The sequence below is a fragment of the Cygnus olor genome, chromosome 9, assembly GCF_009769625.2.
Source record: "Cygnus olor isolate bCygOlo1 chromosome 9, bCygOlo1.pri.v2, whole genome shotgun sequence".
In the NCBI taxonomy this organism is placed as follows: Eukaryota; Metazoa; Chordata; class Aves; order Anseriformes; family Anatidae; genus Cygnus; species Cygnus olor.
The window spans coordinates 12,958,303-13,406,852 of NC_049177.1; the positions used below are offsets into that span (position 1 = coordinate 12,958,303).

The window sequence follows — 448,550 nt, forward strand, 5'->3', positions numbered from 1 at the left end:
ATTTGGATAGTTAAGAATCAGTGGGTACATACACACAGCAATAAGATAAATAAGCAAGTTTTAAAAAAAGCCTTTCAGTACCTCTACTTGTCAAGAGTCAAACAGGGTAAAATATTTTCTATATACACTGATGAGATTATAAAAATGTGACCAGATGTCTTTTATGCCTCATAATACCCCGAGAACCTCTGAGACATCTGTAGAAAATGCTTTGAGGATATCATTTTGAAATGCTGCCTTCTGCTTCCCTTCACTAATATTATTTCCCTTAACAGTGGACACAGATCGACTTCAAACAGATGTTCAACTCAGAACAATCCGATTCTCTTCATTTTAACAGGATAAGGAGGCTAAAATAAGTATATTAACTTGAAGGCCCTAGAGGAATAGTTTCTTGCTTAAATAGTACTTGTACTGACAAACAGAATCAATAAAGAATTAAAAAGGTAGAAGCTGCCCCTACCAGACCATGTTGTATTTCCAGGTTAGTTGCATAGCATCTTCAAAACTTTATTTTTCAACATTTTTCATGTTGAGTAGCAGAACTTATTCATACCATAAGATAAATTTTGTCTTGTTTCATTTTTTAATTCATATGAAGCCAGCAGTAAAGTCACAGATGATTTAAGGATTGGCTCTATGCACACTGCCTGATCCACTTGAACCAACTGCAGATGAGCCACTGGAGCTAGGTCAAGAGTAATTGGACTGCTCGTTACTTGAACAAGGGCTGCGAAGACAGCTATTTGCATTGGTCTACCCCCATTGATTATTTGCTGGTTGGCTAAAGCTACTTTATTTTTAATCTAATTTCAGATTGCTACAAAAAGTTTACTTTTCATTTTACAAGGAAGCTAGAAATATTGAAGCAAACAAAATGTGTGTTCAATTTATAATACAAATGCATGTATAGAACCATTTCATAGTTACAAAGGGATATATCCTTTTTAAATTTATTTTTTTCTTCTTCTTCAAATGATAAAGTAACAGAAACTCAGTATGAGATTGCAAAAACTTTGTGGTGGACTCAAATTTTATTTTGGGGGGGGCAAATTCTGGTGAAAAAAATTTCATGTGGCTCTTCTTGGAGCTATGGAATTCCTGTGGTACACACAATGGAAAAATTATTGTAATGATACAAGTCTGAAGGCAGCAACAGATTCCAGCTGGGTAGGTCTGGCATCCTCAGGCTTCCTGATGGTCTCTTACACAAATTAACAAAGAACATACCCTTAAGAACCATGAGGCACCTTTCTGTCCCAAACACAGCTAAGAAATGTGAAGTCACCCCATCACGCCAGAGAGCTGTGCAGCAGCTTTGGTTTTGCACCTATTTCTTTGCTCCAGCTCTTTCTCCTTCCTGAAAGATCTCCAGGGCTGCCCCACAGACAGCAACACTGCTCCAACCAACGTGAAACGGACACCGCTTGTTGGATGCTAAGGCAACCTCCAGCGACTTCTCTGGTACTGCAGCCCAGGGGTCTGTGGAGGATTCAACAAGAGCCACCCCACATCTCTTCGTGTATCAACTTTGCAAAGACCCAAAAATGGAAAGGCATTTGGCATTTCAAGTGCCGGACAGATGGATGGGAGGAGTGGTACTTGGAATGTCGAATAGTGTGAATAAAGCATTTGGGGATGGGATGGATTTAAAACATTACATAGTGAGCATGGTGTACTGACAAAGTCACTGGCAGTAGGAAATCTGGTTATGTTTCAACAGAGCAGCCAATCAATTAAGATTTTATTCTGGTTTTGGCTCTAGGTTTGCCTCTGTAGCCTTTCACTAGACACCATTCCTACTAAAAGTCAGTTGTATTTATACCACGGTTGAAAATTGCATTGGTGAGTTGCTATGACTAATTTTATAAAGAACTGACAAAGTAAGTTTTAATGAAGAGAGCGGAGAGCAGAGTGAATATTATTTAGAGGGTTGTGGAGGAGTAAATCTGCATGCAGCTCTCGAAGTCAAGATAACTTTGCAGCTAAGGATTAATATAAATTCTTCAATTATTTTTTTCTGCATATGTCTGCATAGGGATGGGAGAAACAGGAGAGGGAACTAGGAGACCAGTAAATAAGAGACAAACTGAAGAATATAGTCATTTTGCACTGTTGGCAGGATATCTGAGATTAAAATTTTTGTCTTACTCAGATTCAAATCAACAACCAGGGGATGAAAATAGTTCAAAATGAGTATTCTGCAAATTGCCATAATTAGGAGTTGTACTTGGGATTTTGTGGACTACAGACAGGTACCCTATCAAGCAAGCTAGGAAGCATACATCTACAGACAATCTATTTAGTCCCTCTTATGTATTGTCTGGACTACTGTAACACAGCTCTAGCTTTCAGTAAGGCCTCTCAGAAGCCTGTCCTGACTAAAAGCTTCCTTCTGTATTTCATGCTTGTACACTACTACCAATTGTCACTCTACAAACCCTCTTCCACTTTCTGACCATTAGGTTAAAAACACACTGACAAATGCAACTATGAGCACATTTTCATCCTTCCATGTTTGCCAATGAATGCGAAGTCCAAAAAAAATTTTCCCAAAATAACCTTTTATTTCTGAGAAATCAGATGAAGACTCTGCATCACTGGCATCCACTCTGGACATGCTGCTATGATACTGCTGCCAGTGATATGTGGATCAAGGAGGAAAACTCTGGAGTTTCTAGATTTTCTTTTTAATTAAAAATTTTAAACAGCCAATTATTTTGCCAACAACCTCTGAATGACCTCGCACAAGCTGCTTTCTCTCTTACATCCCTTCTATTCAGGATTTATCATCTTTACAGAAGGGACTGTCTGGACAGGCACAGTGCATACCACAGAAGATCCCTCATTTCAAAGTAATAAGTAGTGATACCAAATGGTGACAGAGGTCACACAAATTAGAGAGAGAGAGAGAAGATAAAGTGTGAGAGATTTATTACTGTTTCCTTTGAGTCACAAGAATTTTCCTCATGTTAGATTTAGGGCTAGAGCAAGACAGATCCAACAGTGCTTTTGCAACTCATCTAGGCACAGAACAGTATTTTATATTTATTCATCCTTTCGTTTTATCCATATTTAAGTAACAAGTTTGTGGTGAAAAGTGGGAAAAATCCTTAGTAGGGTGCAACAGCAAGTCTCACACACAGTCTGTGGGACAAAGAGAGTTTTCGCCTCACAATGAACTGAATTTCCCCAATGCTTTTCAAGGCAAATTCCCAACCACAGGAGAAAACAGCAGTAGAGTGCTGCAGAGTGCCCCACACACAGCTGGCCCCCAACTCTTCCAGTCACCGCTTTGTCCTGCGGTCGCCTGCCTGCACCGCAAGTCCCTTTCTGCTGAGGAGAGGCACTGGAAGCAAGTCCACCTGGTGGTCCTATTTCTTAGGCCTATGTAGCAAGGGACACCATACAGCATGCCCCGGGTTTACCCACGACCCTGTACAACAGATGAAGTGCTTCCCACCAGGAGCAGGGAGGGAGCCCCAATCGGCCTGTGGGGGGTTTCAGCCCTAACCCAGCAGGCCCCGTCCCTGTCGTGCTCCCCACTCACGTTTTATCCTCTGCATCAAGGTAGCGTCCCGGTTTTCCCTCAGGAAGGACAACGCAGAATCGCTCTGCATCCTCGGGGAGAGCTCCTACAGGAGGATAGCGAAGCGAGGCGCCTGCAGCTCCGTGGCCCAAGCCCCCTCATCCACCTCCCCCTGCTCCCCATAGGCCCTGGGGGCGGCAGCCACGTGCCCCGCCGCGGGGAGCCGCCGTTAGTGGTGCCGAGTCGCAGGTGAGAGGACAATGAGCACCAGGTGCTCCGTCAGCATCGCCTGTGCTGAGCTGTGGATGGCTCTGGGGCCCTTCCGCCCCTCCTGTCACGGGCAAGGGCGCCTCACTCGCTCCGTCCCTCAGGTGAGGACGGGACTCCTCAGGCCCTGCCCTCGGGCGGAAGGGGCCCCAAGGAAGGGCTTGAAGGCGCAAAGCCCCAGGCAGCGGCAGTGTTGGTGCCCTGCACGCGATGAGCAGCTGGCCTTTGAGAGGCCTTTGATTTATAGAACTTAATAGCTCAAAACGCCAAGAAAATCAAAGGAAATCCTTCATGATATACTCTGGGGAAGAAGGAAATGAAACCTCTTCAATACTGTGGAAGGGCAACCTGATATTTTTTTTTATGATTTTTTTTTTTTAACCATTAAGCATATTTTTTCTCTTTTGCTGACTGTGATCTGTCTTAATTTTGTGTTTGCTTTTCTGCTGGCTCATGTGTATGCTTTTAAGGGAAGCGCTGCCCCTTTGAAGGCAGCTCCAACAGCTGCCAAGAGAGGCCCAGCTTTGCATGGAAATTTCCCTGTCAATTCCACATGTGCACCTGTGTGTTAGGGAATGGCAACTTTTTTGGCACTTGGGACAAAGATAGCAGGTATTTTCAAACCTACTTTTGAGCCCAGAACTGTCAAGTTAAAAAACAAACAAACAAAAAAAAACACACACAAATTTTTTTTTTTTTTCTCCAGGTGGCAGTCACTCAAATGAGAGGACTACAGAAATCCATTCCAAGTTAGGCCCAACTCCCTAAATGTATTTTTTTATAGGCATGTACAGCATTAATGGGGTCTGCACAACTGCTCTATTTAAATTCCTTTTAACTATTCCCATCTCTTTAGACGTTTTTGTGAAATTTTGTGTGAAAAACTCAGCAAACTTAGCCCTGGAAATCAGTTTACAAGGTATTTTTCCATTATCATTTTCTGTTCCTGTTTCCTCAGCTAACCTTTTTTTCCCCAGTATTTGTACCTCACTTTGTCCAGTCCTTTTGCCATTGCTGTCTTAGTTACCTTCTGGTTCTGTGTTCATCATCTCCTATCGTCTCTCAGAAGAGAAAAAACACCACACGATGCAACTGTTCAGTAAGTTACTTCAAAATAAATTATTTTTTAAAATATTTCTATCTGGGAATAAATCAACTCAACAGCATTGTTTTTTTGTTTGTTTTGTGTGTCTTTTTTTTTTCTGTTCTTGTTTTTACCTCTTTAGAGGGGTTATCTCTGCCTTTTGGTAGCAAATGAGAGGGTTTATTGCTGAAGAAGCAACAGATAAACTAATATTTATTTTTCATGTTGCCAATGACTGTTCATTAGTGCATCTGGAGAAAGATGAGAAGCAAGATTAAAGGGGTTTGTATACGTGCATCTGCCTTAATATGGAAGTGAGCTTGGTCCAGCTATCTGGCATTAGAATAACTCAGTACAAATTGCTTTAATTAAATACCTAAGTCAAATGTGGATGCTTCCACATAGTAGGGCTGCTTAAAAAGGGAAATACCTGAAGGAAGCTATTAGGAGGGGAAGAGAAACTGAAAGACTAAGGAAGGTTAAACCTCACTAAAGAAAACCTGATAAAATAAATCCTCTCCATCTTTTCCCCTGCTGCACACACAGATGTTTGCCAACCCCAGTGGAACATGACAGATTACAAAGGAATTTCTTCCAGAGGATATCTTCAAAGGATGTTCACAGATGCATTTTAAAATAAATTGGGTGGGTATTGAATTCACATCATTATACTATATATACTGCTCATTTCTTCCTTAGTGGATGACTCTTGGGGATCCCTCTCATTAGGTCCCAGACAGGAAAAAAAAAACTTATTAACTGGAGGACTGTCTAATCTGTTTATTTTTATTTTATTATTATTATTATTTTTTCCCCTTGATCAATTAGTCATCATCCACAAAGACCATAAACTCCAAAATGCACCAGTTTTCAGTCTCCCATGGATAGTCTCTCTTTGGTGAAAGCACAGTCATTTTCAAGTGTTCTTTACAAAAGAAAATATGAGTTAAAGGAGAACTTAAGCCTCCACCTCAGCTGATGAGGTTGTAAGTGTACTCTCAACTTCTGAGTGGAATAATAAGTTTGTTCCTCTGTACAATTTCTGGTGTTATGAAGGTAAGAAAGAAAAGGTGTGAAGCTCAGCAAAGGTCCAAACCAGTAGTCAGTAGTCTTAAGAGAAAATATTTACCCTTCAATAACATAGGCAAAGAATTCAGTTCATATTTTTCTGAGTATCGTGAATATCCTGACAGGATGTGAATTTCCCTTCATATGTAATAATATAATATAGGGTGGAAATAGCAGGAGTAGAATCTGGGAATGCTTTCTTTTGCACTCTAACTGTGATTCTTCTCCAGTGTCAGAGTATAACCTCCATTTTGCTCTATAAATGATCTTTTACAACTTGATGTTTAGTTCACTCAGTCTAAACCAAACTTTTTTCAATATCTAGGACAAACAAACAAAGAAAGATGACTTTAAGCGGTTCGATTACATTCTTATTATTATGATCTGCCCATCTTGCTTTTTTTTTTTTTTGCCTGCTCCCCTCGAAGATATTTAGAGAGGCTATGCCCAGGGATAAAAAATATGTGGAATTTGGTGCTGGTAAATTTAAATGAAAGCCTGAACTGAAGGGAAAAAAATCTTTTATTCTGTTGCTCACTGGAAGGAACATTTTGCTTTCTTTACACTTGCTGTGCATACAGTCTAGGACCCTGCATATGAGCCTGGAATACTATCAAAGTCATAGTGCTTTCCCTCCAGATGGCTTTGTTCATTTCTAGACCTGCCATTAGAAAGGAAGAGGTAGAGAAGACACCAGAGTTCAAAGACAGGTGTTAAATATTGATAAGAGACAGAAGAGGCAAACCTCTCTTGGTGGAGAACTGAAAAAAGATCTACAGCTATTATTTTACTGATGGGCTATTTTAAAGATGTAATGATTAATAAATACCATGCAAAAGGTTAATGAGCATCTGCTGTTATTCTTTCTCTGAATACAAGAATTAAAAAAAAATCACTTCTGGAAGATAGCTTGAATCTAGGAGCATGATTTAAAACAGCTGGGCAGTTTAAGATGATAAATGGAAACATAAGTGTTTACAAAGCAAAATAAGAGGGGGATGGGTTCTTGCAATGGTTCAGGGAAAAGCCTGGAACTCTGAAGGGAATATGCACTGTGCAGTGTGGTACAAGGATGTATATATATTTGGGGGAATCCCAGATCCATTGTCAAAGCAAATTCAAAGCACAGAGTTAAATCCTGGAGGTAGAAGAAATGTATCCAATGCATGAGTGATTCCATTATTCTCCTTTATGTTTTTTGTAATTTTCTCACATCCTTAGTCTTTGCTATTTTCTTTCGTGGGGTAGGTTGTTTTAGACAGAGGTGGTCCACTAGTCCAATTAGGAATCGTACAGCTTAACTCTTCTCTCATGGGACAAACTGGTAACTTTGAGTAATGCATTTTTTCTTCATTTCTGCTCATCTCTTTAATCGCAATTCTTTCCATTTACTGACTTCCCTTCTTTTTAAGCTTTATGCTTATTGATTTTTGAAGATAACCATTAAAGACATGTACTCATTTCCATGTACCATGAAGTTAGTTTCAGAGTTCTCAAAAGAACATCTGCCGAAGTAACGAGGACTGACAGTTCACTGACCTTTGCTCATGAGACAACACAAAGTGCTGTCTTATACAATCATAAAAGTGAAGCACCTTTGAGTCATTTATTAAATCACTACCTTGCTTTGTTCTCAATAAGCAATGAATTAACCCTTCTTATATCTAGGAGTCGATAATTCAGCCACTGTTAACTTTTATGCAGCTTTATGTCTCAGTCTGGCTCCCCTAGAAATGCTAGCAGAAATATTCTTTAGTTTTTCTCTGGAGCATGTCCTAGATACGCTGGGGACTAGAAGCCTAGGTACCCACAGGTGAGTGTTCATTGTAGCTGGCCAGTATTAAATGCTCCACAGTGGTTTGTTCTTTTAGCTCTTTAAATCACAGCCACAAATTATTTCTTGGTCTTTTTTTTCAGGAGAATGAAACATGACATTGGCAGCAGTAAGCACTTCCATCTCTTGTCTTAGACTCTATGAGAACCTACAGCCCTGTACACAAAGCAAGAGATGTGCCCAGAAATGTATGCCAAGGAGCTGCCTAGGCAATGAGAGACTGAGGTATGTCTTAAGCTCTTTCACTGGGACAGAGATCCTTATTTTGTAAGTGGTAAGGAATTATGTTCTTCTCTTTGAAATTCACTTTGTGAAACCATCCCTTCCGAGTCTGTTAGATGAGCCAACCTTTCTGATAAAACCTTTACAGAACTGAAAAAAATTGCTGATACATACAGGCTTTTCTGCACATCTAGGTATCTGTAGATGCAAAGAAATAGGTAATAGTACAAAACTGAGGTGACGCTGATCTGACTGTTTGTAAGACAAGCCTCATTTCTGGAGAACAGCTGAGCACTGAGGGATAGGAAGGCTCAAGATGACTCCTGGCTGCCAGCATGGAAGAAAGACAAAGATTAAACAACCATATAGCTGTGCTCTGCATCATTGTGGGGCCACCTTTAACTCTAGTATTAGTAAAATAGTTTTGGGGATCTCCGTTTTTACTTACTGGGAAAAGACAGATAGCACTTTGATATCTAGATGTTTCAGTCAGTACATGTTTGAATCTTCCTGTTGTTGGATATGCTGTTATGTATTTGTCTGAATGAAGCCAATGCCTAGTTTGTTTGTTTGTTTGTTTGTTTCCCAATGAAGGGAGACTGGATGATAGCAGGCTGCATGAAACAGGAGCAATCATATTCTTACTAGCTCATTTTGCTCTCTGGTAGTATCAATCTTACGCTTTTGACTTTTTTTTCAGACAAAATAAGCTTCCACTCCTAGTTACTTGCGTATCTGTGGGTATGGACATAATCTTGTAGGCAACATTAGAAACTCAGTATTCACGAGTGCATTTACTTCTGCAAATTCCTGTTCTGCTTATAAGAAAAGGTCAGGGTAGTTACCACTGTGTAGTAAGTTAACACATACTGATTTTTCTTAATTTGTGTTGATTTTTTTCAGATTTCACCCACAGTAAATATAATTTATTCTTTGCAAGGAGAAAAAAATTAAGGCTCTGGGAGGTTAATGAACTTGTTTGTTCACACTGTTCTAATAGATTACATGCCAGAGTAGGAGCCAAAAACATGAATTCTGATTGTGTTCTGAAATGCACTTGCAATGTAAGAGTACAGTTCCCTGTGGTTCATTTTCCCAGACAGACAATGAACTATGGATCTCTTCTTCTGAGGTTAATTGGAGTCTCTGTACCTTTCCTTAAATTAAAGAAATGCCCTGAGGAAATTGATGCACCAAATGTGTCTCAAGAACTTTACATCCAGTTTAAGGTGGAACTCAGAAGGGAAAGTGGTGAGTGGTGACCACAAGCTGAATGCAGCAGCAAAACAGTGCAGTGCATACCAGGTATGCAGGTAACACGCATACATTCCAGGGAAAAGCAAAATCACTGCCACTCTTAGCAGTTTCTTATTCCTGAAAAATCTTGAGGAAATCCGCATTTTATACACAGTACAACTAGGGTACTTTCTAGAGCTGCAGACTGAGTTACTCTGTAATGAAGTATTGATTTTGCAGCTAGAAAGGTCTGATCATTTCTGGCTGAGAAAAGAGGACAGACACCTAAACAGTTTGTGCAGTGCAATAAAGGGAGCAGGTTCCTGCTGCCCCAGCATTTGCTGGAGTCAACAACTAATGGGTTGTATGAAAAAAAGAAGGCTTTTTCTTTTTTTTTTTTTTTTTTTAGGATGGCTCTGAAACTGGAGGGTTGTTTCAAGCCTAATTCATCCTTTTTAAATCCTACTTGGATAAACATTAGCCTAAACTACCAGCATGTTCTAGTGCAAACCCTGAGAGAAAACGTGGGCCCCATGAGAAGGTGCTGTTTTTTTCCCCAGGGATCAGAGAGAATAATGCCTGCTGAACCGTGGGAGTCAACTCTGTAACAGATAGGTTTTGTCTTCTCTGTGGACGTTTTCAAGTTCTAGGTGTTATCTTGGACAAACAACTGGGGAGCCAGAAGGCCTTAAATGCTGAGTAGCCACTGTGAGTGAGCAGGGCTCACAGTAGTAGCAGTATACAGTACTGTTACACAGTACACATCTTGTGTAATCTCCTCCTTGCTCTGGCAAACTGCTTTCATCTGTATGTTGTTTTCTTGAAAACATGGATGATGGGAAAAGTAGTAATCTGTCCTGTCAGACCTAAACCTGTAGGTGCAGGACATGGGCTTCTGTTGCTTTTAGAATTCCTTCTTTCTTGTAAAGTTAATTCTGGGTACACAATCTCCTTGGCATACAATACATGAAAATAAAACTCAGCTCTTCCTTACACAAGCAGGAGTGCTTTCGGTGTGCTCTTTTGAGATGGTTTGTGGTTCATGTTGGGTTCCTGACTTAATGATTTCACAAGCATACTTTCAAAAAAAAAAAAAAGCTGACTTTCTCAAATGGAAAACTGAAGTGTAGAAAGACTTCCTCCACTACAGTCATACTGCTTCTGTCAGTATCATAAAGCTAACCATCAGCCTAGTGAGTCAATGGTTGTATTTGGAGCTACACCATATTGGAACCCCTGCAGGACAAGCAAGGTGAAACGTTCTCCTTTTTCCCAGGGTTTCGGTATGACACATTCTAGACATATTTCAGAGCCAAACTCATTAAAATCAAAACCAACCAACAACAACAACGTTAGGAAAGATTTGGTTTCCTGATGGGAAAAGCAAGACTTTCAGTCAAAGATGAACTCTAATACCACTGTTAGGGAACGTTGGTGAGGCATCTCATCAGATCTGATATATTCTGTGTATCTTTGGAAATTAAGTACTGAATCAGGTGAGAAGCAAAGCCTTTTAATAACCTTACAAATTTGAACCATCAAGGAAGCACTTTTTCTTAACATCTCTGGAAAAAGAAACAACATCCTTTGAAGTGGAGACAGGTTGGATTTCAGAATGAAGCAGTTTCACCGATTTAGACACCTGCTTAATTAGAGGATGAATGCAAAATCCTTAAACTTTAAAAGGTTTTATGAGGCAGCACTTCAGAGAATAAGCATTCCTCTAGCATTGGCAAAGAAGAGCTGCTAGCTATTATCTTTGGAGATGGATCAAAAATGAGTATATTAGCAAAAAGCACTCTACATAGATGGTGAGAAGAGCTGTATGTAATTCCCAAACCTCAAACAGGAAGCGTTTTGAAAGAATCAAGGAAAACTGGAATCATGGGTGCTTTAGAAACACCACTCAAATCATCATGAAACCAGAAAACAAAATGAGTAAGAAAAAAACAAACAAAGAAGCAGGTAGGTAGATAGCAGGAATACAGTCGTTTAAAGACTTTTATTTTTAATATTTATTTCATAATACTGTTGTGGTTCTATGGTCTTTACCCAGCCCATTTTGGGAATACTAGCAGAACCTCCTAAATATTACCAAAACAGGAGATAAAAGAGATAAGCAGGAAAAAAAGAGCCTTTCTAACAGAACAATGAAAAGAAGCTCATGAGAAGTAGCTCTAACAAATGGTTGCAAGAGCTAAGGTCTCTGCTCTGTCACTTAATGAAATGGTAGAGGCGCAAGCACTATAATCAGCATCTGATGATAATAATACAAGATTAAATTTTTCTCCTTCAAAAGAAGAGAAACTGCAATGTTCATAACTGACAAGTGATGAAAACAACCAAACAGCAGGGAGTTTCCTTTTTCCAGTATAGTGGCCTATATGAAGACAGAAAAGTAATGCAATCCGAATCAAAACCAAGGGCAAGGCTTTTAATATGGCACACAGTTATTGCAAAAGACCTCAGTCTTGCTCAGATCTGATTGTTTATGTAGGAATGGAAGTTTTGATGAAATGAGTCCTACCTGTTGTGTGGAGGTATGCTGGCATTTACCCAGGAGACTGCTGCAAGTATTGTGTCTCTTCAATAATATTAAGAGCTCCCAGAAGAGCATGTAGGCACCTTTACATCTCACTGTATTTATTACAAGAAGAGCAAGAGAGTAGTTGCATGCTGAAGAAATAAATCATTCTTTGCCAGAGTATGGCCAAAGTATTGACTTCTCTAGCAGTAATCAAGGTCTATATCCTTTATTCAGAATGTGACCTGAGCTGATTAAAATCTTACTTAAGATTTTTCCATCTTTCTAACTTACGAAGATGTTGAAAAACACTCAGAAAAAAATACAAAAATTATATTAGAAGACAGCAATTTCCAGCTGTGGATTATTTATTTTTATTCCCATTCATAGCTCACTGTCCTTTACAAAACACGGTTTCCTTTAACTTTTCAAAGTAACCTTGTTCTTCAATGTCTTAAAAGAAGAAATATCAGACTTCTTTTTTAAATTGCCTTTATCATGTTCAATGCTGAAAACAAACTAAAGAAAACCGACAAATTTATTCAATAAAATATAAAGATATATACTGCAAATAAAATGTACTTGGGAAACAGAAATAATTATTATAGCTTGAATACAGCTTAGGGCAAAACCAATATATTTTGGAACTTAAAATACCCAGGATGCAACTAATGTAAAATACAAATGTAAGCAGCCTATTAATTCCTGTAAAATAAAATGAACTAAAAAAAGACTAGGAGGCCACAAACTAATTCTTTAAAAATCTAAATGGCAAAGCACGTATTTTGCTGTAATATCTACCCCAGTGTATTGTAAACATTCATACTATATTAGTTCTGATATTGGAGTACAGTAAATACAGTAAATGGTGGTATGATGCAAGGTATAGTGTATTGACTTCCATTTTTATTCCAATACTGCCCCATATGATAAAATGGTATACGATAAACATCTCATATATTATTGCTGCTATGTTACCCTGCTCTCTCATTCAACTATGTAATTTAGAAATAGGTTTCAACTGTATTGTTCATCCCTAATGTGAAAGCTCAAATATTCCAGTTAAATTCCTTTTCTCATTTTTAATGACGCCACCAGCAAACATCTAACTGTTTTCTTCACTGCTTTGTGGACTTGTCAACAGTTTTTTGACTATACATGATTTTAAGCCATATACTGTAGTTTTCCTGAAACAAACAAACAAAAGAGCCAAAGGGGGAGGATATCCTCTTTCACGAGAATTGGACAGACTGTTAGCACTACATGTACCAAGAACAACTCCAATCAGGCGAATTTGTGTCTCTGTGAAACCCAACATCCCATTTTGTTTTTCTTCCAAGTATGGATGTTTTGCACAGAGTAAAATACAATTTTAAAACAAACAAGAAAACTACCTTCTTTTTGTTCGTACTCAGGAGGAAATTTCCCTTCTTCTCTGTAGAATAACATAAGGTTACAGGAACTCACGAATTTGTCACCGCTAGCCTGGAAAACGCCAGGTCATTTTTATCTGAAAATTAATGCAAAAATATACAAGCTTCATCAGAAGCCGAATATGGTTGCTTTCCTTCTCCGCTGCTTAAGTTTCTGTGAAAATATCAAAGCTGTGATCTGTTCTCTCCACCAAGTCTCAATGAGTTCCTGAGGCCAGTTTAAGACCTGGATCTTACATTTTAACATGAAGCAGAAAAATCAAACTTGATCTGCCTCAAGGCCTGATCTATATCAACAAACCTCTGAGAAAGACTTTCTCGCCTAAAAGATACTCACAGTATGAACAGCTCCTCTTAGCCTCCAGATCGTACCAGCTGTTTCTCTTGAAAAGGCCCCTGCCATGCCCCTGGAAATGGAAAATGCCAGAAGACTCACGGCATCCCATGTGTTATGGATTTCCTTTTGAGGCATGATGATACTTATCTGATCAATGGCCCAAGGAATGTAAAACTGTAATGCAAATTTTGTAATCTCTGCAGTTACTCTTGATTTTCTGCACCTGCAAAAAGATGGGAAGGAATTCACATTCTTGAGCTAGATACTAGGCTGGGGTAAATTTACATAGCTAAACTGAAATCAAAGGAGCTGTGCTCATTTATAGGAGCTGAGTCTGTTGCAACATTTTATACACACAGAGAAATCTCAAAATCTTTTCGATTTCCTAATTTCATATGTGTGGCGGTTGTAAATATTTCATATTGGCATTCTTGTTAGAACGCTTCAGATCTCGTTTTTAGAAAGATCAAATGATCTTAGTCAATATACTCTGCATTTAAATAGAAAATTAGTGTTTACCTCAAAGCTTGCTTACAACATTGAAGCAATCTGCTTTAATTTCCACAACTTTATCCTTGACACTACAGCACAGAAATGCTTTGGATAGTCCCTAATTAATTAAACTTCCTAGTTGTATATGCATATACAGAAGTGGGAGAGTTACATTAGGATCTATATTCTTGATGTCCCCTTGCTTTCCTTTTCATTACAGAATACGCTACAAATCTGGGATAGTTTACTAAATTATGCAAGAAAGGTATCTGACTATTTCCATTTTAAATGCATTAAAAATGCCAGCACCTATTCTAGATGTAATAGCCTAAGAGCCTAGCCTACCTCGTAAACACGGAAGACATATGAAAACATATTTTTGTATTCACCTGGAAAGTAAATTTTACAACTGTGTATTTATAAAGAGTTCATGAAACTAGCAATGCATTTATTTTTCAAATGAAATGTCCATAGCCTGTAGAATAATTCAGACAGGTGCTAATTAGGTGTACAGAAAGGCCACTGAGGATAATTTATATATCTCCCTGCAAAAGAAAAAATGACTAAATGTTAATTGCTTATATTATGCAACAAATGATTTTTTAGAATGGCACTAAATTAGCTGCAAATATTATAATTACAAAGTAGTGGGTAATTTACTAAAGATTAATTGAAATGATTAAGTGCAAACAGCATAATTTTGCAAGGTAATATTAATGCATTTTGCACAGAAATGAAAAAAAAACCCTCAGTGGTTGTTACTGGCTATTTAATGAAGTACTTTACATGCCTCAAGAAAGCATCAGTAGCCTCTCTCTTGTGTGCCCTTCTCTAAAAAGCGTGTTATATTTTTGCAGTGAAAATCATTGTAGTGTTGATAATAATTAGAATGTGTAAACCAGCCTATTATAAAGACGGACCTGAACTCAATTGCATGGGAGTGACACAAAAATATTGTTGCACAGTCTGTGTCCAGCAGCCTTTTCTGAAAGCTGTAGCAACTGTGAATATTTACTATATAAGAACTTAAGCAACTGCAAACACTGTTTAAATACATTCCTCATAACCAGCCAAAGGAGACATGCTTTAAGCAAGATTTGAAAATACTACTACACAACAATAGTTTAAATTCATTTTCCTGAATTCAGTGCAGCAGTTTCTTGCATACAGGCTTCATATTGTGCTGTACGTAGTGCAAGGGAATGGGGCTGAATCTGGAGAGGAGAAAGGGTCTTGAAAAATTGTTTTGGTCCAGAATGGGTTTCTTATTTAGGCTTATTCTCTATTTCAAATGCAGGATACTTTTCTGAGTTTATCATCTATTACAATCCTTTGGCCAATATTTATTTTTTGTGGCTTAATATTTAATACAACTCAAAATGTTGTTCCTTAGAGAGTGACAATGCAAACCAGAGAACAATTCCAGACTTCAGGGGCAACAGGAGTTACGACATTATCACGTTCTTTTTAACTGAGGCATGCCGCAGCTGTAACGACATTGACTGTCACATCCTTCAGTTTTCATTAATGCACATGCCATATGTCATTAAAAACAACACTGTGAGTAGTGAAATGCTGTAAATGAAAATAAATGTCTCAAATGCTTTTGGCTAGTTGTAATGTGAGCACTTCTGATATCATGCTGGTCAATGTGCAAGATACATTTTAGGAAAGGCTGAGGGAGCTGTCTCTCTTTAGTTTGGAGAAGAGGAGACTGAGGGGTGACCTTATAAATGTTTATAAATATATGAAGAGTGAGTGTCAGGAGGACAGAGACAGGCTCTTCTCGGTGACATCCAATGATAGGACAAGGGGCAATGGGTGTAAGCTGGAACATAGGAGGTTCCGCTTAAATATGAGACAAAACTTTTTTTACAGTGAGGGTGACAGAGCACTGGAACAGGCTGCCCAGGGGGGTTGTGGAGTCTTCTTCTCTGGAGACATTCAAAACCCACCTGGATGTGTTCCTGTGTGACCTGATCTAGGTGTTCCTGCTCCGGCAGGGGGATTGGAATAGATGATCTGTCACGGTCCTTTCTAATCCCTAACATTATGTGATTCTGTGAATGTCCCCTATATATACAGACCCATATGCAGAGAGATGAAGGAAGATTGTGCATCAATTACTTCCCACTTAAAAAATCAGCTGAAATCCCCTTGAATCCCCACGTTAGTTAGGAATTTTTGACCGTAATTTTAGCTAAGCCTTAAAATCTGCTAAATATGAAGAGTCCCAGTCAGCAACATAAGGACTTCCTGGATTGTTTTCCTACTCAGTATCTTACTTTAATGTGCTTCAGCTCTTTTCACTCGAACAGGTCTTGCTTAAACCTAATCATGTGCAGTATTGAATAAGAACGGTTCAGTAAGTCTGTGCAAAAAGGCTCATCTAACGTTAAAAAGAAGACTGCACACAGCATCATTAGGACAGTATTGAGAAGACCCATACAGCATAAGAGAGTCAAACTGAAAAATTATGATATGTGTTACAGTCCTGGTAACAAAATAAAATAGGGATATATTAAATACAGATCTGATTTAAGAGATCAAAGAGATGTGAATCTCATAGCCAGATACCCATACCCAGAGCCTATGAAGTAAATGCAGCTGGACATAATTATTTGTGTTGCTCTATCAAGCTCTGACAGATATTTATACCTCAAAAGGTTCATTACTGCGTGAGAGATCAGAATCAACAGTTCTTTACACAATGACAGAGTACCTGGTTCAGGACAGGACATAACACTGGCAACAGGTGAGCCAGGAAAAAAAATCAAGGCCGAAAACAAGTTTTTGTAGAGTACACGAATTGCAAAGAAAGTGCAATTCATAGCAGGTGTCTGTGAAGTTGCCTTAAGATGCAGTCTAGATTCTCCTGCTGCTCTTTGCTGCTGCTCTTTGCCTGCCCAGTCCCTATGCATAAACATGGAGAGGTGTAAAAGCTGTTGAAAATTAGGGGAGAACACTCAGCTCAGGGCCTTGGAAAACACAGCTGGAGGTTGCCATGCAATGGCAACACCGCAGCCACAGGTGCTTTTGTCCATCTGTGTTCACTTTTCTCCCTGATACTTCCATAGCCAGGAAGGAGAACAGTGATACACAAACCACCTGAAGCTCTCACATGAACCTGGTGTAACATGTTGCCCAAAGAACAGTGAGACACTAGGAACTGACTGTATGTCCATGGCAACTTTGTCTTATTTGTTAAGAAGCCTACATCGCTATCAAGAGAAAATTATAGATTGTTTTTACTTACAAATGCATGACAGCAGTTACTTTCCAACGCTGGCATTCAGAAATGCTGGCACAGCAAAATATTAAAAGAAAGTCATAGCAAAACAATAAACATTCAAAAAGCAGTGGCTAAATAAAATTCATAACTGTTAGGCAAAGCTACAGCAATGCTCTTAGACTGGTGTGTTATTTTACGTTGAGATTACACAGACAAGTTCAAAAGTATTTTGAATTTAGACCTTTGAAATTACTGAGAATTACAGTCTTTGATATCAAACTAAGATTTTGCCAAATAGGCATCTTGATCATTCAAAAAGAAATGCTTCCTGTCTGACACAGGAACTTTATTTTGCCTTTGCTAGTACACATTTTTTTTGTTTGATGGAAAATACTCTTTTTTATATGTATGTAACTGATCCTGAGAAAAATAACAAATTATCAGTAAAAATATACTGCATGGCTCTTTACAGCTGCACCATTTCTGATGCACATTATGAACAGATTTCATGCCAGCTTGGCCAGAACTCTTCTTACAGTGTAAAAGTACATCAGCGTGAAATGCATTAATAGCTGTTGAATCCTCTGTTCTGCGCCTATTAAAGTATTGAGTCCAACAAAATAAATTGATGAATCTACCTCATCCCACTGTTTGAATTTGTTCTAGTTTTGTCACAGCAACTTGAAAAGGGTTGTCTTGTTTAGCTTCAGAGATGAATGCTACATCATAAAAATACTAACCAACCCCAAAATTCAAACACTCAATTTTTCACATTTTTTTGATTAGCTATATTAAAGGTTTAGCAACAGCAAAAAGTTCCCTGGGTGAGTTATTCCATACACACTTACTTTCAGGGTTTCTGCACTTGCCCTGCTACAGCTAAATACTAGGATAGCTGCATCACTGGTCTGAGCTAAAACCACAGAACTTTTAGAGGAAAGACCTCAAAAAGACATGCAAGTTCCAGGTATTCAAGTTCCCACTCTGCAGGTGTGAAGAAGAGAAAAGGCCAAGCTGCCCAGCAGAAATCTGTTAGCTTCAGAGCTCAACCCTGAAACCACACCTCTATCCACAGGAATCCTGATGGAGACTTAAGTGTGCAAATGCTGATGTGTGTGCCCGAATAACAATGACAGTATCTCAGTTGTGAGAATACTAAATTAGGGGTCAGGTTCACAAGCATGAAAAACCTTTGAATTTCTTCAGTGAAGCCACAGTGATCAGTATTACCTGAGGAGCTGGTGATATGTTAGCACCAGAGGTACGTTTCTGTGTCCGCACAGAGACCAAACTGTCTAACAGCAGCCGTCACAACTGATCCTTTAAGACTGCAGGAATGATACTGTCCTTTCATAGTACAAATGACATGACTTGCACACCCCCTCAGGTAAAAGTGCGCTTTTCCAAAGGGCACTGAAAATGAATACAAGTTGCACTTTTAATTATGGTTCAATAGACTGGTGCAGCTCAAAACTCCGGAAAGTACAGGACAGACATTTTTGTACCTTTGGGAAAACTGATTTACATTGATATGATTTGGAAAACACTATGTAGTGATACTAATATCCTTTCCATTTTGAAAAATCAGAACTCAAAGTATTTCATGTTAGCATAAGTATCTTCTTCCATTTTATCTCCTTGTTCCAACATGAAAATTGAATTATTTTAGAAAACTTAGCTCTTTTCATTTTAGAGACAACTCTTTCACAGCTGGATGGTTCTGGTTACACTTTTATGTCTGTAAATATGAACTCATAGCCCAAATTAAAAACAAAACTGAAGCTCCACCTCTGCAAATATATTTAGACATGTTCACTAATGCTATCTGAAAACATACAAATATAGTGAGTCTTTGTCCACTTATTGTATACTTGTCTTGTATTATTGCCATTTTATAAAATGGCACACAGTAATACTGGCACATGGCACCTTTTTTGAATCAGCATGTCTTTCATAATCAAAGTTGCCAATAAAATGCCTGAAGCTGTAAGATACAGGGTTCTTTCTTCTGATTGACAATGGCTGTGTGGCTCCAAGTATCAAAAGTGGTGTTTTACAAAAAACAAAGGTAAATGTTTTACATTAAATCTTATAAAACTGTACATAATAATAGTCTACAACATGAAAATGGCCATTAAACTGTTGTAATAGTTATGAAATGTAGTAAGTATAACAATTATAATGCTTCATAAATTTATCATTAATCACTGTATTCATACAGTTGTGTTTGTATATATATATTCAATGGCACTGTAAACATAGTTGTAAAACACACATTAACTCTTAACCCATTAGAAGTTATGATAGTACTTTTCATCTGAAAAGTTAAAATGTATCAATGTATCATTAATTTTTAAAAAAATAGCCTTCTAATATAATGCATATTTTGGCATTTTCTAGGATAGCAATCATGATGAGACATTATAGAGAATGTTCTAGATTTGATTGCTTTACATTTACAACTATCATGATACAAAATTTTAAACATTAAATGTAATTAAATAATACAGAGCTTATGAAACAGATGATTTGAGAGATCCACAATGCGCAAAATCTAGTTTGTGTGTAATGGGAGTTCCTGGTAACTTACATCTCTGGGACCTTTATGGAAAATTTAAGTCATTTTCTCTTTAACATCATATATGCAAAGTTTGAACTGAATTATCATTTTTTTTTGCTCTGTACAAAACCGCATTCAACTTCACAAAACATTATTATGCTTGTATTTCCTGTTGCTGGACATGGATCCAGTAAGCCTTGAGAGCATATGCTTAAGCATTTGGTAATGGCATTTTGTAGGGCAGGGAAACTCACTATCTATCTCTCAGTAAACGAAGTGTTTCTAATTTTTTCCATGGTTAAGGCAACTATACTGATATATTAGACACACCATATGCTTTTATGTTGCTTCCTACAATCTAAACAGTAAGAGTGAAAAGTTTCAAACATGCTTTGATCTTCTTGACCACTTAGGAATTTCATCAAGCTGGTAAGAGTACTTCACATTAACATGGTTTACAACTGTAGACATAGCTTATTAGCTGCTCCTTGGAGAAATAACGTATATATTGGCTTAAATTTGAATACTCACCATTCATTTAATTTATCAGAAAAAATTAAACAAAACCAGCCAGTGCGATTCCAGTGAACAAAACTGAGAAAAACAGTAACACACACATACACAATTTTTGTGTTCTCAATTATTTCTACCCCATAACTTAAGCTACTCAGACTTCTGTCATCATTCCCTCTGTATCCTGGGTAGGCTTTGTCAGAAGCTATCTTCAGACACTGTAAGTGATGACACTTCCTATCTGCCAACCCCAGCAGATTGTTTAATATTTATTCTAACATATCGCATAAACTAGAGAGCCATTTAACTTTGTTTTCTGTGGGTAAGGCTGTAGGTATAAATGACAGTGAACAGAAATGGTTGTGCAGTGGCTGCATTGCAATGCAGCTACAGAAGACAATGCCACAGAACTGCTAGTGCTGTTAAAATAACAAGTGAGCAACTCAGGGCTGGATTGCTCCCGCTTCCAGTTACACTGTGTTTAGAAGATGACTTGACAATGCTTGTGGTGGTTGTGGTGTCAATCTTTTTCACAGTTGGTTTTGGTTCATTTCTGTTTTCTGGATGGGCTTTCTTGTCCTTGAGTATATCTGAAAACATGAAAGTAAATGTAAGATTAATCACATGTCTTTCAAATAGTGGCTTTAAATCCTGTCTATGGCTAGAACATGTTGTACTCCAGCGTGAACCATGTATGGAGAGTGATGGGCACTTATATTAATGTTGCCCAGTGGCCGCAGCGTTTTGCTCAGCACCCGGTGTTTTGCTCAGGAAGTCTTCTCTGGCTGGCCTGCTCTACTTGTAGACACAGCCTAAACCCGGTTTTAGAACCTGGCTTTCTCTCATTAATAATACATTTGGTTTCACCTGGTATGGGAACTGGCTCATGCTTTAAAGCATCATGCTAGGGTTGCCTGGTTTTGTAACATGCCCCAGTGAAATACCTGTCAAGTTGTTGAGTTGCCAACAGTCAACTAACAGTAAACTCGCCAGTTTCTTTTCGCATTGCCTTAACCTTAAGGCAGTACATGACCCCTGGACAACCTGGCAAGATAGGCCATGGACACAAAGAACCACAGAGGTGTGTCATGTGCCTTGTTCATCGACACGGGCAAATAAAGTGGCTACAAAGAGAAAATGCTTTGAGTTTTATTTCATAGTTTTTCTTAGGAAGTACAAGGATTTTGTTTGTTTGTTTTGCTTTTGAAGTATGGAACAATACTGGTGTTTTTTTCTCTCTTTACAGATGCATTTTGGGGCAATTTGGGGCATCTTTTATATAAAAGACTAGATTCCTAAGAAAGTAGCAGAGTTTCCTTGCAGAAACACGTATGTTTAAGATGAAGAAATGACTGATAAGGGTCTCCATTTATCTTGACATTCCCAGGCTACTTGCAAGTATTATTGCGATCATATTGTTATTGAACCCTCCACTAGCATTGTGGGGAAAATCCGTGTTTCCTCTGATGATGGAATGATCTGTAACAGCATAACCCAGTGCCTGGCAAAAACAAACAAACAAACAAAAAACAAACCAACAAACCAAAAACCAACCAAACAAAAAAAAACCCCAACCAACCAACAAAAAATTCTTACCTGGAATAATTTAAAAATTAACAATAATTGTTCAGGTCCGAGCTTACAGGATATTGTGTGATACTAATGAATGCAATGCATATACACACAGAAAGCAAATGGCATAGGTTTGTAGTGCAAATTCAACAACAGTCCAATCTTAAAATAAAAATTCTGAATCACTGAAGTAAGTTCCTGACAGAAACTGGAAAGACTAGAAGTATTCCAGAAATGTAGATGCAATCTGAGATCATTGTCTGCATGTCAGTATTTCTGACCAGCCATCAATAAACCCACTTGATAATAAAAATGAACTATTGTACTGAGAAAGCACACGTTGTTCTTGCCAGTATAAACTGTAAAAGAAATGTAATGAATTCCTCCATTTTATCATAATATCAACATTAATTCCAGAGGAACCTGTGATTCCTAGACCTGATTCAAGGCTGACTGCAAAGAAAGGACACTGGCTGGCAAGGAATACAGTGGGAAAAGGACAGTCTGCTGCTGCACTCAAAATTCATTATGGCAAACTGCAGACACAGTTTCTCTTAATTTCCAACTTGCGATGGAGCTAACAGGAGGGGGAGAAAAAGCATGCTATAAATGTTTGGAAAATATCAGTATTCTGAGGACACTTAAAGAAAAATGGACAACCTTCAGATTGTCATTAAAGTAAATTAAGAATAAATCATGGAAATAGGTGTGTTCTGACACTGCCGAGACTCCTTTCCATCACTGTCATTCTCCTTTTCGACTGCGGTAAATGCGCTATTTCTCTGCTGCCTCTTATATCATCCCAGCCTGCTGACTTCAGCTCTCTGGGGCCAGCTGATTAAATTAAGACCTCACTCAGGTAAATCTATTCCCCTCTTTCACTTGGCCATGTCCAGCATTGTAACTTGATTGGCCTCTATAAATCGGGCAGACTGAAATGTATTAATTCATTTATTTTCTTAATATTGACTTAACCAAAAATCTAAGGTAGGATTTAATACTATCAGAGAGGTTGTTGGTTTTTAAAAGCTTTCCTCCCAGTGACTGCTAAATGCACTACATAACAAGCGTTAAATAATACATTAGAAAATTCCGCCTTCATCCATGGGAAGGACTAAATCCTAAGATCTTTGACTTTACAGTGGAGTACTGGCCATGATGTTATTCATGGCCAATTCTAATTTAGGACTTAACTGTGCAAAACTGGTATTTTATTTCAAATGCTCTGTTTTCTCTCTTCTTAAAATTAAATAAATAAAAATAGCCTCAGTCTTAATTCAGTTCAAGATCTTTTTCAATCTTATATTTAGTTTTTTAAATGCAAATTTCAGCAGTGTAAAAATTTCATGTTTATTTTTCCAGTTTGCTGAGAGTTCCAGTTGCTTACTCACTCCAGGGTTTTGGCAGAGAGACTCAGAGTTAAATGAGTTTTTCTCTCAAATCTTTTTCTCAGAGTCGGGGATGGTTATGTTCAGTCTACTACTGACATTCAAAAGGCAAAAAATAAAAATAAAAAAAAAAAACAGTGAATATGCTAAAAAAAAAGTGTGAAGACTAGCATAGAAATGAAACTCCAGTCTCAACAAAGCAGACCCCAGATGTTCAATACACGTGAATCAACCCCCAAATCATGACTTCATAAAACCAAACAGAGCCCACAACTTCTGTTGACTACTGGTCTGTTCTAGTATTTACCTTCTGTGTTTTGAAACTATATGGTTTACAACTAAAAGCTTTCTCCATTGCTAGAAATTTTCTTCCCATCATCATTCCTTCTCTCCTTTCCAGAAATGGCGTAGTTTAAATCCTTGAAGACTTAGCTAACCTCAGGCTGATGTACACGACGACCTTTGGATCCTGGTATATGATTATTCTACACTGTTACTTTTCTAATGTGATATATTTATTATTTCAGTATATAGTTATTATTACATTCATTATGAAAAAAAATAAATCTGTGTTATACTAAATAGTGATGGTAATGCAGCCACTGTAGCAACTACTGTGCTGTGCCCTTAATCCAGGCTTCCAGTGTGAATACTCAAATCCTGCCAGAAAGGTTACTCAGTGAAGGCAGCTGACTGCCCGAGCACCCATTGTGAACAGCCTTTTGGGACTCTTGCCAAGGATTAGGTCTGTTGGGGTCATGGAAGATTGCCCTGAATCCCCTTAGGCACCATGGTTCCTGCAAGTGCAGAGAACAGCTCCCTGAGTTCAGAAGATTGAGTCCACTTCCTTAGCTGAACTTTCATACGTGTTAACTGCAGTTAAATTCACATCTCGACAACATAAACAAAGCACATAATGAAAATTACTTGACCTCGATGTTTAGAGCATTTAGGATTATCTTCACCTCAAAGATCTAACCGCAGATTGCTACCCAGTAATGCATGTGCCCCTTGGATGGCACTGAACTTCTCATAAATACTTATGTGGATCAATACCATTCCTCAGAGAGACTAGCCAGGATAAAAGGGAGAGTCAAACCTGTCATTGTCATCTAATTTAGGAACACAAAACCTCCCCTACGGTGAGGGCTCAGCATGCCTTTCAAAGGTGTTTGGTGCATCACACGTTAAAGCACACCTTAATCTTAGCCAGTAATGACACAGGGGAAAAATAAGGCGTTTATTCTTTTTTTAGGTTATCAGGTTATCTGACACAAGTTCAAACCATATTGTCAGCCCAGATGTTAGTTACCCCTCCTTAGCGTAAACCTTTGGCAGTTTGCTGCCCTGGTTCTGGCAGAAGTTATCAAAGATGTAACTATTGATTGGTGTACTGGCATGCTATTGCTCTGTAATGAACAGCATCAGTAAGGCCTACTTAAATGTCTGTAGAGGTTTCCTATTGTCCTGCCAAGGGATGAAATTCATCTGCTTAACAAAACACCCTTTTTCCAGTTTTGCCCTTCTCTTAACCCAAGTTCTTTCTCTGTGATTGCAAACCATCAGTGTGACAAAGAGTGTTCCCCTAAAAAAATCTGCCAGTGCCACTGAACAACGCTCAACAACATCTCCACTGGAGTGATGGGGAAATGTCAGGACCCTCTGGACAGGCCACCACTGCTACCAGCACTGAGGAAGAGAAGGAGACAAAGATGGGAGGGAAGGGCAGATGAGCGGAGTGATCTCACGCAGGGGGAAGCTGGATTACCTTTTGGGAAGCTAAGGATCATCACACCAGGCAAATGTACGTATTGTCACAAGTGTGCAACCCCGGTGAGGGTATTTTGAATAAACACAAAACAGATTTGCCAGACTAGTCCTGTAAATAAACATTCTTCCTAGGCTTTCATGCAAACATTGTGCTTTGAAAAGCCTGAATGTCAGCATCTATGATGGCATATTAATGCCCTGGTCTTGAATGTCTCATCAAGGTTGTAATGAGACTGACACCACAGGTCTGCAGTGGACTGGTCAGTCCCTGCATTTACTCTCCATGTTGTACCTCAGTTGCTTGATAAGTTTCACTTTGATCATCGGCTTGGTTTTGGCTGACAGCTTTGGGAGAAAATTAAAGCAAGGTGCAACTCGGTGGAACAGGCTCTTAAATTACAGTAGATGCTGCAGTGTTATTATTAGCTTTTTATCACCTCTGGTAGCAAAAGCTGAAATTACTTTTACATATTCAAAGCAAGGAACACTGAAATTGCAAAACAATGCTGTCACCATGAAATGTAACAACAATTTCCAAATCATCTATTATCTTGACATTAAGACCAGCACCAACTATTTCCAGTTAATAGTTGCAACAGCCATGGAAACAGAGACACTGTGGAAACAGGAACAGGAGAACTCCCAATATGTGATGAACTCACGACACAATTCCCAAAATTTGGGGCCTGCCACTGCCCACTATATAACATGAGTCAAGATTACAGGGATTAATCGACCTGTTCCGTTTTAGTTATGCAATCTTTCTGTTTCTCTTTTTAGGGAGCATGTAACTGGAAGAGAAGTTGGCTTAGGGAGAGCAGTTATAAATCAGGGCTCAGATTGTCTGTGTCCAGTTTTTAATTCTGCAGTAAGCTCAGTGCGATCTTTGGCAGATTACTTCCTCCTGAAGGACAACAAGCGAACTACTTTATTTTGTACACACTGCATTCTGAATTTAAGTTCTTCAGCGTGAGAAGAACCACAGCCACTCTCCTCACGAAATAACACTGGCTGGGATTTTCAGGAATTGCTGTTATAAAAAAAGTCAAATGTAACAAAGAAAAAAATGCAATAAAGAAAAGCCAGGAATAACTGCAAGACAATTTGAAGTATCTGGTGCCTGGAAGCCACACTTATATTGAATGACAACTCCTTCCCCCATTCCCAAACAATCTGTTGTCTATATACATTCAAATGCAAAATATAAATAAATATAAATGTATATAGAATTACACATGATCTCAGCTGTACTAGTGTAAGGAAACCTGTCACTGTATTTGTTTGGCTTTTGATATACAGCTGCCATAGCAAACCCTGCATGATTTTCATGAGCCACAATAAAATTCTATTAGTTCTGAGGGCTGAAAAGTAAACCCACACGTATAACCGCCTCAGCCCCTGCAATGGTAAATGTCAAAATAAAACAATCCATCTTTTCCTTGGAAAGAAATAATCTAACCTAACAAACCTTGTGTGATTCAGCAATAGTTCCATTAATCAGTCAGTCACTCGCTAGAAAAGGTTTTGTCATTTTGTTTATATTAATACAGGACTTATTCAAATTCAGACAAGCTGAAAGTATAGGCTTAAAACATGCCAAACATCTTTTACATTTCCTGGAAACATCTGTTTTTAGTCTAGTCCTAGGCACATGTTTGTGGTTGTATGTTTAAACTTGTTTAGTTTGCCAGATACCTCGTACATACTGCAGCACAGCTGACATGATATCCTGAAACACAGCATGGAAGTATCTGTAAAACATGATGTTCCCAGTAAATCTGTTGAACTTTTGTTGTAACTTTCTTGTAATGAAAGAAACAACTAAAAAGCTCTGCGACAGCCTCCTGCCATCGCTGTATGGTGCAATTAATTAGTTAAGTTTAGAAATTCTGTACATGCCTTGCTGGTAGTATCCAGAAGACTGAGAGCGATCCTGACACTGCATGCCTCACATGCTCAAACCTCCTATTAAACTTAATGGGAGTTTGGGGGGATGAGAGGAATGCAGGATTGACCTTTATGGTTAAAGATGAATGTGCGCTCTAGACTTCAAAGATTAGGTACCCCTGCCAGTCTGGAGTGTGCAAGTGATCAGCACGCCAAGTGCCAAAGGCATCTGCTAAATATCACACCACAGCTCAAAGCTGTGTAATTAAGAAAAATATAAACTGGCTCAAGGAAGAAAAATATTAGTAATAATTGAAAATGCTTTGGCTGTTGCTTTTGTCCTGATGATCTCATTAGTTTTGGTTACAGAAACAGTTCTCACACTGGCTGACGTGGGGCATGGTTTGTTTGTGTTCTCATTCTACCCACATCTTTCCCAGTTAACTTTTATTGCTCAACACAAAGGTCAAATCGAAAGCTTAATTAACTTGTATATGGGGAAACTATAAACTTATTTTAGAAGGGGGAGTACAAAAACATTTAAGGCCATCCCATCTCCTCTCCCCCAGACACTCCTCATTTTCTTGAGAAGAACAAGAGCATGTGCTGTTGGCGTCCTTTCCCTTAAGGGGAAACTGCACCTTTGCTTGCTTGAAAATTTGCATGTTATGAATATCCAGCCTTTTCATAAGCTGGCAATTGTATTTCCAATTGACATTTGTAACCAGGATTTTAATTTAGCTTCGCAGCTCTAAGCAGACAAAACTCCATTTTATAAAAAGGTTGGATATCATCTTATGCTAGCAGCAGTGTAAGCTTCAACTTACAGCGAAGATCTGAACTTCATCTGCTTAACTTTAAACAAAGGTTGTACCACCAAAATAAATACTATTGCCCACCTGCTTGAAATTAGGCGTATGTCTCAGCCCTGAGGCCTAAAACTGAACAGCAGCTTCTCTCTCAGCTGAAAAAACTCACACATCATACAAGCACCCTTTACAGTTTTTCCATGCCAAAGATGAGAAGATAGTCACACAGCTTGAGAGGACGGTCAGGTCTGAGTATGCTACAACCTGTAGACCAGCAACGTCAGTCCACAAAAGGCCTAGGCCTATGTGTGACAATTTTGCTGCCACTGAGATTCATGATTCATGAGATGAAAGCTCCTGTTCAGCCACTGTCTCGTTCCCTGGATTCTTCAGTTTCCGTCTCCAAAAGCCCTATGACATTAAGGTTTCTGCTGCTGACTATGCGGGCAGGCCCTGGGGAGCTGTGAGCCCCGCGGTCCCGTGCCAGAGGTGGAGGAAGGCCTGCAGCGCTCCTCTCCTCTGCCAGGCCCTGTCAGCGTGGGCTCACAGGACCACACCAGAAGCTAACAGAGCAGATGTCTGCCAACAAGGGCAGCAGTTAAAATGTTGACAGAAGGTAGCTAGGCTCAGATCCTTCCCGTGGCTGGTTTACGAGGGGTGCTTGAACCCAGGTCTCTCATGCCTTATCCTGTCACCTTTGAGACAGGTGTCTCCAAGTGAAGCAGGCTCTGCTATGTGTTCTAAGCACTTGGGTCTACCCTGAGAGCAAACTGGACTGACATACACTGGAAAGAGCTACTCAAATTAATACTTAATATCAGTACTCAACAAATTAAGACAGCAAAAACAGAAGAGATGATAGAAACTGCTCCATGCTGCTTAGTGAGGTCCATGTGTCTCCCTCCACAAGGAAATGCCAAGAGGGCAGAGAGGTGGGCTGCTATCTATTCAGGCCACAATGCTCTCCCATTTTAGCATAAGCAAGTGTCGTATCTGTAAGGCATGGGCAGAGGAAAAAAAATGACAGAAGAGTTCCCCACCCACCAAAGAGCTCAGTGACGCATGGCCCTTTTAACTCACAGCTGCCTCTGAGAGGCAGAATGGACTCAACACATGCATTTCAAGCAGCCTGACTAAATCCCTGAATATAATAACCACAAACAAGGCATCAACTTCCAGCATGGCAGTCACGAAAAACCAACCACAAATATTTCTAAAAGACATCTGAAAGGTTCTTCTCTCCCTGCAAACACAATGCCGTTATCGTTCTTCACTCTTTAAAAGCCAGTGAAAATTTTCCTGTTATTTCCATTATTACTTCCATTGCTCCCTAAAAACTTGGACAGACGTGATTCCTGCCACAAGATTTTCAAATCACTGGAACCCAATTTCCTTCATACTAATGATGGTGTCAGTGAGAATTTCAAGTGTTTTCTGTATGTCTGTTATTTTTTTAGCAACTTTATACTAGCAATCTTTTTAAGAGGTTCTGATAGGATATAATCATAATTGATGTTTAATTACACAATAAACACTGAAATTATATCAATCCATGTATCATCTGATTTCTCTTAATGTGGATGACAAAAAAGATTAGCTGTAATGCCAATGGATAGTTCTGGTCCTTAAATACATCAGTAGGAAACATTTGTTTATTGAATCTTGCCAGCCTTTCATTTCAGTGAGAATTGAAATAAAAAGAAACTGTGGCATATTATCCCGGATTAATCATTTTAGACCTAATATCAAGAGCAGTAAAGGAAAACATCACAGCATTAGACTTGCTTTGGCTCTAGTATGGGAAGTTTAAATTAGTCGTTTCTCCTGCTCTAATTTGGCAAATATTCAGCATGCATATCCTCTATTTCACATTGCTAGGTTTATCCGGCCAACCAGAACCCCAGCTCTATCACAGCCGACAGTTATTGACAGAGAGGATGATTAGAGCCATCACTCTACTGAATATCTGTAGCAAGAAGAACATGTTTCATGGAAAAAATACTGAGCAGCTTAAAAGCATTATCTTACTAATAGCATGCAGTGAAACTGATGAACCCTTATCACATTCAGCAGGATGAAGAATACCCAAATCAACACAAATGTAAGGGAGATACACAACCGAGCTTAAAAAAATAAACTTTTCTAATAAAATGTCTTACAAAATGGAGTCCATTAGCATATGCGGAAGACTATGCTCAGTCTGTGTTCAGGCTGTGCAGCAAATTAAAGGAAGGAAATTCCTGTCCAGGGCAGGCAATAATTTCATTCCCAAATTCTGTCCTGATTTAATGGGAGACATCTACATCAAAGCTACCAGGAATGAGTTTAGCTCAGTCCACTGTGGCACATGATAGACTGAGGGCTATAAATCTTCCTCCTTTTTCAGAGAAACGGCATTGCTAAACTTTACATTGGTCAGCAGTGATTACTTGCTTCTCCTATTTAGCCATGTGGAAAAATCACTTCTGGCCATAATCCCACACATCTGCCAACAACTCCTTAAGATACTAATTCCAACACGAGAATAAAATAGAAAAATAATAATAAAAAAAAAACACCGCTATTTTGAGAGTGATGAATATTGCATTGGGACTCAAACGCCTGCAGCTTTCTACTGTCTTCTCTAGACAGATGGGCTTAATCTTGACTCCCCAGGGGGGAGTAGTGAGAATGCCATTGTGGTTGCCAAAGCCTTTCTGCTGGCACCTGCAGCACCTCTCCAATGGATTGTGCCCAGGTGCTGAGGGTGGTAATAAGAAAACATATCAGTTTTTAAGCAGGAAGAATTTAGACAGCATGAAAGCATCACTGTCTTGCTGTAAGCTTGTGGAGTGCAATGGGAGACTCCAGGAGATGGAATGAACTGTCCTATCCAGGTCAGCTAAGACTCTAAATATCCTAAGTACGTAAAAGACCACCTCTGCTTGCTTCTATGCACAGAACTGGCATGGATATAAGCAAAGCACTTCTTAGGTGAATGAGCATGTAGCTTGTGTGTGCTTCTACCCAGACAAAGAAGCTTTGACAGGCACTCAGTCTTCTCCTTGAGATGTATCAGTTATTGACAATTTCTTTGTGTTGTAAGAGCTCCAATTAAGGGAAAAACCCACTAAAACGTCATGAGAGCTGACACCATTAGCTGCAATGGATCTGTTGGCACTGCTGTGGTCTATTATGCAAATATGCATCAGTGGACTTTGTAAAACAAATTATGTAAATGTCCATTTAGAGCCTCTTCAAAATGCAGATTATTTGCCTGATGTTTAGGGACAATTAACATCTCTGTCGTGAACCTGCACTCAGGGGCTGCTATGCTACCGTGGATGTCAAGGCCTAGCAAAGTGTATTCTGCATGCAGATTCAACCTTAGTGTGAAAGCCTTGGGCTGTAAAAGTCGACTGTGTCATGATCTACTTAAGCAGCATATCATTGACACCATAGGCTTTCAGAGACCCTTCAATTTGCAGCATTCTGAACGATCTGATTCAGGTATGCATATGTTCATTTGGGATTATGAAGGGGCTTCCTGTTTAATTAAGACTTTGTATTTTTAATTGATACATGCCAAAATGTGCATATGTCTACATGTGCAATGTCATTTATTCCCCTGGGGGGAAAGGGTGTGAGTCCTGGTTCTCTGTCTCTTCAATGCTGTTCTTGTCCCTTGGTCAGGCAGGAGCCAAAGCCAAAACATAAAGAACACCAACAGGACTTTGGGCTTGACTAGGTGCTCAGGCCACATGCTTGACACACTAGGTAGAGGTCGATTCCTCACAGTACTCAGCATGCACTGAGAAGGCTGGGCTCCCGCCTAGGAATTAAATCAAGCAGCTAAGATTTTTCTGAGCGTACTAAGCATCTTGGATTGCTCTGTAGGCTCATCCCGGGCTTCTGAGATCTTGCAAAAATCCAGGCCAAGCAATATTTACTTTGCAAGAAAACATGGAGTATCTACCTGGGTAAGGAATTTTCAGAACTGGGATATGAGTAGTGAACTCAGCATTTGTTGGACTTCCTTAAATTCTTGTTTAACTTGAGTTGAGATGGGTGAAATTAACCTTTATACCTCAGCAGCAATCTTTCTATTTGAAGCAAATGAATCAAAGTAGCTTACCAAGGGCATCTTTCTACTTTATAACTTCAAAGAACATTTATTCAGCGATAGCGTATGAGGATCACATAATTGGAGCCAGCTGATGGAGAAAGGGCTGCATACTGAGCTAGCTGGGGAAAAAGAGACCTAATTTAAGGGTAGGCTAGAGATCTGAAACAAAGTTCATAAAGACTGGTGTGTTACAAAGAAGAGGTAATAGCTTCCCAGACTGGCAGAGACAGTGCAGTACAAATGGAGGTGTGCTTCTAATCACTGTTGGCTGAGTGCTGTTCTCTCAGCAATGAACTAGTTCCTATAAAAAACACAAGGAGCTCAGAACACATTTGCAACCACTCTAATTTCTTTACTAAACTGTTGAGGCACTTCAGAACATTGACAAAAATTTCCATGGATGTATAGTATCTAAGCACCACAGGGTCATGATCTTGACTGAGGTATTCATGCACTGTTGTCAAATCAAGAGCTACAGTGAATCAAACATGAGAAGACAAATACCTTAATAATTAGAGGACAGTAAAGAACAACAGTGGGCAATTTAAATTTAATTGAAACCTAACATTTACTGGTATCTGGAACATAGAATCACAGAATCATAGGATCACGAAGGTTGGGAAAGCCCTCCAAGATCCTCTATTCCAACCATCCCCCTACCACCAATGTCACCCACCAAACCATGTCCCTAAGCACCACGTCCAACCTTTCCTTGAACACCCCCAGGGACGGTGACTCCACCACCTCCCTGGGCAACCTGTTCCAATGCCTGACTGCTCTTTGTGAGAAGAAATGTCTCCTCATTTCCAACCTGAACCTCCCCTGGCGCAACTTGAGGCCATTCCCTCTGGTCCTATCACTAGTTATCAGTGAGAACAGTTACAAAGCTACCAGCTATTTAGTAAGGCTGCAATCAAACGTTAAAGTAGAAGCTCGATAGATCTGTAGCCATCTAGTTAAAAATTTAGGTCAAAAACGTTCAAAATAATTATAAAAGACAGAAGGACTACTCATTTCACTCAACCATGTTCAACTGGTATGCAATGGGATTTGCACCGAACAATGCCATTCTATCACTGGCTTGGTACACTCAAGCAGTGGTGACTAAAGACATCTTAAAAGCTTAAAAGAAGTCAAGACAGGCTGTTTAACAGGAAATATAACTACTCCTGTGATATGTCACCACGCCACAAGAACCTGTAAGTTCCAACACAGATATTCTGTTGAGCAGAAGATACTGTGAGATGAGAGCTGGCAACAGCCAAAGTATTCACTTCCAACCCTGGCTTAGGAGAAGAAAATACAGGATGGACAGCCTCACATCTGTTTCTCTGCAACAAGTTGTTGCACCTCCCTGAAAATCAAGAGCAAGTTTAATTTTGCCATTAATAGTAAATGAAAAAAATGCTGTGGAGTGCTTTCCAGTGCAACACTAAAAACAGTTTTCTTGTAAAATACAAAGCAACATGTGTCCTGTTTGTTTAAGGATTACCAAAGTATTGTCCCTTAAGAGAAAAAAGTCCCTTATACAGGAGCTGATGCTGAATCTTTCTCCTGCATTTCCACCAGCTTCCACTACAAAAGCAGAATTAAACTGGTTAACTTGTAAATTTATAGTTCTTACACCAAGGTGAGTTTGAAACTGGATTGGGAGAAGTGCCTGAAGCTTGGACTTCGTTTTATTACTGTCCAGTTGTATGGGGAGGGTTTTCACTAATAGCTTTTGCTTTAAACTGAGCATCTGAAAAAGTGTTTTACCAAACTTTCTCCAGCTAGTGAATCAGAGCATGGCAGTGGACGTGCAGGCAGGAGAAGAGGAGGCAGAAGGCCACACATGGCTCAGCCAGGAGTCCCCTGTTTAGTCAGACAGGAAAAGTGGAGGTACAGGATGGTGGGAATGGGACACATGGTGACATACAAGAGGTGAAAACCTCCTTTTGCACTGAAATTGGCAGGGCTGTAAAGGGCCACCAGAAGGGCTCATCAGCAGTGAAAGGGAGACTAAGAAAAACACATGCCCACTGATGAATGAGATCAGGTGCCAGAGGACACAGAAAAGGCAGCAGTGTTAGAAACCTTCTCTGCTATGTCTTTACTCACAGGATCACTGTTCAGGTTCCTGTGACTGAGTCTGGGGAAATGAAGTATTACCCACGAAAGAAGAAAATCAAGGTAGGGAGCGTGTGTTGGGGCTGGGATGAGGACCAGTATTAAAGCTGCACAGATAGCTCTGTGGGACGCTTCAAAAACTCCGTCATTGAAGGTATTAAAAACCAATCTAGACACATTGGAATGGTTTTGGTAGAGCTGACTCTGGCTTGGAGCACATATGCACACTAGATAAGCTTCTTCATCTGTTTTCAATCTTCTGATGATCTATTCATTTTGATGAATCTGTTCCATGTGAAAAGCAAATGAAAATGAATTATTTGATCAGTTTGTGACTAAATTTGCAACTATCTATAAAAACTGAGGGTGAACATCTTGTAAAAGGAATATACATTGGCAGCTATTGCTGACGAAGTGCTATCAATAGGCATTAAAGCTGCAAATGGCAAGGTGTTGGCAAAGCGAGAGGAATTGCTGCAGAAAGTAAAAAGCCAAGCTGTATGATGAACGGAGTGTACATAAAGTAGAGCAAATTACCAGACACACAGACATGAAGAGTACAGAGGCATGGGAGCTGATTAAGAAGTCCTTGTGAAGAAATCTTGAAGGCTGGCCAGTTCCTCCTAATTCTCTGGCATCCGTTCCAGCCGCTCAGCTAGTGAAAAGAGCACTGTCTGTGATGTGAGCACACACGTGGTCACGTATTACAGGGAGACGATGGATGTGCAATACCACTGCAAATGGCTGCTTGGGACTGCCAGCCCCCTTTAAGAACAATCCTGCTTTTCAAAGCCTCAGTCATCTTGGGTAAATGCCAAGGAGGGAGGAGACTTGAAAGGCCCAGCTCCTGAATTCCTGAGCAAGGAATAAGCTGGGTGTGTGACTGGATTTACTGTGTGGCACTGGCACCTTGAGTGTGTGACACTTGGAGGCTCTGCTGCTGGGGTTCTCATTTCTGAGCACCTTATCCCATACAGCTGTAACCTGAGAGAGATGGGATAGCCACCAGCTGTCACAAAACCATGGACTGCTGTTTTCCTTAAAATCAGAAGCCAATTTCTATTTATTTTTCTCTTTCGGAGTGTTCTTAAGACATTCCTTTTCCCATTTCTTTCTAATTAATTACAGTGTCCTTCAATCCTCCAACTAGAGAAAAAAACAAATGACTTTCTGCACAAGGATGTGTGTTATGGACCTGTAGTAGTTCAAATGCTAGAAACCTGCAGCAGCTAAGCAGTCTCAGTATTTTTTAACCCTTTGAAAAGAAAATATGAATCATTTGAGCTTTGTCTCCAATTGTGTTAATAATAGCTTGTGCTAGGGAAATATTATTGGAATTGGGCTGAATTTGATAAAACTGAGAGCTGAGTTTCACTTGAAGCCATAAAGTAATCAACTAAGCTCAGAGTTTGTACTGGGAGTGTATCCTCTGCTTTACCTGCTATCCAGGAAAATTTCAAGGCTTAGAAAAATCACGACCACGACCAAAAGTCTGATTTACATGCCCACTGGTTCTTTAATTCTTCCCTTTTATGAGACAGTCTGCTGTAAATGAATGCAGAGAAGGTAGGGGTAGCCTGGTAAAAATTCATTATCAACTTTTTGTCCCCAGATTACAGACAGGACTGCTTTAATTGGGGATTCTGGAAGCTGCAGCATTGAAAATAATAAAGCATACATGAGATTTGGATTGTTTAACTTCTATCAGCTTACCTTCTTCACAGGTCTATGGTTGAAATAATAGGAAATGGGCAATTGCAAACATTAGCCAAATGCTTTTCCAAGGGAGCGTCTAAGTAAGTTGTCTTATTTTCAGATAAAATGTGCATCTAACTCCCACTGAAATCAAGACCTTGAAATGCATCTCGTAGCAAATCCAACTGCAGTGCTATAGCAGGACCACAGCTATGCAGGACCACAGCTATTCAGCGTTCCCTACAGTGCACTGCCAAAGCGAGGGAGCAGTGCCCAGACACATTTCCCCGTTGTTTCCAGTGTATCTGCTAACAGGGTGTGCTGCAGCAGCTGACACAGATGACTGAACACAACTCATTTTAGCAAGGTCAGTATCTGCGACAGCTTTTCTTGAGTGCATCCAAGGGAGAAACCATCACATCCCCAGAACACATCACAGTAGCTGCCAGAGGACCAACAAGACCCCAGCAGTGACACTCAAATACTGATTTGAGCAGCAACGTTTTTGCTTGTCATGCGTGGAGTGGGCTAAGAAAGGGAGATTGTGAAAGACAGTGGGGAGATGGCATCAGGATGGGCAGAGAATACAAAGCTGCTTTCCACAGATCCCTAGTATGACCTATATTTTGGTCTTGATTGGCACAGCACACAGTTTCATTTTTATTAAAAAAAAAAATCTGGCTCTTGAAATGGAAAACACACTGCATATGCAGCCATGGGGCCCTTTTCCACTTCTCTGCACCACACGTATTTACGTCTGCCGAGTTGATGAAGAACACTGCTTACTGCTGTAGGTGCAAGAAAAATTGCATCTGGCCTTGCAGAGCTCTGAATGACTACCTTAAGTTCAAGGCACTTGTGAAGCAAGTCTGAATTTTTTTTTTCCGCATTTCCACCATTAAAAGCTTCCCTTTGGTTTAGATAGCAACATAAGACTGGGGAAACCACACCTTTAGTACTACACAATGCGCTCAGCCCAGCACAGTACTGCTCTGCAGTGCCAGCGGGATGGCGCAGCAAGAGCACGTACCCCAGCACAAGCTGGGAGACAGAAAACCAGCAGACAGACTAGCAGATACACCAACATTTCCAGGTATAAGTCGCTTTTAAACCAGGTGGTACCATGCCCTTATTTAGCCTTTGAGCCCATGCAATTACAAACACACTTCTTCAATAGCTCTGAAGCTGTGCTGCTAGTGCATTATGTCATTTCTAAAAGATCTGCCTGTAAAACATGACAGAAAAATGAATGCTACAAGACCCAAACAAGACCCTGCCTCCCTCCCAGAAACACTACATCCTTTAAATCCTAGAATTTTTTAGTGGCTAAAGTCATACTTCAGTTGAATTCCCAGTGTTTGGGTAAAATTTATGATACAGCAGACAAGTAATTTATTTTCTTATTTGTAATGAGCTTTCTAACTTCTGCTTTACTACAGATGTCAGATTCTATACTATATTCTATCATTTGCCAGTGAAAGCTTTTCTTAATAGTTAAGACATTCAGATGAATCACGTTTTCTTTGCATCTTTTTTACATGAAAGGTTTCCTTGTCTCTGCAATTCCCACTTCCTACCCTCCAGTTTCTGTTGCTTTTGCTGTACAGAGCCAGACTGTGATATTTATTCCCTTACTCAACAATGAATAGTACAACGTATCAGTGAAAGCCCTTCTGAAGTCAGTGAGACAGTTTATGGGGTATGGTCCTACTCACTGTGAGCAGAAGTGTTTCAGTCTGTCCCGAAGAAAAATGCAAGATGACGTAAGTTGAAATGAATACGGTTACTCACCACTATAATATACACGTTAAATGGAAAAGACCTGGGCAGATAGAATACCATTTCATTAGCTGCCAAATATTTTGACCCCCTAAAGCAGGTATTGAAGGATCATGGGAACTCTTAAATCAAAGCATTGCTGTCTTGACACTAATTCCATAAAAATGAATGGCAGACGTAACTTTTTACATTTCGAAAACGCCCTTCATTCCAGAGTCCTAACAGATGTTACAAACAGGGAATGTGGCAGCATTCCTACAAGTATTATTCCCATTTTTCAGATCGGATAACTGAGACATGGAGAGGCTAAAATGATCTAGGTGGTTGTCACCGAGGAAACCTGCAATTACACTGTGAGTCAGCAAGATATCTGCATCCTTCCATCACAAAACTGATGTAGGCAGATGTCAATTCATTCTAAATCCAGACATTTACTAAAAAATAATTTACCTTATCTCCAAATCAACACATATTGCATAAATATATGCTGCATAAATATGCTGGTTTTCAAGTTTGTAGCTCACATGTGGCTTGTGATTATTAGCCCACAATATTTACCAAGAGATTGTCTTTGTTCTCTTTCTACATCTCTAAGGACAAATGCGTCCTGATCTAATGCTGGGGCACCTGAATTACACAAAACCTGGAGTATATAGGACATGAACAATTGTTTATTGTATTTACCTAGAGGGTACCAAAACTGAATGGCTGATCTGGCTAAGAACAGGATGGGCATTAAAACCAGAAACTGTAGAATACACTGTTGAATGACATTACGTTTCTTAAAAGAAAAAAATAAGAATAATCAGATGTGATGGTAGAACCATGTAACTGTTTCTGCCGATGTGAGGTGCGGTAAATTACAAGCAGGAAGCATCAAAAGCAGTGTTACACCTGGGAAAGCTTTCAACAATCAGGCATTGAACAGTGTAAGATAAAATAGCCTTCCCCAAATTATGCAGCTTACTAGAAGTTTCACATCCGATGTGATACAGGTTACAGAGAGACTCTGATGAGATCAGTATTTTGTGTGGGTGTGGTGCTGGTGGTTTTTTAATACTTCCTACAATAGAAATAAATGGTACCAGGTTCCTGAAGCACTTCTTGACAGGCTTACTGCAGACAGCTATTATTTAATTCAGAAATTCTCACCTTCTATGGGAAATCACAAAGCCAACTAACTTTTGTCTAAGAAGTGAAGTTACCCAATGACAACATATGCCTCAGCATCTGGAGATTACCATGCAACATATGCAACAAACGTGGTCTGCAAAGACTGAGCGAGACAGTAACTTGTTATGGCCTGCCTACTACATTGTTAGATTATTATCATCAAAATATACTGAATGCTTACGTTCACATAACTTTATGCCTGACCAAGTATACAATGCAATTAACATTTTAAAGCCATTTGGCACATGTCTAATCTTATTGCTGTCTTTGTATTTTCTCTATTCCCTTATTTACGGATATTCATTTCTTTTTGCTCTAGGCCTATGCTGAGCTATCACGTATGTCTCTCAGGTCAGAAATGAAGGGTGAGGTAAACTTGGTTACAAATACCACCAAGAAATGCAAACGTCATCCATAACCTCTCATCATGGGAATGGAAAGATTTGGACCTAACACTCTCCAAAGGGCACTGTGTTCAGTGGCTGCAAAACGTTCAGGAGGTCTCACACACTGGACTGGGCCAGAAGTAAATATGAGCCTCTCAGTAAGATGCTCTGGTGAGTGTGGTGCAGGGTAAAGAAAGACCTGAAGACAGAAGATTCCCTCTTGCTCAGAGCTGCAGGGGTGCTTTGATTGCAGTAACAACAGGCTAGTGGCAGTGCTGACATCTGTACAGCCAAAACAGGCAGTAAGGGCTTGTCCTGCTACAGTACGTGGCGCAGAGCAGTCTAGCCATCAACCTTCATCTTCCCTTCTCTCCCACTCTCGTCACTGGCCAGCTCCTTGCCTTCTGTGTGTTTGCAGTCCTGGATGCTTTCCACGAGAGATGCTGAGGGCAGAAAACACCCATGACCCTGCATTTCAGAAAAGAAATTGAACATTCTTCCTAGGCCTTCTCTAAGCAATTTGCTTTTTCTTCCGACATCTCTGCTTTTATGCACATCCCAATTGCTTCCCATAATCAGAGCTGTTTTTCCTGTTTGCTTCAAATATTTTTGGGTGCCCCATGTGCTAAAAGAACAGCTCAAGTTCTCTGACAGGTAGGATAGCCTGGCATTGAGTCACAGTAACACCTACACAGCAGCAGAGCTCAGCCTTTATCTACGATGGGCTGGCATGCAGGGCTCGGAGACCCCAACAGACTACCTATACGTGAAACCTTTCCCACTTGTCTTGCTTCTGAAACAAGAAAGAACGTACTGTCTGACTGATTAGTACACAAAAGTGTAAGTATAATCTGTTCTAGAAGGTAAAAGATGGTTAAGATTTATAGGGATAACTCAAGCCTCTCCTTGATGTCTGCTCCCTGTGGAAGTGAATGGGGTGGGCTTCTGCAGGTACGTGTGTCACAGGAGGGACTGCCGTAATGTGTTACATGGCAGTAACTGGCTGGTGGAAGTGAAAGAATTCATTTGTACACTTCTAAATGCAGCATTAGGAATGTGCAGTAGCATGCAGAGCAGTCATTTCAATTTTACTTATGTACCTCTTGTAAAAATAATCATTTATGGTCATTATAAATCTGCTCTAATATAAATCAAATGAAGAAATTGGTGTATTATTGCTGTTTGCTTTGGTTTAGTTTCTCTGGAAACTGGGATTGTTAGCACTGTCAGGAATCAGTGTTGTCAGCCACCCCAAAAAGGGCATTAAAGAGAGGTGGCTGACAACGATGCTGAGTGCTTACAATGACTGGTTGATCGTCCCTCTACGTGCAGGAGGCAGAAACAGAGGTGGCAAAGGATGCTGCCCGCAGGGTTGTTCACAAAGGTCCGTGTGGGCACACGACCTTGCGAGGCAGGCTGCTGCCAGGAGGCAAGGCTGGCAGCCTGGCCTCCATCCCCTCCCACCCACCTGCCATGCGCCAGGGAGGTGCCTGGGCTGTGCCCTGTTCCTCCTGCATCACAGTGGCAGCTCTATGCCCCCTTCTGTGTCTGATGAAAGCCCTCAAGCCTCAAGAATTCAGCTGTCAGGCGAAGAGGAGACAAACAGACTTTGTGGCAAGTAGTGGTTGGGCCAGGCCACAACAGAGATAAAAAGTTGGACAGCCACATGCTGTACGGAAACGCCAGAAGCTTTTTCTCCATTACAAACCCAAGGAATTGCATAAGTTCATGTGGTACCTGGCCCTATCCTCTGATAACCCGCTGCTTATTTCCTCACAGGCAGCTGGGAATGGAAAGAGCTCTTCATCTTGGTCACACAGTGGGGCAAGCCAAAGGGAGGGGACCAATGCTTAAACCGAAAGAGAGAAAAAGCTTTTGATGAAGAAAAGCTTTCCCTAAACATTTCTGACATCTCAGGATATGAATTACTCTTATTTATACTGGAGAAATGCTTAGAATAATCTGGGGAGAAAACATGACCTCTGACTTGCTCAAAGTTAACAGCATTATTGAGAGGAAAGCTGAAGGTACTTTTTGCTTGTACCCAGCAACTTCACTATGCAGACTGATGGGGATCATATCTTGTCAAGAATGAGCACAAAAAAAGAGCACAGAGGAGCCCAGTCCTTAAACAGAACCTCAAAATCCCCAAAAGAGTTTCGAAAGGATTTTTTTTTCCTCTTGAACTAGTCACTCTATTTGCTCAAAAGATTTCCTGTGTGGAAATAATCCTTCAGAACCCTCCAGTAAAAACCTTCACTGCATTTCATTCTTCTTGAAAGACAACCTGTAGTGCCAAGGAGGAAAAGACTGGAGACCACGGAGAGAAGCACACATACCAAAACATGCCTGACAGCAACCCTGTCCTATGCCCGGCGACTTGTCCCCAGACAAACCTGAGTGGGTTGCAGTTTTCTGTGGGAATGTGCCACCAGGCTGCCAGGTCTGCTTTTAGCCTTCACCTACTCACAAACAGCCAAATGACTGAAAGTACAGGGGGCAAAATAAAAATAAACCAACCACATTTAGATCCTCTGCTGCTACCTGCTTATCTGCCTCTATCAGTGATACAATTCACATCTGAAACATTTTTTTTTTTTTGGTCTGGTTCAAAGTGGAAAAAAATGTAAAAGCAAACAGAGTACCTCTCATTTTTATCATCCCTAAGAAAACGTGTCACAAGATACTGAAATTCTCTTTATTTTATTTTTTTATTCTCTTATTTTTATTCTCTTTATTCCCTATACAACGTTTTGCACAGTGCCATTTCCTGCTCAGCACCTTGCTCAAAATGAATACAGGCAAGTATTTGCTCTCATAATTACCTTCTGATGGCAGGGATTATATTCTGTCTTGAATCTGCCATCTCCCTCTAGAGCAAACTTGGCTGGATGAGTAGTGTTCATTAGAAATGAACTTATTAGTATTTTGACTTGACATCAATTGTTTCTTCGCTGGTAGTTCAAATACAAATTTTTATTTAGAAGGATATAACAACTCACACTGGCATTTGAAATAATAGTGTCACCAAACCTCAGAGGTTACGGGGCTGTGACTTGTAGTTGCAGCGGCAGAACCAACGCACACATGGCCAGCTGCTGCTGAATGTAACAGCGCTTGCTTGATCCCCGAGCAGGAACTGGCACCTTGCACAACACCACGCTCTGGGAGCAGCCAGAGCTGGGGATGAAGGAGCTAATAGGGCTGCAGCCGCAGCTGACAAGCCCCACCGCTCCCTGCCTTATTCCTTGTTATTACTGCTACCATTTGACTGAAATTTCCCTTTACGGGAAAAGAGTCTGGTCTTCCCCTTCTCAAGTCTGTGGGCCCAGAGGCGATGGGAAAAGAAGTCCAGGAATTTGGGCAGCAGCATCTGAGCAACACCTTCTTCTTCACTGCCTGGGAATCTCAGAAGAAGCCGAACCACAAAGGACCTTGTAGTGGATGTCACGCAACAGGCAGCTCACAGAGAGGGCACCTCTCGGAGCAGGAAGCTACCGCCCAGCACGGCCGCGCTGCCAGGGCCACACAACAACACATGCCTAAACCGTAAACCTGCTGACACTTGAAAGCTAAACGCAGCATTGCCCCAAAAGCAATGACCTCCCCAACAAGCATCTCCTCCTGCCAACTACCCAAAGAGAATCAGCCCCACATGTGGCCGGAGCTGCTTCAAACCAGCGTGTAAGCACCTGAAGGCATGCTTCAGGGAACGTTCCTCCACAGGCCCTTTAAGGAGGAGTGCACTGAGATAGGGATTTTGGTGGCCTGGATGGACCCCAATATTGCGATCCAGGAATCAGTTGTTCTGCTTTACTAAATGATTACACAGGATCATTAAAATAAAGTCAAAGCTCTTCAAAATGACGCGGTGAACACTTCAGATGAGACTAGAGGAGCCCTGCTGCATCTCCCTGACACCTGTCGGGACCCACAGGTAGTTCTGCCTGCGGATGTGGGGCCAGGGGAACCACAGAGCCCAGCCAGAGGCAGCTCCCCGAGTCACACACACAACCCAGCAGATCTCAGCTCCTCAATCCCATGGAAGGGGCAGGGAATTTACCTTCTTCAGAAGGTTGCAGAGATGATAAAATCACTTCGTAACTGATAGATGCACATATACTACAGCAACGTGTCTATAGTCCTGCAAGCATGTCCTACATCCTCTCCATGGCAAAGAGATTAATTCTGAGGAACTGGCACTGAAAGGTTTCTATGAGCAAATGACAGGTATGTTCCTTCTCCTCCTTCAGAAAATAAAACAGAGAAAGCACAGGAGACATTGGTGAAGTGTTCATCGCATCCCAATTTTTTCATGTTAGCATTTGATCAAAGGGCTGGTTTCCTCAGCTAATGGGGGACAACTTCTGCATCTTTCTTGTCAGAAGTAATTCCAAACACGGGGAGATGTAAGGAGGGCTTCTTCGGCGCCTGTGTCAAACTTGTCAGAGAAAATCCTATTTTCTAGCAACTTCATGAACTTCAAGGAAACATGGAAAGTTTGGTATACTACAACCTCTTTACTTATATATATATATATATATATATAGTTAGTTAGTTAGTTAGCCATATAGTACGCAGGAAAATGTCGTTGCAGCATATTTAGTATATACAAGTAGACTTGCTAGTTGGGAAGTCTTATCTATGGAATAATTACTAACTGAAAGTAAGTATTCGCCAATACACCAGAAATCTCATGAATTTAATTCTTTGTTGTAAATGACATCAAAGCAATGATAAACTTGAATAAATGAACTGAGGGAACAGAAAATTCTTCCAAGATTTATATTTCAGAGATTTGCTAATGCACTGAAAACAAGAAAATAAATTAAGGGTCACACCCGCACTGAAATCAAAGAGAACTCCACCACATATTTACAAATATTATGGGAAACATTCTTTTACTGAAATTGTCCAAGAGTTTGATTTTATCTAAACCACATTACTGAAGATAGCATATTTTAATTAAAATCCTTACTGCACCAAACTCTTCAAGTCAATACTTACACCCTATTAATATCAAAGAGATGCACTTCAATGCTTTCCCAAACAGAGAGGGGCTGCTGAATTTAGGATGTATCTGCAAAGAATCAGCTTCCACCAGGTCCACTGAAGCCTCCTGACAGCCTGTCACAGCACTCGAGAGCCACTAGGACACAAGGAGGCCACCCACCTCTCGCTGCCCTGCTGGAGATGTCTCCACACACAGTCACACCACCAGCAACTCAGCTTTGTCAGCTCACTGCAAGTCACCCAGCGCATAACTACCACACCAGCAGATGCCCACTGTGACCTCCTACCTCCTCACGAGGAGACAAAGGGACAGATGGACTCTCCATGGCTGTCAAGGGTGGGAACGGCCTGTTGTGATGCAAATGACTCAGCCCGTTTTGTAGCAAGCACCACACCAGCCACCTTGCGACGCAGGCTTTCACTGCTGGCTTGGACAGGCAGTTCCTCTGGGGAGATAGTTGCACTTCTGGATCTCTTGCACAGTGACAGCTACCAAGACCGCTTGGGAGGCTTATGCAATGAGAAGGGCACTCAGCACCTGAAAGGCTATTCCAGCCTAGAGTCACGAGGCTGGGAATGAAAACAGGTGGCTCAATTTCCTGATGCAGATGAGACTCAGATATGCCACTGTATGGGAGCTGGAAAAAGGATCTAAGCAATCCAGTCTAGGAAGGAGATCATATAGGGTCACTGGCCATTAGCACCTGGCTTTCCTTCACCTGTTGGTATTACCAACACCAGCAGCAAAGTGATCCTCATGGAAAGCCAGAGCAGCCTGCAGGTTGCTTTGAGCTCAGAATCAACCTCTGAGTGCTACAGACATGCAAGTGAAAACAAAATGCTTTACTTGGCAGCAGATGTTTACTTAAACCCAAGCAAAAACAAAAAAAAAAAAACCAGACGTTTACTTTTGTTTTGTTGCTGACAAGACACTGGCAGACACCAGCTCTTCTGTCATCTTTAGAAAGGTAACAGATGAGTCTGCAAGTTTCAGGAACCTCTTATTAAGGAAACTGAAGAATTAAAAAATGTAGATGCATTAAGAAATTTTAAATTCCACCAAAAGAACAGAACAAGTAGTAATAAAATGTTTCTTTTTTTAAACTATTTGTATGCAAAGATTCAACTATTATATTCATTAAATTATAACTGCTACACAAAAAAGGCATTTAATTGCACTCCCCTTCTAAAGTTAGTGCCTGTTTTGTTTGTGGAAAGGAAGAGCAGCACTAGGCTGTTTTGGATGTTGGACTATCACTTGTATTTGTTTCGAGCCAGTTTTAAACATCCTCTGGGTTCAATGGGAAGACTCTTTACACTTTGCTTTCAATCAAACATTTTATGATTTTCTTCAATGAGAATAAACATTTCCTAGGATTTCAGCATTCTTTCTGCTCAGACAGCCAACCTTTATGTCCTTGTTCCCAAACTGATTGCTGCTTTCTGCCACTCTGTGGGTTGGGACACTGGTGAACGCACCCACCGGTTTGAGTGTGACCGCGGGACCACCAGAACCTTAGGCCAGCACAAGAGATGTTCAAAAATGTTCAGAATGGCACACACATAGTGCCCGTGATACTTTCACACACATTTCTGGCTGGGATATGCTGGGTAGAAGCAAAACAGCCTGTTCTTAGGGGCCTCGGCCCGGCAGCCAGTGTGGCTAGCAGATTCCAGCACCTCTCAGGACTGGGCCCATACGTTTTGAAACGGGGCATGCCAACAAAACATCTGTAACACATCACCTCTCTTTGTAGGTCTCTAGTGACTACAAAGCAGTAGTTCAGAGTTCAATCACAAATCTGGCAGAAAAACAGTAGCTGACTCAACAAGTCGCCTTGGGAACAGCTCCCTTCTGCAAGCCCATGCTGACAACTTTTGAAGTGAAGAAACTGAATGGCACAGACTGTACAGCTATTGTTGTTGACTTTTATCATCATAGTTACAAGGAAATATAACTTCAGCTGAAGAATCTGCTGAAAACACCCACCAAAATTTCCATTTAAAGTGCACCCTTTTCCATTTAACAGCGCTGCGATGTGGAGTAACTGGCCATGACTGCAGAAGCTCTCAGGTAAGTGAGGACCCTTAACTTCACAGCAGTGTTGTCACACTGGTGTCCTCCAAAGGTCTGTTCTGTGTAACTCTTGCTGTGGTAAAACATTTCCAAGAGCAGTTTAGTAGTTTAATCAATTTTCTCTTGACATGGGATTCTTCACAGAGTGTATTTTTCCCATAATTTTGCCTTACAAAGATGACAGTACTCTGATAAACAGACCGGCTTTGTATAATTCATCAGCAGTTTCAACAAACATTGTTTCAAACTTCTAATTCCTTCTTCTTAACCCCTGTGGCACATTCAAGCTAATAACTCTTGACATATGGAAATCCAAGAGCGGCTTTTGGTTCACTAAGCTCTAATAAAGTCTCTCTGTACAACATTTATATACAAATCCTAAACCAGACGCGAAGTATGCGATTTTAATGGTCTGAGGTCATGTTACTGTAGGTACATAGCTCGCAGTTTACACGATCTGCTGGCTGCCTTGTTTATCGAATTATGTGGTACTGGCTAATTTTATTTTATATGTCTGAGTTGGGCTGGGGCAAAGGTCAGCTGGAGCAAGCAGCCTGGGGCTGGGATGCAGTTGCGGTAGCAGTTTGTAGTGGGGAGGGACAGAGAGAGAGCAGCAGGCTTGTAGCCATACAGCCTAAGCCTTGGGAGCGGGGCAAAAGGAAAAACTGAATGGAGAGCATGGGATGCCTGAAGCCTGGAAAAGGAGAGATGTACTTTCCTAACTCATCCGGCAGCAGGAACCACAGCCGAGCGTGCCGCAGGCAAGAAACAAGTGGCAGAAGAAAGAGCTAAGAAAGAAAACCCTGGGAAAGCGTGCGGGGCAGCGCTGGGGTGGGCAGAGAAGACCCAGAAGGCAAACGGAGGGGACAAAAGTGGAGGGAGGCAATAGGAAAAAGGGGGGACGGGTGAGTCGCCAACAATAGGGCGACTGTTGTTGAGCGGTAGCTGTGACAAACACTTTGGCCTTTTGATCCAGTTACAGACATTCAGAGAATTGCCTTATGCAGGCAGAACTGGGCACGGGGCCAGGACAGAAACACAGGGCCTGATTTTGCAAACCTGCTTGGTGCCCTCCCTGGGAACAGCCCTCGACTGTGGGAAGAAGGCTCGTGGCTTCTGCCACACGCAGTCTCTGTGCTGGGCTGGCTTTTGCCTTAATGCCAAGTTAGCTCCCAAGAAGATCTGGTGCTCAGCACCTCTGGAAGAAGTACTACCTGAAATGCCAAGGGGCCTGATTTTTCTTTATGCTTTTTTTGTACATCCTTCAGTTGCTGGAAGGGGTCTGCTGGGGATCTTCTTGGGTACTCTTGAAAGTTCTCCTCTCCTGTCTGCACCTGTAAAACGGCTTTGAAAATGTGGCCCAAAACACAGATTTGCATGCCTGCAGTCTGACCTCCAAGTTTGAAAATGCCGACAAAGTTCCCTGGGATAGCCTTGAGAGTCTGGTTTAACCTCAGTATTTCCAAGAATGCTGCCTTAATTATGGTAGGAACTTCTCCAACCAGGAAAAAAAAATATCTCCATCTCCCTGAAATGAGTGTTGAGGTACTTTGTACTAAAGACTTTTCCAGAGTAACTCTGAAATGGACAAGGATATACCACGTACTGCCACTAGGATTTCCCAGACCACTATTAGGCTATGGGAAAATTGGTCTGCACCATTTAAACTCAAAGGAAAAGGCAATGAATTAGACAAAAAAATAAATCCTTACACATTTGTCTGGATAGGAGCAGATAACAGAGCTTTGTTTGCTTCCTATAGAAGAATTTTAGTAAGATTCATTTAAGCCAGTCTTTAAGACAACATGTGAAGCATTACAGAGAATTACATGTCTAATACGATAAAATGTTTGCACACATACATCAGTACATCTATGTATACATATGCTTATAAATTCTTGTTTATCTTGAATAGCTGCAAGTTCACAGGTCCCTAAAAGTGTAAGAATCGTCCTCAGCAAGTGGGTACTTTGAGTTCACCACCTATACCTGTAAACATTTGTTACAGAATCCCTTTTTTCTTTCCAAAATCCTCATGCAATGCACATTCAAGCTGCCTATTTAAAAAGAAACTGTCTACTTCAGATAAGCCGCTCCCTACACATTTCTGCATTTATCAAATATGACTTAACCGAGGAAACAAAATGAAAATCTATTAGCTGCAATTCAAAGTTGTGACTGCAGTGTAATGGCTTCATTATGAGCGGGATGATAAACACTGCCAACCGCAGGCTCTTTCAGAAGCAGCTTCCAAACATGAGCCTGCACTCGAGCAGCAGCTCTCCTCTCTCCTCTCTGTGCTCTCAGTGCCCTGGGGGCAGGCAGGGCACCCGGCTGGTGGTCCTGGAGGGGGGGGGTCCCTTCCCTGTCCCTCGGACTTCCAGGGAGCCTTGGGAAAACAAACTCTTTTCTGTCTCTCCCTTCCCACCCCATACGGGAGAAGGGGGGTTACTTGACAGTTCCCCACTTTGCAGGTATGCAGGGAGAATAAACGCAGAAGAGGACTATGAGGTCCTCTTTTATTGCAGCAACAGGCCATGAAAGGATCTTCAGGATTGTGATCATTTACACCACAATGTAACTGAAATCCTTGTTCTCCAATCCTTTTCATTAGCCCCACTAGAAGAGGTCTGAAGAGATACTGCCACGGTTAGCTGAAGTGGAGCTGTTTGCCATAGACTCGTTATGCTGAGAAATTAGAGGGCTATGTTTCATTACACTGTGATATGGCCCAACGCACAGAGGATCAAAATCCATCCCTTCACTGCAGCCCCCTGCACTCTGCTCGCTCCTGGCCTGCCAGAGCGAAACACATAGCCTAGGGCCAGAGTCTGACCTGTGAGTAACTTGCTCCTCTGATCCAGGAAGGAGTCTGCAGTAGCTGAGAAGCAGCCATCGTTCGAGTGTGTTTAGAGAAAGGTGCAAAAATACACGTAGCATTCAGCTGCCTTACATGCATTGTTTGTATTTGGCCTAAATTAATTGCTTTAAGAAAAAAAAAAGAATTTGCTAATGTATTTGCTTGTAAATTAGAAGCTTTTACAGCATACATGGGCAAATTATTTACTACCCACAGAGCTCAAAGCAGACCTTTAATAGTAGCTAGAAGGCCAAGTCCTGGGCCAAAACACCACCAAGCTTACATGATCTGCAAACAGAGTAAAAAAGCATGCTCCTACTCTGAAGAACAAATGAGGGGGTTATTCAGAGAACGCTGGAGGGGCTGGGAATGGCAGCAGGCTCCTGCAGCCAGCCCTGTGAAGGTGTTGTGAGTTCAGAGCTAGTACGCTAAAGCGTTCAACCCAAGTCAGGACAAAACAGAAGATTAGAGGGGGAAAAAAAAAAGGCAAAAAAAAAGCAGGAAGCTGCAGAACGAACTTGAACCTACATGGTTAGACTGAAGACCAAACAGACCACGCTTTAGGTAAGCACAGCCTAGAAAATAGCTAAGTTTACACCCAGAAAGTTAGCTAAGTTTACCCAGAAAAACAGCAACGAATTAATTAAAACCACGTTCCTTATTTTTAATCTTGTTGCTTTATGTTGCTCATTAGATATGAAACTACCTCTGCCCTGAAGCCATGCAACCAGGGCACTGAACTCAGATTCATGCTCAAGCTCCCACCTCCAGGTGCAGCGAGACCTGTCCATTCCTACAGCATAACATCAGGAGCACAGGGCAAGGTGCAGACCTGGTGGGCAGGGTTGTCGGCAATGTTCCTTAACACCTTGGAAATTATAAGAATTTCAGTACAAAGATTCTTTTCTGTTAGATTTTAAAAGAATTAAACTCCTTACTTATCTCTTGTGTGTATCATGAAATTAATTTGCTTTATTCCACAATTCCATAGTTTCCATGGCTGGTGTTTCTAGCATACTTCATCTTCTCTAGAGTTAATTCCTCCAGCTCTCTCTGTTCCTACTGGATGTTTGGGGTACACGACATTAGACTGACTTGGACACATTGGTCAGGTGCACTCGCACAGTGGGATTACTTTTCTCAAAATTCTTAGGTTCCTGTTTCCCTTTGGCTTGGGAAGCCCATCCACTTGCTCTTGGAGAGGAAGGACACAGCCTGTCTCCCTAAGTGCACAGGCTTCTATAAGAAAACTTTTAAGATGTTTCATGTTTGCAATTAACTACATGCAATAATGCAACTGGAGATTGAGAAATCAAGCATTTAGAGATCGGGAAATATTGATAGAGGCTGGGAATCTTAATGTCCAGACTGCAATTTGGAGAGAAATCATAATGTATGGCAAAAATCCAAGAGTGGCTAGACATGGAAAAAAAAAAAAAAAAAAAAACCTCTTTCAAAAATACAGAAGCAGCAAATGACTAAGGAAGACCCTAGGACAGAGATTGCTGGAAAATGCGAGAATACACCGAGGGAGTTGTCAAGTGTGCACTCGCAAGATTTCTGTCAGAGATAAAACAGACAGACAGTCAGATCCCTGACAAAATTAAACTGTCTTTATGCTACTATATTCAGATTCTAGACTTTGAAATAAACTTAAATGTTTACCTTAAAGAAAAAAAAATAGAATATAGCACTCCTACCACAAGTGTGTTTCACGAACCTGAGCAATTTGGGCCAAACGTCCCTGATTTAAGGCCACCAAACTTTAGCTGCATACTTGACAGAGGCCACCCGAATGCCCTGGAGAACACAGACCTTAAAATTTAGTTGGCACCTTCAGGTATTATTAGATCAACTCGCAGAATTTCGCTTCTATTAAACACCTCTTAACTACTTGGCACTAGCAGAATTTGTTCCCATTAAACCTAATTTATGCTAATTAAGAGCTGCTCATTACCATTCTCTATCATTAGGCAAAATCAGTTTTTCTGGGAAAAGTCATAATCAAGAGGCAACTTCATTTCAGAATATTCCGATTTTGAACAGCATTCTGCAATAAAACTCATTTACAGAGTGACTCGTTACAACCCATCTTCCAAATGCCTCGTGTGGCACTGCTGGGACCCCCTGGGGCAGCAGCAGAGCTGGGGTGACAAAGGGAAGGGCAATGGGGTGCCACTTTTTCAGGGCTAGGAGGCGTCAGTAGCAAGAGCTTGTCTGTGCCAGTAAAGGGATAAGTGGCACGCTTGTTAGCAGTGGGCAGCTCCAAGGTACAGCACGATAAGGACTTTGAAGAGAGAAAAAGGAGAAGGAGAAAATAACAAGGTGCACAGTCTTTCCAGGAGGAAAAGCAGCAGGGGAAGCAGTGTGAGGCTGTGTGCTCTTCAGAGGAAAAATCTGCCTTCCCATGACTGACTTTTAAGTCCTTTTTTTTTCTCTACACTCATTTAATAACTGGTATCTGTTACTTTAAAAATGCAAATCTCACAGCAGCTGAATCGTCCCAGCCCTTTTTCCCTGTAAGCTTATAGTCATCTCAGGGATCCACAGAGTGCAGGAATACAGTATTCCAACTCACTGTCCAGTCAATAAAGTGAAAAATGCCATTCCTGTTTTAGCAGATGGCAGCAGAAATGCAATACAAGGAGCAAGAACACTAATATAGAAATCAATATCTATTACGGTTTAAATCACATTGCAGTCCTGAAACGATAATAGCAATCCTTTAAAAGCTAATGCTGATCCTGTTTGTATTAGAAATCGGTTCAGTGTGTTTCAGGTTTTAATTTTGTTACAAAAATAATTACCTTTTAAGCTAGACCCTCCAACCCCAAACCCCTCCTGCTTACCCACAGCCTGTTCCCACAAAGGAAAATACACAAACCAGCAAAAAAAAAGCCCCCAGACAAACAAAGCCAGCCTCTTCCTTCCTAACTCTATGACTAGGAACGTAGGGAAGGGTTTTTCATAAAGGAGAAGACTGGGAATTCCCATGACACTCTAAGTGCAGAGGCATCATTCAGGCAGCTCTATTATTCTGTGAGGCCTTTTCTGGAAAACTACAAAATATCATGAAGAAGGAAGAAACTGAGCCTTTATAAACTGCTGACAGAGCAAATCCTTCCTTCTTCGAGAAAATTTGAAGTATTTATGCTACAGAACTATCTTTTTGATAATAATCAGAAGAGCTACATGCACAACAGTGTTGGCAAACCCAGACTTTCTCTGCTTGTTAATTGTCTGCATTCAGCCTGTAATTAGTACCAAACAAAAGTTGTTTGATGAATCATTTATACAATAAACAACAGAGAACAAACACTGGGGAAAATGAGCAACACTGTGTGTGCTGCATCATCTGATAAGCCTGGTAGCAGCTAAACAAAGCAAGTTCTAGGCATGCACAGAACAAGTCCACAGGGTGACCGAAGTGTTCTGGCAAATCATGACCTGAGCTTGAAAGCAACTATGGCTATAAGTACTGAAGTCCTTTGGGTATGTAATGAGAAAACTGAATAAGTTACATTACCACTGCATTTACTGCCACTACCGCTAGCAAAATACGATGTTCAGCATTAGCATTAACATATCAAGAGAGAGCTTGATAAATTGCATATGGCTCTAAGTTGTGAGATTGATTAAAGGATGGGAAAACACATCTTACAGTGACAGTCTCAAGAAGTTCAATTTATTTAGCTTATCAAAGAGAAGGTTAAGGTGAATCTGATCACAGACCAAGTAAATATTTACTTGGGGGAAGGGAAACCAATAAGATGAAGCTTTTCATCCCAGCAGTCCCATAGGTGCAATATGAAACCAGGTAAATTTTGGCTGGAAAAAAAAGCCACACACTTTTGGTAATAAAGGAATAAAGCACTCGAGGAATTGCTGGACATTTTAAAATTAGGAATAGATGTTTCTTTAAAAGATACACAGATATACTATACCACAAGGTGAAATCCAGGCCAGCTCATAAAAAAAAAAAAAAAGCGTAGCAGATAAGGTAATTTGTTATCAATCTTCTGATTTTTCATTTCCTCTGCGTCTTAACACTCCAAAGAAGTTGTTTGATTCAACAAAAAACCTTGATGTCATATATTGCTTATAGTTCAACTCTGCAATTCTGCCTCTCCAAAACCCATTCCTTTCAAGTTTTGAGTACAAGCTGGCCCCAGTAGGTCTTTAATAGGTATGAATATACACTGCTGTCTTTAATGCTACATGTATTACCACACATGCTCACACCTCTATCCATACCTGCTCCCACATGCTGTTTCCTCAAGCGCTCCTTTACTCACCCCAGTGCACAGCAGCTCTTGAGCTCAGCTTGCCCAAGCCCCAACAGGTCCCTGGCTCACTGCATGGGCTGCTCCTGCTGCAGCCCTGATGGTTTGCATCTCCTCTAACTCCCTGCAGCTGGTGCCTCCTCTAACTGCCCCCTGGAGGGGCACAGCCACTGGGTTTCTCACTGTCCTCTCAGGCCTATGGCAGGCAGTTCCTGGTATCTTTTCCTGGGTTAGCTGTGTGCTACAGGCAGCGAAGGAAGAGAGGGGAAGGAGAGTAAGAAAAAAAATCTGCATTTTTTTTCCCCAGGAAAGGCAATAGCAGATATTCTGGGAGCTGGGTATCTCTGGCTGCCACACACCTCTCCAGTTGTCCCCCCAAATGTTGTGAGGACATGACAGGGCAAGGCAGCCTTTCACCGCAGGGCACTGTAAGCCAGGCCCCTCTCACAGCAGATGCCTTTCAAGGCTTTCTCATCCTTCATCAGGATTTCCAAAGTCCCAAGAAGTTCTTGCTCCATTTTGGTGACTTCCAGTCCCTTCCAACAAGCAGAGGTACAGGTTACCCCTGGCTCCCACGCTGCTCATGGCTTAGGGAATAGGAAGCTTGCACTTCCCTTCAGCTCCATTCTTTGCTTCATTAATTGCACTGACCCCAGGGGTGGCTGCTAGGGCTCCTGCCACCTCCCGGGGGGTCCCAGTGTCCAGACCCAGTCATTTGTTCCCAAAAGCCAAGGTCCCTTTTACGCATCTCTCCCCAGATTGCAGCTAGCAGAGTACAGGACCTTCCCCTCCGAATGCCCTGGGCTTCCCCTTCCGTCCCCTTTCCTCCTCACCTACCCTGCTCCAGCCCAGCCTACCCACAGGCCCAGGAAAGCACTCCGCTTCCTTAATACACCTCCTTCTCAAAAACAAACCTTCACCCACAGCTCTCAAACACATGGACAGGCAGGGCCTGAACCCCTGTGCCTTGCAGAAGTCCCTTCACCTCTGACAGGGCATCACTTGTAGCGCCTGGGAGCAGCAAGCAAATGAGATGGGCTCATCAAACTCTGTTGAATGAAGGCTCTTTGTGAGAAACAGCCAAGCCAGCAGAATGTGAAGATGCCAGAGAAACCTTCCACGAAACCCCCAGAGCTAGGTAGATGAGCTGCCGACCTGCTGCCAGCCAGCCAGGGGCTGTGCCAGCCCCTGTGAGGCAGCAGACAAGGCCCTGCTGGCTGCGCTGCTCAGGCTGCTGCACAGCCTCCCGCTTGGCAGTCAGGCTTGGGACCTTTCAGAAGCACGGAAACGCTTCCACCGTCTGGTGTTTGTGCAATATTTTGAAACTGAAAACCAATTACAGTGTTTTGTTTGCCCTGCTTGGGATAGTAAGAGTATCAAGAACGGCATCACCACTCCTGCTGCTCTGCCTGCTGGGAACCCCTGCCTGGCCCCGCACTGTGCTCAGTGGGATGGGGACCAAGTCCTCCCTTGGGTCTTTCAGCCATTTCCCTGAGAATTTATTCGTGTGAGATGCAACATATTTATTAAATCTACCCGCTGATTTTTCTAATTGAATGACCAGTCTACATTTGCCAAAGCCATTCCTTCACAACAGCAGGGCTGGCCCAGGAGGCGGCCTCGGAGCACAGCTGGGCCCCAAATGCCTCGGGAACTGAGCGAGGCTTCACATCGCAGCCAGGCCTCAGTGCCACGTACAAGCCCACCTCCTCTGCCTCTCGCACTGGCAATGCTTTTTGCAGAACTGAGTTACTACAGCTGACAAAACCTGGTTTGGGGGCAGGGACCACTTTTTCACACAATGTTTTTTCTCTGCCCTGATCCGTGACTGCAGTTCCTGCGTTCTGCAGGGACAGCAGTGACAACACAGCTGTTAGTCCACGTGCTTTTGCCCACAGCATGCAGCACAGCAGAGATGTGAGAAACCAGTGGACCCTAATGTGTGCTACATTACATGTGTATTGGGGCTTTCAGATTTGCTTATTTAAAAGCAACGATGACAACAACAACAACCCTCTGTCATTATTAAGAAAATCAAAACTTATTTGCTGAGATCTTGGCCTCACCAAAGCCTGGGAGTTGTGGGTCTAGCTTCCTATTTTCCTCTCTTTATCATGAGTCTCATATGGGAACAGCTGAGATCAGTCAGCTACAAAACTAACACAGCGACTCAAAAATCAGCTCTGGTAGCCTTTGGATCAGGACCATAAATAATGATTTTTAAGAAATCTTGACAAGTACTGTACAAGTAAAACAAACAAAAGGGCTAATAGGTTGCATACATCACTTAGTATAATAAACCTCTGCTGATTTATTACGTTTTTAATTCTTGCAATGTGCAAAAAGGTTAAGTTAATCATTTCTGTAGAGGTATAATAATACTGGGCTCAAATGACATCTCGCTGCAGTGCAGTTTGCCTGCAGGACTAATAAAAACAGATCATTAAAACAACTGTATTTGGCTTTGTTTAGAATCACCATAGGATAAAGGGAAGCAAATTAATTACAAAGAGAAAAATGGGTAAAGTAAATGAAATAGACAGATAATAGTGAATACTGTACATTAATATTTACTGAAGAATTAGAGAGTATAAAAACTTTTAATATGGCCAGCAATGAGGTGTGAAATACTCCACATTAACAGGTTACTTGCTGCTGTGAAAGAATATAAAGCAATGGGATAAGGTGCAATCAGAGGTCATTTCCATCCTTCTGCACTTAATTACACTCTACCCCATTTGGAAATACAAACAAAGCTTTTAAACAGAACCACTCAAAATAATCACATATACATGTATGAAAAATAAAATACTTTTAATGGTGCTAGACTGAGGATCAAGTTTCACCACTGGACATAGCTCCCACCATGATTGCTCCTATCACATTTCTTCTGAACGTACCATTTCACAGTCAAATCTGTTTTTCTCTGCAAAGTGACAAATTTCTACTTGAAAAATTACCAGCTGCTTCTCTAGTAAAAGTGACAAAATATTTAATAGACGATCAAACACCAATTGCTCTTTTTTTTTTTTTTTTTAAATTAGCAGTTCCCCCTTCTCCTTTTCAAATTAGTCCCACTTATGCCTAGAGGCAAAGAATATTGTAATTTACACGTATGAGTTTTTACAAAGGATTTCTTTCTAGTTTGCATATACCCTCCTTTCTTAACCTACTAATAGAAAGAGAAACTGGAAAATGACCTGCTCTGCTAAGGTAGCCCGTCCTGTTAACTAACTGCCATGAACTATCTCTAGAGTTCCTCATTCAAATTTGGGACCTCATTCTATGAACACCAGAAGCCATATTTTACAAAACATTACTTATTAAGTAGCAGTTTAAATGATTTCAGCAGACGTCATCTTCAGAAAAGAGATGCTTGCACCATGAAATATTTACAGTACTGTGGAGCTAGAGACACACTAAGAGGTTAGTTTTCCTAGGCGTCTTGTACAGCTCTAAAGGTACCCACAGAAGGTGATTGAGAGCCAGGACTGAATTTGGGTACTCTGAAGTACCTTTTGGGAACAGAGATTCTCCTGCCATTCACTGTCTGCCCGTGATGTGTAGGGAGAGCTGCTTTCCTAAAACAAGCAGCGAGAATGTATCCTTAATGGCTCAAAATGAAAAATGTAGGATTTCACATGTGACTATGTATTAATAACTCTCCTGGCAATGTTTTGAGGAGCTTCCACATGGAAATCCCACTGACTGAACACCCTCCTTACAGAAAAGCAGATGGATCAAGCTCTAAAGACAGAGCTACTTGTTTTTTGACTTCTTGAGCCCTGTACACGCACTACAGTTAAGCTTTGAAACATCAATGTAACTTTGCTTGACCCTGCACCTATGACAGAAATAAAAGATAAATGCCTCTTCCCCTAGGAAGGTAATTCTCACCAGACCCTGGCCAAAACGTCAGATGTGATGCTGTGAGCTGGGATGGAGCTGACACCCAGGAGCAGTGAGAGCTGCATTACCTCCACCCCATCGACGTCGCTACCAGTGCTGCAGCACTAACAAAGAAGTAACGAGTTATTTTACACACCCTTCTCCTGGCAATACAGACAAACAGCTCATCAAGGAAATACGAAACTAGCAGTGGTTAACATTTTAGGAAAAAAGCAATCCCAAATCAATGTAATAAGCATAACTCCTACTGTCAGTGCCACTGAAGCCACATTGATTGGGTTGCAGCTTTTTTAGCCACTTGGGTATACAGCTGAGCTGCACAGCATAACCCAAAGGTTAGTGATCCTTGACCACTTAAAGCTAGGACTGGAAATAATGCCAACTGTAAGCCCAAGAAACATCCATTGATTAGTCAGTGGAGGAAAATATGCTTCAGAGCCTGTTTTCAGAAGGTCCATTGAAAAATACATATTGAAACTATATCTACATCCTTATTTTATACTGTAATTGGCAGCACTGAACAACCCCCCCGAGCTGTCACAAGAAACAGGACTGGAGACCCAAGAAACGAGCAGCTTTCACTCCAGATCAGTTCAAACTTCATCATATGCACACACACAGAGTTATGCTGAAATAACAGAAGGGGAGGAATGGGGCAGGAACAAGGAGGTAGGCTGCCTCTTCAAAATCCTTTTACTCTGCACCTCTTGCTCCTGTTAAGAAAACAAACAGCTCTGGTTTTGAAAACCTCCCTGGTCACTATATTGTCCTGTTAGAGTGGAGATTCTCAAAACTCAGTTATTTCACCAGGATGGCACAGCTGAGAGAAAGGAAACATTCACCAGAGGTAGGGTCCAAGAATAGCAGAACTACACACCTCACCTGGCCTGTGCAGACAGTATAAAATGGACGCAGAAAGAGAAAAGCAGCTAACCCCAGTTTAGTGATAGGTATGATAAAATGCCTAAAACATATATGACAATATTTAACTGCTTAAAATATGATTCATGGATTGTTTTTTACTGTTGTTGTACTTTGTTTCTACTTTCATATGCAACACATTTACAAAAAACACAGTGCAGAGTAAGACATGCTATTGATATAATAATAGAACAATGGAAGAAGAAACCAAAAATGGGAGAAAAAGCAAAGTGTACACTGAGTTTCAGTAAGGGATCTCTCACTTCCTGTGGTAACGGCAGGTAAGATTCATATTTTCACAGGAAAATAAAGACTTGCTTTGACAATAATATTCTAAGTAGCATATCTTTCTTATCAGCACATCACAGTGTCATCTCTTAGAAACTGAATTAGATTATCAGGACAAGTGTTACTCTTATGCTGCAAAGAACCTGCAAGATTGCAAGCAAAGCAGCTGATCACATTTTAAAGTAGATGAGTAAAATTAGCATCAGCTAATGCTTTTATAGAAAGTAGGTGTTGTCAAAAAAAAAAAAAAAAAAGGCAAAGGAAATCCCCTGATATCAGTCCGTAACAAGACCCCATTTAATTGATAATGACCATTTCATTATTGTTTTCATATGGTGTCTGATTCAGTGTAGCAGAATACTCTGGTTAAAAACAGATTAATAACAAGTCAACTGAAAAAAATAAAGTGTTAACTTGCTAAAGGGAGAATCAGATGTTTTTAATGATTTTTCCTAATGAATTGTTACTGGTCTCCCTGTATTTTTCAACACTTTTCATCCATGATACACATGCAAATCAATTCTTGCTGCGACCACGACCTGCGCATGACATAGGTAAATGAAGAAGAAAGGGTGGTTATACTGAGGAAGTCAGGTCCACACTGCATTTAAATAAACTGTATTTTAATGGAATCAAACATGATGTTATACATCAAAACACGACTGATGAAGGCCCAGAAAGTAGTTCTCAGAAGAGTTTGGCAGCCACTGGCCAGGCAGGTTCAGCCTGAGCAGAAGCTATGGCACTGAGGTGGCTAGGCTAAGGCAATCCAGGAGCATGGGAATGGAACCAGTGAGGATGGCACTGATTTTATTCTGTGCTGTTGTTAGTCTGACAGTGGAACTCAGTACATTACTGCTGGCAGTAATTTTTTTACATCAATATTGAAAATTTGGAGAAGCTCTCTCTCGTCTTTTTTTTTTCTTTTTTCTTTTTTTTGTCTTTTTTTTAAAAAAAAGAAACTCCTCAGCTTTCTTGGAAACTTGATCCTGATGGTGGAAAACTGAAGACAGAGAATTCAAATAAAAAGCTAGGTGAAAGAGCTCAAAGTGAATATAAACAAGCCCTAGGACTGAATGTCCAGAGAAGTGGTATATTCCCCATCTCTTAACGGTTCCCTGTCACGTACTTAACCTTTCCTTCTAGACACACTTCAGTGAAACACAAATGACTTGGCTCAGTCGGGGAGCAGCTGTATGCTCGTTCTTGCCTGTAATTTCTAGAAGGACTCCCAATGTGACCTGATAGTGTATTCAGGTTTTAAGCTCCACAAATTACTGAAAAGTAAGTAGTGGTCTTCACACTTCTGTTTCACAGCAAGGGTGTTCTCATTGACTTGTGAGAGCTAACATTATCCATAAAATTAAGGTTAAATGTGTTAATCACTGATCATCCTAATCAGCATTTTAAATTGACTTCAGTTCGCTACCTCAAACAAAGCTAGAAACACTGCAGCAACTTGAAGGGGGAGTCCAAATAAAGCAGTTTATGCCTGACTTCTAAAGCTTGTTTTTACTCTAGCTTTAAGCATACAAACCCACAGATACACAGCCAATACCATTACCAAAGGAAGAGTCACAGAAAGCAATATATGCACAATGAATTGTATTATTGCACGCCTTGTAATGTACATTGTAACACACATGTTGTAATGGCTACAGTGATGTCTGCTGAAGGAGACACTTCTCTTCTGCCCCTCAGTTGTTTCTACCTTCTCCTGTGCCTTCTGCTCTTTCATGTTACTGCCACTAGCAAACCTTTATCGTGTACATGGAAGCATATTCTTGTACCCCTCTGCAATTCAAAATGCAGCTTGAAGATGTCTTGATATTCTGATCCCATTACCTTCCTTTGCTTCCATAAACTACCTCTCAAACTCATCCTGATCCATCCTCTTCATCTGGTATCTTGCACTTCCCCATGCTGTACCTCCATTAAAAGAGCCTCATTCCATTTTGTTGTCCATTTCACTTCTGAAAAGGGCCATGCTAAGGTAAGCATGCTGTCAACAATAAATCATACACACAGCTCCATCACGTGAGCTAGGCTTAGCTGATAGCCAGGTCTCCCAGCTGAATTTATACATGCCCATTCCACTCGTTATACGATCTCATTTGCTGTCCTGGAAAATGTTAAGCACATGGAATTATGCACACCACAAAATGCTTCGTGAATGGAGATCTAAGCAGGGAAAGCTTGTGTTTTCTTAATGAACACCTGCTTAAGAGCTGCTGCCAGCATCATGTGCAGATGACACCAGAAAGAGCTAGGTATCGACTGGTGCCTCCAGGGTGCAGGGGGAATTGCTAAGGGTCTCCTGAAAGCACAGCCCACGGTATTTCCTTGGAGATCTGTGAGTTGCTGGTAGTAACATTATCCCTGCAGCCCCCGTTACCCAGATCTGCAGTGCCACAGAGCAGAACCAGTAAGAGGCTTTCCAGAAAGGGAGATGCAAACGAGCGCCCCATTTACTAACACTGTCACTTTAAAGGAGATATAGATTAAATAAAGTCCAACAAGCTGCTTCTGAGTAGGCAGGCTGTTGTGGGTAAGACACTTCCTACTGTGTTGACTTCTTAAATCTACCAGTGCCTGCTCAAGAAGAGCTGAAACTGATTATACTCGATGTGCTAAATGTCACTTAGTCATGATATGTGATGTTTCTTCCTGCCTCCCATGGATTAGAAGAAAACAAGCTGGGCTGTAATTTTGTATCAGTGAGAGAAAATTCAGCCACCAAAGGGCCAAGGAAACGCTGCCAGGCTAGTGAGGGTGGCAGAAGATGGAAAGAAAAATATAGTATATACTTGAACTACATTTTAAAAGCTAAGGAGATATTTTAAGGAGATAAGACACTTGCTAATGTGATGCTTATATTAAAATTGTATCCAGATTGGATAGTGGTATAAAATGTGTCACTGGATCTAGCATTTCATATTGTATGTTGTGAATTTTGCCTTGAGGGCAGAATAAGATATGAAGGGAAAGGGAGCTTCCCCCCCGTCCCAGCTGAGTTTGATGCTGCTGCATCAGCAGGCTGACATAACCAAAAGATACTAGAAAGGGAGTGAGCTGAATCAATCAGAATATAACAATTTAGCATTTCTGGAACTCTTCAATGATAAAATCTAAACCTGGTGAAGGTGTATTTAATTTCAGTCTAGTACTGCTGTATTTTGGTAAAATTCTGTGATATTAAGCACCGCAGATAGCTCACTTGCCAAATGACAGTAGTGTTTTATTAACGTTTGTTCTGGTAGTTATCTGGGAGAACAAGCTGTGAGGGACTCAGAGAGGAAGGAAAGGCAAGTGGATTTCTGTGAAATGAGCCCAGTGTCATTCCCACTCATCACAGATGGGATGCCAGTCTGACATTTTTGGTACTACCAAGAAAAGGTAGACAGCCCATCATCCTGAATAGAGAAGCAAAACTCATTTTAATATGGAGCTTTAAGGCCAAATGGGAGAACACATGCACCAACTTGGTGCAGGGCTCATTACTGACATAGCGTTCTCTGCATAACGGTTTATGAGCTGGAGAAAAGGATGAATCATACAGACAACAGGATGTTGTCAACACAAATGGAAGGCTTATCAGAAAAGAGCTGCATATCATTAGTAAACATTCAGACCAAGAGAAGCTGCTAATACCGTGTGGCATGACATTAAGAACAGCAAGGCCGAAGCATCTTTCACCTCTGGTTGTAATCAAAGAGAGCTGCAAAGATGATGTGCTCAGGAGCCAGGTATTTTAGCAAATACGTGGTTTCTCTTGCATAAAAAAATACAGTAGCAAGAAGATCATGAGCAAACTCCTTTAGATTAAATTAATATTATCTGTAAATAACGAGGGAAAAAAATCTTAATCCTCGGGACTATTTTGCATGCCATTTATTGCACTTGGGAGAAGAAGAACAAACACTGGACAGATTTCTCTTGAGTGGTGGGTGAGATAGTTTAGGTAACAGCAACTACAGTACAATTTTCTTCCTTGGACTGAGGTCTCTCCGTGCAGTACTCCTTCCTGATAGCCCCTAGGACACAGCCTCTGCGCTGCCACGGGGACGCCATCTGTGCGTGGGGGACATGTGGAAAGCCAGACTGTGCCGTCAGGTAGATGATATGATGCCTGTCTGTCACCTGGCTGCTGCTTGTCAGGCCACAGCACAGAGAAAGGCCACAGCTGCTGTGTGAGGTGGCACAACTTGTCCTGGGACAGAACTTGGCCAGTAATTTGAACACCACCACCTCCCGGAACCGGGGCACACAAAAATCCCTCCACAATTTAGGAGGTGGCTAGCACGGGCAGCAGCAATCATCTCATCACACAACGGGCTTCACAAATCAGCCAAGAGTCTCGGGGAGAGGCATATGAAGCCAATGGTGCTGTAGGTATGCTGCCATGTCACCCAAGCTCAGCAGATGCAAGCGAGGCCCGGTATCTCCATAGGGTTTACAAATTTACCTCTGGATGACAACACTCTCATGAGGTTGGGAGCTCTTGAAATCCTATCCAAACTCACCTAAACCAAGACTTGACATTTTTGCTCAGGTCAGGAGAAATCTCCCTCCTTAACAAATAAATGTTCGTGACCAGAATGTCCTGTTTAACCTGCGTCAAGTCCTAAGAACTCATCTTGGTGCTAAACCATGTTAAGAGAAGCAACTACTTATCTTTAATAAACCTTCCCCTTGCCCACTCCTAAATTCAGATCCTTTTCACTTTTTCCTTTAGAAGATATTTATCACAGTAAATTTCTCAATTTTACTTCTCTTCCTTCCAAAGGTCAAGGTACAATGTTGTATTTATAGAAAAATCATACTTATCAACAGCTAACATATGGGATGTACTGAATAGCAGGAGTCACAGTATTTATATCATATTTACTGCAAATGTGTTTACAGCCTCATTTCTCTTATACTGCTGGGTGATGCACTAACTCACAAATTAAACATTAACAGTGATGGCAACTGATTTACTAAATAGGAATTATAATGATTCACTAAATTACAGCAGCACCTGCTGTTACATATTGGCATTTATGAGACCTGTATTGATGAATTTTAATACTACAGTGTGTTATAGATACCAACTAATAAATTCTACACTCAAATCAATATAGCTCATGAAAATCGGTAATAATTATTCTGCCATCTAATAGAGAGGCTTTTCATTGGCTGCAACATTTGCCTTCATGTTCAAGGTTGTATACTTATGTCTACTAAGTTCAGATCATGAGAGGCAACAGGACAATCCAAATAAATTCTCCTGTAAAAACAAAGCTCAGCAGTGAAGTCATATTCTAGCAAGAGTTACAGACTTCCTGTGACGTCTCTAACTTATTCCCATCTTCCCTTGACTGGCCAGAAAGCAACTACAAACCCCAAGCCACTCTTAGGTTGAATTTATGAGCAGTAAAGCTGCTTCTCCTGCAACCTGTCCTTTCTCAGTTTGCATTCTGATGGGAAACAACGTGCTTCTGGAACTGAACTGGCTCTTAAGCATGAGATTTATTGCCTGATATGCTGCAAGTGCAGCTGCTGTGCTAGCCTAATGCAAGCAGATGGACCTCCTAGAGCTGTCTCCCAGCATGTCCCTCCATACTGCTCTGGTAAACCGGCTTGGATCAGAACCAACGCTGCTTTATAAAGACAGACAATACATGACATTCCAACTAAACAGCTTTGTTTTGTTTATTTTTAAAAGCTTGGCTTTTTCCCAAAGAAAATATCATTATGGGATCAGGGTTGCTTTGTGAGACAAAGTTTCTCCCTTTTGCCCTGTCACCTGTGCTCTATGAACGCCCTTATGCAAAACAGGAAACACTTGGCAGAGCGTTAACTGCACACTGACACCAGGGCACCTTTCACCTCCAATCTCATCATACTAATTGGCCTAGATATCAGATACCTAATGCTTGCTGCTGTCTATTGGTTCCTCATCGTCTCTAGTCAATACATCGGTGCTCAAAACCCAAATACCTCAATCGGTAGAGAAAACCACTCCTGTCTGCCTGCAGGCCTACAGCTCTGCACTTCCTCTTCAATGCAGGATCACATAGTTCAGTGGAAAGGTTTGCTTATGTGGGAACTCACTACTTCTGAGCGCACAGTGAGTGCATCTCTTCCTTCAATTTCACTGGGTTTCTTTAATCAACCTGTAGCTGTCAATCTGCCAACTTTCAGACACTGAGAATCAGATCTGAAAGTCCTCAGTGCTTACAGAATTGGTTTGGATTAAAAATCTGAATATAAAGTAGAGATAAAGCTTGTTGTTTTACAACCCTTTAAAATAAAATATACATTTGAAAGCTAGTATGGCTATATAATGTGAAGAAACTGCCTAACACATAGAGACAACACAGCTTTACAGAGTGTGCTACAGAAAGCAAACTGTGCAGCCCTCCTGCAAAACTGACAGTCGTCAGACAGAAATCTCATTTCAAATCCCCTCCGCTGCCTCCCACCGAACGTGCCAGCCAGTGCTGTTAGAAGTATCACAACTGCAAACCTACCAAGAACTCTCCTATGGATAACCTCATTAAACTATCATCTGTCATTGTAATTTTGTTACTTGGGGCCTAGACTATTTCTACTCAGGATTGTTTTTCAACACCCGTGGTAGCAGATCGTTCACCTAGCTGACATTTTATTTCATTTTTACAATTCTAATCTAATCTGCTGGCTAGCAGGATTGTTTTAGCAGTCACGAATTCAGGGGCACACAGAAAGAAGTTCAGCTCAAGACAGCCTCTTTACTTTGCTGATACTTTACAAAAAAACTACCAAACCCCCATATTTCTCTAATTTCTTTTTATTATAAACTCTCTGTGCTCTTCAGGTTAGACTGACTGAGAAGGACTGCGATCCATTATCATAGTACATTTAAAATATGTATTAAATGCAAAACTATGCATAATCTCATTTTATACCAAAATAAAACCAGATCTGTAAAAACCTTTGGAATCTCAGACCACTTCTTAGATTACTTAGCGCACATGTCAAAGAAAACAGATCTCCGTTGAAGCAGCTCATCATGCAAAGAAAGGCATCGAGGCCTGTCGTACCTCCTTCCACATGTCACAGGCCTGCGGGGCCTTGCCTTTCCCCTTCAAAGGCCTACCTTCGGTCTACTGCTTCTCCCTCCACAGGGGACCCAGGAACATCCCACATCTTTAAAAAGATTCCCCACAGGAACTACACAACCCGCAGGTGTCCGTGGTGATGCAGGGGAACCTTTTACACCAAAATCCAAACTCTGAGCTGAAGCACCTGGAAATCCTAGCATTCCTTCTGGCCTTGCACTTCTTCATTCTTAGCAAATTTTTCACACGATTTTGTGATGTTGCTGCTCTTTCCAAGCTCTGGCCATGCTACTCAAACTTTTCTGGCCTCTCTCACAGTTATAATTTAATAGAATAAATTAAAACCTCATACCAGGCTTCCCAGCCAGACCAGCAGGGCAACAAGCACTCCTTCCTTGCTCTCCTCTCTCAAAGAAGAGATCCTCTTGACTGTCAAGGTGCGTCATGACATTGAAAGGAACAGAATAAACTGAATTGCTCCTGCTTTTCAGAAACATGATGAAGTGCCTGCCAACCCCTATAGTGGTCCATTCCCTACAATTTGGCTTAAAAGTTCCATGCAGCCTCCTGCCTAAGAAAGCAAGAGGCCATCTGTTTTCTGCTTGATGAGAAGGGCCAAGAGGGCATGTGCATGTGGTGCTGTGAGATACTTCACCGAATGATGTCCATCTGATACTGTTATTTCCCCCTTAGATGGGCTGGGGAGCAGGGGAACTTGCTCAACTTCTTAGAAACCGGTCTATTGATTTGACATACAAAAGGAAAAGTGCCTTGTTTCATCCATTTATCTTGAAAAACAAATATGCCCCATAAAGGTAAAAAAATGCCTAAGTATCAAAAAGAGACAGCATAGACACATCTCTTTATAAAAGTCATAAGAAAAAGAAGTAGCAATTAAACTACCCTTAGTCTAGCTATGCCACAGTTACCTCAGAACAGTGCCTTTTCCCCTCACTAAACTGACCTGGTGTTTCCCTCCCAAAGAGAGGATAATCATGGCTCGAGGTCCTCTGCCTTCCTGCCCTTCCCCTTCCCCTTGCGAAGTGCTGAGCTGTGAGGCGGAGCCATGCACACCCCACTGAGCCAGTGGGGGCCTCGAACAGAGCTTGCCGAGCCACCGCCTCACCCCCTGCTAGTGGATCTTCAAGTGAGGACTGCAAGGAGAAAACATGGACAGACGATGGACTCTTCTCTGTATTGTTCCCCAGTTGAAGCTGCCCAGGACAACCAAGAAGCCACACTGAGCGACTTTGAATCCCTTCAGATCTGTGACATGGACAGTGCCCTTCCATCATATCTAATGCCTTTCCTCTGCTGAAGCAGAAAGCACCCCAAGAGGCGTTTGACATTACCTGTTGAATTGCTGTAAAATTACAATTTTCCTCTTGTTATCTGTTCATAGGGGGTCTCTTGACAAAGCCCACTTGGGCAGGGTTAAGTAATTTCTGATGCCTCCCCTATGGCTGGTTATTTGGAAATGGAGCCACACACCTGCAGTTAGCATTAATCATGTATGCCAGGCTGACTCCCACAGGCCTTAAAGTCTTTGGCAGCTTTACGAATTAATTGTTACAGCAGGGATCTCATTTCTAGGGAATGATTACAGGTTTTCTTTAATTTTTTCTTTACTTTTACCTCTCTGGCAGATTTGTCCTTACTAGCCTTTTTTTTTTTTTTTTTTTTAAGAAAAACCTCAAATGTTTCTTCTAAGATGCGCTTATTCACATCTTTTCTACCATCTGCATATAACGGTTTGCTACTTCACAGGAAGTCTCTAATCACCTCTGGGTTACAAAGAAAGGATGAGGCATACAGCTTGGTTTGTTTTTGTGTTTTTTTCTCCTTTACGAATTTTTTTTTTTAAAAACATAGTCTTTGAAAGTCATACTGTATCTTTTGGGATCCTTAGTTACTGCTCTCCCAGGAGAGACTTCATATCTGAAATTACAAAGGGTCCGTGCTACTGTTGAACTTTCTTTACAAGCCATGGTCTAGCTTACTTTTCCTTTTAATGCTATTCTTCATAGCTCAGCGTACCCAGAGGCACTTTTGATTGGGGTGCCTTTAAAGTTACACAGAGATTCACAAGTTCTATCCTATTTTTTAAGTTTTTCTTCTCATTTGTTTCTTCACTGCAATATAAAGACCTTCAGTGTGGAAGAGAAGATCCATACTGCCCGCTATACCCCCCCCCAAAACCAGATGCCAGCACGACAAGCAGTGCCGGCAGGACCGCTGGACCGCATGTCCTTGCGAGGCTGGAAAGCGTGGGGCAGCTGCACCGCTCTGCTCCAGCCCTGCATGCCACGCGTGGCTTGTTCCAGGAAAGTGTGGGGCTTCTGTATTCCTTTTCACCCAGGCAGCCTGACACCCAGATTACCAAAGGGATAATGACTCCTGCAGCATGAGTATTTTACCAGATCGCCCTTCTTTTTATCAAACAGGGATTCAGCTGTGCTAAATGATCCCAAGTGCCTCTCTTCCCTGGCTACCTGTCCCAACTAGCTCCTGCTCCTCTTCCTCCTCCCTTTGTGTTAGGGTGGTACCCGGGACTACAATTAAATTCCACACTGGACAAAAATGGGTTTTTAGTACTTTTCCATTCCCTCCCCATCACACCCAAGTCATTACTAAAATAATTTTTATCATTCATTACTTCTGCAAGTCAAGAGTCAGTGAACAGCACACACAACTGGGATGGCACCTTCCGAGCGAAGCTGCGAATTCAAGTGCTTGGGCACATGAGAAGATCTGGCCTCCAGATACCAGGCTAATTGCCCTGCAACAACCAACTGGGACAACTTTGTAACTGATTCCATATAACCCTGGCATTTTATTCTTGCTCAGGAACAAAGAAAGAAAGAGATTTGCATTTTCCAGCCAAAGCCTGCAGACTCCAGACAGAGCCTTGTTTTTGCTTTCTGAAAACGTATTCGCAATTCAACCTATGTTACATTAAAATGAAAACACACTTCAGACAAAAGAAAACCATTCTTTTCTTCTAAACAAAGTAAGCTCTGAATCTGTATCACCCGTTTGCTTCCAGCATAAATACATGACATGTACGGCTGAGAAAAATATTCCACCTTTTAAGTGGATCAGGGAGCAGGGAAGATAATTAACAGATGGATAGGCTAGTGTATATCTGTGCATAATAATCTGTTACTGCTAAGGCTACCAAGTCAGCACTAAGTGCCCATATCTAACAGACTGCCTGCAGATGCATCAGAACTCCCTGCTGCCTTGCTGAAGTGGATCTGCTCTGGCTGAGAGGTGCTGTGACACCCATCGCAGAGCTCAGCTCCAACCACCAGCCCGACGACTGCAGGCTCCTCTTGTGACTATCCCAGCATTCAGGGAAGCATTCAGGGAAGTTCAGCCTCATCTGTCAGACACGGACACACAGACTAAAATAGCCTCTCATCTTGTACAAACATTTCCGTTGTTAATGAAATCTTCATTCTCTCTACAAATCACCAAACGTACATGTAAAGAAAAACCATCCCACAGGTTGGGACCCTGTAAAAGCCAAGGTGGCTCCCTGCTACATCACGAGAAAACGCAGCAGGAACATACTGTCAGGAAAAGAAAAAGCAGATGTGACTGGGGCCTTTCACACGCACCTTACTATCACCCTCACCACGACGCTTCCGGCACCTCACGCCGCAGCCTGACAGCCAAGAGCGCTGCCCTGCCCTGGGAACCTCTGGCTTCACGCAGCCACATGCAACTTCTCACAGGCTTCACTTCACACAGCTTTGGTGCAAAACAGCCTCCAATCCAGGATAAATACGGTATGACAGGTGAGTTACACACCTGTTTGCTGACATGCTATTTGTTAAAACCCATGAATAAGAAGCCATAAAAGTTAGGACAATGCTGTTGCACGCACCTCGCTGCGCAACACGGCCCGGGTTGGTTCTCAGCACCCAAGGTTGCACACGAACGGGACGCAGAAGCGCTCTTGAGCCTCTCTATGTCTTATAGGGGGGAGGCCTAGGCAACGACTGCCACTCCCAGCAGCGTATTTTGAAACAAGGAACACAAATATAACTGCTGGTGAAGTGGTGGACAGCCCAACGAAGGTCTCTGCTGGGGGCGAAGTGAGATTCGGGGCGGTCTGGCGAGGACAGGTCTGGGACACATCTGCTGTGCAGATCCTGGAAGGTGCTGATGTGCTGTGAGACGACAGCTTTCTTCCTCAAGTCAGGAGGAAGGCAGCCTTCCCCTCCACGGGAAGTCTTTCCTAATGAGAAAGCCCTGCAGAGCAGCATGCTTTGCCCCGCTCTTTTTCTGGGCAGCAGGTATTTATACACAGAGCACTTGCTGTCTTCCCACTCATGCTTGGTCTTATTAGCTGATCTCTTCTCTGTGCTGTTTTTTGTTTTCTTTTTTTTCAAAACCACGCAGGTATTTATTCATGTGGGAAAAGGCCTGCTTAATTACACACCAGAGGAGGTGGACTACATTCACCCAGAAGTCTCCCTTGGAAAGGTGCCCATCATCTCCCCAAACAAGGGAAGTGGAGCCGTGTCAGGACTAGCAGGGCGACACCTGCCTTGGGGGACTGGTGTTGTGGAATATGCACAGCAGGAGGAAATACAGTCATTATTTTGAAAATCAGCATCAGAAAACAAAATTCAGAGTTTCAATCTATATTTGTTTCTCATTTAAGCCCCTCCCCCCCCCTTCTTTTTCCCCTAAACTAAGCCTGCAGTATTTTGATTTAAATTATAGTCATCAGTTAAATCATTCATTTCAGGTAAGACAGTAAGAGTGATGTGTTGTAAAATTTATTCTTCAGCTAACGTGGGGGAACTTGATTTTAATGCCTGGGACTGAAATGGCTTCTGCTTTCTGTGCATTTGCCATTGAAAACACCTCCAAAAATAGTAAGGCTAGAGAAACAGTGTGGTAAATGAAATTGCTTTCTCTGGACTTGTTTCTGGCAGACTTGGCTGCATAAAGGGAAAGACGCTGTTTTTTAGGAACTGTCCATGTTTATGAGAAGGCTAAATATAGACATGAAAAGGGAGGCTGTTCCTGGACAAGGAAAGCAGGCATGTTTTCAGGAAAAATTTGCATGGGATCTTACCCACTAACCTAGAAAAATAAATGCTGTGTCCTAATGCACTCAGGGAAAAGAAGAAAAAAATAAATAGGAAAACAGTAACACACCTGTATCAAAGTGAGAAATTCAATACCTCATGGAAATACTGCCATCCTCTCCTGTCTTGAAATCTTTTCTTCATTTATTTAATTGAAAGTTTGGCAATTAAATGAACTGTTTAAATCCTGACTTGGCTAGAGGGCAGCATACATGGGTATTTTGCTTCCAGAAGACAGGAGGAAAAGGTGTATCAGGGTTTGAGGTGAGCCCCCCAGCCCTTACTGTGGACAGGAGGGAGCAGGAGCTTGCCTGTTTGACAGCTGCACAGCACCAGCCAGCTGAGGCTGCTACACACGAGCCTAGATGGATTCGTGTTCTTTTAAATCCTTCCCTTACAAGCACATAAACATTAGGAAGATGCTCAAAAGCAAGAGTGAAACTGTTCCGATAAAATCTGTGGAGTTGACTAATTCAGGGACTGAGCATAAACAGGAAACACAACAGCTGCATGCAGCTTGGTTCAGGACCAGGGAAACTGCTGCGGAAATGCAGTTTATCATTAGAGGCAATGAGGTATTGAGAGAGTGGGAACGAAGCACTTGCTCTGTGTGACAGGCCTTGTACCAGCTGGGGGAGCAGACCCCAGCTGCACTCCCTTTCACCAGCACAGACCTGCCCGGGGGGCTGCAGCAAGCAGTCCTCCCACCTGGCCCCCCTTCCAGGTGGGGACACCCGTGTCATGCAGCCGTGGGCAGCCAGGGCCTCGAGCCTCACCAGTACCTGAGTGGCTGCTGGGCTGGAAACTCTGCTCTTTCCTGGGATCTCGGTAAGTAAAGGCCTCGTTTCGTCCCTGAGCTGAGCCTGGAAGAGCCACGAGGAGGTGGGAGGCGGTAGTTAGCTAGTCCTGTGCTTCTGATATTAGTGCTTCTGTGTTTTTACCCTCCATTTTTCCTGTTGTGCCAGCAGAAAGCAAGCAAGGTGTTCATTTGAAGCTTGGTCTGGTGCCAGTGGCTTGCCAAGAGCTTGGCCACAAGAGCAGGAACGTGCTGACAGTGGGGATCGATTCTCTCCACCACAGCAGGCTGTGAATCAGGCCTTGAGCTGGTGCTTGGTACCCAGCAAACACACAGGTGGCAGGGCAGAACCTCCCAGTTTCCTTTTGGGACACCCCAGGCAAACTCTTTGGGACCAGGATTGCTGCTGTATTCTCATCAGTGATCCTACTACTGGCACTGTGACAACACGCTCTTGAACATAGGAGGGTGTTAGCACTCTACTGATGGGAAAAGTGGCATGGAGATGCCACCCAGAGCTCTGGTAACTTCTGCAGTGCAGAAACAGCAGCTGTGTCTACAAGCTGCATGGTGTTTCCATAAACTTCAGCATATCCCCGTTCCCCTAAGCAAAGTCCAAGCTTCACGTGGGCCTAGCAGCTCAGCCTGGGAAACTGTCTGCCAGCATTTCCCAGCAGTTATCTTGTATATGAGCTTGGCTCAGGTATGTCTGCGCAGAGCTGCTCTTCCCATGACTCAGAAAGCTGCCCCACGCTGGTCAACAGCTTTGCTGCAAACATGCCAGAGCACTGACACCTTTAATGGTCTGCTGCCCAGGCAGACTTCAACACCTTTGGCCCTCCAAACCCCAATATTTCAATATGAATATAATGCACATACGTATTGTATACGTTACACAATATGTATATGATTTATCGTTAAGGTCCCTTCCAACCCAAACCATTCTATGATTCTATGATAACAAAAATACATTATCTAATTCATTACACATTATATTATACTATATGTTTAATGTGTATATAGTGCACCTATGGTATATACCTTACCCTACTGCATGCTGTTAATCGGAAAATTATGGCTGCACAGTGAAAGACAACTGATGTAATGGCAGCAAAAATAAATATAGGGACTTAGAAGCTGCACTAAACTTCTCATCAAGCACAGAGACTACCAGGGACCTCAAAGTAGAAAGCAACACTGCAACACCCTGCTCCTCCAGCTGGTGTTTCCCAACAGCCGCACACAAACACCACCTTCCCCTGCTCATGCTGCAGTGCAGAGCTGGTTGAGCTGCTGGAAGCCAGGGCCAGTTTCCAGATTTTGCTGATTTTATTCTGGTTCTGCATAACGCCCTCTCTCTACTCTTCTCCTCCTCTTCTCTCTTCTTTTCTACTCTTCTTCCTCCTCCTGCTAGCTCTTGTTCTGCCACCTGGCCTCTCCCCCCAGCACACCTCCTGTGCTGCCTGGATCCCTGGCACAGCGAGCTGGGGTGAGCTCTGCCCCTGGCAGATACAGAATCACAGGCTGGTTTGGGTTGGAAGGGACTTCAGGGGTCATCTAATTCCAACCCCCTGCCACGGGCAGGGACACTTCCTACTAGCCCAGGAATCCTGCCCCATCCCAGTGCATGGATCTCCCAGGTCACTGGGACCAAGCACGAGAGCACTGCCATGAAAAGAGCCAGGAGCGGTGCTGGGATGGCTCTGTGGTGCCGCAAGCATGAAGGATGTGGGGTGGCAGCAGCACTGCTGGGGGAGCAGCAGGCGTGCTGCAGGGGAGGGCATTAGCATGTCACCCATCAGGAAGCCCTGAGCTGGCCTAACAGCCTGGGCAGGAAGGGGTTATACTACAGCACTGCCAGCACTAGAGAGACAATCCGGACCCTAAAGTGGAGGTGAAATGCACTGTGGACACATGAAATAGCTCCAAGTTCATTTTCTGGTGCATCCAGTCATTTCTGTGAAACAATTTCAAGGCATTTTACATGGCTTGTCCTCTCTAAGAGCCTCCTCTGCCATGCAGATATTTCCCTTCCCCCAGTTCTTACACTACTACCATCAGAAGTCATTTAATTTCAATTTCAGAGCTTGATTGGGCTGAATGTAATAGAACCAGATGCTGTGAATGAAAGAAAGTTCCTTCCGTGAACACCCATCACATTTCTGAGCTAAGTGGGCCATGTTCAGCTGCATGCAGGTACTTCATATGCATTCAGAGAGTTTATCTATCTACACCAGGTATGAAGACAGTCCAATGAGCTGAAACTAAAGTAAAGGCATTAAACTGGCCTTTGTTGTTCCATAAAGAAAATACTATAAAGCTTTAATTGCTAGTTAATCAACACACTCCAAAATAATGAATCATGCTATTTTTCTTGGTGCTTACGTGGTTTGAAATAGTGAGAAAATTATACACTCATTTTTCCCCAAGGGTTTTTGGTTGTGGACTGTTTCAAAGGCAAAACAATTTAGCCCGAACGTTTTACTTCAGTACAATCACAAGGCCAGGGCTGAATATGGCTGCATTAAAAACAGCATCTGCGAGTACGAGGGGCTGCTACGCAAAGCATTTCCTTTAGAAATATCATTTTGCAGAAAGCCTCGTTTATGTTCCCTGGGAACATCCCCTGTAGACTGGGATGATAGGGGTACACAGTGCCAATAACAAAACCAGCCTTAATGGGAATACATTTGAGACTACTGGTGCAATGCCTGAAATTATTCAGAGAGGTTTCAAGTAGCATTTTTCTACCTTTTTCTAGTGGCTCTCCAGATGTTAGCTGGCCTTCAACAGCATTCAAGGAATTTGCCACAAAAATATTCACAGTATTCATTTTGAGATAACTTCAGCAGAAATATAAAACACTGAATTCAGTGAAAGAGTTAAAGATAACACATCAAAACCAGTGCATTACAGATGGAACTATCATAACATTTCCAAAATTCATCATTAAATAGGACTATTAATCTTGAAGCATATAACTTTTTGAAGTTAAGGTGGTGAGGGTCCCATCTAGCAGAGGCAAGTTTCAATATAATTTTGTGAAAGAATCAATCTCCTTCAATCTGTGAGCCTTAGCTTCAGCAGGAACAGGAACAAGGTGTCAGAGCACCCTCATCGCTGGATAGAGCCTTTCTTTTACTCATGACTACTACAGCATTATTCATTAAAATCAAATGGCAAACCAACGCCTATAAGGCAACTTAATGGGTACTAAAAAGCTCTCCTGAAGTCCGCTAGCCTTACTACAGTCCCCCTGACTTCTGGGCATGCACTTTTATTTGCTCTGGAGCACAGGAAAAGCTTCCTGCTCTGTGCACAGCACCTGGCACACTGAATCTACGTAAGTGCAACTCTTAGGCACTGCTGTGACGTCTCCAGGCTTATGCCCTCCATGCGGTTTGAGTGCTAGTTTCACAGATTGAGAACCGATTTAGAAGTACCCAGATTTAGGAGTAGTTTCATGGACGGACATGGGCAATAGCTGAATCCTAACATGGGGACCCACTGGATGTGCTAACGGTAGCTCTAACCCATGGTTTAGAGCAGAAATTGGTATGGGGACTCTTAAGTGCCTTTTTCAGACTTGATTCTTTCTTTGCCAGAAGTGAGCATCCAGAACAGAGCATCACTCAAACAAAGCTCCTTCTCCCAAGGGCCTCCATTTACTCCAGTTCACCCCAAGTGCCACCAAATCATCTCCTTGTTCGGAGACACACAGGTGAGAACGTCGGGTAGGCTGCTCGCAGCACAGGCACTGACCCCGTGGGACCAACACCCTCCAGCACAGGACACCACCATGCCCATGGGGCTGGGGTTCTCCTGTTGGCCCATTGCACAGACACCCTGCTCATAAACAGGGACTACACACCGGGAAATGCTGTAACCGAAATCACCAAGAAAACATGCAATGGAATTTTTGAATTAAAATAACACTTAAATAACACTTGCTCTGATTGGGGAGAGGCGTTCCTGCTCCTGAATTAAAGTTTGACATTTTCAGACAGCTGCCAACATCAGGACATCTGCTTTTACTTTCCTTGATGATACATGTGCCTACAATACCAGCTTTTTTTTTTTTTTGTCTTCCAGGTTAAGAACAGTTCTTTCTCTTGAATCACATGCAAAACTGTGCTTAACAAAATTATTTAGATAGCCAATAGCCAATTATTCCCCCAAATATTTTTCAGTAGATGGCCCATTATGGAAATCAATCAATTATGTTGCTTCTCATTAAACAGTCCAGCACTGCCATGAATGTTAAACATAATGAATTTCATATTTTAAGATAATCTCCATACTTGAAATCATGAGGTTAGTGACATTATTAGCCTTTTCCCTAGCTAAAGCTCTTTTATTATTTCTGATTTTCTTCTCCTCCTAGGAAAATATAATTTATAAGGGCATTCTACTCTAAGATAGGCTACTTCTTGAATTCTTGCTGATAGGAAACAACCTTATCTACTAAAATAACAGAAGAAAACTACTGAAGTATTTTTAGATTATGGATGACTTTTCCTGTTGCAAAGAGATGAATTTAATACCACTAGAATATACACGAAATTGACTTAATATATACACCATGCAAAAAGAGGAAACTGAGCTACTTGTGCTAAGGAGTGATTCCTGTAAAGCTGGGCACACAGACCTTCAGCAAGAAATTAAACTTATAAATAGAGTGTTCCCAACACTAAGATGAACACAGGCTCTCTCTTTTCACCAAGCACATCCACCATAAACAGTAAATGCCTAAATAACCTTCATCTCACACGTTAAGGGATTTCACTGGAGTCCCCACACAGAAGTCCGTGACAGGGGTGATATTGGTTGCAAATGAAGAGAAGCCCTGTCCACATGGCCCAAATGTATCCCCACACCGATGCTCTGGATGCAACAGAAGATGCTTGGTGCTGTTAAAGGCAGGCTGCCCCAAACAAGCAAGCAAAGGTTCTCATGCGAGGCCACGCAACCAGCGTCACTGCTGTTTTCTAAAACATAGGAACTCTTAGAAAACAAAATTATTTTACTCAGTACTGAAAATATTACATGGTCTTTACCAAGAAGGATCTATAATGCTATTTCTAGAGCGTACCATCTCCAAGCACACAGATCCCGTGAACACATGCAATCCATTTGTGAGACTGCTCCGTATCCTGGAAACTGTTCCTCACAACAAGAACCAAATCCACCACTTCCCAGCACAGGCTAAAAACCAAGGGAGCTGAGGAATGCCCCTCCAGAGGAAACACAAACCACAGACCCACTAAAGGGATCAGCACTAGTGCCATACAAGTATCTCTGTGCAGGCCTAGCACTCCTTGATTTTGCTGAAAGGTTTGCAGCATCCATCCTGCACACAGGAGAGGAGCTGAGTGCTAGTTTGTCAGTGCTGGAACATTTCCTTACTGTTACTTTCCTCCTGTAGGAGAGCAGCGCCTGCAAGGAGAAAGATTTGAGCAAAACTTGAGCACCAAGACTGAGTACCTCAGTCTTCCTTGTGGTTAAAACTATTACGGAATGAAGCTGCTGAATTCAAACCAGCCAGCTCAAGTTCTGTGCAGAGAGTTCGGACTGGTCCCAGTGCAGACTTCATGACAGGTCTCTGCAGCTGCAGTTCAGACAAATATCCTATTGCTCTTTGCAGAAGTTCATTTGAGTTCAGGAAAGGAAGTGGTGAGTGGTCGCTGTAGCTGACAATGACTTAACTTGAGCACTGAGGTCATCGCAGCTATCTGATTTTTTTTTTCTCTTCCTGGAGTATTCTTCAGCTTTTTCATCTGTGGATGAGCTAGAGATGCTGCTTTAAGAAAGAAAATGTGCTTTTACACAGAGGGTGTAACATCTGTGGCTTACGAAAGCAAGGGCATAAGACTAAACATTTTCATTAATAACTGGAAAAAAGGAATGTCTTTGTACATTACATCCTTGTAACAGCTTTTGTGATTGTATTTATATAGCATCTGGTGCACGGTGGATTGTCTCAATCTGTTCTCTGTTAACTTTTATACCACCTTGCAAACACGAACAAGACTTTCCTATGGTATTCCTGACCATAAATATATTAGGACAGAACAGAACAGTAGCTAAAATTTCAAGTAGCCTCCAAGTAAAGGAAAAACAACTTTTATAGTTAACCCAGAAGAGAAAAAGTCTGCTGTTCTTAAGCCACAGCTAGCTTACACCATCCAACCAGAGAACAGCGAGTGCTTCACTTCCCAGGTCACATCCTGCTTTTTCGGGTGTAGCAGCCACAGGTGTTCCCACCTGCGGGGTCTGAAGGTCTAGGACTGCACTGCAAGTTGGGTCCATAGCTACTCCGTGGCCCTGCTGCACTACCCAGGATTTGGCAAGAATCTCCTCCTGGCCTGTGGGAAGGGAATTCGCAGGGAGCTTTGTGCTGTTTCAAACATCCCTGAGTTAGAGATAATGAGGAAAACAGCGGTAGAACCAAAAACTTGAGCAAGGTCGAGATAAAGTAAATTGGCTACAGTGTTAAAGATGAGCTTTGGGCAGTGGCCAATTGCTGGCTGGCTCAAGGCGCGTGTCTGAGGGTCTCTAACCAATTGTAAGACAGATTCGGGCATGTGGACAGTGCGTGGGGCTACGGGGAAAGTATATGTAGTAGTGAAAAAGGGCAATAAACGTCTCCTGTTCAAGAGCCATCAGGAGTCCGTGTTGTGCATCCCTTCACCGGCCTGTCCATTTCCTTAGGATTACTCTCAGAACCGCAATAAAACTTTCACATACACTTAAATAAAGCAATGGTTTAGCAGAATAAGGAATTAAAGTTTCAAGTTCTCCCACACACATTATTTGAAAAAAAAGTTTAAAAAACAGAAGTGATCAAGCCCTGTATGATACAAAAATAATTGTTTTCTTAAGCGGTTTGTATTACCTGCAAGTCCCGAGGCAAGAACCTAGAGCACAAGTCCATCATGACAAAGGAGCCACAAGCTTTTCTAGGCAGAAGAAGGGTTCAGAGACTGCTGAGCGGGAGCCCAAGGCCGTGACAGCCCTGGTGAGTGCAGGGCCAAGGAGTGAAGAAAGCCCAGCGTTCAGGATCCCAGGCAGGGGGATCTACAGGCATCCTCATCCACCAGAAGCTGGGACGGAGAATGTTGCTGAGAGCTCTGATGACTGCTGTTTATGGCAATGTAGAGCGGGACAAATCCTGAAGCCCCCGTCAGCACTACCAGAAAGCTGGAGTTTACATTTGTGGTTAGGTTTGACTGGGGCTCGCCGTGGTGCAACTCATACTGCGCAGTCAGCACAAGGCAAACTACAGGACTGCCAGACAGCCTGGCTGTCAGGGTGTGCTAACAGTATAGACCATGTCCGCAAGAGGAAGGAATGGTTTTTACAATACGGGCTAGTGCATGGGAGGAAGAGAGAATAAAGCAATAAGTTTGAAGAAGGTTCCTGAGCAACACTGCTTCAGAAAGCAGTGGAAATTACCGGGAAAACAAAACAAAACAAAAACCACACAGAAACCAGAAGGAACTAGCCTCACGTTTAGTATGAGCTGGTGCAGCTTGACTGTGATCAGCACAGGCAGCCCTGCTTACCCCAGACATGAATTTGGCCAGCTTGTTATCTCTGTGCTGCCTCATTGCTTGGGACCAGTCTCAGTTCTGAAGTGCAAGGCAGAGCAGAGGATCCCAATCTGTTCTACTCAGCGCAGCACAGGTAGCGTAAATAAAATAGTCACTGCGTGGGCTCTGCCCCTTGGGATTTGTTTTATCTTCCTTCACTTAAGGCATGAATACGATGTCTTAATTCAGCCCATTGCCTCCTGTACAGGACTGGAAGATACATACAGCTCTTGGTGTGCCATGGTTCATCCAGGGAAGAAACTTCACATGGGTTCTTACCATCTCTTTGTTTCAGAACCATCCGTTTGCACACAGAAATTCATTTCCCCACTGAAATGGACTTAGCCCTGGGAATGAGCTGCAGGGAAAATGAATGCACAAATGAAGCCCAGTGGTGGCAGGTGGTGGTTGTGCTTTAATGGCTGGCCTTCGGAAATGCTCACCCGATCAGAGACCAAACAATGCCCTGGCCACCACAGAGCTTCTGCCCAAAGCTGAGGAGTGGGGGGCAGAAATCTGAGAGCGAGGGGATTACACTAAATCCACTGCAGGCTTTCCACTGCTGCGAGCTCTGACGTCTTTATGATGAATGTTGTATGCATTCATGCTCACAGGCTCTACCCATAACAAACAGCAAAAGATCACAGAAAACAGCATCAAACAGGATATGCTCTGAGGCTCAGTAAACTTAAATTCTGTTTAGTTGTTGTGTGAACTGTCCAGGATACTGTTTCTCAACTGCCAGGTCAGTAATATTAGGCAAGAGAGCAGACAAAGCATTTAAAAGGTCACAAGATGGTGAAAATTGCTTTGCTACCTCCAATCAGCTTGGTCCCTGCACACCAAACACCTGCCTGGCACAGCATCCTCTGTAAGCTATGCACTGCGAACAAGGAAGTAAATTTTATCGGTTTAACTGTGCAATCATTAAAAACATATGACTTCAAGAGCGAGAATAAAAAAATGAAGGGGAGTCATAAAAATATTGAGTTTGAATAAATGACTGGCAATCTGAAGAAGCTGCAACATGCTGGTCTGGAAGAAATAGTCAGTGCCTTCTGTCAGGGCTGCAGGAAGATGGGACGCTTGGCTGATACTGTTTGTGGTAAGCAATGTGCAAGATGATCTAGACAATCTTCTGAAGCAGGTAATCAGCTGGATAATTTAATATGATTTAAGGAAGGACAATTATGCATCTAATGGCCAACAGCAATGCAAAATACATCATGATTAAAGTTTCGCTGGAGGAAATAGAAAAGGCTAGAATACTTTGGGAATTATAGCGCAGAGAAGAAAGATTAGTGCATCATCTCAGTACATACAGCGTTTTGCAAGGGGAAATAAAAGAAAAAGCCACATAGCATAGTGCTAGGCTTAGTTTTGGTCAGCACAGCTGCAGTGCTAATTCTGCAGTTTAAGACATGCTTTTGTTTTAGGAATAGTGAAAAAAAGCAAGTTCCACTACTGATTCAGAGAACTGTAAAAACAATTCCAGGAGTTAAACATAGCAAGCCAAAAGAGTAGGCAACTAGACAAGATTTCTTGAAAGCCCAGCACTACAGCTTCAGGATGCTGTTTCATTTCTATAAAAAGTTAAAAATATAAATTTTTATATAAATATAGATGTATAGATAAGTCTGTTGGGAAGGTTTTTTGTTTCCTTAAACTAAAATCTGATAAGGGCAGGCTTTGACTAAGTTCAGCATAGAATCCAAAATTATTATTGGTGGAAGACGTGGACCTTTCTCTGAAAAAGAGCTACTGCAGCCATTGCTTTAGTGCTTTAGAGTAGACAAAGGCCATTTACCAAGAGGAGAAGGCTTAGTGCATCAAGGGAGGGAGAATCTGGTACAGGTGCCACTTGACAGAAGGTAAGTGCATGAGACACAGCTGCTGGGGCACCACACAGCTTTTTATAAGGAAAGGTTTTGATTTAAACCTTTTGGGGTTTGATTATTCATTACCTTTATGGGGGTAGTTAAAACCTAAAAGCAGCATATTTTCCAACCAGCCAGAAGTATGAAACAAGCTCTGTATTTGAAAAGGTGGATATGAAGTTTAAAATAGGTGCATAGAGGAAAGATCAGTGAATCTCTGTGAATATATTAAGAAATAGCCAGCACTTGCTGAAAGTTCAGGCTGTGGTTTTTTTGGCTATAAAGCAGATTAGCCACCGAGCACTGGTTCCAGAGGGGCAAAAGCCTCTGCCCTGCAGCCCCTGTGCTGTCAGGGGGCAACCATAAGGCTGCAATGCAGGCAGCATGAAGGCCAGCACTGAGGGATGTGGATGGAGAGATCTGGCATCTCTCCTGCCAGCTGTGTGAGCTGAAACAAGCCACTTTGCCCCTGTGCCTCACTTTCCTTATCTAGAAAAGGGAGATCGTTGCCACTGAAGTACTCTGGCATTCTTGAACACCAAGTAAATTGAGGCGCCTAACATTATTATTTTTTTTAAATAATAAGAATAAAAAATATACACTGGTACTTTTAGCACCTCTCCTGTTTTCCCACATGCAGAACATCTCAATCAGAGCTTTCTTCTCCTACAGTGCATTATTTCCCAACTTTAATTTCTTAAATACATCAAAAAGTCAGGCAGGATGCAAGAGAAAAAGCAAGAATAATATTCTTGTCCCAGAAAAACATAGAAACCAACTCTGGATATTAAGATAGACCAAAATGTATGTATAGCCATCTACTGCAAATGTAAGTTTAATTTCCTTAATCGTATGATTTATATAACAGCCTTTTTACACATTCAAGGCCTCTCAGTGTTAACTAGTCCACTGGAAGATATTTTAAAACCGGAGATTTCAGAAAAAAATATCCTGTAGAAAATAGAACAGGCCTTTTAGTGCTCTACTTGTGCCCAAACAACAAGACATATATCATCTTCTAATATTGTACTGCATATACTCCTTCTGCTATTATTTAGAAGCATTAAGGCTGTTAACCTGTAAATGGCAGCTCCAGGGCCAGGCAATAAAAGTGCACTTAGAGCTATTTTAGCTCCACATGTAAGTAATTCAAGCTTTTAAATTATTAGAAAATGCACTAATTGTGACAAAACTGAGAGGTTTTTTCCACCGTTCATGTAACATACTGCAAAAAAAAAGATGCTATTTCTCCAATCTGCCCCATGCACCCCCTTGCACTGAGAAACTCTTCTGGTTAGGGGGGTCACTCCGCAGCAAAACAGACTGGACAGAGGCCCTCACACGATCACAGGGACAGTATAAAAGGGCAGCTTATTCCCCATTCTTCACATATAGCAGTCACAGCATGTAGACTCCTTTGCAACGATGCAACTCTTTCTACAAGGGGAATCATCTTCAGGTTAAATTATCAGAAGCGCACCAAGGTGCACCATAATTTATAATTTCAGCTAACAGAACTAAGTTAACAAGACCAAATGCTTTCTTAGCTGATAATTGGATTGCTTCGGTACAAAGAGCTAAACAAGGAAAATCCTGGTGGTGACTGTAGAGGTATAACCTCTCCCTACCAACCCCCTTGCCAGCACTCAAAACTCAAGCACTGGTAGAAGGAGCTGAGGTTTTGCCTGTGGTCAAAGCACTGGAGTCCTCTTCCAAAATGCGTCAGCCTCAAAATCACACTTATGCAACAAGATTTCTCTCTGCATGTTCTTCCAGCACTACATACAATGATTTCCAACCCAAGTGAAAACATCTTCAGCTTGCTGATAATTTAATTTCAAATGGCACAATGATGTGATCAGAAGTATTCCCTGTCCCGAATTAATAGTAGATGCATCTTAAAAACAAACAACGAGCAATTCTTTAAATAATTGCTCATTGATAGAACTGAAAATGGTTCTGGCACTAAAAACACAGCCCATCTGGCTACTGAGCAGATTGCTGAGCCCACACTATTAAAAAGTTTCTTGACCATTACAAAAGCCTTTTTTTTTTTAACGCAATGCAGTGCAATTATTTATCCCAAAAGGGTAGCATCAATTTAACAGAAAAACTGGCTAGAGATCCAGCATCCTTCTCAGTCACAGGGGCCTAGGCATCCTCCTCCACACTGGAAACCACAAACCTCCTGGCAGCTGCAGGGTATTGGACATCACAGATGTTACACACTGCTCTTGTGCTTCTGGGAGGGCAAATCCAGCACTCAAGCTGCAGTCAGCTCCCACCAGCCTCTTGTTAAGGGGCCTGATGGCCAGGCACCACATTTTGGAAACTTTGGCTTGGAGTATACAGGCACTTCATTGCAGCGTTTCTTTTACACTGTTACTTGTGATGTCCATCCTAACTGGAATGAGAAACAGCACCAGCCTTGGTTGAAGCTGTGATAGCCAACCCATCCTACAGGGCTACTCTGGAGGTTTTGCATTTAGGAAGTCAGAAGAGCAAGACCAACGGTGTTGGCTACTGCTCTGATTTGTGCTGTGAGTTCAGTCTTTTCCCCTTCAGGCTTTCTGACATTAAATGTATTTCTTCTGAATCAGCACAGTTGTCTGTCTAGTCTCTGGTTAGAAGTGCAGGCTGCAGACTGAGCCTGGGACACATCACCAATCTGTTTGCTCTCAGTGACTGTGATGGCCAATGTGAGCTTGCAGAGGCAAGGAAAAAGCATCCTCGTTCACTGGCAGTGATAAGGAAACAGGTCCGGATTAGCTGCACGTTCAAGCCTTGGCCACCACATCCATCACACAGTCACTTACATTCCTGAGTTGACACAATCCCCAGGAAAAAAACCACTCTGCAGCGTAAATCAAGCAGGAGGGCAAATGTACTCTAGAAGGAAGCAAAAGAACTCATAACATTTCACAGATGCTTAAAATAAACCGAAGCCTCAGAATAGCAACAAATACAAGCAGCTTCAAAAGACTTTGAAAAGAGGAATTAAAACCTTTTCCCAAATACCAATTAGTACATCTGTTGTTACAAGACCTTTTGTACAGTACCAGCCTTAGAGGAGAAGTCTAGCTTTATTGATACAGTATCTTCCCAAAGCAGTCATGCTTATTCATAGTTTAAAAAGTAATGATTTTATCAGCTAAGTTTCTAGAGTGAGCTTTTACTGACGTTTAAAATCAGTGTATCTTTTGGAACTGGCTTCACAGAGTTGGTCTGAGTGAATAAAAACCAACAAAAATGACAGCCCTATACAGCACGATTACATTCATTATCTCTGTATCTCTCTGATGTCAATTATCGTAATTTAAAAAAAAAAGAAAAAAAACGAACCTGCCTTCAGATGCCAGAAGTTATCCAGTGTCTGGAAAACAGATTATATATTACAGTTTTAGCCCTACAACTTTACAGAAGCTGCTCCATGCTAGAGAAACTCCACGGTAGAAGATTTGTTCCACAGGCTGTTTTCATAAACTGCTCCTAAAGCCTAAAACCAAAGAACACGTTTCTTCCTGTTAGCAATCGGTAAACCTAATTAAGGAACAGAAATACTGCAAATGAACACACTTAATTTTAAAGCAAACACTAAACATATGCAAACGAGTAGTGCACCAAACAAGTGGCTGGACATCCTTTTTCTCTGTTCAGATCTCATGAGCTCTGCAAGAGAAACAGCTAGCAAGTCCCAGAAGGGAAACAAATCCTTGCCATCTGGGCATTACAAGCCCCTGCAGCTTCTTCTCCCCACTTCCCTAGAGAGCAAGTATTTTACAGAGGCCTGTACACAAACAGTTCTGCTCTTGATAAGATATCTTCAGCAGAAAAAAACAAACATGGCATGGGCTAGCATAGTGTGTCCAGAAAGGACAGAAGTCCTCTCTGAAGTCTCCCGTTCACTGAGAGACTTCTCTAGCATGAATTGGCTGAAGATGTTCCTCCAGTACTTCGTGACACCCCCTTTCCTCCCAACACAAATGGGGAAAGAGTCCTCCCCCCACGCAGCCCAAGGGGAGGCATTGCCTTGGGGCACAGCTCAGCCCTCAGCACAGCCAAGGTGACTGGTGGCTGCTCCGAAAGCTGTGTAATTACATGCAATGCCACATGTGGGGCTCATGGCAATGCCAAAACTTAGACCACAGCCTGTTTAAACATAAGAGGAAATAATTAAAAAAAAATCAACAACAACTAAAACAATGACTGATAGGAAAAAGATGGGCTATGTATAATATAATTGAAGGGTGTATATAAAGGGAACAGTGATTTGTTTAGTCTGTTCTTTAAAGGACCCTTAAATAATGTAACATTGCTTACAACACATCAAGCCAAAGATAAGATTATTTTAGGTTTATTTTGTGCTGTGGTTTTTGTTTTTAAACCATTGCAGGAAAAGAACAAATCGGTGTTTGTTAATGTTAGCTTTTTGACAAAAACAGAATAAATTAGCAATGTGAGACTGAAAATGGACTGGGAAGGGCCTAAAGAGAAGAGCACCTGAAGGGACGGAGCTTCAGGAAACACCTGCCTGTGCCAGGAAAGGGGAAAACCCAAGGGCTGCGAGTCCTGGCAAACCACACAGCTCCCAGGCCCTGCCCTGCACTCGCACTTGGGCTGGGGCTGGCCCTCCGCGCAGGCACCTGGTGAACAGGGCTTGCTCACGGGCGAAGTCAACTATGGAAGAGAGAAGATGCACGTACAGATCTGAGCCACGCTGCTGTTGGCAGTGGGAGAGGGAGGAGATCTGCCTTTACACAGCCCTCTGGAGGGAACTCCCAAGCATGAGCTGAGGGTACCGTGGCAGATTTCAGCATCTGCAATTGCCTGTGTTGGCCATGTTCTTCACCTTGAGCTGTCATGGTCTGTGCATTTGGCTGTGGAATCTGAATCTGCTGTTGGGATGGCTTCCAGAGTCGCTTTGGGCATGTTGCAGAATGTCTGTTAATAAGTTTCTTGCTCTAATAAAATGAGGGTTATGGTATTTGCTCACTGAATTATAGCCTGAGAAACCTTATGTGATTTATTTTACATACCTGATTTCAACAGCACAGTGATCTCTTAACTTGAAAGTGCTTCAGAGCACACAAATGGGCTATCTGGTCCTCTACTTGCAGCCTATTAGCAATATAAAGACCTTAAATGATGCAGAATAAAGACTGCTAATTCCTGTAACTAGCAGGGGCATGGCCAGGCTGTTAATTGGCAACAATCAAGTTATAGTTTCTCATGTGATGTTCAGTGGAAGAGCCTATCTCAAATTAACATAATGCAGCAGATGACTTCTTTCACTCTAACTTCTGACGGTTACCAGAAGCACCGTGAAGGGAGAAGCACTGCAAGAAATCGAGTGCTTGATTTAGTGTCACAAGGCCAGAGAAAGGGTGGTGTGTGCTGACGCTTCTTCACGGCCAATTTATGTCTTGAAACCTCAGAGCGATAGCTATTCCATGCAAGTGCAGATGCCTAGAAGGGATGCTGTTGTTTTTGCTCCATTCATTTTGCCTGGCAGCCTGAAATTTCCTGTCAGCTCTAGACAGGTCATTTCAAAGGTGTCAGAGTCTGTGAAGGGTATCAGTACTTGCAGAGCCACATATTTCAGACTATCCAGCCTGTTTTCCTATGTCTAGATCTAAACAGAAAGCATTTATGGTAGATTCTCTGCCTTGAAGCTCAGAGTAAAACATCTAAAGAAAAAGGAAAAACTAAAATCTATAGAAGAAATTAAGCCACTACCTTTTTTTTTTTTCCACATCTCCAGAGAGAAACCATCAGTCACACATTACAAACTAGATTTGAACTCCTGATGTGAAGCTGGCACACAAAGTGCCAAACAAGATTATGTAAGCTACAGGATGCAACACAAACCAGTTGTTCTCCCCCCTAAAACTTCAGAACAATACAGTCATATGCCAAATATGTATCTTAAATTACAAGGTCTGGACCAGATTTGGTTTTGGTTGTGCAAGCCCTGCCAATTCACTTCACTTAAAAACTTCACCTAAAACACGTATTTCCACTGAAGTTTATTTTGTGGAATTCAAAGTAACACTGTAGTGGGTTTACATGGCAAGGTTTTGGTAGCAGGGGGCCATAGGAGTGGCTTCTGTGAGAAGAATCTAGTAGCTGCCCCATGTTAGGTAAGGGCCCTGCTGCTGACTAGAGTCAAGCCAATAAGCGATGTTGTTTGCGCCTCTGTGAGAGCATATTTAAGACAAAGAAAAAAAAAAAAAAAGCTTCTACACAGCAGCTGGGAGAGTGAGAGGAGTGAGAAACAGCCTTGCAGGCACCAAGGTCAGTGAAGGAGGGGGAGAGGTGTTCCAGGCGCCGGAGCAGAAGTCCCCTGAGGCCTGTGGTGAGGACCATGGTGAAGCAGGCTGTCCTGCTGCAGCCCATGGAGTACCAGGGTGGAGCAGGGTTCCACACTGCAGCCCGTGGAGGAGACCATGGTGGAGCAGGTGGACCTGCGCTGACAGAGGCTGCGGCCTGTGGAAGACCCCTGCTGGAGCAGATTCCTGGCCGGAGCTGCAGCCTGTGGAGAGGAGCCCATGCAAGAGCAGGGGGTCTGGGGGGAGCTGCTGCTCGTGGGGGACCCAGGTTGGAGCAGCTTGCTCCTGAGGGATGGACCCCGTGGGACGGACCCATATCTGCAGCAGTTCTTGAAGAGCTGCTGCCTGTGGGCAGCCCACACCAGATCAGTTCAGCAAGGACTGCATCCTGTGGGAGGGACCCCACAGCACAGGGGACGAGAGTGACCGAGAAGGAGCGGCAGAGAAGAAGCATTATAGACTGACCATAACCCCTGTTCCCCTGCGCTGCTAGGGGGGAAGGAGGTGGAAGAGGATGGATGGGGGGAAGGTGCTTTTGTTGGTTTTTTTTTTCCCCTTTGTTTCTCACTTCTCTAGCTTGTGAGTAATAGGCAATAAATCTTACTATCTCCCTATGCTGAGTCTGTTTTGCCTGTCACGATAATTGTTGAGTGATCTCCCCGTCCTTATCTCAACCCTTGAGCCCTTTGCATTGTATTTTCTCCCCCTTTCCCTCTGAGGAGGGGGAGTGAGAGAGTGGTTGTGGTGGAGCTCAGCCACCCGCTTGAGTAAAACCACTAAACACTTATATACTCACACAATACTGGAAACACCACGCTGTTCTGTTGCTCCTTTGGATTTCCAGAGCGTTTAACACCATGAATGCTGTGCAGAAGGCAGATGGCAGGCTAGGTCCCAGCCCCTGGGCTGATTTCCACGGAGAAGGTTCCCCTCTGCCTGAAGCTCCACAAGACTGAGGCACATGTTTAAATTCCTGGTTCACCTTCCCAGCTTTGTTTCAGCCCTCCTTACTGACCAAACTCTAAAATGGGCACAGCTGGTCATTCTGCTCCCTTTATCACCTTTCCACCAGTGTTACTCTTCCCTTGCTAAAGCTCCAGTGATGGGCAGCACACAGTGGGCAGCCAAGGATCTAGAGACCCGGCTGCATAGCTAGTCCTGGCAGTGGGAGGTATAAACCCCACGCTCTGACCCCCCTTTGGCTCCTCATCACTTCAGCCTGGCTTGCCTGCAAGGCAGGGCTGGCCTCCTGGGTGACCCTGCAGTTCCTTGCCTTACTGGACCCTGGCACGGTTGCATCTTCTGGACAGAATGGCAATACAGCTCTTGAAGAACTGGGAAGAGTTCATATAGTCAACATCTGGCAGCAGTTGCCAAAACAAACACAGCATAGAAATATTTGTAAAATGGCTGAGGAACAATATGGATAATGTGGCATAATACTATAAACAGAGAAGCATACTAATCAAGGAACAATAAAGCTTTTAATTATATTTTAGAGAAACTCACTTAAAACCAATGCAAAACAATTCATGCAGAATGGCTGGCCTAATTCCCACTGACTGTCACTTCCAGTTCTCCAGCTGTAAAATTAAGAAAACAAGTCTTGGGGGCATAATGAGGAAAAACAGATGAAAGGCTAAAGAGTTCCAATCCAGCTGTAATGGATACCATGCAAGTAGGTGAGCTGGAGAAGACTATCCAAGGAATACAAAGTTGTGTTTGTTTGGAAGGAAATACCACAAAGATCAGGAGAGGACTTTCAAAACTGGCCATCAGGCACACAAGTGCAGATTTACTAGTGAAGTCAAAAGCACTTCCGCTCGCTCTCAACTTTACTCCTCAGTTATGCCCATCTTCTGTGATATACTTAGCGCTACACCGGTCCTTCCTTTCAGCTGGGCTGTGCCCAACCTGGCACACTGAATCTTTGGCAGCACATGAACAAGGAGCACACCTATGCTGCCTATGCACGTATGAGGCCATGAACAGGGCACTCTCTAGACACTGTGAGAACTGTGCTGCTGAGGTGGTCCTTAAAGGGAAGCACAACATACTAAATGGCAGTGCTGGTGCCTTAAAAAAAAAAAACTGTTCAAAATGGGCTTTCAACTCGAAACTCGGGATAACTCTAGTTATAAAACACTAGCAGAGTCAAAGCTGTAACTGCATGTTTAGATGTAACCAAAATGAAGCTCTCTGTGTGAACAAAACAGACTTCTCCCCTTGGTTCTCCATTTCCTAGTGGTTTTGCCTACTTCTACTAAAGAGACCTCAAGGATATCTCTTCCACAAAGCTCTTAATAATACACCGTATTTCCTGATCATTGAAACACTTGAGAAGTGGGATTTCTTTTCAGACTACGGTCAAATTTCTTCTGCTTCCCTGTACCCATCACAGTCTCCCTCTCCTTGCCCTTGCCCCCCAAGATTTCCCACTGTTGTCAAGAGTAGATGTATTTTGGTTACTCCTGGTTGCTGCCGTTCTATTTGACCATTTTTCTCAACTCTGCTATACTCCATTCCTGTCATCATTGAACAGAAACAGCCTTCTTAAGGGAACAAAAACATTTTGCTTTTAAGGCCATTATGCTTTATCACAGTAAGTGTATTTAAACTATAAACTACATAATTCACAGCAATTTGGTTACAAGGGAGAAGAAGGAAATCGCATTACTGACAGATTCCTAAGCTTACTTCTTTTATATCCTTTTTGTGGAAAACAGGGCCTTTTTCATACAAGAGTGTTGTTTTTTGTTTGTTTGTTGTTGTTGTTGTTATGTTTCAGGAGAAGAAAGCTGGTTGTTGCTGTGGGGGAAGGGGACGGAAATGTGCTTTTTTGTACTACAAACAGGAGGACTATGCCAGCTCTCTAGGAATTATTAAATTAATCCATTAGTTCCAGTGATGGACTCTACACTACGCCAACTCCAGATACTGCTTTTGAAGATAGACTCAAGAGGCGCACTTCATAAACTGATGGAGAGCCCAGGAGGGAATTCCACAGCAGCCCCCAGAAGGAGCACATGGGCTTGGAGAGCAGGGGGAAGGCGAGCATGGAGCATCAGGGAGAAGCAAGGTAACAAGTCAGCTTCAGGGTCAGATGAGGAAAGCCAAAGCATTCAGCAAGAGGCCCAGCCCCAGTGGCTCCAACCACATCTGAGGGCCCAGGCAGGAGCTGGAAGAGGGTTCCAGGGCCCACAGCCAGGACAGGTGGGATGGGTCCCAGGCCAGGCCGCACAGAGCACTTAATAAGGGCTGCTGGTGCCTGCGTGGTCCTGACAAGCAGCTGTCACTACTGAGAGAAGCTGTAGAATTCATGTGAGAGGATCGTGGCTCTGCAGGGGCTCACAGACAGCCAGGGTCACACAGAAGACTGGCAGCACCAAGGAATAGGAGTTCACTCTGGATCTGACTGGAGAAAAAGACCACCCCAAGTGAACACCAGAAATAAGCAGAACATCTGCAAACAACGAAGAAGAGGATGGTAAGTACATTCTGGCAATCAAGGACTGTAAGTGTGAGATACCGAAGTCCACCTGAGGCTCGATAAATATAGGAAAACACATGGCAAAAACGTTCTGCAGCTGTGTATGTAAAAAGAGAACAGGAAAACAGAAGAGGAGCTGTGATACTGCTGACAGGGATGAAAAATAAAAGATAATCGAGATCACAACTAAATAAATGTGTTACTTCAGTTTTAAATCAGGATGAAAGTACTGGAGATGGGAGAAAATTTAAGAGCACTACTGAGAATGAGGATAGGGAAACGAAGCCATCTCAGGTAAAATCAGAACTCCAAGAGTCCCAAGGCACTAGGGCTGTGTGAAAACTAATCTTCAGGGGAAAACTCTGGAAACCCAGATAAGTGCAGGAGAGCATCAAGTAGTGAGGACTCTGACAACTCCATCAGATGGATCTAGATACCACAAAAGCAGGAAATAATAAACATGGTACCTGTGCTTAGGAGTGACACTGAAGGAGAGACAGGCAGCTGAAGGCCATCAGCTGCCTTCAGGGGTGCTTGCAGGGTTGGAGCCTGTTTTGCAGCTGTGAACGTCAGACAAGGAAGTGAACGGAAAATGCTTCTGAAGTTAACACAGAAATATCAAAGGCAGATCCTTTCTTTGATGATAAAAAGATCTATTCTAACTGGATCTAGAAACCAACATTTGGTATGATGCCAAATTTGGTATTACTAATCAAGATAGAAAAAAAAAGGACACGCATACAGGAATTTAAAAATGGGTACAGATAGGTTGAAAGGTGGGGAACAATAGATAACATGGTAGGGGAGGACTACTGGGTACTGGACTAAAGGAAAAACTCTCAAAGGTCTCAGTATTAATTTTCATTAAAAAAATCTTGACTCTGAACCTAGCACTTAATGGAAGCACCTGGAGGCAGAAGACACTGTCAGTACAACGAAGCATCAGAACCTCAAACTAGATGATCTCAAAAAGGTGAGTCAGAGGAGTAGGGTGGAAATAGAATATCAAGTTTTAATAAAATAAGAGATGCATGGATGAATTTCTGCTATGAGGTGGAGGGGTCATCAGTTCCAAGTACCACCAACAAAAAAAGACTGGATAAATGAGATGGTAACAGAACAAAAGAGTTAATACAGGAAAGAAAAGCTCATCTTATAGAAGGAGACTAAAGAACATCTTACATAACCTGCCATAAAGTTTGTATGGAAAAGGGGTAAGACTTTCTTTATGCAAAGGTCAAGAGACAAGGACAAGGGGGGGAAAAAACACTATGAAAAGGCCAATGCTGGAACAAGATGACTGGCAAAGCCAGCTGAGAACAGATTTTGGAAAAACTGGGAAAAGGTGAGTCAAAGTCCCAGTACTGGACAGTGAGATTTTCAGGCTGAGGTAAACAGTGGAGATTCTCCTCTTTTCAGGCCTCCACAGCAGATATGAAACTCCAAAACAAAAGGCTAAATGGTAATTTATATTTAGAAAGCTACAAAAAGATCTTATAGACTCATAAGTAATAGGGTATTTGAATTACAGGCCAGTGACACTGTAAATAACCTAAGTTACGTACAAAACCTCTCATAAGAGTGGGGGTCCTGGTTCTGGTCAGTGCTCCAAGAAGCACTCTGCCACAGGCAGGATAACCACTGTCACATCCCACTGTATGCAGACCAGGTTGCTTTGGGGCATATTTAGGTTTTTCCTTGTACAACATAACCTGGGAGCAATATGGTGCAAAAATAAACATGGCATTACGGGGTGACTATGGAATTGAACTTGCTCTGCCAATGACCAATGCTGGACTTTCTAACAAAACGACGTTAGAAAATATTGTTGCCCAGATAAAATGCAGAACACTCTAATGCTGGGACAGAAGATAAGCTCCATGGAGAGAAGCTGAATTAATTTTATTGTACTGCACAGAAAACTACACAAGGGATACTATTATACAAAAGAATTATTCCTTATCTAATTTGTGCACACCCGAAGGATTGTGTCCAGTGCCTGCAGACAACACGTCTAGGTATAACATTAACACACTATCCAAGAAGCACACCTTATACCATGCAGAAATGGAGTACATTTTCACTGGGGTCATAATTCCACTAGAGAATCCACTTTTATAGAGAAATCAATTTTTCACTTTCATAGCCATGTTTAAGCATTGTGATAGCCTTTATGATAGTTTTCTCAATATTAAAAATACAACATCAAATATGACAGAGCAATAAATATGACACTTGACACTTATGAATATGATGGTAAATGAAGCAGGGAAGTCTGTTGTATTTTATTTATTTATTTATTTTTAAGATGAACTGATATACTGCAGCTCATTTTACGGGGCTGACTACCTGGCAATGCTTTTCTCTTTGCATTTTTTTTTCTCTTTCATAGGCTTACTGGTGCTGATTTTGTTCTTGGTTGCTGTCGGGTGTCTTAGAGAAGGGAGAAGAAAAGCAAGGAGGGGCAGGATGATTCCTGTTATTGCATCTGGTACTCTAGGGACAGTTTGGCAACTCCTTTTAATTAAACAAGTGTTACTTTTTAAAGTTTGAGAAATCTGAGCTGGTAATATGCAGCTGGGAAAGCAAACAGAAATCAGTTCAGCTGATAAGCACATGTTGAAGACGGGTGAAAGGAGGAAATGAAATAGAATCCCACATGAATGCAAACATGCAGAATGGCTGGGGTGTGTGCGCATGTGTGTGAGCACACGTGCACACAGTGACAGGCCAGCAAGGGCAAGGGCCGCAGATCCATGAGAATCTGTGAAATGCACTCCTCAGAAAGCTGTTTGGTTAGGAAGCAGAGGAACAATTGATTTGGAGGCATAACCTGATTTCTGAGAGGACATCACCCAATACCACACCACACTGGACAGCAGACCGAACACGGGACTTGCCTCACAGCTGGCAGCACCCGAGCCTGCTCCCTCAGAACAGAACACCTCTCCTCCTTCAAACCAGACAAGCTGCAGGAAAATCCATCCCTTATGCACAACAGCTCCCCAGAGGCAGGGAGGGAGCTACAAAGGCAGGCACTGGGGAAAATTTTTGGTAGTGTTCTCACTGCAACAGAAGGAAACACTATGAAAATCTGGTACGATGCAAGAGAAAGCGCAGAACGACACTTCTCCTTGTGGCCTTGCTCTCTCCACAAGCCACTGCGACCAGCTCTCTGGGCATCTGCACTGTGCACTGGTAAGATCTGCGCGGTGTGCTCTCTGGACACTAATAAGGTATTATTTCTCTTCTCAAATTACTATCACATAAACAAAATTACCCCGAGCACTGTTATTGTAAGCTAGCCTGAGCCTTGAGTAGCTCAGGCCTCTGCCCTAATCACTCCCTGGTGCCCATGTCCCACACTTGGCCATGGTGGGTTTTGCTGCCACTGGAGCCAGCAGGGCCTGAGAGGGGGGAGCTGGCACCAAACGCTGGAGGGTGAGGGGTTTCCTTCCATTACACACCGCCAGGCTTCACAAACTGGAATCTTTCAAACTGAGGGAGAGGATGGTGTCTGGAGGATGTTGCAAAGATATTTCTGATTGGCAATGAAGGCTTGCAAAGAATTAGCAGGGAATTAGGCTCAAATAGAGTTACTGTGACCAAATGTGGTCCTACGTGTGATCTGGTTGCAGCACTTCCAGGAAGCGGTGCCTGATGAGCACGGAGGTCAGCCCAGCCAGAGAACACAAGTCTGTGCACGGCCAGCAAAGAGGCAGCAAGTGCTGCCTGCAGAGCTGCTGCCAAGGGAGATCTGAACAGCCAGGAGCAGCGCTTCTATGGGGATGCATGACAGCATGGACCAGCCTCACTGCAGGAGCGGTACAGGGACATCGGCAATCTTATTCCTGTCCCGAGCCCCAGTGGAACACATTCTTTTCTACCTATAAAAATGCCAATATCTAAATCACGAGGCACTGAGCTTCTGAGACACAGCCAGAAAACCAGTAGTTAACTTTTATCCCCATAAGCAATACTGAGGGAATGTTAATAAAGAACAGAGAGCAACAGCTTAAAGTTTCACAGCCAAAATAAGAGCCTTTCCTTCTGCAGCATTCCTCTGCCCTCCCCATGCCCATTTCTCTGCAGTGATCGCTGTCCCGCTGCCTCCAGCCAGCTCTCCCAAGGAGGATCTGCCCCTGCAGAGCACCTGCTCCAGCACTGTACCGATGGGAGGCTTCTGACATCTGAATACACACCAGGATCACAGAAGTGCCCAAGAATTTAAGGGAAAACTAAGGGATTTTCAATACCACATAGATTCTTGGACTCTAGAAATTGTGAGAAAGGATCATTGTACTAAGCTTTTTGTGAGAAAAATATATATTAAAAAACAACAACAAAAAACACACAACAAACTCAAGTTCTTTATTCCCTAAAAATTAAGAAAATTAAAACTATGCTGATACTTATTCCCATAGCACAAAAAAGAGCATATAGAATGAAAAAATACACTAAATTTTAAACATTTCTAAGCAGTTACACCATCTTAAATTGAGGCTGTTCACATATTATCGTCTTTAAAAATGGATTTTTTTTTTTTATATTTCACTAAATCTGACTGTTTCATTTCTCAGTCAGAATTGCTAATCGGGAAGATGTGATACAATCTGCTAAATCTCAAGAGTGCTAAGATATGAAGGGCCTTTAGCAGTGGTAACAGGTAATTAAGTTTGTTATGATTTTCTATATATTCTGCAGCAGAAAATCTGATTGTTCTTTTGGCAAGAGGCCATGTCTGCTTGCCTTCAAAGATGGCCTGTTCTAAATTTTCAAAGAAATATTATTTAAAGTTGGAGGTAATTTTATTTTAATCTGGCGCATAATACCAATGTGTGTTCTTCATTACATGTACCAATTAATTTTTTGCTAATGTACTACTGTACTCAAAACTTGTGTGGTATTTTAATACATACTCAAAGGAAAGATGAAAACACTGACAGCAGGTACGAAGCTGAAGTTAACCAAGATGACAGGTCCTGGGGAGCTGCATTAACATCTTGGCATGCTAATAGTCTGCAATTTTTGACAGACTGTAGTAAAGGGAAGATTTGGGTTTGAAAAAGAAGCAAACTTAGCAGATATTTTTCTTGTTATTAGTACTTCTCAAAAATATCCATGAGAAATGACGAGAAGCAATGTCTGTGGGAGTTTCCCACCGATTTCTTATTAGTTGCCAGGTGAAGGAGCATGTTATTTTGGGAAGGAATAATGTGTTCTGGGGCTCCACTCTTATCCAGTGCTGGAGAAAATTTAAACCCTTTATAATACTGTTTGGGGACAGTTCAACACTGAATTAGACCTACCCTGTGGATCTAAAAAATGCCTTTGGTGTTTAATACCCCTAGCTTCTCTAAGGAGCTCATCTGAAACTCTTGTTAGCTCAAAGATGATGTATTTAATTAAACAGAAATATAACCCTCCCCCACCCCCCCCAATAGCCTGGAGAGTTTCAAACACTATTCAAAATAAAGCCATCCTCAGTACAATTAATCCACAGATGCACACACATCTGGTTCTGGCCATGAGAACAGATCATTTTCTCCCTCAAGAAACCGTCAAAACTGAAGCCCTGAAGAAACCCCTAACCACATGCATCTCCCCACTTCCTGGGATTTACTCCTAACATTATTTTACAAGCTATTAGATCAAACAGGAAACAAAGATGACTGCAGCCATATAGCTATTTTACTGTGCACACAGCTGTTTTACCAGCTACACCATACTACAAGTATCTGATCGATTCTCATGTAGAGGCCTTGTTAATTTATATGCACAATTTGGATTTCTGGCAAACAGTTCCTATTGTCTATTCTGAAATGATACTTTGGTTTTGGTCGGTTGCAGTATTTGTCTCTAAATCTAACATATACATTAACAGTAAGTCAAATAAAATATCACCCCAGTGTAATTTTAATCTGTAGTTATTTAATTCCATCACATTTTCATACTTTTTCATTAAAAGAGTATTCAAATAATGTATGACTTAATAATCAAATTAAAACTATCCATAACTCATGACAACTAGTTTTCCTTAACACTGAGTAACATACCTGCATTACCTCAACCTAGGGAAGAATGTAAAGAATATTAAAATGGTATCTCCAAGAAAAAGATGTGCTGATTCATCAGCTATTACATTACCACATACCGTCTGAGAGTTTAGCAGTCACGCTTTTGATGATGGGCATTTTAAGGCATTAACACTGGGCACTTTTCTATAAATTCTTTTCAGGACAAATCTCCTTAAGCTCACAATATCTTAACACCTTCCAAGAACAAAAGCCTTCCATTCTAAGACAGCAGTGTTCATGTGGTCTGTCTATGACACAGTTATGATAACCAAGAATTACACAAGACCCCAGGAGAAAACAGATTACACATCTGCTTATTTTGCAAACCGAAGGTATAGAGACATGCTGTTGCAGGCAGTTGTGAGCTTATCCTGCCATGCTTCACACCAACTCACACAGACATTACTGGGGTTTAACATGGCTGTGACTGCATGTTATTAAGCCTTGCCGAGGGCTGTGATCACTTGATCAGGATCACTACTGCCACACTAGTGAGGCTACATGGGAGCAGAGTACAGGGACACCGAGCTCGCATCTGCTTTCCAAGGGCACGCTTGCCGACATGCCCTGGATCTCTGATCTTGCAAACCATCCCTCACAGCACTTACCCCTTGCCCTTGCACATGCTATGCTGGCAGACCTGCCCAAGGAGCTGGCGTACAACAACCATGCTGAGATTTGCCTTGCAGCTCAGAAAAGGGCACAGATACATAGCCTGCTCCTGCAAATAAAAGAGGCCACTCCCAAAGAAGAGATTAGCAGGGGAAAGCCTTTTGTCTCTGAAGTTAATTGATGACCACATCCCAAATCTCAGTAATCAATGAGATGTGTGATGCATGAATAAAATAAAAGCAGAGAACCTGAACACTTGCTAGGGAAGAATTTTATTTTTACTATTTATCTTCTAAACTTGTTAGCATTTATCTAGTTTCAAACAGCTATGGCCAGTATGGAAAAGGGATCATTGCAAAGATTAACACTAAGGCTCTTCCAGGGAAACATATCAAAAGTAATCCCCACAAAAATCAATGCACGTAACTGCAAAAAAGAAGGAAGAAGCTCTAAGCAAAGATATGCCTGTTCCAATGTTCAAGCCTTCTTTGTAGCATCAGTAAAATATAAAGCAGGATTCTGTTTTTTAATAGCCTGCTGCTCTTAAAAAATTACAGTATTAAAGTAGTGTGTAGAATAGATAAGTCTGCTTAAAAAGAACACATAAAAGTAAGAGACTGATTACATAAAATAGAAGTAGTGATGGATTACACTGCACTCATCAATATCAGCATAATGTAAAGGATTTGAAATCAATGGTTTGATTTTTAAAAAGATGCAGGGAGTTTGCACATGGCTAGTCACAAGTATTATACTTTACATAAATGCTTTGCAAATGGTGACAGAGTAATTATAGTACTGGGAAATGGCTACTATCTCTCTGCTCTGCATTTTATAGACTAAATAGAAATTTCATGCATATTGGATACACTTGTGTTAGTTCAATTCGTTTTTTCAATATCCTTTTATCAGGTAAGAATAATATAGATTCTAAATTACTATTCAAATGTTACCTTTATTTTATCATGAGTTACATTTTTAATAAAATGCAACTTTACTTGAAGCATATACAATGTTTGCATAACCTGTGGAAGAAAATTGTCCTCCAGGAATTTATAATTTTCTTATTTCTTACAAGACCTTCTTTTGGTATTTTGTGTAGATTGATGGTTTTTTAGTGCATTTATACAGATATAATAATATTTTCTGTGGTTGCATATTTGTTTCTTTAAAGAGTAGGCTTCTTTATAGTTTGCAATATATTTTCATATAGTTTGCAAAAATGTTTGTGATTTATATGCAGTTTAAAAATTTCATTTCAATTCTACTTTGATACAATACACTTCCAATTTTTGTTGTTACGCAGATTATGCAAATTTTCTTGACAAAGAGTATGCACACTGATTTTAAAGTGGAAGTTCAGCTGACAGTACTTAGGCTTCTGCATTAAATCAAAAGAACTGTGATTTTTTACTCTCATGGCTGGACATTGATGTCTCATTTTTTGGGGGATTAATGGGGAGACTTCCACTGGGCATTCCCTGGTGATGCATTTGGGTATGATACTGAACCACTGTTGTGTCCCCATTAGTGCCACGCACCTGCTTCATTTACTGACAAGCTGTCAAGTTCTGTTGAGATGTCACAGGACCTTGGAATATGATTAAAGCGCTTTTTTTGATTAAGCTCTTTCCAGTTCACGATATCCATGCAGTGTTTATGTCAAGTGAGTCAAAGCGTTCTAACACTCTGGAGACAGTAGCTTCCTGCCCAGCCGGGTAGCACTGCACATCCAGCAGTCACTGGGGACAAGAGTTGTTCACCCTCAGTCCCTGACTTCAGAGGGATCTGACATGCTGCTCACAAGCGCAGGAGCCCCCTCCAAGCACAAAAGAAGCCAGCAGGAAGCACGCTTTTCCAGGAAACCCCCACATTCCCCATCTCACCGGATCAGGAGGCCCCAGGGGACACCACACACCAGGGAGTGTTTCCAGGGGCACAAGTGTGTGCGTGTGTTTGAGTGAGAGAAGGAAAGAGAGAGGTCCCTGAGGACATGCGGGTGCAGCGGCTGGCCTTGGACAGGTGGGATTCCTGCGAAGCTGCCTGCTTTCCCGACCGGGCAACACTGTGCACACCCAGCGCTGCCGGGAGTAATGTAACACCTGTGGTGGTGCCCATCAGCTGAGCTGCTCTGCAACTGCCTAGAGAGGCTTCCACATTCAAGCTGAAAGTGATTCGAAGGCATTGCTACACCCACAAGCCCTTGTTGATGCCCAGTTTTTCCTCAGCTGTAGAAAAACAGTCCCAGGCAGAGCCCAGACCAATTTCATGCCTCAGATGACACCCGGAGGGCCGTGGAGGCAGACCTGTGCTCACCACCACAAGGACAGTGGTGGCCCTGTACTGGTGCCACTGGGGACAGCTGGGGTAGGCAGCAGCAGCCTTGCCTGCTGGCTGGACAAACGGACAGCCTTAGGAGAGCTGAACGGGAATGCCGTGTGCCCCCAGCCGAAGGGAGGAGGAGTGGAGCAGAAAACCGGCCCTCAAGGGCAAGGCAAGAGACTTACGGAACCGATTCCCCTACCTAGGTCCACTGGAAGGAACACAAGTTCGGCAGCTACCTACCAGAGCACCGCGTACAACCGAGTATGTTCTGCACACCACAGGCTCAAAAAAATACAGGCCTTGATGTTTTACTAAAAAAAAAAAAAAAGAAGAGGTCTATGAAAAGAAACAGACAAAAACTAACTTTCAGTGAACCTGAGCGGTTGGTCGCTTTCAAAAATAATCATTTTCAAAATGTGTGAATGTAATTTGAATATTTCAATTCCCAGGACTATTATGCAAAGCCTTTTTATGATGAGTGATAAAAATGTTCCAGCTTGGCTACAATTATACTGAACTGTTGTAAGGGGATTCTGTAGCTAAACGTGAAGTGGGACAGCATCCCAGTTTTGACAGCGGGCTTTAGTAGCAATAGCTGATTTTGAGATGCTGCCATGAGCTCTGTAAATTATATAAACCAGGATATGAGCAAAAGACAGTGTCACTTCACCAAAACTCTTTAACACTGCCATTTGCTGTGTGTTGGCACAGGCCAGGCCTCATCGTTGCCCTTCATCCTGAGCAGGGATTTTCCAGGCAGTCTCTCAGGCACAAGCACTGCTACTGGGGGACACTGATGCACAGCACGGCTGTGGCTGCAGGATGTGACCCTTCAGTCGTTGCTCAAATTTTGATCTTTTTAAGTCAAAGACAACATTTCCAGTCATAATTACTGGGTCAGAATTAGGCCAAACTCCCACATCTCGGCATGATTTTATAATTTTGTTCCTTTATTCCTTCTCCTGATTTCTATAATATAATGCTTTTAAATCAAGAAGATTTTTTCTGCCTAGAAATATCAAGCTTATTAGATGGCTTTAAAAACTCTGAATATTTTTTGTAGGTAGCAAAATATTCCAGCTTGAATCTGTATTTTCCCTTTTGTATTAAAAAAAAAAAAATCCCCTCAAATTAATGTTCTTCCAATTGCATATGTAACCAAATGTTTCTGTTTTGGAAAATGATACCTTTTCAATCTTTTTTTTTCTTTTTTTCTTTTTTTAGGATGAAAACTGCATTTCCCCCATCAGCTCTAATGCTTCCATTGTGTAGGAGATTTATCCTGATAGTTTAGCCCTGGGCACTGTGCCTCCCCTAGCACGTTCAGGTTACTGCAAATGTTCTTTGTGCTGGCTTTAGTCGTAACAGCGTACAGCATGTGCTGCAGCAGTATACATATTTAAACAGGCTGTTTCTTTACAAGCACATGTTCAAAAGATTTTATCTAATCAAATTTTAAATAGGAAATTACTTGTATGACTTCACATCAGAAAGCTATTCCTTTCCCTACTGCTCGAGACTGGATTATTAGGACTTCACTACTAAACGGTCAGTGGTGTGTCTGAGTCACCAGTCTTAATTTTGGGCTATAAATATCAGATGATGATTTATTACTTGGCAGTTTCAATACTGCAATGGCAAACTCTCTTTAATCTATTTAATTTGAGATGAATGGCAAACAGTTTTGAAAGCTGAGAATTTCTGAGGTTCTCTGTACAAATAATGGATAAGCCTTGGCTATGCACAATGTGGAATCTCACCCTCTTAATCAGTTTATTTCAATGTCCCTACTTTCGAGCGATACAAAGGATTATTCAATCCCCATACTGATACAATCTTGCCTATCTTTGAATTAACCGCTAACTGTAGGCAACAATTCAATGGTAAATGGGCTATAACTGGGATTTTGAGAATGTTTAATGATTTTTGCAGCTAAATTGAATGACATTTGAAAGAATAGTTATTACCCTCATACGCTGTCTGGAGCATCACTTTGACATGCATGCTTTGTCTAGACTCCAGGTAAGAATTTACAATCTGCACAGTGCCAGAAATCATACTATCTACTTGTTCAAAAGAAGATAGTTGCTCACTAGAACATACAGTTATTCACCTTTTCCAAAATGCTAATTGTGTTTCTTCTAAACAGTACCAGACTTCTGGGTCTCACACATGTCTGGGGAGTGCTGCTACCCTGGTAGCCCAGGTAGATAAACCATGTTTAGATCAAGAACACACATCCTCTCAGAATGCATTAAAATAGGGAATGGACTTAAGTCTCACAGAAAAGATGACTAATTTGCAGTAATTGACAGAAGTATTTAGGAGATAAACCTAATGAGTCAGAAGATACCTCAACAAGTAAAGAAAAAAAAATTAATTTCAAAAAAATTTCAAAATATTATTTAATCAAATTCAAAGTTTGGCTGGCTCCTTATGGACATTTTATTTCAGAGGTATTTCAAAGTTGGATTAACAAACTACTAGACATTCAGAGAAGAACAAGCACAATAGGGGGGCTAAGAGACTGATTAAAGAAGGAAGGCTAACCAATGTTAGAAAAACTGCATAAATCCTCAAAGACAAGAAGAAAAGCAGAGGAACCTCTTTCTGATTGTGATATTCAGGAACCTGAACTAGAAATAGAAATGTTATTCAGAAAAAAAAAAAAAACCAAACCTTCTGACAGGAATACGCGTAAGGGACAATTAATTCAATGAGGCAAATGGAGAAACTAGACCAAAACCAACATTATAAGAAGTGCTGTAGGATCCTGTATCCAGCTGGCTTTCCATCACTGCCAGCTATGATGAAGATCCTCACTAATCCAAAATTTAGAGATTTCACCCTGTTTGCACAGATTCACTCTCCACACTCCAGGATGTTCTATAGAAACAATTAGGTTTCTAACTTCATTGTTCTGCAGTTCCTGGGTTTGGGATTAGCAGATGGCATTATGGCCTCCTTGAATCTGCACAATATCGGAATATGCCTGTGAAAGGTGTCAACTGCCCTGTCTGTCCTGGAAAGTGTTAAATTTCAGGGAAATACTACTTGACTGCTATCAGGATAGATAGGCAGAAATAAATACTCTTAAATCCAGGAAACCAGAGACACTGTGGGGTAAATCAGATGCAAAATCACCTACTGAGGAACAATGTGTCTAATCTCTGAACTCTTTTCAAGGAAGGTATTTAACTACGTGCAAGATCTTCAGCTGGTTTAAATTATTATATGTACCTTGATCTCAAGTCATCCAGAACTAGCCTCATAAATTCATGATCCTGTTCATACGTCACATACTTCAGCCTGAAGTTCTCTTTTCTTAGAGTAAAATGAATATAGCGCACGGTACATTTGTACTGGGCTGCTCTCTGTTACTATGAAACTAAACTGAGCTTTCTTTCAGGGTATTGTTTTGATCCTAAATTTCTCAGCTGGTACGTTCTGATGGCATATCTGTTGGCTTCAGGCACCGCAGCACTCTTTTAAGGGGTATTATTGTACCTTAAAATGGACAATCAAGGAATAGAAAACCTCTAAATGTATACCTGATGTATTCCAGGCATTTTCTCCTTAAAAGCAAACACAAAACACCCCCAAGAAACATTGGTTTAAGAGAGGAAGAGAGAAAAAACAAAGCAAAGCAATTCCTTTCCTCCTTTAAAAGAACAGCAACCTCTTAGGCTTTCCTCATGAATCATAAAATAAGGCAAGGTGGCAGCAGGGAGAAACAGAAACGATTTCATTCGTCAGTGACTTCAAGTTCTATTTCCACTGCCAAACAGCTGCGCTATCTGCCTTTCACTTGTACGCAATGAGAGATGACAGGCTTTTTCTTTGAGACTTTAAGGTTGTGGTAATTCCTAACCTTACCTTAACTAACCTGGAATAATTTACCTTTGGAATAGACAAGATCCTAGCTTTGCTTTTTCTGTCTACCTTCCTTGGAGAGAAGTATTATTTTTCCTCCAGATATCCCCAGGTGGGAATGTGGCTTCTTACAGCTGCAGTTCTGGATATTACCAAAACCCTAAAACAAAATAGCATGACAAGTACCTCAAAACAGGGAGTGGGGTTTAAGTGGTACAGCTGTTTCCTTTATTTAGTTCCTCATGCTCCTTCTCATTGGCATGCAAGGGCTGCAAGAGGAAGAAAGGCATGCCCGGCTGCAGCACGTGGGATGGCACTGACACTGCTGCCACTGAGCTCTGATCAGTTAAGTGTTCCCCTGTGTGGGATGAAGATTAATCTGCAGGTGAAGAACATTTTCCTTAGGCTTGCAGGATTTTTTTTTTTTTCTTCTTTAACTTATAGCATAATGGCATTAGCATTTTAAACGGCACTTCCATTAAGTTATACGAGTTATCTATTTTGAAGTAATTTGAAGGACCTTTCATTGTTAACTCCTCTTAATTAATTTTGGCTTTATGGCGTTTGGGGGGCAAATTGCCTTAGCCTTCACATTTATCCCATCACCACTTGGCGTGACTGAGATATTACAGCTCTTAAGTGAATTTCTTGTCAGAAGAATCTAAATCACACAGCTCATGAGACTCACCTGAGGGGGGTAGTTTTCACTCTCCATTTAGCTTGGCCTCTAAACTCTGGGTGCCATTCTGGGGCTTGCAAACGACTTCCACAGAAGCAGGTACTACCAGCATGGGGTCAAAGTCTCTACCTGCAGACTGCTCTTGGCCTGCAGCAAGAAGTATGTTCTGCTCCATGTGATTCGTAAGGCTATTTTTCTTGGAAGCCTGTCTTTCTCATAATTCTAGTCATCACATACTAAACTGCCTCTTTTCGTCCATGCTCTATGTAGTCTGACTAAGCTGTTCCCGTTTGTGATATTTTTGTTTTAAAAAGTTCATTTTATTAAAATATGTGAGTGGGAATTCAGCAGTAAATCAGATCAATTAGTTTTCAATTTAGAGCTGTTTTCAAAACTCATCTCAGAAAAGTACGTATGCATAGATTTGCTACTGCGGAAAGTAACTAGATAAAATACTGCTGACAAGGTTAGCAAAAATGTTGTGCTGTAATAAGTGCGTTCATCGGACATATATTACTGGTAATATTTTTAATGGAAAGTTAGTAAAAGCATGTTACCCTTCAGTGATCTACAATGCAATCTCTGATGACTGCTTACACAGAACTACTGTGAACATCTAAGCTCCACATGTCTTTATCTCGAGCTCTCTGATGTTTAATTTCCCCTCACAGAACAGCACACATTGGAAGGCTTTATGCCCTAAGTAACTAAAATGCCTTTTAATAAAACCCTTTTAAAGTACTAAAGTGATCAAAAATGTGCTGTGATTTACATTTCACTAGTGAAATGGTAAAACTACATTTCCCAAATTACCTTTTTATCTCTTTGAAGGTAGCAAAGGCAGCACCAAAGTTTTCCTGGAGTCACAGAGCTGCCACTCAGTCTGTCACTCCTCTAGCTGGCGTTCTGACTAGCAGTAGAAAAAATTCCTACAGGGGACATGGTTATCTGGTCATGCACAATGAGATCTATAGCTCTGGCAAAAACTCCTGTCTTGTACAAATCTGAGCAGGAGAACCAGTGGCACTGGGGAAGTCTCTCACCCCAGTTCTAGGAGTAAAAACTTGAAGGAACCGAAATCCCTTTCATTTACACCTCAAACTGTCATGTAAATGTGAGGAAGGATTAAGAATGATTATACTTTTCTTCTCACATCCATTTCAGTTTAAATTATACTGTGTAATGAAGGAGACTAAAATGACACATAATACTTTATCTGAGTCAGTAGATTATAAAAGATTTAACAGAGATCTGGGACAGAGAAGTGGGAAAACCTTTTTTCTTTCTTCCTTCCAAATGTTCTCTCTTCCTATTCCCTTCTCAGAACCCCTCTCTGCTGCCTGCAGAGCCCCTCTGCACAGGACGGAGCTGTCTGGGAAGTCACTGTCACCCAAAGGAGTGCTTAGCAAAGCGTGCCCATGAGACAGCAGTGCAATAGCACCACGCGTTCGAAGTGACTTGTCTCAACACCATATCCTATCCAGTTCAGTCAGCATTAACCAAAATCTGTACTTCTGACCCTGACTATCCAGGTGTTTCTTTGTTTTTCTTTGTTTCCATGCCTCTTCCCAAACTCCATCTCTGCAACACACCTCAAAGTTGAAACTTTGCAGCTGTAGATCGATGCCCTGCTTCTCCCGACATGTGCCAAACACCCACTGACACGGTTCACGCTGCTGTAGGCAAAGGTCCATCTCTATCTACCATCTCAAATGACAAAAATACAGTTCTGAAACTGCTGAGTTTTCTTAAAAATCCATCTTAAATGATAGCTTAAATTGTTATTATACTGTTTTGTGGACGGAATGAGGCATTTACGCTGAGAGCAATATATGTAGGAATTTCTAGGATCTCTAAAAACAAAGCTGGAGTTAAAATGTCTCGCACAACAAAGGATGTAGAGAAATGGCTATGCAAGGCTGTGAGATGGGGATGAGGCATGACAGGGAGATTTCTCTAGGCAGCAGGATGGAAGACGCTGAAAATGCCATATTTCTGCAAGCTAGGATCATCTGTGAAGGGAGTGAAGATGCATGGTGATGAGAACTTGATGAGCGTGGCTGACTGCCAGCAGATATTATGATCTCAGAATATTGATGTTTTGTACTAATAATTACAAAATCAGCAGCTGTACAATTACATATTTGGATAAATACAAGTGTAAGTGCATCCTGTAACATGGTGAATGGAAATAAAGCATGATTAAAATGACAGCTCATACAGTAATATTTATGTCCAGAAAAGACAAAGAAATAGGGATAACAAGAACGTAATAAAGAGTAAAATAATCTTGACAGTCAAAAAGAAAAACAAACTGATAATGAACACATTCCTGAGCAAAGAGAAAAATACATTAACTTTCCATAGCTGTTGAGAGCAGATACATATCAGACAGAAAACATCAAGAAAGAAGAAAATTTGTCTACACTTAAAAAAGGACAAAAAACAACCCTACTCTTATGACCTGAAGAAAATATCTACAATCAGGATAATCTCTTTTGGTACTCTACCTAGAGCAGTAAGATGCACTAAAGCTATGAATTGTCTAAATAGCCACGAATAAAGCCAGGGGCTGGAACCATGTAATCTGAATGTGCTAACGAAGTAAATTTGTTCTAGGATCCCACTTGAACACTGAAATGTGAGAAGCAGCAGGATATTCTACTGAGAGATGTTTAAAATTGGAGAATACTTACTAAAGGGAGGGAGCTTCATGAAGGAATTAGAAGTACAGAATAAAATTTTTATTGGGATTACATAAGCATTTGGCAAAAACTCTCAGTAATAAAGAGCGTTTGACACATAGCCATTTTCAAAGTCTGCCTGGGGTGTCACACAATGTGTTTGTTTATTGAATGCCTGCACTGACAGATATGTTTTTAAAGGATTGTTGAAAATCTGCTGTGCCTAAGGGTCAGTGCTGGTCAGGCACTTCTTGTTATTTCCTGGAAACTCATTGCTTTTAGGATGGGGACACACAAAAAGCTTATCTCTGTGTGGAGCACACAGCCAGCCAGGAGAAAGGTAAATCCCTGCCTCTGTTTCCCAAAGATCTGAAACTTCAAGGCATTTTCACAAGGGGTGTATTTAACATATGCCCCTCTGAGAGCTGAGGTTTTTTTCCCCAGAGATAGATGATACCCATGGAGGGGCAAGGGTGAATTTGATGCTAAGACTGCAATTTGTGCATATCAGACTTCTGGCTTTTCTTATTCTGTTCAATGGAGAACGGACCCAAGGACAAACTGAAACAGATGTCCTCCTTAACCTGTGCTGTTTGTCTGTCTTTCCAGCATGAGGACAGCTGTAGTCCCACACTCGCTAAATCTCCTATGACTTTCCACAACATTATTTCAGGCTTCTCTAGAATGAAGCGTGGATTAATTTCTGTCTTACCAGATACGTGAAACAAACAGCGTCATCTAAAGTACATGCTAGCTGAGCAAGCCTCGTGATACCTGTGTCCTCCCTATCTGCAGACAGGTATGCACATGCAGCCATGCCAAGAAGCAGTTTCAACACAAGCTTTCTTTGACATAACGCTCTGCAACTTTCACAGGGCCCAGAGCTCTATTAAGGTGACTTTGGGCTTGTGCTAAACCACATCCCTGCCTGTGGTCTAACCATTTCTTCTAAACTTTGTTTCATGGAAAATCACCTGACAATTTCCCTGAACTATTGTTGGTAGTCACCGCCTGGATCAGGTCTCATGACAACGCACAGCTGTGCAGCACAGCTGGGAATGGGAAATCCCCTGCACTAGCTTCCTTCCCACTTTTCACTGAACAGACCAAGGCATTTCTTTTCCTTTCCTCTAAACAGAGGAGAGGCAGGATACAATGTGAATGTGTCTCTGTTCCACCTTTTCATAAACTGCAGGATGCTAATCCCTCTCCTAGTAAACACTCCAACGGCTTGCTCCTGCAGGGCTCTGAGCCATCCTTGCTCTTCACACCACCAAGCATCCTTCACAGTCCAGTAAGGGTTTAAGAATAAGCCTTACATCATTCTGTGACTCCTTTTGTGATGAAGTTCACATAGGACTGCACTTACTTACATGATCACACACTGCTAATTCAGACTGAGATACTGCTTTGCACTTCTGCCTAGAAACCTGCAGTACTGAAGCAGTCCAAATTGCAGAGCAACTTCCCCATCCGTGTTTGAGATTTATATGGCTTACTTTCCTCTTCTTAAATCTCTCCTAGCAAAGCTTTGTTCAAAGATGATTAACAGATGTTGTCATTAAAAAGTTGATACTTGCCAACAAAAACCACATGGATCTGCTTGAGAAACATTGCTGTTTCCACAGCCTTCCCCAAGAAGGGATAGTTGTGGTAATTGGTAAGGCCTGAAAGAATATGATATGCTAAAATACCTTCTACCATACAAAATGTCCCAAGACAGCTGGTTTCTTGAGAATTTGTCTGTCTTTGTATAAAATCATTTGGATAAACACATGGGATACAGAATAGATAATTAAGCACATTAGGATTACAGGAGTACGTGGTGGTTTTTTTTTGATAACAATGAATTTGTCTAGGAAAGACTTACTTGTAACAAAAGCAAACAAAAAGCAGTAAGTAATAGGTACATATCTGAACTGAAGACATAAAATGCAGACTGATACGCAGAAACAATTCTTGAAGGCTAGGTGACAAACCAAAAGGACAGGATTTTAATATCCATTGCAAGATGAGCTGAAATACAGAGACGGCAAACACCCCACCCCACCAAAAAGGAGGGGGGAGATACTTGCAAAGAGCCTGGCTGAAATGTACAAGCACAGAACCACTTCTTTCTTTAGCTACCTGCTACACAGTGAAATCTAAAACCTACAAGGCAGACTCTCTGTCAGCAATTTGGAAAAAAGTAATTGGGGAGATGGGAATGTACCCTGTCCAGGGGGGGCTTTTAACAGTTCTGAACTGAAATGTTTTGAAGACGGCAGCCTGGATATTGGTAAAACTCCCAGCAACTGTCAAAGAAAAGGTAAATTTTTTTTGGAAGGTGGAGAGGAGTACGTGTTCAGTATGTTTTCAGAAAATATTTAAAACCATTCCAAATCCTCTGAAATGCTCAAAGCAGGACTATGAACACATAAACTGTAAATCTCATTTTCGTATAGGTTTCAAATAAATGACAGAGGCAGTGTATTTTTACTAGATTCTAAATTGAGTATTTTAGAGGTTGATATTTAAATCATTTTCTCTCTTCCATGAACCTGTTGTTAAATACATGACTGCTCTGCCAAAAAGCCTATGTTTTGAGAGGGTTTTTATTCATTTCTTATTGCCTTTGTTCTATCATGTGACTGCAAGCTACAACATTCGCTGATGAGATCGGTGGCACTCTACAGCTACCATTTATGTCTCATCCAAACCTGCTGTAGCCAGTAAGAATATTCCCACTGATTTTATGTAGTTTCAAATCAGGGTTTTATTTCTGATTTAGCTTTTGCTTCAATTGATGTCTCTATTTACTGTGCACTTCAAGCGAGCAAGAATAGTCAATGCTGTTGTGTTCCACTTCCACAAAATAATGGTCAGATGCAATTGTCAGGTTTTAAGTTTAGGAAATACAACACATTCACAGGCTGTACAATTAGAAACACCATCTTACAGACATGCAGCAAGAGGAAATAAAACTAATGAGATGTTTGTTTATTTCTTTAACATTCTATTAGAGCAAAGAATCTCTATAATGAGATTATTCCATTTTATCTCTTAATAGTATCCAGATATGCCAAACATATTTACTGCTAGTGGCTTGTATACAGTACAATATTTTAAAGCTAATTATGAAACAGCAGTACTATTGTCACATGATAAAATACTTATTTTTACTGTTATGAATCAATACCATTTTCTAAAATTAATTGTAATTACTTTTTAAATTGGATATAAACCCTGCTAACTCTGAAACAGCTAGTTGTATAATTCTTCTAAATCCAGGATGATATCAGCATAGAATATTTTATTTAAATAGACTGAAAAAAAGGAAAAAAAAGACATTATGCAGTTCCTATATTTGCTGTTACTAAAGCCAGCTGTAAGTCCAGTCTTGAAAGTTTTCAAGTTTTTATTTTTGAACATCTGAAATCTGCCACTGTGTGTGTAAACATGCATACACATCCTCCCAAAACACTGTATGAATAGTTTAATTGTTCACTGAAGAGTAGTTAGCACCTGGCTTTTGTTTGTATTATACCATGTAGCGAGGAAAGCATATTACTTATAGTATTTACACTCACAAATCTCCAGGGCCCAAAAGATCTAGTGGTCTTTTAATTGCTTACACATATAACAAACAATGAAAAAATGCTAAGCAAATAGTTATAAAATAACGTATTGAAGTTCTTCTGTTCAAAATCATGGGTGAGTAGATGGTGAAAATCTCAACTTTATCTGTTAGTCACAATTACTTAATTTTTTTAAAAAAATACTGTCCCTGTGTGGTAAGACATCATGAATCTTGATTATACAGCTCAACAACACAAATCACATTTCAGGTATTCTGAAGAATATATTCTGAAGAAATATTCATAATACAAACAACCGAAGTCCTATCTGAACCCTAAAGCCCTAACCCTAAAAACCCTTACAACCCTAAAAACCCTTACAACCGTAACCCTAAAAACCCTAAAGCCCTAACCCTAAAAGTCCCTATCTGAATATGGGATACCTTTTCTGACTCTCAATGTAGTGGTAAAGGACAAGAAAGAGGCACCTGGTCACCTCTACTGAATGTAGCAGTAGTTTAAAACTTAGCTGAGTTCCATCCCATCTTAATGTGCGCTATTTTTCAACGCTTTTATGCTCATATTTCATATTTTTCTACATTCAGATGAAAATATATTTAAACAAACTATGGATTAATTAATGCAGTTACATTTTGATGAGCTAAAATGAATCAGAACAGATAAGATAAATCAGTAATTTCAACTATTTAGAAGGAGATGTCTTACATCTTACTGTTTTATTATAGTAAGGACTTAACTACCTATTAAACTGCCAGTATTTTGGTGGAAGTTAAGTTAGATTCCAATGAGGATTCCACACTTGATGACATATCAGTCAAGTAATTACATGAATAAATACTGCAGAATGCATATCTGGGAGTATCAAGAAATTTTACATCGGGATTATCTTTATCCAGCAACCCACTTTTACAAAAAACAATACATCAGGTATTTTTTCAAGAATATGTACCTTCAGCAAAACTCTGAAGCATCCTTTAGTATCATTATGCAACCGATAAATATTTATGTTAACACTTAACACAGTCTATAAGGACATTAATTTTCTATTTATTTGAAGAGCCTGCATTATCTAGGAAAACTCTTCCAGTATTTCTGTGAGCTAGATTTTCTTGCAGATTATTATTCACTCTAAATTTAAGTCTTTTATCTGCAATGCCAAGTGTTAAATTATGTTGGGTTACTGTCTGTATCTTCTATTTTAACTGCAGCTCTTCACAGATTAACATTTGAATCCTTTGAATTCAGTAGGATTTTGACAGTAACTCAAGCAGTGCAAGTCTTAGCTCTGTCCACCTAATTGTGACATTCATGAATTTCTAAGCTCTGTATGTGTCTATAGAAAGAGTATTTACCTGCTGTGTGAATCCTGTCACCAGATCCTTGACAGCCATCTTCATCATCGCAGTCCCCACTTGACTCCATTTCTTCGCTTCTTCCACCCCCACTGCCAGCATCCCGGGAAGCCCATCTTTCCAGTTTTAATTTTGCCTTCTCAGCATCCAGCTAAAATGGAAAAAGCAGAAAACCAACAACGGTCAGAATATTTACACAGCTCCTATCTCTGTTGACCAAGCTGGTTTTATAAAGCAACAAGCACTTTCACATAGTCTCCAGAAGTGCTCCTCAGGTTGGAGATTATTTCTAGCAGTGACATCCTTGCATTCTGGAGCTAAAGACTATACCATCAAAATTTCTCCACCACAGATGACCAGCAACACCTAACGTCAAACTTTTCATTGAAAACACCGTATCATCACAGGGAGGGCTGGACCTGTAGGCCACAGTCTGGATGGAGATCATTGGTTAATGGTATTACCATCTGCCACATCTGAGTACTTTTTTACAATTCAAGACCACAGTATAACCTGGCTACCGTTATTTGCTACTTTTCATTATGGGTTTGGTCAGTTGGAAACCTTGGCCCCTAGATATGATTTTTAAGATGCTCTCATGTAAGATGCCTGTATGAACTGTTAAGTTGTTCATTACATTTCACTTGAAATCTATGTTTTGAACAGACTACAGAAGAAGAAAGCTATAAATCTGAACGTATCATACTGGGTCACACTTACTACAACAATGTATTTACTCCCCAAACTCATCTTTTTGATCTTTGGATATTCTCTCTCCCTTGGTCACTACAAACAGTTGCCTATTATTAGCGCTGTGGGAACAAAAGGATTTTTCATTTCACTGGTAGTTCTGAAACATGAAAAATACTATTCCATTTACAGTCAATCTACATCCAACCTACCCAGGGAAGAGCAACACCAGCACTACTTGGGAAGAAATGAATTGACTGGCTTAGTCTAATACATTTTATTATATGGTGTTAGTCAAGGAAGGACGATTCAGAGGATGCCTTGAACCTGTCCCCCACACCTGAGAGGAGCAGCTATTTGCTGAGCTATGTGAGACCTCTCCTGCTGGCACTGTGCCCTTTTCGTACCACACTTCAGCATTTGCTGATGCAAAAGCCAGAACCAAGGTGCTTCACATTCCTTGGTGGAAAGCAGCCTGTGCTTGTGGCAGTAGAGAAGATGGAACAGCTTCTGCAGAGAACAACCCCAAGAGCTGGGCTTTTCCTACAGCTCAGCGACAGGGGAATGCCCTAACTTGGACTGGGCTTTTTCACAACCTGGCTAAGCCACCACCACGACTATCAAGTTTCCGTTCCCCATGCATCCTTCTCTCATTTTGTGAGCAATTACCAATTCCTTTTCTCCATCTTGCTGAGATTTACACTGGGGATGTTGGCTTTGATTTCAAGTGACTATAAGATCCATTCCAGTATTGTGGATCACTCCCTTCACTTAGCTGAAACTCAACCTCCAAAGTATATGAGCATTGTTTTAAACAGCAGCAGCTTGTTTGTCTCCTTCTCAGAGTTACAAAAACCTTGTTTGCATTAGCTCTGCCCCTACAGTATGATGAGGTATGATTAAAACCTGTTATTCAGTTACATGAAAATATTTTACTAAATGGAAAGACTTTGTAACGCTTCTCAAAGTTGGTCACATTCTGGAGCTGTCCAATAGCCTCCACCACATATATCTTCCCCACAAAGTATCGCAGATTCATTTCAGGCTTTGTGATCTGCTTTAGCCTAGAGGACTGTGATTATCCTTGGTGCTGAGTGAAATGTATTTTGAAACGTAGCTTTGAAGATTCAAGCAGTTTTCACACTAAAAAGGAGGTGAGCTGGGAGCTGGGGGAGGAACTAGAGCACAGGGCTAATACAGCCGTGTTAACTGGGTTGAACAGATGACAACAAATGCAGCAATTCCTCCACAGTGGGAAGCTTTTTGTGGTAGCCTCCTTCTTCTTCTGACGCTGCGAGCTCCCATCCTCCTCGCTGGGGCTGACGAAGGCTTGGATCAGTGCAGCAGAGACCCTGTTCTGTGGAGCACCAGACGCCAACTCCTATATGGCAGAACTCTGGAATTTTTCCACCCTTTCACTGCAAGGATCTGTTTGCTCATTCTGAAAACACAAATGACTTCGCACTGCAGTGGCAAGATCTGTAAGTGGGAGGAGAGGGTATGGACTCTACTGGGGAAGAGCATCAAACACTGTCTAATTGTTACCGCCTGACTGTTAAAAACAAGTTGCCTAATGTTGAGCCTCGGTATTCTAAGGCATAAAGGCTGATGTCATGGCAATACAAAACAACATTTTGTTAAACAATTGGAAAAATTTGCCTATGAGGGAGAAAGATAACTCAGTTCTTTCATAGATTTATTGTGTCCTGACCATATTAGAGAAGACTCATTCATTCTTAGTTATAATGCCTCAGAATGAAAAGAAATGGCTAAGTGGTGAACAGAACAGATGCAAAATTTAATAAAGGCTTTTAATGATTGTTTGCCAGTCAAAGCAGAAATGTTTATTGCCTGTTAAGGCAATCATTCTTTTTGAAAATTTGATTTCATTCAGTGTTCATGGCTCAATCCTGACCCCTGCTCAAAACAAGTAAATACTCAAACCAAGTGTGCACCACTCTTGGAAAAAGACCAAGAAACTGGTTAGCTTTGCAACATGGTGCACTGCAAAGTTTTACTGGGTTCTGGGTTCTTAAGGCCTTCACGACAAAAAGAGATTAAGCATAGTCCAGATCTGCATCTCCTGGCCATATTACTCAAAGTTTATCCTGCTCTTTCTAGGCTGGCCAGTACAGAGGCGCGCTGTTACACAGAACCCTTATGGGGAAGCTCAACATTACAACATAGTTCAAGCTCAGGTGCAACCTACCTACCTTTTTCCCCTTGTATACCATTTCTCAACTTTTTGACCTTTGTCTACCATTCACCAAGAGCAATGAACCAGAGCCCAACTCTGTGCACACATACTGGTTTATCTGTAATAAAACTCATTCCAGGAGATGAAGTAGTGCCACTGCATTAGTTAGGAACGCTCATCCCTCCGACACTGCCACATGACTTCAGTGAGAGCTGTTTTAGTGCAGCATCAAAGCGTATGCTAGTATTTCTCCTTCTCCTTTTAAAAGAATCACAGACACCTTTCTCAAAGGCCTGAGACTGCACTGAAATAGCACAGTGCATCAGGATGGTACAGGGTGCTGGTGCTTTAGAAAAAGTGTCACAACAGAAAAACAACATCCTTTATATTTTTAAAGCTCTGGTAGGTCCAGAAGGTGGGTGTAGGCAGGGCATGTCCCTAATTTTTCGCTGCAGCATTCAAGGCCTCTTCAGAGACAGCCTTGACCTGCCCAAATGTCCGAACAATTCTCCTGGCTGCAGGCACCAACCCCAGAACTTCGATTCCCCCCAGAGTGCTGGAAAGCAAACAAGTCCTTTCCCCATGCTGAAAGGCAGAGCTCAGAGACTGGAGTCAGTAATGGCATTTATATTATTAAAAACTACTCTTGAACAAGCCTAATTTTGCCAGCTTGTACTCCGCCTGCTGATGCATGATGCAGTCCAGCCATACCTGGCAGCTCTGCACAGCAGGTCTAGCCTGGGATTGCACTGTCCTGATGCTGAGAATTGACACATTGGTTAAATAATTGCAGTGGATTTCAGGTCGCGTATTGGAATTTGTGTTTTTACCTTCATAAAGCAGAAGACATTTGCTGCTTGTGATTCCAGAAGATACTGGAATCTTAACAGCTTAAAAATTAAGTCATCAAGTTTTTGCCTCATCTAAAAGACGATACTTTTTACTCATGAAAAGCTTATGTAAATAGCTCAGAAACTGAAAAATGACTCAAATCAGGAATCTTCCCAGCTGCAGCAGGCTTTGGATCAGCTTCATAACCCTCTAAAGGGTTTTTGAGAAACTCTACAGTCTTTCTGTGGAAAGGCTTTAGTATCTGTTTTTGATTCAGCTGAAGGGTAAAAATCCCATATTACTGTTCTGCTCTGAGTCAGACACAGATGACTATGCTGATGCATTTTACTGATTCCAGCAAAGGTTCCAACCTTAAATTATGTTAAAAAACACCAACGTTCTGCTGACATTAGTTTTATGGAGAAGAAAGAAATGGTATCAGCATGGTTGCTGTCTTCCTCCCCTGTTAATCCTTGATGAAGTAGCACACAAAGTCCTGGTCACCCAAAGAGTCCTTCAGAGGCATCAAAGATTACATGTCATGCAACCCCTGAGCTTCCTAATATGAGCCTAATCCTAATTCTCGTTCTGGATCTTTGAGCACAGATGTGTTAGAACATAAATTTGTGGTCATGCTTTTTCCTGAAGGTATGTTCCAGATGAATACTTCCACACATTAATTAAATAATAGCTCTTTAGCTCTGTGAGAACTATTTGATAAAACTGTCAATTTTAATCAATTTCACTGATAAGTCTATTTTCTGAGCGATCATATATGCACATGTATCTGAAGGGACTGCTCGAAGCTGTACGATAATACCAATTTCAGCAGAAAATAGGTTTTGAAATTATATTTTGCACCACAGTTTTAAGCTTTTCAAGTCAGCGAACACAGCAATGAAAATGGAAGAGAAAGCATTTTTTGAATGAAGCCACTTAAAAGTTGTGTGCTTGGAATATTCAGAGGCAAATCCCATATAATAATTGTTTCCTGAGGAATTTGTTAATTAATGTCCTGCATGACAGATTTCAGTTTGGATGCTTTTCCTCTCTGAAAAGTCAGCTTTGAGGTGAAATCTAACTTCCGTCCACTTCTCATGTGAGTACATGTTTCTGGACTTGCTGTTGTTTCCAGAGATCAAAAAATGACTTACTATATAATGAATTCAGAAATTGTAAGATAAGCTTGATCTTTTTTCAAGATAGTTGCAAGTAGCTGTCTTCTAAAAAATACTTTAGTGACATAAAAACAATTTGCAGAGACAAAGCATTTTGCCAGCTTCTGCCCAAATAATGCACAAAACCTAATCTTGAAGAGTCATAAATAAATGACTCAATCCTTCCATTCACTTTTTTCTTCAAAAATAAAACTAAAAATCCTTTCTAAACCATTATTAGGTCAGAAATGACTACAACTGAAAAAGACAATGCTCCTTTGTTTTTCATCTATTATATATATTTTTTTGTTAGGGACTGACATATTGCTTTAGGCATAAAGCTGCATTTTACTGGTGTCTTGTGACTGAGCAGATGTTCTGTCATTTCACAACACAATAGCAATATAACAAATTTTAGACATAAATGCCATATCACTTATTCCAAGAGGGTCCTCTCCTTTGAGATAACATTTATGGTTAATTCTCCTCCACATATGCTCTTAGATCCTTTTAAAAGCATTTGGCGGTTGTTTTTGCTTCTTCTTTTCACATTTATCTAGCTCATATATTATAGCATAAATGAACTTATTTGTCTTCAATCTTGTCAGACATTTTGTTTTTTCTTTCCTTGTCTGCATTTCAGAGAAATCCAAAAGGCCCAGTGCATTATCTCTTCTAGCTTCTTCCAAGAGCAGTACAATTCAGTGAGGTAGCACCACTCAACTCTTGAATCCTTTTTTTAGCTGACAAAGACAGACAGCTAACCTTCTGGAGCAACTGACATCACCAAAGGTTTCCTTCTGCTGGATTTATTCAGATCCTTACAATAACCTTTGCATCATACATCTTGCTTTACAAGTTACCTGTACAATATTAGAACAATTTAATTCAACAGCTATGCATAATTTATGCAACATGGTTAAGAACTTACAATGTTTTTTGAATTGTATTCATGTCTCTCCTGACCAGACCTTTTCCAGCTTGGGAATTGGACCAGTACTGGTAAATTCCTTTGTTTTATGTTTTTCCCTTTCCTCTAAGGAGCTTGCATTTATTTACACTAGATTTCTATCTCTTGTCTCTGTCAATGCTCCCGGTATACATATAAACTGACAGGGAAGGCTCTGTTGAAGCACACGGAAACATGCAAAGTGCAAGTCCCAAACTAGGCATGCCCACAAAATGGGGACCAAGAGCACCCATACCTCCTCTGCCCCAGAGTATCTCCACTCTACCTATACATAGCATTCTGCAAGTCCTTTGTTTCCTTTCTGTTTTTTTTTTTTTTTTTTTTTTTTTACCCTTCTTTTGGTTTGTTCTGCTATCAAACTTCTCATGTTACCTGGAAGTGCTTCCACACATTAAATGGCCCATGCGTAGAATAAACACGCCAGGTCTGTCACTAAGCCATGGACCCCTCCTCTATATTTAGAATCATAGAATCATTGAGGTTAGAAAAGACCTTCAAGATCGGCTGGTCCAACCACCCCTCTACTACCAATGTCACCCACCAAACCATGTCCCTAAGCACCAGGTCCAACCTTTCCTTGAACACCTTTGTTTCTTATGTTGCAGCTCCCCAGGAAGCCAGCCTTATGATAAATTTGAAGTACCTTCAGAACTAGCTGTCCATCTTTTGGGAAGGTCAGGACTTGCTTTTTATCTTAAACCACCCTTTTCAAGCCAAGTAACTTATGCAGTTGATGTTTTTATTTGCTTTGCCCCTCCCCCCCCCAACTCTTTTCTGAAAGAGCACCTATAACCCTACAATGCACATACCTTCCTATCATTTCTGAGGAAGCCTATCGCAACCATTCCTCTTTATTTTCACATGCAACTTTTTCTAACATTTTTTACAGACATGACTTCTCTACATACTCTTTGCAGTCCTCTGTCCTTGAGGCTTTATATTTGCATAAGTCTTTCTTTACTTGTGATTACCTTTTGTTCTCCTGGTTTATGCAGATTGACTCTTTACCCTCTTCCTCATATTTTTATTGCCAGGTAACACATTAGACACTTTAAGACACTTTAGAATCCATACTTTCATTTATCTTTGAATCCTTTTCATTCCCCATCTGTGTCCTTCCTCTTATCCAGCTTCTTCTCACTGACTTCCCGTATAGAAGAAGATTGGAGATTCACACTCCACAGCAGAGAAGCTAAAAGCAGTTATTTCTCTTTCAGTTGATTACAAATGTAATAGAAGTATTTCATCAGAAATGGAAGATAGCTTTTACAGATTCACCTTCTTATACTGCAGTGTTAGTGCTTCTATTTTAGATATTTATGGGTTATGTCTTCTAGCTGCTTTCTAGAGGTGAGTGTACTTCTGCAGAGTGCTAGCACCATGATCAGTTCAGTATTCACTGAATTGAAGTATACAAGCTATGTATGTCCGTATATTTACTGATTACTATGTGAAGAAGCAACAAGAATGTGCACCCACAGAATCTTGAAGTTTTTAACAAAAGCTTTATAATATCAGTTTGGGTAAATTATTACCCAAGAGGTATTAATTGTGAATTACATAAATTGAGCAGAAATAAAAAGACTTATTCTAGTTAATGTTTTAACCAAGCACAACAGCTGTTTAAAGAGAATGAATACAATTTGATTTGAATTTACTAAGACAGACGGGTCAAGGAAGTAAGCAGACATCCCTTCCTGATGTTTTATCTTAGTGTTGGGCTGTAAATTTTTGGTATTATGCGATATGACAAACAAGATCCTGCTCACCTGATGCCTAGTGTGACTGATACAAATACCTTGGGTTATTTCCTGCCACAGGCATGAATTTCAACTTTAGACAGTTAGTGCAGTCTTTTCCAAAAATAAAATTTACTTTTAAATTGCAGCATGTGTAGTCTGAAAATAGAGCATATGGCTAAAAACCTGTTGTGTTATATTAAGACTTTCTGCATCTTGTTCAATTAAAAAAAAAAAAGAAAGGTAAACAATTGTAATAAAAATGTAAGATAAACATTGCAATTCTTGCTAAAGAGTATGCAGGAGTTGCGTATAGAAAATTCTTTGACTCTTCAAAACAGTTCATTTGTGGGAGAGGGGCTGTTTGACCCAAGAGCTTCAGTTGGCAGAGGGCTGCTGAGAATGCCAGCGTTGCAAAGTAGTTCTTGCAATGTGGCCCCTTGCAAGAAAATCGTGGGCCACAACATCTCTAGACACAGCTGTGGAGCACAGCATGCATGCACATATTAGTTGGATGACAGTGATACCACCAGTGGGAGCTACACTGATTTTTTACAATAATCCTAATAATGCACTAGACCAGAATGTGTGATTCTCTACAAGGGCAGGCAGCTGGGAGATGAACACACCGTGTCTCTGCAGTGCTGAGATACTAAGGCACCAGGCCAGATCCAGCAAGCGTCATCTCCTGTGCTCTCACAAATGGGCCTGTTCTCTGTTGCTTCTGACACTATTTCTTCACTTTCGGGAAAAAAAAAAAAAGTGGGTTAACTTTAGAGAAGGACTAAAGAAATGACCAGAAAAAATAGACAGACTTCTCTGAGTGGCTGACTAGGAGAATATGAGTATTGTCTATAAATATATTTAGTCTTCCCCTTAAATGTGGAGAGATCTCAGAATATATCTAGCATAGAAATAAAAAGAGGAGAAACAAGCTTTTTAACTATCAGAGTTAGAAGTTTTGGGAGCAGCCTACCAAGAGAAAGATGGGGACAAAAATCGTCAAGTATTTGCGAGACCTGGCTGAATAAATCTGTGAGTGAGTGATGTTCCCTGTGATGTCAACGAGCTGTATGCAATATTTCAGGAGGTCTCCTCCAGGCTTCCATCCTGTGTCTCTACGCTCTGCTAGTTTCTAATATTAGAAAATTGATTTGTAAAACCAAAATCACAAACCGGAACCACTCCTATTAGCCATTAGAAGTGTTATTTCCTTGCTTGTCTGATTTCTGTATGGGCAAATTATGTCCACCTACCGAGTTATGTCCATTCTTTCCTCTAGGCTAAGAATGAAGCCTCTTAGCTGTGCCTGAAGTAAAAACGTGGCTCCAAAAAATGTATTAATTATTGCTGGTGCTTAGTGTGGTTTACAATGTGCTGTTTGACTAGGAGCTCTGACTCATCAGATTTTAGATGTCTAATAATAATGAAGAAACTTCTGTCTGATCAGACTTAGGAAGTACGAAATGAGAAGTGCCTGCAACCAGGAGGCTGGTTGCACTTCGTCAGTCCTTGAATGGCACCCTTCTGACAAGCTGCGTGTTTTAATGGGCTACGTGAGTAAACAGCGGCCTCTCTAAATCATTTAAGGCACAGAACAAACCTTTCTTCTTGCTTTGTACTCAGACAGAAATTACTTTTTTTTTTTTCCTTGCAGGAATTTTCATGACATGCTCCAGTGCATGTTAGCTCTGTTTCATGTTCTTGGATTATTATCTGCTTTCAAGCTCTGCGTTGCTGAAGATCATTTTCATAGTATGAGAAGTTTGACATTTCACTGGAAAGACTCGTGAACAATCAGTCTCTCATTATTCAATGGACCCAGGCTTTGGATTTGATGTTTCATGTTAAAACATGACTGAAGCAGCTCATTTCCTCCATACTAAATCCCAGCAACTGAGCATTAAAATACAATATGAAATAAAAAATGGAAAACATGGTAAGAACATCAATAACAATGTCTGTCATTCATTTAAGATGTACTGATGCTGGGAGCTAAATAACAAACTTTTTGTTACATAAACTGACTAGTTTTAATACCACTGCAACCCAAACCTAACTTGAAAAACAATCACACTGTCTCAGTGCCACATCTCTGAAATCCTCACCTTTGCATTTCTAAATGTACTGTATTATTTAGAAGGTGCCACATATGCACAGAAGAAACGATCAGAGCCTCTGCTGCTGTGAATCAGCAAACTGAATTCAGTGGAGCTGCTCCAATTTACTCCACATGAAGGGCCAGCCCAGACTATTTCATTTGGGAAAGCAGGGTGTTTTAATGAAACAGACAAACATAGTTCATGTTGCATGAATCTGACAATAAAAGACTCTCTCTTTCCAGATGCTGTGCTCCCATGGCTTCATGGCAACATGTGAGGACATATGACTGGATGTTTTTGCTAAGTCATTTTTATTTAAAAAGGGAAGAAAGAGGGATGTCTGCATGCAGTAGCTGCCACTGAAGCCTTTTTTCCTGTGGCTTTCCTTTTCACTGGTGACTTTCCAATGAAGGCTCTCTGATGTCTCACAACAACTGAGTTCACAGTACAGTCTTTGTACCAGTGAGCCCCTCTCCTCTGCTCACGGAACTTGCAATCTGTTACATTTGGCTAAAATTGGCTAATGGGTTAAAAGCATATGGAAGGAGCAGCAAGCCTAACAGGCAGGGACACACCAGAGCATGCTTGTGTAAGCTGTGTTTGTTTATGGAACCAGGTCAAAATGCAATGCACAGGCAAATGAACAACTGGCCTTGGCAGATCACTGGGAAGATTCCTGGAGATCTGAGCAGTTGCTTTACCTTTCTCAGCATGGGTTTAAATTCTATTCAGGCCTGGAACAGGCACAGCAAATGGAAAAAGGTCGATGCATCAGTCTTCATGGGCTATCATCTTCTCCTCTTACTTTCTCAAAAACCACTAACAAGATAATCTGATCACAAAGATCAAAAGCTCTCTCGTGGTGCGCTGGGGAAAATAACCACATTTTGCCTGCAGTGTATACACCTATAATTCAGGGTTGGGAAGTGGCCCACATTTACCAGAGATGTGAAGTGGCTTTGAAAGTCTCTCTCTCCATCTCATTCAAACTGTACAAAGGAACTGCTGTTTCCAAGGAGTGGATTGAAAATTTCAGAACAGGACTCTTGATTTTTGCTATGAGCACCTTACTGCAGAATTCTTTTCAGCAGTTTCAGTACATACATGCAACACTCATTTGTCCTGTTGTTTTAAACTTGGCACTTGTTATTTTAGAATGTTTTCAAGTGACAAAGTTCCCATCTAATCAGTTAGAATAATTTTCACTGAAGTCTCTTCCCTGAGATTTCTGAACTTTCTCCATTCCGTTTTTCAGGTCATAAAAACTTGCTTTTTTATTTAATTAAAAATAAAACAATAATCCTGTTTTTGCTCCTGAACATCTCTGTAGACTTTTCCTAAATTTCAAGCAGTGTTCAAGAGGAGCAAAGAAAACAGGTCAGCTCTACTGAAGGTGACAGAGAGGTGTGGACTGGAAATGGCTTCTGTTATACAGTAAGGCGAGCTCATTTTGAATGGGTGATTAACACTCATTACAACTGATCCCATCAAAATGACCTGAGAACTACCACTGGAAGACAGTCACTGTAACACAGAACACTCTACTACTATTCTGCTTTCTCCCTTCTCAGCAAGGTGCTTTAGCTCCCCAGTTCATTTGTACTTGATCCTCTTTGCCCAGCTTCTCTTCACTGTGTGACCCACCCATCTTTTTTTTTTTTTTTCTCATGTAACAGCACCCTCTTTCCCACCTAAATATGGTCACCATCTCAGCTAAGGATGATGACTCTTGGTCACTTCTGCTTGGCCGTTATTATCGGGCTTAATATGTGAAAGCTCTTCTTCCATCAGTTCCTTCTTTTGTTAATTCACTCTGAAGGACTGCAAAGGACCAATGCAATCATCTCATCTGTTTCTTTCCTCCTTAGGCCTCTGAGGAAAGAAGCTTTGCTACTTTTCCATTTTGCTATTGCATGGCCTTTGTACAACTCTAAATCTTTCTTTATGCAGATATTTCTCAGTGGAAACAAGGAGGAACCAACCTCCAGGGATCTCACCACTGACCATGAGCAAGTTTCCCCACAATCTGGGAACTCCTAGACGAGCTAATCAGCAATACATCACTCCAGGTGAGAAATGTGGCCTGGAAAACTCAGACATCTTCAAGGGCAGGCATGCTACTGAGGGACAATTAAGGTGGCTCCGGAAAAGCCCATATTCTGCTTGTAAAGCAGCCTATGCGTACTGCCTGCTCCACCAGGCCTGGCACACTGTTGACTCGAGCCTCCTCGGATTGAAGAGATGTGATTACTATCAACTGCTGGCGTTTTGTGCTGATGCTCTGCTTTGCTCCCATTTGATCATGCCCTGAAACTGCAGCAAGAACCAGTAAATACACACATGAGTAATCTGCTTGTTTAAAACAAAACACTACAAATGAGAAATATGGGATTTTAGAACTGACCACAAACTCTGCACTCAAATCAGCATTCTTTCCTGATGCTGAGCTACCACTGAAATGAAGAACAAGTTGTGGCACATCTCAGTTACATACCAACTCAGGAACAACCTTGCTTACTCTAAGTTCAACCCCACAAACGTTCAAGTGTTCACATGCAGCTCTGGAAGGCACAATTATTCGATATGACAAAGGATGATCTAAGCAAACAAAGGCAGACTCCCAGCCACTTGTAAGCTCATTAATATGCATGAGCAATCACATTACAGAGCCTTGATTTTGCCCTGGGCATTTTCCTAACCATGAATCATGAAAAACAAGGAAGAGATGGCACAAGGAGATTATGAAGAATTTACATTTCTAGTATGCCTCATCTGCACGCTGACATCTCTCCCCTGCCAAGGAGCTCAGGCATTGCTGTGCTGAGCCCTGAGTGCTGGCTGCTCCGGCAGCAGCCACGCACACTGGTACTGACTGCAACCGACAGGGAAGTAAGAGTCCCTAAAGAACCGCTGCCTCGACTACTGTATCTGGGGGAGTTGTTTCTTCCCAATCTTTTAAGTATTTTTGAGGTAATACAGCTATACTTTGCTGCTGAAACATAACGTGATGTATAGCAAGAACCCCTGCTGTGTGCTTGGTCGTCTGATACTAATTATACATTAAAAAGACGAAGTCTATCTTTAGTTTAACTTCAAAGACAAAACTATGCTTCTTACTGTCAAGTATGTAGAACTCACAGCCCTCTTCTGTGATTACAAGTGCAGGAGCAAACATCCAGTGGGAAATCGATGGCAGCTGGAAAGGCTCAAGGAACACCAGTGTTTTCTCTCTCTCTTTTCTCTCGCTGGTGCGTAAGTTATGGGGCAGAGCATTGCTACCTAGTCAGATTATTCTGATGTCGAGAATGACTGACCACCAAATCAAAGCCTGCTCACCAATTTCAGCGAAGGTCAGCTCTCAAAATGTTTTCCCTCATCAGTCCCACCCCCCTGCCCTTGTTATTAGAGGGGGACACACAGAGACATGGTCACCAACACAAACAAAGGTACACAGAAAGGATAATTCTCCATGCCCATTTCTTTAGGAAAATAGGCAAAAAGCCCTGTGGAAATTCTGTTCAGATCTACCTTCACCATAAAGTTCTCTGCTATGCATTATGTCACCTTCCCCAGAGCTTTACCTGGTCTTGTCTATGACTGTAAGCTCTGCAGGGACCGCATACTCTTTTGGATTTACTACCACGACTGAGGGCTGTTCTTAGCTGGTTCCTTATTCCTTCTGTAATAAACATGATGAATCGTAGTAATTAAAAAGATGCCCCCCTCCCCTTTTTGTTCTTTCATTACTGGATAGATGGTGGGTTTTTCAGTTTGTTTATTTTAATGATGTTTTTTGTTTTTAAGTCTGATCTCAGCACCTCTATAGTGTACACACAGCAGACAAAATTCTGCAATTTTAATATAGTGAATGGTGCTTTAATGTGCCCACGTTATAAATTTCATTTCCTCTTATCCCCTTTCATTTGACAGGTTTTTCTCCTGGTGAGTTATATCATGATTACACATACTGCAAATCTTACTGTGAATATTTAAATAGATGGCATCCTAATTCTCATTCACTTCAGATGTTTTTTGTTAAAGAGAAGGCAATATGGAACCATAATGAAGGACCTTCTTGTCAAATTTTATCTTCAGGGAGGCTTGGATTAATATGAAACACACAGCTGAGGTATCTGTGTTTTGAAGAGCTTGAGAGATTCTTTAATTGCCGCAATCTGTCGTGCCTCTCAGATCAATTTTGCGAAGGTGTTCAGCGTGGCATGGGGTTTGCTGATGATTCTTTGTCTTGTAATGAAGAAATGCTTTGTCTTGTGTCAGATATTAGAGCCACCAACATTCAAATACTCCACAATGGGAAATGAAAGAAGGAATAGTAACAGAAGAATGAAAGCAGAAATGACAGTTGTTGTTAAACATTATAAGGTGATGTTTTATTGTATAATTATGTTTTTTTGTTTGCCTCTGTTCTGTTCATTAGCCAGGAGCCCAGGAGTTTTCTTTCAACAGTTTCTTTAGCCTCACACCTTCTATATAAAGGCAGTTTATTACCACCAAGTAAACTGTGCACCTATGGTGTAAGTCCATATGTTTTATATATTCTTTTTTTGGATCTACAGTGGATGTTTTACATTAGTGGCCTCTTTGAAAAAATCCAATCTTTAAAATTTCTCTGAATGTTCTTGATACAGTGGAAGACCCAGCAATAATTAAGGATTCGCTCTGATTTTAATTCCAAGTGGCCAAATAATTCTCCTTAGTATTACTATCAAAAATGAGAATTTACCTCTCAACATGGATGGAACTTCTTTTGGACAAGGAAACTGTCATAAATGTGGTATTTTTTATTAGTAATAAATCATATATGTATTATCTCCATAATAACCTAACACAAAAATCAATGGCCAGGGCAGAGCAGGTCCAGTAACTGGTTTACTTTCCCTATTGTTTGTAAGGAAGGGGTAGCTGCCTGAAACAACCATTATTTTGCTATAATTTTTGTGAAATCTCCCTTCTCCCTGTTACACTTCTCCCAAACAGACCCTTCTAGATAGCACTATATATCCTAGATATACACACTAGGACTTCACATTCATCCCATCTCTTCACTCCATCTCTGCCATGCTCCCTGAGGTTCATATCCTCATTTTGCTCTAATACCGCTCTGGGGTTAACTCTTCCTCCTTTATGTGATCTCATACATATACTTTATTCTGTCCACTATCCCTCCCTCCCTGCAAAGCCTCCACCAGTGCAGTCTGCTTGGCTTATCTACATCAAGTCCTTTTCACATAATCATAGACTGAGAACGGTTTTGGTTGGTAGGGATCTCAAAGACCCCCTGGAGCCTTCTGTTCTCTAACCCCAACTCCTTCAGCCAGTCTCCATAGAAGAGGTGCCCCAGACCCTCTGATCATCCTTGTGGCCTTTTCAGGACTCGTTCCAAGAGGTCCATGTCTTCCTTACACCAGGGGCCCCAGAGCTGAACGCAGCACCGCAGATGGGGCCCCATGAGAGCAGAGCAGAGGGGGGCAATCCCCTCCCTCACCCTGCTGGCCGCGCTGCTGTTGGTGCAGCCCAGGGTACAGGTGGCTTTCTGGGCTGGAGGCACACGTTGCTGGCTTGTGTCGAGCTTCTCACACACCAGTACCTCTAGCTATGAAAGAAAGCAAGGACTGGAGTGTTTTTTTGAGCCACAGCTCCTTTTGTATAGTGTCTTCTAAACTGAGGCATACCTGGTATTTGGAGCAGGATTTCATTTCATGTGTTCTTGGGAAGCTAGTGCAGCTTGCAAGATCAGAACCAAACCACTCTCAAGCTACTCATTTCAAAGATAAGACCAGTCAAGAGTTTTTTCCATTTCTTGCTCAAATGCCAAAACAGCCAACTTGTGGTGATGGATAATGATCTACCTCCTGATCTGCATTTAACATTTAAAAATCCGTGATCACTATTTAACTTGGGCCAATCCCATACTGTACACTGTAGAGGTCTCTCTCTACTGTTCCACATCTGTTAAATATTTTAGATATTTTAGCTTTATATTTATGTAGTTGAGATGGAGTATAATAAAGCCTGTTAAAATCAAGAGTGTATGAGGTTATATTGGGTATTCTGAGAAAGACAGATTTAGAAAGCCTAATGGAAACCATTCACTCCTCTATTGAGATGTCAGATTTGTTTCTCACAGTTTTGCACATTATGTTTAACTCAGTTCTTTCCATCAAAGGCAACTGATGTCTTCTAGCAACACTTTCAGACATGGTTTCCTTCTTAGTTCCAACTTCTTCAGAATAAATTAGTACCACTGACAGTGACACACATGTGAAAGAGAATGTTTCATATGCAAAATGATGCATCTATAAAAATGTAAAGGAGTGCTACTTACTGCCTACATATACTGGGATTCTCCTTAACTTCCTTCTGGCTATCTTGTTAACACCTGACATTTGGGCAACACATTTCCACTGTGGCTCAAAACTGTTGAAATGGATTTTTAAACCTTTCATCAGTCAAGAATGTAAGGCTGGTTAACACCACAGTGATACATCGTTTAATGTTCCACCTCATTTTCTGCAAATTGTTCCACAAGGCTTGAGTATCATTAGGTGAATGGAGCATTAAAAATATGCCACTGCAATTACGCTTCTGTCTAGAATTCTGTGATTTTTCCGTATTTTCTCTAAACTTGAAGCTTTCATCCCCAAGAAAGAAACTCCTACCCTCAAGTGGGACACCTATCCTCAAAGAGTTTACCAAAGGCCAACCTCCCTAATGACATGCCAGGTAGGTTTAGAGGACTGAAACAGAAGTGTCCTTAGATGAAGTTCTCACACTTATATCTGTGGGCATTATAGTCTCAGGAAACAACTGAGAAATGCAGGCCAAATCAATAAAATTTGGTAACAAATGGCACCATCATTCCTCACTAACACCACTGCACGCTATGCAAGTCCTAATGATTAAACCAGATTCCACAAAATTGGAAACCGAACAATGCTAGAGTGAATATTGTGCACAGGCATCTAGAGGGGTAAGTAAGAACCTATTAGAAAGAAACAGGCAGCAGACTTATCTACTGTTCCCTATCATATAAATTTTTAATCTTTACATCAAACTTCTACTCTATTTATTTGTGCAGTCAAGCACATTATTTCACTGACCGTGCACAGATATTGAAGGATTTAGTGAAGCTGTTCAACAAATCCAAAACAGACTGAACGTATTTGTCCAAATACGTGCTCCAGCTTTATAGCATGGACAAGTAAGAGAGTTAATCAGAAAACAAAAAAGCAAACGTTAAGGAAGAAATACTCTCGGGGGACAATAACGCAAGGCAAAAGATACGTTACTGCTCATTGAATTACCTATACAAGATTTTCTTTCTTATTACAGCATTAATCTTTGAATGTGTGCACACAAGACAGTAGTATAAATCCCTTACCTTGTTCTAAGAACCTAGAGTGCTGTGTTAGACTATTGGCTTCTGCCACCGCCAGCATCCGACCACAGAGGTATTCCTGGCTCTTGTGCTGTTCAAGAGAGTGTCTCTGGCAGAGAGAAGAGGATTTGTTTCCCTCTCTCTTCCTAGTACTATGTCAGACAATTCAGAGAAATCCACTGTACCTCCACATATATTTAAATTTCTTGTCCTCTCTTCATCCTTCACATTAGCCCAGGACCAATGCTGACTTACTTTGGCTAGGGCCTAGTCCACCTCCATCACGCCAGCCTAGGCCCCTGTATGCTCTTCCCATTCACATCAAGCTTTATAATCCACTCTCTACCTTCTGCACTACTGCAGAAGGAAGAGCTGGATTATGGAACGCAGAATTACACAGGCATACTAGCAAAACACCTCAGCAGCTCTCTGATACTGCCACCTTTGAAGTACTAGGTTTTGGTCCCAGGTAGAGAGTAAGACAAAACATTCCGACTATTGAAGATGTCAAGCACAGAAAGGAGATAAACAGCATCCGCACTTGATAAAATAATAAATGCACCAAACTTTTCAAGCCAGAAGCTTACTGAGCACAAAGTACAGCACCACACAACACGACCTTCCAAAAGAGACCTGTCACCTCTTGATTTATGTTTGCAATATCACATCTTCCCTGCATGAATTTCAAAATGTCTGAGAATGACTTACAAGACCTCGGAGCCAAAGTGAACTGCTGGATAGCTGGCTCAGGCTCAGGATGGTCAGCATGCCACAGGAACGGCCCGGTGGCCTCAGACTAGGAGTGTCCCGTACCTGGCAGCGCGGGGCAGCCTAGCTAGGCCGCTGCCTGCACAGGCCTGCAGCACCTGCTGTCACCACGGTGGGGACGCTCCAACACGTGTCTCTCGGTGTGTGAAACATGCTGGGGTACCTCCTGCATGGCTCTTTATCGTCTTTAAACATCATAGCTTCATGTTTGGTCCTGCTGATCCTCCAAAGAGCTCCCACTAAGAGGCTGTTAGCACACACTGAGCAGCCCAGGCAGAGAAGCCTTGCACACGCCTGATGCCTTACAGAGCACAGCTGACTGCTGGAAGGAAATGCAAGGAAAATTGTCCATTTGTAATCCTTGATAGTTCACATTAAAAAAAAACACCGGAGTACAGGAAATGCCTGACTGATAGTGTAAGCACTCATGTAAATTTGTGCAGGCTGGCAGACTGATTTTCATCATTCAGGCTGGCTGTATTCTTTGAAGATATGTCACTTCCCTGGACACACGCAGCTGTGTGTTTGAAGCTCACCCTGGTTGGACTAAATGATTTGTTCATGATCTTAGTGTTTGGCCCTTTCATGGAAAAAAATCCAGCACTTCAAGCTTCTGTGAGTCTGAAAGGGTCATTTAGTTTTTAAGAATCTGCCTTAGCTTTCTTATTACAATTATTTATTTGAAGTCTGAACAGGCAATTTGATGAATGAGAGAGAGGAAGGGTGGGAGAGAAGAGGTACAAACAATATATTGTATATAGTTTTGCCAATTACTGTGGAACAGGCTTCAACCAACTTAAGAAGATTTCGTATTTTTGATAAGCTATTACATGGGGTTTCTCTTACCTTCTTGTTGCTTTTCTCTTTCCTTATTATTAAATATTCTGTTCAGTCTCATCAGGTTTTATTTTTAGGAACTGATCTCAAGATTCTTGCTGACACAGAGCAAGTTACCCTCAGTACTGTTTGAGGAAACCAATGCACCGTTCCAACAAAAACAAGGCAATGGATTAAAGAACTGAAGGGATATTCACTGCATGCAAGGCTGTCATACAAAGATGTCAAATTTCTTTCCTCTGCTTCTTCCACACATACATTTCTGACTGCACATAGCTGATTACCCTCCTTGCATCTGAACCAATACAGAGTAATTTTAAGAGTAAGGCAGTGTTTTTTCAGCAGTGCCGCTAGCTACCAACCCCATTCTGGTAAAGGTGGTTGTGATGCCTATCAGCGAAGCAGACAGAGCACAAAACATCGCATCAGCTGCTCATGGGGAGCTCCTTTTGACTCATTCCTGTAACTAAAATGCAGGGCTTCAGTCTCTCTGAACTGATAGCTTAAGACGGAAGAGGGACCCAGTGATACTCCTTTGCTGGTGTGAGTGTGGCTATACTGATTTCACTGAAGTGATCCAGCCATACATATCCACAATCCTGGTGATTTACCCATATGATAAAAAACATTTTCAGAGTACTCCTTACCAAAAAAATCCCATCTTCAATAAAGAATGATAGTTCTTTCAGAGTTCTTGAAACCAGCCTATTCTACAGCAAAGACATTCAATGTTTTCCTTGCATAAAATTCAATGAATCTGAGGTTTTGTTCTAGACTATCTCAAGATACAGCAATATATCATTTTCTGCATTCTATTCTATTCTGTATTTTTCAGAGGACTGCTCTACCACAGTGTGGGATATTTGGGCCTGAAAACACTGTTTTTTGAAGCTGACCCTAAGTCTATGGGCTACTAAAATAATTCCTAAGCAAAACCACCACACTTTTCGTTTAAAATAGTCCAGCATTCTCTTTATTTTATGACATTACTCAAGCTGCTGGAAAACTTTAGCTACTCAGTAAGTTTTACACCAATCATATTTTTCCAGTAAATTTTTAAAATATTACATACTTAAGGAGACATCTTTCATAGTGGCTGACTGAATATTAATATGACTTTTTATTTCCACTAGACTCTATTAGAATGTAACTAAACATTAAAAATGAGCACTAGATTCAGTGACACTAATTCCCCCATTGCGTATCACTATGAGACTCTCGAGTCCTGTTTCTCTTTACCCAATTTGCGGTCCCATCCATCTGATTTATAGAGCAAGCTGCAGCAGGAAGTGGAAAGGAATTCTAAATCAGCACTCATTCGTCAGACTTCAATATGAAGTGCAAAATATGGCATTAAAGCAAGACTGAAAGCTTTCTTCCTCCTTTGAGAAAATACCTCCTTGCAAAGGACTTCATGGTACAGCAGAGGTAATGGAATAAGTGATTATGCATTTTCAAATACTCAGCTGCTCTTCATGTGGGTGTTATCAGCCAGGGAAAGTTTAGGGCAGGTTCAAACATGCAGAATACATTCAAGTTTATGACTTAATTGTGCTGAGAACTAGCACTGTTAGCTTGGATCAATGGTGCTGAGAGGAGCATTTCTAAGTCTCAAAGCTTACTACATGGATTTGCAATTATCATGCAAACTGTCCACTTACTCCACTGCCCTGTAAGATGATGCCTTTTCTAAGGGACATTAAGGAGTTTCATTTCTGCTGCTCAGCTTTCTTTTCCATCTTGAACTTTCAGGCCTTTCAGAGGATTCACACTGTCTGACATAAGATGCTTATAACTAGATGCATTGTTGAATTACTGCTTTAAAAAAGATACAAGTCCATTTTAATTAGATTTATGGGAAACCTCCCTAAGGCAAATCCTTCCCAGTTGCAATTACTGAGCATACCTGAGATAAAGGGATGGAAGTGGGAGGAATTCCTTTCTTTCAACATGAAATATAGTTTATTCAGTTATTTCCATTACCAAAACAGGTAATAATATTTTCAAAAGAAGGAAAATGGCTCATCTTTATGAATCATTAACTATTTATCTATAAACACGCACAAAGCTGGAAGAAGTAAAGGAAATGAGGCTTCCTGCCCTAGAGAGTGTACAAAATGATGTTATAGTACACATTTGTTGAGGCAGCAAAGCAGTTGGGAACACATACACTCTAAGCATGTGGGCAGAATGAATAAAGTCTCTAAATGACTAGAGCAAAATTTTTTTTCTAAGGCCTTTCAAGATAAGCAGCTGCCTCTGGACTTGGAGACTTAGAGTGCAGTCCTGAACCCCTGATGACGTGTAGCTGCCGCCCCCCCTTTGGGATTCGTCTTAGGAAACCCAGTGCATCCACAGTGCACTGGCAGGGCAGGAGCAGCAAGCCTTCATGAAGCTGCCTTTTACCATTCACCCTTCAACTCTCTTCTGCCCAGGACAGCATTTAGGAAGTCACAACTCCGTTACCCCAGCTCTGCTGATCACACATCTTGCAGACACGACAGCAGGGTATGTAGGCGCTGGGGCAGAAGATGGCATCAGGTAGTAGGGGGAAGCATCTGAAGCAAAGACCTCTGGCTCTCTACATCACTCAAACTCACAACTGTGTAGCCACAATGTCACCACACAAAGCCTCATCCGAATTGAGCCTGACATTGAAAAAAACACATCTAAAATTTAGGTTAGCAGAAGTATGCTGCAAGGTGAGCATTAGCACTTGATGACTTACGGAGGCTACTGTACTGGCTTTTGAAGGCTTACAAAAAGAAGCTGTTGTTTTTGAAGTCCTCAATATCTACAGAAATTAAGGTTGTAATTCATGCAAAAAGCTACTCCACTTAAATGGAACAGCTGATGAGGAGTAACCCCCTCAAATTGTGTTAACACCTGGTCCATTTAATTTCTGCTTTGAGTGAGATTTTACAGTTGAAATCTAAGCTGCTCAGTGAAGGAGGCTGGAAGGGAAATGCTGACACCCTCTTACTATGACAATATTGAACGGTTTTGCTGTAAAAGGTACTACGATTTCACATTTGTAGTGTGAGCTAAATGGGAAGTAATTTGTCGTTACTAATATAAACCCCATTTATCAGTGCAAAAGTTATCTTACGTTTTTGGACATGCTCTGGGAGTGTTCAAAATTAACAGAATGCTGGCTTGTGACCTTAATGCATACCAAGCAGCCAAAATTATAAATGCACATCTATGACCACAACTGTATTTTTAGATTAGAAAAAAAAACACAACAAAAACATTATAAATATGGCTTTTTTTCTAAAAATAACACATCTTAAATATGGCAGGTAATGATGCCACCACAATGTCAACCTGAAGAAGACACTTAACTGAAGCTGTCATATAGAAAATAAGAAAATTCTGTAATCGAGAATATGTATAATATAAATAACCAGGATATTTAGCAAATCTGACAGAACAAGGACCCTCAAATTCAGCATTCAAGACAGGCAGAGCTATGTAATGATATAGTATAATAAAGTAGTGTATTGCTTTAAAAGCAAATACATAATATTCCATAAGTATTCATATATGAGCTGCAAATGAGCTGCTTATGCAAAACTTTGGAGTATTTCACTCTCACTAACAGTACTGAATGCACAGAAAAAACAAGTGCACAAAAAATTATTCTTTCAAACTGTGCTTCAAAACTTGTTTTCAGGAACATAAAATTTCCCCAGTTAGGAATAGAATGAAAACTAATCAGAAACACGTGCAGTCGTTCCCTTAATAATCAATTACTGTTCTCATTTACTAGATGCTTAGATAAGCTCAACGTCTGTACCAGGTATGAGATCGGCTTAGCTCCCTGCTGTTATCAAAGTTCTGTCACAAGCGTACCAAGCCAGCACAACCAGAATGGCCTGACAAGGTGGCTGGGAAGTCCTGGCTTCTCACTTGCCTTCCCCAGGCTTCTCCACACACTTCACACCCTGGCTGCTGCAGCGATTTACAGGGGGCAACAGGACTATCCCAAAGGCTGTATCAGAGGAGATCCTGAAATCTAGTCTGAGCGCTGCTCTGTCCCACACGGAGATTCAAAGCTTCTTGGGAGATTCGCCCATTTAGGAGAGCTGTTATAAGGCCTCTTCCTGAGCTCAATGCTGTCCTATTTTCATGACATTTCATCTGCATTAGTGATCGCTGTATTAGGTTTTCTACCTGTAATCTGTCCTAACCTCTAAAATGGATTTTCCCTTTATAAACCCTTAATTTACATATATATATACACATGTATGTATACATATACGATGTTTTAATATGTGTACATCTATAATGCAATTTCTGCCCTTAAAACGTTCTTAGGACACAACTGTGAAGATAAACAAAATAGAAACAGCACTACACATACACAATGTTACAGTGGTCAAGTGCCCCCTTGTAGCAAGTATTAGCTTGGTTTTGCCTCAGTCAGTATTTAACTCTTGGCTCAATAAATCCTGATGCTCTCCTCAATTCAAGTCAATATCTGTTTAGTATTTCATGACTGAGCAAACCAGCGAGCACCAAGTAAATCTGCTGCCCTGTGTTCTGTGCTCTGTGGGCAGCCTGGGGCTGGGTCAAGCTGCCTTTCTGCATCACCCCTCCCACTGCACGTCCTGGCTCTTTCCACCCACATGCTCTCTCTAGTCTGAGAGCCTCAAACATTTAGCCTTCTCTTTACAAAACACTGGGCAGATGCTGGAAGCTCAGTTTTTTGGTCCTGACGGCAGACGAGCTCCCTGAAGCCAGATGGGTTTCTGCAATGTGCCTTGGCAGCCAGGCCTTCCAGCCCCACGGGCTACGCTGGCATGACTTTTCTTGGGGTAAGGAGGAAAAGATAGCAAAGGCCTTACTTCCTTGTCACTCTGCTTCGCCTAGCTGTCCTGCAGAGAGCAGGGGGCACCTTTAGGGGATTCTCTGTTGCCAGCCACTGGCCAAGAAAGGCACTGGGGCAGCAAGAGACATCGGTTTCATTACTAGAATAAGTTGCCTTTTAAAGGATCGGAAATGAGCTCCACAAAGCAAGGAGACACACTTTAGTGTGAGCATGTCCTGTGATTTAAGGGCTCAAAATGCGACTGGTGTTGCAGCCTGCCATGGGTGATGGTGTGGCTTCACCGCAGTGGGAAGGCAGCCCCTCACAGCGAGCACTGGCGTGTCCTCACGAGGCACCCACCAGCTGAGGAGCGCTGTTTTTATAAGGAGAGCAAGTAATTTGTCCAAGCATGGGCATGGTGGTATGACCGAACCTCATTTTCTGAAATACAAAATTCTGTCATTTGCACTTCCAGCGCTTCCAACCAGAACAGACTGTATAATTTGATTTTCAGTATGCCCATAAGGAAATTTGTTCTTTACCCAACAGAGTGAACACAAGCTAAACAAGAAAGCCTATATCCAGGATCTCGCTACCACCATTAATGATCTCTCTACATTTTCAATTTAGGAATTACATCCCAAAGGTTTGTGGGTTTGTGTATCATAAAAAAGAAAAAAAGGGGGGGGGGGGGGGGAAGGGGAGGAAAAAAAAAAAAAGATGTTTCTGCAAGAAAGACAAAACGAACCTGGCAACAAACATTACCTGCAGGACTAACAGCACTGACGGCTCTGAGATGGGAGGAAGCTGAAACAGCTTTCCGGGATCCCACCCCTGCGGGCACTGCCCCAGTTGCTGACACCCCAGAGGTGTTCAGGACAGCTTTGGGAGATCGCAGCAAAGGGGCACAACTGCTAAGTGCTATCCCGGTGGGACAGGCCCAGGGCTGTGCAGCAAAGCAGCAGGGACGTACGGTGGCAGCAGCTGGGCATGGCAGCTTTAGATTTTCCACAGAAAGCTCTGCAGCCCTGGCCATTGCTAGCAGTGAGACCTAGGATGTAGGCTACTGGTTAATTGCTGTGCTTGCAATGCATTACTTTTCTTTCAGAAACTTCTAATTTCGAGACCAGAACTTTTGAAGATCCGGCTCATTTCTAGTTATACAGTGATCCTTTTGAACCCAGGTGCCTCAAGGGATGTTTTAAATTGTAGCATTTTGTATTAGTGACAAAGACCTGCGCTTTCCTTACTGTGTGTGATCGTGCCTGCACAGGTTGAGAGGCAGACAGTAATAAGCAGCATTATGATTTATTTCAGGGTGATGGTCTGAACTTGTAAGCTTTTAGGGATAGCTGAATTGTTTCAAATTCATTTCTTTTTTATGTTACTGCTTCAGTTTTAGTATGTAGAAACCTTAGACACATGGGGAAATAAAAAAAAAAAGAGAGCTCAATTAAATCAGTGGCTCTGAACGTCGTGTCTATAGCACTGGCTTTCCTCCTGATCTCCAGATGAAATAAAACAGATGTGAGGGGGAAATGAATGGAGCAGCCAAAGTAAATGGTGAGACTTGGACAAAAGAAACTCCCTATCCCCCACAAGATCTCAAGCTTCTCCCTGCACCAAAGCCAACTGAAGGGGTGTATTTTGCCATTTACACCTGGCTGAAGCTTTCTGGATTTCATTTCCCCTTTCACCCCATATCATTTTCCTTCTTCCTTCATCTCCTCTTTATTCCTGCTATCCGCTCCATAGGTACATACAGAAGTATGTAAACACACACACTAACACACAGCAAAATATGGGATGAATTTAGAAAAGCATGATTTGCAGGTTGTCATAATCTGAAGAGTGAAATGCTACCCAAATGTTTTGTACAAAAATCTAGAGTGAGTCACTCTTAAGATAATTTTTAGAGATACAGTCCAGATTTGGAACTCCAGCATTAGATACTAGTTAGCATTTTGTACAGTGTGGCTTCAAGCTAATGCTATTAATGTTACAAGCCCTGTCATCAAAACCCTTTTCTCTGTTTAATACTACCTGGATTTTTGTATTGGCACTTTCTACCAAATAAATAAAATGTGGTAAATAGATATGCTGCTTTTATGAAATACTATCAATACCTCAGTTTATCATTTCATCTTTCATGCTGTTTATAAGCTGCTCCAAAGATACAAGAATAGATGCTCAACATTTGAAATAGACCGATCAGAGCAAGGAAAACCATTCTGCCAACTCTTCTAGCAACAAGCACCACGAGAAAGAGGACAATGCTCATGTGCTGAAAAAGCTACAGTATGCATGATGCTGATCTGCTCACAAGGAACACGGAAACGTGTGTAGGCACTTGAGTAAGTCTAAATCCTCTACTTTGCTGTGCAAACAAAAGCAAAGAAGGCCTGTCCCCAACAGCCTGTTTGCGACCCTTCTCACCGGTGCCTGCAGGCAATGTCTGAAGGCACAGTGAGCGCCTATGTGTGTGGCTGCGATGCTTTTCCTTTGCTAGATATAGCAAAAAATAAAAATTAAAAAAATTTGCACAGCTGACTTTCTACAGTAGCCTGTTGCACTGTAAAAGTAAGACAAGCTCCAAAAGCAGCTAATAATTCAACAGGCTCCTTCCAAGGAATCTGTGCGAGCATCTGCAGGTGCTCTCCTTGATTCACCTGGACAGTGGTGCCACGGGGCCTGCGGCACTGCTGGCAGGCCGTGCCCTGACACAACCTCTGTCTGCTCCTCGTCTGCTCCACACACTGCAGCTTCATTAAATAGCCCATCACCACGGTCCTGCTCAATTAAAACCAGGGGAAGTGCACGTGAACCATTTGTCGAGGTAAGTGTTGTGAATACCCCAGAAAAAAAACTTAAAACCAACATGAATTGGCAGGGCTTCATCTTCCCTCATGAATATGCATAACTAATATACAAAATGCTAATCTTGCCCTCCTCCACTTCCTTTCTGCCTTCTCCGTCTGCCCCTTTTGGAATTAAGCACTTATCTTGTATGCAGTGAATAGGGCTCCATTATGTGAATGGCTGCAGAATTTTAATGAATTGCAAAATATAGTTAATTATGGAAAAAAAAAGACATCTTCTGCACTTTTTCATGTAAATTAGACAAATTAATTGGTGTTCAGTATTTTTTTAAATGCATGCCGCCCTAGGAGGGAAGGAAAAAAAAAAAAAAAAGCCACTTGGTAATTCAGTGTTGGAATCGTGCTAGAGAAAGGAACACAGAGGGGGCATTTCTGACACACTGCACTAATCCAGTCTCCAAAGTGAATACTTCCCAATTCCAATCCAGAATCGTGAGAAAGTTACGGAAGTCTGTTCTCACAAACCAAGTTATTAATTTTTTTGGTCTGTTTTTAACTTTTCACCTATCTGAGCTCCTGAATCTCAAGAATGAATACCACTGGCTAGATCTAAACCTGTGGTGGGTCAGGTACTGGGCGAGTTTTCTCACAGTGCTCCCCATGCACCTCCTCCCCACCTCTCCCGTCAGCTAACACTAGTGGTTGTGCCAAGTATGTATGGCAGCTCAATAATGGGAACAAATGCCCACTTGGGACCACAATGAACCTATTGGGTGACTTTTCAGTTCTGCTTTACCAGCATCCGAGTCCAGAATTTGCAAGATGAGAAATCAGCTACTCTGGTTGAAACCGTGTCCACAGAGAAGATAATGGCAAACTGTATTGGTTTTAGCAGTGTATGTTACGAAAAACAGTACAACATCTGGACTGGTGACCGAAGCAAAGCATCTTCAGGCTGCTCAGATCAATACTCCTGTATGTTAGCAGACACTTCTGTGCCTATTTGTTGCAGGTAGGTTACAGAAGTGCTGTTCAAGTGAAGCTTAAAGACAGAGCACTCTGTCAGCTGCTAAAAAATAAATGGATAGCCTGAAATGCGGAATTGACCCTGGATAGTTTCAGAGAAGGTTACTGTTGTGAAACAACACAGTAGAAGCAGTAATAGCATCTATTAAAATGACTAGATAAAGCATGCTACAGCATAGTAGCACTATGCTTTATAATTAATATTCTGCACTTCCATAGAAAATGGATCTGTAAGAGAAGTGGTCATGCTCATTTGCTTGAAGTTTAACACGGCAACATTATCACACTACAATTTTTTTTTTAAAATCTGGCTGTGTTGGAGGAGCATCCCATTCTGGCCAGAATGTGTTGATGTGGAGCAGGACTTCACGTAAAAGGATTGCCAAAGCCAATCACTCTCATCAGAATCAAAGCAGCGTGCAGAAAATGACAGTAACGTTGTCATCTCTGACACACACAGTGGTTCAGTTGCTGCACTATTCCAAAATTTTGCACATTCTTTAGTGGCGCACAGAGAAAGCTGTATTCCCCAGAGTCTTTCCCCTCTAAGTTAATATATCACTGAAATGGCTTCAACAATTCTGTGATGGCTTAATATTTAATGATATTGAACACTCAGGCCTCAGTGTAATCTCCACTCAGTGGGGATTAGGAATTTTTGCTTGGGTGCTACACCGACATGTAAGAAGACAGGAGATGCTCATGGAGAAGGCAACACTGATGCAACCAACGGAGAGGGCAGCTCCTTTCACACAGGGAGATGCCAAAACAGGAACCTAACTCAAAGGGCTTTGAGTCTCTCCTAGAATTTCTCTTCCTCTCCCTTACACTAAAAAGGATTAAAATTGGCCTGTAAGAGTATCCTCTTTGACAAGGAGATACAAGTGAGAACATCTAAACCATCTCTAAGTTCCAAATTTATTGTAACACTAATATGAGGTTAAAACAAGGAAGTTTTCTGCCCTGTTTTACAGACGGAATAATTGAGATTATTTGGAATGATCTTAACATTTAGCTAACATTAAAAATCTGAATTAAAAAAATAACTTGCCTCTGATGGAAGAATGATAAATGCTGAATGCAATTATATCAAAGTTAACAGTTCAAAGCAATGCAAACTGCAGCTGATCCTCACTGACACGACGAAAGCATGCCTTAGAGATATTAGAGCTTGTTTCAGGAACTGATTTGTTTGAAACATGAAACGTTTCTAAGAAAAAAAAGTTGATTACAATTTTTTAAGAAGCAGTCAGTAAGTCATTCAGTAAGTTTGGACAGAAGACAAACTTTGTTGTGGGTCATCTGCAGAGAACTTGAAAGTGCTCATTGCATTAGAAAGCACTAGTTAGCAAACTACAGCCCTATTAAATGCTTGCAGGAAAGCCTGTCTGCCCCTATGAAACATTTGTGTCTTGTTAGGAACTTTAAAACATTAGGCAAGGTTTAGCATCAAAATTTTTAACTAATGGAGAGAACCTCTTCTAAATTCTGTAAATATGTTTCATTTTATTAACCATGACTGAAACTTAGAAATATCTTTATGGTGTTCTTTTCCATCACCAATCTCTTTTAACCATATTAGAACTGGCTTACATTTGGGTTTTATACAATAGATCTAGGACAAACGTCCTCTGAAATCAATGCAGGTTTTTAGGGTTATTAAGATCAGGCAATGAATTAGCATGTAAACACTCCAGCATCTCTTCAGCTGTTGAGGACATGCTACATCCTACTTCCAGTCACTGATGAAAACTAAGGTTATTTTAAGTGCTTTGCAGAAGACTGGAAGGAAGCACCTTCCTTCTAACCACGTGCAGGAAACAACAGAATCAGTGAGCCGAGTGCCCATTTCTACAGGTATTTCTCTCTCTTTCTAATTATCAGGATATGTGATTAGCTTAGATGCAAGTATTTGACACAGTCATTAGAAATTGTCTAAGATAAGAAAGAATCTACAGGATCAACTTTGCTTTCCATTTCCCTCTTTGCTTCTGTGTATAGGGTATCTAATAATATACAATGACCGCTAAGGCCTGTGAAGGGGTGATGCATATGAAATATCTTAAGTTCATCCTTTGACTACTGTTATTTCCAATTCAAACCCTATGTAACTCATAGGTTCTGCTGTGAACAAGAGTGACAACACTAAATAGCACAAGATGATAAAATCTACTTCAGTAGGTACACTGTACATTTAATATCTTGCATCCAACATGAATTAACGAGCCCTGCTGCTGAAGGTTAAATTAGTTTATGTTCAAGTACTAGTCAGTTCGCATTACACTGCAATCAAATCTGTCAGCTAAAACATCCTAAATGTTCTATCATCAAATGCAGTGTGTTTGATTTAAAAATGGTATGAAATTTCAGGCTCTGCTTTTTTACCCCCGGAATCAGTAACAGCTTCAGCAGGGACTGTTGTACAAAGCAGGATTTGTCTGTCAGGGCACAGCTTCACAGAACTGAGATGCCTCATACAGGACCAATTAGTTTGAAAGTGGTCTTGATTAAAGAGAATAAAAAAGAGCACCAACCTCTTAGCTATACTATAACCTCTGGAGAAACACAGGACTGTCAGCTGGAATTAACCCCTGACCCTGGGGTAGTTGTTAAACAGTCCACAGTCCTTATCCAAACATGGGTAAAGAGCCTTATCCAAAGTTCTGATGCGTTTCTGCTCAGACACACTAGGTCACCCAGTTCCCTGGCAGGCAGTAAAGGGAACGTACCCTGTTCTTCCCCACAAATCATGCTGTTCCTCAAGATGCCAGCTAGCACAGTGCTGATGAAGGACAGATACCTCGTTGCATGCTGATCTCATGCACCAGGGGCAGCTACAGTACTATTAGCTGGGGTAACGTGCTGAAAGCATACCAAACCTCCTATAAATGCCAATTATGATTACCTTTACTACAGGAAAAGCTAATTAAGAAAAAGTATGGCAGAAGTACATTTTAGAGAGCAAGCTCTGTATAATAATTAATTAATTAGGTTAATATCAAACTTCATTCCTATTTGTCTAGGTAAGGAATCAGCTTTTTTTTCTGCTGCTAAAAAAAATTATTTGCTAAAATATACTACATATATTCTCTCTCCCACAATCAAAAACTTTACCAGATTGTTTTGCCTGATACACAGATATTGTACAGAATAAATGGCTCTGAATGGCATTTCAAATATATCATTCGTTTATTTCTACTTCCTATCTAACTGGAACAAAAAAGGAGATCAAATGTTTTTTCTTTAATTCTTCATCTTAGCAAATTTCTTGCAACAAGCTTTAATGATCAGCATCTTTATCCTTTACATTATCTGTGCTGACACATGCCCTTCAGTTTGTTTCTTCTAGTACAGACAGCACGTAAGAAACTCAGGGTGGCCTTTTAAATATATATATATATTCTAGTGCTAAAAGTATTATGCATACATAGAATAGCCATTGTACAGCATTCTTTCCATCTGCACCATTTTCTAAATTTGGCTTTTGTATCTGTAATTGCTAACAAATTCATAATTGTTGTGAGGAAACTGCCAGACAGTTAAATATCCTGAACTGGAGGTAACTCTGCTCAATGTTCAGGGGATGTTTTTCTCAAAATACTTCCATATTTCAAAACATGGTAAGAAGCTTTAAAACAATGGGATTATTAAGCACTAAAAGACAGTAAACAATGAACACAAATAGTCCTCTTCCTCAAATAGTCCAGAAGAGAGCACAGTGTTCTGTAAATTAGGAAGTTGCGATTATTCTTCTAATCCCCAGTTTTCATGGAAAGTCGTTTAGAATTTTGCAAGAAGATAAGAAAATCTGGTACAGAAAAGGTGATTTCCACCAAACATATGTCCTCCCATTTTCTCAGATAGATCCTCATCTATCACAATATCCACTACTGCTTTCTACTCCAGAAATAAAGGCAGCCGTCTTTCCAATGAACATATTACCCTTTACTTCAATCACATTTCCCACAGCTGATCTAATGATCCTCACTGTGAAAAATGATGACCCTTAATTCTCTATTTACTCCAGGCTCTTTTTGCTTATAGTTTTTGTCCTTTGTCCTTCCTTTTTTCTTAAGCTTTCAGTTACATTAAACTGATATTATTTGATAAGACTGTAGATAAATTTCAGGAAAATCCCATTTTGCCTCAAACTTCCTATTACAAATAACCTTTCCTCAAATCTGAGCAGAGACACTCCAACACCCATGAAATCACTTTTTGCTTTCAGGATGTCTCAGGTTTAAGCCTTAAAAGGTTTTGTTGCTCTTGCCTTGTTGCTGTAATATTCTGCCCATGAACACTACAAAGCCTTGTCTACAGCATCCCAGCGAAAGCATCAAGTCCATTGCGTTCTCGGTGTGGTCCTTGCTACTGGGAGATCGGAGGATGCCATGGATTTACACAGCACTAGAGAGGCTGTTCCAAATTCAGCCTAATACAAAGATGGACACAGTGGGAAGTCTTTGAGTTGTGGCATGAAGGAGGCTTGCGAGCAGTTCGCAGTGCCGGCTCACATGTCTGACAGCCAGTGCCCTAAGTGTCACACCAAGGTAAGATCAGCATGACAGCCTTCCCTATCTGAACAGCTCCAGATCTATCTTCTATGCTAACAGTTGCTATTTCCTGAGCATTTACTGTGGTAACACCAAAGGCAGGTGCTGTTTATTTCCTATTCTGTAACAGACAGATAAGGTGAAGGAGAGACTTGTCCTTGAGAACACAAGGAGTTTGTCTCCAAGACGGATATTGCAACTTAGTCCTCATTTGTCTTGTATAGCCACTCTGACTACTTCTCCACCTCTGCCATGTAATTGTCTTTTGCTTCTGCTTGACTTACCCAATTCCTGCAAGGCAGCCTTCCTCACGCTGAATACTGAGAAAGTCACTTATGAATAAATAAATGGACTTTTTTTTTTTTTTTAAAACATCAGGATATTGAGTCCTCAGATTTATTTGATTGCAGTGCTAGTGAATGAGCTGTTATGAGCACTGCCTCAGCAAACTACTGCAGAGTATTTTGGAATAATAATAATCTGAAGTTTTGGTGATGAGAAGACTCACTACAAACCAATTCAGCCTTTCTCAGGGACTGTGAACGACCAACTATTTCTGTCTGGATTAGCAAAATGGTAATTAGGCAGCCTACTTTATTTACATTTAACTGCATTCACCATCTGACAGTACAACCTTCAACCTGTGATTCTGCTCCAACTGAGGCTTTGTATTTGCTTTTCCCCCAATTGTATACCAGTTTATTCATCTTCTGGACAGTCTATTGAAAAGTGCCTTACATACCTTGATTACAAGAGAGCTGTCTGCCCTGAGGAGAGGACAGAAAGAGGAAGGTGAAAACCATTTTTGAGCCAGGCTATCCTCACGGCTTTCCAGCAGGACACCGCGCTGGAAGAAAACACTATTTGTGTGGTGACTTTTCTCCTTGTGGGTCAGGGAAGAAGACTTCAGGCCCTTTACACACACATGCTCTGGAGCTGGCAGCAAGGCTCTGCACAAAGCCTAGGACTGCCTGACAAATAAAACAATAGCTTCCCCCGCCCTCCCTCCCAAAAAAGGAAGGAACCCCCTTTTTTAACAAGACTATATATTGCTTAGAAGCGTTTCCTTTTCCTAGGACAAACAATGGATATATTTTGTGGAACAGGTTTAATTTCAAGGTTTCAATGCCAATGCATCCTGCACCTCTGTTCCACAGACAAATGCCAAATGATCCCTGAAAATGTGAAGGAAACTTGGAAGGACTGAGAGTATACATACCCTAAAACAGGCACACAGATAACATAGGTTACCATTGCTCCCTTTATGTTTCCTGCTGCAGGACAACTGCCAGAAACAGAGGTATCAAAACATCATGAAGAAACTTGTTTTCACAAGATTTCTAATATGTGTCTGTAGGTTCAGAAACAATGGAGAATTCCTAGGTGCATTCCCACTCTGGGCATGTTCAGCAAACTGAGCTCTTGAAACTTTGGCAGTTCATTCATCAGAACTCAGAGCTTTTTTTTCCAACTTGAAAAGTTTTTTTGTTCCCTTATTTCTTCTTTTTTTATGGCTAACCTTTTGCAAGCCAGTTTTCTGTCCCTTTTTTACCTCCTCTTCTCTGACTCTTTAATCTGCAATAGGCAAACTTGTCAAATGTCACCAATACGCAAAACATAATTACAGCAGACTTGAGTGTTCCTTTCTTTTTATCATATATGTGGCTCTGACTTCCACTGTGACTGAAAACAACTCTTTTCTGAAGAAATCTTATTCTAAAACCAAATGCAGTCCCAACTATCAGCATCCAGTTTGGAGCCTTGGCACCTATTTCCTAAGCCTTTGTTTTAATACTCAGAGGCATGTTCAAAAAAATGGTACAACAGAATCATAGGTCTGACTTTTGTGGATTCTGAATTTTCAATATACTGTATTATGAAGCAACATGTCATGTACATGTAGCCCCCAGTGAAACTGTGATTACAGTGGATGTCTTGATATCTCATGTTAGTTATTTAGGAAGGGGGCACGTCTTGAGCTGTTTTATGGAACCAGAACTGTTCTCATGCCCTGACCTGACTCCTAATTTAGCCGAGCGCGCTTGTTAGCCACTTCACTGACCTCATGAGTACCAGGCTACTGCCACAGTCTCGTGTATTAGGGAAGCCTGAGAAAGCAAGCACCAGCTTATTCCACACCACACAGAGTTTCCCAGAGCCCATCACGGCATCTCCACTCAGGATGTGAGCATGCCCCAGCACCAAACCCAGCCCAGCCCAGACTGCCCCTGCTGACTTATAGCCAGAGTGTAAGGAGAATTGGAGGGTTAACTAACCAAAAGGAGAAAGCTGGGAGTTTGGACAACGTCAGCCATGGCACTGCTCATGACAGCATCCCTCTGGCTCTGTACAGTGAAAAATTATCTGGTGATAACCAATGGAAAAAATGATTATTATGAATGTCTATTATCAAGACACTAAATCAGTGTTTAAGGGGATGACTATCCAAGTAGCAGACACATCAACTTGGGGTTCTTGTACTCCCCACCCCCCAAACATCTCAGCTTTGTGTTTTTTTTATAAGCTGGAACAGCAGTTATTCAGAAGTGGCTTTATAAAGCCCCTTTCCAGCATGTATAGTAGTAATTTGGCCTTGCTAATCACAGCCACTCTGCTGGGCTATGGGGAAGACAGCAGCTATATTTTGAAAGCTTTCTAACAATGGTCTCTTGCCTATGAAACGTTAAACAGGCTCTCTTGCATCTGAAACATTCAGAGTCATTCAGTCCAGAAACAACATGACTGACAGCCATCAAGCATGTGACATCGCTCCTTAATTACACAATGCAATCATTTACAGTTTAACAGTGTGTTCAATACAATGGACAATCCACACAAAACCACAGAAACTTAAAGGTGGAGTAAATGATCCTCCTGATCTCTTAATTTTTATTTTCTGGAAGGGCTGAAAATTTGCAGCTCTCAGTACAACAGGGCCTTTCTGAAATGACATCGACTTTCAGCAAGTAGTCATTAACTACACAACTGGTCCAAGATCACATATGAGACTGCTGTGTACCACGTGAGAAACTCAAATTCTGCTCTAAAACATATAAATGACAGATCTTTTCTTTTAGTGAAGTGAAGCTCTTAATACTAATAATGCTTCTTGCTTTTTACTGTGTTGATTATACAAATACAATAACCAACACAAAAATCTCTGTTTTGGGCTACGGAGCAATTTACAGGCCCCTAGAAGAGAGAGAAGAAAGCAGTGCTCGGAACGGGTAAACACAGGCATACAGAGTTTACTCGCTTATAATTTTGACAATAAAGTGTTTAACTGTTCTCACTGCCTAGCCTGGAAAATGAGAACGTTCATCCACATCCTCATTCACCAAACTGCTGAATGGAACAGGGGGAGCAAAACTGAGCACGCAGACACAAGTGGAACGAGGAGTTCTGTGGGAAGCAGAACTCAGCCTGATTTCCTGTGGCTTTGTGTTTTGTGGCTGGATTATCTCATATATAATGAGGCTTGAGATCTGAGCGAAGCTTTTCTTGCAGCTGGGCCACTCAGAGTCCTTTCTCGTTCCTACCCCTTAATGTGGATTCTTCGGGATGAAAGCACAGCCCACCCTGCAGCCTTCCCATCAGCTGGGCACCGAGCTGGGTCTCACTCTCTTAACACTGCTCCTAATCTGGTGCAAAGATGTCTCTGGCCCACGTGCCAGCTGCGAGAAGAAATGCCCCAGCTCCTGATCCGTGAGTATGCTGAGGGAGCAGCGTTTTGCTCAGCAAACTGGTATTTCCCTGGTATTCCTGATGTGACTATTTCCCCTCTTTCTAGCTTTTTCAATTGTCATTATAAGAATCTGAAGAAACCTCAACTATACATTAAAAAGGTTGTTAATTTCCTAACAGAAATTCCACATTTTCTGGAATGAGAAATGGTGAGAGGCGGGGAAAAAAACAAACAAACGACAAATCCAACCACCTAATCTTTTAGCTTTAAGCCATTCATTTGCTAAAGGATAAAACCTTCATATCTGAGGAGAGACGGGTGGGAAGCTCCATCGTCAAAGAAAACAACGAGCTACAAGCCTGTCCCTATTTAAAGATACCACACAGGATTTAGATAGCATGATCTTAGCGCAGAATGAAGACTGCACAGGGCAGGCCTAGAGTGAACAGTATGGAACTAATGTGTAGACCTCTACACTTTTTAATTAAAAGAATCTAGAAACAATAATCATGTCTAAAAACTCCTGAGAGGCCTGAAAGAGTTCGGTCTCAAGGACAGAACGTCCATTTCAGATCTGCACCCTTGTAAAGGTCATGTGTGAAAAGGACAAAGTTAAAGTCACAAAAATGTTTAGCAACTTGGCATCCCACACAACAGCATGAACTGCTTGTAGATTGAAAATAACCACTGCCGTTTATTAAAATGCCTTAAGGCCAGTTACACTGGGTCTCACACTGGGTTGTGCAGGGCACTTGTGGCGTGCGTATTAATTACCATACAAATGGTATTCCCAAAAGCAAAACTCATCCCCCAGCCTTTTCTTGATAGGAAATCCCTGTTAAATTCTGTGCAAAGGGCAACTGTGGGCCAAGGCCTTCTGTCCGCCACTGCCACGTACAATACAGCCTGCTCTATAGTTTGGCCTAGCAAACTAAGTTTGGGAAGCTGTGTTTTAATCCAAAATCCTGAAAGGATGCTTTTGCCCACTGCCTTAGTCAAGAGCCACAGTAAGATACTTGGCAGCAGTGTGGTAACAAATGAACCCGAGGAACTCCATCAATGCGACTAGAAGTTTTGGCTCAGATCAGTGAAGTGCTCCAAAAGCAATGCCCAGGCAAAACACATGGATGAGCTTCTAAACCTTCAAAAGAGAATGCTGTCTTCTCTAAAATTTGAGTGAAAGTTATTACTATCTACATGTGAAAATGAGTGCAGGGCAGGGAGGAAGGGAGAAGGTACCGCCTAAGGATCAAGTACCGAAGACAGAAGTGCAGCAGGCCTGGAGGCCTCGTGGTGTCCAGAGTGAGCCCTCCAGGTGGAAACTGAGCAGAGTACACCAACAGATGCTTTGTGGATGGCCATCGACTTGTCCTCTCTTACACAGACAAGAAAAACTCACATTAATAGGAAGACTCAGGTAACCACCTGACAGAGTTGTCAGTGGCACACCAGCATTTGCCTGATCAACTGCTTTTTGACTCTGCTGTCGTCAGCTAGTAATGATCAAAACTCTGTGCATACTCAACATATCTGCATATACAGGCCAACAGAGTGGGTTAAAGCTGACAGCTTTCTGAAACCTACTAAAGCCCAGACAAGATGGAAGCCTGTTCAAGCTGTTGGAGTTATTGCATGTCATTTCTGTCACATTTAGAACTCCGAATAAAGCCACCTTAAGGAGTGGCATCCTAAAGTGAAAGCCAGGACTGCCACCAAATGCTGCGGACTTGCAGGTGACAAAGAGTATTTTGGGGTGAGGGCTACAGGAGGTGGGCAAAGGGTCTGGGAGGACAAAGACAAACAGGTCTTCCTCAGTATCATGTCATCAGGGCTGATGTTGCTATTTTCTGCTTAGTCCTGGACTGAAAAGTGAAAATATGGAGCATTTGAATTCTTAGGATTTCTTGTTCTTTAAGAAATCAAGCCCATCTGCCCCTCCAGGAGCCAGACTAGCGCTGTCTTTTCCCATCTCTCTCATAGGGCTTATTACAAAATGGTGGAATAAAATTGACTGATTTAGCTGCAGTAACACAACTGTCATGTACTTGTAGCTCCAATGATCTAGGGTTTAATCCGAATCCAAGGTAGAAGCCAGGGAGTAAGCGTGAATTTGCTAGATCTCCCATTTGTGCCCTCTGACAGACCCTGAGGTTTCAACTCAGCTGAACTTGTATTCTCAACCACTGCGAATGGTCGATACAACAGGAACAGAGGGATGCTGAGAAACAGCTTTTGGGGTGATGCTAAGGATTGGCCTGAATTCTGGGCCTGCACTGGAATAGCACACCCCCAAACCACATCCTCTTTCATCCCACACTGGAATCTCCCATTAAGAAGCATGTACCCACGCTAGCCCACACCCACACAAACATATGGCCTGCTTCACAGCCCCAGGGATGGGGCTCCACCCATCACCTGCCACCTAGTTATCTCTGGAAAAATCAAATGCTTCATTTACAGCGAGGAATGGGAGGGAGGAAAGGGTAGGAGAGAAAATGAGAGCAGGAGAGAGCTAAAAAGCAGACTGAATTTTCTGGTGCCTTCTCTCATCCTCTACAATTTCTACCTCCACAGCTAAAGCATGCTGGGGACATTCTCTGGGACCCAGACAATTGTGCTAACAGAAACCAGACCAGACTTCCTCTTTTAAGTCCACTTCTCAATCCCCTATAGAAGAAAGAGGCTAAAATATTCCCTGGGGTTCAAACGAACTCCTCAGGTATTCTCCACAGTCCAGAATTTATGTGGATTTGAGACTCCAGCAAAATGATCTTGTTCTTTCTCTCTCTCTGTACCAGCCAGAAGGAACTAATGCATTTTGATCATCTGATCTCTCTGGAATTGCTGCGAGCCCACCAGCAGGCTGCTCAGCAATTGCAGACAGTTTAACTCCTGCTTACTAGTTTAACTGCAGCTTGACAGTTCATATTGAACTATTTCGGCAAAACCCAGATTACAGTCATTCAAGTTTTCCCCTGCTTGAACTCTTTATAAAAAGCATCCACGTACAAAAAAAAAAACTGTGCTGGCTTAATCAAGTCAGTGCAACAGCAGAGGTACAGTTAAAACCCTGTGTACAGACAATTCCCAAGAAGAACACAGTGCCCTGCATCCTTTGCCCCATTTATGCTCTCAGTGCATCACTCTCAGGCGCTTCATCCAAGAATCTTTTCTCAGGAATCAAATTTGCCATATGTGGCAACATGTCTGTGTAGTCCAAAAACTTCTGAAACAGGGGAAATTGGCAACGACAGAAACTTCCTGTACAGATAAAATGGGCTATGGGAATGTGGTTGAACTTGACCACTTAAAATTTTGCTGGAGGAGCAGACTGGCAGGCAGACAGGACAGCTTCAGCTTTCTTGAAGAATACAGAAAAACAAAACAAAACAAAACAAAAAAAAACACATAGCATTTACTAGAATTCATACATTGCACAGAGATACTTTTGCCTCAATATTACTTGTTTACTATCCAAGAGTATACCTCATCATGCAGGATAAGACAGTTTCTTATTGTCCTTGGCCCTACCAGTCACAGGTTTTGCCTTTAGCTTTATCATACATTTAGATTTTCTTCTTGAGTTTTACGTCTTATTTTCTCCTTTGCACTGTTCAGAATTTTGCTTTTCTTAATTTTGTTACTTTTGAAATTGTTAAGTGCTTTTCCTTTGCCGCTGAATTGAGATGTTTATTAGCCAGATTATCCCATTTCCTGCACCTATGACTTTCTGTTTTTTACCGTTAAATTTAGAAGCTGAATAGAAACCTCATATTTCAAAAAGTAATTATTCAAGTTTTCAAAACAAATTCAGTACATTTACTTCTGTTTGTCTCCCAAGTAAGTAGCAATGCATTATATTTTGTTTGGATTATTAGTTCATACATCACATTACAAGCCCGAAAGACATTTTACATGTATAGTAACTACTGTGCAACTTTTTAATACACTAACTACTTGGAAGTGATTAGTGAAACTAGATTAAAAAAAAAAAAAAAAAAAAAAGTATTTTAACCAGTTACTGAAATAATCTAATATAAAGATATAATATTGCTTCATATGGTTCATAGACAGACTAAATGAAGTCCAAAATTGACCTGTAATAGTTGAAGTGATTCATTTCAAACACCTCTGTTAAGACTTCTGTATCGTGCTGCACAACTCAAAATTACCCTTGAGACCAGAACTTCATGCAACAAAGCCCTTTAATGTTAAACTTATATTCAAGTCACTGGCACAAATGGTCAGCTTCATCAAGTGGTTCAAAGTGCCTGCAGCTTGTTGCGGCACTCAGCCCTCGCTTTATGACTTCATCCAGGCCCAATTATATAGTCTAAGAAAGCCAAATCCAAAGCTTTCCATTTACCGTTCTGAAATCCATTTTATATTATTAGATTCTCTTATTTCAAATGCCACATCAAATATGGCTCAGCGTCATTTTACTGCAGTGAAGCACAAGGCATATTTCATTATATTATCCAATAATTACATTGTTTGTCTGCCAGTTCACTCCCATGAACATGTCATTTTGAAAAACTCCACTGTGAGAGGCTCCTCTTATAGATACTGAAAGGAACAAACAAGACACAGAGCCCTGAAATGACATTGAGCCTTTTTGATGATGTTTGCAAGGCTGATATGTATCAGGACATATGGCAGCATTCGAAACACTACATGCTTCATATCAAAAGGCTACCTTCTGGAGATTTGCTTCTGGCTACTAAAAGCCATGTTCAAATTTCACTATCGCTTCAATCCATTCAAATTAGTTATTAGACATACTTTCTTAACTGTGGAAATGTCCTCCTCACATAGAAAAAAGGTCCTCCTCACATATCTTCTGTATCAGAATTACTAATAAATTAGAGCTATAAAACTTCTTTTCCAAATGCTGGAAACAATGCAATGTGTGCATCCATTTCTTTTTCATTGGGCACATTAAGAGCATGTAGAGGCCTACACAAAGTCGTCTTCAGACATGACTGAACTGTGTAAGACTGAGGACACATTGTGGTTGCTTCAAAACAATTCAGTCCTGTTACCCAGCTCTTTTTGGAACCATGTGATGTGGTGTGCATGCTGCCGTTAGCCTGGGATGCAGGAAGAGGTGTGCAGGAGGAGCACATTCTGCGCTCCTGTACAAGGGCAGACACCTCTCCCCAGGTGTGCCTATGGACAACTGCTGAGTGACCTGCATGTTGAAATGCCATACTGAAATGAAGCCTTCTGGGGGGATAAATGATAATGGATTGGCAAAGGTTAGCACTAGCCTTGCCAGAAAAGCCTCCACAGAAGTCCTTTTTATCATCAACGGAAAGGGGTGAGCCAGAGGAACAGCCTCGATGCTGAGATGTGAGTTACACTCTGGAAGAAGACAGCTCCTTCTCTGACAATTGTGCAAAGGGTTTAACCTCGGAAGGCTTACACCAGTGTCTGTATCTCTCATTTTTGAACACGGCCTTCACTCAAACATGCATACAATTATATACAATGTGAATAGCCCACAGAATTATGTATGTCCCTAAAGTTAGGGATGTATGTAAATATTGATTCTGGGCGTGAGGATGGTTATACATGCTGGGTCTTGTCTGCTTACATTACCCTTTGCGGACACTCACTCCCCTGTATTTCTACATCAATAACCTCCTGTGAGGCCTCGATTGCCGTAGGAGGCTGAGACCCCAGCTTCTGCCTTGCAGCGAGGCAGGCACCTTCTGCAGCTGGGGGTGGCTCACACTTGTGCCCAGGTGGTGACAAAGGCGACTCAGGTCTTTGGGGTGGGGAGACGTGCTTGCACGAGGTTTGCGGTAACAGACTCTCCATGGGACAGCATTCCTCCAGACTGAAGACTGACATCTTTGCACAGCTCAAAACTGATTTTGAGAAAACAGTGATGAAAATGTGTGATTTCTACATGCAAAGGAGCACTGTCTTGCTCACTCTTGCGTTTTTTCACTTTGCTATTGATGTAATAGCAGGGCTACCCATTTCTAGAGGGAACTGGTGGTCTCCTGGGTGACTGTTCTGCATAATGACAAGTTCATCCATGACATCTGGGACTGGGAATACTCAGCCCCAAATAGATCCACTCCCACGTAACTGCACTGAGGCACAAGCTCATTTCAGATGCATGAAAAAGGCAAGTGAAATAAATGTATTATCTCATTTAGATCACATACAGTCCCAAGAACCAGGACAGACTGTAGGTGTCACAAAACAATACATAGTAAATAAATCATATTTGTAATGCAATGCACTTCAGTTAGCCAAGCCTGAGATGTTTAGGGGTACAGAAAGTGAGGGCCTGGATGTTTTCAGGACTACAGAGCTCAAATCTCTCAGTGGCATTTTTAGCAATGAAATCACACTTAAAGGTAGCAAGTGTCCCACCTGCATGCTCAGGAGTAGGCTGCACCACAAATGCACAGGAGCCACAGCTAACAGACCCTTACACACTCCTCACTGCTATTCAAAAGAACAGCAAAGAGCAAATGGTTTCCAGCCATAACACCCAAGGCTTTTCTCAGCATCATGCACACAGTAGTAAATTTTCTTCCAGGTATAAGTGTGCAAATTCTGCACTCTGCACCTGAGCAGGCTGCTGCCTAGCCTGCACTCTCCATCTGTTTAGGTCACCCTCACTGGTGGCATACGGGCAGGACCTGCACAGGGATCTGCTTCATGCGAGACACGGAGACATGCTGTTTACTTCGGTTGCTATTTCCTTTGGATGTTTTCCTATAGGAAGCAGGAACTTCCAAGTATCCCGCTATCAAGTTATTATATAACTGCTCTTGCTTTATACACTGGAACATATTTCAGTGTATAAAGGTATAAAGTGCCTGTTTTGTGCCTAAGAACTATTGTCTACAAATTCAAGCTGAACCGTGAGAATCTTATAAACAGGAAGAAGTGAGGCACTAAAAGACTAGTGTACTTATTTTCACAGATTGAAGCAAGCAAGCAAGCACAATGCTGAGGTGCCCCAGAGAAGAGGCATATATATGCCAAAATATATACCTCTAAAAATATTGCCAGTGCATTTTTGAAAAAATCCTTAATTGCCACTGGCTATTACTTATTACAGCCCTTAACATAAACGCTCTGTGGGGCTCTCTGTATTTTGTCATTTAAGCATCATGTAGCCAGTGCATACAATGTTGACTTGGACTTTTAAGGAAGGCTGAGGAAAGTCGCCCAACTCAAACGTGCCCAAGTTTGCATTTAAGACACAGATGCACAGTATTTCCCAATGACTTCTACCAGTATTTCACCTCCTAGGGAAACCATCACAAATTGTAGTGAGAGAACATCTCTTCTAAAGGTACCAACCTGGAAAGACACGGTGGGGAGAGTCTTAATAAGAAGGGCTCTCTGAGACAACTACACCAGCTCTCCAGAGAGCAGCTAAACACTAACAGAAGACCTTGGGTCTGGTTCTGTGCTGAGCTGACGCCAGACTACTGCCCAGCCCGTGTCATAGCTGGGCTACAGGAACATGTGCTGTGCAAGAAGACCACTCACCCCCCCCCCCCCCTTTTTTTTTAACCATCTAATTTTAACCGTCCCTGTTAATCCAGACAGAACTATGTTTATTATGGTAAACTATGATGTGGTCTCCCACAGCTGAAGAAATGACTTTCCATTCCTTGCCGTGTTTTCGTCTCAAGTCTATACACACAGCCTCACACCTGCACAGGACTGAATTGAGTTAGAAGCAAACTGCAGAGACTATCTAGAGCACAATGAAATCAGCTGCTACACTCAACTGAAGAGCTTTCGTGGTACCTTTAAGTAATACACCTATGTTATTTTAAAATGGACTTAAACTAGGCTGCCTTTCAGAAACAAAACATTTAAGCCCAAGTAAGACCAACCAGTAAAAAGGTAAGAGCAAAGACTAGCCAATACTCGTAAAAGTAACAGACGGTGAAAATTAGAGTGCACTAAGGTTTGTAAAATTCCCCCTATGTTTTCTGGTATTAGCTGAACTTAGATTATTTACACATCTCTGTGTCTCAACACAAAAGCAAGAAGATAAAAATTAAGAAAAAGCCAGCTGTAAAATAAAGCAATTTCCCTCCCTAGCAGAGAGTTCTTTCACGGTCAGTATTACAAAAGAGGTAAACCAGCCTTCTGTATCTGATGGGAAGCTTATTGTGGGAATTCTGACATGAGATACGAAAGTACAGTATCAAAGTTTTGTAACAGGGTAAACAGGACATACAGAATTAATGCCATTGGTAGGGAACTGTTTCCCTGGAAAAGCGGAATGGCAACACTTGAAAGCTGGAAGAAGGGAGAGATGTCTCCGGGCCTGGATGGAAGAAGCTTCCGAGGCCTGCTTGTGGGCAGAGAGCAAGACAATGCCTTCTGCACTGCACTGCACAGCACGGCTGCTGTCATGCTCAGCACCCAGAGCGCTGGGATGCCTGCTCATTTGGGGAACATGCTGCTGTGATCAGGTGGCTGTCAGGTGTAATACACTCAGATCTTCACAAGTTTTATGTACGACACTGAAGAAGTGTATGACACAGAAGCTAAACAGGTCTATTTTAAGACTGAATTTATTTAAACTGACAAATAATGCTATTGCATGGTAGCACTTCTACCTCAAACAAGAGGATTCTCCCCTTTAGTCTTTGCTATTTTAGTAATTACAATGGAACGCCTCCCTAAGTAGAAGCGAAAGGCTATTCCTGACACTGCCTCTCCAATATTTGGGCCTTCTTTCTAAAACCAAAGGCCAAGGGAAGGAACACTGGCAGAAGAGGCACTCCTCTGACACTGCCTTAGGCAGCAAGTGCCTGGGAGCAGCCGGGGCAGCCCGGCTGGGCAGCAGCAGTAGTGGGCTGTTCGCCCTGAGCCAGCACCAAGGGCGGCCGAGGTCCTACTCGGTGACCAGCATCAGCCACTACATCCACTAACAAACCTCTCAGAGGGACACCTCTTCTGGACCTTCTCAGCTCTGAATTTACCAACACGGGCTGCAGTGCAACCCAAATTACTGCTGGAAACAGGCTGCTTGCCTCAACTGGGAAGCAGCAGTACACTTTACTAGCATGAACATTAATCCACTTGTTACAATCAGTACAGATCCACTAGAGCTTTACAAGCGGAGTTTGACTAGTCTTCAGCTTTGTTCTCTTACATTGTCCTTTGCTACCTATCCCCTCCCTTTAGTACTTGAACACGAGGAGAGCAAAGTGGCCCTGGTTCTTGCTTTTGGCCAATAATAATCATTTGAAGACCTTTACTCCACCCTATAAAAAGAACCATCAGCCCATAAATACCTGCTTTTCTTTCCTATTATACTAAGCTTACCAAATTACCTCCAAGAACATTATCATACTTCAGAAATTAGATCAAAAATAAATACCATGATCACACTCATAATGATAATAACTTAATGTAATGTGTATCACTTACAAGTATTAGAGTGATCAAAACAAGCTGATGGGCTAATAAAACAAGTATTTTCATAATAGAGAATTTATACTTTCAGTATGACTGTATCTTATATAATTCAACTATTAGGCATACATCATTGATAGCTGCTGACTTCCTAGCTTTAAAAATCGATTGACATCAAAAGGAACAACCTAGCAATCAGACACATGCCTTCCCCCTTCTGCCAACACCCACTAAGGGCCATTGCTGGTCAAGAGCTGTAACAAACTTTCTTAAGGGCATGCATTTTGGCTATCACCTTATACCACAACGACAAGTTATATTTGAGTCCCGTGTTTCTCTTGGGGAAGCAAGGAGCCACAGAACTTTCGTTAATAATGGAGAAGTTTCTTCTTTTGCTGCCTCCCCCCTCACCCCCGGCAGCCCTCCCGAGCCCCCCGGGCTGACCAGCTCTTCTTAGAGGCCCCATGGGTGCTTCTCTTGGGGCCACACTGCAGAGGATGCAGAGGTGTCTTGCTGCTGCCCCGACGTGAGTGGAGAAGGAAAAAAACGGCTTTATGCATGTGATCACAGTTACACTTCCCAGCTGATCTACTTTGTCCCCAGGTACAACCAGCACCACCGGCTAGGAAACAAGCTTTTCTCATTTCTCTTGGTGAACTGGGTCCCTGTGCACGCAGGGGACAAGGGCAGCAGCCCCAAGCCCCGCCGGCTCTGGGTGCCCGCACCAGCTCTCTCCTGGCCTCGTGATGCTGCACCGCATCCCACCACCAGGCAGGGCAGACCCCAGCGACGCTCAAGCCTCCTCCTTGCTCCCAGGCATTACATCTGAGGATCCCAAGCACTTCTCAGCTCATCTGAGAGAGCAGACATCAGCTTGGGTTTTGCTCATCAGCTGCAGCTAGAACCAGGCACTCAAACCAAAGGATAGATTCTGGGGATTATTTGTTATTAAAATATATATATATATTATTCTTTTCAAAATATGTTTTCCTATATGTAAAATGTTTTGTCCCAGTTATAGATTGAAACAGTAGCTCTCCCCTCCCTCCCTCTTCCCCCACTTGGCTCAAGTCTCAACTGTGACTCAATATGTGATTTTGATTTATTAAGACTAATTTCCCACAATGAGCAAAACAAAACACATACAATGGCCCATCTGGGCAAATAATTTCTGAAAATGCTTGCAAGACAAATAGTACTGCATACTCTGAGACACAACACATGAATAATAAACGGACATTTTAGCATTATATATTTTCTAGCATATAATAAGGTATGCTGGATTTACATAGAGATTCAGATTTATTTTAAAACATTTCTTATTTTAAAATGTTTCATTTTGGTTTACTTGAGCCAGTATTTTACATGATTTCTGTCTCTATTGAAGTCTCAATGCTGTTTCTAATACTAAAAAGTCTTTCCTTGATCCTAATTAAAACTACTTAATAATATTTCAAGTCCCTGTATTAAACAGAAACAAACTATCCACAGACCAGAGGCCAGCAGGTACACTGATTTCAGCTGGGGGTGACGTACACCTCAGTTAGCAATAAATGACAATGTTAACATACGCTCCCTGTGAAACAGCACTCCAGTGATGTGCTTTCTGTAGGCCTGGACAAGAGCAAGCCCCTCCATTCTGAATCACAGACAAACATCTGATTTTGACAGTGGTTTTAAAGTCAGAGCAGAACCAAGGTTAGAGCTCCCAAACTCCTTCTCACTTTAACACCTAAGGGCATATGACAAAGCAAAGCCACTCTCATGCCACCGAGGGACTGGAGCTGCCAGGCCGTGAGCTCGGAGTTCCCACACCCCAGGTGCAAAGCCTGATGACCCAATTATTATTACCGGCTGCTCTATCTGCCTCTCAAGGTTCCCAGACAAAGAGGACCTGAGTACCTTTTTGTAACCCCATGGCCACGTCTGTATGTTTCCTGGAGGAGCACAGCTGAGCTGCCTGCAGCTACCAGCTTGCCCTTGCTCCCTGCATGCCCACTCCATGAGGATGCTCCCCCAGCACCTCACCTGGGTTGCCAAAGAGTCAGAAATGAGCAAAGGCACAAATTTATGGTCTCAAAGCAATAGCGGTTTGCAGAAATCTAAAACCAGCATAGAATTTTGAGACGTCAGATGCCCCAGTGCACTACTTGAATATATTTCTTCTGAATTTTACTCCTTCTGATGGCAGCCCTGACAGATAAATGCTCCCAAGCAATCAACAACTTCATCCTGCTTAATTGCCTGAGATCTACAGCTTTTATTGCAAGGAACATTTCTTAGTGAAGCATCCCCAGTACCACGTACTCTGCTACATGCTACTATATCCCAATGCACTGCTCTGTGATACACTGCTTTGCAAAGATGGCTCTTATTGATTTTGATTTTTCTTGGTAACAAAAGAATTCCCCAACAGTCAGCCAATGCTTTGTCTCAACTGTGATTGACAAGTCTATGTAAAAATGTTACAAAAGGGAAAAGCTCTGAACTTCCAGATGACTTGCTAAGAACTATGTATGACAGAAATCTGCCAGTTCTTTAAAGAAACAAGAGAATACTAAATTGCTACGTGATTTTTGTTTACTTTTCCCAGGCTGACAGCATTTATGTATCTTTCCTTGCTTTAATCAGAGACATGATGAAATCTGATATCTCCAATATTTTTGTACAGCGTATGTTACATATGTACATATATATTTCCTAAGAGATGGAAAACCATACAGAAGGCAGAGAGAAGGATTATACTCAGTCTTTGAGTAAGCTGGGTATTTTCAAGCACTGGCATGAGTTGTTTCATTGCATATGGATTATGAAAAAGATCATAACTTATCTCAGAGCTGGGCATTCAGCATCTGTATCTGGAAGCAGAGAGATGTCTGATCCTTAGCAGGGAAGAAGAAAAACAGCCCATGAATCTAATACGCATGAACATTTTGGAAAAAAAAAAAAAAAAAAAAAAAAGGATGAGAAACAACGCTGTATAACTGATGAAATAATTTGAGTTGATAGTTTATCTCAAGATAAGGGTGAACAATTTTTATATGGCAGAGTGGGAAATAAAAAAATAAACAGTCCATTTGTTCTTTCCTGGCATTATAAGACTTTACACCTAATTGTTTGGAGTTCCAATAATTCTATCTTTATTTTCCTGAAGTACGTGCCTCTTTTTGCTGCTATTTACTAATCAAGCAATGACTATTGTATTAATGCAGTTATCACTTCTTCTGCTGTTTGCATTTGGAAATGAAGAATGTAAGGTCTTTTACTGCCTTTATAGGGACGTGAATTCACGAAGGACCAACACAGCTGCAGAGGTGTTTGCCTCAAAGAAAATCTCACACGTAAACCGCGGACAAGCAGAGGCATAACTGATCTTAGAGACTTCTATCACCCAGACCACACAAAACCTGCACTGAACAATCAATGGTCTCTGTTGTGCCAAGGACTGTTTTCACCCAGCTGAGTAGTGATGTGGGTCCTACGTTACTTGTAAAATGTAATATCAGGCTTGGGGTCAGCTGGGTGGCATCTCCAACAGGCCGTGATGGCATGCCTCTGGCACATCACAGCCTTACCCCTCCCGTATTTCTGTATGGTGTATCCATCGCAGAAATACCTGCAGCAATGAATCATGAAACGTGTCCACACATTAGTATTGCACTGTACACCCTGCACATCTAGGACTGGCCCCATCTTTCAGTGTGTCTTTTTCTACCAACCTGTGCATCTGCATTAACTACTATGTTCCAAATCACACACAGGCTGCTTGGTTAGCCAACAAAGAAAGGATGAATCTCTCTAGGATTTTCAGATGTCTTGCTACCTACTTTCAGAAGTAATATGAAACATCTGAAATCCCAAACAAACGTCCAAAGCCTCCAAATGCTTTGGACAGAAAAAGAGGACCTGTTTTGGAAATTCCAACATAGGGCATTTCTAGAAAAGCTGTTTTATTTGGGAAGAAACACGTGTCTTTGAAGGTTTTGCTATGTGCATAGGGGGCAAGCAGTAATATTTTCAGCCTATTTGGGCTGTTTAAATCCCAAGTACTAGAAGCAATATAGCAGCAGTCTAAAATGTCTACCTTCTTTCTATGTTTTCATTGGATGAAATGAAGAACAGATTATTTTGAGTCTTAGTCCAAGTCAGCTACAAGTTTGGATAAAAATCAAACCAATGTGTCTCCACTTAAATCTCATGTAAGAAGTCTATAATGTAATAAATTTTATAGATGTCTGAAAAAATATATACACATTTAAATTAAGTAGTAGTTAAATGATTTATAGGATTATTCTCTATTGTCTAACCCAATTAAATTCACATTCAAGATTAAATTATGGCTAGCTCATATTATTGATAAGAAACATCTCAGTGTTGTTTGGAACTTTGCTATGATGGCATCCTTATATACAAATCTAAAAGGAATTCACGATATATGTGTTTCTAAGTTCAGCTGGCAGATTCATGTGACTTCAGTGGGGAAAAAAAAAAAAAGAATATATGGGTCCAGATTCAGCAGGATTTGATTTGGCATCACTTTCATTTTAAACTCTACGATACTGCACTGAATTACAGCCATGCCCTAAGCATCCATCTCTGACTGACAATACCAAAACACACTGTATTCTAAAAATCTGTTAAGATTAGATTTAGGCTGACAAAAGACAAATAAATAAATCTTGTACAATACTTATATTATAATCCTTTGAGAGTGTCCATGCAACTTTGCTAGTTAAGTTATAGTCAAAGCTTTTTCCCCTTTCCCTAACATGCTCTTTGCTTTCAATGTAATTGATCCTTTGGGATTTTTAACCTTAGCCTCCAAACCTCTTGTTCTTGAACTGTGAAAAGCATTATGTTGAAGGAAAACACTAAAACATATTTAAGTGTGATTATGTGGCAAGAAGTAGTACTCCAAAAAGGAACAATGTGGGATTTCATGTTTATTATCAGCTGTAGTTCACATCTGCTCTATTCACAAAAAAAAAAGGGGGGGGGGGGGTGAGGAAAAGATATTATTTTAACTTCTAGTTCTTTAAAATCAACCTAGGACTTCACTTGATCTTTTTTTTGCATTACTATAAGTAAAAATTACTGTAAATTGTAACTCAGTAATTCTATTGATATGTGAGTCAGCAGCCACAATAAACCCTTCAAAAACCTTATCTGATGGGGTGCAAATAACAGTAATTGTTGAGTAATATTCACTGAAATTCACCTTTCTTATGGCTTTGCAAAAAGGTTATGAAATAGCCTGCTATTTGCATAATCATTTTGTTTTAAAAAATACTATGTGGTGAGGATTTAAGACCCACATGAAAAAGAATGAGAAACTACTGTAATCTCCAGTGAATTGGCACTTCAGCCTAAATGAAAGTCAGAAATGGGGGAAGACAAGCATAGGGATTATTTGTAACACGCTAGAGTTGGGATGCAACAATATGAACAGTAATACATGGTTGACTTTTGTCCATGTCCCTGGGATTTAGGACCAATGAAGATATTAATCTCTTTATATTTGTGGATAAAGTCATAATTAGGAGCTAACAGAGGAATGCCAGCTGTACGCCAAAGACTCTCACTTTTGGATTTAAATGAATCAATACTTTGCCACTGGGGGAAGGTGACTGCAGCAGGCTTGGTGATGGGGAAGGGCTGGGGTCCAACAGTGGAAGACACAATGTGGAAGAAGGACTATCACAGACAGCAGTACTTAGACTTGCTCCAGAAAAGCTTTGGAATTGCTGAGCTAAGGCACATCTTTTAGAAAAATGAATCCTGTTGATCTGAACATAGCTGTAGTGGACAGTACTCCCCGACCTAGCAAATCGATCCAGCAGATGATTAACCCGACAGTCCAAAATGCACACTGCTGCAAAAGAGACAATCTGAGACAGACAGAGAGCCAGCAGGTCCAGACTCTCTGACAGATGGATGCAGCAAGCCTAGAGCTTATTTTGTTAAGACAGAAATTGTATTTTTCTTTTTAACTCTCAGCACATCTTTCTCTTATCCAAGAATATTCTTTCTTCTGTGTAGTTCAGCAATATTAGTTAAGTAGCAGAACATTAGTGAGGCCTACACATATTAAATCAGCTCTGATGGACAGTCTGTGCAATGCTTTGTTCCCTGCTCTCCAGGCTTCCTGCCTCTCTAGGACTGGTTCTGCATATGAAATATGCAACCATTGCTTAAAGTGGCTTAAATTTCAGTGCTTAAATTTCAAATATTTATGGAGATACAAAGATAACATGTTATTTTATCACTGTTTAAATTCCACCACACCTACTGCATCCAAATTTTAAAAAGAGAGAGAGAGAGAGAGAAGAATAATTTGATGAAAAAAATCAATTTGCCCATAAAATGAGTAATGGGATTCTGTATCTCTCTTCGTCTACACAGTCTACATACACTATTGATGACACTTTAAAATCCTGATTTAATTGGCTTTTCAGTGTCAGTTTTTATTTGTATATTAATATCACAACTGAAATGAAAACTCAAGAAGCAGAAAACAGCTACACATGTTCGATGTTATATGTGAAAGCCTTAGATATTTAGCAACTTCTTTGATGCTTTGATCTCTGAAGAAATCTTACTAAAATTATGATCAAAAGAATTTATATTATTCCAAGTACTTAAAACGAACGATCTTAGGGCAATAATCAGTATTCTGTTTAATCCTTCACCCTTGGAATCCATTATTGCTAAGCACCTCAATCTGATGGGAGTTACATTTACTTAGGGATGATATTCTCCTAAAACAGAATTAGAAGTAACACAACCCTTCCAACCCTTCCAACTTATATGAAGAGCTAGGAAGAATTGGATTTTGTTCTTCTAACTAAAAAGCGGTCTTTGAAGATGTTTTTCAAATGTACATAACTTAAGAAAATTGGTATGCAGCTCATTATAAGTGTTCTTTTTTTTTTCCTACAAAGAAATAGAATTTCCAATACACAGCTACTTTTAATTTAATCTATTGCTATTTCCTATTGTCAGTGTTTACAGAGGACGATTACACGGATATATCTAATACTTATAAAGTAAATTAACACTCTATTTGATAACATACAAAGGCAGATAAATAATAAATTATCCTTTTCATCAATCTGACCACATAATGTCTATTTCACTGCAATACCAATTACTGCATCACACTGGTTGCTATAATCCCCCACGGCAAGTTAAATCAAACAGTGTGATACAGAAATCCTTAAGCTGCAGCCTACAGAACATAAGAGCCAAGCCAGATTTAACAAAAATGCTAATTGCTAGTTAGATTATGGATTTATCACCAGTTGTTGATGAGAGGTAAGGGAGGGCTGTACTTTTGCAGGAGCAAATAACAGATCAAACCATGACTCCCTGTCACAGACAGTCTTAAATTCCTGCATCCTGACTAAGCAATTCATTTTCCCATTTTACCTGTGCAGATTATTTTTCTTCTTGTTCATCCCACCTACAAAGGTGGACTTTAATCTTCCAGTTTTTTCTACAAATAGTTTATATCCCCATGCTCCGTCACTCTTTAATGGTGAAGGATTACGAGCAGACTAATGTGCAAACACATCTGACTGTGAACACTCTGTTGTAAGCATTCTTCCAAGTTGACAAGAAAACATGCCTACATTAAATGAAAATCAATCTCTGTTAAATCTGTTAGATCCAGCGCACTTGGACTAGCTCTACCGTAGGAACTCACTAAGAGGTGTGCTGAAGCAGTAAGAGCACAGAATCATGCAGTTAGCTTTGAAAGGCTGCAGATCTACTACTAGGACTGCAAGTGCATCTGGGAGAACACAAACAGTTGATAGAGGCAGAGAGATTAATCTTGCATCTGACAAACTCTTTGGTAGGTATCCGTCCTTTGGGGCTGAAGCGCCTGAGAATAAGGCTCAAGGAAATGTTTTCAAAGGGGCACAGTTGATTCATCCTGGAGTGCCTACTGTCCTGACTTCAGCATTCTGTGCAGTTCAGTTACCACATGGTTATAGACCCGTTTTGTCTTTTCATCTGTTTGCATCTACACCACTGATGACCAGGAACCTGCACAAACAGCACGATACTCCTCCAACACAGCGATACCATGGGACTCCAAAATGCCCTCACACAGCTTGACTCTAGGCACAAGCTTGATGTGAACAGTGGGGCTCTATGTCCCTGGGACACCAGACCACAGGACTGTTAATCAACCACTACAGAACAACATACAGGAATCAGAGCAACTTCCAGAAAAATAATTTTGTCTCATTAGAGTTAATAATCCAGCTGGCACAACAAAATCTCTGGATGCTTTTAGTAGCAGGCCCACCCCATGACTCTTTCAAGACTCTGATTCTCGGGATGCGTAACATGAGAAGCAGTACCACCTCGTGTTTCTAGCTTCAGCTCTGCCATCAGACCCAGTGATAAAATGCTGGTATCCCTAAAAGTTACTTACTTGATTAAAGTGCTGAAGTTTATCAATTAAATTACTGATGAGGGGGTCTAGTCCTCTGACTTTCAGTTCTGGATTATTAATTTGTGCCTTCAGTCCACTGGAAACAACTCTGCTGGTGTAACTGAAAAAAAGAAGAAAACATCAGTGACTGGAACCACATCCATCAGAATCAAAAATCACATTGAAGGGAACATACAAAAGTAAATATTCTGTAAATGATAATAGAAATTTGTAATAGTTATTTATGGTTTTAAATACACCAAACAAGAATAAAATCAGTTTCTTGTAGTATAATCACTTCAGACTTTTCAATTCACAAACAAACATCAATTTTATAAACCACAGAGGTTCCTTTCGTTCGTATTTTAACATTTGAACCTTTATAACCACCATTCTCATGTTCATTCATGAAACAATGAGTGCTGATAGCTTCCAAAAAATCTTTCTTCCATAATCACAGAAACACAGGGGACTTAAGAAATAAACTAAGTATCACGACAATGAAGTAAAATCCAATAAAATGGCAGCCTGATTTGGAAGAAATTCTTAATGAGAGACTGAGATTGGACTTTTCTTGCTATACAGTTTATAATCAAACTCTCTGGACACACTGTAAAGCAGCATCTGTTATTATACCAGGGGTCTTCACCATGCCTTATCCATATTATCAACCTCCTCATAAAGTATCCATGTGCAGGAATTCTCTCTAGCCAAGTCTTGCTTCATTTGAGGAGCAGCAGCTGTTCTCACAACATAACGACCTCTCTGTTATCAGCAATCTTCTCTCACTGAGTGCTGACTGTTAGTTACTGTCAGTATCCAATACACTGTAGCATAAAAACCAAATTGGTCTGGGCTTCCATCCATGTACTCTGATGGGTAAAATCCCAGGGCTATCCAAGCTTGGCCTCTACTTCTGAGCATGTCTTTAACACACTTGAGGAGGTGATGTCATCTCCACGTGTACACTTAACCCAGTGCTTCCTGGAAGCTTCTACATATTGACTAGAGAGTCGATCTGTTCAAGTATGACTTAAATTCAAGCCATCCACAGTTCACTGAAACTACAAGAGAGATACGGAGCAACTTTTTTTTTTTTTTTGGTGAGTCAAGTTTTTGAGGGCTCTGTGTAACCACCATCATTAGTTTGGCACTCATTTGTCACAAAGCAGATCACAGATGTTTGCACGACCAGTAAGGAACTGGAGAAGAGCCTGTTCCCAAACCCAGCTGTCTTAGACTGTCACACGTGCCTGGGAGGAGCCCGTTAAGATGCCACACTGGCATCTTTACCTAACTCAGGTAGGAATCAGCTGCTCTCCTTTGGACAAATGCCAAGAGAAACATCCTGCTAAATCTATCACTTCAATCATATCTACAGATCTTCAATAGCCCAGGTGTTCCATCAGTTAATTCTTCATTAAGACCAACTTGTGCTGAAGCTGAGGACAGCACTTCCAAGATGAAAAAGTGTCCAAATTCTTTCTTTTTTCTCTGGCAGGGAGAGAGCTAGATCTCCAAATGTATTTTTGTTTCATCCTAATTTCACCTAGGATGAACAACAAATTTAATGCAAACTGCTGGCAAAGCATATTGCAGTACACTGCTGTTGAAGGTGTTATTTAAAAAGAGAAAGAACTGAGCCAGGTCCACCTTTTCAGTAAACTGAATAAAGTTCACTCCTCTCAGGAAAAAAAATAAAAGGTTTTAACAAAGAACTGCAAAACAAAAAATAAGCAAAAAAAAAAAATGTATTTTTCATTAATAGCTGGACAGTAATGAGAAAAGGACAAACATTAAGGAGAATGTATTTCAGTAAGTTATAGGTTTATGTTCACGGAGCCTTTTAAAGGTAATGTTCTAAGTTTTCTTGATGTGTAACTCAGAAATGTAAAATAATCCAGAAGTATAAAATTTCACAATGCAATGGCATGTGCAAAACGATGGCCGGATTCTGATCTTATAAGCAGACTCAGGCAGTGAGACCAATGTCCAAAGGAACAACCCAGCTAAGGCAAGAGTGGTACGGACTGTATCAACCCCCTTAAGGGTTCGTTTGGACAACAGAGGAAATGGCTCCACCTTAATACACCTTTAGCTTTACCTTTACTCACAGATCAGACTACAGGCTGAATACTCATTGCTGTTAATTAGGTGACAATACATGGTTACCACTGCAAGTGTACAGGAACAAGTGAAACAGCTTTTAGAGATCATCCTATTGCAGTACAGAAGAAATTCAGATTAATGAGTCAGCTCATGGTCCCCACCAGTCTGTTCAGTGATTCTCTGAGCGCATTGCTGTGCCTAATCAGAAGCTCAGCAACAGGAGCAAAAAGCAAGGGTTTACCTTCTCATACTCTTGACTGGTCTCCATTCAAACCCTGGTTAAAGTTATAAGAAGTTCTCTAGAAGCTTTAGTAATTACATTTCTGAATATAGAACTCAGAATTGCTTTTCCTCTGTTGCTGTTGTTGTTGTTATTATTGCTATTATTATTATTGTTTGTATTGTTTCTTTGGCAAATCATACTCTTTTTTTCTCACCTTGTGAATCACAAGACTCCATAAAATGCCTCTAAGTGGTATTACAAACCTACAGCATGGCATGGAGCCTGCATAAACATGAATGATTCAGAGCCAGCAGCAGCATTAATGCCAGAGTCCTTCAAGGGACCCAAAATATGGAAAGTCAGTCTCAGTCAACCCACTTACATTGCTGTTGCTAAATACATACCCTCTTTTACACACATTTTATCAAGAAAATGGAACCGTTTTCTATGAATGAGTCTACAGTCCACCAAGACAAAGGGGATACTCATATGCTTCAAGTTCCATCTGTGCTTAAGGACTTCGCCCTTAAAGCTCTAGAGATATGCATAAATTACGCACAGATAATTCCACTGTCCAAATTGCTTGCAATTAGATTTATGACGTCGATTACCAAAATTTCAGATGTCAGAGAAAGCATGCATGAATTATGTGAATTGTGCATCATTTCCCCATATCCTCAGTCTAGCAGAGCTTCAGTATGGCAGCCACTGAACATCCAGCTGCTAACAGAAGGCTCCAGGACATCAGAGCTGGCCTGGTGGTGGTCTGCAATGTGACCTGCATGGCTGGCGATGCCCAGAAAACCAACTGCAGACCTTTGGCAAAGGGACGTAGATGTAACCTCTTCACCAAATGATGTGAAGAGAGGCAGAAGACCTACTTGCAGTGCACAGCAAAACCAGCTCTTGAGTTTCCTTCTAATAACCCACAGGCTCTGCTAGCCTTGTGTGTTCTTACTACTGAGCGATCACTTCTGTAACAAAACCAAGCTCAGAAAGACTCAGATGAACTGAAAAATGGTGAGATTCAGAGGAGATGCGCTACAATTCTTTAGAAGGGACAGGGCACAGAACTGAAGAAGAATCACCCAGCCAGTGAGAATGGAGAAATTCCTCCAGTCTATTACAGCCAGGAACCAAGACTGCACTAGGAAAAGACATTGTTCATACCCATCTGACCCGAACTACTACCTTGCAAGCAGTGACTCTTCCTACCAGCGCTGCAGCACGCCAAAACAGTTTGGAATAAACACTATACATTTCCCAAAAGATAATCTGATTATTTCACTTCTTTGCACTATCTAAAGCATTTTTTTTGTTGACATCAGATCCTGAATTACTGGAAATGTACATTAAGTAGGAGCAGGAATTGGCTTGCTTTATTTAATAACCTACAATTTAACTGAAATATTGTAGTACAGAATTGTTAACTCTGGTTACTGCTCTAGTACTTTATTCATACTAGACCCAGAAATGTCAGTAGGAACGGTCAGGGATGATATAAAAATATTGTCCCTGCAACAATCCTGAAAGTAGCCATTACGTTAGAGCCCAAGGACAGCACGTACAGGTAGAATTCTCTTCCATACCCTTAAGATTCATGCCAATGTTATACCACTAATCATTTGGGCAAAGCTATGATGCTTTAAAAAGCAAATAAACACACCCCTCAAACCTCACTTCACAGCATTTCAGAAGAACAGTTTCAATAATTTTATATCTTAGCTAATATAGCTGCTTGCAGGTTTACAAAAGGGTGAAAAGTGAAATGCTATGTACACATGGGATTGTATTTCAACTGAAGATACACATTTTTATTTTCTAAATAAACATAGATAAACTAGGAAACTTGAGTCTAAACATTTTTTTAAAATAAAACCAGATGCTGTTCTGAAACGTTGTGTTCTTTTTAATTTCTAATAAGAAAAGGGATTAAGGTACAGGATTCTCTCACAGACAAATAGGCCTTTTTAAATAGTTCAATACTTTAAAAACAACATCCAAAATAGAAAGGACTTCCAGTTCCAGGCAAACCACTGCAGGAGCTGCATTAGAGATAGATCTAACTAGCAGCTGTATTTAGCCACAAAAGCCCAAGGAACAGGGTGCTGTTTTCATACCACTTCCTCCCCTGCTCCCTACAGTACACAACACCAGTCTGGATAAAAGTGTCTGATAAATCTCTTATCAGAGCTTTTCCAAATATTATTGATCAACCTCCAGCTGGGAGACTGCTTCCATTACTCCACTTTCCTTGGGGTGTTATTACCCTCCGTTGTGCCACTAGGCACCCCGGTGCTTTGATGCGGTGGCTAATGGCCTGTCCTTTTCCGGAATGAAGTCAGCTCCAGCGTATGTACTCACCCCAGGGATTAGAGAGCAAGGCACCACACCAAACATCATATGCTCTGCACCAGGCACTGAAAATTTCAGAATAATCTATACCGGAAATTCAGGATGCCCTGATCTTCATCTGAGTATAATTCTGCTAATTTTAGCTCTCTTTCCTCTAACTGTGCATTTGGCCCAACATAGCTGCTTGAGAGTCATCGTGATTCTTATTTAATTGTGGGAGAAACTGAACATCTAACATCACAAGGCAAACCTGAAAATCTTGGCCTCACACTCTGTTCAGAAGAATCCATGAATTTCTGTGAACATGTCTACAGGAAAGAAATTGCTCTTGATGAAATAGTTTGTCCTACAGAGTTTCCATACATATAAAATAAGAATAAAATACATTGGCTACAAAATGAATGATACATTTGCTGAGTTTTTTCTCACTTGTTGACCACATTTTTTGGATATAATTATGCACTACATATCACCAAGGAAAAAATCTTGGAACAAGTATTTTTCAAAATCTAGCATACATTTTTTCACCAGTTTTGTTAGTACTACTTGAATAATTCTGCTGTGATCACCAAGGCTGAAATGGCAACACAACAGCTTTCTGAGACATACTGGTAAGCTCAAACAAGTAGTGACTGAAAGTACTGGTCTGAAACTCACATTATGCCATTTATTTCTTTGGAGTTATAAAAATGTGACTGTCCTATTTTCTATACAAAAGTATAATGTATTCTGTACCCCCCTGAAACCTTCTCCACCCAGTAGAAAATCACATTAAAAACCTTCAGACTGTTCCACCTATTAAAAATGTATTTTTTCAGCCTTCTAAAAAATCAACAGCTGTCCAGCAGCCTGCTGAAGTGAGCGAAGTCTGAAGAAAGCAAGCCAGTGATTTTATAATCAACAAAATCATAAAACCATTGAAACAAAGCTAGACTTTACAACAATCATTTCACATCCAGCTCTGCTTTTTTTCATCTTTGTGCATAAATTCTTAAACAGGAAAGTATTCTCGAGATATATGTTGCCTGTAAAACCACCCAGAAGCAGCTAGCACTATGCGAATAATGACTATAATGAATTTAAATTATGTCTTTTCAGGCCCATATGTCTGACAGTCAGTCATTCACTGCAGGCTCTTATTTGCTAAAAAAATTCTGAAGTAGTCTGTTTATTTCTGCAACATACTCAACACACTGTCAGAGCAGACACCACCCACCACCACTAAATGACTCAGAGGTTAAAGGGTTAGAGGGGGAGAAGGGAGGAAAGAGCTTTGAATGTGTCATTTAGTAGAAGCAATGAGAAATATGGATAAGCTATTTAACCGGCCTTGAGATCCACTGAACAATTAATTCAGTTACATTAGGCATGGTTCACCAGATGGTGTGTTTTGTCTTATATTTATTCATAATTTGACCCTTGGGCTGGAATGGTTTGCCTGAAATTCAATTATGTGAATCCACTGCATATCTACACCAGGCTGTTGTGTCTCCAAGTTTGTAATTTTTGAACCTTTCTCGTGTGCATGTGACATTCTGACCTACAGGGCTCTGCAAGGAACGATTTTCTCCCAATTCAAAGCAAGCAGAAATGACCAGTAAAAGCAGTGACAAAAAAACTACATGGTTGAAGAACGAGTTTGAAATGATGCATTGAGATTATCAGCTCTGATCCAATTAGCTCTTCTGCCCACACTTCTTCACAAAAGGGAAAGACATACACCTTTATATTTTTAGACCCCTTGTCTGGTCATTGGAGTTATATGTGACTCAACAATTAGTTTCAAGGAAGCAAAGAAAATGCCATTTTCCTGTCGTTTTCTTGATGCTTAAACCCAGTTCTCCAGGAGGAAGCGCCAGCCAGCAGTGTTCTTTCAGCCAGCTGTCCCCAAGCTGTCCCACGTGCTGAGACTGCTGGTGGTGAGTCCCCGGCCAGCTCTTTCCACCCTCATCATTAAAAGTGACCAACAGGCAGATAGGTGGTGGTTCGCCTCTGAGCAGCTCTCCAAGCGGCACTCCTTGGAAAAATGCCTTTATCGTACTTGTCATTTCCGTCAGTTTAGAAAACCTGGATTATGGTCATTGAACACCTTGGCTGAGAGGTCTCAAAGAAAGGAATGGTCAATCCTTGACACTGTTCTCTAAGAACTACATCATCTTGCTCTAAGTAGTCATAAGAAATTAAACACTTTATTTAGAAAGAAATACACCTTAATAAATTTACTGTCAGATAATCAGCAGCCATGAGGGGCAAAAAAAAAGTTTGCAGTATTTTTTTTTTGTCTTATAGTTCAGCTCATTTCTACCTAACCATCTTGAATATTCAGTGTGCAAGCACTTTATAGAATTAAATCTTGGAAGATTTCATGACTATAACGATCATTCAGTTAGCGTGATCCATTAGGTCCTCCTGCAACCAGCACCATTAAATTGATATACTCCTTGTTTATAAAAATGGTTTCAGTCAGGCCTCTGCTCATTGCAGAGCTACAGGAAGAGGAGCTAGATTCCACTGAGCAGCTGACAAAGGCCTTCTCTAACAATTAATGTCCTGAGAACACCACTGTGTAAGGGGCCATTTTGGGAACTCTTTCACAGCTCCAGATTTTTCCAAGCCTTTGCATGCAGGACTGGAGGTTTCTGGATGACTGTTGGAAGTCACATCTGTCAACTTGCTGGCTAATCTGAAAATTAGTGGGGCTTGTTTGCTTGGTTTTAAGGGAAAAAAATGTAATTTATGCCAGTGTACAGCCGGAGGAATTCTACCGATGTCAGTGGAGTTATACTAGTGTAAAATGTGGATACATCACATGAGAATTAGACCCTTTGTGCACAAAGAAAATGTTTCTTGTGTTCTTAATGATCAACTGAACACAACTGGAAAAATATTTTCCAAGAAAAAGATCTATCTGTTTAAAAATACCTACATAACGGGTTCATTTTGAAATGATTAAGTAACTGCCAACAGACTACAAGAAAGCTCAAATCTAGCACATAATGAGCTTAGCTGCCCTGAAGATTTTGTGAAGCAGAACTGACACGATGTGAATATCCTCTCTGCCAGAACTATTCTAATGGGCTTCAGTGGAAGTTGCATAAATAATCTTGTTTATTAGTAATTATGGGAAATGATGAGACAAATACTGTTTGCTAATGGGCTAATTCCCCCCAAAAAATCACAAAGCCAAATAGCATTTTAATATCTTTCTCCTACAGGACAAACGAAAGACCTCCTGCACTCTAGATTATAAAGGCAATTTTAAGACTGCAGGTACAAAAAGAAGTTACTAGAAGGTTTCAGATGACTAGATGATGCAACCCCGTGAATACATGGAAAATCACAGTGAAGAGCAACTTTATGATGGGGTGTACGTGTAAAAGATCTTACCAATAAAACGCGTTTTCATCAGGTTTTCCAGAAGCATGCCGAGTTTCAAAGAATACATGTAAAATGCTTGGAAAGTACTGTAGAAAAGTTATTACAGATTGTAGGTGAAACAGCCTACTTTCTTTTCCTATGTATATGAAAAGTTAACACTACCTTCAAGGCACATTGAAAGCACCAAAGAACTTTGTAGAAGTTAACTGGACAGCCTTTATTGCGTTGAGGGAAGGGAAGTAAGTACTTGTCTGGACTAACATCAGACAGGAAGGCTCTTCAGTTTAAAGTGGAATAACCTTTACAGGACATGCAAATGTCCTTCTTTACTCATCAAAGTGAAAATGAGCCATGAGAATGATACAAAACCAAAAGGTGATAAGCTAATTAGGAACTGGCAGCATAAAGATCACTCCCCATTAAATGGATTTGAGAAACAGAACAGAAAATAGCACAACAAACAGTACACAGTTATCAAAATAACATCTTTGACTGTTCCTAGCAGAAAAAGTAAAGCTGAAACATCATTTTTTTCAGTAACTCCTGGACCAGGGGAGAGCATTCTTGAAGTACAAACAGAAAATGGAGCTAAATCTTGACAGAGAACCTGATTCTGCAGAAAGCAAGTGTGAGCACGACTGCCTAACTTTTTAACTTGAGAGATGGAAGACTCGTGGAAAACCAGACTGACTCAGCATAAAAGAAAATACAGTCTTGAGAGAGGAGAGGACTTGAACTCTTGGAAAAAAAATAAAAGCAGACTAGCAATAAACGTCATGGCAGCAGAGAAAGAATGAGAATCAAGCGGGAGCTCATAGTATTTGGCTGATGGGTCTTTTGGCAGGCAAAGGTGGCAAAGATCCAATTCCCTTTATGGAAACCCCGGGTTCTGATACTTAAAAATCAGGCTTGACATATCCTAGTATACAATAGGACATTTTATGACCTGATCACAGAACTTTTTAGGAAGCAAAAAGGGGAACGTCTTAATTTGTACAGTATCAGACAGATGTCACAGGGAGAAGACCTTGCCTGTGGCTCATTAAAAGCAAGGCAAAACAAAACATAACAAAAAGACATTAATGCTAAGAGGTCAAAATTCCAGCTTTCCTCAGGAGTCAGTTTCTCCAAATACACTTAGATACACATGGCAGATTAATGAATGGCTGACGATAATGAACACACAAGCTGCAGCCCTGGGTGAAGGCAGCGCGGGGCCTGATCTCTGACCCCGGCAGGCTTGGCTGGAGCCCCCTGCCCTCGGCAGCCCTGCTGCTCCTGGCGGCTGGCAGCCCTCCCGCGGCAGCCCCGGCGGCACATGGCATGCGGCTGCCTGCTTCCATGGTCCGAGCTACTGCTGAGCCTAGCAGGGCAGCATGGCTGCTGCTGCTGAAAATCACTGCAGCGATTTCAAGTTTCTCATCTCTGTTTTTAATGATTGCCGCAACTGTGCTCCGCATGTCTACTTCCACATCCCTTTACCTGCCCTGCTGATTATGCCAACGTGGAGCCAGCTTTGTTTACTTTCTAAACCCTGTTCTTCTCTCCCATGCCAGCCTGAAGCACCTCCTCAGGCTGCTCTTTCTGGTGACTCTCTGCCTACCTCCCCATCTCCCTCACTGCCTGCCTCTAATTGCAACATCAGCAAAGCCGACAGCTGCTGCCAAAGCTGACACAGAAACGGCATTTAGCTGGTACTTACTGGACACAGGGAGTAGATCAGATATGTCACTACTAGAGAGAAGGTGTTTTAGTTTTAAACCTGTACGACTCTTCCTCATACCAGCAAAAACAAAAAGGAAGTAATCGTGAGGCTAGGTTTGACCTAGGAGCACCTCTGTCACTAGGAGGGACCCATCCTTGCTGAGGCAGCCAAGTCATTAAATGTTAAACCCAGTGCCTGTTAGACCTTACGTCTACATTCAAACCTATCCCCAGCTGCAATCCTTTTCCTTCCTACCTCATGTGAAGGAGACATTTGGGTCGTGCAGGCCCATACTCTCCTCTAAGCATGTCTTCAAAGACCTGTTGTAGGGCAGGTGAGACTTACTCTTCCTGATCCACTGTCACCTCCCCTGACTGTTTCATGTCCTTACGGATGTCCCTGACCATCATGTGTTCTAAGCATGCACTAATGCATGCACATTTGAACTCATGTCCTTACACAGATTTTCCAAGATTCTTGTAAGGAACTATTCAAGGCATCTCTTATCTGCACCACTGCCTTCCCTTTCTGACCTGGTCTTAATTCCCCTATAGTAGGTGTTTGGCTCTTTAGCCACAGATGGAAGAATAACTGGTCCTTTCTGGCCTGCAGGAGTGTGAGGTCACACTTCCAATCCTTTTCTATTTCCAGGTTAAAAATGTTGTGATTAAGATGGTAGCATTACATTTTAGGTAAGTAAATAAGAGGCCTTCGTAATGTATAGAAAAAGATCAGACCACTGAAGACTTCCAAATCTCCTGACTCATAGTTTTTAAGCTCCTTCACTTTTGCTTAATCTTTTCCACCAGCAAGACAGCTGAATTCATCATTCCAAAGGACCAAAGCTTTATTCCACACAGAGGAAGAAGTATTTTATTGCAGAAACTGTAAGAGCTACCTGTACAGCTCACCAGCAGATTTATAGATTTCATCCAACTCCTTCCTTCTGCAACTGCCTAACTGGCACAGATGAGGACAATCAGCATTTATTGTTCCCTAAACAGCAAAACACCAACTGACAAAATGCTCTCAGCATGTATTGCTGTCAGTGGGTGAGAGCTATGTGCACCGTATCAGTCTTAGCTTAATTACAGTTATCCCGAAGGCACTCTTGTTGCTAGAATTCCTTACGGACGCACCAAATCCTCTGCCATACCAGTATCACAGGGGTCCATTGTGAACACACACTTTTTCAGTGCCACCTTCATGGTTTGCAAATGGTTTAGGGAGTTTAGCAGTATAAATTGTTGCTAGCTTATATCTAACTAAAAGGTCAGTGCAGTAGTTTGGTATTCTAGCAAAAATCATCATTTTGATCCCTCTTGAAAACACTGCAGAAAAAGCTAGTGTTAGCAGAGGGCAAGCATGGTTTAAATCTGGAGATCAAAGGGTCTCAGCACTTGCCCAAGAAAAGTGTTCACCTAGGTCAAGGCTGAAAAGCTCGAGAGTAATGTGGGAAACTGAGCTGCCTCAATTCATGTTTTTGTCGTTAAATACAAAGCATTGTTTTCCTTGCTTGTCTGGTACTTCTCACAAAAATAACTGCACTGGAAGAGAGGTCAAACGTAAAAAGATTTTCCTGTCATCACGAATTTGAAAAAGAGAATATTTATACAAAAATCAATTTACTTGACCTATACTGTTCAATTCTTCTGCTAATGCTGTTGAAGACTTATGTCTGGTTAAAACTGTTCCTTTCCACAACTTAGCTTCTCTTCTACTTGATTTTGCAGTAAGGTCACAATTCTGAGTTCATGATCTTATACTCTGTTGCTAAAAACAGCAACACAAATTCAACACAAGTTTACCGTGGGATTAACTACATCAAGGACCAAATTGTTGGGGTTGTCGGGGACAACATCTAAACACATACTCCATAAAATACTGGGTGGAAGAATACCTATGAAGGAAAATGAGGACAGGGAATCCTATTTCCCTGCTGTAAACGCCCTCCTCATGAAAATCAAAGTGTCACAAAGGCTTTTGCCATAAACAAATCCAGTTCAATCCATGCAAAGCATGATCCCCTTTTTGATAACCACTTGTAAGATGGATGATAGTAAGCAGAAAGATTAATCAGTTTAGTGGGATTTTTCCTTAGAGTTTGGACTTTTGTTGCACAGACTCCCCTCCTTTACACACCTACAAGAGCTCCAATGCTTTTGTGTTAAATACAGTAAAAATCCTTAGTATAATATTCCCAAGTAGATGAACACAAAGCAGATCACGAGACTCCCTAATACGGAAACTCAAATGCCCTTGCCATCATACATATACACATATGGTCACAAATACACAGCTTTCACTTTTTAGTTCGGAGAGACAGACTACTGTAAGCAGAAAAATAAATAGACCAAGTAACGTAACATAGAAAGAAATAACCCTAACAGAGCATTATGCCAAATGTAACAAATCAATTACGCCAGACCCAGTACAGGGACTCAACACAGCCCTCATCTACCTAATGCCCAAGTGCACCTGACTTTTTGCCTGTATGTATCATCACAAGTAATCTGTTTAGTAAGAACATGGTATTATTCTCTATTTACATTTAGAGGACGAATTTATGGAACCATCAGCAGAGATCCTAAAAGGACCCTGTTCTATCTAGTTCCCATTGATCATCTAGGCCTAAACAACTTTGTATAATACCTGGAGGGTATTAACGAGCAAGGAACCAAATGCAGCTCTCTCACAATCACCCACCCACTGCATCCTTTGTTCTTCTTGATCCTCCACAGCTCGTAACCACACGAATAAAGGCACACTGATCCGATCAGCCTGTCACCAGCTGCACTGCTGGAATACTCTGGGTACAGGGGCTCGCTTCACTTTTCTTCTTGGCACTCTCGATACCTTGGAATGAATGCGGAATTCATGGCTGCACTCCCAGCACAAGGCTAAGGAGACACTTGCCATGGTCAGGATGTACCCACAAGCCAGCCTGGCATGGTTAAGGAGAGATGAATCCTCACTAGTCCGCAGGAGGCCTTACAAGGAGCCTTTTAAGGAATGCTTCACAGGGAACACGCATGAGCACCTAACTGCATGGCCGCAGCAGTTTTCACAGCAAGGCAAAGGTTTGGACCCATCGAACAGCATGTTCTTTTTTCTGTGGATTTTAGGTGCTCGAGTTTTCCATTTTTTTTGGATTTTCAGAGCTCAAGTGTGACCATCCTTGGTTAAAAAAGGAGCTGATAGCTTCCGGTAGTTGCCGTGGGCCTGGCAGACAGAGTTGTTGCCTCCACCTCAACAGCTGCCCTGAACTCTGTATTTTTTTCAATAGAGCTTCTGCACACCACACTGGAGCTGGCACCAGGCAGCCAGGGAAATATGTACCTGCCTCTGCTTGGCCATAAGGAAAGGCTACAGATATCTGGAGAAAAAACAACAAGAGGACTGACTGTTTTCCAGCTCAAATCAGCAAAAGAAAAGACAGGAAGTCTCTCTCTCTCTTTTTAGATGCATATGGTATTAAAGAACACAGAGAACCAAAGTCATTTTGAACACAAGACAAAAGGAATGAGAAAATAGCAGGCAGTTTGTTGTGGCACAGCCATCAGCTACAAAGCACCACTTGTTATCTATGTGCTAAAAATATGATGATGATTAATAGCAAGGACGAAGGAAAAAAACAAATAATACACGGAAGAATAAATGATGTAACAACATTAAAAAAAATAGGGTACATGTGACATTTCAACATTTACAATAGGATCTGAATAAGCCTCAGCTGTCTATAGCATCATTCATCTTTGAGGTATCCTACAGAACTTTGTAAAGAGGCGGGTTGGGCTGGTACTGCTGCGGCTGGCAGAGCAAGAAACAGGCATTAGTCACTAAAAACAGCCCACAAACAAGTATTGGGGCTGGTTTTTCAGTACAAGAAAAAACTCAGCAAGCCTATAAAGCATCACTGTTGGATACTTGGCTTCTCTTTTGAACATGATGGCGAGGACAGCACAAAGACCCTGGTGATGAGCAACTGCTCATTCTGCGGTCGAAGCAGGCCGGGACCAGAGGCCTGCCAGGCTGGGCCGGGGCAGGCAGCGGGCCCTCAGCAGGCAGCCCCCGGGCCGAGCTGTCCGCTGCGCCCCCTCAGCGGCCCTCTGCCGGGCTCTGTGTTAACAGGACACAGCTAACGTAACACGTCAGGCTGAAACCCTTCCAAGCTTCTCCATATGCTGCAATAAGCTGTGGATCACACAGAGACAAGCTGAGGCAGCTGGAAAGTGGTGAGGACCGCTGTAGGCACCGTCGGTATTCAGGTCCAAGGAATATAAGGCTGGAAATGAGCGCAAACGTTATCCTACACAAGGCCTTCAAGTGACAGCGAACACAAAATTTTTACACAGCAGCTGAAGAGACTCCTAAGTTTGTTATCATTAATTAAAAGGTACTCCCCGGTTAAAAACTTCCTCTTAAAATCTGAACCAGAAGTGAGGTTTGAACCCACTCTACAGTGATTTGCAGGAGAAAGAGAAACAACTTCATACGCAAATCCAGCTGCTGTGAAAGTTGTGCTCGGAAAAGGCAACAGCAGCAAGGGAAAAATGAAGCGCTGGCACCTTGTACCAGTGCACAGAAATTCCTCCACCAAAGCAACCGGGTAGAAAAGCCACGAACTAAGTTCTGTTGTTCTTCTGGCCTGAAATTAAATGCTTCTTATCAGAAATGCAAAAATATTTTCTGCAGACATTTAATAAACCCTTCAATCTTGTACTTTCAAATTGCATTATTAATGAGAAAAGATTTTAAAATGAGTTTAAAATTAATTTTAAAAATGGGGGTTGGGGCTGTTCTTTATTGATTGCATTTTAGATGCACCTCCCTTTTCCACAGGGAAAAAAAAATTAATTGAAAGAAAAAGAGAGATCTATTTGGCCCAAAGTGAATTCTTTCCCCTGATCTTTTGTTTCACTGTCCAAACAAGAAGTCCATTAATTCCTGAGGTGTGCAAGAGATTCCACTGTCTGTATAGTTTTACATATAGTTACAAGCTCCCAGTTAGATCTTGCCTTGGCACGAGAATAATTTTCAAAAATGAATAGCCTCCATGTAGACAGTTATGCTCAGCAATAATGATTAATCCGTTTCCCAGAAACATCTCTGAAACTCTAATGATAGCTCTCCCTCTGGCAAATGGTGCAAACACAGCAAGTTGCTTGGGGAAAAAAAAAAACACAACAATTGATGTTTTATTAGTTTTCATCTTGAAAACAGCAATATATGATCCATGTGAAAAGATAAGACACAAAACCATCAGAAATTATTGGATGATTAACAGCCCAGTCCGGATTTGTTAAGCAATCAAAGCCTGTGGCTCAGTGCCACTGCTCTCAAAGGGATGAGTCTGGAAGCTACAGCAGCAGGACAAGTGATTCTTCACAAGAATCACTTGTGAACGACACAAGGGGGTAGTCTTGCCATCAGGATGCTGGAGTCCATCTTGTTTACAAAGAATTCATCAAGAGAAACTCCAAACTTTGAACTAGAGCTATGAACAAAGTAGACTGCATTTCTTTGCACGCGTGAAACCTGGTCTTTGGCCACCCCACTGCCAGAGACCTGGTCCAGAAACCATTTCCAGCTGACCCTCTTTCTCCTTCCTGAAGTCCTCCCCAGGTGTGCTTCGCTCTGCATCAATCAGTGGAGACTACTCATGGATTGAAAGCTGGACTTGCAGTAAGGCCTTTGTCAGTAAGCAGTTAGATGCATAAAATCCATGAGCACAGCCATTAAGTGAAAGCTATTGATGAAGGTCCCATACTCAGAGGCTGTAAGACTTCATGATATAATGCAGGCTTGTAACTTACAGTGCTGGTTAATCAGGAACAAAGCACAGATCTGCACTGTGTTTTGGAGAGCATCCTTCCCATCTTGAACATAAAAAAGCCCAGGAGGACCCCCACACTCATGACAGGCTGCCCTCAGCTGCTGCCTGTCAGCAGCACTTGGGAGGCTCCACTGAATGTTCCAGCCCAAAGCCCCACCAGGCACCACGATACGTCCCTGCTCCAGCCAGTCCAGCCCTGGGCACGTGTGCACAAAGGGACAGGTGCAGGACAGCCTTGCTGGGGACAGTGTGTGAAATCTTACATGTTTCCTGTGCTGGTTTATTGCTTTACTCAGCACATGGAGGTCTTAGGAGGAAATGGGAATCCCATGGCTTGGTCTTCTCTTCCCCTTCTAGAACTGTAAGAATCTATCAAAGGGGGAAAAAAAGACTGAAGAGATGATAACTGATTTTTAAAAAAAACAACTGACCCACCAGAGAAGTCCCCTAGTTTACTTTGCCCATCCCACATAATGCTGAGTAAACCTCCTACCAGTACAACTCGATTCTAACACTTGGGCAGAGCAGAGTGGGCTGGGGCCTGTGACACGGCCAACACCACCCAGAGCAAGAGAATCCATCCAGCACAGCACGGTGTTGGCCCCACTTTGCGCTGCTTCAAGGACCCCCGAGCAATTACTTGTGACTACTGCAAGAATATTCCTGCAGCAGCATGGCCCCCCCAGCAGCAACCTGAACTCACCGTGAGGGACCTCAGGAATCAAAGTGCTGTATCCTCAGTAAGAGGCAGTGATTAATCGCAAAGTCGTATGCTTGTGGGAGTGGAAATGAAAAGCCTTTTATTGGCATCCTCATTATTTAATGATAATTAGACCCCAGTGTACTATAAACTGCCCCCCAATTTTATTTTTACAAATTGCAGGTAAATTCACTGCTCATTCTACAGATGTCTTAAAATCTATTCCATTAAGCCTCAAATACAAAGGAAGCTGGAAATGCAATGGCATAGTTAAATCCAATTTTACAGAAATAAATAAAACTTTACTTTTTTCTTTTTTTTTGGCGGGGGGAAGGTAACTTGTAGCTGCTTAAATTATCCTTGCAGCTTTATAGAGTTAGTCCGCAGCTGCTCTGACCTGTTTCATACGTGCTTCCCCCCATTTGCAGGCAGCAAGTTGGAACTGCCAGAGATCAGCTCACTGGCACATTTAGCCCTGAGTTCCTGCCTCTGGCAACTGCCTCACTTCTAACGCTTCAAAGGAGAAAAAAAGAAAGTTTTCACTGTATACCTAACAAATGGTATTTTTCTGAACCATGGATGCCAGCTTGTAGCCTCAAGCATGAAATTTGATTACACTTAAGTTTACATCTTGTCTCCACCTTTCCTCCCAGAGATATATTGTCATTTACACACTATTTATGCTGGTATATTTTTCACCAGCCTCCCCAAAAACACGACAAAGAAAGAATTTCTCATCCAACAAAAGAATGCTCATGAGGCAGATCCAAGGGTTTAAAGGGCTGCCAGGTTATCTCAGCTGTTACGTACAGCCACCAACACGACAGCCAGAGCCTGTAAACAGAAGTTACAGGCACAGCTGTAATCACCTACCAAACCCCTTGTCTTGAGGATAATTTTGTATAAAAGTGTATTACTGGCTTTTTTATTTTATTTTATTTTTTGTTTTTACAAAACAGACAAACTATCATTTCTGCTAATTTACGATGACAAAAAAAAAACTAGAAGCTTGGCAAAATCTAACTAAAAGCCACTGCTAGCTTTTCTGACAGAGCACCAACGCAACTTCCAACGTGCACAAGGCACCCTGAGAGCAACAGGGACTGGTTCTGCTCCCCTGCATCCTCGTGACATTCTCAGGGTCACCACCACACATCACTGCAAGCTGCTGCTGTTACTTCAACGTGCTGCATCTGAGTGAAGCAGACCAACACAGACATTGATTAGACACCTGTTAAATTCTGATTTTTGGTAGGAAAGAAGCTCCAGAATTTAAAAGCTGATGTAGTAATTTTCTGTCATTTAACTGTGCTCGTTTGACAAGCCAGTCATAAAAGTAATCTGACAAGAACTGCACTTCCATTTTAATATAACTTCAAATAACAACAGCACATCTACTGCTGAAGAGTGATTAGTACTGATAATTCCATTAAAAGCTAAGTGGTACAATATTACTGTTGAAGCTCGTTTGTCTACCAAAGCTTTTGGAGTAATTGCCTCCTGCAGACTCAGAAGTCATGAAACTGCTTTCAGTGTGGACAACGGCTCTACGCACATCGTTTTTATAGCTGAGTAAGTTTACCAATGAAAATATACTAACTCAGCACAGAGGAAAAATCAGTTTCTACCACTTCTACCCAATAACTGAGTAGCTTTAGTTCCATTAAGCCTGTGTCTGAACTATTGCAATCTAGGAAATCATCGTTTTATAGTTAAGTCTAATAATACACTGATTAATTTAGAACTGAGTCTGGCTAGTGGGATGTTCTGCACAATGCTATGAATATTCAGCAGCAATTTGAACCTTGAGCTCCCCCTTGTGCCATGTAACTAAATTACGAACAGAATTGGGTTTTCTTTACTGGCCTGACTATACGGAGTTTTTCCGTCAGTGGATACAAGAATGACGATTGACACGGGGCAGCCAGCAGCTGGCCCGTCCCAGCACAGGTGTTTGACATGGTATGCATCAATTCAGTGAAATGTCAATTCAATAAAATGTCACACCTAACCGAGGGAATGTAAGTAAGCACCAGGGTTTGAACTTCTGCTCAAGTCAGGGGGGCATGAACATTAACCTTACGGACACCCACATCAAAATGCAGCTGCATCTTAGCCTGTGACATGATACATGCAGATTATAGGATCTAGATTCAGTGTATTCAGGGATTCATTCATATTGACCAAATCACCACTTGTGACATGTTTTTCAAAAAATACTGCATTTTCCCTTACGTACGGAAATGTCACATAACCTGAGGCCTACACTCCAGTGTGAGAATGGTCTCTGAAAAATCACCTCACCTCCAGTCTTAGGGTGGCTGTTTGGTGGTTTGGAAACAGAGAAGAACACCAGCATAACTAAGCAGACAACAAATTAGAATACTTCAAAGGACAGTGTTTGAGGCCAGTCATGCAAAACCCCTAATCCAGACATACTCTTTTATTCTAAAGGAATAGTTCATCTATAAATTCATAAGGAAAAGACAGTTTGGCTACATTAGTAGCACTGTGCTGCAGGTAACCGATGCTGACACCTGAGTGCAAGAATGACCATCACCTGTTTCAGTAGCAGGGAAGCCTTTCTCCAAGCAAAGCTGCCCGTTGGAAATAGATGTTGTTCTTATAAGCAAAACCTAAGCCTGTAGCTAAGTTTAGCTTATAACCACATGCAAATAAAAACCTTCTGAAAATAACACCACTTAAAAAACAAATTAATGCTCACACAAAATACATCTTAGAAATGTATTAGAACTGCCCTTGTGCCAGACAGATGGTATACACGCTGAAGAGCCGCTCCCCTTAAAAGCAAGGTGAAACTAGACTTGGTAACAGTGGAACAGGACCAGGCATTTGAAAAACCTTTTGAGTATTTGAATATCTGTCATTTAAGTAAGTGTTTGAGGGTATGGGGCATGAGACAGTCTGGCACATGGTTGCAAATGCTTTGCAAACTTTAAAAGGTGAGAATTTTAAAAATCTTTAAAAATTGCATTTGCATTGCAATACAAAAGCAATAGTTTGTTTAAAACCTATGACTTCATGTTTTCCTGGGCCTTCAGGCATAGCTCTGCAAAGTGCTCCTGTAAACCTGCTCTCTCCAGGATTTATGTCTGCTGTCCTGTTTCAGTAGCAAGGGCTCTCAGCATGAAGGCAAGAAGTGGATATGCAAGGTCTGTAAACGTGTGGGATGTAAGAGAAGGCTGTTTTTTTTCTCTTTCATCTATCACCGGTTCTGCAAGCCTAGGTAGGCTCTCGGGGACACCTGACCAAAGGCACTGCCTCCCCTGGGTTTGCATGGGTATTAGTGATCAGGGACTAAGAAATCAATCCCACCGCTATGCACAGAAAACAGCTGCCAACTTGGAATTGTGCTGGCAAGGCTAACACACGTACATTTTTATCATCAAAGTGTGCAGAGAAGACAGACTTCATGTGATAGCTGTGCTGAGTAACTCCTCAGCCAGAGGTGGGCTCCTACATAATCGTCTCTGAGATTAGAAGGTTAGAAGCACTTTCACTGACAAATTCTCTTTTCCAGTCTGGTGACGTGTAAAATAAAAGCTGTACAGCATTTACCAGCAAAAACTGACTCCTGGATAGACTCGACACAGATAAAGTGAGACACACACAATGGAAACGTAGCCCATGTTCTCACTCAGTTGATAATGCAGTATTCAGCAAATCTGTTTCTTTATGGCAGTGCTTCTATTTATAAAAATGCCTGTAGATTTTTATCAGTCATACAGCTCTTCCTTTGGTGTTACATGCTGAAGAGGTGGCCAATTTGCAAAATATGACCAGCATTCAAAATATTCTCCTAGCTTTTTTTTTTTTTTTTTAAACCATTGCACTAATTTTTCTGTTCTCTTCTATGATAATCATTTCATGTTTCCTTCCCAAACACAGGTACTGTCTTGCATCAGGCTGAATGCAGATCCCCATGGAATGAGTACAAATTAAGCAGCTTCATCAGATGAATATTCCTCATCTCCAATTAGTTTTCCATGATCTTTTAGGCAGTCTTAATCCAGTGGATATGAGCCCTGCTGATTTAATAACCATGCACGTCTTCACTCAGAATGCTACCTTGCACTTTCTCAACTGCCTTATAGAAGTTTAAGTGCATTAACAGAGGTACCTTTATCAAACTTTGGTGAATTCTAGCAAAAATCCAGCATCAAGTTGGTGTGATAAGATCTCCTGTCCATAACTCCGTGTTGCCAGAAATTAAGTACTGTTACCACCTGCCAGTTCTTTATTATGTCTGATATGACCCTCTGTAACTATGCCTGCTATTATCAGCAAACTAACCAGTCTTCAGTTACTTGAGCCATCCCAATCCATAGATTTTGAAATAGCATCAGATCATGAGCTGTTATACCCTAGCCTTCTAAACAGTACCCTAGCAGTAAAACCATTTCTGTCCTTACACAGACAGGTGCATGTCAGCACGGACTGTGCCACTGCTGCCCACCACAAAAGCCCAGTGGAGAGACACCAACACGCACCAGTTAAGAGCCTGGCTCCAGATTTCAGCCATTATGAGCGTACCAAGAAACTTCAAGACTAAACTGTGCAGAGACTATGCTACGGTGACCTATTCTGTGGGAGAGCAACAAAGAAACGTGGTCAAACCACTGTTCTTAGCTGGAAGAAGTCTTGCATGCACAGTAATCAGGTGCCCTCTCACACACCTTGCTCATCTTCCATTCTTAGCAAATCCCCACAACATCTGTTAGGTTCACACCTACAACAAAACCGCTCTTTTCCTTTTTCTTGTAAAACTTTTGTTGCAACCTTTCAAAATCATTTAACGTCAGCTTAATTCCACTACTGTAGAAGATCAATGGCAAGATTTGCACTGATTTCAGGGGGGCATCTGTGCAAACCTGACTGCTTTTGCCACCTGCTCTCTGGGATGAAGGCATGCGAGCCTCTGGACCTTAGTGGTGACCAACTTGCTCAAGTTTGAATGTTTCCTCGCTCCTGTGCACTACCTCCAGCAAGCATCCCGGTCCAGCAATCTCCACTTCCCATGGGCTGCTGTACTTTGGAGGAGATGGTCAGCACTGGAGGTAAGGCACTGCAAGAGTAGTTAGGTACCCTCACAACTACAAGTCTCAAAAAGCTTGGTAGGTGTGCAGATTTAAATGTAGCACATTTGAACTGGAACACCAAACAGCAGCTCTTCAAAGGCAGTCATATGCTTAAAACTTTGTATAGAAGCAGCACTACAGATTTGCCCTGATAAGGCTTTTCCCCCCCCAGGGCCCCAAACTGTAGAAAGGAGAAGACCCCTCCCCAGGGCGTCACAGTGCTGTGATGCTCCTTTGCCTGCCGGTCACACAGCCTGAAGAAAGCCAGGTCCCACGAGGAGGCAGGTAAAAGCACAGATGGAAAGAAAAAAGGAAAAGCAGAGGAAGCTGCTGCTGCTGCTGAGCCCCCATGGGACTCCTGGCAGCGTGGCTGAGGCCTTGCCTCAGCCTGCTCGCCTCAGGCCGGCAGCATCACCCTCAGCTCCCCTCCCTTGCTCTGCCAAGAGCAACTGGAGGGCATCATCTCTATTTACAGCCAGCAAAGATCAGGGGGATAACGTCTCAAAAATGAGGAATTTTTAGATTTAGAAAAAAATAATTTCCTTCTTTTCCATAGCAAAATAGAAAAGGGAAACAAGAACGACAGATAGAAGAGTGCTTGCAAAGCCAGGGCAGGGAAAGGACTTGAAAAGCAATGTTTTCTTTTATTTTCCTTATTTCCCTCAATGCCAAATGATATATATATATATATATATATATATATGAAACAGTCTCATCCTCATGGAAGACACCATACTTCTTTGTTGTTGTTGACTGAGATTACCTATCTGAGAATTAAAAAGAGCTGCGTTTTAGGACCACGTTTCTCTCTTCTACTGAAGAAGTCTGCTAGTTTTTAAATGTTTTTGGACGAAACAAGGAACACAACAAAAAGCTGACCATTAGATAGCCTGTAGACGCATACTAAAATTAAACTTGTGAAACTTTCATCTGAGTGTGTGTGTGCTTACATGAAATAAATATGTAATACATTACAGGAAATCAAAACTGATCTACTGTTATCTCTTATTTTGCCAGCTCTTTGGATTAGACAACACAGCAACAACCCTGCACTATGAATAGGGGAGAAGAAAAGCTTTTATATTAAAGAATACATTTTTTCAAAGCCTGACTATAAATCCTTGGCTGAGAGGAATTACTACTAGAAATATCGTGCTGAAATATATTCTCAGCACAATGCAAAAGGCTTTTGCTGTGGATTTCAGGAGAGTAATGAAAACTGTGTCATTAAACCCCCAAATGGGCAGACACTGCACCTTTCCAAATCAAGTCTAGTTTCTTGACATTTTTAGTTTAGCAGCAGATGCTTTTAGACATACTTTTAACGCACTAAAGTACTTCTGCTTTTCATTGTATAATATTCATTTAAGTTTGAAAAGGGAAATGGCACCAACTGTACATCAAATTGCTCCATACTGAGCCTATAAACAGTGATTATGGTGTCTTTATGCATCAGAAAATTACAAGTTTAAACAGCAAGACTGTGGTACCCTTGTACTGGAATAGCAAATTTTACCCAAACTGCATGGGTGGCACAGTGCAGGTGGGCAACTCCCCTACTTGCGGGCAGGGGACGGTCCCTTTCATACACCTATTGCCAAAAAACTCTGCTGCATGCCCTTACTGGGTAACATAATGTTAATCCACGTGTTGGGTGGCCTGTCAGGCATGCTACGGAGGCTTTATGAACACCCAAGGCAGAGACTGACTGTCCCACAGCTCAGTGAAATGGAAACAGGAAGAGAACTGAGCAAACTGGCTCCGTATGCATGCTAGCAAGTAATGGCATTGGAGTGGTGCCCCACTGGTGTCTCACCTTCTGCTTTGAGTCCTGCTTCTCTCTACTAGGCAAGGTTAAGTTAGCTTTAGTATGAACCAGAAGAAAAAAAAAAAAAAAGAGAAACACGGAATAAAAAGGACCAAGTCCATCAGGAAACTGGTGCTTCAGAATTTCTAAGACTAAATGATACTTTTTGCCTTGATTTACCCATTTTCTTCAGCTTTCTCTCTCATTGTTCTTGTACCTTTTATGAGCTGCTCTGGACTGTTCATTTTCATGCAATCTGCTAATAATTGGAGGCAGTGATAGAGTACTGCTAGCAACTAGTATGCTGGCTCAATAATGCAATCTCACTTATGGACGAACCCTAAAAAGCAATCTATCAAAAGAAGAATAAGCCTCCCCTTTGTCCCAGGGGCAGAGACAAGGCTTTATTAAAAAAGGAGGAGGCGGTTATGGGTGAATGTCTTTGTCAAGAATTTTTATAATTGTATTTCAGTTTTCCTCTCAACACTGAACTGCCACTTGCTCCCACTTCTCCAGGCTGATTTGTCTGTATAAACCAACAAAATGTTAACAGGCCAGTTTTAAAATGAAAGACAGATTAAATAAGGGAAGATCCTTAGGCTATAACCTACACAACAATCATTAAACAATTTCAGGCTACTCTAAAAGCAGCTTTTCTGTTGAAAATATTTCCACTGAACTCCTAAACATACCCCTCAATCTTGCTGAACTCAGCTAGTTCAGCAGGAAACCACCACACTAAATGCCCCACAATAACATCATTAAATTCTCTGGATCTCAGATGTGTATTCTACATGTAGTACATTATATCCAATGCATTAAATGCTCTCCTAGTAAATAAACAACCACAACTCACCAAATGAGTTCATTCAGATTCCTAACACAGGACAGAAAACCGCAGAAACCCATGGGAGAACATAATTCACAACCAGCCACTGCATCTCTGACCACCTGGCCCTCATGAAAGATCTTCAAAAATTGTTCTAAAGTACACGCTTTGGAACTAAAATTCCCAACTCCACTGGACACACACACACCAAAATCACATTCAATATACATAGTGGTTTCAAGGTATGTTACATTTCTACATCTCACAGCTAGCCCCTTCACGAGCTGCAGACAACGAATGACCTGTCTCGCCTTTCCACTCTCTTGGCCAGAAGTGTCCCACATATGACAACCCCGCTCCTCCACCAGCCCCACCTCAGAGCTACAACCTTGCTCCCATTGGTTTAACCCATTTACATAACAGAGTGACTGTGTACAAAATTTTGGACCTTTGTTCTGTTTAAGACAGATACCCAAGAGCAGCAGATACTGCCTGTGAAATTACTTCGTATTACAATGCATTTAGTGAAACACAGTTAATCAAGAGCTATCTCCCACTGTATTTCCTTGCTTCTTTCTTCTCAGCTACTTCCATGGCTGGAAGCTTTCTAATGGGATTTGAATTCAAAGCAGATGAAATAGTCTTGTCTACATCCTGTTTCAAAGCCAGATGCAACAGAAGAAATAGAGAACAATGATCACTAGGGAGCTTCACTTTGAGACAAATTCCCACCAAAGGAGGGAACCTCTCATGCAGGAAACCAGATAAAATCGCAAAAATGCTGCCAAATAAGAGAGGAAAGTTGTTTTACTGTTGTGTCTTTTTATTATTATTATTATTATTGCTATTTGTGACCCAGTCTGGGGAAGAACTGGTATCAAAACATCTTGAGTGGACTTAAGGCTGCACTCCGGTGCTTCTTCCTGGCAGATCTGAAGTCTCCTGCTTCTTCAGAGGAACAGCTGTCTCCATCACCAATTTGGCAGATGTGAAGCCTTCTGCTTCTTCAGAGGAACAGCTGTCTCCATCACCATTTTGGCAGATCCAAGGTCTCCTGCTTCTGCAGAGCAACAGCTGTCTCCATCACTGTTTTGGCAGATCTGCTGCAGTTCTCTGTGCACCACCATGGAGGGCACAGCTTCGTTTTCAAGCACCTTCTTGTTGGGCAGCCTTCTCATCCTCAGACTGAGACACCCAAGGCCCAGCGCAGCCTTCTGAGGGGGCCTCCTGTCGCCCCAGTGTAACAGCCCAAAAGAAGCCAAGTCCACTCTTGCCCACTCCTCGGGATTCCGAGCAGAAGAGATGATGCCTCCACATGAGAGGTGGGGATGGGGAAGGAGGCCACCCTGCAGGCAAGCCTGCTTGATGGTTCCTGGATGGCCTCTCCCAGCTAATGGCGGCGGAGGCTGTGCTGGGAATATGGAGCTTTCTGGGTGCTCCTGCAATGTAGATGTTTTCTTGCAGGTGGGAGCCCTGGCACGATGACGTTGTGCCAAACCACATGGGTTGGAGGTGGATCCACCTCCATCGGTTCTTCAACCTCTGGAGCTGGATCCACATCAGCTGCCCCGGTCGCTCCGCATCCATCGGCACTCTGCCGCCGCCCCTTGCTCTTTGGTTCCATGAACCACCGAGTCCCACGCAGCTGTGGGCAGCTCATCTCCCAGGGCCTCTTCATTCCAGCCATGCTGACAATCGCTAGAGGGCCTGGAAGTTGAGTGAGTGGTGGGCCAGGCGCAGGGGCTTTTATAGGGCCCTGTCACAATACGGGGGGCAGATGCCACTGTGACGTCAGGAGTCCTCAGTGACGGCCCCCGTGATGGCATGCCACACCCGAGGCCAAACATGGCCGTGTTGGGAGTGGGTTTGTGCGGCCTGAAAGAGGCCCTTACGTAAAAGGAGGCCTGCAGGTGGTGGGAAGAGAGGAGGCCACCTCTGAGGTCCCCCCTTGCCCTCATCTCTAGTGCTCAGGAGAAACCATCTCACCACTTCTGTGGCTTCTTGCTTCTTCGTTTGGAGGAAGAGCTCTCCTGTCTGGTTGGAAGACTGCAAAAGAAAGACATGTGGAACTCCCTGCAGTGACATACATTTTTGGAAGAGCCAGTTGAAACTAGAAACCTCATGAAGAGGTTGCTTCCATTATGTGGAGGTGGAACCTGGATGCTGAATGTTAGACTTCTTGGTCAAATGAGTCAGTGCATTTAAAACCAAACCAAACCAAGCAAATAAAAAGCAATGCTTTGACAAGGCCAAAGCTTTCAGGAGCTGTTCGGTGTTGAAATTGTGAAACAAGGCACCCCTAGCCACATCGTGCTATGAGGTTATTAAGAGTCTCATCACAGAATCACAGAATGGCTGAGGTTGGAAGGGACCTCTGGAGATCATCTCGTCCCACCCCTCTGCCAAGCAGGGTCACCTCGAGCACATTGCACAGAATCACATCCAAGTGGGTTTTGAGTATCTCCAGAGAAGGAGATGCCACAGCCTCTCTGGGCAACCTGTTCCAGTGCTCTGTCACCCTCACAGTAAAGAAGTCTTTTCTTCTATTCACCTGGAACCTCTGTGTTTCAGTTTGTGCCTGTTGCCTCTTGTCCTATTGCTGGGCATCACTGAAAAGAGTCTGGTCCCATTCTCTTGACACCCTCCCTGCAGATATTTAGACACACTGTTAAGATCCCCTCTCAGTCTTGTCTTCCCCAAGAGAAAGAGGTCCATTTCTCTCAGCCTCTCCTCGTATGACAGATGCTCCAGCCCCCAATCATCTTTGTAGCCCTCTGCTGGGCTCACTCCAGTACCTCCATGTCCTCTCGGGAGGCTCAGAACAGAACACAATACTCCAAGTGTGGCCTTCCCAGGGCTAAGGAGAGGGGCAGGATCACATCCCTCAACCTGCTGGCAACACTCTTCCAAATGCAATGCAGGATACCATTGGCCTTCTTGGCCACAAGGGCACATTGCTGGCTCATGGTCAGCCTGCTGCCCACCAGGACTCCCAGGTCCCTCTCTACAGAGCTGCTTTCCAGCAGCTCAGCCCCCAACCTGTACTGGTGCTTGGGGTTATTCCTCCCTAGGTGGAGGACCCTGCACATGCCCTTGTTGAACTTCATGAGGTTCCTCTCAGCCCAACCCTCCAGCCTGTCGAGATCCTTCTAAAAGGCAGCACAGCCCTCGGGGGGTTCAGCCACTCCTCCGAGCTTTGTGTCACCAGCAAACTTGCTGAGGGCGCACTCCCTTCCATCGTCCAGGTTGTTGGTGTATAAACTGAACAAGACTGGACCCAGTACTGACCCCTGGCGGACACCGCTAGCTACAGGCCTCCAACCAGACTCCACACCTCTGAGCACAACCCTCTGAGCTCTGTCGTTATAACACCAATAACCAACTGAGGATGACAGCTCTACACGTTCTCACAACATGCTCTCCTACTCCTCCTCTCCCCTTAGTCTACAAATGGATAGACTTGGTGGAACATTGGAAATGTTCTTTCTCCAAACTTTTCCCCAAAATGTAACCTAACCATAGGCTAAAACTTAAGATAGTTTTGTGAATTTCAGACACAGATCTGTGTAAGAAAGTATTGTGGATACAAATCCAAATCAAAGGGTTGCCAATAGTGTCTTTTTTTTCCTACTATTTCCTACTATTTCCTCCACTAGAAAAGACAGAAAAGGCAGGAACTGTAAAATGGGGAAAAATTAAATTCCTATCATTCTGGACTTGGAAAGTTAAGACAGAATTGTTCCAAGATATGGAGAGCTAAAGGGAATAATTCTTTTGTTGGTCCTGTTGATATGACTGCAGCGTTTGCACACACAAAAAAAAAAATCATGGAAGAATTCAGAAAGTTGACAATGTTTCAGTGCACAGGACTGCAATAAGCCTGCAATAATTTTGCTGACTGGGTAGTTAAGTTTGTTCAAAGATCCATACTTTGGGGCTACCTTCTCATGCTAAGCCTCAGCTTACTTTGCATGTAACTTACAAATTTATACCCACTAGATTCCAAAAAATATTCCAAATTTATACCCACTAGATTCCAAAAGAGATTGAATTCCTCTTTTATTAGACTTTCTATTTGTCTCCTTCATTTGTTGGCCTATCAGCTCAAGATAGAATTTATTGCAGTTTAATGTTGTGTAGCATCTGCTCAACTATAAATTAATCATTGTCAGATAGGAATTAAGATAATTACTTTCCTAGAGTATGTCTTTTTCTTTAGTTGTTAATTACCCATATAGGGACCTGTGCCTTTCAGAATCAGCATATTCACAACATTGAAAAGTCATTATTCAACCTCCTTTGGCAAAAATATTAAACATCTCTGTACTTAAGTAGCATTGAAATCTAATGCAAATATCCAAGTATTTTTAAGCTGGTGGAGACACTATTATATAATGAAACCAATGCTGTTAAAATGCAGAAGACTGCTATTCACTCTACAGCGATGTTTCCAGAGCCAGGCAAATTTTCTGTTGAATTACTGCTACAGGGCTTCAGCATCTTTTTAATGAGGTAAAGAAAGCCTACACTTCTTGTCCAATATATAGCTTTAGAAGCCACTTTCTGGAAATATTCACCATTAAGTAAAATGAAGTAATATTCAAAGTAGCTAAATTATTGCACTATCAGATTATATTACAATGACAGCCATTGCAGGCAGACCACAGCCAGGACACCTAAATTCCACTCTCAGCTTTACCAAGGTCATTTTATACGGCTTCCCCTGTATTTCAAGCACCTCCTTTCAAATCCAGAAAAAGACTCAAATCCAGCTTTGCAAAGTCTTTTGAGCAGAGCCCTGTAAATACTACACATGAAGCCACGAGTTTTGCTTTGTCTGCCTTCTTGCTTAGCGTAAGAAATAACCAATTTCTAAGCAACTTTGTTCAAATTTCTACAGAGGTCTGGTCAAAAAACAGAGATCTTTTTTATAAAGCTGTGCAGGTCAGAAAAAAATAAAAATGACAGTATATATAAATACAACAACTTCCTGTAATGTTACAATTTTATTTACTTTTTTTTTTTTTTGGGGGGGGGGGGTGGGCGGTGGTGGTGGAAACAAGCCCAAACAAACCCACATCAACTTACTTCTCTGAAACAAGAACTTTTTTCCTGCCTGCTTTGAATTTTTACTGCACATCCACTAAGTGTACTTCTTCCTGGCCACAGGATCAGAAACCTGAGACAAATCTCCTTTTCTGATGGTCTGTAATCCAAGAACTTTGCATGTCAATGCAATCTGACATTTATTTCAATGACAGGTTGAAATAAAGGATCAAGAGGAAAGACAAGTTCTTCCATTGTCTCCCACAGAAGGAAACTTCAGCTCTGCCGTGACTACTCAGAGGTTGCAGCTTTGGGCTCTTATGGGAGGAAGAGAGCAACGTCTCTATTTGTCCCAAAGCTTCTACTACATCAGGTGCCTATAGAAGAGCAGGCACCTTTAAGGAATCCAATCTTTGCATGGGGGGCACTCCACTCCATTTCCTTCTTTGCTGTAAATAAATTCAGCATCCTTGACCCAGCCTCTATAGTCAAATGAACGCTAGCAACACATTTCAAGTAAGCTATCAGGATGTAAACTAATAGATTCCTAAACTGCTAACTCTAAAGGTGAGTAATAATTAATAAGATGATATGTTATTAATGCTTGGAAATAAAGTCACAAAAATTTTATACCAATGCTGGAGGGGGCAATAGAAAACATGGCAGGGAAAGGCTCCCTCTTACCAGCTACACCAGTGAAGACTGAGGGCACCTGTTAAAACTAATGACTAAACTGGAAAATGAAGCAGGAATAGCACACACCTTTCCTGACAGGAACACTTTGGAAAGCCATACCAGTAAGTCTTTGAAAGCGAAGATCCTGCAAAGAAAATAAACTGAAAGCAAAATCCAGAATGAACTTGAGAAAGTGTTCCTTCTCTTAATATGAGATACTGTAATGGTTCTTCACCAAGAAATGGTCTGAATATTCTCTCCCCTAACTGCCAGAAGGTGGTAGTATTTCAAAATATTAATATTATTAATGAGGAACTACACTCTCTCTTGGCTGTCTGCCAGCGCTGTATTATTGTATTCATAGGAGTTATAGGTCAGCATCCACACAATGCCATAATCCAGAGACCTGGGTATCAGAGGGACCGGGAAACACACTGCAGTCTTGTTATTTGTGACAGTTAGTTTCAGGGGGGAAATATATTAATTCTTGCTTGTCATTGAGGTAGTCTGACACAGCATGAAACATCAATGATATTTTCTGGAATCTGCAAAAGAAATTGACTGAAATACTCTCAGCCCCGAGTGCAGAAGTCTCTGTGGGATCACTTGAGGCCAAGTCTCCCAGTCTAAATGAACACCTCTTTACAAAGTCATTAAATCTTGCAGAGCTTTTTCTGCTATCTTCAAAAATGAATTCTCCAATGAGGACAAAACAAATTTTAGGCTGGATCTGTAATTAAAGCAGGCTGCCAAAGAACGAGTCTGGCTCATGTTAAAAGCCGATTCTTGGCATACAGTGTCTGAGTATCTATCGAGGTAAGCTACACAAAAGCCTCTCCACAGAAATGCCAGCAGAAGTATTTTGAGCAATTTTTTCTCATAAATGAACACACTTCTGCAAATCTTAGAACCAGAGTGAAATTGCTGTAGCCACATAAATATAGAACATATTGCTTGGACCAGATGTGACTAGTCAAAGGAACTGGTTATAGCAGACAAAAAACAGATGTCTCAACCAAACAAATTAAATCCAATGCATTCTTTATGGGATATCATAGACAGAAATGGCACTGCTAGTGGACGCCTTCTTACCACTTCTGCAAGTCCTCATTAGTGCTCTCAGGATGAGCAGGAGACAGGTGACATAGGAAAATAGTCACTTTGCAAACGAGGCAAGAGAAGATCTCAGTAATTCTGTCAAAATGGACCTGCACAGCTGTGCCAGCTCACTTAGCACGTTACCAAAGAATCTCTGTGAAGCAAATATCCTCTCAATGTGGACTATTAGACTAATTTTTAAAAATTTTCCACCATTGGCAGAGACAGGATGAAGGAAAGAAATGAGGACACTGGCTGTGCCCTCTCCCTGTCTCACCCACGGGAAACTCCTTGCAGGCCTCAGGTTTCCAGATTTCACCACGTGAAGAGCTACAGCAAGGGCTGAAGGAGGCAGCGTAGCCTGACATCACTGGCCACCTCCTCTTCCTAGGGAGCGAAGAACAGCATGCACCCATCCTGGTGCCTTCAAGGTTTTCCCACAGAGACCCAGGAAGCATTTCCACTGAGAATCCCTTCCCTGTGTAGATTTATGGGGAACAAATAAGTTCTTTTATCATGGACCTGAGAAATGCTGAGTGGCACTGTCAGGGTTTGCCCCACAGAACTATGCACATTTGGCCGAAAGGCTCTTGCTTCATTAGTCATTCGTTATGGTAGGACACCTAAGTTACTCCTTGTATAGCTAATATTATTTGAAGACCTAATAACACTCATTTTGTTTCACCTACGTGCATCTACCTGCTGGTAAAAGAAGTGAAAAACTTGTCATGCCCCAAAACCACACATATTCAAGGCCAGTAAAATACTTGGTTGCAATAACTGTCCCATGACACCTGAATTTTTATTTCATTCCTACATTTTTAAGACACAAAGTTTGGCAGAAGGTGCCTTTTAATATTCAGGTGTAAAACAGTTTCTACAAGTGAACCCCAGGAACTAAAACGATAGTGCTGCCTTTTTTCTGATGTGATCTGTGCAGCCTGAAAACTAATCTAGAAAACCCATGCTCTATTAAAAGGGAAAGATCTCTTCCGGGGGAACATAATTCCTTTGGGTGTGATACACAGGAAAATCAAACCACGAATTATATGAATGTCGATTACACTTCGAAAATTGCTTGCACACTTAAAAAATGTTAGCTCAGCTCTGGTCAAAATCCAGTCAGAAGGAATGAAACTAAAAAATTAAAATATGCTATATGGGAGATCTGTAGGGAATCAAAAGATGTCTCATTCCAGAAAGGAGAAAACAGCCACCCTGGATCTTGGCTTCCATCACAGTTATATGATGGGGTGCAATTTAGGAACAGTGAAGAACGGTTCAAGACTGAAGTTGGTCATACACAGCGTAAAAGTTTGGCTCCTTAGGCATGAAAAAGTACCCCTGCAGCTTCCAGGAATTAAGAGCAAAAAGACAAACCAAAGTAAAAATGGAAGGAGATGGGCCAACTTAGAAGGTACTGATCTGTAATTCAACCTGATATTATCACCTGACTGAATTCTCAGGAAAAAAAAAAAAAAAGTATTAGGGAACATTAAGCAGTAACTCCACACTATTTTTATTTTATTTTAGTGTGCAACTACCATCTTCTGTTGACTTTTTTTTTCCTTGGGAAATAGGAAATCTTTAGCATTGAGATGAACTCTGATATGCCTTTAAAACATACAGAAAATTAAAAGAGCTCCATGGCGTTGAAGACAGCAGATTTTGGATTCTTTTCTTGCACTATGAAGAGTGCTACACCCAAAGCAGAAAACTTGGAATCAGGAATCTTACAGCTTTGCTGCTGCATGGAGTCAGAGCCCAAATGCCTCCTCTCCTACTTCCTCACAGAGAATATAAAGCGATGATGTGTTCTGGACTGGGCTGGGAAGTGTCAACACTGCAAATGTTGAATTCCCTGGACTCTCTGCAGAACTGGAGAGTCCCTTACTAACAGGAGCTCACCTTCTTCCAAAGTAATGTAACTATAAAGTAAATATAAAAATATATTTATTAGATAATGAATTGCAGGGGATTATCAACTGAAAGTGATCTCATGCAAGTGGTCATGCTAAGCAAAATTTTATTTTGGCAATTTCATCAAAATCAAGGAAATAAGTTTATTAGCGATTTATTTATTTATTTTTAATATAAATCTCCCCTCTCCTGTTTCATCTCGTTCTATGATCTAGGGTAGAATTTCCAAAACCATCAGTAATGCTTAAAGCTCAACTCTTAGCAATTCAACATTTGAACATCTGAAACTCAACCTTATAAACTACATTCATTCAAACGATATTTAAATTCTTTTTTTCTGATCACAAAATGCTGTTAGCTGGCCTCAAAATTTGCTGCTTTCAGCAAACACCTCTTCTCTGTACTGTAAGCAGGTGTATTTCAAGAATGTTCTTAATTCATTTTACGGTGTATTAGCAGGGGGAAAAAGTAAGTAAATAGCAAATTAGAATGAAGCTCCTTTCCTGGGGTGAGTCAGTCTGCCAACTACCTCTACAGACATTTTAAGGGAGTGAATGTGAAGACCAAAGTGATTTTAGTCCTCATATACTCAACTCATTTTTCTGAGTAAGAAAGCCAAGTGCCTCAGGTTGCTATATATGCAGATTCAAATGAATGTGAGAGACTTTGGGGGTATATCACTTTCATATAATGTATAAACAATGAAGAAGTGTACTGCTTTTATCTCTACAAACAGTCCTGACACCTTGAATACCATCACACTCAACGGAAAGGGGACCCTGTGCAAGCAGAAGCAGCAGAACCTCCTTGAAGGCAATGCCCAGTGATGCTCATGGGCACAGCCACATGGCCCCACTGAAGAGTTTCCTCCTTCCTCCCAGGTGTTTGTGATTCAGAACACAAATAGTTCCTCTGCTCTGAAGGGGTGTGGAAGACCATCTGCACTACACCTTGACAAGGTCGAGCAGGTGACATTACTGCCCTCCTTGCCATGCACCTGCCCTACCTTTCTGAGTGGTGACAGTGCAGGCAAGAGCTTGAGGGCTGCTCACCCCCCTCTTAACCCCTTCATGAGCTGTAAAGCAAATGCCGCATTCTCAGCGCATGCCAGAAGCTGCAATCCAAAGAGACTTACTGTCACACACTTGCCATGTGTTGCTTTGCACAACAGTTACAAACATCATGATGCTAAATAGTTCAGAAAGTGTTCTTGCTATGTAAACAGTAGTTCTGTGTGCAAAAGAACTAATGATGCATTTTCTTCGTGGATTTTTCATGTCTGATAAAGTTGAACTCACTCTGCAGCTTCTCAATGAATGGAAATTTTAACACAATTTCTCTCTGCTTACAGAAGTTGTAGAGCTAATGCTGTTGAGACCTCTTCCCCTCCGTCAAATTGGTTGAGATTGGCTCATGTTTGATTGAAATTGTCCATGAAACAAATAATTAAGAACAGACAAAAGAACACAGTTTGATTATAAACACCTTGTTTCTGTAGGAAAGCTAGCAAAAAAAAAAAAAAAAAAAGCCTTTTTATAACAACATTTAACTGTAGACAAAAACCTCAGTCTAGGATCCTTGTACACACCCAGCTAGGTCTGCTCATACTTAAAAGCACATTTATTTCAAATATTTAATAACAGTGAGACTGTGCTAGAATTTCCACTCTGAAATATTTAATTAAAGATTTTAGTGTCTTCAAGCCAGGTTAAGGAGTATTGTAAGAAACCCAAATATCTCATTTATTCCCACAGCAGGGACAGCACCTTTGCACTCCAAGCTGCATCAGCACATAGACGTTTTTAGCACTTTTCAGTCTTGGGAAATGAATTTTAATGATAGAAGTTGTATTTATCAATGGATGGGGATTTGATAGAAAGAAATCCAGTAATCCATGCGATTACCATTGTGTGTGAGGAGGGTACTGATGCCAGGAACATTTTGGATGAAGAAAAGGGAAGTAAATTGCTACAATTTTCAGCAAAGCACCATGCCAAGTATGAATAAATGACAAAACCAGGCCCTCTAACACTGCATATGCTATGGCTGTTTATGAAAATACGTTGTTTAGCTCTTGTACACCTATTGTAAAAGCTCTCCCACGTGACAGCTTTAAACATAAAGCCTCGAATCATTTATCTATGAGCAACAAAATTCTTCTCAGAGCTTGCGGCAGGGGGAAAGGAAAAGAGGCACATGCATGAGACAGAACAGTGGCACAGTAGTATAATGCACTTAGATGCTCTAGCTTTACCTGTTACACCAAGCGTGACCATCAGTCAATATTTTACTTCTTAACAAAGGATGGCAGCCCTAAGAAGAGAGAAAATTACAGAAAAAAAAAAAAGGGGGTGCAAGGCAGCTTCTCTCTAGTTTGCTGTCCTCCTGAAAGACAATTTTCTCTTCCCTGAAATGCTCTATTCCTCCTTCCCTTCATATACCCTAGAGGCCTTTCACACAAATAGAGTCCTTTCTGACTGTTTGTAGGTGCTGAGCTGCCCATTTCCCCTCCTATACAACCCCCTTGTTTATCTGATGCAAACAAGAGGATAAGGAAAAATTGTCAGCAAGGTCTTCCTTGAAGCACGATAGAAGACTACTGTTGATCGTGGAGGAGTAAAATAGGATCATCAGGTGAGAAAGGATTTACAGCCTTGGGAGTGGAAATGGTGGCCCACTGGCTGAACAGAAATAAATGGTCATAGTACCACTGGCTTTAAGAGTTTATCAGCTTTCTGCCAGCTGAGGAATGTTTTGTGGGAAGGCAAGGGGAGCTGGGCTTGTTTGAAAGAGCTACAGTTTTCAGGGAGTGACCTAGGCCAAGTGGAGCCTCAGTCTGCCCTCACCACAATATTAAAACACCGTGTCTTTCCCAGCCACCCAAGTTATGAACTTCTGAACCAGCACCGATGAATTCCACAAGGCTTTATATAACAGATGAAGTCATATAGCTAAGTTATATCTCAGCTATCCCAGTACATATTGAAGGCCCCATTCCCTCACCTTGTACCACATGTAATCATTTATGCTTGTCCAAAGTATGGCAAATGTGCAATTAAGAAACCATGGTTTCACCTTGTGCAGATTTGCTCCTAGTGTAGGTGACTGGGAATTAGCTTTTCCCTTCCTTTCACCCAAGAATTAACAATATTGCTTGGAAGTTGCACTGTTGCCACATAAAGGAGGTCATCACTAGACTTCAGGAACAGATCGGGAGACAGATTTTTGCATTTCTTTTCTCCCTGAGGAACCTGCTCACCATGCAGAGATGGACAACACAGGTGATGGAAAGCAAACAGCTTGCAGGCTCTTCCTCAAGCACGGATGCACAGCTGGACAGAAGGAAGTACAACGAGATGTGACACCACAGAGCACTCAGCACTCTTGAGTGGTCACGTTACAGCCCCTTTCCAAAGCGAAGGTGTTAGACTGAGTGTTCAAAAACACATGTTGATTGTGTTGGCAGAGTTCACACCAGACAGCATGAGCAATCTAAACTAGAGAAAAATTAACATTTTTCTGCACCAGAGAAAAATTAACATATGGCAAGACACAGAGAAAGAAAAGAAAAAAAAAAAACCACCACATCTCCAGCTAGGCAGAGAGCTGCTATTTCAACCCTTTACTGAACTAGGAAGATGACATCTCTTCATTCTAAGAAAAAAGTCCTCCAAAGAAGGAATCACAACTTACATTTAGCGTTCTTGAAAAAGAACGTGAACTTCTGGAGCAAATGTATGGGTTAACATGCATGCTGTGTGTTTATTCACATGATACGGAGAAATACACATCTCAAAGATACCTCTGAGCTGGAAAAAAAATCACATATTACTCAACACTCATACCAGCAAAGTTCTTTAGCACTGGAGGACTGGAAGCAGCTGAACAAATTAAACCAGCAAGGGGACATATAAGTGTAACATGCTTCCAACAGTCTCATACTTGCTGCCCAACCTGTCTACCTGCACCTCTCCTGCCAGTGGTGACTTGCTAGCCATGGCACCACCACAGGGGCTGTTGGTACCATCACTGCCTGAGCTGGTTCCCATTGGAATTTTCATCCTCACTTGGACCATTTTGCCTGAAATGGCTTAGGTGGCGACACAGATCAAAAGTGAGAGAAAGGTAGGATTATTATTATAGAATCATAGAATGGCCTGGGTTGGAAGGGACCTGACAGACCATCTAGTTCCAACCCCTTGCCCTGGGCAGGGATGCTACTTTATCTCCGTTCTGCTGAGAGGAAATTGAGGCAAAGGGAGAACACATCAAGACTGTGAGCAGGAATCGTAGCTTAACTCAGAACTGGACCTACATCTCCTCAGATACACACTGCATTTTAGACATTGGATTTGCTGAACGCTTATTCATAAACTGCTGGTCACGTAACAAGGAAGAAACACAATAATCCTTGATCCCGTTTCTGTTACTCTGACTCAGGTGAGTCATCACTGTACACCACTGCTTCTCCTTGTGCCTCCCTGTGCCTTTTCTCTACCCAGGCCAAGTTCCATACACAAAGAAGTTTTCTCTCCCAGCCTTACTCGGCTTTGTGCTTACAAATCCTGCTGAGTGTTAGCATCAGGCCTTGGATGACAGATTTCCCTAACGCTTGTGAACAGATTGCTGCAGCAGAGGCTGCTGCAACATACAGAAACTAAACTTGGATAATTAGGAGTGTGACAGTTCAGATACAGCTGCACATTGTAAAAACAAAGCCAAGAAGTGAGTGAACAACTGCAAACATCCCAAGAAGACTATACTGAAAAGTTGTTTCAGTCTTAATCCTTTTACATGTCATTATAGATTGAACTCTTTCCAGCATAATAATGGGCTTTTTTTTTTCCCCTAGGATGATCTTAGCCAAAACTGCTGCAAGCCTTCTCAGAATTATTGCTTCATTGAAAAATAATTTCTTTTCAAGCAATTCAATACAGTGATTATATTAGATAAGCACAGTTCAACTTGGCCCCTTCACTTCAAGGGAAGTTGCAGGACAGAAAATTATCTTGAATTGCAGTATGAACTATAAGATGACTTAAGATGTCAGTTAAAAAAAAAAAGTATTTGAATCTGGCATACATATTGCATCAGTGGCACAACTTTCAATATCTGAAATCAGATGATCCATTTGCACCTTTTTTTTTTTAGAGTCCTAAAATATATTATAAAGAAAACTAAGGCATAAATACCCATATTAAGGCAGACAAATAAGTAAAGAATTGAAGAGTGTATCAGTATATTTTCTGCAGTGTTCTGCAGTCATTTACTGATGACTGTAATTGGTGACAACAGTGAGAGCCAAAGACAGCCAGGCACCACCATGTACGCGTGCTAAGAACAAAGGTCTGACCCATGGAATGCAGATCACTACTCCATCATGACTAACACTAGGGCATACATTGTTTTTCCTGCCTTGATACTCCTGATGGGATAAACAACAGCTAGAAAAGGGTAACACACCACAAAGTACACAGAGCGAACAAACAAAACAAAAGTCTCTAGCTCTTTGCCACAGATGCTTGTAAAAGCTGGAGGCTATGGATCAGAATACGGAGCCTCCAGTGCATCTCTGCAGGGTTAACGCTTGCCTGTATAGAACGGGATGATCCAAACTAGAACTTCAGCACCTGATTCAATTTTCATCTGAAGAGACTCAGTCTTTCTACCAGCTCCTTAGCGAGTATATAATACCATAAAAGCATGCCTGTCTGTGGAAGTATATTAACTGAGAGCAGTTCAAAGAATGGCTCATGAACTTCAGTGCAGACGCTCTTGCCACTGGTGCAACTGGGATAAGAACTGAGCTCTGAGCACTGAACCCCACAAGTGACTCTACTGATCCAAAAACACGTGGCGTTCTTCCCTTACCATTGTTGTATCTGGCACAGCTAAAATACGCACGTAATACAAATCTTCCTCATTAATGTCCTTCAGGAATAAGGGCTACCGAAGACTAAGGATCCTGGTAGCAATCACACAGCACACTACTGATCAGCAGCTTCGGGATGCAAAGCCTGCTCTGTCTAATGTGACAGGGCCCCATGCACAGCTATTTGGGTTTGTGCAGAAAAGAGGGAAGACACAGCCTGGGGGAACAGAGGGTGAAGAGTTCTTTCAAAAACTTTTGTCCTATGTACAGTGTAAACATCAAAGTTCCAGGGAGAAGGGAGCTGGTTACATTGCTCAGGCTGTGGTTACGTTGCTGGGGTTTGGTAAATAAAAAATATTTTTACAGCTCGTTAAGTGGAGCTTTGGGAAATGTTCTCATATCCGTTTTCAAGGGACTATGGAGAGCTTGCGTTGTGTGGTGGGTCAGGGAAGGAGTCATTTCAAACTAAACGTTTGGGGGGAAGTTAATACATACTGGGCTGAAGAACACTGGTGTGCAGCCTTTCTGTTTTGCTGATATGGTGGTTGCTAATGCATTATTGCTTTCACTCGATAGCTTTAATTGAAGGGGAGTATTTTACATTAATGAAAAAGAATCATCAAACAGCCTGGGAGGATGGGGCAATATAATTGGAGCACTTGTGCAATATAACTTGCAGTGATTCTGCAAGACCACTCAATTACTTTCATATTTTCTCTACATCATATGAAAAACATCTATGCACATAGCTGAAATTCCCAAGTGCGCATTGCAGGAGTTATGCTGGTATCGCAGGACTTAAGGGACAAGAGTCTTTCCATTACTTCTTCATACAAACTCTCTAAAACCACAAATGGGTCCTCTTCCCAGCAAACTTGCACTCAGAGTGGGCCACTACCCCAAGGCGAGCTGTGTCCATGGGGTAGACAGCCTCTCAACAGCACTCCTCGAACCACCCACGTCCTCATCTGCAGTAAAGGAGACACAGATACAGTAGCAGCTGTGCACATCTTCCTATTCCCCCCTAAGAAGTCTCTTGACTGGTGGTCCTATTTTAGTCTTTATAAAGACTCTCTCATCTTGGGGAAGAAAAAAAAAAAGTCCTATGGAAAAAAAACAGCTTGAACATCTCTAGCACAGTGGGCCTTTTCTCCTTATTTCTGGCTTTGCTGGAGCACATGTACTGAAATAGAGTGGATGTAACATCCCAAGATCTCTACTAACTTCACCCCCTCCCCCCCCCCCCCATTTGTATGGTTCCCATGAGGTGTCTAATGATATGGGCACAGCCACTGTCTCTTCCATAGTGAAGATAGCCTCTGACCAGTTTGCCTTTCCTCTGTCCTTTATCTTGTGGATATTTTCAGGGGAGGAAAACCAGATAGACATTTCTGCTGCTTATTTCAGCCTTACTGGCATTTTTTCACTGGTCTCTGGTTGAGGTAGATTGTCACCTCCATGCCTAGCCTTGACCAAGAAAGGCAAGACTTTGTACTGCCCTAAGAATCTCTACTCTCCTTACACACAGGTGCTTGAAAGGAACCATGAGCTGTCCCAGGTCACCATGGAAAGTAATGGCATCTAGTAGTGTCAGAGGAAGGCGAACAAGAGAGAAAGTAAAGGTCGGCAGCAGAAAAGCCATTGACTACCATGTTCTCTCTCTCTTGTACGCAGTGAGACTACCTTCTAAGCAGGTAGCTGTGCAGACGTGGAGAGGTGTTGAGCAGTTGGCTTTATGGCATTAGGGTAATAGCCACTCTGCCTCCTCCAAGACAGTCTTCAGGCAGCTGGCCAGTTGGAGCACTCTGATTTACATTATTGACTTCAGCGTCACTCCTCACTCGAGACTTGATTCTGTACCACTGTAGTCAACTCAGCCCTTATATGCTGAAGAACTTGACTGTAGATGGGTACCGATTAGTCATATAGCATCATTTTTCTGGCCTATTTGTCTTTAGCAACATCAACACTAACAGCACCCTGAAGATTAACTCAGTGAAGAAATTTTCATGGCCATCCTTTGGTCTACAAATACTCCTAGAATCTATGGGGTTAAGTAAATTGCTGTTTTTCATAAGGACAAACAAAGTAACTACATGCAAGTGTCAGAGTAACAGTTTACAAGAAAGACACTGAAGTGGCTGAGCAAGGGAGGCCTGAGCTGCCATGTGAGCAATTCTTAATCCTGAATGGATTTTATAATCGTACAATCACCCAGGTTAGAAAAGACCCTTAAGATCATCAAGTCCGACCATCACCCTCATCTACTGAGTCCCATCACTGAACCATGTTTGTTAGTGCTGCAGCCATCTCATGCATACCTCCAGGGATGGGGACTCCATAACTTCCCTGGACAGCCTGTTCCAATACTTGACTACATGAAGAAATTCTTCCACACATCCAATCTAAACCTCCCCTGATACAACTTGAGACTGTTTCCTTGCATCCCATGACTTGCCACCTCAGAAAAGAGACCAACACCCACCTCACTGCAACCTCCTTTTGGGCAGTTGTAGAGAGTGATGAGGAACACAGACAAAGCAATTCCCTTTTGTATGCAAGTCTAACCTTGGCCTTTCCCAACTTGGAATTTTGCATGAATCCACTTTTCAAACCACATATAAAACTGAGAATTATACAGAGAAGTGAAATAGAGATTCAATAAAAGTGGCAACTTCTTGCACTTTTAACAGTTTAAGGAATTTTTAGTTTTCTTGTAGATTTTTAAAAAATAAGAAATATTTTATACATTAACATCAAGTATTTTTTCTTCATGAACAAGCAGTTAATTAAGTGCCTTGCAGGAGTGCTGAAATGTTCAAGAGTTTGTGAGCATGTGAAAGTGTCTCTTCAAGGAATGCACGGTATACAATCTCTAACAATGTATTGGACTTAAAAGCTAGCAAAGACATCCATGCAAAGCTGTAAAGTTATCTTTTAATCCAAGCTCAATGTTAGCATTGTGCTCGAAAGAACAGCCAAACCAATAGGCTGTGTCTGGAATTAATTTATTCAACGGAAATTTGCTGATTGGCAGCAAACAGGACAAAGTTGACAGCCAAACATTTTCTGGGGCTCTTTCAAAGAAATTATCCAGGACTTGGTTAAGAGCCTCCCCCAAGGCAGTAGTCTGTCACTGCTGATTGCTTTATCAAAATGATCCTGCTTCTTTGGGTCGAATGAATTGGATTAATCTTTATGTTTGGTAAATGTTCCTCACAACTTTTTTCAGCATGGCATGCCATGTACATTTGTACCTTCTGACAGACTTCACACATGGTGAGTCTTAATTCTTCAATGTTGATCTTAATTCTTAATTGCCACAATTCTTAATTGCCATAACTCTTCATAGCCCAATACCAAATCAATAAGCATCAGACAGTGACACAAATGCTCACTTGTCAACTCTATCAATGCCATCTTCCGTTATCTACCTGCAAATGCCTTTGTGGGCTGCTTTCTAGAATTTCTAAGGCTACGAAGCTCTAACACAAAAAGTTCCCACCGTCAGCTCAGAAAGCAGAGGAAAGTGTTATTTCACAGGTGTGAGGAAATAACGTAACATTCATGCCTAGTACTTTCTCCTACCCAATGCAGAGCTTCATTGTTTTTTCTTCTTTCCACATATGAGAAAGTGGAAAAAAAATTCTAGTAATAAAAGGATGCTAATCTAGATGCTAATCTAGAAAAAAAACAAACACCTGTAAATAACTTTGAAGGTAATTTGCATGCAGAACTAACAGCACTGCTGCTTGAGCAGCTCCATACAGCTCCAGACTTACTGAAAAAACAAGGTAGAAGGCCCCAGAGCAAAACAGTAGAGAGGTTCTTTTTTAATACTTCTGTCATCCCTTACTTTACTGAAAAGTAATAAATCTTCTGAAGGAAAGAAGTACCTGCTGGTATCATTAAGAGACTTAAACATGGCAAGATAAAACTCCCTGAAGTCAAAGCAGCTATTTGTGTCAAAGAAAACAATACAGTAATTTATATTTCCACTCCCAAGTTCTATGTTACTGCAGAAAATTTGGTCCTTTAACAATTAATCATAAATCAAAACACTGACAAGATGGTGGGCTCCTACTCCTTTGAGAGAAGTGGAATGTATATCAAGAAGCAAAAATAAGAGCCTGCTTGCCAATGTGTCAGATGAAAGCTGTGTTAAGGGATCACTATTTTCTACTGCAACAGCAATATGGATTTCTGATTCAGCATTAAGCTAATGAACTGAATGGCCAAGCTTCAAAACCCCCAGATTCCATTTGAGGTGTGCTGCTCTTTTAGAATACTTAACAAATGCAAAATGCAATTCAGTAAGCACAGCTCACAGAAACTCTTAGACTGGACCCTTTGTTTTACAGGGAGTGTCAAGGGAGGAGAATGGAGAAGACTATGGATAAGAAGGGAAACAAAGCACTTATAACTCCAAGGGGACACCAAAAATACAGGACGTGACTTTTCACATGAAAGGTGGGCATATGAATTCATTTAATTGGTGATCATTCTTACAACAGTGAAAGCTGCAAAATACTGGCATCTTCAGACAAATTCTGAAACAATTCACATTGAGAACACAGCAAACAAGAACAAGCTGTTAAGAATTAGAACATGCCTGTTCACATCAGGTGCAGGAATGATCGATTTTTGTATGAAGTATTTAGCTGCGACTGCCTCACACTAGGTATTCACCTAGACTGACTGACTGCCAAAAAAAGAGTGCATGTCCTCTGCCCTTATTTTTATGTAAGAAAGTTATTAGTCTAAGAAGGAAATACTGTTCCAAATGTAGGGAACTAATTATTGTAAGAACCTTTCCAGGTGAAGAATGTTGTGTACGTCCTGGATTAAAACCAGTCTCAATTACAGAATCATAGATTATATTAAATAACAAGTCTGCGGTGGGAATAAAGTGGGTAAAAGCAATCTGAACTTCTTAGCTAGCCTTTCAAACATCTTCCATCAGTAAATGGTTTCTTGTACATTCACACAATTCAGGTTGAATACTTAAAGCTAAACACACATCTAGCTTCAGTATGAAATATTGCTGGCTGCCTAATTTACACATCATTTCATACCTAGTGACTCTGGTGGGATTGCTGAACTGCTATAAAGGTAAGAAGTACAAGACTAATGTGTAATCTTTTTCTTTCCAGTGGGATTTTTGTAGACAGCTCTTCTTACAGATGCTCACAAAACAAACTATAATTTCACTGTTTCTGTGCACAAGGAATAAGAAATCCTTATTACCATTTCTGTAGGGAATGCAATTAAAAACTGAGCCTGTGCTCACTTTAAGGAACTGCTTACTATATTAGCTTTCAATTTGTTATTCCTAAACAATTTCTCCCCTAACAAGGAGATCGTATTTGAGTGCACATTAGAAATTTCAGTGTAATTCAGTTATATCTACCCAATATTTACCCTTAAAAAAAGAAGTCTATAGATAAAAGCCCAGCCATGAGCAATTAAGAGATGCAGCCAATTCCCCACAGCTGTACAACCTCTCATCACTCTGCTCAAATTATACCATTCAGCCAACTTTAAATTTTCATCTCTGCTCTCCTCGGTAATAGAATATATTGCTGGCTGCAACTTAGGATATAACTGATTATTCAGTGTGCAGTAACGGTTTCAAAAATATACTATCATCCATTAAATTCTTCTCATGGTTTAAATATTGGAATAGAAAATTACTGGTGGAGGCTAGGATAATTTTAATGAATAGAAGCTAAACAAAAATATATATATGACAATAACAAGACAGTATTTTAAAAACATAAAATGGCTTAAAGTTTTTTTTGTGGTTTTTTTTTTTTTTTCCTTTCTCTCTTCTCCTGAACTATCTGAAGAACTAGGTCATTTGGGCCAAAGAAGAACTACAGTTACAACAGGTATTAATGAACTCAGAAGAGGAAACCAGCTTTAGTCTTGATGTGGAACTGTTACAAAACAGACTTGTTCCACAGTAGGACAGAATATAACACAGCTGGAGTCTCTGAAGTGTGTTTTGTTTGGTAATTCAATTAAAGCAAGACTTCTACCTGAAATTCTGTTTTACGGTTTCCAATAGAAAAAAGCTTCAAGTCACTAATCTTACTAAAAAAGAACACCAGAACATTTGATGCAAGTTTTCCTCTACATCTTTCAGAGCCAGAGTTACGCTAGCAGTTGGGAGACATACACAGCAATGGCTGAAGACAAACCTGATATTTCCAGGTGTGCTGGGATGAACAGCCTTTAAAATACTTTTTTTAAAAAGATACTAATTTTGTTTGCCACTGTTTGTTCTACCAAACTCCTTCTGTGGCTTTACACAGTGCTAAAGGAGCCCTTCTCATCTGACTTAAATCCATGTTGCTATATTATTGCTATTACTAATAAACATTCAAGGGAGAAAGACTGGGGGGAGGAAGAGTTCCAGTGCCCTTTGTCCGTGTCTTTTAATTGGAATAGTCACAATCTCTCATCATAATACTTAGTGACATTTCTTTCCTTCTGATTTTGAAATCTTCAACTCTTTTAAACTGATTGTGCACAAATATCTGCATAACCTGCAAGTTAAGCTGATAACCTTTCACACTGCTTTTTGAACAGCAAGCAATCATAGGAGCCAGAAGACAGCAACAAATGAAGTTTAGTTTTATTGCCTAGGAAAATAAGATGCACATTTCAAGCAGTGGCAATTACGCGTATTTGTGGAAAGAGACTGCTCTAATTTGGAATGTGGTTCAAGTTTAGAATGTACTTTGCAGCTTTATAACCATTTCACAAGTCTGTTTTGGATGTTTAAAATAAGGGTGTCTTTAATATGATTAGCCCTGAAGAGGCAACTCCTATTAGATTGAAAATGATTATGAGAAAGTTTACTACTAAGCTTCATATGGTTAAAACAAAGTTCTCTCATTTACTGGACCCAATCATCTAAACTTCTTAAGAACTGAGGGTTGACCTTATAATCATTTGACTCTTTGCAAACGCACCAGACCTACCTATGCAAGCCTTGGCATGAGATGAGCCCCATAATCTTTTTCTCTCTTTGGATTAATACTGGAAAGGAAATGCACTTCTTCACCATATCCAATCAGCTTGTAGAACTTGTCACTGAGGACAAGAGCTTAGGAAGGCTCAGAGTAGGATGACACATTTAAGTGGAAATGGAAATCTGGAGTCAGTAATATATGTGAAAAACCAAACATAAGTGGTGCAGGCACCCTGGTGCTATGCTCATCAGGAAGAGCCTCCTACAGACAGCTCTGTTACCATCCCCAGGCATATATGGTGCACGTCTCAACCTTGGCACTGGATTCACCAGATAAATTTGGATTTAACAATGTCTGTATTTTTGAGCAGACATGCATTTAAACACGAAGAATAAAGCTCTGATTTGTACAAGAGAGTTCATTGGCCTCTGTGCTGTTAAAATATAATCATTATTTGTAAATGGAGAGTATGCTTTTCATAGTTTTCTAACCTGAAAATACACTTAATCTTTTCACCACAATATAAATATATTCCTTCCCCTACTTTTCTTGAAAATAACTGTAAATCAAACACTTTCTGAAAAGTCACAGAAATGTCAAACCATGCAACTGCTCTGGATGAACTCACTGTCATGTTCAGTTTATTCAGGAGAAGATTAAATTGCAACAAAAAACAGAAAACATTTAAGAATTTTGCGTCATTTGGCATACATGCAAGCAAAGGAAAAGGCATGCCATACATCTGCTTCTTGTCGTGATTCAAGCCAAAATGCATGTGACAATTGCTTTGCTGTTTATTGCCATGCATACCATAAAATTCAGAGCCTCTCCCTCCTATTATGGATGTAATAGTTTCCAATCTGCTCATGAATGTCAAGTGTGAGGTAAAATTCCTGGTTAACCAACAATTACTTATGAACTGCTAGCTAAAGTAGAGGGCTGGTTTCCTCTGATGAGCCCTGTGGAAGGGTCGTGACAGGAGTGCAACATAATGCACAGAAGTTGCTAAAAGCCTTCTACAGGTTTGGGTGATTCTGCAAATAATGAGCAGAAAGCATGTTTTAAACTTGCTCAGCTTTCATGCAAGACTGCATGTTGATCAGGAGATCTGAAGGAGAAGAGTTTAAGCCGTGTGGATTTTAGGATCAGATGGGCAAAGAACACCAGTGGTTGGTGGCGGTGCGGGTTGTTTTCTTTTGTATTACCAGACTACCTTACTTCAAATGACTGATTACCGCATTTCCTGAACTTGTGAGATACTCAAGGAAATGGAAAAGGTGAGGTCAGTCCTCTCTGCATTCAGCCTGATGCCATTTCTGGCTTCCCTGATGTCACACCAGGAACTCGTTCTCCAAAGCTGTTCATCAGATAGATATTCCACCTTGAAACCAAAATACTTTTGCCAAGAAACTTTCAGAGCACTTTCAGCACTATCAGAAGCAATTTCCAAGAAACCAGTATCTTTGAGGTGGAAAAGGTGGTGTCAAAAACGTCAGTGCAGAGGTAGCGTGGAGACAAAACAAGGCCCTTTCACATTGCTAGCAGGCCTGTCCCCTCTGCCCTGCCTGATGCTGTCACCACCGGCAGGCGCATGGCAGAGCTAAAGTGTAAGGAGAGAAGCCAAGGCAGATGGCTCCCTGCCAGCCCAGGGACAAGCGATATGCTCCTGCTATGCCTGTGCCACAGGAGGACAGCAGCTTAGCGAAATCCAACTCCAGCCCAGCGCTGCCTCCACACGGGGGCACAGGCCCTGAGCAGGAGGGGATGGGATGGGCTGCTCCCTCTTCCTCCTCCTCCAGCTTCACACTGCAGCTGGCCCAGTGGAAAAAGCTATTCCACCCATCAGCCTCATTACTGAGTTCGCCCTTTCCACTGAAGGGCTCACTAATTCCAGAAGAGCAGGGACTGTAAAGACCAACATTATTGCAAGAAATCTTAACTACCTGTAACAATTTATATCCCGTCTCGATTTAACAGTATGTAATATTTCTTCACCAATAACCAGGTGAGCTATGAGCATTATTACCAAGTCCTCCACTGCAAATGCTATCTCACATGCTTTAACAGTAAGAAAACTGATAAATCAGTCATCATGGTTTTGGCATTAGGGTAGTCTTATGGGCAGCCTAAGGGGCTGACAAACCATGAAAGCCCATCTTTTAACAATTACAAAATTGCAGCATTATGCATCAAATGAGGCATTCAGTCTATGTTAGAGTTCAGCCTCCAGAATAAGCTACCCACAACCTGTAAATGCAATCTAAATTCGACAAATTTGTACACATAATGTGAGCACACGGGGCTCCTGGGTTGCACGTAACCCACCAGCCTTTACACAAAGGTCCCAGGGCCTCGCAAGGAATGGCGGCAGCAGCACTGCAGCGGTTTGCCACAAGCCCTGCCTTTCAGCTCCCATCTCCCTACCTCTCCTCCCATCCCTTTGCTGAGACCAGCCCTCCTACCCCAGACTGCTGCTTCCCCTGTGCTTCTCACCAACTGCATCCTCCTTGCTTCTGTCCCTGATTGCCTTCCATAAGGTAAAGCCTGATCTTGACACTAAACAAATCAACAGACAAGCATGATGAAGTCCATTCTAACATTTTAAGTCTTTCACAGCTGATTTTTAAGAAAATAAACACTAAACAAATTTGCAGTTAATTTTTTTGGCCTAGACTGACCAAAAAGGTGTATTTTCATTCTTGTTTGCTCCAAGCCATCCTTGACTGTAGCCCAAGAAATTGGGAAAGCATTAAAACAGTCTCCCTGGCAAATCTTCTGGAAACACAGCTTTCACTTTAAGTCCCATAACCCTGAAAGATATGTTAAAAATAAATAAATAAATTTAAACACAAGCTTGATAAACACCAGGCAGATATTCTGGCTTCCCAAACACAGGTAGAATGCATTGCTCACCCCGGAAGAGCCCAGACAATTACACTTTAAGGTAAGACACTCTCAAAGACAGGAAGGCTCCTTAAAGTTGCTATTCACAAATACTACTCGATTTCGATCTTTGTTGCACCTGACCTCTGCCCAGCTGGGCTATTGAGGTCGTCTATCCAAAGAAATAAATCAGCATAGCTGTTCTGAAGTGAGCAGCACAACACTGATTTATGCCAACTCTTGTTTTGGACAGAAAAACAAACTACAGAAAATAAACTTTAGCTTTGAGAGCTAAGTAATTCCACTGGTGCAATACAGAAAACAACTATTGCATTATGCTATAAAGATTTATCCAACGTTTCATTTGCACTGAAAGATTCATGCATTGCTTTCCAGCTCACAAAAATATGATTCATTTCAAACTCTGCTGATAAAACATTTAAACCAGGTGGTAGTATTCTACAAGCAGACAGGCAGATGGACAAAGTGATGTTTTGACACTGCTTAGAAAATTAGTAAATGCTGAACAACCTAGAACAAGAATCTGCTTTGATATTTCTTGCTCTCCGAGTCTTTACTTTCTTTCACATTCACAGATGAGATATTTCTAGCATAAAAATAATCAAAACAGAATGAGTTACAGCATAACATTTGTAACTTCTTAAAACATGTCCAATAAAGTTTTATTAGGTCTTTCTTTGGAACTGTTTTCTTCTGAAAGCTGAGATTTGGCACTTTAAAGAGTCACCCATTTCTCTCCCTCTCCCTCATCGGACCTGAACTAAACACTCAAAATGAAAAAACAAACCCCTAAAACTTTAAAACACGAGAGAATGTTATGTTCTCATTCATTCTTTCTAAATTTGTGACCTATTTCTGTGTAAGAAAAATACTATGTTGGTTACTGACTATCATAAAATAATGCCTTAACATATTTGTGTCACCCCTGACTGGGGACATGGGTATTTCACCTGCACGCAACCACCACCCTCAAATCTCTGTTACACACGAAGCTCAAAGGAAGTGCGACATATAACTACGTCCTTTTGCAGAAGCAATAAAAAGATAACCAACTGTACTTGAAAGACATGAGAAGTATTTACATGCAGCTGTGCAGAAGTTCAAGGGTGTGCAAGGATGGCTTGTGAACAGATTAGGCATTGGTTCAGCATTGTGTACATATATATGAAAATTTTGAACAAAGGGTTTTAGCGTGGAGCACAGAGTTAGGCTATTTTTTGGTACACCACACCCTTATGTAGCCAGGGAATCGAGCCTACATTGTGGTTGCTGTTTTACAGAGTAGAGCTGATTCCACTCAACTGAAGAGAAGCAGATGTGGTCTCCTACTCTTTCTGGTGGTGTTCAGTTGTCCTTCTAATAAACTAATATAGAAGTCTTCAGGTGTAAAGTATGGTTCTGCTTTGTCTCTGGAACCTATAATATTAACCAATAGAAAATGCCAGGAATTTTAATTAAAAAGAAACAGAGAACAGTTTTTGGTCTGGAATTTAATATTAGTATATAGTTTGCAATCCAAGATTGCAGTACACTCTGCCTGTACATATGAGCCTTCAGGTTAAATGTGCTATAATGGAAAACTGTTCTAATTAAAACTGATCAAGTAACTAATTTCTGGTAACTTAATAAATTGAACTGATTCCCCTGCTAAGGGAATATATGTGAAAACATCAGAGCCCTCTCAGGTTTACTCACTGCTTGAAAACACTATTCCCACTATTCCAAAACAAATACAAAACCCTACAGATTAAATGTAAATTGTAATTTTCTACAAGTATTACTCTTCAAATCCTATGGGTCGCTCACGAATGGGCCTGCTAATGTGAGGTAATGTCTCCGTTCCCTGAGCAGCTCTTAAGTAGAAACCCCAAGATTTTGTACAATGAACACACCAGACTAAGAAAAGAGACTTAACATAACACGAAAAAAAAAATCACAAAAGAAGCAATTGCACAGGCCAAACATTTCTAGCAGTATTTTTCTAACTTCTCTCTGTTCTAACTTTTCATTTTCTAGAATAAGCAAGCTGGAAAATATAAATGAATGCCAAGTTTTACTGAAAGCATACTTGACTCTGCTGCAAATGGCCCTAAGATGTTGCTGACAACAATAACAATGTTGAAATAATATTGAGAATACATCTTGAAAGCATGTGTTCTCCAGCCAGATGACAACTTTTATATACTCTGGAAGCAAAGGGCATAATGGGTTTTGATAAAAGAAGGGAAATTAAGAAAAATGAAACAAAGAAAATACAAAAGTTGTGTGAGTAAATGTTTTTAAAAGGTATTTTTTTCCTAAATACACAAAGGAATTGTCAATGGTAGTAAGACAGTCTACTTATATGGCACATGACAAAGGTATCTGAAAACACCTCAAATGATCAGGAAAAAATGCCACACTGAGGCAGGTTCTGAAAACCCTGTTGGAACTGAAGTCAGTCATCTTATGCTTGTTTGCTTACAAAGACAGAAAAATAAGAGGCGCCTTGCTTGCCTGAAAGCTAATATACGGAATGCAAACAATAATCTCATTTTTAAAGAAAAATACCCGATATAGCTGGGGAAATGTTTGAGGACTTTTTTGGATACAAGGAAAAAAGAAACATAGGATTTGTTCTATTTCCCTACATCTTCTAGTCCTCAAAATACTCTGTTTAAACATTCTCTTTCACATACAGCAAAAAGAGAATAAATAAGGAAATAGATATAAAGGAAAGACAATTCCTCAGTTATTACTTAGCCAGAACAGAGGACTCCTCTTAAATTGCAGGAACAGCAGTCATATGGCAGGGTGGGATGAAGCAAGTGAAAAAACTGAGGTTGGCCTCTTGTTTACGAGAGGAGGCATTTCTGTCAGCCAGCACAGCCCCCTGAAGAGCTGAATCACCCACTTAAACTGCCTGACTGATGACAACACAGGGAGACTGAGGCCAACAGGCCCCTAAATTACTTGCCTCAGTCAAGCAGCTAAAATTACGAGAGGGGAATCAAGGCTACATGCAGGATAGAGGAACTCTGCTAAAGCGTTTTGGATAGGAAACCTGGTCTTGCACAGCAAAAAAAATGACAGCAGTAATCCCTTCCCTGTTGCTGAAATATTCCACGTGGGTGACATTTTAAACCTCTTCATAAGAAGCAAACAGCTCAAAGCACCAGGACAAATGCACTTGACATCCATGTCCATTCCCTCAGTCAGGGCCAAAATGATTGTGGCCATTGGAAGAAAATCTTTGCTGAAGAAACCGAGGAGATGGTCACACAAGTGGTCCAAATTCTGCTCTGATGGTTGTGTACAGGCAATATCAATGTCATGCATACCCATCCACATGCCAGGAGCTGCCAGCGCTTCTTGGCACCGACACAGCCCACGGAGGGCAGAACTGGGGCCTGCTGCTCAAGATGAGCTCTGACAGCAAAGGGATTTCTTTTCCAGAGCCTGAGCAATGGGGAATGTAGTCTGTCAAAATGAAAAAGTTCGTTTGAGTGAGAACAGAACCAGGAAGACGATGGCTCTAACAAGGTAAAGAGATGAGTTAGAGCCGAGTTGCTACAGTAACACTGCTGCTTTCCCAGTGCAAGGCTCAGCTGCAGGAAGGTGCAATTGAGATAGACGGCAGAGGCTGGCAGAGGCTTTGCTGGCTGGAGGCTATGAGAAGCAGAGGAAATGCTCATCCCTAGCTCAGCAGCAGAGCCCCAGGAGCTGGAGGCACGACATTACTCCTCCTGATAGCAAGGAGGTCATGAGCTGTAGGAGGGCGGCAGGACTGGGTTTACCAGCTCTTCTGCATCCTAAGTGAGACCCTGCAGTCGCACATAAGAAGGATAATTACGTGGCAAAGTTCCTACATGCACAGTTTTCGAAACTCCAGTTTACCCTTTTGATTGGTATAGCCCACAGAAATTCTCATCAGAAGCAAAAATCTGACAGTATTTCCCATCAGATCCTAATTTATTCCTAAAGTACAATTACAGTTATTTCCCCTTTTGAATCTGGCATATCATTAGTGCCTAATTAGCATGCATAAAAAATTATTGATAAAGTACGATCTTGCCTGGAGCAATACTGTCATTAAAAGGCTTAACCCTACTATATTCACAAGCATTAATGAAACACTAAGATGTAATTAAAAAAATATCTCAGATTTTTTTCAATAACCTTAACAACTGTTATATTGATTTTTCTTTTTCTTTCTTTTTTTTTTTTTTTTTTTTTAAAAAAAACAGCTGAAGTTGGTTAAAAACTAGAGATTTTCCACTGCTGCCTTCTTATAATGGAAAATTTTTGCTTTCATCATATGTTATCTTGTCCAAGATGAACTTTTTAATTGGAAAAATGAAGGAAATTTGTATTTGTAAACTCACAACTCAAATTAACTAAATGCTAAATACCAACTTTCTGAGGGTCTACTAAAACACCTATCTGCTTCAGGAACTCTGGACTTCTCCTCTGTTGGGAAGGTGGGAGCTGTAGATCGATTTCTTTCTAGACAGAGTATCCAATAGGATACTTTCATTTGTCCAAATCTAATGAAAACAATCTTACAAAAAGATGTGTAGCTCATTTTGACAATTCATATCAGGAACTTTTTGCACCATAGAAATTTGCACTTTCTCTCTTCCTAAACCAGCTTTTCAATCTTATTTAAAAAATGCTGTTGGTCAATGATCTAAGACAATGGCAGCCCAGCTTCAGTGCAGTTCTGCTTCAATCAAGGGAAAAGCATTAGTATGGATTAAAAGCATACAGTGGACCTGGAACTTCTATATTTTATAGCTTAGGCCGCTTAGGCCAGCCACTTAAATGAACTTAATACTTTGCACTCAATTAGATTCTCGACCAAGACTATTTGGTTCTGCTACAAAGTGCATCTGTGAGGGAAATCCAGCTACCTCACATTTTCCCATGAAGCTTTTGTTTCCAGAGATGAAGTAACTTGCCCAAGGCTTCACAGCCACTATTGCCAAAACTAGGGCTGGAATCAGCCATTTCTGCCAGAGAAAATTCTTAAACGCTATTTCTTTGAAAACTTTAGGTTCCTTTTTCACGAAAAAAAAGTATGAAATATAATTACTTATCTCTAAGGTCTCCCGTGGTCTACATGAACAACATTTTTACATTGGTAACTAAGAACAAGCACTCCTTCTGAAATTTCATCTGAGGGTATGAGCCTAGAGCATTTAAAACATCAGCCTTAGTGGGGATGCAAATTGCCAGTCTAACCATTTTTTTGTTCCCCCCACTCCACCCCATTTAGTTTAGAAGCATCCAATATGGGGAAACATCACGTGACAGGAAATTTCAGATTATTTTACAAAAATATTTAATACTTTGTAGCTTTTCACAGATGCAAGGTAAGTAAGCTGTTTACAAAATTTGCTTTCACATGAATGCCATTCAACTTCCAGCACTTCATCTCTCCTGCCGAACCCCGGGCCAATACTGTCAGAATCAACATTTTCATACATTTGATGGCATTTGCAACATTTTGCCTAGTCTTTTATGCTAAAACTATGCTTTACTATAAATGAAGTTCTGATGACCTCCTAGGTCATCAGAAGAGAGAAACAACTCTTTTGCTGAAAGATTCCCATATGGACAGACTCATCCCCAGGGGTCTGCTGTAAGACTGCCCACTTTTACTCTCTCTGGGCTTCCTGGTAGTCATGAGTCTGATTTACTCACAATCTTCCAGGAAAACATGGATGCAAAACTTTTGACTAGCTTACACAGTACAGAACCTTACTGAAATGACAGAAGAAAAAAAAAAATCAATTTCTCTTCTGTCAACTGCACCGGGGAAAACTAAAAAACCTACAGAGATAACAAGGAAAAATGTGAAAGGAGCATGTATGCATTTTAAATACTGCTGTTTCTTCTATGGAGATTTTTTTTACATAATGAATGTAATAAAATACTAGTTCAAATACTTCCTACCAACAATCTCTTGTATTTCATAACCGAGCTCTAAACTCTATGTTTACAACTGTGGAACACCCCACAGGTGCTAATATCAAATGAAAAATAACAGAAGTTCCTTTTGCGTTAATCTCTTGCAAATTGACACAGCTGAAGCAGAAGAGAATGGCAAACATCTTTCTGTGCTGTTCTTGTGTTACAGTATGTCTAGTATTTGGAGCTTTTCCTAGAGCACTCTGAGAAGTTTTTTAATTACTCCATGCTGGCTCCCCTTTACAGAGTCAGCAGTTACAGAGCAGCAAAGGAGCAGCAAGACTGTTAAAAAATCACTTAATGGAATCTCAGCTGAAAACCTGAACAGCCCATCTTTTGCTAAGCCTATTTTGCTGCCCAGAAATTCTGCCAGTATAATTACCTATTTCCTTGTGTGTTGACATAAAGAGTATTTTCAGATGTAGAGAGAAGTGTTACAAAGCAGCATACATTTCTTCAGAACAATCACAGGCTAGAGTAAGGGATATTGATACTAAGGTTGTTTTATTACATTCCACTCTTAAGCTCTTGCATAGTCCCTGATCCTCAAGTAAAAAAACAACCAACAACCACCACCAACAACAAAAAGAACAAAAATGCCCTCTAAGTTCCAACACTAGTCCCTAAACCTACAATCCAATTTATTTAAAATTCTACAGTCTTAACAGAAAACCAAATAGTTTTATACACATCAATTTGTGACCCTCAAGGATGCAACAATATGATAGTAAAGGCATCTGAAGAGATTTACATCGAAGACTTATAAATCATTTTATAAATCATAATTTCATTGACTTTGAAACTACAAGTACTAACAAGCGATCAACAATCCTCTATGAGGCTGAACACCATTGTTCTAGTTGGAACGCTAGGATTTTTACATAATGATCTGCTGTAGGTGTTACTATTAGTCCTAATAGCATTAATGCATCACTTCTGAAATGGCCAGATGCTGTCATGAGATCACAGCACTACTTTGTAAAGCACAGTGTAAGCACGTAGCGAGGGAAAAAAGTTCCTGCAGGCAAAGCCTGTGAGACGGGAGACGTACGAAAATTAAGTGATTTGACTAAGGTGCCATCAGGTCAGAGACAATCAGGAACACAAAACAGATCTTTCCAGTCCCAAATGGCTTACCAGTGACAGGACAGAAGCATAAAGACCATTTTCATTGGAAGGCGTACCATGAATCATACTAGATTGGCTTTCATTGAATCTGACTCCCGTATTAAGTACATCTAAATTTGGAATCATACACAGTACAACCAGTCATCCCATCATTTTCATTTGACTTTTTTTTTTTTTTGTAGAGAAACTGTCTTAGTTTAAATCTTGCCTCAAATGATAATACATTCTCTGGGTTGCTTGTCTGTGTCTGGCTCGGGTCAGGAGGCTTTGCTAGGTACAAGCATGAAAAGCACAGTGCCTTTGGAGCTGATGAATACTGGGAGTTTATCTATAATGGCACTGAACTTCTGCATGAAATATCTATCACTGTTGTTACGCTTTGAATGGTGCCAAAAGCTTAGAGATTGTGATCCATCCAGACCCAGAATACAGACACAAAATTGAGAGCCCAATCTGCTTTTCTTCGCTCTTACAATTTATCCTTCTGGTGACATATGGTTTCCCTTTACAAAGTTTACTGCTGTTTTTCACTAGGATCTCTGTTAGTAAAAAGAACAAGCACCACACATTGGAATGATGCCAAGTAACTAGCGTGCACTTTCACATCCTTATTCTGCTTATTGTTTTTAATATCGCGAATAAATCCCGCAAGCAACAATGAAAAGGTGCCCCAAGGGATAAGCAGATAATTCACATCTAATGACAATGTTTTGCAAGCGCCTCAAATTCAACGCCCACCTGTTGGGTGGGTCATGAGAAAAGATTTATGTCCAAATAGCCATAACTTCTGGGGAGCGAGATGCAGAAAGATAATCCCTCTTTGCTAGGAAACCCAATCTTTACCAGAGCAGATTCCAGTAACAAATGGAGTTAGGCTGTATTTAATGGTCTATTACTTTTGCATTTGTCATGTTCCTATGTGTTGGTATTTTTTCTCCTTTATATTTGATACAAGTAGCACAATATAAATATAACTGGCAGAATGTGACATCCCTTGTTTTCTTTTCCATTCAGCTGATGTGCTAATTTTGTGTAACACGAGAAATGAACAGTGCTTTCCAGATGTATGAAATTTGGTTTTAACAACCAAGCTAAGGCGGGATTTTTTTCTATTTTTTTTTATGGGATCACAGTTTCCTCAATTAAATTTTAAGAGAATTCAGCTCTGGAAACACTGAGTGCTGTGTTTTAGTTTTCTGTGAGGGAAAAAAGTGAGGAGGGAAGATCTATGCCTACTTTCAACATGTAGAGAGTTAACAAAGCATTACTTTAAGTTCAGTGATTTTAAACTAATTTGTTGATGTCTGCTTATTTGCAATATGCTTCAAATGGTCAGAACTGCTATGACACTCCTGTAATTACTGCACTACTAGAAAGATTAAGTCACCTTGTAATCTAACAATGAAAGAAAGAAATACTGCTCCCTTCTCCGGCCAAGACAGCCAATTTTTGAAGTTACAGCCCTACATAACTCAAAATGCTGGTGGTACACTCTACATGCCAGGTACTGAAGCTGCCTTGTCACACGGACCGTAAAACCTCTTCAGGAAGAAGTGGGAGTCAGGCAAGCTTGTGATGCTGGGGGCTAAATGAGCATGCCCAGGGTTTCCACTAGTTGGAGTAACGTCCAGCACTTGAAGGAAAGAACTTGCTGGGTTTCCCAAAGGCTATCTAGATCTACCAGGATATCTTTGGGCAGAGGTGTGTGTATGTATGTGTCCGCAGCCAGGCAGAGTGGCAGTCTGGAGGTACGTACCGGGAAGTCAACAATGCTGTCGGTACAGAGCCCCTTGCGGAGCGGCAGAAACCAGCAATCCTCAAAGATTAAAGGAATTGAGAAATACACAAACAGACTTTTTGAGCAAAATTGCATTAAAAACATCTTCTAGAGGCTATTTGGGCTCAGATGAAAACTTATTTAAAGTTATTTAGCAGCTCTTCTGCCTTTTAATTAAGCCGGTCATGAAAAATATGCACTGCCCCCCAGTCAGGCAACAAATTACTGAGTTATCCATCCCCACTGAACATAGGCACCTGCCTCCTCACACCCAATCATCATCTCAGGTTTGGGACACTGGCAGAGGCACGTGTGTCACCACAGAAAACAGCAAGGCTTCCCTACGTGACACCATCTCACCATCTACAAAAGTACCAATTTCACACTTAATTCTTTTTGCAAGAGAGGATAGGAGAAACCTAACATCCTGACAGAGGCTCTGACATCCTCCTGAGAACCAGCTCAAGAACACGTTTAGCTTTAAGATGCACTGAAGTAACAGAATTTACTGGTGATGTGAAATTATTCAGTGTGGGAAAAATCACAGCTGACCAAGAAGAGTCATGGGGAGGATTTCCCAATACTGAGCGACTGAGTAACAAACCCATGTATTAAATTCAGCATCAGCAAACACAGCCAGAGAAAAGCTATCCTAAATACCTACGTGCTGGTGGGACACAATTAGGCACCACCTCAGAATCACGACAGTCAGCCAATTTGACCATGTCAGCTCAGGGCTCAGCCATTGCCAGAAAGGGTAAACACTGTTAGGTGTTTCTCCTTTTTTCTTTCCATGTAAAAAATACAAATTTTTACCACTACAAAGCCATCAAAAGCCTGCGTCTTGAAGATTTTGTGTAGTTCTAGTTATCCCATCTTAGAAAGGATACAGAAATGATATACATAGAAGTACAGAAATGGCAAAGAGTATGTTAAAATACAGAATAGCTGGAATGCTTGGACAGACTACGTACATTAAGGTTTGCTAATGTGGGAAACAGGTAACTGTGGGTGGCAAGATTAACATCAATAAAGTTATGAATGACCTGGAAAAGATAGAGGAAGTCTGCTTTTTACACAATATCAGGATGGCTGTAGTGGAACAGGGCATTAAATTGAACTAGGAGAGAGCAAGGTTAAAATGGGACTAGACTGTCGTATCACATATACCGTCACCACCACCGCCTCATAGAGACCACAAGAGACCACAAGAGTAAACGATGTCTAATATACCAAATGTACTACTGGAGTCCCCTATGAGAAAAAAAAAAAAGACTCAGAAAATACCTGAGCCACAAAGTGCTGCAAGCTGGGACAGTATATCTGGGAAATAATCCTTTCCAACTAAAGTTACACTCAAGACTACTGTTGCATCCCGCTCAGGCTGGTACAGCCAGGTCTCCTCACAGGGGCTGCCAGGGCTCTGGTAACCCTCAAAGGGAAGGTGTTCTGAAACACCTCGGTAACAGCACTCAGGTTTGGCTCTATCAGTGTATCTTCTGCTCCAAACACTGCTTAAACTGCAGCTTATAGGTTTCAACAAGCCAGGTAGGCCAGTATATACATGCCTGTACTGCCTTTTTCTTTCTTACAGCAGTTTCACCTTCAACAGCAGTTCCAGTGACTAAAACAAAAAAAAAAAAAACAAACAACTTTTTCAGTACTACTTCAGCTCTTTAGGAACTAAAAATCTGTATATATTCAGGGTCAACACATGCTGTGACGATGGGCCCTAGGACACAGGTGGTCAGTACAAGGCAGCCAAGCACCCCTGCAGTTGTTTCTAGCCAGACTGGGGCTCACCTGCAAATGCAACAAAGCTCCAGCCTGCTCCTGTGCAGTGCTGTCAAATACACACCATCTCCCAACAAACACAGCCAGTCTTGTAACACAGAAGCATTTGCATGCTTTCTAACAGCAGCACTGATTTTTCTACCTATAACTACAGTCATGCATCAACTATTTTTTTCAGCTCTGTACACCAATTCTGTGTAAGTTCTTGTTTCATCAACCAACGTAGCTGCCTGTACCCTAACTCCTACAAAAAAAAGAGAAAACTAATACAAACAAGCAGACCATCACAATTGCTACTACACTTCATAGAAATCTTTATCTTGAATTAGCGATCAGTAATTAGCTCATTAAGATGTACCATAAAAGTTGTGTGAATTAATAACTCCATAAATAGATTAAGAGCCTGACTTTCAAAAGGATGTAAAATATCTTCTCATAATTAAAGTTGTACCTAATGTCACTGAAATATTGAATGATCCATAATTTGCAGGCCCTGTTATATCTAGAAGATAACCACACAATGCTCATACCAATTTTTCATACAAAAATAATTTTTAAATCGGACCTTTCATCTTAATGATAATCAAAAACTAATCTACATGAAAACAGCCTAAACATTTACGTTATTATTTCAAACATGGATCAGTAAGGCAATTTACCTTTCGACAACAGGAAATGAATTAGAAGGCATCAATTCTAACTTGTTGCAAACACAGTTTATTAGCTTAAGGCCCCTTGACGCACAGCCCTAAGATCTTCACAGACACATGTCTAATAATACAAAGTCAGAAATGGAAAAAAGCAATACTGGAAGGTGGGTTCTCCTTTCCCCTTGCCTTAATGGTGGAACCTCACCAGAACTTTGCACGTAGCTGCCCCACTGCTGTTCTGCAGGGAACCCCAGGTACAGGCTCAGTGGAAATACTTTGTCAAGTACCTTAAATTATATAAATTATACGTAGAGAGACCACTGAAGTATCCATTCCTTCCTCCAAGTTAAGCAAAGGCACTGGCCACTCTGTCAAATGATCTGGGCAACAGACGGTGTGCTCAGCAGAAGGTGGAACATGAGAATAACAAGCTAGAGAAGGTGACAATACCTGTAGGTAGCTATAAGAGAAAAAGGGATATTTACCAACCCAACCCAACAAACACAAGGTGCATAATGTAATCAAACCACACAGAGCCACTATAATGCAATAACAGTGTTTTCATCCCAGATAAAAGATTCTTCCTGTTTTTTGTTTTTTTTTTTTTTGTTTTCATTTAAACTGTATACTGTTATTTTTATTTTTTTTTGCTGCATGAGATAGAACAGCTCTTTCCTTCTGGGAAAACTTTCCCATGAAGACATCAAACACAATGAAGTCTTTTCAGCTGAGCAATTTGTCTCAGCACTAATTTCCCCTCTTTCATCATACCTCTGGCAGGAGTCAGCTCAAGCAGTGAGATTCACCTGAGAGCTGGAGGGTGGAAAAGCACCATCATTGTAACCACATCTGTGCTGCTCTAAGAAATTTACTGAAGTTCAAATTTCTCCATGACCTCCAACTTAGTTTATTTCTGCAAACTGAGATGTTTTCTTCCTTCCCTTTTTTCAATGTTTTTATTGAAATTCCTTTCAAATTCAAATTCCTTTCATCTGCCTGGATTTCAATTTACACAACAATACCTCATTCACTATGAAAAAACAAGGTTTTATTTATATTGTTTTTCCAGGGAACTAATGTTGAACAACGTGAAACCATAGCAACTGTCAACTTCCACAAGGTTGTGCTATAAAGGAAAATGGATTGGTGCAACCATCTCTTAAACATTTCTGTGGGTTATCACCATTGTAAATCTAACAAAAACACACTTCATCCTATAACTAGATTTTCATTTCAATGAGAGAAACCATTGATCATTTTAACCAACTATTTGTGATCTACACTCAGCAGTTCCCATAGGAAGTAAATTGTGCTAAGGGTAAAGAAATGAAAGTGTACCTTTTTCAACAGTTTCTTTTCTAGCAGCACAGGGCAACAAGGGCTGGCAGGAAAGGGTAAGATTCAGGGGCCCTTGCTGGGGTAGGAAACTCTAGACAGGAGCAACTGCAAATTTCTTGCCCTGCAAGAATCTACAATGACGTTGAGCTTTATTGTCCTTCGAGCAAGTGAAGAATCAAAGAGCACAGAGGCCAATTAACTACATGGAGTTGCTGAAGTAGCAAGGAAGAGAATAATAGTGGGCACAGTATAGGCAGTGCTAAAATTCTTGCTGTGAAGATTTTTTTCATTATCAGACCTCCTATGAAGAAAAAAAACAAATCCTCAAATTCCCTTTCCCTTCTTATTAATTGTATGACATTGCTAACAAAGCAAAGCTTTCTCCCTTTGTCACTGGTGGGACACAAAGGACTATGAAATAAGATGGATGTATTTGCTCTGTAGCGATGGCCTGCAAGACCCTGGCAGGTTCTGCCATACATCCCTCCTCCGTACCCAAAAACCAAACCTTCCCTGTGCAGGACACCAGAGCAGTGGATGAGCAGCTGCTCTTTCAGATACCAGTGGTACTTCTAGGACACAGGACTGAAACTGAACTCCTGAACTCTAAGGTCTAGTCTTTTTCATGCTTAAAATGGTTCATAATAAAACAATATAGCTTATTTGTCCCTCACCACTCCTATTGATACACTGTTCCAGCAGCTCAGTTCTCTGATGGGTTTACAGATAATTCACAGGCTAAATTTACCAGTACTCAGTTTACACTCACTTATATGCCTTTGCCAACAATCTTTTCCACTTAAATAACTCTTCTCCCTCTGTGGCAAGGTATTTATAGAGAGCAAACACAACCCCTCGGTGCCTTCACTCTACTAAGCTAACCTAGCCATACTCTTTCTGCTTCCTCTCCTGAGGCAGGCTCTCCTGGTCAGTCCCCTGGATGTCTTCACCTCTCAGGCTTAGGCACTGAGTTTTGCCCTCAGTGTCTATGTCCTTCTCTGGACTGCCTCTCTGGACTTTCTGTTCTTGCTTCCCCTGCACAGATAATCACCAAGCATACCTGCAAGCCCTCAAGCTTCATTACAGACTGCTGGAGTGCTAACGTATGACGCCTTCCTCCCAGCTTTACCACTTTCTTGAGCAGAGTTGGTGCTTCTGTCACAGGAGCTGCATGTTCTCTGCTTGCTCTATTATATCCACTTTCATGTCAGACCAGTTGTTCACCACCTGCTGGTTTGTTGCCCAGGCTCATTTGCTTTTGACTGAACACATCTCTTCCCCTAACTGTTAGGCACAGTCCTTCCATTTCTTGTATTACTACTTTAATTACTCCATTTGACAGTCTTAAGATGAGAGGTATGTATTCACATGTACCTGTATTTATGCAAATGTATTGGCAACAGCTAGTAAATAAGATTTTTATTTTTTACACTACACATTCACATGAGCAGGATGTTTGAATGCTGTTTTTAAAAGACATGTCTACTGAATGTGCCAGCCCTGACACCTTCAGCTTGTTTGACCAGATGTAACACTGATTTGCAAATACAGCAAAACACCAGTAGTGACACAACACTGATCCACCAATACTTAAAGGCTTTTCATTTGCTTGTTTTCTTTTAATTTTAACAGCCAAGTTATCTCTGGAGAATGATTACAGAGCACTTCCACCATATTTCACAAAATAAATATGGCAACAAGGAAAGTGGGGACAATGAAAAAGCAGACTACGTAGTAGCTGCAGAACACAATGCAGGTTAAGCAATTAACAGTGAAACAAACTGTTGAGATGAAATCGGCTTTTAAGATTAGACTTTCAGAAGTCAGCCCCATAAATAGTGATACCGTGTCAGCTGCATACTTTCTCCCCAGATAATACATTATTCTAACAGAAAATCTCAGCAGCTGAGAACCTGGTCTTTGACTCCAGCTGTTGTTTTAAAATCTGAATGCTTCAAATGTGGAAGATGTCTCATCTGGAAGCTCTAGTACCAACCTGCGTAATCCTGGCCACAGATTGGGAAAAAGTACTGAGCAATTCAACACCGCAAGCTACAAGAAGCACAGAGAGCTACTTTTGTTTAGAACAAATTTTAACCTTCCCCAACAAAGCTCAGGATGGGAGTAAACATAAGACCTTATATGGGCTTTCTGGCAAACTCAAGACAATTACTTCACTGTTAACCAACAAACATTCACAAGAGCATTGCTGAATTTTTGAGCTAATTACAGACCAGTAAAAATTCTTTTAGCAACTTTGTTCTGTCCTGTGCGCACATAGGGAGGATAAGGAAAGGGAAGACACATACTTTATTCTTTTCAGCATTAGCAGTACAGAAGTATAATTTGATGTAAAAGAAATTTTTTTTTTGAGTCATTTCTTTTTCAATTGTGTCATTTCATTTTTCAGTTAAAATTAATTAATCAAAATTGTGACTGGATTTCTTCTAAAAATGTTTTGGGATTTTAGACGAGTAGGGCAGTATGTTAGCAGATGGCAGTATGAATATATTCAGCTATGTTTGTCCTCCCTAATAAACTGTTCTACAGGTCTCATCACTGCTTTTGATACTGACCTGACCAAACTGTCTTGCAGTTTTTGTTGCATAAATTTTGGTGGATTCAGGGCCAAGAAATAAAAGGTATTCTCCAGACAGACTTCTCACAAGATTACAATAATGTTTACAAACAGATGCAGGCAATTTGGAAACTCTCATTATGGGACTGGATGAAGTCCAGAATTCCATAAAGAATTAGAACTCTGACTCAAAGGTCTATGAAGGATGAGTTGCAAAGGAAGAAAAAGCTTTGATTTTATTGTTCTTGAACTATAAAGAATGTCAAAATAAGCTAAAGTAAAAATTTAGAGTCTGAGCTCAATTTTTGAACCACTTAATGTCTGGTTATTGAAATGAAGTATTCTGTATCATTAGTTTGTAGCAAAGTACAAATTTTTGAATACTTAGCAGACAGGAAAACAAAACATCTGTCAAAACAAACCGCTATTATGTAACAGCGATCACAGAGCAAAAACAATCACATTTTCTGCTGCTATGAGATGGTGCAGTCTGACCAAAGCAGATGTTGCAGCAGCTCAAGTGACAGAGACCATGATGGACAATTGCTCCCAAAAAGCTGTAGTTCAGAAACACTGTAGAAAGGCCTTCCACTAAATCTGTGTAATTTGCACGAGCTCAAGCTTGTATTGAAAACTTGCTGCTACTTAACTGGTATTATAGTACATAAGATAATGAAAAATAAATTCCACCAAAATCTTCTCTGAAGACTAAATATTTGTTGCAGAACACAACATTTGTGTTGTGACATTTGACATTTACATGAATCTACCATACTTTTAAAACATTCTTTACCATATCTTTTCCTGCCCACACAATTGACATCCGTCATATAGAAATATCTTCCCACTTGCATGATGAATGCTTGTAACTCAAAAAAACACCCAGTGAACATTCACAAACGAATTCTTATACATACCTGCAGAACAAACATGCAGCACAGACACATGCCCTGCAGGCACATACCTCCATGCAGAATCAGCCCAGCGCAGAGAAGCATGTTTACCGTGCACAGATACACCATTAGTGGAGCATATGTACACTAGGTCCAGCACTTCCTGAATCTACTACAATGTGGATCTGTCCGAAAACAGAGTTAACACTATGGGTGCTTCTGCTTACAAGTTGTCGTAATCAAGAACACTAACACAGTTGCTCGTGACCCCTCTTCTCCCATGCTCCCCATGGAGATGCTTTGCTAACTGTATTGAATTGAGTTTCTTAGTACTGGGAGCATGTTCTGCTACACAAAACAGGGATATTTATCAAAGGTGTGACTTTAAACCTTCACTAATAAAACACAGATGGTCAAAGACTGCCAGAGAGACCACTATGCCAAATATTTTTCAGCATGTTTTCAAACCCAGGTACTATGTACTGTGAACTACTGAGAAATGATGCCACTCACTTTAATAAAACGATCATTTTATTTTTATTCTGATGCAACAACTGGTGTGAATCTAAAAGAATTTAAATCCAAAACCCCTTTAAATCCAGTTGGTCTATCAGCTAAGAAGGGCCTGCACATTCTTATTGTATGGCCAATGACCATGAATCTTGTTTTTCCATGGCATTTTGTTGATAAATTGTCTTTTAATATGCGGCCACTAACAGAGCCTTACAAACCTGTGTGATACCCTAAAAGGTTCACCTCCACGACTTAAAGAAAGCCATTTCAATACCAGTAGAATAACACAGCAGAATGAAAGCATGCTTTGGCATTGCAACACAGCTGATACAACACCTAAGCGCAGCAAGAAAGCATGTCCGTTCCTCCTGCATGCTCTCTCACTGCCTCCCTTGCTTCCCAATTTTCCACCTAGTCTGAATCAACTCATTGTGCAACTGGCAAAGCTATTAAAGCTAAAACAAGGGAGGAAGAGGGTAGGAATATATAGGCAGGTGTGGGGTGGGAAGGGAGGGTGGAGGTGATATTGCCCTTCTTTTGGTGGCCAGTAGCCATTAGAGCAGCTCAAACTGCACCCTCAAACCAGTGGATAGGTTTGGATTAGCATGTTGTTTTAGCTTGGCATCAGGTAGAACTACAGCCTTAGCACAGGTTTACGCATTTTGCTGAGCTGGAACCTAAACTGCCGTCATCAGCTAAGTCAACACATGGACACAATGGTTTCAACAGCAGTCTAATCTTGTGTCTATTAAGAAAGTAACTTGTACAGAGTCACATCATTTAGTTCCAATAGCAGGGCATTATCAGCACTGCATAACAGAAGCTCTGTTTTCATTGTTAACAGCTATCAATGTAATTTCACACTCCTGCTCCATCTTATAAACAGTCACACAAGTTACTTAAACCCTTTATCCTCTACAAATGCAATGCCTTATTTGGTGCTATTAGTTCTGTCACACAGAAAAGCTGTCTGTAAAAATGACCTATTGATACAATGTGAGCAATTTTAGTTAAAAAGCACGGATTCGCACATCACAGAATTTTCTTTAAATACTTAGAAGCCACACACATGAACTGTCATTACAGAAAATGAATATGGTTTTATTTTTCATCTGGATCAAGTCCTATTACCTAATGCAGGCCCTTATATAGAGAACTTCTATTGATTCTGTAAATAATTCACATCAGCCTGTGAGGATGCAACTGAAAAACATCTATTAGAAAGAAATCTCTTCATGTTCCAAATCTGCTTGCAATCAGCAGTTCTTTGTAGGCAAGAAGTTGGTTGTGGTCCTTTGCCAAATCTCAGTGTGTGGCAATTCCATAAATCTGACTAAATCAATGCACTTGGAATTCTCAAGATAGTTCATTTTCCAAAGAACTTGCTTGATTTGTGTGTGTGTATATATATATATATATATATATAAATAATTCAGTATATGTGTAGAAATACATTGCAATGATTTCTCTTTTCCTTAGTTTACTATTCTGTTTAACCTAATTCAATTCACATTTAACTTCTGGGTGTGCAAGCATGAGTTTTGCTAGTTCTGCCATAAGTTATTGAAAGGTTACAAAATGTTTAATTCAGCATTTCAATTCTAGTAATACCCAGCAACATACGTATTCTAATAGCAGCTAAATAACTTTCTAAATGCTCACATAGTTAGTATTATTTATCACAATTACCTGATTATTGTAGAATTCTTTTCTTAAGTTGTTTTCTGAGTTACCTCAATTTCTGTTGCTGAGGTCCAAACCTCTGAGTATCTAGAAAGTTATTTGAGCATTAATGTTGTGATGGACAGCTCGTGATGCAGGCTGCTCACCCAAGTTATATGTTGTTGCTTGTGCTGATCATAACTTTTAATAAACAAGTGTAATGACTAGCAAAAAAGAAATACAAGTGGTCCCAAAACACACTTGTCAGTTCATGCACTCAAGTGCTTGTAAAACCAGCACACTCCAACGCTGAACCAGGGTCAGTTCAAACAGCTGCACCAATGGCTTTTCAGCACTTTAGCAGCTGTAGTTTTCTGCATGTCTGTCCTGGTGGGCTAATGACCATATAGGTGACACCACAGTCAATTGCTGCCAGAGAAAAGGAAACTACAGCAACGGGGAGAACTGTAAGGAAGGCCACCTAGGGATCAATCTGGGGAAGCTTTCTTACTCTGTTTTGTGCATCAGCAAACCAGAAACATTTCATCAACTGAGCTCTCTGGCAGCAAAGTAAGCCTATCTGATTTAGTACCCTTCTACTTAAATAGGCTACAAGTTATAACCTTACAGAGGAAGTACCTTTGAAACTAGTAAGATAATTTGGATATAAATAAACATCTCACCTTGTCTTCTGTCTTTATTTCAATTACACTGCTACCTTCTTTGTATTTTTTCTTCACTTTAAATTCCTTTTCATGATCTGTGTAACTCATCACACGATAGGTGATGCATTTCAGACACACGTAGCAAGTTGATGGACATGGCTTGTGACATGGCTACTGAGTGCCTCCGAGGCAAGCAACATGATCCCCAGGGGGCTGAGAGAAGCTTAGTACCAATTCTCTAAAGATTGGGTCAGAGACATGGAAACAAACACACAGTAGTTCTCAGTCCAGTCTTTGTTTGCAGCCCACCGTATTCAGCATACATTCTGATGAGAACTTCACGGGCAGTTGCCCAAATATGCTTTAAGATTAAAATAAACTAAACTGAATGTTAGAAGACATCCAACTTTTTGCTACGATACCCAATAAATAATATAGAACTAAGCTAGGGAAGGAGATTAGCAATCTACAGAGATGGTCTTTTGCCAGTTTTGCTGCAGACATTCATCATGACTTCAAATGCATTGTTTAAAATACTGTATCTTGGTTATCTATCTCTGTGAAATTGCTTTATTTTGGCTTCTCTATGTAGAATAAAAACATTTTAGGGGTGCAGTTGTCCCTTATCCTATATACACTGAGCAAGTCATACAGCTAATCTGGCTTTTGCCAGCAGGAACTAAACCATAGGAGCATGGTAACAAATTCAGTAAACAATCTGGCTTTTTACTGAGTTCTACTACTACCTTCCACCAACTTCAAACTGCATGGGAGCACCTAAATTCCCTTCAACACATCTGCTGTTCCCAGCCTGACCAGGTCCAAAAGCAATAGTAAAAATATGGAAATAATGTAAAACGATCCCTATTCCAAAAACGTTTCTTAATATGTGCTACTTTGCACATTAGTCTACTCTACTACCCTAATAACTCAGTTGTTGAGTTCACAAATTTTACTTCTCAAATGTGGAGGAGTAATTTTTCCCTTAAAATTTCTGCTGTGAACTAAAACAATCATGCCAACGACCTAAATCAGTACGGTTTTCTAAAAGCCACTTAATGCATAGCCCCTTACCTGCCATTTAAAAGAACACTATTTTATTTTGAAATATATTGGTAAAGCTTTCTGTACGTGACTCGCTGCTGACAAAAGAATAACAAAGGACCTCAAGAGATTACATTATTAGATGAAGTTCCAAGAATTAAGAAGGAAGAGATTAAAGCATAGCTATAGACCAATGCAGTTTGTAATTAAACCTGAATTCTCAGGTGCAAAAGCCTGCTTATTAAATGTAAAATATATAATAAAATAAATAAATCACTTGAATAGTCCTTTATCTTCAGGATGAAAATTTTAAGACAGTCTAGCTCTACAGAATCAGTCAAAGAGTTCTTCGAGTGGTTTTGATGAGTAGAAGCTCCATTAGTTCCACAGAGAGTTTAAATTAATACAGCACAAGTTTTTAAAAATTTATTTTCATCAGTCAGCTCTGCATTTTTAGATACCCAATGGCAATTCTAGCACGGCGGAGACAGCACTGGCATATGGGCATTAGGCAGCAGTACCTGCTACACTGCAGATGACACACCAGGTGTAAACACTCGTCCGACAAACCCTTCCTCACAGGAATGCTCTTTGCTGAATTCGCAGCTGGAAAGGATTCAAAAGGAGCCTGCCCAACAGAAACATGGTGCTTTGCCAAGGGAATGTGGGGTTTTTCATTGAAATACTCCCCATCCTGTCAGTGATGAATACCACTAGGGCAGGACAGAAGGCAGTCCCCTCCCTCTGAAGCAACTGGAGATTATGAGTAGTCATGCAAAACCAAAACAGAACTTACATTTTAAGCTTCTAAGATCTCCGCAAAGATTTTCATGAAGAGAAATCTCCTCCATGTAAGAGGTGGCTTTGTTGTACCTGGAGCCTGTGTTGTTTCCACTCTTAATATTTCAGGAGAGCTGCAGTTTTGGCATTATTGCACTAGATAGCAAAAATCCCTAAAACATAAAGGCATTCATTCCCCTACAGAAAGTCTGGCTTGTTGCAACTCTGTCTCTGTGACAGCAACAGCAGCAATAACAGCACAGCCCACACCTCTGCAGAGTCCTGGCAGCTCCCCTATACTTTGTACTAAGAGTAGTATTTGACTCCTAAATCCCAAAATACCAGCAACAGCAGATTACTGACATTTCTCAGCAACTTTACTTCAGAGGTTATCAAAACCTCCTTCACGTTCCCTGTACCTCTCTTTCTGGCTGTAAACTCAGAGTTTTGGAGCAAGGTGACACTTTGACACATGCCCTGTGTTTTCTGCTAACGTGGGCTCCAATCCTGCACTTTGCTGTACGTTTGAGTTCTCTTCCCAAGGAGACCTATGAAGGTACAACTTGGCCAAAGAGGCTCTTGGAAGGGTTTCTGCACCATGGAGGTGCTCCAACACGCTGTTACATAGCATTACACTACAGCACAGTAAGATTTGCCCTTGTCCATGATATGCAGTATTTGCCATGCAAATCTCTGAATTACAAGCTTCAGATTCAACCCTGTTTTCAGAAGCACTGTGGTAAAAGCAGAAACTAGCGAAGGGTTGGCTGTAGAGTCTGAGTGCTATGGAGAAGGCATACCCACAAAATTACAGTGGATCAAATACTATACGTAAATTACCTGGAGGTACTGGCCTAATCCGATGGAATTGGAAAGAGCATATTTCAAGTTTTCTTACTACTCTTCCATCAGAGCTAATTTTCTTAGTTTCTTAACTCCATAAGGTTCTTTCTTGTAGCTGCATGGGAATATTTGCATTTAAACTGACTGCTCTCAGAACACAGTACATCATCTGGTTTTTAAAAATCATAACAAATGTCAGCGAAAAGTACACAGTGGGCAAGGAAAGAAACAGCAAGACTTTTTTTAGTCAGTAAAATGGAGAGGTTGTAGAATAAACAATGTTTAAATGAAACTTCTTTTTAAGCATTAAATGTTTGCCAAACTGTCTTTGTGTCTATTCATCTGATCTGCATCTTATAAGCAAATCTGCCTCTAACAGCAAGACATGAGATGGCGTGGCTCTGAATACTACCATAGTCAACAAACACGCTCGGATAACGGTATTTTATTAGGAAGTCAATTTCTGGACTAGAAATAGTTACCAAATAGTTTTCTTATTCTGGGAAAAAAAAAAAGAAAAAAAAAAAAGAGATCATTTCTAAAGTTTACCTGTCTTCTGTTGAGAAAATCCCAAATCTTTCACATAGGAGAGTAACACAATTCTACTCTACACACTCATTTATTAAAGCTGATGTTTATACCCAAGCTGCCCACATTGCAGCTGAATTGCAGCTGAGTACCCTAGCCACAGAGCTACACAACTCAGCCTCTTTTCTCCTTTCTTTGTCAGATTACCTATTTTATTGCTTATTCATACAGCCGGTTCAATGAGAGAGAGAGAAATTCCCCACAGTCTAACAGTTCCTTGGGGATCTGGGTGACTCATCAGCCTTCCAAGCCGGAACCCAGACCTTTTTTTCATTTTGATGAATCAACACCTTTCAGTGAAAAACATTTCAATACAAGAAAAAAACCCTGTCCTGACTTGAGCTCTAATTCTGGATTCCATCCTACCTTGCTACAGCAATTTGTCTGAGAAGTTGGCTGTGACTGAATCCGTTCAGTCATAGGCACATTTTACTACACCTAAGATATTTTGCTAGCATCCTACTCCCAAACATACAGAGGAAGTATAATTAAGGAAATATAGTAAAAAGGAGATGATTTTGTTTCTTTGACATTCAGGTTTGGAGAGCATCCAAAAAAGATTTCTAACCCACCCTTTGGAAACAAAGGACCTGTAACACAAATAAAAACAACACGAAGGCCTAATTTACCTTAATGACAATTCACAGCAAGATTGTTCTAAGCACCACGGAACTTGGACCAAACCGCAAAGTATCTGTATTTAATATATCCCATTTAGTTCACCAGTGAAGCACGGGTACACATAGATTGCAGTTCTACCAGCCGCTAGGAGTTCACCCAGCTTGCAACTGTCATGCTCTCACTGAAACAGTGTGCCGAGCCAAGAGTGTGAAATGCAAGTACCACAAGCTGTATGCAGAAAGGCTTGGCAAGAACAGAACAGTAGCGTGTGAAAAACAGTATCATTTGCTGTGACTAAAAGCTAATGGGGTATTTGAACAAGGCACCAAGGTGAGAGGAGGGCTATGAGCTATTACAGAGCATGACAGTAATTTGTATCCTCAAAGGGAACGTATCAAGTGGGCTGGCAGCAGCTTAGCTATCAAGTAGAGATTTTTCGCATTTCCACATTTCTTTTTTCACATTTCCTACTTTCTTTTAAGCATCTATAGTTTTTAATCCTAGCAAAACTTTGCTCAAGATGATTAATTTCTGTTTGGAAAAGATTTCACTTGAAAGAAGTTTTGATTTGAAAAAAGTTTTCACTAACAGTCTATTTTGTTTGATAAGCTGTATTAAAAAACCACTCATTCCTACAGGCCTGCTCCAAATTCCAGAGAATTGAATGTGTTTTTTCCATTCACCTCATCATATTGTAGACAGTCTATAAATGCTGTTTTCATCACTGCAGGCACACAGGACTTGTAAGGAAGAGTGAGGAAATTGACCTCCTACTGTAATTTTTTAATTGTTACTTTTACATCTCCAATTTCTTCTTGAAATAGTGTAAAAAAGCTTCAGCGTACCTGCTAGTATTTTCCTTACACCTGTCAATAAAATCACTGTCTAAAAGTTACCCAGAACATTACAATTTGTATAGCAGATTCTTTAATACACCCAGCTATTTCTTCTTTCCAAGCAGTTTCCTCCAACAGTGACAAAATTAACAAATCTCTTAAGTACATATTCTATTCAACATGAAAACTCATGTAACCACACTAACTTGAAGTGAACTTAACAATACATCACTTACTGTACCTAGAAGTTGTAATCTTCCAAGAGAATGGTTACAACCTCAAATGACTTGTCCTGTGTTCTTGAACATCCATCCCCGTGCTTAAGAAGCTGTATAGATACATATATAAGTAGAAGTCTGACACCTAAAGCTGGATACCCCTTCTAAAACATATTTCTGTCCTATTAAAAGGATAAAATGCCTACTATGGAAAATGAACCCCCAAATATTCATGAACACCACAAAGGACTTCATAAGAAAAAAGTCATCTTAGCAAAAGGATGTTGTAGATGCTGAAAGTGGACAAGGACTTGAGGGGTGACTGAAAAAGTTCTGAAGGTTACTAAATAAACCTACCGAATGGTCTGCTGCCCACCAGGCACACGTGGACTGAGTGAAGTAGCACAGTCTGTCACTAGACTCCACAGCAACCCAGTCATTCTGTCAAGCCACAGAAAAAGACCTTGGGTGAGCAGTTACTGATGTCATTTTTTTTTCTAGTGGTCTTTTTGTGCCACATGAAAACTTACATGATGCTTGCAACTGGCTTTCTTTCTTATGTCTGTACCTGAACACCAAACTTGCTTCATGACACACTAACTTTGCATCTGTAGTCAGTTCTGGGTAATTTAATGTTTTACTATTTTTTTAGTGTTAAATTTTCTTTCAACAAACTAGCACATAATTACATTTAAAGAAATCTCTATACTGGGATCAGTCTATTAAGTTTCCAGGAGAAAAACTGTGTTTCCTCCATCATCACAAAAACTATACTAAAACGAAGACAAGTCTTTTAAGTATATGCATACCAGTTTAAAATAAAGATCATTACTGATCACATCCAGCCATATGATCCACCACAGTTATCCATCAGGCAACTATCATGTACAAACATCACAGACTTCTGTCACTTTTCTTTATGTAGTTTTTCAGTGTGGGTCATGGTGAAGACATGCCTTGAATTTTTAGAAAATGTGCAGTGAGGGGAGAAGGTAGTGAAATAGTCTACATTGCGAGTAGAAGTCCTCAACAGAAAACATGATTTCTGGTCAAAACCATAAAGAAAATTTTTAAGTTTCTGAAAACAATAATAAATCTTTCCCCCTAACAACGGAAACAGTTCATATTTCCAAACTCAACCAATAATTTCCAGAAGTCATACAACTCAGGAGGAAACACTTCTTTCCTCATTTCCTCTACGACTTTACAGAAAACCTTTACATAAATACACTGAAGCATCACCAGAAGCTTCTCCATAATGCTGCAGATGTATATGGGCATGCATGCAATCATTCCCTCCCTCTGGTGGCTGGATTGCACAAGGAACGGGAAAAGGAGGAAGGGCTTGCAACTAAAATTAATTGTGGATGCTTGTAAAAGTATCTTTTAATAGTGTAAGGAGAACGATTGTGTACATATACATATATACACCTATGTAGTATATAAAACAATATCTGTTTCCAGCACACAGTTTCAATCCAGCCTATACTTTAAGTGCGTTGTTGCTCACATCCACACTGCATGCATACTCACACAGCACAATCGGGACTCAGAAAGCTACCACCACTGGCTGCAGTATCAGAGTTGTGAAGCAATCCTTGATTTTTCAGAATTTTTCCTTAAAATTCAAAAGGCATCAGGTCTCACTACCAGTGCATTGTCTGTACAACATATTTTATCTTGGTAGCTCTTCTTAAGCAGAGGAGGTACCTTACTCACAAGTAGTGATGTGACACACATCAGGTATCTCATGGCCACTTACTTTTCAGCTGTGAATCCTGAATCTTCAACACAGCATTGCAGGTTGTCCCAAAAGCATAACAGGTATTCTTCTGACTGAACAGAATGAAATAGAAGCTGAAAGCCTCTGTCAGGCAGATTACTCCTGTGCAGTATTAGAAATGGCCTTGATTGAAGAAGCAAGTATGTCTCCCCAGCTTGTGGAGAAAAGTAACTACTGCAGTAATCAATGTGAAACTTAAGTAATCGTCTCAACAGTTGGAGAGGACTGATCATCTATAACAGTTTTTGGGACAACCTTCCTTTCCAGTTGTCCAGCAATTCAAAAAGCATTTATAGCACTGAAATTCATTAGGTACAATATTACAAGTAGGAAGCAGTCTTCCTGATTCTATTTTTTCGATACTCTGTGTTTTAGTCAGAGCAAGACTAACATGGCTATTGAGTTTTCTGATATTTAACACTATAATGTCTGCTTATTGTTAGAAAGACAGTCTGTCTCCTGCCCCACACGATTAAAGATGCAACAGCTTATGATTTTCATAGAGTCAGAACTTAGAAGAAGAGAGACCTAACCACAGGATCCTACATAGCACTAATCTTAAATCACCATGGAAGACATTCCTTTATGCATATGTATATTCCCATAACCCCCTAGGAGATGTTTCAGTGACATCCCTTCTGGCAATAAATAATGGATATAAGCGAGTTTACTATGTTGGTTTCTGTGACATTGCAGAAGAAAAAGAATTTGAGCATTATTATATGGTATTTTAATAACTCGAGCAGATTTAACAGAGCTTGTTAGTTGAATTTGTGTGCTTCTTTTTCATAAGACATCACTTGATATGGATTATATAGATAGAAAACATTCAATGTTAGCCAATTATTTTTGCATTGGCCAGTACTGGTGAAATGTAATGAAACAGCTTTCATTTTCACAATATATTATGAATTCATTTGGAACGTATTTTCTGTTCATAACTAAAAACTGGCTAACGTATTTTTAGGAAATCCTCTCTAGCTGAACTGAAATTGAATTTACTCCTATTAGAAATAAAAAGGACAAATATTAACTACTTATGCAGACGTTTATTTCCTAGTATTCCCACGTTTTCTTAGTTAAATAGATTTTGCTTTGTGAGCATCCTAACTAGTACGCTCCTCTGTGGTAGCACTATTCCTGTCTTACCTTCAGGTAAGCCAACTAGGGGTAAGGCACAGTTCTAATCTCGTACTATGCATAATGTTCTGTGTTTGAAATATAATTGTTTCTTTCCACCAACAGTGAAGTCTCTCACCTTGTAAAAATAGAAAGTAGTGCAGGTTGCTGCATCTCCCAGTGCATGACAGCTATTAAGAAAGTCTGATAAGCACTGTCACTTGTTAGCTTGCTGTCTCTATGACCTTCAAACACTTCAGGTTCATAAACACTCTATAGTGCAAGAAGAACCCAACTGACAAAATTCATAATGAGATACTCTAACTGTAAACATTTTTTCACCACAAGGACAGTCAAAATGTGGAGCAAGTCTCCCAGGGTGTTCATGCACTCTTCATCACTGGCGGTTTTCGAGACAAGACTGGATAAAGCTCAAAGGAAGCTGGTCTGATATCACAGATGCTCCTGCTTTGAGCAGGAGGTTGGACCAGATACCTCCTGAGCTCCCTTCCCAGCTGAATGAATCTATGGTTCTAATGACATTTGTAATTAACGGGACTGTACTGTAATTTGCAAAACGTTCCCAAATATAAAGCCAAGGAGGATAGAATCAGCATATAAAATGTGCTGGCTTTTCCATCTTTTATAAGTGATCCCAGACTCTAGCAGCTCTCTTCTCAGCAATAGGGCATGGACCCAGAGGAGTTCCACAGAAGCAAATGAAGCCTTGGTACCTTCGCCTTGAGTCAGAGCTGACAGACTGGCCTTTGCTGCCTGATGGGGGAAGCTCTAGAACAGCACTTCTCTGTGAGGATTACTCCAGCCAGCTCAGCACCCCCTCAGCTGTTTTCTTTCCAGCATCTCTGGATTAAACACTACTCCGTTACCTCACCTTTTCTTACACACACCTGACCTCCACGTACCCCTACCTACCCTATTTGAATGACTTCCTTACAGCTCTTCCTACCTCCTTGTTTTGTATCCTTGCAGTCTACCACTGCATGGCATACAGAGTCAGTTTCTGCATCCAAGTCAGATACTCAGATTAATGGATAAAAGTTCATATGGATATATTTTGTAGAGTAGATAAAGTATGTATGTTTATAACAGAAGCGTGAACAGTTTATAGATGAAATCCTTCTGCCCTTACTTCTGCAGGATGTCCAATTTTCAGTGACCAAAACTGCAGGATTTATTTTTCCATTTAAAAAAAGTGAACTGGGGAGAACAGGGCCCAGTGTTGTACTTTGTTGCTTTTTAATTGATTCGCCTTCATGAGCAGGGAAGAGAATAATTTGGGTAACAGAATGCAAGATCCCTTCAAATGGCCCAGAGAAAGTGAGTGTTTTCATACAACTAGCCAGACTTCAGATTTTTGCTTCCTCACCCTGAAGGACAAGCTTTACCAATAGCAAATTATCACATTCTATCCTTAAATACATCACACACCTGTACATCTAAACAGAGTCTTTAAAAGCATACAAATTGCACACAAATATTCTCAGAACAGCTGCTATTTCTTTCGACAAGACAGGCATTAAAAGAACATGGGTCAAATTCAAATTCAGTTCACCAAAATGCTTTAGTCATGTAGACAGTTGGCTAACATTAGACCTAAATTTGACCTGAATAGCAAAAAGATTGAGCTATCTTCATCTCTGGTTTCCTCAGTTCTTCCAAGTATTCACCATAACCTGCCTAGGACAAACTGCCTGTATTTCATCGGTCATTAAAAGGATATGAAATGCAACTGGGCAAACATTGTATTTTGTGGTCTGAGATTGTGCAAAGAGGTCTCTATCTGCTCCTGTTCTGCACTGTGATCAGTTGCAGCTTGTCCTCTTCCTAAATCTTCAGCCTCAAGGCTTTTGCTGTTGTTGTTATTCTTGTCCTAGTACAACTTGCTTGTTAACTGCTGTCAGCAAGTAGAAAGTCTCCGAACTGGGATTCCCTGGCCATATGATGAATTTGGGCATGAGGGTAGCTACTGACTGTTGCCTATGGCTGACTGGGGCCGTGCAAGAGGTAATCAGCAGTTTTATTAAAATATTTACGTGTTTGCATGGCAAAAAATGAACTATAATACTCTCTCCTCATATGAGGACACACAACTTGCCATTCAAAGCATTTCAAAGCTCTACATCATTCGGAAGGTTGAGCTCAGGCAAATTTATGTCTTAAATGGTCTCTTCCAACACAGTGGATTTGCTGTATTCTACAGAATTCTTTAAAACCAAGGAAAAAAAAAAAGACACCAGAACACGTCTTGGAAAATAACCTACAAATTGCAGAACACTGCATAAAGATACAGGGTTTTGCAACTTACAGTAATGAGAAACTGTTTACTCTGATGGCACAAGAATAACAGAAGCTGAACCCTTTTTAAGTGTGCTAAGGCTAAATGATTATCTCTGTTTTCCATATCCAGATGGCTGCTTGCTAGAGCCTAAGGAAATGAGAAAAGGGACAGAAAGTGCTAAACTCATAAAAACTGAAAGTCTCTAAAGGAAAACACTTTGAGAAAAGGAAGTCAGTAATTTGCTACTTCATTTCTCAGCCAGTCTGCACAGGCTCCGAGAGTATACCAACCCATGACACAGTCTGCTCAAGCCTGTGGAGAGGTGTCCCCTAATCCCTTTGCTTAATGCACAGTTCCAAGAAAAACAAGAAAGAGACAGAAGGAAAGAAGGAATGAGAAGTGCGGTTTCCTACTGGGTGTCACAAAACCTCCTTCTCAGTAACCCAGTTAAAAACCCATTTTCAACCCCCCCCCAACGTTACATCTGAAATTTCCAGAGAAAGTGATTCCAAACTGAAAAGCTGTTACTGTAAAGGCAGTCCCTCATCTCCATAACTCACAGTACTACATTTTGAAGCTGCAGACTTCAGTGATAAGAACATTGTTATTGTCTTTTAACTCCTCACAGCACTACAAACATAAGGCATATTTGGAAAAATGAGAAACCAAGCTCACGTCAACTTATTAAACGTTGTACTATAAGCACACATTTCTAGCCACAGAAATGATGGCTGTGTTCCAAATGTAGTTGTTTCAAATACGTAGACGCAAAAACCTGGAAGAGGAGTAAGCTTTTCAGGTTTATTTGTCCTCTCATTTAGAATCTAAACAAAAATTACCACTTTTTTTTTTTTTTTTTTTTACTCTTTGTGTAATGTACAGAAAACACTAGAAACAGCCTTAAAGTTCACTAACAGTGAAAACTTAACAGTGAACTCTTATTTAAAATGCAATTAATGTAACTGATATTCTGGTCTGAAGCAAAGTTTGACTCTTTAAGACATACCCAATTCTGTTCTTACAGGAACACAGACTTCCCCCCCCAAGAGAAGAATATCCCAAGATATCAGATTTAGAACCAGAAAGATTAGTTCCAAAATATTTTGGAAGAACTAGTCAGAACATGATGAGACACTGAATAACCATCAGGATTTATGGCAGCATTCCATTTGGGAATATTTTGATGACTGTGGCAAGCCAAAAAAAAAATGCAGGAACGTTCACTTCTTCTTGACACAATCTAATATTTCTTCATGACCTTACTGAAGTCATTTCACAAAAGCAGTATGGATCAGTATGCCACAATAATCACTACAGCCACTCTCTGCTTCTCTCGAAATTCCCTGTTATGGCTACTCAAACCAGTTTTTGACTTGAGACTGCTAAAAATATGAGAGAATTCTTAGATTTATTGACACATTTAAAAACCATCAACACTTTGTAAAATCTACTCTTCATCTCACACACTTTTAACTCCCTAGTTTTTAAAAGTATTCTGCCAATACTGACTAGCCCAAACTCCTGTTAAATTGACCACCTCTTACTTTGTATTTGTGTGAGCAAAAAGTAATAACGTGACTTGAAAAGGAGTCTGGAAGACAAAAAAAAATCTTGAAGCCACTAGCAATCCTGTCACTCAAAACAATAAATAAAGATTAAAAAATAGTAACATCCCTTTCTTAAACCAATTAATGTTACAGAAACTTCCAACCAGTTCCACAGGTAGGCATGAAGTAGCAATAACCCCTAGAACAAATTACTTATCTACTATGCTATCATAACCTATAAAATGTCTCACTGACCTAGAAGTGTCATGCCCCTTGGACATAAAAAGCTGCTGCACACCACAGTCATGATTCATCTTTGCTTCTTCTGAGCAACAATTCTCTGCCAAACTTTTGAAAGCTTGCTTTTTTCACCATGAAGACTTATCTGAAGGTAGACACTGTTCCTTTTTTTTTTTTTTTTTTTTTTGTAAATGGGAAATATAGCAGCAAAAGCAGCCTGGATTCAGGTTACCACCTGCAGCCATGTCAATACCTGCTGAGATCTCATTAGGGCTCACACATCAAGCCTGGTCAGGCTGGCTCAGCACTGGGATGGAACATTTCTGCTTAATCCTTTGGAAAACAGCAAGCCTGTGAGCCAGCCCAGAGCCTGCCAGCTCTGAAGGACTACACAACCTGTTAGGGACAGCGCCCTACCAAAACTGTCACCATAAATTCACAATATACTGTACTTATATAATTTTTAACAAACTTATTTATATACATGCTCATTACATTTAAGTACTTATTATTTGAGGCAATTAAGGTTTCAGACCCCAAACTTCAAATGCAGGTGGTCCAGTTGACTACCTGGTGGGTCTACATTAATATGTTAAATATTGATTACATTGGCACTTTTCAACTAAACTTCTGACTGTCTCCACTCCAGATTCTCTTGCAATGAAACTAAGGATACACTTCAAAGATGCTGGTAGTGTTCACTCCCCAGGGAAACACCAGAGCTAATCTGAAGTAAAATCTCCAGAGTACTGATGGTGTTGTCATTAAGTTATCAGCACTATCCCTTTCTCTCTGAACGTCTGTGCCTTTTGTGCACTGGAGATAGAGTCTAAAAGCATATTTCAACCCTTGAATGAAAGGGGCTTTATTACAGAGATCCCAAGCATCCACTACAGCTAATGAAGCCAATCATTTAATTTTCTTCTTCCTTACCCGCTCACTTTTCCTTCTATAAGACTCAAGACACTTTATGGGAATGTCACAATAGAGATGGTATGTGCATTTTAGAGTATATCAAAGTAATTGCAAGCACTTGTTCCTTAAAAGGAAAGATCTGAAATGGTAGCAGCAATCTTCCAGTTCTCACTAGCATCTGTCAACTTCTGAATTTCAACTTGTAAAATAACACTTTATATAGGAGCAGAGTAAAAGGTTTTTGCGTCTTTTTCCCTGTGGGACAGTGCCCAAACACAGCCAGCTGTACTCTAACACAAGTCACGAGCAGACCTCTTGACCTTCAAAAATCCTGAGATCCCAACACATGGTTCACATGACATGAGTGTCTTTGAAGTGGTCATGCTAAAGGTATGTGTCCACTTATGTGACAGTAACCGTAGAACATGTCTTTGGGGACTGCCCTGAGAAGGCACCTTCCAGCAGAGCTCAGAGGATGCAGAGCAATGCCACGACATTGCCTTTGCTTCACAATCCCACACATTAAGCCCAGCTGACAAATAAGGGTGACGCCCTTGCTGACATCTAAAAGGCAAGTGCTGTGGCTGCTGAACATGCCCCCAGGCAATTTTCACACTCCAGCCTTGAAGCATGAACGGCATGCACTGCACTTGATAGCTTTCAGATTGCAATGAGCCTCTTTCTGAGAGTGAATGGCAGAGCCATGGGCAAGGAGCATGCAGTGTCTAGGGCAGGGTATAATGAACACCAGCTACACTCACTATGTTTTATTTCTTCTGTGAACAGATCACTGCTTATCTGTTTATTATTCATCTCTCTTGAAATAGAAGCTTTGAAAGATAAGTAGGTAGACAGACAGATGGAAATAGCGAATGACAATCTAACTTTAATATAGTACTCACAACCCACTGTTCTCCTAAAGCACTATTTCCATATCAGGATTACTCATCTGTTACTCATAAGCACACCCCAAAAGCGTGCCAGCAAGGCCACATCTCCTTTCCCTTCACTAGTAGCAGAGAAAGAACAGTCTGTTAAAGCTCCTCTATGGCAGCCCAGACTTCACAAAAAGGGATTCTGAAGGGGGACCCACGTTTTGTGCACAGATGTAAATCTGACAACAGAATATCTCAAGATCAGGTTTAAGGAAAATCCTTGGGTACTGTCTGTGCTAGTCTGCCATTTGTGAGGCTGAGATCTGAGATCAGCAAATCCAGTTTAACTATCATGTCCAGAGAGAACACAGACAGGGATTCAATGTGGCACTTAACTTAGCTGAAGAGATATTCCTGGGGAGAGGCAGGTTCTTGCAGTTCAGCTGCTACAGAAAAGAAGTCTGTGGGAGCAGCTGCCTAAAGGTCACCAGAGAAAATATTTTGTCTAAAATTTTGCTCCTAGACAAAGAAGCTTGGACATGGCACCTGGTTGCCTCGTATATACTTAGTCATTTTACAGCTTGCTCTTCTATGAGCTGAATTCCCTGTCACATTCCCCCTATTGCACCTTCTGCATCAGGTTAAAGCATCTACAGTTACTCATACAGGAATTCATGCCTTCATCGTCCTCAGTGCTCCCTCTGTACCTTTACCATTGGGCTATGTCCCTAGGAGCCCAGTAGACAGAAGAACGGCACACAAACTGTGTGCCTGGAGCAGTGAGAGCCACCTCAGCACCCACTGTTCCGCACTTAACATTTGGATTGTTCTTCCCACATCAATCACTTTACATTTGCCCCCATTGAATTTTGTATGTTGTTTCATTGCCTAGTTATTCCACGTCAAAAGTTCCTCCCAAAATTAACCACAGTTGGCCCTTGTCTCCACTACCCCGTATAATTCAGTGTCGCCAGCATGTACTGTAACCTCGGTATTTGCTACTCTCCACAGGTCTCTTATGACAGATGAACAGCACAGGCTCCAGCACAAATCCCTGTGTGATACCACTGGTGACCTCCTTCCACTGTAAGCTATTTCCTACCCTCATATTCATCTTTACCAGTCTTGTGTGAAGGACCTATCAAGTATCTATCCAAAATCTAAGCAGCTATAGCAATCTATCATGTCTACGTGCTTGTTATCTCCTTCTAAAGACTTTCAATGCATTGATTCTTCCTCTAAGTATCACACTCATTTGCTTATACATGGATTCTACTCTTAGTTTCATTTGTTTCTCCAGATTTTGTTATGTAGTGAGTTTAATGATCACACCCTCCTGAAATCCTTATTTTGCCATTAAAAGAAAACTATGAGGACTTCATATTTTACATCTTTCCATCGACTGCTACTGGAACAGTCTTAAGAAAATCAGAGAATCACAGAACGGCTCGGGTGGGAAGGAACCTTAAAGATCACCCAGTTCCAACCCCCTGTCATAGGCAGGGATGCCACCCACTAGATCAGGTTGCCCAGGGCCTCATCCAAGTTGGTCTTGGACACCTCCAGGGATGGGGCATCCACATGCATCAGAATGAATTATTCACAATGAGTAATTCAGCTATTCAACCCTTTAGCCCTTCCAGAGATCTTAGGTGAATGGCAGCATATAATAAATAGCTTACAGCGTCAATTTCTCCTCTCCTCTCGTTCTCTGACATGGTATTGAGATTTTCCAGGCACTTTTCTCCAAGCTTGCTTTATTTCACAAAATAGTTCTTTTCAGTTCTCCTGTGGTAACCTCATCTTCTCTGCACACCTTCTGTACTCAGACCATGTATTAGCCTCGCAGACTATTTCTTACATGGAATCTTGTTCCAAGACCAAATTACTCAAGAGAGCAATTTAGGGAAAGATGTTATATTTGTCTTCAGAGCCCTGAGAGTGACGCTAGAGGACTCCTAGCGAAGCTTTGTTCCACTGTCCATCTGAAGAGCAGGCCAAAGGCATATTCTAAAACCAATGCAAACAACCAAGCTCTTTTATTGTGTACTTACTGGCAGTTCAAACTTCATTTTGCCTGTTAATGCACTGCTTTAAACATGATAAAACCCAATCCAGAGTATTATAACAACAAACTACAGTGAGAATCCTGTTTATTAGATCCTCTGATAGACCTCAAGTACCCTCTTTACTAATTGCATGTATGATCCCCATTTCTGAGCAGAATTTTCATATTGTTACAGATGGCATGCATGTGTCAAATTGTTTTTAAAGGTTGAATTTATTTTTCCTGAAGAGCCTGAAAGCCAATTAGTGTGCAGCATAAATATCACTCAGCTTTCAGACAGTATTACGAAATGAAAGAAAGCAGTTAGGAAAGAGGAACTGTGCTTTTTGCCATTTTCACATCCCGAGTAACCCTGACTGGTTCATGTGAGATGCGCCAGATTAACTGGAAGAGATCTACTTTCTGATACAGAGTTAAGAATAAGGCTCTATTTTGAGTTCAGTACTATTTACTACTGCTGATACTCAATCTCCTAGTCTCCTGGGAGAAAGAGCAGAGAGAAATGCATCTTCAGGCATCACCAGGGCAGGAGATTTATTTCTTGTATGGGCAAAACTCATGACATGTCCAGCCTGTCAAACAGTTGATGACAGGAGAAAAATTTGCCAGCTAGCAGGTGCCGTGTCTGTGCTGCTGTATAGCACGACTGGCGGTGCAGGCTGTCCAGAGAGTCTCCTAGCATGATCAATACTGTGACATAACTGATAAATATATACATGTTGCAGTCTGGTTCAACATACAAATTTAAACTTTTTCCCCCCTAATTTGCCTATGGAATATGTTAATACAAACATCTATTTCAGGGTTGAGAGGTTGGTTTTGGTTTTCTTTTGCTGGTTGTTTTTTAATTCAAAATAACAGGGGTCATTAGTCTCTTCCCTGCTTTTTCCCACCTTGCTACCCATTTCAGGCCAGAAACTTTTCTGCATGTCCCCAGCTCTTGGAAAGTTACAGACTAGCAAAGAAACAAACAAACAAACAATAACTTTCCCTTTCATGTCCTTCTAAAACATATGTACCAGCAATTTAGGCAGCAATTTTTTAATGTATTTTTTAAAAGCAGACTAAAATTAAACCTAAATTTTGATTTCATTTTTGTTCAGATAGCTGCTATAGAAAATGTTTTTCTTGTTTTTGCTCTTTTCTTTCCCTCCACAAGAAAACTGTTTGTTCTAGAAGTTAGCTGTGTATCCAGCAACTTGTTACCAGCAAAAGGGATTCTGAAATGGAAATACTTATTAAAAATATTGGTGTTCTCCCCATTTCCTCTCTGTTACTCTTACAGTAAAAACTTCAATCAGTATTACAATGGCTGCATATTAATATTTAGAATATTGCAGTACTGCCAAAACGTCCAAATATATGCTGCTACAATTGATTAGTAATGCCAGTACGCATTGAAACATTAAAGTTAATTTTGAATGCATTAGACATGTATTTATCTCTGAGTATCTTAGACATAATTAAGCTGAAGTTATTTACATAAGAAAAATCTAAGCAGAGCTGTGTGGGAGTCAGAACTCCCTTTAATGGGACAACCGATAATTGTAACATCTCTGTTCCACATTGAAATTACTTCACAACTTCTACAAAGCAATTTTCAGTAATGAAAATTGTTTTAAAGCAAGAAAACAGAACACTAGAACTTTATCTTCTAAAACTGTTAAGGACAAAGAATACACTTCAAAAGGAAACATCATGAAAGCCAACACAATCTCATGGAATGTCTCTTTTAACAAAATGTCATTTTTGGAAAACATTCAGTGGCATACTTCCAACCAACTCTCACTACAAAAACTGACATATACGTTGACAGTGATAGTAACAGGTACAGTTACATTCTGAATGCTTCTTTTTCTCCTCGGGGCAATGTTGCCTCATGTTACACCAAGTAAGAGAAATGACAGTAAAAAGTTTAGTTCATGAAGGGTGCAAGTGTACTTTCCAGTTTGGATTCCAAAAGATGGTAGGAAAGATTGTAATAACATACAGAGGAGAAAATGTAGGTGACAAACTAGGAAGATCCTTTCATACCACAGTGCTTCTAGCTGATCTATCAACACTGAACAGTGTATTCATTAATTGTTATTTTATTGGAACTCCCACAGAACATGCCATGGTAAGGGCTCTTGGCAATTCCAAAATCAGTTGTTATTCAAAGTGCTGTGTCAGAAACATTCAAAGGAAATGGCAAGGAAATCCTTTAACATATAATCGTGTGACCACTGTATTTTTATGACGCCTTTGCAATAAAGGCTGTGTATTTTTAATGGCCAAACACAACGTTTAGCTCCATACTAATGATGGTATAAACACCAGACCTGAAGGAACTTCCAGTCAGTTACAGAGGTACTCCTCGCTAACTCAGCTTTAGAGGGTTAGGATGTCTCTATGGATAAAGAGCTCTCTCTATATAGAAAAAGAACCCTTCAAAGGAGCCCTTCAAGAAAGTGTTCCACTACATTTAATACAGATACCTAAAACTCAGCATTAACAACCACATAGGTTAGCAAAATCCTTGCTCAATTAAGCATCACTATGAAGGATAAACTTAACGATGACAGTAATGTCTCAGAATGCTTCTTAACCATCAGGGAATATGAAGTCACCTTTTTCACCATTAGGGAAAGCTTTTACACATAACCTTACCTTTCTACAACATCTTCTCCATTCCAGCAGGTTGAGCTGTCTTTCATCACCAGGTCTCCCTCACACAGCCTTTCTGCTATAGAGGCATAAAAGGTTCGGGATCGCTTCATGTAATTGATGAATTCTCTGCAACGTAGGAAGAACATATTTAACAACAAAACCATACACATGATTTAAGCCCCCTGTCAATTTACCCATCTGCAAGATTAAAAGTTTAGAACCCACCAAGAAATTAAAAGTCAACAAACCTAATTATTTTTTATTTCTAGTGTATTTCTACTCCTAAGCATAATCCAGCTTTAGTTGGTTGTTAATACACATAATTTCATACAAAGGTAGGCTTTAACAAATTACGTTAATACCGCAAAATTTGAAAAAAGTCCATTTCCACAGTTTCAAGATAAAGAGATTGAAAAAAAATAAAAAAAATGAGAAAACAACATCACTAAAAGGAGTGTTTTTTCTTCCCTGTTACTGGAATTTCTCCCTTCCCTGCATGAGAGATGAATAAAGAACACTGTCAATATCCTCGTGGGTGGAAAAGGTTTTCTGAAGCTAACATCCTGTGACAAAACCTGTAATATGCCATGTACCCCCCACTTGCAACAACAGCATAGAAAGCAATCTCCTTGGGATGTACTAGGGCCATTTTCTCCCCATCATCACTATCCATGTCATGTTCATATTGGAAAGAAGTTTCTTTGCTGTTAAATCTGACACCGTGCCCATAAGAGGAGGCTGTGCCTGCACTTTGGAGAATAACCAAAATTCCTGGCTAGCACAAACAGACCGTTTCCAACGATGTGTGTATGGAAAAACGTCTTGAGGGCAAACTGCTGCCTCTATAATCTGGTTATGCCCATAATATGTATCTGGCTGAGGCAGCCACAAAAATAAACTGTAACAAAACAAGCGTTAATTCACCACACGTTGAGAGTACTACCCTACATTCACAGCTTTAAAAGCTCCTATTTGGTATAAGATGGCTAAAGATACTGATAATGAGGACAGACAAACTGAACTAGAACTATCATGGAGCTATCTGTCTCAGAAACCCGTCAATAGCTCCTTTTGGAAGGCCAAAGGACTCATTCTGGTTTATTATGCTTCTGCCTGGCAGGCTCTAAGACAGCACTACATGGAAGAGGACCCTGGGGATAGAGCTGGAGAATTGCATCTGAACAGTCAGGACTTAATACTCTTTTGGGAGCAACATTTGCTTCAAACAAGCACCTTTCAGGTCCACTGACAGGTATCTACCCCTACCAGGCTTAGTCAGTGGTCAGCTTTCCCCACAACCATCTCTTCACTTTCACTGAGCTTTTAGCAAAGCTTTTAGCCATCCCGTTTGTCTGACATGCAGTGAAATCCTCCTTTAGATAAATTAGCCATCCCATAGTCCTAAGGAACAAGCTTACCCTAACAATGCAGGAAAGCTATCATTTTAAGAAAATAAAGCTGGAATTTGGGGGTTTACGAGGAAAAAAGTCAGTATTTCTAACTCTTGACCACTCAAAGATGAGTGCTCAATGCATTTACACAGTAAGGCTAAGCCTGGACAGAAAGCCACCTACCTGACAGAATCATCCTGAGAGCACTGATTTTTACAAAGATTGATTAATACAAATTTATTCTCTAGAATGCGGTTTTCTTTGAAGGAGGTACAGATCACCCTTTTGAGAGAGTCTAAAGCTTGTCTTACTCAGCTCACCCCAAGCGGCTTAAATTCATTTGCATTTTCAGCGGTGGGGCTCTGACATTTCAAAGCAGCATCTCAGCAAATGCAGAGTTGTGTGTCCAACTCTTAATGTTAACCAGTGAAAATATTTGCTTTTCATCAGTATAAAACTAAACACACTAGGTAGAGAATGTACAGTTTCCCTGTGCCCCATTGTATAAAAGCTGCAATCATAAGTACACCAATTCCTAGATTAGAGCTGAAACAGCAGCTTACAATGGAGATGAGCAAAGCATAAAGACAACAAAGTATGTCACTTTGGTTTCATTCTTACCGAGAGATTTTTTTCAAACTTCTTGATTTGTCATTCTTTGAAGCTTTCAGAGGCAGAGAACTGGAATAGGCCGGGGAGAATAAGCATCAATCAGGAGAGGTTGGGGAGTAGGGGAGAAGCAGGAGTTCAGGCAAATGAGGCAAAGAAATGAGAAACAAAAGAGAAAAGTAAAAATTATTTGAAAGAAAGGTCATCAAGCACATGCATAGGATAATATAAGAAAACAAATAAGGAGGAAAATTGTCACGAGATTTTCCCAAAGCATAGATACAATTAAAAATGTCAAAGCAATACTGAAACAATACAATGGAGATTTTGTTTCTCCTTTTTTCAACTAAGAGCACAATTACAAATGCAGCACACAGCCAAAAGCTGAAAATAAATTCAGTGGGACTCAAATTAACCATAACTGATACCAAATGGAAGAACTGCAAATATATGAGGCTATACAAGAAAACAATGAGAAACAGTTTAGAATGAGCACCATGGGAAGGGGGATACAAATGAGTAGCATTTGTTTTCTTGTGCAATGAGCAATTTGCTCTCTGTTAATAAATAACGCGTATACAGATATCTTTCCCTGTTTAGTTCTGGACAGACTGCACCAGTGAAACAAAAAAAAAAGCTGTTTACAAAGCAGGACAGATAGGCTGTAAGGTTGTATCTGAGGAAAAACCGTGGAAAAAAACCTGGCAGTTACTCAGAGCAAATCCATTTTGTGGCACTGATATCCTGAGGTCCCTTGATTAACATTGTCTTTAACATTAACAGCCTGATACAGTTTTCCACCTACTGATTTAGTAACACAAACTGTTCTTTCTTAAACCAGTACTCTGATGTATAAAGCAATGGCAACACCTGGAGTAATACATGCCTACAAACAGGTTTAACAACAGTTGCCAGTCCAGCTAATAAGTCTTACTGGACAGAAAGCACCTCCTTCGGCAGCTGTCAGGCCACCCTTCTACCCTCCTGGCAGCATTTCCATCCAATTTTCTGGGAGCTGAAGGCCAGGGATGACCACAGGAAAGCGCTGACCTGCAGTAAGCATCAGGCAACTGTCACCTACCACCACTGAAGCAGTTGTTCCAACAGAGCCCGTGAAAAATTAAATCAAAATTTGTATCAGGGCAAATTTGGACCAGCTGAAACGTCTGCTTTGGCCAGCCAGAAACATTTCATTCTTCACCACAGTAATTTCTTTGCATCTGGCGTTAATATCTGTTTTGTACTAGCACTTTAATATTTATATTTCAAAAAAAATCATGTGAAGCTTGAACCGATAGTTAATTTTAAATAAAATAGATGACCTTGACTTCAAACATTCTCAAGGAAACTCAAAAGTGTTTATTTTAAGATGTATAAGACATCTGCAAGCCCACAGAGTAACAAAGAAATCCCCCCACAAAAAATCATTTCAAAGCCTGCCTCCTTCAATTAGGGACCTAATACCGCGTTGTATTTTTCTTAAACATAATATAATTCTATAGACAGATCTATCCGGTCTGTGTTTAGCGGTTGGAAATATTACATGCAGCAGCCATACTAAAAGGCAGGTATCCAACTTTGCCAGGAGTCTGAACCCTCACCAGAATAGTACTTTGTGCTGAACTCAGCAATAACATTCCAATTTACTGATCTAGATTCTGTACATGCCATGTAGATTCCCTGGACCATCATATGGTTTCAATTTTCTTGTCATCTCTACTATATGTTATAGTAACCTCCACATTAAAAATTACTGCAACACCAATTCTGCCAGTTTCAGTTAATCCCCAAATACTACTGCATAATGCAAAAAAAAAATAAATGTTCTAAATCTATACTTCCCAGCTTAATTAGAAGAATAGGTTTGCTAGAAGATCATGCAACAATTATTCAGGTTTCAGCTTCTTACATTATTTTCTTCCTGACACTTGGTGCTGCATAGCAAAAAGCAAACAGGCAGGAATGGAATGGGGGTGGAAATAAAGACGAGAAATCTCACAGGAACCCATGACACTAATAGAAGCAGAACAGGGTTCAACTACCCCAAAAGAGGATCCAGTTGCTACATGAATTCAGGGAGCATGCAGGACCATGCATCCTGGTTTTCAAATGCATGAGCAGCTTTGGCAGTACTGAACAGGTGAAACCAGAGGTTCTCACTCTCTTTGGAAAAGGAGCTAGATTCTGTTACCAGCTTTGCAAAGATGTAGTACCTTTGGAACACATATACGTACGCAGGTGTGAACTTCAGCACCAGGATTTTAAGGGCATCTTTAAGTAGGTACTACAGCACAGATGAGAGTCAGCTTTGTTGTGATTTCTCCCACAGCCCTGCTGCTAACCTGACTGGTTCTCTTGAGTTTGAAAACATTCTGGTGCATTAAGGGAATGAGCCACAGCTTTTTTATGTACTTGAAGAGTGCTTGCTCATTCCTTTTCCTTCCCTATTCTGCAAGGCAGGAGTCATGTTCCATATCCCGCCTGAATTAAGGATCATTTGGAGGGACTATCTGTGACACAGACCAGCAGACTGGGACTCAATCAGGCCAATTCCCAGTGTGACCTAGGACCTAAACTGACAGCTGACATAATTGCTCCTTATTTTTCAGATTGCCAGAAGGAACAGCACCGAAAAAGATTCATGTAATTACTCTCATAACCTAGATCCCCCTGCAGCGGTTATCTGTCACTAAGTACCTTTTGTACAACCTGCTGCAGTGATGAGTTTACCCTTTATTATAAAATTTTATTACCTAAAATTACTTTTTATTGATATGTGTGATTAAATGATAAATGGCAAACAACAGCAGCCAGTCACTGTGTATTTCATTCATACTGCTTCACAATCAGAGAAGTAAAGTACAAGCTTTGTGACGTGTTTTATAGCAAGTTATGGAAAATATTCTTCACTTCCTACTAATTATGGCTCCATCATTAACTTTTGGTGCATGGGCTCTCCACAATACTTATCAATGCTGTATTTTAGCAACACTTTATCCTAATTCTGTAAGGGTGGCCTTAGTTTAGATGTTTTGGATAATTTAATTTTTAGTGCACAATTTTGAGAAAGTCTATTTATAACAAATTAGGTTTAGTATGTATTTTTTTCCAACTACAGGTCTTACATTTTAAAAGGCCAACATCTAAATAATTCTAGATGGTTGGGAAGGGAGCAGATCTTCAGGTGAGAAAGAACTACTGTCATGCCACTGAAGACACCAATTCCTATCTCCCAGCTAACAGACTGCTAATTCTGCCTTTTTGGCTGCCAGGATGTAAGTCCCAGTGAAGTCAGTGCATTATACAGAAGACAGGCTAAAACTCTGTATTTTTAAAAGCATATTTTGTTAATTATACTATAATTATTCTTTGGACTATTACTGCTGAATTTATTGATTTTCTTAATGCCCTGTACTTTGATATTCAATTTGCATGGTTAAAAATTATTAGTTCCAAGCACTAGCACAAAAAGTTATGTTTTAAATTACAAAAGGATAAAAATAATGCTATCACTCAAAAAAAATTAACTTCTTGCTGTCACTTAATTAAAATAGTTCTTTGTTCATGTAAGCTCAGATGACAAAATAGCAATGGGTAAAAACCTCATCTTCATAACTTGGGCACCAGAACCCAGACTACGTAAATTTTAATGTCAGTTATCAACATACAGGGTCACACATAGGCTCCCTGGGAAGATGAGACACCGTTCTTAGCTAGACGCATATGCCCAGCATGATTTCACTCACTTTACTGAAGTTGTTCCAGATTTACATTGGTGTTACTGAGAACAGCATGTTAGCCAAAAATATGTCATTGTGATTTTATAGTCAGTTAGCTCTGACATCTACTCATGTATCAACAGCAGCATTGCAAAGACATCCTTCCCTCCCCACTTCAAATTTACAGAAAGCCAATCCAAGAGCCACACAAGGGATCTTATTGCCTACATCAGTGAGAAGGAAGAACCCGTTACTTCCTCCCCAACCCTGTGAAATCAGGGACTTTGTGTCACGGTAATCAATTTTTCCTTTTCACCCCTTTCTCCTTCTCATCTCTGCCCCAGATAAGCCCAACTCCTTAGGAGCAGTTGTATTTTAAGTAATTCAGACTCAACTGTAGAAATTATTCAGACCTTACTATAGAAAAGCTTTCATCATTTTCATTGAAAGTTTCTGGAAATAATGAACACCTGGGTGCTGAGTAATGACATCAAGTCTGGCCTGTAAAAAGCTTTTCCTGGAGAGACCTGCAATGCAATACCAGTGTAACTATCAGTGACGGCAACATCCGGAATGCACACAGACAAGATGACAGAACTGAAACACTCTGGTACAAGGAACCAGCAACACTAACTGTGAGGCAGAATTTATTTGAATTCAACTGTGGCTTAGGGTTACCTTCTTTTATTGTTCAGACTAGCGTGAGCCATCACAAATGCCTGGGTTTCAGTCGCTTCCTTCACTGGCACTATATGGTCTGATGACAGGTTCCCTTCTTGTTGTTTGGGCTGTCCGCACACTTTATCAACCTGTATGAAAGGAAGGGAAAGGAAAACTGGGTTTGAATGGAGAAACTGATTTACAATTGCCCAAAGGTCAGCTTGCTCCTTGCGGCTGGTGTTTACTGCAAGAGAAGGTGTCTGGGAGAGAGAAATTCTTCTTCCAGGACCTAGAAACTAGCCGTCTGCATTAGAATGACCAAACTATGAGGCAGTGCAGAGCCCTGCTACCAGAAAGCCAACAGCCACTAGATACCAGACTATAGTACACCTGGAAACAGGCTTAAATGGTGACACCTCAGTATAGATCGATTATAAAAGAGATTGACGGAAGTATTGCCAAAACCAACTTCTATTTAGAAACATACCTGGAGTTTGAAGGTCAACAAATTTTACTGAAACATCTGCCCCATATACAGAGAGTGGAGTCTTATGTCCTATTTGGATTCTGAACAGGCTTATAATCAGAAAATAAGTGAGCTTTCCAGCCTTTAACTAGACAATGTTCCCTTAGAACAAGGCAATAAGCAGAAGAATTCAGCATGAACAAATCACTGTCAATAAAGTCAGTGCACTTCCCTTGGAGAAACAGTATCAAAAGAGAACTCAGTCCTGGGAACCATCAGTGCCTTCGAACCTGGGTTCTCAGCACTAACACTGCTCGGCTGTTTGCCCTTGCTGTCCCCTTCCTGGAGCCTCCCAGGGGATTTCACACAAGAGCAGGAGAAAGCAAGCTTGCATTTATCCTTTGTGCACCGTGGATCTGGCAGTGCTCCTGCATCCTGCCACATTTATTTGCTCTAACAGCTTTAAGTGACAACAGTAAGACAAAGCTCTTCCCTTCTAATCCACAAATAAGTCATATGTAACATTTTCACCTACACTTAAATCCTCAAGCAAACACAAAAAGAAGACAAAGAAAATCCTACTGCCGGTATGGTACTACTAGAAACCTTAATCACACAGAATCCATCATCCCACACAGTGCTGAATTTGGTATCTCTTCTCCAGTTTTCCATTATAACCCAGGGAAGACAAATTATTGCTTGTCTCTGCACTTCACCACATCTGTAAAACCCTTATCAAGTCCTGGCTGCCTATCTGCTGAATATTCCAGAGCACCAAAGTCTTCAAATAATTTTCTCTCTGCCCCTTTGCACCACTATGTTGCATATGGGTGCGTCTGTGGCAGTACAGGACAATTGTCTCTCTCCCATCTCCTCCTGGAAATCTACTGTGATGTAAATCTAAAAGATATTTTCCTCTGACAAAACAGACAAATCAAATATGACAAGTGGGAATTTGTACAAGCGTGACATCTAACATCAGTCTTGGGTGTATAAGTTACAGCTCGGTCCAGTATAATATGCTGTGAGGGATCCAAATCTAGCAACTGAATGCCAGCATATTGGATTAACACTGACATACCATCCGCGGTCAGAATAGGAACCAGTCCCCTCACTCAGCACTGAGGACTGTGTATATTGTTCTGGTCTCACCAGGGAACACCACCACATTGCTTTAAAACACAACTTTGTGAAATAAAATATTTTATTTCCATTCCTTTTAAACTTCTGAAAGAAATAAAGAAAACACTCTGCAAATGAAAATATACAACAAATATGTCCTTTCAAACTCTCTGGAGCTGGAGAGAGGGGTCATCTGGGCTACATTTCCAGTACAGGATTCTCTCTCTTCTGTGCCCCAAGTTTCCCAGGTCTCTGACAACATACAGACCAAATTGCCAACATAGATTTCTGCAAGATCCATCTTGGATTACATTATGTAACTAATGTTCAGATCTTCAAATTACGTATATCTCAAATCACGTCACTGTGGATTAGACAGCTTTAACCAACTAAGAGAGCAGTTTGCAAAAGCAAGGTAGTTCTCATACGCATGGGTGATGAAGAACTCCATGATTTTTTGGGGGCTTTTCTCTGAGAATTTCAAAGAGATTTAGAGTCATCATTTTTGTTATGAATCAATAGTTTAAGCAGCCAAATGAAAATACTCACTTTGTTTTGATTTGTATTTTTGAGACCATAGAAATAAAATGACTGTTTAAATTGCCAAACCTTAACTTTTGGGTTTTCTTTTTAACTAATACTTCCAGCTTCCTGCAAATCTAACAAAACCACAACACTTGAGCAAAAAGTATTTCTCAGTGGAAATTTTTAACCAATTCTACTCCATTAAAGAGAAGGTGAATGAACCATCCAACCATCCGATGAAACAGAAGGTCACATTATTTACTTTTTTGGGGGGGGGGCGCTCGCAGGCTTTTCAATGCCTCTCTTCTCATCAGTATGCCAAGAATCACTGGAAATGCTCCCCAGCTTAAACTGCTTGGCCTTGTGTGCAGGTAGATGCCCTGGCCTCCGTGGGCAGATCAGCCCAAGCCCGGCTTGTCAGGCTGCTTCCACCAGTGCCGCAGGGGCCTCTGCAGTTCCAGCAGAGATGCTGGAGGCCCTTCTGTAGCCTTCTCTTCCCACCCCTCCCAGTAGGAAGCTCTTCGAGTTACCATGATCACCAGATCTTCTTTCTTTCCCCTCTGCTTCTGCAAGGACAGGGGATTTCATCCCACCTCTGCTACCCTGGTTTGTACAGATGGTTTGAAAACTTGCACCCATGAAGGTAAGAACAGCAGATGTCTGCATGCAAAGATCAAACCCTCCTGTGGCTCTTGAGTTACTCCCAGTTGCTAGAATACAGATTTTGGATGAGTTGAAGAGAAATCTAATTGTATTTTTCTTTATGTGGTCTGACTAATGTCTCATTGAAACATACAGTTTTCTGCAAAGTAAAATATGATAAAAGGCTAAATTTTACTAGCTAAACTTTGGCAGTCACAAAGTTGATAGCAGAGAGCACACTCCTGTACAGAAAATCATCTTAAACTTCCAGCTAAGGTATTTATGAAAAATAAGTTAATGTGGTGTATATTAAAAAGCGTAAGGAATGTCATTTAAGAAACAATATGGTGTTTTCTGGAACTGGAATACAGGGACTCTACTGCTACAACCCACCTGTCAGAACGGTAAGAACATGGAGGGACCTCCTCTCATCCTGATGTCCACACCATCAGTTTCACTCAGAGCTCATGAATCCAATGTCACCACCAAAAGGAAAAATAGTGCAACTAGAAACTGGGACTGGATTTTCTAAAATATATTTCCTTGTATGAATTACTTACTGCTTCCATGTTACCTCCAACTAAGTGCAAAGTCTTTAGTTGCTGTTGTTCGGTTTTTAATAAAAGCTAAGACTCCTCTACTGACACTGGCGAACATTAGAACTTGACACAGAAACAAACAGTATCTAGTATTAGGAAAGGTAAGAGAACTACCCAACATCAGTTGTACAGAACTGGAGACACCCATGATAAAATAACAAAAAAGACTAGAAACAAAAAACCCACTGCTCTTTTCCTAAATTCAACTTTTAGTTATCTCAGAATAATCGAGAATCAACCTAAAGAATGACTAAATTAATTTACTTCTTTGATTTTTAAACTTGAAAATAAGCCTAACAATCTTATATTACTGAAAGAAAATCATCCTTCATGAGCTATAACACCACTAAGGCCATTTGTCTTGTTCTCTTGGATGATATTTAATTATGTCTACCCTCTAACAGTGAACGCCTACAGCTGAAAACTAGTATTCCTCATACATCATCATCTGAACTCTTGATGTTCCACAATTATATACACTTTTATTAGGCTTAAAGTTTTTGTTTTTGTTTTTTTTTTTTTTTTTTTTTTACTTATACACCAATGATTCTACTTAAATATCTTTCCAACAACCACTAGCTACATTTCTTCTCCTGTGAATTCTTCTTTGTAATGGAATACAGACTCATATACATGCATATATGGATTATTTGACCTCTTACTATTTGTTCTTTAAAAGGATGGCTATTTACAATTATTGCAAAGGTTTAACAAAATAAATTGAAAAAAATCTCATTTGAAATCTTTTGAACTCTTGCAGCTTGAGCAACCTTAAACATTGAGGTCATATTTAATATACCTAATATAATCAAACAAGGGAAAAATGTCATGCCCTTCTAGATACTGAAAGCATCTTATCTCCCTGAAGCAGGAGACCTTTTCACTAGTTCAGAAGAGTCATTTTCTTTGATTTTGTAATGGGAAGCTTAGTATTTTAAAATACAAGATTTTCCAGTGATCGAGCTTAGAGTTAATACTGAAATGCTGACACGTTTTTCAGCAGACTTTTTTCCCCAAGCTGTAACCCAGTCCCGCTCAGCAAAAACCCAGAGCCTGGCCGAGCACTCTGCCACACCACACCCCGCCGGCAGCAGGACTGCGCACCCCACCACTACGCTTCTGATTACAAGTGGGGTTTGCTGCTTCCAGCTGCCAAGTCCAAAGTGAGGGAAGCAAGAAATGCTGAGTTATGGGGCAATGAGGCTTCAATTCTCAGACTTACATGCCTGCTATTAGAACTCATTTTGCTTGAGTCAGACACACCCTTGTCACTTGATCACCAAAATGCCAGAAGACACCAACAAAAACCTTGTTATTTTCTGCTGACCAAGCCAATGACCAAAATTCATTATGCAAATACAGTGCCCTCTCCTTCGGAGGGGCTGCCACATATCACTCTCACATTACTGCGAAATGTTCATTTCCAACGCTCACAAGATGAGTGGGATCACATTTGATAAAATGTAAGCCAGGGCCAAACCGTGCACAATTTGCTCATCACCACTGTCCGCAGTTCATTGAAAAAAACTTATACTCAGTGAAGAGAGGCAATAGCTGGGAAGAAATATATCACAATGAGAAGAGATAACAAGTAACTTTTGATTTTGGCTTCTTTTAAGTATTCTCTTTGTAATACGTTACAGATTACAAACACCGCATTTTGCTAGTAGCAAAGTTCAGCCACACATAAACAAACTATGGGATAATTAGTTCAACTGCTAACCCAAGCGAACTGTATTTCACTTGGGAGGTGAATATTCTCCTGTCTCGTAACTTTTATCTATTGGACAGATTAATGTAAATCCATTTCCTACAAGTCTTGTGAAAATTGGCAGATAGATATAGAACTGTTATTAGATACTAGATTCTACTGAGAAGTATTATAAATTTTTCAGAAGCAGGAAATGCTTCTGTTGAAGTTGACACTTAATCAGACATCAAAGAACCAAACCATGAAACTTAAATCCAGACAACACAAGGCTCTGCATGTTCTGCTGCCTGTGGAAAAAATACTTGGTTTTAACCACGATTTGAATTACAGCAGTATTTCTAGGTTCAATCTTGCAATCAAGATACAAATGAGCCAGAAACATACACAACAAAGCGCTGTAAGAAGAAAAGCTCACGTGAGGAAACTACAAGAGACAAATCCTGAAAAATGATGAATGACTACAAATATACTGAGATATAGATCATCCTGTACCTTTATGAAACATCTGGGCTCCTGTTACAATTATGCACATCTCACCATCCTGTTCAAACAAACAAACCAAAAAAAAAAAAAGAAATCAACAGGAAAGTAGCAATGTTGTAGCAAGAATGCAGAAGTAACAGAATATTATTTCTGATATGGATTAATTGACGCTGAAATCTGATTTGAGTTCCCTCATTTAATCCCATCCATTTCAATGACCTTGCATGCTTTGGTGTGCTACTGTTCTGCACCCAAAGCCAAGGAAATTTGGCCTCCTCTACAAGCGCAGGGCGATAAGGGTACTTCAGCTACCAATCTGAGAATACTTTCTTGCTCCTCACTAATGCAGAAGTCTGTCACTACTGCTAACACTGACAGTGCTGCCTCCTGTCTCAACAAGGTTTGAAAAAGATAACTGTAAGAACATTTGGATGCCAGCTTGCAGAGTTGTTTGACAATATCATTCAAGATCCTCACAGTTTTTCTCTGGGAACTGTATGCCCCATATAAAAGGGATAAACAGCGTGTAAGGGTTATTTAGAACCTCAAAAAGCTAGGAGATGAAATCAGTAAATCCAGAAAGTTCTAATAAATTCCCTGTCTAAAAAGTGGGCTATAAACTTCAGGCAGTCATTTCAAGGTCAAGGGAAAATTAAAGAAGACCAGGAATCAATTATACTTCAGCCATACAACAGAGATGCTGAGGAAATGCTTATCCAGAACAGGAACGAAACTGTCATGCTGGTACAGAACGGGGAAGGTGCAAATCACAAAGCTGTAACTCAAGTGCTTCCAAAGTCTCTCCACTGAAAAGCATGTATCATTACAAAAGTTCACAAATTGTAACATCTCCATTAACGAAAAGCACAGTTATTTCCTCTTCTCTAAGGAACAGAAGCCAAGAAAGATCTCAGAGGACCTAACTGCATGGTAGGTTCAACCAGGTAGGGAGCTGGACTAGTAAGGAGGTATGCAGACCCCATTCCAAGCTCAAAAGTGCAAAGTCATTTTTCAAGTATACATACAAACAAGTGGGGTGCCTGGGGAGAAGTAGGACAGTCATAGGGATCTTCAGTATTGCATAGGATGTCAACTCACACAAGCTTCTCAAGTTAAAAAGGGGCAGGATTCAAGCACACAGAACTTACAGGAGAACAATTTACACAGATGCAATCAACCTCCTCTTGCACATTTCTAAAAAGAGTCCAATCTGATGCTTTACAAGGCCAAGCAGCACTCCTGGATGCCCTTATAAAAAGCATTATTTAAAAACCCTGTTCAGGAGTATTCTGCAAACAGCCCTGAAATTGGTTCTTGAAAAGAGAAAAGCAAGCACTGTATTAGGAGGCTTTGGGTTTATGTGAATAGACATTGTTGTCTTTTGTAGGCTTCGTCTGCAGCATAAGAGGCAACTTTTCAGGCATCAACAGGGTGCGTGCAATGGTCAAGTCCTCCAGCAGCTTCTTGAATGAATCACATTCTACAAGGCCTTCTCCCACATTAAAAACTCAAATTAGGAGCAATGAGAATTTGGTGCCTTATTCTACAACACCCTTAATAACCAATGGTTAGATATATGAACAATACATATATGAATAATATAGGAACAGTACCTGAAGAGCAACGAGCACTCCCCTTTCTCCCCCGTAACAACCCCAAGGTTCAGCTCTAATCACTCCTGACAGTCAGCCACTGTTGTGACGTTTGTCCATAGATATTGACAGCCTGGAAAGGCTAAGCTCAATTTTTTAAATTAATTACAATAATCTAGTGTGGAAGGGAAATTCCATTGGGAATCAATCCAACTGAGTCATTTTTAAAGCTCTCAGAAAGATTAGGTAACTTTAAAGTTAGCATATGAAGAAAATTAATTAAAAGATTTTCAATTCAAATTTCTCTTATCACTTCTCAAATTAATTACAGTGTATCAAAATGGTATTGCCTGTTATGTGTTTATTATTTATTCCCATTCTGAAGTGAAAGCAATTACCAAAATACTGCTGGAATTTCTCTACCACTGCAAGCTCACAACACAACTAACAGCAACCTTTCGAGGTTTGTTCTTCAAAGGTTCAGTAGTCAAGCACAGAAAGTAGCACAGAAAGATCATACGTATTACAGAAACAGGGGTATATATAAAAAAGAACATAAAACACCCATGCCCTCTTCCCTAGCAGGCAAGTGCTGTGCAGACTGAGCCCGAGCGCAGCAGGTAGCGGTGCAGCCAGAAGTTCCCAGTGGGAGCTGCTACTCCCACAGAGGATGGCAGCCCCAGCCCCGCAGCAAGGGCAGGCACCACGTCACCTCCGCAGGCCAGGCCCAGAGGCAGTTCTCCTTAGCCCGCTGCAGCCAAAACAGCCACGGAAGTCTCAATGCCAGGCTTTGGCTGAGCAAACAAGGCTCATTTTGAGCCAGCCCACTCAGAGATCTCTCCGTCACTGGTTGGGATGAAGGCTGGTTACCTCTGGCAGCAGGGACTGACAGGCAGAGAGATCCTATCTTCGATTTGGGTAGGTCCCTGGTCTGGAAAAGAACATCTCTCAGACACAGGTACCTCCCTAGCCATCTTTAGTCTGAAAAAAACACGTGGCACTTTCATTCGCTCTGTAGGAGATTGTAAGATAGCAAAGAGCTACAAAAAAGACATTTTAACAACAAATTAACATTAGCAATGTTGATCTGTACATTACTCCTTGATGAAGCCCCACAGACAGAACCCTTTTCACTAACAGCAGCTAGTCTGATCACCAGCCAACACGGTCAGTCCCGCTGGTTTAAGTGACCCTCAGCTGTCCAGCAGCAGGATTCTCAACATGCCCCAGTGATAAAATGAATGAAGAGTAGGCTACTCCTTACAGAAATGGTTTGGCCAAAACTGGGCCTACTTTCCAAAGTCACTGTTTGCAATGGGAACTATTTCATCATTACTGCAATTATAACTACTACAAAATTGCAGGAATGATTTTGAAGAAGTGGCCAAGTAGACTGCAAACACTCATTCTTTATATACAAACAAATAAAAATTTCTAATTAATCACCAGGAACCTGAGCCAGATCTGATCCAGGGGTAACCTGGTCACACAACTAATTCTATGAGCATGCGATTCAGCTTCATTTTCAAGTTTAACATACTTTCAGAGGTGGGCATCAACAGTGAAGTATTCAGGCACAAGCTCAGACTACTGAAATACTCATTCCAGCAGGCCTGTCGACATATTCCTTCTAAAGACAGCTTTAAACTGAAGTGTTTTGTCTCCAGTCTTTAGATAATGCAAACAGAATTTTCTCAGTAGTTTTCACGTGGTTGGTATTATGTAGTATATCCGAAAGAAGGCAGTGAACACTAAGACAGAACAAGATTAATTTTTGCCTACTCCATGACTTACACTGATTTGGTGTCTGTAAAATACTACATTAATTATATAATTATGTAAATAAAGTATATAACTATTCTTGTTTTACAGGCTCTCAAAGTATTTGAAATGCTTCTCAAAGCCATTGTGCGTTCTCTGTGGCTCCCTTCTCCCCTTCAGGGGACTTGAAAGCTGGATTACCTGAGCTGTGGATAAGCCCCAGGATGGTAAAGGGACAGGCAGAACGTCCACGCTGGAGACAAGGTACCTTGGGGTCACAGGCTTGACAGCTCCTGGCCAAACTCTCCCTTTCTCCGCAGTCAGAGAACGACTAAAAATTACATATATCTTAAGAACCAAGCTTCAGGAAAATAAATGGAGGAAACATTCCCTTACAAGTCACAGTATTTACTCCACATCTTGAGAAAAACTGTTTCCATTACTGTAAGCTGACATCTGAGTATGCTCAGGGATATATTTACAGGAAAGAGCATCTCTATTACAATGGGTTAATGCTACAAACATGACACAGATCTTACATGAGAAGGGTCAAATACGTGTTATTTATTTGGAGCATTGTTATACCTACACAGAAAACATTTGCCTAAAATTATAATTAAGTGCAACAAAACCAAGGTTCATTAACTTTTGGCAAAACGTATAAATCCTTCTAAGACGTTTTTGCTTCTGTTCACCATCACCATGAGCATTTAGCTGAACAGGCAAAATGCCTCAACTTTCTCTTCCAAAAGAAATTCGGAAAGTGAATCAAAATTATGTAGGAGACCAGAAGACCATGATACTTTCACATTATCATAGTAGCACAAATAATGCAGTAGGTTTTTTCAATCACTAACTAAATATGTCAATAACAATGTCAAGACCTCCACAGAAGGTCCAAATGGCCTTCCATTTTGTAAATAACAGCAATATAATAATTAGAAAAGACTGGTGAACACTTGCATTCAATTTTTCTTGAATGAGATTATAAATCATTTCCATTATCATCTGCTAATAGTTGTTGTCAAAATCAATGTTTTCTCATGTGTTTTTTTTTCCTGAACACAAAGATTTTAGATGACACTGAAGACTAGTAATTATTCAAGACCTGTAACAATAGTAAACAGCGTAATTATCAGGGCAGTAGCACTTGTTTAAAATATTTAAAACATTTTTCACAGAGACAAGTATATTATAAGAAAATTCTAAGTCTTCTCTCCTGCATCCTAAAGAAATCACTTCTAATTCAGAAGCAGTGTGCTGCTTACAATATGTACCAAAATAGCCAGGTTCTCCCTTTGCTTCAGAACCTCAGGCAGATGTTACTGGCAGGCCATCAGAGAGGTCTGGGACCCAACACAGGGTGCAAAACTCTAACTTCTCCTAGTGTCGATTCATTGCACATATTGGGACAGACCTCAATGGCATTAGCAGGCTTTGGGTTTCTAAACGTGTATGGCAGGCAGACTGCAATATTGCATACCTGGTGAAAGGAAGGATGCTTTGAGGATTTACTACAGTGATTGATTAATGTGGATCTTTTTAGGACTATAAAACCATTAATGTCATTTACTGCTTGAACATTTCTGCTGTTGAAACCAGGTAAAGATTCTAAATCTCCAAGTTCAAGTCTGAACTGCAGATCAGACCTCTAATATTTTACCTACAAATTTCAACAAGAGAGATCTTTCTAGTAAGACATTAAGCAAAATTTATTTACTAGTATATGTAACCTGTTTTCAACCTAAGAGTCAAGGGCCATTTGATGATTAAAGAAAAAACAAGATTCAAGAAAGCATTGTCTTAAACTGCCTTGTCTTACTCTGCTGTGTAGAACTCATTTTGACTACTCTCAGGATGCTAGAAAGGTACCATTATGGCAGTTTGCTGTTAGGGAAACTGGAACAGTGGGAAAACAGAGCTGAAAACAAGGATAAAGATGCTCATAACAGATCTATGACCACAACTCCCCATTATGCTTGCTTCATCACTGACCCATTTTTTGTTTAAAAAATGACACCACAAATAATGATGACAACCGAAGTATCTATTTTAAACCACCATACCTAGCCAAGGAGTCTTGACTCAAATTTCTTAGTTTAGAAGCCATTTCCTCACTGATGGCACACAAACTTCTGAGACCCATTCATGCACTTGTCTGGCCCGCTTCTGACGGTGATGTGCAAGACCATCAAAAAAATAGCCTTCCTTTTGGTTTGAAATTTCTCAGATCTTGTCTAAAACCTCAGACAAACAGTCCTAGGAAATATGAAGGAAATCAGACAGGATGTTGTCAAGCTGGAGGGTAGTGAAAACTTAACATCCTGACTTTTAAAAACACCTCATAATCCAAAACAAGTCCTTTTGCAATGTTAAGTCTTACTCATTTAAAGACTGCCAAATTCAAGCAGAGACATCGTGCATAGTCAACAGCAACAGTTATACCAGCACTTTAATAATTGACTGCATCCACTTAAAAACTAATCACCTTTTTGTGGTAAATGACTGGATATGAGCTACCAGCTCCAACAACATGCTCAATCAGTGTTAACAATGCTTTCAAGAATCAATCATGCTTTATCAACCATGTAGTAAAGCAGCACACTATGCACCACACTACTCCACTTAAAAAGCAGCACAGTGAATGTGTGCAGTGCTTTTAAGCCCCACTCAGTGTACGGAGAAAGCTAACAGAAAATTGGGATTTTTAGCACAGAACATGAACTTGCAGAGAAATGGTGTCCCAAAAGGGCACATGACTGGATAACAGAAAATTCTGAGCCAGCAATCTCCCATTAGCGGCGAAGGCAGCTAATAGGTACAGTACATTGGGTGTTGCCAGCAGCCCAGGGAAGGTGATCCTTCTCCTCTATTCAGCACTGGTAAAGCCACACCTGGAGCACTATGTCCAGTTCTGGGCTCTTGGCGACCTTGTTGAGCAGGGAGGTTGGACCAGATGACCTCCCATCAACCCTTCAAACCTCAACCATTGTGTGCTTCCACAAATTCACTTTCTGACTTCCTTTGTGACTCCCATGGTGAGTCACCTAAGGGTAACCAACACCCTTCTCCCCCGTAAGTACACAAGAATGGGGCATTTAAAATTGGATGCCCCTGTTGGATGTGCAGATCCTTAATCACAGTGTAAGACACCTCACAAGACCCAAACCAACCAGCAGACCAAGCGTGAGAAAATAACATGTGCATGGGTGTACACAGAACTCTTTATGCTTTCTTCAGTGCTTGAGTACTTTCCTGAAAATTTATCCCACACCTGTTAAATTCAAAAGCACACGATCAAGATTTGGTGCTTTTGTTTCCTACCTCCAAAAGGCGCACAGGGCTTCCTTTCCATATAGGACACTGCGAGGGTTTAAGCCACTCTTTAATGCTGAAATACCAGCAAGCTGGAGGCAAGAGAAGTACCAAGATTGATGGGAATCCAGTACAGTTATACTGCTATCATTCAATACATATTATAAGCATTTCCAAATAAACAAAAATGAAATTTGAATTTCAGTAGGTAAAAAAAAAAAAAATATATAAGTTCAGATGGCTCACTGAATGAAGAGCAATTAAAAAGACAAACCAACCAAAACACACTACCAAAAAGTACTTCAAAGGTTCCCAGTCAGAATTTTCCCACTTATTTGCAAACCGATAGTACAGTATAGCATTCACAGGTCAGCTATGTTGTTGGTGAGATAACTATGCTTCTGGGAAGTAGTCTTCTCACTTCCAGCTAGTCTTGAGTAGCATTTATCAACACTGCAACTTTCCCATCATACAGCATTTACCTCACAGTAGGCAGTAACTATTTTTATCCCTGTTTTTCAGACAGGGATGCTAGGGCAGGGAGATTAACAAATCTGAGGAAAATGTGTAGAGCAGGCTTGCAATTGACCACCTCCTGACAGGCAATACAGTTCTCTGACAATTCAATCACATTCCCCATTCAAAAGCTCTGGCAAAGAGCCTGCATGATTACATACTTGCATTGCCTACCTAAAACTCTCAGGAGTTGGAGAAATTGGGCTACAAACTTCACAAGAGCGTGGTCTCACAAACATCCTGCCTCTGCAGACCCAAACATGTAGACAGTCCAGGCATGATGCACCCAGTCAAAGCCCAAGACCACCCAGCAGCCCAGCATAGCAACAGGAGTTGGCAATCCTCAATGCAACCCAACTTATTGTTTAAGGCTGTAATTAAACTGCCCTGAATACAGAAACTTGTTTTGCTCACTAATTGTTTTACTTACTGTAAATAGGAACTGGAAGCAGTTGGTTTGAGCTATATAGTCTATGTTCATCTGCTTTTCAAAATATGTACCACGAGTTTTTCCATGAATAACACACATTTCTTTATTTCCTTCAGTGAACTAGAGAAGAGTTCCATTTCCCTTTTTCTCCAGCCACAAGAAAGCAGCACAGGCTCAAATTGAAGCTAAATTAAACCACTGGTGCTTTCAGTGTGGGTGCCAAGAGACACTGCCCTCATAAAGCATGCCTACAATAATGTAAAACAAAGGAAAAGAAAAAAGTAATTTACTGTTAGCTGTCTGATCTCTATTCTTCAGTCTCAGTCGGATGGCACCAGGCTCAGGTCTGGTAAGGGCAGACCTGCCAGGTCTCGTGCTGTGAGCACTGCACCTGCTCGGCTGTCGCAACACAGCACCCTGCCTCTCGCACACGTGCTGCACGGCTCTGCCGCTTCCCACATCGACCCACGCCTGCAGTGCTGGACCCTGGCACTTAAGAGGTACTGCAGGCATTGTGCTGCGAAAGGACCTGCCCCACCTACCTGGATGCTGTAACTCGGAGACCCTTTTTCAGCAGCAGCCACATTTCAACAACACTCCCTTTGCCAGGTCCCGACAGCCCAGGTCCCTCACATGCACCCTTCAACGGCAGTGCTCAGCTCACGCAGCTCTAGCAGCGGTTCCAATGCTGTAAGTATTTTCCCTGTGAACTGACAGTTTTGAGGGAGCCCCAACTTGCCTTCCTTTTATTCACAGCATCTTCAGCAGCATATGCAACCAGGTGATCTGCTGCAGAGGTACCGCAGAACAGGAGACAGACGTCATTTCACTCTTGGTGCCCACAGCTCGGCTTTCTTCCTCCGACTTCCTTATATAACTAGGCTCACTGTAATACCAACCTAAGCAGCATCCCACTAGGTTTTGATCTTGCAAATTCTGGGGTACTTTCTCCCAAATTTAACCAATAAATGGAACAAAGGTGCTCACCTTTGTGAGATTTCTCATGTGAGCATTGCTACTCTGAACTACACCACACCATAGAGTGCTTGATGAGAAACACAGCGGGGCGCAAGCTTTTGCTGGGATAGGTGAAGCACAAGGCAATGGCAGTGTGGTCTGCCAGGTACACCAATCTCCTAAGAAAAAGTAACCTCAGACACAAAGGACTAACCGACCATCTACACCGTGGCCTTCCTGCTGCTTTGATCAGTCATCTGAAGCACCCACACGTACAATTTTATTGTGGCAAAACCTCGTAGAAAGGCCATAGCGTGAATGGAGATCGGCACCAAAATCCCTTCATTTTGTAACTTTTTTTTTTTTCCAAATTAGAATCCCAGCAACTTAATAAAACACAGGAGAAGTTAAAAAGTAAAACTGGCTTGTTTCTAAACAGGTCTTAATATAGTATGCCTGTGACAATGAAACAGGGTAAATGAAAAGCATGCCGATTCCTGTTACTGAGTTTGACCATGCCCTTGGGTAGTACACGAAACCCCAGAAATGCAAAATATGAAAGTAATAAACATACAATTGCTCAGAAGTGATAATGATCTCTGTGAAACAAAATCTGAGGATTTTTGGTGGGCTTTGATGATTCTGAACACGGAATTAAGCTGAACTTATTTCAAATTAAACCTAAAATAAAAACAGCTGCTGCATGACCAAATTCTTCATCTGAATTTATGCTGCTTTTGGCTATTTTCTTTTAGATTTTAAACGATCACTAGCATTCTGTATATTTAACTCCAGTATGAAGCAAAGTACAGTAGCTACTCTTGGCATCCAGTTAAGCCAATCTAATTTCATAGATGTTTGCTTAACAACTCAGGACCACTGCAATTTCCATCACAGTGAAGGATTATACCACCAAATAAATTTATTCACTGTGGTAGCTGTAATTCTATGTGCATTGGGCCTACGAGATACAGTTGTTTAGATTCATGATGTTCTTCCCACTGCTCTGCTGGCTACTCTTAACACCCACTCACCCAATCAAAAAAAAGCATAGTTAATTATTTTTCCTAAGAGTTAATTTTAAGAGGAAAACAAGATGTATTCCTAACTGGAATTTTCCAATATGACAAACTCTCATCCCATTACCAAAATAAATAAATAAAATTAGACTGCTTAAGAAACAAGAGGGAAGACCGAGGAGAAATGACTCCATTTGCTGATACATACAAAAAAGACTATCCCATCACAGCAGGCCAGAGGGCAAACTTAACAAGATGTATACAATACACTTCCACTTGTGATTAAATTACCAAATACAAGATATCCATGTCACAGTGGAAATGTCCTAATTGAATAAACTTTTCAATACCATTTATTTGGGAATCTGACCTCCTATTCTCAATACTAGAAGATTTGGTGGAAAATCAAGGAGAATACAAAATATAATGTATTCTGCAGTATTTTGAATTGAAAGAGGTTTTCATTCTTGTGATATTTTTGTAGGTACCAAAAAAACTGTAAGCCATGTTTATGAATAGTTACAGTTCCCTTTGCGGTTGTTGGTAGGATGACAGCAGAAATGTAAGCACTTCATTTCATGGTACATGGAAGAAAATTGTTGCCTGTCGCATACTCAGTTAGTTTTAAGACCTAAAGGCTAGCTGACATTAGCAGTAATACACCAGTACACATGTAACCACAAAAATACAAATAAAAAAAAAAATCTTTTGTTTCATCCTCAGCCAGAGCAAATCAGAAGAGTCCTGTGAGAAGTCACTTGGCTGTTAGGTACCAGAGTAATGGACACTATAGCAGCCTTGCCACTCTGAACTAGCTCTGCATTCAGCCAACCCCATTTAAAATGCTCCAAGGCGGCTGAAAAAAGTATTTCCAAAACCAATGTTCTTATGAATTAAACCAACAGCTGCTTCATCATCACACACACCTAACTACGTTTTGTTTGTTCCTTCGGTGCTGATAAAAAATTTAATTCCCGTGAAATTGTTTCTCACTCTTTGTTTTAATCACTGTAGCATCTGCACATCTCAGAAAACTTTTTAGTGTGAAGAAATCTGTTATCATTAGCCTACAAAAAAGGGCACATAACCATAACCAAAATAAGACAACATGTAACTCCATAAACACCAGGAGATAATTTTTAAAAGCTACCCATAGACCTGAAATGTAGTGAAATGTAGACAAGAAAAAAAATCCATGGAATTGTCTTACGTATTCTGAAAAAAACAGAAGAAAAGAACCATGCATATGCTGGACTACTGATAATCCATCCCAGAACAAAGATACACTTTTATTGTTTTCCACAAAGGCTAAATCTCCAGCGTTTCACGTAACCAAGTTCTGAATAAAGCTGTCCCTGACAGACGTGGAACATAACACAGGAACAGAGCTTTACTCAATTCATAGCACTTAAGAGTGAATGCTCCAGCTCCAACAGCTGTCTGCTTCCTCAAAATCTCAGTTTCTTCTCCTAAATTGCCTACAAGACGATAAGTGGGATTGATACAAGGCCAGAGTTTCAGTTTTACTCTTTCCTGACCCACAAAGAATTCATTTCACTCCTTCCTTCCTTCTTGACACCTGACTGACACCTGAAGGGACCTACTGGCCTCACACTGCCTGCCACAGGGCCCAGTTCTGCACCTATGATGCTTGATGCTATTTGAGGAAACAACTGGGCAGCTGAAGTATATACTTTATACTATATATATACACACACCATATATACTGAGTAAAAAGGAAAGCAATAAAAAAATCAGAACTCTAAGGAATTTAGCCAATAAAGAAAGGCTGAAGAACCTGGTACCAGTAGGCATGGAGAAGATATACTCACAATCTTCAAGTACATAAAATCATGCTGCATGCAACATTAATCTATTCTCTATATCAAGAGAAAAAACACATGCACAAGATAGAATGAGTAATAACAGGTTGCAAGGGGAATTTAAGTTAGGTATTGAGAGAAATTTTCTTAAAGTAATAATGGAAAGATTTCAAAAGAACGTCTGGGGACATTACAAAATTTCCATCTTAGATGTCTTTAAGAACAATTTAAAAAATATTTGACAGAAAGGCCTTAAATATAATTATTTTTTCCTTAGGCAGGGGATGGGCTACATCACATGCAGAAGTCCATCTGCCAATCGTACTCCTCTAGGATTAAATACTCATTTGCTGCAAAGATGAAGCATTTTGCCTTAAATACTGGCAAAGAGGACAACATCGAAGACCTGTGTGAAATTATATCGTAATCACTTCAGACCACAAGTCCTCCTTGAAGGATGCCATTCCAATGACATGGGAGCAACTCTGGCAGTAGGTCTCTACCTCCTTCCTCAATCCTCAGAGACCAAAGATTTTTGCCCAATGGCAAGTACTCAGTAGTCTCGACCTCCTGAAAGCATGTGCTTGCTGTGTGTTTCTTTGTTACAGGATATAGCATTGCTTTCCCCTGCACTTTTTACTGTTATTTTAGTTGGAAAGACACTCTCCCATTATCCCCGTTATTCTTCAGCAGAATGTACTTCCAGAATTGAATTTTAGTTAGACTCATTTGAAAGATAAGTAGGATTAACAGGTTAATTTTGAAGAATAGGTTGTGCTTGCACTACTGTCTGTAAGGAAATTTTTGACTTGGAAATAGAGTCAGAATACTTTTAGAAAACATAGCCCCATATTTACAACAGCAATCTATCACCAGTATTTACAAATGGTGTTTCTACTCATACCCCTGTAGCTGTCCATATTTTGTCTTGCAAGAAAGGAAGATACGCTCTTCAGCCCTGGATTCCCTTAGCACCAATCCCTGCAAGAAGCAAGTTTTCAACAAGAGCAGCAGCAGGCTTCAGGACTTGCTACTATTAATTATTCCATATGCAAAGAAGAGAAACTTGTATCATTTCTGAAACATTCCCCAGGAACGTTCCAAGCTTCACTTTGAAACAACACAGGGCAAAAAGCTTTGTTTAAAATTAACCTATCAAGTATAGTCCAAACAATCTATGGGGGCCAGGAAAACAAGAGGAATCAGTTTTCAAAACAAAAGCCACAAAATTAAGGTCTTCAATGGCAATAAGTAAGCAAGCATGCAATTCAGGTGGTATCAATCAAGATTATGCCTGCTCTTCCTTGGCAGTCCAATTCAATACTAATATTTTCCTTTTCTTTTGCTTCAAAACTGACCATTCAAAAACAATTGGGAAAAAAAGGAAAACCAGGGGTGAAGCAAGTACTTTCCAAATATAAATAGAGGCCTATAAATAGAGCCTTTTGAGGGGCTGAGGATGTAAGAACGGTTGATATTCTCTCTACTCCTGCCAGCCATCTATTCCATTGCTAACTATTACAATAACTATATACAGAATTACCATAACACAGCAAATATTAAGAGTTCACTCCCAACAAAGACACACAGATATTTGGCTAAGCATTTTCTTCTCTTTGCAACCACGTTATATTAAACTCAGTTGAATAGCTTTTCCAAGTTTTTCAACAGTTTTCATCACAGATGGGCGTTTACCTCCATTTCATTATCAGGATGTATTTACTAAACAAATCCTAATTAATGTCAAGGTTGTCAGGAATCTGACCTTTTTGAGATTGCAAATTTTACTAAGGCAGTGAGCAAACCATTTTCAGTCAGAAAATGTGAAAAACTACAATTGCAACCATTTTAACACAGTTCCTTAAGAACACTTTTTGCTTTGCTTGGCAAATAAAGACAAAAAAATGTAGAATATTAACATCATTAATTTTGATTTTTAAAGGCAAGAGGAATTTGTGTTCTCATTCAAAATAGATAAACCACCTCTTCAAGTATATGGGCACAAGATCTATTTTGTAAGAGGGAATTCAGAGAAGTCACAAACATCAAATTCATTAGTTACAGAAATATACACAAATATTTCATTTTTTGTCACATTATCAAAATATCCCAGAAAACATGTTCCCCACAGACCCCGCCATTAGAGTTAACCAGGCTTTGCTCTTGACTCGTTATCTGTAACAGAACTGCAACCTAATTTAAGTTTAAATAATTGTAAATAATATTACGTGAATTTCCAATTTACTACTCCAATACCATACCTACACTTCTGATGTGCTATTATCACTGCTGTGCAGAAGACCTAGGTTTGAAATATATAAAAAAGATAGAATTTTTAAAAATATATATTTAAACAAAATTTTTTACATCCTGACTTTGTAGTAAATCATGTATATTCTTCCATAGGAGTATATTCTATATGTTTAGAAAGCTTCTATATTTACATTGAAATATCAAACAAGTCATTTTAACAATTTGTGTTTGGGTATTCCCTGTGTAAGGTTTTGAATGGGAACTGCACCACTGCAAAATGTTTTTTATCATAGGAATGCAAACTGCACACTCCCAAGTAAATGAAATGGGTACATAAAAATGAGTTAGATACTATGACTCGGAAGCTAAAGAAACTTCCAGACACTCACAAAACATGGTAATAAAAAGGAACAAAATTATATTTTGCTCTGCAAATCTCAATATTCTTTTTCTCCAAAGAGTATTAGCTCCCTAAGTAATTCAAAAATAGTAGACCCAATCTTGACAGAAAATGCATAACTTTTCATCCTTTTAAATAAGATATTTTTACTCAAAGAAGATTTGAAAGTTTCCACAAGTTTTAAGTGACATAAAAACTTCTTCACAGAGGTAGTTCTCTTCAGAGGTATAATCTTACTATTTTCACCAAGGGCCTGTTAAAAGAGTTTATTTGTGAAAGGATAATCTTCTGCAGTTTGAACTTTCTCACCAAGCTCTCCTCTCATTGCTATGCGGTGTGGGAGGTAAGTCTGCTTGCAATGCCAGCCATGTCTATCGAATCAGAACTAACCTTTTGTTCCAGATATTTTCTTTGCAACTTTTTTCATCATTAGACACTTCCAAGAAAATCTACTTTTGTACTTTTGAAGCGTTGGTGCCTTTTAGATAATTCATTTCCAAGTTGGTTTGAAATAGGAAAGATTCATCATTTTATGGAAAGCCATTCAAAAATGTGGCTTTACTTTGTCACCTCCACTTTGTGAATGTTAGCCATACAGCAACGTAAAAATAAAAGGAACGTCGTCTAAAATACTGAAACACGAAATTACAGAGTCCAAAATTACAGACCAGACGACTGATTTCTATTACATATAAATAGCAACAGAATAGTATGACTAAGACAGTAAATCGGTTTCAGGAAGAAAAAAAGAACGTAGTAACCATCAACACTAGTGATTTATGAAAACACACTAAGGAGATCAAAGAAAGATTGATGCCTACTATCTTCATTTCACTTTATGAAAAATAAATATTTCTTGGAGAAAAGTATCCATAACTTACACCGCAAAAAGATCAAGGTTTGTTCACTCAACGTTATACATACATATAGCACACATAAAGCACACATGCAAGTAGCCTGCAATGCAAAATACCTGTGGTCTCTGAAGGAAAACAGAGAATTAAGCATGTCAAATTAGATCATCATATTAAATAGACATTGCTGATATATCAAGAATGCAGCCTCACAAACAACAAACAAAAAAATAGAACTTGATATAAAATTAATCTTAAAACGTGCACATTCTTTGTTTGTCCCTACAGTGCTCTGTGTTGCATTTTCAGTCTATTTAAGAAAAGAAAACTTGGTAAGATCATACACTGGAGTAGCGCTAGGGAATCCGGTAAAGAAAAAAACAGACTTTTTGTTAGCCAAGCCACAAAGCATTGACAGAGCCTAATTCATCACAAAAATGCTGGGATGCCTGACAGCTGAGTGACGGATCAGCCCCGACTCACTCCCTCCTCTCCAAGAGGAGCCCCTTTGATACGACGTGTCTGCTCCTGCCGGACAGCACAGCTCACGAGCGCAGTGCTTACATGCATGTGCTTAGCTCAAGAAAAAAGAGGACAACGGGCACAAAAGCCTTCACAGGACAGCTGAGAACCTACTGGGTGAAGGAAACGTCTTGTCTGATGTAAGGGAGCATTCCCACACCTTTTCCTTCCTTCCATACCTCCCTCCCCTTCCTCAGGAGAGACTGCTGTTCTCTCCCAGCCAGCAGCCCACGAGTGCAAGGCACCAGGCTTCAGCAGCACACCCCTGGGCAGCCACAGGGACCTGCTGTGCCCAGAAATCCCCGTGCTGCTGCTCAGGCACTGACACTAGAGAGCAAGCCCCGGCTGGTTCAAGTCACCTGCAACACGAGTCCTTCCCCCAGCCCAGAAGTGCCACGGAGAACAGGGTCAGCCCTCCTAGGCATCGGCCCTTCTGCTCCTTGCTTTAAAACTAAGCCTCTGCTTAAGTGCTTTATGGGACCGGGGCCAGAACACTCCGTTTCTTGCAAACTGAGCCCTATGTTTTTATAGCCATAACGTCCATAATGCTAGCTTGTTTTTTCTGCCAAACCTCTTTTCCCTGAGCATTGTTTATTTTTCAGGATTGAGCTCAGTGAAGGGTGGGGGTTAAGCTAAAGCACAGTGGCCTGATTGTCATCCGTGTTCAAGGGACAAGAAGCAAGTAAGCAGGCTCTCACCTTAGTGCTCCTCAACTCTGCAAGGGATGAGCAAAGCACCACTGGGATACATCAAAGCGAGGCTCTCCCATTCAATTTATGAAAGAGAAGACTATATGTAGATGAAAAAAGTAGATGAAAGTAATACTAAGTACAAGTTACATGGATTGGATAGCTTATGCTTTCAATAGACATGTTTTTCTGGGTATTTTTAAGATCTAAAACTCCATGAGACAAAAGAAAAATGAGTACTTGGAAAAATACTTCAGAATCAAAAGCCGAAACAAAAATACTTGCCAAATCACTACAATTAAAAAAAAGTAATAACAACATTATTCTAATCATTCACAATGTGCTGGTGAGAAATGACCCTATAATCAATCGCCCTTAGCTTTCACACTTGAAGACCATTGAGCCTTTAAATACAGAGGAAGAAATGGGTCAGTTTGGGAATTTTGTTGGAAAGCCATCTCCAGAGCACCTTCTTTCCTCCTTTCCCAGCTGTCAGCACTGTCTGGGTGGAACAACACCGCTCAACAGGAGCCATCCTGGTCCCACTGAGATCATCTGCTAGGGCCAGCATGAAGAGAAGTACATGGCTCTATCCCATACATCCTGCAAGGCTGCACAGCTTTGAAGAAATGAAATCCTAGCAAATTTTAAAACCTTTGTTCCCCTTCTGCTATTAAAGCAAGAATACTTCTTAGAGAATTTGTTCTCAGAAATTAATTTAAGAAATGTGGGAATAACATTGAGCAGTAATTGAAAAGTATTTAGTGTCTTAAGGCTTGACTCAAGACAATTCAGATGCTAAGAAGTGCCCATGAGGTCTTTGGCAGCAGGCCAATGAGGCACTGACTTTCTTGTTCACTCCCTAACCTTTCATAAAACATTTACAAATAAACAATGTACACACAGGGAAAACTGGAACTGCTCAGAACTTATAATGACAAGCTAATGTTTATATTCTTGGTCCCCTATTAACACAAAGAAAATCAGCCACTACAAAAACATAAAAGCAAAATAAAACTTTTTTTTTTTTTTTGGCTAGTTGGCTGTGTTTGTCTCTAGGCTCTCCATTTTTGATCATCTCCTCCCAAGCATTTCTGGGAGTGTGACTGTGATCTTAAAGGACTTTGACACTAATATTTCCTCACGTCTCACTTAACATTTATCCTCTGAAGACAACGTTTATCCTTCCACACAACTGTGTATTTGCTGTCACTTGTAGATGTTTGGAAACAGATAAAGATGCAAGACCCAGAGTTGCATGGGTTCTCTGCTCATTCCCTTTATGGAGGACAGAAAGGACAAGCTTTTGAAGTTATTCAAATATAAGATGCCCTGTTGCTATTCCACAGCATAGCGGATCACAGGGGTCTCTGCCTCTGTGCAGATGTTACAAAATGGTTTAGCCTGGGCCACCAGTTGTTCTGCATTGGTCCTATTGAATGTGGCCCCGTAAGCACTTTTAACAAAGACTGTCAAGAGTGAATATTTTGACAAGCTTGCAATGGCAAGATAAAATCAAGTAGACTGTAAACCATACAAGTTCAGAAGCTGTTGTGTCCATGAAAAAGGCCAACCCATGGACCCCCCAAGTCAAATCCCTAGCCTGATCCATACTGTAAAGTTCAGCACCGCCTCGTACGCCTATGATATGACCTGATGTACAGACATCACATACCAAGAAGAAACTTCATTTGTATGCTGAAAGCAGCAAGCAGCAGCTTTTAGCTGTCAAGTTCATGTTGAATTTTCTTGCCACTTGAATCGGAACAGAAGAAATAACTTGTCAACCTGAAAGCAATCAATTGCTGCTTTGGTTACCACTCAAATCCTGCAGCTGCTGCAGGTAGAAATTTACTGATAAAGCTCTTGAAAAGGTGGTTTCCAGCACTCCCAATGCATTTACAAACATTCAATATAAGCAACAGCTGTACGTTGCCTTCAGTCGTCAGTTACGTTTCTGGAAAATAGTGAGCTACATGCAGAGGCAGCAAACCTCCCAGGTCAGTTCAGCAAAATAAGCACAGCTCTGTTAAATTCTTTATTAGACTCACTCCAGAGTCTAACAAGAAAGCTACCTAAAGAGAGACTGCTTGCATGCCTCTTCTGCTACTGGCACCCACTCCTATTTGAAAGAGGGGAAGGAAAATTTCCACTGGCAGTCTATATAGCTGTTCTTTTAAAACTCAGCTTTATATAGCTGACCTTTTAAGTTAAGGATGAAAAAATTGCCTCAGAGTTCAGAAAAGCATTCTCAAACAGTTTTGCACCATGACACCTCCAGAGCCAGAAACTGCACCCTAGGTGAACCATCTGTATTTGTGATGGAGATTTTACATCAATGTCTGGACATAAATATTTTCCATGCTAGGGAACCATAACTGTCCCATACTGGAGCTACAATAATGCCAACCAAAGTTTAAGTACTACGAAAACTCATGGAAAGGGAAAATGTAACCACTGTCTACTGGAGCAAGGGCGAGAAGCATGACCTTGGGCTCCTTACGTAGCAAAATGCTGGGCATGTTATTAGCATGTTCCCAAGAGGCTGGGTGTTCTGAGACTCAGATGAAGACACGGAGCACTGATATTGTAAGCGATTGTGGCTCCATAAACGGCTCTTCTACAGTAACCAGTAAGGGATATGCAGGTGGAGGTCTTTTACCTCCTGACATCATCATCTGACTTTGATGATGTGCTGCCATGCACATGACAGTGTTGCTGACTCCTGGCACTCAAATGGAGAAGGGAAAAAAAAGATTCAGCATACTGTATCTGTTGATAATGAATTCAAGGGAAACAATTTCTGAATCTTGAGATCACCAGGTGAACTCCTCAATCCACGATAAATGTGGAAATATTGTATAACTCTTATTAGAACTCTGTACATCTTATGCCAACAACCAGCTCTACAACAAGCATCCACCAGAAACTATGCACAGCCAACAAATAAAAAAAAAAGTTCGAAGTGATTCAAGAGGCCCACCACATATTGTACTAGGAACCATAAATGGTCTAAAATGAGCATTGAGTAAGTGTCTCCTGCTTCAGAAACACCACTTTTCTGTACTCTCAAAAGACTGAAGGAGCTCTTTAATACTTTTCAATGTCTACACAATTCTAAGGATGCAATAAAACCTACAGATAAAGCAAGGAAAAATCAATAACAATCATTCTACTTGAATAGTTTGCAATTTCAAGGTGCTTGTGGTAAAATGAGAAAAATCAACACTCGTTACTTTTCTCATAAAGTTACTACAGAAAAAAATACAGAGAAAAATACAGAGAAAGTCAAGGTGGGACCTATCGAGTATTTGATGGCTTCATTTCTGACTTTCCAAGAAATACCAAGTAATAACTCATAACCATGCAACTTCATAGCAGTGTAAACCACCACTTTTCTGATTAATAGCATTGGCTTTTGGAACCAACTTCACTGTAGATCTATGATAAGCATTTGTAAAAGCATAGAGGGTGTAGGAAGTAGTAGGTTGTAGGAAGTAGTTACGGGGGAAAAAATGCATCCTACCAACAGCGCCATCTTTCTTCCCTTTTATTTTCCAGTTGTTTTCCAGTTCAACAGCAGAACACACAGGCTGATCTCCTTCATCACTGCCTCCTCAGCCTCAGACTTCTCTTGTCATATCACCGTGATTCCACAGACCAACGGTGATCTCATTCTCTCAGACTTCAGACAAAAACTGTCATACCTCTCAGCAAGAGTCATCATCTATTTTATGACTAAATCTTTCACTTGCCTCAAAGAAGCAAAAATTTGACAGTAACAGATCCTCACTCCTCCATTCTTGCCCAAGTCAGCACTTTCCCTCAGTACTTCTGACTTCTGCTTTGGTTCTGTATCTTCAGTTTTGAGCCTGTTCTAAACCAAATGACAACTGCACTGTAGTATTAAGAAGTTAAGAAATGCTGCAGTTTCCAAAAATTTTGAGAAGTATTACATTCAGAGTTGAGAAGCTAGAGGTCAGAAATAAAAGTATTACTAAGAGATGAAGTCAGTCACCAGGACTGAAAGGGGTGTGTGAAAGGAGAGGGCTGTAAGTACTACTTACATAAACGCAAAAACTACTAAGTGATGTTACCAGCTCTGTCCTGTATTTTAAGTCTGATTGTCCAATTTTTTTAGATGGACTGGAAGAGGTGGACATAACAAGAGTGGGCAGAAATACAAAACAAAGTAACTGTTCCTGATTAGTTGGCAACTGCTTTCCCTAAGTACTACTGCAGTCTGTTAGAGATGTACCTAAACAACTCAAACAGCTGATCCTGCCTTAGAGCAGAGAAAGCTGGACTAGATGGCCTCTTGGGATCTCTTCCGGCTCTAGCACCATGTGATTTCACACAATGTCTTCTCTACTACCTGTGGAAAACATCCAGCTTTCAATGCCATGAACTACAGGAGGACAATGTATTAGAGAACTAGAAAAGCAAAACAGAAGGTCAATTAAGTTTTTCTGCACTGAAAAAGTAGGTCTGCAATTTCGAGTCCTGCTAGTCAATCACAGATCCCACTGAAAACACTGAACTGAGGCATATTTTATATACAACTTAAAAGCCCAAATTTGACAGCTTTCCCAAAGTCTCTTGCAGGTTTTCCATGCACCAAAATATTTGACTATATAAACCTAAGACAACTCCAAGCAGAAAGCAGCTTGCTTCCTTTTCTGCAAAAGGATGAACAACATTCAAGGGACAACATTCAGATCAGGACACGTTTATTTCTGAACATGAGCTAGGTTTGGCATATACATCCAAACTCTTAGCTAACAGTGACGCTGTGATTTGTGACACACTAGAGTCATTTCTACAGTGTGTCAGCAGGGCTGGGAAGTCAGATTCTCTTCTAGGCGAGCCTCACTGTGCCGAGTTTGCTGTATATATTATTTCTTCATGCTTAACTCAAACACTTGCAATTCCGTTGTAATAGAGAGGCTGAAAGCACATGAAGATGACCTGTGCAGGACAAACACTCAGCTGGCACGAATTGCCATTACTGTACTTAAACTTACAAGACTTATACTAGCTAGGACCTAGCCCACAAGTAAGTACACATTCTCTGGCCACTCCACAGTGCTGTCATGACACTCAATACCAAAAAAAAAAATGAGTTTCAAAGATGAATAGAAAAAGATTTTGGACTTAACCCTGCTCTGAAAAACTCAGATGCTGTCTTCCCTCGTTTTAATACATCTTGGAGCCTAAGATGCCAAAAAAAGCAGAGTAATACTTTAGAGCAGCTATAAAAAAAGGAAAAATCTCCCATGGGTTTGGATACAGTGGGGAAGAATGTAAAAAGGCTTTTAAATGTGCATTAAATTTCTTATGAGTTGGAAAACCTGGGTCACAACACATGGTCTCAAAGTGGAATCGTGGATAATGTATTTTCATATTTAACTCTGATGAACAAACCTTTTATTTTTTTCCAGACCACGAGAATTGTCAGTTTAAATTGTCAAGAACTAAGCTCATATTGAAATTAAAAGTCTATCAATGAAGCAGCTTCCTGGCCTGATCCTGCAAAAAGCTAATTGTTCCCATTCTTAATTCCATCAAGGATGGAGCCTCAGAAATGAGGGAGTATCCCAGACAAGCTTAGACCACAGGAGAACTATAATTAATATATACTTAATGATTGAAGATACGATTAGAGCTAATACAAGGCATACATTGTATGCCTTGCAAAAATGCAGTGGTTTGTGGTGTTGTTTTTTTGTTTGTTTGTTTTGTTTTGTTTGTTTGTTTTTGTAAAATACTCTGAACCAATTAAAGGGAGAAGAGGCAGGGCAGGGGCAAGCACAGCAAAAGAGCGTGAATTAAAGTCCTGAAGATCACAACTGATTACTGCCACTACCATGGGACTGGAAGGGTGTGCTGCTGCCATACACACACTGCTCCTTCCTTGGCTATCAGCAGTAGGCAGCTGCATCCCTAAGAAGGTTAGACTGACCACTCAGGGGAACTCACAGATATATTAGTCCATTCGCACCTCCTCTAGCATAGGCAAAATAAGCCCAAACTAGCTTGGGACAGTGCAATTACTCAAACAGGGCAAACTAGGAGTAAGAAAAGAGGATAATGACGTTGGTAACACTCCCTGTGTTCTCTCCTACCACCCCCAACCCCCGAAGTAACAAAAAGGGAAGCAAATAACAAGAATATAATAACTGGAAGCTTACTCCAGAGAAGTCTGCTGTAGTGGGTTTACGTGGCAAGGTTTGGGTAGCAGCGGGCCATAGGGGTAACTTCTGTGAGAAGAATCCAGAAGCTGCACCATGTTAGGTAAGGGGCCCACCGCTGGCCAGAGCTGGGCCAATAAGCAGTGTTGTTCTGCACCTCTGTGAGAGTAGATTTAAGAAAGGAAAAAAAAAAAAAATCTGCACCATGTGACACCATTCAAGTTGCTAAGCCTGGCTGAGAAGACCTGTAAGCAGAGCCATGCTGCTTCTAGGGATGACTTATGACACACACATCATAACAAACCTGCATTTCTCAGGGTAACCCACGGGAAAGCAGCTTGTATCGCTCAGTGGCCAGGGGCTTGTCAGGCCAGCCAGCACACTGCTAGCTGCCCATACCCACTATCCAGACCAGAAGCACAATTTCTTCTGCCTTAATATATATTCCAGTGTTTATTCTTCAAATAATTTTCCCCACAATTGGTTTTCTAGCTCTTTTCCATATCTTTTGTCTCAATTTCTTACATACCTTCCTCATTGGTTTGCCTCTCTTTGACTTCATATTCTTCTAAAATCTTTCTTGTTTTTCTTCCTCCTTTCTGTACGAAATTAAATTCTCCCCAAGCCACTTGTTCCATTCCAGCTGTGATTAAGTCTGTGCTTATAAAAATGCGATCAGACCCAAGTGATGTTTTCCACTTACAGTACGATCTTTCATTTTCTTTTGAAGATTTCTTTAGTCTTCACATTATGTGGAATACCGTATGATATTCACTGCCTCGAGTACTACTTCAGCCCTTTTCCCCCTCCTCTCTGTCACTGCCCACCAATTCAGAAATACAAACCATCGATTCCTGTCACAAATCATGGCTTTTCTCAAAGTCAGCTTACTGGTTTTGGACATCTGCTGTGTTTAACTGCTCCCTGAACCTCACACTCCCTGCGAGAGCCGGTCCTTGCCTCCAGGCAGCCTCTCCTCCCCGCACAGACCCGCTGGGGTACCTGTGTCCAGGTGCCAGCAGGCAGCCACAGGCTCTCTGTGAGGGGAGGGCGGGGCTGCCTGGGCCCACACAGGGCTCCCACAGCACTCCACAAGGTTCCACAAGATTCCAGAAGGTTCCAGCTGGTCCTGGGAAGCCAGGTGGCAGGGCGAGGCGGGCCTTCCATCACCATCCGACTGTTCTGAGGGGGAAATGCAACTTTTACCCAAGTCAAATCTGTTTTACCCATGACTGTAACTGTAAAGGGATCTCCCTGCCTCTATCTCAGCCCACGAGCTTCTTCGTCATAATTTCTCCCCCCGTCCCACTGAGGTGGGGGACAGACCGCAGCTCAGCAGGCAGCTGGCACCACACTATCCTTCTCTGACTTGCTTCAGTCCCCCTCGTTTGGAAACATTTGTTCTCGAGTCTGCTGCTAGCAACAGAGTTCCAACTTTCTGTACTGAAAAAATAAATGAATCAGTAGATAAAAATTCATCACAAAAAAAAAAATCAGTAGATAAAAATTCACTAAACATTTCAAGTCCCTGGTCTAGTGTTATATATACATACAAGTGTCCTAGCAAGTAGGAAAGATTCTTTTCTTTTGCTTCCACAAAAGGAAGCATTACGCGTGCTTATTAGAGGGGGAAAAAAGATGCATAAAAAAAAAAACAAACATGACATTAAAATGATGTAGCAAGTGACAACAAAAGGAGAATCACCAATACACTCCATATATTGAGTGGTTCGAATCCAACCATCTTATTAGTGAAGCCTTTAACAGAAAGTACTGACTAAATCACAAAGAAAACCAAAGACAGAAAGCATGGATATCTTCCTGAAAAGGACTAATGGATTTTCCAATGAGTATGTGCACATCTGACTACTGCTGCATCATGCAGGCAAGCTGAAGCATCCGTCAGTAGGGACATGTGGATGGATGGAAACGCCCCGGTTCCCTCTTCACTATCCAAACTCTGCTCCTCCAGTTATGTTCTTGTACATCATATTTTCCTACTGCCACCTGCCAGATGAGGTAGCTAGAGTTCACAGACTAAGCCGCGAGACCAGAGAAAAATTCTGTGAAACAAAATTGTTTTGTGTTGTTGTTGTGGACAAGAAGACGGACAGGAAGAATAAAATTCACTTTAAAATAAAGCTTCATTACAATTAACCAAAGTTATAGAACCATAATAAAATGACCAGCGACTCTCACCTCACTTCACTATAGAAGAAGGGAGTGTCACGGGGTTCCTGTTTCCAAATTATCTCCTGGATTTCTTCACACAAGCTGGCAATGTTAGCCCTGATGCAGTGCAGCCCCACGTGCTGACACTGCTGACTGCCTGATGCCTTCCAAGACACAGCTGGTATTTTTTACTTTAAGGCCAAATGCTGGTAATGACAATTTTATCTCAGTTATTTGAGTTAATGTTGACCTAAGTCATTCTTGAGACAAAGATGCAAGTAGGAAGAAATGAACAGCTTGCACTCAGTTGGATCAAACGTTTTTCCCAGTGTACAGCAGGCGTTCTCCACAGGAGGCAGCCTGTTTCATGGCAGAAGGTGTAACTTGCTCATCATTCCAATCTCAATTGCCCATCTACTGTCAGCAGAGTTAAGCCTTGCACTCAGACAAATTGTAAACATTGAGCCTCTTTTAACCAGGCTCTTGGTTCTTTAAGTCCATGAAGCTATAACATTTTCCACTCTCCCCTTGCAATCCAAAAGCCACAATTTTTAAGGCTTCTTCCAAATCTACTGCCGTAGTGTCTCCCAGACTACTTAAATGCTTTGCGTTCAAGACTCCTTCTTGAAGAAGACTGAACTACATACGGTACACTATAAAGCAAACAGATCTTCTCTTATGAAACATTTGACAGGACACATTTTTGAGTTTTCAAACACTGAATCCACAGTCTGAACTGTTCAGGAGGAAAAAAAGCTCCTTAGAGGTCTAAAAAGTCAAGGTGCTTCTAAAATAAGCCCCAAGCTGCTTGTAAAATAAGCACTGAGCTTGTGCAACATTTCAACAGCTAAAAGATGAGCAGGGACATGAAGCTAGATCCATTTCCCTACAAGTTAATAGACTAGCACTCAAATGTCTTGTTGATAAAAATAGGACTTTAATTAATTAGCAGAAAAATATTTTAACAACCAATACTGTAAAAGCTTCATTTTCTATTCAAAGAAAAGTACCATTGTTAAATATATACTTTTTCCCCCCTCCAAAATTTAAACTGCTGAATTCAAAATTAGTGAAAAGCTTACACAACTAATCTTAAAAACGTGAAATGAATCTGGGAACATTTACTGTTTAAATTGACAAGTCTTCTACTGGCAACCAAATAGTTAAAGAAAAAAAGGGGGAAAAAAACCTTAAAAGACTCAAGAGAATTAGCTGTTGCTAAAACAATTTTATGGTCCTTTCCACTTCACTGGAGGTAGTTTGTATGGCTGACTGGAATCTATTCAATGCTGTCAAACATCTAACACTCCCATAGCTAGATGCCTTACAATGAATAACAAGCAGTCTAGCTGCCAATATGCTAGAGCTGCATTTTTTACCAGGGACTGGACCCCAACCCAGCAACACTCTAACTTCATCATTTGATGCCTTGTTAATTTCTAAGACCAAAAATTAACCACAACAAGCAGAAGTGCCAAGATTTCAAAGCGCCGCAACTACAAAATTCCAGCACATTTAATAAAAAGCAGTACCGGAAGTCAGGTCCATAAGAAAATCTGAGTATCTGATTTTTCTTTTGTACTTCACATCAATTCTGTAATAGAAAATAACATTCAATTTCAGTAGATATTTTACACAGTTTATGGAGACTTATGATAGGTGCACAGAATAGAAGGAAGAAAGAAGTAAAAACGGAGAATGAAGTGTACGCAACTGTTGTTGAAACAGTAAGCACATCATCTGTCATCCTGAGTACCATCACTTCCATAAATATTATCCCAAGCACTGATTGTCTTGTTCAGTACTGTGCTTCAAGCAAAATCTTGGACTCTTACCATATTTACGTCCTTCATCCTTCAACTGTAATAATGGTGAAGTGCTGACACCAACATCATATTCCCAGTAAGATACAGAGTGCTTGGTGAAATTATGGCTGTGTTACCTTGGCAGGTTTATGATTACGGCTTCAGTAGAACTTCCATCCTGTAGCTCATATCCTACCATCAGACAGACACAGGCACACCTGCCTCTTCATACAGCAGCAAGTTAAAAGTCAAACAGGATGTAGACTTTGTGACCTAGGGCACACTTTTCCGCACTTGCAGCTTCAGGGGTGAAAACGATCATCAGACTGACCATATATTTTACATAGGACTTTTTAAAATTATTATTTTATTAAAATTACACTTGGCTGTGTAATTCCTAGAAACTAATTCTCATGGAACCAGAAAGTGCTGAAAAGTATCAGAGCCTCAGTTTGGCAAAAAATAATAATAATAATGAAACAAAGCAGCTGTTTTGAGAAACACTGGTTACATCACACAGATACAAAGCTCTCAGTGAGAAGAACTAAATTTGAATCAATAGTAGAATTAACATGCTCATTCCTACTCAAAAATAAATGTTACATGGACTAGAGTTTTAGAACCAAGTTGATTATCCACACCCTAAAAAAGATGCAGCTTCATCTATCTGAAGGAGGGAAGAAAAACAAGTGTATGTGTGTGCAGAGTAATGTGTGCACATGGTTGCATACACTTGTGTTATTGATCACAGTGCTTAGCATCAGAGGGGCAAGACTTCACAATCCTGCAATGGCCAAGGGCATTTGCCTCATCAAACGTGTACTTTTAAGCATATATTTACAACCAGTATCAATGGCTTAAAGAAATAAAATGTACTTTTCAGAAATGCATTAGGAGATATTTTTTAAATTATGTCCCCTAAACAAAGATGATAGGCAAAAGGCATAATGAATAATATATATGTATATACATACAAATATGTATTTGCTACCTTGTTTAGGCCTCTTGCTCTAAAAGCAGGTTACTATTTCTTGGCTTTACATTTAACCTGTCCTTACTCTCTACATTTGGGCAACTTACTGGCGCTACACCATACATTAAGATACACCCCACAACTTAGATTAAACACCAGACTCCTGTAGCATTTTATCTGTTTTGATGATGCATGCATGCAAAATTTCCTGAAAACATTCACCTATATTCTAGCTTAATATTTCTGGGACCGCAAACCCACACACATAAATACCTGGTGTGTTTTCCATAAATACTTTATTAATAAAACTAGACCAAACAACCATACCATGGCTGTAAATTAAAGAATGGTGCCATGATCCCTCTCAAAGACAGAAGTCTTTGTCAGAAAGCAGAAACCCCAAATCACTGTAAGCTCCAAAGCACTGACCACAATCATTAATCACATCTGGTTAATCACAGTCAAAGCCGTTTTCAAACCAAAAGCTGGTTAAAAGCTACATCCATCAATTCCACTGATAAGAACGTTTAACATAAAACTTTTAGGTTACATGTTTACGCAAAATGTAAGATGTAAGGAATGAAAAGTAGAACTTGAATACTGCTCTGTCAGGCAGAGAAGCGCTTTTTATTTTAGTACAGATAAAGGACTTGCCAATAGCGTATCAGCAAGTCAGCTGTCAGTCAGGAGGTAAAGTGCAACTTGTGACAGAACACCTTTGGATATGAGGAGACACCTACATCCAGTTCAATGAAAATTTTCTGCAAAAGCAAACAAGGCTAAAAATTTATGGAAAACCAAATTCTTGGCTGTGTGTTTAGTCAAATAACATGACAGCTGGATAACACCCAGTACCCACATGTCTCAGACCAACTCAACTGTAATTATACAGGGGGTTTTATTCCTGCTCTGATTCATCATAGTTTAGACTTTGGAAACATGTTTCAATTTAACTTACTTTGTAGTGACATTTTCTGGGTAAATATCAAATTTCAAGCCATTCCATCACTACTGATGAGATGATGCTTTACACCTGGAGATCATGCTACTCCTTGCTATCTAACACCTGCATGGAGGACAACTGTCATTAGCCAACAAAGGCCGCAAAGCTCCTTACATCCTCTTTAAGAGCTGTTCAAGACTATGAACTCTAATTCTCCAGAGGACTTTTCTAACAGATGGGAACGAGGCAAATGCATTAAACAATTTAGATGATTATTTCCAGAAATACTTCTACAGTACTCAAGAGTCAAAATGCTTTTAAATCAAGCAAATAGCACGGGGCAAAACTTACAAAGCTGACTACAAGAACTAGATGTTTATACTCTGTGAAATTCTGTGGACTCCAGATACATAGTTCTACAGCTCATTTTTTAAAAATTCATTCCTGACTGACCGTAAGACAAGAGCAATCTCTTGATAAGTACATAGCTCAAGAGAAACACATCAAAATTTTGAAATAGGTATTTCTGTATGTCCTACACTGTTAAAAGCATTCTTTACCTTTTGCACAAAATTGGTAATTATGTTACAAGATGTGCCCTCGGTGCAATTCACCAGGTTTCCAAAAGGTCTCCTTCTGTCCCTTATCCACAAAGGATTTGAATCTGATGTACACTCACATTAACTCTGGTTCATAACAACAAAATGCACAACGTCATGCCTTCAGCATAAGTGATTGTGTCTTCAAGATCACATCTGCAAGAAGCACTACCAAACTAGACAGCTTCAAGAGGGTAGCCCTTCAGGCTCCTACAAGATCATCTGCAGACCTCATCATAGCTAAGCATTTCCTCCATTTTCTCTTTTCAGAGGAGATTTACTGGTAACAAGTGTTTAAGAAAAAGTAAAATGACATTTTACATACCATTTCTAGCGCAAATATTTCACAAGCATAGCTTTCCATGTACATTTTCACAGGTATTTTCAGCATACTAAGGCACTGAATATACTGCTCTTATCTCTGCTAAGTTTGGTCCTTATGCTTATTGATAGCTGGTGTTGATCACTTGAACTGGAAAACTTGCAGGAAGGAAGCACCTGAGTTCAGCTCTGAGTGCTCTCCAAAGTCTCCAGGAGCATCTTATGACACTGATCTCTAATCAAGTAGTTCATTACTAGCTGGCAGAAACTGTTGCTGTGAACTTACTCAGCACCAAGTTATTTTGTTCATATTACTGCCATTTCTTTTTCCAATTTGTAAGGCTAGTGTGCATCAATCTCCTGCTGCTTTAAGTTTGGCAGCCTTTTCCCACACTAAGTTTTTATTTTCCTAAAGGTGACCATTTAAACACATCTTGTGTCTTTTGTTTCTCAGGTTTGTTTTTTTCTAATTTATTCCTAATGATTTCAGACCACCTCAATTATTTTTCCTAAGCCTTCCATACATTGATGAATTTCTACCAAAAAAATTACAGCAACATTTTCATTTTGTTTTCAAATGTTTTTCCCCCCTCAGTAAGTTTTGGCTCAAGCCCACTGCAGTAATGTGGGCATTTCAGGATACAAGTGTGTTCTTTCACAGGCAGATGCCTCTTTCCATCCGTAAACCACACCTAACAAATGTCTATATAGCTTGCTTCTTCAGTACCAAAGGTATACACACACTTTTGTATCTTCCAGTTAGCCAAGAACATGTGCTGAGGTGCATCGTATGTGCCTGTAAAGGGCACTGATAGTACACCCTCAGATCTCTGGAAAAGTAAGGTGCTGGAGTATAGAACTAATAACTGGGAAAAAAAAATAAATAATAAATTAAAAAAAAAAAATCTGGTTCTACGTCTGACTTAGTACTACTGTCTCCATTTTTTCCAAGATATGACACCAATATACAGCTATTTCATAAGAATATTGCAAGATTTAATTATTAGTCACTCTTTCAGTGCTTCTATAAACTCAGCCTTTTCCTTCTTGTTTTTAGACTCCCAGCTGCTCTCTTAACTCCGCCAGCATTCCCACTCTTACCCACCTATAGGTTAAATACCTCAGATAACTATAAGCCTGAACACACCTGCAGAGCAACCACTTTCCTCAGCGCTAAATACCATATTATGGTCAACAAGATCAGTTTCAAAATCAAAACACTAATAATGATGTAATATAAACAGTAAGAGAAATCCATTTTAAAGTGGCTTCAGGGAGACAAGTTCAGACAACAGTGGAGAGGGCTGTGCATGCATTTCGTGACTACATGTTGCCTGCCTTGCAACAGGAGTAAAGTTTTTAAAAACACTGATGAGAGGAGATTGATAGACCAGCCAAGACCAATCGTCAACCTGTACTTTCTTTTTTCTTTTTTTTTTTTTTTTTTTTAAGTAAGTCGAAAACCACTCTAAGTTCTAATTTGCTGTTTCTGTATGCACAGTGCCTCCTGAGCTCCTAATTACATCCTTAATTGCAAATGACTGAAGAAGAAGCACTTGAGCAGGCATGGAAAGCCTAACTCCTTTGTCTTTTTTTCATCACCATCAAGGACAACATTCCTTGGTAGGGACCCTGCTTTCATCACCTTCTCATGCCTTCCTTGCATTGCTTCTGAGACACAAAACTTTAAAGAAGCACCACATGAATGATCTGCCATAAAAAGCCAGCAGATCCTCTTTCATTACATCCTTAAACCAATCCCCTCTAAAAAACAATCTGTATTTAGTGGATGTCTTCTCAATATCATCCTTGATGTCTTCAAAGCCTGTGGAAAGACTGCCACTTATCACTCTGGGATTTTGACAAGCCTTTCTCTCTCCCAATCACTCATTTTATTCTTCCTAACACTCCCGAAATTTCTAGCATCATGCATCTTAAATACCCCTCACTTCCTGTGTTTCTCCTGCCTCTGTGCTGCTCCTTTTCCCAAAGTTTATTCTTGTATCATTTTTTTTTTTTGGTCATTTTCATCACATTAATTAGTAAGCTAGCTTCCAGGAACTTAACTGGCTCAAGGCACAGATCTTTCTTCTTTCTCCTAATTCCTGATCTCTGATGATATCTAGGCTTTACAGTCCCCCTCAATCAGGTCCTTTATTAGCTTTTGCTTTTATTTTTCCTATAATCCAAAAACTGTGTGGTGGACTTTTGCCTTGTATAAACAGACATTCTGAAAATATTAGATCTGTGGCTTTTTACGTTCTCTTTATTTGAAACATTTTCAGCTATTACAACATCAGTAAGAAGATGAGTACTTTATGTTGGATGAACATGCAGAAAGAAGACCGAGTTTCAGGACAATATGCATCTTCCTACCTTCCAAATGTTTCTGCTAACACACAACACTTTGCATTTTACACCACGTAGGCAGGCTTCACAAAGAGCCACATGCAGAGTATATGTAATGTACTCAGGAAATGTACTAAGAACAGGTAATTATGTGTTCAAATGCTATTGAGCTGAAGTGGAATTCAGACCATAAAATGTTTTTTTCTTTGGCAATATAGCCTCCACCTTGCCCTTAATAAATGGAGCACTGACACACAGCAACTTCAGCTGCACAGTATTTTTCTATTCTGAAGAAGTATAGAATGACGAATTATGGGATGGCTTGGGTTGGAAGAGCCTCAAAGACCACCTGGCTCCAACCCCCTGCCAGACTGCAGCTGATAGAGTCTTTGCCAGCTGCCCAGGCAGCACTGGGCATATCTGCAAAGCCGTTCACCACTTCCAGAAGCTGCGAGGGAACCTGGACCCACAGAGCTTTCCAACACAGGCAAAAGTGCATCTTATATGCTCAAATAATCTAGTAAATGGAAGAAGCACCCTTTTACTGTTGGACCTCAGAACACAGGGACATTCTGCTGTTGGACCTCTGACCTTGGGAAGCCATATATTCTATTGCATGGAGGAGAACCAAATCTCTTTGTAACCACGGACTGCCAAAAGATAACAGGGAATCCGTACCTGAGCAGGACGCTGACTCCACAGCACCTGCCTATACAGCACGACACCATCCCACAGACCATCTCTGCCCTTCAGATCCACACCAATAAAAAGTCAGCAGCAAGACCTGCAAGACCACCAAGCTCCAGGCAAAGCCAAAACTGCAATACCAGGATCTGCTCAGTATCAGCAGAGGTGCAGATTTGTAGTTAGCATGGCCAGACAGATTCTACTTCTGATCCAACAGAAATCTTCCCTACCTCATATGTTCTTCTGTTCCTATTACCTATCCCCTTGAATGCCCCCCGGCTTCCTGGAGGAGCGCTGCAAGCCCACCTCCTCAGTGCCTCGCAAGCACCAGGCATGCCACCTTAAGGGGCTCGGTCCGGGGAGCACCGACAGCAGCTGGTGAGCAACAGGGGACTCCCACTCGCAAAGTGCAAGAGCATCCTTCACAAAAAAAATGGTTTAAACGAGATACTTCAGGTTAAGCATATGATCTAGTGCTCTGATGAACAGGGAGCGACCTATGCATTTTTAAAATGTTTATTTTTACTACTTCCATAATCATAACTTTTGTATTTTAAGGACTACAATATTTTACTAAGAGAGAGAGGGAATTTGACTTGTAATGAATAATCAAGCGAGTAAACTTCCCCCAAGTGCTAGAGACCAGTAGGCATTTCAAAACTGCCTCCCCTCCTTGCATTTTACTTGAGGGTATTTTATTTCCACTTAGAATAAAAATAAGAAAACAGGAATGATGCACAAATACAGCATTTGGTTATAACATAATATGGCAGACTGAATACATGAGAAAACGACACCTGCTTTTAAAACACAGAAAGGTGCAAACAAAGCATGGAGAAAGACTCAAAAACGAGAATGAAGGGGGAACAAACCTGGTCTCTGTATCTGGCACCAAGAAGCAGTCAGGGCTCCTACCAATATGAAAGACAATTAGATTCCAGCAGACAAACCAGAAAGTAATGATTATGATTGCTGATGCTGCAGACCGCGGCTGGCCCACATTAGGTTAAGTAAGCTGGATGCAAGCCAGCATCCCTGAACAAACAGCACGGCACAATCCGCAGCAATCTGAGCAGAGATTATCAATATCTTAAAGGTGACCTTTCACACATGCTATCCCAGCAAATCAGGCAATTCTCGTGGCTGTAATGGAGGAGATCAGCAGAGGCCAGTCTCTTGAAGCCATGCGCTCTTCATATAAATAGGATTTATTTTTTTAATTTTATAATAATTGACTGTACCTCATTTGAGCAAAGTACACTGTGCACTTTATTGGTTTATTTCAATCCTTCCCCCTGTTTTAAAGAAAACATAATCTAACTTTTCATTATTCATTATCGTCCAGGCAGACGGCAAGCTAGAAAAAAAACTCTAATTTTTAGCCATATTGCCTATTAAAAAATTGTAAAATGTCTCCTAAAAGGGCAGGTGCATTAATTAAGGCTGCCTCAGGATAAATGAAAATTACTAGGAGTGCTCTGCTTTCCTGAATGAGTTTTCCATAGATTATTTATAATTGAATGAAACCAATTACAGCATTTGTAACGGAAACTATACATACATTAAACATTTCCATTTTTGCAGAAGCTGAACTGCATGCACAGGAAAAGATCTTTATTTTGTTACAAAGGGAAGAAAAAAGGTCTTATTTTTGTAAAAAAGTAAGTTTCATAGAAGTAAAACTATATACTAAAAGTACAAAAATCCTGGGTACAAAACTGAGCAAGAGCAGCCCAAAAGGGTACAAGTGTAATTGAGAATCAAGGCCCAGATTCCAAGAAGCCATCTCACAGATGGAAATCCTGAAGTTGTAGATTCTACTCCTTTCCATTTCTTCAGAGAAGGAAATACAGCCTAATTAGGTTCAATTTTCTAAATAATGGTTAGCCTCTGTAACTAATCAGGAAAGTTCTAAATCAATATCAGACTAAACGCTTGCTCAAATAACGAAACATGCTCTGTCTTCAAAATATAATCTTACCTGCAGAAATCTGACATCTGAAAAAGTTACGGACTGAGGAAAACTATATGCCAGTTTGTTATCATTTTCAAACAGAAAACGTCCTTTGCTATCCTATAGAGCAGTCTCTCAAACAACACTCAACTCTTTTTTTTTTTTTTGTGCGCACAGATTTCAGTAGTGGGAGAAAACAAAGAACTTTGGGGAAAAAAATAGTTTCAAACACAACAGCTCCCTCTGAATTCATTCTTACTGGAAGAAAGAAAATGTTTAAAGTTAGTGCAAGGGAAGTGAGAAAGACCCAGGTAAAGTGATTTGAATAGCAATTATCTTTAATGGTCAAAGATCCCTCAGAGGTAATTCTGCTTCAAAAATCAGCTAGAAGCAATGCCCTCATTAACTTCATCTGTAATTATCTGATATTCACCTGAATTATGCATTCTACTCCATCAGCAAAATAGATAAGACTATATTAAGAGGCTTATAAATGCAATGCAGAATTACCTTTTAGCATTTTGTAGCATATGCTACCTAAATTGCATACACTGCAGGAAATACCTGTCAGACCATTTTGGCTGTTAGTAGCCAGGAAGCTTCAGTTTATTCCTAACTATTTCTGTGTAATCGATAATGAAATAGTGTGACAATTTAAAGAGGCACCTACCTATAGTCAGATAAAACTAATCGGTAACAATTAAGAATATTTTTCATTTTCATCTCCTTTCTAGACACACATATAAATAACATGATAGTGAAAATTAGAGTAGATGTGAGAGTATTGTTGATTACGCATCCTAGGCCTAGCACTGCTTTATAGTATATTTTATGATGCTACCAACTACACATTAGCACAAGCAAGATCTGTCCTACAATGCACATAGACTCCAACACCAATTGTGCAGTAGCCAAGAAATTGGACAAATTTTTTCTTAATATTTCATGTTTATATGTTTATCTCCAGATATCAAACCAGCAGATACAGGGGTCATGGATGAAAAGGAGAACATCAAGCAACACAGACTAAGGTAACTCCAAATACACAGTGAAAATTCTATCGAATTACTAAAAGTGTGTGTGGGGGGGATTATTTGTTTAGATAAACAAAGACTTCTTTTATATTCTGTCAGTATCTGCCTCTGTCAGCTCTTCTAAATTGAAGAGAGATGTGACGTTAGGTAACTTGAAAGGTTACAAACACGCAGGCATTTCCTCCTGATAAACTATTTTCTTAGTTTAAAAGCACCCTCTGCTACATCTTTTTTTATATTTTTTCCCCCTCTTACATAATATGATGGCCAGAGTTCAGCATAGGAATTAACTTTATAGATCTCTGCATTTCCTTCTCATTTATTCTCTGCAAGAATTCCTTCCCTGAGAAAGGGGGATCTATCTGCATCTCTTTTTTCAGATTACTCTTTCTCCTGCCTAAGGCCACACTACTACATTTTTTGCATTGACAGTCCTGTGGAACTTCATAGAGATGATGCCAGCAGCACCATTACTCATTTCAGTAATTTCTGGTCTAATCTTCAACACCTTGAGAGAACACCTGTCAGTCACATGCTACTGTTATTTATGAGACCAACCACGTACAAAAGACAGAACCATTTAAATGTATTTTGTTCCTCTGCTTGTGTAAATGCTGTCAAAGAATTATTTTTTTCAACTTTCATTGGAGGAGTGTACTCACTATAGAACTCTACTACCTTCCTGATGTCTCAATGGTCAGCACAAAAATGAAGCAACTGTAAAATTATCGAAATATTAATTTCTTTGCATTTAATTAGAAACACACACTTCTAAGCCCTTACACTGTTGCCTATGGAAAGCCCACACACATTACAAATATTCACACACCAGGGGAACACTGCTCCTGGAGTTCCAGGATCAGATGTTTTAGAGTATGAAAATACGCTGTTGATATCAAGTATAATGTACTCCCTTTGTTTTGTTTAGAAAATTCTGCAGACAAGCCAGAGCTATCTGCTTTACCAAGCTGCTTCTCAAGGAACAAACATTTTCCCCACTTTCATTTCAGTGCAGACTCTGTTGAACCCCATCATAATTATCGGTAATATTTTCACAAACTATTAAAAAAGATCTGGCTGAAAAAATAAAAATTGATCCAAAGACAACACCAAGTTGTTCAAATATTTATTCATCCAATAATGAAACTTATAGATGGGAGTAGGGAATAATTAGAGAGTACTTACCGTAGCAGAGAGCTGTGGTCCATTCAGCTGTGCATGCAGGATGGCTTCATTGATGGAGTTCCGGATTCCTGTCAGGGCGATTTCCAGGTCATGAGAGGCAGCCATCTCATTCGTCAGATACTCCAGCGTGGAGATATACTCCCTCCATTGGGCATCCAGTTCTGACACACTGGCCAAGCAGCCCCTCATTACATTGAGGCAATATCCGACGCAGGGTCTGATTAGCGTCAGGCCCTGGCAATGAGGGCAGTACTGCATCTTCACCAGAGCTCTGCTGCATTCCTTGCTGAGAACTGCATGTTCAGTAGTATTTATTACTTCGATGCCCAGACTGAGGGCCTGGCTGAGCATCCTACTTGCCCAAAGAGATTTTGACAGCTCTGTAACCATGTTTTTAGAATAGCGTCCAAAAGGATTTATGTCTTGCCTCGTAAGTCTTAGACACTCTGTATAGTCCTCTGATAAATCTGTAATTCCTGGGTTTATAAGCCGACTATACACAAGAGGAAAGAGACTGTCAAAGAATCTTAATACTGCATCTTCCACTGTAGTCTCTGCGCCCAGGATGTAGAGAGAGATGTCTCTAAAAAGCTTTTTAACAGGCTCTGCTGCTTCTTTCGCCATAGGTCTGTAAGCTGTCTCAAAAAGGGAACTTGTGCGGTTTTCAGCTAAGCGAAGCAAGGACTCAAAGGCCTCTAAAAAAGGGAAGGGGAGAGAGAAAGAAAGATGTCCGATGTTAATAGCCAGCAGCTACATCTCAGTCACATAACTTTACTGTCCTGAACAGGGACACCAAGAGTTGCATGAAATCTGCAATACGAATACACTAATAGTTAACACTGCTTTCATCGTTAACATGATTAAAAAGACAGGTAAATATTACATGTGCTTAATAAAGGCAACTCGTAATACACAAGCATTTTCTTAAGAAAATTCTTACTGTATTCTGGCTGGCTAGACCCTGACCCAAACTCTATCGGCCAATGCTGGGCTTCCACAGACAGATCTATCTAGATGGCTTTTGTAACTGCCTCTGCATCTGGACAGCCCAACCAGACACATTACCAAAACATCCCTCTACATCAACAACAGATGTTGGTTTCTAGCACGCAGGGAGGGGTACAACATTTTTAATGCCTTGTATATGTTCCTATAAAACTGCAGAGAAAAATACTCGAATAGGCAGAATTATGCAATTCTGGAACTGTAAGACAGGAGTAACTGGTAACAGGAGGGGGTCTGTGAAACACCCATCTCAGCACTACTGCTGCACTGGACTGCATGAATAATGGTAGAATATCCACATTTAATAAAACACAGGGTGAAAATTCAAACTTCTTGTAAAGCTGTAATAAAGATGCAGTGAAGTCTGAAGAAGTCAAAGAATAACACGTACATCTCATCAGTGCACAGAAATGATGATCCTCATTCATTACTTGTACTTCTCAACTACAACTGTTTGAAATGATTTAATAACTTAATAGTTTAATGAAAGCAACATCTTGATAACAATCACAGCTTAAGTATTATCAGCTTTTCATCTCAGACGATCTACTGCTACAAAATACTACATCAACAATGGGAAAAAGAGTGAAGGCCCTACAGTCTTGTCGAGGCTTGTATAATACATACTTGTACACATTTGGACAGCTGACGTGCAGAGTCAATGTGGGCTAGAATGAAAGGCTAGACAAAGCTAACATACAAAAAGCAACTTTCAGATAAAGCTGCTGGGCAGCAGCTCAATGAAAAGATATGTGAATGCAAACAGAAGTTGAAGTCTTTGTTTCACAGAGCTGCGAGTGGATGGCTGAGATGCACTTCCCACAAAGAACAACTCAGGGATGAAAGAAAGATGCCATGTGAAGAAATTCTCTGTTAACATTGGCTAGGTCTGGGCTCCAGCCAGTGGTCGGGCAGGACTCAACATCAAGTCCCTATGAACTAACTAATTTTAATGAAATTTCATTTCATTAAATGAAATTATAAGTGAAATACTGTTTTCCTGAACTTGACTACACCACTTTCAAGTGACCTACAAAAAAATAAAATTTAAAAAGTGCAATTGTTAATGCATTTCAAATTGTGAAAGGTAAATGTTATCTGCCCAAAACACTGCGGGAGGTGCTAGAACTTGTAGACAGAGGCAAGGAAGGAATCAATTCCCAAGATTATTTTAAGGACACAGAAGGCAGTAATCTGAACCATTCTGACTGTTTTCTTTGGAAGCTGTACAACAAAAAGCCTCTGACATAAATCATTCTTGCACTTCTCTGGATGGCGAGTAGTTCCAGTCGAGGCTGGAAGCCTATCACTTTATACCTCCCGAGGACTGGCCAGATAATGGATTTTCAGTCTAATCCTACTCTGCATTCATCTGAACATCACCACGTGATTCAGCGCCACGTAATGCAAACTGATTTCACCCAAAGATCAGCTTGGCAAAGGAGCAGACACAATCCTGTAAATCAAGATTAGCATGCACTGGCAAAGTTTAGTAGAAAAACCTGCTCAGTGCCTTCCCCTATTACATCTCTCTGGGCAACTAACTTGCTTGTTATCAGGAGCATTACAATCCCTTCACCACAATGGGTGATTTAACCAGACAGATAATACACAATACTTCATCGTACATTAAATCCTCCATGTTTTACACACACACGCACACACCCCTCCCACGAGCTGCTTCCTTCTGCCTGAGAACCACTTCAGCGTTCTCACCGGTATTACAACTAGTGCTCTGGAAGTGCTCATAAAATCCTAGAATTTAAAGAAATCAGATACCCTTCCATTTAAAAACAAGAAAGTTCATTCTCAGACAGAGAAACACCTTGCCAAGTTTCAGAATGAAACAGATTTTTACAGCTACATTAAAAATTCCAAACTGGATTCGCGATGGAAACACCGACACAACCTAAACCACAGCACAGTTAGCTGTGTGCTGCTGCACTATCAACATTTTTTTGTTTGCCAAATCACTTGTTTATTTTTATTTGTAGGGGAAATCTAACCACTATTTTTAATCATACTGAAAAGGCAATGGGGATATTAAAAACATGAAAACAGTGCCCTAGGGGTTTCCTCCTTCACTTATACCTTTTCTCTTACAGATGTGCAGTTTACATTACATAGTGGAAGCAGGGACTCTCTTCAACAACAACGCCAATCTTAATCTTACGCTCTTGCCCCTTCCCGTCTGCTTCTGTCAAGTCTGAACTGCAACCATCCATCTCCTTATCTGAACAAGACTAAGTGAAATGCATTTACAAATTTGCAAGTATCCTCAATTTCCTGAGAATAAACAGCCCCCAGTGAAAGATCAGAGCAAAACAGTCAGCGATGACGTACATCCCAAGGAAACAGATTTCAGGAGCCTCCTGGGATACTAAGTTGTAGACACTTATGAAACCACATAGCCCATAAGTGTAGACACTTATGAAACCACATAGCTTTATCTTCAAATCTCTCTTGACTGTCAAAATTATGTGTTCAATTAAACAGAACGGCATTATTCTGACACAAGTATGAAATTAAAATATTTCAGTGTCATTTATTTTTAATTGCATAACAGAACTGTGATTGTAGATAACTTAATTCCTCCTGCAAATAGAGCCAAAACATCAGGCATATGGTACAAAAATCATCTCTGCTGATTGTAGATGTGGTGTAAACATCTGTACTGTGTCACTTACTTCCTTATCACCATTGGTCAGACACAAAAATAGACTTGTGCTTGCAGGCACTCTAAAAACGATCTTTGAGAAGAAAATCTACAGGTCTTTTTTTCTTGTTATAAGGCATTAAGAGATGTTTGAGAATCAAATTACTGGATCAGCTGCATGTTCTTAGATAGAAATAACATGGCTTCATGCAGTTGAAGTTGGTTTACATTCTGATCGTGCAGAGAAGGCAACCTTAGCATCTCGTTTTAAAGGTGATTAATTATGTACTTCTAATGCACTTCTATCATACTTTGTACAGTTTCTAGATCCCAAAAGTTACCACTGTCTCCGAAATAGGACGTTCATCTGTGCTGTCAAATACAGCAAACCTCGAACTCACAAAAAGCTGAATCCTAAGCCTAAACACACTCCAAGGAGAGAAATATTTGATCGTCTTTCACAGCCTTTCATCTCAACCCTCCACCAACAGCAAGGGACCATAACATGCAAATATATTGATTATGAGCAGAAATAAGTCACAAGCAAAATTCTCCTGAATTTGAGGAAGACATGATACATAGTGTGCCTTCATTTAGTATTAAAATAAATAAGAAGAGAACCACATTTGTTCTCATGTTCTTCAAGAGCAGCTTTTTGATTTCAGGCTACAGGGAGACAAACAACAGCCAGCTTTGGATTTGGAACTAACACACCAGGAGCTCATTAATGAAATCATGCAACATCACCTTCCAGGAGGAAAACTTTGTTCAGATTGTTTATCATGCACCCACAAAATAGCTGACACAACCACTGAAGAGTCTGTGACAGTCAAACACAACTGATCAAATAGAGCTCACCTCTGGAAACTTCACATCTGAACAGCTGGTGTTTGAAAATAAGCTCCTGGAGACAAGCCCAGTTATGACAAGATGCCACAGTGGCTTTGCTGCACAGAGGCTGCCAGGCCAAGCAGCTAAACAGTTTGCATTCTGGGCTTACAGTCTGGTTCCTACTATTCACATACACTGAAAAATTTATTATGCTCAATGTAACACACAAACATTGCTCCGCATGTATGGTATCCATGCTTACTCACCACAAGCATGGCATAGCTTGGTTTTGAGTGACAGCTCCCTGCCAACCCCATACATATTCTATGACTCTGACAGGAATGCATCCACCCTGATGCAGAGGATGCTTTACTTCTCTCAAACTAGCCACGAGCTAAATTTCTACACCACTGACTTCAGTAGGATTTAATCCCAATTCAGCCCATCGTAATGTCAGAAGAAGCTGCATAATTCAAGTGTTTTTGCTAAAGAAACTTGCAAACAGGGTGAAGTGGGAAAAACAGATTAAGAAGGCTTGTATCAGTCTGTCTGAAACTGCTGTGCCAGCATTTCCCAAAGATTTCCTCTAGTCTTCCACCACCTGAAATTTTGTTTGGGGAAAAAAACAGACAGACTTTAAATGATAGTATAGACTATAGAAACTCCTCAGAGAGGAGTTTTCCAAAAAAATCTGGATTCAAGTATGACAGCCATGCACAGAGAGTTTCCTTCTCTCTGTTCTTCCAGACTTTCACAAAATATTGAAATCCTTGTTCTGTAAGCAACGACTGGGTTGAGATGGCAGCGTCAGGAGCAGGCTAAGCACCTTACAGCTTAATGGATTATGAATCAACCCAAATGCGGTGTTCCTTTCTTTCCACGTGTCCAACACTGCAATGGTAGTGTGGGAACCATTTTCCCCAAACAAAGTTAATCTATGCACCAGACACCTCTGTGCAGCAGAGGCTCAGATATAGTGGGCCTACTCTGGCTGAACCCCCTTGTCTTCAAAGACCAACGTCATAAAAGTGAGTGCAATGACACGCAGATGTAGAAGGGAAGTCACTGTTACTGCCATTGTGCTTCTGTGTGCGACTCAGAGCTGGCACCTAGCCCACAGCACTGACAAGGTAAGACCACCCTGCTAATGCAATGGCTCTCCACTACATGAATAATTCCTTACGTTCTGGAATAATTGAAAGCATGCTAACTTAAAAAACAACAACAAAAAAACCAACACCACACTACTAAAAGGGAAAACATTGTCTTATAAACATTACTGAAACTATTTAGTAATATTCAATAAACCAAAAGTAGCAACAAACAGTGAATCTATCTATACAGGAATAACATCTGCATACATTTTAGATTTGAGTGTGATCATGAAAGAAGAATGACAAATTTACATAGCTCCATTATTTCTTTGGTCTCTCAGGACCACACTAATATTTGGCTCCCTTCCTTTCAACATCTTGCACTTATTACAAAGTTACAGAATGAATGAAAGCTATAGTTTGTTGAACAATAGCTTCCTTTTAATCCTTTCAAGTCCTTTGAATCTTCTGCATCTTTATGGTTTGCCAAAATACAGGACAACATATTAATGTTTTGCAGCAGTAGGAATGAAGTACAAATTATTTGCAATTTGATATACAGAGTACTAAGTACACAGCAGAAAGTCACACGTACATATCTACATGACACACATGATAAAATTCAGAGTTCTACGATTTCAGATATGCAATGACCTCCAAACATATTTACAAGTATGAAAACAACAAAGACTGCTCAAATAGCATCATTAAACAACATGAGCAGGGTTTTGTTTCTTTGTTTTTAAGATCTCACAGTTACTTTCAAAAAGAATGGAAGTGCAAACCAAATTGTGTCATGTTTGCAGAGACAGAACCTGAAATCCATTTATTCATTAAGCTACTTTTGAAAACTTAGAACTTGAAGCTTCATTTCTTTGCTACTGGCAAAATGTCACAATATAGAATGTCAGACCGGATGTTTTCTTCTGATTTATCCTGAATTATTACGCTAAACGAAGTTCCACAACTTTTTACGAATACCCTATTTTTTCACTTTTTCATGTGTTGTTACTTTTAGAATGGCAGGCTTCCTATATATAAATGCAGTTGCTTTTCACAAAGTTAATGAGACATAACATTTTAATAAACATCATTCTATCAAAGGGCTCAGGGAAGTAAGACGTCCAACATGCAGGAAACTTTGCAAGCTTGCTCCTAACCATTTTGGCCAGAGAAAAATCTGCAAACTCTCAGAAGCTGGGTCAAGTGGAAGCACCTCTTGTTTTCTACTCACCTCCTGTAGCTGCTTTTAACACAGAATGGGAAACAGAGACCCAAAAGCAAGAAGGCAAAGTTAGCGTCGGGAAGGGGGGGAAGGGAAGCTTGAATTCACTCACCTTGACAGCAAAGAGAGTGTGCTACCTTTACAAGCCAATCAGTCCTTCAGAATACAGATCAGACAGAGCAAAAACAACAGTTTTGCATTACAGCATTTAGGGGCAAGGTCTTTACACTTAACAGTCTCTCCCTGAGCATACCTATGTTGAGAACGTCAGATAAATAACCCATCATGTATCTGTTGATAGAAATCTCTGCTCAAGTTGAATAGTAAGAAGTTTGCCTCCTCCTAATAGCTATGGATAACGTGATTAACAAGAAATCAATGGGTAGCATTATTTACAAGCTACTATCATCCCTCTACCCTCTGCTCAGTTCCAAAAATATTTAAGCCTGTTTTCAACTTATGAAAACCTCTGAAAAGTTACAAGTGCATAAAAAAAAAGGTCTAGCAATGAGACTTCCAAGGCATATGGCCACCTGGTCTTTCCTCGGTCACATCCCCTGTACCAGGGCTGCGTTTTGCCAGGTATAACACTGGGAAGGGAAGGCCTGCTGCAATCACAGAATCACATATGAGTTTCAGAGTTCAATAGTGCAGGCAAAGCTAAGACACTTAAAGAAAGCTAGTTTCCAAATGGTCTGTTGGGAGACTGACTTCCAGTAGCAGCAAGAGAAACCAGCACCATTAAGCACCATCTGAAACATGCATTACAGCATAAAAATTAGCTTTGTCCTTTACATACACACAAACCTATTCTTTGCCGCTGTACAGGAAGCAGCCACCCCTTCTGACTGCCATCCCTGGCCATCACACACGTCCTTTCAGGAATCAAGCGTTCCTACAGCATGTTCTCCTCCCCCTCTTCCATAAACTTAACCAGCTTCCTTACCATGCAATCTTGTACCAGGAGGAGGGGAGGAAACAGGCAGCTCGTATTTTGGTGAGACTGATGAACATTGAAACCTTTAACTTTGGGTTCTCTTTTGGTGAGTATTCAATCCTGGCAGTGTCAACAGTAGATGTAATATCACCAAGCTTAAAATAGGCTCATTGCTACACAGGCTGGAGATGCAAAGGAAAAGAGGTAGGCAGACATGTAAGCCTAGCAGACGCCTTACGCACAATAGAGCAGTCCATTGACAGGCAGCTTTTCTGCTCTGCTCGTTTTGCCATGAAATCAGATAACGAATTCTGCAGTCTGCATGCTGGGGAATACATCCAAATTGCGGGAAATAGTAACCACACACTTTTTTCAAATTAAATGGTTACCTCGGCCTAATCGTTAAGGAAATCAACAATATAACAAAGCTGCAACTAGCTGCAAAAGCATTTATCAAAGAGACTAGAAAAAGCTTTACATTTGTGCTGTGCCAAATCATACCTGCCCATGTCTTCACATCCTGTCTTTTTACAGAACAGACTATATGGAAGTTTACAGAAAAAACTTCTCTAAGTTTTTATGCTTCACAAAAATAGCTGCAGTTTGCTAATTTGATTTTGAACTGCTTACTATTTATTTCACCTGCAAACTTTTTGTGAATAGAATGACTGAGATAGGAATTAAAGGTAGCTGTTTATTATTTCTGTATACACTACGTCAGTACATTTGCATAGTACTTCTATATGCAGCACTTAGGGTGCAATTACTCCTTTTCAAACTGAGCAGTTTTAAGTAAAACCAGATCAGTTGACCAGCAGAAAGCTGGAGACCAGATGTGGCATTAACCTTTTATGACACCTCTGAGCACGCACTGACAGATAAATAAAGCAAATAGTTCCTCTGGAATATTTGTGCAGTACAAGGCTGACAGCATCACTGTGCTAAGATGATCTAGAACAGGAAAAGCCCTGAGGACAGCGGCTATCGGTACTACTCTCCTTCCATCAGGACAGAATTCCAGAAGATCATGCGTATAATTCATACCTCTCAAGTTCGAGTCTGCCAGTTATTACTTAGTAACATGAATTCACAGCTTTAACAGGAGTTGGGCCAAAGTAACTGAACTGAGAACTACAGCTGTGCTTCAGGAATATCAGCTATGCTTTTCATTTGTTTTCCAAGAACAACTATTTTATAAAAAATTTCTCACAATATACAAGGGAAAAAAACACCAGTAGTTATGTATCTACACTGCAAAAAGGTAGTTGGATTCTTCAGATAACCTTCTTGAAAGATCTTAGGGGGTTTGACAGCCACCTGAGACTGGGTGCAGAAATGATGTTAGATGATTGATTTGATCAGTCCTTGAAACACTAACTGGAAGCCACAGCTCCAGCAAGCAGCGTACCATTCCCATGCTGCCTTACAGCACTAACCACTTGCAAAAGAGCTCTGGATGACAATTCTATAATAATCAACATTTCAAGATAAATCCACAGAAGAAGTCTATAAATCGCTCAAATTAAGTCTGACTGAAATATTCTACTGAAAAAAAGTTTTTACCACAAAAAAAAAAAAAAAGCTGCTGCTTTTATTTTTCAGGTTAAAACCCTGTGCACGGTTGCAAAGATGTATAATGAACTGAAAAGTCATCATTTCTCCTTAGAAAACAAAAAAGCTTTCCTGTAGACATAAACAACAGCTTGGACAATATTTTTTTTTAAAAATCAACTCTAGATCATTACTTGTCTGGATGAGGCAAACTCCCAGTATCTTTTCAAATAAGGTTCTTGCTGTGCTTACTTTTGACATATGGGAGTATTGCTGCAAAAACGTAGCCAGCCCCAAAAGGTAAGCATGTTGACCCAGCAATCCCAACTTGCACACTGCTAGACAGGATTTATACTGGGCCCTAGAAAAGCTGCTCACAGTTTGGTTTCTTCAGAACAGATACTCAGCACGTATGGCTGCAACTCCTTTGAATGAGCAGAACCTTCAATGCCAAAGTCTTGTACAGGTTTTGTGCCATTTTCAATATGCGATTGATTATTAAACTGCAACTGCACGTTTCTCAGAACTCACCAGGTTGTCACTGAAATACACAGCTCGAGTTCTGTCTTTTGTTATCTGCCTAGGAAAGAAAGCCAGGGCATGCCTACATCTGAGGCCAGCCAGGGAGGTAACTCTGTGGGCAACGGCACACGCAAAGCACTGAGACAGAACTGCTACCGCCACTGGGAGTGGTGCAGAACAATTACCTCCTTCTTTCTGGGGCCTGTAGCAATTCCTTCTCGCATGGGTGAGCAATTTTTCAATGCCGTGAATCACCACACTATGTATGCTTGCATGCAAGTAGCCTTACTGCAGTCTCTAGGATTTAAGTGTTTCATGTAATTTCCTTCCTGCTTCTATTTGGATTTCCCAAGAGGACTGCTTTTATTAGAATTATGTTTGGAGTGAGATACTTAGCACATACAGCATAGCTTACAGACCTAAAGCAGACACAGGGAAGAATCTCAGTGCATTCACCACTGCAGGACAGGCTGGCTTGGCACACATGCGGTGCTGTGTCATTTATCACAGTGCTCCAAATGCGCTGGGTCTGCATAGGGTACAAAAAAACTCCTAACTGGAAACTATGCCTAGGTGAGGGCGAGGACAACACGTAAATGACAACACATGTAGGACATATAGAAGTGTGTTCTGGAGCGAATCATACCTAACTGTGGACTACTGCCACATGAAAACCAGAAGCTCCAAAATGCAGTTAGGTGAGGAGACATCTAATGCACAAGTCAAATGTGGATATGCAGAGATACCGCCATAAACTACTTGAGGAGACTGACTATTCCAAACATACAATGCCAGAAACTGTTTGTGCAGCCTTCCAGAAAATGAAAACTCCAAAGAAGGTGAAACCTGTGCCAACAACACACAGTGCCAGACACTAATACCAGAGGAGAACAGATGCCACCATTGGAGAGTGGGAGGGCATTTATCTTGGTGGTCTACTGGGGCTCAAATGCATTGCAGATTTGACACAATCAGGCTCAGAGATCAAGCAAGTGGAGCTTGCGAAAAACACTGCAGAGTTCTCTGTCACCTGATTTATATAGGGGCACCGATGACCGTTGAGACACTGACCATTGGGTATGTTACCCACTGGGTAAGTATAAAACTTAACACACATCCCTAGAAAACAGATGCAATCTACACTTCCATCAGAGTACTGAGTGCTCTCTAAAACCTGCCTCTGATGAACTGCTGCGCTGCATGTTCATGTTTCCTGGCAGAAAAGCCACACAAGAACACAGATGAAATTGAGGTATTATATTTGTATACCTCTGGTGTATTAAATGCTATGGAGAAAGGAAAGGATACAATATTTTTTAAAGATTTGTGATTTTTTTTTCAATATCTAAGAAGAAAGAACCAAAACTCTCTTAAGTCCATCAAGACAAAGCAGGAATACAGTCTACCCAGATGTAAGAGTTTTTTCATTCTTCTGGATATATTTTCATTAGCAGAAGAACAAGCAGACAGGAGTCTCCAGGGAGAATTTTCTCGACCCTCTGATTATGGAGTTCAACTGGCAGTAGGAAAACTAATACGTTTGTTTCAGAAGGTCATGAACCGTTTCATGATTTCCAGCTGAATTAGTTAGGTGGTCTATTATGACTCATTTCTAAAAATCTAGGAGAAAAATAGCCACAAGAGATAGGGTTAGCTTAACAAAACAGATTTGTTTCCCCTCTTCAAGCCTACGTGCTAATGTAGAAATGTAAAATAAAATTCTGAGTTCCATTTGAGGGCTAAGGTCACAAATAAGACTTTAAAAAAAATCTTTTTTTTCTTTTTTTTTTCTTTTTTTTTTTTTTAGAATCTATACTGAATCTGCATTTATCAACAACTTTAAAATGAAGAAGACAATCTTTATGTAGGGAACAGCAATAATGTGACCCTGTGTGTTCAGCAACGAAGACTGCCTAACCCAGCACTGCCCGCTGGCTCAAGAACTTCGCTCCATGAGCTCACACGCTTCCAGCCCTCAGCTGCAAGAAGGAAAAGGATCATTGCTCACCATAGCAGTCAGACTGATTGGCAGTATTAGCAATCACGGTGTACTTCTAGTTTCAAAATAAGGGGCCAGGACACCTTTCATCTGTTTCTTCTGATTCTAGACTGGGTAACAAACTTCACCTTGCAGTACTGTGAATCTACTAACTTCACCCATCTTTCTTCCTCAGGTTAGTCTACATAAGGAAGCCTAAACAAAATAAGCTAAAGTAAAAATAAAAGCCCGATTGCTAAGTGTTGTGACAGAGACAGTCCTTCCTCTAAGCACTTTCTGCAAACAGTTTTAATTCAGTGGTTTTCATGCCTTTCAGGTTCTATCCACTAAAACTGGTAACATATCAACACACAGCACCCTCACCCAAATTTCAGCTTAAAATACTCTTTGTATTGTTCCACAGACCAGCTACGAGCCTTTAAATGTATTGTCCACAGGGTGAGAGAGAGCCTTTGGACTCTTCCACAATACACTGAAAAGTATATAGACACCTACATTAAAGGCAAAGGCATTCACATTTGATTACAGATACAGGCAAGTAATGCTTACAAACAAAAAACCCTTCCTGCAACATCTACTTCCAGCTGTCTCCTTTGGTAGATTATTTTGCAAACTTATTTGATAGCAGCATGCCACAACTTAGTTGAAAGGACATTTGCTAGAAGAAGCTGACTTGTTCAGGGGGGTTCTTTACATTCACAACAAAGAATTGTACTGCATTCCTGAAGAAAGAGTGGAAAAGACTTCCATGACTGACTTCAACAGACACTGAATCCAAGTCACTAAGCTTCGGAAAACAAACTGGGTGCTGCTTTTTAAAGTTTCACATGCTCACAAAGCCTCTCTCAATGGGAAAATTAGAGGTGGAAAAATACTTAACATAGTCCCATAAAATATAACATTCTTCTTTATGGTGAAGAGCTTCTCCTCAATTTATCCTCCCAAATTCCTTCAAGTAAAAAGATTGGCATGTGTTCAGCATATGGGTCACCGCTGGCAGAAGTACAGATGTTGGCAATTTGATAGCTAGCCAGATGTTTGCAGGGAATTAGCTCCAGTTATTCCACAGGGAAAACACATGGTCCATTGAAATCACATGCCTATTTTTCTCCCAAAATTCCCTCCTTAAACAAGGAAAACCCTATAGGTAAGTTTTTCCAATCACACTGACTACAGATATATTTTACAGAACAAAAATCACATCTGCAGCAATGAAGACCAAAGATCAAAGCAACGAAACAGCATTTCTTAAATGCAGAAAATTGTGCACTCCCTGACTGAAAGGCACCTTGACACCATACTGCAACATTGCCACACATATCCCGACACCCTCTGAGATGAGTAGGGCTTCACAAGATCACAGAATTTGCTTAAATTCAAGAAGTTGCTTAATTACAATCCCATGTTTGCTTATTCATCCCTAAAGTCTATTAGTGGTCAGATATCAATTGAATACATAATTTATTTCTTTGCAGGAATAGCAGCAGCAGAGGGATTTTCTAAGAGAGGACAAGAATAGGCTCAAAAAGATAAAGAATATATAAATCTGCCTTGTTTGTTTCAAGTTCCTCTACAGAAAGCTTTGGGGCTTGGATCTGAGCAAGTTGACTCATGGATCGGCCTGAGTCATGAGATGAGTTAAGAAGCTCCCCTCAGCACTCCTGAAGTTTGCACATCTGGGGACATGAGGCTTGTTAAGTGAGCAACTGTTTCTCCTCTGGGATTGCTGACCTTCAAGAACTACTACAGAAAGACCATTTGTGATTTTGATAGATGGCATAGCTTAAAGAGCTGACATTCATTTTGTTAACAGGGGTTCTTGAGACAGGTCACCAGAGAGAACAAGACGCCCCGTTAAGTTCCCACTTAAGTAAATTGCTCACGTGCCCTCACCTGCAAGATGCGAGAGACATGCATGCTGCAGTAACGCCCCTTCTCTCAGCTCAGAGGTGCCCCTCGCCACAGGACGTGCTCATTCCTCAGGGAGAGAAGAGCATGCAACCCGGTCTGCCCATTTTTCTGGTACACTTTCTCCTTACTATGTCACAAGTCAGTGAAAATGCCTCATAAAGGCTTGCAGAGCTTGTTTTCTTCCTTTCAGCCTCTTCCCACAAGAAGGAGCAATCCTCTCATTTTTCACTCCAGAACGTCACATTTTTCATTTCAGGCCCGCCTCAGTAAGGTATTTAAGCGCAAGCTTTACCTGCTGAGGACCGCTGATGTTCTCAATTACCTCACTGGGCGCAGGCCCGAACAGAGACAAAGGGAAGCTTTTTGTGGGAATGCATTCCAGCTTTTCTCTCCTACTTTCTCAGCACTACTGAAGTCATCACTTTGTTCCCTCTACGGCTTACAGCTATGTGGTACATCACTATGGTATTTTTGTTAAGCTTTGGTCATTACTGATGGAAACTCAATTATAGAAACATTATACTTTGAATTGTGGGTCAAACCAGCTGTCAAATCCATCTGTCATACTGAAGTTTTAATATAAAATTGTTAAAACCTCTCATAAATATACAGCCTTTATAGTTCTGTTTAAAGTTTTGCGATCTTTTACTCAGCAGCATAACGAAAAAAAGAATTGCAGATAAATCACGTTAATAATGAAAGCAAATTAGCCATTACGGTACAGCAGACTTCCAACAGTTAGTGAACTGACAGAAGATTGATTGCAGCAATATAATGCTGTCTTTAATTACAATTGAGAGCTTCCCTTTTCAGGTAGATTAAGAGACCATAGCAAACGGGTATTCAGAATTAAAGCACCAAAGCTATGATCAGCATCAAAACTGATCTGCATAAACGCTATCTTAAACCTCAGCAAGCCCCAACTAAGCCGGTGGAGTTTTCTAGGAATGAGAGAGTCTCGTGCATGCAAGCAGCACTGCAGAACGGCAGTCCTTCGGAAAACTGAAACCATCCACAAGCGAACAGGTCGACAGATAGGTTAAAAGGATGGCAAGTAAAACTCAAAACACTACAGGAAAATTGGACACATCTAAAATATTTGGCCTCTATCACATGCCCTTTGCAAATGATGTGTGTTACTCATTTGTAAAGAAGCCTGGGGAGCTGCCCGAACTAGCAAAGGAGCGCAATGCCTTCGTGAGACACGTGCAAGTATCACTGCTGCAGAGGGACCTCTCTGTGACAGATGACTTTCAGAGCTGTAAGCTGCAGCTATAAATGACATTTTATTTTACCATCCATAATGCTGAGCAACTGTCTCCCTGCTTCTAAGTACGCTGGGTATGTTCATTGACAGCTTGTTCCCCTACTGGTCAGAAATTACCTAAGCCCAAAGTCCAAAATTTCCCTTCAGAGCTATAACAGAAACCCCAGCTCGTGCACATCTCAGATATAAAAAGGCATAGTGAAACAATTTCCAGTAAGCAGCCATCCTCTTTACTATAGCCATAGTGCTGACTTTACATCCATGCAATGTTTTTAATTCTCTGCCATGTATCAGTTACTCTTAGGCACTCTCACAAGAAAAAAGTTTAATTCTCACCAGCAAGTACAGAGCTCCTCAATATAGTCACTTGCTGTTCTATCCTACAAACTTAACTTTCAGCGTTCATTTTGGTCCTAACTTTGTATAATTCATATTAAATTAAAATACATATGGACACCAACAAATGCTCAACTAACAGACAGTATGAAAATTTCTAAAATGCTTATCTTCATTTCAAGGTCATAAGGAATCAATAAAAATAATCTAGCTTTGCACCCTACTCATCTAGGTATCATGCTTTTAGTCCAAATCCCAAAAAGTTTTTCTTCCTGGATCTTTAAATCCATTTTAAAAGATAGCTTCCACTGTTTAATTTCTGCTCTCTGAAGCCCCAGAAATGATTGCTTATTTTAACAAATACCCTTTGGCATGAAACTTTATCTGTATAACCCTGCACTGGGATCAATCCCTTCAGAAGCATTGGGGGGAGGAAAAAAAAATGAAAACAAAAACCACAAGAGGAACCACCACCCAAGCAAGTAAGGGAATTACCAATAGACCGAAATGAGAGGGTCACAGATAAAGCTTAAGAAATTCTAGGCTCTGAAGAAAAACACATTTGCTGTGTTTTAGACCCAGTTCAAGAAAGCCTTTTGGCATATGTGAAGTTGATACTGTTTCAGCAATACAGTTCTTAATCCACAAAATCCCCACAGAACTTCAGTGCACACTTAAGTTTTCTGCCAAGAACGAGGATTTGTGAAACCGGCCTTAAACTTTGCAAAATCATCAGAATTGTATACGGCCGTCTGAATTCCTCTGACAAACCTCTTGCCTTCTCATTCCACCAATGTCAGACTGTTGAAGTTTATTCTCTTGTCGTTCAGTTCTATCTTGTTTAACGCTGCTCTTCCACAGAATTATAGGGGGGAAAGTGATGTTCGTCTCATTATTCTAGTACAGGAAATTTTATATACCAGCAGGTCCTCACACATTTGGCCTTGGCCAAAAATTTTCCAATCTCCTGGAAATATCATGCCTTAAATGCCTCAAAACGTCATAACCAAAGACATTTAGATGCTCATTCACTACCTTTCACTGGCTGCAGCAATTCCCTGGCCCACCTGTGCCACTCCACACAAAGCTTCAATCCTCTCTAAGCTTTAAGATGTCATGATTTTGTGCAGAGATATTATGTGTAACTACTTGCAAATCCCCTTATAAATTTCCATTAGATACCTTTCTACAAGACATAATACAGATCTCATCAAACACCACCACCTGGTTTTGGTCTGGGCAGCTAGCAGGTGGGAGCAGGGCCTAATCCTCCTACTCTCATCAACTAAAGGAGCTCTCACAATGTAGATGTCTCTGGGATTGGATTATTCCTACAGACATGCCTCACCTGCAGCAAAGACTGAAGGAGGGTAGATGCTACTGAAGTAAGTAAGGAAAAGGAGGAATTTAATAAAATTTATTCCAGGTAGAAAAATAAATTATTTTAAAAATCCTGATCAGGCTGCATTCCTACCCTTCCTTTTCCCAACACGCCCTGGCCACAGGACTTGTATGCAAAGCCAGGGAAGGGGGCTCTGCCCTGAGCAAGAGGAATGTGTCCTAAGCAGCACCTCTCCTTGATTTCTTAACCCTCCCATGACAGAAAGATGTACTGGCTTGTCAGACAGGTTGAGACCACATCTCTACATGGAGCTTTTAAACAGAAGTGTTTGGAGAGACAGATGCGCAACACTTGGAGGAACTTCCCCATCCTAATGAAAGGAAACGCCATAAGAACCAAAAGCTTCTCTGTTCAGGGGCTGTCAAAGCTGCCCTGAAATGGAAATTCACTGATGCTGAAAAAGCTCACGCTGTAATTTAGTAATGGAGGGCTACAGAGAACGCACCAAGTAGTAATTTAGTGAAGACTAAAAGACAGCAAGCCCAGAGACACACAAACCATTAAAACTAAGGCAGCATGAGGTGAAGGGTGTGTGTGTGTTTCCAAATTATAGAGGATATGACCTTGAGGGCTGGTTTTCAATCTTCTCTTCAGAGGCCAGGTGGGAGATTTGCTACTTGGGGAATTTCAACATCAGGACGGAAGCGATTGCTCAGCATGACAAAGGAGCACCTCACCAAGTTGTTAATCTGATTCTGAACATGACAGAATAAATGAATACAAGCATTATGAAATTTGGAGTTAATATTCTATATGTAATGATTCTTCCTATAGCAGGTTCAGGAACATTAACAATTTCTCTGCAATACCAGAGCATTAATTTGCCAGCCCTGACTACTCTATTCAGCTACAGTACTATAGCCAAGCAGTCTGTCAGACTGGCCAACACAAACATCCACCCACATCTTTGAAGAGACAAAAGGGCTGATGTTATAATGGGACCCTGAGGTATGCAAAGATATATACCCATCAGTCCCTACATCTGACATTTGATTTAGCTGAAAACCATCAACATTTCACAAAAATATCCAGGGGATATTCTGAATTTATTTTTGGATCTTGCAGTTAACTGGGATGGGGCAAGATGGACTTTGGCGACAGAACGCAGTTATGGTGAAGGAGCAGCCGTGCAGGAAAAGCCAGAGACTGAGCCAGCCCCAGGTCTGACAGCACAAAGCAGTTCGCATCGGATGCTTCACACGCAGCTGTATGAAGCCCTCAGTTGACAGCTCCAGGGTATAGAACAGCATGCCCAGGGGACCTACCCGCTCTTTCTCAGTCTTTCCTGTCTTTAATATACCACAAGAATTTCTTGTTGTTTGTTTTTCTCTTTGACTCTTTGCTCTTCAAATTCCATTTCAGGCCCCTTAGTTTCCTTCTCACACTGTCCACTCCAGCCTGTGCCTCTGTCTCCAGGATTCACTAGTGTTGGATTTCCAGTTTCTGACAGCTATTCCTTTTGCTCAAATAACCTCCTGAACTTTCTGTTTAAGCATATGGATTCACTTGCCTTTCTGCTCCTTTCCTTGCATGTTGCTATTCCTACTTGCAGTGACAGACTGACATGCTTAAGTAGCTACTACACCTAAACTAAGATTTTAATTTCTATACTTAATCACAGCCATATATTTAAAGTGTTCACATTGTTCCAGTAATCAAGGGGGGACCCCAAGCAAGTTGGTCATTATGTTCCCCAGTGTCTATATAATCTAGTCTCAACTTTGACTGTAAAACTCTCCTGGGAACATGAGATAATTTGCACATTTAAATTCAAGTCTACATAAACCAGACCCAGTCTTCAGCTAACTGAAGCAACTAAGACAAGTAATATTAGGATCCCTGAATCAAATATAACAACAACATCGAAAAAGGCTGTCACGATCACACGGATAAAGGCAGCTAAAACAATGTGCAGCTTGTTTGTGAAAGAGGACAATAGAACAACTTTCAAAGACCCCCAAGCACTGAAAACTTTTTAGCTTCTTTAGAAATGCTGTTTATATAGTTTATATTTATATGTTTATATAAAAATACTATTAACATTTTGGTAAGATTTGCCATTGACATGCTAGAAGCTTGCACAAAAGTGACATGTACAACTACTACAAAAAAAAAAAAAAAAAAAAACTATTTCCTGAAACGTTGGCAGACATTTCAATCCATCATATTTAGGCAACCTAGGACTCTTTCCCAATTTTAACTAACCTGACAAAACAATGCAAAACTTACAAACTGATTCCTCTGTTACAGAATTCATCCTATTCTTCTCGGTGGGGCAGCTCAGTGAGCAAAGTCCTGCTCCAGCTAAGACAATGTTGAAATTTGCCCCCCACGGGGATCCTGCACTGCATGGTTTCAGGGGTCTCCCTCAATCAATAGCCACGTTATCCGCAGATTAATGACAAAAGTAAATCGCCATATATCATCCTTCTCACATCTTCAGTATCCTCCATGGATTTGCTCCTTCAGCCTCTATGAATTAATCTCCTCCACTCTTCCGGACCATTCATCATGCTCTTTCCCACTCTAACTCCCCATCTCCTTACGCTGCCGAATGTCTTTAATCTGTTGCCGTCACACTTTTGAACAGCTTTCTTAACTCTATTAATAACTATCTCAACACCATTCTTCTTACAGCCATATAACCACTTTAAGTCCTTTCCTAACAGAGCAAAACACCTTACCGCCACTCCTTTCTCACTTTTTCTTGAGATGTCATTTTGAAACATCATCCCTAAATTGTCATTTCACTTTCCTTGTATATAGTTACCAAATAACTAAATGCTAAATTCATACAGCTTACCCACCTGAACTATACAGCTGCAAACAGGCTGAAATCCACTAAATAGTAATCAAACATTCTGTATGAAAGTTGCAAAGATTAATGTAATTTATCATGCTTTTAAATGTGAATTTGCTTTTCAAAGGAATTTGGAATATACTGATCAGCACAAAGTATCTAAAGCATGCAAAAGGCTTGAAACAAAGCTCTTCAAAATACAAGGGAATGGAAGACCCCCATTTTATTTCCATGTGATCTTTAATATAATTATTTTTTTTTAACCATTAATGAACATTTGATAGAGCTTCAGTAGTTTATTGAATAAAGACAAAAATGCTGGATTTTGCTAAAAAAATTTTTAAGTTGGTAGTGCCTATTTCATTCTTACATACATACTGCAACATGGATGGAAAGGGGAGCACGGTTACACCAAAGACAAAGATACAACCGGTGAAATCCTATTCATTTTCTTACTCTACATTTATAGCTACCCTCTGAAAAAAAAAAAAACTTTTTCCTACAATTTAGTGCCATTCTCATAAGAAAACAATACAGTTGCCTGCTAAACACAAGTATAAGACAGATTTCTGCAATGATTTATAAGGACTTCCACGTTGTACCCTAAAAAGAAAGGATCCTCTACTGAAAGACTACCAGACCTACCAATGAACTTATAAAATGTCCTGGCTGTAATGAGACCATGCCATACAAGCCCTCAGCAGGCTGGAAGGGGAAGCATCTGAGGCAGAGGTTTCCCAAATTAACAGCTGAAAAAGCTGCTGGCCCGGAAAGCTTCAGCAAGCCTACAGCAACACCAGAGCTCTGTGCAGGCACAGCACAGGAACACCTACAGCCACATTTTCTGTACAGAGTATCTTGAATACCTAGGACAAATTTCTTAAGAATACATCAGATATGTTGAAGTGTTCACTTCAAAAAACACTGAAATCAGATTTTTGTGTAATCACCAGATCACTGCAGCATCTTTTGTCCATGTTCTTCTAGACATTTCCTCCTCTTCTGCCTTGGAATTCCAAGTTTAAGACTTACAGATTTATTTATTTATTTATTTTAAAGAAAAAATTATCTGTTAGTTCTAGCAGGCTTTCCTCAAGATGCCAGTAAGTGTGAACGTATGGCAAATCAGCCCCTGCACATGTGCAGTGTGCCATGTCAGTATACTGCGTACAATGGTCCAACACTTGCAGGAAACACAGAACTTATTCTGTGCTGCTCCACCCAGCAGAAGGGTGCTGAGAAGCATTAGTCGCTTCTAAAGTTGCTGCTCTACAACTGGCCCAAACACAATCCATCTGACATTTCCCAGAACGTTCAGGACACGAAGACAGGTGTTACCACACACAGAAACACAGAAGTTTTAGCTTTGAGATCATACAACAGCATTCTCAGGAACTGATAAGAAATCAAAACTGGCTTTGGAGATAAAAAAAAAAAAAAAGACAGCAACGCTGTCTCAGAAGATTCTCCCAGTGTTTCATTTTCCTGGGGCATCCCTCGAAATCTTCATTCAAAAAACACAAAACTAAACTCACCTTTCCCCACAGTCCCATGAAGATAAGGCAGTAGCACTGGGATTAATTCTGGTTACTATCATGTGAGCTCGTAAGTAGCACAAGGAGACTACAGAACAGTATAAAGGGAGTTTGTTAAAACGAGCTTTATTAACACATTGACTTGAAACTTCGGAAGATTCCTTAGCTTTCAGAAATATCAAGGACAGTCAACAATAAAAAGCCTGGTAACACAGATCATTTTTTTCTGCTGACGTCAAGAGTTTTTTCAAGGATAACGAAACAGCACCAAAATATGAACTACTAGGTAGAAGACAAAGAAAAGCAAGCATCATCACAGAATGAGTTTCATCCAGAACTGACTAATCATAACCTATTTGCCTACTCAAGCTGTGTAGTCTTACAGAAGAACAAGTTCACAGATCCTCTTACTTAGGAAACTTAGGCGAAAAAAGAAAATGTACGACTGCTGGAAGGAGGGTCAGGCAACGTGGAAGGAATACAGGGACACTGTTCGCGTTTGTAGGGAGAAAATTCGTGTGGTCAAAGCCCAACTAGAGTTGAAGCTGGCCAAGTCTATGGAAGACAAAAAAAAAGTTTCTTTTTAGATATGTGAACAGAAAAAGGAGAACCAAAGAAAACATAGGTCTGCTACTTGATGGGGAAGGTCTCCTCACAGACAAGGACATAGGCAAAGCAGAGACATTTAATGCCTCCTTTGCCTATGTCTTCAACACTGATGATGGGCTTCGGGACCCAGGGTGCCCTGAGCTGGAGGACCATGACGGTGGGAATGACAAACTCCCAACTGACCCTGAACGTGTGCGGGATTTGCTGCTCCACCTGGATCCATACAAGTCCATGGGTCTGGATGGGATTCATCCCAGGGTGCTTAAAGAGCTGGCTGACATCATTGCGGGACCTCTCAATTATTTTTCAACGATCTTGGGAATCTGGAGAGGTCCCATTGGACTGGAAGTTGACAAATGTGCCAATTTTCAAGAAGGGCAAGAAAGAAGACCCTAGCAATTACAGGCCTGTCAGTCTCACGTCAGTGCCTGGTAGAATTATGGAGAGGATGATCCTTGAAGTTACTGAAGCACACCTTGGGGACAATGCAGTCATTGGTCCCAGCCAACATTGGTTCATGAGGGGTAGGTCATGACTAACAAATTTGATCTCCTTTTATGATAAGATCACCCATCTAGTCGATCAAGGGAAACCAGCTGATGTGATCTTTTCGGACTTCAGCAAAGCTTTTCACATTGTTTCCCCATAGGATCCTACTGGACAAAATGTCCAGCATACAACTAAACAAAAACATCATACAATGGGTGAGCAATTGGCTGACGGGCAGGGCTCAAAGGGTTGTGGTAAATGGGGCCACATCAGGCTGGCGGATGGTCACTAGTGGGGTCCCTCAAGGCTCCATTTTAGGGCCAGTCCTCTTCAATGTTTTTATATACGATTTGGATGTGGGACTAGAAGGTGTTTTGAGCAAATTTGCCGACGACACCAAACTTGGAGGAGTTGTGGACTCGTATGAGGCTGGAAAGGCCTTGCAGAGAGATCTGGACAGACTGGAGAGCTGGGCGATCACCAACCATATGAAGTTTAACAAGAGCAAGTGCTGGATCCTGCACCTGGGACGGGGAAACCCTGGCTATGCGTATAGACTGGGTGACGAGACACTGGAGAGCAGCCCTGCAGAGAGGGATCTGGGGATTGTGCTTGATAGCAAGTTGAATATGAGCCAGCAGTGTGCCCTGGCAGCCAGGAGGGCCAACCGTATCCTGGGGTGCATCAAGCACGGCATTGCTAGTCCGTCAAGGGAAGCGATTGTCCCACTCTACTCTGTGCTGGTGCGGCCTCACCTTGAGCACTGTGCGCAGTTCTGGACATCACAGTACAAAAAGGACGTGAAACTGTTGGAGAGTGTCCAGAGGAGGGCGATGAAGATGGTGAAGGGCCTAGAGGGGAAGACGTACGAGAAGCAGCTGAGGTCACTTGGCCTGTTCAGCCTGGAGAAGAGGAGGCTGAGGGGAGACCTCATCACGGCCTACAGCTTCCTCGTGAGGGGGAGTGGAGGGGCAGGCGCCGATCTATTCTCCTTAGTGACCAGTGACAGGACCCGAGGGAATGGTGTCAAGCTGAGGCAGGGGAAGTTTAGGCTGGACATCACGAAGAGGTTCTTCACTGAGAGGGTAGCTGCACACTGGAACAGGCTCCCCAGGGAAGTAGTCACTGCACCGAGCCTGTCTGAATTTAAGAAGCGTTTGGACTGTGCACTTAGTCACATGGTCTAAAATTTTGGGTAGACCTGTGTGGTGCCAGGAGTTGGACTCAATGATCCTTGTGAGTCCCTTCCAACTCAGGATATTCTATGATTCTATGATTCTCTCATGATATCCAGAGTCTTGCAAATATACCTAAAGCAGCAGATAGAACTAATGGAGTACTTCCATTGATTCCCATTAGTATGGTCATATCTGTACTTGATTACTTGGAATATGATTCCAATACCAGGTAAGAAAAAAACGTTTTTGAAGGCAAGTATCATATTCTTTTCTGGCCACTCTGAACATCAGTTAGATAACAAACATCTCATAAAATGTTGGCAGAACAAAAAACCTTTTTCCTGCAGAAGAGTTTCCACATCATATAGTCAAATACACAGTTCTATTACTGGTTTACCTACAAAGTTCAATCATCTTCCCATATTTGCCTTTGATACATAGTAAACATCTTGCGGTAACAGAGATTTAATTTCTTTAAAAACCTGCGTAAAACATCTTCATCTCTTAGCTCATATCTTCCCCTGCTACTCCATAGCAAAAATCCTTACCTTCTGTGTTGACTGTCTTACACACAAAGTTTACGAGCAACTTAAGAGTAAAGAACATTCATTCATTGTGAACAAATACCTGCAATCCGAAACCATACCATACAAAAGCAACCTTAGTTTCTTACTCATATCTATCCTTCCTGAACCAAGGGGACTACCCACATACACATAACTGAACGTGTCCATGAGTACTTCCATGATTCAGACTCGGAGTATACAGCTAAGATACAAAACTTGAGGTCAGCCTCTCCTTCATCGCTTGCAAGACTCATATAATTTCAGTGGAATCAGCTACCCTATGGATCTGAAACAGTCCCCTGAGATTCCCTTGCTTTTTCTGCTGCCTTGCTCCCCTACTGCCAGCTCCTGACAGGTGAGACATTCTACTGACAGACTGGCAATTAACCTGCTGCAACAAAAGAAAAACAGAGTAAAACAAAATGTGAAAAATGAAAGATTCATCACACATATCACAGAAAAATCTAAAAACAGCATTGTTTCAGTTGAGATTCTTTTCCCTGTGGTCATATAGTCTCTCCTGTACAAATGCAGTGTTGTTCAGTTATGACTTCAATTTCAGGATTTAATTTCCTCCTCAGCACTTGAGATGTAAGCAGGAAGGAGAGCAAAGAAGGAAAACTGAAATCAAAGAAAAGTCACTATACAAATCTTGTACTTTCACCTTGGCTGATGAACCAGGAGCTGCAAACACTTCAGCTACATTTTTCCCCCTGAAGCAAAACTGTGTCCATTTTAAAATCTCAATTAAATTTTTTTCTCCTCAGAAAACTGGATGGTTGCTGCTGGATTTTGACTATTTTCATTTCTCGCTACCACGGTTGCCTCCTCAATGAAAATTAAAGCTCAAAACATTTCTTAAGCTTCCAACAAGTTATTTTGGCTTTGTAAACACAGTTATCATCATAAGAAGAAAATTACATTTTCAGGTTTGGTTTCAAACACCACTGTTCTTTGAACAGTGCCACCCGTGCGGCCCCTTCGAAGCTTCGAGCGCCTGGGAATTTCTCAACACAATCACAAGTGAGGGCCATGGCCAGGATGGCGCGATCTGGGTATGTGATGGTCACTTGTACTTCACCTAACCATCATCAAGGGAGGTGATCCTCCCCCTCTACTCTGCCCTGGTCAGGCCTCACCTGGAGTACTGTGTCCAGTTCTGGGCTCCCCGGTACAAAAAAGACAGGGATCTCCTGGAAAGAGTCCAGCGGAGGGCCACAAAGATGAGACGGGGCCTGGAGCATCTCCCCTATAAGAAAAGGCTGAGAGACCTGGGTCTGTTCAGCCTTGAGAAAAGAAGACTGAGAGGGGAATCTTATTAATGTTTACAAATACCTTAAGCGTGGGAGACAGTGGGATTTGGCCAACCTCTTTTCAGTGGTTTGTGGGGACAGGACAAGGAGCAATGGCCAAAAAATGGATCTCAGGAAGTTCCGCACCAACATGTGAAAGAACTTTTTCACAGTGAGGGTGACGGAGCACTGGAACAGGCTGCTCAGGGAGGTTGTGGAGTCTCCTTCTCTGGAGATATTCAAGGCCCGTCTGGACGCCTACCTGGGCAGCCTGCTCTAAGGAACCTGCTTTGGCAGGGGGGTTGGACTCGATGATCTTTCGAGGTCCCTTCCAACCCCTTCAATTCTGTGATCACAATTCTCGATTTTTTTCTGCAAGTAAGAGTAATTAACAACCAACCTCAATAAGCAGCTCTCCTTACAAATTAAGGAACAGTTAAATGATGGGCTCAAATTCACCAAGCCAGTCTTTGGCAGATGCCAGGAGAAAGCAGAGGTCTCTTGAATCTGCAGCGCTCTACTTGTATGTCTTTCAGAATGAATGTCTGATGACCAATTTGTCATTTTATCATGCTCTTTTGTAGTAACTTAGCTATTACCTCCTTGATATGGGTACTAGAACAAATAAACTACCTATGCCAAAGTATAGCACATGAATCTTTTGCGAAGTAAGCAAACATTAATGTTTGCCAGCATTGAAATGCTTGCTCACTGTGAGAGTAAGTGGAATAAATAAAAAAACAAAACTTTTTTTTTTAAAGGTCTGTGGATATTTAGGCCCAGATTAACATTATTTAACATTCAACATTTACCTGTGTCACCTACACCTCACACCTACTGACACAATAGCTCTTCTATAGGCAATGATGAGAGAATTTTGAGAAGATAATTCCGATGTTAGGTTTGTGCATGTGAGAGGCCGTTACATCGAGAAGAAATCCACAAAATAGGTTTTACTAGTAGTTATTTAGAAAGATGGAAAAGTTCAGCAAAAGCTTTAAAAGTTGTTTGCTACATCTACAAATTAAGATCCATCAAAAAGCACCCCACTACAGGGAAACTTTGAAATCTGGTTGATACCCAAATGGTTCTGCAGAATTGCTCAAGTACCAAATTAAATACAAATTTTACTAATGACTGGCACTGCTTTTTAACGCCAAAATAAAGGAAATTCAGTAATACCTTCTCTGCCTCTTTCCTCCTTGGTTTCTTTCAGTAGCCGTGCCTACTGTTGCTATAATCAGCCACATGAAGAGCAGGGATTTCTGCAGGAAACAGTTTGGATCTCTACTGACAGAGAGTATCCCTTGCCTTAAAGTATTTTTCTGTGATTTTTTTTTTTCTACTTCAGAAAGTACACCACACAAGTACTGCTTCTTTACCTTTCTTATTGGAGTGGCCTGCAATTTACCCTTATCAAAATTCATCTAACTTCTCTGAGAAGTTCTGTCCCAGTCGTGCCTTTGTAGAAGCTGTAGAACCCACTAAAAACTGCATGCACTTGAATGTGAGAAATGAGACAGTTCTGTAAATGATGCCATCTGCCATGATTTGAACAAACTGAAATTGCTCTGCGGCATCTTTATGTGGGGAAATTGAAAGAAGTTGGAAAAAACAGTTGGTTTCCTTCATGCAGTCTGTGAGGTTTAAAGCACTAATGATTCAAACCACAAATTAAGGAATCTTCACTGTTGTAGTTCCACACTACCTCTCCTCAATCTACAAAATTACACCTGCTTGAGTTAAACCAGCCTGGTTTGTATTAGTCTAAATGCAATAGGCTCATTTCAAGCAGCAGAGACACCAATACAGGGACTACATCAACAGGACAGTTTACCTGAAGGAAGGGTAAGGCACGTGTAGAGCCAGCAAAGCCCCCAGAATAAAAAGTGTTGACCAGAAACAGATCAGGATCCCTGCACTACTGTAACAATGCAGATTTTACCAGGAGCAAAACACTGCATTACACTGTGATCCTCATCCTGTCCCTCTTGCAGACCTCAGACAGGAGGCAAGTGAATCTCTCCTCCACACAGAAACTGGTCTGAGATTGTGGCGTGATTTCTACCTCTTACAACAGCACAAATAAAAATTCCCGAGACACATGTCTATCTACATCAATACGTTGCAGAGATTCACAGAATACCAGAAGGAGGGGAAAGAGAGGAAAAGTTGATGAACCAACTTTAGGTGTCCAAAATCTTAAACAAGAAAAAATCCTATTATCAGAAGCCTTCAATTCGCTATTCAAAAACCTACACCTGCACTAGAGAATCATCAGAAGTGAGAAAAGCTTAAAAATTACCAAGTTAATGAGACACAACTGCCATTTACAAGTCTGTACTAATCCCAGTGGTTTAATCCCAGTGGTGTTCAACCCGTTTTTACTTAATGCATAGCTAGCCCTTTGTTCCCAAATGAAATTAGTCAAGCTTTTGCGAATAAATATTGAGAAGAAAAAAAAATTTATGACTTAAGGAATTGGCCCCAGGATGTCAATTCACTGTCATGAAAATAAAAATGGGGCCCTGTACGCACACAATGCTTATTGGTACTACCAGCAGTTACTTGATATTGAACAGGCATATAAATGCAGCTTTTTTTTTTTTTTGACTTTTTTTTTTCCTTTGGCTGCTGTGATGAAAATCCTGTTATAGAAATTGTCTTTGCAAAACTACAAGTAGGCAATACAACAAAGCAGGCTACTAAACATTTAAATGTTTAGGGTCATAAAAATTTGCAGAGAAACAAACGCTGAAAAATTGCTCAGTTAGCTTTCCCTGCTTCTGGCACAACATAAAGGATGTTTCCAGGAATTTTACCTACTATGTGAGTTTGGTACCTGGGATGCCATGCCCAAGGGCTTGAGCAAGGATAAAATTAAAACAAGGACAAGGGGTTACACGTCGCACGTAGGGCAATAGGGAAGTCAGAGAAACTCAGGGCTGCAGCAATCTGAAAATCTGGTGGCAGAAGCCCAGCAGAAGCCAAATCATCAGGGAAAGGGAAAGAACAGGTGACTAACTGCAGCCCCAAAGAGAAGCAGAGGCCAGCCTGATACCAGGCCTCAACTGCTCCAGCACAGCCTGACAAGGGTCAACATCTGTCATGAAATCTCTTAACAGTGAATAGCAACCAGCACCACAAATAAAATGACAACTCTGATTCTTCTGATAGTCCCATGGACACTCATATCCAGTGCTGTTCTCCATGTCCACCACTCATCCATCTGGACCACTGGGTTGTGACAGAGACAAAACATTCTTTTTACATTCCTTAATTTGCTTTATAGTACAGCAATATACTTTGAAGCACTACTTTAGGTTTGAGAGAAACCAAATATTTTGATGAATTAACAAATAACTCTAATTTCCCAAAAGAATTCTGGAGAAAAGGATATTAAGCTTTCAGATTTACAAGCACGTTAAACTGAAGCATGAGTATTTTATTAACTGGTATGTTTTTCACACCAGAGAACTAGACTAGAGAAAATTAGGAAGTAAAGTACCTTCCAAGCACCTCTAAAAGAGAAAATAAAAAAAAGGAAAATGCATAAAACATGCATGCCTGCTATAATTTTTACAGTTTTCTGCTGCAGAGAGGATGAAAAGCTCAGCTACCGTACTTTAAAATGGTAAACAAAAGGCTATTTCTAATTAAGGTGAATATTGGCCATCTGTTATGCAACTCAAGGACTGATTAGAAAAACAATGTCTAATTTGATCAATCTCGACTGACCAGGTTAATCCATGAAAGGATCCAAACAAACGTATAATCTTTTCTAATCGCTATTGGATTAACTAGATTAATCCAATTGGATATATATAGTGTTCTAACACCACCACATTTATTTTGAGTATTCCATTATTTCCTTTATTTATCCTTTTCAACCACATTAAATTATTTTAAAGAAAATGATTTCCAAAGTTCTGGTATTTCCTTATGAAATGAGAAAAGTCATCCAGTGAGTAAACGGAATGTTTCACAAAGATTCTTCTTTGGCACAGAACACTCATTTCCCATTCGATACTCTGCTGAAGGGTCACAAAACTTCACTGAAGAAGAGAGAAATGATTCTGATGCTACAGAGACCTGGAAACATATGCTTGTTTTAATTCTGCTTCAAAACATATCTGAGAAACGTGGATTAATTACATTTAATAATTTGCTCTGTGAGCCACCTTACCTATCGAGTTTTAGAATGTACGTTCTGCATCCTTACATCACCTACCAGTATTTGCTGGGCACCTCTATATACAATACAGTTTCTCTGATTCCAGCAGGTATTTAATCCCCAAAACCCCAGGAAGTAGAAGAACATGAATTCCTTCCCATCTACAGAAAGCTTGCTTATTAATATTGTAAGGAAAAACCAACCTAAAACAAGCCACACACACTGCAGGTAGCCCCAGCAACACTCCTCCACACAGGTCAACATGGTAACTTCTCTCTTTTTTGTAACAGCACTGGACAAAGGTGTGTTCACATAAAATTTATAGAAGGCATACATGACAGGTCTGGTGTGAAAAAAAATGGAAATTAAGCTGGAGACTGAAATGGCAATAGCTTCAAAAGTGAGGCTGATTAAGTCTGAAAAGAGAATGCCATGCTACTGGCACTGACCTGTCTACTCCTTTGGAGTCCACTGTGACAACTTATAAAGTAACTGAAACTGCTCCTGCCAACTGTAAAGGGAAGTTAGCTGGCAGCACTGGAGGGTGGCATGCAGGGACTTCTTAATGCATTTGATAAACTTTAATTTGACTAAATATATTTACATCTTGCTTTCCTCCCCCCCCCCCCCCCCCCCCCCCGCCCCCAAAAAAAACCAAACAAACAAACAAAAGCCATTACTTCTCATTTCAGTCTAGGAATCTGATTGTGGGTTTCTTAATCTTGCATCATCAGTTTGGCAATGAGTCATTGCACATTTCACCCAGACCTTACTATTCCACTCTCCCAGAGTGGAGGAGGCTTGTCACTACCTTTTCATTCATAGAACACTTTTCTTTCAGTACAAACGCATGCAATAGCAATAGTATTTTATTTACCATTATTGAACTAGGTGTATTGATTAGATCAAATCTGAACACCTTGTTGTGTGTAAAGTAAGTACCAAGCAAAAGGAGACTGCAACCTTTTGAATGTACATGCTATTTTGCAATTGAATCAACAGTCTTTAAGAGAATTTAAGAAGAGGAGAGAATTGTCTAGGCTTTTAGGTTGGGATTATCCAAAGATGACTAATGGAACTAGGCACTTAGCTCCCTTAGGCCCTTTTGAGAAACTTCACATTTAATAATTAATCCCACATAGACTTTACCTTTTACAGAATCTTGTGCTCAGTGAATTAACGTGGGAGCCAGACTCAATTAGAACAATTGCTTGCCTGTGTTGGTTTTGGTAGCATCACTAGGGTAGGGTCAACTGCCCTCAACTCCTTAGACTATAATCCAGAATTACAAGTGACTACACAACCCAAGGACTACACCGGCTCCTCTGGCAGCGTACGGCTCACTGCCAAGTCACTAGGCACTGGGGACAGCCCGGCAGCCAGCTCGTGGCAGGTACGCTGCCGCAGCAGCCCTTCCCTTCCAGCTGTCTGAGCTAGCATCAGCCCGCTGTTCCTTTGGACTCGACTGGAGGCACACACAATTTAGGAGTGGTGCTTTAAGGTCAACTACATCCTAACAAAGAACTTCTACTATAAAAGGAAGTTCACTTCTTTTACTTGTTTGTTTTTGAGATTAATAATCTTTGTTTCCTGATGACAGCATATCCAGCAAGACTTCTCCAAATGGAGTACTGAAGGGTGAAAGCCACACTAACAGGAGAAATAAGTACCTCAATAGTTTGATTATGCCACAGAAGCATATTCAAGTAGCACTGAGATAAGAGCTACATAGACCTAGTCAGCTCCAGATAAGCAACAGGAATGTGAAGATCTGAGCTGGAGCACAACACGTCCCTATTCATATAAAGCTGATACCACACAACACAGAAGATGTCAAGTACTCCCAAACTGATGTTCTTCTGGGAATCCACTACCTTCTGTATTTCTTAACTTTACCAGATCTTATCTATGCAGTCTTAATATTGTGTTAATATAGTTTATCTGTCTCTATTATAGCAATATACCTCTTAATGGTGAGAAAAACTGAAAGAAGCATTCATTATATAAAGGAACACACACCATGGTACGAGTGCTTCACAAAATCATTTCTAATACATCTTAGACCTCAGCATGACCCACTTCCAACAGATCCACGTAAAACAAACTTTTAATTTCCTCTTCCAGTATTTCCCAGGACTGTATCATTCTTTCCCATCACTAACACAAGTACAGCCAATCTTTAACAAATGACCTAGAGGGTTCTGCAAATTTGTTGTAAGTTACTTAATAAAAATGTTTCATTTACAACTGCCTAGAGAACAGCATCTTCATAGCCTCAAAAAGGGTTAAAACATGTAACTTGGATTTCCTAAGGGTTTATATTGAAAGATCAACATAAATAGTAATAAAGACCCCAATTCAACACACACTTAAGATAGGTTGTAAATAAATTTTTTAAAAACAGAAAAAAAGTAACTCTTCAATTGAAACAGGGGAGATAGTGAAAAATTAGACAGTTCAATAAAGTGTATTGGAAGTATGCGCAGTTTAAAAATATTTTTCATTTGTACTGTTTCTAACATAAACATCTTTTCTTCTAATTAAACTGATTACATTAATAATGCACAATTAATTCAGCTGCAAAATTCTTGGGCAAAGATGACACCTATCTATGAATCATAATTGTATCTCCTCTCTCTAATTAAACAAGCAACAAAATTTAAATGTACCTTTAGAGCTTCTGGTGCAGGTTCTCAGTGGTGACAAATCTGAATGGCAGCACTGATTTTCTTGGTGCAAGGCTGATTTGCACCAGCTGAGGGTCTGGCTTTTGGCCAGGAGCTCCATTAGTCTGGTATAAAACAGTTAGATATTTTAAGGGGACATCCATTTTGCTAGTCCCCTTTCCTACTTCCTTTTCTTAAGTTCAGGAAACTCTGACATGATTTCACACTGCTCATCTGTACACCTCTATGTTGAATGGAAAAAACACAGACTCATTACTGAATTTAACACTGTTTTCCTTACCGTATACGACGCCTGCCCCCATTTTCCCCCCATTTTCACAGTCCCTAGATCAGGAAACAGGAGTAGGTGGCCTGTTTGAAAGAATCTCCTTGCAGAGTACACAGCCATGGCACCCAGTGCTCTCTCGTGCCTATGAACGAATGTGAATGTGACCATTTCACAAGGAGGGAGATAACAGAAATCAACAAAGGCGATTCACAGAGACAAGGCAGCAGGAAGGGAGAGAGGACATAAGCACAGTACAGGAATAACCACTGACAAAACCAGAGCACGCTCTCCAACTACGGTGGTAACAAGGAATAGAGCACTAAATATTTAATCAGTGCATACAGGGCATATCCTTGGCAGGCATCCACCACAAAAAGCACAGAATCCTAAACTGAACTAAACTCTTGTCAGCACGGACATAAACCTGGATTTAAAAGTCATGATTTCAACAACAGACTTCCAGATGAAAGCAACGATGATGGTTCTGCATAACCGTGCGTGTGCTGACAACCGCAGGTAAGGCTTCATTTTGGCAGCTACAGCTCTGCACTCCCTCCACAAAGCGATTGCAGGTTTCCACTCCATGCTGCTGGCGTATATAGGCTCCCAGCTTTGCAGACTGGCCGTAAAGGAGAATGTAACATGCTCGGCATGAATTAACACACTTTGCAAACCGAATGCAGCGTTTCAAGTGGCAGGCAGTGACTGCATGACCTGTCGGAACAGGCTATTGAACGTGAAGAGACTTAAAATGCTGAATTCAATCAACTTATACTTACATAACTTTTAAATTATTGTTTTAAATTACTTTGAAGGTTTTTTTTTAAAAAAAAGAAAAGTAGAAAATTGATGACCTGGAGAATTGAGATTAACAAGTTACTAGAATGAATTCATACTTCATCCCTTTAGTGCTGCTGTTGATGAGGTACCTCCATAAAGCTTTTAAGCTTGTATAGAAGGAAAAAAATGTTGGCCTTCAATCATTATTTGGTGGCTTTTCAAGCCTGCAGCTTCATCACCAGGAGTCCAATGACACCCAAGCTAACTCTGCACAAGACAGCTCATGTCTGGAAGCAATACAGCTGCATTTATTTTGTCGCCATGCTGCCAGAGTTACTATACCAGGTCAGTACAAGCCAAGGGATCTCTGAACTTCAGGCTGCAGTGTCACTGACCTTTCTTCTCTCCATTACAGCATCAGTGGATGTTCTCACAACTGAAAACTACATATGTTTTGAATAATCTGTTCTATCTTATCCTTTTACCACATGGGATAATCAAAGCTGACAATGTTCAGAATTGAGGCCCTGAGTACTTCGTTCATCTCCAAACATAAAAGTTTATATGTTTCATAAGAATATGCAGTGACTCCGATAAAATTACATGCATTGATGTTCTTGTTCTTATGGTATAAAATCTCACCCCTTTGAAAAAAAATTCTGCGCTATTACCACGGGGGGAAAAAAAAGGTACTTTTGAAACACTGGGGAAAAAAGTTGTTGAAAATATTTTCAGATTTGTGTCACAGTTAAAATGAAAATGCATTTTTAAAGATAAATTGACATGTAGGAGGAATTTTCATAATCATTGTACTGATTTAGGAAATTCTTTAGGGAAGACCACAGACCACAAATCCTAACAGCCATCCCGGTGTATCCTGCCCTTCTTGATCATATTGAGTATTTCAGGAAGGAATCTGGGCACCAAATTAAGCATGGGCTGTTGGCTGTCAGCTTTACACCAGAATCTGCCTTGTGATCATGGCAACAATGTTAATGAGGCTCCTGGCTAGATTTATTAGAGACATGAAGATTTTATATATGCAAACCTTCTTAGAAAAACTCGTGTAGGTCAAATGAAACTCAACTCAATGTCAGAAAACTAATTAAAGAAACAAGTTGAAATTATTCTACATCAGCAGCTTAAGGCTTCATCTGTACACAGAAGCTAGTGCACAGCATGATGGCATGTGAATTCGAGACATGCCAGCCATTCTATCCTAATCTTCTGAGGGGACACTCAGTGCATCAGTCACACTTCTGTGCTTGAAGCTGAATAGCAAGGGGCTCACAGCACACTATGTACATCCGCACCAGGGCTTCATCACACAGCTTTGTTTCCCTGTGTCCAAGACCACAGACACTGCAAAACTGCACAGCAAACCATATCAAGATGCAGACGTGGCTTAAAAACAGCTATTTCTTTTGCTGGTTTAATTACAGGTTCACAATACAAGTGCACACACTATTGTGCAAGAGCAATGGAGGAGGTGACATGGTGACAAGAACAAGCAGCCCGGCTATATGAACCAAAGAACCACTTCCTTTGTGGATACTGCTGGCTTAGCATTGAAACAAAAGCCTAAAATTAAGCATATACTGTTTTCAGGCACCCCTGGTACCTAAAATTCTCTTATGCACTAATAAAGGCATGCAATAATCCTACAGAAGTGTTTCTGAAAGGCTAAATTTTAACCACAAATGCCAGATATTAGACACATTCTCTTGTTTGCTGATTTGTACCCAATTAAATGCTTTAGGATAACATCTGTAAATGGACCTTGTTGTTTGCAAAGTATCACCAGCGAAGAACAATGCTTCAGGCCATTTTGTTAAACATCTGCTGTGTTGGAAAACATCACAGAGCTGGAAAACAACACTATGATGAGAAGATCTGGAAGAGGAAATAATGTTTATTTTTCTGGGAATCCCTTGAATGTTTGAACTTCAATCATATTATGGTCTGAGACTCAGAAAATATCATGGAGACCAGATACTTTGGAATGAATGCTTGTTTATTCATGCCAGTTTATCAAACCCATATGTATACAACCCTCTCCTTCCAGCTACTGTAAGTACTTAAAGCTCTCACAGCTAAGCTGGGTGTACAACTCACAATGCATGATTTAAGGGAAAAAGAGAACAAGCAGCAAACCATACCAGTATTGACTCAAATATTTCTTGTAAATTTAACTTTAACTTGGGTCAAAATCTTTAAGCTTATACTTAATTTTAAGAAAGCAAATGATCATTTAAAAAACAATGGAAATACCCACTTTATTTTAAACACATGCTAGATCATGCTGGTGTTTCAGGATCCGGAGAATATCCTGTTACTTCTTGTAGCCCATGCCATTTTTGCATGCAAGACTGATTTGTGAAATACAATTTTTACACGAAATTGCTGCATACATTTCAACCCAAGTAAAAATGTATGCCATATGGGATTGTTTAGATACCTTGACTGAGTATGTTACTCTATATGAAACAATTCTTCAAAGAATCATTAGGATTTTGAAGCTGGTGGAAAAAGAAAAAGATAACAGGGAAAAAAATGGAGTTAGGGTAATTAAAGTTCCTTGAAAATATTTCCCTGCATTTTTCTGCATCAGAAACAGTTTTATAGTCAACTCTGTAAGTCAAGGCTAGACTTGCAAAACATATGGGATTTTAGGTAACTGCAGAAGAAAGCAATCAGCTGCCTGCTTTGCCAACCCTGTAAGAAACATTTTTTGCCATACAGTACTGAAATACTCTTGCACGTGCACACCCACGCACAGTGCCCAGTTTGGGTTTAATTATTCTTCATCTGTTTTGATACTGAACCCAAATCGCCATCAAAAGTTCCAGTCAGTGTCTCCACAAAGCAGAATTTAATCAACACACACTGCAGGTAGACATAGGTAAACAAACACTACTCTCCCTCCAAAATCATGATTCAAGTTTCCATTACAGACAAGTTCCCTTTAAAATTCAGCATGTGAAGACCAACAAATTAGGAAAGGACAAAGATAGAAATAGGTAACAGTCTTCTAAATGGCAGAAGCTTTTGTATTGCCTATCTTGCCTGAGTCCTCTTTTTGGACTACAGAAAGCCCGCAGACCTGATCTCCACCACTATTGCAATGGAAACGAAACAACTTATAAAATGTGGATTGTTTTCAGGTAGGCATAAGAAAAGCAAATAAAAAGTCATGTGATTCTATCATTTATACCAAAAGAAAGTCTCTCAAGAGCACTCAACTGTCAACCTGATTATTCATGCTATATTCACAGGGCTGTGTCTTCAGAAAATACTTGGAAATGGTGGAGGATAAGCAGCTGAAAATAAACCTTCACTGAGAAACAGGTAAAGATGGTTTATGTGATTCTTAGATGCATAAACTGGAAAGCAGAAGTGTCATCTGTTTTATGACTGCTCCTGGAGTCATGTGTGCTTCCAAAACTCAGAAACCATGGTGATATATGAGAAAGTGTTAAAGGTGTAATTACAAAACAGGAAAAGATATTTTTAGTGAACAACTCAAGGACCTCATCTTATTTCCTCTTCCTAAGGGTAACTTTGTGAGTTTACCATGCAACACTTCAGACAGCTTCTGCTTAGTAGAGTTGAGGCCATGGCTTTGCAAAATATTAACTCATGCAAAGAAAAAATCAACAAAACAGAAGCTGAGAAGATGTCTATATGACTGAGCAGCTCACATCAAGTATTTATCAGAGGCCTCCTGAATTCCTTTTTATATAATAAGATTATTAAGACCTGCGCTTTTTATCTACTTTATGAAACCTAAACCAGGCCAAAACGGAAAGCACGAGTGGTATGTTTTTACAAAGCTAAGGCATACCCAACTTCCTTACATATCGCAGCTTCTTTTCTCCCTAAGAATACAAAAACTACTACAGAAAATATGATGTTATGGCTTCATTTTTTTTGTATTTATCAGAATATGAATTCTGATATTTAAATAAAAGCTAAGCAGTGACACCCTACTTTACCAATTTACCAGAAATTGCCATTTTTACCATTCACCTCTTCAGAATACAAACTGCAGAGCAAGAATTGACCAACTGATAGCAGTCGATGCAACTTCTCCCCAGACTTCAGTTAACTACTTACATAGACTGTAAAGCTTGAAGACTGTTACAGGAACCATCTCTGTACGGTTATACAAATTCAGAGGTGGAACTCCATTTACGAAATCCTGCAGACTCAGGGCTTGTCCTTGAAACCAAAACCTATCTTCTAGATATCCAATCCTGACCTACAGAGGAACAGAGAATCCAAGCACAACTACATTCTGCTAGTGATTAACTTAACCTATAAGCACATACCTATCTTGCACTCAACTTATTTAGGTTCAGCTACAAGCACTTCGCTAAGCCACAGACTCAACATACCGTTCTTTGGCCCAAGAGTTTAAATTCAAACCTTTCTATAGACGTACTTCCTCTAAAGCTACCCTTGTATCACAACAGTTAGAATTATTTTCAGTAGTATCTACTTTAATCATACTTAGAGCTCATAGCTGTCAAGCCCCTAGTATTCAGAGAAGATGATATTTTTAAGAAAAGCAATTGCTGTAACTTCCTGCCTGAATCAATTCTTTGGTCCCATTGAAAATGTTGTCTTCATACTTTTTTTAATTTCCCAAGGATTTCCCATGACAATTTCTTTAAAATTTTAAGCCAGATAATTTAAAGGGGAGAGAAAAAAAAAAAAAGAAACAACTGCTGCACAAACACACTAGAGATGAGAGCAGACTGTGTGACAATGACCAGAATGGATGAGGGACAAAGGACAGATGTTGCTGAATCACTGTACAGCTGCACAAAGTCTACAGTTCAAGCGTTCCATACTTCTGTTTCAATCTCTGCACTGACACAGACATATAGTCACCCCTTTTTTTCTTGACCACAGTACCCTGGTTTCTCACCAGCATTCACGCCCCACTTCCACAGGGGCAATGCCCCTCTCCCATTGACATGACCTTGCTGCTTGTCACAAACATAATATATTCTACTGCATGTGTTAATTGCAGCTACAGATGAAGGGAATGGCACCTTGCTGTTGCCTTACCTGCCATATAGATCCTCACACATTTTCCACCACCAATATTCCCTTCTGCCCTTTGCAGTGGATAAGACTGCAAGACCCTGGCTTAACACATCATGTTCAATTATAATCATGATCTCCACCCTGGCAGATACACCGAGCTAAACCCTGAGGCTCTACTGATTTAAAGCAGGGTTTTCTGTTTCTCTGTCTGTTTTTTGTAAAGTGTTATAGCAAAGCTCAGTCATGGTTATCATTTCAGAGGTGTGGACATTTTCCTAAAGGGAAGTGTACCCAATCATCGCCATTTCACAAGGCCTGCCAAGTCATCATAACATGGTAACACACTTAGATTGTTGTTTATCTGGTCTGTATTTGAACAAGCGAAACAAAGATCTCAGCTTAATATTTTAAAAGGTACTAGTGACCTTATGCCTCATATTGCTAAGCGCACTGAAGTGATTGTTTCTGCAACTGCTGTGTGCATCCTTCTGTGTACATTTATTCCTCTACTTTGTCACACAACTAAACAGCCAGAAATAGAAATACACCAAGTCATTTAAATATATATAGAGACATAGATATCTTACTACTAATAATAAACCAAGAACTGTATCCTCTCTACATGGATACAGAACAAATCTGTCTTCTCTGTTTTAGGTCTGCACTTACATCACCCTCAACAGTACTGGATGCAGGTATGCATTTGTTTATTGTCCGATTCAATTCAAGTACTGACTCCAAATTACTCACCTTCAACCAATCTTCAACTGAACTAGCCCAGGTTTTTTGCAGCCTGTTCTCCTAAACAAAGCAGATCCATGGCTCTTATATTCACGACAAAGAGTACTTGCACCACAAAGCTGGGATACATGTGAATATGTATGAAAACCATGAAGAAATGTGGTGCTATTTTAATGTTTCCTTCATTAACTGAACGGTATCAAGAGACACCAATATTTCCTATAAAAACATAATTTCTCTCACAAAATAAGTAGGTTTTAAATATCAGCCAATTGCTGATTATTTCAAAGAACTTGCTCTGTATTACTCTTACAAAAAGAATGGCTGCTGACCATTCAATTCATATTTCACTGTAATTTCTTTAACGCTCATACTATTTCATTCTTTGCATTACCTTTGCAAATACAGCTGACTCCAAAAGATTTGTTCCCCTTCCTTAAAGGAGCTCAGCAGAGGTCAGCAAATCTACATGCAGCGCATGCATAATCGCACAGCCAGGGTGGGCAACATCAGTACATAAATTACTATAACAGCAGAAAATTCAACATTTTGAAATCTCTACTTTCTGCATATGAAAAAGACTAAGACTCTGTAAATCATTTGAAATGCTTATCAGTAATTAATGAAGACATCACAAAAATCACCCTTGGGGATATTTCACAAAAACATACGGAGAAACCTACGGTACTTCCTCCATGCTATTGCCTCCTATTTCCAGGGTGGTGCTAACTTCTGTTTCCTAAAATGCTAGGCAGACACCTCCCGCTCTCTTTGAAAATATTGTATCAATATGTTAATACCATCACAAATTCTCAAAGAACTGCATTATACTGAATAAATTAAAGCCAACTTAGCAGAGCTGGAATGACTTTAATCAAGTAAACATTTAAGTTTTGGCTTCACCCATTTGTCTCCAGTCACATTTGAGATGAAACAGACTAGATTGCTTTGACAAATTTATCAAAAAGTATGCATATTTCATATATTACTCAGCAGTAGAACAGATTCTGACTTAATAGGGTAACACAAAAGCCACCTTTCTCCCAACTATATTATATTAAAAAATAAAAATAAAAATGGTTTGTTCTGTCTTTGGTCACGGGTATCAAGGGCATCCTAGACTGCTCTTAGAGTAAAAGTTAATGTTGAGAACATTTTATCAGATATATCAGCTTCAAAATTCCTGAACAGAAGTGACAAGGTCAGGCTTCCCCAGAGAAGATAAAATTTCTGATGGCTACCTGAAGGTCCAAGTGCCGCAAGCACACACAAGTCCTGAAGTACATGCCACTGAATCCACTGGGATTAGTAACACTAAATTGTTCACATTTGTTTGTATGGCTAGGGCATGGTTAAAACTGCACTTACTTCGGAGTACAAATAAACACAATTTCATTACCTGACCTCTGATCTCCGGAGTCTCGCACAAGGCTTATTCCTTCATGTTTTAGCTCTAGTGGTTTGCTCATTTTCAGGATGAAACAGGTCATCTACTTGCACTTTACTCTTTCTGGGTCTTCAGAGGACGCTCTTATATATCCTGCTACACCTGGATTACAACTGATGTGAGAGTGAGATTAATTTAAAGAACCAACAGTGTTCGTTACAATTCCAGAATTACAAAACTGGGGCTGGGCAGTTTGGAAAGCCTAGCAAAGGGGAAAAATCACTAATAAACCCTACAGTACTACAGGAAAAAGCTGTTCTCTTTACCAAGACTCAAAACACTCTATGTAGGTCTGCTTTTAATACAATTACAGCAGTAGCACTCTAACTTTTGTAGAAAGAATTCAGTTACAGCCACAGAGGTCAGAACATACAACAGGAATAGACTTCTGGTCACTAATACATATCCCTAGTACCTGAGACAGTCACAGTCTCTCCCATAAATGAAAACAAGACTGTTTTAGTTTCATTACCTATTGAAATACGGTTCTGGAATAAATGCACACTGATAAAACCAAGTATTAAAAAAGTTGATTTATTCTGTGCAAGAAGTTAAATGAAAACACTACTTATCAATATTATTTGCAAGTCTCTTATACTACTATGAAAATAAAGCCGGACTCTGTATGTGACAACGTCCTTGGAATTGCTCTCGTTACGATACACACTTGCGTCTCAGAACTTAGTGTGCTGTCAGCTCTCTTAACTAGGACTGGTCTTGCATTGGATGTATTATTTGAAGCTTGGCCCTATGGACAAGTGAAAATGCAAACTTCTGTCTTTTTTCTGGCTTAGTTGCAAGTACAGATAACTGCGTTGTGACACGAAGGTACTCTCAAATTGCAGCTCTGTGAGCAATAACAAGAGTCCCAACTACAAGATTACTAAGCCAATCTCCTATCTTACATTTATCCTTTGGGTCTGAAATTCCTGATTAACATGAAAGCACACTTTCAAAGGCAGGAAGAGCAGGCTCTCTATGAGTGAACTAGTATCCCAGAGCACAGCACATGAACTCCATTAGCGAGGGGGTCATATTCTGTATCTGTCTACAGCAATTTTTATTTTTCCCCCCTTTTTTTTTTGTTTTATACATATAAACAAATATATTTTTGTTTATATATATATAAATAATTTTTTAAACTATTTATCCTTCTGAGTTTACCAGAATTACCACACAGGATAAACGCTTCCCTGTAAAACGTCTGTACTTAACCAGCAGTGTATGAGACTTTGTTAAAGCCGGCACTCTTCAAAACAACAGCTTTCCAAATGTGTACGATAGGCAACAATCTCTAGTTAATCTCCAACGCTTTTGCCCACAGTACAAACCCTGCCTTCATGTGCTAAGGCAAGAACCAGAAGTTACTTTCATCAAAGTCTTCAAGAATCTTTTAAAACGTATTTGCTAGCCCATGATTCTCTAAGGCCAAAAGTCCTGCTCACTCATCTGAAATGTTCAACACTTATCAAAAAAAGACTGCTGAGGAAGTTCTTGTCCTTACACAGGCCAGCCACATTCCCCTAGGTGCGAAGAAAGGTGACACTTCACTTGAGCATCTGTATGTGTACCTGAAGGTTTTCATTTTTTCTTTTAATACCCTTTCCTTAGGATTATTGCCCTGATCAGACAGCATCCAACTTGCTAGCACAAGAAACTAAGCAGCACTGTACTGAAGTCTTTTAATTTTAGCCAAAATCGCATGAATGGCTCATTACTTTTCACTTTCTTTGCTTTGAATGATTCAGTGCATAAAGTAAATGACATATAAGATGAAGAACAATTGCTACAGGCTATTAAAACGGAAATACGGGAGATTGGAAGAAGGGAAAATGGTCACAGAAGTGGAATGCTGGTCCATTTAGAACCACTGCATATTTTTCTTTATTAAAAAAATGTATATATATTAAAAAAAGAACTTTAAAAAAAGTATTGTCTGTTATAAATTATGTTGTCAGATATACAGAACACAACTAATCATTTCCTGAATCATAATAAACGTTTGGCCTTACTGATAGCTTGTGGCATTTATCGCTGCAAGATAAATTTAACACAAAAGAATTTTAAAAATCACTGCTTTCCAGTATGAATGGCTCTTTATTTTAGGAGTCATGACATCAGATCAATAAGAGTACCTGATTTACTTTTTCTGTGTAGCAACCACTGAGCACTCTAAAAATGAAACCTAAAAAGAAAGATCCAGGATGTACGTTGATGACTTCCTAAGAGGCAGTCAACAGCCAACATGCTATAGCAGCACTGGGAAAAGAATGGCCCATGTTAAAAACATGGGCAAGGAATAGGAAAGATGAAAATCTGGTGCCATCATCTCCACAGGACACAGCCAAATCATGATGATAACATGACGACTTTGTCCACTCAAGGGATGTTGGCTAAGAAATGCTGCTCCTTATCACTTGCAGTTTTTACACTTCTGAATAGTCAGAGAGGAGGACAGACAACTAAAGAAGTTTGCTTATCCTTACTTTTCAAATACAGATAACACATTGATTTTTTTGAATAAGCCTTAATAAATTAAAAATGGGCTAGGAAATGGGGAATATCAGATTCAAAACAGGGACAAAAGTGGAAAGAGGACTACCAAGGACACATGCTTTGACTACATCAGTTCTTGTTCTTTAATATTAGTGGACCATCATGACAAGCTGCTTTTTCTACTCTCAAAGTATCTGAAGACTGGCTGTCTAGCAAACCCACAGATTAACAAGTCAGGAAAACAGATGATTTACTCAATTTTAAGAACATTTTGCTTAAAAGGCAGTTGTTCTAGTCTAGCAATCATTTTGCTTGAGGAAATAAATTCAGGTAACTATTGCAAACTTCATCCAAACCATTAAACACCTTGAACTCTCTAAACATTTGCTGCAGTAAACAAAAGCCTTGCAAAAGCACTAACTACTCAATCTCTGGACTGTTTAACTACTACGGTTTAACTGCTTAACTACTACAGTTTAACTACAGTTAAACTTTATTATATGATCAGTAGATGAATCAAAGTCACACAGAAATTTTCCACTGACAAAGACTCATTAGAGAATCCTGGTTTGGGGCATGAGGGCTGACTGTTCAGAACTCCTTAGGCCTGACGAATTAGCTTTTCTGTTATCTCTGGGCAGCACTTCACTGTTACTCACGGACAAGCTTCCGACAATATCCTCTCTGCACGCTTTGAACTGATCTTTTAATAGCTACCTTCAATTATCTCACAGATGGAGTGTTTAGCAAGCTATGAGAGTACCAACCTGCTCGTAGCAGAAGAGAAGAGCCTAAATCCTTTAGACTCCCACCAAAACTCCATGCTTCAGAAGTCAGTGTCTTCCCTCCAAATTCTTAGCCTCCTTGCCAGGAAGCTCTAACTGAAGTTTGTGAATGAGCAGAATGGGATTACTGCCGACTTCCTCTTCAGGGACGTCATTAACACACATATTAAGTCTTTCCAGCCTTTTTTTTTTTTTTTTTTTTTACCACAATCCTCTGCATCTGCAATAGAAACCTCCTTTCCTGTTTTTTAAAAAATACTAACCCTCAATTCTCATAGACTGCAAGTCCCTCTTTGCCCAACAACTTTTTTTACTGCATTTAAAAGATCCCACTACTGCTCACTATTTGCCTTCAGAAACATAATTTCACCTATTTTATCCAAGGCTTCACTAGGGATGCGCTGGATTTCTTCCTGCTTTCTTCTAGCAGCTTCTCAGTGTCTGGCAAGCCTTCCTCTGGCCCAGAAGCCACTCACCCACCACACTACTGTGACTGGCCACTTGCAAGCACAGCAACTCTGTGGTCCTCTGTGCCATTCTAATGCACTCCTGGCATTCCCAAGCCTTCACACATGCAATTGAAAACAGACAGGCAAAACTCCTCTGCTGCTCTAAAGCTAGATTTTTCACCAGCAAGGAATTTGACCTGGAAGACCTAAAACAATGATGCATGCCATTAACATGGCAAATGGAAAACCTGGAAGAAGCAGAGCTCTATAAATCCATCCACTGAGCTCTTCTGAGTAGATTCCTCTCTCAGTTTTCCCTTTTCTCACTTTAAGACTCCTTTATTTCAAGTTGGTCTTTATAAGAGCTGTGCAAAATCTGACACACTTCCCTGCCAACTAGTAACTTCATCCAGTTTGGAGGAAACTAGACGAAACAGGTTTTTACTCAGGGTTGAAGAATGGGAATCAAGTAGACAATAGTATCAGACAAGCTGCTAAAATCTTGTTCCTGAGGTCGTACCTGCATGTCCTTAACTTTGCCTTCAACAGTACTGTGTGTTTTCAGGATCATAGCCCTCAGAAGTCCAACACAAGGTCTCTACTGACAGGCTTAAATCAAAGCATGCTTTTCACATGTGTTTAAAGCTCTGTAACTTACTGCTATTAATTTTCCAATCGCTTGACTTACTTCCCATTTCACCAGAACCTAAGAAGTCAGATAGTTTTATTTAAAAATACACTTTGATATTTCTGAAAATAAAGATTATTTTTTTTATTAGAAGTCATACAGAATGAGCAGAATTTCTCAGAACATATTAAAAATAAACACGAAGAAATCAATAGGCATCAGGACTTACCTTACTGACAGAAACACTAAAACCAACCTAGTATAGCAGCCTCACTAAGGTTTATTGGTCTGGAAAGAGTAAGGAGCCTCTCCAGACAAAAGATGTTACTACGTTAAGAATTGCATTGGATCAAAACACTTGATATAATTTCACCAAGGGGACTCAATGAAAAGCATTGAAATTACATGGGTTTTCTTTCCCCAGAAATATATGAAGCCAGCATCTGGTTTCCTTTATTAAAGTCTCATTTTCTCCCCCCCCCCCCCTTTATTAAAGAATAGTTCATTGTTATGCTGTAAAGCTGAAATTAATTTATTCTGTAGGCAGACATGTCTAATATGGATTTAATAAATAACATGACTGTGAAAGTATTCAACATTATTTTTCATCAGGAAATTCTACTGCCTAAAATGAGAAACCATCCAAGGTTAGTTAGAAAGATCTGACACGTGCATGTAGACTCCCCAAATGTGGCTGTATGTAGATGTATTGGGATGGTTTGGGGTATGGTTTTCTTAGTAGCAAGCCATTGAAAGCTCATTGTGATAACCTACACAACAGCACTTTGAGTTTGGGGGAGCAAGAAACCAAGCCCCTCGAGTACTGCCAGTTGACGTATATGGAAATTTCAGTTACATTAATGTGAAATTCTAACCGTACTGATAGGTAGCTTTCAACAAAAACTTGTGGTTGTAACTACAGCTACAAAGCATGCTGTTGCTGTTTTGAGGGAAAATAGGTTCAGTTATTCAGAGATGTTGAAGAACATTCACAGAGTTAAGATGCAGTCTAGCTCTAATTTGAATCAAGTCCATGAATTGTAAATAGGAACACTCTAACCCCCCACAGGGCCAGCGGGGAACTCCCAGGACCCCTATGATATTCTGAATGGGCTCTTTTGGAAATGACTGCAACACTTCAAGAATATTGATTGAAAAGATTTCATTTTCCATAAAGGGGATGGTGGTGGTGTCTCTTTTCTTTTATTTTTTTATTCTTCGCGGCACCAGCCAAAGATATATGCACACACTTCTGATCAACTCTAGTCTTCAATTTACAAGCAACAGCGTCCCCATTACCATATCGCAGTGTGTTTTTCCAGCTATACAACTCAGACCTTAAAGACACTGCATACTGAAAACTGCCTCCATAAATAAGATGAAGCCACAACACACACTCTTTTTGGCCTACAGGTTATATGGGGTTTTGCTAGTGCACACCGTAATTATTACTTACATCTCCAAATCACAACATAAGTGATTCTCCCAGTTTTGTTACTGTTGTTCTTCCTGAACAAAAGACTACCACCATCTCTGTTAGTAATCACGTTCCCACATTATTGCCTGTCAGTAGTTTTGGTTTGTTACAAGGTTTTCATACATTGTTCGGTGAAAACTGTCTTAACACAGGATACTTTTTAAAATAAATTCTGGGACTTGTTCTGTAGTACGAGGTTAAAATACAAGCATTAAATCAGGCCAACCTAGGTCAAAAACACAGCTGAAGCTATCATATGGTTTTCTACTGCAAAGGATATTCACACTGCTTCTCTTGAACTGCCACTTGTAAAACATCACTTGCAGATCAGTGCTTTAATTAATATAGTTTAACCAAACAACATCACAAGGTCTTCAATATCATTGGTGATGAACATGACATAAATATATACCAAAAAAGCATGGCACTTCAAGTAGCAGATTTAGTTTTGCTCTGTAAAGACCTAAGTAGAATGAAAAACATTCAGGACTTTTTGCTTCACACATCATGTGCTTGTTTAAAAGATTAATTTGAAAAAAAAAAAAAAAAAAAAAAACAATTAAAGAATAAAGCTCTTTAATACCTAAAAACTCAAGATGCTCACTCCCTTGGAAGGAGCACCACTGGGGGGATAAATCCAAAGATGGGATCTAAATAGGATCTGAAATTGAAACTAAAAGAACACACTCATCTATAAGTCTTTATGCTTATAAGTCATGCAGAAAACAAAACACAAATAGCATCCAAATAGTGACAAGAAAAGAGCCTCTTCACACTAACAGCTCAACACAAATATTAAAACAGTTTGAGATAAAATTTCATTACCCACATTATGGATCAGTAACTGCATAGGTTTCAAATAGCAAGCCAAAATGAGAACATGTCCAAATTACTCTAAAGGTTATCATAAAGGTTTAATTCCATTTTTATATCCAAATCTTTATTCAAACAAATTATCACACATGTGAATCTGAGAAATCCAAAGGTTAACATGCAAATAGACTTGCATTACTTTGCCCAAAAGCCCTCAGGCTCATTTCCTGGCAGACCACTGAAACTTGTTAAAAAAAAAAAAAAAATCAAAAGGGCTGATCTACAGAATATTGAATTCTTTGGTCCCAAACCAACAAAGAACCTAAGTGTGTGCTTATCATTAAAGCACGTGAATCTAGGGCTGAATCTGACCTGTACAGTCAGTCAAACACCATGAAAGGTTGCAGAAGGAAAGAATATAAGAACGAATTGTCCTTAGGCATCAAAAAATTCAGTTGCCAGAAAAAAAATACATTCAGTATTTACATTATTCCTTACACATGCTATACTGCACAGAACAGTGCTCTCAGTAAGTTGGAAGGCCCCAAGCACCTCAAATTGACCTGGCTGCTACGCACTCGGCGGAGCATTGTGCACCCATGCAGAAGGTTCAGCCCAGCCAGAAAGCTCAGGTCTGTGATGCCAGCTCTGAAGGGTTGCACAAAAACTGTACAACTGGAAACACTCTCACAACAGCAAAGGCAAAACACGGCCGAATGTCTACAATGTGTTGTGAAGAGAAGAGATGCTACCCTCCATGCAGAGGAGACGGTCAGCCAAGCAGCCTTTCCACTCATGTTAGCATGTTACTGGACAGCGCTAAACAAAACGTGAAAATACAACGCCACAGCATTTACTGGGTAAGGATCAACAATTGCTTTAAAGTGGCTGTTCTGTTGCACAAATAAAACCACTGGGACTTGGAATCACTGAATGGCTTGGGTTGGAAGGGACCTCAAAGACACCCTGGTCCCAGCCCCCTGTCATGGGCAGGGACCCCCCCCCCCCCCCCCATCCCCCAGCCCAGGCTGCACAAAGCCCCATCCAACCTGGCCTTGGGCACTGCCAGGGATGGGGCACCCACAGCTGCTCAGGGCAGCCTGGGCCAGGGCCTCACCGCCCTCTGAGTGAAGAATTTCTTCTTTGTATCTAATCTAAATCTACCTTTTTCTGTTTAACACCATTATGCCTTGCCCTATCACTGCAATCCCTGACAGAGTCCCTCCACAGCTTTCCTGCAGCCCCCTTTAGGCACTGGAAGGCCACTGCAAGGTCTCCCCAGAGCCTTCTCTTTCCCAGGCTGAACAACCCTAAGTCCCTCAGCCTGACTCCATAGGAGAGGTGCTCCAGCCCTCTGACTGTCCTCTCGGCCTCCTCTGGACCCACTCTAACAGGTCTTACACCAGGAGCCCCAGAGCTGAACGCAGCACCGCAGGTGGGGACCCATGAGAGCAGAGCAGAGGGAGAGAATCCCCTCCCTCACCTTGTTGGCCACGCTGCTGTTGGTGCGGGTGGCTTTCTGGGCCACAAGCACACATTGCTGGCTTGTGTCGAGCTTCTCATCCACCAGCACCCCCAGATCCTTCTCCTCAGGGCTGCTCTCCACCCTTTCTCTGCCCAGCCTGTGTCTGTGCTTGGGGTTGCCCTGGCCCAGGGCCTTGATGACCTCCATGAGGTTCACACAGGCCCACCCCTCAGGCCTGTCCAGGTCTCTCTGGGTGGCATCCCTTCCCTCCAGCAGGTCAGCCCCACCACACAGCTTGGTGCCATCGGCAAACTTGCTGAGGCTGCACTCGATCCCACTGTCAATGACACCACACTAAGCACGCACTAAAGCAGAACAGAAGGCTTTACAAATAGGAGCCAACATACGTTAGTTGCAACTGTTCAGTTGCTTTCTAGGAAGGAATAGTATTTGAATGCTCTGGAATAGCTTCACTCTTCTGAAACACTATCCAGCACACCATCCATGCAGACAGCATCCCCACCAAGAGAAGTATTATTATTTTCAGGAAGTCATCTTGTTTGATACTACATAGTGGTCTCTGGTCTAGGCAAGGTGTAAACTACGCATCATGTTAGTGATGCTGTCTGCAGAATTTCAATAAACAACTCAATTTGTCCATCCAGGCAGAAGTAGCAATTAAGCCAATGCTCCTGAAAGCAGCGTAAGGGCAGAGTGCCCCTGCAGTTTCCTCAAAAAGAAGGTTCTTCCATGGCACCTTGAACTCCACCAAATGAGGAGCAGAGCCATAGGAAAGTCCTAGGAAAGGCAGAATAAGTTAGAAAGCAACAATATGATGAACTGCTGTGTTCCTCAAGAGCTGAGTACTGGTTTCCACACTTCTCCAACTCCAAGCCTTATTTTTGTTGAGTTTGAAACCTCCGACACTGCTGCACAGCTGAATTTGTCTCAAGTTCCCTAGCCTATTAACTAGGAACAAAACAGCAACATCCCATCCAATCCTTTCTTTCAAGAAAGGACATTAAAAAAAACAAATCTTCAGCTTGCAGCCTCCTCCCAGGCCTGTATGCAGATGTGTGGTGGCTCCCCAACATCTCCCATGGGTTAACTCCACGCATGTCTCATACCTCCCTCATTCTTTGCTAATCGAGCAGCTTTATCCAATGCAAGTGTACCCCAGACCTTCGGCTTTGGGGCTACTGGATGACCTGCTTCATTTAAAGCAAGGCAGATAGGCATATTCATGTTTGGCTGTTTACCACCTGTCAGGCACGTAATGTCAGCACACAGATTTTAAGCAACATGCAAAGGACAGAGCAGCTCCAGTTTGTCACCTGCTGAAGTAGGACCTTGCTCAGAGCCACTCAGCGCAACCCATGTTCTGGTGGGACTTGATAAGAAGGCCGGCCGAAATGGTAGGCTGGGGCATGCGCGGTGGGGAGAGGGAGTGGGCTGGATGCAGGGGGTCTGTAAGTCTGCTTTCTGCTTTTAGTATTTCAGTTTTATTGATCTTAAAATAACAAGCCACTAAAAATTGCTACAAAACCCATCAGTCATAAAACAAGATCAAAAACATGCCTACAGAAAAGATGCCTGCCGGAGGAAAAGACCTTGATGACTGCTTTGGAAATACAAGAAAGCACATCCTTAAGTCATGTTTATAGCCTCAAAACTGCTCTGTTCAGACAGATTATAGAATTAGATAAAACTATCTATTGCCTTGAGTGATGACAGGAAAATGAACGTTTCATCCTCTACAGAACCAGGAATCTTCAGATAAGATTTGTCTCAGCCATCACAAGATAAATCACTGAGGGTCTCACGCTGTTGCAATTTACACCAGTTAGACCTGGCATAACTCGAAAGCCTTCACTCAAGTTACTCCAGCTTCAAGTAGCTAAGAGAAGAAACAGTTTTCAGATGGAGATAAATAAGAAGTTTTAGAAACCTTCTCTCCTTGAAGCTGTGCCATCCCCAGGCTTATTTTATCTTTACTATTCATCAGGCCATTATTTCTAAGCATACAGTGGGTAGATGTGCAGGTATTTCTTTTCATCTAGTTTTTTCTACACGGATTCTTTGTCCTTGGATTCTCAGGTACTGCTTTTTGCAGCAGCAAAATAATTGGGACACTGTGGAGGCTAATCTCATCTCAAACCTACTGAACGCAACTTAAAAAAAAAAGGGGGGGGTAGCTGTGAATATTAAAAAAAAAAAGATGGCAAAAGATCTTTAAAATATCTGATTTTCTACAAAAATGTACTATACCGTATTTTAATGCCTTACACATTTAGCTCCTCTGCTGGACCCAATCTCCATAAATCATATTATTAAATCAAAATTAAAACGTGCCTGCTTCCCTCTGTCCATACACATATATGTAAGAACTTCTAAGTGCTAGTATTTAATACATTCTTTTGCCACTGTCTGACTTCCGACCGGACCCCAGCAGGAGCAGATGAATGATCCTTCTCACAAGAATCCATTTTTGTGGGAAGCATTTCTGGTTGCCAGGAGGAGGTTTTTCAGTAGCAAGTCTGAGCTGGCTCATGCTGATTGTGATTCACTCAATTGCCATTCAGCAATATTCCACAGCACATCCCAACGCAGCCACCTTCACTGGAGAAACAGAAGCCTCCCTTTTTCTTTGGCTTCATTATTTTAAAACTTCTGTTTCATTCCACCCTTGGAGCAAGGGGCAAAGTTTAATTAAAGCACAGGAAAGTTTACCAGTGATTTGAACTGCTTTTGACCACAGCCAAGTTGAATGTTTTATTCGTTTTTTAAAGGCTATAGAAATAATTTTAAATCAGAGAGGACCATTTCTCATTCCTCTGATGAGAAGGAACAGGTAAGGACTAATATTCATCTCAGCACAAGGTACTTCGTCCCACACTGATAGTGTATCTACTTGCTAATATCTGCCATCACTACTCAGTAGCTTGATTCTCAGAGACAGAGCCTCCATGGACGAGAGCCATCACTTTAAGGTATCTAAATCCTTATGATTACTCCAAGATGACAACAGTTTCAGCAGGAACTTCTTAAGCAAGCACTTCTGAATCACTAAAACTTATTTTACTTCCAGTGCACAGATCAGCTCTTTCATTATTCCAAACAGCACTGAAATAAGTTGTATGTGGGAAGACTTTGTAATCACTTTATGAAGCTGTTTCATGCTCTGATGGCTTTCTGCCTTTCCCTTTTCCCCAGGAAGTACAAATAAGGCTTCACAACTATACAGAAAGTAGGATACAATGTGGGACATGCCTGTCAGGATGTCCACTGTAAGAAATATTTCCATTAACGGGAAGATCACATACGTACTTGAAGCCTTCAGCTTTTGTACGTTGTGAGAATCTGGCAATGAACCAAAGCTCTGAACTGCAACTTCTTGCAGTCAAAACACCTTGGTAGTTTACACAGTTGTCATTTTCAGGATGTGGAAACCAACTCTAGAATAATAGTCATCACCGCAAATAGATGAGGAACCTGGTAGTGGTGGCAGAGTCACAATCACAAAAGCAGTCCTAGATGCACGTTGGGGCCAGGACCACAGGCAGAGAGCACTCCCACCAGGAAGGCATGCTTCAGTGGTTCTGCACCGATGCAAAGTCATCACACAACAGCAGGGTTCAGCCAGTGTTGAGGAAGAATCCTCTGTGTCCCCAGCACCACTCAAATTTCACGCTTGAACACGTCTTCTTTACAGGGTCAAAAAAAAACATGGGATGGTATTTCATTCTTACATATAAAATAAATTGGACAACCCCCACACAACAACGTTGCATCAGTTTAACTAAAGCCAGCTTAGGAAGCAGGGAAGTTATTTTCCAAGTTTCTGAATTGCACTGATGCTTAACTAAAGACTGTTTTGCCTTTATTCACAAGTAACTTTTTCAAGAAGTAATTAATTGATCTAATCACAGCTAGGAAAATATTCAATAGCAAAGTCATCTGGACAAAAAGGATTTGCCCGCCTGTAGGTGGTCTAGTGGATCTTCAACCTCCCATTCATTTGCTAAAATCTACCTTTTGTTGGCAATAAACTTGGGGGATGCTTACATTTTCTGACAATTGTTTTGCAGATTACTACAGTTGAAGGAATCAATCTTTTTGGAGCACTAGGTTTAAAGAATTACAAAATGAAAAAAGAAATCCTTCTTGTTTTGTTTTACATTTTTACATCTACAACTATTCCCATCCAATTTTGTGGACTATTATTTTGCCTGTAGTGTCAGTGGTTTACATGTGATTTTTACAGTAATGTATCACACGCTGCATTTCCTCTAAATTTAGTGAATAAGGATGCAATGGGCTTCAGGAGGTGAGAGAATTCTGCTGAACATAAACAGCTTCTTTCCCCCTATGCGCCATGCAAAAAAAAAAGAATGTGCCTCAGGTTTAAAAACGTAAGTGTATATTTCAGTAAACTTCTGAAAAATACACTTTTTTTTTCCTCTTAAAACAAAAGAAATCTCACATTTAAGGTTAAGCATGTATATACAAGACTGGCTACATCAACATCACTCTCCTTTTGAATGGTTTTTGATCCTTCAGAGGCTTCAACGGACATGGCACCACCAAAAACACTGAGGCTCCCCCCCCTCGCGGACCACCTGACACAAATACAGTCCTCTTGTTATTAGGAAATAGCATCCATTTCCTAGCGGCACAAAGATATGATTTTCCCTCCTAGACAACAAACCTAAGATCATCCCCATTTGTCATCTTATACAAATAAAAATAACTTGTTTAGGAGTATCTGGATCATTCCCTGGTGAGTCAGAAGCAGCCCCCATTTGTAAATTTTCATTTAGTCCACAGAGGAGAAAAAAGCCTCTCTCTGCCACATGCCAAAATGCTTCCTTGGAGGATTCTGCGTTGGTTCAAATAGAAGGAAGTTGTTACAGAGATGTTAGATCATGTTTTCTGCAATGACTTTCATACAACAACCTAGGCTAAAAAAAGTAAGAGAAAAAAGCAGGATATAATAACATGAGGAACTGATTAAATGCGTGTAGAAAGGAAGTTCTAGCTTGGCTATGTGGTTTTGGTCTGCTGGTCAGCTGCATCTCAGTGATATTCATCTACCCACAATTACTACCTACCTGGCCGTATGAAAGCAGCCTGATGGATCCACCCAAACTGAGCTCTGCAATTGTGCAAGGGCAAGCTAAGCCTGGTCACAGAGAAGGAATGAGACGTGGTTTCTGGAGCAGCAAGCTGTGCCTCCTAACAAGTGGCACAGGGCCTCTGGCATTCCAAGAATCCCCAGTCATGTCTGGAAAATACAGGTACTAGAAAGGGAAAACATCTCACAACATCACTAGAAGTGGAGGAAAGAAAAATCTCACAAGCCCTAATGTTTGTACAGGTATGCCTCTAAAATAAGAATAGAGGATAAGCATTCACTAAGATTTGCACCAATACTTCTATTCCACATGTAAACATCTGCATGGATCCAAAATTTAATACAGTACATCTGACCACTATCCAAGACAGAAGTTTTTGCTTAGTACAGGAAAAGAAAAAAGACAGTCTCTCAAACCTTTCCTTTCAGATTAAAGCTTCAGAGCAGATTTAGTTGTTATCCACAGCAGCATAAGGCTGTTGTATCCTCCAAAATCTGACACCAACTCTACTTCAGTAGTGCTAAACAGCCCAGAGTAAGACTGAAGGTTAGATTTTGTAGAAGACATAAGCCATAAATCCCTTACTTCCAAATCCTGTTCTCACATTGTTGCTCAAGTCTGCAGATATCCCTTTTTTTTTTTTTATTGACTGTCAAGGCAGGCATGCATTAATTCGCTGCTGTCAAACAAACATCCCAAAGCCTCCTGTATCAACCTGGTGTTGGTTTGGGGTTGGTTTTTGTAAGCAGTGTTAAATGTTTGATGCACTGGTGCATTACAAAGGTGACTTGAATAATATCTCTAGTCAGTAATTCAAAATAAAGCATTCTCATCCTAGAACATGCACACACACACACAGAAGGAGTTAAGTGGTTAGAATTCACACCCTACTCTAACCAAAAGTGCACATCTGCCTTATTCAGCCAAGCTTCAATTCCCCTTAAACCCTGCTCTCCCGTGACACAGCCATACAAGTGCATTTCAACACTATCTGGTACAGCATTGTTAAGTACAAAAGAGGCAATTATAAGCAGGTGTTAAAATGTCTTGTGCTCATGCACGTTTACCACATGTCTACTGAAACACCTACATTTGGTTCTAAGTTTAACATGAAATGCTAACGAGCAGCTCACATGGCTATCGTAACAACTCTGCCCTCTATTTAGACAGGAAGTTCAACTGGAAAGGCAGACAGAAGAATTCCTCGTTTCAACAGAAATGGTGCTGGTGGCATAGAGATCAAGCTATCTTACAGAAGATCAATAAGAACTTGCAGATCAATAGTATTCTGATTTGAACCAAAAGCAAGAGCTCCATGCAGAATCTGAAGAACAGTTACAGGGTCGATGGGAAGCTGCTAGCTAGTGGCACTAGCTAATCGTCTCCCCGATAAAATGAATAGGAAGCATGCAGCAGATGATATTTATAAACTCACGGTTTTCTTAAATCTAAACCATCTGATTTTATAGAAACTGTCTTAAGCTTTCTGCAAGGATGGTGAAAATTATGGATTGAGTATTTGAGTAAACCCCAATTCCCAATGAAATAACAAATGAAAGGGCATAATCCAATAGCTACACTTCAAAATATTTACACTCCAGATGCATGGTAAGAAATGTAGAAATATAATCCAAACAGATGTCCATAAAGGCAGCACAGGACAAGGACTCCATGCTAGCTTCAAATCAGATGTATTGCACATACCATTTCATGGATATTTTTGCACATAGATGATGAGCAGCCACTGTGACTGAAGGTCAGACAGAAGAGTAAGCTTTAGTGAGAATCAGGTTCACATACCATGGGTTTTACCAGGTCTCTCTTCACTGTTATAGCACACCAGTCTACCTTCACGCTATTTTTCTAGGTACCCTTTTAAATTTCAGTCTAACACACCACACTGGGCTACAAATGATTGGGCCATGAACTGCTTCAAAGCAGCTTCAATACCCATGCAATGAGGAGGATGTAGAAGACAGAAGGAGATGGCTGTCAATTGTCCAATTGCAAACCAGTGAGCCTGATGATCCTAAACTATCAGTGGAGCAGCTGTTAAGTCAGGACAGCAACATTCAACCAGGCGTTCCCTACTCTGCATCTACATTCTTTTTCCTCTCTTTCTCCTCAGGTAGATAATTAATGGAAGAGCATGAGGAACCAAAGGGGAAAACCAAAGTAACACAGAGGTGAAAAGATGACAACTATTCAACTACTCGTTTCTCAATCCTTGCTGTGAGCAGCTAAAACATGCAAGCATACAATCACAAAGCAAGTATATAAGCAATTTTCCTTCACTTTCTTTCCAAGATTGCTACAATTCTAAACGTTTTTGGAATTATTTTTGCCTAAAGATAAATGCCCACACGAACAAACTCACCTAAAATAGAGTACACTTCTTTTTAAACTGAACTAACCTCAAGCCTATCCTCTTCAGCCACAATGCCCACAACTGGTGAACGAATTGAAAAGTCATGACATTCCAGAGTCACAAACTTTTGACAAGAAAATTTTGAACTTAAACGAAGTACAGAAACTGAAATCTGATCTAAAAGGCACAACACCACAAATGTGCTTGTAAATACTCAGTCTCTCTCTCAAACTGGGAAGCATGACCCTATAGCTTTTACACACTCTCCATCTGTCCATGTTCTTCTGCTCTCTCTCATGTTACAGTAGCACTGTAATCTTCTTGGGACTGGCACAGTTTCTTACATTTTGTATACAGCACAGCGAGGTCCTAGCCCATAAATAAAATACCACATGTGACAGCAACAGCAGTAACTCATTTTCTGTTGATAACTGGAAGAAAAAAAAAATATATCCCTTCTTTGCACAATATACATTCCTAACAGTTTAGATCAATAATGTATTCTGTTATGCAGTATTACTAAAAGGCATATAAACAAATTGCTCTAAAATTAATTAACAAAATGTATCTGCATAACAAAGATTCTGAATTCAAAGAAAAACCTTTCAGAAGAATCTGAGACATCTTAAACTTGCCTCTCAAAATAAGGTCAGAAGAGAATGAAAATGTATTTCCTAATTGCATTTAATCTGAAAATTTGATTCTGTTCTGAGTAAAATTATTTTCATCTACTGGGAGTCTATACTTGGAGGAAGAGAGCAACACTGCAAACAAACGCCATGCTGTCATTACTGGTGCATGGACCTGAGGTTTGACTAGTGTTTTCTCCTGAACATACCTGCTTTGAGATATTTGCTTGTTTCATCTTGTAAGACTCTCTCATTTTCTTTTCCAAGTCTGAAAATACAACAGTGAGTTTTTCCTGTACACCTTTTGCATTTAGTTCATTATGTCCAACTTTCTTCTCCCATTTTTACTGAATTGGCTGCCAGTTTCCATGTTACAGTACCTACACTCCTGCACAAACATCTGAAGTTTTGCATCTAGAAATGGCCTAAAAGAATGGCTTCCCTGTTTTCAATGTCACAATAAGAGGACCAATAAGACAACAAACATAATTAACCAATCTTCAGGAGAATCACAGAATCATTAAGGTTGGAAAAGACCTTCAAGGTCACCTGGTCCAACCATCCCCCTACCACCAATATCACCCACTAAACCATTTCCCTAAGCACCAGGTCCAACTTTTCCCTGAACACCCCCCACCCAGGGACAGTGACTCTACCGCTTCTTTGGGCAACCCATTCCAATGCCTGACCAAGGGATGTGTAATTGAAAGCTGAATTATAATTAAAATTAAATTCCCAAATATACTGAAGGACAGTCCGTGTTTTGTTTGTTTGTTTGTTTTGTTTTTGCTTGGTTTGTTGTTGTTTTTTTTTTTTAAGTTAGTTTTTGGCAGAAACTGTCTTCACACACTAATGCTCCTATTCAAAAAACATCACAACACATTTCTTCTCAGGTATTCAAGCACTTTCTTCACAAAACGTCAGACTAACTTAGGAAAGTGGGAACATGGACTTGGTAGCACTGAGAACAATTTAACTTCAGTACTTGAGATTTACTGGAGTACTCACACACTCAGCAGTGGAGACACTGGTACGGGGGACTTCATATAACTAGATACAGAGCAGAAACACTACCTTTATGGAAATGCTACGTCACAACAAAAGTGAAAAAATAGAGGGAGAAAAGCCACCCACTTTCTAGTCCAGGTGACTGTGAAATCTCACTGCATGGTTGTGAATAAAGTACCTCCTGAAGAATGATGACACTAAATGAGATTTCAGAAACACTGTTAGAAAAACACTGCCCTCACAACAGCAACTGTAGTAGGAAAGTCTCCCCATATAGTCAAGTGCCCAGCTCACTTTTTGCAGGTTTTTCATCATTTTCTTTTAAAGATTGAACAGTCTCTCCAAACTATGTGTTTTCTTTCTATCTGGACTATTTTATCGTTGATTTATTGAGTTACACTTTCACCATGCTTTTATACTCTGCAGATATGGTTAACGGCCTGACAAGGTACTAGAAAGAACGAAGAGGAAGAAAAAGATAATTACGACGATACACAGGTGAAATATGGACACAGACATGAGATGAATACACATATCATGTGAGTGTTCACTAGATCTCTTTTTCTAGTACCAGTATGTGCCGGCCACAGCACATAAAGAACAGTTATAAATAGATAATGAAGAGACTGTCCCTGCCCCAAATCACTTACATTCTTCGTATCAGATGACAGCAGAAGCCAGACGCCCTCAGGAACTAAGTTTACGTGATGATTATAAAGGCTAAATAGATGATGTCTTGCCCAGATTTGTTGTCTCCTTTAAGATGTATTTAAAGTGCATTTCTCTCACCACTTCACAAGGAATTACACCATCCTTTCAAAGCCTGGACCAAACGATTCTATACAGCATATATATGAATCTCTTCTAGAAGACAACAAAGATATCTAAACAATAAAACACTTTTGCTTAACAGTCAAAGTAATATAATGGTAGGAACCAATCAAAAATGATCACCAGTCATGTTTCTGGCAGGACTAATAAACCCATCAGCTTCCCACTAGCACAGTTCTGCGTACTTTGTTCTTTGTAACTGCAAGCTATTTCATAAAGCAAGCCTGCATTCAGCCTGCAGAATTCCTGCAACAAAGAACTACTTGCTAGGCTAGCAACTCCACAGCATCACTGTGCTTTGCTGATTTATATATATCAGCGTCATAAATAAGACTCAATATAAAGTTTTAGTATGTTTAAGAAGAAATCCATTACGTGCAACATAGCCAATAGTTTTTTGTTATCCTATAAAAGACTTCTGTGGACATGATCTTTCTTACTTGATAGAGCTTGTAAGAGAGGGATTTACAATCCAAGGCTAGAATTAAAGTGTTCTTCCTAGGTTTTCATTAAAATTTTCACTTGAATTTGCTATTTTGAAAGCAAACTGAAATCATCTGATTTTTCTGATGAAAGAGGGCAATCTCCTCCATTATTCTCTCCCATTATTTTCCCCTTTGATTTTTCCTGTGTTTTTAAAAACCAGTGATTTCATATTCCTAACAAGCTGCCCAAACAACAAGGCAAGGGATGATGGTGTGCGGGTAGGATATAATCAGAAACACACTAAAAGTGTTGAAGTCAGAAGTTACTTGCATTACTATAGCACTTAAGGGTGCTATAGCAAAACACTGGGATCACAGGTACTGCAGAGAGTCAGGATAAAACATGGTGCCCCTTCTCAGAGCTGCCAATGAAAGTAAAGACAAACAACACCTGATAGAGAGACATACACCAGGGAGGAAAGACAAAGAGGGACAAGAGCACGACAAAACCGGTCAGCATAACAGGCAGTGGGTTCAGCATATTTTGAGTTGACCTTTTACAAGCATTTTGTTTATCTTGACCTTAAGGAGTGTTTTAAGGATGACATTTAAAGCAAGACAACGCAGGTCCTTTGCAGGGCATGCTTCTCCAACACGGAAGACAGCATTGGATAAAACAGAAAGATGCCATTAAATTTTTATAGTAAGTGAATGAAAAAAAGGCTTGCATTACTGCCCTGTGACAGTAATTGACATTTAGATCACAAATCACAAGTGATTAGCATTATGGGCTACACTGAGAAGTACAAGATGAAAGGCACATTTTAGATGCAGTAGGGTAGCAGTACCAGAAAAAGAGAATGTTTGACTAGGAAAATGATCTTTTCAGCAGGATTCTGAATAGGCACTAGCAGCATGGCATTCTGCATCTTAAAGACAATACCATCATTAATATGCAAATACAAGGAGTGCTGGCGAGATTTTAACAGTGTGCAGAAGAAGAAAACCAGTATTTCAGAAGTGTTTAAATTTGCAAGACTTCTCTTGCAGAACACGATAAGAATGTAACGATAATGGGACAGAAAGCTTGTAGATGATCCATTAGAAAGTATAAATTACAGGCAAATGGTGGGGCTCAATCCGAAAGACAAGAAAAACAAAGGACAGTTTGGTCACAACCAAAATGTTTTAGTTGTGCCGAACTTTTGCTGACAACTGTATTTTACCAAAATGACATGCTCTCCCTACTACAGAACAAATTACTCAACTTTTGCATTTCATGTGACTTCTTTATAATAACATGCCTTTAGTAAGAACTGTCAGGAAAAGGACATAGGTTACACCCAAGATTCCTATAACCCTATACTATCTCCAACAGTGGCCAAGGCCAATGGAAGATTTTGACTGTATTAAAATAGGACAGAAACATAGCAAAAAAAAAATCTGGTATACTAACTCATCTTCTAAAGGTATGTAGCTCAGCTGCTTTCTAAACCAGAGCTGTTCTTTCCATGCTAAGAAGTCATCGTACCTTCTCCCTTTCAGAACTACAATTTTCTTGTAACTTGCATCACTTAAAAAAGTAGCCCCTTCTGTTTGCTCTGAATCTGCCACCTCATATTTCAGCCACTACTACACAAAAAAAAAAAAAAAAAAAAAGTTTTGTACTGGAGGAGAGAATAAACAATTAATGTGTTTTTATCTTCGCCATGCACTCAGTAGCAGAGAGAAGTACTAAATCCTCTTCAACAGTCCATTTCTTTCAGGCTAAAAAACTTCTCATCCATTTAAATCTTAACTCATGACAGCTGCTGTGTACCTTTGATCATCCTCACTGATTTCTGCATGCCTTTCCTACCTGTTACTATATGTTTGTAGACATGGCTGGGCACACAAATCAAAGCCATATGATATGATAGCCATGTAAGTTTGAGTTTTGCAGCTTTGTTCCCAGTAATCTGTAACCTACACGTTTTCACCACTTCTTGGCATTGAACTAAGTTTTTCAGCGTATGTCCTCCACCTCTAGTTCAAAGCACTGAACATCATTAACCCTCTCTGCTCTGGATGCCTCAATTGAGCCAGAGACAGATGTAGAATCGCAAAACACGTGTGTGGCTCATCTAGGAAAAGGAGAAAGGTATCTGATCCCACAAACCACAATGCTATTTCCCCAGAAAGGAACTCGAGACATCATATGAAAAGCAGAATTTAATGACTATTGTTGGTGTAAAGCAAACTTTATTTTTACATGCATTTTCATAACAAGCTGGTTTTGCATATTAAGTATCCAACTTTCCGAATGTCATCTACCCAGCTGACTGCAAGTGTTGCTCTGGGTCTGATAAATTTTTTCTCAGTTAAGAACCAAAAAAGGGCAACTATTTTTCCTGAACCGCTAGCAAAGACACCATACTGAAGAGAAAGTTTTGTAGTCACTGTTAGGAGGGCCTTACTGCAGGAATGGTCCTGCTGCATATGGTAGAAAATAAATTGTGAAAATACCTGCTTTAAATAGGCCTCCCTTTTGCCATTCACAAGAAAAAAAATCCCACCTCACATTGACGGCAAATCCTTAACATTCGGCATCCAGATGAAGAAATTTTTAAGACATGCACTTACAGTGATATAATTTAGACTTCAGCTAACTTTATAATAGCAAGAACAGTAAAAAAAAAAAAAAAAAGGACACAATTTTCTGAATACCTACTATGGGAGATGAAACTATAGGGAAAAATCAAAAGGCATGTAGAAAGTCTTAGAGAACATGAAAGTCTGGGATAAACTTCTGCACACATTCATTTTATGTTTAATATGCACTACAGAAAAACTTCTTAAAGGTGAAAGCTTATTTTCTTAGTTTGTTTTCACATTTAACTTTCAACCTATATGTATACAGAAGTAAAGCACATTCCTTAAATCAATTATGTACAATAGATCACCACACTGATTCCAATTTCTTTTAAAAATGAAAAATAAAAGAATACAAGAGACCATGTAAGAAAAACTTAAATTCTCTTGTAATCTATAACATAAAAATGTCACTCTCAATCTAGAACCTTGACCAAAGCATACACACAACTTCTGAAAAAGCAGAGGTCAAATGTACACAATCTGCATAGTCAGTTCAATAACCACCATTCACAATATAATGCTAATATTTATTAACAGTCCCTGGCACATCTCAAAGATTTAATTTTCCACGTTCCAAAGATAAGGGTGAGAGCATTAGGGAATACTGTGTATTGCAAACTTATTTTTACCTTTTGCTGAGAAAAGGACACTTATCAGAAAAGAATTCAACACCCCTCCTCTCACCCCATACGCTGACAAAGACAGAAGTCTTAGCAAAATCTTGGGCTCTAAAGCCATAAATGGCATACAGAAGATGAGTAATTATACTGGGAATAATACATTTTTAACAATAAAACTTAAGAATTAAATGGCACAAGGGAATTAACATGCAGCATGCCTAAAGCTAGCAGCCTGATGCATACTGAAATTGCGGTCAGCATGTTGTCAACATTGCCAATTTTCTGTGGTAGCCAAAAGAGAACTTGTTTAAAGAGAGGGATTAATGGGTAGGGGACCCAACAATGGATAATTACACAACTGTGATGGGTGCATTTCAGCCTCAACTCAAAGCTCTTAAATTGCCATTCACCAAGGAACAGTAGGGTACAAAAAGGGGATGATCCACTGTTCGTATTTCTGGTCTATCTTGCTGCTGGAAGGAGTCTCTTAGGTGGCCCTACAGCCTCAGCCAATGTGAGGGTACGCATGGGGAAATACATGGCATTTACTGACATTTCAATTGAGATGGCACCAAGAAAGAGGACAAAAATCAGGATGGTCTAATCAGAAGACTGTCTCCCATAAAAGTGATGCTTCACAACTGTTGCATGCAAGCTTCTTGGCTACACAGGCTATTAATTTCTAATGGGCTTTGGTTCTCCTACCCAACTGTTCAGTGCCTGCACCCACAACAAACTGTTTTACAATGGATCGCAAACCTGGGGCATTCCCTTCTACGAACTGAAAACGTGCTAAGCATACTGGATTTATGACCATTCAGGTAGTACCAAAATACAAAGGAGAAGCAATCTTATCACCAAAGGTTTGATGCAGAATGCCCCTTCCGCATACTGCCCTGCTCCCTAACACTGACCTGGCCCACAGTCAGAGCAAAGAAGTCCAACTGTGCCAACATCAAGGACAAAACGAGCATCTCGCTCTTCCAGTGAACACCTCAGGAGACTATGGTCAGCCAAAAATTACCTACCCCGCCAAGGCCTCTAGAAATCATTACTTTTGTGGGTTTTTTTTTAAAGGAATCAGAAGAGATCACTTTGATAACTTGAGGTCACTCTTGGACATGCCTATGGCCTCTTGTGTCACCCTAGGAACATCTTCCCTCCCCAGTGCCCCTCGTTTTATCCATCTCTGGCACTGATACAGCAACACTGAGGTCCTTTTGAAAAGTGCTTGAATATCTACAGACAGGAAGTACCATATAAAGAGCTACGTTTGTTTCAATTAGAACACCACCAGCCAAAAAAAAGGTTGCAATTTGTCATATGAATATAGTTTTCACCCACCCAGAGCCCCACACATGACAGAAAGCAGTTGTCTACATGCCTCCAGTTTGCACATTCAAGGCTACAACTAAGGAGGAATATTCTGGCCTCCCTTAGGCTACAAAAATAAAATAGGCTGTCATTCCAGCTAGGAAACACAAATAGCTTGGTCCACTGGACTAGGAACAGGAATGAATAGCATACAGAAAGTAGACAGAAATACTCTAATGGAGCCTCTCTCATCTCTCTCTGTAGGGAGTCATTTTTTGCAATGAGCCACAACAAAATTATACATTTTGGCCCGCTTTCAGCTCAAAGGTCATAGGAGTACAAAACTCTACTTAGCAGGGTTATAAAAGCAGAAAGGGGCGGGTAACAATTTGCTTGAATAAAAGACCGAGTACTACAGGATTACAAAAAAATACTAAAAAAAAAAAAAAAACATCAATTTCTGTAATCCAACAGTAAATAAAGCACACCAAAGGCATTGTTGGTGATGCTTGGTGGGTACCTGTTGGTGATGGTTGGCTTTTTTCTTTTTTTTTTTTTTTTCCAAATAGCTGTTTGATTTTGGACTGCATCCATTTCCATTATCGGGACTACACTTCATATAGTAATTAACTAGAAACCAGAGTGCACTTCTCTAGCCAAGTCTTTGCTTTGTAAATTTCATTGTACATCAACACCGTTAACCAGATACCCATATTTCAAGCTGATATTTCTAAGTTCAGTGAAAATGTATGTCAGCAATGTTGCAACTCAAGCAATTAAAATGTCGAATGTTTGACTTCGTATGTCTCTGTGTGCCTGTGTACTTATTTCTGGGAACATTCATTTCAGATGGACTAGACAGTACTCACCACCAGTACCAGCATCAGTCCCAAGACCTACGGAAGCCAGCAGACCTTTCCCACTTACCAGAAAAGATGCTGGATCAGGAACTTTGCACTTCAGAACTTTTTGGATTGACTGGACATTAGCTTTCAGGCATTTATTTTTTGAGAGCCAGGAGCTCCAGGGTCCATCCCTGCTACCACCAGTCCTCCACACCGCCCCGTGCCATTCACATCTTTCCCAGTTGCCAGCTGGGATCAGACGGTAACAGGGCAAAACAACCTATTAGCAACAACAATGCCACTGCAGCAACTCCTGCTATTAAAAATAGCAAGAAGGACCTTTCCCAACTAGCATCTCCCTATTCAATATAAAGAACACAACCGCAGCTTCTCCCCACCCCTTCCCAGTTCGGAGGGAGAGGAGCAGAATGCTACAAAGCTGATCTATCCTCCAGTAGGTGAGAGGATATGGGAACACCTGACCCTGCCAACTAAAGGACAAGTTAATGCTATTTTGGAGGAACAACACACAAAAGTATTGCTTTATGACTAACACACTTTTATTTGTGAAAGATTTCCCTTTAGAGGCCATCATTGAACAATTCCCATTGCCTGCTCTAAACGTAAAAAGTACAGCAGATAAATAGTAATGTATTTGTGAAACTGACAAGCTCAAAGCTTCTCACTGTATCTCTGATAACCTGGTGACTGAAATGCAGTGTGGGTTTCAAAGAATCCTGCTCTGTCTCTCTGCATAGCCCATCAGCAGAACAAATAAATTACCAGTGTTTGGATTCTCATTACCTCAAATTAGCCTCAGCCTAAAATGACAGGAGCAGAGCCAATTTTTTTTGTGGGTCCTTACACAACACCTGTTAGCACCATAAAAGACACAGAAAAGAGAGGGCAGGGTTCTCTCTTCTGTCTGCCAACAGCAAAGCTTTCCTGTCAGACTATTGATACCTCTTCTGACAGCAACTTTCAGCCTGCACACCCACACCACTTTTAATCCACAAACAATAAATCAAAGTTGCCTTGTTTGGAACTGTCCCCAAGGAGTGCAGTGACTGCATCAGGGAATTGGTGAGGCAGGGAGGGGGCAGGAACAACTGGGAATAGAAGGATGTCAGTACCCAGTAACACATTCGATCACCTCACAGAAACAAGAAATACACCCATTCAAAATCTAAGCTAAAGTAATAGGTTTATATGCAAGCCTAAAAAAGGTTAGGATGGAAAAAAAAAAAGGCAATTTCAAAGGAGGACATTCTGGTTGTCAAAGGGAAAAAAGTGAGTTACAAAATTAAAGTATCCTGTTTGGTCATTCACTTAAATGGTCCCACTGGACACTTCAAGGCTGCAGGCATAGGATCAAGAATAGAGAAAGGTTGGTGTATTTTCAGATGGGACCAACTAACCCACTCCAAAATGCACCCAAAACAAAACCACCTGTGAAGAGCCAGTGGGTGACTTACTGGGGCCATTACAACAACCACTTTCACCTCTCTTATGCTGCTCCCGTTACAGACTGGCATGCTTACAAGTCCCATCCACTTGCCTCTGAGTCCACTTGGAGCACGGAGTCGTTAATAACACATCTGCAGACTGACTAATACCATCGTTATGAGTTTTAGGCTATACCATGGAACAAAACATTAAGAGAGTGAATCCAGCAGCTTTCCATGAAATCCTCCCCCTGAGGCCTGGTTACATTCCACATCTCAAACACTGGAAGGATTGGTGACAGTGTATGATTTTCCAGGAGCTGATTCTGACAACATACTTCCCAGGCATCCAGCTGGCTCCTTCATTCACACCTCTCTCCCTTCCTTCTGTCCTGTTACTGATGGGGAGAGGATTTTTACAACCTGCAGATGATGCCAATGAGCCTCTTCCTACCCAAATTAGGTGCAACAGCAACAGGACACAAAAGTTCAAGCAAAAATCACCCAAGCAGAAGACTGATTTATGAAGTGTCTGAACAAGTACTGGCTTGCTAATATCGAAGACTTAAAAGGGGGAAAAATAGCAGGATTAAACTGCAGTTGTAAGGCTGACCACATGTATGGAACAGGCATCAGCCCAAACATAACAAGCCTGCCCACAGCTGTGGTATACTTAATCAAGTCTTACAGACTAATTATTTTGCACATCTAACTCTGACACCTGTGAATATTGTCTTATTTCAGCTGTGGGCAAAAGTATTTAAATAACTCTTTCAGTAATAATAATAATAATAATAATAATTTTCTTCGGTCTGAGATGTCCACAAGCTGATACTGCAGTACCCAGGCACTGCAGAGGGAATATTTGACTGAAGCTATATTAAAACTCCTACTCACAAGAGAATGCTCTTTCCCATTAATATCTAATTGCAAGCCCTTAGAAGCGAACATCTTTTGACTTCCATGAAAGAAAATAAGGGGACAGAAACATCAGAAACATTCTCTCTCAAAAAAAATCTGCACTGTCTTCTCATTGAAATTTAATTTGCACCACTACATTCAAAGTTGGACTCGAAATCTAATTCTTGTATCATATTAGTCTTGAAAGTGATTCCATCAGTATGGGCATAATATTAACAGTATTGTCAGCTAAAAGTGCATAAAAAGCTGTTAAGATTTATTTTCCTCACCAGTAGACAGCCAGACTAACTACTGCTTTGCTTTGACTACGCTAACAGTAATAAAAATGTGTGTATGTGTACATATATATATATATATATATATATATATAAAGGAAGTAAATTGTGCATGAAAACTTTACAATTGAACACCACAGCATACAAATGAAAAATATGCTATTTTTCGCAAGTCTGGGCTAGTTCCCATTGCTGCAAGAAATATGAAATCTGAAAGGCACCTGAGAGCTTTTTTTGTTTTTTGTTTTTTAAGACTTTAAATGTGCTTTTAAGCACTTTCACACTATCACTCAAAATAGCAACAAACCAAAACAGACCAAAAGGACAGAGTTAACTCAATACAAAGATCATTCTCTCAGTGAATATCTCACACAGTGCTACTGGTAGCAACAGAATGTTTATACAGCATAAGATAGATAAGGAGGCTTTTCACTTACACCTAGGACAAAAACAAAGAAGGCGGCAGCTCCTAGTAGAGCAAAGTTGCATTTTTGAGTATTCCCACCTAATGTAGACAGAAGGCTAGCCATAACAAGTTACAAGCAAACTATTTACCCACTTCTAGGAAACACTTGTAAATTTAAATTGTGTTTAAATGTCTAACTATACTTTAATTTCATCAAAAAGCTTCATCAGGACAATAAAGCTACCAGCTTGACCTACAGGGGCTGGTAGGTTAATCTATTCTGACCTTATCTTTATTCTGTCATGATACTGAAAGATTTCTTGAACAACTCACCGGCATTTAACAATGCCAACACAATCACCCTTTTCCAACACAGACACCCTTTTACTGCAGCGCTTCTCCAAAGTGCAGAGCACTGTGTGGACCAAGTGCGCTCTAACTAAAATTTTAAATCATCGGAGATACTAAAATATTTTCAAAAACTAATTGTAAAATGAACCAAAATGAAGTGTTTCACCCACAGGTACAGAACTGAGGGAAGAAGCAAACAACCAAAAGCAGAAGAATTTTGTTACCTTGTATTTACATATCTCTATGACTTCTAGCATCTGACTGTCGAGTTTAGATAATATGCTCTTATTAACTGTCGATCACTTTTTTATTTATAGTATTTTCACTCAAATGGACAAAACTAGACAAAAAAAGCTACTACTTGATAAAATAACTGCCTTGTAACTATAGGTTTAATCATACAGACCTCGGCACTTCATATTTTAATAACTATTGGCTTGTTTTCAAAACCCATTCCATGAAGGTGCTCAGCACTAAATATAGCAAAACAGTCAGTTAAAATTAAGCACACAGTTAGGTCCACATAAGTCAGTAGCTGAATTCAATGACTGACACTCAATGACTGATTTAATCAATCAACTCTCATATATTTAAAGTTCACATAGTCTATGCTTAAAAGCCTTTCTGGAGAAAAATCTCCAGTGCTCAACACTTTATAGTGCACAAACCTATATAACCGTTTCCCTCCCTTTAATAGTACAATAACTATCTGTGTGAAGAAACTCTGTAGAACCTGTAACAACATGTTAGAAGGTAGTTTTGAGAACAGCAAGAGTTATAAGAACAGACTTTCAGTCCAGGATCTTTCATGCATCCAACGTTCAACTTGAAAATTGGTCACTCTTCACATGACCTACTGGGCAGTGAAACATTTTAAAAGGAAGAGAGTTGTATTTTCATTTGACACATCTGTTAGAGCACCTATTCTTCAGTTTCAACAACTACATTTTGATTTAACTTTCCACATCCTTAAATGGTTTGGCAACACAAGCCGGTATTAAAAGGCACAAACAGCCATCAGGCACTTAAATGACATTTGGAAATGCCTTGAAAAATCTGTGACAATCATTTTAAATATGATCTCAGGAACAAAAGCTAATCTATTCCTAATTAGATTTAGGCAGATACTTAAAATAACAGTCAAGACTAAGTACCCTCACCTTTTTCCAAAGGCAGGATCGTTAAAGAGCAGGGAAGTAAACAAGAAGCCAACAATTACTGTATGCAATGCAGTGGAAATGAAGAACAAAAAGAGCTTTTCCTTTGTTTGCATAGGATGTCTTTACAAAATACTCATCATAGGACTGGAGTACCTCAAAAGTTCTTACCTTGAAAAGCTGTGATATGACCAACAATCATGTAATTCAGTTCAAAATTCATTGCCTGGATACTCTGATACCTCTCCCTTCGAACAGCTGCCTGGTAGCTTTCTTCCATTTTTTTGGTGCAGCATGTTGGCGCTCTATGTTGACAGATCTGTAAATCTGACTCTATTATAAGAAGGGGAACAAAAAGAAACATAAGAATTAGAAAATATTTTGAGTTGCACCTTAAAAATAAATAATGCTTCTTAATGTCAATGTAACAACCACATTAAAAAAAAAAACAAACACATTAAGCATAAAAACACTTAAATAGAACGCAAGGACACAGGAGAATTACTGAAGATGCACATTCAAAGGGGCAACATCTCCACTGTAAAACTCCTGCTAAAGGCAGACCTTTAACATCTGAGTGAAAAACATGCCTTTAGATTAGGATCCAATATGTACCTGTGCAGTGCCTCAAGAGACCACCTATTCACCTCCTACAGTAGTAGAAGCCTCTCAAAAACCTGTGAACTACTAAACAGCTCAAAAAATAACTAAAAAAAAAAGTTTAAAAGCATTAGCACTTTCCAAAAGCTCTGGCAACTTGGTGGCTTTTTTTTCTTTTCTCTCTAGATTCGACACTTTAGTTCCTGTCTAAATCAGATTTACAAAAAAGAAATAGTGAAAACAAAAAAAACAACAAAAAAAAAAACAAGCAGCAATAGTTGCCACAAAATATAATTGATTTCTGTAGCAGCCTGAATGCAGTTATGTAAGGCCAGTGGTAAGAAACTATCAAGCCACGTTTACAGAGACCCAGAGCTATATACAGCCACCGGGAAGTCATGGACTGCTATTTCAACTTCTGAGCCTAAGTAGTACTGAAAGTCAACAGGTATTCACCTACAATGATCATCTCTAAACTTGGCCATGTACAGACAGACCTCTACCTACCTAACACTTACCTTAGAATTTCTGAAAGCAAGTTACAGTCTGCCTGTATTTAGCAAAGGCACTGAAGTTATTCCCTCTTGAAGTTACAGAAAAAGTTTAAAGTCTATTAGAAAAATTCTTATTTCTTTTGTGGAATATTTTTGTTCTAGTTTCTTTTTAATTTTGTCTTTGTATGTGTTTCACTAAGTTCAGTGCCCTTGATTAGGAAGCCTATGTTGCATGGAGTTGTGATGGACACTTCAGCTCCATTTGCCACACTCCACCGTATCTGCAGGTATCATCAAGTTCTGGAAAGGAGCTGCTACAAAATATTGATAAATACACTCTCATGCTTCATGTAATATATGTTTTAAGGGAAAAAAAAAAGTCACAAGTTTAGAGAGAAAATCTAAAAACAGAGGTGTCAGAAAATAAAAAAAAAAAAGAGCCAAAATAGCCACAACACATTAAAAAGAAGCTATTTTCAACATATTTCTCAGTAAACCAATGTAAGAACTCCCCAACAAGAGATGTCATGACAGTGCCACTCAGGTGCTCCCTTCCCCTCACCTCACACTGAAAATGGCGGCAGGCAGGTCAGGGGCCGTCGGGCCTGGCAAGCCTCAGTCACAGCAGCCAGCACCTCCACCGGCCCCTCTGCTGTCCCTTCATGGCTGTGGGGCAGGAATCGCCCTCTCCCGGAGGCCAGAGGCCCTGCCTCACCATCCACAGAGCTCCCCTCCAATGGGGCCAGTGGCCACCTGAGCACCTGCTAGGCCCTTGCCCACCAGCCCCCAGGGGACCCCTGGCTTTAAGTCAATTGGACGCAAACAGCCCCGACTCTCCAAAATGATGCGTTCCTCTGTAAAATTTCACTCAGGACACCAGAGAACCGAGCCACAGGACGTGAACATTAATGAGCAATTACACTGCATTAATCGTCACCATCTGGCTGTGCAGGTTAATGCACAGTAAGATGGCGCATACAGCTGACAATGATGAAGAAATAAGTAGCAGGGTACACCAGACATACTGAAAAAGCCATAGAAAAGCATCCAAACAAGCACCGTTCAGGGCCAGCTCCAGGCCAACAAATCAATAAATCTCACATGCTGAAAAAGTCAAAACACTGACCTGCTTGAAACATCATATTTGACCCAAAAACATTGCTTCCAGTGTGTAACAACTCTTTGGGAAGTGCAGCTAATTCACATCAAAAATGTCAAAGCCAAAGTGAAATATTTCAATGAATCTAGATTCTGATTGCAGTTCACAAAATAAATTGTTGCGGAAGACAATGCTGACTCACGATACCATTTTGGAGGCGGATTTGTTTCAGTTTCTGATGCAAGGTTAGAAATAGGAGCAACGACCACCCGCGTTACCCTGAGGTCCCAGAAGGACGGGACCAACTCACGCCAGCAGAGGCTGGCAGGCGGCTGAAAGCAGCAGCGGGAGGCCTGCGTGCTCGTCACCGGCTGGGCACGCTCTCCTGTGCCAGAGAAGCTGGCCCAGGTTGAAATTAGCTTCTTGGCCAGGCTAATTTTAACTTGGAGCAGTTCCCCGATGTCGCTCACCCCATGAGCATATGTTTGTTCTGTCACAAGGAAGCAGGGGTTGGAAAAGGACCACTTTTCTGAGCTGGCAGCTCGGAGCACGTGCGAAATGACAGTGCAGACTCCTGAGTGACTAAGCCAGTTTTACAGCACGGGGGTAAGAACAGAAGGGTTGTGTTACTCGGCCTCTGCAATGCCAACCTGTTGTTCAGAACATTTCCCCTTGCACCAGTCCTTCCAGGTTTTGTTTGAAAGCCCCTTGCGAGGCTCAGACCTGCACCTGCAGTATGTGAAGCACAGCTGTCATGTCTGCACCTAGCACTCCTCTTTGCACCAAGGCATCACAAGGATCGAAATCTCCAAAAAACTCTAGGAGTGCAGACATCTCAGCTGAAACCACACTCCTCGGATTCCCCACCCAATTATCTCCTTGGATGAAGACTCCAGGAGCCTGAAGATTAGTTTTTGTTGGTCCAGAACCAAAGTGATGCAGAGAGCACTCAACTACGAACAGCAACACAAGTCAGGGGCTTGCCCTGACTGTTGAGGAGACTGATGCAGAACACAGACCATTAAAAGACCAGCAAAGAGCAAGCCCAAGTCCCCTTACAAGACTATCAGGTCAGTACTGTCTTGCACAGAGCTTGGCAGTTTCTCTTGCTTCAGTATGAGCCTGGGGGTATGACTTTTAACACTATTATAGAAACCTAATAAAAGTTTTCAGTACTACAAAAGCCTGGGTGCTGAGATTAAATTAGAGATGATTATTTGTATGTAAGTCTTTAATAACGCTGAAGGCAAAATGAATTTATCTTATCTCTCTTGTTAATGCACATACTCTCCAACTGAAAAAAAAAGAGGGGAGGAAGACCATATGACTCAGTGGTGACCAAGGGGTATACTGCATGAACACTACTGCATGGGCACTGCAGATTGCCAATGGGGGGAAAACCTTATGGGGAAACTCCTTCCTCAAGTTTAGGAGCAAAGCCATTCTGTACACCAGAAAAAAGGCCCAAAAAAAAAAAAAGCATCATTCATAAATAAGAGGGTAGAAGACTTATCAATAGCATTATTTCAGCAACTGATCCTGATTATTTCTCTTTAGGAAGCATATCTGCTTTCTCCAAGTAGCTCCTTATTTCCTGTACTACCATAAAACAGTTTAGTTTGGAAGGAATCTCCACAGGTCATCTAGTTCAGCCCTCCCCTTAAAGCAAGTCAAACTACATCAGGGCTTCATCCAGCCACGTTTCAAGCATCTGCAAGGACAGGTGATGCCACAACTTCTTTGGGCACTTGTTCCAATATTTGACCACCATCCTCATGGTAAGAAATAAATTTAAAAAAATACATCTAATCAGAACTTCCCATGTTCCTACTTGTATCTACTGCTTCTCATCCTATCACTGTGTGCCTTCAAGGATCTGGTTCCAATTTCTCCATTTCCATCCAATACAGAGTTGAAGACAGCAGTAAGATCTCCCTTAACCTTCTGAATGCACCCAGCTCTCCCAGCCTCTATTCCTATGACATGCGCTCCAGCCCCTGACCACAATGGGAGCCCTCCACAAGACTTGCTCCACTATGCCAGCGTCCTTCTTGTACTGGGAGCCAAAGCTGGACAGATTCAGTCTTAAGTGTCAAAAAACAGAAATTCCTGTCGCCAAGCTGCAAGCCATGCTCTTGGTAAAACAGCCCAGCATGCAGCTGGCTGCCTTGGCTGCACAGGCACACTGCTACCTCCTGTTAACTTCTTGTCTGCTAGGACCCTTTTCTGCAGAGCTGCTTTTTAACCGGTCAGCTGCCACGGTTAAGCAAGGGATTACTTCATCCCCAGTTCCCAGAAGGAGGACTCACCAAGTAATTATGGTGAATCATTATGGCACAAAGAATCACACCGTTCTGTTCATCTGCAGTTTGAGACAGACAAAAAGACTTTTCAATCAAATATTTGTTCAAATTTTTACTGTAACTATTTCACTGGAACACATTCAGGGCACTGACAGGCATGGCAGAAACAATTTATGGGCTAATACAATATAGCACATGGCCAATTTGTCACATCGAATTCCCTGGCTTAAAGGAATAGAACTGGAGCAATCCCACCCTTCCTCAATAAAAGCACGAATGGCATCCTCAGCTTGCACTTGGAGGGGGTTCTACAGCACAAGTATCTATTCATCTGTGTTTCTACATTGCAGGATCTGGGAAACTGGAGTGATGATTGAAAAAAAAAAAGCAGGATAAAGTATTTTGCTGCAATTAAAAAAAGTCACATTCAGAGCAAGAAAAATTATACTAGACTGGACCATTCCGGAAAGCAACGATTCCTACTCAAAACTCCTGAAACCTTAAAGCAAGTAATACATGCAGAGGCATCATCTATCCACTACCTCTCTCTCACAGTTATGAAATATTTAAGGTGCCAAATGCACATAAAACTACCGATCCCTACCTGGTCTCAATCAGGCCAGTTCTGCTGAAGTCAGCTGCAGAGTGTTTTGTTGTGTTGTTTGGTTACTTTTGTTTTAAATCAGCAGAGTTTGGGGACTCCACTCTGAACTTTGGTACAAATGAAGTCAAACAGACCTTGGCCATTAAAGGTAGTTGAATTAGGATACTTGTAAGTTCCCAAAAGCAAAGAGAGGCCTGCTATTTAGGAATAAAATGCACTCCTCTCAAAAGCTAAATATATATTCGTTTTGTTAGCTCACCATGTAACTTAACAGTGCTTTGGACACACAGCAGAGATGTCAAATACCCTGCCCTGTCTTTAAAATGCTGCACACACTGTAAAAGCTACACTCTGAAACGAGAAAAACAGATCTTTCACACGCACTAACCACTGTGCCTCCAGAATTTTGTCAGATGGGCTGATTTGTACAAGCTGAGCCTACAGCTTCCACGGCACAGAATATTCCTGAACAAGCACTATAAGAAGGAAAGTTCAGTGAGATCCGCCCTCTAGTAGTTATTATTCCTTTATATTATCACAAACTTTTCAACAGTATTTCCAAACAAAGCTCTTATCCAAAACCCAGGGTTTTAATGCTGTTACAAATGTCTTCGGAAACTCCAAGATCTATTACGCCTCAGTAACACAGAAGGTGCCAGAAGTACCTTGCATTAAGTCTGGCCCAGCTGAACAGGAGCCAACACTTTGTCCTTCTTGAGACTCATCTGTCTGGTGCAGCTGCTGCCTCAGCTAGAGGAAAATTCAACAATTAGAAGCAACTAATTTAGGGAAGGAGGCAAAAACAAATGGAAAAGGAAACATTCCAACCAGGGCTCCCCCTGCAGTTGCATGAGAAAAGCCCACGCTAGCACAGCCACACCAGGGAGGGGAAACGCAGCCACTGTAGGCTGCCAGAAGTTTGTGAGTCCTGTCTTTATGGAGCTTGTGTGCCACAGCAGCGCTAAAGCCATCATTACCTACAGCTGCAAGGCCACTGTTGAGAAACACTCATCCACAAAAACACAAACCAACTTTACCTAGCAGCAAGCACAGCTCAATCCCATTGCAGCTTTAACATTTTCGCACTATAAAGTCACTCAAAGTACATTAAACTCACCAAGCATGATGGGTGAATAATACAATGGCTACTATTTGATTTACCAGTCTTCTAAATACCATAGTTATTATACCTCAAGTAGCACATGCCAGGAATTACCAGAAAAATCAACAAGCAGTACAACAGACTGATGGGAGCACAGCATTACACACTGGTTCAAATGAGTGCAGTACATTAAATAGCACCTAACCCTATAAACCTGCTCCCGTGAGCAAGGGGTAACATCCAGGTAGGTTACAGGGAGGAGATTTTATTCCTCTAAATTAGCTTTAATAATAAGATTACGTAGATAAAGGATCCTTTGACATACTGTTTTAAAGCCAAAAAGCTGAAGAAATACCAAAACAATATTGACCACAGAACCTGAATTTGTCCTTTCTCTGTTTATGCAGCATGACAGCCTACAAGCACAGCCTGGAAAATACAAGTCACGAAAATTTCTTTTCTCCGATCCCTTGTTGTACATTAACAGAGATACTGTTTAACACGATCAGTGGACTTTACCTTCTTACTGCTATTCTAAGCTACACTGAAGCATCACTAACAGCCATGAGCAGATGTGCTACTGGAGCTGAAACAATCAAGCCTAAGAGATAAACACCTCCAGTTTTATCAAGTACCACTTAGATGATCTACTAACGTAACTATTAGCATATGTAGCTACTTCCTACTCCAGTCAAAAGAGCTTGCATAAGCTCAAGAGTTCTTTAGTAGACACACACACACTAAAACATATATATATATTAAAAAATAATAATAATACAGGAGGACCATTTTGATTGCACTGGAATTATGCCAGCAAATTCAAGTGGGGTGGGAAACCTTGAATGAGAAAGGAAGAGGAACAGCAAGAAACACTACATGTCATGACTCCAGTGAGCTGGCAGCATCAGCAAGTGCCAAAGCTTGCAGGACAGCTGGAGACCATCAAGCCCTGGCCCTGATCAACTTCCAAAGCAGGAACTCTTCCAAATTTACAGGTCTTAAGGGCAGCATCTGCAGAATGCAGATGTTAGATTGTTAGGCCTTGCTGCTGAGTACTTTTTGTCTGTTTTTTTCCCTCACTTCCTTGTTTGCCCAGTTTTCACTGCTCTTGTATTCTGTTTTTTTGGCCTAGTTTCCAAATCATCTCTTGCCCTACACCCTAGATTACTGCATGCCTATACTCACCAGCTTTTGCACCTTGGCTGTACCGCATGGAACCTGCCTCATGCCGGGACCTGATGAGCAGAACATGTCTATGCACTAAACTGGATGTCCCTCCGCTCACAGAAACGTCACCCAGTGAATAGCTGGAACAGGTCCTCCTCTTCCCACTTCTCATCCTCCTCAAACAAGGGCCTCTTCTACTGCTCTTCCCCAAAGCCTTCACTCAACTTCCCATCTGCCTGGGAACATCTTTATTTCTTCAACCACTTGCATAGCTGTGGGTTGTTTCGGTGAAACAGTGCAGCCAGGAGACATGTTCAGCTCCTAGGTCACAACTTCCCTGAAAACAAGAAGGAGCTGCTGCAGGTAGAGGCCTTCTCATGCCATTCATCCCCAGTTTTCCTTAGAAACTCTGGCTGCACCTGGGAGGCTGAAGGCAAACAGCCATTGAGGCTGTTGCTGGCCTCGTATTTGGTTCTCTGATGTGGTTCCCATGAGCACTCACTGATCTGCCACAGCACCCTCACCCAAATTGTTTTTAACAGATGATTTGCCTTAATGTAAGGGATGAGAGTCAGCTTGGGAAGTGTCAAGTGCTGAGAAGGGCAAGCGCTATCTGCCTTGCCCATGGAAGAGCAGAGCACAGGGGTTACACCTCCAAATTTTGTACTTCTATAGATTGACAATTAAGCAACTGCAGACAGACGCATAAAGAACATTTTGAAACAGTCTAGGTTGATAGAGGTCAGTGGGTCTGTATCAAGGGGATTTATACATTATTTACTCTAATGCCAACTCCTTTTAACTTTCCTGGGACAACATATGTAATTGCAATGCAGAGGTTAGAGAAAAATTACAAGAACTTTCATATATTAAAGAACCTGCTATCACTCATCTTTCATTATATTTCATCACATTCATAGCAGAAAATCCCACACAATCTTTCACCATCAAGAGTCATAAACACACAAAAAATATTTTCTACTGGAGTCTAGTAAATCTTCCTGTCCTGTATCATCTAAAGACAACAATAAACAATTGAATTTTTTCTCTCCAGTGGGAAAGCATTTCACTGTCAGAGAACTCTGACTTGCAGTACTTCAAGGAGAGTGCCACAGAAACCACATGGTGGAAAGCCTGAACTGAAACACAGATATGCAGCTCTCTGTGGATTATAGTGTTTACAACAAAACTGAAGTTGTTTTTAAATGAAAAATGTAGGTTTCTAGCCCTGTACAGCTATAAAGAAAGCTTCTGAATGCAAATCAATAAAAGGCTGTCTATCTAGTTCTAGAGGGAGATGAAATAAAATAGCTTTATGAAAGGTGGGAATTGCCTTATTTATCTCAACTTTGAAGCCTGACAATAATTCAGATGTTAACGCCAACAGTTTTTACCAATGACAGATGACCTTTTTTGTAGGAACTGCTTCATCTGCTGTGGTAAGGATCCATATGAGGTGGCATAGCCCTGAACATTTAAGAAGTATTGATACATTCATGTTCAGTTGTATTTCTTACTGTTTTTCACTACAGCTGTCAACATAAAAATCTGTCAGAACATTAGACTGGAAGGGGAAACAAAAGCAAAGAAAAATCTAAAGGAATCAAGCACTAGAAGATCTTTGGTCAATAGCCTCAGAAGGGGAAACTGGGACAAAGGACATCAGAGCAAATCCCTGATCCTGCCCTCCCCGCAGATTTGAATACTTCCATTTTTGCCATTTTCACTTGAAAGCCATACATGAAGCCAAGTGCTCAGACAATACGTTCTCTTTCCTTCAAACATGTATCATTCTTCCTTGAAGTGTTTATTTTACAGCCCCAAACCCAAATGCTTTTGACCAGTTTGGCTATTTCTCATTCTGAAGTCAAGCGCCGAAGTTAACAGTTACAAGGAGATTTACCGGACAGTTTCTATCAGCATTTTACCAGTATTTGAACTAAATTATTTAGGATTCCAATCTCCTTTCCACTTTATTTCTTTAGTTTTAGGAAAAAGGGGGGAAAAACTCTGAAAACTTGGAGAAAAGCACAATGAGCATCTTGACACTATTTACACAAAAGGAATAGCAATCATTTGCAAAGCTGAACCAAAACTAAGCAAAACTAAGCAGCTGATTACTAGCTAGACACCCCTCACTACAACCAATTCTTCAACTTCATCTCCCGTGACATGGTAATTAATTAAACCAGGCAACAGCAAGACTACAGCATCACAAAGCCTGTGCATTGTGTCCCCTTTCTTCAGTTCCTTACGCACGTAATTCCTGTGCTGTCAAGAGCAGTGATGCTGATATAAAACTAGAGTTTCTTATCATGAATTGTACCCACAGGCATTGGAAGGCAACCCAGCGCAGACAAAAGATAAAAGAGCTCAACATACATGACTGAATTTAACTAGAGATGAATACTCATTCAGGGTGAGCATTCAGAAGAAATAAAACTTGCATGTGCTGTCTCGGTGCTTTGGCCCCACACCCTTGTGCTGGGCTATTCCTTGGCATATCCACACACCTCTAAGGACACAGCTAGTGGAACGGCGCGGTTGATCCATGCTACACCATGTTGAAAAGTGCAGGACAACTGCACAGTACTTATGGGTAAAAAAAACCCACCAGCTTGCAACAGCCATCACGCACCATGCCCCAGAAGTACCAGCTGACAGCCCCATGTGATGTACCAAAGACCAGTAGCCTGTTTCTGATGGTCTAAGCTGAACCTAGGATTTATGCTCAAATCCCTTGTTCCATGCTGGACTACATGAACCACATTTCCTAGAACCTAGAAAGTGGCTGAGCTCAGTGCACATGATGTGTCCCAACACCCCCTCCCAGAACCCATCAGTATGATTACACATAAGCCTTGTACCTCGCTGGGACACCTTGCACCAAGGTAACTGAGGCAGAATCCTTTGGAATGTGCTCCAAAAGCCTTTAAGCTGAGACCACAGACTTACTACTACTGAAAACCAGGCTGAACACCTTTGATGATGAGTTGCTAGGCTTGGCAATACTAAAATATATGTTGACCTTTGGCAAGTCCCTTAGCATCCAAGCTTTGTTTCTCACATATAAAAGAGGATACTTACCTTTTGTTTGTTCCGTTAGATTGCTAGTAATTCCTAGTGGAGACTGCCTTTTGCTATGTGCATGTTCAGTGTCCTCTGAGAGCCTCTTTTGGATTTTGATCCTATGCACCTGTTGTACAAATTAAGAAATCATGTTTCTTCCCTTTTAGCACTAAAATAAGGCACCACTCACCGTACACCAAACTGATTGCATTTCCCTTCTTGCTTGCGTTCTTCCATTCAGAACTAAAGGTGTTACTGATGCTTCAGAGCTAATCTTTCAGGACGGGCAGAGCAGTGCACCGTGCCGCAGAGCTGTTCTAGGGCAGCTATACAAAGTGGCAGGCAGCGCTACGCCGCCTGCACTCGATTTCCATTTGGAAAGGCCAGAGGCAGGCGGTTAGAAAGGAAGCTGGGTTGAGGTGGCAGCCATCAGAGACACAGCGGCAGCCAAGCTGACACGAGCTGGCCCTATTCAATCCCTGCTACTCAGCTAATGTCTTGGCACCTGTGATAGCGACTCTCGAATGCGCTTCCCAAATGTAAGCCAACAGCCCTGCCAACAAATGACATTGACACTTTTCATCACCGTCAGGGTTTACTTCCATCAGAGAAGGACACCAAGTGTGGCAGGTACACAAGCAGCAATGGGGGAGCTCCCAGAGGGTTGTAGATCACAGACAGGTACCGCCAAACCACAGCTGCTTTTTGGGGAAGGCAAACGTTTGTATTGCTTGACTTACCTAGGGCAACCCAGATTAAGAAGAGTACATTTGATTACTGCAGCTCAAAACTGAACAGGCAATTCTTTAGCCAAATACAACTCTGAGCTACTCTGAATGGTAACAGGTTTTTTTCCAGACTTCAGAACTAAGATTAGGAGGCTCAGGTCAAGTCTTCTTAGAGTAGAAATCTCTCAAAACAATGTTTTCATCTCACTTTGTTTTAGAATTCTACTCTGTTTTGGAAAGTGAGATTTTCTACGTACTTTTTGTTCTCCTGCCTTCAGGCTCGTTACACCTCTCCTTTTAAACACCCATGTCAAATGAAGATAACTTACAAAGCACCTGCTACAGATTCTATACTTGTGAAGAACATTTCATCTTGTGTGTTGCAAGGAGGGAATACTTCAATTGCCAACACAGGGCAGCCATACAAGATCCTGGGTGCTCTTCTCCAAATACTAAGTGCCAAGCCCCTGTCCCATCTGACAACATGGCTCAGGCCTCCCAGTTCCCACCTCTTGCGTTTCTGTAATGGAAGAAGAATAAGGCTCAAACACAAGACAGGTTTGAGGTTTCATCCTCTGACAGACTTCCAGGTCAAGTAACTTGGAGTTCAGCCACGCACTATGTTTCAGACTAACATCCGTGTTTTGGAGCGGCAGGACACAAGCCCTGATCTGGAAGAGGTGGAGGTGTCTTAATTCAGGCACAGCGTAATATTCAGGCACAATATAACAGCTCAAGAATGAGCACACCATAACAGTGACACACTGAAGAACAGAAGGTTAAGGGCCGGAGCTACTCTTTACCTGGAAAACTAGAGATCCTCAGACTTATCCTGGAAACGCTATTTCTGCTCACAAGAGATCTAAAACTTTGGCCACCTTCCTCTGTTTTCAGTAGCATGACATCCATCTTCTTGCCTACAGATCTGCAATACAGTTAATTACTGCCAGCAAAACCCAGGGTGAATGTCGAGATTTTCAAGCTAGGTGCTCCCCTGCAGCCCTGACACATCCTCCTTTGTACAAGCCTCCCATCTCCAGGTGTCTCCATGCTACTGTGCTAAAGCCCTGCGCTTTTCCACTAACAGCCTTCCAAACCAACTGCTGTTGATTTTGATCACTTGAAAACTGTTTTCTCTGCATGCTCCCCTCTGTCATCACATTACAGATCTGTGAATTAGTCATTTTGCAAGAAAAGGGATTATTTTGCTTCAATGAGCGTGGAATTTCACATCCCCACATTGTATCTGCCACACAATTCTTTCTTCACAATATTCTAAAATACGGAAGGAACTTTTCTTTGGGCTCAGACACCAAATCAAGTTATGATGCTTAATTGGTTACCATGTCTTGAATCAACATCATTCCAGGTTAAACTAATGCACTTCATGTCAATTTGTTTTTAAAGCTCATTTGACTGCATGCATCAACGTTGCTGCATGTACCCTAAACTTAGGTTGGACAGACTTAACCCCCAAAAAACCTTAATTCTGTATCAGTCACCAGCGCAAATGCAAAGAGCACTGTTTCAGAGCAGAACAAACCCAAGCAGTTTTCATATATGTGAATGTTATAGCAAGGAAGAAGGTGTTAAGAACAAGATAAGAAGCAAAAGGCCTGTATTTTAGCGAGGGAGAGTCAGGTTTTGCATTAGGAAAAAGCAAAGCAGTAAGGTAATTAAACACTGGAATACACACCTTAAGGAAGTTGTGATCTTCTATCACTGCTTTAAACACAGCTAATCCTGGCTGCAAATAGCAGGAGTGGGCCAGATGATCACTTCAGGTCCATTTCAGCACTATTTTCAACTCTTCTATTCTTTCAGCAGCTCTCAACAGTGTATTTTCCTAATTACACCCAGTTTTCACCAGATTACCCTCCCTTTATTCACATTTCCTAGCAAAAGCACCCAGAGCAAGCTGTTGTGGACACTAGCTCCTTTGGCGCTCCCTTTCCATATCTTTTGTGAGGATTTGGCCCTTAAGATCAAGAGTAGAGCTTTAATCTCACAGCACGGATCTTGCTCATTTTACTCCATATTTACCGAGAACAAAGGGAAGACTATGCAAATGCCCTGCTACTTAGACCTGAACAAAGTGGAAGCAAACATGTAGATGTGAATGGGAGGCATAATGGTATGAAAAAAACTGCCCTTTTCAAAAGTAAAATGACTTTGCCAGGGTCCCTTTGCACTATGTGCATGGATGATTTGTGACAAAACAAAAAAGCGCTAGCCTAGCACGTCACCCATGTCAGAGATTAGAGCACTTCAAAACCCTTAGTAGTTCAAGCACTTTCTGGAACTTGAAAGGCTTTCTTAGGCGATGCTTAGCTCCTTTATGGTTTTTACATGACTTTGATGTGCACCTAAGAGTGAGGAATCTTAATCTGAAGGTTTTCTATGGAAAATACCCATTTTGTGTATACATCACAAAATCTTGTCACCCTGATTAACATGAGTCAAAAGTTGGGAAAACTTTGCACCTGATGTTAGAGATTCTGAGTCATCATCTTGATATCCAAATAAGACCCCTGAATTTCCAAGGACTGAGTTACTTTCAAAAGGCTGAGAAGTAGCAGCACTGCAGTAATATTTCTAACTATTGACAGAACACAGACAGGTGGCAGCCAGTTCTACAAATGTCACCTTCTCCCATTCTCATTCCCTCCTTAAAGCTGAGATTTAAAGTTCCATAAAGCGAAGGAACCTGTGGAAACATAGCCAATTTCTCATGAGCTACAAAATCTCTTCTCTAGTGCAAACATGGATGTGTAAACATAAGTTTCATTCTCCCCCCCTCACTATACACACTTAACCCCCAGTAGCATTAATGGGAATTATGCATGCATAACAAGCAGAGAATAGTCCCCTCGTGAATGAGGCCTTTGTTGGAACAATGAATACATTTAACCATTAACATGTAGGGATGTGCCGAACTATCCAATTTAACTAGCCACCAAACAAAGCCACCATGACCTATCTGATATTGTCAGATTCAGAACGTGGCTCTCTGAAATTTGTCTCTCATTTGTTTTAAAGGACTTGACAGTGCTCTGCACAGCAGAACGGGGGCTCTGTCAGGACAAGCTCCTCAGAAGGATGGCCCTCCAGAGAGGCTGTTGCACACACCAGCTGACGAAGAAAGCAAGTAATTAGCAAGCAAGACCAAAAATCTCTACATACCTATTTCAAATGCAGATATACATTCACCATCAGTATTAATGGAAACATATAAGAACACAGAAAGGAAGAATATGTCACGGAATCACTTAAGCAGGCTAAAAACTGCAGATCAAAAGATGGGAAAGGCTGATTAAAGACAACTTCTAGGGGGAAAAAATTGCTGTCTTCTACAGCTGTGAAGTTCCTGGGCAATTGCCTGGTTACACTCGGGGTTTTACTCCATGCTTCAGCTATCAAAATGCAAGACAGAACCTGAGGATATCATATGTATTAAAGGTATTTCCTGAGAATTTTGAGCCTACAAGGTAGGAAATACACTAAACGATATCATCTATGAGATTTAAAATTCCTTCATTATTTTAAGTGCCTTCTATATTCTTTGAATTAGTGCCTTGAAATTTCATGAGTAAAAACTTTATACATTAATCATGCATGTATAAGTACACTATGAATGTCATTAATAACCATCCTTTAAAACTGATGTACTGGAAAGAGTAAAATAGATGGATTTATTCTCGTAACAGCATATGCATAGTGCTTATCCATAATGAGGGAAAGTTGTTGTTACTCCACTATAAATCATTTGCTAAATACTGCAAAGGCATTTGGTGCTGTACAGACTTGGAGCCTCAAGGGAGGCCAAAATAGTCAAGCGCTCTCTAAAATTCATCTGTAAGATTATTAGGGCAAACCCTTGGCTTACCTATGCACTACCTTGTACAAAAGAGTTGACCTTCAATCCAGAGCGAGCCTTGGGGTGCTACCCTACTACAGAACTGCAGAAACCTCCCACATCAGGAGTAATCCCACCAGAGACAGCTAAGTGTCTGCTGAAGAGTGCCATAAGGCAGTGGAGTTTATTACGCTGCATTTCTAAGCTATTTAGTTGCCATCAGATGCCACTAGACTACATGACTTGACATGGAATTGGCAGTCTTGTCAACCACCTAAGTTTCGTTTGACACCCTACACTGGCGATACAAAAATTGTCCTCATGTTCTTCCATGGGGTGGAAGAACCAGTGCTTCCAAGCACCAGTGTTGGTAACGCAGTTCAGACACAAAGATACCCATGTACCAACATTACTACAGGAAATATTTAGCTCTTGAAAAGGACAAAATACATCCCTAACACAGTATGCTGGACACCTGTTATCTTTCTATCAAGCAGAGCAGTTTGGCACTCAGTCCTACCACCCTTATTCTACAAACGCAGGCCAGTTCCCTATCCAGACTCTCCCAGTCCAGTTCATACATACTCTCTTAAGACACCTGGACCAACAGAAGTCCACCCAGGATCATGAAGGACATATAAAAGGAGAGAAAATCCTCGACCTCCTAAGTCTGCACTCAGTAACCCTGTGGACCTATCCCATGGCCTGCAGCTCAGGTTACATTTGTAGATCCAAACAGGGTAAGATACTGGGCAGAAGCATTTTAAATTTTTCCAAAGAATGTATTGCCTCAAAAGAAATAAAATAATTAAATCTTAAGTGGTTTGTAGAAGTTGGAGACAGACTTGCATCTTTAACTTGCTAAATCATTAAATGTTAGCTAGGTGCCTCATTTCATCCACTGATGCTGCTTAGAAACTACCTTAATGTGAAAGAAACAAGAAGCTCTTCATAAATATCAGGATAATTCTATCATATTAAGTAGTGATACCTAATCAAGGTGACAGAGACTGAGAGACTGAGTATAAATCTTGTGTCATAGGCTTGGCTGCTGTTTGGAAATTGATTCTGATCCATCAAAATTTGTGTTTTCCCCTAGAAGCAGATGTTGTGCTCTAAACTGGTAAGTGATGAGTATCTATTTGAAGTATTATTAAACATATGCCTCTTTATCATGTCAGTTTATGCTTTCATGGGAGAATGATTCAATTAGAAAGACTTTACAATGCTTGGAACAATAGCTCTAGTTTTATACCACCTAAAAGCAAAACCATTTTTAAAGAGAAATCAATTTTCCTGCCCAGGATGCATTTCACACATATCCTTGCTTTTTACAGATCTCAGGTTCATGCCCACTTTCATGGCTAATCTTTACAAAAGCTTTTACTCATTTTGATGTATTTATTTTATTGATTTATATAGCAATTATTATCATGCCAACTTGGTTTCCACTTATCACATCAATGCCTTTTCATTACTACTGCTCTTTGCTTAAGAACTTACTGCCCAGCCCTGCAGTACTGGGGGGCGGGGATAATTTTTTTTGGTTACTTTCACATTTACAGAAGGGAAACTTCAATGGCAGATAAGGAGCTACAGACACAGCTCTTGAGAGTCACCTCTATTTTAAGGACAGGTTGTTTCTGACTAAGCTTGTTCTCCATCTTGAGATCCAGTTCAACACCAGAATCACCAGGATCTTGAGGTGGCCATAAAATAAATAGAACAATAATCACTACAACCTTTTCCTCAGAGACTTTTGAGGAAAAGAATAAACCACTTGAATTGCAAGTGTGTTTGGCTCTTCCCCTCAACTCAGTTTGATGACAAGGTTGCATGCTGGGAGGTAGTCAATTCTCTGCTGACTTTTGGATTCCTTCTCAAGATGTTTACAGGAAAGGTTGATGTGAGTAACTAAGCCGGTCTTCTGCTCACCTGGACCAAATGCTCACATGAATCACCGAGGACACACTTTTTCTGAGGCTCATGGATGTGAGTACTCAAGATTTCCATCTGGCAGCAAAACAGCGATTCCATCTTTATGAGGCACTAAGTAAGTTTAAACAGATTTTTTTGCGTATAGATTGCTCCCAGGAGGGCATTACAGAGTGGGCAGCTGGTCCCACGTCAAGCAAATTTAAAGCATGGGAAAAGAAGAGGAGAGAAGGAAAGATACTACCACTGGCTTAAGCCTTGCTACAGTCATTGCCAGCTTTAGGTTAACACTTCTCGTGACAACCTGAGCCTGAAGAGGGCTATAAAATCCCAAGATTAGTGGAGGAAGCATCCTTACTCCAGAGGAGCTGCAGGCTACAAAAGTGTAACTTTTTCTGCTCAGAAAGCTGTCACAGCAAGAGCAGTCTATAGCCTATGGCTGCTCAGATACTCGGGGAAGCCTACTGCCTCCTTGGGACTTCCTCTGGAAGAGAGGAGGGAAGGATGGATGACTTTCAGGTTCAGCTTTCAAGTCATCAGAAACCAAGATAAATTCTAGTGTTTTTCCTAGCATAAAGAAAGAATTACATGGAAGACAGCCTGAAGAAATGAAGGTACCTAACTGATACCTTTGTCCAGCTGCGGTCTGCCTCCCTTTCCTGGCAGCTTTTCAGCTAAACCCCTCAAAATAATGTACCATGACACAGCCAACAGAGGGAGAAATTGAGGCACCATTGACCTCATCTTAGGCTACTTCTGAGTGACAAAGATGGGAACAGAATCCATCTGACATTGAACCAGTGCACTCCCTCTAGTGGGTCAACAGCCTGTGACTTTAAGCCAGCATGAAGCCTGCGTGTCCATAAATACACAAATACTAAATGTCATAGGAAGTAAAGGTGTGCCATGTAAGAAAACCTTTCCATTATAAGCAAGGACATTTCACTAGCTTGTTATAGCTATCAGCTGTGAGAATATAGTTATATTTTCTACAAGAAAAGGAAACCTCATGGAAATAATTATTTTGTGCCCTTTCTTAAAATCTTAACCACCCTACTCTGGTTCTAAGCTTTAATGTGACTGTGCTAATCAGCACCCCTGTCTCCCAGATATACCACACTAACCGAACACAACACTGCCCAGCCAAGCACGCAGGTTTACAGTAAACCCCAGCAGAAATTGTAGTTCACACCAGAGAATTTTAGTCACTCTTCCTGATGGGACAACAACTTTCCAGAGCCAATAAAGCAAGTACATTTCACATCTGGCACACACCAGACTTATGAGTGACTTTGACAGAATGCTGCTGTGAGCAAAACGTGTTTCAGCACTGCACCTTTACTGGGGGAATTACAGCGTTCTCATTAAGATGATAGACATAAAGAGCTGAGAGGTAAAAAAAAAAAAGAGAAAAATCAACAAGAAAATAAAGTGTGGTATGACCTATTTCATAATAAAATGGTTAGTTTAATAGATATTCTTGGATATACTCAAAAATGAATCCAGCTCATACTCCTTTCTCCACATACAAAGAGAGCTGCAAGAACCACATGCAGCAAGGAGCTTCTGGTAGGAATCTAGGGCTTTCCTGTTGCTGTTCAGAAAGTAAAATAGTTTTAATGCATACATTGTTAATGCATGTCCAGTTCTGCTACGAGACATTCAGTACATGCACATGATAATGAACTCTGCTGCTGATTTAAGGTGCAGGATGACAGCAGAGAATAAAGAAGCCTTTAATAGGACAAAATCTGCCCTTCAGAAGTGAGTCTCTGAGCTCAAGCTGGGCAGCTTCTCTGCTCTTTGTAAAGCAGCAGAGCAGCAAAAGAAGCAAGCCGCCCTTTAGGTAGTCCTCAACACGATTATTATGGAGGAGGTAAAGATTTTCTAGAACTCTTTCATGAGTGACAAACATCTTTCTTGCTTACCAGAAGTCAACCCAATTCTTCTCTCTCTACAACTTATCATATGTTTACAGATTTTATTTTATTTTTCATGATCATACAGTAGTCAAAAAAGCAAAAGAGACAGGACTAGACAGAGATGAAGAAGATTTTCTTGTTGTTACATGATTAGCAAAGGAAATGAGCGCTACTTTTGTGATGGTTCAGCTACAATTCACTGCCTGCAGACGAGTCAGAGACTCCAGTTGGGTTCATTCAGTTTTCCTTGTGTGAATTTGGAAGCAGCAACAGCCAGCCACCACTGCACTCAGTGCCATGGAAAAGCCCGTAAATAAACAGAACTTTAAACACAGCCTGTGCCTACGTGCAGTTACACTGTAATACAACCCAGGGCTCACAGGGTATCACTGAGTACAGCCCCATGTCTGGGAGGAATACCATACGTAGCAGTAAGCATCGGATTTGAGGTATCTAGACTCTCTGGAACCAAAGGCTTAGTTCCCTGGCAGGATTAATGCAGCCCTTCTCCCTTTGAGACAGCATATAATTCTCTCTCCTCAAAAGGTTCACCAAGGAGCTCCTACAAAAACATCCCAGCTCAGCCTGTGATTATCAAAGTACAAGACCAGGAACATATGACCTCATTTTCCAATTGAGGGGAAGACACAAAAAACCCTCCCTCTGAATCCCAGCCAAGGCAGCAGTACCTCTACCTGACCAAGCTGTTTGCTATCTGCAGCAAATTACCCTTGAAACAGTTGGCACTTGTTCCAGAAAAGGAGGCTACCAGAGAGCACTACAAACTCCATTAGCCGAAGAGAAAATCTTACAGACAGGTCAAGGAGATCTGCTGCTCAAAAATACCTGTTGTTTGGGCTGCTTTTCCAATCCATGACAAAACACTCCTCTGACTTAGTCCTGCGCTTGTTCATGGACTAGATTTCGCTAGAATGAAAAAACATTTCATGTCTTCTGGCAAAACTACGGAAGAGACTTTTTAAGAGGAGGATCCTGGGCCTACCTAAGAGCTCTCTTCAGGAGGTGCTGGTTTTCAGAGAGGCTGCTGCCAGGCTCACATCACGCTTTAAGAACAATAGCATTTTTCCACAGGAGCTTTCCATCTTCTTAGTATATGTTATGGCAGAGGCTGACAGGTCCCGCTGAGGACACTGTCCCTCTCCAAGCTCACCAGCATGGGGCGGCCTGCGGCCTGCCTGCAGACCACATGCAAACAGGGCAGGCAGCTAGCGGTCCCCGTGAAGCCTGGATCCCAGATCCAGCCGTGTGCGACTTCAGCACCGCAACCACCACTCATACCACAGGAGGGTGTAGCCTACAAACTCTCCCCAGGATCTGGAGTCAGCAACTTTATTAAGTGTGAAACAGGCACCACCCCTAAGAGGAGACAGAAAATCACCACCTGACAGCCTCTGAGGGCTTCTTCTGCCTGCACCCCTCTCCCCAACCCAGACACTGATTTTCCCGCAGGATGTAAGACCGTAATAATCCTTAAGACTTTAACATCTGTAAGATTTGTTTTAGTAGCCAATAAATACTGGCTTGAGATTAGCCAAGGGCTTTCAACACGTTTGTGATTGAAAATACCTAGTAAACAGACAACAGGACTGCAAAAGTTCAATTTTCTAGAGAAAACAAGCCAAAACCCGCATGCAGACAGCTGAGGAGCGTCCCAGTGCACACGCAGGTCTGGCCTTCGCTCTGCAGCAGCACCCCCAGCTGCCCTCTGCTCCCCTCTTCTCCTTCATCCTCAGCCAAGCACTGCTCGAAGTCTTCAGGGGAGATGCTTCAAAAAGCATCTTAGCGTGTTGTTAAAAGGCTTGAATAAAATAAGCTTCGGTGTCATACTGTGCGTGTGGTGGGGCATACTAAGATATACAGACTGATAACAGCTGCCAGATGAAAACACTTCAGTGCTTAATTATAAGAGGGCACAAGGCAGGAGGCATTACCGCCTGGCAAGAGGTATCATTAAAGCACGGGAGTTCTGGTGGAGCTGAGTGTACTTAACGAACAGGGAAGATCAATACACACTGCTTTTCCTTAGCTCTACTCCAATCATCCTCTTCAAAAGCAACCTTTATGAGAGCTAAAATTTAAGTGTGTTACCCTCTCTCACCTCTCATGCTATTTATTTTCTGAGAGGTTGTTATTCAATTGGAAGGCTCGGTATGACACAAAAAAACAGTGAAGCATCACAGCATCTATGTCTTCCTTCTGGAAGGGCATGATTTCCCCCAAGTTTCGTTTACAGTACTAGAGTTTGATTACATTGATTTTTTAGACTTTCTATAAAAGTTTGAAGAACTTCTTCCAGGAATAGCTCAGGAAAGAGAGTTAAGCATGTAACAAAATGGATGAAAAGCCTTGTTTTACTGCTTTTTTACTAGCTTTCACGTTTAGCTCTCAAAGATAAATGTGATCTGATGTCTCTATCAGCACACGAGAACAGCAACATAATTCAAGCTTCAGAACACTGTTCCCGCAAACCTCCTCTTGCCACAAAGTAAGGAATAACTCCTTGCTTCCAGACAACTTTTCAGCCACGTGTCATCTTGACTGCTTTATACAAAGAGAAGATAAAGATCACCAGCACCATGAAGTCGTTTGCAGCCATACGAGTTGTCTATGATCAGAGCAATGGCCGATCAAACCTTGTCCCTGAGACAGAAACCTATGCCAGAAAACATATCCAAAACTCATTTGAGATAAGAAGTCTCTCCATCAACCTCAGCAGCCGTTGAACTGCTTAAAAAAAAAAAAAAAAAACCAAGCTATGAAAGCTAAGAAAGCAATAACCCAAACTGACAATTATCCCACCACACACCTACAAGCAACAGAGGTAGCAAGAGGCAGCTACAGGCTGTTGTACATGAAACTGACAGTCTGCTTTTTTATTCCAATTCTTGCAAAGATTTTCTTAAAACACGTGGAAGCCAGGGATGTGACTTCATTACCCAGATAGATATATGGTCATTCATAAGACTGAAATCATTTTTTGACATTGTGAAGCACTTCATTCCTTTATGATGAATTCAAGAGGGTAATTACAAAAGAAACCTTTTGTTACGTGCAACTTTCCCATTTCACTGCTGTCACCCACTGTACACAAAGGCAAAAGGGAGCATCACGCCGCTCACCAGCTCCCACAAGCACTGAATAGGGCAGGCTCGCTGCCCTGCTAGGCGAAGGCTGAGTTCTGTTCATCGCTCCGCGATGTTCCCTCTGCCTCTCTTTGCGGGGCAGCTCCTGCAAGGGAACTCTTCCTAATTCAGAAGTTACAGCGCGTTCCCCAGCCTGCCGGCAAAGCGAGCGGTCCTTAGCGGCTCGCCCGGCAACTTGCCTTCAAAGAACGCGGTCCTGCCTGGAAGGACCTCGCTGCTCCAGGTCCCTACCGAAAGCTCGCCGCGGTCTGAAAAAGAGGCGGTGGGGACGGACACAGCCCGGTGGGGACGGACAAACCCCGCGGGGATGGACACAGCCCGGCGTGGCGCTCCCGACACGGACCCACAGGCGCTACCTGCGCCGGCCCCCCCGGCCCCCTCCCTCCCTCCCTCCTTGCCCCCGCAGAGACGCCGCCACTGACCGGCCGTGGGCACGTCGGGGACCAGCTTGAGGGGCCCGATCTGCCGCAGCTGGAAAGCCGTCCGCACTTCGTGGCAGCTGGGCGCCTTGCCCGCCGCCAGCCCCGCCGCCGCCAGCAGCCACAGCCCCAGCAGCCCGCGGCTCCCGCCGGCGGCCATCTCGCACCCAGCGGCCGGGCCGGGCCGTATGCGGGCGGCGGGGGCGGCCGCGAGTCCCGGCCCCTGCCGCTGCCCCGGGCCCGGCTCCTGCTCCGGCTGCCTCCCGCCCACCCCCCCCGACCCGCGCCCCGCCCGCCGGCCGGCTCGGGGAGGGACGGAGCGAACGGGGGGAGCGGCCCCGGGAGCCGGGCGGGGGGTGCCGGGCCCCGGGGGCGGCTCTGAGAGGCCGAGCGGGCGGCGCTGAGGCCCGGCTCCGGGCAGCGCGAGGGAACGGGGAAACTTCGCGGCGAGCGGGCAGCCGCGCGCACAGAGCGGTGGGCTGCGGAAGGCAGCGGTGGGTGGGCTCTGGGGGACAGGTAGGCGTCCCTGGCTCTTCTCGGTGGCACCTAGCACTGGAACCTGGCTAGAAAATGCATCAGCAACAGCACGAAGTACTCCAGACGCACGCGTTGGTCTCTACATTTCCTGGGGACGAGTCAACAAGCCAAGCCCTGAGATGTTCCCTTGCTTTTGGACCTGTGCAGGGAAAAACAAAACAAAACAAAAAAGCTTCTAGCTCCTTCAGGACCTCACCTGTGTGCTGAGCTGATGCCAGTCCCTCCCCCGGGTTGCCTGGTACCCTCTGGGTGGCCTGGGCCCCGCTGCAGCAGAAAGCCAGGACAAGCACTGACCTCGTGGGGCTGGCACAGCGCAGGCCCACCAGTGTCAAGGTGCAGGCACAGCTGCCCATGCTTGGGCTGCGCCAAGCTGTCCACACCCATCTTGCTCACCTGAGCTGGCACGGCCCCCTCCTTGGCCAGGGCTCCCTGGCCTCTCCCTGAGGCCTCCTGGGGCTGGGGTCACCGTCACAGCTCTTCTGCAATCTTTTTACCACATTAAGCGTGCTGTGGTATCAGCTGCTTTCCAGCATGCTTCAGCAGACAACTTTCAATCTTAAGCAACCGCTGGTATTTTCCACCTCACAAAAACACGGTTTCCAGAGAAGCAAAACCCAAGGCGTCTCCCACAAACAGCAGAATTTGCACAGAACCTTCCTTTCAGGCATGTGGAGCACGTTACAAGCTACAAGCCTTACTATTGTTTGAGGCCATTATGTCTGATTTCTTTAAGGTTGCTTGCAACCCTTGAGATGCTTCTAACGTACCCCTGAAGCAACAGAAGAGCCCACCTGCAGCTAATTCAACCATTACACATTCCCATAGGAAGTAATGAGAGGCTGAGCTTGATGCTGTCAATAGTTGCCTTAGTTGTATTTTAATAGCTAGAAGTGTAAATCCTTTAAGCAATTTGCTGGTATCTGTTCCTGTCAAGCCAGCACAAGATGAATTCTCCTTTTTGTGAAGTAAAACATACTTTGATGCAGAACATCTAAACTAGCAAATGAAAACAACGTGGAACAACAAGCCAGACACTTGGCTTCTACATCCAAACGTAGAAAAGAAGTCACCTTAGACAACAACCGCTCGCGCAGGTCAGAGCAGCAGCTCTTTGCTTGTCCTGCAGCTCTCAAAGCTGACAGCAAAAGCCCAGGACACTGGAGAAAAAGACTCACCCCAAAGGAGCCCACAGACCAACCCAAAATATCTTTGCTTTCAGCTCAGGATCAGTCGTACTGCCAACAAGGCTTAAGTTAGCACACCAGGCCAGACCCCAAATCAGGGCAGTGACAGGTGGATGAAAGAGAGGAGGAAATAAGCAGCACCACCAGTGACAGAAGGCTGAGCGTGGTGAGGAGCAGCAGCCCAGCTACCTATACCCACTGTCCAGCATGTGGTTTTAAGGACCCAAGGAAAAGCACCAAGTTGCCACACTTGGGTTTTGTTTAACCTCGGGTGCAATCCTAAAGGCTCTGTGTGCAGACAATACTGCCATTGACTGCAGCAGGAGTTCTGCCAGAAAAGAAACGGCAGGATGATGGATCTGACGAATAATTTATTTGATGAATAACAGCATTATTTGGCATATACATTATTCTATGAATAACGTCTAATCAGTCCTGTGCAAGGGCCTGAGGCGTTTCATTTGGTGGGATTTTTGCCATTGTTTTCAGTGGGTGGCAAGTTCAAAGCATAAATTGCTAATCCTTTCCTAAGGTGGCTGTTACTTTATCACCTCATCTTTATATGATGGGTGCTCTTTTCCTCACCTCTTTTTTTTGGGTCTGCTAAGTCATTTCACTTATGTATACTTTTTTTTTTTTTTAACTGGTTCTCCTATTGTTAGTAGAAGGCAGACCATTACATTGCCACTATCTCCAGTTCCCCTCCTCTCCTCAAAACACCGCTAAGGAGCCTGAATTATACACAAATACAACACAGCATACTTAGTGTCAGGGAACTGGAATGTCTGTATATATAACAGTGGTTACTTCAATACATAAGGAAACGTTTATGTTTCTAATGGTTTTGTAATAACTATATTGAAAGGCATGAATTAAAGATAGCCTGTTACAATTTTCAGGCTGGAGTCTCATTTTTTCCCCCCCCCGGCAAAAAGTGTAGGTTCCTGAACATTTTTTGAATATAGGTTTTGTCACTGATTACAATGTTACGTCTTCTTTCCTTTTTTATTTTTATTTTTTGATGTAGGATAGATAGGAAAAAAGGGAAAGGAAAAGTTTGTGTCTAATTTTGGAAACAGACATTTCTCAAACACAGAATTTCCTGAATGCATATGTAAAGATACACAATTATAAAAGAAATGTGCTACAGCACGCTGCTTGGAGCCAGCCGTACCGATGAGGTGGACACTAGCACCTCTGTCAGTGCTGAGACACGGGTGCTGTGCGGGCACCCACATGCATAGCCCACAGCTAAGGGTCAGCCTCGCTGCCAGCCCCGTGGCTCTGCGAGTGGCCATGCGTCTCTGCTGACACCGCGCTAGTGACCAGTACAACCTCTTGGCACCAAGGAGCATGCCAAAGAGCTAATTAAACCCACTCTGACCACATAAAGCCCCAGGAGCCTTAGGCAGGCATTCCCCCTATGAAGCAATGAGCAGCACGGGTGTCGTACCTGGACACAGCCGACTTCCCAGGGAGCTGAGATCACCACATAGGCCTAACACAGCGGACCCCAAGCAATAGAGGTCCTCCAAAATTCTTGCAAAACACATGCTCCACATTCAGCAGAGCAGTCAGCTTGACTTCAGTGGAAGCAGTCAGGTGCTTAATGGCAAACACATGCCTAAGTGCTCTGCTGGAAGAGGGCTGGAGATAACAGAAGAGGTATTTAACCAATTATTGTACATGACGCTATTATGCTTCAACAATTTGCCTGGAACCATCACAGTTTACCTTGTCAACAGGTGTCTTTTGTTTTTCACAAATGAATATTTATTACTGTACATCATTGAGAACTATATCAGTACTTCTTACAATGAATAGCAATATAAATCTGCCCAAACAATCCGCTCAGTCTTAATCCTGCTAAAGTGACCACAATACTCAGCGTGAGCTTTGGATGTGTAAGAAAAGCTGGGATCAGGTCTGGGATAAAGGTTTTGTGCGCCTGCTGCCTCAGCCCTCCCCTTGTTGAATATAGCTGGAGTTGTGCCAGTGATTTCAATGGAAGCTGGACTAATTCCCTTCTGTTTAAGATAAGCTCATCTCCAACACTGGACTTGCCACCAATGGGACTTGATGGGCACACAGTCTGCTTTCACCAATTCAGCTGACAGAGTGAGGCCTTACTGTGCGTATTTTTAGCCATTCCAAAAAAAAAGCTAGTAATCTAGTCTTTACAGACTTAGTTTATCTTTAGAGGTGCAGCTTTCCAAAGAACATGTTTTAGTGAAGCACCCGAGGAACTCAGTTGACTCCTCGAAAGTAAGGGACCTGGTTAGGTCACCGGAATGAGCCTGAACCAGAAGCCAATTTTCATTTAAAAAAATTAATCAGCCTCAAAAGAAATGGAAAATCCTCTGCTCAGAAGAATCCGTAATTAAGACAAGTTTATTTTTTCTTTTTTTTTTTCTCCTAAGAAAATTAAGTTGATTTTCTGAAGACTATGAAGACTGTATTTCAAGTCAGAGCAAACTTTAAAGCTGAGCATGAAATTTTAAATATAGATTTTAATAGTAAAAGACAGTCATGCATGAAATATTCATAGCCATACAAAGACTAAAAGCACTGACAGAAAATTGTTTCTGGTAATTTTACTCAAAATTTTCTTATACTGTTGAAGTGACGAACACTATGAAACTAATAGAAAAATTACCAGCATAAACCCTATCATTCTGGTTTATGTTTGGAGATTCCATTTCCTTCTCTTCTAATTCACTCCAAGTAGTGAGCACAATGCAAATAAGTATGCTGCCATACCATGAATTGTTTCCTGTGCTGTATGCACTCCACATGGAAAAAATGTGTGCAGACCTTTTTGATGGTCAGCATGCAGTATTCCTGCACTGCCTCATTATTTCATGGGTATTTTTTGCTTTACCAGACAGACCTATTCAAATGCACAGTTTAAAAATGCCTGCTGTATTTTTTTTCTGAGGGAAAGAAAAAAACATGCCTGAAAGGCACAGCTGTTAGCTATACCATAACACTTTTTTTTTTTTTCCAAATTTATTGGACCACCAACCAACACAAGTTCTATGAAAGAAATACAATTGTTGAAGAAGAAGAAAAAAAAAAAAAAAGAAAAGAAAAGACCAGCGAGCCAGGACAGCCACTAGTTTGGAGAAAGCCAGGAGGGCTGAGCAAGGCTTGGCCTCAAATATCCTACAGTCAATGCTGAAGTGGCTTCCACATTTTCGTCATTACCTATAATTTCCTTTCAAGAATGTGAGGACAACTATTTTGGTTCAGACCAAAAATCATTTAGCCTGTTGACTCCTCTCATCTGGCAGAGACCCAAGCTACTATGCTTTTTTAGAGATTGCACTGTGTACAACACATTAGAAAAATAGAATTTTCCCTCTCTAGAAAACGGTCTCAGATCACACACCCAGGCCACCACAGAGTGTTATGTATTTTCTCTGATAGCAACTGAGACTCCTCTAATATCCAGGAAATATCTTGGTAATATCCTTTGTCATAAAAAGATTGCCCAGAGAAACACGAGTCTTAAAATCTCACTGGAGATGTAAAGGAGGAAGAGGCCCGTAAGGCTTTTCATACTCAGCAGTGCAGCATCTTCCAGGGCTGATAGCCAGTGCAAAGAATGAGAAACATGACATCAGGTGAAGAAGGAGCCTTCCCACCTCAACTGTACTACTTCTGTGTGAGTTCTTATTCCTAAAGCACCCTGGGCACTGAGCAGCTGAGATGAAGAACATAAGTGTTTGCCCTTATCTGCATGGCTCAGCCTACAGATTAATTTAATTGGGAAAAGCAAGAAGTTTCCAGATTTACTCATGTGAGAAGCTACCGCACAGCCCAAGGGAAATCAAGTAGCTTACTTAAAGAGTAAGGATTGCATAATGCTACATACTTCAAAAGTCTAATAAGACAAATAGAGGCTTGTTATTAAGGAAGCCACTGGCTTGCTTCATGCCTTTCAGAAGTTCCCCTGCCCAACAAGAGAGCCATATCCTAGTGAACACCACGAATTCACAGCTGGCTCCATGAACACCAGCACCAAAGTTACAGTGCTAAGAAACACAGCACCCAGACATCCCATCTGCCCTCGAGGAAACAGTTCAGGTGTGAAATAACACAGCAGTAAACCAGCAGCTAATGCGTGATTGCCCATGGGTGCTGCTGTCCTAAGAAGCGTGGCAATCCTAGCCTGCCTTGAGGCTTGCCTTTCTCACGAGGTGCAGGCAGGTCAAGAGGGGAAACCCAGACACACGCCTCCTGAGCAGAAAGCTACTGACATTTTAAGGATGTCCATCTCCGGCAATCACTTAAAGTCTCGTTTTGCTCTCTAGAACTGCCCAACAGGCCTAGATGCACAGGACAGAGGGATGCCTGGCCTCCCCTGCAGGTTGTGACAGGGCACACATGCTCTGTTGAGCAATTGTAATGTAAAGCAGCCACCACCCCCTTACCTCCCACAAAATTTGTGCTTAGGGCTTCCAAAGTGACCGGTATACATCACATTTAAAGTGCCAGATTTAACCTTAAATATATGTGTCAAAAATGCCTATAATTTCTGATAACTTTACAAGAACACTTGACTGTTTCCTCCCTGACAGGTAAAAATCACAACACACTAGACTGTTAAAACTGTGAATTTTTAGAAGCTTTGGAATTCATTAAATCTGTTCTTCTAAGGAAAAGAGTGCTCTTATTCAAAGGCTTATGGTATGGAACAAGTTCATCTAAAATTGCAATTCCATAAAGAACTAAAAAGGTGACATAATACAAGTGTGAATAGAATCATTATAATGCTTGTAATAGCTGTCTCTAGCAGAACAAAATGCCTCAACTTTCATTTGTCTAGCTGGGCACTCAGGAAAGATGATTTTTAACTATGTGTCAGAATTTGAAGTTAATTAAAACTAATTGCCTGCTGTACTGTAAGTGATGCCACTGCATTTTCAAGTAACTCTGTTTCCATGGGATAATTTAGTTAACACCGGTGTCTCATCTACTGAATTCTGGGCTCCTTAATTGTATTGTTCAAGTTGTTTATCTTTCCTCTTTGCCCCACAACTTTACATAAAATGTCAAAAATAGCAAAGTTCATAGCTAAGATTGACGCTTTATCAACACGAGAAAAAGCATCCTAGAATATAAACTACTTTATCAAAATAAATTAACTCCTTTGACACTTCACGTTACAGTTCCCACTAGCCACCACTTTCTGTCCTCAGAATGCTTATGTATGTGTTCAGCTTCAGAGTAAGTCCTCATAGCCCAGGACCATTGTACTTTTTAACTGGCAGAGCAGCATTCATTATCATTACCATATGGGCGTGAACTGAAGTAGATCTCTGTAGTGAGAACTAGCATACAGCCAGGAAACACATTGCTGCTACTCACACAGCACTAGCATATTTGCAGACCTTTTCAGCTTCGTGTCCAGTGTTCAAGTCTCCCTGTGCTGGATAACATACAATGGGAGCACCTCCTCCCTTCACAGGGAGGGTACAAAGGATACGAACCCTGGGTTAAATAAGGGCAAACATGCCCAGGAACAACTTTCTGCTGCTGTCATCCAGGAAGAGGGAGCAGGAGGACAGCAGCAGCCGACCCTTCCCAAAACCGCTATGACAAAAGCAAGACGGTTGTCACCATGCTCCTGCACAGTATGGCAGGGACATCAACTTGTTCCCCAAAGCCAAATCACGCCCAGACCCATTCAAAGTGCAAAGAACCCGTTCAGTCTCAGCTCTGCAGAGCAGGTGGTGGTCAAGTGGGGTAACTCATTTTGGGGGCAGCCATCAGCTTGCTTCTGCTTTTGGGCAAGGGCCTCAGCAAAGCTCCTCAGCACAAGTCATCCAAGGCTTGCATGAAGAGACCCTCTTAGTATACGAGCTGCTGTTAGGGGAGATGGTTGTGTTAAAAAATGCCGGCATGGAGACAGACCATCATTCACCAGTGAAATCAGAGAATCATTTAGGTTGGAAAAGACCCTTAAGGTCATCAAGCCCAACCATCATCTAACACTACTAAGTCCACTACTAAACTCCATTCCTAAGCCCACATCCACACATCTCTTAAATAACTCTAGGGATGGAGACTCTACCACCTACCTGAGCAGCCCACTCCAATGCCTAATCATCCTTTCCATGAAGAAATTCCTCCTAATGTCCAATCTAAACCTCCCCTGGGGCAACTTGAGGCCAATCTGCTGTGGAGAGAGGAACAAACTGACAGACATGAGAAAAGCACCACATTCCATTAAGTCCAACTTCCAGATGTTAGATTCATACTGTACTCCTAGTCCACTTCTTAATGAAGGGCAACAGCAGCTTGATAGCCTGGAGGCTGGAACAACAATAGCAGAACAGGCACGAGTCACTGCTGAAATATGCCTGGGAAGCTCGCCTGTACAGTTTTAAACACATTTGTTTAAAATATGCTATTCAAAAAAATACATGTTGAAAAGAGGTTTTTCTAATTGGCATTTGATGTTGTCAGTTTTAGAAAAACACCCTTGTCAAAGATCTCAGTGCTGAGCAGTCTATTGCTGATAATCAGTTGCAGCAGGGCTGTTCTGGAGAAAACTTCAAGAAAACAGTGAAAAAGCTTCCTGGTCCTGTGATGCTGGGGCAAGAACACCGTCCCAAGTTCCCCTCTGGTTCAGCTGCTGCCCAATGCATTACCTCCAAATGCACTTGTAGAGGCGTCCCTCAGAACAAGAGCTGAAAACGGTGGAAGGGGGCAGGTCTCTTTCTATAAATGGGGCTGCAGAATCTTTGTTAGGAAAAACGCTCACTACCTTTGCAAATGGAGCAAGGATGATGCATAATGAGAAAAAAAAAAAGAAAAGGAAGCACACTTGGCTACATTTTAACATGCGTTATGCTAGATGTATAGCTTCATTTTATAATAGCTACACTTAAAAACTAATTTCTTTTGGTCAAGTATTAAGAGTAATCTTTCCCTGTTTTGTCTCATACCATAAAATGTCTTGTAGACCCAACGCAAGAAGAAATCTTGGAGCTGAAAAGTATTTTCCAAACAGAACACTTGAATGCTATCGCTCACTTAAATCTGTGTGTCAATGCAAACTTTCTCCTCTTGGATTTTGTTCATGAGCACAACAACCACTGCTGCAGCTCTCCACATGAGTGAGACAGGAATTTGACCCCTTAGCCCCAGCCCTACCGTGGGATCCCACTCTTATCAAAGTCCACCGATTTCAGTAAAAGAAAAAAGAAAGAAATTCCTTTGTTGCAACAGGTCTACCTCAGTTGTTCTTGCCAGCAGATCAGCAGTTTAGATTGCAATTTATCTGGGTGGGCATCTGCTGCTTCTTAGTGACCCTAATTTCACAGTGCTTCTGTGAACAGAGGGAACAAGGAGCAATGACAAAACGGCCCTGCTTGGAGGTCAGTCGGCTGCCATCCTTCCCTCACCACACCTCCACAGCACACGCAACACTCCAGGGTGCCAAGCTGGCCTTGCATTTGTCTGCTAGACACTGGATTTTTCCTACACACGATGGTAATCTCTCTTCTCCAGGAAACTGCGGGAAAAAGCAGATGAGCCCTGAGCAAGTATAAATTAACGCTGACTCTTGCTAGAATAATGTACTCTCCTGAGCCCCTGCATCTATGACGCCAACGGAGCCTGCTGGTGACATGAGTTTATATGCATCTTTCTGCTAAATCAGAGCATCATCTGCACAAATCAAGCACGTGGGAGACATCGTGAGATTTGTGATAGTCCCTGGAGGACTTCAGGTCCATAAAGCCATGGCTGGATTCTGAGCCATCTATTCTCACTGACTGCTGCGACTTCTTACAGGCAATTTTTAGTGACAAATTGGAGGATAAATCCCCTCAGTATTTCAACAAGGTAAAGGCAAGCTTTGTTTGACTTTGAAGTACAGATTACTCAGTGGTGATAGCACCACCTATTATACACAGCTCATTTTTATTTCTTCAAAAACAGGTTCTGGACTGGTAATAAGTGGCTTTCTGCCCTGTGCAGTAAATCCATCACAAACATGGGCCTGAAAACATGACACGTGTCCTCCTCAAGTTCTTTACAAGGTTGGAGAGTTGAACGAATCAGGATTTGCTTGTCTAGTGGCAACCATGTGCCTGATCCAAGACTCCTCAAAGAGGGTGCAAAGTTCCTGTGACCCCAGGGAAGTCTAGGACAAGTCCGCTATGCCCTGGTGCTCCTGTACCTGCCTCATCTCTGCCCACACTGAGACCAGGACTCATGTGCCATGCTGTCACTCACAGGGATGATGCTCATTTTCCGATCTGCTTGCAGATACTAAGCCCAAAATTTACAAGGACCTTTGGGATCCAGGCAGCAGTTCCAGCTCCACAGGAGAACCTTTTTCTGAAGCCAGGAAATGGAGGTGGTGCTTTAATGCGAGATACATACTTTCACCAACCGATGCATTAGCCACAGCTCTCAGTGGCATTGTTTGTGAAGTCATCATGTAAGAATTTAGCCCTTTAAATTAGGGGGTTTAAAGGAATAAGTCATCCATCCAAAACAGTCTTAAAAGTCAGCTAATGCAAACATCAATAAGCCCCAAGCATGGTACATCCACTAAAGCATACTAGGACCTACACTTAAGTGCAAATTCTGGTCATGAGAATTTTGATATGTGGCAAGCTTCCTAGTGAAGGAAAGAGCAATTTAAAAAAAAAAAAAATTAAGCTCTGATAGGCCACTTAGACTGTGGCATGCTTCATTCGCTAAAATAGAGTATAATATGTCTTTGTATTGAATTATACTTGGGTTGGTTATTAAATGAAAACTATTATTCCATTATAGGCAGAAGAAATGGAAATGCTGCATGTGGCTATGTGCAATCCATTAACTGGCTTATGGAGCCAAAGACCCTTCAGAGAGCATTACGAATCCATCTGATGTCCCTCTCTGCCAAATTTTACACACAGATATCTGCCCTAGATGCAAGAAGCATAAAACTGTATAGAGCCGCTATTAATCAGGCTTTATACACCATTTATGCCAAAGACACAATATTCTGACCTCAAATTTATTCCTTCTGTATTAGTTTTAGGTAAGTTTGATGCATGGAGAAAAAACTAACTATTTTAGTCAAAGTTCATCATGTTAATGAGCCTTTGTAGACAGCTGGTTTGCACTGATACCCACCTTAATTTGCCTCTTACAAGGTGACAATATAATACAGCTCTGCTTTGGAAGAAAAAACTGCACCTCTGGGGAAATTTTCAAAGGCACAGAGACCACTGAAATCCAGCTTCAGTGGAAATAAACAGGAGAGTTGCCTTAGTTGACCAATGGGCCTTTGAAAGTCTTCCCCAACACTACTTCTTGTATATGTTTTTTCATTGTTGTTTGAAGTACGCCCTTTTCTTGTGTGCAGAACCTTTAATATTGGAGCTATTTACAATGATTTAGCATGATCACTTTTTCTTGCAATATTCTTTGAAACAATCTGATCATCCAGCCATGAGTCTGCATGTATTATGCTTTAAAAAGGTCAAGCTTACAGTGTGAAATCAATCTTTTAAAATTTCCTTGTTATCAACTAATGGAGGAGGGTGGATTGGATTCCAGATGACAACAAAAATAAGTGACTCAAAAAAGAGACAAGCTAGAAACAGAAGTTTGATCCAAGTTTGAACTAGGAGTGTTTGGCAACCCAAAGTGAGCATTTCTTCTCGTTTTTTATTTTCCTAAAAGAATTTTCCAGACTGTTTTTGTTGTTGTTTTGATACAATCAATTCTCTCCTTTCTCGATTATCTGTTGCTCACGTACCAACTTGTAAGTGCTCAACATTTTATTTGAAAACAGGTGTCACAGAATGAGACCTTTATTACCTGTGACTCAGAATGGGCAGATCAACTGGACTCAAAAAACATTGATACAGAAGCTACCTAGAAAATGGTTTGTCAACAGAAGACGTAAAACTGCTTGACAACTTAGAAGCAGCCAGATGTTTTGTACAGACCAACATTCAGATTAGGACAAGCAGATAGAGGGAACACCCTTCTAAAGGCAGGTGAGATGAGGAAACCAGATCTGAGCCATTAAAAATGGTAGGTTGGCTCATTTTGACACTATCCATAATAGTACTGAGCATCTGGCTCCTGATGTTCAGAGGCCTTTTCTTACTAACTTACAAAGAAAGGGAGAGAAATGGAGAGAAATGTAAAACACACACACAAAGAAAAACCAAGTAAAAATTGTGAGGTGTTTGAAGAGAACAATGGCATCCACAGTTCAGCATGTTAGCTTTCATTGCCAGAGCTTTCAAATGTGTCTTTACTTAAGACAGGCAAAATTTGATGTAGTTAGTACATTTTCTGGCAATAGAGTGAAAGCTGATGGACTAGAAATGCATGACTCATGCAGGCTGTTACATTTCATTTCCTCCTGGGTAAAGACGACTGCTGTCTTTTTGTCTTAGGGCCAACATTTTGGGTAATCTACTTTTGATGCTTAAAACCCTAAGCAAGTTGGGGTTTCTCTCTGGGCCTGTTCCCAGCTTCTTCTGAACAAAACAAATGCAAAAAGCTGATGGGATTCCTCTGAAGTTTGAGATGGCTATGCAGTAGGTGTGAGCTGCCTTATCAAGGCGGTAATGCATTAGCAGAGGTAAACCAGCACTGTGCACACAGGGATCCACAGGTGAGCTTCAACAGTGAAAGACCTTCTTGGCAAGTCTCATGATCTCCTGCAGCTCAGCACGAAAGACAAAAAGCAGCCTCACCTCAAAATAATCCCAATCTACCCTACGGGAACGAGTTCTGAACTACAGCAGACAGGAACCCAAATTTTTCCTATTTTCTTTGACCTATTATGACCAGGGTGCCATACGATTTCAAATTATGCTGCACTCCACCACCAGGAATTTTCCCGCAGACTTCTGAATGAATTTACTGAATGAAGAATGAAGAGCTGAGAGCAGATGCTTGCACTGAGGTGATAAAGGAGGAGTGAAGCCTGCCCAACTTGGCAGTGTCTAAGAGCATCTGGCAGCAATAAGACATCAGGGACTGCAATTTGACTTACAGGGAACTCACTTCCTAGCACAACCTTCTATGGAAAACCCTTCCCACAAAATTCTTGTTCTGCTTTTCCTACTCCCTTCAATGGAATTCAAGCATGCAGCTACAATGGATCCTCCTTTCAGTGGCCTGTAGGTGAGATACTAAGTGGGACACTTGCTTTTTTCTCAGCATCATCTTCTTGGAAGAAAGAAGGGCAACGACAGGAAATAGAGAGGAAGAATCAGAGCACCCAGGAAACTTCTTCCAGAAAACACACTCCAGGGAAATGTCTTGCTGGAAGCAGGAATGGGAGATGCTCCACTTTGCTCACACATGTTCATGGCAGATGGGTCCCTTCTTGGCACATTTAAGACCCTCTTTATCTGAGCAATTCAAATTCCTAAGCCTCCTTTCTAGGAACTCTGCAATATCTAAATGCATTTTTTAATGCCCAGGCTAAAACCCCAATGAGCTCCAATCATACCCACTCCAAGTTCTTCTACTAGAAGAATTCAACTCTATCAATAGCTCAGTTCTCCCATGAGAAAATAAGCCCAAAAGCAGCACTTTTTCTAGAACAAGAGTATTCTTTATGTCAAGCTGCCTACACTGAATCATTTTTTTCCCCAGCTTTATTTCCTTCCTGGAAAGGCTTCTTTTCCCGATACTTGTTTCATAACAGGAGAAAGATGAAAGTACACAGAACTATTTTTGGTTCTTCCCAATCAGGATTTCCATGGCAGTTCACTGAAGCAAGGAAATCATACAATGACTCCCTCCTGCATCCCTTGCTAATACCATCATAAATCTGCATTCCCACCTCGCCTGGCAAACAGGTACTGGCAATTACTGAAACTGCCATAGCCAACAGAACCAGCTCTCATCCCTATTACTGCCTGGCATTAAAAAAAAAAAAGGAAACTGTGCTTTGGTTGAGTACAGAGGGTTTTGGAGGTCTCTTTGCTGCACATGGCCAGGCAACCGTGGAATTGCAATTAGCTGTTGGAAATGGGCACAGGGGGCTGCTTCTGGTTTTCAGGTAACTGCCCTCTTCAGAGGGAGCCACTCTGTTAGGAAGCACCTGCAGAACAAGGCAGTGTCACTAATTTAGATAATGATCAGAATTCTACATGAAATCAGTGGGAATTTCACATGAAACCTAACATGTAGCGAGCTGGGGCAAAGCTCCAAGGGAAGGTAAAAGTACAAAGAGAAACATAAAACTCAGTATTAAAGGACAAAGCCAGCACAAAATATTTCATACACAGAAAAAAAACAAGCTGTAAAGAACTAGGATCTACTAAGGACCATAATCCTCTTTCAATTATGGTAGCAGCAGGAGAAGGATGCATTTAGCCCTTAACGCTTCTTGACTAGCTTAATCATTGGAATCTGATTTATTTATTTAAATGAGAGTGGTTCCTCCGTGCAGTAACCAGTCTGGCCTCAGCTATCAATCCACTTCCCTGCCAGCTGAATAACATGCTGTATCAACAGAGACAGAACTGGACTAGACTCAAGGCTCTCTACTACAACATTCATGCTTGAAAAAAGGTACTGTTGTTTAGTAATTTAAGAAAATAGTTATCTATTTTCATTTTAAAAAACCCAAAGTATCAGCATCTTAGTTGAATGCTGTACGTGAACTCTTAAACATCTCGCATTTAGAGAAAACCATTGTTTTCTATTTCTTATTTCCCCCCTTTTTTGCAGGTACAATAAAAATGGAGCTTTCCTTGTAAAAGCAGGACCTTCTCTCCAGATGAGGACAAAATTGTAGGTAATGAACTGAATATGAAAGAAAAAGCCACCTCCATTCAGAAGAGTTATTCCAGCTGGTTGATGAAAAGCATTCTGATATAGTTCTATTTCTCATATAAGTTGACAATTTTTGCTAATAAAAAGGTGGCACCCAAGTAAGCAATAACCATTAATTTCAGCAAAAATTTTGCTTAACAATGCTTTAGGTTAACAGTATATTTTCCTCTATTAGATCTAGTAAGTTCTTCTGCAGGCATCAAGATGACCTAAAACATATGATATACAAATAAACCAGCAAAATAATTACTGAATAATTTTCATAATTTCTCCAGAGACATTAAAATATCTCATTAAAAGAGGGCTTGGAAAAAAGAAATCCGTATAACAAATTCATATTCTGTTGATCAAACACATGGAATATATACAGCAAGAATATAAATACGGATTTTATGCATTGCTATACAGAATATGCAATGAAATCTCTGCTTCCTGCAAATGTAACAAAGAAATAAACATGTTTCAGGAATGGATTTATAGCACCGAGTTCCACATTTAAGAGGTCTCCAGAGCAGTATTATATGCTAGGTACACCGTGATTGATAGCAGCTTCCAATGCAGGCCCCTTCATCCCCTAACATATTTCACTATCAAAGGCACAAGTGATCCTCCTCCCCCCCCATTTGCTTTTTTTCTGTTTCTGAAAACTCATTCCACAGGTTCCTAGTGCAAGAACTGGCTTATAAAGTGTGCACCGACTCCATGCACAAGAAAAGGGAATCCCACACAACATGTAAACCTAAATGCTGTCTTTTAAAAACTGAGCTGTGTGCAAGGAACCACAGAACAGCCTCTGATCCAAAGTCCATTAAAAGCCATAGGAATTTTCTTTACCAAGCTCCTCGATCTCCAGATCATCCAATTTTCCTTGAAAGAAAGGCATTGAGAGCTTGCAACTTAACAGAAAGTTGCATTGCGTTACATTCATCTGTTCCTAAGGAAGAAGGTCAGCACCCCTTCGACTCTGGCTGAACCTTACTGGAGTTTCTGAGAAAAAAAAATCCTGTTCCCACAGAACCATTACAAATAATGGCAAGAAACAGACAACCAGTGCTGTGCCATTGATTTTAAAGCAAAGCTCCCATTTGTAACCAATGGTGCACATTAAGTCATTGTTACCTAGATGGGTACTTTTATTATGGTTTTAGGACTGTATTTTTTCCCCTATGAGTGATGGATTTTCATTTTAAGTCATTAAATAAACCCACATTATCATTAAAGGTGTATTACAGGTGGAATTCAGTGAAGTCTCCCATAGAGGGGCCGAACTCCCATCCACATGCCAGCCCTCAGCATCCCGTTACTGGCTCTGGAGCTGCTGCTGCTACTTGCAAGGCTGAGCATAAACCCTCTCAGCTGAACCACTGGAGCCTACAGGAGCAGGCAAATCCACTGCCCAGTGCCTTTCAGACACATTGTACCAATTTATTCACAAGTCCAAAGCAAAATCTGTTCTAATTGCATTGAATCAACCCCACTTCCTTTGAAGACATCAGTTTTATGTCAAACCCTGGTAACCGAACATCATTTGTTTGTTGTTTGCATTGAAATGAAGTGCTAACTAGTACATCTCCTGTTAAATAAAGAGTGGCATTGAGTAATTCCAATCAGTTCCTTTATGAGAAAGTCTGTTTCCCTTCTGCCCATGTTTGCTGTCTGCATGCTAATTCACCCTTGCTTAAACATGCAATGCTGTCACCACACATCTAAAAAATCTGGCTTTTTAAAACCACATTATGACAGGTGTAGTATGTGATTTATGCAGCTGGATTGCATCCTCCCTGAGATGGATGTGTGTACATATATAAAGTCAGTGTAAAATACGTACCTGCTTTTTTAACTACAACGCACAAGGACTGCGCACTGTATTTCCTGAAGTTGGAGCCATTTTGATACATTCTGTCTCCTCTGTCTTGTACAAAACGCTGCCATTTACTAAATTCACTAGAGAAAACCTATGGCCTACTGCCCTACATTACAGCCTGCTAATTAATTACAGATATTCTTCCAGTACTCCATTCTAGATCAATGGGAAGAAAAAAAGGCTGTGTTCCATACTTTCCCTTTGTTTTTACACTTCCACACCACAGCTAATGGCTCTTGTATTGAAACCCTATGCTGAATGTAATGAGATGCAAGACTCTTCCGCATCCATGGTTACTATTTACTAACAAAACTGATGATGTCAGGAATTTAATTAGGTTGTTTCTAGCACAGAGATTTTAAACCATGAAATCATTATGCTGTCTAATCTTTTCTTTGTTTGGATTTTATAAAAAAAGTAAACCTCAAACTAAACACCATTCCTCTGTCACAGAAAGCTGAGCTTCTCAGGCTTTGCCAGGCATAACACACTAACAGGTTTAAGAGTAATTAACACAAGCTATTCTTTTCCCAAACCACACCACAGCAGCAACTACCACTAGCACCGCTGTGCTTCATGATCGTACCACTCTTTTTATTACAATCCTTACTTTCAAGGCTTATAACTTAGCTGAAAAACAAGTCTCAGCCCCAAAATTGGGGCATGTGCTCAAGTAACACCTTTTAACATCAAAGTTGTTATAAGCTGGCCTAGAATCGGGGCACATTAGGGTACCCGTTGTCCCCATCCCTACAGAGCACAGAAGAGCAGGTGCAGGGACCATGTAGATGTCTGATGACTCTTGGTACAGCCTGGCCTTTCCCATCTGACCACCACTTTACCTTTTTTTTAAACAGACTAGCGACATCAACCATAACCCAACCACCAGAAAGCCTCTCCCTTGAGAAAGACTTCTGGATCAGAATACATCTTTCAAGACCACCTTTTTTTCCCCTGCATGACAGGAATTGGTTCCCTATTGCTACCCTGGTAGACAGAAGGTAGGCAGGAAATGCTGCTCTTTACCATCAGCATCACTCTCGTATCAAACTCCAGGCCACCAGCTACGCCTCCTGCTTGTACTGGCTGCCAACTGAGCTGCCTACTCCTCACCCTGCACAAAAGCTGCTCTGTGTGGTGGAGCCCTGGTGCCCCCAAAGAGAGTACCACCAGACAGGTGAGCGACATGTGAGAGTTACTGTAACGCCCAGGGGAGAGCATGCCAGGAAGACTGGTCTGGTTCATCTACAAAAGAAGATAGAACTGCTCTTAACGCTATTACCACTGAAGCTTCTTAATGTACAAAGCCAGAGGTGAAAAAGCAGTAGGATATCAGACAGACTAAAGGACTTCATTAAACCCACACTTCCCAAAGTCATGCTTCTGGAGTCTTGACAGCTGCCTCTTTGTCATCAAGAGTAGAAATCTCAAAGTGTCTGAAGTTCTAAGTGACAGCGATGTGGTCACACTTAAGTATAAAAATCAAAGGTATAACTTCAAAGAAAAAGAAGCTAGAAGTCAAACTTGAGAAAGTACATCACCACATGGAATTGCTACATGCCCCAAAGAATTTTTCTGAACATATCCTATTGAATAAAAAGATGTTGAAAGGTGGATTGGTAAATCATTGCAGTGGAGTTTCAAGATAGTGTTTTGGTTTTGTCATCTAGGATAAAATATTTACTGCTACTTCACATAGCAAAAATTCTCATGACTACAAACACTGGAAAGGATTATAGTGAGTTTTTCCTAATATAATGATTAAACTTTTGCTGAAGAATTCTAACTTAGTTTGGTCAAAACATTTGATAATCTTGGAAAAGTGTTTTGGTTGGGGGAGAAGAAACCAAAGCCATAATTTTTTCAGTTCAGATATGCTGTTTTTCACTATTATTTCTTAAATACTTTAATTTTCAGCTAAAAACTTATCAGAAATTCCTTTCAAGTTTTTTTCAAAAAATGTTTGAACCTTGAAAGTTATATATGACTTGATCCAAAAATTAAGTACTATGATCTTCACACTCTAAGGGCTGGTAGAAATAACCCGAAACAAAGATGTGATCATCCCACAGCCCAGAAAGACTGTGAAACTGATGCCCCTGAATAACCTGAACTAGCACATTAGGAAGGCTCTGCAGACCTCCCCAGATCCCTTTAACTTATTCTGTGAACCCAGCTCAGCTATTCAGAGAGCTCTGAAGATAGTTCCCCACCTCTGTATAGTTCAGCCTTCAGCTTTATGACAGAGACCAGGCCCTGACAAACTCAAAATCACTTCACATTTCTCAGCAGGCTTGTGCCAGTTCTCCAGGGAGAAATAAATAATTTGTTCTTTCCCGTAAAATTCAGAAGTAATAATTGAAGACACTTTTGGACAGAAGGTGGATGATTTTGCATCATCCCCAGGCAAGCGCGGTTCCATAAAACTCAGCGTTGGATGCAGACCTTCTGCGTATCTATTCACACGTACTAAAATGGGATTAAAATGCAGGTGTAGCACTCATTTATAGCAATTTTCCTTACACCAAATTCAGTTGCTTCCTCAGGACTGGCCTTTGCACATCTTCACTTACTAAATTTAGGCCTCAGTTGAAAAGAAAAGTCCACTTACCACGTGGAAGGAGACAATTTTCTAGAGGAGCGCTAGCAGCAACACTACTGCACCTAGCCTCCTGCACAAGGTGCACCTCCACTGCGACCCTGTAACAGCTCTGCCCAGCACTCTGAATGGAGCAACAGCTTTGTCATGTAGATTGTTTCCCGTTTTTGCAAGTTAACATTCCCAAGATGCATGAAACACTGCTAAGAAGACTCCTGAATGTCTCCAATCAAAAATGTGGACCCTGGGGGAGCTTCTGACCACACAGCTTTCTACATTTCAGGAGTGAGGCTACCAAGGTAATCCAGGTGCAGCTGGAAGTAACTGTAGGTTTTGAAAGGCTCAGTGACAGTCACTTTTCCAGAAACATTTTAAATAAGAGGTACCTCGTAGTTCGTAAGTCACCTTAAAGCAGCAGGCAGATATGACATTGAGGATGAATCTGAGAGTAAGTGTATTAAGTGAATGACAAAGGCTATTCTAACTGAGCATTTAATTGCTTTGATCTTATGATAAAAAAGCATCCCCTTTACTTTTGTTCCAGGTTTATGTAAGCAATTTCTGTCCCTTTATCACTTAACAACATGAATTTCTCCTGCACAGAGCTGTGCTATTGTTCCCATCAGACTCCAGAACACAACTGTGCACTGTTATTACACAAAAAAGCAGAAACAGCAAGTTTTGGCATACTGCCATTGCAATTTCACTTATTTTCCTCTTAAGTGCAAACTGTTCTTTGCTTGGCAAAGAATAAGATGTGTGTGTTACAGGGGGGAGGGCAAAAATATGAGCTGAAAGTCAAACAGTGTACATTGTGCTCACCAGGCTGTGTTTTTATGGGCTCAAAGTCACCCACAATCAGCTGATCTAAGACTCACCATGGGAAAAAAAAAATCACATTGGAAGCAAAGTAGAAATACTTTGAGAAATCTCCCCTCCTTGAAACACTCAGGTAGCGAAGAATAACAATATCTTTTGCTCTTTATTTACTGTTGGTTGGAAGCTGGTATTTTAAGCAGTAGTTCTGTCAAAGGACACAGAAGGTAGAGCAAAAGAGTTGTCAAAAGGAGAGGTGCAAACTCAGCACACTTGTTACTTGCTGCCTTCTACTCCACCCATTTCTCAACTGATTAGAATGAACATATGACAAGCTATAGGACCACTAGCCAAAAGAAGAGGGCTGGGAAAGAGACATAGCTTAATTTTATGGTAACTGGAAGAGCCTTAAAATGATTGCTTAGTTGATGTACTCAAAAAAAATGCAAAGCGGAATAGGTACATGAAGCTAAAAGGAAGGAATACAGCTTTTCCCATCAAGCAAGAATTAAAAGACTCCATGCTCTTTCCTCATGTTGGGCAAAGAAAAAAACAGTAAGTAAAAACGTTGCAGATGCATAATAAAACAATCAAGTCTCATCAGTTTATGTATTTCCTCCACTAGAGTGGTGCAGCAAAGGCAGGCAAATGGTTTCAGAGACAAAGTAGATCAGCTCCAATTCATTTCAGCAGCAAAGAATCAATAGCCTAAAACCAAAATAAACGCATTTGTCTAAGTGAGGAGTCGCTGGGTGGGCACCATCAGAATAACCCAAGCGTGGTTCTGAAGAAAGAAAATCCAGAAATTGATCCTAGGAAGTCTATAAATGATTATGACATGACTTTTTCAATTTGGCCTAAAAATTAGCCTTATAATAATCTGAAATAAAAAAGGTTTTCTTCCTTTGGTAGAAAATTCCCCAATTCATCTACAGATGTTGTATCATCATTAGCAGTCACTGATGATTGCTTCAACTGAAGAATGAATATTACAGTCTCACGTGCCCAGATACTAAACTAAGTTTTCAAAACTAATGCCTAATCCTGGAATTACATCAAGTCTGCATTTAGTTTCCAGCTCAGCAACAGACTTGTGGGCTTACTGACAGGGGTAATAAAGGACCAGATGGGAGGATGGGCAAAAGACTCTTGGGCTATAACAAACAAATTAAAGCATTAAAGCTTTTAAGCAGAATCTACATAGATCTCCATGTAGTTATAGAAAACCGAAGTTCTTTCTACCTGTGTCATCATAAGTCTTCAATAACTTCAGTCTTTTGGGACTGCTGTCTGTGCAGTGGGACTGACATAACTGTTCTCACCACCCTGCTATCTCCTCTCCAAGCTCTGCAGCAAGATCTCAATTCCTAGCCCTACTAAAACAATGCCTAACGCAATGGGGCTCTGAACTCGTCTGAGAGCATCAATACTCTCAAGCCATGTAGCAGCAACATCCCACACAGGCAGCCTTTAAAGTCTTTCCCTGTACAGCTACGAAGACCATGCCCAAACCTCTCTCCCCCCAAACAAAATGCGAAGAGAAGTGTTTAGTCACTTAAATGAGACTGTTTGTCCTAATGATTCATTTAAACAAAATACTGTTTTATTATGGATGTTTCCCATAATGAAGCATGTTGGACACTGCACCCTAGGGAACAGTGTCCTCCTTTCCTGTTGTAAGGAACAAAATATTGTGCTGGCAGCCTGGGAACTTTCTTCTGACTGAACTGCTCCCACTTTGTCAGCCTTGACCTTTATGTGGAGAAATGCACTAGGCAGAGCCCCAGCATGTTCCACAGTAACGGGATCTGTAAGAACAGCCACTCAGATATACACACATCTACATGTATCTAACATCGATCGTAAAGCACTTAAAACTTTGAGAAATAAGGACGAGAGGAAATTCATTCTTCTTTTGAATACTGCTACAGAACATCACAGCCTGACCCAAAGATCTTTGTGGGTCTCGGTGGTCATTTATAGGATAGGAATGAAAATGTCTCCTTTTACAAGCCCCCCCCTTCACCTATTTTGTTTAGGCCATACATTCTCTTGGTTAGGGGACTGACTCACTCTATGGTATCTACCATGAAAAAGATGCTTAGCTCCCACACACCAGTGCAAGTGAAAATAAGAGTGAAGTCACTGAAAATAAGAGTGAAGTCACATAAGGGTGAAATCCCTATCAAAGGTTGTCTTAACAGTTTTCCAAAACATTCCAAGCTATTTCTTTTCAAATTAATGCCTTGTATTAGGCTACAGTAAAACAGATGAAAAGGAGAGCGAGAATTCCTTCATACAGAAAGGAGGCACTGGATTTCTATGAGGTTGTCCAAAAACAGGGGCAAACATGAATTTTCTCCATTTGGTCTCTATAATATAATACTTGTATTTCTTGTCCACTTGAGCAAGAGAGTGGTCTTTCTGCAGGTCCTAATTCCACTTGCAGATGTTTCCAAACAGGCTGTTATAATGCCCAGAGCACCAGCACTTATGTTTTTGCCTGGGAACAGACACAAACAGAGCAAGAAAGACCACAGGGAGCTTGTCAACCTTGTATCCTATTAGTGTTGGAGAGAAGGATTGATAGCCTTTTCTGGACTAGCAGTAATTAATCCTCAACAGAGAGGCATTTTGGAGAAATGCCACATGACAGTGAGAAGTTGTGCTGTAAGCTGTGGCTCTGATGACTCAGCACTTGGCATCACTGGAATTTCATTTTAGTGGTTCCTTCACATGGCTTTTCCTTATTACGACAGAAAAAGGACAAAGGCAGCAAATGATTATAGCACCCCTGTATTACCTACAGACATGTGCAGTTCAGAGTATTTGAGAATCTGAAATACCATTTCAGACTGTGGTACCTTCCTGAACTCATTCTGCCAGCCTCTGAATGTTACTATGCCTGATGCATGTCTAAGAGCTCACTTGGTTATAGCACATCACTAGACATGGGGAAACGGGATGCCTCTAGGATTTAGCATCTAAGTCTCTTGTTCCTACTGCTGCACAAGAAAACACAAAACAAAGGTAAATTGAGCTTCCTGCAATTTGACAGACTGGATGAGGCTGTCAGTGGAATTACAAGAGAAGTGCCTGGCCCAAATGCTGCAGCCCACCCAAGAGACCGATAAAAGCCTGCATGGTTAGCCTCCTCTGAGCAATTGGCATCACGCTGCTCTGAGCTGGTTTTGGAACTAGTTCAGGAATACGCACACATGATGTAGCCACAACAGCAGGAGGGGCGTACTTAATGACACTGAGGACTGTCCCTCTTAAAGAGCAGCAAGGGTATGGTCCAGTAACTAAGTTTCAGGCTTTCGGTTTATGCAAGTGTGCCAGGGTGAACATAGGATTCAGAGCCACTTTGTGCTGACTTCAGGAGCTTGGAGTAAAGGGACAGAACTTTAGAAGTTGCCCACTAACCTCCTCTGACTTTTCTAGAAGCAGCTGGACTAATTTGGATGTAACACCCAGGAACTTCATCCACCCTGAGTACCATCTATAGCCATAGGAATGACTTAATAAGGACTCAAATTATTTATTTTTGTTACCCACTGAAGTTTAAATGTATTGCAATGGAACCTCTTCCTGGCAGTCCTAATGCCATCCATTTCTTTACCAAATGGCTGGAGAACCATTCTGTAAAGCTTTCTGCAAAGTTTCCCAATATTTCAGCTACAGGGGTACATGGCTTGAGTTGCCACTTAACAAATGCATTGCTGCTCATCTCAGTGAGATACCATTAATTAGCTGCTGACAGCACCAACAGGGTTTAAACTACCCTTACTTTTGGGGGGGGAAGAGGCTAGGGGGTGGGGAAGGGAGCACAGGGGACACACCAAATTAGTCCGATCCACACTGGACAAGACACAGGTAGCAGATGCTGGTATGCTATGACCTCAGTTTCATCACTGTTCCAGTAGAGATAATGTAAGTAAAATTTAACTGAAAAAAAAAACACAGGTGAGAAGAGGATTCATCTGTAATAGGTACCAGCTATGCTCTAGCAGTTCTGCAGACATTAAAATCAAGGGTTAGCATGTCAGCCTGAGCACAGTGGAGCTGTACTAAGTGCCAGCTGAAGGAAGTTGTTCTCCTTCAAGCACCAGATTCTTCTCCACAACAGACACCACCCAGTTGAAAACCAGCACAGCTCTGGCAGGATGGGGCACTTCACTTTCACAGGTGATGGGCACCACTCATACAGAAGGGATAAGACAACTGTAGAGCAGTTTAAATATATTAGGTATATTAAATAGGCCCTTAATACCTGGATAGCATACAGTTACGCAATACCTAATCGGCCTCAAGTATGATTTTCATGACTGACAAGAAAAACCCACAAGAAAGCATCCAATGTCTCCCTGTAACAAGGGAGCCTGGACAATCAGATACAAATACCACCTAATCCTTACATTTCCGAAGTTTGTAACACTAGAAATAGTACTAAAGACAGGCAAGGAACCAAGATGACAACTCAGACTGCAACTGCAGCAACAAATAGCTAATACAGAAACCAGATACTGTAAGGTATCTGCACATGCTTTGTGAATGCAGGAATTGCGACTTAAAACCCCAGGACAACTAACAGGGAAAACCCTTGGAACTAACATGACACCAATGATAGCTAGGAAAAGTGGCCGAAGAATGAGAGAAGAGGCTAAACCATCAGCAAAGTGGTCTCAGATCAGGGGAAAATGATACGGCAGGCAGGAAGATGCTGTTTCAGTTAGCAACCGACTATTATCCTGCTTGTCAACCAATCCTGGCTAATTTATGACTTCCAAGAAACTTCCATAGAATATCCTGAGTTAGAAGGGGCCCACAAGAACCATCAAGTCCAACCCCTGGCTCTACACAGAACCACCCCAAAACCAAACCCCATGTCTGACAAAATCATCCAAATGCTTCTTGATCTCTGGCAGGCTCGGTGCCATGCCAACTGCCCCAGGGGAACCTGTTCCAGTGACTGACCCCCCCCTTGTGAAGAACCTTTCCCTACACCCAGCCTGACCCTCCCCTGTCCCAGCTCCATGCCGTTCCCTTGGGTCCTGTCACTGTCCCCAGAGAGCAGAGCTCAGCGCCTGCCCCTCCACTCCCCTTGTGAGGGAGCTGCAGGCCGCCATGAGGCCTCCCCTCAGCCCGCTCTGCACCAGGCTGAACAAACCAAGAGACCTCACCAACTCCTCATACATCTTGCCCTCCAAACCCTTCACCATTTTCATAGCCCTCCTTTGGACACTAATAGTTTTACGCCCTTGTATTGTAGCACACAAAGCCACACACAGTGCTTGAGATGAGGCTGCACCAGAGCAGAGCGGGAAAATCCCTTCCCTCAACCAGCTAGCTACGCCATGCCTGATGCACCTGAGGAGACAGCTGGCTCTTTTGGCCAGGGCATACCAACACATTCATCTTGCTATCAACATGAGAACCCAAGTCGCGACTGACACGCAGAGTCCTGGCCAGCACAGCAGTTGAATGTGAATAGAAAAACAAGGCACTTGAATTTAGTCTTTGTCCGGTACTCACAAATTCCCTTTCTTCTGAGTAATCAGACATAATAAACACTCTTGGAACTAGATGTCATGGCTGATGAATGTTAGGTTGATTATCAGGGACAAGATGTGCCAAGTGATATAAGGATGAGCGGATGGATTCTGAACAGGCTTTTCTTTATTCACATTAGGCTTTTGTGGCTTATGTCCTTTACCAGGAAAGGAAGGAGCTGAACAGTTCTCCACCCTGAAAGATCCTCAGCAAGAGGAAAAAAAAAACCACAGCCTTTTCTGATGAGGAACCTATTCTTCCACTCCCCAGCTTTCTTGCTAACATGCAATCATCAAAAGTTACATGCAGGATGAGATCATGTCAGTGATCTCAATCTGAATGTTACGATATGGGTTAGTAATTTTGCTGACTTCCAGACTGGAAGTGGTTTACATTTTCCAGGAGTTCAGTGGCCCAATGTAAGAAAACAAAACACTCCCCAGATTTTAGACAATTTCTGGTGCAATTCCAGTGCAATCAAAGAAGCCACACGATGGAAAAAAAAATTGCAATTCCTTTGCATCTCAGACAAGACTAAGGTTACATGGGCCATATATACAAAGAGTTTCTTCCAAGTCAAAAATGAAACTAAACATTGTCAAAAAGCAAAAACAGTTCATGTAGTTAAAAGTTAACGCAGAAAAAGGGTACTGACAGTGGTTCCCCCTCATTTGGGTCTCATTGTAACAACAGGTATTAACTGGAATGAGCTGGAAAGTTCCCGGAACACCCAGTAGGCTTTAATTCTCTTTCCAAATTAAAATTGAACTTGTCTTGCGGTGACTCTTTGGCCACCTTTGGGAAATAAGGCAGTGATTTCAGTCCAGCTCTTAATGAGAAGTTGTTTCTGCCACCAACACCTCTACAACTGAGACTTACTGACATTTTGCTTGCAGTCACAGCAATTGGGTCAGGAAATTGTAGTGAAGTTGACCCTTCCAGCTCCAAGATAAAGCAGAACCAGCTGTGACCCATGTGCAGCTAGCATGCTGACTCTTTCACATCAAACACCAAATGATGCAAGTTAGCAATGACATTATTGGAAGAAAAAATTATAATTTAATCAATTTAACCTAACTTTTCAAGTGCTCAGAAAACAAGACTGAACACCACCATTGCAGAAAGCCAGACACGAGATGGGTAACCAGGGATGCCTTTCAGAGCCTGAGACCTTGTACTGTTACAGAGCCTGGACCAGCCCAGAGAGGATCAGGTAAAGCTTAAAGGAAAAGCCATGCAGGAGCCATGGATGTCACACAAAATAGCAGGGTTTGACCTGACACATAAGCACAGCCATTTGAACAGCCGATGATAATTTGATTTGGCCAATTAATAAAAAAATAAAGTTCAAAAAATGATGGTGCAGAAGATTCACAGTGAATGAATCTGCAGCACACATACTGCCTGCAACAACTTGGCTGCTCATTATTAAAAAGGAATGCTGTGAGAAGCTGTTATATCTGCCTCTGAACTAAATGACAGGAAACAACTCCTACTGAGGAATAAGGCTGATGAACACGTTGGATGGCGATATACATCGCTCATTTGTGCTGTTATTTTCACTGATCTGGAGTAATTGTACACTAAATATAAAAAATTATCTGCTCAGAGTTTAATTTGGATTTTATCTTCTGGTAACTTTCATAATAAGGAAATACATCTGTTAAACTTAAAAATTAAACAGAAGGAAAAAGTGAGGAAGGATTCGAATTGTTGCTTATAAATTTTGCTCAATAAACAAGATTGCCCAACTGGCTGCATTGAATGGGCTGGTTTAACTGATTATTTTTTTTTTTTTGCTAGCATTTCTGCTGTGATGTAACATAAACAGCAATCATGTTTTGTCAGCAAAATTTGTTGCTTTTTGGAGCACACAAAAAATTAGCAATAACCAGTAAACAGAATAAATGCATTAAACAGCAGCTCAGCTTGTCACAGTATCGGACTCAGCGATGCAATTTAACCACTCCACAAAAATTGTGACAAGAAGGGGATTGCCATTTACATTTGCAGGCTTGCTCCAAACACAACACAATTCTGAAGCAAATCCCGTCATCTTGATCTATTACCAGCTTTTCAGGCGCAGGAATATAAACCAATTTCCACACATTCAGGTAGACACTGTCAGCATAAACACCTAACACTAACGATGGATAACATTTGGAAGGTGCTCTGATAGAGAATCACTCACTTCTGGAGATATACTCTCTTCCACAGAAGAGATGTAGAAATGGAAACCTTCTCTAGTATTTTCATCTCGCAGGGTTGGCCAATGAAAACCCCACTTGAAAATAAACCTCAAGCGTATGGTTGAGCCTGCATTTTGAAAGTTTCTTATCTCAAAAATTAAGCTCTTTGTTGTATCAATGAAATCAGAAGAGTTGAAACAGATTTTGGTTTAGAGACCACTTAACCTAGTGGGACCCTGATTTAGGATGCTGCTAAACCATGGGAGTACTATCTGAATCTGCAAGTCAGATCTTTAAGAAACATTTCAGGGCAAGATACCTTCCTTAGCCTTCTGAATCTAAAGGTTCTTGAATTCTTCTGACTGTATGTCAGACCTTCACTATCTGAATATCAACAGCATTGTCAGTACTAGAGAAGACAATAACATAAGGGTCAAATAAGTGCCAGTAGGTGCATAGCATGAAGGGCATCAGACTACAGAATCCTCTTCAGAATAATATAAAAACAGAAGATGTCTAAGGAGAGTGAGCCAGAAGTGGGAAACAGTTGCAGCATCTTCAGCCTTTTCCTCCCAGCTTCTGGAGCAGCTAGGTACTTACCTAGTATACTCTATTTCCTTGGCAGTTCAGACAGATGCTTACATGGAGCCTACAACTATGTCTAACATTCGAAGACTGAAGCTGAGTGGCCATATAAAACCATCAGAAGATCTCCTTCACTGCAAATATTATTCGAAGTGCGTTTGTTAACCACCTACTAGCATCAGGCTCTCAGGTGCCAAGCATGTAATAGCACAGGTGCTGGAGCAGAACAAACCCAGATACATGTATGGCAGCAGGGAGGTGGGTAAGGGAAGGCATTCTCTGAACTGGAACATCCACGGTTGTTGTTGAAGGCTGGCTGTGATGTAGGCCCTGTTGGTACCTTGATAACACTTATAAACCAACCAAAGATTCAAGTGCTTCTTAAGTGATATTTGATTATTCCCAAGAGGATGCCAGTGTATACTCCTGGCAAAGGAAATAGCTGTTAAGAAGAACTTTCGTAATAATTTAAAACTCCCATAGATCAAAGTAAATAATTAACATCTTAAGACTAATGCCATTTAATTGCTGTCATATGAGGTGCACAATCACTTGAAATAAAGACAATTTCCTTACTTGGTGTAAAATCCCATAGCTTCTACATTTATATGCATTTATCTTACACTTTATTCCAATTTCCATAGAATTTATAAGCTATAGCATATCTGATAAATTATAAGTTATTTGCCCTCACATAACCATTCATTTTCAACAGCAGGTTTTATATTTCTTCATTTTATGCTTGCAGATTCCCTCCTGCTTCCATTTGCCTTAAGGTAAATATAACCATGCTGTAACCATATGCTAGCTTACTGGTACCACTTTTTTTTCCCTTAAACTTTGTTTTCTTCAGGATTGAAAATATCCTTGGAAATGTTGTCCTGTCTTCTTAAAAAAGGGTCCTAATAGGATTCTAAAACAAGTGCAGCTGGACTAATTCTGGGTGGGAATTTTCCTTAGGAGAGTCTGGCTTCACTTTTTTAAAATTTGTGCTAAATACTTCAGAAAATACCTCCAGTTTCTAGGAGGTGGAAGACAAAGCAAAGAGACAAGCAAGCCTACAAAGACGACAGTTTACTGCACGAATAATTACAATCAAATCTTCAGAAAATTTCATCTGTACACAAACTAAAAGATACCTTGATAAGACCCAAATGCAAAAACGTTTATTTTAGCTGTTGTCTTATTTCTGGAACCCCTGCATAACTAACATCTGATAGTTTCCCCTTCCTCATGCCATTGGCTGACAGTGAGCATAAGATAAAATAAAAGAATGAAACATTTATAGGTAATAGATACCACATTGGAACTTATTTGTTTAGATTGTTTTCCTACAGTTAGCTTATGTTACTAACTCTTTACATATGACTTTACAAACAGGAGTTGGGGATATCCTCAGGGTTCCCCTAGTGCCATGCTGCCTGTTGCACACAGGCTGAGACAGTCAAAGCTGTAATGATCGAGGTACTGATCTTCATTTAGAAACAGCCTGACACCAGAGAAAGATGAAACATTCAGAGATGCTATGTTACCATCAGAAGCAGACAGCTTAGCTTGTATGTTCAACCACCTTTGCCAATTCCAAAGTCTCCTTAAAAGGCAGAGGAACATTTAGAGAGGCTTATGCCCCTCAGACGCATTCAGCAGTAAGCTTCATGGAAGGACTGCAGCCTCTGCCCAGTGTAAACTGAGCAAATTGTCAGTGATTTTAAAACAAGTACATCCCTGGCATATAATCTGTCCTGGGCACATCAGGGTGATGTGGCTTTCCTTTTCCTTCAGGATCACTACATTGACCTTGAAGATAGTATGGAAGGTACAGATGAGTTTTGCCATCGACAGAGAGGTGGTCCAGCATCTGGACCACTCCTTGCAGTGTAACAAGTGCATCCAGGAATAGATTACAAAAACAGAAGCTAAGTTGCTACTGAAGTTAAAAAACAAACAAAAAAAAGCACACAACCAAAACTCCATGTCATTCACTAAATTTATTCTTATTTCTGGCTCAAGTCCCAGAGAGACCTTTCCCTCAAGAGGTTCGTCTTAAAGTGTCCCTAGATGAGCATTTGAAATCTGAACTCAGACCCTTGTTACTATGCTTTGTTGTCCTTGCTCAAATTCAGAAAAATTATTTGCAAAGCAAGGTTATTTTACTTCCTTCCTTCCATCTTTTGCATGAAACCACCTGAATTCTTTATTGAGCAGACCTATCAGCTAATTACAGCACAGCAAACCTGACTCAGGGCAGCCTTAATATATAAGCTGCCATGCAGAGAGCTGGCACTATGAAAACCCGGATCTGCTTCTTGACCTAAGTATTCAACAACTGTCATTTACTGTCACATTCACAAGATCATTTTGGCATTTAATTCAGTGCATAACTATGGAAGCTTTCTGCGCAACCAGAATTTTAAAGGACTGAAATAACTTCTCAGCCTACACTCTATATATAACACAAAGGTAATGCAATTTTAAATCTTTATTACTCTACGTGAGCAACTAGCAGAACTTTTCTCGGTCGTGAGATGCAATATCTTGTGCCAGGTTAAGCTAGGTGTCCATGAATGATTCACACGGTTACTGTATTAAAAAGCAGCAATTGGTAAGACAATTCATGTTTTACTGAACATAATTTGCAAACCATCTTATGGGCACTATAAACATGAACTGTCTTCACCTTTATTTTAAAAAGATATCAGTATTTAACTTTCTCAGATGTATGCAATTTGGAGATCAGAGCAGATCTAGGTGTTTCAGCCTCTCAAAATTAATTTGAAGCCACTGTCATTCTTCATTACATGCTAAAGAACAGGCTGGGTTAAACATATAAATAGTGGGATTACTTGTTCCCGATTTTCAGGGCCAGCCCATCATGGCTGCATCCTACTACAAAGAGGTAAATCTATAAAGCAGCTCATTATTACCCACTTCATATGCATCATACCAGAACATCTACACAAGCAGTTTCTGGAGCAGTGTTAGTGGGAGCTGAGGGATTTGTGCTTGCTGTTCGACATCTGACCAAATGGGACACTTCAGTAACTACAGCCAAAAACCACAAATGCTGTAGGATTTATAGAGGGGAAGTGGTTCAGATATGAAAATGTATCACTTGTCACTAAGTCAAACCTGAACATAGTTTCTAGGAGTCATCTGCACTTTGTTATTTTCCACTTTATGTTACAGCAGCATTTCCATCCCTAGGCTTTCACCCTCCCCAGTGTGGACTATGCCTTTGTCCAGTGCAAGAATCACCCTGTGGGAAGCACATCCTTTTCTTGCAGCTGTACCTGAAGGTATCAGTTCCCCTCTAGGGACATCACAAAACATCAACTGTTTGGTTCTATATACCTTGTAAAACAGTACGTGCTCTGAACCATGGCAAGCAGCTACTCAGCATGCATGGTTAAGGTCCTCAGCCACCAACAAATGATTTTCCTACTTTGCCCTTCCTTTAGCTCAGAGGTAGCATTTCTCCCTACAGCGTAGGATATTAATGGTTATTGCAGGCTTTACAATAAGATAAACTATGCACTTTCATTGAGAAGCCACCTTAAAAAAAGAAGCTACACACCTAACCATTAGCATGCACCTAGCACAAGCAAGAGCAGCCCATGTTTACAGTGCAAGTGTTCCAGTTCTCAATCACGAGTTACCATAGGAGCTGTGGATAGTTGAGGTTGTACTTGAAGGATTAAAATGTACTTCCTCAGAACACGTACGATAGATAACATTACACCTTACAGCACAGTTAGGCTGAGGTAAACCTCAGAAGACTTCTACTTCAGTGTTGTGCAAGTACAGTACTGCATTTATGAATATTTTAGATGAAAATTAGATTAATACAATGGAAAAGTGCTCAATTCTTTGCAGTAACGCAAGCAGCTATTCCAAACATGCCAAGTAATATATTTCAAGAAGCTACTAGGCACTACAATAAAAGAATAGAGAAGTACACTGGATACAGATATACAGCTGGCTTACACACATCCATATGAAACATCCTTATTTTGCCACTTACTTTTGCATCTTACACGTACTACAAAGAATCACAGCTTGAGCTCCTTCATTTACACTGGCATGACTGTCCTGGCTTCACGGGGACTAGCCTGGCACAGCAGAAGGAATATATTCTGCACCCTGCAGTCCTTTCCTCCAAAATTCAGGCATTGAGCTTCTTGCCAGAGCAGCTAGCTACAAAAAGCCACAGGCCTTGAGTTTATCTGGAGTCATCAATACATATTTGTGGAAAAACACTGAAGAATGGTCAGGTTTCTCAACCCTACATGCTTCTAGCAATTTAACAATTGTAAACAATACATTTCTAAATGAGCACTAAAAAATTTTCTACAGCCATCTGCATCTTTTTTTCTGCTGTAACCATACATACACAAGTATGACTCATGCCTATGACAGGAGCCTGGAATTCCCATGTCCCAAGCTATAAGCCAAGACAGCACGTTATCCAGTTTCCAATCTCCTCCTGTTTTCAATCCAGTGTTTCCTCTCACCCAAACCTCCCTTCTCTATACTATTTCACATTCTCAGTTTCAGAGATAGCCTTGTCTTCTTCCACTTTTTATACACAAAGAAATAGTGACTGCTCATCTCACATGGATTAATGACCATACTTGACAAGAACCCAGAGCTGCAAGGTTTCCCCAAATTGTTTTTTGTGAAACACCACAGTTTAGAGGGTTTACATATATATAGGTACATGTGTAAACTCTCCTAATAACAGACATACACTATCCCTAGCCATTAAGCATGTAGTTAGCTCTAAGTTATTCCCTCTGCAAGGAATTCTGCAAGGTAAAGCACACAGTACATTGAATGTTAGGAATTCAACAGTATCCTCCAGAACTCTCTGCACGTGCCTCACAAATATTGCACATTTCTTTCCTTTCAATGAGCTGTGATACTCCAACAGCTACAAACAGCATTAGCCAGTTCTGTGCCTCAACTGGGAACACAATTAGTGCAATCAGATGTTAAATCGGATGTTAAATTTACATACAACAGGGACCTGGGACACATTCTCAGCTAGCATGCAACCATGCAACTCCTCCAACTTCAGAGTAGATAGGTTAGTTTACATAAGGGCTAAATCCAACCTGCAGTGCCTGGTGCTTTTGTTACAGCATGCGCTGCTCTCCTTGCCTTAGAGTGAAAAGGAAACGTGATGAATTACAGATGCAGACAAAATCTTCCAAGCCACATTCAATTTAGTTTCTTTATCATCACTTAGTCCAGATACCATGAAATGTTCAACTGCACAAAGGCACAGACTCAGATGTCATATATTAATGCTATCTATTATGTGCCTTTGGGAAGGGGGGGACTGCTTACCTTCTCCCAAGCTGCATATTTTTAACATCTGCTATTTTAATGCAATTTAAAAAGATTTCTGAGCTCTGGAGCAAAGAGCTCATTGGACAACAGAACCCCACAGAGCCTAAATTAGGTGTTTCAGGTCACAGAAATCTCTTATTTCAGCCTTTTTAGAGGCACACAATACCTGTGGAGAAAGTTCAGATTGTTTGCACTTAGCAACAGACAATATAGAAGGAAGGAGGGTTTATTTAGAGCTACATTTTATACATAAAAAGAAGATATAACTTTTTAAAGACATTTAACACAAAACTCAGGGTGCTTTTTTAACCCCTTTCTTGGCAGGAAAGAGAGGAATCTCTGCCACATGAACTGGCAGGCATCTGCTGGGGACACCTCCCTGCCCTGTGCACAAGGCTAGTAAACAAAGTACACTGGGCAAGGGGGCAAAGAAAAGGTAAAAATCCTACCTCGGGCTTACATGTACTGTTTTGGACTTTTGCACCAGAGAAAGCTTTTATCAGAACTATACCCACACAAACGAACAAAAGGGCTGAAGAGAGCCCCGGTGCTGTTGGTGTGCTTGCCTTCGAGACAAATGCATCTTGACTTGCACCAGGATTTCTCACGTCATTGCCTCAACAGTCACTGGCACAGGATTTGGGAGCTTTAGCTAAAATAGCCCCATCTCGTGACTCCTAGCAGTATTACACGGGACTGATTCAAATAAGTGTTTTGTTTTACGTTGGCTCTTTTGAGCTAAACGATTTCTCATCAGACTGTAAGAGCTTCCCTTACCTTTTTCATCACAAACACATTTCTAGCATACGGACAGCAGACAGCGTGAGGAGATCCGTTATCAAGAGACCACCGCAGAAGCAATTCCCATGAAATTGCAGAGTCCCTGCAGAGCCCAGGCCCAGTGCTCGCAGCCAGCACTGCCCTCCACGTGCCTTTCCCTGTCTGTGTATGTGCAGAATGTGCTCCCCAGCTATTGCGGGTAAATAACTCCCAGAGAAAGTACTGGCTCCCTGCAGGCAAGATCCGCTCTTAATAAATTCCTGGTACACAGCCCCCTTCAAAACAGTGGGGGGAGAGTAAAACAACTCAAATGCATAGAAACAGCAGCCAGGCTTACAGAGCAGTGCCCACCACCCCATGACCCTTCCCACACGGGTCCCCCTGGCTCCATGCTGCTGTCCAGGAACAGTCAGACCTTGCACCGTGGCAATGCCCCTTCAGGGCAGAACATTGTCTGAAACGCTTGGCTGGCTTTGCCTTTTGTCCTGGAAACATGGACTTAATCATGAAAATCTGACACTACTGAAGTCAGCGGTTTTGATCTCATTTGTTTGCGCACGTAATTCAGAGAGGCTGTATCTGATTTTGTCGGTTCCCACTAACAGCCAGTGCAAAATGACAAGGTATCGATGCTACCTGAATTCTTTCCTCATTACATCAAACTTAAGAAAACATGCCGAGGCAATTTGCACTTGTGACATAATGAGTGTCAATTGCTACAAAGGAAGCACAGACAATCTGAGAACTAAAGGATGAGAGGATTAAAGTGATTCTCTCAGACACCCACTTTTATCTTAACCAGGAGGATTCTTGCTAGTCCACCACACTGCAAGCGCAACCCTGAAAAACTCGGTTGAGTAGCAATGCCTGATCTCTCATGTGTTTTGCAGTGCAAGGAAGCATTAAAAGGATCTGGTTCCCCTTAAGAAAGCCACAGGACCACTGTGCCCCTTTTCAAGTACTGACAATGACCCCCCACATTCAGCACCAACAAAAGCTCAAGCTTTTCCCCAATGCACCCGTCTCCATTCTCAGTTCCTCTGTGCTCTGAGTTTCCCCCGCCACACACATTTTTGTATGTCTTTCCTCTCGCATTGCTTTTGTATGAGAAACACCCCTTTGACTTTTGAGAAAGCTCCTCTTTAGCCCCCCAAGTTTGCAGCAGCAATAACCCAATCCATCTGTGATGGGTCAAATACTTTATCACTGATGTACAAACAGCATCACTCCTTGGGGCTACGCTGCTCACTATGCAAGACAACAAACCAGCAGCACTTGTTTTGTCTATGCTGCATCTCACACAGCAACACAAAACTCAGGAGGGGCAGAAACCCCACACATCTCCCCAAAGCCCAAGACCTATTTGCATCCTGCAGCAAGTCCTCACCTGCTGCTCGTGGCCTCCAAAAGAGCTAATTTAAAGCTTAGTTGATTAAATTTTTAGTCTTTGCAATGTAGGCCTGCAAAATGCACAGCAGCATGAGCTTAGATCAAACACTTGTTATTGTTTTGTTAGGTGAGGCAGATAGTTTTTAAAATGGGGATAGGCTGAAAATCTGTGTCATTCCAAATAGACAGCAGTTACTGATCAGAACTAGATAAAGTTTCTGTAATGTTTTTGACATCTCATTTCTGTTTTATCTATTTTATTCTCTTGTTACAAGACTTATTTTTAGACTAAGAGCTCTTAATGCAGATACCATCACTTTCTATACATTTACACAGCACCCAGCAGACCAGCTTTTAGCCAAAATACCAATGGTGTATCCACTTGCTGCATCTAACCTACCGGGCATGCTTCTGGAACAGTGTGCAAGAGTCCTGGGGTACAGTGGATTTCCAAGCTAAAATCAAGGACTCCCCATTCCTGATGCTACATGAGGAAGCATTATTACCCTGAGCTTATAGGTTTGGGACAGGTAGGTTAGAAAGTTTGCCTCCAGACTGTTCAGAAAGCCCTTAGTAGAGCCCAGGGCTGACCTCACATCCTACCTCCCAGCCAATCCTTCAGGCAGGGGCCTTTATTACTTCTCTCCAATAGGATCTATGATTTTTCCCCAGAAAAACTGTAGAAGCTATGTTATAGTTTCTTCACAAGTATTTCCATGCATGATGTTGACAGAAGAAGGAAGAAAATAAGACAGTGGGGAGTAAAGTCAGAGGAGGCAGCATATGATAGCTGTCAAAACCATTCAGAGCTGAGATCCCCAGTTTTACACATCCAAGGAACTGAGTCAGCTTCCTTCCAGTAAGTATGTACGGGGGACCACTGAACACTTCTAAGGTCAGCATGGGCCGGATACTGGCCTTAACTACGGCAGCACAGGCAGCTTTCAGCAGCCATTACATTTACTGTTCTCCAGGTACTGACCAATCTGTTCCCAGCCCTACTTCAATTTTGTTATTTTTAATAACTTATTCTAGAAGGATTTGGAATGTGAATTCTTACACTCATCCCTTTCCATAGTAAGTCAGATTCCAACAGTTTGCTTCAACTGATATTTACTGCTGAAAGCCTGTCAGACACGCTTACTGGTAAACATTCATTACTCTGAAAAAAGAAACCCCTTTCTGTTGATGCACTGGATTTCTGCACTCCAGGTGGTCAGCTTCATGCCACCCAGACAGTTTCATGACAAGGAACAATTTATTTTTGAATTCTAGGACTTCAAATATTAAAAGAAAAGCACAAAAAATACTGTTTTCAGTGACCTACATAGCCTGGCTTAAACAGCCATCAATGTTTTTAGATAGTAAATGCACAAGACTGTAAACCCCAGCTCCACTCTGTCATATCACATCACAGTTTAGCCCTAAAAAAAATAAATCCCTCCTCCTCACTTCCAGCTCAGTTTCACTGGGGAGATGCTGCACTTGGACCTCAGGAGGGGACACGGAGCTCTTGGGGCCTTGTGCTGGCTTATCACCTCTGCACCCTTCCAGCCCATACCTGCCACAAAGCCCCAAGGGTGGCCAAGGCAGTCCTGGTGGCCACAGCCACCTCATGGAGCAGGGTATTATCAGCAGCTCTGACACCCTTGCTCCTCTGTAATTCCAGGAATTACAAGGGGGACCTCAGTGTGGGTGCCCACAAAGAGCCTCTGCTGGAAGACACCTCTGAGCCAACTCCAAAGTGCTCTCTCCATCTTTTTCACCCTGGAAAAAAAGAACAAGTAAGGTGAGGCTTCCCCAGTTCTCTTATTTCCTCAAGTTTCAGGGTTGGTTGTTAGAAGAGGAAAACCCAGCCTTATGAGATTTTTGGGGTGTGTTTAGTGCACTCCACACTCAGGTTTCCAAACGGAGGTCTGGCAGGCTTTCCAACGTGTCCGTCTCCAACATCAAAATCTAGTTGGTGGCAGTAACAAATGTAGATCAATGCAGATAAGCACAGCTTCAGCAGTCTAGATTCAGAATGATCACAAAACATCCCACTTAAAGCTCTTCCCAACATCTGCACTTCTTAAAGTCACAGTCAAGGGTTGCTGAATGTTCTGTTCCTGACATTTTTCCTAAAAAACTTGATGTCAGCACTGTGATGAAACAGGCTGAAAGGGAGAGGCCACCGGCAGAAGTAGTCTGCGCAGCTCATGATTGTTGAAGAGACAGATGAACTCAAACTAAATCTCAAACTAAAACTCAAACTAATATCTGCATGCGGATTGTAAGCAACTAAATTTAAGAGCTCTGGTATCTCATGGGTTGCTTTTGTCTACTATGAGTCTAAAACTGCATTCACCAACTTAGATATTTAGATTCAATACTTCGTGTCCAAAATTCCCCTACTACTCTTTTCTGAAGCAAGGATATGGATTTTCTGTAATGGAAATAGACAAAGTGAAAAACATCAGAATGCTTCTGCTTCAGCTGCCACATCCCTTCCCACATGCAGTGGGTCAGGGCAGCAAGCTCTGCAACTTTCCCATGAACTAAAAGTAGCAACCTTGGAGCAGAAGTATTGAGTGTCACTGACGATGATGAGAAAGTTTTGTTAGGAAAGAGAAGATACCATTTGACACAAGGACCAGCAGCAGCGATGTGGAAATTAGAGACCCAGACATATGCTTTCTAAAATTATCCCTGAAATTAAAACCAAGGGCAACATACTTAAAATACTCTTACAGTGAGCCTGCATACAGCCTGCATGTATGCTGCAGGACTGCAGTCTGAACAGGACTTGCAAATCAGCCTTCCCTGCATCAGACCTGGAATCTGCCTTCGGATCAATACTGAACTCCAGCCCCCAGCCCCTTCCCCACATCAAACACCAGTGCCTCCAGTGCCACATGTTGTCACTGCTAGAGTGACGCACGTGGACATACCTTGGGTACCTCCTGTTTCATGCCAGACCAGCCAAAGTACTCCACATTTATTTTATTGTTACCTAATTGACATTCCTCCCCCCAGGATAGAACTAAGCAGAGCCAGAACATTCGTTTGATGCAATACAATTTCCAAAATGGAAAAGGATGGTTTCCTGGTTGGCCTCCCAAGGAGGAAAGAAGCCTCAGACAGTAATTCTGTCATCTCCAGATTTCTCCCCCACATCATTTGCCACCTGGGAGTCCACCCTGCGCTAGCAGAGGGGAGCACAGCGCCTCTTGGGGCTCAGTAGTGCCAGGCCAATAGCAGCCACATGAAGACAAGGCAAAACATGGGCACCAGTTAACCAGTACAGCACTCAAATGTTTACTCAGCTCTTCTCAGTCATACCTTACCCTGGGGAACACGTAGCATATCATATTTACTATGATTCTATGGTTAGATTTAAATTACTAAATTATTTATTAACTAAATTATTTATTATTATTTCCACTCTACTCTGTGCAGGTGTGGCCTCACCTTGAGTACTGTGCGCAGTTGTGGGCATCACAGTACAAAAAGGACATTAAACTGTTGGAGAGTGTCCGGAGGAGGGCGATGAAGATGGTAAAGGGCCTAGAGGGGAAGACGTATGAGGAGCGGCTGAGGTCACTTGGCCTGTTCAGCCTGGAGAAGAGGAGGCTGAGGGGAGACCTCACCATGGCCTACAGCTTCCTCGTGAGGGGGAGTGGAGGGGCAGGCGCCGATCTATTCTCCTTAGTGACCAGTGATAGGACCCGAGGGAATGGTGTCAAGCTGAGGCAGGGGAGGTTCAGGCTGGACATCACGAAGAGGTTCTTCACCGAGAGGGTAGCTGCACACTGGAACAGGCTCCCCAGGGAAGTAGTCACTGCACCGAGCCTGTCTGAATTTAAGAGCGTTTGGACTGTGCACTTAGTCACATGGTCTAAAATTTTGGGTAGACCTGTGTGGTGCCAGGAGTTGGACTCGATTATCCTTATGGGTCCCTTCCAACTTGGGATATTCTATGATTCTATGATATCTCATGCCATACAGGAAGCAGACAAAATCTCTAGACCGTTTTGCACCAGAGAAGATAAAATTCACAAGTGCCAGTGAAGCAGCACAAGGTATCAAACAGCAGCTTCACAAGTGTGTTTTTGTTTTTTAACCAGCCATTCCTTCCTTTACCCTCATTTATAAAAGCCTTTGGATTCAAATAGTTTGCTAGTGTCAAAACAAGAGACTTTGACATCAAGAGTGCATCTGCAGAGGTTTGATCTGCAGCTACCTTACACCTCTTGCACTCCAGTGACACAGCCCAAAGAAATCAATAACGCTGATTCTTCTCAAGGCTGCTGCTTTGCTGGGGAGCACAGGAGAGGTCAAATTCAGTTCTCACTGTACATGAAACATGCGAACAAGCTTATAGCAATCATGCAACAATAGGATCAGCCCTGCTGTGGACAGCCATAAGCTGAGGATTCGGGTCTCCTGCTTCTAGAGGAGAAGTATGCCCTTCCACCCACACGTGTGCATACACATGGAAGAAGAATTCATCAGTATTGTCAAAAATCAAGTGCTTGAGAAAGGATTTTAATGGCAAGAGCAGTGACTTAGCAGAGCATCTCACATGAAAAAGCATGAGGATAGAAACAGTGACACCTGTGGAGAAAAAAAGATTAATGGAGGCATTAAGGATGGCCTCATTAGCCTAGCAGGGGGAGCAGCAGTAAGCAACCAGGTTGAGTAAACACATGTAGGAGCTACATAGGTAGTTTGGGTAATCAGACCACATATGGCCTGCTTGAAAATTAAGCTTTTAATGAGGTCAGTGAGGAATGAACTCTGCCATCAAGCCTGAAAGGACAGAAGGTTTATTTAAATAGATAGCTAAACCACAATGAATCGTGTATTCCCTTCAAAAACTAACGTGCAGAAGGCACAACACAATCTCATGCTAATGCTGCAGTTAGCCGCATTAGGACTAGACCCTCAGACTTCACAGTTCAGGCTGCATCTATTTTGATTTGGTGTTCTTGAGTGCAAGTGCTGAATTTGCCCTTTGTGCTCAGGTTATTAACCTACAAGAAAGTACTGTGCTCTTTACTGATAAATTCAGACTCTGCTGCTGCAAGAAGGTTAAAAGTGGGATAATGAACTTTTTCTGACCCTGCAGACTCTAAAACAGCAATATAACTAAGTACGTGAGACAAGGCTTAGGTGATCTGAAACACAAGCAGGAAAGGCACTCCCCTCTCTCCAGAGAGGGAACTGGGGATTACCTTTCTCCCAGCTACTTACTGTAACCCTGTTATCACCCTGAAGTAGCAGTTTGTATAACGTAGCATAATCCCTGAATATTTCACATGAAAACACTCCCAAAAGCTAACACAAAACTCATACTCTGTAGAACAGACCCAACTGAAGCCGTAATCAGTCCTTCGGCAGCACATAGGTTGGGCAACAAAACCATCCTAGAGCCCTTACACCTACAAGTGAAGCTGCCTGATTAGGGGATCTGTCTCAGTGTCACTGGATAGGGGTGTCATCCCTGGCACGAGCTCGTTTCCAGCAGCACAAGCAGTTGTCATCCTTACCCTCAGAGGCCCAACAGGGCTGTCACCCAACATCTACAGTAAGGAAAAGAGCCAGACTAATGATCCTTTAATTTTGGCCATCTGAGCATGGACTACAAAGCTTTTGCTGAAAGCAGACAATCTTTTTCCCTCTTGTATTCAGCAACAGAAGGAATAGCCAGTAAACTTCACTGCTCTTCCCTGCTTGTTATACAACACAGCCAAGACCCCTAGGGCACGCAGTACTGCACTTTTGCACCTTCTGCAATGCTTCAGCCCTTCAATAGTTAAAGGCCAGATCCAGAGACACCACTAGCATTTGTTGCCTTTAGGATTTAGTGGCTAATGAAGGCCAGGAAGATGCTATGGAACAAAACAGGAGCTGTTTCAAAGAACCGAGACACAGATGACAGGGAACCAAAATTCTTCCAACTGACATCATCCTCAAGTTCTTCCAGCAAAAGCCAAGGCTTGCATTTGACAAGAGGACCTCAGTTCTCATGGAGCCCTTCAAGGCTTGGGCAGGCATGATAAAAAAGCAAGCAAGTGAATACTCAGGTCTGGCTCCAGGCTCGACTTTTCTTTATAAAAGTTCAGTCTCCAGCTCCAGTTCTAATTTTCTTCCCATTTCTTAGTATTTCTGTCACTCTGAATGAACTGTGTGCTATTGATGTATGTGCCCAGTGTAAAGATTAATAGACGAACCACAAATCAAGAGGGGTTAATTTAATTGCCTTCCACAGGTGCTCCGCAGTATTTCATGCAACCTATGGCCAGGAATATTTTATGAGTCCCCTTGTGTAGAACTAATGACAAGTACTGCTGCTCAGCCTCAGCTCCTGCTCAAACTCCAGATTACAGAGAAGAGGCTGGGGAGAGGACAGAACAAGACAGGGAGGATGACAAAGGGGCTTCTCCCATTTTTAAGTGCAGAGTGGCCACAACTCCGCTATATCAGGATGACTGACAAGTGCACAGTCCTCTCATTTTAAACTGAGAAGGATGCTCACACCAAGGATTAGGGAAATGGTGCCATTACTTTTGACTCCTAAGATGGGAGAAGCAGTATTTGTGGAGTAGAATTTACTTCATTGCCTCAGTTCTTTCAGGAGTAAGAGCTAAACCTGATATTTACTTCTCATGTGTGGAATGATTACCCAGCACCATGAAACTCCTTCACCTAATTTGAAAGAAAGGAAAGCAAAGACAACCAGTCTCTTCCAGCTCATGTAAGTAACAACAGAGAAAAGCATTAGCAGAAGCTCTGCCACTACATGAAGAGGACAAAAGACATCAAAAACAATTTTAATCTGAGGACAGTGAAGGAGAGCTGCAGAAGGCTGCTGGCTGGCTGGGAAAATCCTCATCATGTTCAGGGGGTTCGTGGTTTTGTCCATCCCTGACAGGATGACTAAATACTTTCTGGAAGCATTCAAACCACTTTGAGACATCTGGCTGGACACTGCTACCCAGGAGAGGAGACAAATGGCTGAAACAGGTTGTCCCCAAGAAGGACCATATACCATGAAAGACTGAAGGCCAGAACTTAATACTGTATGTAAGAATTCAAACAAAATATTCAGAAACAGTGTGTCAGAAAGGGAGCTTGTCAGCTGGCAATCAGCTTTAGGATTTCACATCTCTGAACGACAGGGTCTGTGCAAATACATTTTTATACCTTTTTACCTCAGCCCTGCAGCAGATTTAGAGCTCTGCTTATGATACAGAAACTTTTACAGGTCACACTGAGACTGCCTTTTTTTTCCCTGGAACTTAGTATAAATGCCAGTTTCAGCACGCAAATTAACTGTGAGGCCAACTCTTTGAAGAGCTTGCTATCCTCAATTCCCAGAAGTCAAGGAGAGTTAAAGCATCCATAAAGGCACAAGATCAGAGTATATTAGAAAATGGATGATTACCATGATATGAAACCCTGATACATTCAGCCAGTTAATGCTGAGGAATGGAAGAGTAACCAATAATACGCATTAATAGTTCATGCCAAAGAATTAAAGGGGAAACTAGATGCAGTCAAATTCTGTATTTCAGCCTAAATGTTGTCAGGACATTTCTAAATAGGTGGGCAGAACAAGCACTAGACAATTTGAAATAAGTATTCTCTAGATAGAATAATTAAACCTCTGTAGGCATTTATTTTACATGAATAAAGGATCACTCAGAATTATGTTTTAATTATTTCATGAAGTTCTAAAGATGTACTCTATTTCATCCAAAAAGTCATTGACTGGATTACAGGAAGAGTCCAAACTCCCATACACCTCAATAAGCTAAAGCAAGAGACATGAAAAGCAGGCTCGGGATGAAGTATAGAGAGAAGAGGCAGGAGATGCTCCTGTCAGGAATGGTTCCCTAGGCTAGGCCTTCAGGGATGTGCCCTGTGTCACCTTTATCCGGCCCCTGGGGATTCCCCCCACTTTCTGCCCATGGACTGGCTCTTTACACAGGTGAGATTTCACATAATACAACTGAAACACTGCCACACCAATGTGTTTCAACCTGGATTTCCAGAGCTGGGATTGTAGGACATAGCTACTCTCTGCAGACAGAGCCCAACTCCCAGTTTCTCTAGATTTCTTTGAAAGTCTCAGAACTTAATCTTTCCAGTACTCATATCACTTCAAAGAATACAAGTTCCTTAATTCTACATAAATCAGGATATTCAGTCTCTGGAGATTAGGAGAGTTTATTCTTTATCTGTGAAGATAACTAAGAGAGGTAACAGTCTCCACGACAAAGCATCACAACACCAAGAGCAGGTCCTGTCACTGCTGTTTGGTGCCCTCTCCTGGCGCCAACACAGTGAGACTATTTGGGAAATCCTACCTGGATAATGACATTTCATTTCCACCGATGCCCGAAGATCCATTCTAGGCTGAAACCAGTAAAGCCATATATTAGAGAAGACAATCTTATCAGATGAGCAGTTATTCTATCAGTCTTATGCTTATTTTCTCTTGGTGTAGAAGATCATCTTAAACTATCATTTACGAGAAAAACAAAAGCTCTCTGCTCCCCAAAAGAGCAGTTTAATTTATGTAACAGGCTTTTTAGCCTCCTTAAAAGGAAACAAAGTCTTGTGAAACACTTCTGATTAGAAACAAGCCATACAATTATTTTTGTACTTATCCTCAACCAGGAAGTCATGCAAATAAAGTCCCCACCAGAAAGCTTTCTGATACTACATTTAACATTAAACTACATTTCAGCTGGATCATTTTGCCCAAAAATGGATATTAAAGCCCTGAACCAGCTAAATATCTTTAGGAGAGGTAGAAGCAAGCCACAAGGTTTAACTAAAAAGCTTACAAGATGTTTATGATTCCCTGTACAGAATCCTCTTCCAGTTGAAAGGCTGTATGGAAGATTAGTTTAGAGCATTGGGATTTCACTGCATATTAATGTATGACCAACTAATCAATACTAGCAAAATCCTAGACTCAAATACACAGCAGGAGCTCACAGATGTAACATATTAGTGTTTACACTTAAGTATATTACCTCCTGTGTATAAAGCAAAGCCAGTTTCAAACATACAGTTTAAAAACAGCAAAAAATTTAGAATCTACCTATCATTAATCCCTTTGGTATGAATTACATGGACATTAACTAGAACTTAGCTCCTGTGTTTAATATTCACTGTATTATAACCACAACAAATGAGTGATTAGAAGTAAAACCTTGTTTTAATTCGGAATTTTAAAAATATCCTGCATGCAATTGTTGAAAAATTGATTGATAATCCAGATCAATAGCACAAAGTTTTATTCATAGGCACTTACAACAAAAGTCATTAGGTGAAACATATAGCAAATTCAAAATTAGTAAAATTGTTTTTCAGTGAATCAAAAGTTAACTGGCAGAACTGGCTGTCATGATGAACAGCTCCATTGAGTTCAGGAGTGGTTAGACATCAATGTTTAACTACATTGAGAGTTGCACAGATACTTGAAAACTATAAAGCAAGTTTTGAAAGAAAATCTTGTTTCCTATCTAAATCAACATATAACCACCCAGCTTATAAAAAATAATCCTTTGCATACCTTACACCCAACATCTAACCACACAGGACATGGATGTGAATGCACCATGGCCCCATCCAGAACTACTACTCATGTTTCTCTGGGCTTACCTGTGACCCCATGCATTGCAACAACATCTGGAGAACTTTACCTCGGGTCCATGATCCCTCAGGGCAGGTGCTGTACAAACAGAAGATGCCAAATACTGAAGACAACAGCTTGAAACGCATTACAGCCAGCTCACCCACTCATGTCTTCATTAAACTGTTCGCATCAGCTCCACCCTCACACTCAGGCCCAACCACCTGGGCTCCAAGAGAGCCCAGATCACACCTTGTACAAACAGCACACTTCAGGAAAAATAACCCCAGTCTCAAGGAGCTTGCATCACCTGCACCAGGCACAAGAGAAGGAACAATATGATGGGAAGTTACACAATGGACAAATTTTTGGGAAAGATGTTAACTTGTTATTCACAATCCCAACTCAGTCTTAGGTGCTTTTCACATTAACAGTTATCCTCTTTGGACATTTTTAAAGCTGGCTTTCCTCTTATCCCACAGATTCCCCCAAAGAAACATCAGTTTTAGGCCATGGTAGGCTGCAGCACTCAGATTTTGTGCTCTGACACTCCCTGGGGCCTGCAGAAAGCCCCTGCTCTTGAGCCTGCAGATCCCCAAGCTGAACACAGAAATAAATAGTTTAAGAAAGCATCTTCTTGTAAACCTTCTTTAAGTCAAAATATGCCTAACAGTACAAAAGTAGAGGTATCTTACTGTGTTCAAACATACAGTTCGGCCTGGAAACCTCTCTTTGAGGTCTAAAACAAAGCCTGAGGCCTGGCCCACACAGGAAAAACTGGTAGGCCCTCCCACTAGGCCTAGGAGAGCACAGCCATGCCACTGCTGGAGAAGGGACGGCTTTTGCAGGCCAGACATTAAGAAAATTTAAACATTTGAATTGTCTCAGTGCTATATAGCCATAGGCCAGCCCCACCTTCCTCCAGCACACTGCCACCCTCACTAGGGGAAAGTGGAAAAAGTGAAACCCATCCCTTGCAGCGAGGTTGCCCAGGGCAAGCTGGCAGGTGAGGCACATCCTGATCACCGCCCAGATATCCAGCAGCAGCCACAGCCTCTGCCAGCGAGGCAAGCGAGAAGCAGGCTGTTGGGTAGTAGCAGTTCCCTGACAGGGAGGGTCTGTGACTTCAGAGACCCTTGGAGGAAGACAACATTTACTATTTGATCTTAGAAATCAGCTATCGTTGCACACTAAGACCACCTTTCCTGAAGAGTACAGCAGCAGATGTCTCAGACAGAATATTCAATAAATACAGGGAATTTGAAGCAAACTGCAGCTTGGTTGATTCGTGGAAGAACTCTACAACTCAAAGCAAATGAGTTATAAAGTAGGTATGTGGTTTATTTTGGTGCTGGGCGCATGTGGGATAGCTCCCAAAGGCATGCGCACCCTAACACGGCGACTTGCTTTGGTTATATGCAGTAAAGAGTTACTTATGCATGAATTTTCCCAATATGCCTATACATATTCATAACCTATCCCCACTTTGTATTAAAATTAGCTCCAAGAAGTCATTTCCATAAACTCCTCCCGTCTGTGCTTGCACAGTGCCTTCTGGTGGTGGTCATCGGGGGGTCGTGGGGATGAAGGCTGATAACTCTTCATCACCACTGGTTGACCCCCTGCCTTTATACAGACTCAGCTGCTCCTTGGCTCTTGTCCGAACCACAAGGTCTGTCTCAGCTGGTTTTTGAGACAGGTTCCCCATTTTTGTCAGTAAACATCCTCTGTGAGGGGCCCTGAGACTCCCTGTTTCAGTTAATTTGCACAGTAGTAAGCAAAGACACTCAGCAATATCTGTTTTAATGCAATTAAGCAAGCCCCCATTCTTCCATTCCTGGCTTTAATAATTACAGTTGTTTTATTTAGAAATCATTAATGCAATTAAGCAAGCTCCTATTCTTCTATTCCTGGCTTCATGATGAGGGGGTAAAATACTGGAGTGAGAATCACTTGCAAGACCTAGGAACACAAAATGCCAGACCTCCCATGTTTTTACTGCAGATTTCTATAAGAATCACCCCATTAGTCTCCACCAGAAAACTATTTCTGTGTACTTAGGTTCCTCCACAACATCTGAGGGAAGCCTCTCACACCCTGGAGATCAAGCCAGGCTGGAATGCAAGTACGTGGTACATGAGGTTTGTATTAACTCTCACATGTCTAAACAAAAAGGTGTCAAGCACTGAAAGTCAATGGAAAAGTTTCCTACAAATACAGTTTAATTGCAAACACATTCCTTGTCTTTCATTAGAGATACTTAAAGCAACACTGCATTTGCACAATACCAGATGCAGTCCTTTTGAGAGGGCCCAGAGTCACTGACCCTCCCAGAGAACATTGTTCATATGATGCTGCAGAAGTTACAGAGATGCCTGACCTTAGAGCCAAGTTGTCCAGTAGGTCAAAAGGATTTAGCTCTGTGAGGAAAAGTAAATATACCCGTACATGCTACCCTTAGGCTTCTAAAACAAGCAGAAATCATTTTCTAGCACAGTTCATAATTAACATGTTTTCCCCTGAAAAGGTCAGTGCCCACTTAAAGTTTCTGTATTCTTATTTTCCTTTATTCATCCACAAATTTTCCTTTACAATTACCTTTTGCCTCTGGTTGAAGACAAATGATATTAAAAGGACTACTTCATCCATCTGTTAGATAAAGTAAATTTCCACAGACAAAAACTTAATTAAATTAATTTAACCAAGGAATTTAATTAGGAAGTGTTGGACAGTTAACTAGAGAAAAGTCTACTATGACGCCCTGCCCAAAATACAGTGTTTCCCCAGGACTATGAGCTCACACATACATCTATAATAAGCATTTACTTTAATCTTTCCTTCTGAGCTCCCTGGCCCTGGATCCTCTTCACAAGCTTTTCCTGCAGAAATTGAAGGTGGCTGCCCTGAGCAATCACATCACTATTGAAGTTAGCCACCCCTTCAGGACAGTCATACCAAGGAGTGGTCTTCATAGTAATATAAATATTTCTATTATCTTTTTCACAATAATCCATTTGTAAAGCAGAGATGGAAGTTACCACAACTAGTAACAATACTCATCTAGCAGCCCTTCACTTTTTTTTTTTAAAGCAAGAGTACAACTTTTACTCAATAAAAAGTTATGAAAGATACCATACCCAGAGAGCTTCCTTCCTAAAAACACTCCCGAATTATGGTCAAATCCCTCTTTTCCTTCCATTCACCATATTATGGCTAACGTGTGGTAGACACTTATACCCCCACATACCCAGGGGTTAAATCTATAAGATAGAAATAGTTAAAACTTTTGGCCCCTCACAGTTCAAAAACTTTCAATCATGTAAAAATCTCTCCTCAGCACTTACATAGCACAGATGAAGGTCCCATAAATAGAAAGGGAACATTTCTGCCCTACTTCTGCTTTTGAAGGCTCATGTTCCCAGTAGCATGTGGGGGCAATCAGCATTAGTAAATGGAGAATTGGAGACACTTGAGGTGTCTCCAACACTTGACACCTGCTTCTTTGAGAATGTCACAGTGAGGACAAAGAAAAATGGAGACAGCAGGACCTGAGGCCTTACAGCCTGCACTACATGGGGAACAGTTATCCCTAAGGGGTGCAGAGATGCGGGGGGGGGGGGGTTGGGAAGCCCAAGTTAGGAATGGCTGTGGGGATAAGGAGCAGGAGGCTTCCCAGTGAGCTGCTCTGGAGGTCATGAGAAAAGGAGAACTGATGCATATTCAGGATCCTCTCAGACTGATTTCTTTCTTCCACTCAAAACCAGCATCCCTCCATGGGGCTGTTCTTGTGACAGAGGGCTATTTATTTTTGCAGTTTCCACCTCATGGTTTCCCATCCCCCTTTCCCTTTTAGCTTAAGCTGTAATTATCCCTGCCCTATTCTGACAAAACTACTTGTGAAAACCATGACTGAAATATTTCCAGGTCAGCCGAATTCTAATTTTTGTAGGTCTGCCTTATCCTATGGGAGATTTGCTGTATTATTTGGATACCAGCAGTCGGTCATGATTAACAGAGCAGAGGACAGAAACACTGAGCCTTTTTCTCACAGAAACATGTCCTCCTGAGATATCTGCACATAAAAATGTGTCTTTTCCAGATTATCCAAGATTAACAGGTTTCAGATGACCTGTAGGGCATCTTGATAGTCTTGCTGTGTCAAATGGAGCCAAAATTGTGGTTTAATTCTTTAACTGCATTCATCCATCCTCTGAGTTGGGTTGGGGAGAATTATTACAATGTAGGCTTGGACCCCCTTCTGCCAAGCACAGCTGAAAAAAATGTAAAGCCCAGTTTGTGCTTCAAAGGCTATTTGCCATCCAAACCGACAGACAGAGCGCTTGTTATCCCCGTTTCAAAGACCAGGTCACAACTGGGTCACAGCTAGCCTTTCTCTGAAAGTCGAAGGGGAAGGCAGGGCACGCTGGGGCTAGCAGGCACCATGGTGGGAAGTAGGGATTTTATGAGGCTCTGGGGAAAAGCTGGCTGTCTGATGTGCACCCAGGAAAAAGGGGGCTGTACTCAGCTGGTGAATATAATCGTTCTCCGATCTCATTCCAATTGTGAATTTGCACGGAAAATGATGAAGCAATGCTAGTGTAGAGCCAATGTGTTTGAGAAGAAACTCAAGCCTCCTGTCTCCCTCTCCTTCTCCCTCCCCTGAAATCCTGATGTGATGGCCATGATAGGTCTCTGACCTTTGATATGGTTTAGAGACTCCATTCAAGTTTTTCACCTACCAGCTGGACATATCCTGGACATACCCAGAGAGAGCCACACATTGCCTGTTTTTTGCAGTCTAAAGTGAGGAAAAGGTAGATATCAACAAAAGCTGTTGAGATGAGCTGCAGGATCAGATCATAGCCAATGATAGGAAATGCTTTCCTACAGATATGGCCTTCAGGCTGAGAGTCCCGCATAGGCAGGACACAACTAGAACTGTCAGTGGAAAGCGAGCAAACACAGCACATTTTGGCAACTTCCAAAATGTGTCTCAAGACTGGGATCTATGAATGTGGCACATGTTGCTCGCTATGATGACAGACCAGACTGAAAAAGTACCTTCCTTTCCCAAGAAGGAACACACACAGAGCATGTCACTGCTGTGGCCCAGAAAAGTGTCCTTCCCAGGAGGGTCCTACCACATGGATACAGGTGCCAAACTGGGTGAGGTCTAGGGCAAACGGCCAGTTGCTGATGAAATCTGTAACTTTCTCTTGCTCTCAATGGTTTTATTTAAGCAGAATCAAAGCTGCAAAAAATTTGATTTGCATTCAGAGATATATATTTTTTATACCCCAAAGCAGTTGAGTAAGATGAAGCGTAAAGATACAGAAAAAAAAGAAGTAGAACACAACAATTTAGGTGAAACCAGGGAAATCAGTCTAAGCTCTGCATAAATGCATTGGCAGGAATGAGACCCGTTCTAGATCCAGGGGCATGACTAAAGCTAGAAATGCATATTCTATCTTCTAATATTATAGTTATTACTATTTAAGTAAAACAGCATTTTGGTCTAAAATTTCCCATGGTTACAGAGAGGTGTTTTATTTTTCTGATCTATGCTTTGGAAAAGAGGTTTGTCTCTCTTCTACTTAGTAACAGGAAAATGATGTATATTAGAAAAATATTTTTCAAGCCAAGTTGTCAAAGTTTCAAATTTCTCACTATGTAACCAAATCTAGCAAGATCCCAGATCTTAGAAATAAGGGTCAGAAACTTTTGAGGTTTTCCCACCCTTAATATTTACATTCACAAATGCTTGGCAGTGTAAGATTCTGAGAAGTGGTCAGATTGATTTTCCCATGTTTGTTTATCTACTTTGACACTGTGGCCAGCTAGCTCATGAAATAATAATGAGGCTGTTTCAGTGTAATACACAAAGAACTGCACTTTTAATGTAGTTCCTAGTCAGATGACGCTCATTGTCATTTTGTAGCTGAGCTGAATCAAGTTGCTGCAACTTTTAACCTGTACTACCTTTCCCACCCTGAACTATATCGAAGGGTTAATTTAATTTACCTCAGAAAATAGCAACAGCACTGATGACGCTTCTGTTGATGAAACTGTATCTTAGGGCATTATCCAGGTTGCAGACATATGGAATTAAGTGCTGGACCCATACAGAAGATGGAATCCTGGCCCCAGCTTAGTTAATGGCAAATCTCTTTTTGACTGCAGTATGATCAGGTTTTCTCTCTGTTCTCCAGATTTTTGAGAGAAGGATATAAGGTGTAGTAACGAAAACAATAAGGTGCCAAGTTCCCAGCACACAGTCCCTGCTGTTGCTTCTGTGGCAAAACAGAGGAAAATACTGGTATGTAAGTACATTTTATCTTTTTGATCTTACAAGCCACATATTTTATTTTGAGATGCAGGAAGCATTTTGCAGCTCAAAGGGAGTTCGGATGGGAATTGGGTAGAAATGCCCTCTGTAAGATCCACAGTTCATGGGGAAGCCATGATAGCCAATATTTTGGGGCTATCTGTTGGATACCCCAAGCAGAAACTGCATGGGGAGGCAGGGACTAAATATCCAGTTTTCTTTGAACTTCCAGTATGCAACCTTCTAGGCTGAAAAGCTACAGATCCTAAAGCTGTCCAGAAACTCTAACGGTTCTTTTCTCTCTTTGGCACCGCACATTCAGACTGTTTTTCCACATTTCCCAAATTCGGTCACATCAGCATCAGGAGGACACAGGCAATCACAGAGGTGTTCCATCTTCTCTAATGGCTGAACAAAATAATGAAAGACGTGTGTATTCCTATTGTGAAGGTTCTCCCAGCCTTCCCTAAGTAATTGATGTCAGAATCAATACACCACTTTTTGCTGCTATAGCTCAGCAGCATTTATGGTAGGTTTCTTTTTTAACTGTGCTTTCATTTTTCCAATTTCCTGCTCTTAGAATCTTTTCCAATAAATTCCTTGTTTGGGTTTTATGGACTATTTGATCCTATTTCTTAGAAGATAATTCTTTTGGGATGTCACAGGCACAGAGGAGCTCGAAAGAATTATCATTGCTGACAAGATGTTTGACCATGGACAAGTGTTCCTCATTAAGAACAGGTTCTATTTTCTACTTATAAAAACAAACTTCCTGCACAATCCAGCTAGAAGGAAATAGCCTTATTTTTATATGGACACGTTTGTGTTTGAAGCCAGCAGGGGGTGTGCTCCTTCGCTGTCCTTTTATCACATTCATGCTTGGCTTTCCCTTGCCCTTCCAGAGAAACTCCTCTCAGTACATCATCAACCCCTGACCTGAAATAACACAAAATATCTGTGAAATGATCCTGTGTCTTATTTGCAGACTGGCACAGACTGCTAAGTCTACCACACCTCCACATCAGACTGAGGGCTAGAGTCATCTCACCCTTCCTTGCTTCCTGCTGGGTCTGTTCTTGCCTTGCATTTTGGTGGTAATTCCTGGCTCTTCTGCAATGCACATCATCTTGCAGCGCTTGCACCAATGTGGATCTAATGCCTCAAGTAATAGTATGAATTGCCTGTGGTTACCCAGAAATGCAGTGGCAGAACTGTAAATAGAGCTTGGCTCCCCTGGGTCTCATTAGGATTTTTTTTTTCCTTCTCAGTGCCCTCTGAGAAAAAGGCTCTTTCACCAGCCTCCCTAGCTGAAACTCGTCACAGATGACTGCAAGGAGCTGGCACGCGGGAGCAGTCCACCTAAAGAGAATGGAGTGGCTTGAAGGTTTAAAGCCAATCACCTGGATGAACTACCTGATGTCATGCAGGGAAGGTCCAACATTTCCTGAAGGCAGCAGAAATCGCCAGAAGACTTCAGTAGTTTCTGGCTTAAATCCTAGCAGAAGCTAGGATTCAGTAGACATAAAAGCATGTCCAGAATTAGAACATCCTACTTATATCAACACTGGTTAATGAAACATATGAATGTGTGTTTCATATTTTATCTCCTTGCAGTATTGTCAGATGTAGCTGTTGATTGCCCCATTATCTAAAGCTAAGAAATCTGCACTCTTTCTGCATGGCTTATTTTCTGTACGTTGGCCTCTAATTTCCACATGTTACAAATCTAAGTCTGGTGTTTATAATGTGTTTGGGGCCTGAAAAGGATACGTAGACAAATCTTATTTCACTCTTACAGATTCAGCACAGCTAATAATGATGGTCAAGGATTTTACATTATGGCCAGTTTGCTTCCATTGTAACAACCACCATTGTTTATTTTTAGTGTTTTGCTAAGGACAAAAAGAAGGTGGGAAGCAGGAAGGAGGGGGCACATCTAAATGATTTCTATTTTACAACTTTAAATAAGGCTTTCATTTTATTAAAAACCTACATTCCCTTTACCGAAAATTTTCCAGTAACAGAATTTCTCACAGAACAGGATTTCCACATTTCAAGCAGCTCTAACAGCAACACACACCTCAAAGGGGCATTGTGAGCCTGAATTAATGACAGCTCCATCCTCATGCACACAGGATCCCTGGCCCCAGTCCAGCAGAGCACTTAGAGTGCAGGTTCACTGCCAGGCACATGAGCTGGCCCCGTGGTTTCAGCAGGTCCCAATGCCTGTGCTTAAAGCGAAGCATGTAGGTAAGTAATCAGTGGAGCAGGGTCAAAGGACTCAGCACCTTGCAGGCTGAGCTCCTGATACCTCTGCAGCATCCTGAGGTCTTCAAAAGGAAGCATCAATGTGTGGAAGATGCAGATGTTTGCCTATAGAGCTGCTGCTTAAAATTTAACCACGTGAGCTCTCCTAGATTTGATGTACCTGCCAGGCCATAGAAGGTGCATTGTTTATTTATATATATATATATATATATATATATATTTAATATTAGCTGCTTCAGAACTGATATAACAATAACACTTGTGCCCGTTCCAGACAGGTAGTGTGCAAGCTGGCAAGGGGCTTCAGGGGTGACAAGAAGCTCTTTGACAATTGCATGAGCAGTAGAACCTTCCACGAAGAAAATGCAGGACTAGCCCTGAGATGAAGTGGGTGTTTTAGTGCAGTTTTCAGTCAATAGCTGGGCTGGATTCTGCCAGCCGTAATCATTATGTCATTATGGTCCTGCAGTGGTGCTTATCTGTTTGAAGTGTCCCACCCAAGGCAGGAGTCCTTTACAAGGCTTTTGGACCTTTTTTGAGGTTAACAGGAACTTGTGCCTGTTGAGACAATAGAAATTAATTTTCAGTGATTTGGAGATGACAAAGAATAAGTTCCTAAAAGAGAACTGCCCTAAATCCACCTTCTAAGTCTGTGGTGCATCTTATCCTTGACAGTATGACTGAGCATCTTAACGGCCATGGTGGCACTGAGCTGTATTGGAGAGGCCAGAAGTAGAGACTTCCATTACCTAGCTAGAGCTTTAAATAGAGCATTAATATTGCTAAAAAAAAAAAAAAAATCCTAAGGAGAGCAAAGTGATCCTATCAATACAGGAAACCTGAGAGCCGTGCTGCCTTGTTTCTCCAAAATGAGATGGGAAATCGGGGAATAAATTTTTGGAGACTGCCTTTTTTTTTTTTTTTTTCCTCCTTTCTATTGAGCATCCAAGCGTCAATATAAAACCAAGTCCGTAGCGGTAACACCTTTGTCCCTTCTGGGGCTGGGTGGCCGCTGCGACCCTCGCGGGCAGCAGGAGGAGCCGGAGCCCCGCGGCCGCGGGAGGTGTGCATGTCTGCCTGGGGCAGCAGTGGCTAAAGCGCCCCTAAAGCTGATAAATCTTGCGGTAGTCTGGGGCTGTCAGTCAAGGTCAGATGCAAACCAGTTGCAGAAAGTACTGCGTAGAACACGGGCAACAGGGAACGATCAGCAGATGAACTGCACGGCAATACGTGCTCTGGATGAGAACTCCTTTGCCTGTGTTTAACTGAAAGCATCGAGAAATTTCAGAGTGTCAAGGCCAAAAAGCTATTTTAAAGATATAAAAGGTAAGAAATATTTAATAAATTAATACTAAGTTTGGTCAACTTCCCTAAAGTTTAGTATGTGAGGCCAAACTAGGACCTTCAATCATTTCAGCTAACTCTTTTGTGCAAAGCAGACTGTACAGCTTGATGAGTAACTGCTGCCTTATCTTGGGATGGTGACTGAGAGCCCTCATCCTTCCAGTCTTCAAAACAGCAAATTTTTGAGATAGGAAGAAGAAAACAATTCTTTCTTGACAGGCACGTGGCCCTTCTTGGTTGTTTCGTTAACCTTAAGGGAACACAGGATGCACAGCAGGCAGCATTCCCAAAACAAATGGTGCTGGCTGGCCTATGAGAGATGAGGCTCCTGCAATTGTTCTTGATTTTTTTTCTTCCACCGATCAGGCAGGGTGACTGTTCAAAGCCTCAATAACACCCTGACCCTCCTGCAGCCTTTGCTGGAGATTTTCTTGCCCTTTGCAGGACAGAGGGGAACACAGACAACACTGATGTCAGCCTTGTCCGGGGTCAGCTCTGGGGTCAGGGCTCGGGGTCAGCTCTGGGGTCTGGGGCTCAGGTCCGGGGCTCAGGGTTAGCTCCAGGGTGTTGGCTTAGGGTCAGCTCTGGGGTGGGGGCTCCAGGGTTGAGGGTTTGGGGTCATCTCCAGCAGTAGGGGCTTGGAGTCAGGGGCTCGGGTCCGGGACGCGGGGTCACCTCCGGGTTCAAGGCTCGGGGTCAAGGGTCTGGGGTTGAGTGTCCAGGGTCAAGGGGCTGGGGCTTGGGGTTGGGGCTCAGAGTCAGCTCTGGGTCCGGAGCTTAGGGTCAGCTCTGGGTCCAGGTCCAGGTCCAGGTCCTGGGCTCGGACCTGGGTCCAGGTCCAGGGCTTGGGTTCGGGTCCAGGTCCAGGGATCGGATTCTGACCATGTCCAGGGCTCGGGCTGGGGCACAGGTCTGGGGCACAGGGTCAGCTCTTGGTCCAGGTCTGGGTCTGGGGCTTGGGATCTGTTCAAGGTCCGGGGCTCAGGCCTGGGTCTGGGCTTCGGGTCCAGGGCTTGGGGTTAGCTCTGGCGTGGGGGCTCCTGTGTTGATGGTCCAAGGTCAGTTCTGGGGTCAGGGGCTTGGAGTAGGGGCTCGGTGTCGGGCCTCCGGGTCTGGGGTTGGTTCTAGGGGTTGGGGGCTCGGGGTCAACTCCTGGGTTGGGGCTCAGGGTCAGCTCCATGGTCAGGGCTGGGGGTCATCTCTGGGACTGGAGCTAAGGGTCAGTTCCGCAGTCGGGCTCGGGGTCACCTCCGGGTCAGTCAGGGGCTTGGGGTCAGCTCAGGGTCCAGGGCTCAGGGTCAGCTCCGTGGTGGGGCCTCCTGTGTCGAGGGTCTGGGGTTGAGGGTCTGGGGTCGAGGGTCTGGGGCTAGGGGCTGGGGTTCTGGGTTGGGGCTCAGGTTAAGCTCCAGGTCCGGGTCATTTGGTTGGGTCTAAGTCCGGGACTTGGGTTGGGTTCGTGGTTGGGGTTGGGTTGGGTTGGCTACGCAGTTGGGTCCGGGGTGGGGGCTCCAGGGTCGAGGGTCTGGGATTGAGGGTTCGGGGTAGAGGGTCTGGGGTTGGGGCTTGGGTTTAGCTCCAGGTCAAGGGTCAGCTCTTGTGTCAGGGCTCGGGGTCAGCTCTGGGGTCAGGGTCAGCTCCAGGGTCGGGGGCTCAGGGTCAGATCCAGGGTCGGTGCTCAGGATCAGCTCCATGCTCTGGGGCTCAGGTCTGGGGCTCGGGGTTAGCTCTAGCACGGGGGCTCCAGTGTTGAGGGTCTGGGGTCAAGGGCCTGGGGTCGAGTGTCCAGAGTTGGGGATCCAGGGTCAAGGGTCCAGGGTCAAGGGTTCGGGGTTGGTGCTCGGGGTTAGCTCCAGGTCTGGGATCTGTTCCGGGGGTCAGGGTTTGTGGTCTGTTCTGGGGGTTGTTTTGTCAGGATCAACTCCAGGGTTGGGGTCAGCTCTGGGGTCTGAGGCTCAGGTCCGAGGCTCGGGGTTAGCTCTGGGGTGGGGGCTCAGGGTCAGCTTCAGGGTCGGCTCTGGGGTCAAAGGTCTGGGGTCAGCTCTGGGTTCAGGGGCTCAGGGTCACCCCCGGGTCTGGGCACAGGATTGAGGGTCCAGGGTCGAGGGGCTGGGGCTGGGGCTTGGTGTTCAGACTCGGGGTTGGGAATTGGATTTATCTCCGGGTCCGCATCTGAGGTCCGTTTTGGGGGTCAGAGTCAGCTCTGGTGTCAGGGCTCGGGATTGAGGGCTTGGGGTCAGGGCTCGGGGTTGGGGGCTTGGGGTCAGGGCTCAGGGTTTGCTCTGGGTCAAGGTCTAGGATCTGTTTCGGTGTTCGGGGTCAGCTCCGGGGTTGGGGCTTGGTGTCAGCTCTGGGCTGGGGGCTCCTGGGTCAAGGGTCCGGGGCTGGGGCTTGGGGCTGGGGCTCAGTGTTAGGGCTCGGGGTAGGCGCTCGGGGTCAGCTCCGTGTCAGGGGCTTGGGATCAGGTCTGTGTTGGGGTCTCCAGGGTCGGGTCCGGGTTGGGGGGCTCTGGGTTCGAAGTTCCAGGGTCAAGGTTCCGGGGTTGGGGCTCTGAGTTAAGGTCAGGTTTGGGGCTTGGG

General features: G+C 41.1%; 1 protein-coding gene and 1 long non-coding RNA gene across 5 annotated transcripts; one reads left to right on the forward strand and one right to left on the reverse strand.

Annotated features, from left to right (window-relative positions):
• Positions 1-4,465: 4,465 nt before the first annotated feature.
• On the forward strand, positions 4,466-19,953 carry LOC121074899. Its single transcript, XR_005822604.1, has 3 exons — positions 4,466-4,895; positions 5,427-5,525; positions 7,866-19,953. It is a non-coding gene; the product is annotated as an uncharacterized LOC121074899 (long non-coding RNA).
• LOC121074895 (glypican-5-like) lies at positions 12,126-439,400 on the reverse strand. 4 transcript variants are annotated; one of them, XM_040567528.1, is made up of 10 exons: positions 439,382-439,400; positions 436,067-436,136; positions 368,443-368,604; positions 299,438-300,132; positions 257,564-257,694; positions 253,179-253,238; positions 251,167-251,292; positions 165,256-165,376; positions 111,813-111,963; positions 18,977-20,921 (listed from the first exon to the last, which is right to left on the reverse strand). In XM_040567528.1, exons 2-10 carry the CDS (start codon positions 436,080-436,082, stop codon positions 20,719-20,721), a joined length of 1,665 nt encoding a protein of 554 aa, XP_040423462.1. In that variant the 5' UTR covers positions 436,083-436,136; positions 439,382-439,400; the 3' UTR covers positions 18,977-20,718. The 4 variants fall into 4 exon arrangements, with proteins under 4 accessions (XP_040423460.1, XP_040423462.1, XP_040423461.1 ...); XM_040567526.1 differs by lacking the exons at positions 436,067-436,136; positions 439,382-439,400 and adding an exon at positions 390,737-390,944 and having other exon boundaries at positions 12,126-20,921; XM_040567527.1 differs by lacking the exons at positions 253,179-253,238; positions 436,067-436,136; positions 439,382-439,400 and adding an exon at positions 390,737-390,945.
• Positions 439,401-448,550: the final 9,150 nt, after the last annotated feature.

Excerpts from the sequence above, each read along its gene's own strand:
- LOC121074895 (XM_040567526.1), bottom strand. The coding sequence starts at position 390,893 with ATGGCCGCCGGCGGGAGCCGCGGGCTGCTGGGGCTGTGGCTGCTGGCG. Across the intron at positions 257,695-299,437 it reads GACCACAGCTCTCTGCTACG|GTTGATAAAGTGTGCGGACA; the intron begins GTAAGTACTCTC and ends CCTTTCATACAG. Across the intron at positions 111,964-165,255 it reads AACTTCAGCACTTTAATCAA|CTGGATGCTGAGAAGGCAAA; the intron begins GTAAGTAACTTT and ends TTTCCATTTTAG.